This window comes from Dysidea avara, chromosome 6 (assembly GCF_963678975.1).
Source record: "Dysidea avara chromosome 6, odDysAvar1.4, whole genome shotgun sequence".
Taxonomy (NCBI): Eukaryota; Metazoa; Porifera; class Demospongiae; order Dictyoceratida; family Dysideidae; genus Dysidea; species Dysidea avara.
Window position 1 is genome coordinate 3,136,227 of NC_089277.1, and position 551,830 is coordinate 3,688,056.

Here is a 551,830-nt window from a genome sequence, read left to right on the forward strand (position 1 = left end):
TATTAGACCACGCTTTATCAATTATAAGATACTGGTGTAAAAAACAAACAAGGGGAGTACTTGTTAGTTCGATCACGTATCTTGTGAGTGTATCTATATATAACACAACTACATTATGGGGACTAGAGAAGGCGCGCACCTACCCTGTTGAAAATAAATCTTGGGGAAGAATTGTAGTAATTACATTGTTAGTTTTATCCTTTTTCATACTTTATATTTTGAAAAGATTTTTTTTAAGTCTTAAAAGTAGAGCGGCTAAGCAACAGAAATTGGAAAAGCACCAAATTTCAGTGGAAGCTAAGTAAGGGATACTGAGATATGGTGCCACATCAAAGTCATTGCCTTAAGGCATATTTTGAAACTTTTAAACTATGCATATATAACTCATAATTAGCTGGTCAGGAAACCATACAACTACACTCAATTTTTTTTCCTATTATTTTAAATTTACAGATGCAATCAAAAATCTTTCAAATGTGTTGATTTTTCTAATGAAGCCAATATTAAAAGTACAGGTACAATCCATTAGAAATAAAATATTGTATATCTATGGTTTCATACACCATGACCCTCCATGCCTCTTAACATGGCAAGCTAATGACTTGGATAGACACCTCTCTTGATCAGCTTTTGGATATAACAATCTCTTCCTGGCCTTGTCTATGCAGATGCAAGGTTTCAGTATCCTTACTACTGAGCACTTTATGGCCTCACTAATACATTTTCTATTGATTTTATTTGTCAAGTTCTTTGAGCATGATATGATTTTAATGGTACTGTGAATTAAGCAAATATATGTTGTACCAAGTTTGGTGCTTTTATCAAAAAGTGAATAATTTGTTTGCTTAGCTGCTCTGCTATAAAATTACAGAAGTCTAACAGCTTCTGAGGGTTGCAACTCCAGACCTCCCTTCACCCCTTATGTATGTCAGGTCTAGAATCACCACTGCATAATATACTCCTCTATGTGTAAGTGTATCATTACTATCCTATAATGAAAAATCAATTGGTGAACATGTGTACAGTATAGCTTCATTAATACATTTTCTATTGATTTTACTTGTCAGGTTATTTGAACGTGATATGATTAGTAGTTTTAATGGCACTGTATCTAATATGAATTAAGCAAATGTTGTACCGAGTTTGGTGCTTTTTCAAAAAGTGAAATGATTTTTTTGCTTACCTGCTCTACTATAAAATTATTGGAGTCAAACAGTTTCTGAGGGTTATAACTCCAGACCCCCCTTCACCCCTTATGTATGTCAGGTCTAGAACCACCACTGCATAATGCACTCCTCTATGTGTAAACGTATCATTATTATCCTATAATGAAAAATCAATTGTGAACATGTGTAAAAATAGCTGTGATATCTACGACAATAAACCATCATCAACGAATAGTTTTGAGGATGTGCACAGCAAAGCTATCATGAACATGATCTAACTGGATCACAAAAATAGCGAGGAACTTTGATAAGTTATCTAAAGTAATGAAACTTTCAGTTAACCAAAAGCCTAAAATGACTGCTCTATTAGAGTAGCAGGTGTGTTACTGTTAATACAAGATGTCTATCCACCCTATAGAGTAACAAAAGACTAGGTATATACATGACTTATTTTATGTCTGGCCTGTTAGTATTCATCCCCCAATGGAAATTGGAGATCTTGAAATTCGAAACTTCACATGCATAATTTTTATATACAATACAGAGATAATTTGGTCAATGCTTGGATATTGTATGTATAGCAAAGTTATAATGAAGGCTTATTGGGTATACTTGACTGTTCTATTAGAGCATTTTGATCATAAAGAGAAGAGGTCTCATGATTGATTATCTCTAGATCCTTCCCTAAAGGATAAATACAAAATGTTTTTGTTGAACAGCATGGCATGTGTTGTCATGCACTCTCTGTATCTACCAACATACACAATTATAGTTAATAGTAAACAGAATCTAGACTGGATAATCAATCTACAGGTGACTATAATTTATGATAATGTTCTGAAGTGAGTGTAGTTGCTGGAAGTGGAATATCCAGTGATCATTTAATAATTATTGCTGCAATCCAACAATTATTTTGTGTGTACACAGTGGAACCTCAGATATTCAAATGCCTAGGAATTATCTAGCATTTATATAACTGAAAAGTCCTAGCTAGCTGTGTGAAAACCCAGCAATTGTAACACCTCTCTAAACTTGAACAATTTATTATTGTATTTTAACTTGCTCTACCACTCAGTTGTACAAAACTCTTGATAGAATAATTATTGTTGTATGCTGTTAGCTAATTACTAAAAATTATTGTTTTTGTTTTGGTATAGCTATATGAAACTCAGTTATTCCATATTAATCAGCGTGAAATGCCCTAATAAGCAATTATAGAGCTACATCTTATTCAGTTTATTAGGCCTGCGTCAAATATGCCAGCATAATAGAAGATTGATAGACTGAAGTATTTGGTGGATAATTCAAACTATGGAGTTTATATTCATAGCTCCTTTGATCAATACTCTCTAATAAAACAGTCACTTTGTAGTGAAATACTCTACTAGTGCATTCACTGATTATATTGTTCCAAGATAATTGTAAGAAAGATTACTAACCTAGAAGCATAATGGGAACACCTGAATAGCATAATAGGTATATAAAATTTTTGGGAAATTCTTGAAAGCATTTTGGGCAACATTTTGAGTATATTTGACTCTGGCCTATTTATTATCACATAATATAGCTAGCAATCTGTTGAAATTTGGACCATTTAAATGTTCAAGGTCTCTTAAAGGCTTTTGTTGAAACCATGCTGTTTGGAAAACTACCCTTGTTTCCATCATTATGTCATTATCTCAAACCACTTCAGTGTACAGTAGAACCTCAGTTATCCAAACTCCAGTTTTTTGAACACCATATTATAGAGGATAATTTTTTTGTTACCAAACATCAAATTCCAGGTATCTATTCTATAAGAGTAGTAAGAATAGTGCTAAGGTGGATTGAGGTGTATGGTTGCACTTTGACACACATAGGTACTGGGTCTGGGGGAACAGCCCCCAGATGCTGAAAACATCTCTTCATCTCTTCTACAAGTGACCTCACATTAAATGTACACACTAATGACTTCTCTGACTCTCCAAAATAATTGAAATCTGACATGTATTAATGAATTACCAAGACATAGTAATCATTACAGTTTGCTATCCATTCACAGTATTTGGCAGCATTACACATGTAGCTGTATACTTAGTACTTGTCTGCTTAAAAACAAAGCTTTTGTCATACTTCAGTGGCATGAAATTATGTTGTATTTGATGCTGTAGGTCATGTGTGACTTCTGTCTATATTACTGATATGCAAAGTTGTGGTTGAGATTAGCTTTGGTAGCTAGAGTTTCTTAGGTCATGGACTTGTAGATACATGTTACATGGGTAGCTAACTTATTGTAGGTCAGTGGAAGTGGACTTTGTAAACATTACAATGAGCAGATAAACACATACCGGTACACCTTATAGCCAAAGGAGTTGAAGGGGTCCCCTCAGCTGGTCTTGTCTTAATAAGCTGAGACCATATATACAGCAGCATAATACATTTGATTGTTCCATTAGAGTCCCTATAGTCTCACTAACTGTCATAATTGCCTGTTCATTGTCTGTGTCATGATGTTTCTCAGTAAGAGAATATTTTCTTAACTTTTATCATGTTTTAATACTCCCTGTACAAATGTGTGTTCATAAACTGAATTTTATATCCCAACAATCATCTATCAACAGTATGCATGACCCCATTTAGCTGATTTGAGTGACACCAAAATAGGGCTAAATTCTTTGAAAAAAATCTAATTTGACCTGCCCACTTTAAACAAGAAATCTTGGCATAACTGCATGTAAATCTAAAAACAGGAGTTTATATATTGCAAAAGTATTCAGGCAGTCAATCAGGTTCATATGACTAGGTTTGGATGTGGTAACTAATGATACACTACCTAAATTGTGTAGAAAAATAAAACGTATGGTGTGCAGATCCTGTTAATAAAGCAGCAATGCCGCTGCATAATTGTTATTTTGAAGATATTGATTTTTACATTGGTAATTAACCCTATCTTTTCTGCAAATGAATGTGCCTTCATCTGCCAGCTTGCTGAATGCTGTTGTTTAAAAATAGGAAAACTCTGAGGGGGGACCTAGTGTTCAGGTACAGGTGTAAAGGTCCAGTGTGCAAAATTACTTTTAAAGACAGTTGATATCCTTACTGACATGATATTCTTAGCATTTTCCTCTACTCAAACACTCAGGGCTGTAACTAGGAGATTTGGACAAATGTATACTCTTGTTCCCCCTTTACCCACTTCTGAGGAACTAATGTGTGTAGCTGTATTGCACTGTGCTACATGCAATATATTCCAACACCTTTAGTGTAAACTTTGCATGGGTTGTACTACTGATAGCCCACCAGTGAAGGGGTTTCTTGTGTTCCAGAACCACGGGAAACCCCCTTCCTATTCTCCTGATTACTGAAATGTTCACATCTGTGAGCAATAATAATTTTACTCATTTCAATGTTGGGAAGCTTTTATTGTGATACATTTGTTTTGACTTCTGATCATAACTAAAAATAAAGTCACATGTATAAAATTGTATAATATATCTTAAGCAAAGGCTGTAGACAAGAGAAGGTAAAAAATAGCCAGGTACAAAAAAGTGAGAAACTCTCAACTAGCTACTCTAAAGGACATCTTGTAAAGACCAGTAGCCATTAATTAAATTTTCCTTCTTCATCTGTCTACCCTTTTATCACATCAATGTGAGCTAATGATTCTATAGGCTTAATTTCAGCTACATTACAAGTCACTCTGTACAGAGTCAATGCATGCAAGTAACCCTGTAAAGAGTTCAACTACCGGAAAGTCAGCCTTAGAGAGATCAGCTACTGTATGTTGTTACATGTCACCTAGTATGGAGATCAGCTACAAGACAACTTGAATCACCTAGTAGAGTTCAGCTACAAACAAATCACCCTGTAGAGAGTTAAGCTATGGCTCAAGTCATGTTTTAGAGAATTCAGCTACAAACAAACCAGGGTTCAATTGCCTACATACACACACAGTTCAGCTACATTATACAGGTCTCTTGTGTAGAGAGTTCAGCTAGCTATAGGCTACAGTATGCATGTACATGTCATATAATTATGTAGTTAGCTTAATTGGTTACAGGTCACACTATAGATAGTTCAACCACAAGAAAGTCACCCTGTAGAGAGTTCATTTACAGTACAAGACATGTCACCATGTAGAGAGTTCAATTACATTAAAACGTCTCCCTATGCAGAGTTCAGTTGTGTAGGTGACCTTTGGTTTCAAGTCATCCCGTGGAGAGTTCAGCCATACTCAAGAAAGTCACCCTGTAGAAAGCTCAGCTTTGTTACAAGTCACCTTTAGGGTGTTAATCTACAAGCAAGTATCATGTAGACAGTTCAGTTACAGTAATAGTCACCAATCACCATGTGGAGAGTTTAGCTATACGTAGTTCAGCTATATTTTATAGTCACTTTGCATATGTTCACTTTGGTTCCAAGTCATCCTGTGGAAATTCACCTGGTAGAGAGTTTGGCTACGTTAAAAGTTACCCTGTAGAGAGTTTAGCTACATTACAAGTCAATAAAGATGTGAAACCAAAGGTAGCAGATAACAAATGGCTGCAATGCTGTTTATGCATGCCAAATCATTTTAGTGACCTCATCATTAAAAATGATTGGCACTAACATCATTTCAGCCAATTCTTGGCCGTCACCTTAGATTTCACATATTTCAGGCTCTTTTGGGGGCCATACCCTTTTGCACAGCTTGGCTGTTTTGCTTTTATACCAACATATCAGTTGTGTTCTTGAGGATTCTGAAACTTTCTGTTGATATATAATGCATGTCACATGCCAGTTAATCTAGTGCAGCAAAAGTACTAAGGAAATCACCAGAAACATTCATATACTTTAGTCCACATGGAATAACATCACCTGTCTCATCAAGAACATGTCTTACTGTCTTACATCGATGGGGAATATGTAGTTACTTGAATAGCAAGACCTAATTTTTATAATGTTAAAGTGATCACATTAATTGTTTTAAACCACCTCAGGCAGTAAGATGACACCTTGAAGCTCCCTACCATTGGTGAACAATCCCAAAGATATAGAAAACTATTTGAAATGCTGAAAACACAAACACATCCTATCAGTGGTGGTTCAAGAAAAGTTTCCATTTCCAAAGCAGAAAAGCAACTGCTTTACTTAAACAGGTCACAGCTATGGAAAACCTCATTAATATAATAGAATAGTTAACACTATAATTATTGAGGTGCTTATACACTTGAAAGTGCTGGGAAGAAGTTTATGATAAATCAAAAGCTACGTATTTATGAGGAAGTTAGTAATTGTACAATATATAAGTGATCTAATATGTAGTTATTAATTTAACCCTAGGCCAAGAATTTTGGCTTCAGATTCCGTCAACTGTTCTATTAGAACATATCCACCAACTGGTTGCAAATACTTCTCTATTTGGATCATGACTTAATTAGAGTGATGATTAAGTGACAGGATGCAAGTGCAGTTCTAGGAGGATTCCATCTAGTAACATTTCAATTGTTTAATGTCATCCCATCATATCACTGTACCATACATATCAGACCATATACAAGTAATGATACACACACTGTATTGATGTACAGTAAGTGTTCCTGACAAGTATACTTCATTGAATTCCACAAATCAAACTCTTTACACATTCCAATACTAAATGTCAAGTATTTGCCGTACTTGTTTCAGCCCAAGTGTTTATGTCATCAATCATCTCTTTGATATCAAGTTCAGTGTTACATTGGAACCTGTTGATAAGGACACTTGAGCACTTCCAACACTTACAGTGAGTTATTAGGCAAATTAGGTAGGTCACTTTGTACACAAATGAGAGATTATCAAGTTAGACTGGTAACATCATTTTGGCTACATTAGAGAGGTTAGTTTTTGTATGCAATTGACACATTTGGGGATTTCAAAGTACTGGGTTGGACTGGTAGTTTTAATCAGATAACTACAAACTTTTAATTAATCTTAGCATCAAGTCTCCATAAATTTACTGTACATAATACATAAGAAAGCTTAATCCTCAAAATTCCAATCCATGACAATCTGAATTGACAATCCATGGGTGGTGGTACTATAGTGTCTTTGTGTGTATTACGTGTACTCTGATTATTACTTGAAGTATGACGTGCATTAATTATAGCATAAGTTAACTTATAAGAAAAGTTCCAAGACACTTTCACACCTGAAATATAATACTCATGTATGTAACTCATCACAATTTGCACCATTCACAATGCTAGGCATTATTGTACATGTTATTGTGTACTTGGTACTTGTCTGCTTTATAAAAGATTTTGTCATACTTCAGAGGCATGTAATCATGTTGTACTTTACACTGTAGGTCACATTATGACTTCCGGCTATTATTGCTGAACTGATTATGATATGCAAAGTTGTGGTCAAGCTATTTTGATAGCTTAGCCAAACTCTCTAATATGTGGCTTGTGCCGTAATTGAACTTTCTACAAGGTCATTTCTTCGTAGTTGAATTCCTTACAGAGTGACTTTCTTGCACAGAGTGACTTGTAATGCAACTGAATTCTCTACACGGCTACTTGTTTGTATAGCTGAACTCTCTACAGTCTACTATTGGTCTTGTAGCTGAACTCCCTATAAGATGACTTATTCATAGCTGTTTGTATATTATGTTACATATTATACATGTGGTGTAGAGTTCAGTTCTGTTACGAATCAGAGTATTATAACTCACCCGTAGAGAGTGTAGGTATATATGTGATATGTTACTCTGTATACAGTTACCAGGGTGACTTTTCTTAATTGTATAGCTGAACTGTACATGCCTATAGGCCTAGGGTGACTTGTCCTGTAGCTGAACTTCCTACAGAGTGACAGACTTGTCACTGAACTCTCTATACAGGGTAACTTGAATTCTTCATAAGGTGTATACATAGCTGAAATAATAATGAAAGTTAAAATAATAGTGTAGAGATCATTACAGATCAAGAAGGACAGTTTAACTCATGGCTACTGTTTACAAGTGTTCTTTAGATTAGCTACAGTAGTTGATTGTTCTATTAGAGTTTCTCAATTGTCCACTGTTTTTCATATACTCTTACAATTACTTTTTGACCTTCTCTTGCTTCTTTTATATCTACAGCCTTTGCATAAATATTATTAATTTAGGCACGATTACACCTGTGACTTCACTCTTCATTATGGCCAGAAGTTAACAAATGTATCACAATAATAGTTCCCATGAAACATTATATTGGAGTGAATAATAATTTTAGTGATATTATTATTGTTCACAGTTGTAGTGAACATTTCAGTATTCAGGGGCATAGGAAGGAGGCTTCTTGTGTTTACTGACATGTGAATTAATGTGCATTCTATGCCTCAGCATCTGTAATTCTTTATTCCCTTTTTTCTCACCTTGCCAAACCAGACAATGTAGTGCCTCAGTTCACTTTGACCCCCCTCCTTTTCCATAAGTCTGGATCCGCTCCTGGTTACAGTAGCTATACTGGGTAGCTGTATGCAAGGTTTTATAAAACTTTTGTAAAACTGCATGTTGACCATTAATTTTCTCCACGAATTTAAGCTTGCAATTCTGCTTTATTGTACATGCAGGAACTAGCTGGAGTTTCGTCACCATTAATAATATATTCATACATCTAGCTAGACCAGTTTGGTCATTTGAGGTTTGTAACAATGGTCTGGCCATTCAAGGCAGACCAGCATTTGGCTAATTAACTGGACATTTTTTGTGGTAGTATATACTGTATGCATGAGCTAGGAATTTACAAGAAGCTGCATACTAATATGTATAGTCATATTTAAATACTTGATCAGCCGGGTTGCTTTTCGTGTATAAAACTATGGACCAGAGTGCTCTATGCCTAAAAAACAAGCCATGTAAGCTTGGACTAAAGCTGGAATGTGGACTTAGCTTACAACAAGCAGAGTCAGTGGTTAGACAAAGGGCAGCAGTACACTGAAGAACATGCAGCACATGCTTGGTAGCATCCAGTGGAGTAAGCTACAGATAGATGCAGTGAGGAAAGGCCACATCTCCACCCACAAACAACTGAAATCTCCAAAACGGAAACAACCTGCAGCTAGACAATTACTTCTAAAGACACAATGTCTACCATAAAGTGTAGAAGACTCTCACCCCAAACAACAGTGCTTTATAGAGATGCTTCATGCCACCGATCCAGGCATCTGGGTCACTACAGCAAACAGTGCAATGGCCAGTGTATCCTCAGACATGAAGAATCTAAAGAAGATAAGGAAGTGACACTGATCAAAACTTTGACCTCAACAGTCATGACCTCTACACAGATGTTGTTTATCTGAACACTGTAGATGACAAGTGAGCACATAAGAATGTGCCAGAAAAACAAAAAGGTACAGTTTAGGTGAATTATGTGTCAGAATATGCAGAACGCAGCTGAAAAACATTCTTTGGCTGATGTTGTCCTTCTTTGTTACATAATTAAGGCAAAAAGTATGCTAACTAATATTCAATATACATGTGTACAGCTATCAGATCTTACATGTATATTAGCTACCAATGTTTCTAATTACAGTATACAGTATATACTGTGTGTTGTATGAATGTGTATACCTTATACATATTGTGTAATGATGTGTGATAAACTAATGTACTGTAGAAAGATAACTATGTATAACACAACTCAAAATGCTGCAGTATAAAACAGCTCTACACTACTTAGTTATAAACTGTTTGTGAAGTTTTCTAGCTTGATGGTCCTATGGAATACAGCAACCATGTTCCAATGAATATCATAGAAATTATTATAACAATAACAGTAGGGCTGAGCAATAGTATCGATAGTGCGATATATCGCGATAGTAAATCACTATCGTTATCGCGATAGTAGGGATATCACTATCGCGATATTTATGATAAGCTCATATCTGCATTAAAGTGGTATTATTAACCCTTCTATCAGTCAGTATTACCAACTTTCTTACAAAGGAGTGGCCTGTATTGTGTAAAAGCTTTACCAAAAGTCCATATTCATCGGCCACCCACACAGTTAATTAACAAATGTCCTGTGCATGCAAAATATGGCTGAAAATAACTAAGACTTTGTTAAGAGCAAAGCGTTTCATAAACTATCGGGATAGTATTCACTATCGCGATATTTAATGAGTAACTATCGTGATAGTAAAATTTTTACTATTGCTCAGCACTAAATAACAGTAATGTATAATATACAATTTAACAATAAAATGTGCGGAACGTCTAACAACATGTGTATCACACCTCCCAGAGCCTTTTTGTTTACATTTTGTGTGCAACTATCATAGCTAAGAAAAATGTTACTGCTCTCATGAATGTGATGGTTAGAGTTAGACCATTTTCAACTACCACGTTAAGCTGTGCAATCAAATAACAGCAATAAGTACAAAAAAACTAGGAGATTTAAGTTTGATTAGTGATCATTGAAATTTGTTTGCCATCACGCTTCATTTTCAGCTACGTTCAGCCTGATTATAAAGCAATATGTGACCTAATTTGGGAAAACCGTTAATCTACGTGCATCTATAGATTGCAAGATACACGATTTTAAACATTTCAATCCAGTATATCTTGAGAAGGACAAAAGCTATGAGTTTGAAATTTTCACTGTGAAGGTGCCAACCAGTGTTTATTTCACTTTAATCCACAGCAAGCTAATTATTGACAATAACCATGATTTCGAACAACTGTTTTCACAATGGTATTTGCATGGGTGGTAGCAGGGTGATTGATATCTGAGCAGATAATGGCCAAGTTGGTAGAATGGTGTCTCCAGCCTTAACATTGGGCTCTCAAGACCACCCATGTCACTAAATATTAAAGAAATGTATGTAGAAGATATCTGGAGAACTGTCCAAGGCTGTTTATGTCTTTAGTCTTGTGTTTCAGCTGGCCAGTGGCATTAAAAGTTGCCAGAGCTAAAAACAATCAAAACTTTTAATAGAGCAGTCCTCAACAGCACTCTAGGATCAAGCCATCACAAATGGAATTTTCAACTAGAGTAGGGACCATAACAAATCGAACAAAAGTACTGAAACAAGCTGGAGTAGTGCATGACATTAAATCACAGTAAAACAATAAAAAGTGCTATATCCCTACTGTGCATTTCCATTATGGTATCTTGAGCACAGTAGAGATATAACACTTCTTATTGTTTACTGTGATTTAATATTGTGCACTACTCCACCTGGTTTCAGTAATTTTTATTGATTTGTTATGGTCCCTACTCTAGTTGAAAATTCCAATATTTTGTGTACTTGTTTGTTAACTTTTTAAAATGTAAAATTATTATGACTGGTTAACCCACACATACTGCGTCAAAAGAAAAAAATGGCACTGCATGCCCCAGCTATCAATTATTTTCAGAAAAGTGAAGTATCCATTATGCTTTGTTGTCAGCTATGTTTACCTGTTGCCCAGCTTTATGAATCAAGAACTGTTTGAAAGTACCGCTGCAATCAAAGTAACCACTATGAAAAATATCCATTACAAAGGGAAGCCATCACATGCTTCCACCAAACTGACACGTTTTGCTGTCAACAAAGGTGAATGGGACACAAAGGAGAACACCCGTAAGTCCATGAAGAATACATTGTACGTACTGCGGTGTGCCTAAAGGCATCGCTAGATGTCGAACACTGAATAAATCGAGCCCCTAGCCTTAGCTATTATCAAGTTATGCTTGTCTGAAGGCATCAGTCAGGCAGTCAGTCAGTCAGTCAGTAGAAAATTCTGTTTAATAACTTTTTAAAATTTCATATATAGCAGCTTGTTGGAAGTGTTTCAGGTCAATCTGAAGGCTGGATTGAGCTTTGTTTTACCTAACCAATACTGCTTCATCGTTGTCTGGGAAAAGTGAATATATTGTCATTGTTACAGGCACGTGATTGTCATGCTTTGTATTGCCACAGAAACTGTAAGATGAAAATATGGGATATACAGAATCCAGATTCCTGCATAGATATACAGTATTAATGTTTACCAGGATTGGAAATGGAGGTTGTGGTTACTAGTGCTTGGCAGCATTGAAATTTGAATACACGATATTAATAACAGGAAAACATCATGGTATATTGATCTAATCAAAAACAGCCAAGCTGTAAAAGAAGGAGTGCGGCCCTTGAAAAGGCTATAATGAAAAAAGATGTGAAATCCAAGGTGGCGGCCAAGAAATGGCTGTGATGGTAGGTTAATGGTAAAAATTTTAATAACGAAAATTCAGGTGAATTTTGTGCCAAGACCAAGCGGCACCAAATTCACCTGAATTGTTGTTATTAAAATTTTTACCATTAACCTACCATCACAGCCATTTCTTGGCCGCCACCTTGGATTTCACATCTTTTTTCATTATAGCCTTTTCAAGGGCCGCACTCCTTCTTTTACAGCTTGGCTGTTTTTGATTAGATTTCACTTCTTTTTGTATTTGTATACCCCAAAGCCGGCCTATGGCCAGCTTTGGGGCTTTTTAACCTATATATTTTTCTTTACCACAAGAAAAAGAAAAAGATGAAGCAGATTTTATAAATACTTTAACTCATTCTGATTTTATCAGTAAATGTACAAATTATAAATATAATGCATATATCAAGAGTTCATTATATTATGAACTCTTGGATATATTTATTACATGTCAATTAATCCCCACAGGATAATTTACAGCTGATCTCTCTACTAGGTGGCTTGAAATGTAGCTGAACTCTCTACAGGGTGATCTGCTTGTACGTAGATGAACTCTTTACAGGATTCTCTCTACAGGGTGACTTGACTCTAGCTGAACTCTCTGCAGGGTTATCTGTTTGTAGTTGAATTCTCTACAGGGTGATTTGTTTGCAGCTGAACTCTCTACAAGGTAACTTCTTCTAGCTGATCTGTCTACAGGGTGACTTGTTTCTAGTTGGTCTCTCTACACGGGATTTGTTTGTAGTACAGGGTGATTTGTTTGCAGCTGAACTCTCTACATGGTGGTTGCTTTGTAGCTGAACTCTCTAAAAGGTGACTTCTTATAGCTGAACTCTCTACAGGGTGATCTTTTCATAGCTGAACTCTCTACAGGATGATTTGTTTGCAGCTGAACTCTCTACATGATGATTTCTTTGTAGCTGAACTCTCTACAGGGTGATTTGTTTGCAGCTGAAATCCATACAGGTGATTTGTTTGTAGCTGAACTCTCTAAAGGTGATACTTCTAGGTGATCTCTCTACAGGATGACTTATTTCTAACTGAACTCTCAACAGGGTGATCTGTTCATAGCTGAACTTTCTACTGGGTGATTTGTTTGCAGCTGAACTCTCTACAAGGTAACTTCTTCTAGCCGATCTCTCTACAGGATGACTTGTTTGTAGCTGAATTCTCTACAAGGTAACTTCTTCTAGCTGATCTCTCTACAGGATGACTTGTTTGTAGCTGAACTCTCTACAAGGTAACTTCTTCTAGCTGATCTCTCTACAGGATGACTTGTTTGTAGCTGAATTCTCTACAAGGTGATACTTCTAGGTGATCTCTCTACAGGATGACTTGTTTCTAACTGAACTCTCAACAGGGTGATCTGTTCATAGCTGAACTTTCTACTGGGTGATTTGTTTGCAGCTGAACTCTCTACATGGTGGTTTCTTTGTAGCTGAACTCTCTACAAGGTAACTTCTTCTAGCTGAATTTCTACAGGGTGACTTGTTTCTAGCTGATCTCTCTACAGGGTGATCTGTTCATAGCTGAACTTTCTACAAGGTGATTTGTTTGCAGCTGAACTCTCTGCATGGTAGTTTCTTTGTAGCTGAACTCTCTACAGTGTGACTTCTTCTAGTTGAACTCTCTACAGGGTGACTTGTTTCTAGCTGAACTCTCTACAGGTGATTTGTTTGCAGCTGAACTCTCTACATGGTGGTTTCTTTGTAGCTGAACTCTCTACAAGGTAACTTCTTCTAGCTGATATTTTTACAGGGCATATTTGTTTGTAGCTGAGTTCTCTACTGGGTGATTTGTTTGCAGCTGAACTCTCTACATGGGAGTTTCATTGTAGCTGAACTCTCTACAATGTGACTTCTTCTAGCTGAACTCTCTACAGGATGACTTGTTTCTAGCTGATCTCTCTACAGGGTGACTTGTTTCTAGCTGAACTCTCTACAGGTGATTTGTTTGCAGCTGAACTCTCTACATGGTGGTTTCTTTGTAGCTGAACTCTCTACAAGGTAACTTCTTCTAGCTGATCTTTCTACAGGGTGATTTGTTTGTAGCTGGATTCTCTACAGGGTGATTAATTTGCAGCTGAACTCTCTACAAGGTGACTTCTTCTAGCTGAACTCTCTACAGAGTGATTGATTTTTTTTGCAGCTGAACTCTCTACATGGTGCATAGTTTCTTTATAACTGAACTCTCTACAAGGTGACTTCTTCTAGCTGAACTCTCTACAGGGTGATCTTTTCATAGCTGAACTCTCTACAGGATGATTTGTTTGCAGCTGAACTCTCTACATGATGATTTCTTTGTAGCTGAACTCTCTACAGGGTGATTTGTTTGTAGCTGAACTCCCTACAAGGTAACTTCTTCTAACTAATCTTTCTACAGGCGATTTGTTTGTAGCTGAGTTCTCTACAGGGTGTTTGTTTGCAGCTGAACTCTCTACATGGTAGTTTCTTTGTAGCTGAACTCTCTACAATGTGACTTCTTCTAGCTGAACTCTCTACAGGGTGACTTGTTTCTAGCTGATCTCTCTAGAGGGTGACTTGTTTCTAGCTGAACTCTCTACAGGTGATTTGTTTGCAGCTGAACTCTCTACATGGTGGTTTCTTTGTAGCTGAACTCTCTACAAGGTAACTTCTTCTAGCTGATCTTTCTACAGGGCATATTTGTTTGTAGCTAAGTTCTCTACAGGGTGATTTGTTTGCAGCTGAACTCTCTACAATGTGACTTCTTCTAGCTGAACTCTCTACAGGGTGACTTGTTTCTAGCTGATCTCTCTAGAGGGTGACTTGTTTCTAGCTGAACTCTCTACAGGTGATTTGTTTGCAGCTGAACTCTCTACATGGTGGTTTCTTTGTAGCTGAACTCTCTACAAGGTAACTTCTTCTAGCTGATCTTTCTACAGGGCATATTTGTTTGTAGCTGAGTTCTCTACAGGGTGATTTGTTTGCAGCTGAACTCTCTACATGGTAGTTTCTTTGTAGCTGAACTCTCTACAATGTGACTTCTTCTAGCTGAACTCTCTACAGGGTGACTTGTTTCTAGCTGATCTCTCTACAGGGTGACTTGTTTCTAGCTGAACTCTCTACAAGGTAACTTCTTCCAGCTGATCTTTCTACAGGGCATATTTGTTTGTAGCTGAGTTCTCTACAGGGTGATTTGTTTGCAGCTGAACTCTCTACATGGTAGTTTCTTTGTAGCTGAACTCTCTACAATGTGACTTCTTCTAGCTGATCTCTCTACAAGATGACTTGTTTCTAACTGAACTCTCTACAGTGTGATCTGTTCATAGCGGAACTTACTACTGGGTGATTTGTTTGCAGCTGAACTCTTTGCATGATTGTTTCTTTGTAACTGAACTCTCTACAAGGTAACTTCTTCTAGCTGATCTCTCTACAGGGCAATTTGTTTGAGCTGAACTCTCTACATGATGGTTTCTTTGTAGCTGAACTCTCTATTAGGTACCTTCTTCTGGCTGATCTGACTACAGCGTGATTTGTTTGTAGTTGAATTCCCTACAGAATAACTTGCAATGTAATATAATTGAGTAAATTATAAATGCAGCTGAATACTTTATTAGGGTGACTGTTCTATTAGAGTATCTCGATCTCGCATTTGCTACACGTAGTTGTCTTTCGAATCACAACTCAGTGGTTTGTAATCCGATTCTTCTGTACTACTGCAAGGACTTTCTATGATGATTATTCCAGCTACATACTGATTTTCAGCTCGTTGCTCTAAGTGGTTTGCCTGGTAGACACGAAAACTAATAGTTTTTTTATTCATAAAAATCGATCGCGTAATTTTGACACAGGTTGGGTTTTGTGTCATATCTCCATGGTCTTTATCCCGATTCCTTTCAAACCACAAAAAGGCACTCCTACGATGGTTGCTCCACCTACATATCAATTTGCAACTGATTCCTCAAAGGAGTTTACCCTGTAGGCGTGACAGACCTTCGACCTTATTATACGCATATAATCGGTCATAACTCCGTGAATGTTCATCGGATTCCTACTAAAGTTGGTACAGAGATCCGCCGTAATGGACCCATTAAGTGTGCCAAATTTCAGCCCGATCCGAGCACGCATTCGTGTTTTATGGCGGTTTTGCGAAGTGTGCGAAATGAAGAAGTAGAAGAAGAAAAAAACGAAGAAATTAAAACGAAATGTTGTTCGCTCGTATCTCGGAAATGGCTGGAGCGATTTTCTTCAAATTTAGTGTGTAGACTCCCCTTGCTGGCTGGCACCTGTCTAGCAAATTTGGTTCCAATCGGAGAAGGGATCACATAGCTACATAGGTGTGAAAATTGCATTTTCTTCCTGTTAATATACTCACGGGTGGCACGCCGGCTTCTTGGGCCGCACGACACACTACCGTGTGTCTTGATATATAGTTAGCTTGTTACTGTAACTATTGCATCATTAATTTTTTTGGGCCTAATATGAAGTGGTATGCATCCTAAAAGCCAAAGAAAGTAGTTCAGTAGGCATGTGTTGAAATGTGACAACTTCAAGTTTTTGTTTAGGGTCTGTCCACTAAACCATCAACAAATTGAGTAATTAAACACCAAAGGCTGGGTTAAAAGCAATCCTATACTTGATATATTGGTATTTTGATAAACCAATTATCAAAGGCTGTCATGGTATGATAACCAGTTATATTAATTTATCACAATAAATGGTATTATTGGCATATCACTGAGCACCAGTGGTTATAGGTATCCGTGTTTCGCTTGACATAATATTTCACCTCATTGTACTACTATGCAAAGTGTTATGTACTGTCCAGAATCATTGCTGTAAGCAGAACATATAGTGTCATTTTGTTGCATCAATAGTTGGAGCACATAAAGGAAGGAACTACAGTAGGAGTCACTATATCAAATTTTAAATGGTTTTGTGCTTTGACTGGGAAACACATGTACCAAAAGGAAACCAAAACACAGAGTGAGTTTTATCTTAAAACATACCAAAAGGTGACAGTTAGACAATTACAACCAGATTAATGCATAAAACACTTCAAACAGCTTGTAATAAAAATGACCTAACTAAATTAAGCTTTGCTAGTTGTCTAGGGGTGTTCCAATGAAGCAGCACTCTTAGTTATGGGTGACACAGCCCAATACAACTCCAGTTTCAACTCTGAGTGGCGATATTAAAATACCAGCTATTTCTATACTCTAGTGATGTAATACTTTTGAAAAAGCTCCACTGTATGTGCTGTACGAAGCAGTCTGCCACACTCAGAAGTAGAGAAGGCAATACACGGATAGATTCAAAGAGATTTGCCACCCACTGTATTGTTGCTACATAAAATTATCATGTGCGTAACTTCCATTTCCAATCCCGGTAAGCGTTACTATCCTGGCATTTATTGTTGGTCTAACTATTAATGCTGTCCCACATAATTTTTTTCAGCATTGCAATTAGGGAGGCGGCATACTGTATGGGGAAGTATTCTGGAATTTTTAAACCATTTGAAAAGTTTCAACAACAAGAAAATATTTGCGAATTCCTGTTAGAAAAGATTTAGAAGAGCAATCTAATAGTTCAGAGTCACACAATCATTACTTAGCAGTCACAATACTCTATCTAGTATAGATAATCAGCTAACAGAATACTGTAGAAGCATTAATGTAATTGAATAATACAGCAATCGACGGTAAAAATTTGTGGCAAGCATAATAACCTCATGTCTACAATAGTTGTAAGCAGCACAATTGTCTACTATAAACAACATCCTGTTGAGTTGTACCATTTATTGAATTGGTATTCAGCTGAGCAGTACTGCATGTGAGGTTGAATACACTGTACCTTAATTATCTTCTATTACAACCAATTTCTGATTATGGTAAAACAAGCAATTTTCAGCCTCTGAAGGGATGCTGGTGTTATAGGCTGTGGCATATACTTAGATAATAATCAAGTTGATGGTTTGTGGCAACCACAAACCATACCCTAAACAAAATAATAATAATAATAAGCTAATTAAGAGCTTTAGCTTATCTGTCTGGTTGGTAGCTTTGACTTGTGCTATGTATAGCCAATAGTACTACCACATGTGTAACTTGTAGACACTTACAATTGGATATTGGTTAACTATCACTTAACTATGAGTAAAAGTGGGTAGCAAAATGTAGGACATCAAATTAAGCCTAAAAGTTGGAATTGGCAGTATCTTACTATCATTAATAATATGAAATGTAGCTAGCTAGAAGCGTTGTTTATCAAATATATACAAAGCTAGTCAAATACATTAAATGCTTAAGAAAAATATACAAATGTTCATAGATATCCGACCTCACCTATTTTCTTAGCCATTCCACGCTGAATCAAATCATCACTGTCCTCCAATATCTTAATGAACTTGTTGTATATCTCTGTCATATCCAGCTCTAGACTCAATATCAGCACCTCATCAAGAAAGCACTGCATCCCGTCACTCTCCAGCTCTTTAACTTCAATTTTCTTCTTCTGCCCTTCTGTTATCACTTTGTTGCAGTAAAGCTGTGGCAGCATTGACTTGATTGGCAGCTTGATCAGCTTATTGTAGGCACCTATGAGTTTCTGTGCTGTCTTGGCACAATCAATGGCACCTGTATATATACAAGAAGAATATAATGTACTTTTTTCTGATTATTATTATAGCAAGCATAACCCTGCAACTTAAAGTGAATTCATCTAATAGAGTGGTCACATAACACTCAGGTCTGGTTTTATTGAGGTCAGTAATTGTTGTATTACAATTTAGATATTATGTTCTCATTTTATGCTTGGAATACTTGAGCGGTGTCCCCACAAATCCATCAAACATCCATCTGATAAATTCGACCTACAGTGTACTAAATTCACTACTGGTATTACAAGATCTGCTGGTACCAAGCTCTGCCCCAAGACAGCCCTATTATGAATTCATATTTTTATCACCTACCCAGATTGTGGAATTCCCTACCAATCATTGACTGGTCTCAATCTTCAGAATTAAGCAAGTAAAGCTGAAGAAATTTCTATGCAATCATTCTCTAACCAATTTTGACAACACTCCATGTAGATTTCATTACCTGTGCCCTTGTTCGTGATGCTCCAAGACTCCTGCACCAAGCAATTATAGTTACTTGTAACTTAATTACAGATAGTTGTAATTAGATAAATTAGTTAACTACATAGGCTACCAGAGCTGGTGCCTGGTAGACCCTCAGAATTGTATGTCCCTTGCAAACCAAAGTTTTTCTGTATGTGTGTAGCTGTACCACAATTTTGTAAAGCAATTATTATGTTATTATTATTATTAAGTTGTGATAAACATGGCAGCTAAGAAGTGGCTGTGCAATATTTGGACCTTATCTGCAATGACATCATAATTGACAAAATGGCCGTGTCTAGTGTGGGCACTTCATACGTAATCACTAAAATGAGTTTTGTTTGCGGATTTCACGACATGGAACTATTGAATAATAAAGGTAAAAGGCTAGTTAGCGTGATGTGGTGATGTGAAATAGTCCTACCAGACGAAACCAGACTTAAGTTTGCTATCAATGCAAAACCACACGCATTTGTCTTGTAATTAAGTATGTATGCCTCACCTTGCCCCTTGCTACAGTATGTAAACGTTAACATAGCGAACCGCTATCTCTCCCAATACCTTCTGTACAAAAGTGCCCACACTATCGGTCGCCATTTTGTGCTTTGACGTCATTGCAGATAAGGTCCATATTGTTAAATAATAATTTTATTAATGCACACAGCTGTTAATTAAAACTTATTAGCATTAGCTAACATCAATTGTGGTGATTTCGTGTTTGCCACCATTTTGAAACTCACACCATTAATTTTTTCACAACTTAGCTGTTTTTATTGTGTGGATTTTTCACTTCTTTTGTATTGGTTAATTTGGTTTCTTAATGTAATAAGCACACATTTTTCAAGAAGCCTTCTAATAGAAATGTTCTAGAACTTTATTAGTAGATGAATGAAATTGTAAAGCAGATCTAAACCAGAATTTTATTTACAAAGTTGAAAGTTAATCTGCCAAGATTGCATAGTTTAGTGGATAGGAAATGGATATTAGGCATGAAGGGCCCTAGTTTGAGCTCTGGTAACAATATTTGTATACTATTAAAGTACACTTTTATCCTGCGGTGACTGCTCTATTAGAGTATCACTCACATGATTTTAAACTGGAATTTTACTTTATAACTCTGTAACTTTATTGCTTTTCAAATCATCAAAAGGCACTATTACCGAGGGGTCCGACACTTTGAAAAGAGCGTACGAGATGTCCAGATTTCTGATTTCCGGATTGATTTCTGCTGATTTCTGCCCACGCAAGTAATGGTTTACGGATAATCTTCTCCAATTTACAGAGAAACACGGAGGTTAGAGCAGGGAGCATACGGGATTTCACAGTGTTGGACCCCTCAACTGTTACAACGAGCTGCTCATTTTGTCTTTAAAAAGCCTTGGAATAGACACTACTGTGACAGTATCACAGATATGTTAAAATGAACTAAACTGGCCATCTTTACTAGAATGTAGAAAGTAAGCACGCCTCATCCTATTGTACAAGATAGTTAATCTTTTATTACTTGTCCCAAATCACTGTCTGCCATCATTAAATCAAATTGCTACCCGAGCCCATCACAATCAGAAGTTTAATCATATACAATCTTCAGTAAACACATATTTCTATTCATTCCTACCCAGAACTATTCCCCAATGGAACAATCTATGTATCCCTAATCTATCTACCATTGATCTTGAAACATTTAAACAATTAACTACTCCTATTTTGTAATTGTAACTTAGCACTTATTGTAACTTAGCACTTATTGTAACTTAGCACTCATTGTAACTTAGCACTCATTGTAATCTAGCATTTACTGTAACTTAGCACTCATTGTAACTTAGCATTCACTGTAATTTAGTACTCATTGTAATCTATAGCACTTATTGTAACTTAGCACTTACTGTAACTTAGCACTCATTGTAATTTAGTACTCATTGTAATCTAGCATTTACTGTAACTTAGCACTCATTGTAACCTAGCACCTATTGTAACTTAGCACTCATTGTAACCTAGCACCTATTGTAACTTAAACCAGGCACTTATGTGTACATAACGTGTACCTGTACATTAGCATTAAAACCCTGTCGGGTAATTTCTAATAAATAAATAAATAAATAAATAAATAAATAAATAAAATAATGATCAGCCTACATTTGTACTCATCAATTTTCAACTTATTATAATGCTTATTTTACTACTTTTATTACTGTACATTTTTGTAACATGAATTTTGACTGGTATACCACATCAAAACAAAATGGTATAGTACTGTATTTAATTGGAGATTACTGATCTCTAGTACAAAATAAAGAGAATAAAGTGAAGTCAAGTACTACATTGCTATGAATCCAATATTTTATATCCACGGGTTAATGAACACTTATTCGTGTAAAAAGGTCAAATTTTTGTCATGGCTAGCAGTAAACTTGCAGATATACTAGTGGACAATTAATCCCTAACTCAGTCATGCGATTAGACTAAAATATTATAGGGATTTAATAATCTGCAGGTGTAGCATCCTTGTTAAATTCCTGACTTTTCTTTATGCTTGTATACAAGCACTTATGGTTAGCTATATACAACATAATATTATATGGTTTCCAAAACTGTGTAAATTTTATAATGTATTAGGATTAAATGTGAAGTACTCCTTTACTTTGTATGCGTGCGATAATGATTTGCTGCATGGTAACAATTACAGTGTAGCTAATGGTAACCTGTAATGATAATCGTGTGAAAATATCATGAGGTGCATGCACGTGATGGAAACTAAAAATCAAGACACATGACCAAGAAACCTGGCACACCACACCATGGATATTATTTATTGACAAGATGGAGAAAACCCATGAAGTGCACAAAGTTAGGTTAATTTTTTTCCCAAGGCCTAACTGTTCTTCCTTTCGCACACTTTACAAAGACCCATATAAACACAAATGCACAACTAGTTTGCCTGAGTATGCATCACAGGAGCAGATCCAGGAGCTGGCAAGGGGAGGGGCACAAATAGGCTAAGTTGTAGGTGGTTGGGGAAAGCCATATTCTCTTGTTAGTTGCTGCATTTTTGAAGCACCAAATATTCACCTCTCTATAGTGTCTCACTGTTGAAATTTGCCATTTTGGCCTTTGCAGATGGTTATGAAGTCGTAAAAGCTGTTCAAAAGGCTTCGAATGTCTTAAACAACAGCAACACGATAATTATTTTTAGAGGAGCTTAGTACTCATGAAAGGGGCTGGGTAACAATTTCACTACTAGTTTGACTGGTTTGCTTTGATTTCAGGTGAAATTCTACTAAAATGTGCATATTTTCACAAGCTTTATAGCAAAACCGATCTTGGCCTGACAAAGTTTAGTATTTTATTCAGAAGTAGCTATGGCTAGCTTCTCCACAAGGTGGGGAGGGGGAATTTTCCCTAAATGCCCCATCCTGGATCCGCCATTGCATCAAGGATGTACTAGGCCTGTGGTGAATCTACTTACTACTGTAAGTTTGGTGTAAATATGATGGATACTTATAAAGTTATGCATGGTTATAATTATATATAAAAGACCTACTGTACTTACGCATGTTAGGGTAAACCACTAAAAGGGATGGTGTGAAAATTGGTGTGTGCACTGGATAACCATCATCATTCAAGCCTATTGTAATTTAAAAGAAATCATAGCGATACAGAGCTACAAAGAAAAAATTATGGTGCAGGAGAATAGTCACCAAGGAGCACAAAAATATTGACTAAAAGTTGTACAAACTTGAACCAAGGACCTCCATACCTAACTCTCAAAACCTTAACTACTGATCCATAGTAGTCAGCTCATCCTTATAAATGAAACTTATTGTAATTTAAAACTACACAACAGTAAAAGGTCATAATTTCATAGATCTATAGCATTAGGAAATCTAGATTGTTGTAGAACATTCTCTGTGGGAGTTCTCGAAAATATGTGCTCTGTTTAAGTATAAATAACACCAAATAAAATCTATAATACATTATTAAAACTGATCAATCATTTCAGACTTTTCTTGGCTGCCACTTTTGATTTCATAACCATTTTCAACCAATCTTTTAAAGGCCACACTCTTTTGGTGGTTTTGCATGGTTAACAATTTCAACATTAACATTAATATAAAGCACACTTGCCTGTCTTTGGTGGTGCAGATTTGATGGATTCATACAAAGCCTTGTAATAGTTTTCATTGATTAATTGGACACTGCTTCCAAGCTTACAGACAAGCATTTCTTTTTTTGTAATATCCAGTGGAATGTGTGGGAGATGATCATCTTCATGAAATGGGCACTCCAAACATGTTACAGGTAGTTTGGAATCAGGCATATGAGGCTTACTCAGCTCTTTGATGGAAGCTGTCAGAAAACAAAGCAGATCTTGGCGTTGCTTCAAGAGGTCATCTGGAGGCTGCTGAGACTCATGATGGTGAATAGTTATGAAGCATTTTATGCAGTATGCAGACTGGCAAAGCTGCAGCTTAAATGACTGCCATACTCCTCTCTCAAGCAAGAAGTATCCAAAGCCACGATTGATACTGTAAAGAGGAATTATACAAAACATGTAACTACAATATACACAGGTAAACTTCATGATTGACAGTAGCTAAGGTCACATGCATCCAAAAATTTCATTCAAATATATTTTATCTATCTAATATCCTCTTCTATACATTTTATTACATTACTGGCTGTTGTTGTCATTATTTCTTACTTACTGTAAGTTGTCAACAGCAATAAAATTGTGATCTTTGTGTTTGCTTCAGGGCCATGGCAGACAGTGTAGGAGTGGTCAGGCCATCGATTTAGTAGTGGAGAAAGGTATAAAAGGTTTGGAGGACTCACATAGTGCACAAAGTGCACTCAGAGCATGTGAAGCATGCTCTCTCCAGGAGGGTCTGGGAGAATTCCCCCTCCCCTTCCCAGGAAAAGGTTGAAGTTTACATTCCTTAAGATGGCATCTGGAGTGATTTCAGCAGATAAATTAGCCATAATTAAGTAAACATCTAATGTCTGCATAAACTATGCATAAAAGTGATCCTTATGTAGTAATAAAGGTTGTCCACCCACCTACTGGTAATTTAAAGGCGGATGTTGCAGTTTTGGTTGGTTTGGCATATCTCCAACTTCAATGTCTAGGAGGCAAACAGAAGAAAATACTGTTCTTGAATTTGAAGCCATGCTCTCACATGTCACCACTCAATCTTCATTTCAAGCATGTATTTTAATCTATTTACTCAGATCACATGACAAGGGAGTTTATGCTGCAAGCTAGCAACTAGAATAGTGGCACCAGGCTATGAATTACAATGTAGTAGTGTAGTAATGGTTAGTTAAATATTGTATGGTGTGTGATGCTGCTTTATTTATAATAGCCGGGCTTTGATTTGACTGGTTTAACCATGTACTATGGCCTTGCCTGCTTACTTTCTTACCTTAAGAATAGTATTTATATTCCAGGAAAGTTATACACATAATGAAAAATCCTGGCAAATCCTAAAAGTTATTTCATCTGTAACGAGTGCAAGAAAAGATTGGAAATTTTACATTTGAGTACGGATTACAGATAACAAAGCAATGCAACAGTGGGAGGTAATGCACACCTGCAGCTATAGTTGACATTTAATTCCTGCTTCAATAATATACCTATACCAGGAGTAGAAATTAAAATTTACCATAGATCGTGAAATATTCAACAGTAAGAATATTTTGTGGTTGCCTCAACCAACGAAAATAAATTACACAAAATATTTTGCTCTTGAATATTTTCTACTAACGAAATAGTTTTTTGGAGGTCAAACCGCTATGCTGTTGGAAACAGAAGACTGATGGCCTACTGTCAGTGTTCCAATATCTGCCAAAATAAGTTTGCATGCCACTGTAGCTGCACTTTTAATATAATTATAATGTCTAGTGGTCGAGGCTGACCTATAGCTCCATCACAGCCAGGCATGAATTGCACATTCATTGTATAACAGGTACCTGTTATCAATTTTACATGCTCCTTTCTGGTGCACAAAACACTTATCAACTACTATTATAATTATACCAATAGTAGAGAGCATGCTGCTGTGCTACTATAGTGCTGGCTTTTAAACTCGACAGTGTGCTAACTGCAAATACAGCATCAGAATGAATAGCTCCATGTTTAATTATTTGCTTTACAGAAATATTCACTGGTAAAATATTTTTGTGGTTTGAGCTGTTCACAAAAATATAACACATCAAATTTATTTTGTAGCTAAAAAAAGTTCCCGATTTATGGTATGTTACTGCAGGTGTAAATGAGTTCCTTACTTTTTAAAACTGTGATCCCCACTCAAATATAAATATTTCTAATTTTTATTTACATTTGTTTGTTTACTTTTTGCAGTGACCCAATTCATTACCATCGCATATACATGAAAGGAAAGAATGATGCAAGTTGTGACTGGACGCATGCCGTATTTATCAATGACTGATAAATCCACACATTAGGTAGCATTAAAATCAACTGAGAAGTGCCTTATAGCAGCCTATCTATACAGCTAGTGCAGAAAAGTACATTCAAACTAATAGCTATAGTGGAGTAATCAAGGAACACAAAGGAGGACAAAAGTGTGTCCATGGTTCGTGTATTTATTAATGATGTTTAAGTAGTTAAAAATAGTTAATGTTACACTCAAGCAAGCATGCATCACAACTTGGATTAAACCTGGTGATTCAGGGAATCATTAGGATTACAGGAGGTGCATCAACAAGAGTAATGCATGTGCATCAATATGCACAGCCAGGTGTCATGAGGTAGAGGTTAACCATCAGAATGGACCACCAAACAAACAAAACATGGAAAAAGAAACCTTTCTGTACATTATCCCGTAGTGGCGTAACCACCAGAGCCAGATCTGCCACTAGTGGTCAACCTTTACCTGCAGGAATAGCCTCCAGAAAGTGAAGTAATCAGTCATCCAGTAAACCAGCAGCCTCCAAGCATTCGTATGGCCAGTGTCTAACAGAGAAAGACATCCCAAAGATCTAAAAGAAAGTCCTGGATGCCTTTGCTTTCAACAAATCAACACCAACTCAGATGATGGAGTGAAAATACCCCCTGTGGATGAAGAAAAAGAGGAGCTAGTCTCGCAGGAGCAAAGGAACAAGCAAGTTATCAGTATCTGAAGTCACCTTTAATGGATACCCACACCATAAACTAGGGCTGAAATGGATAGCAACTTTTACTATCCGGATATCCTACGGATAGTGACATCATCACTTGCTATAGAAACATTTTATAGTTTATTGTAAACATCCTTGTTTTACTAGTACTAGAAGCAAACAAACATTAACATGATAGCAAAAGGTTTGTGGTAATGTTACAGTGTTACTTTGCACAGTCTGTATTCTGTAACAAGATTGGCAGCTGGAGAAAACATGAATACAAGATGTAGCAGTTGCTACAAGACTTTTTCCAGGTACAACTAGTCGTAAAGAACTCTTTATAAGGCAATAACTATTCTGTTACAACTTCTTCAGCAACATTCACAGCCTCGCTTCGTAATTTAGCGATGGGCGTGGTCGCGAGCAAACTGATTAACTTACCAGGCTGCTGTTAACTTCACATAATCTAGCTTAGCTAACTCTCCATGATGAAAATTGATTCATCTAGTGATGAGAAAGTTGGACAGATAAATGGCTTTAAGTTATTACTATCCGCTTGGCTTCAAAGTACTATCCGGATAGTAAATTATTATCCGGATATCCGGATCATACGGATATCTGTTTCAGCTCTACCATAAACATATTTGGATTTCAAGTAAACTGATGGGTCATGACTCACTTCTTGTTGGCTGTGTATATCGAAGTCCCTCTTCTGACTCCTTACTAAGTACATCTGATTTGTGTAATTTGCTTGGTGAAGTAAGTGAGCACTCACACTTGTTAGTCTGTGGTGATTTTAACTACCCAGATATAATTTGGGCATCTAATTCATGTAATAGTCACAGTTCACAACTGTGTCTGGACACCATTCAAGACAAATACCTATTTCAACATGTGGAAACTCCTACCAGATTTGTGCAAAACTCATAACCACATGTTCTTGACTTTATTCTAACAAACGAAGAAGAGATGATAGATGGCATTGATTTTTTTCCAGTTATAGGTTTGAGTGATCACCTTCTTTGTCTTTGGTTTAACTTTAATTTTTATTGTTCTACTAACCATACTTCTAAACCTTGTTACAACATACATCAAGCAGATACTGACAAAATGCGTCAATTGCTAGCTTCCATTGAATGGGATGACTTACTAACACCACTTGACATTCATTCTGCATATACTGAATTTTCTGTGAGGCTTACTAATGTACTAAATGAATGTGTTCCCTATGAAACCCCTAGACAAAAGAAGAACTTATTCATGACATGAGCAGCACTACATTTGAAGAACACAAAATGCAAGCTATGGAATAAATATCAGTGTTTTAAATACCATTCAGATTACCAGCTTTGTTGTCAATCCAGAAATAAGTTACGCAATCCTCACTAGACATCTCCATAGAAACTATGAAACCAACTTGGCATCCAACAGAAGCTGCATTGTTAAGCAGCTTTGGAAGTATGTTAATTCATGCCTTAAAGCTCAACCCCACCAAAGCTCCTGGTCCTGAGGGTTGGCCATTATTTTGTCTTAAAGAGTCTGCACAAGAACTATGTATTCCCCTATCCATCCTGTTTAATAAATCCTTGGAGTGCTCAATACTACCAAGCTGCTGGAAGGAAGCCCTAATAACTCCAGTATTAAAAAAGGGAGATCGTTCTCACATTGGTAATTACTGACCTATCAGTCTGACTTCGTCTATTTGTAAAATTATTGAATCTATTATTAAAGACAACATCCAGGAACACTTGCAGACTAATAATGTAATACCACCCCAACAACACGGCTTCACTTCTGGAAGATCCTACTCAACTCAACTACTACTGGCTATGAATGATTGGATGAAAGCATTAGACATTGGACACTCTGTTGATATCCTGTTTCACTTTGCTAAAGCATTCGATTCTGTTCCACACAAGCAGTTAATCTCAAAGTTGCAAGGCTGTGGTATATCCAGTAATTTCTTGGATGCGTTAAGAATTTTCTCATGGGAAGGAAGCAGAGAGTTGTTCTGAACAACCATGAATCAGAATTGTCAGATGTACTTAGTGGAGTGCCTCAAGGCTCAGTCTTAGGCCCTACACTGTTCAATGTCTATGTAAGTGACATGCCTTTAATTGTTAACAGCTCCATTGTTCAATTTACTGATGACGTTAAAATGTTTAGAACTATTAATACAATTGATGAATTCCATCAGCTTCAGCGAGACATAAATGTTCTTTCTGAGTGGGCTAAGAATGGCAGTTGGAGTTTAACATTAGTAAATGTAACTGGTTACACTTGGGACAACCATGTAGATTTGGTGAATATACAATTGATGGCACTACTATCACATTTTGCAATGTTGTTAAAGACTTGGGAGTACAAATAGATAGCCAACTAAAGTTTAATGATCACACCACCACAGTTACAATTGTCTTTTAGCAATTATTCAAAAAACCTTCCAAAATTTCAACAAAAACACAATTATTAACCTCTATAAATCTTATATTCAGCCTGTGTTGGAGTATGATAATATTGTCTGGGGACCCCAGTATATCCTTGATCAGCAAAATTATAGAGAAATAAGTGCAGAGAAGAGCAACGAAGTTGATTCACAATGGTCAGGATTATACATATGATGACCGTCTTGTTGAATTAAATTTGCCATCACTAAAATACCAGAGCATCGTGGGAATATGAAAATGATTTATCAACTTCTACATAATTATCTTAATGTAGATTCATCAGAATTACCAACCATCAATAGTTTATCAATAACTAGGGGCCGTAATTACAAGCTGTTTAAGCCACAATCATCTACTAGAGTGAGATCTTCATTTTTTACTGCGAGAGCCATTAATGAATGGAATAACCTACCTCATCACGTAGTTAATGCTCCCTCATTGAATAACTTTAAAAATTTACTTGACTGTAGCTAGTCTACTTCTTTTGTATGATTACTAATCAGTAAGCTAACTCTTGCTTGTTCTATAATCTGTGTAGTTTTTATGTTGTAGTAGCTAGGCTATAATTTTTGTAAAGATCAGGATTTACAGACTCCTTGAGCCTCCTTAAACTGCTAGAGAATTTCTGACTGTTGCACCTATGCTGTCATTTTTGACATGAGTAAGCCACTAGACTATGCACCAATGCTAGCCATCAAGACCTTAGATTCATACTCTAACAGAAAGATAACTCCGGTACTTGGACATTGCAGGAACTAGATTTCTCACCAATGCTGAATGTCACTCTACCATTATAGAATTGGAAATGCTGGCTGCTGCTTGAGCTACCTCGAAATGTCACTTGTTCCTAGCTAGACTACAACACTTTCAAGTCATCACAGATCACAATCCACTTATCTCTATTCTTAACCACCACCGCCTAGACGAAATAGAGAATACTCACCTTCAGAGATTAAAAGTCAATGTAATGGCATACAGCTTCACAGCAGAATGGGTGAAAGGTACAAAAATGATGCCCCAGATGCACTGTTAAGAAACCCAATAGCAGACCCATCACCTGAAGAAAGCCTTGCCGAGTTAGATAGATATTCTTTGTCGGCCAGACCTATCCATTACTGAAATACGAACTCTCACATCAAATGAACCACTATGCTAATGCCTAGATGATTTCAGAAAAGTGCTCAAGAAGATGCTAAGTACCAACTACTCTAGCACTTCATTACACATGGCTTTCCACATATCATAGAAATCAACAATTAGATGCTTGCAAGCGATACTGGAGCACTATAGAAAATCTCACCATTGATGATGATCTCATTTGTATGGCTGCAGACTCCTTATTCCCACAAAACGCTGACCTGTTATTTTGTCACAACTTCTTGAATCCCATCAGGGTTCTGTTAGAACAAAGTAACATGCCCACCTTTCTGTATACGGGCCAGGAATAGACCACATTGACAACATCATCCTCTCCTGCCAGCACTGCCAAGATCATCTTCCCAATCATCCTAGAGAATCAATTGTTCAAATGCCATGACCAGACCGCCCATTCCAGGAGATTGCCATAGACCGCATGTTACACGTACCTAATTATCGTTGATTGCTACACTAATTGGCCAGCTGTCATTTCTCTACACTCTAAAACTTCAGTTATCTCAGCTCTCCGACAGTCTTTCTGCTGCTCTGCCATACTTGACACTATAATGGTCTGACACAGTAAAAATAGTGTTTCAATACTACCTACACAAACTCTGTCTTAGTATTGAACAATTAATTCAAAAAAGTCCTTATAAGGAGAAAAATGGACAACAAATCTATTAATGACTCCAATGCTAAAAAGTATTGGGGCTTGCGGTCTGATTTTGTCTAAGCATAGGTAAAATTTGTTCAAACACCAAAAATGTACAGAGTAAATATAGGCAGTATTTGTATATAAATTATGCCATGTGTTGGTGGACCACAATTCACATCCAAGGCATTTACTTACTTTTCTATACACTGAGGTTTTCTCCACAAGCTTTCTTCACCAAGATACCCGCAGTGTAATGGCAAGGTTGAAGCCACTGTAAAGGTGTATTGTGATACTGCAATAATAATCTACAAAATTTCTCATCATCTAGGGCTCTGCCATTCCATGAGTGTTGTAACAGTTTCTTCATTGACATCCGGAAGGAAGGATGGCTTGTCACCTACTCAAAAACTGTTTGGTCACCTGGTACAGGATATCCTGCCAGCTCACTGATGCTCTTTCCTTCCACAGTGGCATTGACCAGTGCAAGAGGCCACACAGCAGACTTTCAAATCTCCTGCAGCATACTACAACCTCCATTCTTACAACCTACCAGACATTCATGTTGTGTCACATGTTGCAGTTCAAAATCATCACTCTCGACTATGGGACATTTACGGGGTAGCTACAGAGATCGGTCCACACCGTAGATATTATGTGAAGTCAACAGGTGGCAGAGGTTTAGTCCGCAACAGACGCTTCCTACACCATCGTAGGTATGGAGGTTCCTGGCTTGAATGCTGAGCAATTTCTTGATGTCTTTCGTGCACAGTATTCCACTTTTCAGCTACTGTTTGTTTAGAGTACCTTGATCACTGGTTTTTCACATATTTAGTTTTTGTTTTACATATATCCTCTTAGTTAATACTCTCAGATTTTTCAAATCTCAAAGAGTCAAAGGTCCATGCTATGATCAATAGCCTATCTGTATAGCTATTGATTCTTCATTTGTTTCTGTCAGTAGAGTTCACTCTGCAGGCTAGTCTGGTACTTTGCTAAAAGTAAAGGTCTGGTGCAATTTTATCATTTTAAAAGAATTTAATTAGACAGTCAATGTATCCGGAGATAATTCACCTTTGATTTCAACAAAAGTTTTGCTGTGAATTGTATGCGATCATCACTGTGGCATAATTATGTTAATTGACTACATCCCAAATTTCAGGGTTTAAAAGGATTTAGTAATTGTATTTCACCAGACTCTTACTTTTAGCAAATGGGCAGCTGGCTACCTGCAACCATGACAAAAAATGCATTGGAAAACTGCTTGTGTCTATGCTCCACTGCTACCAATGGTGGTGGAACAGGGAGAACACATGTCCTTCAATAATGAAAAATGGGGGCATGCAGTGCCTCCCAAAATTGGCTTGTAACTTTGCAGGAGTTACAGCAGCATAAATGTACAGTAATTACACTAATAAACAGTGCCAATATACATGGGAAAGGGAGGTTACTAAAGCAACAAATTAATTACATATTCAGGTACACAACACATGACTTTAGCGAAGCTTCCAATGTGACCCTCTTATACTTTCACGTACACTTAAAGCTCATGGGAATTGTTTGAAATATTACGATATGCTCTGTTGGAAGATATTACCAGCGAGTTGGGATATTGTTTCCAGATAATTGATTATTGTGATGATTTATTAGACTAGAGCAAAGTGTTTCATGACTAAACAGGATGGGAACAGCAACTGTATAAGGGTACTCTAAATAGATTGAGAGTAGCAATTAGTACTTTGGTCAATAGATCACTACTTAACAGGGCCAGCCTTAAGGGTAGGCAAGGTAGGCAGCTGAGCCTAGGACCCCAGAGCTAAGGGGACCCTTAAAGCTCTAAAACTAGGGCCCCAGTTCTCAAACTACAAATTCAGTATATAACACTAGGTAACTCTTACTTTTAAGATGATACAACTCATCGCTCGAGGTATGCATCGCCGATAAGTATGAATCATGTGATATTCTATAGTAGCTAATGTATACTGGAATGCATTGGTGGTTGCACATGATATTCATTGCACTGTACACTAGGATGCAGCCATACACATTAGGAATTAATGTCATTAACCACTACAATGCAAGAAATCATGTGATTGTGTAGTTTAAATTGAACAATGGAAGTCACGTCTCGAGGTTGATCATTTTCAATTGCTGATGGACATTAGTAGTCACTTTGTACACGTGTGAGTTGAATGCGTGCACTGATTTTCTGGGGCACACAGTGGCGCACTGAAATAATCACGGATACTTTGTCACTGTTTGTGCTAGAGTGGAGTCTATGGCAATGGTGTTGGCTACTTTGTTTGAGCTTTGTTCTGAACCAGGAACACAAGGTTGGAGATTTGTTGGATGGATTCCATTAATATCTATAATGTTGTAAGTAGAGGCTACTGGATGGAGTGATCACGAGATCAGGCATCACCAGATGGGCTACTCCGTGTGCAGGTTGTGGTTTGATACTGCTTGAAGTAATAGCAAGACTCTGCAAAGATTGAAGATGATCATAGCAGTACAATAGTGTATAATCATAAGTTATGATTTTACACAATCACATTTAGTATAGTTGGAGATAAAATACACTGCAGAAACAGCAGTATGCATACACATAGATGGCAGCTATAGCTAGTATCACAACAGCCCACGCTTAGGATAGTCTTTACACAACAAGCATATAAATGTATGTTATGCATAGCCATATATGGGTTAAATGTTTTTGCATAGCAATGAGGTTAAGACCACATCCTACCCAGTTTACCTTGCCTAGGGCCCCAGAATCTCTAAGCCTGGCCCTGCTACTTAATGTGCATCACATTGTAGGAAGGCTGCCAGCATTTTAATGAACAGATGATCACTGAGGTACCTGTACTGTGTAGGGGCGGCTCAAGGGGGGTTTCTGAGGTTTCCAGAAATTGGTCATGTTCAGATTGAGATACTCTAATAGAGCAGTCAATCACTCTAATAAAGCAGTCACAGTATTCAGAGCAGCAGTGTAGCAAGCTTTATAGCTATAAATAAAGATCTTTATGTAGTGATATTTTATATAGCTAGTTATTCTCAGCAGGTGATTACCTTTTTTTCTTGGTCTTCACACAAAAAAAATCTAGCTATGCTCTTGATCAGAAACCATTCACCAAAAATCCTGGAGCCACCTATGCTGTGATTAATTCCATGACTAAATCACATGACCTATACTGATATATTTTGCTGATCACTCAACAGTAACTACAGTAGCCATAGTGAATAACTAGTATTAAGCTTGCAAACTATACACAATAGCTAGCTAGGTATGTACTAGGCATGAGGCTATTATGCCCCAAAAATGGAGCATTATGCTTTTGAGCAGTGCTCTATTAGTCATCTATTATGCTTTTGAGAATTGCCCATTATTCCCAAAATTATGCCACCATAATTGGCTAATAATGCCAGTTTTATTGCTGTATCAGACCATTTTCATTGATGTTTAAGCTTCATATAGTCTTGAATTCTTTAGCTGGTTGTTGTATTAGAATATTTCATTCAATGTGACTGTTTTATAAGAGTAAATAATATTCAGTGACTGTTCTATTAGAGTTTCTGACTGCTCTATTAGAGTATCTCGATCTTTTTAACAGAACTGTGCAATCTGCAAATTTTCCTACTGTTAAAGCTATACAATCACCTCAAAATACTAGCATAATTCCTGATTCTCAAGCATACCTATTATGCCCAAAATTATGCTGGCATAATCACCGCATCCCTAGTACGTACTCATAAGCAGCATGACACATTATAAAATTTCTCTAGTAGGAACCCATATGGACATGGACTCATGCATACTCAAACTGTTTGTAGGTTCTGTGGCTGTAGGGCATTACACTTTGCATCTGTTAAGTGATGGACGTTCTGTCTTGGAATACCAAAGTGTTGATTGTGCAAGTACCCCTCCCCACATTGTGGACAGCTTCCTCTATCATGGACTTCTGCACACAAATTGGAAGATAAATGCAATATAATAAGCACTTTATACCCTCCAAGTTTAATTAGAATCAAATACGGTTTATGCAAGTTGTAGCAATTCTGTAAGCAATGCAAAAAGAAAATTACTGGCATAAGAAAAATGCAAAGAAAATGAGGTAAATTTTGAAGGCACATATATCAAGAATGGCTAGACTGATTTAGCTGAAACTCTGTATGGACAATGTCCCATCCTGCAGAATGCTTCAAAAAAATGGGCTATATTTCTGTTTAGCTGTTACTGAGGTAAGAATGCATGAAAATTACATTTTCGTGATTACACACTTGTCTGTCATGCATCCAAATGCATAGGCTTTCCTTAGCCACACGAAATATTGTGTGTCATGATTATTTAGCTATTTCCTGTCGATTCAACAAAACCATGAGCTAAGTAAGAAACTATTCTCAAGTAAAACAAGTTGACCAGTTTCAAATACCAAGTACTGTATTTTACAATGAAAAGTAAGTGATTTGAAGTTCAGCATAAAATTAGTTGCATTTATTATATAAATTAATACTTACCACTTCACTTCATGGTGCTTCTTTCCACAACACCAGTGTATTGTCCTCACCAACAGTTTGTTGAAGATTGCCTCAGGCAAAAATTTTCCCCTGAAGTAGTAAGCAATGGCGATATCATCGGTTTGTTTTGCACGTAGTTCATTAGCTTGGTCATAGACAAGAAGTGATGGCACCATGTAAACCTCAGAAGGTTCTGACAAACACTCCTCCCCAGGAAATTTTGTTTTAGTGGGAACCTTTGCTGCCAGGCTGAACTGTTCAAGTAAGCCCAAGATGACATTCCTGTCTTTCAGCCGTTTGCAGTGGAACAGCATAAAATCAAAAAGATTACCCTCCAGAAGTGCATATTTTTTATAGCGATCATGAGACTGTTGGAGGTCACAAGTATCAGGATAACAATCTAGCGTTGTGATGACTGTACAGACAAGATCAGACACCTCCTCGGGCAACAGAAAAACTTCATTCTTTAAGGATTCTAGTTCAGGAAAGTAGAGCAAGATTCCCTTTTTGGTATAGTAACCAAGGACAGCACTGACATTCTGTTCCTCTATGCCTGCTTCTTTGGCGATAGCAACAGCTCTTGCTTTCTCTATCCTGACTTCTTTCAGCTCCAATATCTTTTCTTCAAAACTCAAGTAAGAAGTAGGCCTCGGAATGCAAATAACCCACTCAACAGCCTTCACAATAGTGGATCTGAGGTGATTGACCACCCTCTGATCTGGTCTGCTATTGCCAATGAAGTAAAAACAATCTTCTGGTGATCGCGGCAAATGCTCTAAGAGAGGTGTACCATAAAAGTGTTTCCGAATTTCCTGTATCATTTGCATTTTCTCTTCTGTAGTGACATCTTCAGCATGAGCACCAATCATCAGAACAACAGGAACACGAGGTGAAATTGAGCCTTTTGGTGCTTCCTCTCCGCGACTGTAAACAGACTGAAGTAGCACTTCAATGGTTTGCAGATTGGTCTTCATTCCTCTGACAGCAATCTTCTCTGTGGCTTTTGTTGAGTGCTGTCGAGGACTCACTGGAGTATGCAAACCAATTGATGCCTTAAAGACCAGCAATGCCACATCCTCTGTTGCCAGAAACAGGAAGTGTATTTCATAGTATACTTCTTGTCCACCAATATCAAATACTATGATTCTCGTTTCATCTTTCTTGATATCCTGAGTGGCCATTATCATTTTAAGATCCTCGATTGCTTTTTGGTGGACAATAGGATTTACCGGAGGACTCTGAGGGGTTGGGTCTAATGATATTAGTGCCATTGCAGACTTCATCTCACCACGCCGCTGTTTAGGTATTTCTACAACTCGTGCAGTAGCTGTTATTTTCTGCCATTTAGAAGTTGCTATTGAACGGGTAACCTTGCAGGAACTTATGGAGGCACCAACAGTGGTCTCCTGGTTAGGTAGGAACTTCTCATTCATGAGGGTATTGATGGTGCTGGTCTTCCCTGCTCCCTCAGCACCAAGGGTTACCAGTTTAAACTGGTTAGAAGAACGGGAACCTTTCTTAAGTGCCTCTCTGTATGCATTCAAAGTCTTTTGATCAAATTCTTCAGCAGGTGATTTATCTTCAGTAGTTGGTTGATCTTCAGTCTGTGGCTTATCTTCAGAAGATGGTTTAGATTCAACATCTGCATTAATATAAAGAGAATAGTGTAGTGAAAAATGAATTCTATGCATTATAAGTACAACAGTATAGAATAGTAAGGATACATCTGTTAAATTTGAGACATGATATAGCCATACATAAGTAATGTTGTCATAATTCATTAAAAATAATTATCGCTAGTTAAAATCTAGTGTCCAGCATAGGGAAACATAAAATATACAGCAATATCTTTTATATACTTATTTTCTTATGAGTAACATTTGTGGCTGTAGTTCAGAATCACAGACAAAATTTATAGTACAAAGTTTCATAGTGGGTGTGGCAAGTGAACGTGTGATGATCACTCTGACCAGGCTGCCTACAATGAAGCATCCTGCAGGACGACAACTTTGCGAGTGAGAAAGAACGGAAAATTACGCTCAACTACTCTAATAGAACATACAGCTACCTTACCAGGTGACGAATCATGGGGACAAGATCATTTAGTTGCTATTGCAGTCTTCAATGTGTAGGGAGACACAAACACATTTTCACTCCTTGGTAACTCTACAGGGACAGCTGAAACTTCCAGAAGCTCTATTACTTTATATCCGTTTAACTACTCTAATATAACACACCTGACCTCTAATTGAGCAACCACTCTTCGTATGAAGGATTCACCTGGGCTATGCTGATGCCTTAATTCTGAAAGCAAATAAAATACAACTGTTCTCTATCCAAAAACACATGCTGGTGTTGACCTTTTTGCTCAGTATTGCTGATTAACTTGAATACCCATACTCTGCACTTTGCTGCATACACACTTTGTCATGCAATAAGTAAACAACACAACAATACCCTGACTAGGATGTAGAAACAGAACCCCAATTCAGTTACTCAAATTGATAACACTCTAAATATATACCACTATATGTGACAAATGCAAGTTGAATTAGAATTTAGCTCATTGTGGTGATGCACCAACTATTGGTAAACTGATCCTCATACCACACTCAGACACTTTATGTTAGTTCATGCAACATCATCCAAATGAAGTAGAGTTCATCCCAATTGTGGTATTTTTCTGCCGCTCAAATCTAATTCTTTTATGTATGTGCATGGTTGTGATGGGATCTGCATGAGTACTGCACAGATGCACAGAAATTCCAGTGCACAAGGCCAACCTACATTATAAAAACTATGACGTCAGGCACTCTTTGTTCATGAATCCACCAACATTATAGCTAGATGTTAGTGCCACACACAATTGAAGAAATTATGCGTGCGCATCAGTAGATATGCATAATCATGACTCCATTGGTATGTAATGATGTGATTACTCCTTGATCATTGGTAAATTTAAGTGTATTCACACAATAGCACATAGCTGCATTTTGTGTGGGTTAATGGGCAAAAATTGCTTGGCAGTACAAGACTGTCAAACTAGGACGCAGGCCTTTGAGAGTGCCCATATCCTGTTGTTCTCCAAGATTCTTCTTAAATAATGCTACTGTTGGTGCAGAAATAACATCTACTGGAAGAGAATTCCACAAATTAACTACTCTGTTGGTGAAAAAATTATGCCTCACTAGCAGCCGAGATCGAAATTTAGAGAGTTTATGGTGGTGACCTCTGGTAGTATCCGTATTACTCAAAATGAAAAACGAGGTAGGATTGATGTCATAGTAACCATTTCAATATCTTGTAGGCCTCATTTAGATCTCCCCTTTGACGTCTACAGTACAGTGAATATAAACCAAGTCTCTCTAGACAAGTTTCGTATGGTAAATCAAATAAACTTGGTAATAACTTAGTGGCACATCTCTGTACTTTCTCTAGGAGATCAATATCTTTGCTAAGTAAGGGCTCCAGACCTGGATGCTATACTCCAGGTGAGGTCTGACATAAATTTTGTACAAAAAAGTCAACAAGTCAACAGAAATAAGTTTGAAGGACCTTCTTAATAAACCAAGAAGTAGCATAGCTTTTGCTGCAGCCTTCTGACACTGTAGAGATGGTTTCAAGTCTTTAGTGCACCAAATACCAAGATGTATTTCTTCTTGCACTTCTGTGATTTCAAAGGGTAAGTTGGTGGAACTATCCAGCATTGAGTACGTGAACGGAGCAGAGTTACCAATCTACATCAGCTTACATTTAGCTATATTGAACCGAAGCAACCATGTGTGAGACCATTGCAACAATTGGTCAACATCACTTTGCAGCCTAAGGTGATCATCAAAGCTCTGAATAACAGAATAGATTTTTGTGTCATCAGAAAGACTGCAATTCATAATATGGCTGACACATTTGCAATGATTAAGGTCAAATTAACAAAGAAATGGTTGTAACACAAAAGAAGGAAGTGTTCAAAGTAGGTGGATAATCTTGCAGCTGCTAAGCCAACTTCGCAGAAGATGAACTTCCACTTCACAGTCTTCCAAAAGAGGATTGAGGACACCTTATCTATACGACAACATAAATACTTTCTAAAGAAAACATTGTCTCCCCAAAGTGCAGATCCTAATAGCTTTATACAATCAATTCTTAGCCAATGCAACAATATTCACCAAACAAAAAGGCTGGTTCTTTGATTTGTTGCTTACAGTCATTTCAACTTGAACGCTTGCTTTATTAAATTGCCAAATATGTACTTGTTTTGATGCATGACCCTGTGATGGTCCCACATGTTATGATCAAACAGTTATAATCCAGTATGGTCAATTGTTTATCATTTATTATCAATGAGAATTAATAAAACACATGTGAGGAGGGGTTAAGTTATTGTACCATACATATTGCAGGCTAATAAGCCATAGTGTTATAGCATGGTATTTTGCGCATGCGTATTAGAGTCTTAATAAGTGATAACATGAGTGAAGTGCCAGCTAGTGTTGATCCACCGCTTGAAGCCGAATCCTACCGCGTAACTTGGGGGCTTGTCCGAAGCTTGATCTTTTGAAGATCTTGAAGTACAGAAGTTGTATTTGCTGTTGAATTATCGCCAATTGTCGTGGCCAGTTTACACCACTTAGTACCACTTCACACTTCTAACCCCAAACTCGAATTCCTTGGCACCGGGTTGAATGGTGCCCGAACAGGTGTGAATTTTGTTATTTGGCATTGTTTCTTTCTGTGTTCTCGTTTGTTAGGGATCGGATTGTTACCAGCGGCGGTGGGCAACTTTTGGAATTGTATTATTACACTACTAGAATTGCTGGCTGACGAAACTGTTTCGTATTTTCACTACTATTACCTTGTTGTATCTACGAGTCATCATGTCGTTTAGCGTCGAATCTTTTGTGGACTCTCCTAAATTGTCAACCTTAGTACCACTGAAGAAAGTGGACTTATCCGCTCTTGCTCAACATTATAAGTTGGAAATTACTAGTACTATGAAGAAGAGCGATATTCGAAGGCTGCTTATAGAGCATTTAGTGGAAGAAGAAATCGTTTCTGACGATGAAGATTCGCTAACTAGCACTAATGTGGTAGAGCTGAAGAAACTCGAACTGAAAGATAAGGAAAAGGAACGCGAGAGCCAACTAAAGCTGAAGGAAATGGAGCTAAAAGAGCGTGAGTTGAAGATGCAATTAAAGATAAAGGAGTTAGAGTTAGCGGCAGCTACTGCCACAGCAAGCCCCACCCCCCATCGTAGTGATTTTGAAGTGAGTAAGCATGTTCGCTTTGTGCCTCCCTTTCAAGAAACAAAAGTGGATAAATACTTCTTACACTTTGAGAAGGTGGCTTCAAGCCTGTCTTGGCCCAGAGAAGTATGGACACTCCTGCTCCAAAGTGCTCTGCTTGGTAAAGCACGTGAAGCTTATTCAGCCTTATCAGTGGATCAAAGTTCAGGATATGACACTGTGAAGAGTGCTGTCCTCAGAGCCTATGAATTAGTACCGGAGGCCTACAGACAGAAGTTTAGGAACAGCAGGAAGAATGACTCCCAGACTTATGTTGCGTTTGCACGATCTAAGGAGACATTATTTGACCGTTGGTGTGTATCCAAGGAAGTTCAGAAGGAATTTGGTTAAACTGAGGCAATTAGTGCTAATGGAGGAATTCAAGAACTGTCTCCCAACTGATATCAAGACCTACCTGGATGAGCAAAAGATAGACACCCTCCACCAAGCAGCCACTCGTGCTGATGATTATGCTTTGACCCACAAATCATATGGCAAGACTGCAATCCGTACTGATAACTCTAGTGATACCAGTACTACTCCCAATGGAAACACCAACCGGAGTGGTCATTCAGCTGGTCCTGGAAAGACTAATGGCCGAGGTGCTTTACTTCCTGGTGGACCTACGTGCTATTATTGTCGGCGAAAAGGTCATGTTATGTCAGAGTGCCGTGCTCTTCAGAAGAAGAATGATAAGTCAAAGCCAGATCTTCTTGTGTCACAACTTAGTAATGTGAATATCCCAGAAGAATATGGACCATTTATATCTCGCGGCAGTGTATCATTAGTAGACACACCAAGTAAGAAACCTGTCACTATTTTGAGAGATACAGGTGCTTCACAGTCCTTAATCTTAGACAGTGTGCTACCCTTTTGCTCCCAGTCTGATACTGGTATGACAGTGTTGCTACAAGGAGTGGAGTTGGGTATCTTCAATGTGCCATTGCATAAGGTTTGTTTGAGGAGTCCCTTAGTGAATGGTCCAGTTGTTTTAGGAGTGAGACATTCTCTCCCAGTTCAGGGGGTTGATCTTATACTGGGTAATGATCTGGCTGGAGGCAAGGTAGTGACAAATCCCCATGTTTCACAGATGCCATGCCATGCAATGAAGAGATGCTGATCAATGCACCAGAATTATTTTCAGCTTGTGCTGTGACACGGGCTATGTCCAGAGCTGCATCTAAGTAATCCACTCCGGATGTCTCTGCTGTTAAGGGAGATCCCCTTGAAGGTGTGGCTGGCACGATTCTTGATGATGAGGCTCCAAAGGTTTTAACATCTACTTCTGCAAAGGACGCAGTGTCCCAAGTGAAAGATGATTGTTTGTTGTCTCGGGAATCACTGATCAAGGAACAAGAGAAAGATGAAGAGATTAGACAGTTAGCCCTTCATGCTGTGGATGAACAAGAGGCTGCTATGGTGCCTGGTTGTTATTTTCGGAAAAATGGTATTCTGATGAGGAAGTGGAGACCTCCTGAAGTTCCAGCATCACATGAGTGGAAGGTAATTTATCAAGTAGTGCTTCCACCTACGTACCGAAGTGATGTTCTAAGTCTTGCCCATGAAACACCAATGGCTGGACATCTAGGGGTAAACAAAACTTACCGCAAGATATTGGATCACTTTTATTGGCCTGGAGTGAGGAAGGATGTGAAGCAGTATTGTCGTACCTGCCATACTTGTCAATTGGTTGGGAAGCCCAATCAAAAACCTCCACCAGCACCCCTGAAACCAATTCCTGTCACCACTGAACCATTTTCTCATGTCATAATAGACTGTGTTGGGCCACTGCCAAAGACAAAGGATGGGAATCAGTATCTGCTCACGATTATGTGTGCCTCTACACGTTTCCCAGAAGCAATTCCTTTAAGGACTATCAAAGCCCCGAAGATTGTTAGAGCTCTGATTAAGTTTTTCACCTTGGTGGGATTGCCCAAGTCAGTGCAATCAGATCAGGGCTCCAACTTTATGTCCCATTTGTTTCAGGATGTGATGCTCCAACTTGGCATTAAGCAAGTGAAGTCGTCTCCCTATCATCCTCAATCGCAGGGAGCCTTGGAAAGATTTCATCAAACCTTGAAATCCATGATGCGAGCATACTGTTTTCAGGAGAACAAGGACTGGGATGAGGGTATTCCTCTTTTGCTATTTGCTGCAAGAGAATCCGTCCAAGAATCTCTTGGCTTTAGTCCCTTTGAACTTGTGTTTGGACATGTACCACGTGGTCCTCTTAAGTTGCTCAAGGAAACTTGGTTACTAGATGATGCTCCAGAGAGTCTGTTAACTCGTATGTCCAATGTTCGTGACCGACTATACACAGCCAATGAGCTTGCTCAGAAACATCTCAAGAAAACACAATCTGCAATGAAGACGTGGTATGACCAGAAAGCCAGAGATCGAGTTTTTAAATGTGGTGATAAGGTACTGGTGCTACTGCCAGTGCATGGAAGTCCTCTACAAGCACGTTATTGTGGACCATTTACAGTTGACGAAAAGGTGAACAGTGTAGATTACATTATCAGTACTCCAGGACGTCGCAAAGCTAAGAGACTTTGTCATGTGAATATGTTGAAGGCTTACCATGAGAAACCAGACATGCAGGGAATTCCAAAGACCGTGAGTGTTGTTAGTTCACCACCAAGTGATCCCAGTAATGTGACCCAACCAATGATGATTGAGGATGAGCCCAGGGAATCTGTTCGACTCCAGAACTCTGATGTTTTACAATGTTTAGATGAGAAACTGCGACATCTACCTTGTAGGGAGAGAGAGGCAGTAACAAGGTTGGTGAGAGAATTTGTTGTTGTATTCCCTGATGTGCCATGTAGAACCACCATTGCTTGTCATGATGTTGATGTGGGGGATGCTCGTCCTATTAAACAGCACCCTTACAGACTCCACCCAAGTAAACTAGCAGCCTTGAGGAAGGAAGTGCAGTATATGCTAAAACATGGTATTGTAGAACCAAGCCAGAGTGAATGGAGTTCCCCATGTGTGCTGGTCCCGAAAGCAGATGGCAGCTATCGGTTCTGTACCGATTTTAGGAAGGTAAATACAGTAACCAAGTCAGACTCCTTTCCATTACCTAGAGTGGAAGACTGTATTGACTCTGTTGGTCACTCCCGTTATATCACCAAGTTTGACCTACTGAAGGGTTATTGGCAGGTGCCACTTACTGAGAGAGCAAGAGAGATATCTGCATTTGTTACTCCTGATGGTTTATATCGGTACACAGTCATGCCATTTGGAATGAAGAATGCTCCTGCCACTTTCCAGCGCATGATTAATCGTATTGGTGGTTTGGAAGGTTGCCAGGCCTACATTGACGACATTATTGTGTATAGTAATGATTGGGACCATCATGTGAAGCAACTTCATGAGTTTTTGTGCCGTTTGAGAGAGGCCAAACTGACTGTGAATCTAGTGAAGACAGAGTTTTGTCATGCTCGTGTAGAGTTCTTTGGACATGTTGTAGGACAAGGCTGGATAACTCCAGTTACTGCCAAGGTGGAAGCTATTGCTATATCTCCAGTTCCTACTGACCAGCGCCAGCTGACACAATTTCTAGGGATGGCTGGTTATTACCAGAAGTTTTGCCACAACTTCTCTACTATTGCTGAGCCACTCACTGCAATGCTGAAGAAGGGCAAGAAGTTCCACTGGTCTCCTGAGTGTAGAAGTGTTTTTGAGAAGATTAGGTTAATACTACTTTCTGGTCCTGTTCTAAAGGCACCTGACTTTCAGAAGCAGTTTAAATTGTTTGTGGACGCCAGCGATGTTGGTATTGGAGCTGTGCTGCTTCAAGAAGACCCTTCTGGAGTGGACCATCCTGTGTGCTATTATTTGAAGAAGTTGAACTGCCACCAAAGGAATTATTCAACAAGTGAAAAGGAAACTCTTGCACTTTTGCTGTCTCTACAACATTTTGAAGTTTATGTTGGGTCAACTGTTACTCCTGTTAAAGTTTTCACTGACCATAATCCATTGGTGTTTATTAACAAGATGAAGAATCACAACCAACGTTTGGTTTGCTGGAGTTTGGCTTTGCAGGAGTATAACTTAGACATTGAACATATTAAAGGTAGAGACAATGTTATTGCTGATGCCCTGTCTCAGGCCGTTTGATCACACCGTGCTTGAACTTTTGAACTATTTGGTAACTTGTTTATTGTAGGCTTTACCTTGTATTCCCTCTGTATTTTAGTAGCTACCTCCTTTTTGTATTTATGTGTGTATGTGTGATATGCTGCATGCATGTGGGGGGAGCTTTGTAGGGGGGAGTGTTATAGCATGGTATTTTGCGCATGCGTATTAGAGTCTTAATAAGTGATAACACGAGTGAAGTGCCAGCTAGCGTTGATCCACCGCTTGAAGCTGAATCCTACCACGTAACAATAGTATACATAGATGACCACAATACCACACACTGTACAGTGTAGTTGGTGATTGTATGCTTCAAGTGCTCACTTGTTAGTTAAATTGTACATAAATAATGTTATACTTTGAGAGCTTTTGTAAGCACACGTGCTTAACAGCCAAACTACTGCAGTATAAAGCCAGTGAAACTTTTAAGAATGTAATGTTTCACTTCTCAAGAACAAAAAGGTCATGTAAATTGCTCTAATAATTTAGTAGAGAACTTACATTACTATACATATCACTATCTTCTCATGCACTGTACAGTGATGGAGGAAGTGAGGGGGGACTGGCCCTAGTATAGAATTTCTGGCAGCAAGGGGTTTGGGGAACGCAGCCCCCCAAAAAGCTGCCATTTTAGCTTTCATGATGTTGCATAGTTCACCAAAAGAGCTCCAGTCAAAAAAGGCAATTAAAATTAATTCCTTAATAGATACCAGCGTGATATTCCCTATAGGCCAGAGTGACACTGCAACAAAATTCACCAACACTTCAACACAAGTGGGTTACGAAACCTTCCAATCCAGCAGCAAAACACAACTGGTATAGCACAAGCCAAGACACTATATACCTTGCTTTAATGCCACAAAACTTTCACATACAGCCTTTCTTGTGTTTAGAAGCACTGGTGAGACTCTGTCCACAAAGTTAAACAGCAAAGCCTCAAAGTTTTATTCATTGAGATACTGTCTGAACTTTCAAATGCCATTTTCTCTACATATACTAAAAGCACTTTGGAATGGGTTAATGTTGATTATGCAATCACATTAACTGTTTCTTGTTGGAATAAGCTGTAGATGATGTTTAACCTCTCTATAAATGTGAACATGCACCTTACAACTACCAACAAACAGTTCACCATCATCTTGATGTACAAAATTTACTACACCCTAAAGAAAGTGAATAAATACCTGGCTGTTATCATTAATTGTAACTTCTCCTGGTCAGACTATATTGCATGCATTTGTAATAAAGTGCAATCTTGCATTTCTGCTTGCAAAAAAGTTTTGAAACAATGTTCTTAAACTGATGCCAAGAACACAAGCATACTTTTCTTACATCTGACCAATAATTGAATATGCATCCATACACCATACACTATGAGAGATATTCAAAAACTGGAAATGTTATATTTTAGCATCGAGCTGCTTGTTTTGTTTTAATTAATTCTCACAATATGCGACATAAATATTATATATATATGATAAACAAGCTAACAGTGAACTTACACTTTGAGATATGTGACCCAGTCTGACAAAAACAGTCTTATTGCCTATTTAAAACTATCGAGAAATTCTGGTATTAAGTATTCAGTGTGTTGTAGCTTGCCAATTATAGAAGCTAGGTGTACCAAATTTTTTCACAATTTACAATTTCTTACCTTCAAGAGCATCCACAGTAGAAGTAGCCAACACTTAAGTTTTCTCCCATTTAAGATAGTTTTTATACTGAGGTTGACTGTACCAGGCGAGCTCCAAAAAGGGCGGAAGGTAGGGCTGGAGGAGGGAAAGGGATTGTTTGAAATAATTAAAGAGGAAGGAGTAGGGATGAATTGGGCCAAGTTATGAACCATTAAGGTCTCAAAACTGGCTAAAATGAAAGGACATTTACTGCACATGTCTTTATTCAACTCCACGAAGCTGTACAGCCACACACAACCATCCCCAGACTCCATTGGGGCCCCAGACTGCTTGTACAAATTGCCAATGTGCTTGGGAAAAGCAGCCAGAAAAAACAGACCACTCAAGTCCGGCTGATTTTGATTGTGAAATTTGATAGTTTATTTATGTAGCTTTGTGTTCTTGGTGAAAGATCAAATCTGCTATCATGGGTGATAAGACCAGTTTTGCCAGACCCAGTCACATATTGGCAGTACAAGATGTTAACTCATCATGTTAGTCTAGACTTTATGTTATAGTTAAAAGCACCACCTTGTATATGCAAAGAATACAACACGAATGGTGTGTCTAGTCTCGTGTGCCAGACGGTTTGTGTGGGGGGTGGTAAATAAACCATCTGGTCACTGTTGCACACATTCTGTGACCACTGCCGGAATGTTGGCAGAACCAATCAGACCACTTTGTGGACGCTGTGACGAAACAAACACCAATTATTCAAATTCTTAGTGTAATGAAGAACTGAATCTAGGCTACAGATTACCTTTTTCCAAAGTTTAACAATGCCATGGGATTAGTATCTTTGTTTCCCTAGTACAGAGCTCTTAAAAGCGTTGTTATAGGAATAATTATGGTTCACTATAGATTTGTAAAATGACAGAATTGTCAAGGAGGATGTTCAGCCATTTTTTCAAATACGTCACCAGGACATTACCAGTACAATTTTCGTCTTAAGTATGCTCACAAAGGTGATTGGAATGATTATTACATCATCCTTGCCATAAAACAATACCGTGATGTAATCTAATTGCATTCCAGTAAGTTCACAGAAATTGTGCAACAGTGACAAGATGGCTTATTGGCTGCCCCCACACAAACCATCCGGCACGCAAGACTAGGGTGTGTCTAGAAGCTAATACAGCATGAGGCAAAGCCAAATGCTGTAATTGCCTGAGACACGCCTTGAGCACTGTATTTTTCATACACACAAGCATAGGCAGAGCTTTAAGTATTTTACTGTACTTCCTGGTCGTCTTGCTTGTAGCAATTTTCTTCAGTAGCTGAATCACTTCAATTTTGGTGATCAGACTGTCAGTCAGTTGTCTATTTGTAGTTGCAAAATGAGCTGGTAGGATTAACTTCAAATTGGCTAATTTCAGTGTCACGCACATAATGCATCGTGCCACCTGTGTGGGGTTGTTCCTTCAATTTTCCATGACAGAATATCAGAAAGTGTTCATGTAACCTATTTCCAGTCATAGAACCAACTGGTAGGATTACTCTGGATAGTTTTAGCAATTTACAATGTCATGAATGTGATCAATCGCCTTCTGATGTTGTACACTTATAGTTTTTAGCAGACTTTAAAAACAATGTATATGTACAGCTATACACAGTAATTGTGGTCCCCCTGTGATAGCCTGTGACACTTTAGTTTAGCATGCAAAGTTTTGTGAAATAACATTCATGCATATCTAACTCTAATTCGACTCTTCAATAATTTGGCCAATGAACAAACTAGCACTGATAATTTCATTTTCTCCTCTTACAACTTCCTTTTTACTAATAACAGTATGAAAACTTAAAAAGTGCACAACTTGACTACAACACTGGCAAACAACCCCATCAAGGCCAAATCATGAAAATTCAAAGCAACCTATTGTGGAATAACACTTACTTGATGCTGGAAATTGTGATGGTCTGTGGTGCATATTTATGAGTTATTGATTGAGAAAGCATACTGTGTGGCTAGTCAGGGTGTGTTCTATAAAGCAGTGATCACGTGATGGCAGCTGGTGCTATTGGCAAGTGAATTATCTAATGAACTATAATGTTAGTTGTATCAACAACAGTAGCCTGGCTGCCTTGTTCTGATAGTCATCTGAGATGCTTCACTATGGTCTATGGGTTTCCACATTAATTTTGTTTGCACGTCACCACAAACATGTTATTCAATAAAATTGTATAGCTGCTCTTAACAAGGGCATAGCGAGGGGAGTTCGGATGGTTCAGATAAGCCTCCCCTTTCAGAGACAGCTTTTTTCAAAAATTAAAAACCACACCAAATCTTACAGCCCTGGAGTTCTCAGTAGCTGCTTGCACACTGGCAGCGCACTGTACTACTTTTGAGGATCATATCGCATTAATGCAGAATTCAAGTATTGTATCATGTGATCAATTGTGCATGTAATGCATGGTGGCAATGGTGAAGACTTTTGGCTTATTTTTGAGACATATTACAAGGCAGGAGCTGCAATAAATTTGAGTGGTCATGTTATACGTGTATCAGGTTAGCACAAACCATGAATAGTTGATGTTGAAGATTTGTAACATGTTGTGCGCATGTGATGTTTCAAATATATTGGAGTACAAGCCAAGTCTGAAGTGCCTGACCATCAACAGGGGGACCAACCAAGAACAATGTATGCCAGGAAGAAAGTATTGCCAACTAAATAACTCAGATGTGGATCAAGGGTTCCTGTGTGTTAAGAAGTTGAAGTTTGCTTTCAGCATGTTGTCTGGAAGTGAAGATTAGATAGTCCATAGATCCTTTACACCCCCCAGGATTGGAATCTGCTGTTTTCAACACCTCCTTCTGCACCTCCTTCAACACCTTTATACAAAGACATCTGTGAATAAATGCATTGGTAACTTGACTGTGCCATGTTTTTTCTCTGTTCAGTGGACAGTAGGGATGATAAGTTCACTTCAGTTCGAATAATGAATGATTGGTAAGTACATTAAAAAAATTGCAAGCTAAGAAGATGATATTTCAGGCAGTTAGAACTAGCCAAAGTTTGCTGCATTGTTCAAATGATAGGATTCCAACACACAGTGCCAAAGGAAAAATGGACTACTGACTTCATTGGTTCAGTTGCTCAACCCAAGTTATATATACTTATGGACCGAATTTGAGGTTCATACAATAAAGTGATTAAACAATTCGAGACTTAAGCTAGCCAAAGTTAAAGTCACTTGCATAGGTCTGGCAGTGACTTGATATATATGCTCCACAATCGCCTTTATGCCCTATTTACCCTATTCACAGTAAAGATAAAGATTACTGAAGAAAGCAATATGAGATTGACAGTAGAACAATGATTCAACTTTTTTCACCCAGTCAACACCAATTATTAATAAATGGTGCAGATGGTCTGAGCACAAAGTACAGCAAGTATGTGGAGATCTCTATCCTGGGATCTATGGTTAGTCACAATAGGTTTATAGTTTCTATAAATTGCATAAACAGCAGTGTATAGGTTTTAGCTAGTTAGATGCACAAACAGCACCTTTTAATGTTACAGCCAAAGAAGGACACACTTTGTGTATGCAACATTTTCATTCAAATGTGGTATAGGGAAAGCACCCAGGTCTTTCCCAAAGACATTCCATGCACTTCCCCTTCCAGAAAATCCTGGATACTCCTCTGCTTAAATGATTTAACACCACCTTAAACATTCTTTTAGTTAAAATCAAGATATTGTTATACAGTATATCAACTGAAGATGACACTTGGCTGCTTTATCACAAATAGTGAACATGAGTATATACACACATCTACAACACCAAATTGACAAGAAACTAGCCATGATAAGGATTTAAAAATAAAACAGTTCTGTGGAATGTAAGAAATTATTGCAAACAGTTAGTGAAGATTACAGTCATAATCAGTTTCAGCATAATTTAGAAAACAATGGCAGTAAATGGCCTTCACCTTCATGATACATCCTTTGGTAAGGATGGTCTATTTTGCTTTATTATCCACCTATTTTTCATTCCAAACTTTTCAGTTTCCCACTTATCATGTTTAATCCACATCATGCTAAAAAATTATCTATTTCATTCAGCAAAAATCTATATTACATCATAATTTCCAAAATACATAGTTATAATACCATACCTGTTTCACTGCCCATACAAAAGTCTCAATAGTAGCAGTGAAATTTATCCCGTATTTCACTGGTAGCAGTGAAAAAGTTGTAATTGCAATTTCATTGGCTAGAATTTATGTTAACAATGTAGCTCCAATTAGTGTTGACGCGTGTTAGTACATAGTGACAAAATGCGTACATAGCAACGCTAATGCACAGCATGCGTATATGCAGCAAGTATGGTATTAACTGGGAATAGCAAGGGTATAGCAGTGAAATTTTGGGATAAATACCACTCTTGTTGTATTGAAAATGGTAAATTTCACTCGGCTTCGCCTCATGAAATTTATCTCCATTTCCAATACAACACTCGTGGTATTTATCCCAAATTTCACTGCTACCCATGCTATTACTAGTACTAATACCATACCTGTTTCACTGCCCATACAAAAGTCTCAATAGTAGCAGTGAAATTTATCCCGTATTTCACTGGTAGCAGTGAAAAAGTTGTAATAGCAATTTCATTGGCTAGAATTTATGTTAACAATTAGTGTTGACACATGTTTAGTACATAGTGACAAATTGCGTAGCTACATAGCAACGCTAATGCACAGCATGCGTATATGCAGCGAGTATGGTATTAACTGGGAATAGCATGGGTAGCAGTGAAATTTGGGATAAATACCACTCTTGTTGTATTGGAAATGGTAAATTTCACTCGGCTTCACCTCATGAAATTTATCCCCATTTCCAATACAACACTCGTGGTATTTATCCCAAATTTCACTCCCACCCATGCTATTACTAGTACTTATCACACTGTTTAGTGACTGTTCTAGAAGAGTACTTTGATATTCACTTACTCTTACCATAGCAAGACCCCATAATCAAATTTGCGAAAAGGGATCATTCACTCCTATGAACATGGAAGACCATAACTTACTCTGCAAGAAACATACCAACCTGATATTTTCTCCATCCAGTAAGCTATGTTGGTACTCACTACTAAGTAAATTTCAAGTCAATAGTATTTTCTCATATGCAATTATGACTCGGCAAAGCTGGTAAATTGGTTGTGTATGGAAGGTCACATATGTGACCTAATCTTAGAAAACCGTCAATATCCACACATTTTTCAAAATTTATTTTATTTGTTCTTAATTGTTATCTATAGGAACAGAGGAATCGACTGGCTAAGATTCAGTTTCATAAGTTGAGCAATGTGGGAAATACAGCACTAGACAGTCGGACAAGCAAATATATGTACAGAAGCCATTGAGAAAATAATCTACAGGCATTTACATAAACTATCATAGCTTACTAATATATAGTGTAAGGAGTTGAAATTTGGGTAATTGCGAATCCACTTATGTATAGCTTTTCCCAAGGTACCGCATGTTTCTGTGAAGAAGGTGAATTCACTGAAGAACGATCATTGGTAAATTCTTTCATCACCACAACATAAACAAGCCTTTTTAACTCACAAATCCTTCTGTGTATGCCTGTATGGAAATGAAAACAGGATTTTTGAACTTTATTTGAGCAGGTGAACATGATGATGTCCAGTATGTATCTATTAGAGTAACCGATGAGGTGATAAAACTTGCGTAAATTCTTTTCTGGAAGTTGCATCATTTACTCATTGTTTTCAAACGCAATTTACAAAAGCGCTATTGTGCATAGATCAATGGTTTTCCAAAATTCAGTCAATTTATTGCTTAAGACTGTTCTATTAGAGTATGCTGATCATCAAATAGCAATAAGCTGTGTTATCAAGTGTGACTGTTATATTAGAGTACTTGATCTTTCCAAGCAAATGCACAGAGCAATAATAATTATTATGTCCTTCTGTGTGTACTTTCCAAAACGTGCAATTTGCTACCACAATTACCAAATTCATTTTCTGCAGGCTTCTAAAATAGCACTTCAAACACTAACACTTATCAACCACCAAATCATAAAAGAATGCCATAAACTTACTGTAAGCCAAGAAATTTTTGTGGTATTGAATTTTTAAGGATTGCCAAAATGTGGTAAAATTAGTAATTTTTGTGTAATAAATCTTTGTGGTTAAGACATCGATTTCCATACAACTTGTACCAGGGCTGTAAAATATTTAAATTTTGTTGATAAGATGTCCACAAAAACCATGAAAACTTGTATCCCATGAAATTTCTTGCCTTACAGTAACTAGCTAGTGTCTTTCATTAGTATCTTTCTTTCTCCCCTCATCTTTGACTTCAAATAACAACTGTGCATAGGTTCACTGATACTGGTGACCAATGTTTTACAACATTATTATGGCATATATACATTAGCACATCATTCTAAACATTGGTATAGAGGTAAAGTGATACCTTTTTGTACTTCAGGTGATTGAGAGGCACTATCCTTCAACATTTCTTCAATTTTCCTTCTGTACTCCTGTAACATTAGTGCATTTAGAATAAAGAATTAATGTTTCAAAGATACTCTAAACAATCCCTTTACAGTATTGCAACACTACACATACATATTATCTAATCCAAAACAGCCAAGCTGTAAAAAAAGTGTGCGGCCCTCAGAAAGGCTATGGTGAAAAAAGATGTGAAATCCAAGGTGGCGGCCAAGAAATGGCTGTGATGGTAGGTTAATGGTAAAAATTTTAATAATGACAATTCAGGTAAATTTTGTGAAGCGGCACAAAAATTCACCTGAATTGTCGTTATTATAATTTTTACCATTAACCTACCATCACAGCCATTTCTTGGCCGCCACCTTGGATTTCACATCTTTTTTCACCATAGCCTTTCTGAGGGCCGCACACTTTTATTACAGCTTGGCTGTTTTGGATTAGATTTCATTTCTTTTTGTATTTGTATACCCCAAAGCCGGCCTATGGCCAGCTTGGGACTTTTTTAACCTATGTTTTTTTTCTTTACTACAGGAAGAAGAAAAGATGAAGTAGATGTACTTTAAATATTTTATCAGTAAATGTATATACAAATTATATATATGTGACCGGATTTGCGAAAAGGGGTCTTCCACACACATCCAATTTACGAACTTTGGCAGTTCATAATGTCAGATAGGAAAATAGTATTGCCTTGAAATTTGGACAGTGATGAGTAACAACATAGGTTAATACATGAACAAAATTTCAGGTTAGTATCTTCTTTGAGCACAAAGGTATGGTCATTCAAGTTCATAGAATTGGATGTGTGTGGAAGACCCTTTTTCGCAAATCCGGTAAAATATAATACATATGTGACCGGATTTGCGAAAAGGGGCCTTCCACACATCCAATTTGCCAACATTGACAATTGATAACTTCAGATTGGAAAGAGCTATTGCCTTGAAATTTGGGCAGTGGTGATTTCTTTGCAGCTGAACTCTCTACATGATGGTTTCTTTGTAGCTGAACTCTCTACAAGGTAATTTCTTCTAGCTGATCTCTCTACAGGGAGATTTGTTTGTAGCTGAACTATCTACAAGGTAACTTCTTCTAGCTGATCTCTCTACAGGGTGATTTGTTTGTAGCTGAATTCTGTACAGGTGATTTGTTTGCAGCTGAGCTCTTTACGGTTTCTTTGTAGCTTAACTCTCTACAAAGTAACTTCTTCTAACTGATCTTTCTACAGGGTGATTTGTTTGTAGCTGAACTATCTACAAGGTAATTTCTTCTAGCTGATCTCTCTACAGGCTGATTTGTTTGTAGCTGAATTCTGTACAGGTGATTTGTTTGCAGCTGAGCTCTTTACAGAATGGTTTCTTTGTAGCTGAACTCTCTACAAGGTAACTTTTCTAGCTGATGTCTCTACAAGGTGACTAGTTTGTAGCTGAACTCTCTACATGGTGGTTTCTTTGTAACTAAACTTTCTACAAGGTGACTTCTTCTAGCTGATCTTTCAATAGGGTGATTTGTTTGTAGCTTCACTCTCTACAAGGTAACTTCTTCTAGCTGATCTCTCTACAGGGAGATTTGTTTGTAGCTGAACTCTCTACAGGTGATCTGAATTCTGTACAGGTGATTTGTTTGCAGCTGAGCTCTTTACAGAATGGTTTCTTTGTAGCTGAACTCTCTACAAGGTAACTTTTCTAGCTGATGTCTCTACAAGGTGGCTAGTTTGTAGCTGAACTCTCTACATGGTGGTTTCTTTGTAACTGAACTTTCTACAAGGTGACTTCTTCTAGCTGATCTTTCAATAGGATGATTTGTTTGTAGCTTCACTCTCTACAAGGTAACTTCCTCTAGCTGATCTCTCTACAGGGTGATTTGTTTGTAGCTGAATTCTGTACAGGTGATTTGTTTGCAGCTGAGCTCTTTACAGAATGGTTTCTTTGTAGCTGAACTCTCTAAAAGGTAACTTCTTCTAACTGATCTTTCTACAGGGCAATTTGCTTGTGGCAGAATTTTATACAGGGTGATTTCTTTGTAGCTGAACTCTCTACATGGTGGTTTCTTTGTAGCTGAACTCTCTACAAAGTAATTTCTTCTAGCTGATCTCTCTACAGGGTGATTTGTTTGTAGCTGAATTCTGTACAGGTGATATGTTTGCAGCTGAGCTCTTTACAGAATGGTTTCTTTGTAGCTGAACTCTCTAAAAGGTAACTTCTTCTAACTGATCTTTCTACAGGGAAATTTGCTTGTTGCAGAATTTTATACAGGGTGATTTCTTTGCAGCTGAACTCTCTACTTGGTGGTTTCTTTGTAACTGAACTATGTACAAGGTAATTTCTTCTAGCTGACCTCTCTACAGGGTGATTTGTTTGTAGCTGAATTCTGTACAGGTGATTTGTTTACAGCTGAGCTCTAAACAGAATGGTTTCTTTGTAGCTGAACTCTCTACAAGGTAACTTCTTCTAGCTGATGTCTCTACAAGGTTACTAGTTTGTAGCTGAACTCTCTACATGGTGGTTTCTTTGTAACTGAACTTTCTACAAGGTGACTTCTTCTAGCTGATCTCTCTACAGGGAGATTTGTTTGTAGTTGAACTCTCTACAGGTGATTTGTTTGAAGCTGAACTCTCTAAATGATGGTTTCTTTGTAGCTGAACTCTCTACAAGCAAACTTCTTCTAGCTGATCTCTCTACAGGGTGATTTGCTTGTAGCTGAACTCTCTACAAGGTAACTTCTTCTAGCTGATGTCTCTACAAGGTTACTAGTTTGTAGCTGAACTCTCTACATGGTGGTTTCTTTGTAACTGAACTTTCTACAAGGTGACTTCTTCTAGCTGATCTCTCTACAGGGAGATTTGTTTGTAGTTGAACTCTCTACAGGTGATTTGTTTGAAGCTGAACTCTCTAAATGATGGTTTCTTTGTAGCTGAACTCTCTACAAGCAAACTTCTTCTAGCTGATCTCTCTACAGGGTGATTTGCTTGTAGCTGAACTATCTACAAGATAACTTCTTCTAGCTGATCTCTCTACATGGTGATTTGTTTGTAGCCTCTCTACATGGTGATTTGTTTGTAGCTGAATTCTGTATAGATGATTTGTTTGCAGCTGAATTCTGTATAGGCGATTTGTGTGCAGCTGAGCTCTTTAAATAATGGTTTCTTTGTAGCTGAACTCTCTCAAGGTAACTTCTTCTAGCTGATGTCTTTACAGGGTCACTAGTTTGTAGCTGAATTCTCTACATGGTGGTTTCTTTGTAACTGAACTCTCTACAAGGTAACTTTTTCTAGCTCATCTTTTCATCTTTCTACAGGGTGATTTATTTGTAGCTGAATTCTGTACAGGTGATTTGTTTGCAGCTGAGCTCTTTAAAGAATGGTTTCTTTGTAGCTGAACTCTCTACAAGGTAACTTCTTCTAGCTGATGTCTCTACAAAGTCACTAGTTTGTAGCTGAACTCTCTACATGGTGGTTTCTTTGTAACTGAACTCTCTACAAGGTGACCTCTTCTAGCTGATCTTTCTACAGGGTGATTTGTTTGAAGCTGAACTCTCTACAAGGTAACTTCTTCTAGCTGATGTCTCTACAAAGTCACTAGTTTGTAGCTGAACTCTCTACATGGTGGTTTCTTTGTAACTGAACTCTCTACAAGGTGACCTCTTCTAGCTGATCTTTCTACAGGGTGATTTGTTTGTAGCTGAACTCTCTACATGATCGTTTCTTTGTAGCTGAACTCTCTACAAGGTAACTTCTTCTAGCTAATCTCTCTACAGGGAGATTTGTTTGTAGCTGAACTCTCTACATGATGGTTTCTTTGTAGCTGAACTCTCTGCAAGGTAACTTCTTCTATTGATCTCTCCACAGGGCGATTTGTTTGTAGCTGAACTCTCTACATGGTGGTTTCTTTGTAGCTGAACTCTACAAGGTGATTTTTTCTAGCTGAACTATCCCTTTCCATAGTTGCATGAACTCCCTACAAGGTAACTTCTTCTAGCTGATCTCTCTACAGGGTGACTTGTGTGTAGCTGATCTCTATACAGGTTTCTTGTTTCTAGCTGATCTCTTGAATTCTCTTCAGGGTGACTGCTCTATTAGGATGACTGCTCTATTAGAGTATCTCGATCTCGCACTTGCTGCACCAAGTTGGATTTCGTGTTATAACTCCGTGGCTTTAAGTCTGATTCTTCTACACCATTGATGAGCCTTTCTAAGATGATTACTCCATCTGTACAACGATTTTCAAAGCATTACCCCAAGCGGTTTATCTGGTAGGCGTGGCAAGCAGTCGATTTTTTTATTAGCTAATCTCGATTGCGTAATTGTTACACACTGTTGGTTTTTTCGTTGTATCTTCCTGTTTTTTAGCTCGATTTCTTTCAAACCACAAAACGTTTGAGGTTCAATAGTTAACCTATTCACCCACCGATTTTCAGCTTCTTCCCATACGCGGTTTACCCTGTAGGCGTGACAACATATTGGTGTTATTTTTCGTCAATAATCGCTCATAACTCTTTGCCTGTTTATCGTATTCCAGCCAAAGTTGGTACCAATATGCACCTTTATATCCCCCTTCTGTGTACCAAATTTCAAGGCAATCGGATATGGCGTTCGAGTTTTATAGCAGTTTTTGTAAGTGTGCGACAAGAAAAAGAACAATAAGAAGAAAAAAAACGAAGAAACTGAGCCAATTTTTGAAGTCGCATATCTCGGGAACGCGCGAAGCGGTTTCGCTCAAATTTGGAACGTGGAGTGCTGCAGTTGGAGGGCATGTCCACAGCAAAAATCGTCTTGTTTCATCAAGGAATCACAGAGCTACGGAGGTGCGAAAATTGCGTTTTCTTTCTTGCTATCAATATACTCACGGGTGTTACGCGCCGGCTTCTTGGGCCGCACGACACACTACCGTGTGTCTTGATACCTGTATATATAGTTCCATGTATTATTTGGCTACTTTGCACACAACTGAATCTCATGAAAACAAAATACACATTACCCTATACCTTTTAACATCAGTAACAGCTTATACATCTGTATCATGTGTAAGGCCACTATATATCACATAATATAAGAGGAGATAAGGCTATACCTATTTGAAAAGTTATTGCTTGGACCTGACCAACTAAATTTTCCATGGATTATAGTAAAATAAGACCATGAAATTTACAATTGTTCCAAAAAGAAGATAATTCAAATTTTAAACTTGCCAGTTGTTTTAATAAAATGCATTGTACAAACTTTTGCTCTTGTAAAGCATTATTATTTCAAAGTTATCTATGAACATATAGATCATTGGAAACAGCATGCTATAATTTCTAGTTCATGACATCCATTTGAGCTAGTACTATACAAAAACTTTATAGCACTGTCTGTTAATATCTCACTGTCCTATGTGTGCAACTACAAACCCTGTTTAGATTCCTTCATAACAGCTTGGTGGCTTGTAACTTGTTTGACATGTCTGTAGACAATGCAGTAGCTGTATATTTCTTCATTGACTGAGTCATTTTTCTGGTACCAGGATTTGGCAAATAACATAGGTATGGCCTAACACACTACGTAATGTTTTAATAAAAATGAATTAAATATTTTTGATTATTCATCAATCCTTCTCATCCAAATTTTATTATATACTTCAAACTTGTTTTTAACTCCACTTTCTCACACTTTATAGGTATAGTCTTACTAATACCACTCCCAATTGTTAGCTTCACAGTTCTGTGTAGCTCATTCTAAATATGTCATGCTTATTGCAACATCTGCACAACGCATACTTTCCAGGGACGTAGGAAACATGGGTGCATGGGCACCCATAAATATTTCCAGTGGCGTAACTAACGGGTGTCAGCACACTGTATTATATTATATTACTGAAACGATTGAGATACTCTAATAGAGCAGTCAATGACTCTAATAAAGCAGTCACAGTATTCATTCAGAGAAGTTGTGTAGTCAACTATGTCGTTATAAAATATTTTCAGCAATAGAAGTTGCAGCCATTGTTATCAGCTTGAGACTTTTTTTTTGGTCTCAGCTTTACCACTGTGCACCCATAAGTTAAATATCTTCCCAGGGGCGGATTTAGGATTTATAAAAGGGGGGGGCTACCTCCAGGTCTAATCTCTTGGGTAGAGATGTGCAAAGCATGCTGGAACTAGGGGGGTATGGGGCATGCCCCCCCAGGAAAATTTTGAAAAATAGTTGCTAAAATACTGCAATTTGGAGACATTTCCCCATAAAATTCATAATATTTTCTGCCTGTAGATATTTTATATACTGCCTTTAGATTATAGGTATGGCTCTCTGAAGCATTTTGCTCATGGAAAAGCTTGGATAGGTACAGACAACCAAGTACATGATGCACCCCTCTCACAATTGCACAACACTGAATAGGTGCATGCTAGAATAATAATGTTGAAAGTGGAAAATTTTGAAATATGAACAATACAAGATTGAATCTGAGAGCATTTTTAATGTAAATGGTGTACCTGAATTAAGTATTGCCATACATATTAACTACACAAGTAGATGAATGAAGCCCTTTAAACAGACCAATGCACTTCATTGTATGTATAGGTGCAGGCAGATTTGGAAAAATTCCATAACAGAACCAACTACATGTTTCCAGTGAATGTTCTATTAGAGTAGTTAGCTGACTGTTCTATTAGAGTATCTCGATCTTGTACACCTCCAATGCTGATCCGGGTCCTTGTTGCATAAACTTTAGCATAAATCCACTGATAATACCTTGGAAAGATGTTTATAAGGTGGTTTTATGAGTATTTGTATTATTAGTGATCATATAATTATGCTAAGACAAAATTTCATTATAATACTCAGCATATTGATCAAGTAAAGCCTAAATATGAAGGGGTGGGCTTCAGCCCCCAAAGCCCCCTCCCTGGATCCGCCCCTGCTTCCTACGCGCCCTTTCCTTTTTGTGTGTGTTATTTATATTTTATATTATGTGGTGGGTTATGAAATTTCTGCTGGCCATAAACTGATTTGTAATCAGTTTTCCTATAGTTTTTATGCATGTGTGTACTCTGAAAGTGTTAATTGTTATGAGTTATTTAGTAGTTTGTTTCTCAATACAATCAGGTAAATTATCACCCACCTCAGTGATGATTAAAATTGTGTGATAAACAATTCTTTATAACATACAGAATAAGAGACAGTACATTTGAAGTTCCCAGCAGTTCTGCTGTTGATATAATAGCCTATAACATTAGCCAATTCTAACTTGTATGCATTTTGAAAATCCTACATTGTTTATTGATTGTTGTACCAAGGTAGTTTTTATAGATAGTAATAGTGATCTAATCAAAAACAGCTAAGCTGTAAAAAAAGGTGCGGCTCCAAAAAGGCCATGGTGAAAAAAGATGTGAAATCCAAGGTGGCGGCCAAGAAATGGCTATGATGGTAGGTTAATGGTAAAAATTTTAATAACGACAATTCAGGTGAATATGGTCTTGGCACAAAATTCACCTGAATTGTCGTTATTAAAATTTTTACCATTAACCTACCATCACAGCCATTTCTTGGCCGCCACCTTGGATTTCAAATCTTTTTTCACCATGGTCTTTTTGGGGCCGCACCTTTTTTTACAGCTTAGCTGTTTTTGATTAGATTTCACTTCTTTTTGTGTTTGTATTATGGCCGGCTTTGGGGATTTTCTTTTCTTTACCACAGGAAGAAGAAAAGATGAAGTAGATGTTAAATACTTTAAATATTTTATCAGTAAATGTACAAATTATATATATATATATATATATATATATATATATATATATAATACATATATTTATTACAGAACACTCTACACGGTGGTTTCTGTATAACTGAACACTCTACAAAATGACTTCTTGTAGCTGATATTTCTACAAGGCGATTTGTTTGTAGCTGAACTCTCTACATGATGGTTTCTTCGCAGCTGAACTCTCTACATGGTGGTTTCTTTGCAACTGAACTCTCTACAACATGGTTTCTTTGCAGCTGAACTCTCTACAAGGTAACTTCTTCTAGCTGATGTCTCTACAGGGTCACTTGTTTGTAGTTGAACTCTCTACATGATGGTTTCTTTGTAGCTGAACTCTCTACAAGGTAACTTCTTCTAGCTGATGTCTCTACAGGGTCACTAGTTTGTAGCTGAACTCTCTGTATGGTGGTTTCTTTGTAACTGAACTCTCTACAAGGTGATTTCTTCTAGCTGATCTTTCTACAAGGTGATTTGTTTATAGTTGAACTCTCTACATGATGGTTTCTTTGCAGCTGAACTCTCTGCAAGGTAACTTCTTTAGTTGATCTCTGCACAGGGTGAATTGTTTGTAGCTGAGCTCTCTACAAGTAACCTCTTCTAGCTGATCTCTCTACAGAGTGATTTGTTTGTAGCTGAGCTCTCTACAAGTGACCTCTTCTAGCTGATCTCTCTACAGAGTGATTTGTTTGTAGCTGAACTCTCTACATGGTGGTTTCTTTGCAACTGAACTCTCTACAAGGTGACTTCTTCTAGCTGATCTTTCTACAGGGTGATTTGTTTGTAGCTGAACTCTCTACAAACAACTTCTTCAAACTGATCTCTGTACAGGGTGAATTGTTTGTAGCTGATCTCTCTACAAGGTAACTTCTTCTAGCTGATCTCTATACAGAGTGACTTGTTTGTAGCCGAACTCTCTACATGATGGTTTCTTTGTAGCTGAATTCTCTAAAAGTAACTTCTTCTAGCTGATCTTTCTACAGGGTGATTTGTTTGCAGCTGAATTCTCCACAAGGTAATTTTGTTGCAACTGAACTGTCTACATGGTGATTTCTTGTAGCTGAGCTCTCTACAAGGTGACTTCTTCTAGCTGAACTCTCTACAGAGTGATCTTTTCATAGCTGAAACTCTCTACAGGGTGATTTGTTTGCAGCTGAACTCTCTACATGATGGATTCTTTGTAGCTGAACTCTCTACAAGGTGACTTCTTCTTGCTGAACTCTCTACAGGGTGAATTGTTTGTAGCTGATCTCTCTACATGATAGTTTCTTTGTAGTTGAACTCTCTACATGATGGTTTCTTTGTAGCTGAACTCTCTACAAAGTACCTTCTTCTAGCTGATGTCTCTACAGGGTCACTAGTTTGTAGCTGATCTCTCTACATGATAGTTTCTTTGTAGTTGAACTCTCTACATGGTGGTTTCTTTGTAACTGAACTCTCTACAAGGTGACTTCTTCTAGCTGATCTTTCTACAAGGTAATTTGTTTATAGTTGAACTCTCTACATGATGGTTTCTTTGCAGCTGAACTCTCTGCAAGGTAACTTCTTTAGCTGATCTCTGCACAGGGTGAATTGTTTGTAGCTGAGCTGTCTACAAGTGATCTCTTCTAGCTGATCTCTCTACAGAGTGATTTGATTGTAGCTGAACTCTCTACGGGTGATTTGTTTGTAGCTGAACTCTCTACAAAGAATTTCTTCAAACTGATCTCTGTACATGGTGAATTGTTTGTAGCTGAACTCTTACAAGGTAACTTCTTCTAGCTGATCTCTATACAGAGTGACTTGTTTGTAGCTGAACTCTCTACATGATAGTTTCTTTGTAGCTGAATTCTCTAAAAAGTAACTTCTTCTAGCCTATCTTTCTACAGGGTGATTTGTCTGCAGCTGAATTCTCCACAAGGTAATTAGGTTGCAACTGAACTCTCTACATGGTGATTTCTTGTAGCTGAGCTCTCTACAAGGTGACTTCTTCTAGCTGAACTATCTACAGAGTGATCTTTTCGTAGCTGAAACTCTCTACAGGGTGATTTGTTTGCAGCTGAACTCTCTACATGATGGATTCTTTGTAGCTGAACTCTCTGCAAGGTAACTTCTTTAGCTGATCTCTGCACAGGGTGAATTGTTTGTAGCTGAGCTCTCTACAAGTGACCTCTTCTAGCTGATCTCACTACAGAGTGATTTGTTTGTAGCTGAACTCTCTACAGGTGATTTGTTTGTAGCTGAACTCTCTACATGGTGGTTTCTTTGTAACTGACCTCTCTACAAGGTGACTTCTTCTAGCTGATCTTTCTACAGGGTGATTTGTTTGTAGCTGAACTCTCTACAAAGAACTTCTTCAAACTGATGTCTGTACAGGGTGAATTGTTTGTAGCTGAACTCTCTACAAGGTAACTTCTTCTAGCTGATCTCTATACAGGGTGATTTGTTTGCAGCTGAACTCTCTACATGATGGATTCTTTGTAGCTGAACTCTCTACAAGGTGACTTCTTCTAGCTGAACTCTCTACAGAGTGATCTTTTCATAGCTGAAACTCTCTACAGGGTGATTTGTTTGCAGCTGAACTCTCTACATGATGGATTCTTTGTAGTTGAGCTCTCTACAAGGTGACTTCTTCTTGCTGAACTCTCTACAGGGTGAATTGTTTGTAGCTGATCTCTCTACATGATAGTTTCTTTGTAGTTGAACTCTCTACAAGGTAACTTCTTCTAGCTGATCTTCCTACACAACAATTTGTTTGTAGCTGATTTCTCTACTGGATGATTTGTTTGCAGCTGAACTCTCTACCAACATTGAAACCGGGTCACTAGTGCTGACCCGGATGACCCACTGACCCGGATAGCAATCCGGGTCAGACCCGGATGTGATCCGGATTGACCCGGATTAATTAAAGCCGAGACGTGCTTCGGCTAGTCTCGGGCGAGCGAACGAGTCTACATTTTGAGCGTTTGATTCGTGTTGAGTAAATATTGCAACTTCAGCCTAGCTGTAGGTTGAAGAAAAAAAAAAAGGTCTTCACCTACTGACAATAGCTACCCCTCACCATAGATACCCTCAGTTTCATGCTACATACTGCACTTACTAACAAATAGGCATGACTGAGCATATGTTGGTAATGCGATAAGTAGGCGTGGCTCACGAAAGAGCTACGCGATAGCGTTTATAAGTTCCACGTCGTCAAACGAACAATTTTGTTTCTCACGTGATCCAATCCGGGTCAGACCCGGATAAATTGTAAACCGGGTCAGACCCGGATGACCCGGAGAAAATGTGACCCGAATGACCCGACCCGGTTTCAACGCTGCTCTCTACATGGTGGTTTCTTTGTAGCTGAGCTCTCTACAAGGTGACTTCTTCTAGCTAAACTCTCTACAGAGTGATCTTTTCGTAGCTTTAACTCTCTACAGGGTGATTTATTTGCAGCTGAACTCTCTACATGATGGATTCTTTGTAGCTGAACTCTCTACAAGGTGACTTCTTCTTGCTGAACTCTCTACAGGGTGAATTGTTTGTAGCTGATCTCTCTACATGATAGTTTCTTTGTAGTTAAACTCTCTACAAGGTAACTTCTTCTAGCTGATCTTTCTACACAGCAATTTGTTTGTAGCTGATTACTCTACAGGATGATTTGTTTGCGGCTGAACTCTCTACATGGTGGTTTCTTTGTAGCTGAACTCTCTACAAGGTGACTTCTTCTAGCTGAACTCTCTACAGGGTGATCTTTTTGTAGATGATCTCTCTAAAGAGTGATTTGTTTGCAGCTGACCTCTCTACATGATGGTTTCTTTGTAGCTGAACGCTCTACAAGGTAACCTCTTCTAGCTGATCTCTCTACAGGGTGAACTGTTTGCAGCCGAACTCTCTGCAGGGTGATTTAAACGCTCTACAGGGTGATTTGTTTGCAGCTGAACTCTCTACATGATGGTTTATTTGTAACTGAACTCTCTACAAGGTAACTTCTTCTAGCTGATCTTTCTACAGGGCGGTTTGTTTGTAGCTGAATTCTCTGCAAGGTGATTTATTTGCAGCTGAACTCTCTATAGGGTGAATTCTTCTAGCTGAACTCTCTACAGGGTGATCTTTTCATAGCTGAACTCTCTCCAGGGTGATTTTTTTCAGCTGAACTCTCTACATGATGGTTTCTTTGTAGCTGAACTCTCTACAAGGTGACTTCTTCTAGCTGATCTCTCTACAGGGTGATTTGTTTCTAGGTGAACCCTCTACAGGGTGACTTGCCTGTAGCTGAATTGTCTATCAGATTAACTGGTTGTAGCTGAATTCCCTACAGAATAACTTGCAATGTAATATAATTGTTTGATGGAGTAAGTTATAAACGTAGCCTAATGCTCTATTAGGGTGACTGTCCTATTAGAGTATCTCAATCTCGCATTTGCAACACGTAGTTGGCTTTTGAATCATAACTCAGTGGTTTCTAATCCGATTCTTCTGTACTACTGCAAGGACTTTCTATGATGATTATTCCAGCTACACACCGATTTTCAGCTCATTGCTCTAAGCGGTTTGCCTGGTAGGCGTGAAAACTAATAGTTTTTTTATTCATAAAAATCGATTGCGTAATTGTGACACAGGTTGGGTTTTGTGTCATATCTCCATGGTCTTTATCTCGATTCTCTTCAAACCACAAAAAGGCACTCCTATGATGGTTACTCCATCCACTTATCAATTTTCAACTCATTCCTCCAAGTGGTTTACCCTGTAGGCGTGACAGACCTTCGACCTTATTTTACGCACATAATCGGTCATAACTCCGTGAATGTTAATCGGATTCCTACCAAAGTTGGTACTGAGATCCGCCTTAATGAGCCCTTCAAGTGTGCCAAATTGCAGCCCGATTGGAGCACGCATGTGTGTTTTTTGGTGGATTTTGCGAAATGTGTGAAATGAAGAAGTAGTAGAAGAAAAAAACGAAGAAATTAAAACGAAATTTTGTTCGCTCGAATCTCGGAAATAGCTGTACCGATTTTCTTCAAATTTGGTATGTAGACTCCCATAAGGACTTCTGTAGCAAATTTTCAACCAAATTTGCTACAGACTCCCATAAGGACGTCTGTAGCAAATTTGGTTCCAATCGGATAAGGGATCACAGAGCTACATAGGTGTGAAAATTGCGTTTTCTTTCTTCCTGTTAATATACTCACGGTGTGGCGCGCCGGCTTCTTGGGCCGCACGACATGTGTCTTGATATTAAATCATGAAACACTTCATGTACAAATAAAAACCAATGATGTTCTTGGTTTACCTAACAATGACATACTGTGTAAATAGAGTAAGGTAAACTAATTGTTGTGAGTAATCACAAAATATAGACTCATGGCCCTGACTTATAAGATAGTGAAATTTTATGTGACATAGTAATACTGTACAGTTTAATATCACCGCAACTGATGTATTGTTGCATGCATTATAGAATATATATAATCCATACCAATGAGGTTGTGTGAGGATTAAGTACTGCTGACAACATACGACTTATAAAGCAATTACATAGTAAATGTTGTTGAGGGCTATACATATGAAAATGGAGTATGTATACCATACCTCATTAAATTTGCTGAAGTCCATTTTGAGCTCCTCCACAAAACACTTCACTGTACTGATTGCCTCTCCATCAACAGCATCATGTAGGGGAGTGTTGTGATCCTGTAATGATAATTAACATTTCAACATCATCACATTAATCTTGTAGTAGTTATGTACTACATGTACTATCATACATCATTTTCAATGTTTATACAGCTTGGTAAGGGGAATTTAACATGTACTGTATATTGTGACATCCAGACACACAAATCACACAGGCGTTTATGCTGTATAATAATGAATGAATTTCATGAAAACAAATGTTGCCCCTAGCAACCTGAATTTTATAATATCTGTAGGGGTAAATATCTATAGTAACATCTCCAAATTTTAAAAGGATAGCATAGATAGGTCATGAGATATAACATTTTAAAGTTTGTCATTTTTCCATACATTGTCTATGATAGGGGGCAACAGTTGCCCTTCTGGACAATCACATAAATAATGTGTGGGAAAACAACAAATTCAATTAATGTCATTTCTCAATTTAACATTATTTGTAGGTGTGAATCTCACAATTAACCTCTCCAAATTTTAAAACAATAGATCATGAGATATGACATTTTGAAATTTGTGGTTTTTCCATACATTATCCATGTGATTTCCCAGAAGGGACAACTGTTACTTCCTCCCATAGATAATGTATGCAAAAACTGCAAACTTATAAAATTGCTATCCTTTGAACAATTGGAGACATTACTGTTGACATTCACACCTACAAAATAAGGTAAAATCCAGGTTGCTAGGGGAAACAGTTTAAAATTCATCATTATGAAATTCGTCTACTATTTCAAACTTTAAAATAGTCATGAAGTATTCAATTTTAACTTACTGTAAAATTGTATACTACACTGATTTGATAGATTACCTTTTTATGTCACTATAGAGCATCAATAATATAGATACTACAGATGGTGGACATGTGATCCCTGAAAACAGCTCACAAGTCAGAATGAAATAAGTTATGTTAGCTACATAGTACAACTGTCTCACTCATTACAGGGTCCCTACATTGTCCACAAACAGAGTAACACATGTTGAAGGATCTGGTGAATGATATATCCTTTACTTAGCAGATATCTACAGTATGTGAGCAAACTATCACCTAAAAGAGGCTAAAACAGACAAGAATGTGTGCTTCCAAGAAAGCAGTGTAGGTACATACCTGTAAATAGATTAAGTGTTTCATTGTACGACACTGACATTTATAAAATATCCTGTAATAGTGCAGTATTGATGGATGCACTTGGCTATATATGTCACTGTTAGCATACACAAGGTGCACGTAGTCCAACATAAAAATTTGCTTTCAATTCTAAACATTTTTATAGTCAAGGTAATTACAGTGATAAGTGATATCCATGCTAACACCTGGAGTACTATTAGCCCCTGCAGCTGACTGGAGTAACTAGGATAACACTAACTATGCCACCATAATCATTATAATAGACCAGCACATAAATACATCAAGTATTTTGCCAGGATAATTATCAATGTTTTGATGATTAAATGTACAATTTCAGTGCCAAAATACAGCAAAATAATTGCATTTCATTGCAAAGGAAACTTTAATGTTATAAACCTCACTGTTTCTGGGCTGATTATTCACATTTAAAGAAATAATCTCAATAGAACAGTGAGGAATAATACTCTTATACACACCATACTTGTAATAATAGCTTTGATTTTTAGCATAGCTCAAAAGTATAATAGGCTATTTTCAAAGTATAATTGGCTGAAGCCTATAAATGACATGGTATTTACTAAGGCTAGCTAGTTATATATGACACTATGACTATATCGATGTTCTATGAACTACATACAATGTATTGGTAAACAGTTCAGTATATTTCAGTGCATCTACCACATCTTGTTTAACAGTCAACAGGTTTTCCATGCTACAAATTGTGGGCTACAAATAGTGTTGTAGATATGAGCTGAAATGTCTACCTGAGGATTATATCTCATGTACAGTATAGTATATACATCTATCCTTCATGTAACTCATTACTACATGTACACATGTCAACTAACATTATTCTCACAGTAGATATTTCCTCCACACCTATACAACATCTTCACTATGTCAGTATGACCATTGAAAGCTGCCACATGTAATGGTGTATTACCAACCTGTATGAGAAAGCATTCACATGTACAAGAGTGCGTAAATCAAAAAACACACTAAATTGTTTATGTCCAACACACTCCAAATGTCAATTACACAGAAAATTATTTAAAAACACATTAATTATTATTAATGTAATAATTAATGTTTTATTGGTATTTGTTTTGATAACACCAAAGTAACAATTTGCAGTACTTCATTGTGGCCTTGCAAGATAAGGTTTGTCATACAATCTTATTGATCAAGTGGTAGAGCAAGTAGTAGACTAACACCTTGAACTGTATGTTCTATTAGAGTACCAGTATTTATTTTAGTGTCAGTAATTAAATTCAGACAATTTGCAAGTATTCAAAACCAATAGTGCCCAAACAGATAAGAACATCACCCACAACATAATTATCATTACATTTCATCATGAAATTTATTTAAATTATGCACTAGCTATTTTAAGGAACACTTCTGAAGTCAGCAAACTGCCTAGCAAATGTTTGACTTTCATAATTATACTCATGTATTTGAATATTTCCAATGCTTAGATATTGTCAACATAAAATCAACACACCACAAGCATGCAAATTGTAAGATGCATTGTTCTAATTTCTATTAGCTAGCTAGTGTTCTTCACCATCTGGTTGTAAGTTAACTGCAGTGCCAAGGCAGGTATTGGGGTCTTACTTTCCTAGAAAGCGGACTGCTTTGCTGTGACAAGTGGCATTTTAATACTATGACACCCACTTTCACTTCTTCTACATGAGCAGGATGAAGTGATCCATTAACTGATCCAGTCTCGTTTGTGGTGGTTTCAAGGATACTTGTATAAACTTACTTTTGCATGCATTTAGTCCTTATTCAAACTGATGCAATACTTGTTGATTCCACTAAAGTCAAGCAGCGAGCGTATCACAAATGTCTGTCTCAGGATGCAGATGGCAGATATATTTTTGAAAGGAGTTTCCAGTAAAGCCTTTTGTAAACACTTAAATTGGCAAAACTGAGTGGTGGGGCAAGGCATGGCACATAACTTGTCTCAGGCTGAACGTTTTCTAACAGTTAGAATGCCTCAGTTTTTATGTTGCATCATTCTAACACTGCCTACACAGTATTTATGTCTGTTTATAGCTTAATTGAATGCAAAGTGCTTATAAAAATTCTGAATTCTAACTCATACACTATGCTGGTATTATACTATATACACTGTAGTTTTTGTGCTCAAGGCTTGCAAATCAATCTAATATTTATGGTAGTATCAGTACTAGGCCTGAGTCAAATATGCTCAAAACGTTGCCAAAATGCTTTCAGGAATTTCTCAATTTTCACCTATTATGCTCTTCCACATTCCCATTATGCTTGCATTATGCTCCTAACATTTCTTACAATTACTTTGGAACATTTTTATCAGTGAATGCTCTATTAGATTATTTTGCAACAAAGTGACTGTTCTATTAGAGAGTATCAACCTAAGCAGCTTTGTACCATGCATTTGAATGCTTTATTGCAGTTTGCAGTTTTCACTGACCACTCTATTACGGAGTACCAATCTATTTTCATAGAATTAAACTCCATAGATTGAAATATCCACCCAATATACTAGCATTATGCTGGCCTATTACGCTTTTTATTATGCTGGCATATTTGACGTATGCCTAATCAGTACTATGTACACCACCTAATCAAATAGTTATGGTCTATCCTTTTAATTAAGGAAAACATCTGATTCTTTCTCAAAAATTTCTGGTAGTGAAGAAGGCTTACTATAATACTTATCTATCATTATATCAAATAGGAGGTTATATCCTTGAACACTGATAAACTTCAAGTTGAATAGTAACATCATTACTGCCAACACACACCACCTCTCTGTGTTAGAGCATGCAATACATTAAGAAACAGTTTCAACAATTTAATCTCAGCACATTACAGGAGCATTCTTATCAACAAATATCACAATATTGTCCTTTGCTAAATACAGCTATGATGAGAATTATAAGCCCGATAATCATTACTTCAGCAGCAAGCCAGATCAGCATGTTGACAATGGAAAATCTTATTGTATCATATTGTTGGGATCTGTGTTGATATATTTATGTTGTAAACACAGTTATCCCTAGTTTTGAAACTGCATGTTTAATGTGATGCAAACCATGGCCTGGACTACCACAATAGACCTTGATACAACAAATAATATACTTATGTAATATACTTTAATAAGGGAATCCAAAGACAAAATCTCTTCAATATTATTCACCTTGTTGGATTGGTTGATAAAGCACAAGTCCGTGTTTTCAAACTGTTTAACATCATCGTACAATAAGGTAGTACACCTGTAGGCATCTGTGATTCCCTCAAAATATTTACAGAAACCAGCCCCACAATACCTTTATGGGCTAGATTGTATCTGTACTACCAAGGTGTAAAACATGATATCACTGTGACCCAAAACACTTCCCATAAATTGCAATTGGCTACAAAAGTTTTAAAATCTCTGTTTAGTGTAATTTTCTACTGACTCACTGACTAACTAACCAACTGCCTGAGCAATTGTTTCACACAAGCATAACTTAATAATGGCTAACAGTATGTACTTGATGTTTTCAATTTTAGATACATGTACATGCTCAGTAGTTATAATGTATATAATCTAATAGAACAATTAATCATATTACAATGCAACACATAGAGACAGGTTAACACATTTTTAAATATTCATTTTGTACATATCAAGACACACGATAGTGTGTCGTGCGGCCCAAGAAGCCGGCGCGCCACACCGTGAGTATATTAACAGGAAAAAGAAAATGCAATTTTCACACCTATGTAGCTCTGTGATCCCTTATCCGATTGGAATCAAATTTGCTAGAGACGTGCCGCCCAGTTAGGGGAGTCTACATACCAAATTTGAAGAAAATCGCTCCAGCCATTTCCGAGATACGAGCGAACAAAATTTCGTTTTAATTTCTTCGTTTTTTTCTTCTTCATCTTCTTCATTTCGCACACTTCGCAAAATTCGCCATAAAACACGAATACGTGCTCGAATTGGGCTGAAATTTGGCACACTTAAGGTTACGGAATATTTTAAAATGCGTGGGCGGAACAAATTACAAAACCTGCTTTAAACCTAGCAGGGATAAATAATTTCAACAACTGTGTTGTGTTAGCAATACAACTAATTGTGCTTGTTTGTTTTTACTACAGAACAACGACTGTTCTTGGGTGTGTGGTCTACAATAGAGCGATGTTTAATAAAAACGCGCTGCCAAAAACCAGACTAACAGATTACTGAATCCTTATAATTTCAACACAAGTGGCTAAACAACTAAAATATCTAGGTCCTGTGGAAGCGATTTTTTAAGTTACTGGTAGTATAGACGTTTTATTGAACTTTTAGTAGTTTTTTCGGGTGAAACAAGCTCTTTGAAGGCTTGTATCCGAGTCACTTGGGAGAAACACGCCAAAAACGCTTCCACAGGACCTAACAAATTTAATATACAGTATCACTATGCCCCAGAAAAGCCAATAGAGCCTACAGCTTTTGCTGCATTTGGCGGTGGAAAAACATGGTAGTGACAGCTGGAGCTGAGCGATGTACGGGCTGGCTTACTTGTGTTACTACAACAAATTGTAGTGTTCCACCTGCCTCAAACTAAACTGTAGCTACATAAAAACATTAAATATGAACAAGAGTTCATATATACCTAAATATATATATTATGTACTCTTGATATGAAGGGCTTCATCTTCATTTAAAACTTTTCACGCTGCTAGACTGGTTTTATGGGCTTCTCAAAAAGTATCGATAGGCATTCAAAATTTTGAATGATTGCCCGTGACTATACCGTAACCTTAAAGGACTCATTAAGGCGGATCTCCTTACCAACTTTGGTAGGAATCCGATTAACATTCACGGAGTTATGACCGATTATTTGCGTAAAATAAGGTCGAAGGTCTGTCACGCCTACAGGGTAAACCCCTTGGAGGAATCAGTTGAAAATTGATATGTAGATGGAGCAACCATCGTAGGAGTGCCTTTTTGTGGTTTGAAAGGAATCGGGATAAAGGCCATGGAGATATGACACAAAACCCAACCTGTGTCAAAATTACGCGATCGATTTTTATGAATAAAAAAACTATTAGTTTTCGTGTCTACCAGGCAAACCACTTAGAGCAACGAGCTGAAAATCAGTATGTAGCTGGAATAATCATCATAGAAAGTTCTTGCAGTAGTACAGAAGAATCGGATTACAAATCACTGAGTTATGATTCGAAAGGCAACTACGTGCAGCAAATGCGAGATCGAGATACTCTAATAGAACAGTCACCCTAATAAAGCATTCAGCTGCATGTATAATTTACTCAGTTATATTACATTGCAAGTTATTCTGTAGGGAATTCAGCTACAAACAAGTCACCCTGTAGTCAGATCAGCTAGAAGAAGGTACTTAATAGAGAGTTCAGCTACAAAGAAGCTATCATGTAGAGAGTTCAGCTCAAATAAATAACCCTGTAGAGAATTCAGCTACAAACAAATTACCCTGTAGAGAGATCAGCTAGAAGAAGTTACCTTGCAGAGAGTTCAGTTACAAAGAAACAATCACGCAAAGAGTTTAGCTGCAAACAAATCACCCAGTAGAAAGTTCTGCTATGAACAGATCACACTGTAGAGAGTTCAGTTAGAACCAAGTCATCCTGTAGATAGATCAGCTAGAAGAAGTCACTTTGTAGAGAGTTCAGCTACAAAGAAACCACCATGTAAGAGAGTTCAGCTGCAAATAAATCACCTGTAGAGAGTTCAGCTAGGAACAAGTCGCCCTGTACAGAGATCAGCTAGAAACAAGTCATCCTATAGAGAGTTCAGCTAGAAGAAGTTACATTGTAGAGAGTTAAGTTACAAAGAAACTACCATGTAGAGAGTTCAGCTGCAAACAAATCGCCCTGTAGAGAATTCAGCTACAAACAAATCACCCTGTAGAAAGATCAGCTAGAAGAAGTTACCTTGTAGAGAGTTCAGCTAGAAACAAATCACCCTGTAGAGAGTTCAGCTAGAAACAAGTCACCCTGTAGAGAGATCAGCTAGAAACAAGTCATCCTGTAGAGAGTTCAGCTAGAAGAAGTTACATTGTAGAGAGTTCAGCTACAAAGAAACTACCATGTACAGAGTTCAGCTGCAAACAAATTGCCCTGTAGAGAATTCAGCTACAAACAAATCACCCTGTAGAAAGATCAGCTAGAAGAAGTTACCTTGTAGAGAGTTCAGCTAGAAACAAATCACCCTGTAGAGAGTTCAGCTAGAAACAAGTCACCCTGTAGAGAGATCAGCTAGAAACAAGTCACCCTGTAGAGAATTCAGCTAGAAGAAGTTACATTGTAGAGAGTTCAGCTACAAAGAAACTACCATGTAGAGAGTTCAGCTGCAAACAAATTGCCCTGTAGAGAATTCAGCTACAAACAAATCACCCTGTAGAAAGATCAGCTAGAAGAAGTTACCTAGTAGAGAGTTCAGCTAGAAACAAATCACCCTGTAGAGAGTTCAGCTAGAAACAAGTCACCCTGTAGAGAGATCAGCTAGAAACAAGCCACCCGTAGAGAGTTCAGTTAGAAGAAGTTACATTGTAGAGAGTTCAGCAGTTTAGCTGCAAACAAATCGCCCTGTAGAGAATTGAGCTACAAACAAATCACCCTGTAGAAAGATCAGCTAGAAGAAGTTACCTTGTAGAGAGTTCAGCTACAAACAAATCACCCTGTAGACAGTTCAGCTACAAACAAGTCATCCGGTAGAGAGATCAGCTACAAAGAAATCACCCTGCTTCATCTTTTCTTCTTCCTTTAGTAAAGAAAAAATGACAGGTTAAAAAGAAGTGAAATCTAATCCAAAACAGCCAAGCTGTAAAAATAGAGTGTGGCCCTGAGAAAGGCTAAGGTGAAAAAAGATGTGAAATCCAAGGTGGCGGACAAGAAATGGCTATGATGGTAGGTTAATGGTAAAAATTTTAATAACGACAATTCAGCTGAATTTTGTGCCAAGACTAAGCGGCACCAAATTCACCTGAATTGTTGTTATTAAAATTTTTACCATTAACCTACCATCACAGCCATTTCTTGGCCGCCACCTTGGATTTCACATCTTTTTTCACCATAGCCTTTCTGAGGGCCGCACTCTTTTTTTACAGCTTGGCTGTTTTGGATTAGATAATATTACGATAGTGTACATCTAACAGAATACACACTTTATTGTGGACATTATTATTGTGTTAAAATGTACATCTTGTGAATGGAAAGATAGACACAAATTATATGTGTGAAGTACACTGGCTACTGTGCATTAAATCCAAACAATAATATTGTAATAGAACATTATCATTTTGGGATGATCTTATATGAGAGATCATACTTCCTTACAAAAATATTGACCATAAACCAGTCACACAATACCTTCATGGCACCTTGACAGTATTGGTTAGGTACAGTATAACCAAGCTTACTGAAGTACTTTCACTTCATATTTTACATTTTTACCTTCATATTTTACTTGCTATTTTAAACAGAGTGGAATTACCTGGCCATATTAATTGAAAAACTAAAAAATAACTGTATGATACAGAGAAACATCATTTATCCGGACCCCACTTGTTCAGATTCTCGGTTAACTGAACTATGGAAATGACTACTCAATAAGAGTACTGACTGTTCTATTAGGGTAGTTGAAAGTACTGGTATTTAAAAAGAATTCTTTATGCTATTTTCAGAAATACAAACTTTTCAGATTTTAAGAACCACTCCTGGTCCAAAGGGGTTCGGCTAACTGAGGTTCCACTGTAGTTGGTCTAGTACATTTTATCCACAGCAAATGTTAAAGTTCAATTGATACATTACTAGTGAAGTGGTGGTAACTGGCAACCAAAGTAATTTCTTACTTTATGCACTACCTCTTCACAACACCACACATTATAATACACCACTGTGATACATATGTGACCAAGTCTGAGAAAACCGGTCTTATTGCCCATGTCAGCAGATTCGATTTTTCAACCAGGACACACAGCTACATGAATGAACTATCTAATTTCACATTTAAAATCAGCTAGACTTGAGTGGTCTGGTTTTGCTGGCTGCTTTTCCCAAGCCCAGTGGCGATCCGTACGTGTGGTGTGGGGCCTTAATGGAGCTCTGGTCAACCTGGGAATGACTGTATGTGGCTGTACAGCTGTGTGGTGTTCAATAAGTACCTCTGCTGTGAATTTCCTTTCATTTTAGCCAGTTTTGAGACCTCAATGGCTCAAAACTTGGCCTAATTCATCCCTTAGCCTTCCTTTTCAATTTTTGAACACCATCTTACCCGCCTTCCAAGGCCCCCGCCTCCCACCGAACTTGCAGCTCTCCTGATACAGTCAACCTCGGTTTAAAAACTATCTAAAATGGCGGGAAACTTAGTTGTTGGCTGCTTGCACAGTGGATGCTCTGTATTGGTGTAAAACGTGTGAAAATTTGGTACACATAGCTTCAACCATTGGCGAGCTACAACACAATAAATACTTAAAACCGGCATTTCTCGATACTTTTAAATAGGCGATAAGCCCGGTTTTGTCAGACTGGGTCACATATGTGAGTATGTACACATACAATCTGTACAATAACAATTAGCTCAGCCATTCTGGTTCCTCCTATTCACTGATTGTAATAATGAACTGTTCAGTAACAATAAACTGGAAAAGTGGCTTAATGAGAACTACGGACCTGCCCATTATGCTTATTATTTTACTTATTATGCTATGCTCCTTTGTCAAAATACTCTAACTCCTTTGTCAAAATACATGTCACAGAAAACATTGATACACTCTAATACAACAGTCAGCTGTCTGATTGTTCTCTAACTATTCTATTAGAGCAATCTTTTTCTGTGATATGTATTTTTAAACCCCAGTGCGTGGGAGTATCAAAGCGCCGCGCTGGGTTATAACTACCATACAGCTAGACAGAGCGGCGCTGCTACTGTATGATATATTAGTTATCACCCAGTGATAACTAACTTATCACCCTATTGCAGAGCCACTCAGTCTCTTTCGTGACATCATAATAACCGCGAATGGCATTGTTTACCAATGGAACAAAGAGCCAAATAAGGAAATATTGATATAAAACACACCAATACAGCACTTAAAACTACCTAAATCTTACAAGAAAACTGTTAATCCTTTACACAATAACACTACAAGTTACCAACACGATAGTTTAACAAATGTCAAGAATAGTACGGGACGATTTTCGCTCCAGCAATCACTCCCAACGGTCACTATGGTGAAGAACTAACTTCCTCTAGCTTCATCATTCTATCTTGGACTATGGTAGCCACTTGTTGGTCTTTATTTTTCTCTTGCACACCACGCGACAACACTATACCAATTTCTGACGAAGGAGAATCGTACCTGGAACCGCTGCTTCATAACACCGCCCTTCGCTACAGTTTGTAGGCAGCATGTAAGGTCTCTCTTGTGGCTATGAAGTAGAATCTCCACACAATTCGGACAAAATCTTGAGCACACTGACAGGAACTCAAACCGGAACTTAATTTACTATCCGTAAACTTCTGCGCACTCCCGCGCACTGGGATATAAAACAGTTATATCCCGTATACTCAGATGATATCATTGTTATTACACTCGTCCTCGGCTCCGCCTCGGACTCGTATAATAACAATGATATCACCCTCGTACCAGGATATAACTATAACTTATAGGCAACAATTTATAATAATACACAAGTGTTGTGCCTATTATGCTGGCATTATGCTCAATGCTTTCAGGCACCTATTATGTTCAATTATTATTATACCAGCATAATCGGCAGGTCCCTAAAGAGAACTCTGTCCATTTTCCAAATTAATCAAATTTTACCACTTTACAGTACACTAACAACTAACCCAGTCCTCACAAGTGATGTCTGCACAATACTCATGAAGTATATAAATTGACTACCACAAGCCAATAAGGAAAATATCATAATACCACTAACATGTTATTACACTAAACATGACATACTAAACTACCTATCATAAAGTGTGACCACATTTGACTAAACCAGGCTTCCACACACATCCAATTCTTTGAAGTTAACTGCTTGGATTTTGACAATTCAGGATCCTATTGGCATACAATTTTAACAAACTTCTTTCACTGCATTATGCAATAACAGGTCAAAATCTGAAAGTAATAGCATATTATACTCCAACTGGATGTGTGTGAAAGCCTGGTTTTGTCAAATCTGGTCACATAATTATTGATACTTATACACTACACAACAACTAACCTTTTCCTGATGATTAATATCTGCTCCAAATTCATGGAGTATCTTCACCACTTCAGTGTGGCCTCCACTTGCTGCAAACATCAGTGGGGTCCATCCATCCTAAAGTTGAAAACAACACTAACATGTTATTACACTAAACATCACATACTAAACTACTTATCATAAACCTCCTTAGGAATAGTTTATACATGTAGAAGGTATACATATTTATACATGTTTATACACGACTATTATGCTTAGCTAGTGGTTCAAGAGACCATGGGACATCTGGGTAATATGACTATACGTATCTTACAAAGTTTAAATAAACAAATACATCTTTGGGTCATTACTACCAAACAATTGGTAGTTTAATTGCAGGTAAAACAATCCAAAATTTCAATCATTTCTACTTATAGTGTATATAAAGGTGTACCGATAATCGGATCGGCTAAAATATCGGCCACCGATATGGTAATTTTCACCAATATCGGTATCGGTACAGAACAGCAGGAGGACCGCTATCGCTAACGATATTTATGCAGTAGCAATAGTTTGTACATAAACGTATTGTGCATTGGTTTTCTACGTTATTCATTAGTGCCAGTGGCTTATTGTTCACTCTGAAACAAGCGCTACGCTACGAGAAGCCATGTAAAACACACTATTCTAGTGTTTTTTGCTGCAAAGCTTATCACAGTCTTTACAAATGAAGCAGTTGTAGAGTACTTTTTAATAAAAAGAAGGTTTACAGGATAACTTAGGAGACTTGCTTTACCAGCTTTCTCACAAGCCATTAGAATGCAGAGTAATGCAGCAATACCCATTTAAGGCTTAATGGGAGCTTACATAAAAATGTTTGTGGGTGCCTAATTGTCTGGATTGCACAATAGAAATCCAAGCTGTATACCACCAAAGGCAGTGTATAGCAATGAATACATGCACCTGTTGTTGTAGGGTAGATAAATGTACACTTTCAACTAGAATGCAAATATCGGATCGACTATTGGTTATCAACTTCTTTTAGTGGGATATCGGTACATGGCAAAAACCCATATCGGTACATCTCTAAGTGTATACATGTGTGAAGTACACTGACTACTGTTCATTAATCCACACAATGATGCTGTATTATAGTATGTTCACGTTGAGCTGAATCCTCAAAAATTTAATAACTCATGGATGCAATTACACACGATCTTGAAATTTGGCTCATTTGTAGTACTGCTTGATCCACTAAAAATATTTCAAAATCATTTTGTTCAAATGTTTGACATAACATTTATGATCAATCAAAATTTTCACAATACGTTTCCTATGGGGAAGCCATATAAGTACAGTGTCCATTACAGCCCTTTCCCGAACTGGTAATGGAGCCAAACTGTATGTGTCTGCTGTTGACACCTTTGCTGTTATCAATAATCATCTGGTTGGCTGAAATGTTCACTCTGTTGAGAAAACGTTCACTTTTAATTTTTAGCTGTTTTTCAGGATTCAGCTCAACGTGAACATACTATAGAACATATCATTTGGGAGGATCTTATCTGCGAGATCATACTTTCTTACAAAAATATTGACCATAAACCAGTCTCACAATACATTCATGGCACCTTGGCAGTATTGGTTAGGTACAGTACAACCAAGCTTAAAAGTACCTTCGTGCAATATCATATTTTACATTTTTACCTTCATATGTTATTTGATATTTTTATACAGAGTTGAATTACCTGACCAGTCTATACTAGTGAAGTGGTGGTAACTGACAACCAAAATAATCTCTTACTTTATGCACTACCTCTTCACAACACCACACATTATAATACACCACTGTGATACATATGTGACCAAGTCTGAGAAAACCGGTCTTATTGCCCATGTCAGCAGATTCGATTTTTCAACCAGGACACACAGCTACATGAATGAACTATCTAATTCCACATTTAAAATCAGCTAGACTTGAGTGGTCTGGTTTTGCTGGCTGCTTTTCCCAAGCCCAGTGGCGATCCGTACGTGTGGTGTGGGGCCGTAATGGAGCTCTGGTCAACCTGGGAATGACTGTATATGGCTGTACAGCTGTGTGGTGTTCAATAAGTACCTCTGCTGTGAATTTCCTTTCATTTTAGCCAGTTTTGAGACCTCAATGGCTCAAAATTTGGCCTAATTCATCCCTTAGCTTTCCTTTTCAATTTTTGAACACCATCTTACCCGCCTTCCAAGGCCCCCACCTCCCACCGAACTTGCAGCTCTCCTGATACAGTCAACCTTGGTTTAAAAACTATCTAAAATGGCGGGAAACTTAGTTGTTGGCTGCTTGCACAGTGGATGCTCTGTATTGGTATAAAACGTGTGAAAATTTGGTACACATAGCTTCAACCATTGGCGAGCTACAACACAATAAATACTTAAAACCGGCATTTCTCGATACTTTTAAATAGGCGATAAGCCCGGTTTTGTCAGACTGGGTCACATATGTGAGTATGTACACATACAATCTGTAGAATAACAATTAGCTAAGTCATTCTGGTTCCTCCTATTCACTGATTGTAATAATGAACTGTTCAGTAACAATAAACTGGAAAAGTGGCTTAATGAGAACTACGGACCTGCCCATTATGCTTATTATTTTACCTATTATGCTATGCTCTACTGCTCAAAATTTTGCCTATTATGCTCAAATTACTTCTTAATATTTACCTATTATTACCACATTATGCTCAATATTTATAACTCAGTTCCCATGTTTTTCTAGTAAATTTGCACTTTATGGGAAAACAGTAAGTTGCTGAAGCACACACTCTAACTCCTTTGTCAAAATACATGTCACAGAAAACATTGATACACTCTAATATAACAGTCAGCTGTCTGATTGTTCTCTAACTATTCTATTAGAGCAATCTTTTTCTGTGATATGTATTTTTATAGGCAACAATTTATAATAATACACAAGTGTTGTGCCTATTATGCTGGCATTATGTTCAATGCTTTCAGGCACCTATTATGTTCAATTATTATTATACCAGCATAATCGGCAGGTCCCTAAAGAGAACTATGTCCATTTTCCAAATTAATCAAATTTTACCACTTTACAGTACACTAACAACTAACCCAGTCCTCACAAGTGATGTCTGCACAATACTCATGAAGTATATAAATTGACTACCACAAGCCAATAAGGAAATATCATAATACCACTAACATGTTATTACACTAAACATGACATACTAAACTACCTATCATAAAGTGTGACCACATTTGACTAAACCAGGCTTCCACACACATCCAATTCTTTGAAGTTAACTGCTTGGATTTTGACAATTCAGGATCCTATTGGCATACAATTTTAACAAACTTCTTTCACTGCATTATGCAATAACAGGTCAAAATCTGAAAGTAATAGCATATTATACTCCAACTGGATGTGTGTGGAAGCCTGGTTTTGTCAAATCTGGTCACATAATTATTGATACGTATACACTACACAACAACTAACCTTCTCCTGATGATTAATATCTGCTCCAAATTCATGGAGCATCTTCACCACTTCAGTGTGGCCTACACTTGCTGCAAACATCAGTGGGGTCCATCCATCCTAAAGTTGAAAACAACACTAACATGTTATTACACTAAACATCACATACTAAACTACCTATCATAAACCTCCTTAGGAATAGTTTATACATGTAGAAGGTATACATATTTATACATGTTTATACACGACTATTATGCTTAGCTAGTGGTTCAAGAGACCATGGGACATCTGGGTAATATGACTATACGTATCTTACAAAGTTGAAATAAACAAATACATCTTTGGGTCATTACTACCAAACAATTGGTAGTTTAATTGCAGGTAAAACAATCCAAAATTTCAGTCATTTCTACTTATAGTGTATATAAAGGTGTACCGATAATCGGATCGGCTAAAATATCGGCCACCGATATGGTAATTTTCACCAATATCGGTATCGGTACAGAACAGCAGGAGGACCGCTATCGCTAACGATATTTATGCAGTAGCAATAGTTTGTACATAAACGTATTGTGCATTGGTTTTCTACGTTATTCATTAGTGCCAGTGGCTTATTGTTCACTCTGAAACAAGCGCTACGCTATGAGAAACCATATAAAACACACTATTCTAGTGTTTTTTGCTGCAAAGCTTATCACAGTCTTTACAAATGAAGCAGTTGTAGAGTACTTTGTAATAAAAAGAAGGTTTACAGGATAACTTAGAAGACTTGCTTTACCAGCTTTCTCACAAGCCATTAGAATGCGGAGTAATGCAGCAATACCCATTTAAGGCTTAATGGGAGCTTACATAAAAATGTTTGTGGGTGCCTAATTGTCTGGATTGCACAATAGAAACCCAAGCTGTATACCACCAAAGGCAGTGTATAGCAATGAATACATGCACCTGTTGTTGTAGGGTAGGTAAACCCATCCAAAAACAGCTTATAGCTGTAAAAAAAGTGCGCGTCCAAGTAAAGCAGAGTTAACTGCGACAAAAAGTAATGATATCATAATGCGGCCATGTGCGAGGTGTGCAAGTTGTAAAATTAATATTAGCTAATCAGATAATACAATGATATTGTTAAAGTGTTAATGAGAACTATGTGATGCTGCTATTTTTAAGTTGGTGAGCATCTTCATAAATGCCACACAAATTTAATTCTCAATAAAGCAATGTGTATAGATTCTCTGATAGCAATAAATAGTTTGAGTTTGGCCACTTTTCCTTTGTTCGTAGCATTGCCGTATACAGGAAAGACGGCCAAACTCAAACTATTTATTGCTATCAGAGAATCTATACACATTGCTTTATTGAGAATTAAATTTGTGTGGCATTTATGAAGATGCTCACACACTTAAAAATAGCAGCATCACATAGTTCTCATTAACACTTTAACAATAACATTGTATTATCTGATTAGCTAATATTAATTTTACAACTTGCACACCTCGCACATGGCCGCATTATGATATCATTACTTTTTGTCGCAGTTAACTCTGCTTTACTTGGACGCACACTTTTTTTACAGCTATAAGCTGTTTTTGGATGGGATTTCAATACTTTTTGTTAGAATAAGCAATGCACTGTTGATAACAGTAAGTGAGTTTCCATGGTTTTGACAGAAACCCCAGATTACAATGACAGAATATTAAAATATAACTGTAATTTTAGTGAACAGGGCTGCCCACATGGGGGGCTAACTGGAGTATTTTCCCCCTGCCCCAGCCCGAAAGGGGCCCCTTGAATACCTGTTTAAAGAAAGATCGATATACTCTAATAGAGCAGTCAGGATCTAGACTCTTCCTTGCCTCTGGGCCCCTCTTTAACTCTTTTCCCTGGGCTCTCTAATTTCTCTGGACGGCCCTGTTAGTGGCATGCAACTGCAGTCAACTACCACCCATTTTAACTAGTAAACCCTTAATAACACTTTGCCTTTATCTTGTACTGCATTAAAACGATCAAGATACTCTATTAGAGCAGCCACAAAACAGCTGTAACACAGCAATCAATATTTAGCATAGTTACAACTTCTGCTTAGCATCGGATTGTATAGTTTAAATTACTAGCTACTTACACACTTTACAATATAAAAATATGGCACTTATAGAAATGTGACTGTTCTATTAGAGTATCTCGATCTACTTCAAGCATCGACTGATTCAAGTGAAGAAGCTACGCCCCTGCCAAGAGATCTTGTGAAATGAAATGAGAATAGTAAAGAAAAGGCAAGTATGTACAGAGACAATAGAAGGGCGCGTAATTATGTCCTGTTGTAAATAAACGCCTTTAAAATTTATATTACTACTAAATAAGCGCACAAGAATAGGCTTGTGAGGCTGTTGTCTCCAAGGTTGTCTCATTACTTCGTGTTGAAGGGATTTAGTCACAATTGGTGAGTTTCACTATACATGTATTTGTGTTGTAAAACTTAATTGTAAAAAGGCGATTAGTACATATCATGATAAACATGTATTTGTCACAGTAGAGTCTCTCACAATTATTACGAGACATTGGACCATGGTAAAAAAAATTTACTATTATATTTAGAGGTTGTAGCGTTTGTATATCTTAGTATCTTAATAAATAATCCTCCATGATCACTAATCACTAATAGTACAGTGAAAACTGGTCATTATTCAGGCCGTAGGGACAAAAAATTTCTGGCCTAGCTTTTTAAAGAGGTGGCTGCATTTTGCGGCCTTAACAAAGGTAAGAAGCATGCTGTTCTAACTGGCTATAGAGATGGATTTAGTGTGTGACAGCGTATGAGACAGTGAGTGCTGGCAGCAAGGGGGCAGCCAATCTGTTAGAGCACTAAAGGCACTGCTTAAGACTTAGGCAGTTGGCTGTCAGCCCAAAGTGTAAAAGTTTCACTATTGGTCCTTATAAGCTCCTGATGAAGAAAGTGATGAAGTCATTATCCATAGGATATATTTTTCAGAGTATCCATTTCAGTTCTACAATACAGTAGCCAAGCATAAGATGAACATAGCACAGCATTCCGGTGGTTTAGTGGTGACCACAACACTGCCCGAGGTAAACTGTGGTGAGATTTGAGACTACCGGAAGCCCTGGAATGCCTTCAACACATAAAATACCAAATATCTAATGCCTGGCTTTCATCCACAGTGGACCTGTCTTGGTGGCCACTTGTACAGAAGGAAAACAGCTGGCACACAGTCTTTCAAGCGAACAGCTAGTTTCCACACCTCTTAATTATCAATTTGTAAAATCTTGAGCGAAATTGTGTGTGCGAGCAAGTGTGGTGTTGTGCATTGGCAGTGCCGTGTATATGGTTGCTGCCTAGCATTGACACATCACGAGTATTGAAGTCACAATGTGTTACTGTATCATCCATCTAAATACAATCTCTGAATGTGTCATTTAGTTAGAGAGCAATCTTCCACAAGAAGTGACCTGCAGGTTTCAGTGTATATTGTTAACCATTAATATTGTTCACCATTGTGATTGTGAACTGTATGTACAGTGAAACCTCACTTAGTGGCCACCTCTTTAATAAGACCACCTCATTATATTGGCCACCTCTAGTAGATCCCAAATATAGCTAAGCAGTACTTTATAACCTCATTAATAAGGGCACCTTGTTATTCAGGCCAAATTTTTTGGTTCCACAGCTGGCCATATTAATGAGGCTTCATTGTACTTATGTGAATTTTTACTTTTCGTAACTTTTCTTCAGGTTTACTGATGGGCACTATGAAGCATTGTTGACTGGTCCGTACATAATTTGGTGACTTGAATTGCTAAAACAGTACGTAGCATGTCTTGTATGTACATGTAAAGTGTTGTAATGTGTCCACACATCCACACATCTTAGAAATAAATATAAATGTATTCTCTATACTCAGTTCCATTGTGCCACTGGGTCATAAGTGGGTTGAGTATGGATCATCCAGGACATTTGAGTCACATTTTGTCCTGGCCAAGTGGATCTCATCCACTGACAGAATATACAGGATCACATCACGTGTATAAATTACGGTGGAACTTGTTTATTGCCACCTTCAGTAAATAAAGAGGTAACAGTGTATAAATTCTCAATTGGAATTGGCTTTTCAAGATCTAGAGAGGTTGTCTTTCTATACTGGTGGCCATTAAGACAGGTTGTACTGATAGAGTGTACATACTAGAGATGCAACAATATCCTCCACTTAGTGTCGTTTGATAGTGATGCAATGGAGACTATGTATTGTTGCATTTAAATACTATACTATTATATTGCAACTCTAGCACGTATTTATAACAGGAATGTTTGTTAACTGTTTAGACATACGGGAGCAACACCCACTCATCTGGATTCTACAAATGGAGTCATATCAACTTGTCATCATACTTACTTGTTACTCCCATTGTGTTTGGATGAATATACATGCCGTCATGTGAGACTTGCTACCATGGCGGGCCACTGGAAAACATTTTCATAGCAGTTATATTACAGTCATTATTATACAATTCTTACATTATTGTTGTGAAAAGTGTTTGGTATTCATGTGTCCTCTGTATGTTGTAATTATTACATGTGTAATTTTGTGTGGGGGTGCTGTAAAATGCAATAATGCATGGTGACAATTGGCTAGCTACATGTGCTAATTACTCGCAGCTTGTGTCAACAACTGGTAACCACAGTTGTACTCTGTGTCATTCTTTAAGCCACGCCCTTAGAGGACAAATTACGTCACGGTGGGGGCGACTAAATTCAAATTTAAAAACGAACGATGGTATGTAGCACCATAGATTATATCTGTGGACTATAATCTATGGCAGCACACTTCTTTGTGGCTATATGCACTGATTAACTACATAGAGCGCCAGTTCATCAATACCCAGTGACCGCAGTTGTGCTTTGCGTCATTCTTTAAATTCCAAATAAAATTCTTAGAGAGCAAATTACGTGGGGGCGACTAAATTCAAATTTCAAACTAGCCATTCTCGAAAACATATGTTTCAATCTGAACGAAACTTTTAGAACAGTTTAAAGATACATTGCCCTACATGCCAAGCGAGTATTGCAGAAAACAACAATCTGGGATTTGTATTTGGCCTCTAGGTCGACTGAGGACGACTAAAACTTCGTTTGGTGCTGAAGTTAAGACAGTAGGGTAATCATGTATGGTGAAATCGATGATGTGAATCTTGAGGCGATTTAGTGAATACTGAAGCGATAGCAGGGCAATCAATGTTTGGAATGCACAAAGGAACGCAAGGCATACACATGCGGTTGCGTCTAACCACATGCGATTAAAAAAAAAAAAAAAAAATGAAACTTCCCCTTTGATGTCGCCAATCTCGATCACGGCATGGATTTGCTTCACTGCTTGTGTGGTAGTTACTAGTGACACGATGAGTTCAACCCTAGAGTTTCAGAGGGATAGCGTAAGTGGCGGGTGAGTTACAGGAAGGCCGAATTTGACAACGTTCGTTCCTGTAAAATCCTCACGTAGTGGTCGCGTCATTTATTGTCTGTGGCACGCGTTTCTGCTTTACTGGCCGTGCGACTCACTACCGTGAGTCTTGATGTACACTTTCAACTAGAATGCAAATATCGGATCGACTATTGGTTATCAGCTTCTTTAAGTGGGATATTGGTACATGCCAAAAACCCATATCGGTACATCTCCAAGTGTATACATGTGTGAAGTACACTGACTACTGTTCATTAATCCACACAATGATGCTGTATTATAGTATCTAATCCAAAACAGCCAAGCTGTAAAAAAACAGTGCGGCCCTCAAAAAGGCTATGGTGAAAAAAGATGTGAAATCCAAGGTGGCGGCCAAGAAATGGCTGTGATGGTAGATTAATGGTAAAAATTTTAATAATGACAATTCAGGTGGATTTTTGTGCCGCTTGGTCTTGGAAAAAAATTCACCTAAATTGCCGTTATTAAAATTTTTACCATTAATCTACCATCACAGCCATTTCTTGGCCGCCACCTTGGATTTCACATCTTTTTTCACCATAGCCTTTTTGAGGGCCGCACTGTTTTTTTACAGCTTGGCTGTTTTGGATTAGATTTCATTTCTTTTTGTATTTCTATACCCCAAAGCCGGCCATAGCGGCTTTGCGACTTATTTAACCTGTCTTTTTTTCTTTACCACAGGAAGAAGAAAAGATGAAGCAGATGTACTTTAAATATTTCTGATTTTATCAGTAAATGTACAAATTATATATATATATATATATATATAATACATCAAGACACACGATAGTGTGTCGTGCGGCCCAAGAAGCCGGCGCGCCACACCGTGAGTATATTAACAGGAAGAAAGAAAACGCAATTTTCACACCTATGTAGCTCTGTGATCCCTTATCCGATTGGAAACAAATTTGCTAGAGACGTGCCGCCCAGTTAGGGGAGTCTACATACCAAATTTGAAGAAAATCGCTCCAGCCATTTCCGAGATACGAGCGAACACAATTTCGTTTTAATTTCTTCGTTTTTTTCTTCATCTTCTTCATTTTGCACACTTCGCAAAATTCGCCATAAAACACGAATGCGTGCTCGGATTGTGCTGAACTTTGGCACACTTAAAGGGCTCATTAAGGCGGATTTCCGTACCAACTTTGGTAGGAATCCGATTAACATTCACGGAGTTATGACCGATTATTTGCGTAAAATAAGGTCGAAGGTCTGTCACGCCTACAGGGTAAACCCCTTGGAGGAATCAGTTGAAAATTGGTATGTAGATGGAGCAACCATCGTAGGAGTGCCTTTTTGTGGTTTGAAAGGAATCGGGATAAAGACCATGGAAATATGACACAAAACCCAACCTATGTCAAAATTACGCGATCGATTTTTATGAATAAAAAAACCATTAGTTTTCGTGTCTACCAGGCAAACCACTTAGAGCAACCAGCTGAATATCAGCATGTAGCTGGAATAATCATCATAGAAAGTTCTTGCAGTAGTACAGAAGAATCGGATTACAAATCACTGAGTTATGATTCGAAAGGCAACTACGTGCAGCAAATGCGAGATCGAGATACTCTAATAGAGCAGTCACCCTAATAAAGCATTCAGCTACATGTATAATTTACTCAGTTATATTACATTGCAAGTTAACTGTAGGGAATTCAGCTACAAACAAGTTACCCTGTAGTCAGATCAGCTAGAAGAAGGTACCTAATAGAGAGTTCAGCTACAAAGAAGCTATCATGTAGAGAGTTCAGCTCAAATAAATAACCCTGCAGAGAATTCAGCTACAAACAAATTACCCTGTAGAGAGATCAGCTAGAAGAAGTTACCTTGTAGAGAGTTCAGTTACAAAGAAACAATCACGCAAAGAGTTTAGCTGCAAACAAATCACCCAGTAGAAAGTTCCGCTATGAACAGATCACACTGTAGAGAGTTCAGTTAGAAACAAGTCATCCTGTAGAGAGATCAGCTAGAAGAAGTCACTTTGTAGAGAGTTCAGCTACAAAGAAACCACCATATAAGAGAGTTCAGCTGCAAACAAATCACCTGTAGAGAGTTCAGCTAGGAACAAGTCATCCTGTACAGAGATCAGCTAGAAACAAGTCATCCTATAGAGAGTTCAGCTAGAAGAAGTTACATTGTAGAGAGTTAAGTTACAAAGAAACTACCGTGTAGACAGTTCAGCTGCAAACAAATTGCCCTGTAGAGAATTCAGCTATATACAAACAAATCACCCAGTAGAAAGATCAGCTAGAAGAAGTTACCTAGTAGAGAGTTCAGCTAGAAACAAATCACCCTGTAGAGAGTTCAGCTAGAAACAAGTCACCCTGTAGAGAGATCAGCTAGAAACAAGTCATCCTGTAGAGAGTTCAGCTAGAAGAAGTTACATTGTAGAGAGTTCAGCTACAAAGAAACTACCATGTACAGAGTTCAGCTGCAAACAAATTGCCCTGTAGAGAATTCAGCTACAAACAAATCACCCTGTAGAAAGATCAGCTAGAAGAAGTTACCTTGTAGAGAGTTCAGCTAGAAACAAATCACCCTGTAGAGAGTTCAGCTAGAAACAAGTCACCCTGCAGAGAGATCAGCTAGAAACAAGCCACCTGTAGAGAGTTCAGCTAGAAGAAGTTACATTGTAGAGAGTTCAGCAGTTTAGCTGCAAACAAATCACCCTGTAGAGAATTGAGCTACAAACAAATCACCCTGTAGAAAGATCAGCGAGAAGAAGTTACCTGGTAGAGAGTTCAGCTACAAACAAATCACCCTGTAGAGAGTTCAGCTGCAAACAAGTCATCCGGTAGAGAGATCAGCTAGAAGGATCACTTTGCAGAGAGGTCAGCTACAAAGAAATCACCCTGCTTCATCTTTTCTACTTCCTGTAGTAAAGAAAAAAAATGACGTTAAAAAGCCCTAAAGCCAGCCATAGGCCGGCTTTGGGGTATACAAATACAAAAAGAAGTGAAATCTAATCCAAAACAGCCAAGCTGTAAAAAAAGAGTGCGGCCCTGAGAAAGGCTATGGTGAAAAAAGATGTGAAATCCAAGGTGGCGGCCAAGAAATGGCTGTGATGGTAGGTTAATGGTAAAAATTTTAATAACAACAATTCAGTGAATTTGGTGCCGCTTGGTCTTGGCACAAAATTCACCTGAATTGTCGTTATTAAAATTTTTACCATTAACCTACCATCACAGCCATTTCTTGGCCGCCACCTTGGATTTCACATCTTTTTTCACCATAGCCTTTCTCAGGGCCGCACTCTTTTTTTACAGCTTGGCTGTTTTGGATTAGATATATTTATTACAGAACTCTCCATGGTGGTTTCTTTGTAACTGAACACTCTACAAGGTGACTTCTTCTTGCTGCTCTCTCTACAGGGTGAATTGTTTGTAGCTGAATAATCTACAAGGTAACTTTTTCTAGCTGATCTCTCTATAGGGTGATTTGTCTGTAGCTGAACTATCTACAAGGTAACTTCTTCTAGATGATCTCTCTACAGGGTGATTTGTTTGTAGCTGAATTCTGTGCAGGTGATTTGTTTGCAGCTGAGCTCTTTACAGAATGGTTTCTTTGTAGCTGAACTCTCTACAAGGTAACTTCTTTTAACTGGTCTTTCTACAGGGCAATTTGTTTGTGGCTGAATTTTCTACAGGGTGATTTCTTTGAAGCTGAACTCTCTACATGGTGGTTTCTCTCTCTACAAGGTAATTTCTTCTAGCTGATCTCTCTAAAGTGAGATTTGTTCGTAGCTGAACTCTTTACAAGGTGACTCCTTCTAGCTGATCTTTCTACAGGGTGATTTGTTTGTAGCTGAACTCTCTACAAGGAAACTTCTTCTAGCTGATCTCTCTACAGAGAGATTTGTTTGTAGCAAAACTCTCTACAGGTGATTTCTTTGCAGCTGAATTCTCTACATGGTGGTTTCTTTGTAGCTGAACTCTCCACAAGGTAATTTCTTCTAGCTGATCTCTCTACAGGGAGTTTTGTTTGTAGCTGAACTCTCTACAGGTTATTTGTTTGCAGCTGAACTCTATACATGATGGTTTCTTTGTAGCTGAACTCTCTACAAGGTAACTTCTTCTAGCTGATCTTTCTACTAGGTGATTTGTTTGTAGCTGAACTCTCTACAAGGAAACTTCTTCTAGCTGATCTCTCTACAGGGAAATTTGTTTGTAGCTGAACTCTCTACAGGTGATTTGTTTGCAGCTGAACTCTCTACATGATGGTTTCTTTGTAGCTGAACTCTCTACAAGGTAACTTCTTCTAGCTGATCTTTCTACTAGGTGATTTGTTTGTAGCTGAACTCTCTACAAGGAAACTTCTTCTAGCTGATCTCTCTACAGGGAAATTTGTTTGTAGCTGAACTCTCTACAGGTGATTTGTTTGCAGCTGAACTCTCTACATGATGGTTTCTTTATAGATGAACTCTCCACAAGGTAACTTCTTTTAGCTGATATTCTAGCTGATCTCTCTACAGGGAGATTTGTTTGTAGCCAAACTCTCTATAGGTGATTTCTTTGCAGCTGAACTCTCTACATGGTGGTTTCTTGTAGCTGAACTCTTTACAAGGTAATTTCTTCTAGCTGATCTCTCTACAGGGAGTTTTGTTTGTAGCTGAACTCTCTACATGGTGGTTTCTTGTAGCTGAACTCTCCACAAGGTAACTTCTTCTAGCTGATCTTTCTACTAGGTGATTTGTTTGTAGGTGAACTCTCTACAAGGAAACTTCTTCTATATAGCTGATCTCTCTACAGGGAGATTTGTTTGCAGCTGAACTCTCTACATGATGGTTTCTCTGTAGCTGATCTCTCTATAAGGTAACTTCTTTTAGCTGATGTCTCTACAAGGTCACTAGTTTGTAGCTGAACTCTCTACATGATGGTTTCTTTGTAACTGAAGTCTCTACAAGGTGACTTCTTCTAGCTGATTTTTCTAGAGGGTGATTTGTTTGTAGCTGAACTCTCTACAAGGAAACTTCTTCTAGCTGATCTCTCTACAGGGAGATTTGTTTGTAGCTGAACTCTCTACATGATGGTTTCTTTGTAGCTGAACTATCCACAAGGTAATTTCTTCTATTGATCTCTCTACAGGGCGATTTGTTTGTAACTGAACTCTCTACATGGTAGTTTCTTTGTAGCTGAACTCTACAAGGTGATTTCTTCTAGCTGAACTATCTCTTAAATTTCCATAGTTGCATGAACTCCCTACAAGGTAACTTCTTTTAGCTGATCTCTCTATAGGGTGACTTGTTTGTAGCTGATCTCTATACAGGTTACTTGTTTCTTGCTGATCTCTTGAATTCTCTTCAGGGTGACTGCTCTATTAGAGTATCTCGATCTCGCACTTGCTGCACCAAGTTGGATTTCGTGTTATAACTCCGTGGTTTTAAGTCTGATTCTTCTACGCCATTGAAGAGCCTTTCTAAGATGATTGCTCCATCTAGACAGCGATTTTCAAAGCATTACCCCAAGCGGTTTATCTGGTAGGCGTGGCAAGTAGTAGTTTTTTATTAGCTAATCTCGATTGCGTAATTGTTACACACTGTTGGTTTTTTCGTGGTATCTTCCTGGTTTTTAGCTCGATTTCTTTCAAACCACAAAAGGTTTGAGGTTCAATAGTCAACCTATTCACCCACCGATTTTCAGCTTCTTCCCGTACGCGGTTTACCCTGTAGGCGTGACAACATATTGGTGTTATTTTTCGTGAATAATCGCTCATAACTCTTTTGCTGTTTATCGTATTCCAGCCAAAGTTGGTACAGTGATGCATCGTTATACCCCCCTTCAGTGCGCCAAATTTCAAGGCAATCGGATATTGCGTTCGCGTTTTATAGCAGTTTTTGTAAGTGTGCAAAAAGAGGAAGAAAAATAAGAAGAAAAAAAAAAACGAAGAAACTAAGCCAATTTTTGAAGTCGCATATCTCGGGAATGCTTGAAGCGATTTCGCTCAAAGTTGGAATGTGGAGTACTGAAGGTGGAGGGAATGTCCACAGCAAAAATCGTCTTGTTTCATCAAGGCAGCACAGAGCTACGGAGGTGCGAAAATTGCGTTTTCTTTCTTCCTGTCAATATACTCACGGGTGTTACGCGCCGGCTTCTTGGGCCGCACGACACACTACCGTGTGTCTTGATGTTCACGTTGAGCTGAATCCTCAAAAATTTAATAACTCATGGATGTAATTACACACGATCTTGAAATTTGGCTCATTTGTAGTACTGCTTGACTCGCTAAAAATATTTCAAAATCTTTTTGTTCAAATCTTTGACATAACATTTATGATCAATCAAAATTTTCACAATACGTTTCCTATGGGGAAGCCATATAAGTACAGTGTCCATTACAGCCCTTTCCCGAACTGGTAATGAAGCCAAACTGTATGTGTCTGCTGTTGACACCTTTGCTGTTACCAATAATCATCTGGTTGGCTGAAATGTTCAATCTGTTGAGAAAAAATTCACTTTTAATTTTTAGCTGTTTTTCAGGATTCAGCTCAACGTGAACATACTATAGAACATATCATTTGGGAGGATCTTATCTGCGAGATCATACTTTCTTACAAAAAATATTGACCATAAACCAGTCTCACAATACATTCATGGCACCTTGGCAGTATTGGTTAGGTACAGTATAACCAAGCTTAAAAGTACCTTCGTGCAATATCATATTTTACATTTTACCTTCATATGTTATTTGATATTTTTATACAGAGTTGAATTACCTGACCAGTCTATACTAGTGAAGTGGTGGTAACTGACAACCAAAATAATCTCTTACTTTATGCACTACCTCTTCACAACAACCACACATTATAATACACCACTGTGATACATATGTGACCAAGTCTGAGAAAACCGGTCTTATCGCCCATGTCAGCAGATTCGATTTTTCAACCAGGACACACAGCTACATGAATGAACTATCTAATTCCACATTTAAAATCAGCTAGACTTGAGTGGTCTGGTTTTGCTGGCTGCTTTTCCCAAGCCCAGTGGCGATCCGTACGTGTGGTGTGGGGCCTTAATGGAGCTCTGGTCAACCTGGGAACGACTGTATGTGGCTGTACAGCTGTGTGGTGTTCAATAAGTACCTCTGCTGTGAATTTCCTTTCATTTTAGCCAGTTTTGAGACCTCAATGGCTCAAAACTTGGCCTAATTCATCCCTTAGCCTTCCTTTTCAATTTTTGAACACCATCTTACCCACCTTCCAGGGCCCCCGCCTCCCACCCAACTTGCAGCTCTCCTGATACAGTCAACCTCGGTTTAAAAACTATCTAAAATGGCGGGAAACTTAGTTGTTGGCTGCTTGCACAGTGGATGCTCTGTATTGGTGTAAAACGTGTGAAAATTTGGTACACATAGCTTCAACCATTGGCGAGCTACAACACAATAAATACTTAAAACCGGCATTTCTCGATACTTTTAAATAGGCGATAAGCCCGGTTTTGTCAGACTGGGTCACATATGTGAGTATGTACACATACAATCTGTAGAATAACAATTAGCTAAGTCATTCTGGTTCCTCCTATTCACTTATTGTAATAATGAACTGTTCAGTAACAATAAACTGGAAAAGTGGCTTAATGAGAACTACGGACCTGTCCATTATGCTTATTATTTTACCTATTATGCTATGCTCTACTGCTCAAAATTTTTCCTATTATGCTCAAATTACTTCTTAATATTTACCTATTATTACCACATTATGCTCAATATTTATAACTCATTTCCCATGTTTCTCTAGTAAATTTGCACTTTATGGGAAAACAGTAAGTTGCTGAAGCACACACTCTAACTCCTTTGTCAAAATACATGTCACAGAAAACATTGATACACTCTAATATAACAATCAGCTGTCTGATTGTTCTCTAACTATTCTATTAGAGCAATCTTTTTCTGTGATATGTATTTTTATAGGCAACAATTTATAATAATACACAAGTGTTGTGCCTATTATTCTGGCATTATGCTCAATGCTTTCAGGCACCTATTATGTTCAATTATTATTATACCAGCATAATCGGCAGGTCCCTAAAGAGAACTCTGTCCATTTTCCAAATTAATCAAATTTTACCACTTTACAGTACACTAACAACTAACCCAGTCCTCACAAGTGATGTCTGCACAATACTCATGAAGTATATAAATTGACTACCACAAGCCAATAAGGAAAATATCATAATACCACTAACATGTTATTACACTAAACATGACATACTAAATTACCTATCATAAAGTGTGACCACATTTGACTAAACCAGGCTTCCACACACATCCAATTCTTTGAAGTTAACTGCTTGGATTTTGACAATTCAGGATCCTATTGGCATACAATTTTAACAAACTTCTTTCACTGCATTATGCAATAACAGGTCAAAATCTGAAAGTAATAGCATATTATACTCCAACTGGATGTGTGTGGAAGCCTGGTTTTGTCAAATCTGGTCACATAATTATTGATACTTATACACTACACAACAACTAACCTTCTCCTGATGATTAATATTTGCTCCAAATTCATGGAGTATCTTCACCACTTCAGTGTGGCCTCCACTTGCTGCAAACATCAGTGGGGTCCATCCATCCTAAAGTTGAAAACAACACTAACATGTTATTACACTATACATCACATACTAAACTACCTATCATAAACCTCCTTAGGAATAGTTTATACATGTAGAAGGTTTACATATTTATACATGTTTATACACGACTATTATGCTTAGCTAGTGGTTCAAGAGACCATGGGACATCTGGGTAATATGACTATATCTTACAAAGTTGAAATAAACAAATACATCTTTGGGTCATTACTACCAAACAATTGGTAGTTTAATTGCAGGTAAAACAACCCAAAATTTTAGTCATTTCTACTTATAGTGTATAGAGGTGTACCGATAATCGGATCGGCTAAAATATCGGCCACCGATATGGTAATTTTCACCAATATCGGTATCGGTACAGAACAGCAGGAGGACCGCTATCGCTAACGATATTTATGCAGTAGCAATAGTTTGTACATAAACGTATTGTGCATTGGTTTTCTACGTTATTCATTAGTGCCAGTGGCTTATTGTTCACTCTGAAACAAGCGCTACGCTACGAGAAGCCATATAAAACACACTATTCTAGTGTTTTTTGCTGCAAAGATTATCACAGTCTTTACAAATGAAGCAGTTGTAGAGTACTTTGTAATAAAAAGAAGGTTTACAGGATAACTTAGAAGACTTGCTTTACCAGCTTTCTCACAAGCCATTAGAATGCGGAGTAATGCAGCAATACCCGTTTAAGGCTTAATGGGAGCTTGCATAAAAATGTTTGTGGCTGCCTAATTGTCTGGATTGCACAATAGAAATCCAAGCTGTATACCACCAAAGGCAGTGTATAGCAATGAATACATGCACCTGTTGTTGTAGGGTAGATAAATGTACACTTTCAACTAGAATGCAAATATCGGATCGACTATTGGTTATCAACTTCTTTTAGTGGGATATCGGTACATGCCAAAAACCCATATCGGTACATCTCTAAGTGTATACATGTGTGAAGTACACTGACTACTGTTCATTAATCCACACAATGATGCTGTATTATAGTATGTTCACGTTGAGCTGAATCCTCAAAAATTTAATAACTCATGGATGCAATTACACACGATCTTGAAACTTGGCTCATTTGTAGTACTGCTTGACCCGCTAAAAATATTTCAAAATCTTTTTGTTTGAATGTTTGACATAACATTTATGATCAATCAAAATTTTCATAATACGTTTCCTATGGGGAAGCCATATAAGTACAGTGTCCATTACAGCCCTTTCCCGAACTGGTAATGGAGCCAAACTGTGTGTGTCTGTTGTTGACACCTTTGCTGTTACCAATAATCATCTGGTTGGCTGAAATGTTCACTCTGTTGAGAAAACGTTCACTTTTAATTTTTAGCTGTTTTTCAGGATTCAGCTCAACGTGAACATACTATAGAACATATCATTTGGGAGGATCTTATCTGCGAGATCATACTTTCTTACAAAAAATATTGACCATAAACCAGTCTCACAATACATTCATGGCACCTTGGCAGTATTGGTTAGGTACAGTATAACCAAGCTTAAAAGTACCTTCGTGCAATATCATATTTTACATTTTTACCTTCATATGTTATTTGATATTTTTATATAGAGTTGAATTACCTGACCAGTCTATACTAGTGAAGTGGTGGTAACTGACAACCAAAATAATCTCTTACTTTATGCACTACCTCTTCACAACACCACACATTATAATATACCACTGTGATACATATGTGAGAAAACCGGTCTTATCGCCCATGTCAGCAGATTCGATTTTTCAACCAGGACACACAGCTACATGCAATCTGTAGAATAACAATTAGCTAAGTCATTCTGGTTCCTCCTATTCACTGGTTGTAATAATGAACTAATAAAGGATGGAAAAGTGGCTTAATGAGAACTCTGTCCATTTGCCAAATTCACCAAATTTTACCACTTTACAGTATACTAACAACTAACCTTGTCCTGACAATTGATGTCTACTCCATATTCATGTAGTAGCTTGATCACAATAGGTTGATTTTTTTCAGCAGCATAATGAAGGGAAGTTTTTCTCTCCTATAAATGACATCAAACAACACTTGTACTGTATATAGCTTTACACACTACGCGATAGCACAACTATATTTTTTTCTAAAATTAAAACAGTATAATACACTATTATGTATGTTCTATCTGTTACCATAACATTTACATAGATGTGCTATGCATATGAATTTCTAAGTGATAAACAGAGAAAATGTGACTCGGTGTGCAAAAAGGGGTCTTATACCTTTCCAAATTGTCAAGTTTGACTAATCATAGCTCCTCATGTTTTCAACCTATCACCTTCATATTACATCAAGCCATAGTGCTATGGTAAGGGGTATAAGGGAACCAAATTTCAGGGTGATACCACATTCACAAGTCAAGTTACAGGTTGCCAAGTACATGCAATTTAAAAGACTATAAGACCCCTTTTTGCAGACCGGGTCACAAATACAGTTAACATGTACTATTTTAATTGCAATTGTTACTCCATTACACTGTCTTATACCAAAGAAACAAAACATCGTAACTACGTCAAATATTCACATTGTGTTCATGGAGAAACTGTTGTGGCTATGTGGTAAACTGTGAAAACCACAAATTTAGTGTTTACTGTGTGCCAAATCAGGACACACAGTAGTGTCATGCGGCCCAAGAAGCCGACGCGCCACACCGCGAGTGTATTAACAGGAAGAAAGATAACACAATTTTCACACCTATGTAGCTCTGTGATCCCTTATCCGATCGGAACCAAATTTGCTAGAGAAGTTATTAACAGGAAGAAAGAAAATGCAATTTTCACACCTATGTAGCTCTGTGATCCCTTATATGATTGGAACCAAATTTGTTAGAGAAGTGCCGGCCAGTTAGGGGAGTCTACATACCAAATTGGAAGAAATTCGCTCTAGCCATTTTTGAGATATGAGCGAACAAAAGTTTGTTTTAGTTTCTTCATTTTTTTTCTTCATTTCGCACAATTCGCAAAATCCACCATAAAACATGAATGTGTGCTCTAATCGGTCTGATATCTGGCACACTTAAAGGGCTCATTAAGGCAGATCTCAGTACCTACTTTGGTAGGAATCCGATGAACATTCACAGAGTTATGACCGATTATTTTCCTAAAATAAGGTTGAAGATCTGTCACGTCCACAGGGTAAACAACTTGGAGGAATGAGTTGAAAATTGCTATGTAGATGGAGTAACCATCGTAGTGTGCCTGTTTGTGGTTTGAAAGGAATTGAGATAAATACCATGGAGATTCGACACAAAACCCAACCTGTGTCACAATTACATGATCGATTTTTTTATGGATAAAAATTATTAGTTTTCACCGATTGGTAGGTAACAACCTGAAATTTCGTAGATCATCTCTGAAATTATTTCTGAAAGATGAAATATTGCCTGAAATTTATGCAGTTTGAAAGATGAAATTTGATGATACCGATTTACTAATTTTGAAATCACTGAATTTTACGGAAAAATTTAGTCTTGAAAGATGAAATATGGGCAGTCATATTTCTGAAAGATAAAATATGGGCAGTCATCTTTGAAATTTCGTAGACGATTTTGGCTCGTTACCTACCCCTCGGTTTTCACACCTACCAGGTAAACCACTTAGAGCAATGAGCTGAAAATCAGTATGTAGCTGCATGGAATAATCATCATAGAAAGTCCTTGCAGTAGTACAGAAGAATCAGATTACAAACCACTGAGTTATGATTCGAAAGGCAACTACGTGTAACAAGGCTAACAGAACTAAAGGTTTTCTTCGGCGTAACCTCCACAATTGTACACCAACAATTAAAGATAGGTTGTACAAAGCAATGGTTAAGCCAATTATAGAGTATGCAGCTGTTGTCTGGGCACCTCATACCATTTATTTATTTATTTTATTTATTATTTGCTTTACAGCACACATACAACAAGATACGTACAGTATAAACATTAGTAGTCCTTAAAATCTAGTGTATGCTGAAGGTCCACTGGAGTAAGTAGTTATTAAGATTAGTTATAGTTACTTATATTATATAAAACTCATTTAAAGCAAGGGTTACTAAGAGGGATATTGATATGATCGAGAGAACACAGCGACAAGCAGCCAGTTTGTGACCAGCAGCTACTCCCCTTATGCTAGTGTCACACAAATGCTTACAGACCTTAATTGGCCTACACTTGCACGATGCAGAGATGAACTGAAGCCATAATGATGTTTAAAATAATTAACCACCTTGTTGATATCCCAGCATATCCGTTTCTGACACCCATATCCACTGTACATAGTACCAAAGATCATACTATGAGATTTATGTAACCAATGACACAGATTGATTCTTACATGTATTCCCTTTTCCCTTTGACAATCAAAATCTGGAATGATCTACCCCATAATGTGATTGACTCTAATGGTATTGATCAATTCAAACAAAACTTAGAAATTATTTAATTTATATACTTGTATGTATGTTGTGACCTGTGCACTATACTCTATTAGAGGTCTGCACAGTATTACCAATGATAATAATAACAAATGCGAGATCGAGATACTCTAATAGAACAGTCACCCTAATAGAGCATTCAGCTACGTTTATAACTTACTCCATTATAGAAATATATTACATTGCAGGTTATTCTGTAGGGAATTCAGCTACAAACAGTTAATCTGATAGACAATTCAGCTACAGGTAAGTCATCCTGTAGAGAGTTCACCTAGAAACATGTCACCCTGTAGAGAGATCAGCTAGAAGAAGTCACCTTGTAGAGAGTTCAGCTGCAAACAAATCACCCTGTGGAGAGTTCAGCTATGAACAGATCACCCTGTAGAGAGTTCAGCTAGAAACATGTCATCCTGTAGAGAGTTCAGCTACAAGCAAATCACCCTGTAGAGAGATCAGATAGAAGTTACCTTGTAGAGAGTTCAGCTGCAAACAAATCACCCTGCAGATAGTTCAGCTACAAACAAATCAACCCTGTAGAAAGATCAGCTAGAAGAAGTCACCTTGTAGAGAGTTCAGCTACAAAGAAACCACCATGTAGAGAGTTCAGCTGCAAACAAATCACCTGTAGAGAGTTTAGCTACGAACATATCACCCTGCAGAGAGTTCAGCTAGAAACAAGTCATCCTGTAGAGAGATCAGCTAGAAGGATCACCTTATAGAGAGTTCAGCCACAAATTAAAACAAATTACCCTGCAGATAGTTCAGCTAGAAACAAGTCACCCTGTAGAGAGATCAGCTAGAAGAAGTTACCTTGTAGAGAGTTTAGCTACAAAGAAACCACCATGTAGATAGTTCAGCTGTAAACAAATCACTCTGTAGAGAGTTCAGCTAGAAACAAATCACCATGTAGAGAGATCAGCTAGAAGGAGTTACCTTGTAGAGAGTTCAGCTACAAAGAAACCACCCTGTAGAGAGTTCAGCTACATTTCAAGTCACCCAGCAGAGAGATCAGCTGCATCCTGTAGGAAATAATTGGCATGTAATAAATATATGTAATTTGTATAATATTATTACTGATAAAATCAAAAATAGTTAAAGTATTACAAATCTTCTTTAAATCTTGATTATGATTATGATTAAATCTTTTTCTTCTTCCTGGATTTTGTGCTGCTTGGTCTTGGCACAAAATGCACCTGAATTGTCGTTATTAAAATTTTTACCATTAACCTACCATCACAGCCATTTCTTGGCCGCCACCTTGGATTTCACATCTTTTTTCACCATAGCCTTTTTGGGGGCCGTACTCTTTTTTACAGCTTGGCTGTTTTGGATTAGATATTAATAAAACTCAAAATAGCTATATATAGTTGAATAATAAAACTCAAAATAGCTATATATAGTTGAAAATAAAATTTCCATTTACAATTTTATCCTTACAAGTAATAGTCGTAACATGGGCATGAGGAATTTGCTGATATGTATGAAATTTTGAAGTTTTGGAGGTTGATGATGTCTTGCACCATAAACACATCATATCAGTTGATACACAACTAATTATTACTCTCAATACAACATGTAATATTTACTGACCTCATCATTGCTCACAGCAGCATTCACATCTACTCCACTCGAAGCCAGTGTTTTAATATCATCAACATCTCCAGTTATAGCAGCTTTCTTTAACCTGTCATATTCCACCTGTGATGATGACATCATTGATAATGAGGTCATACTAGTACCATAACAACTACTACAGGAGGTGTGTCACTACTGAACACCTTTACACTATTGAACATTACATTTAATCATCTCATTTTATTAGCAAATCTTATAATTAACAGGCTTATTAATTCAGTTTTAAATTGGTAATTGGAATGTTATTAATTTTAATCATTGTTCATGGTAGAAAAGCATTTGGTATATTAAACTGCAAAAGAAAAAATGTGACCGAGCCTGTGAAAACAGGGCATGTAGGCAAATCACTTTTTTATGTAGTCATACTATAGCTACTCAATTTTCAACACTTATTAAATGTTTTGAATACAGGGTACAGAATCCAGATGTTTTTGAGTTATAACCTGTTATGTGACAGGGTGTCGTTTGTGCCCACATACCCTATTTTTGCAGGCTTGGTCACAAATGTATAGTGTTTTTTAGGCAATTAAAGTTTTCTTTGAAAAGCAATTGTGGTGGCCATGTAATAACTACGAACGATGATCTCGGCTACAAACAATTTTGAAGCAGACAAAAATGTCAAATGAATTAATAATGACACATTGAAGGCACTCCACCAATTTTAATGTTCAGATTAAACAGCTAGGAAATTTCAGTTTTGTAGTACAGATGTATCTTCCTTATGTAACTTACAAGACATGCCGAGGTGGGGAGTTTGTAAAAGACGGAATAAGGAATAGCGGAATAACGGAATAACTCGCATCACAACGAACGGGCATTTATATGGCTTATGCAATGTTAGGGTGATTGTACTGTTACAGCTGTGAACTCATCCCTCGTAGTCGTAGATATCCTTACAATGTAGGGTGATTGCGTATACTGTTACAGCTGTGAACTACACTGCTTCGTCACTCATAGATGTCCTAGCGAAATGATTACTATACGCTCTTACTACTACTGTATGTAGCTAAGCTAGAATATACAGTAGTTAGCTATTAGTTTCGTTTTCGAGTCTTCATCCTTCCAGTGAAGGGATGAAACGAAACGATGGCCACGCCCCCTTTGCTCATGACGTTGGTACCATACTTAACATACAGTACCCGCTTACGAAGTGCAAAATTACATTTGATTATAGCTCTTACTAGCTACTACTGTATGTTAAGTATGGTACCAACGTCATGAGGAAAGGGGGCGTGGCAGTCGTTTCGTTTCATCCCTCCACTGGAAGGATGAAGACTCGAAAACGAAACTAATAGCTAACTACTGTATATTCTAGCTTAGCTACATACAGTAGTAGTAAGAGCGTATAGTAATCATTTCGCTAGGACATCTATGAGTGACGAAGCAGTGTAGTTCACAGCTGTAACAGTACACGCAATCACCCTACATTGTAAGGATATCTACGAGGGATGAGTTCACAGCTGTAACAGTACAATCACCCTAACATTGCATAAGCCATATAAATGCCCGTTCGTTGTGATGCGAGTTATTCCGTTATTCCGCTATTCCTTATTCCGTCTTTTACAAACTCCCTCACGAACCCACTGAAATTGTCATTAGCAAGCAAAGCCCAGGCTACTGTGTAGTTGCTGATTTGTTGGCAAACACAAAACCAGCACGAGTACTTCAATCTACATTATTACAGTAATGAATCTGTGGACCCAAATAATAATAATATGGTTACACAAAATCGAGATAGTCAGTGAAATATTCTAATAGAGCAGTCACCACATGTAACACTATAAAGTTGCTTAGTATGAAAACTAGCACTATCCCATGGGTATACTTAGCCTGCTAGCAATTTTTACAAAATAATGAAATACAGCTATACAAGTTCCTTCATTAGAGTAAAGTACCGTATTTCTATATTTATAAACCGTTAAAAATATTTCGTCGAAGCTAGCATCCGACGAAAATTTATTACGCGAAAAATTTTTACCAACGTAATATTCGAGAAGTTGAATGAATCCGGTTAACTACTTTCTGGCCACCTGGATCGAGGTTGCTGCAGTCTTTTAAAAACAAAGGCCTCCCTCATCCTAGGAGAGAAGGGAGCTGCCGATCTATTTCGCCGCACATTGGTAATGATGCCATCTGATTCCGTGATAGACAACTAGCTAGGCCATACCTATTGGATCTTATGTTGCGCGGGCCCGACCGACTGTCTTTTTTCATAACCTAAAATGATAATGATAATCACGTGATTTTTGATCACGTGTTCTAATATGGCTTCTAACTCGTGCGCGTGGTTAAGCGTGATTGTAAAAGAAGGGCTGAAGCTTGTACAGCGTTCAATTGTAATTGGGAAAACTCTTTTGGTGATTTACTTTTGAAGTCGTACAGCACAGAAAGAAGAGTTGTAAAAGTGGAGATCTCCCAGACTGATCAATTTTTGTCTACCCACGAGGTTTGCTTATATAGCTATATAGCTAGGGCTATATTACCATATATTACTGTTTTTTGTGTAGATCTAGTGGCAAAAGGCCTGCCACTAGACAACCTAATAATATGAAGAAGCAAAAGAAAAACTAAAACCATACGTATAGTTACATAGGTTCATTTTTGGTAACAAATGCTGTCGTATTTGTATTGATGTACCATGCTTTATGTAGTTTGAATTTTAAAATTTAGTAGCCATGTACTGTGATACTTTTTATGTTTACATTAAATAATAGTATTGAAAAAAACTATCATTATCATTATCAAATCGACCTACCTACCCATATTTTTCAAGGTTTCGCCCGTGCAACATAAGATCCAATAGGTATGGCCCTACTACAGGACACATTAAATGGAATATATATGCACAAATATGCAAGTTGATGAAATGAGCTTCTAGCTACAGCCATTTCACTCCAGTCCATTGCTTGACTTGTGACAGACAACTTCTGAATCTGTGGTGCAGCCTCCATGGGCGGAACGGAGACGCCACAATTCAGTTTTGCTGCTTGTCATTCTGCTTCTCCTGTATACAAAAAGGCCGTATAGAATTAATAAAGTTACGTAATTCACTGTTAAAAATTTTTCGTCGCTTGAGGACACAGGTGAAAATTTTTTAACACGAAAATTTAACTCGTGAAAATTTCTCGCAGCTTATATTTATAGAAATACGGTATATCCCATCCAAAAACAGCTTATAGCTGCAAAAAAAGTGCGCGTCCAAGTAAAGCAGAGTTAACTGCGACAAAAAGTATTGATATCATAATGCGGCCATGTACGAGGTGTGCAAGTTGTAAAATTCATATTAGCTAATCAGATAATACAATGTTATTGTTAAAGTGTTAATGAGAACTATGTGATGCTGCTAGTTTTTAAGTGTGTGAGCATCTTCAAAAATGCCACACAAATTTAATTCTCAATAAAGCAATGTGTATAGATTCTCTGATAGCAATAAATAGTTTGAGTTTGGCCACCTTTCCTTTGTTCGTAGCATTGCCGTATACAGGAAAGGCGGCCAAACTCAAACTATTTATTGCTATCAGAGAATCTATACACATTGCTTTATTGAGAATTAAATTTGTGTGGCATTTATGAAGATGCTCACACACTTATAAACTAGCATCACATAGTTCTCATTAACACTTTAACAATAACATTGTATTATCTGATTAGCTAATATGAATTTTACAACTTGCACACCTCGTATATGGCCGCATTATGATATCATTACTTTTTGTCGCAGTTAACTCTGCTTTACTTGGACACACGCACTTTTTTACAGCTATAAGCTGTTTTTGGATGGGATTTCAATACTTTTTGTTAGAATAAGCAATGCACTGTTGATAACAGTAGGTGAGTTTCCATGGTTTTGACAGAAACCCCAGATTACAGTGACAGAATATTAAAATATAACTGTAATTTTAGTGGCCAGGGCCGCCCACATGGGGGGGGGGAGGTATTTTCCCCCTGCCCCAGCCCAAAAGGGGCCCCTTGATTGCCTGTTTAAAGAAAGATCGATATACTCTAATAGAGCAGTCAGGATCTAGACCCTTCCTTGCCCCTGGGCCCTCTCTTTAACTCTTTTCCCTGGGCCCCCTAATTTCTCTGGGCGGCCCTGTTAGTGGCATGCAACTGCAGTCAACTAACACTCATTTCAACTAGTAAACCCTTAATAACACTTTGCCTTTCATCTTGTACTGCATTAAAACGATCAAAATACTCTATTAGAGCAGTCACAAAATAGCTGTAACACTGCAATCAATATTTAGCATAGTTACAACTTCTGCTTAGCATTGGATTGTATAGTTTAAATTACTAGCTACTTACACACTTTACAATATAAAAATATGGCACTTGTAGAAATGTGACTGTTCTATTAGAGTATCTCGATCTACTTCAAGCATTGACTAATTCAAGTGAAGAAGCTACGCCCCTGCCAAGAGATCTTGTGAAATGAAATGAGAATAGTAAAGAAAAGGCAAGAATGTACAGAGACAATAGAGGGGCGCGTAATTATGTCCTGTTGTAAATAAACGCCTTTAAAATTTATATTACTACTAAATAAGCACACCAGAATAGGCTTGTGAGGCTGTTGTCTCCAAGGTTGTCTCATTACTTGTCTTTTCGTGTTGAAGGGATTTAGTCACAATTGGTGAGTTTAACTATACATGTATTTGTGTTGTAAAACTTAATTGTAAAAAGGCGATTAGCACATATCATGATAAACATGTATTTGTCACAGTAGAGTCTCTCACGATTATTAGACATTGGACCAGGGTAAAAAATTTACTGCTATATTTAGAGGTTGTAGCGTTTGTATATCTTAGTATCTTAATAAATAATCCTCCATGATCACTAATCACTAATAGTACAGTGAAAGCTGGTCATTATTCAGGCCATAGGGACAAAAATTTTCTGACCTAGCTTTTTAAAGAGGTGGCTGCATTTTGCACCTTAAAAAAGGTAAGAAGCATACTGTTCTAACTGGCTATAGAGATGGATTTAGTGTGTGACAACGTATGAGACAGTGAGTGCTGGCAGCAAGGGGGCAACCAATCTGTTAGAGCACCAAAGGCACTGCTTCAGACTTAGGCAGTTGGCTGTCAGCCCAAAGTGTAAAAAGTTTCACTATTGGTCCTTATAAGCTCCTGATGAAGAAAGTGATGAAGTCATTATCCATATGATATATTTTTCACATAACACAGCATTCCAGTGGTTTAGTGGTGACCACAACACTGCCTGAGTTAAACTGTGGTGAGATTTGAGACTACCGGAAGCCCTGGAATGCCTTCAACACATGAAATACCAAATATCTAATGCCTGGCTTTCATCCACAGTGGACCTGTCTTGTACAGAAGGGAAACAGTAGTGTTGTTTTAGTACAGCAAATTCATTTTAGTTTAGTTCTTGTACCCATAGTCCACTACAGTTTTAGTTAGTTTTAGATCTAGTACCCAAATTCCACCATAGTTTTAGTTAGTTTTAGTTCTAGTACCCCAATTCCACCACAGTTTTAGTTAGTATTAGTTCTGGTACCCCATATTTTTGTAATTTTAGTTAGTATTTAGTTTCATTATAGTTAGTGTTAGATATCTTCACCTATACTAACCTTGGTAGCACCCCCTAGACTTCCAGAAGCTTTAGATTTGGTGTTTTGATAGATTTTTCAATTTTATTTCCCATTTTATATCAATGAGGCAAACTGTACCGAGAATTCAATTCTTCAATTATTACACGGAATTTGCTGTTATCTACTAAATTCAGTGGTACATTGTTAGCAGCTATAAAGATTGCAAGATGAAATGTATAATAGCCCTATGTTTATTGTTATTAGGGTTGTACAATTTAGATCCTAAACTACGTATTGGCAAGGAGGACTGTTTCAGTTATTAGGGTTGTACAATTTAGATCCTAAACTACGTATTGGCAAGGAGGACTGTTTCAGTTATTAGGGTTGTACAATTTAGATCCTAAACTACGTATTGGCAAGGAGGACTGTTTCAGTTATTAGGGTTGTACAATTTAGATCCTAAACTACGTATTGGCAAGAAGGACTGTTTCAAATGGCTAGAAGAACCTCTCCTTTGTCTTTTCAATTTCAGGTGCTTCAAAATGTTTATAAGCATCAGTATTGCATGTCTTCAAATGCTTCTTCAAGTTTATAGAATATTGTCCTTTAAATTCTTTATATAACACAAATCAAACCATCAGTACTTTTCACAGTACACACACTTTTGTCCTTGATCTTATCGTACCTGAAGTAGTTCCACACTCCACTTGACTTAGGCCTTCCACCTGGTTCAGCACAACTTCCACTTGCCATTGTGCACAAATGAACAGAAGCTCTATATAGAATGCTTAAATAACCTAAATCAGCAGAATTAATGCTGAATAACAATGTTTTATAGTAGCATTTGCAGGCATCACCATCTTCAAAGAAAAGTGTTAAGTGGTTTATATAGTGCACAATACCTTTTTATGTAGGATTGCTTGAGAAACCTTTCAGTTAGTTCTAGTTCTTGAGCTAAAAGTTTTAATGGTTTTGGTTTAGTTCTAGTTTTTGAATCAAAAATTGAAAGAATTTTAGTTTAGTTTTAGTTTTAGAACTAAAATAGACCACAATTTTAGTTTAGTTCTAGTGTACTAGAACTAGAATTAAATAGCTGTACTAAAACTAAATTTAGTTCTAGTTCCTTAGAACTAAAACAACACTAGGAAACAGCTGCCACACAGTCTTTCGAGCGAGCAGCTAGTTCCACACCCCTTAATTATCAATTTGTAAAATCTTGAGCAAAATTGTGTGTACAAGCAAGTGCGATGTTGTGCATTGGCAGTGCCGTGTATATGGTTGCTGCCTAGCAGTGACACATCACGAGTATTGAAGTCACAATGTGTTACTGTATCATCCATCTCTGAATGTGTCATTTTGTGTAGAGAGCAATCTTCCACATTCATAAGGCCACCTTGTTATTCAGGCCAAATTTTTGGTTCCACAGCTGGCCATATTAATGAGGTTTCATTGTACTTATGTGAATTTTTACTTTTCGTAACTTTTCTTCAGGTTTACTGATGGACACTATGAAGCATTGTTGACTGGTCCGTACATAATGTGGTGACTTGAAATGCTAAAACAGTACGTAGCATGTCTTGTATGTACATGTAATGTGTTGTAACACATCCACACATCTTAGAAATAAATATAAATGTATTCTCTATACTCAGTTCCATTGTGCCACTGGGTCATAAGTGGGTTGAGTATGGATCATCCAGGACATTTGGGTCACATTTTGTCCTGGCCAAGTGGATCTCATCCACTGACAGAATATACAGATCAGATCACGTGTATAAATTACGGTGGAACTTGTTTATTGCCACCTTCACTCAATAAGCAGGTAACAGTGTATAAATTCTCAATTGGAATTGGCTTTTCAAGAGAGGTTGTCTTTCTATACTGGTGGCCATTAAGACAGGTTGTACTGATAGAGTGTACATACTAGAGATGCAACAATATCCTCCACTTAGTGTCGTTTGATAGTGATGCAATGGAGACTATGTATTGTTGCATTTAAATACTATGCTATTATATTGCAACTCTAGCACGTATGTATAACAGGAATGTTTGTTAACTGTTTAGACATACTGGAGCCACACCCACTCATCTGGATTCTACAAATGGAGTCATACCAACTTGTCATCATACTTACGTGTTACTCCCATTGTACTTGGATTGGATGAATATACATGCCGTCATGTGAGACATGCTACCATGGTGGGCCACTGGAAAACATTTCATAGCTGTTATATTACAGTCATTATTGTACAATTCTTACATTATTGTTGTGAAAAGTGTTTGGCATTCATGTGTCCTCTGTATGTTGTAATTACATGTATAATTTTTGTGTGGGGGTGCTATAAAATGTAATAATGCATGGTGACAATTGGCTAGCTACATGTGCTAATTACTCGCAGCTTGTGTCAAAATCTGGTAACCGCAGTTGTATTGTGTCATTCTTTAAGCCGCGCCCTTAGAGGACAAATTATGTCACGCTGGGGGCGACTAAATTTGTTTAAAACGCCGAACGATGGTATGCATCACCATAGATTTTATCTGTGGACTATAATCTATGGCAGCACACTTCTTTGTGGCTTTATGCACTGATTAACTACATAGAGCGCCAGTTCATCAATACCCAGTGACCGCAGTTGTGCTCTGTGTCATTCTTTAAATTCCGAGTAAAATTCTTAGAGAGAGCAAATTACGTGGGGGCGACTAAATTCAAATTTCAAACTAGCCATTCTCGAAAACATATGTTTCAATCTAAACGAAACTTTTAGAACAGTTTAAAGACACATTGCCCTACATGCCAAGCGAGCATTGCAGAAAACAACAATCTGGGTTTTGTATTTGGCCTCTAGGTCGACTGAGGACGACTGAAACTTCGTTTGGTGCTGAAATTACGACTGTAGGATAATCATGTATGGTGAAATCGATGATGTAAATCTTGAGGCGATTGAGTGAATACTGAAGCGATAGCAGGGAAATCAATGTTTGGAATGCACAAAGGAACGCAAGGCATACTGCGTCTAACCGCATGCGATAAAAAAAAAAAATTTTTTTAAATGAAACAACTTCCCCTTTGATGTCGGCAATCTCGATCACGAAACAATCGGCATGGATTTGCTTCACTGCTTGTGTGGTAGTTACTAGTGACACGATGAGTTCAACTCTAGAGTTTCAGAGGGATAGCGTAAGTGGCGGGTGAGTTACAGGACGGCAAAATTTGACAACGTTCGTTCCTGTAAAATCCTCACGTAGTGGTCGCGTCATTTATTGTCTGCGGCGCGCGTTTCTGCTTTACTGGCCGCGCGACTCTACCGTGAGTCTTGATCCCCATCAACATGTAATGAAACAGGATGACGGTAGGTGTTAACAAGTAGTGTGAACAAAGCATGAATGGATGTTATGTAAAGGAACACTTCTGTTAAATGGATTGAAGTTGCATACACAAGAAGCATTCCCTCAGATAGACCATTTGAAAGCATTGTCTTCATTGAATGAATGATTGCCTTTGCCCAGCACAAAGTTGAATTGGACCTGCAGCACACTGAATGTTAGATCTGATAATCAATAAAGCAGACTTAGCAATGATACGATGGACCACCTCACCCACTCCAATTGGTCAAACACCTGGATTCTTGTCCAGTGCAATGAGTCTGCAGGCTACCAACAGGGAGATAACAAAACATGTACACAGTCTACAAGCCAAAATAGCAATGGAAAAGCACAGCTCTCCTGAAACTGACCCAGAAACAGAGCAGAGACATCTCCACCCATAAGCATCATCTCCAGATGGTCCAGCAGCCCATGAGGTATGCAACGCAGCTTCACAAACCACAGTGCCATCCAGGCCATCAAAAATAACTGGGTGATAATTAGAAGAATCAGAAATCAAACAATCTGTATGTAGCGATGTCTATCCATCAGTATGTCACACACAATTTTGCCAGTGGTATCCGCCAGGTGCAAACGCTTTCCTCTAGGGTGATCAGACAGCAAAGTTAAAGCAGCCTTTGTGTTACTGGCAGTGACTATCTGACAAAGACTCACTATCATGTAAGTTGTTGTTTTCCTTCACTGATCATGAGTGCTGTGCTGAACTGTTTTCAAGAGGTGACAAACAGGCACTCACTGTAGGTAGATCTGTGACCATAGTCAAAGTCTAAGTCAAAGGTCAAGGCCACCAAATTCATGCCAAGTCAGTAGTCAAGGGGTAAAATTTCCTACCTTTAATCGAAAGCGTCGCTATGTCACATCAAAAATGTTCCAAAGAAAAATAGACTGAATTAAGTGGTTACCTGGTTAAGTTGGTAGGACCAGAAACACATAATTAACTTCGCACTGCCTAACATTATAATTTTAGTGAAATATTTTCGGTATTTTAAAAGGTACCCCACAGTTCCCCAACCTGAGATTTTACTTTGAATCAAATTCTATACTAACACATATAGCTTGACAGTGCATGCTATATCCCCGATTATTGAATCTTACTATACTGCAAAGAATCTAGCATCCCCTTTCGAAAATCCTCCCTAGATATAAATCTATACTGCTTCTTTCCTAGACCTCTTTTGATTTCCATCAAATTTCCAAGCTATGTATTATAATATAACATTGCTCAATTTTAATCTATTTTGCTTTATTATTTACACAAATCTATTAGTGATTTTTCTACTACATCTTGAAGAAAAAAATTTCAATAGGGTTGGATGATGGAGAAACAAGGATGCATTACTGCATGTATGCATGTGAAACAAGTTGCATACCGTGCAATATACCACTGAACCGTCTCCAGAGAGTTGAGGGTGGAATCTTGAGAGCAAAGTGTGGATTCCTGCTTGAACACTGTACCCGTGGCTGCAAAGTTTATACTAAATTAGTAAAGTGCAGATACAAAAACTAGATGTGGTACCAGATGCTCATGTACGTAGTAAAGCTGGTTGGAAGTGTATTGAACTTCGTAATTTTCACTATTTGAAGAATGGACATGGCTTAGCTACAGTACATGTGTCATAATAATGTTACTGATGATCATTCAACGTGACTATTCAAGCATTACATCTTGTATGACCAGTAGCCATGTATTGTAGTTGGTATTTAATGAGTTTACCAAGGTGATAATTTATATTGCACAAGCTTGTAAACAATGAGTTTATTATCTATTGCATACAAGAAAATAATTGAAGCTTTAAATATACATAAGCTACAAAGGTATTAGCCATACAGCAGTAACATTAGCTTTTAAAAATTACCTGTGATTTAAAGTCATGCTTGAAAGTTCTATTAGAGTTTTGATGAGGATTTAATCAAGAGATAGCATAATATAGGAATCCACAGCATATTGGAATAAAGTGATAGGGTCTATATATGACAAGTACCGAAAAATTTGGAATTTTCAACTAGAGTAGGAACCATAACACATCGATAAAAAGTACTGAAACAAGCCGGAGTAGTGCACGATATTAAATCACAGTAAAACAATAAGAAGTGTTATATCCCTATTGTGCATTTCCATTATGGTATCTTGAGCACAGCAGGGTTATAACACTTCTTATTGTTTTACTGTGATTTAATATCGTGCACTACTCCAGCTTGTTTCAGTACTTTTTATCGATGTGTTATGGTCCCTACTCTAGTAGAAAATTCCAAATTTTTCTATGTACTTGTTTGTTAACTTTTTAACTTTTTTTGTAAATAAATTATTATGACTGGTGAACCCACACATACCACATCTGAAATGGCACCATGTACCCCAATTATTGTCTGAAAAGTGAAGTATCCATTATGCTTCGTTGTCAGCTATGTTCAACCCGTTACACAACAGTACAAATCAAGAACTGTTTGAAAAGCACCTCTACTATCAAAATAGCCACTATGACAAATACGAACGATTTCTGTTATGTAGGGAAGCCATCACATGCTATCGCCAAATCGACACTTTTCACTGTCAGCAAAGATGAATGGGACACAAAGGAAAACACTGGTAAGCAGGGGTGGCGGAGAAGAGGGGAAAAAGGGCGGCTGCAGCCCTGTGAAAAAATTATGGGGGCTTAGCCCCCCTAAAATTATTTGTAGCTGTGATGGAGAGCATAGCTTAATAGCATCATTTGAGATACTCTAATAGAGCAGTCACAGTATTCTTTGAGGAGCAGTGTAGCAAGCTACGTATGTATTTATAAACAAGGAGATTTTTTTTGTCTTTGACTTACAACTAGGCCATGGAATCACCAAGCTAGACCCCAGCCCCCCCTAAATATAGGTGTCTCCGCTGCCTCTGCTTGTAAGTCCACAAAGAATGCATTGTGCGTACTGAGGTATGCCAAAAGGCACCTGTCGGGCCAAAGCAATGTTGAACAGGGAAAAAATCAAGCCCGTAGCCTTAGCCGTTATTGAGTTATGCTTGTCTGAAGGCATCAGTCAGTTACTCAGTCAGTCAGTAGAAAATTCCATTAAATAAATTTATTTTTAAAATTCTGTAGCAACTTGTTGAAAGTGTTTCGGGTCGATCTGAAAGCTTGTTTGGGCTTAGTTTTACCTACCAATGCTGCCCCATCGTTGTCTGGGAAAATTGAGGCTGTTTTTGGGTGATGTTATTTTGTGGGCCACGCCTACTCCTTTGTGGTCCCTACTATAGAGTACTATTTCATATCCAACGATTTTGTCTTATGAGCCATGTTGTAGGAAATCTGTTTTGACGACAAATCTGCAGCCTTCCTCAAATAGCCAAATAAATTTTGTCTGCATTTTGAAGGAGTTTATTGTACTCCTATACAAATAATTTTCCTACAATCCAAGTATATTTGTGAGGCTTTTGTTAGGCTGACCTGACAAAACAATTTAAAGCATCACAAAATTTTCTATTGTAACATTCACAACATTTCAAGTGACCCATAATAAAATTAGATGAAGTGACTCCTATCAAATAATGAAAGCTACAGGCATAAATAGTACATAAGTAAAAATGGTGCTTTCATCAGGAATGTCCACTCCCACTCACTTAGCTGCTATACTAAAAAGTGCACTATACAGAGTTCTGGAAAACTACCACTCGCCAGAAAGTCACATTCATTGACTACATTTGTTACTCCCTTTGTTTCACTGATGTGCTATCCCTTGGCATTACTGATCGCAGGAGTTATTTCAAATGCCACATGTGTTCAGTGTTTCAGGACTACCCGCAGTTGTTTGTATAATAAACAATGTCCTAATATTTGGCATGAATTAAGGTGGGCATGCACATTTATAGTGAAACTATTGGTTTATACAGGAGTAACCCTGAGTTTTCCAAGCCAGAATTACATTTCTGGGGACACATTGTAAATCATAATTGTTATAGGATGTATAGATATGATATTGTACGCATGCGTGTAGGGCGTATGTGCTTTAATCAGAATAACATAACATGTGCTCCTGATACATGGTGTCAGAAGTCAGAATGGTAACCTATCAATTTCCCCCACCAGAGGCGATGATTTGCACAGGTGACGTAGCGACAAACTGGAAAGTATTTAAAGAGGTGTACGAAGACTATGCTACTGCGACCGAATTAATGTCCAAGGATGACACCATACAAGCAGCCACACTGAAAACTGTGATGGGAAAGGACTGTCGCCAGATCCTGTTGCGTTTAGAGCTCTCTGACAGGGACAAGAAAAAGCCGTCAAAAATCCTGGAAAAGTTGCAGGCCTATTTCAGGAACATGTTGTACGAGCACTACCTGTTTCATACAGCAGAGCAACAGACCAATCAAACAGCAGACCAGTACATGATTCGTCTCCGCCATTTAGCAGAACCCTTTAAGTTCAGGGCCTTGCACGATGAAATGTTAAGAGATCACTTGGTCCTTGGAAGCAGAGACAAAGGAGCACGAGCCCACCTCTTCCGGGAGAAGGAATGCAACTTAAAGAAGGCCTTAGAAACACTTCAAATTAGTGAGTCAATGAATGCACAGTTGAGAGAAATTGGCACAGCAGAAGACCCCATTGTAGCCAACGCACTCCAGCATGGAAAGAAGAGTGGAAAACACCTCAGAAGCAAATGAGTCAGCATTACGAAGAATACTCCAAATGCAAATATTGTGGGGGGAAGCATGAGGCTACTAGAACAAAATGCCCAGATTTGGAAAGTCGTGTGGCCAATGTGGAAAACTGAACCATTTCCACACAGTTTGCCTACAAAGGAGGACAGACAGTAAGCCGATAGCCATTGTGCAGAAAACTGAGGACCCTGTATCAGAGAGTGAAGATGAGTTATTCACACTTGAGCAGATTGGAACAGTAAAACACCAGAAGACAGGGCAGTTTTATGTACCTTTATGCTTCACACATGCGGAGGGGAACACAACGGTAGAATGTCAACTTGACATAAGCGCCACCTGCAACGTAATAAGTTTAAAAGATATCGCTAAAATCCTGCACACTGACAAGCCCTCCTTACAATTGGAAGCCACACAACTAAAGTGTTATGACAACTCTGTAATTAGCACAGTGGGACAGTGCACACTACAATGTGTTTATAACCAGAAGACGTATGAGCTCACCTTCAAGGTCATTGAGGGCAACCACCGACCATTACTGTCAGGTACTGCTTGTATAGAGTTAGGTTTAATTATTGTACATGATGTGTGCAATGTAACATTCACTTCTAATAAATTGATTGAACAGTATATACCAGGATGTGTTCGAAGGCTTAGGTTGTATTGGGGAAGATTATCACACTGAAATTGATGAAACTATACAACCCGTACAGTCGATGGGTGCCAATGGCAATGAAAGATCACCTAAAACATAAACTAGACCAGTTAACCAAACAAGGGATCATCACACCAGTAGAAGACTCCACCGCGTGGATTAGTAACATTGTAACTATAGTAAAGCCAGGCAAGATAAGGATGTGCATAGATCCACGTGACCTAAACAAAGCTATTAAAAGACCAAAATACCAAATGCCTACACTGGAGGGGATTTTACCCACATTAGCAAAGCCAAAATATTTACGGTATTGGATGCCAAAGATGGCTTTTACTCGATGAAGCCAGTTCATGATTAACCACTTTCTGGACCCCATTTGGACGCTACCGCTATGTTCGTATGCCATTTGGCATCTCCTTAGCTCCAGAAGAGTTCAACGCCGAATGCACACAGTCCTGCAAGGGCTCCCAGGTGTTGGGGTTATCGCAGATGACATTTTAGTGTATGGAAGTGGCGCCACAGATGTAGAATGCCAACAAGACCATGACCACAATTTGCAACTTCTGCTACAGTGTGCAAGAGAAAAAAAATATGAAATTAAACAAGGCGAAACTAAAGCTTTACTTATCAGAAGTATCATATATGGGTCATCGACTTTCTAAAGATGGCCTAAGCCCACACCCCATGAAGACTAAGGCAATACAGGAAATGCCAAGACCCAAGGATAAAAAGGCCATAGAGCGATTTCTAGGGTGTCTACAATATCTAGGCCGCTTTCTACCAAGACTCGCTGAAGTGGCAGCACCACTACGGGCACTGACAGAAAAATCAGCAGTGTTTACTTGGCAGTCCCAGCAAGAAGAGGCCTTTAACACCCTTAAGACACTTATTACTAAAGCCCCAGTCCTCAAGTTCTATAATGTCACCAATGAGGCCACTATACAATGTAATGCCTCCGAAAAGATTCTGGGAGGCACACTCCAGCAAAAGAGTCAGCCAGTCGCATTTGCGTCATGTTCACTCACACAGACTGAACAAAATTATGCACAGATTGAAAAAGAATACTTAGCTATAGTATTTGCATGTGAGCGATTTAACCAATACATACATGGCAGACAACAGACCACTATTTACACCGATCACAGACCGCTAATGCCTATCTTTACCAAACCAATATACAACGCACCTAAAAGGCTACAAAGAATGCTATTAAGGCTGCAAAAGTAGGTGCAATATTGTCCAGGCAAAGAAATGTTTATCGCAGACATGCTCAGTCATGCTTATTTACATGAGAAAGGCAATCTTAACATAAGCAACCTTCTGATTTTTAGTCTCAGGCATGAAACAAGGCTGTACAAAGAAATAGAAGAGATTGATCCAGCACAACATGTAAGGCTGAGCAAGAAAGGACTTGATAGTCTCAAAACGGCTACAGCCAAAGATGAAACCTTACAACAGTTGGCATCAACTATCCTCCACGGTTGGCCCGACAGCAAATAGGACACCTCACTCAACATTAGAACACACTGGCCTTACAGAGACGAATTAACAACCCATGACAACATCATTTACAAAGGAACTAAGGTCCTAGTCCCCAAAAGTATGCAACATCTCATGCTACAACGGGTACATACCAGTCACCAAGGCCCAGAGACATGCATGCGCCAAGCAAAGGACATCATATTCTGGCCTGGTATGACTAATAAAATATGCCACATGGCTGGGCAGTGCCCTACATATAATGAGTACTCCATTAAGCAGCAAAAAGAGCCCCTAATACCATCAGAAGCTCCACCCAGACCATGGATTGTAGTGGCGCAACACTTATTCAGCTTAGTCGATAAATTCTATCTCATCACGGTAGATTATTACAGCGACTTCTGGGAAATTGATGAGGTACCAGACACAACAAGTGACACTATAATTGTATCTCTCACAAAAGGCCACTTTGCACGCTACGGAATTCCAGAGAAAATAATCACGGATAATGGCCCACAGTTCCAATACAAAATCTATAAAGACTTTGTAAAGCAATGGGAGTTTGATCGTGTGATGACCTCGCCTTACCACAGCCAAAGTAATGGCAAAGCAGAAGCTGCTGTGAAAAGAGCTAAGTGCATGTTGAAGAAAGTTTCAAAAGACCACACAGACATTCACGTAGCAGACCTAGCATGGCGAAACACGCCAACTGAGGGAGGTCCACACAGTCCAGTACAGAAATTGCACTCACATTGAACGCGAACACATCTGCCAACCGCAGCCAAGCTTCTGCAGCTGGATATCATAACTGGTGTAGCAGAGAACATCACACAGCGGCAACACAATGCTAAGACACAGTATGACAAGCATGCCAAAACACTTTCTGAGCTCCAAACAGGACAAGCTGTACGTATTCAACCCAATGGATACCGCAATCAGTGGAAGATGGCTAGGGTCATGAAGAAAGTGGGCATTCTATTGTATCTAGTGAGAACTCATGATGGACAGGTTTACAGAAGGAATAGAAAACATTTGCAGTGTACAACAGAAGCCATAGATAAGATGCCACAGAATTATGAGGATGGTGAGGATGAATTTGCTGTTTCAGGCACTGCAGACCAGCCCACTGATGAGGCACAGTCAAACAGGGACCTCGAAGTGCCATCAAACATAGAACACAATGCTCCATCAAATATTGTGCAAGAGGAGCACCCAAGACTAGCAGAACCAACCCAAACTGTTACAAGAGCAGGCAGAGTAATTAAACCATCCTCAAGATATAATGATTTTGTCAAACTGTAAAATAATAGGAGCACTTTGTATTTATAGGCCTTGATTTCTCTTGATTGTTCATGATTTTTGTAATACGGTGTGAGGGTTTTGATTTTGTGTAAATGTTGTAAGGGGGAGATGTTATAGGATGTATAGATATGATATTGTACGCATGCCTGTAGGGCATATGTGCTTTAATCAGAATAACATAACATGTGCTCCTGATACAATAATGGTGTAATGGTCAATCCTGCTAAGACAAATGTAATTCTTCATATGAAACCACCCAAGATGGTCAAGATTTTGTCAGTATGACCAACCAACTATCCTAATTCATTCCCTGATAAGATGAAGCCTTTAACTGAACTATATACTCAGTTCCAAACACACATACTCGTGGGGACCAAGTCAGAGTGAAGCCTTCACAAAGGTTAAAGATGTATTGAGAAACATTTCACTTCTTGCATTTTATGACTCTAATATTGATACTAAGAGGTGCATCTTCTTTTGGTTTTAAAGCAGTTATCCAGCAAAGATCAGAAAGCAATCCAGAGTGGAGAGCCATGTCTTTTACTTCCCACACCATGACTGAGACAGAAATGCACTATGTGCAGTGTGCAAAATAACATCCAGACACCGGACAATTTCTGGTCAATTACATCAGTTGTCACGCCATAATTGAATTTGTCCAGAAATAGTGTTCTTTCAAAGTGTAGCAGAGTTTATATTGGGCTAGGAGGGAGGCCAGACAAGATGGCATTGACATGTAATTTGTCTTTGGTCTGTGGTGACCACAAAGGTATGCCCAAGATGTACTCTGAGGTTAACAGTTTACTGTGCTGTGCCAGCCTACTTGTCTCAGTCACTTGGTACTGCAGTAGTAAAACCTGATTGCCAGTATACTTTTACTTGTGGTATTCATGATCACTTGTAGCTACCAGTTTATTTTTTAAGGTAGAATGAACAAGACATCAGTGCATCTCTTATGTTCATACAATGTATTAGGGATAAAGCCAGTACAAATATATTCTAGCATAAGCAAAGTTTGACTACATATAGCTATGTAGAAGGCCTTGAAAGAACTCCTTATGACTCCTTCCATAGAAGCTCTTTTATGTAACCAGTAGTTACCCTTTTAAAATACTGTAGTATCAGTGTAAGTGGTTGAGTAGTAATCAGCTCTATAGTACATGGGTGGCCCCAGAAGCAAACATCTACTATAGCTTGGTAGAAACACTGGAAAAGAGAAACAACAAAAGTTAAAACGTCCAGTCAAATTGCTTGATGTCCACTCAACTTTCACAATGTCCTGACAGTATGTCAGGACATGTTTGAAAAGTTATTTCGCACACTGTATGTGTAAGTTAAAAAAGAAGCCTGGTCCTCGCATGGGCTTGTGTGAAATTTTCTATGTATAACTGCTGGGGAGGTTATGCAGCAGGGCTCAAAACAACATAACCAGAATATTTCCAGTAATTATTACAAATTACTTTATTATTGCCTGGACACTGTGTCTGGATAACTCAGAATTCTAGCTACACTTCTACTGCAGGAGAGTAGCCTTACACAGTAATATGACATTTTCAGCACTGAAAAGTAAACACTGGTATCAGCTAGTACGTTTTTTATGTTTTGCCAGGACAAAATCTGGCAGTTTGATATAGTATGTTCACGTTGAGCTGAATCCTCAAAAACATTTAATAACTCATGGATGCAATTACACACGATCTTGAAATTTGGCTCATTTGTAGTACTGCTTGATCCGCTAAAAATATTTCAAAATCTTGTCGTTCAAATGTTTGACATAATATTTACGACCAATCATAATTTTCACAATACATTTCCTATGGGGAAGCCATATAAATACAGAGTCCATTACATCCCTTTCCTGAACTTGTAATGGAGCCAAACCATACGTGTCTGTTGTTGACACCTTTGCTGCTACCAATAATCATCTGGTTGGCAGAAATGTTAACTCTGTTGAGAAAAAATTTACTTTTAATTTTTAGCTGTTTTTCAGGGTTCAGCTCAACGTGAACATACTATAGTATGCTCAAAAAGGTATTGGAAGCCCTCAAGACAGACCACAAGTTTACTGTTTGAACAGAAAAATTTAGATGCTTTTCCACTAAAATTTATTAAAGCTAAGTTATGCAATGTGGAAAGCTGCGCTCACTGCCAATACCCTCTCTAAAGCCCCCTTAAGAATGAAATTCTGTGCATCAGTCTATTGATCTACAAAAGTCTGTTGAACAATTTGTCTCTACAGTTGTGGAATCACTTCCGGCCTGATCAACTAGAAAGTATACGTCTGCACAAAGTGAGGACCCTGCAGCAGCTGGTTTGTCCAACGTGATAAAATTTTGTCAAGCAGCAGTGGCAGATCCAAGGAGGGGCACATGAGCCCCCAAAAATAATACAAACAAGATTGAGATACTCTTATAGAGCAGTCAGTCAAATACTCTAATAAACAGCCACCATATCTGTATAACACTATTAAGAATCCTCCACAGTTGCTGGTGCTGAGTATACATGAAAACTGGCATTGTAACACCATCAGAACTTTTAGCCTGCAAGAAATGTTGCAGGTATATGCACATGGTCCTTTGTATGTGACAATTGACCTACCTATGACTGTCACTGATCCCTATCACTCTTAATCAATGCAGATCACTTACAGAGCATAATTTATAACTAAATTAAATGCTTGTGCATAAACTGCTGTACCTAATTTCAGTCCCAAAACATAATAAAGTATCTTTAGCTTCTGGGGGCACAGCCTCTAGGCTCCATATACCTACTACCATGGTGTACCACCTTACCAAACCCTGGATCCACTCCTGAGAATGGTGGCTAGTATAGGAACATCACAAAACCACAATCAGAATCGTACTCACACGTGATCATACATTACATTATAATTATTGCATAATTAATCTATTTCCTACACCTCCCCTTTTCCAAGCATTTGAAGGGGAAATAAACTACAAAACAAATGCTACAAGAAATTTAAAAATCAATTGCTAAGCTGAGCTACAGCTATAATAGTTTATTGTCAGTCAGGGTCACAGAGTTGAAGCCAGGCTGGATCCTCAATTAACCTTCTGGTGGGAAGCTTGTCACGGGTAGATCTGTGTTGTACATGAAGAGTTTCATTCAGAAGTTGTGTGAGGATCAAGTCTCACTGGTACTGAATTTGGGATGCGACGGTATAGAAAGCATCTGTTGTGGACTAAAACTCTGCCATCTGTTGACTTCACGTAATATCTACAATGTGGATAGATCTTTGTAACTACCTAGTAATGTCTCATAGTTGACAGTGATGATTTTGAACTGTAACATGTGACACCGCATGAATGTCTGGCAGGTTGTGGGAATGGAGGTTGTAGTATGCTGCAGAAGATTTGGAAGTTACATTTGTCTGCTGTGTGGCCTCTTGCACTGGTTGCTGCCACTGTGGAAGGAAAGAGCATCAGTGAGCTGGCAGGATATCTTGCACCAGGTGACCAAACAGTTTTTGAGCAGGTGACAAGCCATCCTTACTACTGGAAGTCAATGAAGAAACTGTTGCAACACTCATGGAATGGCAGAGCCCTAGATGATGAGAAATTTAGTAGATCATTGTTGCAGTATCACAATACATCCCTTACAGTGGCTTCAATCTTGCTACTACGCTGTGGGTACCTTGGTGAAGAAAGCTTCTGGAGAAAACCCCAGTGTATAGAAAAGTAAGTAAATGCCTTGGATGTGAATTGTGATTCACCATCACATGGCATGTACAAATACTGCCTGTATTTATTCCATCCATCTTTTGGTGTTGGAACTAATTTTACTTATGCTTAGACAAAATCAGACCACAGGCCCCAATACTGAAAAGCATTGGAGTCATTAATAGATTTGTTGTCCGTTTTTCTTGTTATGGCGGCTTTTTTGAATTAGTTGTTTTAATATACTGACTAAGACAGAGTTCGTGTAGGTAGTATTGGAACACTATTTTTAGTGTGTCAGATCATTATAGTGTCAAGTATGGCAGTGGGGCAGAAAGACTGTTGAAGAGCTGAGATAGCTGAGTGGGTTGTAGTTTTAGAGGATGGCAGCTGGCCAATTAGTGTAGCAACCAATGATAATTAGGTACGTGTAACATGCATGTGAACAAAGGTCTGTGGCAATCTCCTGGAATAAGCGGTCTGGTCATGGCTTTTGAACAATTGGTTCTCTAGGATGACTGGGAAGATGATCTTGGCATTGCTAGCAGGAGGATAATGTTGTCAATGTCGATTCCTGGCCAGTATACAGAAAGATGGGCACATTGCTTTGTTCTAACAGATGTGACTAAAAAGTTATTTGCAAAATAGGATCAGTGAGACAACCTTGGATAGCTACTAACCATCCATGAAGAAACTTAATTAGCAATTACACTCCATAGATGAATTTATTTATGCACTTGTAACCTGACACCAACACTATTTATGCAAAAGACAAGATGATTCACAAGTTGACAGTTGCAGGAACAGAATGTCATCTCCACTGAACGTCTGCTTCGTTATTTCTTTATTGTGAATTCATGAAGTAGCCACATGATCTTTTGTATACAAATCGAATCGCCATCACGGATCCATGAAGTTGTGACAAAGTAACAGGTTGGAATTTAGTGGGAATGAGGAGTCTGCAGCCATAAAAATGGCTTTCTCTAGTGTTCTAGTATCACTTGAAAGCATCTGCTAGTTGTTTTCTATGATGTGTGGAAATCCATGTGTAATGAAGTGCTAGAGTTGTTGGTACTCAGCATCTTCTTGACCACTTTTCTTGAGATCATCTAGGCGATAGGGTAGTGGTTCATTTGATGTGAGAGTTCATATTTCAGTAATGGATAGATCTAATTGACATCTCTAACTCAGCAAGGCTTTCTCAGGTGATGGGTCTACCACTGGGTTTCTCAACAGTGCACCTGGGGCATCATTTTTTGTGCCTTTCACCCATTCTGCTGTGAAGTTGTATACCATTAGCTTGATTTTTAATCTCTGAGGCAAGGATTCTCTATTTTATCTAGGTGGTGGTAGTTAGGATTAAGGTAATTGGATTGTGATCTGTTATGATTTAAAAGTGTTGTAGTCCAGCTAGGAACACGTGACATATAGAGGTAGCCCAAGCGACAGCCAGCATTTCCAATTCTATAATGGCATAGTGACATTCAGCATTGGTGAGAAATCTAGTTCCTGCTTGAATCAATGCCCAATTGCAAGTACCAGAGGTGTCTTTCTGTTAGAGTATGAATTTAAGGCCTTGACAGCTAGCATTGGTACATAGTCTAATGGCTTATTCATGTCAAAAAAAATGGCAGCATAGGTGCAATCTGTTTTTCAACCCCTCTTTCAGTGTCAACATGCTGCTATTATGGGACTGGTTTGTCATTTATTAGATGGAGAGGGACGGGGAAATGGAAACTTACCTGCTCACTGCCTACAGTTACTTGATAATCCAACTCATCGCGAATTTCATCATCTTCATTCCTGGGACCCAGCTGAACACTTACGTTTCATTAACCCCTGTAACTTTAGAACACTAGACAGATTTAAGCACAGTTGGCTGGCTATAGCTGCTGATATATGAATGGCCTTCCAGCTGATATCATTTTGCAAGGAGAAGTTTCTGGCTGGTGTACTGTACTAAAAGATAATCAGCATTTTGTGTAGAGTTGTACTGATCATCGGATCGGTAATCAGTGGAAGCCAATATTTAGCTGTTTTTACCATAATCAGAAATCAGTTGTAATGGGCTGTGGCCAGCAGATTATTAGTCTATTCAGCTTCAGCAGCTGCAGTACCACTGGAGGGCTGGTGTCAAAGACTCTGGTATGTAGTTAGGTAATTTGTTTATGTTTTGTGGTAACCACAAAGATAAACAGTGATGGTTCAGGCCCTAGCTTACTTGTCTGACTAGCAATTTTGAGTTAAGTGTACAAATCTCACAGTATTGGCTTTACTAGCTCTACTTTTAGTGGAGTATGCACAAGTACAACCTGTAGAGACCTACAATCAGGTATCGGTTAACTATCGGTAAAACAGGGTAAAAATATATCAGATATCGGTTTTCCCTAAAAAGTGGGAATCGGTACAACACTAATTTTGTGTGTAGCTACAGAATTGTATACATTGTGAGGTTTTGCTACAGTAAAAACAACAACAAAAAAAACAGCTTTTTTAGCAGTTTGAAAAGTTTGGTCATGGCCATGGGTGGCTGACTACTGAAACTCATTCTTTGTACTGAGTAAAAGGTGTAGTAGTGTAAGCAGCAAGGTAATAGTATTTGTACTAGCTGAAAGTTGATTACTAAAGGGAAGAAGGATCTGAGGTCTCTACGGTTGGTTGGTGTTGGAAACTTTGATATGGCATCAGTAATAGTGTTGTCTACTTGCTAGTCTGTAGCAGAGAGTTGGAATCCTGCAAATGTGACTGAGGACTCACAAAACTTGCACTTGTCTTTTCAGGGTGATCTTATTGCTAGCACATCTTTTTGCAAAATTCTCAGACATGTATTACGTGTTGTTTGGCATCATTGACATAAATCACATCTACTATGAGGCGGAAACCCAAGAGGCCATCAAAAGCTTCATACATACATCTATCATAATACTCAGATATGGAGGAAATTCCATATAATGCATGCAAATACTTGAATGGCCAAATGGCATAATAAAAGTAGTGAGAAGCTGACTTTCTTGATTGACAGTACATTGGTGATAGTCGTTCATGGCATCCAAGACAGTAAAGAATTCAGCTAGGATGGCTGATATGTCGGCAATGGCTTCAGCAGGGGTGGGTGGTTGGTATTTTTCTCTCTTAACATAATGATTGAGATGTGAAAGGTCTACACACATGCATATCGGTCACTGTTCTTCTTAGGTGCTACCACAATAGGGGTGCACCAGTCAGTTGCTTCAGTGATGGTGTAATGATGGTCTGTGATTGTAAATGGTCCAGTTTGGCCTTCAGTTTGTCAAAGTATGCATACGGAATAAATCTGGGGGTGTTGACACAGAAGAGCCTGGTATCATTAGTGAGACAGATGTGGAATTCTACAGATGATGTTGCCATCAAATACAGAAGGGAACTCCTAACTGCCAAGTGCTTATCAAGAGATAAACTAGCAACTTCATGGTTGCAGAGGCACTGGCTACAGAAGTGACAGTAAAGCTGGTAACTGTTGGGTTTGGGTAGTAGTCTGGTAAACCCTTGCTTGTCTTCCATGACATGTGTGCCTATGACATTTGGGTAGATGAGTAAGTCATCAAGGTGTTCCTTATCCCCAATCTTGAAATGTGTCGGCAGCCTGCCAACTGGGTGCATCTCAGCTCCCATTGGCAGCTTTGGGAATGACAGAGAAGGGTAGCAGGTTGTCAATGTGCTTATTAAGCTGAGACAGAATGCTAGTACTGGCTGCTGAAATATCTGCACCTGATTCTGGAAGGACAGCTGTGGTGGTGGCACCATTAAGGGTGGTACCATTAAGGGTAGCAATGTCAATCTTGAGCTTGAGTGCAAGGTCAGTGGATGTACAGTACATGGTGGATGTTGGACAGGGCTGTTTGTTGGTCTAAGGAGCTGTCAGGCTGGGTATAGATTGAAGAGTAAAGGTAGAAGGTCGAGTTGGTTTGAGTTCATTACGTTGAATAGTTTTGGAGCTGTAGACTCTGGAGAAGTGACCCAGTTTTTTACAATTGTAACATGACACACAATATGTAGGGAATTGTGTGCAGCCTGCCAGGACAGAGTGGTTGTAATGCAAACAGCTTCTTCTGTAGGGGTGTCTTGAGGATTGCAACATAGACTCATAGGGGTGGCTAGGTCCTTGCTGTATGGCAGTTCGCTGTTTCTTGGCTGCTGCTTGTGCTTGACACATGTGGATGGCTGTATCTAAGGTGAGGTTATTTTCTTGCAAAATGTGTTCAACAGTGTGACCATCAAGTAGGCCTTAAATTATTTGATCACGTACACTCTTCTGTGTGCAAGCATCACTGCAAAATTTACAAATTTTTACAAATTATATTAATGAAACAAGGTAATCGTTAAAGGACTCTCCTGGCTGCTGTGATCTATGACGAAAGTTTCTTCATTCAACTGATTTATTGATGTGGCCAGCAACATCTTCTTAATGGCACTGATGATAGTTGCTACACTTTTACGTTCCTTGCCAGTGAGGCTGAGGTTAGTAAGAGTTTTGCGTGAGAAACACAATGTTAACGCTTGGACTTATTTATTATTTGTTTATTTATTATTACTGTGTCAACTTCGCAAGCAAAGACTTTACACAGGGGGGGAATTTATGCAATTACAATTGATTAATTTGATTCTTAAATTGTTCAATAGAGGTAATTTCTTTGATGTGATTAGGTACTGTAAGTTATTTCAGATATTACAAGCATTAGGTCCGAACGAGTGTTGATAAGTGTCTGTTCTTGCAAATGGAACTAAAATATTATTCGCGTGAGATCTTCTTGTGATGGTGGATTCTGCTGTTGTTGTGATATTACATGAAATGATGTCACTGAGTGGGACACATGTCAAGATATGAATGATCTTAAAAAGGAAGCACAAACGGAAGGTATGTCTACGAGTATCTAGTTGTTGCCACCCAAGTTGATGAATCATACTTGATACACTGCTAGTACGATAAAAATTGTTTGTAACAAACCTTGCAGCTCTTCAATTGATCTTCTCTAGCTTCTCTATGTCTCGTCTTTGCCATGGCGACCAAATGATACTTGCATATTCTAATTGTGGTCAGACTAAGGAAAAATAGGCAGTTTCTTTAAGGTGTTGATTATTTAATTTAAGATTTCTTCTTAGGAAGGACAAGGTATGGCTGGCTTTAACAGTAATATTGTGTATATGTTTGGACCACTTAAGATCTGATTGTATAGTAATGCCCAGGTACTTACAATTCTCAACTATTTGTAACGGAGTGTCGTGCAGGTAATAGTCAGATATTATCTTGTGTTTTGTGGCTCTAGTGACTTTTAAGACATGACATTTAGGTATGCTAAATTTAAGTAGCCAGGTACTTTCCCATAATTGTAAGGATTGCAAGTCTTCTTGGAGTTGTTGTACATCACTTACTGACATAATCTCCTTATATAATATAATGTCATCCGCAAAGAGGCGGATTTTACTGTGCTTTATATTGTCAACAACATCATTCATGTAGATTATAAATAGTACTTGTTTCACAGCAGACTGTTCATCAAGTCCAGACAGGCTCATAATAAAAAGTTGGAGCTGCAGTTAGTTTGTAAGTCAAATTTAGGAAGATCTCCTTGCTGAAAAACATACGAAGACATGGGCGATATCTGGAGAACAAAATGATGGGAACAAACAGTACACTTGAGAATGAAAGTATCACCTAATGGGGTGCCTTAAACCGGCACCAGGGATCAACACTGAGGATTAGAAAAATGAAGATGACAGTTACCATGGTGAGATTAGGCATTCTACTGCTCACAGCACCATGTAGGAACATTACAAAATCACAATCAGAGTCGTATTCACACGTGATCATACATTACATCAAATTAACCTATTTCCTACAGTCAGATAAGCACACTGTTAAAGGAATGTTTGACTGGTGAGTTGTTTATTCAAAATTGATTATTATTATTACGAGGTTAATAGACTTTTAATCTCCTCATGTGACAGTTCTTCAACATGATATTTTGTGTCGCATTCACCATGGTCACCAGGGATCGGAATTATGAAATGCCAACTTTGAGTCAGTTTTTAGCCTTGCACATGCACACAGACATAATTGCTTGCATGCAATATTTCAGACCTACAGCTACTTTCATCATCTGGATGCAGATACTGCAAAGTGACCTGTATGAATGCTCTCAATTATTGGACAAAAAAATAATATTATCAGTTGAGTTGCACTACTCATACATAATGCTTGAAGCTTATGAGGGCTCAAAATAACATTTCACAATCAGCCAATTTCCGGTCAATGTTACTGGATAATTTTATTGTTGTCTGGACATTGTGGCTGGATAAATCAGAATACCTACACTACTGCTGGAGAACAGCATTACTAAGGCAGTAATATTTAATCAAGCCAATTGTTTATGGTTTGTGGCCACAAAACCAAAACAGTGAGGTTTGAACACCAGCCTACTTGTGCTTGTCAGCTATGAATGTGCAAAATGTTGCATGAAGCTTCATTCAATAGCTTAAAGACTGCTGCTCTTGACTAGAAACAGTAGTTTACATAATATTATGACATGGCTACATTACCTTTGGCATGACTACATTTTGAGTACTGAAAGCTCAAAACTAAGTACCAGCACATTTTTATGTTTTGGCAGGACAAAATCTGGAATTGAAAAACTCTGAAGTCACCTCTGTTGTGCAATCTTAAATTTGGCCACACGTGAAGCTCATGCACATTAAAAAGTCACCCATATTGAACACAAAGCTATTTTTATGAACATTGAGAGCATCAGCTACCATTCAATAGTAAATAGACTTGTATATTAAAATTATAAATTTAAAAATGAAGTAGAGATCCAAGCGATAAAAAGTAGTGAAACAAGAGATGAACAATGGTAGCTATTACAGCATAGCTCAGTGGGAAATCCCTACTTTGGCATGGTATAACAATTATTTTGTGTTCAATGCCAAAGTAGAGATTTCCCACTGAGCTATGCTGTAATAGCTACCATTGTTCATCTCTTGTTTCACTACTGTTTATCGCTTGGATTCCTACTTCATTTTTAAATTTATAATTTTTAATATACTATATAGTTTGTTTAGTTTTTTTTGTTAAGGCATACAGCTAACTATAAGACTACTCCAAGAAAATTCCTTGTTTCCCATTTCATTGACCTCAAAAATTCATGCGGGCGGGCGGTTCATTATCCATTATTCATTATAGATATTTTCACTAATTTTCGAAATCCATAACTAACTTACAGGTAAGAATACAGTAGAATATTTAAACTATAAACCTGAACAGTGAAAAGCTAGCTAAATGGACTTTCTGAATGCCAGGCTAGTTACTGCTATACAGCCAATAAAGACTAAGCCATCTGCACATATTTGGAGTACAAGAGTTGCTCTTTCATATGAAGCACAGAAAGACTTGACAAGCAGGGCTTCCCATGTGTGTGTGTGTGTGTGTGTGTGTGTGTGTGTGTGTGTGTGTGTGTGTGTGTGTGTGTGTGTGTGTGTGTGTGTGTGTGTGTGTGTGTGTGTGTGCTGTCAAACTGCCAGTACAACAGCCACAGGGGCGGATCCAGGATTTCTAAAAGGGGGGGGGGGGCTAACTTGAAGTATATGTATATGTGTTGTGGTGTGCAAAGCACACTGGCCAGCATGCATGCAAAGCATGCTGAAGCTAGGGAGGTCTGGGAGCATGCCCTCCCAGGAAAAATTTGAACAATATCATGCCAAAATACTGCTATTTGGTAACATTTCAACATAAAATCCTTACTGTTTGTAAGCATTTCAGTGTCCTTTTAATTATATCATTGTCCTACCTATATGTATTGTTGGAAATTGTAAGAAGGTAGATTTTCTGGGGGCATGCCCTGCAGAAAAATTTTGAAAAGTGATGCCAAAATACTGCAATTTGGTAGCATTTCAGCATGAAATCCTTAATATTTCAGTGTCCTTTGTTACCTTGTAACTATACCTGCAGTTGTTGAAATTTTGGACAATGTAAGAGGGTGCATCAGTTTAAACAAATGCTACAAGATAATAGATTTCCCTTTATCTGTCTTAGCTTCGTAGAACTGAAATAGACTTGGCTGCTACTCCAAAGGTATAGGAGAAGCAAAGTTATCTAGAAATTAATGTTATTGTAGCCAATTAGGTGAAAGTAATTTAGAAGTATTTATAGTCATTAACTGCACCTTAGATAGCACAAAGACTATCATAAGGGTCTACAGTAGCATGAACAGCCCTACTGGAAAATTTTGAGATTTGAATGATTTGAGATTGAATCTGAGAGCACTTTCAGTGGTGCATATGTACTTGAAGTAATTCTATTCATACAGCAAGTACGACTATCACTTATAAGATACTATACAAGTATATAGAGGTATCAGCTAATGAAGGCTTTTGAACTAGACTATTGCACTTCGCAATGTGTAGATACATCTTTTAATGCAGACAGATTTGGATAATTTCCATCAGTAGCAAAGCCAACTTAAATGTGTCTTCTGAATGTTCTATTAGAGTAGTTAGGTGACTGCTCTATTAGAGTATCTCGATCTCATGCTCTGCTAGTGCTGATTCAGGCCCATTGTTGTATAATCTTTAACACAAATCCAGTGATAATGCCTTGGAAAGATAGTTCTAAGGTGGGTTTATGTGTATATGTGTTATTAGTGACACTATTATATGCTAAGACAGAAAAAGTTCATTGTGATCCTTTCATATTGATCAAGTTAAGTTGAAAAGTGAAGGGGGGGGAGGGCTTCAGTCCCCAAAGCCCCCCCCCCCCCATGGATCCGCCCCGAGCCACCACAGGATAAATAATGAATAAAATGTTCAGTTGACAACAATAGCAACTTCATAATGAATGACCATGCAGGAAGAGAATCTGCATGCGGGCGGGAAATGGGAAGCAATGAATTTTCTTGGAGTGGCCTAAACATGTGACTGTTCTATTAGGGTGACTGCTGTATTAAAGTATCTTGAGTCATGTGTGCTTGCCCAAAAAGGGGTATGGTCATCATGATTTCGATTGATTATTAGATTAGAGTATCTCAAATCAGCCTACCAACTTGAAGGTGTGTGGTCACAAATACAGCTAGCATAAAAGGGGTGTGATCATCGTGGTCTCGATCAATAGAATAAAGAATGGGCGTGATCTTGTGATCTATCGTGGAGTACTGGTACCTCCGTACAGTAGCGTAGTCTAAGCATCTTAAACAATTTGTGGCGTCTATTATGCTGCTTAATAAAGAAAGTGTTGATATGGAAAATTAATGCCTTGATATGATTTCGTTGGATGAAGAAGAAGACAACCAACTTGATTGAAGATAAAAGGAAAGATAAGGTGCACAGGACGTACACTCATCGGAACCCCAAAAGGCACATCCCACCAGTGAGTTTGTTGTTGTGGTGTAAAATGGTGACCATGCGCTGCTTCATTTGGGTTCTAGGCTTGCGACTGTGGTCAGTGAGTGAGTGAGTGAGGCAGTGAGTGAGACGAAATTTCAAAACTAGTTTTGGAGCATTTAAAAAAATTCTATATCCAGTAACCGGTAAGTGTTTTCCTGTTTTTAATGCTGTATTTCATGTTAGATGGGCTAATATTATTCCGTAAAGGTGATTTTCGTGGCGTAAGATGTCTCTAGGATGATTTTTAAAGGCGGGATTTTGGGCGGCGCGTGTTACTTTCGGGGGATCCCTATACAACCGTACTGTTTGATACATGCGCGATGACCGCACCTCCCAAATAGCTACAATGCATTTAACAGCCTAGCTACTGCACCCTGACACATGTATACACAATCCAAATTCACTTAAATGGGGTTTTAACTATATACTCTCTTAAAAAATGCCAAAATCTTCTCTTCAAAATATCCAGGACATTAGCCACAATGAAAAACTCTTATAGAGCAGTCATCTATAGTACAACTGGGACAGTCAGAAGATCTGAGGGCCACACCCAGACTGCTAATATGTGAATTTCATTGATTACAACACTTAAATGTTGCAGTGGTATTAGAATATTTGACTGCTCTATTACAGTATTTTGTTCTGAATATTTTTGAGAAAAATTATTGTTGACCTTTTCAAGAGAGAGGATAGTCAAAACCCTTGTGTATAAGCATGTGTGGCAGGTGCAGTAGTTAGGTTGCTATTATTATCAGAGAAGCGTAAATGCAATGCAGCTATTTGGACAAAAATCAAAGTGCAGGCGATCATCATGAATGTATCTATTTACTATTGAATGGTAGTTGATGTTTTCAATGCTCATAAAATTTAATTAGCTTTGCGTTTGATGTGCATGAGCTTCACATGTAGACAAATTTATGATTGCATGACAGAGGTGATTTTACAGGAGTTTTGTAAATTACCTCCAATAAGGTTAGTACTAAGCCAAGCATCTGCATATATTTGGAGAGCATAACAGTTTCGGACAAGTCTCTTTTGTTCTTTCCAGCAATTCCTTTATTTTCACCTATTATGCTCCATATTTTGCTGAACAAATTACCCATTTGTCTCTACATTAAACTTTATTAATCGACTATTGCTAAATTCAAAGTGACTGTTCTATTAGAGTATCTCGACCTTTTGTGCAATGTTTATGTTCTCTTCACAAAAATTGCACCCATTTTGTTCAATGCTTTTACCTCCTTATTATGCCAAAATCTTTGCTTGCAGAATCTATGAGTCCCTAATAAAAGTTCTCTTTCATACATACAAGTACACAGAAAAATTTGGAATTTTCAACTAGAGTAGGAACCATAGCACATCGATAAAAAGTACTGAAACAAGCTGGAGTAGTGCATGATATCAAAATAAAATCACAGTAAAACAATAAGAAGTATTATATCCCTACTGTGCTCAATATACCATAATGGAAATACACAGTGGGGATAAAACACTTCTTGTATTGTTTTACTGTGATTTAATATCGTGCACTACTCCAGCTTGTTTTAGTACTTTTTATCGATGTGCTATGGTCCCTACTCTAGTTGAAAATTCCAAATTTTCTGTGTACTTGTTTGTTAACTTCTTTTTGCAAATTATGACTGGTGACCCATGCATACTGCATCTGAAATGGTGCCGCGCATCCCAATTATCGTCTGAAAAGTGAAGTATCCATTACGCTTCATTGTCAGCTATGTTCAATGTGTTACGCAGTATTTCGAATCAAGAACTGTTCGAAAAGCACCTCTGCAAACCACACATACCGAAAGAAAGAAATGGTGCCGTGCCCCAGTTATATCAATTATTGTCTGAAAAGTGAAGTACCCATTACGCTTTGTTGTCAGCTATTTTCAACCCATTACACAGCAGTACGAATCAAGATCTGTTTGAAAAGCACCTCTGCTATCAAAATAGCCACTATGAAAAATAGAGATGATTTCCGTTACAAAGGGAAGCCATCATGTGCTACTGCCAAATCGACACTTCGCTTGAATGGGACACAAATGAGGACACTGGTAAGTCCATGAAGAATGCACTGTACACACTGCGGTATATCAAAAGGCCGAAGCAATGTCGAACAGTGAAAAAATCAAGCCCATAGCCTTAACCGTTATCGAGTTATGCTTGTCTGAAGGCATCAGTCAGTTACTCAGTCAGTCAGTTACTCCGTCAGTCAGTTACTCAGTCAGTCAGTTACTCAGTCAGTCAGTTACTCAGTCAGTCAGTTACTCAGTCAGTCAGTAGAAAATTCCGTTAAATATATTTTTAAAAATTCCGTAGCAACTTGTTGAAAGAGTTTCGGGTCGATCTGAAAACTTGTTTGGACTTAGTTTTACCTACCAATACTGCTTTATCGTCGTCAGGGAAAATTGAGGCAGGTTTTTGGGTGATGCCACGTCTACTCCTTTGTGGTTCCTACTATACAGTACTATCATACTGTATGATTAGCTTCAAGCATTATAAGCAGTACCAAATAATTTTTTGTTCAATAATTGAGAATATTCCAACAGGTCACTTTTGCAGTTTTTGTATATAGCCAGACTAAGAAAGCTGCAGGTCTAAAATTTTGCATGCAATAGTCTATGGCCCAAACCTCTCCAAAGGCATAGCAAGAGCAAGAATTTTCTTGAGGAAAAATTGGATCTGATCCGATAGTGGTCAAACTTGGTGGTTTACTATATACACACAAGTATAAGGAAAAATTAGGAATTTTAAGTTTGATTAGGGATCATAGAAAAAAGTAGGAAAACAAGGGAGGTCACCTAAACCTGCAGATATACTAGTTTAATCCCTGCTTCAGTTTATACCCATGACTGACTTAAGGATTAAATGTTCACTATAGTATATTTCTATTAGAGGTATGCAATATATGGAAACTATGAAATTATCGATATTGTGATATTTTTATATTGTTATATATAGTATCGAATTTGATATTGCAGATATTGTAAAAGTATGTGATTGCACAATCACACTAAAAATGAAGATCGGTTCTGTGAAAATTAGTAATTTTAAAAGCTTATCTACCAGTTTCCTAGGCTTGTTAGTAGTGCTAGCTATGTAATGGTTTTAGTGAATCTATTGTTTAAAGTATATTTATAAATATACCACACCTGTGGTTGAGATCAAAAGCGCCGCGCTGTGGTTTATAACTGATATACCACGGCGAACTGTGGTATATGACTGATATACCACGCTTTGTGGCTACGCTTACCATATATGGTGTAACTTCACACATTCCGCGAAATCCTTGCCTAAACGGTAAACAAGTCTCTAATAACAAGCGCCTAAATCAACCAACAATTATTCACCTCAGGAACTGGAACAAGTTTCGATGAACTCTTGCCTCCTTCGTGGATAACTCACTAATCGCAACTATGTGGGCGTAGCACCGTTAAAAGTGTAAAACGTCTGATCCATCAAGAATTTCTATTGATTTCCATCTCCAGGAGGTGCTGTTTCACTATAACTTACTATCTATAATCGTTTTCATCTACTGGGGTGTAGAATATAACAGTTATAACACGATTACTTGGGATATGACTAAATATACGCACTCTCACTTGAGCGCTGCGCTCTCTCGTGAATCGTGCATATATTTTAGTCATATCCCTCATAAGCGTGTTATAACTATAAAATATTGGCCGCTCACGCAATTAATCTGCCCACACTATTTAATTAAGAATCAAAATTGAATCAATATCAAGACATTTTACTGATTATCGATCAATATTGTATCAAAATCAAATCCTGATATTGCACACCCCTAATTTTTATATTATCTACAGGTATAGGCAACTTCCCTTTTTCCCATCAAACTTAAAATTCCTAACTTTTCTTTATACTTGTAGTGGTGAACCTGTGCATACTATATCAAAACAATGGGTGGTGCCAGAGTTAATGTTTTCTCTTAATGAGCACCCCAATTATATTTTTTTAGTGACTCGAAAGTGAAGTGGCCATTATGCTTCACTTTCAGCATTAATTAAGAACAGTAGTAGAATATCTCCCAGTCACCATGGAAAATATGTACAATTCTCATTTACAAATATAGGGAAGCCATATGCCCATGCTTTGTACTACCATGAATCGACACCTTGGGCTGTCAGCAAAAAGGAATGGGACACAAAGGTAAGTCCATGATGTGTGCATTGCACATACTGCGGTATGCCAAAAGGCACATATCGGGATAAAACGATGTTGAACAGTGAAAAAATCAAGCCCATAACTTAGCCGTTATAGAGTTAATTAAGCTTGCCTGAAGAAATCAGGCATGCAAGCAAGCAGGTGGTCAGTAGCAAATTTCATTGAAAAAATTGTAACAATCTATTGGGTCATACTGAAAGCACTTTCGGGCTTGGTTATACCTAACCAATGCTGCCAAGACACCAGGATAGTATTGTGAAACAAGTTTTGGGATGATATTTTTGCTCAGAAAACCCAAACCTTTAATATAGAGGAATCTATTGTACCAAATGAAGCACTCAAAACTATTTCCTGACAGCCCACCTTGTGAGAGTCACCATATGATCCACATTTTTCAATGCATACAACATCACATTTTGTGACCGCTATCTGATTGTCAAATATCACAGTTTCCACTCAAAATTGGAGGTTGCTTATTAGTTGCTTATTTTTGCTGTTTCTGGTCATGGTGATTTTCCCACAGACTGATATAAAGCAACAAGTGCTAATGCATTGTTGAATTGTTTGTAGCATTCATATCAGCACAATTTTCACACATGTAAATATCCAAAAAGTGGTCATATGACCAACAATCCCATTACAGATGTATTGGACAGCCTATTCAAAATAATAGTATCTTTGGGTGATCTGAGGCACAATCAACTCAATGAAGACTTTTACATCTTGTAGCAACATAGCATGCATGAGCACATCCAATATAGCTGCCATGGGATTGTTGGTCATGTGACCACTTTTGGGATATTAGTAATAGACAGTTTAATAATGAATTGGCACTTGTTTGTTTTACCTTAAAGGTTGGTCTGTGTGAAAATCACCAGAAACAATGAAAAGAGGTATTTTCCTTTTTTGCAGTGAAAACCCTAGCCTCTTTATTTACTTGGGATTGTTGGTCAATTTTGCCAGGCTACTTACATGTTTTAAAATTATGCTGATATAGAATGCTACAAACAATCTAATAATAAATTAACACTAATTTGTTTCATCTTAATGGTCGGTCCATAAGATAATCACCTGAAACAACAAAAATAGTTAACTTCCTGATTTGAGTTGGAAACCCTACAGGTTGATCATTTGATTTCAGCTAAAAGTTGCCTTATTTAGGCCCGGCAAACTTTATTAGCTACTTGTTTCTCATCCATAAAAATGCGGATTTCCATGCAGGCCGGAGGACATTTTTCATTATTTATTATTAAAGAAAATACTCCAAATCAAGCTGCCTGTCACTATAAACGTTAGCTAAAGCCTTTTAAGAACTAGCACTTACGTACGTTTTACCACCATATCTGAGGTGCAAGTGATATTTGCTGTGCTGTGAAAATGATAGTTAGCCTTCTTAGCATCAAAATACGTGTGCATGTGATTGATAACAGCAACAATGAAATTAAAGGCGGTGGTGTAAAAAGGGATGCGGGCGGGGATGAGAAACAATCAATCAAGTTTGCCTGGCCCATAGATAATATATACTACGTACGTATTATCTATACCTTGCCTTACTTGATATGCTTATTTTAAGGCGAAAGCCCTATAAATGTTCTTGAAGCTCAAAAGTTGCTTGATCACCCCTTTTTGAGTGAATCAGATCCTTGATCGCTTGATTGCGTTTTGGTGGTGGGAACAAGCCCAACTAAACTGATGAAAGTGACTAAGAACAATTTGTGATATTATTAAAGAAACAAGTACTGGAAAGGAAATGCTAAAGATTATTTTCTACACTTTGCCAGTCACAACATCAATCGCAGAAAGAAGTTTTTCTGCCTTGAGGCACTTAAAGACCTTTTTGCACAGCACAATGACTCAAGATAGACTAAACCATACACTCATCACATTCATACATAAAGAGCGTACTGATTGTGTTGACGAGAAAGATATAGCTAAGGTATTTATATCAGCCAATGACAAATATTTTGGAAACATTTAACATTTTATATAGTTTATAAATGCTAGTTATCACTTATACTGTAATAGTTAATATGTAATTTCTATATAACTCATCGAAGCATTACATTTTAGATCTTAAGAAACAAATAGTTAGCTAGTGAGAGTTTATCTGATGTCATTGCGTACTGTGCCATGCAAATTACAACTTGGAAATTTGTGTAGCTATATAGCCTTGAAAGTTACATGCCACATGCCAGCTACACACACACACACACACACGTACTTCAGTCGGTTTTCTCTGCGCTGCGTTTGCATGAATCCCCGCCATTTGATGTGAATCTTACACCCTCTTCTTTTCCTTATCCGCGTGGGAGCGTACTAGTCTCGCGTCGCTTATAAATTCCAATCCTGCGATAAGTTGCTGCGCGGAAAGGGTCTGGCCACGTGAGACTAGGAACGTAACGGGAATGGCTCTATATTAAACTGCTGAACTAGCTGATGATCAGACCTATAATAGCTAGCTAGCACAGTGAATTCAGAAATAATTTTTAAATATTTCTTAATTCACTGTAATTATATCTGGCCTACAGTCTGTAGGCCAGATATAATTACAAGAAGTTGATACAACTGCTGTACCCTCAAATTATATAAGTTTCCATTTTATAGCTGCTTTTGCACTGTAAGTATGCAAATAGTACATTATAAGTCAACTTTGAAGACTTGAAAAAGCATTTTAATGATTTTACTCGTGAACTATAGTACAGTAAAGAATATCTACACTGTAAAAATGATGAAGTACTCAGTATCACACAATGTGTTAAGGTAACTATCATATGAGTGAACCAATTACAAACATTTCATACTTTTATATGTCTAACACTAAGTACACCCTAATATGGTTATAAGGTGACTAGTCTCTCTTCTTTGAAGTGGTAGCAAGGGCTCATACTCTCTCAAGGAAGGTAGGATGAGAATGATGGAACATGGAGTAGAGATGGTCAGCTTTTGAAAAGCTGAAGTTGTCCTTGTGTAGTTTGGTGAGTGCTGACATCAGCTCATCTGCCTTGTTAAGATCAGCAACAAACTTGTCAGCTTGATACTCAAATCTTCTGGTTAGCTGGATCATCAGGAACATCAATGTCTGTAGTGTGACAATAGTAACTATGGTAACACCAAACTCGCGTAGAGTATAACCAAGAGTTAATAATATAGAGAGGTGGTATAACCCAGTAGTTGAGTAACCAACCCCTGGGGACAAGATAGTGTTCAGGTAACTGACTCCATAAAGTTTTGTGTAAAATCACCTTAAGATCTGCATTGAAATTTTATGTACAAATCATTCTAATAAAACACTCCCTACTCTAATAAAACAATCATTTTAGCCAATTGGTTACCATGACTGGTGTTCACTCTGCCGTGGAGTATTATATGAGCTAATTAGAAGTGTATACATGAAATAGTTAAACCTCACTTAGTGATCACTCTATAATGATCACCACTATATGAAAACGATGTACGTTCTATTAGAGTAGAGGTGTACCAATATTACCAATACTTAGACTCTATTAGGGCTTTTTTGGGTGGGTAATAAATCTCATATACTCCACCTTGTTTTCTAACATACTCCATGCTTTCAGGCACAATATAACGTATGGTCAAAACTAGGTTTATCCAATCAGTATGCATATTTCACATGCAGTGATGTAACGAGGGCACTTATTTTGTCACGTGAGCATGCATAGTTGTCATGACGTTAGTATTATCGCAAGAAAACCAGCCACTTTTGTCGAGCCTACAGCAGAGACAGCTGTGGATGAGGTAAGTAGTAATGTGAAATAGTCTAAAGCAGTTATACGGGCACAACGTGGAGACTATGAAATTTATAAACCCTCAGGTCCTTAGTAGCGCCCTCGCTTCGTTCATGCCCGGGCCTTCAGGTTTTCAGTACAAGAAGCCATAGAAATATGTGTGCAACTAACTTTTATTGCTCCAACAACTATAGTGGTTAGCAGTCATGGGATGAATGAACTAGCCATCTTTACCAGCTATTAAAATATGGAATAATGCGAACCAATCTTATTGGGAGCACACATTAAAATATTTGTGGGTGCCTCACTGTCTGAGTTGTTAATTGAGGCCACACCACCACAGGCAACCAAGCACTGCCTGTAATTGTTAGCACTTTGAACTACTTGACTAAGTGTAATCTAAACTAGATAGGGTATAAATAGCAAGCAATTAAAATGTTAAAAGTCCCTGTTTAGTTTTCTCCAAGCCAAATGATTACACTTTATTATATCGGTGTATCAGTGTTTAGACATGTATATTAATCATGTATCTATTGTGAAGATGTTGGGAATGACAGGTGATGATAAGGATACATGTATGCCACAAAAATTGCAAGATCCTAGGAACAAAAAAAATTGCAAGATCCTAGAAACAATGTAATTGTGACCCGCTGAGCAAAGCCTGCCGTTTTCGCACATTCCTCGAACTCCACTTTATTGCTTCTCTGTTATCTATAGTAACAAAGGAGTGGACAGCCAAAGTTTCAGCCTTTTGTGATGATTAGTCTTGGAGTTGTAGCTCTAGACAGTTGGAACAGGAATAAACTCGATTTATACAGCAACAATATGGCAAACAAAATAAAGGCACTTATTTAATCGATCGTAACTCACGACTGAAACAAGCTACTAAGATGGGTCAATCTGTTCATCATGAACTGGTCCATTGATCAAGGTATACTGCTTTCCGTGTACGTCTCCATGTGGACAAAGAAGGCCATTTCAACAATTAAATGATGACAGTAAACTTTATTTCTACCGCATCGCAAATAAACACCCTTAACTCACATACCATATGCTGTACAAACATGAAACAAAGAGTGTCTTACTCACAATGAACAGGAGAATCTGGTGGTATATAGGTTTTATTGATTTGAGCTTTGTTTCAATGCATATCAAAACGATTAAAATGTGTGTAAAATTATTATGTAGCATGCATATTTCTACCTGGTTTATGTCAATATGTTATAGCAAAATAGAATTTAGCAAAAATGGCCAGTTTTCACTCAGTGGGTCACAATTATTAATTTTACATTTGCAGTGCAATGAGATCAAAATACTCTAATAGAAGAGTTACTTATAATAAAATAGTTCCAGTGTAACATGGACGACTTGTGAACAACTGATAGTGTCCTGATTATCGAGGTCAATTTATGTACTCTGAGACTTTAAAAAGTATCTGGATTACATAGGTGTGCTCAACTGTCCACATTAACTGGTTCAGACACCTTGGGATATACCACTACTGTCCACTAGTATCCTGATTTTCATGTACTAAGGTATATTTGTAGTGATGTGTAATACACCTGAAAGAGTGTATCTGTATCCAAAGCTCTGTGTAGTCACAGATATGATATGATACATGATATGGTACATTATTCTAAAACAGCCCTAAGTGTGGGCTGCTAAGAAATTTTCGTAGCAATGAAATTACTAATTATTCAGCTGCCATAGTACACACCTCCAACCACACCCATAGGGGAGAAGATGAACTGGAAGACAAGAAATAATCCTATCATGGTGGGGTGACCATCATGGAAACCAAAACTAGTGAAGACCAGATCTTGTCCCATGAAGCAGCCAAACATGAACAACATCAGAAACATATTCACCTGTAGGGTTAATAGTTAGTGAGGATACATCATTGTATGGTAGGGACCTCTGTAACTAGGGACCATCTGAGATGTGCTCATTGGTGAGGTGTCAGGAGTTTAAATGTGTGTACACTAATACATATGGGATCATCGAAGAGTATCCTGGTGCCTACATGTTCAGAGGTCCCATTTTGATGTCACTACACTACTCACCTGGGTGATCACAAGATGTTTGAGGGTGTGGCTCATTTTCCAGTGGCCCAACTCATGAGCCAACACTGCTAGTACCTCATCAGTATCACAACCTTGATGCTGTGGAGTGAGTGAGTGTGTGTGTGTGAGTGTGTGTGTGTGTGTGTGTGTGCGTGTGCGTGTGCGTGTGCGTGTGCGAGTGCGAGTGTGTGTGAGTGTGTGTGTGTGTGTGTGTGTGTGTGTGTGTGTGTGTGTGTGTGTGTGTGTGTGTGTGTGTGTGTGTGTGTGTGTGTGTGTGTGTGTGTGTGTGTGTGTGTGTGTGACTACTGGACCAGTGGAACCTGTGTAACATGGACACCTTGGAACGGACTTTTACTAAGTGTCTGGATTATGTACGTGACCTCAAGTGTCCATATTAACAGGTTCCAGTGTACTCTCATACCTTCTTTACTGTACTCTTATCCACTTCATCTTTCTTCTCTTCAGCTGAAGTGTCATCTTTGTTCTCTTACCTCATGTTTAGTATCATCCATTGTAGTATCCTCTTCAGGTAGCGTCTCATCATTATCCTCCTCCATTGCTGTCTCATCTTGCTGTTCTTTCTTCTCTTTCTGTTTGGCTTCGTCCTTCTTGTTAGCAGCTACACTGTCTTGGACTTGTTTGAGCAACTTTTCGTCCAGCAATGTGTCATACAGGACAATACGCTTGTTCTTCCAGAAGCCATTCAAGTAGGTATTACTATGGCTTGATCATCGTGACCCGTCCACTACAAAGAGTTTCTTCAGAGGGAAGTGCAGGGATGCTGCCAGTTGTTCTATTGCTGTTCGCAGGTCACCCAAGGGTAGTGGGGTGTAGGTGTCAAACAATGGAGCAATAAAGTTTGATAAACTGTTGCCATCACCTGTGACAAATAGTGACAACATGTAACAGTTGATTATCAACATGTCCTGATATTCAGTTTATGTACTAAGGGATATTTTGGGACCTTAACAAAGTGTCTGGATTATGTAGGTATCCTCAAGTGTCCACGTTGACAGGTTCCATTGTATCACTGAACATCAAAGAGATTACTGAAGGTATAAACACATTCCAATCATGAGATATAGTATAGGCAATCAAGTGTAACGAGGAAACTCATTATAGAAATTTATTATAGTTTGGAGTACAATAAGGAAATGATATGTATGGTATAGGTGGTGTGATGGGATAACATCAAACCAAGAGTTAATAATAAGAGAGGAGAGTGTCTAACGCTGTATAGGCCTGTAATAGATGATTGCGCAGAAGTTAAACGGCTTCCTTTCTGTGTAACGTATAGGGTTCTAGTATTTGTTCGTTTCCTTACCGCAATTAGTTTAGCCGCACCGTGATGAATCCTCGAGAATATTTTAAGACTGAACTAAAGACTGAGCTGTATGTACAGGGAACAGTACTCCTTCAATTCAAGAATGCTCAAAGGTAGGGTAACATGGCGACGCAGTGAAAATTCGAAGCAATACTCCGCCTTTGGTTCAGTGTTTATTGGTTTCTCAGACGCTCTCCCCAGAGTTATCTTCGAGGTTAACAGCCACACTTCTTTACGCAACAGAGCGATGCTCTTCGTGGTGAACTTGAACATCGAGTTGAACGCACGCCCTTATGTCTGGGATAGCCTTTGTGGTTAAATGCGAGAATATACTAGCCAGTCTGTACGTTATGCAGAAAAGCCATTAAACTTCTGCGCAATCATCTATTACAGGACTATACGGCGTTAGACACTCTCCTCTCTTATTATTAACTCTTGATCAAACAGTTTAAATGTTATGATGTAAATACTTCTCTGTTACGACCATGACCTGATGAGCAAACTTTTTTGTGTTTTAAGTATTTCTGTAGTTTTGTTAGCATTAATCATCTTTGGAATTGCTGACCAATGGTAGGGAGCTTCCAGGAACATTAAGATGTCATCCTACAGCCTCAGGTGGTTTTGTAAATTTCAAGTTGCTCAGTCAGTTCTTCAGCTTTTTACACTGGTGGCAGGTGCAATGCATATAACTGTGTATCACAAGCAAAACGTTAGCCTTCAGCCTTGTTTGAGACCTGATCATGGAATAACGTCACTTATCTAATCCAGCCAACGTGAAAATCCCCAAATGTGTTATAGGTGGACTGCCTAATGTAGCAACCTGTTTAATAAGGTCACTGGTCACCTGCCAACTTGAAATGTGTCACTTGTGTACAAAGTGACTTGCATAATGTAGTGACCTGCTTAAAGGTCACCTGTCTAAACCAGTAACTTGAAAATCCTCAAATGTGTAATTTTGTGGTCTGTCTAATGTAGCAACCCCTATATCAAAGTGATTACATTAATATAATTTTTTTTTAAAAACACCTGAGGCTGTAGGATCACACCTATGTTCCACGAAGTGATCCCTACCATTGAGCAATTCCAAAGATTATTAAATTTAGAAAACTATGGAAATGTTTAAAACACAAACACATCCTGTAAAACAGCTTAATCACCGCTCTAATAATGTCATGATCCAAAGAGAGAATGTAACATTTCAATGTTATTCCATCATACCACCTGTATAGACTATATACAAGTTATGATACACACACTGTATTAAAGTACTGGTATAAGTGTTCCTGACAAGTAAACAAGTTCATTGAATTCTCCAAATCAAACTTCCAATACCAAATATCTGTGTATTTGCAGTACTTGTTTATGTCATCAATCATCTCCTTAATATTTGGTGTTATATTGGAACCTGTTGATAAGGACTTCCAACACTTAGTAACAAGTTGACTTGTTTATACAGGTGACTTTATACAGTGGCCTTATTACACAATGACCTTATTAAGAAGCAGGTGGCTAATTTAGGCATGCTTAATGCTTGTACCTTCCTTTTAAGTTGCAAAAATGACACAAACGTGAATTTTTGCTGACTTGAAAGCATTGCTGACACTGTCATACAGAATGCAACGGAAAATAATGGAATGTTTAGAGCTGACAGTTACCAGATGCGGGCGGTAGACATGAAACAGAAAATTTATTGGAGTGGCCTAAATACCATCTCTAATATACCCCACTATTCGCTATACTTGCATTCATATTGTCTCCATGGTGATTTATATTATTGTACACGCATTTTTAGACCCCTGAAATCAGGACACCTCCCTAATAAGGACACCTTGATATTCAGGACACTTGTCCCATATAATAGTTAGACACCAAGACCAAAGGAACTAAGCAATTTAGTAACCCCGATGGCCCAAGGCTGTAGCGTCCCGAGCGCAGCGAGGGTACTACTAAGGGCCAGAGGGGTTACTAAATCAATTAGTTCCCGTTGGTCGCTGTGTCTAACTTATTTAGGCTATGGTTTAAAGTACATACCTTTATAGCCAGAGCATTAGGGTGGGATAAAAGAGCAATGCAGAACAGCAGAACAGCAGAACGGTTTCTTCCTGAAGTTCTTACAGTGCCCACAAAAATAATTACTCAACCGGTAACCAGAGTAATGGCTAGAGCTACAGTAGATATGCCGTTTAGTCTACTATTTGTCCAGAATTATTCACAGAACACGGAGAAGAATTGTATTACAGTATTGTCAAGTACTCCAATGTACCTTTCATGTTATAATTATTTTTCACGTACAAATTGCCTGAGGGCGGGTTAATAAATGAACATGTCAGGTGACTAAGTGAGCATGTCAGGTGACTAAGTGATTTAGTAACCCTCTAAATGAGCTGTACCATAGTCTAAACACCTGCAGATATACTAGTAGACGCTTAATCCATACTGTAGTCTATTCCCATAACTGAATTGGGGATATTTAATCCCTAATTCAGTCATGTATTTCACCAGTATATCCACAGGTGTATAGGCGACCTCCCTTGTGTCCCTCTTGTATGGAGGGCTACATTTACAATGATGTACGTAATTATTTTATTACTGATAACATCAGTCTCACAAGCCACAGCTATTAATTGTAGTAGCTTGCTCTCATAGTACGAGGTGTCTTGTTAAGGTGACACCCACAGCAAGTAATCTTACCAACGTGTTGAGTTAACAGTAGCTTGATATGAGGAAACTCGATGGGCACTTGTTGTAAGGATATGCTTGTTACTCAGTCAGTCAGTAGAAAATTCTGTTAAACAGTTTTAAAATTCCGAAGCAACTTGTTGAAAGCGTTTCGGATCGATCTGAAAGCTTGTTTGGGCTTAGTTTTACCTAACCAATACTGCCACATCGTCATCAGGGAAAGTGAGGCTGGTTTTTGGGTGATGTTATTTTATGGGCCATGCCTACTCCTTTGTGGTCCCTACTATACAGTACTATTGTACTGTATGATAAAACAATAACCTATAATAATAGTAGTATTGTTGAGGCTATAGCTAGGTGCATGGCTCCTGGTTTTTAGAAGCATCACAACATCGTACTATTGAGTATCAACAGTGTACTCACAGAATGTATTCACAATAAAATTTCAACTGATCAGATTTGACTGCCAATTACAGAAATTTTTCCAAAGTATTCTTAGTGTTATTTTAAATTATTCTTTATTGACTTAATAATCACTGACAGACTGATGCCTTCAGACAAGCGTAACTCGATAACAGCTAAGGCTACGAGCTAGATTTTTTTACTGTTCGACGTCACTTTGGCCCGAGAGGTGCCTTTTGGCATACCGCAGTACATACAATGCATTCTTCATGAACTTACCAGTGTCCTCCTTTGTGTCCCATTCATCTTTGCTGACAGCGAAGTGTCGATTTGGCGGTAGCAAATGATAGTTTCACTTTGAAACAGAAATCATCTGTATTTTTCATAGTAGCTACTTTGATTGTAGAGGTGCTTTTCGAACAGTTCTTGATTTGTACTGCTGTGTAACGGGTTGAACAGGGCTGACAACGAAGCATAATGGATATACCATATAGTAAAAAACTTTGGCGGTAAAAAGTGTGACGAAACCCCTCTGTTGAAAAAATTGGCGGAAAAAACTTTGGCGATTGAAATAATATTCGCCAAAGTTTTTACCGCCAAAGATTTTACAGTACGGTACGTAAGGATCTCAGGATAAAACGACAAGGTGACATCAGTGAAGTAGTGTAGTAAGTGTATAGGTAGCTAGCGTTGTTGTTGTAGCAGTACTTTTGCAGCTACTGATCTAACAACGTGCTAGCAAAGGCGTGCTTCTCTATCTCCTGCGATGCCTAGTATTTGCTTCTCAGTGAACTCCAGTAGCAGAGGTTATCACGCATATCAAAGTATTTGGCCAAATCTATCACAAGACGATGAACTAACTGACGTGCGAATGGGAAGCTGGTTGGAAATGCTATCCCAAGGAGTGCTTACAACTGTGGGAAACATTCCTAGGCCTGAAGATTAAGATCTCCAGAGTCAGCTCAATCTTTATTGCGTAGTGGTACGAGCTGACCTTCATCTTGAGTTCTAGTTACTCAATGTGAGACTCAATGTGCTAGTGTGATCATCTAAAATAATTGGCGAAAAAAACTTTGGCGAAATTGAATGCTATTCGCCAAATTCGTCAAAGTTTTTTACTATACGGTACTTCACTTTTCAGATGTCAATTGATACATAGGTGGGGCACACGGCACCATTTCTTTCTTTTGATGTGGCATGCATGGGTTCACCAGTCATATTTTGCAAAAAAAAGTTTAACAAACAAGTACACAAAAAAAATTGGAATTTTCAACTAGAGTAGGGACCATAGCACATCAATAAAAAGTACTGAAACAAGCTGGAGTAGTGCATGATATTAAATCACAGTAAAACAATAAGAAGTTATACCTCTACTGTGCATGGTAATCTCATAAATGCTCAAGATACCATAACGGAAATGCTAATAACAAATAAATAACAATTACAAATATTTTTTAAAATAACAAATAAAGCTCTCCAAAGCACTTCTATTTCAAACCATCACTACTAAACTACAGTACCTCAAAACAACGTTTATACAATTGGGGAAGTTATGCATTGCAGGCTGTAAAAATCCTTCATTTTTCATATATGCATGTATGTATTGGCTGCTTTTAGCTTTAAATGATTTGTCCACATGTACATGATACACCTGTAGATAGGAACAATAAAACTAATATTGCATTATTATTATTAGCATTTTACAGTGACCAGCACTGAAGGTCTGACAGCAACATGTGTTGCAGCCTTAGGATTACCTAACCTAATTTCAGGGACTTAGACCTAATGACTTGACCTACTGGCATGTGTGTGGTGTATGACTTGTGGGAAACAATGAAATCAAAAAAAATATGAAAACAGATCAGGTACACAATATAGAGCAATCTTGTACTACACCAAACACTGGAATCCAATACTCCATTGATCCTGAACTCTATTGTATAAACATTACTAATTGTGTGAGGGTAACAAGTGGGACACTTCAATAGTCAGAAGTGAATTGTTGATCCACTGATAAATGTGACAATTATGAAATGATTAAGGTGGCGGTTACCTCACAATTTCCGGTTTGAAGGATATTTTTAAAATTCAGTTGTGAACACATTTGTAAAGCTACACGAAAGCAAACACCGTTACATCATAGACCAGCTCTTCCTCTACCTACATGATGATTTGTATGGCCATTAGATGCTGAATTATAACACTATAAAGCCGATTGTAAGAGCATGCAAAAACATTTTCGGCGTCAGTTTACGCAAAGCTTGTTGCACATTATGGCAAAGTAAAACATGTAATCTATTCTTTAGCAGCATAAGCAGGGCGCAATCAACACAACTTCAGCCTATGCCAGGTTGAAACACAGCTATGGGATTTTGAAACCCTTTTGGCCACAGCGAAAGAACCTAAAACCTGCTGTACCATCGACAGGCAGTACAGAAAACTTTTTTTCTCGACATGCGGCCTTGCTACAATAAGCAATCGCTTATTTTACGCTAATACAGAGGTCTCCCTCCTTAAAAAACTGACGCAGAAAGTTGTACTAACACTTTAGCATACCATACAAAACCACAAATGATGCATGCCGCTTAAGTTTCGCGCGTACCACCCGAATCCCCATAAACAAAGCTTCTTAACTACTCTACTTACTTTAGTGAATGTCTTCTTTATTAATACTCGCACAATAGTAACAAATTTCTTCTTGTTACAAGGCAATGGGCCTTAGTATGTGCAGCTACCATTTTAATTATTACGTAAACACTAATCACATGACGCAATAAATGAATTTTTGTGGCAGGACGTATGGCTTCGTTTGCAATGGCTTCAAAACCACAACTTCCAGGTAACCGCCACCTTAACATGAAAAAGAAGACAGGAAATGAATTTTTGTATGCCTTGATGGAACTGTATATACGGGATATATGTCCACTATATTGTGTGTGTGTTGTGTATGTGCGTGTGTGTTTGTGTGTGTGCGTGTGCGTGTATTTTTACATACGTATATGGTGTTGGTGTGTATGCTTGCACATGTATGACTAAATTTTCTGGGGGACCATACAGTCCACAGCAAATCACACTATACAAGCTTCACTATGCACTAAGTATAGGTTAGGAGCCGAGGGCGTGGTTCCTAACCGACTTAGAAAATGCGGGCGTTATATATATCGCTATGTAGGTGGAACCATTGTGGGATTGAGTTATATGTCGTTTCAAAATCGTCACAGTGTTAAAACAAGTCATGCGACCATGGCCACTAGTAGAGAAGATTGAACGTGTTTTCGAATTAAAGCTTGTAACTAGCTACATTATCGCTGCTTCTATTAGCTGGTAGATCAAACAAAGAGTGATAGCTACTGTGACAATAAAGTTACAGCCAGCACTACCAAGGGTTTAAGTAATATTGTTGTCAATGGTTAATAATACTTGGTCTGGCGCTAGGCCTCAGTTCTGTGACTAAGCCAGTATATACACGATTTCACACCTACATAACTTTTTTTACAAGAAACAAATAAACATTCTACAAGAAAGCTTACCTATTTAGTTCTTTTAATAGGGAGTCCGCTTAAAGTACAGTAAAAGCATATTAAACAGGCTTGAAACATTGATGGGCATTAAATAGAACTCCGTTATATTTCTGGAATTCTCCGCTTATGATAGCAAACGTACTTACAACGTTATAGTCTAGCTCCCATAATCGAAATGGCGTAGGTGTGCTTATAAAAGGAATGGAGTAGGTCAAGCTCTGTTGGTCTATGGGCTCTTAGCCTGTATATGCTTTGCAGAGCATGCATAGCAAATCAGTGATCAAAAGTGAGATTTGCAATGCTGAGGTCTATCTGCTAGCAGGTTTCTAACTAAGTTAGTTAGAGACCTGCTAGCAGGTTTCTAACCATTTTAGAAACCTACTAGCAGGTTTCTTCATGGTTTTTAAAGACCTCATTATCTGCCAAAGATCAAAGCATATTATGCATAGCATTTTCTAAACTTAGTTACCATACCTCTAAGTGATCGCTATAGACTAAGTACCTCAACTAGGTTGTTCTTGTTTACGTAAATAAAACCACAAAGACAACAAAACTGAAAAATATGGTAAAATCAGGTAGTCAGTCACATAGGAAGTTGCTACAGGTAAGTATTACAATTCATACAACTATTCTAAAGTCTCCTTACTGAGCGAACGTTTCTTTGACTGGATTCTTCCCAAAAAAATCTCATATCACGCATGCATATACACATGAGTGAATCATGCCACACTTCTGAAAAACAGCCAACGGTCCTCCCTGGCTGTCTTAGCCTATCAATAATAATCCATTGGACTTCAAAACGTGACTAGCAACTCAAGGATTCATAAAGCTCGTCATTTTCAATAAAAAAAACTTTGTGATACTATGTAACAAAGACGTAATAGTGAGCAAAGGATCCAGTTATCCTAGAAATGGAACCTCTGTGGGCATTCCCGTTTCATGGTAAGCACATCATACTATAAAATGTATGATAGAAGTGGTAATACGTTTGAATTATATCTCATATATCTTCAAACTGGATAAATCCGGTTATAGTGGTGAAGGGTTAATTAAGGTGTACGTAGATGAGGAAACAGCCTATCAACTGTAAGGACTCAGTATTGCATTTGTATAGAGTAGCAAGAGCTGGGGTAGTAACTTCAGAAAAGTAACTCCCATGTAACTTCAGAAAAGTAACTCCCATGTAACTTAGTTACCAACTCTGAGCATACATACTCACATGGTTGGGTATGCACGTACATGCGCATGTTGAGCTGTTTAAACAAGAAATTGGTGTTAATAGAGAAGTAGTCTATCAACTGATAAGGCTTTACTGTGTTTGTGCAGAGCAGCATACATACTCACATAGTTACATACAATGGTATACTGTACATATATACCTGTTTATTAAAGCCGTGATGTTTTTCAATCACAAATGTCTCATATACCAGACATGGTAGTCCAGTGATGTTACCAATGAACATCATCAACAGTAGGAACACTATGGACCAAATGATCTGTAGTGATACAGTAATAGAGTAAGTAATGGATAAAGGTCATGCAACTACAACAACTGTACACACAAACACACGCACACACACACTACACACACACACGTACGCATGCATGCACACACACACACGCACACACACACTACACAACACACACACACGCACACAATACATACATACTGTACATAAAATGCCTACAGCTACTATGCTAGTCATGCTTATCCAGTGAACCAGCACGGGAACACCACTCAGGTTCCATGAGCCGGTGCAAACAAATCCTCCTGGGGCAGGACTAGTAACCCACAGGAGGCTGTACCATGTCTCATGGTGAAGGTGTGGGCACCCAAAGTCCCACCTGGACCTTCACCCATTATGTGGGACAATTGGAAACAGTGGAAATGGAAACTGGAAACGGAAAATGGAATCACCAGGTACCCATTGATGTTATAGAAATGTACAAACACTTACTGTCTATAAATGTGTGTGTATTCAGAGTCTGCATGTACAAATGGTATTGTTGATTTGTAAACTTGTTCCATTCCTACATGTACTTAAAGTACATGATGTGTAGGGATATGATAACTGATATGTAGTAGCCTTGTTAACAGTACAACCTAGAGGTGGAGTGTACCTAGTCATTTTGTATGGTACATAGCACCAATATATAGTAGAGTCCCAATTATTTACCTTTATCACAACAATTGATACGCTTGCAACAAACATACATTGTTATGGCCTTTTGACTGTTAAGTTTAGTTGCTTTCTGCACAGTTGTAACTAGTTACCAGTTACTAGATACAAGGAATGTAACTAATTACGTACTTAAAGCAAAAGTTGCTCTGACCGTACGTACATCCACCACGTAGTGACGTTTGAGAATTATCAATAAACATGACTAAAGTTCACACTTAAGGTGATGATCAACTTCTTTTATTTTAATGATCACTACCAGTTTATAAAGTTCCCAATTTTTATTATACCTGTTTGTTACTTTTTTTTTTTTTTTGCCAAATACAAGTTATGTATTTATCAATGGTATTTCAAATAGTTTTCATCTATGCCCTGTCTGTTACATGTACATACATAAGGACACTCCTGGAAACACATCTACAATCAAACCCTCATTTTGCCGCCAAATGGAGGTGTGGTACAACACACTTTATTCTTTGAATGTGATAAACAACACACGAAGCCATTGATTTTCTACCTGTGAGCTGACACCTTGCACTGCAAGCAAAAATAAATGGGACACTAAGAAGAACAAAGATGGTCATCGTATCTCCAATAAGGTACACACCCAGGTGAGTGACACTGTAGGTATAAATAATATAACCGGTAGCTAAGCCATTGTTGAGTTACGTATGTCTTTCTGAAGGCAACAGTTGGTAAGCTCAATGTATCCCTGTCACAAGCTTTTTCCAAACACACTTCGGTTACAGGAATATAAGGCTGGTACTACGCAAGTAGATCTTTTTGGTACTAGAAAATGCAAAACTTCATGACCCTTAACGTGTCAATTATGTACAAGTATCTCATCTATACATATACTTTAATACAAGTTGGCCAGACTAGAGTAGGGTTCATATTGTATACACAGTGCACATACAGCTATTTCTAGAAATATCCCAGTATTTAAACACTATCCAGAATTACATTTACATGTACATCTTTATCTACAGGTGTATCATGCACAAAGACAATTTCTAGTTATCACATCTTGCTTTTTCATGTAAACCAACACACAAAACTTTAGAATAGTAAAGTCTATCACATTTTGTTTTTATTTTCACTATCATAGCAGCATTGATAAGGGAAAATATACACACCACATCAACAAGGAAATCATGATGATATCCAAAAGGAATTAACATCTATATTTTATCCCTTAACCCACAGCTTTTTTTTTTTTTAAATGCAAACACTGAAAATGCATTGGCCAGTAAACTGGATTTTACACATGTCTTTTAAAATAAACTTTCATAGTACAAAAACTGTTAAAGCTCTAAAAACTACAAACACCCTTTTTACTCACTGTTAAATTTTGGTATAAACAGTCCCCACTCTTCATGCACCCAGAACTTCCCATTGTGCCCACTACCCTCTTCACACTGTTTATTTACCTCTTCATATAACGATGGTTAAAAGGCCATAACTTGGCCATACTTCATCATATCGACTTTCTCTTGATGTCATGTTGCTCGTCACATGATAGCAATTCAGTTGATATACAGATATCATGTGATTTATTAAATGGTCGTCAAGCACAATGATGATACAATGGCAAAAGGGAATGAAATAATTCAACACTTCCAAGCAAGCAAGTTCCTTGTTGCTTTTTATATATATAAGATAGCTTGCTCCTTACCAATTAATAAATTCTGCAATTCTGTATTTGTAAGGGATTGGATGAATGCTTGATGAGATATGGCTGTTTGAAACGATGTATATATTGGTGTAGTGTTTTTAGTTTAGCAAATCCAGTTTTCTGCACTACACAGGTTTAAGGGTTAAAAAGTTGTGAACAACAGGTGCGTATATCTACACTGCAAAAAAAAAAAATAAATAAATCCTCAAAACTTTACAAAGTTCCAAACTGAAGTCACACCCACTTATTCTCATTCACTGTAGCAACACACTGTACAGAGCTGAACACATGGTATTTAACTAATAACTTGTCACTACAATGGCACATCACAGTCAGTCTGTGTGGTCAAACTGATAGTCATGTTCTTACACGTAAATATTGTCTAGATGAAATAACTTTGAGCACTAGAGATATTACTAAGTGTCTGGTGTAAACTACATGCAACTTCAAGTACCTTCTGCTTCTTTCTAACACTTGAAATACACACATGTACACACACTGTACATACGTACTACTGCTAATTCTAGGAAGAGAGAGAAACATAGACGGGTGTTGTATTACTGGCTACATATGAGCTTTCCAAACATTTTCATTTTCTTGAACATAAACCTTAGTACTTAGAAAGTTAAGATCACAAAGCTCTGTAACAAAGACTGCAGGACAGTCAATGTAGAGGATTATTGAAATCTTGATGTTTACAATGCACATGTTGGAAATTAACTGAATGTAGTGAACATATGGTACATATTTCAAGTGTTTTAAAGCATAAACACACTAGATATTCACAACTTCAGTAGACCAACTGTGTAGCTATAGGTACATACAAGTAGGGAGTACTGGATCATTTCACAGCATTGTCTGTTGGTTGCTTTGGTCACTGCTGACCAGTGTGCTCCATGCATTAATGTTGGCTCTACAATAAATGTCACAAAAATATTGTTAAAAGGTGGTTGCCTAGTAAAGACCTGTAAAAAAGGTATGATTAAAAGTCTGAGCGAAGAAAAAAGTAGGAATTGAAAATTTGGCGACTATATAATTGAAGGGGTCAGTGGAAAAAGGGGGTAACCCCCATTTTGAGATTTAGCCATTTTGTAAAAACAAAATTGCTTAGTTAGGCATGTTAATGTTTCCACAAAATTTAACAACAGGACTTAAAACTTTAAGTCACAACCAAATTTAAATTTACATTAGTCTACAGCAATTCAGTAATGTCAGAAAATTCTATTTAATGCCAACCATACACCCATTTTATTTTTCAAATGTGGGTTATCCCCTTTTCCCACTGACTCCTTCAATTATATGCACAAGTACGTATCAACTATCTTTCAAGCTTCACACTTTACCCACTGTGCTACAAGATCACCAAACCATAATACTGAGCAATTATATGAAATATCTGCTAAAAGTCAACTTTTTGCTAATTTCTGATATTACTGATATCACATTATCAATACTTATAGAACTTTGCGTGGGCGAGGTCAAAGGAAAAAGTGTACTTTAAATATCATAAAGTACACTCTCAGCCGGCCAACTGCTTCATTGACCACAAAGAGTGCTTTATTGCACCGCAAAGAGTGCTTTATTCGTTCAATAAAGCACTCTTTGCGGTGCAATAAAGCACTCTTTGTGGGCAATAAAGCACAGTTGCCAACGTGACTTAGTGTAGGCTAATAGCCTACGGGGCTCGCGCCAGTACGACTAATCATCCAAGCCGGTGAAGGCTGATAGCCTCGCCGCGCTGAGTGATCAATCACACCAGCCAATACGAGTTCCACCACTGGATTGCTTTTATAGACATACCTAAATGCTTCGATGATGGGTGGGAGAAGGTAACGTTGCTGTTACGTTTGTTAATGTAAACGGACAAGTCCTGGAGATATCACGGAAATACTTCACCATGTGACTCACAATAGAATCGATTGTGGGTTGCGAGCAAAACCTGCCAAAAGACGCAATGAACGTCTACTATGCCAAACTATGGTGAAATACGCGTGAGTTACTTTGTTAAACTAGTTTGTGTGCGTTCAGGCTGCTAATAGTTCGTGCAACGCTTGTTAATTGCGAGTCCTAGTGTATGGTGAAGCTACACGACTAGAAAGTTCCATAAATCATTTAAAGCATAGCCGCGAGTGCTATAAGAAAAATAAAGTACGAGGCGCGCGGCTGAGATGCTAATAAAGCACGAGGCGAATACTAATACTACATTTGTATCATTGTGCTTCTACTACTAATACACATACTGCGCTCATGCACACACGTACACACACACACACACACACACACACACACACACACACACACACACACACACACACACACATACGCCATGCACACACATTATTATTAGCGCTTTACAGTGTCCAGCACTGAAGGTCTGACAGCAACATGTGCTGCAGCCTTAGGATTACCTAACCTAATTGCGAGGACTTAGACTTAGTGACTTATAGTTGAAAAAGTACATACACACACACACACACACGCGCACGCACACACTCTAACCTACGTATATATATATCTTGTACAAAACTTTGTTTTCACTTTATATCATCTGTTGACATATCCTCCTGATGCTGCTCTGGGAAATTCCCTGCTTTTGGTGAGCATCACTCCTCCACCTGTTGTCCCACTTGCTGATGCTGGCACAACTGCCCCATCAGGTACGACTAACTGTGAGATGGAAAGCTGTCAGAATCAAAAATGTATATGTGTAAAGTATTATCATACAGAATGAAAATTTGTGATTACTTATTTTCATACTTTTAAGATATTAACATGGTCACCAATAATGAGGTGGTCTTATTAATCAGGTCATGAAGTACATCTTAGCTATGTTTGGGACCTACTCAACATGGTCACTATAATGAGGTGGTTTATTCTCACCTTTCAGCCTTACCCAATAGGGAGAGATGTGTGGGAGAATTATTCAGTGATAATAGCAAGTGTCTGTTGAGTAGTCCATCAACTGTTAATTGTTTAAGTGACTGTGAAGAAAGTGTGTCCATCCAGTATGTGATGTTAGCTGTGTAGTAACCATGTAGGGGAAAGTATTGTGGTGACCGAGACACACACACGCACACACACACGCACCTTAATTGTACTCCAAAATTGTGTATTGATGAATTACTAGAGTTCTCCAGTTGTCTACAAGCCATACAAGAAGTATATCATTAACAATTAATATGCTACAATTAACAGTTTTGAGTACAGTGGCACAAAAACATTATCAACTGCTTTTCATAGCTTTGTCAGAATGGTAATGCCTAAGGGAATAATACACATAAGCTTTTATTAATTGTGTACCCCCCCCCCCCCCCCCCCTCCCAACATCAAATGGCACAACAAATGGATTTATATAGGGTTTAACTCCTCCTTAAAAATGGCATGGTCCAAATTCTCAATCTCACAGAGGACAAACACACAGACAGACAAACCTTAGTGTTCCCACTTTCCAGTGGGATAATCCTTCATCAAACTGGATACCAGTTGTGACAGTTGTCTAGTTTGATGAGATAATGTCCTAGTCACATCCCAACCAGTAACGTAACCAATGGCGTCACAACCCTCTGAACAAGGCTGGGTAGTAGCTGAATATCCTCGTTATCCTTGCTGGCCCTCTCTGAAGCCATAAAACATCACTATATCAAACCGTCCTATTTCTTCAAGCTCCTTTGCCTTCACCTACAGTAAAACAAGAACAGTGAACATGTTATGTGTGCGTGTGTGTGTGTCTGGCCCTGGTCGTGTGGTGGAGACCAGGTGCCCTAGAGTTGGCCTTGCAGGCCAATGACAGGGTTTACACTATGTATACACTTCATACATGGGATCAGTTGGAATATACGGCACCTATCTAATATTAGGAGAAGCGCTCGTAGGATTAGGAAAAGCACCCCTAGGATTTAGTGTCAGGGGTAGGGTATGAGTTAGATATATAGACCAGGTGCCGTATATTCCAACTCATCCAAGTAAAGGATGAAGGTGGTGAACGTAGCAGTAAGTGGTTTGTTGTAACTGTTTTGGCTTGTTTGCTTGCACAAGTATGGTTGCAAGGCTATAGTAGGCTGCGTATATTTATCGACTTCCCACACAATTAGTTGATCACTCTTCGCAAAGGGTCTGTAGTCCCACTAAAACACTGTTTGATAAGCTGGCTTAGCTGTTTTATAACTGCTTGGCTTCCTTTTCCATGAAAGGAGATAGTAGCAAAACTATATAAAACATTGTAAAAGTCAGCTGCCCACGTAATTAATTACATTGATTACATTATCATTACAAATGCAGTTTATACACATAAGCTTGAGGTGATTTTCTGCTCCTCCTCCTCTATTCTGAAGAAATGAAGAATATCGGTAAATATCAGCATATCGGTTACTGGAATAGGCAAATAATCGGTATCGGCAAATGTGAAAAAAATGTATATCGGTGCAACACTAATAAAAAGGCTGTAATTGGGTTACTCAGCATCCCCTGACCATAGGTGGAGTGACATGTCCCATGGGGGATTGGGGCTGGGACGAAGAAGATCCCAGGACAGGCAGTGAAGCAGGTTTGAAGCAGGTGTGTGTTTCTCTGCACAAATGTTATGATATTATACATATCATAACCACATAGGTGCTAGGTACAGATACACTCAAGTACTGCATATCACATATCACTAACTGTACTATAATCACACACCTCTAGAGGATTCCATGTGACCAGTTGTAACTTCACAAATGGACTGAACAGCTTGGGAAGACATAACGACACGTAAGCTTGTTGGTAAGATTGTGAGTGCTGGTTCTCAAGATGACTCTTTATGATGGATAATGAAGCATACTCATCCACAACATCTTCAAATAGGCTAACAGCTTCCAGTGAAAATTGAGCTGTGTATAAATATTAATAGATAGTACTAAATATGTATTATAGGTGACTGCTGTTCATTTTCAGTTAACTACACCACCTAATCACACATGCAAAGCCTCAGGCAGCCATGCAGCTATTGCTGCCCAGTGAACCAAAACTGAGATGCCCATACATCACTGAGGCACTTGAGTATTGTAGAAAAGAAATCAGCTACAAAATCAACTGCTAAACCAACTGCTTTTCACAGCTTTGTCAGAATGGTGTTCAACAATGCCTAAGGGAATAATACACATAAGGTTTTTTAATTGTGTACCATCAATCCCAAATGGCACAACAATTGGATTTATACAGAGATTAACCCCTCTTTAAAAATGGCATGGTCCAAATTCTTAATCTCACAGAGAACAAACACACAGAAGGACACACCTCAGTGTTCCCACTCTCCATGGATATAGTGAGATAATCTTTCATCAACCTGGATACCAGTTGTCTAGTTTGACGAGATGATGTCCTAGTCACATCCCAAACCTGCTCAACCAGCAATGTAACCAATGGCAACACAACCCTCTCAACAAGGCTGGGTATTAGCTGAGTGTCCTTGTCACCCTTTCTGACCCTCCCTGAAGCCATAAGTCATTAACATCTCAAACCATCAAGCTCCTTTGCCTTCACCTGCAATAAAACAGTAACAGTGAACATGCTGTGTATGTGTGTGTGTGTGTGTGTGTGTGTGTGTGTGTGTGTGTGTGTGTGTGTGTGTGTGTGTGTGTGTGTGTGTGTGTGTGTGTGTGTGTGTGTGTGTGTTAGTGTTGCCACGATATATCGATACATTGAGAGTATCCATATAACAAGGTGGTGATATGATACAGTAATCAGTTATATTGATGGTTGCTGGCACCATTTAGTATAATGAGGTGGGGGAGACCAGACATATGGTATTTGGCATTTAATTAAGTTATCTGTTAATGGTGTAGTGTGGTAAACAAGCCAACCCCAAAGTAAACCGGGAAGTTTTAAGGTTTCTGTGTAGTGCCAGCCACTTGTCTCAACTGAAAAGCAGTAGCAAAATGCATTTTAAAACTTGATAAACAAGAGTAGCTTTTGCTTGTGGTATACATCCAACTTAAATTGAAACTTGCAATGAAGAGTATGTATATTTTTCGTCTTGTAAATGTTACAGTTAGTTCTATATATGTTTATATCGTGACATAAACCTTGGTGATATATGATACAGAGTTTTTCTATATCGCGGCAGCACTAGTGCGTGTGTGCCTTTGTGTGAGTGTGGTATATTGTAGTGCATGCACAAGCATGTGTGTGTGTGTGTGTGTGTGTGTGTGTGTGTGTGTGTGTGTGTGTGTGTGTGTGTGTGTGTGTGTGTGTGTGTGTGTGTGTGTGTGTGTGTGTGTGTGTGTGTGTGTGTGTGTGTGTGTGTGTGTGTGTGTGTGTGTGTGTGTGTGTGTGTGTGCGTTCCTTTGCACAAAAATGTTATGATAACATATCATAACTACACACTATTAGATACAGATACACTCAGGTATACTAACTATACTATAATCACACACCTCTAGAGGGTTCCATGTGACCAGTTGTAACTTCACAAATGGAGTGAACAGCTTGGGAAGACATAACGACACGTAAGCTTGTTGGTAAGATGAGTGCTGGAACTTCCACTTCTCAAGATGACTCTTTATGATGGATAATGAAGCATACTCATCCACAACATCTTCAAATAGGTTATCAGCTTCCAGTGAAGATTGACCTGTGTAATAATAAATAGATAGTATTAAATATGTATTATAGGTGGTTGTTCATTTTCTGTTAACTACACCCACCCAATCACACATGCAAAGCCTCAGGCAGCCATGCAGCTATTGCTGTCCAGCGAACCAAAACTGAGATTCCTGTGCATCACTGAGGCACTTGAGTCTTGTACAGGCAAATCCTGATGACCCCAACACCTCTAAGTGAGACAAGGACAGTTGGGCATTTACTTTCCCAGTAAACAACAGTTACTCATTGATGTTACAACTGGCTGGACTGCTTCCCCAGTTGACACAAGGCCACCAGGTCACCATTATACACCTGGGTAGACTGGAGCAATGTGAGTAAAGTGTTTTGCTCAATGAAACAACAATGTCAGTAACATTTGGCATAGACTCTGGAACCTTTCAATTACCAGGCCAATGCTCCTAGCCACTTGGCTATGCTGCCTCACTACACATGCACACAAAGCAAATGTTATTGACAGGAGTGTGAAACACACCATCACTGTCATTCAGCAGGTTGCCTGTGTATCACTCAAACACTTGAAATTGTGCAGGCAAATCCTACTGGGGTAGCACTAGTAACCAGTAGGAGGACTGTTCAATGAATAATTCTACAGATCCCAAAGTTCTACAACATCCCTAACATAGCAAAGGAACTAAAGGAAGACAATGGACAGATGGGCATTTGCTCCCCAGGCCACCAGGTCCTCATTTAAAAGAGCTCTGAGTAGACAGGTGAGTAAAGTTCCTTGCTCAAGAATGCAACTGGGCATTCAAGCCTGGAAACCAGACTGTACACCAAATCACTTGACTAGATATGCCAGGACTCAACCCAGTTAGGAGGGGGGCAAAGTAAGCCATTTCAGATTCTAGGGGGTTGGGGGCATGCTCCCCCAGGAAATTGTTGAAAATTTAGGTGTAAATACACCTGTAGGCTCAATTTTGGTGAAATTTTACTGTGATGCCATTGATACATTGACCATTCGATTACACAACCTTGGGATTAATTAAACCTTTCCATTTCTCAAGGCTTTAGGTAAAAACCTCTCAAAACTTTGCATATCACCTTATATCTCATCATCATCTGATGACATTCCCTCCATTTAAAGTCACAATAGTAAGGTAAATGAGGTCATGAAGTACATACACATTAGCTATGTTTGGACCTACTTGACATGGTCACTATAATGAGGTGGTCTGTTACACTAGTTCTCACATAAGCTACATACTCACCTTTACACACATCAAGTTCATCTTGAATATCTTGTTGTCTACGAACAACAAGCCTCTCTGCTCTGAGTCGTCTAGTCTCCAATACCTTATTGTGTAGTGTATTGATCAGTGGAAGCTGAAGGGAGGTGAATGTGACACTTAAGTAACTGTATGTGCTATTCCATACTTGTTACTATCCATACATGCAACTGTATCTGCACACATATATACGTATGCACACATCACACACAACACACTAAGCACAGCAAAGCCTCTGGTAGTTGTGTTTCTTTTGCCGCTCAGCGAACTAGCACTGGACACTACTCAGGCACTCAAGTCTGTGCAGGTAAATCCTCTTGGGACAGTGACTATACTAACCTGTAGGAGGGGAGTCCAAGTCTCATGGATAGAGGTGACAAGCTATGTGCCTCACACACACATGCACACCCGCACTCACCCACACCAGGAGCTCATATATAAGCACCTGCTCTCTCTGTCTCTGTCTCTCTCTCTCTCTGTGTCTGTCTCTCTATCTCTGTCTGTCTGTCTCTCTCTCATGCACACACACACACACGGACGCATGCACGAACACACATATAACTTCACAATAACCTTTTAGACATTCCAACAAGTCCTTTTCAGCAAGACATCCCAACAAGCCCTCAAGGTACAAATGCATCTCTTAAAAGAACTGGTACTCACTAGTGACATCGCCAGCTCATTTTGTACACTATCAAAATCATCTACAGCTGCTCCTTTCATCTCCCTTCATCCTACCCAAGTTTTGCCAATGGACAGAGTTAGTCTCCCTTAACTCATCTAGTCTAAACTGGAAGTTTCCTAGCTATGGTCAATGGGTTGGTAGTTGGCTAGTGTTACTAGTGGCTTCTTGTTGTTGCCAGTTAGTATTCTCCTGGTTTGAGAATTGAGACTGAGCTTCAATGTAAGGATATGTTCCCATTCCAACTATAAAACCCTGATCTAGTATTAATTGTTGGTGGCTGCTAAGTGGCTTGAATAATATTAGCACCTTTGTTAATCTGTTCTTCTTCCCATTTTTTCATCTCCTCATCAGATTCTCCACTCTCAGCAACCATCTCAAGAGCTTCCAGCACTTGTTGTTTAGTAACACCTGTCCCTTTAGAGAATCCAATATCTTTGCCTCTCTCATCATTCGAGCCACTTTTATCATTGTCATCATCACGAACTAGTCTTGAGTTATTAGCACTGAAGCACTGGTTGTCATCCCGGGGTAGGTAGTTATCACCTAGCTGGTGAACCATCTCTCGCTGCATGGATAGTAATGACATCCGGGATTGCTCCTCTACCTAGGCAATTCAGCTCTGGCATCTTCCTCGTCAGTTTCTTCTGCCTCATCTCTCGCCATTGTCACTTCTTCATCGCTACTCCCACATGGTCCCATCCCCGCTCCTCTTTATTTAATAATTGTAGCAACGTGAGTGATTACTGCTTTAGGCTCAGGCGTAGGCGCTGCAGCAGGCACTAGTGGTTTGTTATGGCGACTAAGTTTCTTTGTTTGCCCGGACCATTGGTGCGTTCATAGATAGTATAGACTCCGTCTATACTATCTATGGTGCGTTGCATGCGTTGACAGTCCTCTTAATTCAGTAAACTAGACGAATTTTGTCGTACTGGCATCGATGGTGTCCTATTATTTTCATCTTCAGTGTTGTGATCCACTCCTCTCCTTCAGAAGTTCCTGCGCTTCAATGAAAATAAACTCATTGCTACTAAGTTCCAATTAGTGCTTAAGGTGAGCTTTATTTAGAGAATACTGCTAACTCGGCGTCTGACCACACCAAAGTTGTGGTAGCAGAGGTAGGTTAACATATACCGATATATATGCAGTTGTGCTTAACTAATAATTGTGTTATGGCAGAGATATAGTTATGGAGATAACAAATCTTGTGATGCACGAGTCACTGAAGGGCGAGCTGAAGGGGTAGTCACTTCCATACCACCAATTGATGCACTTGTGGCCAGGATCAAGTGATCAAGGGATATTGTTGAAGTGAATCAAGCGATCAAGGCGTCCACAAAAGTAGCGATCAAGGATCTTTGTGAGTTAACTTTGGGCAACATGAGAATTTACTAAGCTCATATCAAGAAGTTTGCGGAAATTTGCTACGTTTTTGCTCCAGCCTCACCGATTTGTTCACTATAAAGTGGATAAATTCTATTGTACAGACACTTTATACTCACGTATCTTTTCACTCCAAATACGTATTTCAGATTCGCAAGTAGCATGAGAAAGAGCAACTCATGGTGAACAGAATGATACTAAATGAAGCTCGGTACACAAAAAACCCGCTCGTCATTTTGACAATACAGGAACACAATTGGTTTCAATACATTTCCTATGGGGCATTTTCACTATTCTTATAGATTCGATCATATCTCGTGACATGTTTGGATTTTTCAGGATTCGCTGCTAGATTCTGGTAGCCTATTCTTGAGCGTTTCTAACAAGCCATAGTGAGCACTTCCAGCGTAAAGTATATCTCGTCAAAACGATGCTAAAGTCGGAGGTAAAATATGCGGGCAATTCGGAGCGAGATTAAAGCTGTGTTTTGGCACGGGGTTCGTCGAGTTAGGTTTGACAAGCAACGCACGGCCAATCTTTAACTATAAATAACTTCCCACACTTAATCCAGTGCTTTAAAACTATTTTATTAATGAAACACTGTATGTGTGCAAAAGTTCTAGTACACCAATACATCTGTCATGAACTGGCACTATGGAAGAATAGCCAATCTTTGACGCTCAGTGCAGTAGAGATGTCCCAAAACCTATAAAATGAAAAATCAGCAACAGTAAAGCCTTTAATAAATGAAATATAGCAATTTGAATCAATTACAGCTGCTTAATTGCTTTGATCTTGATTGGACAAATCACCTAATTAGTCATGTCAGCTGGCCTGAAAGTTCCATTTTTGAGCAAAACTTCTTCATATGTTTACGGTTGACGATCAAGAATCAAGGCTCTTGGATGGATGAAATTAAGTGATCAAGGCAATATTTTGGTGATCAAACTTCTTGATCCCGATTGCAAACGCATCAATTGGCAGTATTGAAGTGACTACCCCTTGTGGGTCTGGGGCCATCATATCACTGTGCTATTTATTTTATTAAGTTTGGTGCCTGGATTATTGTTACTGAAAGTAAATTTATCATGCAGAAGATGCTCCTCTTGTGGCTCCTTTAAAGAATATTAGCGATTGTGCTACTGTGTGCTATGAATTTGATGTTACCATGTCTTCGTTAATGGATGTGTCCCTTTAACTTCTATGGTAATGTCTACCTTGTTACAACTTCAATTAATTTGCTCAGCTCAGCAACCTGCCTGTCCAGTTTAATGTTGATTTACCAAGTAGTGTAATAAACACTTTCACATTGAAATGTTACAGAAAAGGATTTGAGTAGCATATTAATTTTACTCTTTGAAGGGATACTAATCCATCAATTGTATGTTTTAATGTGAGTTATTGAGCCCATATGAGATGCCAGTCTGGGTACTTGTTTATACATCTATGTTATAATGGAGTGTGACATGTAGGCATGCACTGAATGTGGATCTGTGACCATGGTCAAAACCTTCAGTTGCCTCCACCTTAACCTGTGACTCATATAGCCTTATCCAGCATTTGACCTGTGACTGCAATATTACAATTTTGTACTCGGCTAGTTATTCTGTGTTTCAAATCTTCCTTGGATGTTGAAATGTTAATTCACTTTGATTGTGGTTGTAGATCAACAGCGAGTACCTGTGTTTCAGATGTTATACCTCACCTATAGCTACATACCTCAGGACATGGGATTTGTCAAGCTGGGAACAATTCACATTACAATCTCCTACTGTAAAAATGCACTTATTGCTTATTGTTTACTGTGGACAATTAGTGTGACATGTACATGGTTAATAAACTTTTTAACAACTATCCCAGCATGCATATGGTTATAAACAGCAGTTGGGGGTTGAGAGGGAAGACGAGCATTTGTTTCACACGATTGATACTATACATATTTGTCTGTTGTGTAGTTTGTGTTGTGTAATTCAAAATGTCCAAGCAGTTATGTAGAGCTTGTGTGGTAAAGTGTCAATGTAGGAGGTTGATGGTAGTTCTCATCCAACATGTATAGCATGTCCTAGTTTAGGGGATCTGGTAATGTGCTCCCCTGAGATTGAATTCAGAAGTAATTTTAATGAAACAGTCAGGATTGTACATGCTGATGTGTCCCAGGGCTCTTAGTGCAGTATGCTGCTTTCTTATAGCTGTTATACAAACACCTGCATTGACACTTGGTTGCATAATCACACATCCAGTCGGGCTATGACATGTGATCAATAGCCAACAGTAAAGGAGTAAATAAAAAGAATTATATAGTACACTTGCAGTTAACTACAAGATCTAGTTCTGAAACAATCAATATAAAGCAACTATCACATTATTGGATATGACCTCTGCTATCTTTTACAGATCAGCAGTGTATATCTAAAAAAGTGATCTTTGTCGATATAACACCAATGCAACAGTCAAACTGGGTGTGTCAAATTGAAGATCTTTACCTAAGAAACAAGTTGATATATGTTGCAAGTTTGTAACTTATTCTGTTACAAAGTTATGGCCATTTATAGACTGCAAGCTACAAATTCACATGCCTAAATTCACATTCTTCAGTTTGTAATTCAGTATTTAACTAGGCATTTTAGGGAACATTTCGAACATACACAACTAGAGACTGAAGGAAATACAACGGTGGGGTATAGGGGATAGGTATCATCAACAATGCCATAGCTAGTTATTCTATCAACAGTTTGAACCCAAAACATAGCTACATATAATTAGATATGTAAACTCATTAACTTGTGAGGTCACATGCTACTTTCAGTCAAGGTTGCTGTCAAGCTCTAGAAAACACTTCTTTGAAGTCGTAAGACTTGACAGAAATGGAATCCACTAAGTTGTGATTTATGGATTGTTCTGGAAATATAGTCTGTTATCACAGTAGTTTTCGTCAAACTTAATGGTAGAACAAAAGATGTTTAACAATTCGTTTCTCTCTACTGTGCAGATCGCTATTTCAACACTGAAGTAGTCTGACCCACTATCATTTACAACAATATAGCCCGAAATCACTTGTAACTAGCCACCTTTTTAAACTCCTGCATGAGGTTGGACATAATATTGTTTAGCAAATAAATGTTGTACTAATTTAAAAGCTCAAAGAAATCACTCTTTATGGTAGGAGGTGTAGTGGTGAGAGTATTATCCTGTAATGAAAAATCAGTGGACATGTCATGTACATGTAGTGGTGATCCAAGTAGTGATCCTTACAAGGTGTGTCACTGTATACGTAGCAGCAATATATTATAATAGACTATCATCAACTAACAGTTGAGGATGTGACAGCAAATGTCATGTCCAATGAGTGATACCCGGCCAGGTCTGCGAAAATAGGGCATTTGAGCACATAAAATTTGCCAAATTTTTCAAGCTTTCATGGCTCATAACTTTTGATGCTATTAAAATATGGCCATGAAATTATCAGCATGCATTACTCATTTAATTGGCTTTATAATGCAAGTTATAGAATGCCAATATTCTTTTCCAGTACTGAGATATGCATGACCCGTTGTGTGACAGGATGAAGTTTGTGCCCACATGCCCTATTTTCGCAGGCCTGGTCACAATTATTAAAGGAATTTTTGATAAGTTATTGGCCATACTAAGGACTTAAAATGACTGCTCTATTAGAGTAGTGAGTGCGTTACTGTTAATACGAGATGTCTATCTACCCTATAACCACAGTTAAAGAAACTGCCGACTAGATACCACCCACCCACCCACTGCGTTAGTAGGGTTTACCAAGTGGGTGGGCAAAACTGGTTTAAAGGCTTCTTAGCCAATAATTGGCTTGGCCTAGACAATAAGAGTTATTTTGTACCACACCTTACAATGTTTGCAACACTAATGTACATGTATATATATCCATACCAGGGCTCTTACAAGCCTTATCAATGCACTATGCTACTTCCCTATTTGTTATACAAACCTTAACACCTGAAACAATGTTTAGTTACACAATCACAAATTGTTGAGTTATAACATGTGACCAATAGTGAACAGAAAAGGAGGAAATAAAAAGAATTGTATAGTACACTTGTAGTTACAAGGTTTAGTTTTGAAACATTTTTAATTTGTAAAGCAACTATCACATTATCAGAAATGACAGTGAACTGTATGATGAGAATTTAAAAGTGGCCATACATGACTTATCTTAAGGTGACTAATTTAGCGATGCACTAAATATAGTGGTTTTGTATATTGGCAAAATTAATGAATGCAAAATTTAGTGATTTTGTGAATTGATGTAATGAATCAAGCATAAATTTTGCAGGTTTAGCGTGTATAGTCCAGTAGAATAAGTGGCTTTTTTGGCTGAACCTTGCAATATGGTCTATAGTTTATTTTATGCCACAAAATATTTCTCCATACTATGGACTACTCAAAACCACCTGCTGGACCTCCATCAGCATTGGGCAAATTGGGATATTGACTTAGGAAGTTCTAGTATTTTGGTCATTCCATGCTAAATTATCAAAGAAATTGAAATGTTAACCCACTTCTTTCAAATTTCTTCAAAATTGGCACAAAGACAGTGCATCATGAGTCAAAGTTATACACCAAGTTTCATTTGATTCCTTTGATCACATTCTATGTTATGCCCGTTTGCTTTACAGATATTTTACGGCATTTTTAATTGCACAATACTTCTAATATTCTACTATACCTGTCCATCTGAATCACTGTATAATAAGGTCACCTGATTTAAACTGACCATTGTAACAGTCTCCTAATTGTGTCATTTGTGTCCACAGTGACTTTAACATGTTTAATGAAACCACCTCCTTAATAAGGCAGGCCTGGCAGAGGTGACCGGAATGAACAAGTTCACTATTACTTTTATGCTGAGTAATAACTAAATGGTTTTAGATATACATAAGGGAATTGTCTAAATTCTATTTTCAACATCAGCTTCACTTTCTGCCCTGAATAGAGCACATGTAAAGCAGTAAATGATGGGATCCATGCCAAAATAGCCAAGCTGCAGACAGAATAGCCAAACTGTGAAGTAAATCACCAAGAAATTCCTCCAATAATTAAAATTTCAGCTAGACCAATACCTTTTACTTTTAGTTTATAGCTAACTACAGTTGTAGTGCTACTACACCCTTTGCACAGCTTACCTGTTATGGATTAGTTGTACCCGAGCACTGTCCCTGTCTACCACGGCATTTCATAGAACACTGGCTGTATATGTACGTACATGTGCACATTCAGCATGCACTATTATGAATTATTTGTAAAACCAAATTTATACCGTATATGTGTGTGTATATGGCAGGCTGTTGCTGACCCCAATATATGCTGTTGATAAATGCCAATAGAGGAAATCACTAGTGGAGCAAATAGGTGGCAGCAGGAAAGACTCTTAAGTTTAATTTTGTTTATGCCATATAATGTGATGAATGCTCTTAAAGGCTGGATTTGTGTCTTCCACACACAATTCCCAATTGTATGAATAACTTTGTTTCTGAAATTTTTCTTCCTCCAATGCTCTATGTTATGGCTCAAAGCTGGAAAAATTTCAATCAATAACTTATTTCAAATTTAAATTAAGTTATGAATCATTAAAGTGATAAAAATTGGTATGTGGAAGACCTTTCTTGCAAATTTGGTCACAAAATGGCTGATATGTTGAGCACTTTTATATCATTGAAAGTTCTCTCTTGCATGCCAAATTGTAAGGTTACCAAAATTCTCATGTAAAAGGAGCAGCATTAAAGTGTAGGAGAATAGCACACCTTAAAGAATTTGATATGATGGTCATTTCAGTGAAAATAACAAAAAGTACAGACAGAAGTGATTGAGCAGAAGGGAGTGAGAACAGACATAACTTCAGTACAAAGGGCATGTTATGATCTATTTACTGTACATAAAAAATATTGTTTAAGAGGTAGCACACAGTCATACATACGTGTGTGTGTATCCTATATAAAATATAGCCAGAGGCTCTCACTACACTATTCTGGACACCTTAAGACTCCACTATACTGTTCTTATTGGAAAGTTGCCTGATCTCAGAGGATTCAGAATAGTATTGTGAGAGTCTCTAGCTATATAAAATATAGCTAGAGGTTCTCACAATACTATTATGAGACCCCAATATACTGTTTTATTGGAAAGTTGTCCTGATCTCAGAGGCTTAATTGTATGTGTGTTTTATACAAATGGGACCTTAGACAAAATAATATTCTGGTTATCACGGTGTCCACATTTCAGGGTATATAGGGGGTACAAGAGGCAGCTACTGTACTGCATGGATACCACATGATTCCCCAAAGAAGGCATAACTTCCATTATATTTCTTGAAAACAAGCTAAGTGAGCTAGATGATAGTGTAGCAGGTATGAAGAATCTAAACACCAGACAGTTATGCACCTATCAATGTATTGCCCCACCACCCCCCCCCCCCCCCCCCCTCGGGCGTAAGTGGGGCTTTACAGGGGGAATTGACACGAAACTGCTGCCCCACTATGGGGCATTTGACGATCGTTCAGTAAGCACCCAAATATTTTTTGTTGTAACTTCCTTCGTTATGTCAAATCCCGCGTTGCAACTGGGGCCAACGGTGGGGATTTGACACGATAGGTTTGCCCTACTATGGGGCATTTGACATTCGGCTGTGTCAAATCCCCACTATAGCCCCATATATGCCCGAGGGGGGGGTAGTGGGGCAATACATTGATAGGTGCATTAATAAGCATAGATGAAAAACACACATATGCTATTTACTGTATAGTGAGTGCTTTGCGACATACTCTGCAAGTATATACATAGCAAGTGCTAGTTATTGAGCTTACATTGATGATCTACATGCATACATGTACATTAACTTCTTTATGTATACATAACTCGACATAACTTTATTGTACCAATGTGCTCATATAGCTTTGAAAAGTTAAGCAGATATACTGAGCAATTGAGTGGCTTTATAATACAAGTAGCAGGGTGCAAATATTTCACTCCAGGACTGAGATACGTCCTGTTGTATGACAAGGTGTAGTTCGGTATCGATACCGATACCATTGGTATCGGTATCGGATTGGTACTCGGATTGGTATCGGTAATACAAGGTACAGATACCACCAGTAGACACTCACCACTTTTATTAAATCATCTCTAGCTAAGTTTCCAGTAGCTAATAACTTAGTTGAACTAACAAAATAGCGAAACAAAGCCTTTGTTACTCTTTTCCAAGTATTGCTGCAATTGCTTCGTGTGTATTCTAATATATTAGAGCACGTCAATCCTTTGTAATTAAATGGCAGTGCAGTTGTTCCTCAAGAAATAATTTATGACTACTTGGCTTGCTTTTTCAAGGAAAAGGTTTAGTTGCAAAGCTGTAACGAACATTGTACAATTATCGGCCTCCCACGCAATTAATTGTTTAATCAATAAGCTTACAAGAAAACTACCTCAAATCAAGAAATTCGTAGTCCACAATGATATTTATCATGTTTAGAATGAATAGTATAAAACTTGATTGAACTGAGATCAATCAATTAGCTACTGTGATATTTTAATATCTAGCTATGTATCACAACAGTGAAATTTCTATAATAATCTTGTCTAGGCTTCAATGCTTAGTATCAGTATCGGTATCGGCAGATAATTTCAGTACAAATACTCGTATCGGAAGTATCGGTAAAAAGTGGTATCGATCCATCTCTAATTGAGACATACGTAAGTACGTAACTATGGTATGCATAATGATTCCTTCAGGGGTTTATGGGACTATTTAATTATTCAATTTTTTTCTGACCTCAGATTTGTTATGTGGTCAGGTTCAGTACTGGTCAGGTTATCAAACAGTTTTGGGTAAAACTGAAACCCACAGAAGCTATTTTGTGAAATTTGTATGGTTGCTATGCAGCTAATTAAACTTTGGTTGCTATGGCAAAATGCCCAAGGCTGACACTTGTCCAGCAGGTGGAATATTGTTTTAGGTGTACAGGACAATCCAAAAGTGCATTAAAATAAACTATAGACCATTTTGCAAACTTCACCATGCTGTCTGCCAGACTAGTACTAAATTTAGCGGAAAAAACAAAAAATTGCTAAAATTGCTAAATTTATTCACCTTAAGGTAGTAGTACCACAGCAGAAAAATTATGCACTTTGTGAGAACTTCCACATAGTTAATTACATAGAGGTGGAGTCCATTGTAGAATTGACCTCTGGTGTCCTTTACGGTTCAGTAGTGTATGTACAAAAAAGTGACCTTTGTCTATATGTTATCACCAATGTAACAGTCATATTGTTCAAACTGGGTGTGTCAAATTGAAGATCTTTATCTAATAGGCAAGTTGATATTAATTTTGTGGAAATTCATAACTTATTCTGTTCACAAGTTGTAGATGTTATATAAGAGTTACACAATCACATGCCCAATTAATTAACCATTATACATTCTTTGGTTTGTAATTTTAATATTTAACTAAATTGAGCTAACCATTTAGACAGTGTAGGGAACATATACAACTAGAGTTTGAAGTAATACAAGGATGAGGCACAGGGGGTACATATGTTGTCAACAATGCATAGTTATTCTATCAACAGTTTGAACCCAAAATCAGGTGTTCCTTATGGCTATAATTATAATGTACCTTCATTAATAATAGTATTTGATATGTAAAACTCCACAGACACTTAATTATGATGGTCACACTAACAGTGTTGGGCTTTTACAAATGAAATAAAGTAACTATACTACTATAATAACATTACATAATGTTATTCTGTCTGGATGTGTGCAACTACCATCACCATATCATGTGACATGATCACGTTGTTGGACAATGTGTAAATACTGGTCAATATAGCTTCATTGATTAATTCAAGATGGGCTTCATTGCTTTGTTGTGGCTAGGCATTACTCAGTAAGTTGGTCAATTGTTGTAATTACTTCAGTATTATTAGGTTTGTTACAATAACTTCATTATGCGTTACATTTGTAATTAAAGTAACTTGAGTTATATTACTAGCTTTTATAGCATAGCTATTTTGTTTTGTTATATTTCTTAGTTACCACAAAAGTAATAGCTAATATTACATAACTCGTTACATAAGCAAAGTGTTGCCTCCAACACTGGGAGTCACACATGCTACTTTTAGTCAAGGTTGCCGGATCTGGAAAATACTTTTTTGAGCTGGGTATACGTAATTGCAAAAAATGTCTTAATTATGGACATAACAAAATTAATTCCAGAGACTTTAGCCCCTGGACAACAAGTAAAGGTCAATGAATTACTACTAAAGCCTCAGTCTGCATGGTAGGAGGTGTAGTGGTGAGATTTTTATCCTGTAATGACAAATCAGTGGACATGTAGTGGTGATCCAAGTAGTGATCCTTACAAGGTGTGTACACTGGATACTGTGATATATTATGACATCATCAATACAATTAATAGTTGAAGATGAGTACAATAAAATTACATTGATAGCTACAAAAAACATAATACTGTACCTAAGCAACTAAATGACTGCTCTATTACAGTAATGAGTGTTGTTAATACATTACTGTCTATCTATCCTAAAGCCACAGTGAAAGAAACTACAGACTAGGTACATGAATGCTTCTAGTGTTCATAACCTCAATGGAAATTGGAAATATAATTCACAACTCCGGTCCACCTGCATCGTTTTCCTATAATGATATATAGAACTGTTGAGGGGGTAGACAACTATGTCCTTTGGTTCCGTGAATAAAATTATGCTTTAATAAGAAGCTATTAAACCAACACAGATACTGTTTTCCCAAACGGTTGAGAAGAATTGATTTTGTTGTAAAACTGCAGTGTTGCAGTCATGCCATAATTTGAAAGATTTTACTCAAATTGCCTTGCAATATGTGTTATTGCCTGGCTATAGACCTAACAGTTTTCTCTTGAAAGCAGAATTTTAGATACTTTGTGTAAAAACAAACTTCAAAGCCAGTTTATGGTTGACTTTGAGTATATATTTTAAATATGTGAAATCCATGCAAAAACAGCCAAGAAAATGCTGCCTTCAAAAAGCCTGGATGAAAAAGTTGTGAAATCAAAGGCAGTGGCTGGCTGCAATGATGTGAGATTTTAAAATTGGCCTTTGTGCATAAATAAATTATTTTGTTATCATCAACATTATTGTAGCCATTTCATTTGATTTCACAACTTTTTTCATCCAGGCTTTTTGAAGGCTACACCTTTTTTATATAGCTTGGCTCTTTTCACGTGGATAATATTATAATCTAAATAGCTGATACACTTTACAAAACCAAATTGTAAGAGATTGCTGTTTTTTTATAAGAAATTAGCTACTTCATAAAATTACTTCCATCCAAAAAACTTTACAATATCAAGATACTATAATAGGGCATTCAGTAAAATACTCTAATAGAACAGTCACTATAGTTATGTACTTATATCACTATTAAGAATTATCCACAGTTACTGAGTATGAAAGCTTGCATCTGCAGCACCATCCCATTGGTACATTTAGCCTATAAATGAAAAGCACATGGTTGATCACGAGTCCTTCGTGTGCCATTCTTGCTTAACTGTTACTCATGACTGTACAACTCTAGGATAGTCTTGAGACATTTTAATAGAAAGTAATAATTGTGATTTAGGCATTTGTACATAAAACTCTTCTACAACAAAAATTTCAGTCCTGAAATATAATTATACTATACCTTTAACTTCTAGGGGACTGTCCCCCCTAGGGCATATAATTATTTATCTACTATCCTAGCTGGTGCACACACCTTGCCATATCCTGATGGTTTAGAATTAAACCCGAGAAACTAAATTTGAACTTATAAATTTCCTATACCTTTTGGTCCAAACACTATAACTGGAGATGATGATGATTGTAAGTACCACAAACACATGTATATCTGATACAAAAAGGAATGGAAATCAAATAGAAGCCATCATTTTGTATGTGAAGCCAAAAGAATTAATAACGTGCCCCATTAACAATACAGGGATATAATAATTATGAATGTTCTACTGATTGTACTTGACTGCTCTGTTAGAGTATTTTAAGTCTTCTAAAAGAAAGTCTTGTAAGAGGGCCGACAAGAGGATTATGTTCTATCACTAGGTCTTTCCCTAAGGGATGAATAATGTTGTCACTCATTATACCTACCAACATACACAATAAGCAGGGTCTTAGCCAATACACAGGTGACTATGATAATGTGGACACTTGTTCTCTAGTGAGTGTAGTTCCTGGAAGTGGAACACCCAAAGTTTATATTGTACATATACAGTGAAAGTCCATAGTTTTATGCTGTTAGCTAATAATACCAAAAAATAATGTTTAGTTATAGCTGGTTAGCTATAGCTATATATCTATAAGAGACTTAGCCATTCCATGCATGTTAATCAATGCATAATGCTCAACTAACCGGATTAAAGAACACTATCTAACTTAGTTTATTATCATGGCCCAAGTCAAATATGCTTAAAAATTTACCCAAAATGCTTTCAGGGATTTCTCAAAATTTCTTCTATTGTGCTCTTCAGTGATCCCATTATGCTACTAGATAGAATAGCAACTTTTTTTACAACTGCATGTATCTTGGAACACTTCAAGCAGTGAATGCTCTATTAGAGTATCTCACTACAAAGTGACTGTTCTATTAGAGAGTATCACTGCATGGAGTTATGTACAATGTATTTAGAGCTCTATTTCAATTTGCATTTTACACTGATTGCTTTATTAGGCAATATCAATGTATTTTCATAACCACTTAATATGCTAGCATTATGCTGGCATAGTACTCCAGCCTATTATGCTTTTCATTACACTGGCATGTTCACATAAATGTAGCACCTAATATTCCACCTAATATGCTTGTCATAGTACTCCAGCTTATTATGCTTTTATTATGCTGGAATATTTGATGCTGGCTCAATTATCACATAAAATGTAGCTAGCAATCTGTTGAGTTTTCAACTATTTAAATGTCCAAGTTCTCTGAGTGGGTGCTGTTAAACCATCTTTGAATTTTTTGCAAAATACTGATACCAGTTCATCTACTTGTTATCTCAAACAGTTCAGTATACAGTGAACCTCACACTTCAGTTATTTAAACACTGTAAAGAATGCAAAACTTCATTTTTCAGTTAAGTAAATCTATTCTTTTAGAGTAGCACACATTTTGTTCAGGACCACAACCAGAATTTCTCATGGAGGGTTCTACTTAGACATGCATAGGTATTCACAGCAATGGGTATCACTTATAAGTTACCTTATGTGATCTCACATTACAAGTGACTTCACGCTCATTTCCCAATTTTTAACACTCCTATATATAAGTGACATGTACACACTAATGACTCCAATGAGGTAGTGTCTTTGTGTTACTCTGACCCCCTAAAATTATCACTTGAAATCTGACTTGTATTAATTACTAGCATAAGCTCACTTATATGACTTATAAGAGAAGTGCCAAGACACATTTACACTGAAATAATCATCACAGTGAACTATCTACTCACAATGCTAGGCATATCTAGTTGTATACTCTGTACTTGTTTGTATATATTAATATAAAAATATTTTGTCATATTTCAGTGGCTTGTAATTGTTTTGTACTTTACACTGTGGGTCACACATGACTTCCAGCTATTGTTGCTGAACTGATACACAATTTTATTGTTGTGGTCAACTTTGGTACAATTGGTAGCTTTTCTAAAATGTGACTTGTGCCATAGCTGAACTCTACAGGGTCACTTTTTTACAGCTGAATTCTCTATAGAGTGGCTTGTACAAGCCTAGGGCTACTTTCCCTCTCTACAGGTAGTGACTTGTTTCCAGCTGTATACAGTTTTACACATATCAGTATTTTACATAATTATGGTAAGGTAACTTTTAACATAACTGCATTCTCTACAGGCTACAGGGTGACAGACTTTTAACATACTGTAACTGAACTCTCTATAGGATGACTTTCTTGTAGTTTAATTCTGTACAGGATGATTTGTAATGCAAACTAGTAGGTGTAGTATTGACTTATTCTGCATGTATGAGTTACGGAGTATCAGTAATCTGCAATGATTGATGTTTGTAAGAATTAGCTGAAATTATGCCAGAATGCTTGACGCACAATGATAAGATAACAATACATAGCATAAAGATCATTACAGATCAAGAAGCAAAATTTAATTTATACATGCTACTGATATTTTACAAGATGTCATTTAGTTTAGCTAGTTGATCGTTCTATTAGAGTTTCTCAATTTTCCTCTGTTTTCACACTATAATTACTTTTGACCTCTTTTCTACAGCATCTTTTATACAGCCTTCTGGGTATAGCCAAAAAACTTTTTGGCTGATGCTATTTCCCTGATTGAATATTAACATTGCTGAAAATACAGTTACACCTGTGACTTCAATCACCAGAAGTTAAAGACAATAAAATATTTTAATATAGTGGAGTGTAGTAAGAGATATAATTAGATGTAGTGAGCATTTCAGTATTAGGGGCATAGGACTGTGGTACTAGAAACCCTTCTAGACTTTCAGCAGGAAATCAAACTATCAGTATGTATGAAAGTTAAGACAACATAATTACTGTAAAGGAAAAAATAGCTATATATATATATATATATTGGTTCCTCAGTAGTGGATACTGGCCGGGCCCGGGGAACAAGGGTAGCTATTCCACAAAAGAAAAAAATTGTCTGCCCCTAGCAAAGTTAGTAGAGTAGTATAAAATGTAAAACTTAACAATAGATCCTTCAACCACAATTTTCTGACATTGTTTGTAGAAACATAATGACATATGAATAATGTTCTGGGGAATGTTAGCCCACGGTCTACCAATCATAAGATACTGATGTAAACAACAAACAAGGGGAGTACTTGTTAGATCTTTCGAGTGTGTCTATATAATACATATTACATTTATGACCACAGCTGCACTATGGGTACTAGAGAAGGCACGCTTCTACCCTGTTGTAGTAGCTACATTGTTAGTTTTATTGTTTTTCATGCTTTATAAAGATTTTTAAAGTCTAAAAAGTAGCACCATCACTGTATCTTACTCAGCTTCTGCAGAGATTTAGTGCTTTTCAAAGTAAACTATTTCATCAAAGTTTGTTGCTTAGCCACTCTATCAGCTTGATCAAGCCAGTCTGTAGAGAGTTCAGCAAGAAACAAGTCACTGTGTAGAGAGATTAGCAAGAAATCATCCTGTAGAGAGTTTAACAAAATTCCCAGCCATTATCTAATATGTGACCGTCTCAGCAAAAAATTAACACAAGTTTGCATTTCAAGGAAACTGAAATGTTATAGCAATTGTGAAATTAAGCACACTACAAAGAGAACAGTAAGCAAGTGTTAATCAAGCTACGCACAAATTACCCATGTACATTGTTCTCAGATCAAGAAATGTTCAAGATCATTGTTCTAAGAAGCCATACAAGTACACTTAAAATCTTCATTTTCCTCAATTTTTTTCAAATTTACGGGTGTAATGAAAAATCTTTCAAAACGAGATTTTAATGGAGGCAATATTAAAAGTACAGACATAATACATTAGAAATAATATATTGTACACCTATGGCTTCATATACCATGACACTCTGTGCTTCTTAACATAACAATCCCTTGTTATATCCAAAAGCTGTTGCAGATGCAAGGTTTTAATATCTTTACTATTGAGCATTTTATGGCTTCACTAATACATTTTCTCTTGATGTTACTTGTCAGGTTCTTTGAGCATGATTATGATAGATCTATGATGATAGATCACTGTATCTAATATGAAATAGTATGATGAATTAACTAAATGTTGTACCAAGTTTGGTGCTTTTATCAAAAAGTGAATGATTCTTTTTACTTAGCCACTATAAAATTACAGAAGTCTAACAGCTTCTGAGGGGTTACAACTCCAGACCCCCCTTCACTCCTTATGTATGCCAGGTCTAGTGTATAATGTACTCCTCTATGTGTAAGCTTATTATTATTATCCTATAATGAAAAATCAATTGTTGAACATGTGTACAGTATAGCTAATAGCTGTGATATCTATGACAATAAACCATCATCAACGAATAGTTGAGGATGTGCACAGCAAAGCTACCATGAACATGATCTAATTGGATCACAATAGCTAGGAACTTTTAATAAGTTATCTAAAGTATTGAAACTTTCAGTTAAACAAAAACCTAAAGTGATTGCTCTATTAGAGTAGCGAGTGTGTTACTGTTAATACAAGATGTCTATCCACCCTATAGTGTAACAACAGACTAGGTATATACATGAAATATTATTATGTCTGGTCTGTCAGTCTTGGGAAATTGGAAATTTTGAATTTCAAAATTTCACATATATAATTTTTTTTATAAACAATACAGACAATCAATCAATGCATGGATATTGTATGTATAGCATACTTATAATGAAGGCTTATTGAGTATACTTGACTGCTCTATTAGAGCATTTTGGTCCTAAAGAGAAGAGGTCTCATGATTGATTATCTCTATAAATCCTACAAAATATTTTTGTGCTGAACAGCATGCATGTGTTGTCATGCACTCTCTGCGTCTACCAACATACACTTTTACAGTTAATAGTAAGCAGAATCTAGACTGGATAATCAACCTACGAATATATTTGACTATAATCATGTAGTTGCTGGAAGTGGGATATCCAGTGATTATTTAATAATTATTGCTGCAATCCAATAATTATTTTGTGTGTATATATACAGTGGAACCTCAGATATTCAAATGCCTAGGAATTATTTAGCATTTATAAAACTGAAAAGTCCTAGCTAGCTGTGTGAAAACCCAGCAATTGTAACACCTCTCTAAACTCGAACAATTTATTATTGTATTTTAACTTGCTCTACCACTCAGTTGTACAAAACTCTATAGAATAATTATTGTTGTATGCTGTTAGCTAATTACTAAAAATTATTGTTTTTGTTTTGGTACAGCTATATGAGACTCAGTTATTCCATATTAATCAGCGTGAAATGCCCTAATAAGAGATTTTAGAACTATATCTTACTCAGTTTATTAGGCCTACGTCAAATATGCCAGCATAATAGAAGATTGATAGGCTGGAGTGCTATGCCAGCATAATGCTAGATTATTACATGGATATTTCAAACTATGGAGTTTATATTCATAGCTCCTTAGATCAAAAATTTGCTATCAGGAGCCCTAAAGTTTCACCTATTATGCTATTCAGGTGTTCCCACTATACTTCTAGGTTAGCAATCTTTCTTATGATTATCTTGGAACAGTATAATCAGTGATATTGCTACAAAGTGATTGTTACTACAATAGAATCTGGGGTGAAGAAATGGGAAAGCAGAGGAGGCAACTTCCCCTCACTTTTGGAGAGTGAAGAACAGTGCCTCTCACTTTTTCCTAGACCCATATTATTAGTCATGTTAGCCATTTCCCACTCTATACTTTGCATTAATGTAATAGAATTTGTGCTAAAGGTCTCACAAAAATGGAAAACCAGCTGAATCAGTGTTGGGAGTTTAAAAGATTGATATAGTCTAATAATAATAAAGCAGTCAACTAACTACTCTAATAGAGCATTCATCGGATACATATAAAGTTATTTCCGCTGTTAAAAGATGTATATCTGTACATAATCAGGTGTATGGAGCTATTTCAAAGTCCACAGACTCATGTGTCTACAGTATAGCATTTTAATGGTAGTCATTATGATGTAGAGATATCCTTTTCAAGCATACAAGTCCACTGAAAATGCTCTCAGATTCAATCTCAGAGCACTCAAATTTTCATATGAGGGCATACCCTAGTATTGGTATGCTCCACATAAGACACAGTTAATGATGCTTTCTAAATTACTCCCACTCCATAGGATTTGCCCCCGACTTTGGAGTACTGTTCTCGCCCCTGAATAGAACTGAATAGTTAGTGTACAAATTGCACTGAAGGTAAGCTGGTAACAAGTGTCAGACCCTATAACCTTAACAGTAAAACATCGCTGGAGTGCCTACCATATTGGTAGCATAATTTTATGAAGTTCTTTGTGCATTTAAGAAACAGATTTAAACTTTGTGAGAGTACCACAAGTGAAGCATTTGATTATACTGGAAGATGAGTGAAACCTTATTAGACTGTTGTGTTTTGTAGAGTCTGGGACAGACTCTAACTGAGATGAGGGCTGTGTAACAAAGTAATGATTAATTATGTGTTGTAACTGAGGGGTAGAATGACATAAGTAGTTACACTAGGATATTTTTATAGCTTAACGTTTAACTGTTGCACTCACCTTATGATCTGTTAGAGTATAGAGACTAAGTTTTGTACTTATTTGGCTATGTTAGTAAGATGGAAGGTATAATATAGATCATGCTCTTGAATTTTAATTGTTGTAGCTGACACTACACACATTTTATTGTATCACATCCTGTGCACCTTACATCACTTACCTTTTGTAGACTATAATATTATAAGCAGTACCTTGTTTTGTAGTTGTATGCTGTGTATTAGGTTCGATAATAATGGTTAGTCATTGAGCAGCCAAAGCTTAAAGCAGCTAGCGCTGCTGTAGCTAAAACTGGGGTGAAGACTACACTCGAGGAGAGCCCTCCTAGCACATTATGAGGGCCACATTACACAGTTAGCTAGTTCTCAAGCATAATTATTTTTGTTTTCGATAGCATGAATTTGAGCACAAAGATAATGATTTTTGAGGACTTTGGACTAGCAATCCTTGAAATTATGTAATAGCACTACAGATGAACAAAAAAATTTGCTGGTGATCTTTAATTAGAAAATTTTAATGCATGATTTTTAGCTCCAAAAGCATATCACATATTTATCTAAGCATACAATGATAAATGCCAATAATAAATACTTTTTGGTTCTGTGCATTTAAGATAACTAATTTAGTTACTTTATCAATAGAAAAGGATGTGTGTAAAATATGTAAAACAATCAGCTTGGATATTGTAATTGACAAGTTCAACAGAGATGACAATAACAGGAGATAACCAACAGTGTACACACATGTGTATAATATGGTTAGGTCCTATATATTATAAAGTTTACTATATGCAAGCTATTAAGGACTGTGTTAGCTGTAGCTATAATAAAAGCAGTGAAATGTGTACTTGCAGACATGATCACACGAATACTTCATAACACAATGTTTAGTTAATGGGGGAAAAATTTGATGAAGCTAATACAGTACACAGCTTTAAACACTGCAATAAGGTCATCATTACTGTATTGCTTGTTTCCAGTATACTTAGAAGTGCAAAAGCTGATGCAGGCAACTATGATTGATTCTATACCAAAAAATAATAGGTTGAAATTCTACATATTAAATGCTTTATTTTATTTCGAACTAATATTTGATGTGATTGTATGAAGCTATATAGTTCCTTTTAAAATGAATGTGCATGTATATAAACCTCATCTTTGATTGAAGGCATAACGTCTGCTGCTTGGATATTCACTGCTGGGATCCTCAAGGTCAATCTGCACATGCACAAAGTTCCAGTGTCTCTGATAACCAATGCACAAAAACTGTGCCAATTATATTACAAGTACACAAAACAAATGAAATTGGTAATTTTTAAAATAAATGTGGAAGTTTCAGTGTCTCTGATAACCAATACACAAAACTGTGCCAATTATATTATATTGCATTAAATAAAATTATTAGGCTTGCGCCAATTATGCTGATGCAGGCAACTATGATTGATTCTATACCAAAAAATAATAGGTTGAAATTCTACATATTAAATGCTTTATTTTATTTCGAACTAATATTTGATGTGATTGTATGAAGCTATATAGTTCCTTTTAAAATGAATGTGCATGTATATAAACCTCATCTTTGATTGAAGGCATAACGTCTGCTGCTTGGATATTCACTGCTGGGATCCTCAAGGTCAATCTGCACATGCACAAAGTTCCAGTGTCTCTGATAACCAATGCACAAAAACTGTGCCAATTATATTACAAGTACACAAAACAAATGAAATTGGTAATTTTTAAAATAAATGTGGAAGTTTCAGTGTCTCTGATAACCAATACACAAAACTGTGCCAATTATATTATATTGCATTAAATAAAATTATTAGGCTTGCGCCAATTATGCCGGCATAATTTCGAGCATAATAGGCTAGCGAAAGCATCAAGCATACCAGCATAATAGAGACAATTTTCAAGAATTTTAATTAAAATGCACAATTTACGTGCCAAAAATACTGCACAACATGAACACACTGCACATTTACTACATTTCAAACCAAAAACTTTGCAGTGTAGTATTATTTTTACTATTTCTTGACTGATTATTCACACTGTATGGAAATAAGATTGAGATACTCTAATACAGCAGTCAGGAAATGCAGATATACTCTAATTAAACAGTCAACTCTTGAGCATAATCTTGATTTTGAGCATAATAGGCTGGATTTTTTAGCACTGCTCAAAAGCATAATAGGCAATTTTCAAAGCATAATTGGCTTAAGCCTAAAAATTATTAATAAAAGAGATAAGCACTGTGCAAAAGATTAGATTTACATATTATAGTGCCATCATGGATTTGACCTTTATTTGATTGTTTTTGTCTTTATTTCCCTGAGGCATTATTTTACATGTATCAAATTATAGATGTTTATATAAGAGCTATACTACAAAGTTATGATCATTTATCATTTTTATAAATCATAAAGCTCTTTGCCTATGGGGTGTAAATTACTAATGGGCAAGTAATTCATTGAATTTCATGGCTGATATAAATGATCATAGCTACGTAAATTTGAAATGCAATCACCTATTGACTTCAAATAAAACCTGAGTAGTTCATTTTAGCAGCACCGTACCTTTAATTTGAAACTGTGCAAAATGATGCCTCATGGAGATAAAGACAAAAATGATGAATTTTCAATACAAAATGGCTGTAAAGGTCACCAAAGGTCAAATATTCAATGTCATTATACCAAAAATGTGACTGAATTTTGGAAAATCAGCCATATGGGCGCAATTTACATCTATAATATTTAATAATCAAATACCACAATTTACTGTGTAAATCTACTTGTGTACGATTGTAAGCCATTCGCAATGCCTTATATTACACTTGAAATATTTTTAAAACTGCACTGTCCTTTTGATAGTAACTCGCTAAACATGAAAATTCTAATTATTCACACATTCCCATATAGCGATTTTTCAAAATTTGGTCACAAATACATATCACAAGGAGTGCAACTTATGGAAAATTTCAACTATTGCACTATGCTACTCTATGCATGGTGCATGCTTACCATACACTGAGCAAAGGTTAATTTCAAGGGATTATAGCTGTATTATTCATTCTAAAGTAGCTAATAAATTGTCAGAGTTGATAAATTAGATCTAGATGGCCCATTTTGCAAATTCAGTCACACATAATTGTTATTTTTATGCTCTTATTATGAAAAATGTATCTGGCCTGGATTGCTCTGTAAAAATCAACTTAGAATATACCTAAGATGTATGCATGTGCTGTATCTTATGTAATTAATTTACTATAGGTATTAGATGTACCTAAGACCTTGACTGCTCTTTTCATGTTCAACTACATCTTTAGCCACTTCTCTTCCCTTCACATCAGAAAAACATATGTCACAAGGAGCACTACTTGTGTGGAAAAAGTTTCAAAATTGTATATTTTAAAGTGACAAAATACTAATTTTTTTGGTGCTATGCCGCTCTATTGTTGTATAGCTTAATAGATGGATAAAATTTCAGGTTTATATATGTGCCTATGCATAAAAAACTTGGTTAAGGTTTAAGAACTTATGGGTCTCCAACTTCATAGAATTGGATGTGTGAAAGTCTGCTTTTCGCAAATCTGGTTATAATTGGCACACAATAGAGCACTATGTACTGGTCATAATTAATAGGAGAGGTTTTAGGGCATTAAATTGCTCAAAACCATAATATGCACTTACTAAGCATACTAAGCTCATGAGTCCTGCTTCTCAACCAATTGATGGCAGCCAATATTTCCCTGTATATTTCACAACATTTACTTAGCTTGACATAATACAGTATAATCTAAAATAGTAGAGCAGCATAGTGCAACAGTTGTGAATTTTTTGATACAATTATGAAACTTTCCATATAAGTTGTACTCTCCTTGTTACCCATAAAATAAAGTAACTATAATAATATTACATATTATATTACTTTGTGTCCACAGCCTTAAGCTGCTGTCATGTGTAAAACTACCACCTTATCACGTGACATGATTTCGTTGTTGGACAATGTGCAAATCTTGGTTATAAGTAAGAAGCTGGTGAATAAGCTTCATTCAGTAGGCTTCGTTACTTCGTTGTGGCTAGTTGTTACTCAGAGGATTACTATTGAGATTAGTAACTTCATTACTTGTAGTAATAATATTACATAATATTAGATTAACAATATTACATAATATTAGATTAGTAATATTAGATTCGTTACAGTAACTATATTACTTAGGTAACGCGTTACATTTGTAAATAAAGTAACTTGAGTTATATTACCTGTTTTAATAGCGTATTTCATTGTATTACTTAGTTACCACAAAAGTAATAATGTTACGTAACTTATGTAACATGTTACTCCCAACACTGATCATAACTTTGTAGTGGAATGAAATGCAAACTTCGAACAAAATTAAAGTCAATATAGTTCTTGGATCAACACCTTCAATTTGATACTATGTTTTAACAGTGTAAAACAATGCCTCAGGGACCGGAGATAAAGACAAAAATGATTAATTTTCAGTGAAAATGGCTCTAAAGGTCACTAAAGGTCAAATCTGTGATGGCTCTACATCAAAAAACATATGTCACTAGGAGCACAATTTGTGTGGAAAGTTTCATAATTGTATCACAAAGTGCACGAAATGCCCATTTTTTTGTGCTATGCCGCTCTACTAAAATGCTAAAGAGCTTCAAAAGCTAAGTTCTCTAAATATTACAACTTACACTTGTAACTTCAGATAGTACTATAATTCACTGTGAAAAAAGAGGGATATAAGATGGTATTTCCAGTGGCTTATTGAATACAAAAAAGCTTGGTATAACCTGTATTATACTAACAATCCCTATAAGGATGTGTTAAACATACTGAAACCATATATGTGATAGTATAGTGTGGGCATTATATCAGATATAAGCTATTCCAAGTATTGTGGTAATTAAACTGAAACCATACATGCAATAGTATAGTATGCATTATACTAAAGTATAACATGAGTATAATACAGGATTTATATTAAGGCTTATTTGTATTCAATAAGCCACTGGAAATACCATCTTATATCTCACCTTTTTCACAGTGATTATTTATACTTCATCTCTTATAGCTGTACATCATATACATATTGTTTTAGATGATGATCAGTTCTTATGACACTATTTGAGGTGCAATACTTTAAAATCAAAATACACATTCTTGTAACTGGTTAGCAACTATAATATTTATAGCATTAAATATTCCTAACAAAAACAAAAGTTCAATAAAAGCTATTAGTACAAAAATATCAAACTGGTTATTTATTGAAACATCCTAAAATTAGCTATACCAGTTCAGCAAGATTTTCATTTCATATAGTTATGGTATTCAGTGTATCAATTATCTCTGTCATAGTTGGTCTCCTGGATGGCTCATTGGTAGTGCACTGCCTGATCAGTGGAAAAAACTTTGGCCATGCTGGTTGGATGGTAGTGATCAGATCTGCAACATTACCAAGAGGCATGCGTCTGGTAAGGATCTCGATCAAGAGCACTCCATAACTGTAGACATCCATCTTAGTGGTCTGATTATGAGCAGTACTTTCTTGACGAACTTCAGGAGCAGCATACACCACACATCCAGGAGCAAGGGTCTGTGCAATATTAGCAAACTGTGCTGAACCAAGATCAGACAACTTGGCTATCCATCCTGTATTAACAGCCTTCAGTAGTACATTGGGAGCACTGACATCACGATGGATTAAGGGGTGAGGCTGGATGCCATGCAAATACAATAGTGCCTGAGCCACGTGCATGCAGATGGGATGGATATGATTTGGAGTGGCACTTCCATCACTCAAGGCTTCTCTGAGGTTGGTGTCCATCAACTCTGTGACAATGATAGCTGGGTGATCAGGAACAGCTCCAATAAACTCTAGTAGGTTGCGATGCCTACAACGAGCAAAGATTTTCATCTCTTTAGCAAACAGTTGCTGGTTATGTTGAGATGTAATTGCTGTATGAAGACATTTAGCTGCCACTCTCCTTCCTCTGAAATTAGCTTCAGTGACATATCCCCATCCTCCTGTGCCTATAATCTTATTAGTAAGGTTGACTTCTTCCCTTGAAATTGACCACAGTTGTTCAACTGTGTCTTCAACTTCTTTCAGCCTCTCCTCATGATTCAGATATCTTGACTGGGACCTCTGCTGTTCAGCTGCCAAATTGGACTCCAAGGTTTGACACCTTGCTTCTAGTGACCAAGTTTTCTCTTGTTCAGAAGCTAGAGCTGATTCTAGCGATTTACATTTACTCTCTAATGACTGAGACTTTTCCTGTTCAGAAGCTAGAGTAGATTCTAGTGATTGACATTTTTTCTCTAGAGATTGTGATTTTTCCTGTTCAGCAGCTAAAGTAAATGACAATGATTGTTGCTCTGTTATAACTGTCAGGCACTGATCCAGAAATGAATGAAGGTGGGTGGCTACCCAGCCTAGCCCAGATTTTAAGTTGAGAGTCCTGAATGTCTTATTATTTACATCAGGGAAGAGCTGACACTGTTATTGTTTGGCTTGTACAGTGAAGCGCATGCACAGTAGCATGTGCACTGTGCTCTTATGCACATAATAATGTCTGATCATGAGTTAACATTAATGGTTAGAACAATACATCTGTAACACCTGCATGTGTACATACTGTATATTCCTCTCTTGTATGTGATATGTAGGAGTCACTAGGAGATGATAGCTTAGGTTTGCTCCATTAAATAGCTTAATGTGAACTATATCATCTCCTACTGATCAAATGTTCCTACTGGTATAAACATTTCCTTAAAAGTTATAGCTATAATATTCCCTGTATGCTTTTCACTACTTAACCAACTTTAAAATTTTACTAATTTTCACCTGTGCACATATACCAGTAGGAGATGCAGACACTGATCCAGAAATAAACCAAGGTAGGTGGCTGGCCCAGATTTTAAGATGAGAGTATTGAATGTCTTGGTAGTTACATCAGGGAGGAAGGGCTGACAATATTATCATCTATAGCTAGTACAGTGAAGCACATAGCTAGTAGCATGCCCTTGTGAACATAATAAGGCCGGGCAAACTTGATTAATTGTTTCTCATCCCCACCCACATCCCTATACCCCACTGCCTCTAATTTCATTATTGCTGTTATCAATCATGTGCACACGTATTTTGATGTTAGGAAGGCTGGTTATCATTTTACAGCACAGCAAATGTCACTTGCACCTCAGAAAAGGTGGTAGCTAATACGTAAGTAATAGTTCTTAAAAGGTTTTAGTTATATATAACAGACAGCTTGATTTGGAGTATTTTCTTTTATTATTATTATTATTTAAAACTTTATGGTGTAAACACACCAAAGGCCTGAAGGTAACTTGTACCAACAGCCTTGTACATTACCCTATGTTACTTATTTACATATTTATTTACATACATACATACATACGTACAGTTGCTAAGGAGAGTTTAGATTGAAGGTGGGTGGCTGTAACTGATAAATTCTTGAGAAAGAAGTTAAGTAATATGTACAGTTGCTCTTATCGTCAAAGTTAATAACTTAATGATCGTTGGTAGTAATAGGAGTCATTACATATGATTCTGTGCTGCTGGACCTTTCAATTGTGCCAAAGAGACTCTTGTTGACATAAACGTTGTTTCCTCTTAGCTTGACAAAATTCTTGTCAGTGCCATTCTGAGCTAATTGCCACCTTGTTCTCAGATAGACTGCTTCGATTGCTCTTTCTTCTCTGGTCATGACAGGTTTGATTAGAATTGGTCTTGGTACTGAGGATCTTTTAGATAAGACAGATGTTGCATCAAAAGTGCGAAGAAATTTAATTAATATAGGTCTGGGTTTTGGATTGGAGGTATTGTATTTTCCTAGTCGATGGAAATCCCTAATAGATGACTTAGAGAGAGCAGGATCAATATTAGTAAGCACATTTTGCATGGCTTCCATGTCATGTTTTAGTCTAGTGGCTCGTGAACTGTTTGGTTGGGATTCTTTAATTCCATACATGACCACATTAAACAGTTTATCAGATTTTGCCTTGGGAGGTTCAACAAGACCTGAGGAAGGAGTACGAATGTGATTATGATTACTTATTGGAGTTTCAGAAGTTGTGATGGAGTGGTTAGCTTCTATTAAATTCGGAGTTTTGGAAGTTGAGTTGGACGTGATAGAGTTGTTGGATTCCAAGCTAGAAATTTTTTCAGTCAAAGACTCAACAAGTTGTTTTAGGATGTTAATTTCATCTCTTTGATGTGTAAAAATGCAGTGACAACAGCGGTAAGGTTCTTTCGATTCATTACTAAGGATATCAAATAAGGTTGAAGATAGTCCACTGCATTTACGGTGCATCCAGGCATTACAACGGCCTTCGCAAAATATAGCCTCCTGTCCATCACTAGTTTCTGACCATTCTAAGATTGGCTCGTCACACACAGCACATATATCCTCTGGTTCAGTTACAGTTTCTTTGTTCTTGTCCTTTTGCTTCTTAGAATTTGGTAGGGTAAAATTAGCATGCCTTTTCCTGTCAATACCTCTCTGCTTACTTGGAGATGCAGCATTCTTTGTACATTTAGTTGCAGTTTGAATTCAGAGAGTCTAAATAGTGCCCACTCGGGTCAGCAGAATCAGCTGAAGTATAGGATATATTGTAGAAATATGACTTCCCTTGTCATGAAATGTTAGAAAGCATGAAGTAAAGTGTCCTTGCTTCTTGCCTTGCCTAGGATCGGTTAGAAAGCACCACAGACAATAATGAAGACAGCCAATCCCACAATCGAATCTGACCTCCCACCCACATGGAAATCTGAATGGATGAGAAACTAGTAATCAAGTTTGCCTGGCCTAATGTAATGTATGGTTAAGACAAAGTGTAATACATCTGTAACTCCTGTGCACATACTGCACATTCCTCTGTCATATGTGATATGTAGGAGATGATAGTTTAGATTTACTCCATTGAATAACTAAATGTGAACTATATCATCTCCTACTAATGACATGCCCCACAAGAAGAAACATCACCTTAAAGGTTACAACTACTATATTCTCAGTATGTTTTTCACTACTTAGCGTTTGGGGCAGTCGCATTATTCGACATCTTAGGGTGAATTGCTGCAGACATAAAAGTAAAATTGACTCAATCCTAAAGCAGACCCCATAATATATTATTTCCTTCAAGAAGTCCTCTACCTGGTGATAGTTAATACTGCCCATGATCATAGATAAATTCATGTAGCTATACTGCTACCATGCATCTACTGTAAGGTTATAGCCAGCTAGCATTGAAATCTGATGCAATGCAGGGATTTAGTTTATATTGATTATAACGAAAGAGTGTTCATGATCAGTAATATTTGGCATTATTAAATAATGCAAATCTGAGTGGCTGCAAGGCCATGCATGGTGGGTGGCTAGCCACCCCATCCACCCCCTCTGGATCAGTCCCTGACTGTTGTTTGTAGTTGTTGGAACTGTATCACCAAATTGTTTATCTGCAGTTGCAGTGGCTGGGTTTGTTCTTGTTGCTGTTGTAGTACTTGATGCTGGTCTTGTGGCTGATCCCGTTGACGGTGACTCTTTTGCTGTTGTTCTTGGTGCCTGATTTGTGGTTGACATTGTGGATACTGGCTATTTTGATGCTGTACTTCATGCTGATCTTGTGGTTGATGTTGTGATTGGCTCCTTTTCTGTTGATAGTTATCCACCACTTTAAGCTGTTGCACACCAGCCATCACATTTTGTGGTGTAGCTAAATGGTAACAAGAATAGGTTATGAAAAGTTTGCATGAATTACTAGGTTGTTTAAAAATATCATGTCACATTATTAATAATCATGCTGCCAATAATAAGGTGTAGTGTACATGTCAATAAACAAAACAGAAAGTGCTACTGTATCAACATCTGTGTTTGCTGATTGCTATATCAAGTTCTATGCTGAAACAGCTATATTACCTGCTGCTTGAATTATGAAAGAAGTTAAATGGTTAACAAAATTAAACACATACTATCTGGAAATACAGGATATTCATTGTTTAGTAACAGAGATTTTATAATTACTGTAAAGTCGGGTAAGACTCGGTTTGTTAAGTGCATACACTTAAAATTTGTGACTGGGCCTGCAAAAATATGGTATGTGGGCACAAACTACACCCCACCACATAAAAATCTCATACGTTAGTCCTAGGATTTAGAGTATTTTCATTCTGTAACTTGTATTTTAAAGCCACCTAAATGTTTAATAAGTGCTGAAAATTTCATGGCCAAACAATAATGGAATACAAAGTTATGACACATCAAAGTTTTGAAAAAGTAGACAATTTTTATGTGCTCACATGCCCTATTTTCGAAGTTCCAGTTACATTTTTGAAGAAAACTTTTTGTAAAAATCATACTATCTGTTAGGCGCATAGCAATAATCATGGCAAGTGTAACCCTACATTGTAATATAATAGTTAATAGTTTGTGCCAGTCACCATGCCAGTGTGTAAGAATATTTGACTCCATTACTGGGTGAAATCCTTCATGATAAACAAGATTATATATCACTATCCAGATGGCTGACTTGCTGTATACACAGCAAAGGAAGACCTTAAGCGAGATGTAAAACACTGGAGGAGACATTAATTTTTCAGTACTTTGATCTTTTTCTTGCCATTTCTTCCTGTGTGTAGCTTTATCATCACGTACGCTTATCATCCATGGTTAATTAAAAGAAAATTAATGCGTATATGCTTAATGAATAATATGCACTTAATAGACACATGCGCTTAGCAGCCCAACTCTACTGTATGTAGCTATTGTACACAGTAGAACACTTGTGTATGTTGCTGTCTTACATAATAGTAGGGTTATGAAAATAGGCACCGAGATAATCAGACCTGATACTTTCATGAGCCTAGCCAAAATGTATTAATGTTGGTGGAGGTAAAAATTTTTACATGTATATACAAGCAGTCAATGTCTATTATCATCGTGTAGAATGTGAATACAAACAAGGAATTTCAAAACACTCAGTTGCCTCATGTTACTTTGTTTTGTTATCCTAACAGTTCAATTGATCTTCTATCAGGTTATACTTAGGCTTGCACCAATTATGCCGGCATAATTTCAAACATAATAGGCTAGCAAAAGCATCAAACATTATTCCAGCATAATAGGATGATCTAATCCAAAACACCCAAGCTGTAAAAAAAAGTGTGCGGCCCTCAGAAAGGCTATGGTGAAAAAAGATGTGAAATCCAAGGTGGCGGCCAAGAAATGGCTGTGATGGTAGGTTAATGGTAAAAATTTTAATAATGACAATTCAGGTAAATTTTGTGAAGCGGCACAAAAATTCACCTGAATTGTCGTTATTAAAATTTTTACCATTAACCTACCATCACAGCCATTTCTTGGCCGCCACCTTGGATTTCACATCTTTTTTCACCATAGCCTTTCTGAGGGCCGCACACTTTTTTTACAGCTTGGCTGTTTTGGATTAGATTTCATTTCTTTTTGTATTTGTATACCCCAAAGCCGGCCCATAGGCCAGCTTTGGGACTTTTTTAACCTATGTTTTTTTTCTTTACTACAGGAAGAAGAAAAGATGAAGTAGATGTAATTTAAATATTTTATCAGTAAATGTACAAATTATATATATAATACATATATGACCGGATTTGCGAAAAGGGGCCTTCCATACACATCCAATTTGTCAACTTTGGCAATTGATAACTTCAGATTGGAAAGAGCTATTGCCTTGAAATTTGGGCAGTGGTGATTTCTTTGCAGCTGAACTCTCTACATGATGGTTTCTTTGTAGCTGAACTCTCTACAAGGTAATTTCTTCTAGCTGATCTCTCTACAGGGAGATTTGTTTGTAGCTGAACTATCTACAAGGTAAATTCTTCTAGCTGATCTCTCTACAGGATGATTTGTTCGTAGCTGAATTCTGTACAGGTGATTTGTTTGCTGCTGAGCTCTTTACAAAATGGTTTCTTTGTAGCTGAACTCTCTACAAAGTAACTTCTTCTAACTGATCTTTCTACAGGGTGATTTGTTTGTAGCTGAACTATCTACAAGGTAATTTCTTCTAGCTGATCTCTCTACAGGGTGATTTTATTTGCGGCTGAATTCTGTACAGCTGATTTGGTTGCAGCTGAGCTCGGTTTCCTTGTAGCTGAACTCTCTACAAGGTAATTTCTTCTAGCTGATCTCTCTACAGGGAGATTTGTTTGTAGCTGAACTATCTACAAGGTAACTTCTTCTAGCTGATCTCTCTAGAGGGTGATTTGTTTGTAGCTGAACTATCTACAAAATAATTTCTTCTAGCTGATCTCTCTACAGGGTGATTTGTTTGTAGCTGAATTCTGTACAGGTGATTTGTTTGCAGCTGAGCTCTTTACAGAATGGTTTCTTTGTAGCTGAACTCTCTACAAAGTAACTTCTCCTAACTGATCTTTCTACAGGGTGATTTATTTGTAGCTGAACTATCTACAAGGTAATTTCTTCTAGCTGATCTCTCTACAGGGTGATTTGTTTGTAGCTGAATTCTGTACAGGTGATTTGTTTGCAGCTGAGCTCTTTACAGATTGGTTTCTTTGTAGCTGAACTCTCTAAAAGGTAACTTCTTCTAACTGATCTTTCTACAGGGCAATTTGCTTGTGGCAGAATTTTTTACAGGGTGACTTCTTTGCAGCTGAACTCTCTACATGGTGGTTTCTTTGTAGCTGAACTCTCTACAAAGTAATTTATTCTAGCTGATCTCTCTACAGGGTGATTTGTTTGTAGCTGAATTCTGTACAGGTGATTTGTTTGCAGCTGAGCTCTTTACAGAATGGTTTCTTTGTAGCTGAACTCTCTACAAAGTAACTTCTCCTAACTGATCTTTCTACAGGGTGATTTGTTTGTAGCTGAACTATCTACAAGGTAATTTCTTCTAGCTGATCTCTCTACAGGGTGATTTGTTTGTAGCTGAATTCTGTACAGGTGATTTGTTTACAGCTGAGCTCTTTACAGAATGGTTTCTTTGTAGCTGAACTCTCTAAAAGGTAACTTCTTCTAACTAATCTTTCTACAGGGCAATTTGTTTGTGGCAGAATTTTATACAGGGTAATTTCTTTGCAGCTGAACTCTCTACATGGTGGTTTCTTTGTAGCTGAACTCTCTACAAAATAATTTCTTCTAGCTGATCTCTCTACAGGGTGATTTGTTTGTAGCTGAATTCTGTACAGGTGATTTGTTTGCAGCTGAGCTCTTTGCAGAATAGTTTTTTTGCAGCTGAACTCTCTACAAGGTAACTTCTTCTAACTGATCTTTCTACAAGGCGATTTGTTTGTAGCTGAACTATCTACAAGGTAATTTCTTCTAGCTGATCTCTCTACAGGGTGATTTGTTTGTAGCTGAATTCTGTACAGGTGATTTGTTTGCAGCTGAGCTCTTTACAGAATGGTTTCTTTGTAGCTGAACTCTCTAAAAGGTAACTTCTTCTAACTGATCTTTCTACAGGGCAATTTGTTTGTGGCAGAATTTTATACAGGGTGATTTCTTTGCAGCTGAACTCTCTACATGGTAGTTTCTTTGTAGCTGAACTCTCTACAAAGTAATTTCTTCTAGCTGATCTCTCTACAGGGTGATTTGTTTGTAGCTGAATTCTGTACAGGTGATTTGTTTGCAGCTGAGCTCTTTACAGAATAGTTTCTTTGTAGCTGAACTCTCTACAAGGTAACTTTTCTAGCTGATGTCTCTACAAGGTGGCTAGTTTGTAGCTGAACTCTCTACATGGTGGTTTCTTTGTAATTGAACTTTCTACAAGGTGACTTCTTCTAGCTGATTTTTCAATAGGGTGATTTGTTTGTAGCTTCACTCTCTACAAGGTAACTTCTTCTAGCTGATCTCTCTACAGGGAGATTTGTTTGTAGCTGAACTCTCTACAGGTGATTTGTTTGAAGCTGAACTTTCTAAATGATGGTTTCTTTGTAGCTGAACTCTCTACAAGTTAACTTCTTCTAGCTGATCTCTCTACAGGGTGATTTGTTTGCAGCTGAGCTCTTTACAGAATGGTTTCTTTGTAACTGAACTTTCTACAAGGTGACTTCTTCTAGCTGATTTTTCAATAGGGTGATTTGTTTGTAGCTTCACTCTCTACAAGGTAATTTCTTCTAGCTGATCTCTCTACAGGGTGATTTGTTTGTAGCTGAATTCTGTACAGGTGATTTGTTTGCAGCTGAGCTCTTTACAGAATGGTTTCTTTGTAGCTGAACTCTCTAAAAGGTAACTTCTTCTAACTGATCTTTCTACAGGGCAATTTGTTTGTGGCAGAATTTTCTACAGGGTGATTTCTTTGCAGCTGAACTCTCTACATGGTGGTTTCTTTGTAGCTGAACTCTCTACAAGGTAACTTCTTCTAGCTGATCTCTCTACAGGGTGATTTGTTTGTAGCTGAACGATCTACAAGGTAACTTCTTCTAGTTGATCTCTCTACAGGGTGGTTTCTTTGTAGCTGAACTCTCTAAAAGGTAACTTCATCTAACTGATCTTTCTACAGGGCAATTTGTTTGTGGCTGTATTTTCTACAGGGTGATTTCTTTGCAGCTGAACTCTCTACATGGTGGTTTCTTTGTAGCTGAACTCTCTACAAAGTAATTTCTTCTAGCTGATCTCTCTTAGCTGAATTCTGTACAGGTGATTTGTTTGCAGCTGAGCTCTTTACAGAATGGTTTCTTTGTAGCTGAACTCTCTAAAAGGTAACTTCTTCTAACTGATCTTTCTACAGGGCAATTTGTTTGTGGCAGAATTTTCTACAGGGTGATTTCTTTGCAGCTGAACTCTCTACATGGTGGTTTCTTTGTAGCTGAACTCTCTACAAGGTAACTTCTTCTAGCTGATCTCTCTACAGGGTGATTTGTTTGTAGCTGAACTCTCTACAAGTTAACTTCTTCTAGCTGATCTCTCTACAGGGTGATTTGTTTGTGGCTGAATTCTATATAGGTGATTTGTTTGCAGCTGAGCTCTTTAAATAATCGTTTTTTTGTTTGCAGCTGAGCTCTTTAAATAATGGTTTCTTTGTAGCTGAATTCTCTCAAGATAACTTCTTCTAGCTGATGTCTTTACAGGGTCACTAGTTTGTAGCTGAATTCTCTACATGGTGGTTTCTTTGTAACTGAACTCTCTACAAGGTAACTTTTTCTAGCTCATCTTTCTACAGGGTGATTTATTTGTAGCTGAATTCTTTACAGGTGATTTGTTTGCAGCTGAGCTCTTTAAAGAATGGTTTCTTTGTAGCTGAACTATCTACAAGGTAACTTCTTCTAGCTGATGTCTCTACAAGGTCACTAGTTTGTAGCTGAGCTCTCTACATGGTGGTTTTTTTTGTAACTGAACTCTCTACAAGGTGACCTCTTCTAGCTGATCTTTCTACAGGGTGATTTGTTTGAAGCTGAACTCTCTACAAGGTAACTTCTTCTAGCTGATCTCTCTACAGGGAGATTTTTTTGTAGCTGAACTCTCTACATGATGGTTTCTTTGTAGCTGAACTCTCTACAAGGTTACTTCTTCTAGCTAATCTCTCTACAGGGAGATTTGTTTGTAGCTGATCTTTCTACAGGGTGATTTGTTTGAAGCTGAACTCTCTACAATGTAACTTCTTCTAGCTGATCTCTCTACAGGGAGATTTGTTTGTAGCTGAACTCTCTACATGATGGTTTCTTTGTAGCTGAACTATCAACACAGGGTGATTTGTTTGTAGCTGAATTCTGTACAGGTGATTTGCTTGCAGCTGAGCTCTTTACAGAATGGTTTCTATGTAGCTGAACTCTTTACAAGGTAACTTCTTCTAGCCGATGTCTCTACAGGGTCACTAGTTTGTAAATGAATTCTCTACATGGTGGTTTCTTTGTAACTGAACTCTCTACGAGGTAACTTCTTCTAGCTGATCTTTCTATAGGGTGACTTGTTTGTAAACGAATTCTCTACATGGTGGTTTCTTTGTAGCTGAACTCTCTACATTGTGGTTTCTTTGTAGCTGAACTCTACAAGGTGATTTCTTCTAGCTGAATTATCTCTTTCTATAGTTGCATGAATTCCCTACAAGGTAGCTGATCTCTCTACAGGGTGAATTGTTTGTGGCTGATCTCTCTACAGGGTGACTTGTTTGTAGCTGATCTCTATACAGGTTACTTGTTTCTAGCTGATCTCTTGAATTCTCTTCAGGTGACTGCTCTATTAGGATGACTGCTCTATTAGGATGACTGCTCTATTAGGATGACTGCTCTATTAGAGTATCTCGATCTCGCACTTGCTACACTAAGTTGGATTTCGTGTTATAACTCCGTGGTTTTAAGTCTGATTCTTCTACACCATTGAAGAGATTTTCTAAGATGATAACTCCATCTGTACAGCGATTTTCAAAGCATTACCCCAAGCGGTTTACCTGGTAGGCGTGGCAAGCAGTCGTTTTTTATTAGCTAATCTCGATTGCGTAATTGTTACACACTGTTGGTTTTTTCGTTGTATCTTCCTGGTTTTTAGCTCGATTTCTTTCAAACCACAAAAGGTTTGAGGTTCAATAGTTAACCTATTCACCCACCGATTTTCAGCTTCTTCCCATACGCGGTTTACCCTGTAGGCGTGACAACATATTGGTGTTACTTTTCGTGAATAATCGCTCATAACTCTTTGCCTGTTTATCGTATTCCAGCCAAAGTTGGTACAGAGATGCGCCTTTATATCCCCCTTCTGTGTGCCAAATTTCAAGGCAATCGGATATGGCGTGCGAGTTTTATAGCAGTTTTTGTAAGTGTGCGACAAAAAAAAGAAAAATAAGAAGAAAAAAACGAAGAAACTGAGCCAATTTTTGAAGTCGAATATCTCGGGAACGCGCGAAGCGATTTCGCTCAAATTTGGAATGTGGAGTGCTGCAGTTGGGGGGCATGTCCACAGCAAAAATCGTCTTGTTTCATCAAGGAAGCACAGAGCTACGGAGGTGCGAAAATTGCGTTTTCATTCTTCCTGTCAATATACTCACGGGTGTTACGCGCCGGCTTCTTGGGCCGCACGACACACTACCGTGTGTCTTGATTTTCAAGATTTTTAATTAAATGCGCAATGCGCGCACCAAGAATATGGCAAAACACAAACACTTTACACTTTAATACTATATTTCATATCAAGAAATAGTGCAATGTTATCATTTTTATTATTTCTTAGCTGATTATTTACACTTCGTGGAAATAAGATCAAGATACTCTAATAGAGCAGTCACTTACTCTAATACAACAGTCAGAGAAGAATGATATACTCTAATAAAGCAGCCAACTCTACAGCACAATCTTGATTTTGACAGCATAATTTTGAGTATAATAGGCTGGATTTTTGAGCACTGCTCAAAAGCATAATAGGCTATTTTCAAAGCATAACTGGCTCAAGCCTAGTTATACTGTTGATGAATGATTAGAGGTAGTGTTGTTTTAGTTCATTAAAACTATAACTAAAAGTGGTTTTAGTTAGGGCTTTTACTTTTAGTTATCTGAAACTATAATTAAAACTTAAGTTTTTCTGATTGCCAAAAGACTAAACCTAAAACTAAAAGTGCCTCAATTTTCACACAGAAACTTATACTAAAACTAAAAATATCACTTAACGTTTACAATAGAGCTGTGCGATTTTGACTACAATTACAATTGCAAGTGATTACTACCCAGTAATCACGATTATGCAATTAATTGCATTCTGTGTATTCTGAGCTGAATGTCTTCATTTTGAAAAGTTTAACAGGCTCTTGTCTCTAGTTTGTGACATAAGGTTTCCTTTACAAGCATTACTTATGATTAGATTGGTTCTGTGGTGATAGCAATTGGCTCTTGACAGTAGATTATACGAAGAATGTACTATTCCCAATTAATCGATTATTTCAATTTTTTGCGATTATTGTATATCATGATTAGTATTGCAATTGATTAATTGCATAATCGATATAATCGCACAGCTCTAGTTTACAAATAACTGAAACTAAAACTAAAAGTACTTGCCAAGTATACAAATGATTAAAACTGAAACTAAAAGTACTTACCACCTACAATTATAAAAGTTGTTAATTGTTTAAAACTAAAAGTACCTTGCTATATTGTAGTAACACATATAGCTAATTATTCACTATACACATACTATCTGCCAGTGTAGCACTATACACATACTATCTGCCAGTATAGCACTATACACATACTATCTGCCAGTATAGTACTATACACATACTATCTGCCAGTATAGCACTATACACATACTATCTGCCAGTATAGCACTATACACATACTATCTGCAGTATAGTACTATACACATACTATCTACCAGTATAGTACTATACACATACTATCTGCCAGTATAGCACTATACACATACTATCTGCCAGTGTATTTACGTAAAAGTAACTAAAAGTGTTTTGCTATAAAGATATTTAATAATCATCACAAGGGTTTAATGCTAAAAAAGTTACTACTGCGATGTTGTCAAGCAGGACGTAGCTAACTTGAACTATCACAGAGTTTAATAATAAGAGCTCTTTTAAAATCAGTGAAATCATGTGCACTGTATTATACTTGTTCTTTGAAAAAAATCGTTTAGGTAAGTTGCTGCATTCATCATCATTATTGCATAAACCGAACATGGTGGGTTGTTTAGAATAGCGTGGTTGATCATGTGATTATCATTACAATTAAAGCACACCACACATATAGAGGTTACAACAACAAACATACATTATAGTACACATAGCTTACAACACAATATGTTACAGTTTACATGTTACATCTCCCCCTCTTAGGTCAATACCTGAGACGATCAGGTGGATTTACAACAGTTTCAGTTTGGGATCGGGTGACTGGTCTACTTGGGCCAACAATGGGCTCAGCAGGAATAACAGCCTGTTCAATTTCAGAGCGAGTTCTTAAATTGACACGGTTCCTTCTTACTTGGCCTGAAGCTGTTTCGACTACATATGATCTTGGTGCATCAGCTGCATGTGAAACTCGCCCCGGTGTTTGAAGTCCTCTTGTTTCTACCCAGACTGGTTGATCTTCTGGCAATGGTGGTAGTGTTCTTACTTGGTGGTGTTTGTCATAGTGTTCTTTTTGTGATTGTTTGTATCTTTCATCTAGTCTTCTAAAGTTTGTAATGTGAGACCATTCAGGTACATAGCTCTCGTCCTTCACCTGGGGAATGTCTGTCCGTATTCTTCATCCCATCAACAATTCTGCAGGGCTAAGTGCACACCAGGGCATAGGTGTTGCCCTATAGCTGAGGAGAGCCTTGTAAGGGTCTGAAGAGTTCTCAAGCAAACGTTTGACCGTTTTACTGTTCTTTCCACCAGCCCATTGGCTTGTGGATAATGTGGACTTGTTGTTATATGTCTGAATCCATAAGTCTCTGAGAACTCCTTCATTTCCTGTGAGCTAAATTGTGGCCCATTATCTGATACAATTTCAGCTGGTATACCAAACCTTGCAAAAATAGATTTTAAATGAGTGATGACACTGGATGATATTGTCGAACTCAGTTTCTGTACTTTTGCAAACCTGGAGTAATAGTCAATTGTCAACAGATAAGTAGAATTCTTAAGTTCGAACAGATCTGAAGCAATACGTTCCCAGGGATAGCTGGGTAGTGGTGTACTAATCAGGGGCTCTTTGTTAGGAGATGTAGTTTTCTGACAGACAGGACAAGATTTTATAAAGGTTTCCATTTCCCTTTAGATACCCCTGGCCACCAAACAGAAGTAGAAACACGCATCCTACAACGTAGGATTCCCTGATGTCCATGGTGAATCTTTTCTAAAGTAGCTTGTCTCTGGGATTACAATCCTAGATTGGTACAGTAATAGAGTTCCACTAAGTGTAATTTCACCACGAAATCTCCAGAAGTCTTTCAACTCCCTGGACAATTTGTTTCTACTAGGCCAGCCTGACGTGCAATACTCAATTAGTCTTGAACAGATACTGTCCTCAGCTTGTGCCTTGCGATAACTGAAAAGGCAATTATAATTAATTCCTTAATAGATACCAGCATCAGGGTATTCCCTATAGACCAGAGTGTTTGACACTGCAACGAAATTCACCAACACTTCACTACAAACAAGTTATGAAACCTTTTAACCCAGCAGCAAAACACAACTGGTATAGAAGTTACCTTGTGTCAATGCTACTAAACTTTCAAATACAGCCTTTCTTGTGTTTAGAACAACGTTGAAACCGGCCCACTACTGCTGACCAGGATGACCCACTGACCCGGATAGCAATCCGGGTCAGCAATCCGGGTCAGACCCGGATTTGACCCGGATGTGACCCGGATTAATTAAAGCCGAGGCGTGCGATAAGAGCCATGTTTCGGCTAGTCTCGAGCGAGCGAGACTACCTTTTTGAGCGTTCGATTCGTGTTGAGTAAACAGGGGTGGATCCAGACGCAACTTCAGCCTAGCTGTAGGTTGAAGACCAAAAAAAAAAAAAAAAGGTCATCACCTGCTAACAATAGCTGCCCCTCACCATAGATACCCTCAGTTTCGTGCTACATACTGCACTTACTAATAAATGGGCGTGGCTGAGCGTATGTTTGTAATGTGATAAGTGGGCGTGGCTCACGAAAGAGCTACGCGATAGCGTTTATAAGTTTTCACGTCATCAAACGAACAATTTCGTTTCTCACGTGATCCAATCTGGGTCAGACCCGGATAATTTGTAAACCGGATCAGACCCGGATGACCCGGAGAAAATGTGACCCGGTTTAGATTAGATTAGATTAGATTATCAATTTTTGTCAAAGACATGGGTACACAAAAGGCACAGCCTGCAAACGTGCTCCCCATACAGAACATACAAGTACAAAAAACAAACACATAACAGTAACACAAAAACAAAACACAAAACAATAACATTAGAATACACGGATTGAAAAACAAAACAGTTACAAGATTATGCAAAAAGAAAACGACGAAGTGCAGTCCGGAACGCAACTGGATTAGTCAATTTTAGAATACGATGAGGAATGGTGTTCCATAGGAAGGGAGAGTTGATGAAAAAGGAAAAACGCCGGGAGTTAATAGTGGAGGATGGAATAAATAACGACATTGGATGAGATCTAGTGACGGTGGTAGAAAATTGAAAATACTTAGAAAATGGGATAGCAACTCTATTATGTGAAATATCATGAGTCAGACTGGTCGAAAAGTAAGATCTTCTGGTATGAAGAGTTGGCCAATGAAGTTCCTGTAGGCAAGAGTCTGAAGACCTAGACCAGTTATGGTTAATAGTATCCCATCTACTACCGCACACCCAACGGGCAGCACGACGTTGGATCGCTTCTAAATTAGTCACATCCTTCTTAGTGTGTAAGCACCAAACTGGGGAAGCATACTCCAGAATAGGTCTCACTACAGCCCGGTATGCAGTTGCTTTGACTGATGCAGAACATGAAAACAGAGTATGGCGCAAGTAATTCAGAGACCGTGATGCTTTGGCTACTAGATGTTTCATGTGATCACCCCATTTGAGTTGAGAGTTAATGAATATACCCAGGTATCTCACTACTGACTTCAGTGAAATCTGCTGACCATCCAGAAAATAAGCACACAAGGGAGGAACACGTTTGTAAGAAATACAAATACTATCACATTTCAAGGGATTCAGCTTCAATAGCCATTTCTTGCACCGTTCAAAAATTGCATTTAAGTCATCTTGGAGAAGTTTGCAATCATTAGAAGACACAATTTCCTTGTAAAGTGCAATAGCGGTTGACCCGACCCGGTTTCAACGCTGGTTTAGAAGCACTGGTGAGACTGTCCACAAAGTTAAACAGCAGTGCCACAAAGTTTTATTCATTCATTGAGATACTTACTATCTGTAGTTTCAAATGTCATTTTCTCTACATATACTAAAAGCATTTTGGAATGGGTTAATGTTTATTATGCAATCACATTAGCTGTTTCTTGTTTGAATAAGCTGCAGATGATGTTTAACCTCTCTATAAATGTGAACATGCACCTTACAATTACCAACAAATGGTCCACAATCATCTAGGTGTGCAAAATTTACTACACCCTAAAGAAAGTAAATAATACCTGGCTGTTATCATTAATTGTAACCTCTCCTGGTCAGACTATATTGCATGTATTAGCAATAAAGCTAGATCTGTGTAAGCTTGCATTCCTGCATGCAAAAAATGAAACAATGTTCTTAGACTGATGCCGAGAACACAAGCATACTTCTCTTACATCAGACCAATAATTGAATATGTATCCATACACCATGCACTATGAGAGATATTCAGAAACTGGAAATGTTATATTTTAGTATCGAGCTGCTTGTTTTGTTTTATTGAATTCTTGCAATATGCTATATATATATATATATTATGATAAACAAGCTAAAAGTGAACTACACTTCAATTGCATAGAGATATTGACAGTACAAGATGCTAACTGATCATGTTAGTCTAGACTTTATGTTAAGTTAAAGCACTGCCTTGTATGTGTACAGAAAATACAATATGAGGGGTGTCTCTAGAGGCTAATACAGCATGAGGGGTGTCTCTAGAGGCTAATACAGCATGAGGGGTGTCTCTAGAGGCTAATACAACATGAGGGGTGTCTCTAGAGGCTAATACAGCATGAGGGGTGTCTCTAGAGGCTAATACAACATGAGGGGTGTCTCTAGAGGCTAATACAACATGAGGGGTGTCTCTAGAGGCTAATACAGCATGAGGGGTGTCTCTAGAGGCTAATACAACATGAGGGGTGTCTCTAGAGGCTAATACAGCATGAGGGGTGTCTCTAGAGGCTAATACAGCATGAGGGGTGTCTCTAGAGGCTAATACAACATGAGGGGTGTCTCTAGAGGCTAATACAGCATGAGGGGTGTCTCTAGAGGCTAATACAACATGAGGGGTGTCTCTAGAGGCTAATACAACATGAGGGGTGTCTCTAGAGGCTAATACAACATGAGGGGTGTCTCTAGAGGCTAATACAGCATGAGGGGTGTCTCTAGAGGCTAATACAACATGAGGGGTGTCTCTAGAGGCTAATACAACATGAGGGGTGTCTCTAGAGGCTAATACAACATGAGGGGTGTCTCTAGAGGCTAATACAGCATGAGGGGTGTCTCTAGAGGCTAATACAACATGAGGGGTGTCTCTAGAGGCTAATACAGCATGAGGGGTGTCTCTAGAGGCTAATACAGCATGAGGGGTGTCTCTAGAGGCTAATACAACATGAGGGGTGTCTCTAGAGGCTAATACAGCATGAGGGGTGTCTCTAGAGGCTAATACAACATGAGGGGTGTCTCTAGAGGCTAATACAACATGAGGGGTGTCTCTAGAGGCTAATACAGCATGAGGGGTGTCTCTAGAGGCTAATACAACATGAGGGGTGTCTCTAGAGGCTAATACAGCATGAGGGGTGTCTCTAGAGGCTAATACAGCATGAGGGGTGTCTCTAGAGGCTAATACAACATGAGGGGTGTCTCTAGAGGCTAATACAACATGAGGGGTGTCTCTAGAGGCTAATACAACATGAGGAATGTCTCTAGAGGCTAATACAGCATGAGGGGTGTCTCTAGAGGCTAATACAGCATGAGGGGTGTCTCTAGAGGCTAATACGGCATGAGGGGTGTCTCTAGAGGCTAATACAGCATGAGGGGTGTCTCTAGAGGCTAATACAACATGAGGAATGTCTCTAGAGGCTAATACAACACGAGGGGTGTCTCTAGAGGCTAATACAACACGAGGGGTGTCTCTAGAGGCTAATACAACACGAGGGGTGTCTCTAGAGGTTAATACGGCATGAGGGGTGTCTCTAGAGGCTAATACAACATGAGGGGTGTCTCTAGAGGTTAATACGGCATGAGGGGTGTCTCTAGAGGCTAATACAACATGAGGGGTGTCTCTAGAGGTTAATACGGCATGAGGGGTGTCTCTAGAGGTTAATACAACATGAGGGGTGTCTCTAGAGGCTAATACAACATGAGGGGTGTCTCTAGAGGCTAATACAACATGAGGGGTGTCTCTAGAGGCTAATACAACATGAGGGGTGTCTCTAGAGGCTAATACAGCATGAGGGGTGTCTCTAGAGGTTAATACGGCATGAGGGGTGTCTCTAGAGGTTAATACAACATGAGGGGTGTCTCTAGAGGTTAATACAACATGAGGGGTGTCTCTAGAGGCTAATACAACATGAGGGGTGTCTCTAGAGGCTAATACAACATGAGGGGTGTCTCTAGAGGCTAATACAACATGAGGAATGTCTCTAGAGGCTAATACAGCATGAGGGGTGTCTCTAGAGGCTAATACAACATGAGGGGTGTCTCTAGAGGCTAATACAGCATGAGGCAAAGCCAAGTGCTGTAATTGCCTTGAAACACTCCTTGAGTACTGTATTTTCATACACACAAGCATAGGCAGAGCATTAAAAGCTTTACTGTACATCCTGATTGTCTTGCTTGAGCGATTACTTCAGTAGCCAAATCACTTCAATTTTTGGTGATCAGACTATCAGTAAGTTGTCATAAAAATGAACTGGTAGGATTAGTTTAGCTAATTGCAGCATTTGACAGTGTCACGCACATAATACATCATGCCACTTGTGTGGGGTTGTTCCTTCAATTTTCCATAATCAGACTGTCAATAAGCGTTCATGTAACTTATTTCTAGTCATAGAACCAACTGGTAGGATTGGTCTGGCTAGTTTCAGTGATTTACGGTGTCATGCATGTGATCAATTGTGCTGTCTAAGAAGGTTGTTTTCATAACATTCCAACCACACTGTATTTCCCCAATTATCTGCCTAACAGTACTGTATTTGCCCAATTAGCCACAAAGCTGTAGTGAATGACTTGTTATGCAGGAAATACAGCAGCCAGCAGCACTTTGATCCTCCCATGCAAAACTATTAATATTTTACATCCAAAGAGATAGAGTACACATGGTCATATCTTAACATACAGCCAAATCTACACCAGAATTGCTACCTATGATCATTTTTTCTGCCCTCAACCATCTGACTATGGAATTCACTACCTTCTGATGTTGCACACTCATACTTTTTCGCAAACTTTAACAACAATCTATATGTATGTTAGCTATGCACAGTAAATGTGGTGTACATGTTACCCCCAAATTAAGTGAGTTAAGGTGGCACTGAAGCAATTAAGTCCAGCTACATATTTGCTACAACCAAAGTACTTAGTGAGCTATTTTAGGTCAAAACTGCTGCTGTACAACTTAATGTATGCCTAAACAGTTGCCTGTGATGCTTTAGTTTAGCATACAAGGTTTCATAAGTAACATGCTTTTATTTCATGTGTATCTAAGTCTAAAGTTTCAAGATAACTTGGCCAATGAACACAACCTAGCACTAATAATTTCTCACCTTACCTCTTCCTTTTTACTGATAAAAGTATGAAAAGTAGTGAAAATGTGTGCCAGTTGACTACAACATTGGCTAACAACCCCCATCAAGGCCAAATCATGAAAATTCAAAGCAACCTATTGTGGAGTAACACTTACTTGATGCCCCAAATTGTGATGGTCTGTAGTGCATATTTATAGTAATTGATTGAGAAAGGATATTGTGTGGCTAGTCAAGGCATACTCCATAAAGTAGTGATCATATGATGGCAGCTGGTGCTGTTTGCAAGTGAATTAACCAGAGTCCTGACAAACTGTAGTGTTAGTTGTATCAACAACAGTAGCCTGGCTTCCTTGCAAGGGCAGAGGAGACACCTTTATTTAAGGGGGGTTGGGGGTCTTCTAGCTTGCTGATGCTATGGCCTAGCTGTGAGTCAAAGACCAAAAAAAGGTTAACCTGCTGGCAATAGTTGCCCTCTCCCAACTATACTGTATAGCTGGTTATTTTCAAAGGGTTTTATTTTTGGATGTTTTGAAAAGGCCCTTCTCTTCAAAAATAAATTCTCAAGTACTGAATATAAATTCCCACAAGTAAAAAGAATGTGCTTTCATGTAATCATACAACTCATATTCGCTTGTGTATTCTTTACAAGTTCAAGCTCAGTATTATTAATAATAGTTGAACAATATCATTACTGCATCAACAGCCAGTAAACTATCCTGAATGGCCATTGTTGGGAATCCATGCTGTCTGCTGCTGTGCCCTGATTGAGTGGATTGCCTTGTCAGTGGCTGCTAACTACTGTAAGTAACTACTCTACTTATAACTCAGTCTTCTTTCCAGTGTGTAAAAGTGGAAATTATTCTGTCCTCAATTCCATCAGTAAGGTGAGCATATGTTGCTAGACTCCACGTATTTGTAATTTGTGACACGAATTTCTATTTGCTTGAAATGTATACTTTATGCATTCTCAAAAATTAAACCTTCGAAATTCAGATTTTACTGCTCCTACGAAAGTTTCTGGTTCGAAAATAACCAGCTATATGGTATCTTCTTACATACATAGCTTACTACACTGCTCTTCTAAGAATACTGTGACGGCTCTATTTAATAAGAGTATCTCGATCTTGACTGCTCTATTAGAGTATCTCAAATTTATTAATGTTATTGAGCTGCTGCCCCTGCTGCCTTGTCCTGGTAGTCATTTTAGATGCTTCACTATAGTCTATGGGTTTCTACATTAATTTTGTTTTTATATGACCACGACCATGTTATCTATTAAATTATATGGCTGCTCTTAAATTGTTGAACACCACATTAACCATTCTTTGAGTTAAAACATCAGACAATCAAGACATTGTTATCTGATGATACTTAGCTGCTTTAGTGAATATGAGTATATACATAGGCGGCTCCAGGATTTTTGGTGATTGATTTCTGATCAAGAGCATAGTTAGATTTTTGGTGAAGACCAAAAAAAAAGTTAACCGCCTGCTACATAACTTGCTACACTACTGCTCTGAATACTGTGACTGCTTTATTAGAGTGATTGATTGCTCTATTAGAGTATCTTGATCTAAACGTGATCGATTTCCGGAAACCTCAGAACCCCCCTGGAGCTGTCCCTGATATACACACATGTACAACACCAAAAATGGCATAATTGAATAAGAAGCTAGCCATGGTAAAAAAATCATTCTAAGTAATTATATTAAATAGTTCTGTGGAATATAAGAAATTGTTGCAAACAGTTAGTAAAGATTGCAGTTACAATCAGTTTAAGAATATTCTACAAGACAGTGGCAGTAAAATGGTGTTCTCCTCATGACACATCTTCGATAGGGATTGTTTTATTCCCCACCTATTTTTCTTGACAGGATTTTCTATTTCCCACTTAACATGCTTCATCCACAACAAGCTTAAAACGTATCTATTTTACTCAAAATACTTAGTTATTATCACAGTGTGTAGTGACTGTTCTAAAAGAATACTTTGATATTCACTCACTCTTGCCAAAGCAAGACACTATAATATGTCACCAAAATTGTGAAAAGGGATCTTCCACAAACATCCAATTCTATGAACATGGAAGACCATAGCTTACTCTGCAAGAAACATATCAACCTGAAATTTTCTCCATCCAAATAAGGTATGCTGATGCTCACTACTAAGTAAATTTCAAGTCAATAGCATTTTCTAATCTGAAATTATGAATTGGAGAGCTGGTAAATTAGTTGTGTACGGAAGACCAAATCCAGTCACATACCGTAAAGTCGGGTTGTTAAGTACATGCACTTATAATTTTCAGAGAAAATTTTTTGTGAAAATCATACCATCTGTTAGGCACATATGCCTAATAAATAATTATTGTGAGTGTAACATGGGATCACTATGTTGTAATAGAGTAGTTAATAGTTTGTGCCAAAACTACACCAGTGTGTAAGGATATTTGACTCCACTTTTGGGTGAAATCCTTTGTGATAAATGAGATTATCACTATCCAGATGGCTGATTTACTGTATACATAGTGAAGAGAGATCTCAAGGGAGACGTAAGTCCTTAAGAATTCATTAGCACAGTCAGCTTTTCTTGCCATTTCTTGCTGTGTGTAACTTTATCATCACATTTGACCATGTGCACTTATCATCCATGGTTAATTACAAGAAATGTGCATGCTCTTAACAAATAATATGTGCTGAATAGATACATGCAATTAACAACCTGACACTATGGTACATTGTTTATATTTTAAAATGTAAGACTGTTCTATTAGAGTATGTTGATCATCAAATAGCAATAAGCTGTGTTATCAAGTGTGACTGTTCTATTAGAGTACTTGACGTTTTCAAGCAAATGTACAGAGTATTGTTATTATGTCCTTCAGTGTGTACTCCCACAACTTGCAGCCACAATTACCAAACTCATTTTCTGCAGGCTTCTATAATAGCACTTCAAACACTAACTTACACTTACATTTGTATCAACCACCAAATCAAAAGAATGCCATAAACTTACTGTAGGCCAAGAAATCTTTGTGGTATTTAATTTTTATGGATTGGCAAAATGTGGTAAAAGTAATAATTTTCGTGGACCAAAGTTTCATGGTTGAGACATCGATTTCCATACAACTTGTACAAGGGTTGTAAAGCATTTAAATTTAGTTGATAAGGCGTCCACGAAAATCATGAAAACTTGTATCCCACAAAACTTCTTGCCTTACAGTAACTAGCCATTATCTTTCATTAGTATCATACACAAAATATCTCCCCTTCATCTTTGACTTCAAATAAAAACTGTGCATAGGTTCACTGATACTGGTGACCAATGTTTTACAACATTATTATGGCATATATACATTAGCACATCATTCTAAACATTGGTATAGAGGTAACGTGATACCTTTTTGTACTTCAGGTGATTGAGATGCACTATCCTTCAACATTTCTTCAATTTTCCTTCTGTACTCCTGCAACATTAGTGCATTTAGAATAAAGAATTAATGTTTCAAAGGTACTCTAAACAATCCCTTTACAGTATAGCAACACTACACACATATTATACCTGTATATATAGTTCCATGTATTATTTGGCTACTTTGCACACAACTGAATCTCATGAAAACAAGATACACATTACCCTATACCTTTTGACATCAGTAACAGCTTATACATCTGTATCATGTGTTAGGCCACTATATATCACATATATAAGAGGAGATAAGGCTATACTATACCTATTTGAAAAGTTATTGCTTGGACCTGACCAACTAAATTTTCCATGGATATACAGTAAAATAAGACCATGAAATTTACAGTTGTTCCAAAAAGAAGATAATTCAAATTATTTTAAAATTGTCAGTTGTTCTAATAAAATGTATTGAGCAAAATTCTGCTCTTGTAAAGCAAATTTCAAAGTCATCTATGAACATATATCTTTGGAAACAGCATGCTATAATTTCTAGTTCATGACATCCATTTGAGCTAGTACTATACAAACTTTATAGCACTGTCTGCTTATATCTCACTGTCCTATGTGTGCAACTACAAACTCTGTTTAGACCCCTTCGTGACAGCTTTGTGGCCTGTAAGTTAGTTGATATGTCTGTAGACAATGCAGTAGCTATATATGTCTTCAATGACAGAGTCATTTTCTGGTACCAAGACCTGGCAAATAACATTTTAAAATAGTTATGGCTTAACACACTACATATTGTTTTAACAAAAATGAATTAAATATTTTTGATCATTCATCAATCCTTCTTATCCAAATTTGATTATATACTTCAAACTTGTTTTTAACTCCAATTTCTCACACTTCATGGGTATAGTCTTACTAATACCACTTCCAATTGTTAGCTTCACAGTTCTGTGTAGCTCATTCTAAATATGTCATGCTTAATGCACCATCTGCATACAGCATGCTTTCCTTTGTGTGTGTCATTTATGTTTTATATCATGTGGTGGATTGTGAAATTTCTGCTCGCCACAAACTGATTTGTAATTAGTTTTCCTATAGTTTTTATGCATGTGTGTACTCTGAAAGTGTTAATTGTTATGAGTTATTTAGTAGTTTGTTTCTCAATACAATCAGGTAAATTATCACCCACCTCAGTGATGATTAAAATTGTGTGGTAAACAATTCTTTATAAACAAACAGAATAAGAGACAGTACAATTGAAGTTCCCAGCAGTTCTGCTGTTGATATAATAGTCTGTAACATTTGCCAATTCTAACTTGTATGCATTTTGAAAATCCTACATTATTTATTGATTGTTGTACTTTACAAGGTAGTTTTTATAGATAGTAAAAGTGATATTAAATCATGAAACACTTCATGTACAAATGAAAACTACCGATGTTCTTGGTTTACCTAATAATCACACACTGTAAATAGAGTAAGGTAAACTAATATTGTTGTGGGTATCCACAAAATATAGACACATGGCCCTGACTTATAAGATAGTGAAATTGGATGTGACATAGTAATACTGTACAGTTTAATATCGCTGCAACTGATGTATTTTGCATACATTCAAACTATTATAGAATATATATAATCCATATCAATGAGGTTGTGTGAGGATTAAGTACTGCTGATGACATACAACTTATAAAGCAATTACATAGTAAATGTTGTTGAGGGCTATACATATGAAAACAGAGTACGAATATCATACCTCATCAAATTTGCTGATGTCCATTTTGAGCTCCTCCACAAAATACTTCACTGTACTGATCTGCTTCTGATCAACAGCCAGGTGTAGGGGAGTTTGGTGATCCTGTAATGATAATTAACACTTCAACATCATCACATTAATCTTGTAGTAGTTATGTACTACATGCACTATCATACATCAATTTCAATGTTTATACAGCTTGGTAAGGGAAACTTAACATGTACTGTATATTGTGACATCCAGACACACAAATCACAAGTGTCTATACTGCATAATAATGAATGAATTCATAAAAGCAAAAGTTGCCCCTAGAAACCTGAATTTTACACTATTTATAGGAGTAAATATCTATAGTAACATCTCCAAATTTTAAAAGGATAGCGTATATAGGTAATGAGATATAACATTTTAAAGTTTGTCATTTTTCCATACATTATCTATGGGAGGGGGCAACAGTTGCCACTTCTGGGCAATTACATAAATAATGTGTGGGAAAACAGCAAATTCAATTAATGTCATTTCTCAATTTAACATTATTTGTAGATGTGAATCTCACAATTAATCTCTCCAAATTTTAATCATGTGATGTGACATTTTGAAATTTGTGGTTCTCCCATACATTATTCATGTGATTGCCCAGAAGGGGCAACTGTTTCCCCCTCCCATAGATAATGTATGGGAAAACTGCAAACTTATAAAATTGCTATCCTTTTAACAATTGGAGACGTTACTGTTGACATTCACACTTACAAAATAAGGTAAAATTCAGGTTACTAGGGGCAACAGTTTAGAATTCCTCATTATGAAATTCATCTACTATTTCAAACTTTATGAAGTATTCGATTTTAACTTACTGTAAAATTACTGATTTGATAGATTACCATTTTATGTCACTATAGGGCATCAATAATATAGAGACTATAGATGGTGGATGTGTGATCCCTGAAGACAGCTCACAAGTCAGAATGAAATAAGTTATGTTAGCTACATAGTAGAGCTGTCTCACTCATTACAGGGTCCCTACATTGTCCACAAACAGAGCGAAGGATCTGGTGAGTGATATATCCTTTACTTAGCAGATATCTACAGTATGTGAGCAAACTGTCACCTAAAAGAGGCTAAAACACACAAGAATGTGTGCTTCCACGAAAGCAGTGTAAGTACATACTTGTAAATGGATTAAGTTTTTCATTGTACAACATTGACATGTATTTATAAAAATATCCTGTAGTAGTGCAGTATTGATGGATGCACGTGGCTATACACATACACAAGGTGCACATAGTCCAACATAAAATTTGCTTCCAATTCTAAATATTTTTATAGCCAAGGTAATTACAGTGATAAGTGATATCCATGCTAACACCTGGAGTACTATTAGCCCCTGCAGCTGACTGGAGTAACTAGGATTACACTAACTATGCCACCATAATCATTATAATAGACCAGCACATAAATACATCAAGCATTTTGCCAGGATAATTTTTAATGTTTTGATGAGTTAATGTACAATTTCAGTGCCAAAATACAGCAAAATAATTGCATTTCATAGCAAAGGAAACTTTAATGTTATAAACCTCATTGTTTCTTGGCTGATTATTCACATTTAAAGAAATAATCTCAATAGAACAGTGAGAAATAATACTCTTATACACACTTAGCTATTGAGCATACTTGTAATAATAGTTTTGATTTTTGGCATAGCTCAAAAGTATAATAGGCTATTTTCAAAGTATAATTGGCTGAAGCCTATAAATGACATGGTATTTACTAAAGCTGGCTAGTTATATATGACACTATGCCTATATTGATGTTCTATGAACTACATACAATGTATTGGTAAACAGTTCAGTATATTTCAGTGCATCTACCACATCTTGTTTAACAGTCACCAGGTTTTCCATACTACAAATTGTGGGCTACAAATAGTGTTGGTATAAGCTGAAATGTCTACCTGAGGATTATATCTCATGTACAGTATAGTACATACACCTATCCCTCATGTAACTCATTACCACATGTACACATGTCAACTAACTTCATCCTCACAATAGATATTTCCTCCACATCTATACAACATCTTCACTGTATCAGTATGACCCTTGTAAGCTGCACAATGCAATGGTGTATTATCATACTGTATGAGAAAGCATTCACATGTACAAGAGTGCATAAATCACAAAACACACTAAATTCTTTATGTCCAACACACTCCAAATGCCAACAATTAACATGTACACTACACAGAAAATCATTTAAACACACATCAATTATTATTAATGTTTTATTGGTATTTGTTTTGATAACACCACAGTAACAATTTGCAGTACTTCATTGTGGCCTTGCAAGATAAGGTTGGTCATACAATCTTATTGATCAAGTGGTAGATCAAGTAGTAGACTAACACCTTGAACTGTATGTTCTATTAGAGTACTAGTATTTATTTTAGTTCAGTAATTCAATTCAGACAATTTGCAGTTGACCACAAGTATTCAAAACCAATAGTGCCCAAACAGATAAGAACATAGTAGAGTCAAAAATGGCAATTCCGTGACCACTCTTCGGCTAACATGTTTTGATGATTGATTTCACTTCTTGGGGTCATTCATTGAAAATTTAGCTCCCAGGTCCCTCCCAAAAGTCCCGGCATTTTTTGCTATGGGGCGAAATTTAAAATTGCGGCTAGCGCAATCTAAAATTGGGGAATGCTGCATATAACAGTGCACGCAGACACTTTTTAGGATAAATAAACCTCAAGGATTCCAATTCTGACATCAGTTTCGTGCTATGACCTTTATTACACCCAATAATCAATAATAGTTTCAATTGGAAGAGCGAAAAAACGTAAAATCTAGGTAAAATGGTTCAGTATATACATGTACAAACTTGCATAAGGCAAGATGGAACTTGCACATTTGATGAGGTAGCAGTATGTGCATGATCATGCAGATTTAGTACTGTAGTGAATGATGAGCTACTTGGGTGAGGATGATTCGCCTTAGCAGGTCCGCTGTCTAGCTGCAATCACTGTAGTAGATATGAGCACAACTATGACATGGGTACAACATGAAATACACAAGCGACACAAAGAGACAAAGGCAAGAATGTTAGCTAGCTAATTAATGCATGCATGAAGATTATGTCAACAAGCTCTTGGCTGGCTTCTGTTGGTGGTGCCACAATGCATATGGTACAACATGAAATACACAAGAGACAATGGCAGGAATGTTAGCTAGCTAATTAATCCATGCATGAAGTCTGAGTCAGTTGGCTAGCTTCTGTTGGTGCTGCTACAGTATAAATACAGAGATTTTTGAGCCACTAGTTCAGTCAGTCTAAAACATTTATGTGGGTAAGTCACCTTTTAGAATACAAGAATTTGCAGTACTAACTGTTATACTCCTAGCCCTCTGGTCAATCAAATTTAGTGGCAAAGAAACAACAATAAGCATTTTTTTGCAGCTGCATCAAGAAAAGGTATGTGGACTATATGGTTATTTTGGTATTTATAGTTAAGCCCTTTTTCAACATGTAGATTGTAACAAGAATAATGGAGGCAGCTGAAGTACCATGCATGCTTCAGTGTGGTGAGCCTTGTAATCCAGTCATGGATGTCATTGGTTCCATTGAGAGGTGGGAGTATCAGGCAAAAGTCTCTCCTCTGGAAAGGTCTTGACAAGTTTGGAAGTGTTCATGAATGTGTAGATTGGGTGAAAGGTCCAGTTGGACACTTTATTCATGATTCCTGCATATTGACACTTAGCAATACCAAGAAGCTAGAACAGGCTCAAAAGAGACAGAAGAAACGTGAGGTGGATGAATGCCTGTCACAGTCTTCATCCGTAGCTGAGATTAGTTCTCAAGATAAAGCTCCAGCTGCCAAGAGGCTGCGATCAAGTTTAGGGGTGATTCATGACAAAAACAAATGTGTTTGGTGTTGCAAACCAGAATCAGCAAAGCATCCAGAGTCAAAGCTTTTGTTGATTTCATATGACCATGCATGGGCTGCTTTTAAGAGGCACTTGAAGACCAGAAAATGTGTGACAGAATTAACTGTTTGATTGATTCTGCTGCTGATCAGCCCTATGCTCTTGAAATCAAGTATCATCACAAATGCTGGCTGAAATATGTTCGGAAGTTCCAGAAAATGAGTGAAGATGATAAACTTCCACAAATGCAGAACATTACTTATCATGAGGTTCCGACTATGTTTTTTGACCATACTCAAAAGGTAATCTTTGAGGAGCATGAGCTAAGGTCACTGCAGAGCCTCCTCCGAGATTATTGCTCGATCATTTCTCGGTTTGGGTTTCCAACATTTGGTGTCCGGTCATCATTCATCAAAGAGATTCTTCGTAGAGAGTTTAAGGAGAGAATAGGCTTTTACTCCCGTCCAGAAAGAAACCATAGTGAACTTGTCTATGATGTATCTGGGGGTGGTTCCTATGTTGAAGCGGCACTATCTTCTATTGGGATCAGCGCTGAGCAACTAATATACAATGTTGCTGAGCGGCTCAGGGAAGACATCAAGCAAATCAAATTTGTCCCATGGCCACCAAGAGTAGAAGCGTTGGAAGAGGAAGAAAACCTTTCTCCTCATTTGCTTATGCTGCTTTCTGCTTTGCGGGGAAAGAAGAGCATAGATCTTTCTCTGTGTACTGTAACACTCACTTCTCTTCTCATGCAGTATGTCATGAAGCAACCTACAACAACTTCCATCAATGCCAGCATCACCCTTCATGGGGTGACTCGCAGCAAAGAGCTTATTGATTCATTTCATAAGCTCGGAATGGGGATCAGCTACTCAAATGTCCTTATATTACGGGATGCATGGACACTGCATGACCTTGATCGTTGTTCTGTGTGTCCTGATGCAATTGCTGAGGGACAGCCAAGTATCAGCATAATCGATAATGACGAGTTTCATAGTGACACTCTTACAGGAGGGGGCACTTCGCATCGCTGCAACTGGATGTTTCTACAGTGCCTAGAACAGCAACTGCTAGAGTACAATGCAAATGTTCAGGAGCTGCACTCTCGCACCAAAGATGTGAAGACAATGTCTCTAGCATTGAGCGAGAAAGTGTCTGAAATGCAGGCTGTGACACCATACAAGACTACTAAGCGTGGTGAACCACCAATTTGTCCTGAGCCAGCTGCATTCTCAGCAAGTACAGAGCCCCAGCGAAAGCGCAGTATCATTCATGCACTTGCTTGTGTGAATACTAATGGTGATCGTCCTGAAGTAGCTGAGCAGACTACAATGGTTTTCACACAGGTTTGAGTTCAGAGCTGAGGAAGAGCAAGGCTTATACTTTCATATGTCATACAATCAGCCACCAAGTAAGTCAGTTGTGAATGACATCATGAACAAGCTAACCACTATCATTGCCACAAAGCGTATGCCCTTTGCTTTCTTGGTGGGGATCTTCCAGTGTACATCCTCATTACTCTGCTTAAAGCTGAGAACCCCTGCAAGTTTTGTGATATTGTGCCATTTCTTGGTCCCTTTCACACACAATGTGCGATGATGAGTGCAATTTACAAATGTTACAAGGGTAGTGAGCTAGGAGAAGTACTGGTTGCAGGAGGAGTAGTTGCCGAGGGTTCCGTTGATCATGTACTGAAGGGCAAGCATTACAAAAGGGGACTTCGCTGCTTGAGGCTTATGTATGAAGCACTTTGAGTCAACTCTTAAAGGTGAGATGTGTGTCAAGCCTTGGTGATGAAACCAGGGAGAATCTCAAGATTTTGAAAAATACAAGTCTTTCTCAAGACTCTCGTGCTGCTGCTAATACAGCACTGGAGGATGATGATGACCTCAACAGCCTTATAACCAATCTGTTCACTCAGGTAGAGGATAGTGACATGGCACATTATTGGAAGGATTTCTTGTCCATGACAGATGCACTGATGCAGAATGTACATGCTGTCCATGTCTGCAACTGGGATGAATTTGTGAGCTCTCTGCGTGCAATGTTGCCATGGTTGATAGCGTATGACAACAATCAGTATGGAAGGTGGTTGCCTGACTTCTGGGCAATGCTAACATCTCTTCCTGTTGATCAGGTTGCCTTTCTTCATTCTGACTTCACTCAGTCCATTAGAGGTCACCCTTATTCAAACATGGCATGGGACATGTGGATTAAGTGCACAATGAACAAGGGCAGCAAACTGAAGTCTGGATGGCTATCTGTTCTACAGAATGAGAAGCAGCTTTTAGTTCACTCCAGAAATGTCAACAATGTGGCCCGAATCCGAGCAACCCACAATGCCCTGGCAAGTCGAAATCAAACTAAATGGAAGCACACGGAGTGTTGTCCAAAACGGTTGAGACAAGATGAACAGTGTGTTCAGGACCTCATTGCTTGCATCCAAGAGTTTGACTCTTTTCCGTTCAACCCAGCTTCAACTACCCTTCGCACTTTGCAGTCAGCCATGCCTGCCTCTAGCCAACTTGTTGCTGACTTTAATTCAGCCCATGCTGCTGGAGAAATGAAACTGGCAGGCTTCTTGAAAGAACGGGTTTACAGCAAGACTACATCCATCCATACACATGTCCCATTGAGCAAACGCTCAACATTTGCCAAGGAGCCATGTTACCCCATGTACAGAAAAAACAAAGGAGAATCTCAAGGCTAGAACAGCTGAGATGGAGCAACAAGCTTTTAAGGCAGTGATCAACCTGGTAGAAGTTAGTCAACTGGTTGATTTACATGAGTTGCTAGAGTACCATGTTGTAGAAGAGTGTGTGGCCTTATTCAACTCCAATGGCACGTACAGAAAGACACAGAAAAGCAAACTCATTCAGAAGTTCTCTCTCCAGCCTGTAGATCTACAAGAACCATACATTGCTCTCATTGATATGGGCATGATCTGGAGGATGGCAACTCCGACAGCTGAAGATCGTCAGACACAAGATGGTACTCCTTACAAGTGGTCTGATTATGCCCAGAAGGTATCATCTATCATCTTTGCTCGTCACAACAATGCTACTCGTATCATCTGTGTTAATGACCCCTATGACATAGCCTACTCCACTAAAGATGATGAGCGAGAAATGCGAGTGCAGGGTAGGGCTCATGTCCCCAATATCTACATGAAATTCAATGACCCATTCCCATCTGCTCGAGCTTTCAAAACTTTGCTCTGTAGCACCAGCAACAAAGGGAGACTACAAAAGCTAATATGCAGACACCTGACTGACCTCGCACAAAGTGTACATGCAGAAATTGTCTACTCTGTTGGCTCTAACTGCACTAACTTGTCCACCCAAGAACCAATGCCGGAATACAGTTTCAGTCAGTCTGAGGTAGACACCATACTCTTTTCTGCATATGCTGTATTGCGAGATTCTGGCTTCAGTGGGCCTGTAGTCATTGGCTCAGCTGACACAGATACATATGTGGCAGCAGCAGCTATTTCACAGAAACTCCCTGGCTTACTCTGCATAAAGAGAAAGCGGGAGACAGTCTTGTGCTGCAGCCTTGTGCCTGAGGAAATGGCAGACTGCATTGTACCGCTACATTGCCTCACTGGATGTGATGCCAACTCAGGATTCTATGGCAAGGGAAAACTCTCGGTGTATGACAAGGTATCTAAGAGTGTTGAGGCAAGAGAACAGCTCTCAAAGTGTGGAACTTCCATTGATATTGAAGAGGAAGCAATTGAGAAGCTGTTTGAGTTCACTCGCCATGTTATCTATGTGGACAAGATGAGTAGGACCATGGGAACAGCTAGAGCTGCGAAGTGGAAGGCAATGAAGAAGAAATCATTCATTTGCCTCCCCCAAGATGTGGATAGCCTGCGTCAACATTGTCTTCATGCGAACTACTTGGCGTATCTGGTGCATCACCCCTCCTTGAAAGTCCACCCATCACCAATGGGTCATGGCTGGGAGCTAGCCAGTGGTTGCTGTCGTCCTGTTCGCCACACACGTCCTGCTCTCCCGACACATCTTCCTGTACCTGAGCTATCAGAAGATAGTAAAGAAGATGAAAGAGATGAAGATAATGATGATGAGGAAGACAATTGCATACCATGGCAGTGTGATGACTCATCAAAATCTAGTGATACAGACTCCATAGACTCAACAAGTGATACAGAATACTAGAGTACTTTTTCATTGAACAAAATAGGTATCGTGTAGTGTTTCATCACAAACATCTATTATTAAAGTTATTTTTGCTCTTCTAATTGAAACTATTATTGATTATTGAGTGTAATAAAGGTCATAGCATAAAACTATTACCAGAATTGGAATCCTTGAGGTTTATTTATCCTAAAAAGTGTCTTTGTGGACTATTGTATGCAGCATGCCCCAACTTTATATTGCACTAGCCGCAATTTTAAATTTCGTACAATAGCAAAAATTGCCAGGACTTTTGGGAGGGACCTGGGAGCTAAATTTTCAATAAATGACCCCAAGAAGTGAAATCAATCATCAAAACATGTTAGCCGAAGAGTGGTCACGAAATTGCCATTTTTGACTCTACTAACATCACCCACAACATAATTATCATTACATTTCATCATGAAATTTATTTAAATTATGTATTAGCTATTTTAAGGAACACTTCTGAAGTCAGTACACTGCCTAGCAAATGTTTGACTTTCATGATTATACTCACATATTTGAATATTTCCAATGCTTAGATATTGTCAATCAATCAAACATAAAATCAACACACCACAAGCATACAAATTGTAAGATGCATTGCTCTAATTTCTATTAGCTAGCTAGTGTTCTTCACCATCTGGCTATATATACCAGTGAGTTAGCTGCAGTGCCAAGGCAGGTATTGGGGTCTTACTTTTTTTAGAAAATGCACTTCATTGCTGTGACAAGTGACATTTTAATATTATGACACCCACTTTCACTTCTTCTACATGAGCAGGGTGAAGTGATCCATTAACTGATCCAGTCTCATTTGTGGCGGTTGCAAGAATACTTGTACAGACTTACTTTTGCGTGCATTTTGTCCTCATTCAAATTGATGCAATACTTGTTGATTCAACTAAAGTCAAGCAGCGTATCACAAACATCTGTCTCAGGATGCAGATGGCAGATATATTTTTGAAAGGAGTTTCCAGTACAGCCTTTTGTAAACTCTTAACTGAATTGGCAAAGCTGAGTGGTGCCAAGGCATGGCACATAACTTGTCTCAGGCTGATCGTTTTCTAAAACAGTTAGTATGTTTCAGTTTTTAAGTTGCATCATTCTAACACTGCCTACACAGTATTTATGCCTGTTTATAACTTAATTGAATGCAAAGTGCTTATAAAAAATCCTGAATTCTAACTCATACACTATGCTGGTATTATATTATAAACACTGTAGTTGTTGTGCTCAAGGCTTGCAAATCAATCTAATATTTATGGTAGTATCAGTACTAGGCCTCAGTCAAATATGCTCAAAACGTTGCCAAAATGCTTTCAGGAATATCTCAATTTATCACCTATTATGCTGTTCTGCATTCCTATTATACTTGCATTATGCTCCTAGGTAAGCAACATTTCTTACGTACAATTACTTTGAAACATTTTCATCAATGATTGTTCTATTGGACTATTTCACTACAAAGTGATTGTTCTATTAACTTAAGGAATATGCATTTGAGTGCTCTATTGCAGTTTGCAGTTTCCACTGACTGCTCTGTTATGGAGTACCAATCTATTTTCATGGAATTGAGCTCCATAGTTTGAAATATCTACCTAATATACTAGCATTATGCTGGCCCATTGTGCTTTTTATCATGCTGACATATTTGACACACGCCTAATCAGTACTATGTACACCACCTAATCAAATTGTTATGGTCTATCCTTCTAAATAAGGAAAATGTCTGAAATTACTAACTCTTTCTCAAAAATTTCTGGTAGTGAAGAAGGTTTACTATAATACTGATCTATCATTATATCAAATAGGAGGTTATATCCTTGAACACTGATAAACTTCAAGTTGAATAGCTACATCATTACTGCCAACACACACCACCTCTTTGTGCTAAAGCACGTAATACATTAAGAAACAGTTTCAACAATTTAATCTCAGCATACTACAGGAGGATCCTTATCAACAAATACCACAATATTGTCCTTGCTAAATACAGCCATGATGAGAATTATAAGCCTGATAATCTTTACTTCAGCAGCAAGCCAGATCAGCATGTTGACAATGGAAAATCTTATTGTATCATATTCTTGGGGATCTGTGTTGACATAATTATGTTGTAAACACAGTTATCCCTAGTTTTGAAACTGCATGTTTAATGTGATGCAAACCATGGCCTGGACTACCAAAATAGACCTTGATACAACAAATAATATACTTATGTAATATACTTTAATAAGGGAATCCAAAGACAAAATCTCTTCAATATTATTCACCTTGTTGGATTGGTTGATAAAGCACAAGTCCGTGTTTTCAAACTGTTTAACATCATCGTACAATAAGGTAGTACACCTGTAGGCATCTGTGATTCCCTCAAAAGTATTTACAGAAACCAGCCCCACAGTACCTTCATGGGCTAGATTGTATCTATACTACCAAGGTGTAAAACACGATATCACTGTGACCCAAAACATTTCCCATAAATTGCAATTGGCTACAAAAGTTTTAAAATCTCTGTTTAGTGTAATTTTCTACTGACTCATTGACTAACTAACCAACTGCCTGAGCAATTGTTTCACACAAGCATATCTTAATAATGGCTAACAGTATGTACTTGATGTTTTCAATTTTAGATACATGTACATGTTCAGTAGTTATAATGTATATAATCTAATAGAACAATTAATCATATTACAATGCAACACATAGAGACAGGTTAACACATTTTAAAATATTCATTTTGTACATATAATATTACGATAGTGTACATCTAACAGAATACACACTTTATTGTGGACATTATTATTGTGTTAAAGTGTACATCTTGTGAATGGAAAGATAGACACAAATTATATGTGTGAAGTACACTGGCTACTGTGCATTAAATCCAAACAATAATATTGTAATAGAACATTATCATTTTGGGATGATCTTATATGAGAGATCATACTTTCTTACAATAATATTGACCATAAACCAGTCACACAATACCTTCATGGCACCTTGACAGTATTGGTTAGGTACAGTATAACCAAGCTTACTGAAGTACTTTCACTTCATATTTTACATTTTTACCTTCATATTTTACTTGCTATTTTAAACAGAGTGGAATTGCCTGGCCATATTAGTTGAGAAACTAAACAATAACTGTATGATACAGAGAAACATCATTTATCCGGACCCCACTTATCCAGGTTCTCGGTTAACTGAACTATGGAAATGACTACTCAATAAGAGTACTGACTGTTCTATTAGGGTAGTTGAAAGTACTGGTATTTAAAAAGAATTCTTTATGCTATTTTCAGAAATATAAACTTTTCAGATTTAAGAACCACTCCTGGTCCAAAGGGGTTTGGCTAACTGAGGTTCCACTGTAGTTGGTCTAGTACATTTTACCCACAGCAAATGTTAAAGTTCAATTGATACATTACCAGTCAAGTGGTGGTAACTGGCAACCAAAGTAATCTCTTACTTTATGCACTACCTTTCACAACACCACACATTATAATACACCACTGTGATACATATGTGAGTATGTACACATACAATCTGTAGAATAACAATTAGTTAAGTCATACTGATTCCTCCTATTCACTGATTGTAATAATGAACTGATCAGTAATAATAAACTGGAAAAGTGGCTTAATGAGAACTACGGACCTGCCGATTATGCTTATTATCTTACCTATTATGCTATGCTCTACTGCTCAAAATTTTGCCTATTATGCTCAAATTACTTCTTAATATTTACCTATTATTACCACATTATGCTCAATGTTTATAACTCAGTTCCCATGTTTTTCTAGTAAATTTGCACTTTATGGGAAAACAGTAAGTTGCTGAAGCACACACTCTAACTCCTTTGTCAAAATACATGTCACAGAAAACAATGATATACTCTAATATAGCTAGTGGTTCAAGAAACCATGGAACATCTGGGTAATATGACTATATTACAAAGTTGAAATAAACAAATACGTACATCTTTGGGTCATTACTACCAAAAAATTGGTAGTTTTAATTGCAGGTAAAACAAAATTTTATTGTAAGAAAGTATAAACTCTCAGATAAGATCATCCCAAAATGATATGTTCTAATACAGCGTCATTGTGTGGATTAATGAACAGTAGTCAGTGTACTTCACACATGTATACACTAAATTCTAATAAGTACAAATGACTCAAATTTTGGATTACCATAAACCAGTCTCACAATACATTCATGGCACCTTGGCAGTATTGGTTAGGTACAGTATAACCAAGCTTAAAAGTAACTTCATGCAATATCATATTTTACATTTTTACCTTCATATGTTATTTGATATTTTATACAGAGTTGAATTACCTGACCAGTCTATACTAGTGAAGTGGTGGTAACTGACAACCAAAATAATCTCTTACTTTATGCACTACCTCTTCACAATGCCACACATTATAATACACCACTGTGATACATATGTGAGTATGTACACATGCAATCTGTAGAATAACAATTAGCTCTGTTATTCTGGTTCCTCCTATTCACTGATTGTAATAATGAACTGTTCAGTAACAATAAAATGGAAAAGTGGCTTAATGAGAACTACGGACCTGCCCATTATGCTTATTATTTTACCTATTATGCTATGCTATACTGCTCAAAATTTTGCCTATTATGCTCAAATTACTTCTTAATATTTACCTATTATTACCACATTATGCTCAATATTTATAACTAAGTTCCCATGTTTTTCTAGTAAATTTGCACTTTATGGGAAAACAGTAAGTTGCTGAAGCACACACTCTAATTCCTTTGTCAAAATACATGTCACAGAAAACATTGATACACTCTAATAGAACAGTCAGCTGTCTGATTGTTCTCTAACTATTCTATTAGAGCAATCTTTTTCTGTGATATGTATTTTTATAGGCAACAATTTATAATAATACACAAGTGTTGTGCCTATTATGCTGGCATTATGCTCAATGCTTTCAGGCACCTATTATGTTCAATTACTATTATACCAGCATAATCAGCAGGTCCCTAAAGAGAACTCTGTCCATTTTCCAAATTAATCAAATTTTACCACTTTACAGTACACTAACAACTAACACAGTCCTCACAAGTGATGTCTGCACAATACTCATGAAGTATATAAATTGACTACCACAAGCCAATAAGGAAAATATCATAATACCATTAACATGTTATTACACTAAACATGACATACTAAACTACCTATCATAAAGTGTGACCACATTTGACTAAACCAGGCTTCCACACACATCCAATTCTTTGAAGTTAACTGCTTGGATTTTGACAATTCAGGATCCTATTGGCATACAATTTTAACAAACTTCTTTCATTGCATTATACAATAACAGGTCAAAATCTGAAAGTAATAGCATATTATACTCCAACTGGATGTGTGTGGAAGCCTGGTTTTGTCAAATCTGGTCACATAATTATTGATACTTATACACTACACAACAACTAACCTTGTTCTGATGATTAATATCTGCTCCAAATTCATGGAGCATCTTCACCACATCAGTGTGGCCTCCATTTGCTGCAACCATCAGTGGGGTCCATCCATTCTAAAGTTGAAAACAACACTAACATGTTATGACACTAAACAATACATACTAAACTACCTATCATAAACCTCCTTAGGAATAGTTTATACATGTAGAAGGTATACATATTTATACATGTTTATACACGACTATTATGCTTAGCTAGTGGTTCAAGAGACCATGGGACATCTGGGTAATATGACTATATCTTACAAAGTTGAAATAAACAAATACATCTTTGGGTCATTACTACCAAAAAATTGGTAGTTTACTTGCAGGTAAAACAACCCAAAATTTCAGTCATTTCTACTTATAGTGTATATAGAGGTGTACCGATAATCGGATCGGCTAAAATATCGGCCACCGATATGGTTTTACATATCGGTATCGGTAAAGAACAGCAGGAGGACCGATATCGCTACCGATATTTATGCGGTAGCAATAGTTTGTACATAAACGTATTATGCATTGGTTTTCTACGTTATTCATTAGTGTCAGTGGCTTATTGTTCACTCTGAAACAAGTGCTACGCTACCAGAAGCCATATAAAACACACTATTCTAGTGTTTGTTGCTGCAAAGCTTATTACAGTCTTTACAAATGAAGCAGTTGTGGAGTACTTTGTAATAAAAAGAAGGTTTACAGGATAACTTAGGAGACTTGCTTTACCAGCTTTTCAACAAGCCATTAGAATGCGGAGTAATGCAGAAATATCCGTTTAAGACTTAATGGGAGCTTGCATAAAAATTTTTATGGGTGCCTAATTGTCTGGATTGCACAATAGAAACCCAAACTGTATACCACCAAAGGCAGTGTATAGCAATGAATATATGCACTTGTTGTTGTAGGGTAGGTAAATGTACACTTTCAACTAGAATGCAAATATCGGATCGACTATTGGTTATCAGCTTCTTTTAGTGGGATATTGGTACATGCTAAGAACCCATATAGGTACATCTCTAAGTGTATACATGTGTGAAGTACACTGACTACTGTTCATTAATCCACACAATGATGCTGTATTAGAACATATCATTTGGGAGGATCTTATCTGCAAGATCATACTTTCTTACAAAAATATTGACCATAAACCAGTCTCACAATACATTCATGGCACCTTTGCAGTAGTGGTTAGGTACAGTATAACCAAGCTTAAAAGTACCTTCGTGCAATATCATATTTTACATTTTTACCTTCATATGTTATTTGATATTTTTATACAGAGTTGAATTACCTGACTAGGCCTCAGTCAAATATGCTCAAAACGTTGCCAAAATGCTTTCAGGAATATCTCAATTTTCACCTATTATGCTGTTCCTCATTCCTATTATACTTGCATTATGCTCCTAGGTTAGCAACATTTCTTATGTACAATTACTTTGAAACATTTTCATCAATGATTGCTCTATTAGACTATTTCACTACAAAAGTGATTGTTCTATTAACTTAAGGAATATGCATTTGAGTGCTCTATTGCAGTTTGCAGTTTCCACTGACTGCTCTGTTATGGAGTACCAATCTATTTTCATGGAATTAAGCTCCATAGTTTCGAAATATCCACCTAATATACTAGCATTATGCTGGCCCAATGTGCTTTTTATCATGCTGACATATTTTACACATGCCTAATCAGTACTATGTACACCACCTAAACAAATAGTTATGGTCTATCCTTTTAATTAAGGAAAACATCTGATTCTTTCTCAAAAATTTCTGGTAGTGAAGAAGGCTTACTATAATACTTATCTATCATTATATCAAATAGGAGGTTATATCCTTGAACACTGATAAACTTCAAGTTGAACAGCTACATCATTACTGCCAACACACACCACCTCTCTGTGCTAAAGCACGTAATACATTAAGAAACAGTTTCAACAATTTAATCTCAGCATACTACAGGAGCATCCTTAACAACAAATACCACAATATTGTCCTTGCTAAATACAGCCATGATGAGAATTATAAGCCTGATAATCATTACTTCAGTGGCAAGCCTGATCAGCATGTTGACAATGGAAAATATCTTATTGTATCATATTCTTGGGGATCTGTGTTAACATAATTATGTTGTAAACACTGTTATCCCTAGTTTTGAAACTGCATGTTTAATGTGATGCAAACCATGGCCTGGACTACCAAAATAGACCTTGATACAACAAATAATATACTTATGTAATATACTTTAATAAAAGAATCCAAAGACAAAATCTCTTCAATATTATTCACCTTGTTGGATTGGTTGATAAAGCACAAGTCCGTGTCTTCAAACTGTTTAACATCATCGTACAATAAGGTAGTACACCTGTAGGCATCTGTGATTCCCTCAAACGTATTTACAGAAACCAGCCCCACAATACCTTCATGGGCTAGATTGTATCTATACTACCAAGGTGTAAAACATGATATCACTGTGACCCAAAACATTTCCCATAAATTACAATTGGCTACAAAAGTTTTAAAATCTTTGCTTAGTGTAATTTTCTACTGACTCACTAACTAACTAACCAACTGCCTGAGCAATTGTTTCACACAAGCATATCTTAATAATGGCTAACAGTATGTACTTGATGTTTTCAATTTTAGATACATGTACATGTTCAGTAGTTATAATCAAGACACACGGTAGTGTGTCGTGCGGCCCAAGAAGCCGGCGCGCAACACCCGTGAGTATATTGACAGGAAGAAAACGCAATTTTCACACCTCCATAGCTCTGTGATGCCTTGATGAAACAAGACGATTTTTGCTGTGGACATTCCCTCCACCTTCAGCACTCTACATTCCAAATTTGAGCGAAATCGCTTCAAGCGTTCCCGAGATATGCGACTTCAAAAATTGGCTTAGTTTCTTCGTTTTTTTTTCTTCTTATTTTTCTTCCTCTTTTCGCACACTTACAAAAATTGCTATAAAACGCGAACGCAATATCCGATTGCCTTGAACTTTGGCACACTGAAGGGGGTATAACGGCGCATCACTGTACCAACTTTGGCTGGAATACGATAAACAGCAAAAGAGTTATGAGCGATTATTCACGAAAAATAACGCCAATATGTTGTCACGCCTACAGGGTAAACCTCGTATGGGAAGAAGCTGAAAATCGGTGGGTGAATAGGTTAACTATTGAACCTCAAACCTTTTGTGGTTTGAAAGAAATCAAGCTAAAAACCAGGAAGATACCACGAAAAAACCAACAGTGTGTAACAATTACGCAATTGAGATTAGCTAATAAAAAACTACTACTTGCCACGCCTACCAGATAAACCGCTTGGGGTAATGCTTTGAAAATCGCTGTATAGATGGAGCAATCATCTTAGAAAGGCTCTTCAATGGCGTAGAAGAATCAGACTTAAAGCCACGGAGTTATAACACGAAATCCAACTTGGTGCAGCAAGTGCGAGATCGAGATACTCTAATAGAGCAGTCACCCTAATAGAGCAGTCACCCTGAAGAGAATTCAAGAGATCAGCAAGAAACAAGTAACCTGTATAGAGATCAGCTACAAACAAGTTACCCTGTAGAGAGATCAGCTACAAACAATTCACCCTGTAGAGAGATCAGCTAAAAGAAGTTACCTTGTAGGGAGTTCATGCAACTATGGAAAGAGATAGTTCAGCTAGAAGAAATCACCTAGTAGAGTTCAGCTACAAAGAAACTACCATGTAGAGAGTTCAGTTACAAACAAATCGCCCTGTAGAGAGATCAATAGAAGAAATTACCTTGTAGATAGTTCAGCTACAAAGAAACCATCATGTAGAGAGGTCAGCTACAAACAAATCTCCCTGTAGAGAGATCAGCTAGAAGAAGTCACCTTGTAGAGACTTCAGTTACAAAGAAACCATCATGTAGAGAGTTCAGCTACAAACTAGTGACCTTGTAGAGACATCAGCTAAAAGAAGTTACCTTATAGAAAGATCAGCTACAGAGAAACCATCATGTAGAGAGTTCAGCTGCAAACAAATCTCCCTGTAGAGAGATCAGCTATATAGAAGAAGTTTCCTTGTAGAGAGTTCAGCTACAAACAAATCACCTAGTAGAAAGATCAGCTAGAAGAAGTTACCTTGTGGAGAGTTCAGCTACAAAGAAACCATCATGTAGAGAGTTCAGCTGCAAACAAAATCACCTGTAGAGAGTTCAGCTACAAACAAAACTCCCTGTAGAGAGATCAGCTAGAAGAAATTACCTTGTAGAGAGTTCAGCTACAAAGAAACCACCATGTAGAAGGTTCAGCTGCAAAGAAATCAGTAGAGAGTTTGGCTACAAACAAATCTCTTTGTAGAGAGATCAGCTAGAAGAAGTTTCCTTGTAGAGAGTTCAGCTACAAACAAATCACCTAGTAGAAAGATCAGCTAGAAGTAGTTACCTTGTAGAGAGTTCTGCTACAAAGAAACCATCATGTAGAGAGTTCAGCTGCAAACAAATCACCTGTAGAGAGTTCAGCTACAAACAAATCTCCCTGTAGAAAGATCAGCTAGAAGAAGTCACCTTGTAGAGAGTTCAGCTACAAAGAAACCATCATGTAGAGAATTCAGCTGCAAACAATCACCTGTAGAGAGTTCAACTACAAACAAATCTCCCTGTAGAAAGATCAGCTAGAAGAAGTTTCCTTGTAGAGAGTTCAGCTACAAACAAATCACCCAGTAGAAAGATCAGCTAGAAGAAGTTACCTTGTGGAGAGTTCAGCTACAAAGAAACCATCATGTAGAGAGTTCAGCTGCAAACAAATCACCCGTAGAGAGTTCAGCTACAAACAAATCTCCCTGTAGAAAGATCAGCTAGAAGAAGTCACCTTGTAGAGTTCAGCTACAAAGAAACCATCATGTAGAGAGTTCAGCTGCAAACAATCACCTGTAGAGAGTTCAGCTACAAACAAATCTCCCTGTAGAAAGATCAGCTAGAAGAAGTTTCCTTGTAGAGAGTTCAGCTACAAACAAATCACCCAGTAGAAAGATCAGCTAGAAGAAGTTACCTTGTGGAGAGTTCAGCTACAAAGAAACCATCATGTAGAGAGTTCAGCTGCAAAGAAATCACCTATAGAGAGTTTGGCTACAAACAAATCTCCCTGTAGAGAGATCAGTTAGAATATCAGCTAAAAGAAGTTACCTTGTGGAGAGTTCAGCTATAAAGAAACCAACATGTAGGGAGTTTAGCTGCAAACAAATCACCTGTAGAGAGTTCAGCTACAAACAAATCACCTAGTAGAAAGATCAGCTAGAAGAAGTTACCTTGTGGAGAGTTCAGCTACAAAGAAACCATCATGTAGAGAGTTCAGCTGCAAACAAATCTCCCTGTAGAAAGATCAGCTAGAAGAAGTCACCTTGTAGAGAGTTCAGCTACAAAGAAACCATCATGTAGAGAGTTCAGCTGCAAACAAATCTCCCTGTAGAAAGATCAGCTAGAAGAAGTCACCTTGTAGAGAGTTCAGCTACAAAGAAACCATCATGTAGAGAGTTCAGCTGCAAACAATCACCTGTAGAGAGCTCAGCTACAAACAAATCTCCCTGTAGAAAGATCAGCTAGAAGAAGTTTCCTTGTAGAGAGTTCAGCTACAAACAAATCACCCAGTAGAAAGATCAGCTAGAAGAAGTTACCTTGTGGAGAGTTCAGCTACAAAGAAACCATCATGTAGAGAGTTCAGCTGCAAACAAATCACCTGTAGAGAGTTCAGCTACAAACAAATCTCCCTGTAGAGAGATCAGCTAGAATATCAGCTAAAAGAAGTTACCTTGTGGAGAGTTCAGCTATAAAGAAACCATCATGTAGAGAGTTCAGCTGCAAACAAATCACCTGTAGAGAGTTCAGCTACAAACAAATCTCCCTGTAGAGAGATCAGCTAGAAGAAATTACCTTGTAAAAAGTTCAGCTACAAAGAAACCACCATGTAGAGAGTTCAGCTTCAAAGAAATCACCTATAGAGAGTTTGGCTACAAACAAATCTCCCTGAAGAGAGATCAGCTAGAATATCAGCTAAAAGAAGTTACCTTGTGGAGAGTTCAGCTATAAAGAAACCATCATGTAGAGAGTTCAGCTGCAAACAAATCACCTGTAGAGAGTTCAGCTACAAACAAATTTCCCTGTAGAGAGATCAGCTAGAAGAAGTTTCCTTGTAGAGAGTTCAGCTACAAAGAAACCATCATGTAGAGAGTTCAGCTGCAAACAAATCACCTGTAGATAGTTCAGCTACAAACAAAACTCCCTGTAGAGAGATCAGCTAGAAGAAATTACCTTGTGGAGAGTTCAGCTACAAAGAAACCACCATGTAGAGAATTCAGCTGCAAAGAAATCACCTGTAGAGAGTTTTGCTACAAACAAATCTCTCTGCAGAGAGATCAGCTAGAAGAAGTTTCCTTGTAGAGAGTTCAGCTACAAACAAATCACCCTGTAGAAAGATCAGCTAGAAGGAGTCACCTTGTAGAGAGTTCAGCTACAAAGAACCATCATGTAGAGAGTTCAGCTACAAACAAATCACCTGTAGAGAGTTCAGCTACAAACAAATCTCCCTGTAGAGAGATCAGCTAGAAGAAGTTACCTTGTGGAGAGTTCAGCTACAAAGAAACCATCATGTAGAGAGTTCAGCTGCAAACAAATCACCTGTAGAGAGTTCAGCTACAAACAAATCTCCCTGTAGAGAGATCAGCTAGAAGAAATTACCTTGTAGAGAGTTCAGTTACAAAGAAACCGCCATGTAGAGAGTTCAGCTTCAAAGAAATCACCCTGTAGAAAATTCAGCCACAAACAAATTACCCTGTAGAAAGGCCAGTTAGAAGAAGTTACCTTGTAGAGAGTTCAGCTACAAAGAAACCATTCTGTAAAGAGCTCAGCTGCAAACAAATCACCTGCACAGAATTCAGCTACAAACAAATCACCCTGTAGAGAGATCATCTAGAAGAAGTTACCTTGTAGATAGTTCAGCTACAAATAAATCACCCTATAGAGAGATCAGCTAGATAAAGTTACCTTGTAGATTATTCAGCTACAAACAATTCACCCTGTAGAGAGAGCAGCAAGAAGAAGTCACCTTGTAGAGTGTTCAGTTACAAAGAAACCACCATGGAGAGTTCTGTAATAAATATATGTATTATATATATATATATAATTTGTACATTTACTGATAAAATCAGAAATATTTAAAGTACATCTGCTTCATCTTTTCTTCTTCCTATGGTAAAGAAAAAAAGACAGGTTAAAAAAGTCCCAAAGCCGCTATGGCCGGCTTTTGGGTATAGAAATACAAAAAGAAATGAAATCTAATCCAAAACAGCCAAGCTGTAAAAAAACAGTGCGGCCCTCAAAAAGGCTATGGTGAAAAAAGATGTGAAATCCAAGGTGGCGGCCAAGAAATGGCTGTGATGGTAGATTAATGGTAAAATTTTTAATAACGGCAATTTAGGTGAATTTTTTGCCAAGACCAAGCGGCACAAAAATTCACCTGAATTGTCGTTATTAAAATTTTTACCATTAATCTACCATCACAGCCATTTCTTGGCCGCCACCTTGGATTTCACATCTTTTTTCACCATAGCCTTTTTGAGGGCCGCACTGTTTTTTTACAGCTTGGCTGTTTTGGATTAGATGTATATAATCTAATAGAACAATCAATCATATTACAATGCAACAGATAGAGACAGGTTAACACTTTTTTAAATTTTGATTTTGTACATATGATATTATGATAGTGTACATCTAACAGAATACACACTTTATTGTGGACATTATTATTGTGTTAAAATGTACATCTTGTGAATGGAAAGATAGACACAGATTGCATGTATGAAGTACACTGGTTACTGTGCATTAAATCCAAACAATAATATCGTAATAGAACATTATCATTTTGGGATGATCTTATATGAGAGATCATACTTTCTTACAAAAATATTGACCACAAACCAGTCTCACAACACCTTCATGGCACCTTGACAGTATTGGTTAGGTACAGTATAACCAAGCTTACAAGTACTTTCACTTCATATTTTAGATTTTTAACTTCTTATTCTACTTGCTATTTTATACCGAGTTGAATTACCTGGCCATACTAGTTGAGAAACTAAACAATAACTGTATGATACAGAGAAACATCAGTTATCCGGACTCCACTTATCTGGATTCTCGGTTAACTGAACTATGAAAATGACTGCTCAATTAAAGTACTGACTGTTCTATTAGGGTAGTTGAAATACTGGTATTGAAAAAATTCTTTATGCAATTTATACACAGTTTCAGAGATACAAACATTTCAGATTTAAGAACCACTCCTGGTCCCAAGGGGTTTGGCTAACTGAGGTTCCACTGTAGCTGGTCTAGGGTATAGGTACATTTTATCCACAGCAAATTTTAAAGTTCAATTGATACATCACTAGTGAAGTGGTGGAAACTGACAACCAAAATAATCTCTTACTTTATGCCGTTCACATAATTATTGTTACTTATACGCTACACAACAACTAACTTTGTTCTGATGATTAATATCTGCTCCAAATTCATGGAGCATCTTCACAACATCAGTGTGGCCTTTATTTGCTGCACACATCAGTGGGGTCACTCCATCCTAAAGTTGAAAACAGCACTAACATGTTATTACACTAAACATGACATACTAAACTACCTATCATAAACCTCCTTAGGAATAGTTTATACATGTAGAAGGTATACATATTTATACATGTTTATACACGACTATTATGCTTAGCTAGTGGTTGAAGAGACCATGGGACATCTGGGTAATATGACTATATCTTACAAAGTTGAAATAAACAAGTACATCATTGGGTCATTACTACCAAAAACTCGGTAGTTTTAATTGCAGGTAAAACAATCCAAAATTTGAGTCAATTGTACTTATTTGAATTTACAGTGTATACATATGTGAAGTACACTGACTACTGAGCATTAATCCACACAATGATGCTGTATTAGTATATATCATTTTGGGATGATCTTATCTGAGAGATCATACTTTGTTAAAAAATATATATTGACCATAAACCAGTCTCACAATACATTCGTGGCACCTTGGCAGTATTGGTTAGGTGCAGTATAACCAAGCTTAAAAGTACCTTCATGCAATATCATATTTTACATTTTTACCTTCATATGTTATTTGATATTTTTATACAGAGTTGAATTACCTAGCCAGTCTATACTAGTAAAGTGGTGGTAACTGACAACCAAAATAATCTCTTACTTTATGCACTACCTCTTCACAACACCACACATTATAATACACCACTGTGATACATATGCGAGTATGTACACATACAATCTGTAGAATAACAATTAGTTAAGTCATTCTGGTTCCTCCCATATTCACTGATTGTAATAATGAACTGATCATTAACAATAAACTGGAAAAGTGACTGAATGAGAACTAGGGACCTGCCGATTATGCTTATTATCTTACCTACTATAGTATGCTATGCTGTACTACTCAAAATTTTGCCTATTATGCTCAAATTACTTCTCTATTATTACCGAATTATGCTCAATGTTTATAACTCAGTTCCCATGTTTTATAGTAAATTTCCATTCAATGCTTTCAGGTACCTATTATGTTCAATCATTATTATACCAGCGTAATCGACAGGTCCCTAATGAGAACTCTGTCCATTTTCCAAATTCATCAAACTTTACCACTTTACAGTATACTAACAACTAACACAGTCCTGAAATTGATGTCTGCACAATACTCATGAAGTATATAAATTGACTACCACAAGCCAATAAGGAAAATATCATAACAACACTAACATGTTATTACACTAAACATGACATACTAAACTACCTATCATAGAATGTGACCAGATTTGACTAAACCAGACTTCCACACACATCCAACTCTTTGAAGTTACCTGCTTGGATTTTGACCATTCAGGATCCTATTGGCATACAATTTTCCCAAACTTCGTTCACTGCATTATACAATAACAGGTCAATATCTGAAAGTAATAGCATACTGTACTCCAACTGGATGTGTGTGGAAGCCTGGTTTTGTCAAATCTGGTCACATAATTATTGATACTTATACACTACACAACAACTAACCTTGTTCTGATGATTAATATCTGCTCCAAATTCATGGAGCATCTTCACCACATCAGTGTGGCCTCCATTTGCTGCAACCATCAGTGGGGTCCATCCATTCTAAAGTTGAAAACAACACTAACATGTTATGACACTAAACAATACATACTAAACTACCTATCATAAACCTCCTTAGGAATAGTTTATACATGTAGAAGGTATACATATTTATACATGTTTATACACGACTATTATGCTTAGCTAGTGGTTCAAGAGACCATGGGACATCTGGGTAATATGACTATATCTTACAAAGTTGAAATAAACAAATACATCTTTGGGTCATTACTACCAAAAAATTGGTAGTTTACTTGCAGGTAAAACAACCCAAAATTTCAGTCATTTCTATTTATAGTGTATATAGAGGTGTACCGATAATCGGATCGGCTAAAATATCGGCCACCGATATGGTTTCACATATATGGTTTCACCGATATGGTTTCACATACATCATTGGGTCATTACTACCAAAAACTCGGTAGTTTTAATTGCAGGTAAAACAATCTAAAATTTGAGTCAATTGTACTTATTTGAATTTACAGTGTATACATGTGTGAAGTACACTGACTAGTGAGCATTAATCCACACAATGATGCTGTATTAGAACATAGCATTTTGGGAGGATCTTATCTGAGAGATCATACTTTCTTAAAATATATATATTGACCATAAACCAGCCTCACAATACATTCATGGCACCTTGACAGTATTAGTTAGGTACAGTATAACCAAGCTTAAAAGTACCTTCATACAATATCATGTTTTACATTTTTTGTACTTTTATATTTTACTTGCTATTTTTATACAGAGTTGAATTACCTGGCCCTACTAGTTGAGAAACTAAACAATAGTTGTATGATGGAACCTCAGTTATCCAGACCCCACTTATCTGGATTCTCGGATAACTGAACTATGGAAATGACTGCTCAAATAGAGTAGTGACTGTTTTATTAGGGTAGTTGAAACACTGCCATTTAAAAACAAATCTTTGTGCTATTTTATGGCTATTTATACACAGTTTCAGAGATACAAACTTTTCAGAGTGCTGGACCACTCCTGGTCCAAAGGGGTTTAGATAACTGAGGTTCCACTGTAGTTGGTCTAAGGTATAGGTACATCATATCCACAGCAAATGTTAAAGTTCAATTGATACGTTACTAGTGAAGTGGTAGAAACTGACAACCGAAATAATCTCTTACTTTATGCACTACCTCTTCACAACACCACACATTATAATACACCACTGTGATACATACGTGAGTATGTACACATACAATCTGTAGAATAACATATTAGTTAAGTCATTCTGGTTCCTCCTATTCACTGTAGTGTTGTTCCAGTATCAGCTAGTTATTACAGTTCTAGTTCCAGTTTTGGAACCATCATCTTTAAAATTACAGTTCTAGTTCTAGTTCTGGAACCACTAACATTTAGAATTACAGTTCTAGTTCCAGTTCTGGAACCATAACCTTTAGAATTACAGTTCTAGTTCCAGTTCTGGAACCATAATCTTAAGAATTACAGTTCTAGTTCCAGTTCAGGAGCCATGGCATTTACTTGATATTCTAGATCAACACTTATTTTAACTTAAGTATTACCAAAAGCCCATAATGAAATATGGATACTCACTATTAAGTTATATAAGCTAATATGCTACAGGTTTAATTGTTTCATAAATGTAGCTAATACTGTATAGCATGTAGCTAATACTGTATAGTAGTTATCAGCATTATTACACTAACAACTATAACCCTAACACTCTATAGGGCGGTACTAAAAGACTTGTAGCTTCATGTAATTATCGAACACTGAACCAGACATAACATGCGACTGAGCCAGCATTTTGCATTCTGTTCTAATATTATAGCTAGTAAATTTGCACTTTATGGGAAAACAGTAAGTTGCTGAAGCACAGACACTAAATCCTTTGTTTGTTAAAATGCATGTCACAGAAAAGATTGATATACTCTAATAGAACAGTCAGCTGTCTGATTGTTCGCTAACTATTCTATTAGAGCAATCTTTTTCTGTGATATGTATTTTTATAAGCAAGAATTTATAATAATGCACAAGTGTTGTACCTATTATGCAGGCACCTATTATGTTCAATCGTTATTATACCAGCGTAATCGGCAGGTCCCTAATGAGAACTCTGTCCATTTTCCAAATTCATCAAATTATACCACTTTACAGTATACTAACAACTGTCTGCACAATACTCATGAAGTATATAAATTGACTACCACAAGCCAATAAGGAAAATATCATAATAACACTAACATGTTATTACACTAAACATGACATACTAAACTACCTATCATAGAATGTGACCAGATTTGACTAAACCAGACTTCCACACACATCCAATTCTTTGAAGTTACCTGCTTGGATTTTGACCATTCAGGATCCTATTGGCATACAATTTTCACAAACTTCGTTCACTGCATTATACAATAACAGGTCAAAATCTGAAAGTAATAGCATATTGTACTCCAACTGGATGTGTGTGGAAGCCTGGTTTTGTCAAATCTGGTCACATAATTATTGTTACTTATACGCTACACAACAATTAACTTTGTTCTGATGATTAACATCTGCTCCAAATTCATGGAGCATCTTCACAACATCAGTGTGGCCTGCACACATCAGTGGGGTCACTCCATCCTAAAGTTGAAAACAACACTAACATGTTATTACACTAAACATGACATACTAAACTACCTATCATAAACCTCCTTAGGAATAGTTTATACATGTAGAAGGTATACATATTTATACATGTTTATACATGATTATTATGCTTAGCTAGTGGTTGAAGAGATCATGGGATATCTGGGTAATATGACTATATCTTACAAAGTTGAAATAAACAAGTACATCATTGGGTCATTACTACCAAAAACTCGGTAGTTTTAATTGCAGGTAAAACAATCCAAAATTTGAGTCAATTGTACTTATTTGAATTTACAGTGTATACATGTGTGAAGTACACTGACTACTGAGCATTAATCCACACAATGATGTTGTATTAGAACATATCATTTTGGGATGATCTTACCTGAGAGATCATACTTTGTTAAAATATATATATTGACCATAAACCAGTCTCACAATACATTCATGGCACCTTGGCAGTATTGGTTAGGTACAGTATAACCAAGATTAAAAGTACCTTCATGCAATATCATATTTTACATTTTTACCTTCATATGTTATTTAATAATTTTATACAGAGTTGAATTACCTGACCAGTCTATACTAGTAAAGTGGTGGTAACTGACAACCAAAATAATCTCTTACTTTATGCACTACCTCTTCACAACACCACACATTATAATACACCACTGTGATACATATGTGAGTATGTACACATACAATCTGTAGAATAACAATTAGTTAAGTCATTCTGGTTCCTCCTATATTCACTGATTGTAATAATGAACTGATTAGTAACAATAAACTGGAAAACTGGCTTAATGAGAACTAGGGACCTGCCCATTATGCTTATTATCTTACCTACTATGCTATGCTGTACTACTCAAAATTTTTCCTATTATGCTCAAATTACTTCTCTATTATTACCGAATTATGCTCAATGTTTATAACTCAGTTCCCATGTTTTATAGTAAATTTCCAATTCAATGCTTTCAGGCACCTATTATGTTTAATCATTATTATACCAGCATAATCGACAGGTCCCTAATGAGAACTCTGTCCATTTCCCAAATTCATCAAATTTCACCACTTTACAGTAAACTAACAACTAACACAGTCCTGACAATTGATGTCTGCACAATACCCATGAAGTATATAAATTGACTACCACAAGCCAATAAGGAAAATATCATTATAACACTAACATGTTATTACACTAAACATGACATACTAAACTACCTATCATAGAGTGTGACCAGATTTGACTAAACCAGACTTCCACACACATCCAATTCTTTGAAGTTAACTGCTTGGATTTTGACCATTCAGGATCCTATTGGCATACAATTTTCACAAACTTCGTTCACTGCATTATACAATAACAGGTCAAAATCTGAAAGTAATAGCATATTGTACTCCAACTGGATGTGTGTGGAAGCCTGGTTTTGTCAAATCTGGTCACATAATTATTGATACTTATACGCTACACAACAACTAACTTTGTTCTGATGATTAATATCTGCTCCAAATTCATGGAGCATCTTCACAACATCAGTGTGGCCTTTATCTGCTGCACACATCAGTGGGGTCCATCCATCCTAAAGTTGAAAACAGCACTAACATGTTATTACACTAAACATGACATACTAAACTACCTATCATAAACCTCCTTAGGAATAGTTTATACATGTAGAAGGTATACATATTTATACATGTTTATACACGACTATTATGCTTAGCTAGTGGTTGAAGAGACCATGGGACATCTGGGTAATATGACTATATCTTACAAATTTGAAATAAACAAGTACATCATTGGGTCATTACTACCAAAAACTCGGTAGTTTTAATTGCAGGTAAAACAATCCAAAATTTGAGTCAATTGTACTTATTTGAATTTACAGTGTATACATGTGTGAAGTACACTGACTACTGAGCATTAATCCACACAATGATGCTGTATTAGAAGATATCATTTTGGGATGATCTTATATGACAGATCATACTTTCTTACAAAAATGTTGATCATAAACCAGTTATACAATACCTTTATGGCACCTTGACAGTATTGGTTAGGTACAGTATAACCAAGCTTACAAGTACTTTCACTTCGTATTTTACATTTTTAACTTCTTATTCTACTTGCTATTTTATACCAAGTTGAATTACCTGGCCATACTAGTTGAGAAACTAAACAATAAATGTATGATACAGAGAAACATCAGTTATCCGGACTCCACTATCTGGATTCTCGGTTAACTGAACTATGAAAATGACTGCTCAATTAAAGTACTGGCTGTTCTATTAGGGTAGTTGAAATACTGGTATTCAAAAAATTCTTTATGCTATTTATACACAGTTTCAGAGATACAAACATTTCAGATTTAAGAACCACTCCTGGTCCCAAGGGGTTTGGCTAACTGAGGTTCCACTGTAGCTGGTCTAGGGTATAGGTACATTTTATCCACAGCAAATTTTAAAGTTCAATTGATACAACACTAGTGAAGTGGTGGAAACTGACAACCAAAATAATCTCTTACTTTATGTAGTTCACATAATTATTGTTACTTATACGCTACACAACAACTAACTTTGTTCTGATGATTAATATCTACTCCAAATTCATGGAGAATCTTCACAACATCAGTGTGGCCTTCACCTGCTGCACACATCAGTGGGGTCCATCCATCCTAAAGTTGAAAACAACACTAACATGTTATTACACTAAACATGACATACTAAACTACCTATCATAAACCTCCTTAGGAATAGTTTATACATGTAGAAGGTATACATATTTATACATGTTTATACATGATTATTATGCTTAGCTAGTGGTAGAAGAGATCATGGGACATCTGGGTAATATGACTATATCTTACAAAGTTGAAATAAACAAGTACATCATTGGGTCATTACTACCAAAAACTAGATAGTTTTAATTGCAGGTAAAACAATCCAAAATTTGAGTCAATTGTACTTATTTGAATTTACAGTGTATACATGTGTGAAGTACACTGACTACTGAGCATTAATCCACACAATGATGCTGTATTAGAACATAGCATTTTGGGAGGATCTTATCTGAGAGATCATACTTTCTTAAAATATATATATTGACCATAAACCAGCCTCACAATACATTCATGGCACCTTGACAGTATTAGTTAGGTACAGTATAACCAAGCTTAAAAGTACCTTCATACAATATCATGTTTTACATTTTTTGTACTTTTATATTTTACTTGCTATTTTTATACAGAGTTGAATTACCTGGCCCTACTAGTTGAGAAACTAAACAATAGTTGTATGATGGAACCTCAGTTATCCAGACCCCACTTATCTGGATTCTCGGATAACTGAACTATGGAAATGACTGCTCAAATAGAGTAGTGACTGTTTTATTAGGGTAGTTGAAACACTGCCATTTAAAAACAAATCTTTGTGCTATTTTATGGCTATTTATACACAGTTTCAGAGATACAAACTTTTCAGAGTGCTGGACCACTCCTGGTCCAAAGGGGTTTAGATAACTGAGGTTCCACTGTAGTTGGTCTAAGGTATAGGTACATCATATCCACAGCAAATGTTAAAGTTCAATTGATACGTTACTAGTGAAGTGGTAGAAACTGACAACCGAAATAATCTCTTACTTTATGCACTACCTCTTCACAACACCACACATTATAATACACCACTGTGATACATACGTGAGTATGTACACATACAATCTGTAGAATAACATATTAGTTAAGTCATTCTGGTTCCTCCTATTCACTGTAGTGTTGTTCCAGTATCAGCTAGTTATTACAGTTCTAGTTCCAGTTTTGGAACCATCATCTTTAAAATTACAGTTCTAGTTCTAGTTCTGGAACCACTAACATTTAGAATTACAGTTCTAGTTCCAGTTCTGGAACCATAACCTTTAGAATTAGTTCTAGTTCCAGTTCTGGAACCATAATCTTAAGAATTACAGTTCTAGTTCCAGTTCAGGAGCCATGGCATTTACTTGATATTCTAGATCAACACTTATTTTAACTTAAGTATTACCAAAAGCCCATAATGAAATATGGATACTCACTATTAAGTTATATAAGCTAATATGCTACAGGTTTAATTGTTTCATAAATGTAGCTAATACTGTATAGCATGTAGCTAATACTGTATAGTAGTTATCAGCATTATTACACTAACAACTATAACCCTAACACTCTATAGGGCGGTACTAAAAGACTTGTAGCTTCATGTAATTATCGAACACTGAACCAGACATAACATGCGACTGAGCCAGCATTTTGCATTCTGTTCTAATATTATAGCTAGTAAATTTGCACTTTATGGGAAAACAGTAAGTTGCTGAAGCACAGACACTAAATCCTTTGTTTGTTAAAATGCATGTCACAGAAAAGATTGATATACTCTAATAGAACAGTCAGCTGTCTGATTGTTCGCTAACTATTCTATTAGAGCAATCTTTTTCTGTGATATGTATTTTTATAAGCAAGAATTTATAATAATGCACAAGTGTTGTACCTATTATGCAGGCACCTATTATGTTCAATCATTATTATACCAGCGTAATCGGCAGGTCCCTAATGAGAACTCTGTCCATTTTCCAAATTCATCAAATTATACCACTTTACAGTATACTAACAACTGTCTGCACAATACTCATGAAGTATATAAATTGACTACCACAAGCCAATAAGGAAAATATCATAATAACACTAACATGTTATTACACTAAACATGACATACTAAACTACCTATCATAGAATGTGACCAGATTTGACTAAACCAGACTTCCACACACATCCAATTCTTTGAAGTTACCTGCTTGGATTTTGACAATTCAGGATCCTATTGGCATACAATTTTCACAAACTTCGTTCACTGCATTATACAATAACAGGTCAAAATCTGAAAGTAATAGCATATTGTACTCCAACTGGATGTGTGTGGAAGCCTGGTTTTGTCAAATCTGGTCACATAATTATTGATACTTATACACTACACAACAACTAACCTTATCCTGATGATTAATATCTGCTCCAAATTCATGGAGCATCTTCACAACATCAGTGTGGCCTTCATCTGCTTCACACATCAGTGGGGTCCATCCATCCTAAAGTTGAAAACAACACTAACATGTTATTACACTAAACATGACATACTAAACTACCTATCATAAACCTCCTTAGGAATAGTTTATACATGTAGAAGGTATACATATTTATACATGTTTATACATGATTATTATGCTTAGCTAGTGGTAGAAGAGATCATGGGACATCTGGGTAATATGACTATATCTTACAAAGTTGAAATAAACAAGTACAACATTGGGTCATTACTACCAAAAACTTGGTAGTTTTAATTGTAAGTAAAACAATCCAAAATTTGAGTCAATTGTACTTATTTGAATTTACAGTGTATACATGTGTGAAGTACACTGACTACTGAGCATTAATCCACACAATGATGTTGTATTAGAACATAGCATTTTGGGAGGATCTTATCTGAGAGATCATACTTTCTTAAAATATATATATTGACCATAAACCATCCTCACAATATATTCATGGCACCTTGACAGTATTAGTTAGGTACAGTATAACCAAGCTTAAAAGTACGTTCATACAATATCATATTTTACATTTTTTGTACTTTCATATTTTACTTGCTATTGTAACTTAAGAATTCGGCGGCATTGACTCTACCTGATGGTGTTACAATTGCCAGGCATTCAACAACGTCCGTGGCAAAAGACTTTGGGGACATAGGCTTCTTCATGGGGGTCTCACCGATGATCTCTGCTGACACATCCAAGAGACTGCTGTCCATGTCTTCGATAGTGCTACTTATGTGGTGGAGAGAAAAAAAATTGTAAATAATAAAATGTTTAATTTTAATGCTGTAGTAAGTTAAGATATGTGTTAAGAGGTAATTGGTGAGAGAGAAGATGGTAGATGGAACTCTGACGTTGTTCAGAATTCCAGGAGACTCTGACAATATTATTGTCAATAGTCAGGTAACTAAGAACTTAATACTAGTCACAATGCATTTCTGCTTTTGACAGCTTCCTCAGGTGACATGTTCTTAGGTCACAAGAATGAAGAATAGAATGTATGGAGTTGTATGTATAATGTTAAGGTCAGTGGAAATAAATTTATTGCTTACCTTGTCATGTTACCCAAATTTGTTTTTATTTTAGTGGGCTTGGGGAAAGTAGCTAGTCTCTACAATGACTTTAAGTTGGAGAACTGGTGATAAAAAAATAAATAAAGTATGTTGAAAAGTGTTGAAATAAAAAGTATGTTTGTAGAATACCTTGAATTAAGCGGCGGCGGCGTGCGTATATTTGTGGTTAGGAGGGGGTTATCCAAGGGGTTTCCAGCGGCGACACGATAAATAATTTATTTTGACAAAGCGAGTGGTCTTTGTAGAATGCTAACAGGGGAAGGAAGTTTACGATAAGATAAAACTTTTATTCACTATACCTCTTCAGGAGGATACGAAGCTTGGTAGTTTGAGCTTGTCTCGTAAGAGTCTTAGTTCAAAATAAAGCAGCTTAAACGGTTGCTCAAAGCGTAACTATGCAAATGTGCTAGGGTGGCCAATGAGAGTTTGTAAATTTTAAAAAATTGTAGTCAGTGGCTTGAGGGAAAGATACTGTGTATACTTACGTGACTGGTGAAATCACGTGTATCTAGTCTACCGTTGTTTCATATCATTCAACTGGGATCAAAGCGATGATGAAAAGCGCGACAAATAAAGTGGTTGCTATTATAAAAAAGGTATGTTTTATTGTGTGCGTGTGTTAACCATATGTACTATATAGTGCACGAGATTTAATTTATAGGTTAGTGGGTGAATAAAATAGAATCATATGATTAAAAGATACAAGTTAATCTCACTATTTTGTGTTTGCAAGGATAGTGTCTAACAGTTGTTACATCTGTTCAAGTAAAATACACCATAAATAGAGGCCTATTTAATTTCCATTTTAATAGGAGGGGGAGAGTTCTCATCACAGTCAACTCCATTTAATTTAGCTCTGACTAAGTGAGACCTTAGATTGCGATTTTTCCTAAATGTGAGGAATGGAAATGGGATAACATTATTTTTAAAGCAATTGGTCCGTTGTATGTTCGGCCAGTACTTTTTAATGATCCCATAACCTTAGGTGCTACTTTAGAAAACCTTGTAATGAAGGCTATTCTGTTAGAAATTCCAACCTTGCAATGTGACTTAAGCTCTTGAGATCTATTTGAGAACTTAACTCTATTCATTTGCTGATGAATGACTTTATGTGAGTACCCTCTCTTTAATAGATTGATTCTATGTTTTTTCTTAAACTCCAAGAACGTGTCAAGTTTCGAATTAGTTCTGACGAATCGTTTCATTTCTCCAATAATGACGCCTTTACTAGTACCTTGGGGATGGAAAGATGTTTCATGGATGTAGGCCTGCTTATTTGTAGGTTTAATATAGGTTGAGACATCTAATGTTTTTGTAGATAAAAAATCAGGTCCCTTGTGTATCTGGAGGTCAAGATAGTTGATGCTATGGTGCCTGTATTCATAGGTAAATTTAATTGTGGGGTGGAATGTATTTAAATTAGAAATGAAGTTCTTAAGTTCATCTTCCGTATGTTCCCATAGTATTATTAGGTCGTCAATGTAACGCTTGTAGTACAGCGGTTTTGAAAGCGACTTGGGATAGAAAATCCTTTTCCAGCCTACCCATAAAAATATTTGCATAGGCTGGTGATAATTTGGATCCCATAGCGACGCCTTGTAATTGCTGATAACAAGTGTTGTTAAATTCAAACGTATTCATTGTCAGAACAATTTCAAGTAATTTGGCTAACATTTCAGGATCGGGTAGAGATGGGTCACTCACTTTAAGTTCTGTTAATGCTTCTAGACATGCTTTTATTCCATATGAGTGTGGAATGCATGTATATAGCGATTTTACATCTATCGTTTTGTCAAATCTGGTCACATAATTATTGATACTTATACACTACACAACAACAAACTTTGTTCTGATGATTAATATCTGCTCCAAATTCATGGAGCATCTTCACAACATCAGTGTGGCCTTCATCTGCTGCACACATCAGTGGGGTCCATCCATCCTAAAGTTGAGAACAACACTAACATGTTATTACACTAAACATGACATACTAAACTACCTATCATAAACCTCCTTAGGAATAGTTTATACATGTAGAAGGTATACATATTTATACATGTTTATACATGATTATTATGCTTTGCTAGTGGTTGAAGAGACCATGGGACATCTGGGTAATATAACTATATCTTACAAAGCAACGTTGAAACCAGGTCACTACTACTAGCAATCCGGGTCAGACGCGGATTTGACCCGGATGTGACCCGGATTGACCCGGATTAATTGCTAGTCTCGAGCGAGCGAACGAGTCTACATTTTGAGCGTTCAATTCGTGTTGAGTAAATATTGCAACTTCAGGTTAGCTGTAGGTTGAAGACCAAAAAAAAAAAAAAAAGGCCTTCACCTACTGACAATAGCTACCCCTCACCATAGATCATAGATACCCTCAGTTTCGTGCTTACTACACTTACTAACAAATGGGCGTGGCTGAGCGTATGTTGGTAATGCGATAAGTGGGCGTGGCTCACGAAGGAGCTACGCGATAGCGTTTATAAGTTTCCATGTCGTCAAACGAACAGTTTTGTTTCTCACGTGATCCAATCCGGGTCAGACCCGGATAAATTGTAAACCGGGTCAGACCCGGATGACCCGGAGAAAATGTGACCCGGATGACCCGACCCGGTTTCAACGCTGTTACAAAGTTGAAATAAACAAGTACATCATTGGGTCATTACTACCAAAAAAATCGGTAGTTTTAATTGCAGGTAAAACAATCCAAAATTTGAGTAATTTGTACTTATTTGAATTTACAGTGTATACATGTGTGAAGTACACTGACTACTGAGCATTAATCCACACAATGATGTTGTATTAGAATATATCATTTTGGGATGATCTTACTTGAGAGATCATACTTTCTTAAAAAATATATATTGACCATAAACCACTCTCACAATACATTCATGGCACCTTGGCAGTATTGGTTAGGTACAGTATAACCAAGATTAAAATTACCTTCATGCAATATCATATTTTACATTTTTACCTTCATATGTTATTTGATATTTTTATACAGAGTTGAATTACCTGGCCAGTCTATACTAGTGAAGTGGTGGGAACTGACAACCAAAATAATCTCTTATTTTGTGCAGTACCTCTTCACAACACCACACATTATAATACACCACTGTGATACATATGTGAGTATGTACACATACAATCTGTAGAATAACAATTAGCTAAGTCATTCTGGTTCCTCCTATTCACTGATTGTAATAATAAACTGATAAAGGATGGAAAAGTGGTTTAATAAGAACTATGTCCATCTGCCCACTTTACAGTATACTAAAAACTAACCCAGTCCTCACAACGTGATGTCTACACAATACTCATGAAGTAGCATGACTGAATTGATTACCACAGGCCAATAACGAATAACCCATAATTATTTAAGTGTACCAAATAAGTAACACATACCCTCACACACAGTCACCCACACAGCTTTACAGTATACTAACAACTAACTTCATCTTGACAATTGATGTCTACTCCATATTCCTGTAGTAGCTTGATCACAATTGGTTGATTTTTTTCAGCAGCATAATGAAGGGAAGTTTTCCTCTCCTATAAATGACATCAAGCAACACTACTATAGCTTCACACACTACACGATAACACTACTATAATTAATAAAAATTAAAACTTACAGTATAATACACTATCATGTATGTTCTATCAGTTACCATAATATTTACATGGATATGCTTTGTATAAGAATTTGTAAGTGAATGAATTAACATAATAATTATCGTGTACACTATTAGTTGTTTACTATCAAAATCTCCATTTACCGCATTACACTGTCTTATACCAATGGACAAAAGAACCTCACTAAGTCAAATACTCACATTGATAGTCTTTGCAGTGTTACATACTTCATTATAATGCATCATGTTCATCGTGAAACCATAGATTATATACCTCCTAGATTGGAAACTAGTAGGCGCCACTAATTACAGGCTGGTTTCACGCACCCTTCAATAACAAGACAAGTTTCTCTGGGAAAAACAAGACTCACCACTGGTAAAGGGTTCTTTCTCAAGATGTTTTGGAAGCCAACAGCAAGTTTTGAGGTAAATTGGCTCTTTACTGTGCAAACAGTAGAAGCAAAACTGAACGCGAGATCAGATGGTTTGGACACATTCAAGGAAAACACCAAAACCCTGTACGCTACTCCCTTTGCACTCAGACCATACCATGGAGCATTATTCAATGACTTCGTAGTATAAATTGTGTAGCGATTATGTTTAGATTCACTGAGAGAATGTGTTTCCAGTTTTGCCAAAAAATACCATCCCAAAAAACCTGCCAAAGAAGATATGGGAAGGCACATTATTTAGCCAAGGCAATTCTTTATAGTATAGTTAACCTTGTGATACTTTCTTTTTCTACCTACAGTACTTAGTTTAGCCAAGAATGGGCTTCCAAAAAAGCATGTAGTCTGTCATTGTAAGCCTTCTGACCAAAAGTGACGCAAAGTGGTCAAACTAACTAAAACAATTATCATAACAACACTACAAGTCATTCTCATAATAAAATAAAGTTGTTAATGGCATCGTTCTGCTGTAATAGGATTAAATTTGTTGAGGCACAAAACCAGCCAAAGGACACTGGTTCTTGTACAAAGTCTACGGGAGCACGGTACAGTTTCCTATCCAGGGGGTATATCATCTATGGTGAAACAGTTGTGGTTGTATGGTAAAGTGTGTAAAACACAAATACAGTGTTTACCATGTGCAAACTATTTATAGTTGAAACTAAAATTTCCACAGTGAAACATTTGCAATTTTATCATTACAAAACTTATAGCTATCACAATATGGATTATAATAAATTTGCAATGACTGCATGGCTCCGAAGTTTATGTTGCAAAGTGTGTACAAATATTGCAATTTTATAATTGCAAAGTAACAATAATTCAGTTTATGCAATGATTAATCATTCCATATTTGGAGCAATCACAAAATGGTTTATTTAACCTAATGATATAAGCCAAAAATAATATTTTGAAAAAACATCTTACAAATTTTCACTGAAATTTCAAAGTTTTGGAACTTCTTGGTGTCTTACACTATAAACACATCATATCAGTTGATACACAACACAACCACTCAACACAACATGTAATATTCACTGACATTATCATCACCCAGACTAGTGTTCACATCTACTCCACTTGAAGCCAGTGTCTTAATATCATCAACATTGCCATCCTCGGTAGCTTTCTTTAACCTGTCACATTCCTCCTTGATGACATCATTGATAATGAGGTCATACTAGTACCATAACAATTACTACAGGAGGTGTGTCACTAGTACACACCTTTACACTATTGAACATTACATTTAACCATCTTATTTTATTAGCAAATCTTATTTATTAATTCAGTTTTAAATTGGTAATTAGAATGCTATTAGTTTTAATCATTGTTCATGGTAGAAAAGCATTGGTATGTTAAGCTGCAAATGAAAAAATGTGACCAGGCCTGTGAAAACAAGGCAATTGGGCACATAACTTTTTATGTAGTGATACTATAGCCACTCAATTTTCAACACATATTAAATGTTTATAATACAGGGTACAGAATTAAAATATAACCTGTTATGTGACAGGGTGTAATTTGTGCCCACATTCCCTATATTTGCAGACCTGGTCACAAATGTAAAGTGATTTTTAGACAATTAAAGTTTTCTTTGAAAAGCAATTGTGGTGGCCATGTAATAGCTCCGAACAATGATCTTAGCTTCAAACAATATTTAAGCAGACAAAATGTCAGATGAATTAATGACACATTGAAGGCACTCCTCCAATTTCAGTTTTGTAGTACAGATGTATCTTCCTTATGTAACTTATAAGGCATGCCGAGGTGGGGGCTTCAAGAACTCACTGAAATTGTCAGTAGGAAGCAAAGCCCAGGTTACTGTGTAGCTGCTGATTTGTTGGCAAACACAAAACCAACACAAGTACTTCAATCTACATCATTACAGTATGAATCTGTGGGCCCAAATAATGGTTATACACGATCGAGATAGTCTAATAGAAGTCAGTGAAACATTCTAATAGAGCAGTCACCACATGTAACACTATAAAGTTGCTTAGTATGAAAACTAGCACTATCCCATGGATATACTTAACCTGCTAGCAATTTTACAAATAATGAAATACAGTTATACATGGTCCTTTGTTCATGATTCTATATGTGACTGGGCCTGCGACAATTGGGCATGTGGGCACATAATTTTTACCTACTTTTTGAAACTTTCATCAATTATAACTTTTTATACCATTATGCTATGGCAATGTAATTTTCAGCTCTTGGTAAGCATTTAATTGGCTTTATGATGCAAGCTATATAATGAAAATATTCTGCTCTAGAACTGAGATATGACCTGCAGTGTGACATGTAGTTTGTGCCCACATGCCCTGTTTTTGCAGGCCCAGTCACATATGGCAATTTACTTTAGGCTCATAATTGAACTACATGATTACTCATGATTGTCACTAATTACTACAACTCTTGATCATTTTGCATACACTGAGTAAAGTAGTGTAATGTTAACTGGTGTTCCATAGCTAATCTGTTACTTGGATAGCTAGTTAGAACCAGGAATATTATACATGTATACTGATAATTAACTGATGAAGGCAACACAAAATTTAATATTATATTATTTACTTCATTCTTTTAGTGATACAAGGTAACATATGTGTGTGTAATTGTGAGGTCATCAGGCATATCATACAGTGTGGTAGTAGTGTATATTAGGGGTCATGAAGATTTGGGCTTTTCTGGCAAAACATATCACCCTAAAACCTTCATGGTGCCTTGTGACAGTATTCTTTAGGTTTAACCAGGCAAGTGCCTTCAGTATGATCTGAAATGTTTCCAAAAAGTTGCTATGAAATTTAGAATATATTTAGTAGAATTTTCTACTGCCTACCTGCCTGCCTGCCTGCCTGCCTGCCTGCCTGCCTGCCTGCCTGCCTGCCTGCCTGCCTGCCTGCCTGCCTGCCTGCCTGCCTGCCTGCCTGCCTGCCTGCCTGCCTGCCTGCCTGCCTGCCTGCCTGCCTGCCTGCCTGCCTGCCTGCCTGCCTGCCTGCCTGCCTGCCTGCCTGCCTGCCTGCCTGCCTGCCTGCCTGCCTGCCTGCCTGCCTGCCTGCCTGCCTGCCTGCCTGCCTGCCTGCCTGCCTGCCTGCCTGCCTGCCTGCCTGCCTGCCTGCCTGCCTGCCTGCCTGCCTGCCTGCCTGCCTGCCTGCCTGCCTGCCTGCCTGCCTGCCTGCCTGCCTGCCTGCCTGCCTGCCTGCCTGCCTGCCTGCCTGCCTGCCTGCCTGCCTGCCTGCCTGCCTGCCTGCCTGCCTGCCTGCCTGCCTGCCTGCCTGCCTGCCTGCCTGCCTGCCTGCCTGCCTGCCTGCCTGCCTGCCTGCCTGCCTGCCTGCCTGCCTGCCTGCCTGCCTGCCTGCCTGCCTGCCTGCCTGCCTGCCTGCCTGCCTGCCTGCCTGCCTGCCTGCCTGCCTGCCTGCCTGCCTGCCTGCCTGCCTGCCTGCCTGCCTGCCTGCCTGCCTGCCTGCCTGCCTGCCTGCCTGCCTGCCTGCCTGCCTGCCTGCCTGCCTGCCTGCCTGCCTGCCTGCCTGCCTGCCTGCCTGCCTGCCTGCCTGCCTGCCTGCCTGCCTGCCTGCCTGCCTGCCTGCCTGCCTGCCTGCCTGCCTGACTGCCTGACCAACTGACTGATTGATTGACTGACTAACTAACTGATGCCTTCAGACAAGCGTAACTTGATAATGGCTCACTGACCATAGTGGACACATCATACTTGAGAGATGACAACTGAACATTATTAGTAATTCTTAAGCTAGGGAAGGCAAATACATTGTTCTCAGAACTAGGGAGGGCAAATACATTCCTCTCAGTCTCCCTTAGGTGATCGCCCAGTAACAACAGGAAAGAAATATATTACAAATGCAGACCTCTAATAGAGCCATTTGCTAATAAGGCCGTGAGTAAAAGCAGAAAGGGCAGTATGTGGTTGGCATCTGGCAATAGCAGCCAAAATATTTAGCTTTTCTATCCATAAGTTTAACCATGTCTTCTTTGCATTTGGGTAATAACCATAGAGTGGTCCCAACTGAGAAAGCTGATCTCAACAAAAATCGCATGCACTGGCACCATCAGCATACCGGGCTTGCTTAACCATGCTAGGAAGTCTCTGAATAAGCGGTATAACAGCTAGTGCATAGAAAGGCATGGTTAAGGGATCCCCTATACCTATGACTGAATTAGGGATTAACACTGCCTCAGCACCTTTAGTTTACTTATGCTCTACTAAAACTTTACATAATGTATATCATTGTGATAGATAATTGCAGTACAAATCCATGGAGGTTCAAAATGATCCAGTATGAACCAACTACACGAAGCTGGTGACCTCGACTACACTCGCAACTACATGTGTTCACAACTCTTCATGAAGTGCATTAACAAGAATACAATCATGTGATACAATACAGCACAATTATTCTACATTACATAATAATTATAATAATAGTATCAGAGTTACTAGTTCCTGACATCGTCTATGGGGGCACATATTGCTCTTGACCACTCTTGATCCCCTAAGAGCTGGTTGACGAACAGGTCTCCTTTCCTTGGTAGCGTCCTCTACTTGTTCCAATGATGAACCCTGGGCACTGCAGACCCTGAGACCAAGGAGTGTCCCTAATAGTAAGGTCCCAACAGCATCTACGGAAGGGGAGTCACCTACAAACAACAAAGACAAATATATTGTAGCTAATTAGAACTTGCTTGGCATCATTGATACATAGGTTTAGTTGTTAAAAATGGAGCAATCTTGTAACCTCCTGGACGATTGTGGGGACGTTATTCCGCATTAGGAGAGCTGTTTAATAGCCTCTGTTGGTTCCTGTGTTAGCAGTAACTTCCGTTAAGTTCCCTGACTTTTCTGTAATCTCCTGCTGTAACGCCTTACTGCATCTCTTCTGGGCATCTTTTAGGTGGAATATCGACGAATGTACTGGTGGTAACGTCCGGTCTAGTTCCTTGACTTTACTGTGATGTCCTCCTGTGTGTCACTTTGGCGGCACATCAACGAAACGATGAAATGTCGAGTTGGCAGCATTGAACTTCTGGTATAGTTCCAAGACTGTTGCCGTAAAGCCCCTCTTGCAGCGTCCTTTTTAGGCGGTATGTTAACGAAAAAACGACAAGATTCGCTATGCCATGTAGCACCATGTGTTCTAACACCTCTTCACACGCCTTTTTCTTGTAACCCATGCACAATGTTATTCTCCAATTATTGCCAACCCTTCTCACGTGTGTGCCTACCCAATCTTCCCCCTAGTCATGGTGGAGCTTCGGGTTAGTCACTATCATAATACACTCACGCATGCTTGACTGCAACATTAACCTAGTTTAACTAGTTAAACTCCATCTGTTACCGAGTTACGCTTGCCTGAAGGAATCAGGCAGGCAGGCGCATGTGACCACTTTTTGGATGTTTACAAATTGAAAATTGTGCTGATATGAATGCTACAAACATTTCAATAATGTATTAGCACTTGTTGCTTTATATTAAAGGTCATGCAGTCTGTGTGAAAATTGCCAATAAGAACATAAATGTGACCCAGTCTGGGAAAACTGGGCTTATCGCCTATTTAAAAGTATTGAGAAATGCCGGTTTTAAGTATTTAGTATGTTGTAGCTTGCCAATGGTTGAAGCTTTGTGTACAAAATTTTCACACATTTTACACCAATTCCTTACCTTCTACAGCATCCACTGTGCAAGTACAGCCAACAACTAAGTTTCCCGCCATTGTATTAGGTGAGCTGCAAAATGAGTGGGAGGCGGAGGTGGAAGGCTGGCAAGATGGTGTTCAAAAATTGAAAAAGAAGGTGTAGGGATGAATTAGGCCAAGTTTTGGGACATTGAAGTCTCAAAATTGGCTAAAATGAAAAGAAATTCACAGCAGAGGTACTTATTCAACACCACAGAGCTGTACAGCCACATACAGTCATCTCCAGGCTAACCAGAGCTCCATTAAGGCCCCACATCGCATGTACGGATCACCACTGGGCTTGGGAAAAGCAGCCAGCAAAACCAGACCACTCAAGTCCAGCTGATTTTGATTGTGGAATTAGATAGTTTATTCATGTAGCTTTGTGTCCTGGGTGAAAAATCAAATCTGCTGACATAGGCGATAAGACTGGTTTTCTCAGACTGGGTCACAAATAAGCAGTTTCCAAGTGGAAACCCTAGTATTTGATGATCAAAATTAATATCTTTATCCCAGTCACAAATTTGAGGTTGCATGCATAGAAAAATGTGAATCATGGTGACTCTCACAAGTTGGGCTCACAGAAAATAGATTAGGCCAGTTATGAATACTTCATTTGCAGCAATAGATTCCTCTATAATTATCAGAGGCTTGGGTTTTTCTGATAAATAATACCACTCCAAAACCAGCTTCACAATACCATCCTGGTGCCTTGGCAGTATTGGTATAAGCAAGCCCAATAGTGCCTTCAGTATGACCCAATAGCTAGATTGTTACAAACTTTTTCAATGAAATTTTCTACTATCTAACTAACTGCCTACCAAAAATCCCATAACAGATGTATTAAATTGTATTTTTGGGTGATCTGAGGCATAATCACCTCAATGAAGCCTTTTAAATCTTGTAGCAACACAGCATGCATGAACATATCCAATATAGCTGTGCTGTATGCATCCATATATGCCAAAGACTTACGCATTAGATTTTATACCATTCCATTCAAATTCTTATAACTTGATACTCACGTGCACTATTTCCACGAATCAACTGCCATTTTATTCCTTAATCATGATAGTACCAAAGATTTCTTTCTTGAACAATTGTAAGGTGTTAAAAACTTTAAAACTAAATTAATCATTTATACTTAGAAAACCTGCTGTAATTTCATCCCCGTTTACACTATAGTGCTGCGATAAACATCAAAAGACTCATCACGTCATGCAGTATGTAGTATCACATGATTGAAACTTAATAAAATGGCAGAGCAAGACAAAAACACGATTGATGCAAAATCAATCTTGTCAATTACGCGTGTGATGGAAGAGGAAAAAAGACCTTTCAAATTTTATGGAATTACTTCTATACAACTGTTTTGTGTTAGACAAATATCTTCTGTGAGATTCAAGAACATTGTACTGAAATTCTTGTGATCTTTATTGTAAGACATAGCTTTAGTATGCTGCTTGAAATTTCTTTTTATAAAAATGATGATAGGCCTGAGCCTATTATGCCAGCATAATTTAAAGAATAATGAGTGCTTAATTTTGCTAGGAAGCTGTCAGGCATATTACAATTGGATTAAAATGGCCAAATTGATCTTTGAGGACTCAAGGGGTATACAGATTCTGATGAAAGTAAAAATTCTGGTTCGCATGAAACTCTGTACATTTACTGTATGTAGCTCTTTTTGATTAATAGATTATTTCAGTGACAGACTTGATAACTGAAATATCTGCAAAAACAAATTGATGTTGTGCTTACTTCTAAAACCAGACACCCATGCAATTAATACTATCCCATTCTAACTAAATTAATCAGCCATGTATATAAATTTTTATATTCATGTTATAGGTATTATTAATTCAGCTAGAAAATTAGAATTTGTAAATTCTGTAATTCAGCGTATTTCATAATTCACGAATTATTTTGTAATTCAATAATTACGTTGCTATGCACTGCTAAGGAAGTGTAACTATAACAACCACTTTAAACCGCAAATTACACACAGAAGTATCTTCTCAACTGTTTTATATTGTGTCTCTATCATGTTTTCTCGTGCAAATTGTATCTAATCCAAAACAGCCAAGCTGTAAAAAAAGAGTGCGGCCCTCAAAAAGGCTATGGTGAAAAAAGATGTGAAATCCAAGGTGGTGGCCAAGAAATGGCTGTGATGGTAGGTTAATCGTAAAAATTTTAATAACAACAATTCAGGTGAATTTGGTGCCGCTTGGTCTTGGCACAAAATTCACCTGAATTGTCGTTATTAAAATCTTTACCATTAACCTGCCATCACAGCCATTTCTTGGCCGCCACCTTGGATTTCACATTTTTTTTCACCATAGCCTTTTTGAGGGCCACACTCTTTTTTTACAGCTTGGCTGTTTTGGATTAGATTTCACTTCTTTTTGTATTTGTATACCCTAAAGCTGGCCTATGGCCAGCTTTGGGGCTTTTTAAACCTATCTTTTTTCAGGAAGAAGAAAAGATGAAGCAGATGAATACTTTAAATATTTCTGATTTTATCAATAAATGTACAAATTATATATATATATATATATATATATATAATGCATATATTTATTACAGAACTCTACATGGTGGTTTCTTTGTAACTGAACACTCTACAAGGTGAGTCCTTCTAGCTGATCTCTCTACAGGGTGAATTGTTTGTAACTGAACTATCTACAAGGTAACTTCTTCTAGCTGATCTCTCTACAGGATGATTTGTTTGTAGCTGAACTCTCTACAAGGTAACTTCTTCTAGCTGATGTCTCTACAGGGTCACTAGTTAGTAGCTGAACTCTCTACAACTGTCCGCGTTTCCCACACCGTCGTCCTGGAGTTAGGGTCCGATTCAAGCTTCTATTTGTTTTAACCATAGACCTTAAATTCTATGGGCTTGATCAATATGAGGGGCAAATTCCTAACCCATGATGAGTCGAGTGTGTAGAGGCATCCCACACGCCAAAGTACTGCCTGGCGGTACCTAACGAAGACCTTTCATGGCCCATTATCGGTCGACTCCCAACCAGGAGGAGGCTTTTTATCGCAAATAATAGAATGCCAAGCAATGGCTGCCACAGTTTTGGGAACCAAAACTCAGAACACACTATGCCGAGAAGACTGTCCGTACAAGGTGACTTCTTCTAGCTGGCCTTTCTACAGGGTAATTTGTTTGTAGCTGAACTCTCTACAGGTGTTTTGTTTGCAGCTGAACTCTCTACATGATGGTTTCTTTGTAGCTGAACTCTGTACAGGGTAATTTCTTCTAGCTGATTCCTCTACAGGGCAATTTGTTTGTAGCTGAACTCTCTACATGGTGGTTTCTTTGTAGCTGAACTCTCTACAAGGTGAGCTCTTCTAGCTGAACTACGTAGTTGAACTCCCTACAAGGTAGCTTCTTCTAGCTGATCTCTGTACAGGGTGAATTGTTTATAGCTTATCTCTATACAGGTTACTAGTTTCTAGCTGATCTTTTGAATTCTTTTCAGGGTGATTACTCTATTAGGGTGACTGCTCTATTAGAGTATCTCGATCTCGCACTTGCTACACCAAGTTTGATTTTGTGTTATAACTCCGTGGCTTCAAGTTTGATTCTTCTACACCATTGAGGATCCTTTCTAAGATGATTACTCCATCTGTACAGCGAATTTCAAAGCATTACCCCCAAGCGGTTTTTCTGGTGGGCGTGGAAAGTAGTCGTTTTATATTAGTTAATTTTGATTGCATAATTGTTACACACTGTTGGTTTTTTCGTTGTATCTTCCTGGTTTTTAGCTCGATTTCTTTCAAACCACAAAAGGTTTGAAGTTCAATAGTTAACCTATATATTCACCCACCGATTTTCGGCTTCTTCCCGTAAGCGGTTTACCCTGTAGGCGTGAAAACATATTGGTGTTATTTGTCGTGAATAATCGCTAATACCTCTGTGCCTGTTTATCGTATTCCAACCAAAGTTGGTACAGAGATGCGCCTGTATAACCTTCTTCTGTGTGCCAAATTTCAAGGAAATCGGATATTGCTTTCACGTTTTATAGCAGTTTTTGTAAGTGTGTAAGAGGAAGAAAAAAAAAACAAAGAAACTAAGCCAATTTTTGAAGTCGCATATCTCGGGAACGCTTGAAGCGATATTGCTCAAATTTGGAATATGGAGTACTGAAGTTGGAGGGAGTGTCCACAGCAAAAATCGTCTTGTTTCATCAAGGCACTACAGAGCTACGGAAGTGCAAAAATTGCGTTTTTGTTTTTCCTGTCAATATACTCACTAGTGTTGTGCGCCGGCTTCTTGGGCCGCACGACACACTACCGTATGTCTTGATAGAGAAAATCTCAAGCCTGCCCTTCATTTTCGTTTGCATAAGTACGGGTAATGCCTTCCTTTCACCCAAAGGATATGCTACCTCTAATAACCTAAGAGGCCTTCAGTGTTGTTTTAAAGTTGTTAGCTAAACGTCTATAAAACCGAAAGGGAAGACCGTTCAAGAAGTATATGAAGAGTTGCCATACCCGTATTTCAGACCGCCGAGAAGAAACCACTTCAGAGCAAAGTTTATGTGTGTGGAAGTTTAATACAGACTTAGTTTAGCTTTCATGCTGGCTGCTTTTTATCATTTTTAACGTTTTTGCTCACGTGGGTGCATACAGACAAACAAACATAGGTAAGTAGGTACTGTAGGTAGGTAAACACACATGTTTTTACAAATACAATTTCAGCAAACCAGCATGCAGGTGCATGTCCACAGCCAGCCTTCAGCTGGCTGTGGGTGCACACCTGGTTTAAATTTTTTTTTGTGGATGTTACATAATTATAATTTTATAGGTGAATACACCTGAGCAGCAAGAATTATGTAAGAATAATAGGTCTCATGATTGGGAATAATGGGTAATAATTTTAAGAAATTCTAGAAAGAATAATAGGCAAATTTGAAAGCATAATAGGCTCAAGCTTAAATGGTGTGGATGTGACTGAAACTGTTATAAATCAAGGCTACTGTTCTGTATGTAAAATATTTTCTGTGAAAAGTTGTGTGATATGAAGGGAAATTTGTGCAAGAAAGGATAACACCTTGAGATTTATGGTAGCACAGAAATTTCTCAAAATGTATAAATTATTTGATGTTTAATCAACCATGCCTCCAGGGGGTGTCTCATGACCTCACCCTTCAAGTATGTTATAAATAATAGTTAGACACCAAGACCAAGGGAACTAAGCGATTTAGTAACCCTGATGGCCTGAGGATGTAGCATCCTGAGCACAGCAAGGGTGCTACTAAGGGCCTGAGGGGTTACTAAATCGCTTAGTTCCTGTTGGTCGCAGTGTCTAACTTACTTAGACTATGGTTTAAAGAAACCAGACCACTCAAGTCTAGCTGATTTTGATTGTGGATTAGATAGTTTATTCATGTAGCTTTGTGTCCTGGGTGAAAAATCGAATCTGCTGACATGGGTGACTGGTTTTCTCAGACTGGGTCACAAATAAGCAGCTTCCAAGTGGAATCCCTAATATTAGTACATACCTTTATAGCCAGAGCATGAGTGTGGGGGGAAAGAGCAATGCAGAACAATGGAATTGTTTCTTCTTGAAGTCCTTACAGCACCCACAAAATAATTATTCAATCGGTAACCAAAGTAATGGCTAGAGCTTCAGTACATATATCGTTTAGTCTACTATTTGTCCAGAATTATTTGTGGAACATGGAGAAAAGAAGAGTATTACAGTATTATCAAGTACTGCAGTGTGCCTTTTGTGTTATAATTATTATTATTATTATTATTAGTGCTTTACAGTGACCAGCACTGAAGGTCTAACAGCAACATGTGCTGCAGCCTTAGGATTACCTAACCTACAAGGACTTAGGTTACTCCGACTTCACATATTGTATCAACTCCGACTTTGATATTTACTCCGACTTCACATATTGTATTAACTTTGGGACTCTCAAATTCAATAGTTTTGGGTGCAACAATATTGGGGATTGGGGTGTTTAAGGGCGATTTTTTGAGCCTTTTAATGCCGGGAGGGGCACCACTTATATTAGGTCCTGTTTTGGTTTTAATTGAAACTGCTAGTTATTTGACACGAATAATTTCTTTAGGAGTTCGTTTGGCAGCAAATATTTGTGCTGGGCATTTGCTTTTGAGTATTATTTGTGGGTTTGTTATAAATTTATTAAGTATGGGCTGATATTCTCTTGGATTGGGGCTGGTCTTATTGTTATTTTTTATTTTTTATTTGTCATGTACAAAATTGCTTGAGGGTGGGTTACTAAGTGAACATGTGTAGGTGACTAAGTGAGCATGTCAGGTGACCAAGTGATTTAGTAAACCTGTAAATGAGCCATACCATAGTCTAAGTCAAGTTAGTTTCCACTTGATGACCAAAAATGATGTACTAATATTTATCTAAAAGAAAGTTATGGATGTTTTAAAATTTAAGCATTTCTGAATGCAGGCACCATAGCTGCCATGGGATTGTTGGTCATGTGACCACTTATGGGATATTTTAAAAGCAATAGACTGTTTAATGGGTGTATCCATTCACTGGACTGGACTACTGGACTCAATTTTTTTTTGTTTCTTACCTTTCATCGCCGGACTTAACTAAAATAAGTGTCTTATACGATAACAAACTGATACCATAACATGCCATCTTCTCTATTTAGCCTTCTTTTGTAAATATAGCACATCGTATAATCTGATACCATTCACCATGAGACATAAAACTTGTACATTAATCACAAAAACTACACTTGGTGCAGTTTGTTATCGTAATTTGCCTACTTTTAGCAATGTTTCAAGCACTGTGCACTGTTAACATGCCATCTTCTCTATTTAGCCTTCTTTTGTAAATATAGCACACCGTATATACATTTTACACCATGCAATTACATTACAATATAGAAATAATTTACCTATAGTCTACACATTCACTCTAGCTTTGTCGGCTCTTTGGTTTATAATGTTTATAAATAGCAACGACTCAAGTATGCAGTGTTAAAGAATTGCTTCCCAATGCACAAACTTTCAACAAGAAAGCAACTTTTCCAAACATATGTAATATAACAACTTTAAACAAGCTGTAGGACCAGGTATCTTACAGACCTTCAGCACTTGTGCTGAAATGCTAATTCTAAAAGATAGACTACAGTTAGCTGTATGCGTCTCTTTTTTAAAATGCAAGGCAAGACATGGAGAGGAGAGCCCTAGCTTCAAGTGTGGTCTACCACCCTATAAAATCACTTTTAGTAGTTGAAAAAGGTGTTTGTGGTTGAAAAAATGTGTTTGAGCAAATTTTATGTTGAGTCCAGTAATCCAGTCCAGTAATCCAGTCCAGTGAATGGACACACCCCAGTTTAATAATGAATTAGCACTTCTTTGTTTTATCTTAAATGTCAGTCTGTGTGAAAATTACCAGAAACAATAAAAAGAGGTATCATCCTTTTTGCAGTAAAAACTCAATGCTACTTATTTAATGTGTGTCGTGGATCTATTGTGAACTTTAGTAACATTGTGTATATAGGTAGACTTATTTCTGCATTTGGAGGAGGCACCACCCCAAAAGAGCTCCACCTAGCTTCAGTTTCAATTCGAGCTAATGATGGAGGAGAAATTTCAATGTCTGTGCTTGTTATACTGAAGATTGCAGCCCTATTGCAGAACCTGATACCATCCGCAGGAGACCGTTATCCGTACCTTCGTGGTCTTCCTCTAGCACATCCTGTGCAAGTTATTGACAAGTTTGATATATCTCTACTGGTTGGAGCAGACGTTTATAGGCAAGACAGAGTTGTGCAAGGGAATGGTCCTACTGCTGTGGAGGCTAAGATCAGGTATCTTCTGTCAGGCCCACTCTCGTCACACACTTATGATGACACAGTTGAGGCTCTCCACATCGGAATAACAGCACTTCAGGAAGTTATTGACACCAAACATTTCTGGAATGTAGAATTCACTGGTACAATTCCCGAATCCTCAGCCTCTCTTGCAAATGACCAATGAATTGCTGACTATATTAACTCCTCAGTGCATCATTGGGAAGATGAGACATATATTGTCCAGTTTCAATGGAAACACAACCACCCTTATCTCCCCTTAAATCATGGAATTTGTGAGAAACGGACAAGATTACTAACAAGAAAACTTGCTCACACACCTGAGCTACTCCAGACTTATGGCAACATCATAGCAGAACAACTCACATGTGGATTTAATGATAAAGTTACAGAATCTGATGTACCCCAGCATTGCCATTTCATTCCACACCATGCAGTCAGAAAGAGTCTACCACTATTCCAATCAGGATAGTATACAACTGCAGTTGTTGGCAGTCACCACATCATCCTTGCTTAAATGACTGTCTTGAAGTTGGCCCACCTTTCCTGGTTGACCTTTGTACACTGCTGCTACACTTAAGAATGCACAACATTGCACTGATAACAGACATAGAGAAGGCTTTCCTTCATGTACAGTTATAGAAAGCAGACCACAAGTTTACACATTTTCTCTGGTTATCTGAAGTAGACAATCAGAAGGCTTATTTGAGATTTACAGGTTTCATGTTGTCTTGTTTGGTTGTGTGAGCTCACCTTTCACGCTGCATGTAGCATTGAGTTGTCACCTCAACAATGAGTACTCACCACTTCTAGTGACATACTAGCCAAGTTATATGTGGACAATGTTGTATCTGGATGCTCCAGTGTACAAGATGCTTTAGAGTACTACCACAATGTAAGACAATTGATGTCAAATGCTCATTTCAATTTAAGGAGCTGGGCATCTAGTAGTCCAGAAGTCAGAACTAAAGCTCAACAAGATGGCATTGCAGATACAGCAGTGACAGTGAATGTTCTTGGCTTGATGTGGGATATATCACAAGACTCTTTAAGACTTGCAGACAGAGTATTTTCATCTCTTGATGTAGCACAGCCAACCAAGAAAGGAGTTTTACAAGATTTATCAAGAGTGTTTGACCTTCTGGGTATGCTAACTCCAGTTACCATATTGGCAAAATTGTTTATGCAACAGCTGTGGCAAAGCAAGTTGAAATGGGATGAACCATTGACCGCTCAATTAACCACTGAATGGAAGTGTGTTTTTGCAGATTTGAAGCAGACTTCAAGTCTTTATGTACCAAGGCAGTACTTGAAGCTTGATGCCGATGACCAGTTAGTACTCCATATCTTTGTCAATGCCAGTCTTAAGGCCTACGGAGCAGTGGCTTTTATCTGTACGAGAACCAGCTCTTTGTTTGTCATGGCCAAGGTTTGAGTTGTGCCACTCAAGAACCTTACTCTTCCAAGACTGGAATTGATGGCAGCCCTTGTCGGCACATGGTTGTGTAGTTTTGTGATATCTTCTTTGAGTCACCTCCAGTTTAACAGATCTTCATGTGGTCAGACAGCCAAATTGCTTTACATTGGATATTCAGTGATAAAAAGTTAACGATGTTTGTTTCTAATCATGTGCAGGAGGTACGTAAGCTTTTGTCTGATGCTACCTAGCAATATTGCCCCACTCAAAGCAATCCAGCAGATTTGGTCACTTGAGGCATCTCATTTCATTCATTGAACAGTTCGGATCTGTAGAGACAAGGTCCTTCCTGGATAACTAACAAAGCACAATGGCTTAAGCAAGAATATGGGGAAGTATTACACCTCCATACAGCTGAAGAAAGTTCAGAAAACTTGCCCACTGAGGATGATTCACTGCCCCTAGCAAACATTAGTCAGGTTTTTGACATTAACTGCTACAGTAATGTGTCAAAGTTGCTTCGAGTGACAGCTTATGTGCTTCGATTAATTTATAACTGCAAGCAGAAGGTACCAAACCTTAAGATTTCTCAGCCACTCACTTCCAGTGAAGTTGATGAAGCAGTTTACAGGTGGATTCAACATGTACAAGAGTTAAGCTTCCTAAAAGAGTTTCTGACACTTATGTCAAACAATGCAGCAAAGCAGCACCTCCCCTTGATTCATCAGCTGAAGCTTTTTCTAAACAACCGACATCTCATTTGCTGCGGCGGGAGAATTCACAACACATTTATTGATGATAAAGCTAAGTTTCCATACCTTCTTCCAAAGAAGCACCCTAGGATGCAAGATCCTTTGAGATCACAGGAGTCAACTTCACAGGAGCCCTTCATGTAAAGAAGGTGGGTGAGATTACTGAAGTGTATGTGTGCTTGTTTCACATGTGGAGTAACGAGAGCAATACATCTAGAAACAGTAGGCGATTTTATCTGTTGAGACCTTCTTACAGGCTTTCCAAAGGTTTGTGGCCTGGCAATCCTTACCTCATGTTATGATTTCAGACACCCACGTATGTTTCAGCTGATATAGATGATGCAGAGCCTCTTACACCTTTGCACCTCATTTGTGGATGATGTATCACCTCACTATCTCATCAGACAGTAGAAGAAACAGTTGACCCTACATATGAAGTACCTCAAGTTAAGGAATTTGCAAAGAGACAGAGTCAGTTGCTTCAGCACTTCCAGTCTAGATGGAAGATTGAATGCTTGACCTCTCTTCAAGAATACCATTGATCTAGTGGAAATAACAGGCAAGAAATCAAGGCTGGTGATGTTTTAATCATGATGATGCACCAAGAACGAAGTGAAAACTTGCTGCTGTAGAAAAACTGCTAGTTGGTTTAGATGGTTATGTCAGAGCAGCAGATGTCTGTACTGCAAGTGGAAGGACGAATAGGCCCATCATCCACTTGATACCACTGGAAGTGAATGAGAATGAAGCCCAGGAAGAGCAAGTTGTAAATTCTACTGATGCAATTGATAACAATGTGAACAACTCGAGTGATCACCCAGCAGAGAGACCTACAAGGCATGCAACTATAAAGGCTCGGAACAGACTCAAGCAGTGGGCAGCACTGATTCATGTGCCTCCGGAGGATGTCATGGATTGATTGTGAACTTTAGTAACATTATGTATATAGGTAGACTTATATTATACACAGTCATTGATTTTCTACAGGAGTATAGTTTCACTCAAGTAGTGAACTTTCCAACCAGAGCAAGTAATACTTTGGATGTGTTCATAACTAATCGACCATCACTTATCCACCATTGTGACCCAATAGCAGGTATCAGTGACCATGAAGCTGTTTTTGTTGAATCTTCCATCACAATCTCACAAAATCAGTGCACTAGAAGGAAGTTTTATCTTTGGCATACAGCAAATATCTCTTCTATTAATGAAACTATAACTCAGTTTACTAGCTCCTTCTTAAATAAGTTCCCAACATCTACACCTGTTGATATTTTATGGGAAGAATTCAAAGTAATGTGCTACAACTGTCTAGATCTTGTCCCCACTAAACTTCAATCTAACCGATCAAAACAACCTTGGGTGAACTCTTACATAAAACAGCTATCATGTAAAAAGCAATGACTCTATAACCTGGCCAAACATTGTTCTAACAGTAGCCACAATTGGGAAACCTACCGTACATATAAAAGAAAGGTTCTAGGAGAATGTCGCAAAGTATATAACGACTACATTGGAGGACTAATTGATGAGAAAGGTTCTGTTTAAAATATTATGGTCTTATATAAAGAGTCAAAGAAAGGATCATTGTGGTGTAGCACCATTGAAAGTAGATGGAGCTGTTTGTAATAACAGCTCAGATAAGGCTGAGATCCTTAACAATTACTTCACATCAGTGTTTACACCAATTTCATTGGATACTCCCCCACCAATGGATGAACCACTGATACCAGATATTGATCCTATCCAAGTAGAACCTAATGGCATTGTCGAACTATTAAAGTCCTTAGAGGTCCACAAGGCTGCTGAGCTTGATGAAATTCCAGCACAACTATTAAAGGAAACCAGCAAACTTCTTGCCCCACACTCACTCTTATTTATCAAGCATCATTACAACACCACTCCTTACCAAGAGATTGGAAAAAAGCATACATTGTACCCATTTTCAAGAAGGGCAACTATGCTGCTCCTAGTAACTACAGACCTGTATCCTAACTTGTATATGTTCTAAAATTCTTGAATACATAGTATATTCACACATATTCACCCATCTATCTCACCATAGAATTTTATGTGATCAACAACACGGATTTCGACAATCAGTATCATATGAGTCCCAGCTCATACTAACTGTTAATGACTTTGCTGAAATGCTTAACAAGGGAGATCAGTCTGATGTGGTATTTTTGGATTTTTCCAAAGCATTCGATAGAGTATCCCATCACCACCTATTTCATAAGCTTCATCACTATGGTATCCATGGAGATATATTAGATTGTTAGATTGGATTAAGGACTTTACCTTGAATAGATCTCAATAGGTTATAATTGACGGTCAGCAAAGTGACGTTTTCTTCTGGTGTTCCTCAGAGGACAGTCCTTCCCCCCCCCCCCCCCCCCTACTATTTCTCTGCTTTAACAACGACCTGCCTAATAGAATAATATCAAACATAAAATTATATGCTGATGATGCACTTCTGTATACTACTATCCACTCTCAAGATGGCTGCCACAGACTACAGCAACACCTTAAAACTCTATAGAACAGTGGGCACTAGACTGGAAATGTCATTTAATCTACAAAAACATGAGTTTCTCAGAATCACCAACAAAAAACACCCTATATGTGACCCAGTCTAGGCAAACCGGGCTTATCACCTATTTAAAAGTATCGAGGCACACCGGTTTTAAGTATTTAGTGTGTTGTAGCTCCGCAATGGTTGAAGCTATGTGTACCAAATTTTCACACATTTTACACCAATTCCTTACCTTCCACAGCATCCATTGTATAAGTAGCCAACAACTAAGTTTCCCCATTTTAGATAGTTTTTAAACCAAAGTTGACTGTATCAGGCGAGCTGAAAATGGGTGAGAGACGTGGGACCTAGAAGGCAGGCAAGATGGTGTTCAAAAATTGATAAGGAAGGTGTAGGGATGAATTAGGCCAAGTTTTGGGCCATTGAGGTCTCAAAATTGACTAAAATGAAAGGAAATTCACAGCAGAGGTACTTATTCAACACCACAGAGCTGTACAGCCACATGCAGTCATCCCTGGGCTGACCAGAGCTCCATTAAGGCCCCACACCACACGTACGGATCGCCACTGGGCATGGGAAAAGCAGCCAGCAAAACCAGACCACTCAAGTCTAGCTTATTTTGATTGTGGAATTAGATAGTTTATTCATGTAGCTTTGTGTCCTGGGTGAAAAATCGAATCTGCTGACATGGGAAATAAGACCGGTTTTCTCAGACTGGGTCACATATTAGCTCAATACACTTTGCAAAACCAGGCTACAAAGGAAGTAACCCGTGCTAAATATTAAGGAGTGACCATTGATAAGAATTTATCTTCGTCAGAACACATTAAACAAATTACTAAGAAGGCTAATAATGTGAAATGCTTTTTACAACACAACATAAGCAAGCGTCCCACCCACACCAAAATAAACTGTTACAAAGCTCTATATTAGAATATGCAGGCACTGTCTGGTCAAAAAAGAGACAAAGAGACACAACGCTATCAAAAATTTTTAAAGACGGGCAGCAATATTTGTTAAACAATTATTCCCAGTATGCTAGCATAACTGAAATGTTACCCAACCTGAATTGGCCCACGTTAACCAGATGTAGAAATGAGCATAAGGCAACAATGTTATTTAAGATCATAACCCACCAGATTGATATAAATGCTGACAATCTCCTTATTCCTAACCCTGACATCTACCACATCAGAGGCCGCAGTAAAAGATTTATGTTACCAATGACACAGAAAAATTCTTACAAATATTCCTTCTTCCCATCCACTATTAAAATTTGGAATTCCTTACCCCAACACATGATAGACTTAACAGAGATCGAACAATTCAAGCACAACCTTGCTGGTCTAGAGCAGTGGCATATCTACACCCGGGCATACCCGGGCATTTGCCCAGGCATCAGCTCACCTTGCCCGGGCATCAGAAAATCTTCTGGCGTGGCAGCCACGCACAAGGGCCACACATGAATACACCGTTCACGATTACAATTCTATCCACTAGGGAACCATTGGCTGTAGCGAACGCTTGCAGCAAATTCTTGCATGGAAAATAAGTGCTGCGCATTTGATTAAGAGTCTGACTTCTAAAAATAGCCTGTAGATTACGAGTTACTATATTTAAATCTGAAAAACGGAGATGTGCCCACCCAAAATGAATGGTCTAGTCTCATCAAAGCAAGCATTGAAGTGATGATAGTTTGGAGTTTGCCTGTATATAGACCGCGTGAAGTGGAAAATACTCAAGACGACTAGCTGTTTGGCTACTTCATTTCAGCAGGTAGAGGTCTAGTGCTGAATAATCCGTGCCCGGATTTATTGTGATACAACTACGACAAAGGAATAACGTGAGAGAACTGCTGACGATACTTTGTAGGACCGATCAGCAGAGTGTGGTAGAGTTGGTGGGTGGTTGCAGAGAATGGATGTCCCTACTGAGTACGTAGATGAACCGGTGTCATGCGTTTTGTGATCCGCACATGTACGAGTCAGTGCAAGAAATCTATCGGTTCTGTAGTATTGTTCATTATGAGTTGGAAGTATCCTTTTGTGTGGCACATGATGCTGCAGTCCCACAATCGATACATGCATCGTAGCTAGAGACTAGTATGAAGTGATTGTAGACTGATGAGCTATTCTATATGCATACAGATAAGAGTTAATAACTGTAGCTAGCCATGCCATGCACTTGAAAACAACAATTTGATGAATGCACGTATGAACCCACACAGGTTGTTCACTGGAGTAGGTGTACAGGTACATGAGCTTGACCGGGCATCATGTTTGGGTTAGATACGCCCCTGGTCTAGAGACTGTTTAATTAAGAATGATTGTAATTGTACTATTGTTTTGTTGTTTTTGTACACTACACTATTTTTGAGGTCTACAATATAACAAATAATAATATTGTGTTTGATTGTGGGTCTTTATTAGTAATGTCATGTGATAATACAAGTGTGGTGTGTGTATGCAAACTGTCATGGCTTTAATCCGGTCGTGGCTCAAGCATCATTGAGGATCCACTATCATTACACTCATTATAATGTGGCATTTTGGTCACTTCTGTTTTTTTTCTGCTTGTGGAAGTATGTGACCGAATACAACCACAGTGAAAAAGAAACTAGCTTCCATATGACCGGGAAATGAATTATAGTTGCTATTTGTAGCTACCGGTTGAGATGTAGACTTTGCTTCTTTCAGCCATTCTGTGTTTGAAGGGACATCGTTCTCCTGCACATTGCCTTACATCTGTCAGTATCAATCTGACCTATTCTGAGGGCCGATGCCCTCGAATAGCTTTGTTCCTAATATATAGTTGCTGGTGTTATCCAGCTGTACAGCACTTGACAGCCAGTGCTGGGGTGATGGCCCATCTAGCCCGAGGAAAAAAGAAAACAAGTTGATGTTGTGCTATTTCTAAAAACCAGGTGCCATGCAGCTAGCTAACTTATCTGGAATCAACCAATAGGGTTTTGGTTGTGCAATAATACATAATTAATTTATTGTAATTTTCGGATTTTGTAACTCATGAAATTTTCCTAATTCTTCAATTACGTTGCTATGCACTGTAAAGGAGGCGCTTGTTAAACAAACCGCTTTTAACAACACATTACGCACAGAAGTATCTTCTAAACTGTTTTATAGTTTGACTATTGTGTTTTTCCCACAAATTCTCTCGACAAAGCCTCAGAGCTGCTCTTCATTTTCATTCGCGTGTGTAGGGGATACACCCCTTTCCAAATTCAAAGGGGTAGGCTATTCCTGGTAGTCTACAAGGCTAGCATTGTTGTTTCTCAATTGTTAAACTCCTGTAAAACTTGAATGGAAGGTAATTCACAAAGTCTGAGGAGACTCGCCACACCCGTATTTCAGACCACCAAAAAGAAACCACCTCAGAGCAAAGTTTACCTGTGCGGAAGTTTAGTACCTATGGCACTTTTACTCATGGATTGATTGGACGATGGGTTTATTTGATGAGAACAGTCCCAGATATAAGCTCTTTTTTAAAACCACTAGAGGGTGCCATACGAATACAACTTCTTCCTTCTATTTCTGGACACCCTGGTTGCTCTGTTGATGAATGGGACCTGCTTTCCCTTCCTTGCCGTTTTGGTGGTTTAGGGCTTATTTATCCCATGAAGGTTTCTGATTCTCAGTTTGATGCATCACTACTGATTACTGCCTCCCTGACAGATCCGATTATCAAGCAGTCAGTTTGTGCTCGGCCCCCTGATGTTCGTTTTGTAAAGGCCCAAGTTCACCTTAATTGGCAAAGAGCTTCCAAAGAATTTGCAATGCATGTAAGAGGTCGTCTTTCTTCCCAACTTCAAAGGGTGGTTAATTTGAACAGTGAACCGGGTGCATCTTCCTGGTTACTGGCCCTGCCATTACAGGAGCAGGGCTTCCATCTTAACAAACAAGAGTTCTGGGATGCTGTCCATCTGCGCTACAGATGGAATGTTCCCAGTCACTGTGTCTGTGGGGCTTCTTTTACTATCGACCATGCCATGGTCTGTCAACATGGGGGCTTAACCTTTGTGCAACACAATGACTTGCGTGACATCATGGCAGGTTTATTGTCAAGGGTGTGTTCAGATGTTGCTACTGAGCCTCCCTTACAGCCCCTCAGTGGTGAAGTAATCACTCCCAAGTCTGCCAACTGACAGGATGATGCCAGGGCAGATATTCATGTATGTGGTTTCTGGAGAAGGAGACAAAGTGCCTTTCTTGACGTAAGGGTGTTCCACCCTAATGTACCAAGTTACCGTAACTCCAGTATACCATCTCTATCTAATCAAAAACAGCCAAGCTGTAAAAAAAGGTGCGGCCCCCAAAAAGGCCATGGTGAAAAAAGATGTGAAATCCAAGGTGGCAGCCAAGAAATGGCTGTGATGGTAGGTTAATGGTTACATTTTAATAACGACAATTCAGGTGAATTTTGTGCCACTTGGTCTTGGCACCAAATTCACCTGAATTGTTGTTATTAAAATGTAACCATTAACCTACCATCACAGCCATTTCTTGGCCGCCACCTTGGATTTCACATCTTTTTTCACCATGGTCTTTTTGGGGGCCGCACCTTTTTTTACAGCTTGGCTGTTTTTGATTAGATATCACTTCTTTTTGTATTTGTATACTGCAAAGCCGGCATATGGCTGGCTTTGGGGCTTTTTTAACCCATGTGTTTTTTTCTTTACTACAGGAAGAAGAAAAGAACTTAAAGAAGAATTTTAGTACTTCTATTATTTTTGATTTTATTAGTAATTATACAAATTATATACATATATTTATTACATGCCCATTATTCCCCACAGGATATTTTTTTGCAGCTGATCTCTCTACTGGGTGACTTGAAATGTAGCTGAACTATATACAGGATGGTTTCTTTGTAGCTGAACTCTCTACAAAGTAACCTCTTCTAGCTGGTCTCTCTACAGGGTATTTTGTTTCTAGCTGAACTATCTACAGGTGATCTGTTTGCAGCTAAACTCTCTACATGGTGGTGTCTTTGTAGCCAAACTCTCTACATGATGGTTTCTTTGTAGCTGAACTCTCTATAAGGTGACTTCGTCTAGCTGAACTCTCTACAGGGTGATTTTTTGTAGCTGAACTCTCTGCAGGGTGATTTGTTTGCAGCTGAACTCTCTACATGATGGTTTCTTTGTAGCTGAACTCTCTACAAGGTGACTTCGTCCAGCTGATCTCTCTACGGGGTGATTTGTTTCTAGCTGAACTCTCTACAGGTGATTTGTTTGCAGCTAAACTCTCTACATGTTGGTTTCTTTGTAGCTGAACTCCCTACATGATGGTTTCTTTGTAGCTGAACTCTCTACAAGGTAACTTCTTCTCTACAGGGTGATTTGTTGTAGTTGAATTCTCTACAAGGTGGTTTGTATGAGGCTGAACTCTCTACATGGCGGTTTCTTTGTAGCTGAACTCTCTACAGAGTGATTTGTTTGCAGCTGAACTCTCTACATGATGGTTTCTTTGTAACTGAACACTCTACAAGGTGACTTCTTCTAGCTGATCTTTCTACAGGGTGAATTGTTGTAGCTGAACTATCTACAAGGTAACTTCTTCTAGCTGATCTCTATACAGGGTAATTTGTTTGTAGTTGAATTCTGTACAGGTGGTTTCTTTGTAGCTGAACTCTCTGTACAAGATGGTTTCTTTGTAGCTGAACTCTTTACAAGGTGACTTCTTCTAGCTGAACTCTCTACGGGGTAATTTCTTTGTAGCTGAACTCTCTATATGATGGTTTCTTTGTAACTGAACTCTCTACAAGGTGACTTCTTCTAGCTGATCTTTCTACTGGGTGATTTGTTTGCAGTTGAACTCTCTACATGGTGGTTTCTTTGTTGCTGAACTCTCTACAAGGTGAATTCTTCTACCTGATCTCTCTACAGGGTGATTTGTATGTAACTGAACTCTGTACAAGTGCGTTTTTGTGGGTGATCTCACTGTAGGTTGCAATTGATTTGTTTGTAGCTGAACTCACTAAAGGGTGATTTTGCTTGTAGCTGAACTCCTTGCATTGTATCTAGTTTCTAGCTGATCTCTCTACAGGGTGATCTATTTGTAGCTGATCTCTCTACAAGTTGATTTTTGTGTGTAGCTGATCTCTCTGCAGGTTGATTTGTTTGTAGCCGATCTCTCTACAGGTAATCTGTTTGTAGCTGAACTCTCTATAAGGTGATTTGTTTGTAGCTGATCTCTCTACAGGTAATCTGTTTGTAGCTGAACTCTCTATGAGGTGATTTGTTTGTAGCTGATCTCTCTGCAGGTTGATTTGTTTTAGCTGAACTCTCTACAGGGTGATTGCTTGTAGCTGAACTCCTTACATTGTGTCTAGTTTCTAGCTGATGTTTCTACAGGGTGATTTTTTGTAGCTAAACTCTCTTCAGGGTGATTTGTTTCTAGCTGATCTCTCTACAGGTAGATTTGTGTTGATTTGTTCATTGCTGATCGCTCTAAAGGTTGATTTGTTGCAGCTGAACACCCTGCAAAGTGTTTTGTTTGTAGCTGATCACTCTAAAGGATAATTTGTTTGTAGCTGAACTCTCTCCACAGTGACTTGTGTGTAGCTGAATTCTGTGTAACTGAATTCTCTAGAGAGTGACTTAATTGTAGCTGAATTCTCTACACAGCGCATGACTTGTTTATAGCTGAACTTTCTTCAGTGTGACTTGTAATGTTCTGAATCTCTATAGTGATATATTTGCTTAACTCTCCACATGGTGACTGTCTTCTTGCTGAAGTGTCTATAAGATTAACTGTTTGCAGCTAAACTCCCTACAGAATAACTTGTGATGTAATAAAATTCTATAATGGAATAAATAAATTAGCCGAATGCTCTATTAGGGTGACTGTTCTATTAGAGTATCTCGATCTCGCATTTGCTACACGGAGTTGGCTTTCGAATCATAACTCAGTGGTTTGTAATCCGATTCTTCTGTACTACTGCAAGGACTTTCTATGAAGATTATTCCAGCTATACACCGATTTTCAGCTCATTGCTCTAAGCGGTTTGCCTAGTAGGCGTGAAAACTAATACTTTTTTATTCATAAAAATCGATCGCGTAATTGTGACACAGGTTGGGTTTTGTGTCATATCTCCGTGGTCTTTATCTCGATTCCTTTCAAACCACCAAAAGGCACTCCTACGATGGTTACTCCATCTACATAGCAATTTTCAACTCATTCCATGAAGCGGTTTACCCTGTAGGCGTGACAACAAATCGATCTTGTTTTACACGAATAATCGGTCATAACTCCTGAACCATTCATCGGATTTGTACCAAATTTGATGCTAGGATTCGCCTTTGGACTCCCTTTCTGTGTGCCAAATTTCAAGGCGATCGGAGTACGCGTTTGCTTGTTATAGCAATTTTTGCAAGTGTGCGAAAAGACAAAGAAGAAAAAAAAAACGAAGAAAAAAAAACGAAACGTTGGCAGCTCGTATCTCGGAAATGGCTGGAGCGATTTCCTTCAAATTTGGAATGCAGATTCCCTTGGCTGGCGGGCAACTGTGTAGCAAATTTGGTTCCAATCAGATAAGTGATCACCGAGATACAAAGGTGTGAAAATGACGTTTTCGTTCTTCCTGTCAATATACTCACGGTGTGGCACGCCGGCTTCTTGGGCCGCACGACACACTATCGTGTGTTTTGATATCGTCATCATGAATTACAGAAGAAGCGACAGTATGGCGAACGTGTCCGGGAGGTGAAATAGGCTTCCTTTACCCCTTTAGTATTTTCCACAACCGGAATGGGAAGAGAAGCACTAACACTCTATCGTCGTCTGGCCGACATGCTTTCTCACCACAGCTCAACATCTTATAGTGGCACTCTTCGCTGCACATTATCCTTTTCATTGCTTCGTTCTGCTACAATGTGCATCCGGGGAACACGATCCATCCTTCATCGTTCCAACAAAGCTTCCCCTGAGATGGGCCATATTACTGGCCCTAGGGACTTTTAGTTGTCCCTCTTTCAATTGTCCAGCACACTTGCTCCTTGGTGCTGGGGGTGGTAGGCAAGGGCAGCACATCTAGTCAGGGGAAAAAAAATCACGCGAGAAACGAAATCGTTCGTTTGACGACATGGAAACTTATAAACGATAGTCGCGTAGCTCTTTCGTGAGCCACGCCCACTTATCGCGTTACAAATATGCGTTCATCTACGCCCATTTATTAGTAAGTGCAGTCTGTAGCACGAAACTGTGTCCGTTGCTGTCTGCAAGCTTACATGAAGCCACGCCCACTTGTACGAGTTGTATATAGTCTAGTCTTGTAGCAGGATACTGAAGTGCTTTTGTGAGCCACACTCACTTCAATATATCGGGAAATTGTATACTAGGTATGTACGAAGCCACATCCAATTACTGTCTGTTAACTCACAGTAGCTACGTGGAACCAAAACCTACTGACTAATTTTAAAATTATAAACTTACCGGCTTGGTTATCACATAACTACTCGTTTACTCAACACGAATCGAACGCTCAAAACGTAGTCTCGCTTGCTCGAGACTCCCCGAAACATAGCTCTTAATGCACGCCTCGGCTTTGATTAATCCTAGTCAATCCCGGTCACATTCAGGTCATATCCCGATCAGTGGGTCATCCCGGTCAGCAGTAGTGACCCGGTTTCAATGCTGCAGCACACGCATGCGTCAAGCCTTTGTGCTTCTGCCGCACCTTACTCTATATCCCGCTCACGTGGATGCTGGTAGCTTCAATTAACCTGCGTAAATTACTGCATAATTAACCTCCACTTACAATCAGGTTTGAAACGGTTTACAGTTTTCCGGGTTTGTTTGCGCATGACCACCAATACCCTGTTCAATTAACCTTGTAAGGATTTACATAATTACTTCAATGCCACCTTAAAGGTCAGTCTGTATGATAATCACATGAAACAACAAAAGAGGCACCTTCCTGTTTTGAGTTGGAAACCCTACAAATATTCAGGTTGATCATAAAAGTTGTTTTCAATTTACTTGGCTTGATATTCTAAAGAGAAAACCTATTAATGTTCTTGAAGCTCAAAGTTGCATGATCGCCTTCTTCTTTTTTTTTTTTGAGTGAATCAGACTTGCAATTGATTGCGTTTTGATCCCAGGAACAAGCGCTACCACTAAACTTATAAAGGGCCTAAACCCTTGCCCTATTTAATACCTTGCAAGCGGGAAGTATAATTGGTATAGCATTTCACTACAGAACATCTCCTTACGGCCTGATTTCACACGCTGCATGCAGCACATGCAAATAATAGCCGCTGTAGCTAGTTATATAACTTATTACACACATATACACGCACACACACACACAAACACGTACGTCAGTCGGCTCTCTCCGCACTGCGTTTTCAGGAATTCCCGCCATTTGATGTTCAGTTACACCCTCTTCTTTTCCTCGTGGCAGGGTACCGCAATGATGGGCGTGGCTCTTAGTTACAACTGATGATCAGACCTATAATGTGACTAGATTAATTGGCGCAACACTGTAGTCTAGAGCTGATACAACTACTACATAATAATTAGATAAGCTGAAACAAGAAAAATACTAAAGCTGCACTGATCAAAGATGTTTGTAATTGTACTACACAGTACCTATCTGTATAAGTTGGCAATATTAGCACATGACACTTTAGCACAAGATCATTAGAATATACGCTGTAGGTGTGACTGCTAACATTTGTACATCAATAATCATTAATTCTTCCCTTTCATACCCTCAAATTATAACACGTTCCCATTTTATAGCTGCTTTTTCACTGTGAGCATGCAAATAGGACATGCTAACTTTAACGACTCATATCTTGAAAAAGCATGTAATGATTACACTCCAAGTGGACTACAAAACAGTGCAGGACATTTATACTGTAAAAAACATGAATTACTCAGTATATCACACAATGTGTTAAGGTAACTATCATATGAGTGAACTAATTACAAATATTTTGTATATTAATTAACTTTTATGTCTAACACTGAGTACACCCTAATATGGTTATAAGGCGACTAGTCTCTCTTCTTTGAAGTAGCGGCAAGGGCTCGTACTCTCTCAAGGAAGGTAGGATGAGAATGATGGAACATGGAGTAGAGACGGTCGGCTATTGGAAAGCTGAGGTTGTCCTTGTGTAGTTTGGTGAGTGCTGACATCAGCTCATCTGACTTGTTAAGGTCAGCTGCAAACTTGTCAGCTTGATACTCAAACCTTCTGGTTAACTGGATCATCAGGAACATCAATACCTGTGGTGTGACAATAGTAACCATGGTAACATCAAACCTGTTTAGCCTGTATACTATAACCTCAGTTGTTCAGCATTCAACCCCTGGGGACCAGCTATTTCAGATAACTATGTAATCGATAACAAGTTTTGTTTAAAATCGTCTTAAAACACTTTAGTTAAAACTTTGCAATAAAATTTTAAAACTGCCAGCACTCTCTACTCTAACATAACAAACTGTCACCATAACTGGTGTTTATTCTGTTGTGCATATATAAAGACACACGGTAATGTGTCGTGTGGCCAAGAAAGTCGGCGACCACACCATGAGTATAGTATATTGATAGGAAGAAAGAAAACAGCTTTTTCATGCATGCATAGCACCATGGACCCTTCTCCAAAGCACACCATTTTTGTATTATAGCTGTCCCCCAGGTAGGGTACGCCACACAGCAAATTTGACTAAATTCACAACAGCCATTTGCGAGATATGGGCGTTCAAAGTATCATTTTAATTTCTTCGTTTTCTTCTTATGCCGTACATGGGCTACAGGGGCTTCGATTTCTTTTTGCACACTTTGCAAAAAATGCTATAAAATGCAAACATGTAACTTGATTGCCTTCACAAATGAAGAACGTGCACCAATGGATCACGTACCAAGTTGTTTTATGAATCTGAGGAATATTCAAGGAGTTATGAGCATTTATTCACATTAAAAAAAAATCAAACTTTTGTCACGGCTACAGGGTAAACCGAGTATAGAAACAACTTGAAAACTGGTGTGTAGATAGGCTGATCATTGTAGCAGTGCCTTTTGATAGCAATAGAGTTACAGCGACAAAGTTATAAAGCAAAAATCAAGCAAGTGTAAAATTGCGGGATCAAGATACTCTAATAGAGCAGTCACCGTGGGGTAAAAAAGGTGTGCAAAAAGTGTCGAAAAAAAAACTTACCAGAGTTCGAACCAAGGACCTCCATACCTAACACCTGCATCCTTAACCACTGAACCACTGCTACGTTGGCTGATCACCTCACTTAATTTCTGCTTTATAAATGAAATTTCTAATTGAAATCTGCTTATAATCAAGAGTGGCCTCACGGATTTAGACAAATGGCAAAGGCATTTCTCACTAGGCCATTCACAAATAAGGTTGTTGTGAGTTTTGCTGATTCTTGCACTTTTATGGCCTCGCATACATCATGAACCATAATACCTTGTGAATGAGGCATCCGCCAACTGGTTACTTAGCGACGTTCAACAGACAAGCCATAGTGAGTTAGGAAGCTGCTTTCCCACCTTCCCTCCCTTTAATTCATCTCCATTGATCATGCTTAACCTGATGTGACATGGGTTTCAGGGTGTCAAAATGGACAGTTGTGGGGCATGAGTTTGTTAATGAAGATTTGCAGTGGCTGAGTTGTCTCCCTACCCTAAATCAGGAATATGGTTAGCTACATGTACAATAATAAACTGAGACAATTCAGCCATTCCACCCTGGCACACCCACTACTCCACATGAGCCTCATATGTATTAATGTATTCATATAATGGTGTTGGTTGGTCGCAGAAACCACAACTAGTTAAATAATGATCACCACTATGTGAAAACAATGTATGTTCTGTTAGAGTAGAGGTGTACCGATACATATCACATCGGTGGCCAATATGAAGAGTATGGTTGGTCCAGATATACTGTAAGCATACTAAATTTGTGGGTAAAATTTTTGTGGTTTCCAAAAAAAAAAAGTACTTATCTGGGACTAAGCAAACCATTCTGTGAGGTTGACTCACCACAACAGAATCTTGCCTGCTGGAATCAGAGGAAATGAGTCTTACATACTTAAACAAGGCCATCAGTATCTATTCATGTGGTGAACAGGTGCACGTGTTGTCGTCAGGTCGTAGCTACGTAGCGAATTACATAGAATTAATATAGCCATTATGTACGTTAATAGTATGGAAAGTGCATTGGTGGCAATAGTCAATAGGTCTGCTCGAGCTGAGACGTGAGTTTCTAAATGGATTAATTTTCGTGGATCAGCTTTATGTGGATTAATTTTTGTGGATTAGCTGCAAACCACGAAATCCACGAAAATTTATACACAACGAAAATTTCTGTGCTTACAGTAGTTACCAAAAACTGACACAATACATCAACTCAATTGACTTTGCCAAGGTGGAGCATTATATCCTCTGTAGCAAGGCTAGGGAAACGGTAGTTTTCAACTTGAAATAAAGTGCTATATTACAAGAAACCATAGAAATATGCACGCAGCTAACATTCATTGTTATAACCATACAACATACAATCATAGTGTAAGTTATACAAACGCAGTCATGGGATGAATGAACTAGAAACACACTGAAAACAACCAGCCATCTTTACGTATATGTTAAAGCATAGCCGCAAGTGCTATATGTACAAGGCGTGTGGCCGAGATGCTAATAAAGCATGAGGCAAAGCCGAGTGCTTTATTAGCATCGAGGCCAAGTGCAGAGTACTTTATTTTTCATATAGCATGAGAAGGGCTATGCTTTAAATGATTTATGAACTTTGTAGTCGTGTAGCTTCACTATGCACTAGGACTCGCAATTAACATGTGTTGCACGAATTATTAGCAGCCTGAACAACACACAACTAGTTTAACAAAGTAACTCATGCATATTTCACCATAGTTTGGCATGGTAGACGTTCATCGCGTCTTTTGGCAGGTTTTGCTTGCAACCCACAATCGATTCTATTGTGAGTCACATGGTGAAATATATCAGTGATATCTCCAGGACTTGTCCGTTTATATTAACAAACGTAACAGCAACATTACCTTCTCCCACCCATCATCGAAGCATTTAGGTATGTCTATAAAAGCAATCCAGTGGTAGAACTCGTATTGGACGGGGTGATTGATCACTTAGCGCGGCGAGGCTATCAGCCTTCACCAGTTTTGGCAATTAGTCGTACTGGCATCAGCCCCACAGGCTATTAGCCTGCACTAGAGCACATAGGCAACTGTGCTTTATTGCCCACAAAGAGTGCTTTATTGAACGAATGTACCATGAAACCACCTAACTTCAAAGGCAAATTCCAGGTTACATATCTTATAAACCCTGGCTTGCCATGGTACATTTAAGTTAAACCATGGCTAGCTATGGTATATTTAAAATGGACATGACTAAAACACGGAACGGACTGGGAAAACGGACTAGCAAACGGACTGGGAAAAACTTGCCTGAAAACGTTTTTTGGCCACAGAAATTCATTGTATAGCAGCTAGAAAGAATATAAGACACAACAACGACCTGAAACAAACCTCTGAACTGCTCTGAACACGATGTTGAAGTCCAATATTAAGCCCTGCGCTTAAAGATAGTCTGAAATTAAATTTATTTTGTGCTTAATTAAAAGTGCACTTTCCGTTCGCATGTGTAAACAAGACAGGACACAAGCTTTAAGCCTGTTATGTTACTTGGAATTCGTGGTCTGGTTAATTGCTGCAATTAGTTTGACGGCTGATCTTCAGTTTTACAGGTGACAGGTAGGCTTCGTGGCGGAACCATTAATCAGCTGGCAAGGCACTGGCTACTACAAAAACAGTCTGTGTTATTTTGTTTGTTTAAACTGTAGCTAACCGACAACTTCGCTGTCACAGACGCTCACTGGCGCTTTGTAAATTATTCCAGGGCTTGTTCCAGGGTTTAATGGCGGCTCGAGCACACGTTTAGAGGTTTGTTTAAGGCTGTTGTTACATGTTATTCTTTGTAGAAGCGATTTATTGAGTTTCTATGGCAAAAAAATGTTTTCAGGGAAGTTCCTTCCAGTCCGTTTGTGAGTCCGTTTTCCCAGTCCGTTCCGTGTTTTAGTCATGACCATTTAAAATAAACCATGGCTGGCCATGGTACATTTAAACGTACCATGGCCTTGATATCTGATGAGGTAACATTGTTTGATTTTATAAGAATCCTGGCAGTATTCGATTGTGGGAGTTTATTATTACCCACGTGATGAAAACCATGAACCCGATTTTGCATTCTACAGCACTCATACGAAGGCGATTCGACACCCTTACCACCATATGAGTTGACAAACGGAAGCTTAAGGTGAGAACTAGTGTCATGGTTAATTTACAATCGCGTGTCCGCGTGTTTGATTACGTACCACGCCCACTTTTCATATATCACGAAGTAACCACTCTACAGCGAAGCTTACCCCTCTGGATGTTTAGAAAACATTGTAAACAGTGGTTAAACGATGTAGCAACTTTGAAACACTTGTTAAATCGCAAAATTGAGTGTTTCTGTGATATTCATAGGATTTGCCCATTTATGTTAACAAACGTAACTGCAACGTTACTTGCTGCTGACCCATAATCAAATTTTACAAGACTCTCTATATAATAAATCCAGCGGGGTGCCTCGTATTGGCTTGGGTGATTAGTCGCCCACCACAGTAGGCTATTCACAGCAGGCTATTAGCCTACATGGTACATATCAGTTGTATCGCGTGCCCTCGTGATTTGCCTGATATGTACACCCAAGCTTGAGGGCCTAACACCCAATTGGGTGTACATATCAGGAAAATCAGGCAAATCACGCCTGATATGTACGTATCAGGCAAATCACTCGGGTACATGATACAACTATTACATAAAGCACTCTTTGCAGCGCAATAAAGCACTCTTTGTGGTCGATGAAGCACTGTTGGCCAGCTGAGAGTGTACTTTATGCAATTTAAAGTACACTTTTCCCCTTTAATCTCGCCCACACAAAGTTCTATAACAGCTATTAAAATATGTAGTAGAGTACTACAGACCAATCTTAGTGGGAGCATGCAATAAAATATTTGTTGGTGCCTTACCGTCTGGGTTGCAAATTGAAGCCACACCACCACAGGCAACCAAGCATTGCCAGTTAGCACTTTGAACTACTTGACTGCTAGGGTAAAAATAGCAAGAAGAAAAAAATGTAAAAGTTTCCTATTTAGTTTTTTCTCTAAACCAAATGGCTATACTTTATATCAGTATTGGTGTTTAGACATATAGTCATACAGTCAAACCTCTCTAATCCGACGCTCAATGGGAGCCATAAATTTTGCTAAGGTTGTTGGATTATAAGTCACCTCTGTAATCCGACATTGTACAATATCTAGAATCATGTCAGACTATGCAGTACAAATTACAGGTAAAACAGATCACACAATGTAATTAATTTTGCAAGTACTACAGCTTTTTTAAAATTATTGTCGACCAATAAATGCTTTGGTCACTTAAAAATTATTTTCTGTGATTGTTACTAATGCTGCTATTATTCTCTGTCAGTTGAAAACAATGTATTTCCAAGTCTAGGTCGGATTAAGGAGTACAGAAGTGTCAGATTATAGAGGCCATTTTCCATACAAAAGTGTTGGTAAATGACATTTTGGTCAGATTCTGGATTACACAGGTGCAAGTATCTATTGTGAGATGTTGGGAACGATAAGTGGTGATGAGGATTTGAGATACATGTACGGGGCAAATATTGCAAGATCCTAGGAACAAAAAAAAATTACAAGATCCTAGGAACTATTAATTTTACATTTGCAGTACAGTGAGATCAAAACACTCTAATAGAAGAGTCACTTAAGCTTATTGTAAGTGTAACATGGACACCTTGTAACCAACTGGTAGTGTCCTGATTATCAAGGTGTCCTGATTTTCCAGGTCAATTTTTGTACTTTGGGATCTTAATTTTCAAATTAACTGGTTTGGGTACCTTGGGATCTACAACTTTGTCCACTAGTATCCTGATTTTCATGTACTACAGGATATTTGTAGTGATGTGTGATACACCTGAAAGAGTGCATCTGTATACAACAACTCTGTGTTGTCACAGATATGATATGGTACATTATTCTATAACAGCCCTAAGTGCTAACAAATATTCATAGCAATGAAATTACTACTTATCCAGCTGCTATAGTACACACCCCCAACCACACCCACCTGATAATAGGGGGAGAAGATGAACTGGAAGACAAGGAATAATCCTATCATGGTGGGGTGACCATCATGGAAACCAAAACTAGTGAAGACCAGATCTTGTCCCATGAAGTAGCCAAACGTGAACAACATCAGAAACATATTCACCTGTATGGTTAACAGTTAGTGAGGATACATCATTGTATGGTAGGGACCATCTGAGATGTGGTAGGGACTATATAGGGCTGGGACAAATATTGAAATTTACCTTCGAATATTTGCTAATAAAATGTTCGAACATATGAAGCTTCGATGTTAGCTTTCAAGTTACAGGTTTTCTTGTATTTATGCACATCCTTCTTAGGTTTTATCTTTCTAAATCTATTTAATAAGTTTGTAAGCATTTGGCAAGTGCATAGCAGCAGTACTGACTGACACGATCAATCGATTGTAAATGGGCGTGTCCGCTACACTGCAACCATGCATAGGTAAACACCAAGTAATGGCTAAAAGTACACTTTCCATGCATTATCTATCACTTTATAAGGTGTTTTAAGGCTGCACCTATGGTAGTAAGCTGAACTTTGATGGTTTAAAAGTGGGTGTGGCACACAAAGATCAATCGCGAAGAGACGAACATTATTCACACAAAAGGAATAAGCAGCTGCAATAAAGATAGCGACGTTTATTTGTAATTCTATAGTAGACCATGAGTGCATTACGAAGCTTTGAGGGATACTTTTATGATTCGAAGTTTACTTAACCTTCAAACCAACAAAGCATTCGAAGCTTCGTCCCAGCCCTAGTAGGGACCATCTGAGATGTGGTAGGGACCATCTGAGATGTGCTCATTGGTGAGGTATCCTGATTTCAGGGGTCTAAATGTGTGTACACTAATACATATGGGATCATGAAAGAGTGTCCTGGTGCCTACATGTTCAGAGATCCCATTTAGATGTCACTACACTGCTCACCTGGGTGATCACAAGATGTTTGAGGGTATGGCTCATTTTCCAGTGGCCCAGCTCATGAGCTAACACTGCTAGTATCTCATCAGTATCACAACCTTGATGCTGTGGAGAGTGTGTGTGTGTGTGTGTGTGTCACTACTGGACCAGTGGAACCTGTGTAACATGGACACCTTGGGACGGACTTTTACTAAGTGTCTGGTGACCTCAAGTGTCCATATTAACAGGTTCCAGTGTACTCTCATACCTTCTTTACTTTACTCTTATCCACTTCATCTTTCTTCTCTTCAGCTGAAGTGTCATCTTTGTTCTCTGACTGTACCTCATGTTTAGTATCATCCATTGTAGTATCCTCTTCAGGTAACGTATCATCATTATCCTCCTCCATTGCTGTCTCATCTTGCTGTTCTTTCCTCTCCTCTTTCTGCTTGTCTTCCTCCTTCTTGTTAGCAGCCACACTGTCTTGGACTTGTTTGAGCAACTTTTCGTCAAGCAATGTGTCATACAGGACAATACGCTTGTTCTTCCAGAAGCCATAAAAGTAGGCATTACTGTGGCTTGATCGCCGTGATCCATCCACTACAAAGAGTTTCTTCAGAGGGAAGTGCAGGGATGCTGCCAGTTGTTCTATTGCTGTTCGCAGGTCACCCAAGGGTAGTGGGGTGTAGGTGTCAAACAGTGGAGCAATAAAGTTGGGATAAACTGTCGCCATCACCTGTGACAAATAGTGACAACATGTAGCAGTTGATTATCAATGTGTCCAGATATTCAGTTTATGTACTAAGGGACCTTAACTACAGATCTACGTAGACCTACAGTACATACATAGACCTAGGTCTTAGGATACGTAAGTTCTGGAGGTTAGCTGTTTGTTTTCAGTTTGCTAAACTAGGAGCAAGAAAAAACAAGCAAAACCTTGTCTGGATCATGTACGTACACAGGTGTCCTCAAGTGTCCAGGTTAACAGGATCCAGTGTAGCACTGAACATCAAAGAGATTACTGATGGTATAAACACATTCCAATCATGAGATATAGTATAGGACAGTCAAGTGTAACGAGGAAACTTATTATAGAAATTTATTACAGTTAGCAGTACAATAAGGAAATGTATCAGTCTGATATCAAGAGTTCATAATATAGAGAGGGAGGGAGAGTATCCAATGCTGTATTACCTGGTCAAAACACACTGCGTTCAAAGATTGCGCAATGACTATCAGCACCAAAACTTATTAAATCACTACTGAAAGGGTGTTAATTCTATTAAAGCAAAGCACTAAGAGTGCTTCCCTTTGATAAATCAACACCTATCAATGCTCTTCAGTAGGTGAAGCCAGGTGACGAATTTGTATGGAATTATACTGAAATATACTGAAATATTCAGGATATGATGTAATCTTTGAACACAGTGTGTTTTGACCAGGTAATACAGTGTTGGACACTCTCCCTCCCTCTTTATATTATGAACTCTTGCTGATATGTATGGTACAGGTGGTGTGATGGGATAACATAAAATGTTATGACGTAAATACTTCTCTGTTAGGATTATCACTTGATGATTAAACTGTTTTGTGACAGGATGTGTTTGATTTCAAGCATCTCCATAGTTTTTTAAAATTTAATCATCTTTGGAATTGCTTACCAATGATAGGGAGCTTCCAAGAACATTAAGGTGTCATCCCACAGCCTCAGGTGATTTTGTAAAATTCAAGTTGCTCCATCAGTTCTTCAGCTTATTACACTGGTGGCAGGTGCAATGCATATAACTGTGTATCACAAGCAAAACGTTAGCCTTCAGTCTTGTTTGAGACCTGATCATGGATTAACATCACCTGTCCAATCCAGCCAACTTGAAAATCCCCAAATGTGTTATATGTGGTTTATTATATCAGTTGCTAGGTAGCTGATAGGTGGATCCTTTGGTTACATGCCTCATGAGATAGTTATCACATGCATCTCACTCATGTAGAGGGTTGACACAGCGGTGATGACTATACTAAGTGGGTCACTACAAAACAAGTTGAGCGTGTAGGCTGTTTGGTTCAGTGCATAACTACAGTGCCTAATGTAGCAACCATAAGGTAACTGGTCACCTGCCACTTTGAAATGTGCCACTTGTGTACAAAGTGACTTGCATAATGTAGTGACTTCCTTAAAGGTCACCTGTCCATACCAACAACTTGAAAATCCCAAAATGTGTCTTTTGTGGTCTGTCTAATGTAGCAACCTGCTTAGCAAGACCAACTTTTACAATATAGAAGTGATTGCATTAATATAATTTTTTTAAAAAAACACCTGAGGCTGTAGGATCACACCTAAATGTTCCAGGAAGTGATCACTACCATTGGTGAGCAATTCCAAAGATTACTCAATTTAGAAAACTATGGAAATGCTTAAAACACAAACACATCCTGTGAAACAGCTTAATCACCACTCTAATGATCCTAACAGAGAACTATTTACATCATAACATTGTTCCATCATACCACCTCTACCATAGCTATACATATCAGACCATACACAAGTTATGATACCCAGTGTGTATGTGACACTGTGTTGTAGTACTGATATTAGTGTTCCTGACAAGTCCATTGAATTCCCCAAATCAAACTCCAATACCAAATATCTGAGTATTTGCAGTACTTGTTTCAGCCAGAATGTTATGTCATCAATCATCTCCTTGATATTTCGTGTTACATTGGAACCTGTTGATTAGGACTTCCAACACTTAGTAACAAGTTGACTGGTGACTTCACAGTGGCCTAATTACACAATGACCTTATTAAGAAGTAGGTGGCTAATTTAGGCAGGTCACTTTAATTTGTAATCAACTGGTCTGGTAGCTACAAATTCTTTAGAGAACAACAACCTTAGTATCAAGTCTACATTTATGTAATACATAACAAAGCTTGTATAAACAACTAACAAAAAATATTTTATTCTTCAACAAGCCATTTCATCCAGCCAGGAGACAAGCGTAGGTCATCACTAGATTAGTCAACCAGTTGAGGGAGGGATGGAAACATGTTATGATTTGTGGGGGTATAGGTTGTGAGTAACGGTTGATACGCCATAGTGTAGTGTTGTACACTTCACTAGAATGTCTACTAGTGGTGTGCGTGCACACTGCCAGCATCCTTGTGACAAACACAGTAATACATCACTTGAGGCTACCCCTACGTGTGGTGGAGACCAGGCAAGGTCAGCTCCCTTGCGTTGGCCTGGCAAGCCAACAATAGGACATTATGCAAACAGCATACTTTGCACAAGTCTCTGATTCAGGTCCCTGCATTTGTCTATGGCCTATCCACCCTCTCCTCTCAACTGGTCAAAATTTCAAAGCATGTAAATGGGTGATTCAGCATCCCCTATTTAGGTGAGTTCTCTCTCCTAGCCTAAATTCAATGCCTTGTAAATGAGTTATTCAGTGTCCCTGAGTGTGTACCTTCTGTGAAGGGTTGGGATAGAGATGATGATCTCAAGGGAGATGATGGTCTCCAGACAAGCAGAAGTGCGTGCCACACCACCAATGTAACATAATAGACACACACACACACACACACACACACACACACACACACACACACACACACACACACACACACACACACACACACACACACACACACACACACACACACACACACACACACACACACACACACACACACACACACACACACACACACACACACACACACACACACACACACACACACACACACACACACACACACACACACACACACACACACACACACACACACACACACACACACACACACACACACACACACACACACACACACACACACACACACACACACACACACACACACACACACACACACACACACACACACACACACACACACACACACACACACACACACACACACACACACACACACACACACACACACACACACACACACACACACACACACACACACACACACACACACACACACACACACACACACACACACACACACACACACACACACACACACACACACACACACACACACACACACACACACACACACACACACACACACACACACACACACACACACACACACACACACACACACACACACACACACACACACACACACACACACACACACACACACACACACACACACACACACACACACACACACACACACACACACACACACACACACACACACACACACACACACACACACACACACACACACACACACACACACACACACACACACACACACACACACACACACACACACACACACACACACACACACACACACACACACACACACACACACACACACACACACACACACACACACACACACACACACACACACACACACACACACACACACACACACACACACACACACACACACACACACACACACACACACACACACACACACACACACACACACACACACACACACACACACACACACACACACACACACACACACACACACACACACACACACACACACACACACACACACACACACACACACACACACACACACACACACACACACACACACACACACACACACACACACTACTCACCATGGTAACAACAAACACAAACACCCAGGTGTACACATAGAAGTACTCTCCTCCCCATTGTATGAAGAAGACAAGTCCTGCAATGATCGGAGGCATCAACACTAGTTGTACCAGCACCTGTTTGATCTGATCCCAAATGAAGAACTTCACCGTCTGTAAAAATATCAATTGTGGTATTGAATTTTACCAGCAGAAAAACAATGGGCTGTTGAAACCAAATAAGGACAAACTTTTGGTTACAACAGTTTTGTATCTTGCATGTGCTTGCTAGTCAAAAACATGTAATGTACCAGGTACCATTGTAATATGGACACCTTGGGACCACCCTGATTATCAAGGTGTCCTGCATACTAAGGGATACTTTGGAACCTTAACTAAGTGTCTGGATTGTACAAATGTATAAGCGTCTTTAAGTGTTGTTCCAGTGTATGCTTCTACTGCCACTTACACAAAAATGGCACAAACTGATTATTGCACATAATCAACAATGTCCACACAAACACACACACACACACAATTTTGTGTGGCCAACAGTTCTCATTGTTTGGACACTCCAATAATATTCTAGACCTAATTTGTCACTCTGACACTCCTACTGGGTTACAAGTGTAATCAATGAACACTACACACACTTGGAACAATATTGTCACATATGTACATGCTAAGGACTTGCAATCTGTTTGTGAGAGTTTCAGAATGGTGATGTGGTGGGCACAGTTGAAGTGTCATTAACATGAATTTCATTGTACAGCATAGGGTTTCGTAGAAAGTGAAGCACTTTTACAAAAGTATAAGGCTTACCTCTAAGACCACTCCAAATATGTTTCCTCCTGGACTCAGGTATATTTGCATGCAGGTGGGCAGTCCATTTCTATTATTTCATTATCATACAGTATGATAGTACTGTATAGTAGGGGTTAGTAAGAGATCATATGGTTTCACAGATTTTCGCACCTTAAAAATGGCCTTGCAATAAGTTTTACCCAAAAAAAAACACCTGGAATGCATTAGTACTGTTATAATGATGCTGTACCTTGGGTAAACAAAGCGAAAAGTCGAATGTTTCGATGTACAGTGAGTTTTAAAAATTTTGAAATTCACCTAATTTCGTCTGCCAGCCTGCCTGCTGTAAGACCCGGTAGCGCTAGGTGTACGGCTCCAGAAATTTCAGACAGTCAAGGTAATGACATCAGATTCACGAATCTGTTGTTCTGATTATGTTCTGTACACTGCACCATGCTGTTTGCTTTCATCATTCATTCGCTTCTTTGTTCTTCTCGAAGGATAATAACAATTGAGGCGTTTAATAGTTGCGGCGTGCATCACAACCCAAACACGTTATTTTAACGAAGTGTGAATACCATATAGCCTAAATATTTCGAGGGGAAAATTTTTACTGATTTCGCGGTTTTGAGCAAAAATTTTAGCCTCGAAATATTTAGACCCCCATATAGTCTAAGTCATTTTGGGAGTATTTCCAAATCTGCGAAAATTTTATTTTTAGCAACATTGCTCAATCTCGAAATATTTGCCCCTCGAAATATTTAGGCTATACAGTACGTGTGCGTAAAATGAGGGTGAACGGGTGTAGTACCCAAGGAGTTGTCTCTAACATTTGTTAACGCTGAGTAGTCGTTTTTTTTTGTGAGGTAGCTAGCTAATAATGTCTTTGAGGGGCGGATCTACTTCAGGATCCAGACATCTAAAAGCGAGGGTTCCACTCTTATAATGGTGGATTCTCCAGCGATTTTTTACTCTAAAATCATCAATATTTAGGCCATTAGAAATGCAGCTGAAGCCTTAAACAGTTGCTGTAATAACTTTAAAAGACAAGACGATAATTATTTTAGAGGCGCTTATTGCGTATGAAGGTATAAGATAGCTGCTTCAAGTGATATTTATACTATGTGGAAAACAAAAAGAGTATAATATAGCTAGCTAGTAAACAAACTAGCTATTTAAAAAATTAAAAATTTTAAAAGGAAGTAGTGGTTGATATTTGGAAACAAGCTCAAAAATGTTACAGCTGAAATGAGAAATGATCCAGCAGTAAAAAGTAAGGAAACAAGATTAGACGACTACTTGCTAAAAAATGAGACACACTTTAATCCCTACTTTTGGCTAATTTGATGGTCTCATTTCAAGATGCTAGCCAAAAGTAGGCATTAAAGTGTGTCTCATTTTAGCAAGTAGTCATCTAATCTTGTTTCCTTACTTTTACTGCTGGATCATTTCTCATTTCAGCTGTAACATTTTTGAGCTTGTTCCTTACTTTTTGTGGCGTGTATATCAACCCCTACAGCCCCTTGTGTACTTCCTTTTAAAATTTTAAAATTTTTAAATAGCTAGTATGATTGGCAGTATTTCAAGCCATTATTTGCCTGACACAACCATACAAAGCTACATGCTTAATGCTTGTACGTACCTTCCTTAAGTTGCAAAAATAGCAGAAACATGAAATTTTGTTGACTTGAAAACATTGCTGACACGTGAGCTGACACTGTTATACAGAATGCAATGGAAAATAATGGAAGAATACGGAATAATATTGGAATATTTAAAGCTGACAGTAACCAGGGATATGATTCCGAAAATTTATTTGGAGTGGCCTAAATACAATCTCCAGCATACCCCAATATTCACTATACTTGAATTAATAACGTCTCCATGGTGATTTATATTAGTGTACACACAATTTTAGACCCCTGAAATCAGGACACCTCCCTAATAAGAACACCTTCATATTCAGGACACTTGTCCCATGGTCCCTTAGTGTACACACATTTAGCCATTATGACACATGTGAATTAAACCCACAATTGAAATTAAACACACAGCAAGAATTTTGAAAATGAAACACGAGTTGCTGTTGCTCATTACTTTGTAACAAGTAAGCTACTGTCCATTTAAACTTCTCCAAGTAGCCCCGTCTAATGCGTGCCAGCACTGTGTAAACATGCATTCCTCCAAAAGTTCTACGCAGGTTTAAGGATGAGGTGTTATAGGTGTTACTTGAATATAAAGTAAACCACAAATATACTGTATCATCTAAATAACTTGAATTGTGTCATACTGTCGGTACAATTGTGTAAGCTGGTGAACATTTGCCATTCAATACATTTTCCACTGACTGAATTTTTCAATTACGTGTATATGCAATATATGTAGTGTACACAATTGTGAACAAGGTCTGTATTGAAGCTGCTGGTAGGGATACATACACAGATTTACTAAATACCTCAGACAGTTAAGGAATGAAATCACTGGAAGATGACACATTCAAAATGGAGACATGATGATTAATGTATCCATTAACACATTACTGACTATCTTTACCTTAAACCATATCAAATATCATATCAACACTTTGAGCTGTACCACTTTATAAGGTTTTCCGCATATTTCAGTAATTAATACACAACCCTGTTGTGTGTTTGTATCACATATCAACAATGACTTGTGATATATTCTGACTGAACAGAGCATTGTCCAGACTGGTACCGGTAAGCAGTGAATGGAACTTCTATATTAATATGTTGGGACCATGTTGAAGTGTCCTATTTCAGGGGTCTAAATGTGCATACACTAATACAAATGGGACCAAGGACAAGTGTCCTGATTATGAGACTGACATGGCTTGTGAGACTGACATTAAAAGTAACAGAATAATTACGTACATCATTGTAAATGTGATTATTAAGTCAATAAAGAACAATAAAAAATAACACTATATGAAGACCTTGGAAAATTTTCTGTAATTGGCAGTCAAATTTTGATTAGTTGAAATTTTTATTGTGAATACATTCTGTGATGCTTCTAAAAACCAGGAGCCATGCAGCTACGTAGCTATAGCTCAACAATACTACACTATTATTTATATAGGTTATTGTTTTATCGTACAGTTAGGGATGGGCGGTATTGACATTTCTGGCATATGATTATTTTCATGAGCCATTATCATGATTATCACGATTATTGTCCACTTTAACACTATAAAATATTTTTAAAATATTCACAAAATATTTAAGTTAAATGATTATTCTTTTTAAAAATTCCTCAATTATGATTATTACACAATAATTGCCAATTTCGATTATCACTAGTTGATGAAAATTAGACGATGTTGATTATTGCCAACAAAATAATCACGATTATCACGATTACCAAATAATTGCCCATCCTACCTACAGTACGATAGTACTGTATAGTAGGGACCACAAAGGAGTAGGCGTGGCCCACGAAATAACATAACCCAAATATCAGCCTCAATTTTCCCAGACAACAATGAGGCAGTATTGGTAAAACTAAGCCCAAAAAAGCTTTCAGATCAACCCGAAATGCTTTCAACCAGTTTGCTACGGAATTTAAAAAAAAAATTATTTAACAGAATTTTCTACTGACTAATATCTGACTGACTGATGCCTTCAGACAAGCGTAACTCGATAACGGCTAAAACTACGGGCTTGATTTTTTCACTGTTTGATGTCACTTCGGTCCAAGAAGTGCCTTTTGGCATACCACAGTACATACAATGCATTCTTCATGGACTTACCAGTGTCCTCCTTTGTGTCCCATTCATCTCAAAGTGTCGATTTGGAGGTAGCATGTGATGGCTTCCCTTCAAAACAGAAATCATTCATACTTTTCAGTGTGGCTACTTTGATTGCAGAGGTGATTTTCGAACAGGTCTTGATTCGTACTGCTGTGTAACAGGTTGAACATAACTGACAACAAAGCTTAATGGATACTTCACTTTTCAGGCAATAACTGATAGGTGGGATGTGTGGCGCCATTTCTTCTTTTGATGCGGTATGCATGGGTTCACTAGTCATAATAATTATTAATTCCACAAAAAAGTTAACAAACAAGTACACAGAAAAATTTGGAATTTTCAACTAGAGTAGGGACCATAGCACATCTATTAAAAGTACTGATACAAGCTGGAGTAGCGCACGATATTAAATCACAGTAAAACAATAAGTGTCATATCCCTACTGTGCATGTTAACCTCATAAAAGCTCAAGATACCATAATGGAAATGCACAGTAGGGATATAACACTTCTTAATTGTTTTATTGTGATTCAATATCATGCACTACTCCAGCTTGTTTCAGTACTTTTTATCAATGTGCTATGGTCCCTACTCTAGTTGAAAATTCCAAATTTTTCTGTACTTGTAATAATGCATACAGAATTAGTAAATTTGATTGGTCATTGTAATTTTATATTTCGAATTATTCTAATTATGTTGTCATACACTGCTAAGGAAGTGCTATTCAACAAACCACTTTAAACAACATATTACACACAGAAGTATCCTCTCAACTGTTTTATAGTTAGTCTATTGTGCTTTCCCTGTAAATTCTCTCAACAGAGCCACAAGGCTACCCTACATTTTCATTTGCGTAAGGACGGGACAGGTTCCCTTTAAACTTGAAGGGATATATAGGCTATTCCTGGTGGTCTATGAGTTCTACACCACTGTTTTTCAGTTAACACAAAGGGAAGGTATGTAGTTCACAAAGTCTGAGGAGAGTCGCCACACCCGTATTTCTGACCACCAAAAAGGAGCAAGGAGTTTACCTGTACAGAAGGTTTATAGACTTCATTTCAGTAAGGGTAACAAATAACAAATAAAGCTCTCCAAAGCACTTCTATTTCAAACCATCACTACTAAACTACAGTACCTCAAAACAACGTTTATACAATTGGGGAAGTAATGCATTGCAGGCTGTAAAAATCCTTCACCTCTCATATACGTATGTATGTATGTATGTATGTATGTATGTATGTATGTATGTATGTATGTATGTATGTATGTATGTATGTATGCATGCATGTATGTATGTATGTATGTATGTATGTATGTATGTATGTATGTATGTATTGGCTGCTATGGTTTGTCCACATGTACATGATACACCTGTTGATAGGAACAACAAAACTAACTGTGTGTATATACACAGCAATTATCTAATCCAGCCTCGGTCAGCTTCAGGACGGCTGCAGATGCCATGCCTGGCAACTCTGTCTCTAATGTCTTTCTAACACTGCTAGCCACCTGCCATGTGACACAAAGATGATCAGCCTTCAACAATCAAGGTGCTGGGAGACTGTTCCTCAACTTCACTGGCATGTGTGTGGTGCACGACTCGTGGGAAACAAGGAAATCGAAAAATTTATGAAAACAGATCAGGTACACAATATAGAGCAATCTTGTACTACACCAAACACTGGAATCCAATACTCCTAAACTCTATTGTATAAACATTACTAATTGTGTGAGGGTATCAAGTGGGACAATTCAATAGAATGGAGTGAATTGTTTATCTACTGATAAATGTGACAATTATGAAATGATTAACTTGAAAAAGATGACAGGAAATGAATTTTTGCAAACCTGGTTTATATGTGTCCACTATATTGTGTGCGTGTACGTGAGTACGTGCATGTGTGTGTGTGTGCTTTTACATGTAGTGTATGTTTGTGCACATTTGTGTTGAGCTGAACTGCTTAATTGATTTAATTACCACTAAATTTTCTGGGAGAGCATACAGTCCACAGCAAATCACACTATACAAGCTTCACTATACACTAAACTACTTAGTTACCATACCTCTAAGTGATCGCTATAGACTAAGTACCTCAACTAGGTTGTTCTTGTTTACGTAAATAAAACCACAAAGACAACAAAACTGAAAAATATGGTAAAATCAGGTAGTCAGTCACATAGAAAGTTGTTACAGGTAAGTATTACAATTCATACAACTATTCTAAACAGTCTCCTTACTGAGCGATCGTTTCTTTGGCTGGTTTCTTTCCAAAAAAATCTCATCACACGTGCATATACACACACGCCACACTTCTGAAAAATGGCCAACGGTCCTCCCTGACTGTCTTAGCCTATCAATAACAATCCATTGGACTTCAAAATGTGACTATCAACTCGAGGATTCATAAAGCTCGTCTTTTTTGAACAAACAAAAAAAAAAACTTTGTGATATTATGTAACAAGCCCACAATAGTTTGCGAAGGATCCGGTTATTCCAGAAACGGAACCTCTGTGGGCACGCCCATTTCATGGTAAGTACATCATACTACAAAATGTATGATAGAAGTGGCATGGTAGTACGTTTGAATTGTACCTCATACATCATTAAACCGGATAAATCCGGTTATAGCGGTGAAAGGGTTAATTAAGAAATTGGTATACGTAGATGAGGAAACAGCCTATCAACTGGTAAGGACTCAATACTGTATTTGTATAGAGTAGCAACAGCTGGGGTAGTAACTTCAGAAAACTAACTCCCATGTAACTTAGTTACCAACTCTGAGCATACATACTCACATGGTTGGGTGCGCACATACATGGGCATGTTGAGCTGTTTAAACAAGAAATTGGTGTTAATAGAGAAGTAGTCTATCAACTGATAAGACTTTACTGTGTTTGTGCAGAGCAGCATACATACTCACATAGTTACATACAATGGTATACTGAACATATATACCTGTTTATTAAAACCGTGACGTTCTTCAATCACAAATGTCTCATATACCAGCCATGGTAGTCCGGTGATGTTACCAATGAACATCATCAACAGTAGGAACACTATGGACCGCATGATCTGTAGTGATACAGTAATAGAGTAAGTAATGGATAAAGGTCATGCAACTACAACAAATGTACACACACACACACACACACACACACACACACACACACACACACACACACACACACACACACACACACACACACACACACACACACACACACACACACACACACGCACACTTGCACTCATGCACCCACACACACACTACACACATACGCATGCACGCACGTATGCATACACGCACACGCACACTACACACACTACACACACACACACACACACACACCCATACATACTGTACATACAATGCCTACAGCTACTATGCTAGTCATGCTTATCCAGTGAACCAGCACTGGAACACCGTTACACCACTCAGGTTCCATGAGCCAGTGCAAACAAATCCTCCTAGGGCAGGGCTAGTAACCCACAGGAGGCTGTACCATGTCTCACAGGTAAAGGTGTGGGCACCCAAAGTCCCACCTGGACCTTCACCCATTACGTGAAACATGGACAGTCACACATAACATACTTCCCCAGCTATCATCAGGTACCCATTGATATTATAGAAATGTACAAACACTTACTGTCTATGAATGTGAGTGTATTCAGAGCCTGCATGTACAAATGGTATTGGTCAACTTGTTCCATTCCTACAAGATGTGTAGGGCTATGATAACTGATACATAGTAGCCTTGGTAACAGTACAACCTAGAGGTGGTGTATACCTAGTCATTTTGTACTATACACAGCAGATTGTAGAATCCCAATTATTTACCTTTATCACAGCAATTGATACGCTTGTGGCAACATACGTAGGTATGGCCTTTTGACAGCCAAGTTTAGTTGCATATTGGACAGTTGTAGATACAAGGGATGTAACTAGTTACATTACGTAAAAGTTGCTCTGACTGTATGCACATCTGCCATGTAGTGACTTCTTTTATTTTAATGATCCCTACCAGTTTGTAAAATCATTAAAAATGTTTGTTAATTTTTTGCCAAATACAGGTACGTAAGTCAAAGCCATTGATTCTCTACCCATGAATCAACGACACCTTCATAAACAAATGTGATACCAAGAAGAACAAAGATGGTCATCATATCTCCCATAAGGTACACACCCAACCCAGGTGAGTGACACTTTAAGTATAAGTAATATAGCTGGTAGCTAAGCCATTGTTGAGTTGTGTCTTTCTGAAGGCAACAGTTGGTCAGTCTGCAGAAAATTCTGTTAAAACTTTTTCAATGTATCCCTGTCACAAGCCTTTTTCAAACACACTTCAGCTACAGGAATATAAGGCTGGTATTATGTAAGTAGATATTTTTGGGATAAGAAAATGCAAAACTTCATGACTCTTAATGTGTCAATCATGTACGAAGTGACGTACAATACCTCATGTACACATATGCTTCATTACATTATTACTACAAGTTGGCCAGACTACAGTAGGGTACACAGTGTACATACAGCTATTTCTAGAAATATACCAGTATTTCTACATGTACATCTTTACCTACAGGTGTACCATGCACAAAGAAAATTTTCTAGTTATCATGTCTTGCTTCTTTCATGTAAACCAACAAACAAAACTTTAAAATAGTAAAGTTTATCACATTTTGTTTTCACTTTTGTTATCATAGCAGCATTGATAAGGAAAAATATACAACACCACATCAACAAGGAAATCGTGATTAAACCAGGAGGGAATTAACATTTGTATTAAGTATGTATGTGGCTTTTATTACTTTAACGGAAAGGTAAGATAAGCAAAGAAGGCAACAAGGTCTATAGTGGTATATACAGCTTACAAACACAAGAAGGGGCACAAAAGAAGTACACAGGTACAATACTAAAACGCAACACACAAAAGTACATAAAATTATAATTAGAACAAAGAAACAGCCACCTAAAAGAGGCAGTATGGAAAATAGACAAAATATACAATTCCAAAAAGAGATACTATTTACAAAAAATTAACACAAACAATGAGTTTAAAGGTGACTGTTTACATAAGAGAGAGAAAGAATGTGATCTTGTTGCAGCAGTAGACAGAGTAAAATGATAATTAAAAGAGAGATACTGTATTGTGATGGAGCATATCATATACAATATGCATTCAGTCCTCGGGCCTGTGATCCTCGGGCTGTCAAACATATCAGACATAGTCCCTTGTGCCCATGCTACAACTATTACAGGTCTGTTTACACTGTAAAACAAACCTACAAGTTTTGTATGAAATTCCAACAAGCACCAAAATACATAAAATGAACCAAAAAGTCATACCACTTTCTGAGTCATGTAAATCCACTGTAGCCATGTTTGGTATATTATTAATACGTAACTGACCACTACACTATGGCTCATCACTATTGGCAGTCCTAGTGGTGCTTGTGGTCAACTGATGGTCATGTTCTTACACACAAAAATGTTTCCTAGATTAAGTAATTTCGTGGAATCATGGGCACTAATTTTATATCAACCTTTGCTACAAAGTAGTGAGTACTGGTTCATTTCAAGGTAGCTATAGCAACTTTGGCCACTGCCGACCAGCATTATTCAAATCAAAAATTGCCATACATGTGGAGTGCAGCATGGCTTGAATTCATAGTGACAACAGCAGTTTAAAAATCCATGCATGCATATTAAAATGGTATCACACTAACCCACTGTACTTCATAATCCACTACAAAGGGTAATGTTTTATTAGGTTCAGACGATTCATAGAGACGTTAGTGGTAAAATACAGGCAATGGTAAAGCCTCAGGGAAATGATACTAAGGGTTTTACCTTGAAATATTGATGATAGGGCTTTGTGCTGTACAAGTATTCTTAAGCTAACATAAATACAGTATCCAGTTATCAACATTTTTTAATGCACACACACTCGCACAAACACCAGCCCTAGAGACAGTTAATTCCTAAAATGGTAAATGCTAAATCAGACTGCTGACACAGAGTGCAGTCACAATTCATGAGAATGTCTTCATTACTGTTTCCTCATATCACTGATAACAGCCAACAGTACACAAACTGTATTTGTGTATTATAATAGCATTCATTGCTGTATGTATGCATGTAACTGATAAACGATCAGCTTTTTACTTGGTAAACAAGTCATGTAATACATCAACTCCCTATTCTCATATCATGATCTAGGGGACTTGATATATACACAAGTCTTTGCTCACACTACACACCATCAAACCCACAGACATAGCAATTACACCTACGGCAGATAGTTTGGTTTTTTTTCTTTACAATTGCTAGAATTACTGAATGTACACACCACAAAATAGACGGCACTCAAAACGTTGGAACTACTGAGCATGACAGGAGTATTCAATACATAAATCACTACCAACAACAGGCTCATTTAGTGTCTCTCTTTTCCTTCACTGTCTCATGATCCTCCCAGCTGCATGTTCTTTTGACACATGTGTTTAACAGGACTAAACAAAGCTGGTATAATTTTGTGAACTTGGAATGATAACTGGGAATCCAACCTCACCTATTACAGTAAGGCATGGCTTGATTGGTATACAATGCAGTTTTTCTAGTAGGGCTCTACAATGCAGTTTTTCTAGTAGGGCTCTGCAATGTACCAATACTTAAGGTGTTAACAAGGCTGTATATGTAGTAAGGCCAAAACCGAAACTATTATACCAAAATACCACAAAACACCAAAAATATATAAGCAGTAGTGGTTAATGGCAAGAATTAGGATGTTGTGGTATCAATTAAACTGTGTTTACAGTAAGGGTAGCTGAACTGAAATGTTTGCACTTACTAAATACCTTTTTCATTCAGTTGTGATCACATGTTTTGTAACAGTGTCGATTTAAGGGCAGTACCTATAGTTACACTGTACCAAGGTATTATCTTTAAAATATAGCAATACCACCTATACACCTATTTTCTCGGCTGTATTTAAGTTAGGTACAGTCTCAATTGAGTCCTGTTCCAATTTGTATAGTGACTGGATTGATTGTAGAGACGCTTCTAGTATTGTTCTTTGCTTGTAACACTGCATAACAAGTAGAACAGGTAGAATATACCTGAAAACCTGAAAATGAAGCAGAAAGCCTGTATCTTCCCAGTAACTGATAATTGGGGTGTGCATTTAATCACAATTTTCATAGTGACTGGATTAACTGCATCTTGTACTGTTCAATGCTGTATACTGGGTGGTACAAGAAGTGAAATGGCAACAACGCTTTTACTTGGGGCATGCATTATGTCTCACCTTTCCCTTTGATGTGGTGTGTAGTGGTCACAATAATGTTACAAAAACAGTAAACAAACAAATGTAAAGAACAAGTTGATGTTGTGCTACTTCTAAAAACCAGGCACTCATGTGGTTAATACTATCCCATCCTAGCTAAATAGGCAATTAATCTTGATGTCATGCTATTATTAATTAAATGCTATAGTTTAACATATTTCGTAATTCATGATTATTTGCCAATTTGTAATTGCGTTGCTATGCACTGCTAAGGAAGTGTAACTCGAAAAAACCACAAAATTATGCACAGAACTATCCTCTCAACTGTTCTTTCGCTTGTCTATCATGTTTCAACACGTGAATTGTATAAAGAAAACCTCAAGGATGCCCTTCATTTCCTTTTGTGTAAATATGGGACATGCTCAAAGGAATTCGTTATTTACGAAGCCAGATATGCCATTTTTTCAGTTGTTTTATGCTCACATAAAGGCATAAATAACGTCTTGAGGAATTCGCTTCACCCATTTTTCAAGCTAGCACAAATACGAAAGGAAAAGCGAAAGCTTATCTACCAAAAAGGTTTACAGTTTACTGGTTCTGTGCAGCCTTCTGCTTTTAGCATAAGCCAATTCACTCATGTAGGTATGGAAAGACAAGCAAATATACGAACAAACAGTTTTTGGAAAACAATTTCAGTAAACCAGGTGCATGCATGGTTTAAAAATGAGAAATTTTATATTTGAGTAGAGATATAGAAATTAAAAGCAATGAAACAAGGGAGTGGGAGATAATCTATACCCACAGCTATACTAGTGGATACTTCAGCTATACTCTGTATATGACTGGAGTAGGAATTAAACGTCCACTAGTATAGCTGTACAAGTATGTATAGATGACCTCCCTTGTATCATTTCTATGATCCCTACTCATTCCTCACACTTGTATTAGTGACCTACTTGAAATGGTCACTATAATGAGGTGGTCTTATTAATGAGATCATGAAGTACACTTTAGCTATGTTTGGGACTAGAGGAGGTTGGGAGCATACACATGAGCCAAATGGTTTTGTATTGAAAGCGTACTGGGCCTCCTTGGGTGCTGAAATACCACCCAATTGATGAAATATGACAAGTACATGGCATTGGCACAATAAGCCCTGTTAAGCCTCACTGAATGGGTTAGTTTTTTAAACTTGGGCTATGTATAAATCACGCGAGATCTTGCACCAGGCCACGGATGCAGTAAATGCCTTTGTTGACGAGCTAGAAAGATAGAGAGAGGAGTCCCACTCAAGAAAACAGCATGAATAAATACCCAAGAAGTCATCCTATGCAGCGTACTTCACTAAGATTGTAGTGGTGTGCGCCCTAGTCAGGGATCACACCAGACTAGAAAGATGAAGAAAGCTTCCAGATGAACGATAGGAACAATGGGCCCCGCCAACAAGAAGATTAATAATTAGTATCACAGCCACCATTCAATGCTGCTGCCTTCCTTTAGTGCTATACTCCACCTTACAATAATGTAATTAACATGAGAAAAAAAATTTCGTAGCGTTTATTATGCTTCCAACCTCCTTTGGTTTGGGACCCACTTGACATGGTTACTATAATGAGATGGTCTTGGTCATGAAGTACACCTTAGCTATGTTTGGGATCTGGTAACTATAATGAGGTGGTATTACTATGGATGAAGTGGCTTCTGTGTTGTAGTACTAACTGATAGGGATGGGCGGTATTGCTTTTTTGAAGAACGGTACGGTATTAGGAAAAATACCTCAGTATCACTAAATACCTTTTATATTGTACAGTTTTTAAAAACCTGGGTAAGCTATGATTTACACTTATACCCACATTGTGCTAGTAGTGAAAGTTATCTTTTAAAGGAACAAATGAAATGACAATTGTACCACAAAGTAAGGTTTGAATATCTCAAAAGGTAAATTATTGTGTTTGTCTTGTCCACAGCATAAACACATGGTTGTATGGGGCTTGACTTCATGTGTAGCCACCACTAAACCACCAAAAATTTAACTAATACATTAAATTCGGTATTCAGTATTTTTAGAAAGCCACAATGGTATCTTTTTAACTACTAATACCTAAATACCTCCCAACTCTACTAACTGATCTATTGTAGTGTAATCTTATAAACAGACACAGCACACCTAATACCGATAATCGAATCGGTTATCGGAAAAACCATATATCGGCTGTATTTTTGCATATCGGTATCAGATCGGCACCAAGATGAAAAAAGCAGCAGATACAGATATATGTATTTATTTAGAAATACATGCTCATGTGCACCAAATGATGTTTATAAACGCATTGAGTTGTATTTCCTGTATTTCAACTTTGTTATTACTGCTTCAGTGTACTGTCAGCTGTTGTAGTAGCAATACTGCCTGCCAAAATACATAAGCTAAATAAATAGGTCCTTCACAATCAAATTTCTAGTAAAAGTTGCTACAAAATAGACATGTTGTGCAATTTCGGATTGGCTATGTTTATCGGCTTGAAAATATTATCTAATATCGGTTATCAGAATATTGGCAAAATCTCATATTGGTGCAACACTACTAAATACTGAAAATCTGTACCCCTTCCTCCTGCACCCCCTCCTCCCGTACCCCTTCCTCCTGTACCCCTTCCTCCTGTACCCTCTCCTCCTGTACCCCCTCCTCCTGTACCTCCTCCATACGTATAAAGGAGGAGAGTTGGTAATGTGCATATGTACAAAAGATTAATGATTCTTTGAAGTTTCTGTTGTGAATTGTTTAATAGTCCAATATATGGTGCACTGATAAATCAGGAGACTAATGGTATTGCTCAATATCTCAGGCTTCTCAGCACATGAGCTTTTGATAGTATTCACTAGTAGATAGACCATTGATTGATGCTATGTTGGTGGCCTTGACAATCGTATGAGAGTATTTAGAAATTCACGAACATCAGCCAATAAGTGGACTGAAATATATACACCTCATGTCTCAGTTGCATCACTACAGTGCATAGCTACAGTTGTCAAGGAGATATTGTGTATTAAGTGGATACCACTTCACACACGTCAGAAGCCAATGAAGAGGCATCACGAGAGTGAAGGGTTTGCGTAGTTATCATTATCACTTGGTTAACATAACTATGCAGTATTATTCATAGTCACGTTTGGTTAACATGGATGCCAGAATAATTGGCGGTTCACACCAATCATTAAATATAAATTAAGCACATCCTCTCTGGCCAGAGTTGTTGTTTATGGAGTGACTTTTGTTTTATTCTTCTTGGTAGAAAGGAAATTATTATTACAGAGTAAAAAAAGAACAATAGAGCAGGGTTGAAGCAAGAGTTAATAATTGAGAGGAGAGTGTCCAACACAATACAGAGCCTCTACAAATGATTTAGTGTGATTCAAAGGGTTTCCTCTGTAAAATTCTGTGATTTGTAGTATATTCTATATGTGAAGATTGTTTTAATCATCACATTTATTTATTCTTCCCATGTGCAATCATCACATTTCCTTTTTCTGGCAGTGTGCACTTGTTAACACGTCTGAGAGAATCCCTTTGAATCATACTTAATCATTTGTAGAGGCTCTGTATTGTGTTGGACACTCTCCTCTACACTGTTAATAACTTATGGTTGAAGTGACCATGGTTATTTAGGGTGTACAGTATTACATGATCTCAACAACCTACTGTCCCAGGTTTTGGTGTATTTACAAGTCACATACGAATTAATGCATGAACTAAATGTTTACTGACATTTCAATTTGAAATCCATTCCTATGACCCAAGCACCGCCAATACCTTAACAAGAGCATTATAAATCATAAGGTAATTCATGTATCTAGAGGCAGGTATTCAATAATTCTTGCTCAAATATGTACTGTATAAGAGGTACAAATTTGGTCCTGAACATGGTGAGAAAAGAATAAGAAAAAACGTGGAAGAAAATAAGCTGATTTTTGAAGGTTCATACCTTAAGGAATGCTAGCGATTATGCTCCTCAAATACATGCCCTACTGAAGGTGGAGGGAATTTCCACAGAAAAGATCATAGGCACATGTACTGAGTGATTGCTCTGCATTTTCTGGCATCAGCAATTAGTAACCCACTCAGAAAAACTACACATTTACTAAATCACTGCCTTGTAGCGTAGCAATAAAAAAATAAGCTATTGGTGAACTGAACAGAGAAAAGAGAAATTTTAACTGAACAGAGAAAAAGTTTACATAAGAGCAATACCACATTTTAAACACAACCCAAAAGAAATTCAGCAAGCAATTCAGTTTTCTATTTTTCTCTCTTTAGCCGTCCTGGCCGGTTCACCCAAATACCATCCCAAATCACTATGGAAATCTGCGGTCCAACTATATACTCATAGAGAAAAGTATACTTGAAACAACACCACAGCTGTACAAGTCACACACACATATGTGTGCGTGCACAACACACACGCACATAGTTGCTTGAGGTATTTTATTTGAAGAGAAAGTTGTGCTAGTAATTCATTATCAGCCACTGGAATGTAAGCTTTCCTTATTGGCCAGTTTCAATTAAACATTAACACAACCACACTGGGACCAGTTGACACTGCCACTGTAAACTACACACACATGCATACTAACACAACTACGCCCCATGTGTACAACAAAGTACATATAAGGCATGTTTCTAAACTTAGAAACAATCACATGTACAAACAATGTTACAGTTGGGATACTATACTGCCTGCATCTTTACTGCTAAAACTAACCTCATATTCCTCACTGTATCCAACATGATGTAACAGCTGGCCAGCAACTTGCCATAGCCATGGAAACACCCCATAGAGTAGGAAAAACTAAAAGAATAAAGTAGCCAAAGTAAACTATTTCATATGAGAATTATAAAATGAGGTAATCTGCCAATGTTTGCTAAGGCCAACCACAAAGACAAATTTTCATTCCAAGACTTCTTGGCAACATATTTAGTTAGCAGTGGCAGGAAGTAGCAGTGGCAGGAAGTAGCAGTGGCCTAAGAACTCAAAAGGTATCATAATTATCATATAGAAAATTTCTTTTAAAAAGTTACACTGGTTAATTATTGAGTTACACGTTGTAAAAGAACAGAACACAAACTCTAATCCTTGGTTAAGACCAAACTAGGTGACATCATTAACATCTTTGTACAGTGTACCTAGTGACACATTTGAGAATTTTTGAGCCGGCTGGTGACTTTTACTTACATATGCAGTGGCCTAACAGATCAAATCAGGGGATCTCCTGACAATTTGCAATACAAATACAGCTTTGGTGCTTCGCTTGTACATACGCTGCTTAGTACACTAACACATTTACACTTCAAAGCTACAAGCACTACATGCACACACTCCTGTGTTCAAGCTACGTAATTCACCAAATACTTCTGTAACATACACAGGAAAAAAAATTATCTGATACCGATATTGGGAATTGTTTATATTGGTATCAGAAAATGTTTTTCCTGTGATGTTAAAGGTGTATGTGATTGTACTCACAGTAATTTCACATTGTGAATACACTCCGGAGTAAAAGCCAAACGTACTACGGTCTATTTGATAGAGACGTGACTTATCGAAGGTCTCTTGGTCTAGTGAATCTTTTAATTCTGCTGGCACCGTCTTGACTGCTTTATATAAGCATCTCTAAAAATAATTAATACAATCGTAAACACGTGCTCGTATCATATGCGTTCACATTACCTGCCTGTATGCCAGGTACATTTCGAACAGGTAGCACATCCATAAGAAGATTAAACACGGCCAAAAATAATCGTCAAACAGGCCCATGTCCTTTCAGTCCGTAAAATACTTTTCAACACGCGTAAAGTTAAAATATACGGGGCGCGTAATTTAAGACAGGAAAAATGCTATTAAAATTCATTGACAACCACTAACCATTTTAATTGTAGAACGGATGTTACCGTTGCAGCAGCAGCTATGGAGAGTCGAAAGCTTAGCAAGACAAAGAAGAATTCTTTAACAAATGCAAAGGACAGAAAATTCCTGAAGAAATTCCTTCCCCTCAGCTCGCACGATCTCCTAGAGACGTTTCGAGTGGATGAAGAGCAAAAGTTGTTCCGCAACTACATCGTGGACCCAACTGGGAAGTTTTGGTACTACTGGACTATGGTCGTTTGCTTGGCTGTCGTCTATCATTTATGGATGGTGACATTTCGTGTAGCTTTCCTCAACCCTCTACACCCAGAATGCTGTTCTATCTGGTGGATAATACTAGATCAGCTCAGTACGATCGTGTTTGTACTGGATATGGCCGTGCAGTTTCGTACCAGCTACCTGAAAGATGGAATGATGGAGACCGACCCTACAGAACTTTACGAGCATTACTTAAAAAGATTTGTGTTCATGCTGGACGCTGTTGCAGTGGTACCAGTAGACGTACTCTTCATGGTGTTATTTCGTACCTTAGAAGTTCACCCATTACTTCACTTACTCAAATTGCTGAAGATTTATCGTTTGAGACAGTTCTTCGACCGCACAGAGATACGTACACATTTTCCTAATGCTTGTCGTATGCTGTTTCTCACTCACAACGTAGTAGCGATAATTCATTGGAATGGATGCGCGTATTTCTGGTTGTGCAGTGTACTAGGGTTTGGCTCGGACGAATGGGTCTACCCAGACTGGAAACAAGAAGGATTTGCTGAGTGGGGCACTCTTGCAAGGCAATACATCTACTCTTTCTATTGGTCTACTCTAACACTGACAACCATTGGAGAACTGCCCGTACCTCAGACCAACATTGAGTTCATATTTGTCACTGTAAATTATCTGGTTGGTGTGCTGCTGTTTGCTTCAATTGTCGGCAGTGTCGGCAATATCATCATCAACGTTCAGAAGAATCGATCAAAATTTCAGACAAAGATTGACAACATAAAAGATTATATGCGGATGAGAAGGGTACCCAACACCTTGCAGCATCGTGTGATTAAGTTTTACAATTACATGTGGACATATGGACATCCCATTAGTAATGAGAGTGTTTTGGCATCCTTACCAGAAAGACTGCGAGCAGAAATTGGCATCTATGTGCACATGGATACTTTAAAGAAAGTAGCCTTCTTTGAACATTGTGAGACCAGCTTGCTCTCAGATTTAGTGCTCTGTTTAACGACACAGATCTATCTGCCAGGTGATTATGTGTGCAGGAAAGGTGACGTGGGTCATGAGATGTACATTGTTAACAGAGGAAAGTTAGAAGTATTAGGGGATGATAATGTTACTGTGAAAACTGTCTTAACTAGTGGGTCATATTTTGGAGAAATCAGTATTCTCGACCTTGGTGAGACCAGACACCGTCGTACCGCAAACGTAAGGTCAGTTGGCTACTCTGACCTTTTGTGTTTATCTCAAGTTGACCTTTTAATGGTGTTAAAAAATTATCCTAAAACACTTGAGAACTTGCGTCAACGTGGCAAGTCTATTCTTGAGGAAGAGAAGAAACGCCAGAGACAAAGACAAAGTCGTGTTAGTGTTCATAGCGTAATTGAAGATTTTGAGCAAGGAGGGTTTGACGATGATGGGGATAGCGACTCAGATGATGACATGGTTTCTAACACAGTCCACCGTCGCTTTAGTCAGACAGCATCACAGCAGAAATCACGTGTCACCACGCAAGAACAAATATCAAGCGTACACAACCGTATCACTGGTCTTGAGAACACACTCCAACTTGTACTAGACCAACTCAAAACCTTACAAAGCAGCAAAGGATTGCACAATATAAAGGAATCTAGTCCATCTTGCAGTGAAACAAGTGACTCATTGTCTGGATACAGAGATGACTCTGTACTTAACCTACTCCGACCCAGAAAATCCTCTTCACAGGTATAAGGAAGCTTTTGTGATGTGAAAATGTGTCTCAATTGGACGCCAATTTATTTCTTATTATAATTGTACATTATTTTTTACACCTATTTTTTTATCATGGTTTTTATTGCATATATCTCACGTGACAGCCTCCAGTTTCGCGCCACAGGAGGTCAGCCATGGCGGGATTACTACAACCCAACCAGCAACTATCGCTTGGTAACTAGCCAGTGTGGGGGGGTGTTTGTATGTATATGTGCAGGAGAGCGGAGTAAACTTACTTTCCCCGAGTGAAATACGCTTCTAATATATTTGAGTACCGTACGTGCAGGTCCGTTGTGGGGTAGAGTTTTTATTTGTGCAATATGACTAAGACAGTTTGAATAATAGCAATGTACCAGACTAGTTAGCAACAAGTGTTTGTTTTGGGGGCCTAGGTGTGCAGTTTATGCTAGTATCACGTGCTGCACTGTTTGACATTTGCCCCTCTTGTAGGTGATGGTAACAACGAAAAAAGTTTCTTCCACTACTTCAATTCATTACCAGAGGTGAGTGATTTTGTTATCCAGTTTGTGAGCAGCTACTATGTGTACTTTCTGTGCGTGTGCGTGTGTGTGTGTGCAGCCCAGCCAAGTGTACTTGTTCCATGCTTGGTAGTGTTCGATTGTACACAGCATTATGCTTACATGCATGCACAGTTCACATGGGGTATTACATAGAAGAATTAGTACCTTACATGTCTATTACAGAAGCCAGATACAACGATCAGAATATTTGACAGAAATGTGAGTCACTTGTGTTATTTGACTTCAGACAATTTATAGCCCAATTACTATAATTGTGTTTACTTCCTGTCGCCTGCCTATTATTATTATATTGTTTGTATAGCAATTATCTCTTTTTATTTTATTATATTTGTTGTGATAGATGCTTTGAAGTTTCTTTGTTTTTTTAAGACGGTATGGCAACGATGCTATATTAGGGATTTTTGTGCTTGCAGCAAACTGTGATATAAAGTTTTTATCATTTTGCTATGGACGCTAGGCAGGTACCTGTACTGTGGTATTTGTGGGTTTCCATTGTTAGTATACAAGTGTACATACATGCTTGAAATATGTCTTGTTCATTTCCACATGTGTTGTTTCATAGTTCAAACAGTGCTGATGTCAAAGTATTCACAATTGTTATGCTAATTACTAATAATAGTGTAACCATTACAATACCTTGTAGTTGTGTTTTGCTGCAATGAACAAGTTTTTGAAATGGTCAAACGCTTGGCAATTATTTGCCATTTAGCTTTCGCCAGCTGTCTACGTATTATTTTGAGGTCAGAGTTTTATGTATGGCTATAATTTTTTTATTATTATTTTTTATTTAAAGATCAGAGGTAGAAGTTTAGTAGTGATCAAAGAAATGCAAATGCACATAGGGTTCAACAATAGACCTACAACTGGTTTCACGGGTAAATGGATTTATGTTTTATCCCTGCTAAACACCTAAAAGGGAATCTGGCCTACCAATAGTGTCCTCTGACAGCCCAAGGTGTCGGTTTGTAGTAGCACGTGATGGCTTCCCTACCTGTGTAAACTGGAATTGTCCATTCGTCTCGAGGATTCCTGTCCATATTAACAGGTTCCAATATACACATATACAAAATACATATTCTTGTTACAGGACTACTATACAGTTCATAGTGATGATGCAGTGTTCATAGCACGGGAGGTGTTCCGTACAATGGGTGTGGTCAAGTACTGGACATCAGGTGAGCTGGTCATGTGATATTACATGACATCGTGTGGTGTCGTTTAGGAGATAAGAAGTTGGCCTATGTCATTTTGAGCAAGATGAACTTTGAATCTGTAGTTAAGGACCTCCTCCTTGTGAGGAGGTTCAGAGTTGAAGTGTATTGTACTAAGAGTAAGGGAACAAATGACTGGACCATGATGTATAAGGTGTGCATGTGTCTCTGTGTGTGTAGCTGTAGCTACTGTTTGGTGGCCTGGTGTCAACTGGGGAAGCAGCCCACCCAGCTGTAACATCAATGGGTACCTGGTATTAACTGGGGAAGCGAATGCCAACTGTCCAAGTCTCACACAGCTGGTGAAGGTCCTTCAGGTGCCCACACCTTCACCTGTGAGACATGGTACAGCCTCCTGCAGGTTACTCCCCTGCCTAAGAGGATTTTCCTGTGCTGACTCCTAGCACCTGAGTAGCACACAGGTGTCTGGTGCTGGTTCACTGAGTAGGCATGACCATGCTAGCATGGCAGCTGAAAGCTTTGCTTTGCTTTTGTGTAGCTGTATAGTATGTTTCCCCATCTTGTTAACCTGACACATCGGTGTAGCTATTGGCACCATTCCTGTCCCTAGCAGTTTTATAGAGATCAGGCAGTGTCAGAATATCCCTTCACGTTGGCCTAGCTAGCTTACATGCCAGCAACAAGGCTAGCATTGTGCTTAGTGTGGAGAAGAAGCCTTTGCCTCTACGGGCAAGTCCCCTGTTGCCTATCCACCTCCTGGAGAAATTGTAGATTTATTTTTATGTATATATGTCAAGAGTACAGTATTGTGTTATACACCATATCAAGAGTACATAAACCTCCCTCTTCTATTATTATGTACTCTTCACCATATCATACAGGGTTCACCTGGTAATCTACAACAGTTTGAAGATATTCTGTTCACTGGAAATGATGTAGCCACAGCAACTGGAGTCCTAGCAATCAGACTAGCCAATGAGAATGGTCAGAGGATGGTGGGCGTAGCATACATTGACACAATGTTACGAAAAATGGGAGTATGTCAATTTGTGGATAATGAACAGCTGTCAAATGTTGAGGTACGGAATTATGTAGTGTTTATGTATTTCATTACTTAATAAATACACTTGATTACATATTAGTTATGTATTGCTATGAATTCTATGATCGTGGTGATTATTCCATTGTAATTTATTCAATTTTTATTGTTTGAGTACATAACTTTATTATTACTGAAATAACATCTGTCAGAAAAATTAACATCGACTATTGCAACATAGCCATTTGGTTTGGGGCTTATTACACAGTATATACACAGTAAAAGGAGTCGTGAGGCCATACAGTTGACCATATATGCCAGCATTAAGGGTAGACTTGTAGTAAATATGGGCCTTGATCCCAAAGCTTCCATTACATATAGACAAGTCCCGTATATACTGGAATGTAGCCTAGGATGGCTTACTCAGTTATTTTGCGGCTGAGGTACCTTTACCTGGCATTTCCGATGGTCACAATTTGGTTATTTTAATGGTAACCCAATACTGGTTCATATAGTCTGTGCTACTAATCATTGTTAATAAGGTTATACACTGTCTGTAATGCTGTGAATATTACTAGCTAGTAGTAGTGGATGACTGAGTGTGTCTGTGTCACTAATGGAGTAATTGTCACATCACCTGACCACATTGTCACTGTGGGAATGGTACTATATATGTGAAGGTGTATCAGGTGGGGTGTGTGGGAGCAGCTAACTGTGTCTGTGTAGTGACCCTGTTATGTGGTTGGTCTCAAAGTATCATTAGTACATGAATATCAGACACCTTGATAATCAGGACACTAGTGGTTGGTCCCAAGATGTCCATATTAGGTAGGGCTTTTGTAAATCGGTTGGAGTTTTTATATGCTTGTGTGCAGCCATGTTAGTCCAGTAGTAGTTAGTTTGCCATCAGCTTCCTGTGGATGCTTTTTGTATTTAGCAAGACAAATTTACTTCATCCTTTGTTTATATAGTAGCAAGTGTTGGTTGCATGTACAGCATTCTGTTATCTTCTTTGTTGCCCACTCGATGTACTGTAGGGAGACCAGGTCACTGTTATTAGGTCCACTGTGCTACCAAACAGCCAGATATGGCATTTAGATTATAATTGCCTGTTTCATCAAGATTAAAGCTTCCTTGAAGTAGGCTGCAGGCGCTTATAATCTCAGGGATACATGGCACTAACATCCCATTCATTCAATGTGGTCAGCCCAAGTTATCAGAACTCGAGTCTGTCATTACTGCTCAACATACAACCCAAGCTCAAGAAGAACTCTTTTGCAGTGACTGTAGGGAGTCCACCAGCAGAAGTGGTTCTATGCTGTGAAAATAGCAAAGATAATAGCAGTCTTGCAGCGCAACAGCAGTGAGTTTCACTGTATACAAGCACATCTTGCTCCCATGCCATTGTTGACGGCTACCTGATAATCAGGTAGAGTATACTGTGCTAATTGGAAACCACTAGTCACCAGCTGATTTGAGGGTGCTGCACTATACTAGACAGAGGTGGGTGGGTTGACCTCATCTAAAGAGTCACATTTAGCTACGGGAAGAACAACATCTAATGATGAAGACAGGGCTTGGGTCAAAGGCAGTGTGGCAGAAGCAGTGGAAAGTGGGTTTCTTGATGATGGACCCAACTGTTGAAGTGTTCCTGTCAACACTGGACAGGTCACTAGACGTGAGCCTTAGACACATAGTAGAAGAGGTGGTAGTAGTAGGCTGTGACATTGGTAATACTGGGAGGACACTGGAATCACTTGTGAGGGACCAAGGCTGGAGCTGAAAGCTGATGTTACTACAACAGCAGCTCCAGAAACTGACGGAGTTGGATACACTAGAAGAGTAGTAGCTGTAAGAGAACGAAGACAAAATTGCTGCTCTGCAAAAAATGGATTGTCCCATTGCCCCCAAGGCAACAATACTTGTTCCGTAGATACAGCGAGCACCTCAAAAGGTGACACACGGTCATCACGGCAGCATGTTACTGTATTACTACCACTTCTCATGTCATGCAACACTAGTCTTTTTAAATTTCCTACCGTATAGTGGGTTTTGCGACACTTAGTCTCGCGAGGTGACAAACTCGCGACATTAAATTCTTTGTACAAATTTACTACTCGTTGTAATAAGTGCTTGCGTATGAGATGGAAAGCAGTAAAATTTGTTGTGTTTGCTGTGCTTCTTTGTATCTGTGCTTGTATCCACAATGAATTGATGCAGAACCCTGAAGTTTGCCAGGAAATGGATAGGGCAGCCACGTTCAGCAATGTTTGGTGAAGAAACACTGGGAACAAGCAACTGATTGAGCCATTACAAAACAATTAGCAAGCTGTTATGTACAAACAAGCACCTGGTTTGTTGTTGAACATTCCAACATCTAATTAAAAACATCCAATAAACCAAACTCTAAACAAAACTCCACGTGATAAAATATGTCACGAATTTTAATATTGCGAAGTGCCCAAAACGCAAGATTAAAATCCTCATGATAAAAATCCGCTTACAAGTTCCACTATGCAGTATATAGCAAACCCACCATTGTTACCAAATATAGTCAAGTGTTGTATTAATTTCCTGTTTTCCTTGTTGTGATAGGCTACTGGTTACACTAATTATCACCCAAGTGACAATGTTACAAGGTGTTAAAAGTTGATAACTTCATTACTGGTACCACCTGTCATCATTTTCCACAAACATTACATAACCATGGCTAGAGCGTTACTTCTGGTAAAGCATGTTTCTCAGTATCTCATGTTACCAGCACATCAAAGTAAAGCAGTTGACCCATAAAGTCAATATTTCATGGCTTAAATTTTGCTGGCAACAGAAACCACTTGGGAGGTTGGAACCACACAACTGATTGATGATAGAGATCATGATCATTATCACATGTTCTATGTAAAAACCGATTGCACACCATTAAACTATCTTAACATTATGGTATCATCTGAAAACAGCCTTCAGGTGGTTCCAGTCATCCATTATTGAGTATGAAGTGATGGAACAGCATGTTCGTACTCGTAATTATCATAGTCATATAACAATGGTAGCTTGTATGCTATACGTTCTACAGAACACAAATCATAGACACCCATCAAGAACCTCTGGTATTATCCATATTGAATAATAAAGAGCTCAAGGGTAGTAATTTTTATATCCAGTCTAGCTGGAAGACTAGTTAGTTAATGTAAACATTTTAGTTGATTGACTTATCACATTAGTTATATGGTTACTATAGCAACACAATCCAGCAGTTTGAATATTATTATGATAATATGTGATAAGTTTCCCTCCTGTACCAAAGGATGGTGATGTTAGTTGCTATGGCTTCTGCCACATGGCTATATAATATTCACTACACCACACAGCATGATGTTGTTTTGACAATAGCTACACAAGAGGGTCAGTTTGCACACTGCACACATTTCTGACATTCCTCGTCATTATAAACTCATGTGTCCACTATCCCTCAATCCTATGCACAGTTTCTAGTAGTCCTTGCACATCAACAGACTTTACTTAAAGTGGGAGTCACATGCAGTAATTGTACTTTGAAGTTCAAAAATGAATTGATTTAATTGGCAGAAATCTTGTGCACGTGATTTCGCTTGTTATTGTTGTCACACAAGAACTATTGGAACCTGTGTAATAGAGTTATTGATGAAAAACTGCATACCGCATGATACCCAACTCCCTATCTAGCATTTGACTCTAATAACCAGGTTGCCTTCATATTACTCATGTAACCCAGGTACAGTGTGGCATAATTGGACAGGGCCCAGCCTGGCAAGATATGCTGGCATGGGCTGGTCCTGCAATGTGAACGGATTCTAGACTGGTTAACTCAGGTCAACAATACATTTTTAGCCTTGTCACACAGCAAGTATTTTCTATGCTACCACAGGACATTCCATGCTTTCAGCAAACTGCTGTTTCGTTCTACCGATGCATTGTTATTTTCAGTAAAAGGAATGCCTACTAGCTATAACGCAACAGCTATGACATTGTACAGCTAATTGTTTGTTACATTCTATAATTTCATATTAAGCTCATGCATGATCAAAGAAGGATTATTAAATACTCTGTACCTGTTCTAGCTTGTTAACATTCAGTAACTACCCAAGAACAGCCAGTGAGGGGAGCTGGCTTATGTAATTTATAAAGAACTGGATTCCTCTAATTATATCAGACTGGACAAATATAGACGGTCTGCCAAAATTTTTAGCCACGTGTATTGTATGGTTTCCATAAGCCTCTGGTATACCCATAAGACAAGTAAACAACTTGTACTGATACACAATTACATGTCTTATTACTTACTCCTACAGTCGCTACTTGTACAATTAGCCCCGAGGGAGTGCGTGTTGATACACAATGACCAACATGCCGATGCCCCTAAGCTGAGGAGTGTGATTGGTCGAAGTAACATGTTAATTACAGAGAGAAAACGAGGTAAGTGGGTGTGTCTTGTTTGAATTATATACCTTATACTGTTTATGTATGGGTGCACATAATGGGGTTACTTGTAGTCATAGTTGTGATTTCTTGTTATACAGGGGATTTCCAAGCTCAGGATATTGTTCAGGATTTGAATCGTTTGTTGGACATGGGACCTGACCGTAATGCTACCATGTTGCGTGAGTTACTGCATTCTGTTTAAATTTTAAAGTCTCCCTCCAGCTGAAATTGACCAATCACATTCCATGAGTTCACTAGCAGCCCTCATCAAATATCTTGAGGTCAGTGAATGTTTGAAAATAAAGTTATTTTTGTAACATGACTTAATATTGCCAGTACTGGAAGTACTAACTGCAGTGGTCTCAACATATAATTGTTCAGATAATTGGAGTAGCCTATTAATAGACTGTATGTACAGTACTTCATTTAAGTACATACTTTAGACTAAAAATTTGTCTATTAAGCACACAATTCAATTATGGATAATCAAGGATCAGGTAGCCAATTGTCTACCATACAAGTGTAAGAAGAAAAAAATAGGAATTTTGCATTTCAGTAGGTACAGGAGCCCATGATTTGCAACTGTTATGGGCTCCTAATTGGGATTATCGAAATAAAAGCAATGATACAAGGGAGGTCATCTATACCTGCAGCTATGCTAGTAGATGTTTAATCCCTACTTCAGAGAGAATATAGCCATGAGATTAAATGTCCACTAGTGTAGCTACAGGTACAGATGAGACCTCCCTTGTTTCATTGCTTTTTATTTCTACGATGATCCCTACTGAAATGTAAAGTTTCTTTGCACCTGGGTGTTAACATTTTTGTAATATGATTTGAACTAATTAATGCATGCTACATCAAAGGTGACAGTCGTAAAAATCAATTGAGCTGCTAAACATGTCGCACGACTATTGATTACTGGAAAAGTGGTTATTCCACTCCATTTTCAGCTATGTTCCACCTCTTGTACAACATTACAAATGAAGAACAGTGCAAGAAGCACCTCTACAATCAAGAGTACATAATAATTATGTACTCTTGCTACAATCAATCCAGTCACTAAGGAATTACAGAGTATTTTGTGGTTGCAATGAAGCCATCTCGTTTTACCGTAAATCAACACCTACTTAGCAGCGGATAAGAAATGTGATGCAGAAGGGAACAAAGGTAAGTCCATGATAGATGCACTCTGCTGTGGTTGGCGAAAAGGCATGTCTCAGGGCCGAAGCAATGTCAAACAGCAAATAAATCAATTCCATAGTCTTAGCTGTATGAGTTATGCTAGGCTAAAGGCATTAGTTAGCTGATTAGTCAGGCAGTAAGTTAAAAATTCAGTTAAATATAGTTTTTTGATTCCACAGAAAATTGTAGGAAGGGTTTGGGATCACTCTGTCTTAACCAATACCCCCAACCTGTCATGAAGGGAAAATGAGGCCAGAAAAGATCTACTACTAACTACAGGCTTACCAAACATGAGAGTCGCATGATTGAGATACTCTAATAGAGCAGTCAGCCTTGCTGTGATTTGTTGTCATGCCTACTGCGAAGCCACTTTTGCAAACTAGTTGAACTTTCTTGCATATGTCAGGTAACTATCGAGGTGCAAACCTTCAGTGATGTAATGGAAATCTGTTTAATCATCATCAATGAGTTATAGCATGATAACCAACCATACATGAATGCACCAAGTGTGTTTAGAAAACTGTTTACCTGTAAGGAAAAAAGATAGACAAAAGCCAACAAAAACATATGCGTTGATATCTAATCCAAAACAGCTAAGCTGTGAAAAAAGGTGTTGCCTTCCAAAAATAGACTAATATGAAAAAGATGTCATATCAAAGGTGACGTCCAAGAAATGGCTGCAATGATATGTCAATTAAATAATGTTACAAGCTAAGTGATAAACATGGTTGCAGCCATTTCTTGGCCGCCATCTTTGATATGACATCGTTTTCATACTAGCCTATTTTTGAAACACCACACTGCCCTAATTAAAGTATCTGGATTGTTTTGAAATTATGCCCACCTCTACATCAGCCTTATCATGCTTCTACATACACACCTTGCACAATGCCATATATACACAATAGAGAGGGGGGGGGGACATTTGTCCCAAATGCCTTATACCGTATCCATCTTTGCGTTATACGCCAAAAAACTTCACTATTAGGTGTTTTCATTCAACGGTCTAAACCACTCATTGAACTGTCAAAATAGTGTACTAACACTTGATTGATTCAGTGTCCATATTATGAAGAGGAGGTTAGTCACGTGTCACAATCCTAGCCATGATAACCAGGAAAATGACATAGTGTTGAGACCACTGAAATTTGTAAGGGTAGTATAGCATGATATACACAATATCTCTTGGTTGGATGGTGTTGTGTGACCAACCTCCTATGTTTGCAAACATGGTTACTAAGGTAATTATATCCCATAGTTACTATCTGACGTCACTAACCAGTCACAGTATCACATGATCCAGTTAGACTTCACTCAGTACATGAGGCTAGATGCAGCCGCCTGTCGTGCTCTGCATGTCGATGCCTCCCCCTCAGAACTTGCCAGTCAGCAAGGGGGTGGGTCTACACTTGTAGGACTTCTCAATAAGTGTCAGACACAACAAGGACGTAGACTATTGGCTCAATGGATCAGACAACCACTGTTGGATAAGGGTAAAATAGGTGAGTATGTGATGTAATAGCAGGAACATACACTATCGCTTGCTTTGTTTTAGAGGAAAGACTGAATTTAGTGGAAGTGTTTATAAAGGACGACTCACTACGGCAGATGTTACGGGAAGAGTTACTGAAGAAGCTGCCAGACTTTTATCGTATTGCTAAGAAATTTCAGCGGCACAAGGCAACCTTACAGGTACTACTACTTGAACGTGATATGAAATGTTGTTACCATGGTTACAGGATTGTGTGAGGGTGTATCAGGCAATACTACAACTACCCAACATTGTTGGCTGTCTGAGGTGTTACCATGGAGACCACCGGCAACTGCTTGATGAATTATTTGTTGTTCCACTTCAAGTTAGCTAATTTCAGTAAATGTCAGTAAATTACTGTGCTAGCAAAATTTGCTATATTGCATTCATGTTCGTTCAAGTCCTCACATTACCTTAATGACACTGGCTACATTCCAACAGATGTAGTAGTGTTTTCAAGCTATTTCATTGTGCTATTGTATGAGACAATAGAATTTCACATTTTTCAATTGTGGACTACAATTTCCTAAACTGTCAGAAATAAAACCCATGTTATCCTAATTTGATATTGTTGACCAAGATGGGGACTGAAGTGCCTGGAGTTAAGCTCTGGGGCTTCTATTTGGAATTTAGCAGCATACTTGCTATACTTGTTATTAGGAGCTTGTTGAAGACTTTTCAAAATTTGTTGAGATGGTAGAGACCACTATTGATCTTGATATGGTGGATCAACATGAGTTCATGATCAAGGCTTCATTTGATGACACTTTACAAGGTCTGTCTGTGGTGTGTAGTGTAGTGTAGTGTAGCATGTGTGTCTGTTACATTGTTCATGACTCACACTATATTATTATACATTGTGTGGTATAGAGTTAAGAGATTCCATGGATGGTCTCGAAACTAAGATAACATCACAACTACCACAGGTTACTTAACTATGAATAATATATTGATATGCTATAGTCTCTTAGGCTGCTCGAGATTTGAATTTGGAGGCACATAAAACAATCAAACTTGAGTCTACCAGCCAACTAGGATATTTCTTTAGAGTTACAAGAAAGGTGTGTACGTGTGTATGTGTGTGTGCTCATAGCCATATACACTGTAGCACTTGTTTTGTTACTGTGTATCTATGTGGTTAATCTGGTGCGTTTCTTATTTTGTTAGTTTGAGAAGAACCTTCGTGGTCATGCTAAATACAATGTCATGGAGACAAGGAATGATGGTATTAAGTTCACCACCTCATCACTACGTGCCTTGAGTGAGCAACACTCGTCACTAAGGAGTCAGTACAACACATCACAGGAACAATTAGCCAATGAAGTATTGGGAATATCATGTGAGTTATGTCTTAGTGTTCTTACACAAACCCATTGACATGTTTCCCGCAAATTAACACGTACCTTTGTGCTAGAAATAAAATGAAAAGGAGAAAAAGATAGGCTCTACCTCCTATGGTATTCCAATATGTCAAGCCAAAGCTGTAGAATTAAGCAGTTAAAAAGTCAAGCCTGTAGCATTAGTTGTTGTCGAGTTACACCTGGCATCAGTCAGACAAATGGTCTTTAAACAGTTGATGTAAAATCTTGTAGCAACTCATGGAAACTATTCCTAGTTGCACATTTATACACACTTATACCTAACAAATACTACAATATTGAGAAAGTATACAGTGTAACCTCAATGGTACCCCCTGGAGACCATCTGATGTTAGATAAAGTCTGTAACTCCAAAGGTGTGTATGACATTACAAAGTATTAACACTTTTACAATCAATATGAAAATTTTGACTACTCTAATAGAACAACCATATTTTGGGGTTCATAATACCATTCAGATAATTGAAGTTTCTCCGAAGCTTTTATTTTTAGTGAAGAAATGTAAACCATTGTAATCCCTACTTGAGTACATAATGGAGAATTATTAATTGCTCTAATTTCTAACTATAATTCGCTCTACTCTTGCTATATATACACATTATTTCTAATAGTTCTAACAATATAATAAATTCTTTGGTATTCTATCACTACAGCTGGATATAATACACCACTCTACGCCCTCAATGACATCATCGCTCACATGGATACACTACTAAGGTGATAATTATCCACAGTAATTTATTAATATGTAATGGTGTCACAACATCACCTAGTCATAGATTGTTTATACTATCCCAATGTGGTCTTGTGTGACCCACCTGTTGTACGATTCACTTTTCTCGTAATTTTGGCAGTTGCTTACAACTAGGAAGCACCTGGTTTCCTGAAATCAGCTTGAGAAAGTAGTTCACAATAAACAATACAGTGCTCGTACAAATTCACCATAATATAATTGTGTTCTCAACTAGTATCTGTTTTCTTTATTGTGTTTCCTTATGAGAATTCTTTAGCTGGTATAATTACTGTTCAGTATTTTACACCGACTAAATTAAAATCAAATGTTCAGTAACCAATTGTAACATGTAATAGGACTGAAACAATCATGTATTTCACTGTTTGAACACTTATTAGTGTTCATGATTGAGGTACGTTCTCACGAATACTAGCTACTTGTGGACATGCCATGTTTTAAAAGTAGTAGCACAGTGATACGTACATAAATAGTAGCACAGTGATACGTACATAAATAGTAGCACAGTGATACGTACATAAATTCCACAACTCCGCAGCCTATTTACAACAAATATGTCATTAGAGCTAATAAACAACAGATCATGTGATCTTTGGAGTAGCAATTTTGCTATCAGAATGCCAATTCCTTAATGTGTCCTGAATATTTGAATCAGGACACTTGATGTGTCAAGTTATCTGGTTTGGATGGTGACTTACACAATGATCCTTAAGCAGGTAGCAGGTCACTTTGTGCATAAAAGACACATTTTGGGGATTTTCAAGTTGGACAGGTGACCTTATTACACAGTGTCCTTATATATAAAGGTGGTTATACCATATATGTATGGTGTCAAAGTTGTGCTCATGGTTATATTTTGTGTGGTCATTTCTTATTCAGTTTTGCTCACGTGTCAACACACGTCACCATCCCATACACAAGACCTGTCATAACTTCCAAAGGTGCAAACCATTATCCTTTATATAGCTGTTTATACAGTGTTGTCATGCCAACAGGAGAAGGAGACATTGTTCTTGTGGGAGCACGTCATCCATGCCTGGAGGTACAAGATGACATGACCTTCATCCCAAATGATGTCAACCTCATTAGAGGTATAACACTGATTATAATTAGTGCTGAGCGATAGTAGAAAATTCACTATCACGGTAGATATTGAAGTACGATAATATCACGATAATATCACGATAATTATACTTTGAATAATCTTCAGTCAAGTTTTTAGTATTCAGTGCATGCTAAGAATAATTAACACCATCATAGATTACTATTTGCTTGGTTTTCTTGAAAGTGAACCAATTAGATAATTAATTATGTGGGCGGCCGATATTTCTACAATTTTTGTTACAGCTTTGCAGGCAAACTTGTCCGTGATAAAGCAAGCCACGTAGTTATAAAACAGCTAAACCAGCCTCTCAAGCACCTTTTTAGTGGAATTCTAGACCCTTCGCGAAGCGATCAACTAATTGTATGGGTGGCCGATAAATATGCACAGCTTGTTATAGCCTTGCAACCGAATAAGCAAGCCTGAAGAGTTACAAAACAGCTATATAAACTTGGTGACAATGTTTCTAGTAAGGTTACAGCAATATCGCAATAGTAAGCTGTAATTATCATATCGCGATAATGATTTTTTGATCGCGAGTATTGAACTATCGATATTATCGCTCAGCACTAATTATAATGTATGTAGAGTGATCCAGTTCAGTTATCAGAACACCACTGTTCCTTGAGTTAGACAAAAGTGTTCAGATAAGTGGACAAGTAAAACCAAGAGTTTATTATTTTTATATATATATATATACTGAGGAGAGTATCCTATTCTCATATACCCTGTAGAAGGGTGTATCGTGAAGTTATGATGTAACAACAAGATGTTGTGGTTTGTGATGTACAAGCAGCCGTAAAAGTGCAAGAATCATTAGTGCTGTTTCACACTCGCGACGCTCAGGATAGCCATATTTGCGAATGGCCTAACAAGAAATGCCTACGAAGCGGTCATAACCCACAAAGAAACGATTGTAGTTCGGTGAGAAATGCTTAGAGCTGGAGTTAATTTGGTTGCTAGCAACGTTGTTAGGCACATGTTCAATCGATACCATGTTCAACTAATGACATCATTAATTATACAAGGAAAAACAGGCAAATGCAGAAGTGTTACGTGATATGCCTTTCTACAGGGGTATATGAGAGTAGGATACTCTCCTCAGTATATAATGAACTCTTGGTAAAACCTGTTACTGTAATATGCTTCATTCACTTTACTCTAATAGAACATACACTAACAATGAAATACTCTAATTGAACTGTCACTGTTTATGTTTGCATAATTGAGGTGGTCGGATAGCCAACAGAATACACTTATGTGGTTTGTTCTCTAATTTGGATTTTGTGATTAGGACATATACCCTGTACATACCATTCATGAAGCTTCATTTACATGTATATAGTAGCAATGAAACTGCTGAAATTGTAATTTCAGAAAGTGGCATTTATAAAATTGTTCCTTGTATAATATCATGTATATAGAACCATTGTTTCTAATTACAGACAAGAACATGTTTCAGATCATCACAGGACCAAATATGGGAGGCAAGTCAACATACATCAGACAGGTATTGCTGTTCTAATTAGTGCACTACGCATAACACATCTCCACACAGATTGGTACCATTGTCCTGATGGCTCAGATTGGTTGTTTTGTACCATGTAACTCGGCAACCATCAGTATTGTTGATTGTATTCTAGCCAGGGTAGGGGCAAGTGACTCACAGATGAAAGGAGTGTCAACATTTATGGCTGAAATGTTGGAAACTGCCACCATTTTGAAGGTACGTATGTTAGATGAAAGAGTACGATAATGTATGAAATACTTGTCATAATTTAATTCCATATGTATACGAGATATGTATAGCTGTGTACAAAATGGAACCATTTTGTTTACCCCACAGACTGCCACTAGTAATTCTCTGGTGATCATTGATGAGCTAGGAAGGGGTACGTCAACTTACGATGGTTTTGGACTGGCATGGGCAATATCCGAGCACATAGCCACAAAGACAAAGGCGTTCTGCATGTTTGCCACTCATTTCCATGAGCTGACAGCACTGGCTGATGTCGTTCCCACGGTAACTAATCTTCATGTCACTGCCCATACAACTGATGACACCTTGACACTACTCTACAAGGTGAAGCCAGGTAAGGCCTACCAGTGTTTGTGATCTATGGATGGAAGCTTTCTGCACTATTTCTCAATTATGTATTAGATTAATGTTTGTTTATAGTATAGATTCAGTGCTTTATATAGAAACACTTGACTCATGTTCAAAACTTTTGTGATGCAATTTTACCCTTGAACCTGAATGTAATGCTAGTAATGTTGCACTGAAAACGTGTGCGCTGAGAAATCAGCTTCTATACATGACCTCAGACAAAGCGCTGTAATTCTCCAACTAGTAATTACTTACCCCTACAGATACACAATTTGTGCCATAATATTTGTGTTGTAATAAGATACCTAGGGGGTTTGCCCTATGACAAAAGTGTGGAGCCAAAACTTGATGAAATTTTTACACACATCAAACATGCACATCTTTAGAAAATGATTCCTAGTTCACTATATTGAGCTGAAATCAACACTATTAGGTTTGCCATTCATTTAAGAATCATAACATTTAAAGCTCACTTGAGTCTAATATTTATCAAAATGGTTGCTGTGCCATACGTTCATGAGATTGGAGAAACCAGATGACAATTTTCAACGTATCATGACAAGTGAGTGAATGTTGTTACAACAACTATTCATTCTTGTCTATGTAGCGTCCTTTCCAAACCAGCTTCATAGACTGTCAGTTTAGAATCCATTTTATAGCGTAATAATAATTGTGCGGTTTTGTCCTTTTTTTATGTATGGGGGGTTTAAGGGATAATGCATTTAATAGTAGTTTTGCATGAAAATTATGGCCATTAAAACAATGTATACGTGCCATATATGTGTAGCAAGACACAATTCTCAAGGCTTGCATGAGCTTGTTAACCCTTAAACCCGCAAAGGCCAGAAAACTGGCCCAAATATGCGTGCCTTGCACAAAGCACTAAACAGTGAGGCCAAAACTGGCCATAGAAATAACTTTGGTAAGGAAACATACAAACCCTTTACATACCTTTATAAAATGTTCCATTACTTGATTTTGGTTGTTCCTATCAACTTGAACAAATTCGTTCGCTTAGCCGTTAAATTTTCTGTCAGGCCATATATGACTCACGTGAGTAAACCCACAATCGAAATTAAAGACGTGACAAGAAATTCAAAACATTGAGACGCAACTCGCTGTTGTTCATTACTTCATATCAAGTAAGCCACTGTAGTTACAGTGTTCATTTAACCTTCTACACCCATTTAGTCAATGTATTGTTGTAGGCTATAAGAATTAAGTATTCCACCTAGTGTCGCCATGCATACCCATATTGTGTAAACACACATTCCCCAAAAGTTCTTTGCAGGTTAAGGGTTAAACAGTAGTATTGAGAGGTACACAAAGGACTACATATGTACTTGAAGCCATAAACACAACCACAAAAAATGTAATCCTAAAAAGTAAAAATTTTGAAGATTTCAAATTGTACTGAGATATCATGGGTTATTGACAATCAATTTCTTGCAGGAGTGTGTGATCGTAGCTTTGGTATCCATGTGGCAGAGATGGCACAGTTTCCTTCTAAAGTTATCAACTTTGCACGTAGCAAGGCTACAGAGCTGGAGGTGTCCCACAGCCTGTCAGGTGAGCCATTGTTGCCATAGTAATGATAACACATCATCTCGTTAGATGAAGGTGATGTCACAGATGAACCATCGTCAAAGAGGAAGAGGTGTGAAATTAAAGTTAGTAAAATTATGTGTGGTTCTGTGAGTATTTAGAGTAGTCATTGTGGTTTATATTATTTTAACGCATACAACATTTTATTGTGTAATTCGTATTCATTAGTTTACACTTTTTACTCTTGAAGGAATGTAGCACTCTAAACTATCTTCTGAAACATTTTATAGTTTATCGAGCCATTACTCAGAGAAGGAAGACTCAAATCGATTAAAACTATACACCATCTTATTCGCCTGCTCATGGAGAGTTCGAAAATCTTTGTTTCGTTTCTGTAGCCCCAACGGTGTGTGTGTGTGTGTGTCACATGTGTTTGTTTATGGTGCGGTAAAGGTAAATAATATCATCGTCATTTCTTCAACTAAGCCACCTTCATACCCATATGCCCAAGTGACTACAGGGCAAACACTATACCTTGGTCAATTTGCTAATCCATGGTGAACATTTTAAGCCAAATTCCAATGTTGTAGACTAAAGCAAATACAAGTTAGGACTGCAAATGTAAGTGCCTGTAGTTAATTTTCAGTTTTCAGTATAGTCACTGTACAAATCGATTATTTTGCTCTTCCTACTGTCTAGCACTATAATTCCAAACTACTCACTACAGAAGGCTGACACTTTGGTGATCCATTCTTTAGACACTGTAGATAATGCTGAGAAAATCAAAAAAAAATTGGAAGTTGTGCGAACAATTCAGGTTTTTGCTGAGATGGTCACATATCATACAGTACGATAGTGCTGTATAGTAGGGACCACAAAAGTGTAGACGTGGCCCACAAAAAAACATCAAACGGAAATTGTCCCTATTTTTATAGTGGCTACTTTGATTGCAGAGGTGCTTTTCAAACAGTTCTTGACTGTAATGCTGTGGTTGAACAAAACTGAGAACAAAGCGTAATGGATACTTCACATTTCAGATGATATTATTAATTGCTGGGGTGTGCGATGCCATTTCTTTCTTTTGATGTGGTATGTGTGGGTTCACCAGTTTTATTTTACAAAAAAAAGTTAGCAAGTAAATACACAAAATAATTTGGAATTTCCGACTAACCAGATAAAAATACTGAAGTAGTACACAGTAAATCAATAAGAAGTATTATATCCCTACTGTGCTCAAGATATACCATAATGGAAATGCACAGTAGGGATACAGGGACAGTTATAGGGAGAGGTCTTTGGGGTATCGAGACCCCTTTCCCCCTTAAGTTAAGCCTCGAACAGGAAATCTAAGACAGAAGTGCACAGAGGAAAGCAACAGATCGCGAAAGATCAACATACTCTAATAGAACAGTCCCACACTATTTCTAATTACTGTATTTACTCAATTTTTCCGCACCCTCAAATAGTACTGCAGTACAGTACTATTTAGTGCGGTACTATTTGATTCCATATATATCAGTACACCCTAGTTTATATTGTTTTAATCAGTGCTATTGGAATAATTACAGAGTTAACTAAAGGCCTAGATAGGTAAGCTTGCTTGTAGGGTGGTAACTTTGTGATGGGGGTGTGGTCCATATTTGGTGAATAAGTTGTAGCGTTAGTTCTCACCTTAGCCCAATGTTTTTCAACTCATAGGATAGCGAGGATAACGACACGCTCTCCATCTGAGTGGTTTTCATGGGTGAAATCCAAGTCGTGCATACTAATCACATGAGTATTAATCGATCCCCACAATCGATTTCAACCTTAACGTCTATATAATCAGGGATGTTCCCACAGTGGTTGGCAGTGGTCAGTACCAACCTCCACTTAGCCACCACTGCCACTTAACAATCACTATAGATTCACCTCTGATATACACAAGTTAATTCCTCACACTACATTTCTGGGCTCAACCCTGTCTCTTGTAACCACCACTATTCTAAACCTGGGCACATCACTGATTATTGCTGCCCAGATGTATGTAGACTGGGCTACATTTCGTATGTAGCCCAGGTGGCTCCTTTGATCTGAGGTGTGAAAGTGTTATATGATATATTCAATCAGTACATCATTTCACAGTGCCTATTTGTTCTCTTTACTACAGGAGGGGGAGGGGATGATCAGAGAATTCCTACAAACACTCAAGTCACTTCCTCTAGCTGACATGGATGAGGACCGAGCGATGGCTGAAGTGAAGAAGTTAAAAGATGAGTTATCTGCCACCAACAACTCATTCATACTCAAGATCCTGCAACAATCAACTGTCTGACATCTATATTATTTGTAATTTATATTTCCAATCTGAATCATCACTTGATTTGTAAATCTTTTTAACACTAATCAGAAGTTAAAATTACCAAAACAATCATAACAGTTTGGGGACCTCTGGTATTGGTATGGCCTTAATGTACTTGTAGCCCTACATGTTGACATGGCATGTGATCTCAGTAAGGCATGTAATGTGTGCACTTGAGGTCTCGTGTGCAAATGAGCACAAAGTATGTACTCGGATTATAGCCAGTATCACACTGCTCTTGGTGTCTTGGCAGATAACAGCTGGATGGTGGATATATTGGTGAGGAAATTGATTCAACATCCATAATGGTACAATAACAAGAGGGACCAGTTTTGTTTGAAGCTGCACACACACATCCCTTGCCAAATTAACACACCTTGGTAAAATGTGAATGCAATGCCTAATGATTATATAATCGAACTCTTACTACTAATGTATTATGATACCTCCAATATACTATCCCTCATCAAGTCCTTAACTGTCAGTTTCAGCATCATTATTACTTGTAACCTTTTCTCACTAATTCTCAGGCACCACTTGCAATTGACTTACTATAGCTAAGAAAATTAAACCACACTACCTTTGAACAACGCTTTACAAGACATTCATATTGTTAGTAAGCAGCTTTTAAGCGGCTCACACAGCTTGTATTTATATAGTAATTAGAAAGAAAACAAAGGACTCATATACATGTGAATTACATGGCACTTGAAGCTGTACTACTATCCTCAAAGTATGGTCCTTCCCTTGACATATTCTCCTACGCTGGAGTGACACTTCACATGGTGAAGGCCTATTTCTTTACATTATGTGGTGATCCTAATACAGAAAGTATTGTAAGCATTATAGAGCGCTATCAAGAACACGAGAGGAGCACCAAAAGATTTACAAATATTAGTTGAACATTTGATGTGAGATGTGTCAGAGACGATGAGGAAGATGAAACAAGCATGAATGTATATGAGGTGTTCTTTTCTACATTGTTGTAACCATTGAATCCCCTTGCTGGCCCCATCACTAAGTTTCAATATTTTAGTATACTATCCCCAACAGTCTGGAGTTGTACATGATGTAGCCCTAAAAGATGTGTTCATATCATAGAAGTTCCAAATACAGTTTCACCATAGATATTAGAGTACACTCTAATATCTATGGTTTCATAGATATACACTCTAATATCTATGGTTTCACAAGCTGAAAATTATGATTAATCTTTTAGAAAGTTTATCAGAATCATAGACATGAATTAATTTACACAGAATAATAATTTTCAGTCATGGAAAACTTCTTCACCTTAGTCCCTAACAAAGCCTACGACGTTGCATGTAGTAATGTGGATGTGTTTGTGGTGAGTAAATCTTGTGTACACCTACAATGGTGCTTTATTCTAACAGAGTATCTCCCATTCCTAGTTTGACTGGAACAATTTAGATATGGAAGATCTTGACAATATAGACTTACTAAAAACCACTGGCGTTTGCAAAATGCATAGACACTAAAATTTTGTTTTTGTACATTAGCGATTTACCCAATGGGTTTTGCTAATCAATAAATAAATAATAAATAAGTTTGAGTCAAATCTGCCCAGGGATATAGATGACGTGCCTTCAAAATTCATGAGCTGTTCTTCACAATTACATATAGCCATGCAGTCCTCAATGATTCTACGTACATCAATGATGGTAGGGGCGTGGCTCGTCATTAAGATTAATCATAGATCATAGGATTAATGCAAGCAGATTAATAAACCATCAACTGCGGTTTTCGGAGTTTACACACAGACCGTACCTTTTATTTCCTATCCCACTATGGCGATGTTTCCAGCTGCAGCTGAAGCGCTACGTCACCTTAAGATTCCCGGTTCTCGGGTGAGACCAACTGGAGTGGAACTAGGTAGCGGGTCATATGGGAAAGTTTTCGAGGTAGAATATGATGGAAAGTTGTGCGCTAGTAAAGAGGTTCATCGTTGGACTCAAGTGATGGAACTTCTCACCGCTGCTGAAGAACAATCCAAAATAAAAGATGATTTCTTGCGAGAATGCCACCTCTGGAGTACTCTACGTCATCCTAACGTTGTACAATTCCTAGGAATTTACTATCCTTCTAGTGACGAGTCTGGACTGCCTGTTATGGTGATGGAGAAGATGCAGGAGAGTGTAACATCACTGGTAGAGAAACATGATAATATTCCCTTACTGGTGAAACTGTCAATACTACATGATGTGTCTCTAGGACTGAGGTATCTTCATGGTCACAAACCTCCAATTGTCCACCGAAACTTAACCCCTAATAACATCCTGGTGACCCCTCATCTTGAAGCAAAGATCACAGATCTTGGTGTGGCAAAGGCAACGGCAATGGGTCCAAACAGTAAGACGATGACTAAAAGTCTAGAAACCGCTGTGTTTATACCCCCAGAGACATTAGGCGATAAGCCAGTATATGGACCACCATTAGATGTGTTCTCTTTTGGAGGTGTGATCCTCCAAATCACTAGCCGACAATGGCCTACTCCAAAATCATGGTCACAGATTGATCACAAGACAAAAAAACAAATAACTTTTTCAGAGATAGAACGACGTCAACAGTACATAGACATGATGAGTGGAAGTGATGCAGATTTGAAGCCATTGGTTGTGTCGTGTTTAGAAGATGATCCAGAGTTACGTCTTCCAGCAGCAGACATGTCCGAGAGGATCAAGATGATGAAGGAAGAGTACAGCAAGAAGACAACTCGTGATGGTATGGATCCCATCTCATGGTTGGCTGAGATACAAACATCAATACAGTTACCAGCTGAGATCAAACAGGTTTGTTATCACACAGCATATGGTGTGCTAGTGTAAATGTGATGTTGTTTAGCAACAACTGCTTGTGAAGGAGTCAACCATACCTGACTTGTTCAGTGGACCAGTGAACATCAAGTGGGAGGAGGGATCCCCTGCACCATTGAGTAGATATTATCACACTGCAGTGTCGTGTAATGGAGTGATTTATGTGGGAGGTGGCTGGTCCAAAGACAATGATGATAAAATAGAACTCCCCCACACACTAGACATGTATCATCCAGACACTAACACATGGGACACTATTGACACTCCACATTATTCATTTGCCTTAACAGTACTGACTGACAAAGTTGTTGTTGTTGGTGGGTTCTCAAGAAGGGGCGGTGCACGTAGCCTCACTAACAAGGTACTTGTACTGGAGAGTGGTGGCCAGTGGAAAGACTATACAGAAATGCCTACAGCAAGATATTATGCCACTGTTGTTAGCCACAAATCAATGATCATAGTGATGGGTGGTGCTAAATGTGATGGTATCACCCTCAGTATTACAGAATTATTTGATGATACTACTGGCCAGTGGTTCAAATGTGATGATCTCCCCCAACAACTTTACTCCTCACACTCAGTCATAGTAGGTAACACACTGTTTGTGTTAGGTGGGTGGACTGATGATCGTGAACCCTCTACAGCAGTGTATGCTGCTCCTCTTGATTCTTTGTCTAGTCATCAAGTAAAGTGGCAACGTCTTGAAGATACTCCATGTGGTCATCTAGTTGCTGTCGGCCTGAATAACAAACACTTGTTAGCAATAGATGAAAATAATATTTACACCCTCAGCTCTACAGCCACTCGATGGATGACCGCTGCAACTCTTCCAGTACAGATACAAGACACAGCAGTTGTGTGTGTTGACAATGTCAGACTAGTAATGATCGGAGGGCGTAGGAGTGGAAGGGATACGAACAAAGTATGGATTGGATCATTTCAGTAGTGAGACAAGTTAATTAAATATAATTACATACCACACATACAAAATAGTTACTTACATCTTATGGCCTTAAAGGGAAGGAGATATGGATTTTTTTCATAATTGTATAAAATACCTTTTGTATAGTTATACATTTGAAATTTGATTTGTTTATGAAAATACTTTTGGAGTAAATGTTACGTTTGAATGCATCATAAGTTGCTTACACCACAATTTGAATGCTGAAGTATCACTTCATGTCATGATGGATACATATGAATGATCATGAACTCCTTGTAACTAGTAACGGTCCAAGTATAGAATGATTAGTAGTCCAGCAGTAGCTACAGGCTAGCTCATAGAATCATAATCAGTAATTGTCCCAACTCTTTGGCATGAGTAATTAATTGTGAAGTGGCATTAGCGTGACATTTTCCAGAATTGTCCCATTCCATGATTGCTCATTGTTGGAATAACTTTACAAAATGTAGCTTGGTGCCATTATTCATTTTAAGAGTGCCATATATTGTCTACCCAGAATTTGTAAATAAGCCCCACGCTGGCCAGCTGACAGCATAATTATGTCTCTGAGCTACCTTATCTTTCTGATTTTGGTATTGTGAATGATGGCTGCAAAATCAACTTAGTTATATATGGGCTATTAAAAGTTTACAGTGTGCAAACAACACACAACAGTGTGATGCTGTGTGCATCAATGCTTATTATTTTTGGTTTGCTGTATGGTGCATGGAAGCTGTGCATGGCTTTTGGAAAGAAAATCATTTCTAAGCCACCTATGAAGTGCATGTCAATTGGCCTCTATAGTTCTCAACACAATTATACAAATTAATCATCTGTTAGTAAGTAGCAGCATGATGAACATTCAAGGTATGGTGAGAACCATGTTGTTCCAGAAAACTTGATGTAGAAGAGCTACACCGTCTACAACAGCCAGCACCAGTTTGTTGTACGCCAAGCAGTTGAGAAATAACTGAGAAATATTCAAGAAGATAACAAGCAACTCAAGAAAATTAAACATTTGGGATATAAGTGAGAAAATAATCGAGAAGTGTAAGCGAAGTTTACTGAATACTGAAAAAGTGGGGAACTGACAAGCAGGCTCACCATGGGCTTCGCAGTGGTGATTTCCATAAACCATTGAATCATATTTTCCACAAATTTAATTGTCTGGAATATTAGGTTTGGAAATAAAACCGCTTTTAGGAGCCACATTGTCTTAATTTGCCACAAGTTGTAAACCAGCTTCATCCATCTGACCAGCGGAAATGCTTACAACATTGTTTTCACGTACTGCTACAACCATGGCAACTTTCCTGTATTCGATTAGTTCTTAGACTAGAACAACACTGATTTCTCGCAGGCATTAGTTATAGGAAGGCGACTGTCTCTACTCCATGCACATTCATACTACCTTCCTTGAGAGTGTATGAGGTCTCACTACCACTTCTAAGCATATTAGGGTGAAAGATCTAGACAATGGTGGATCCAGCATGGGGCATTTAGGGAAAACATATCTCTTCCCTTTACTGCAAAAACCAACTCAAAATGTCACCCAGCACCTTTTATGCGTAGCAACTCTAAAAAATAATTATCGTTTGGAAGGTGTTTAAACCAGTAACAGCTTTTTAAGACTTCACAATCTTCTGCAATGGCCTAAATGGTTACCTATCATATAGTGAACACTATACTGATTGCTGCTATATGTATACATCAACACTATAACAGATTGTAGCTAGTTTTATCTACTCAGTGTGGCCTCCCCCTTTTAATATGGTGAGGATCTGAACTTGTTTGTGCCCCTCTCCTTGCCAGCTCCTGGATCTGCCCCTGTATGGGTACCCAAAATAAATTTAAAACACAAATTGATACCTTGTGTGAACAACCTCAATGCAAATGTTTTTCTAAAAAGTTAATGACAGGATTCACTGACAAAGAAATAAACTATAAAAAAAATGAAAAGAAAATGATTTAATATAAGTACACTGTATACATAGTCAAGGATCAGTTGCACAGTTTCTTTCTTTTTGTAATTGGGACACTGGTTGTGCTTACATTCTTCTTGCATTGCAGGGCAGGACAGTTACTATTGAGCAAAAGCACAAATACAAAGACGCATGACTGTATCATTATATTGCTGATTGAATGATGATCATGATACAATGAGATTTAATTTTCCACGCATGAGAGAGGCTCTAGTACAGTTTAGAACTTTTGCATCTCACATTAAGTGTTCAAATCTTGCTGAAACCAATTCTTCTGTTAGGTGTGTTTGTGTTTGAAAAAGCATTTATATCCAAACTGTTACAAGACCAGTTGTCGTAATATGTCTACAAACAACATAATTATCTCATTACGATACAGCTGTGTCCCTGTCAAAATATGCTTAACACAAATCAAAGTTGGAAGATATATTACATCATTCTCCAAAGAAAGATCATCTACGTCCTGGAGAACCATCAGATATTAATCTGTTGCATTTTTATTCTGAGCGTGCTTCTCATCTTTGTGAACAAAGTGAACCTCCTAGTGTGCTGGTTTTATACCTTTCACCATAGGAGGGTACAGACTTCATAAAAACCAACTTTCACTGAAATCAACTTTTCAACAATATTCATGACACATTGTAATACAGACCATTCACATACATATAAAGACAGATGAGCTTTGTGGTGTTACACCAACAAAAAAGTTGAATGAGACAATATAAAATTCCAAAATTATTTCACTCGTACAGTTACTCTAGTATGATTGTGTGTGTTGATTTGTTCACTAATCATGGCATAAAAATACAACAAGGGTCATCTAAAAATATAATTGTAGATTGGAATCAATGACAATCAATGACAATAGTAATACTGATGGCTACGGTAGGAATACCGACTCAACATCTGTGATAGTATAATGGCAAAAGGGACAAGTTTTGCTGTAGTGTTTGATGCTGCAGGCACATCTCATGCAGAGTCCTGCATGTCGACATGGCATCAACATTGCATTGATTCTCTTCTCTCCACACAGCTGGCAAAGGTAATAATGGTTAATAGAGAGGGGATTTGCAGTGGCTTCATCAGAACCTCTATCCTCCATGGCCAGTGGCAAATATGTAACAACATTACCAGTATCACTCTTCACCTAGAAAACACACAGGATATCACAGGATATCTTTCAATATAGTAATATATAGAGCATTCATGACAACACTGGAGTCACTATACTTCTTATGTATAAAACATACATTATAAAATTGTAAATTTACAAGGAAAATAAGGATCAAGTACCATTATACAGTACAATAGTACTGTATAGTAGGGACCACAAATGCTTGAGCATAGCCCATAAAAAGCACCCAAAACCCAGCCTCACTTTTCCTTGATGATGATGAGGCAGTATTGGTTAAGTAAAACTAAGCCCAAACAAGCTTTCAGATCGCCCCGAAATGCTTTCAACAAGTTGCTACAGAAAAAATTATTAAACGGAATTTTCTAGTGACTGACTGACTGACTGACTGACTAAGTAACTGGCTGATGCCAAGTAAAACTTGATAATGGCAAAGGCTATGGGCTTGATTTGTTCACTGTTCAATGTCGCTTCAGCCAGACACATGCATTTTGGCATACCGTAGTACTACAATGCATTACTTACCAGTGTCCTCCTTTGTGTCCCATTCATCTTTGCTGACAGCGAAAGGTGTCGAATGGGCGGTAGCGGCTTCCTTTCATAACAAAAATCGTCCGTATTTTTCATAGTGGCTACTTTGATTGCAGAGGTGCTATTCGAACAGTTCTTAATTTGTAATGCTGTGTAACGGGTTGAACGTAGCTGACAACGAAGTGTAATGGATACTTCACTTTTCAGACGATTATTGATATAGCTGGGGCATGTGGCACCATTTTTTCTTTTGCTGTGGTTCCCCAGTCATAATAATTTTATTTTACAAAAAAGCCATCAAACAAGTGCACAAAAATTTTGAATTTTCAACTACAGTAGGGAGTCTAGGGATCATAGCACATCGATATAAAGTACTGAAACAAGCTGGAGTAGTGCATGATATTAAATCAAGTACATAGTAGTACAGTGAAGCCTTGTTAATAGGGACACCTTTGGGACCCACAATAAGTGCATGGTCCTATTACTGAGGTGGCCTATTAATGAAAACCTTATTAATCCAACCATAAGCAAAGTGGCCTTATTACAGGTTTTTGCAATTGAATTCGTCGCCTTTGCGATTGAATTCGTCCCGTTTGCCATTGTCTTCGTCGGTTTTGCAATTGAATTTGTCCTGTTTGTAATTGAATTCGTCGGTTTTGTAATTGAATTTTTGCAGTTGAATTAGTTGATTTTGCAATAGAATTCGTCGCGTTTGCATTACAATTCGTCATAAACAAAACGACTCCAAGAAACCAACCCGTTCATTAAGAGATGAACTATTTATGCCATGGAGAGTTACACTTGAGACACTAGAAGGTAATTGGAGCTGGTAGTACGCGAAGTTGATAGCTGTCTGACAAGTTAATTAGCTTGCTCGCGAGTGACCACACCCATCGCGAATGGTGTAGTAGAGTTTGGAACGTTGCTGGATAGGCTGTAGAGGAAGAATTATTGCCTTATAAAGAGTTGTTTACTACTGTTGTACTTGAACAAGTTCTTGTAGCAACTGCTACATCATGTTTTCGTGTTTTCTCCAGCTGCCATTCTTGTTACGGACGAATTTAACTGCAAAAGCGATGAATTCAATTGTAAACGGGACTAATTCAGTTGCAAAACTGACGAATTCAATTGCAAACGGGACAAATTCAATTGCAAAAGCGACGAACTCAATTGCAAACGGGACGAATTCAATTGCAAAGTCGTCGAATTCAATTGCAAAAACCTGTATCAAGGTATTCAACAAATCAACACCTGGCTCTAGTTGCTGTAACAGCTACTGTATAATACCAAGAGTTCATCATACAGTAGTAAGGGAGAGTATCTAACTGGAATGCATTCATCAAACACACTGCCACTAGTACAGTATCAACACCTCACTCTATTCTGTAGAATAGAGGATTCACCATTTTCAACACCTATCAACAGTTCTCTCTTACCAGTGGAGTTGTATCAAACGCCTCTCTTAATATTATGAACTCTTGATAATACCAAGAGTGAATAATGAGCCTTATCCGAAATTACGTCACAGACATAAAAATGGCCACTGCATGTGGGGACATTCGTAAAATTTGTATGGGTGACTATGGGAAGAAAATTTTTGAACAGCAATATCTCAGCCTAGATGGAAGATATCGAGCTCTAACCAGCATGTATGGTTATAAATTAGCTGAAACAATAGGAATCTAGCGTTGTTTTGAAAATCAACCGAAAATCGCTTTAACATATTTATTGTAACATCTTATAGTCATACCAGCTAGTTAGAGTTCGATATCTTCCTTCTTGGCTGAGATATTGCCGTTCAAAAATTTTCTTCCCATAGCCACCCATACAAGTTTTACAAATATCCCCACACTACAGTGGCCATTTTATTCTGTAATTTCGGATAAGGCTCATAAGAGAGTATCATGGTCTATCAAAAATGAGGGCTTCAAAGTGTTGATGGAGCAAGTTAACACTCAGCAGTGGGAGTTTGTAAAAGACGGAATAAGGAATAGCGGAATAACTCGCATCACAACGAACGGGCATTTATATGGCTTATGCAATGTTAGGGTAATTGTACTGTTACAACTGTGAACTCATCCCTCGTAGATATCCTTACAATGTAGGGTGATTGCATGTACTGTTACAGCTGTGAACTACACTGCTTCGTCACTCTTAGATGTCCTAGCGAAATGATTACTATACGCTCTTACTACTACTGTATGTAGCTAAGCTATAGAATATACAGTAGTTAGCTATTAGTTTCGTTTTCGAGTCTTCATCCTTCCAGTGGAGGGATGAAACAAAACGACTGCCATGCCCCCTTTGCTCATGACGTTGGTACCATACTTAACATACAGTACCCGCTTACGAAGTGCAAAATTACATTTGATTATAGCTCTTACTAGCTACTACTGTATGTAAAGTATGGTACCAATGTCGCAAGCAAAAGGGGGGGTGACAGCCGTTTCGTTTCATCCCTCCACTGGAAGGATGAAGACTTAAAACGAAACTAATAGCTAACTACTGTATATTCTAGCTGTGCTAGCGCAATGGTACTTCAGTAGCTACATACAGTAGTAGTAAGAGCATATAGTAATCACTTCGCTAGGACGGCTATGAGCGACGAAGCAGTGTAGTTCACAACTGTAACAGTACACGCAATCGCCCTAACATTGTAAGGATATCTACGACGGATGAGTTCACAGCTGTAACAGTACAATCACCCTAACATTGCATAAGAAGCCATATTGATATACAATGCCCATTCGTTGTGACTCGAGTTATTCCGCTATTCCGTTATTCCTTAGTTCCGCCTTTTACAAACTCCCCTCAGCAGTGAAACTCGGAGAAGTAGCTACTTTGACAGATCAAACAAAGCATATTAACACCTCTCCTGTAAATTTGAGGGACTTGAAGCCCTCATTTTTGATAGGGATACTGAATCTCCTCTTTTATTATTCACTCTTGATAATACGTATACCACAGGTTTCAACATAATGCACGAATAGGATTATTCATTGCTTGAGACATAATGGCTGCTAAAAGCATGAAGTACATTACTAAAACTATTGACATAACTTTTGGCAGGTACTCAGGAGCAGCAACTTTGCAGTGATACGTTGACTGTCTGTTCAGCTGGCCCCTTTTATTAAGGGAATATTGTGTATAGTTTTGGTCCTGCAATCTGGTCTTATTAATGAGGTAGTCCTATTAACAAAAATTAAATCGATGGAATAGAAGATACATCTGGACTTTCTGGAACTAGCTGGCCACTATAACAAGGTGGCCTTATTAATGAGGTGGCCACTAAGTGAGGTTTCACTGTACTGTATATTAGGGATCATGGAGGTTAGCGAAAAATAATGACCAATATCAGCCTCACAATAGCTTCATGGCCCCTTGGCAGTATTGTTGGGTGTCTCCAGAACAGCCGAAACACTTCAGATATGTTGCTACAGAATTTTAAAAATTTCTGTTCAGTGGAATTCTCTGTTGACTAACTGACTGACTGACTAACTAACTAATTCCTTCAAACAAGTGTAACGTGATTAAAGCTACGGCTATGGGCTTAGATTTTTCACTGTTCAATGTCACTTCAGCCCAACAGTCCAAGGTGTCGATTCACAGTAACGCAGTGGCTTTCCTATGTTTGTAAATGGGAATCGTCCATATTTTCCTTGATGACTGGATGGATTGCAAAGGCACTTCTCCTACCGTTCTTGGCTTCTTCACTTTTGAGTCAGTAATTGATAATTGCATGGGACGCCTGCTCAGATGAAACATTACCTCTGGCGCCATTCTTTCTTTTGATGCGGTATGTGATTGTTGACTAAAAGCAACCAAATATCTAACGTCAGATCTTCTGAAATTTGAATATTTTTAATATGGATATGGAATTAAATAAGGCATCTGAGGACATGATTTTTGAGATTTCAGAAGATCTGACGTTAGATATTTGGCTGCTATTTAGTCAACAATCACAGTAAATCCCACAGTAAATCCCACAGTAAATCCCACAGTAAATCCAATGCTTTCAAATCAAACTAAATGCAGAGCAAAAGTCATTGCTGTAGCATTGATTGTTTTATTAGACTAGTTACTTGACTGTTCTATTAGAGTATCTCGATTACACTATTAGGTGAACGGTACAGACTGTACAATGTTGCTGTAGATGGTTTTTAGTAGCCATAATGAATATTACTTAAATGCAACTGCACGCACATACAGTAGTATATAAACTTTCAGCCATTTTCATTATGGCTAATTTGTCGATACAGCAATAACGAAGCCAGTTTAACTGCCACTGAGCTAAATTAAAAAAAGGAGTATCTGTCGAAACCACAGAAATCCACCACTACAATACCTGCACAATAAGGTTCTTATGATCTAGTAACAATCAAGGGACATGCCCCTTAATTATCTAGCATAGCAACTGGACTTCCTCTTACTGGTAGCTGCAGGAATGAAAAGACCATGCCCCATAAATATCACGTATAGTCCAGCTGGCTGAGACCCACTCAAGATACTATAATAAAGCAGTCACCCAGTACAACAGCCATGTTCAAAATATTCTAATACAACAGTCACATCATAGCTGTAGCTAAACAACAACAAAAACCTAGAAGTTATGGATTTGAAAAGAAACTAGTGAAACAAGGCTTCAGTATATGAATGTTGATATCACAACATAGTTCTGTGGGGAAAATCCTTGCTTTGGCATTGAACAAAATAATGCCACCAAAGTAGGGATTTCCCCACACAGCTATGTGCATTCATATAATCTTGTTATAGCAGTTTTATCGTTAGAACCCTACTTCATTTTTGAATTCAAAAGTTTAGAAAAAGGTGTTTACAATGTATTCTGAAACCTGTTTCACTTCTATCCACCATAGCACTAGCGTAAAGCTTGACCTGAAAGTTTAATACAATGTTTACACAGCCTTCCTTTCTCATACACCAGTTATTTTTTAACACGTGAGTGAGTGTGTACAGACGTGCACACACACGCACACACACACGCACACACACACGCACACACACACAATTTACCCAAATCAATTACAGGAATTAGATGCAGCTTTGGCACATGCCTGATTAATAAAGCAGCATACAGTGAGACCAAGGGTTAATAATAAGATAGGAGAGTGTCTAATGCTGTATAGGCCGGTAATAGATGATTGCACAAAAGTTAAACGGCTTCCTTTCCGTGTAACGTATAGGATTCTAGTATTTGTTCGTTTCCTAACTGCAATTAGTTTAGCCGCACCGTGATGAATCCTCAAGAATATTCGAAGACTGAACTAAAGACTGAGCTGTATGTACAGGGAACAGTGCTTCTTCAATTGAAGAATGCTCAAAGGTAGGGTAACATGGCGAAGCAGTAAAAATTCGAAGCAATACTCCGCCTTTGGTTCAGTGTTTATTGATTTCTCAGACGCTCTCCCCCAGAGTTATCTTCGAGGTTAACAGCCACACTTCTTAAGCAACAGAGCAATGCTCTTCGTGGTGAACTTGAATATCGAGTTGAACGCACGCCCTTGTGTCAGGGATAGCCTTTGTGGTTATATGCGAAAAAATACTAGCCAGTCTGTACGTTATGCGGAAAGGAAGCCGTTTAACTTCTGTGCAATCATCTATTACAGGACTATACGGCGTTAGACACTCTCCTCTCTTATTATTAACTCTTGGTGAGACCTAACAGACAAAATTGAAAATTGTTATGAGGGATTTTCTTTGTTCAATTGTATTGGAAACTGTCCTTAAGGAGGTTAAATGTACAGTGTTCTTTACATAAAGGGTTGAGGTTTCATTGTAGTAGGTACATCCACATAAGAAAAACTCACCACAAACACATCATCTACATCGCTACAAGGTGATGGCATTGTGGGCACACTAGGGATGGTGTTTCTCCCAAACTGGATTTGCTCTTGTAAATGAGGGTCTGACTGGAATGGCACACTCAAACTTGCTGGGATCATTGCTGAGTTTCGGGGAGAGGTGACCTCAGTACTGTCCCTAACAGTCTGGGGTTGTGCATGGTGAAATTCCATATTAGTATCTGAGGAACCTTGTTGACTGCCTTGCCCTGTATCCTGGAAGAATAATAATCTAATGTAACATTTCACACCTCAGAAATCCAGAGGATACAATTGCTACCCGGACAGGCTATTAGCCTGAAAGAAAATATTACATACTGTATTAGCTGTAACATGGGCACTTGGGATCAGCTTTAGGCATACATACAGTATCAGGAAAATTCCTCGTGTCCATGTTACAAAGTTCTATTACAAAACACCAAGAGCACATATTATTATATACTCTTGATAACACTTATCAAGAGCACATCAGTCCTACGAACAAGAGAGCATGGAATACTAAACACCTATGGGCAAGTAAACAAGTTGATGTTATAACTAGGTGTTTAGTTAATAGGTGTTACAGTAAAACCTGTGTATTAAGGACATCTTGGGGCTGACCAAAAGTGTCCTGATTATCAAGGTGTCCTGATTATCAAGGTGTCCTGATTATCAAGGTGTCCTGATTATCAAGGTGTCCTGATTTTCCAGGTTAGTTTACATGCTGAGGGATACTTTGGGACCATTACCAAGTGTCCAGATTATACAGGTGTCCTCATTTTCAATTTTCTTGATTAGCAGGCTCTACTGTAATCACTTCAATCTTTTATTTGCATTATTTAACTCTTAAAACCACATTAAACTTCTGTGTTGATACAATACAGGTGGGGTAACTTGATTCCCTTAGCCTCACACTATTCACTGAGCTACTTAACCACCCACTTGGAGAAGTTTAAAACATGCAACTACAGAGGCTTACTTGTTATGAGCAATGATCAACAGTGACTCATCTTTCCGTGATTCAAAATTTTTGCCATATGTTTAATTCACTTGTGGGCTTGATTGTGTGAACAGAAGTTAATAAGAGCAACCACCATTGTGTTAAACAAATGTAATGTCGTCTCATGTGAGAGCAAGCAATTTAAAAACTCACTAATTAAAAGGCGTGGCACCCATTTTGCTTGTGAGTATTCAACCCAAGTGAAACAGGATGAATACTCGTGAGTGAAACGGGTGCCATATCCTTTGTTTGCAGTTGCACAAGATGACATTGCATTTGAGCAGTGTTTTATATATCTATATATGTAAAGGGTTTGTTTGTTTCTTTACCAAATAGTTGCTTACACACAACAAGTTTTGGCCTTGTGGTTTAGTAAATGCTAGGTATCATGTTAATCCTTATTACATCACAACTAGGATACACAGTCCTAGATAGTATGCTATAGTGCTTTGTTTAGGGCACACATACTTTTAGCAGTTGTAAAGGGCTAATGCATACAGCATTTACACTTCCATGTATTTTGAATAATTTATTAATTATTTTGTAATTAGTTAATTAGTAGTTTTTCAATGCAACCACAAACAATCCCCAGAGTTTATAGTGCTTTATTACAAAAATGCCTAAGTCCACAACTTGCAATTTTTGTAACCATATTCTAAACTAGTTTTACCCGTATTTTAAACTGGCAAGAAGTATACACTTTAGAGTAAGCTTTCCCATTTGTAAGTTTACTACAGGGCATACAGAGCACTCAAACTGGCTGCTTTTATGCTAAGAAGTCATTTTGCTGCACAAGTGCATGTGTAACCATAGAAACAAAGATAAATATAGTGTATCACATTTTTTTTGGGGGGGGGGGGGATATTTCATGGATTCAATGACCTCCATTTAAAATTTCAAGGGGGTTCACTTCTTCAAGACCTTTCTATTTTGACCAAGTCAAGGGAAAAGTTTTTCAAGGGTAGCTGCAAATCTGTAAAAAATCACAATCTCCCTCCTGGAAAAAACCAACTATACAGTGCATATACAAAACACACAAACATTTCTACAATTTCAGAAACCCAAAAACGTATCAATTAAAAAGCATGTTGTTGTTTCGCTACAGTTGCAATATCACTTGCCAAGACACCTCATAGCACCAAGTATACAGTGGAATGCAATAATCAAGACAGTTAGGAATGAGGACACCTACATAATCCAGACACTTAGTTAAGGTCCCAAAGTATCCCTTAGTACATAAACTGATCTGGAAAGACAGAACGCCTTGATAATCAGGACACTAATGCAAGAAAATTTTGAAGAAATTCATGAAAACCATGATCACATGATCACTGCAAAACTTTTTGTCCACTAGCTAGCTAGCTGCTTGCATTACAGTAAAACCTGTGTATTACGGATACCTTCAGACCCACCAATTTTTGAGGTGTCCTAAATTCTAAGTTAGCTAATGTAATAAAGAGTATTTTTGGACTATTACCAGTAGAGCTGGGCAATAATAGCAGTACATATCGTAGGAGAAGGTATTTTAGTGATACCATTACCAGATGAGTACCATGATAGGTATTTGTACCATAATATCAGCTTTGACAAATCTCGATAGTGCCCAGCTTTAGTGTCCAGATTATGCAACCTCATTCCACTGTATATGATTCTAGAGAAACACAAAAATTTTCTGTTTACACAGGAGAGCAGTAGGATGTCATTCTCAAAACCTTTTCATCTATATTACTTTTTTTTAGGTAGTCACTTCTACACTGTCAATTGAAGCACTTGTAATCAAGGAATCAAGGGGCTTTTTGCAGTGAATCTAGCAATCAAGCTAGATGTCTGTCGAAGTGGCATTCAAAGGCTTTTGGAAACACAGGAAGTTATCATGACAATGATCACGATATCAAAGTGAAATACGGGAAAATTTTCGACAATCCAAAATCTTGATTCTGGTCACAAGTATATATCTATCAACTGGCAATGCAAAATGACCACTACTTGCATATGACTATTCTCACCATAACTGTATTTTAAGAAATGACTGGTACTGAAGTAGCCCATCTAATGTATGCACAAATACTGCTTCAGGTATGCTTACCATGTGTACATTGGTTGAGTCTCCTATGTATACATCGGGAACCGGCCGCTCCGACACTGACTCACTGTACGGTTGTGCGTGTTGTAGGCTAAGCTGTTCAGTTATCAATGCCTCGGGGTCTGTGGCGATATCCAACAACCTTCCAGAGCCAGAAGATGGTGGCCCGTGACCAGGCGATCTGGATGACCCAGCAAGGGTTTTCGAATCCGGATCTCCAGCCAGTGACAAATAAAATGGTTCTTCTGATCCATTTTCGAAAAATAAGTGTTCTGCCATCGATGCAAGGATATCACCCTTAAAGACTTTACTTCTTTTTACAGTGCCCGCCCCCTGTAGACTAATTAGTTAAAATGTTCTTATTAAGGCCCACCGTAGTTGCTAGGTAATTTCAACATGTGAACTACTTTCATATGTCCTCAGAAACCTTAAGCTTGGGGCATTTGCTACTCAAAGCTCAATTTGATCTTTTCATTAATTCCCTGTTCTTGGCCATTAAACATGCATCCATGAAGACATATTTTACCATATCCACCAGTCTCCTATATATTAGAGAAGCGATCACTAATTCTATACAGATTTTGTAAGTCCAATCCTGGGCTATACACTTAATATAATTGAAATATGCATATAAAAATATACAGAAAGATGTTCAAATCATGGGGAGATCAAGTGTATATATTATCAGTACAGAGAATCAGTTGGCGACAATAAGGACACCTCCCGGAAGAGACAATGATATTATCCACACATTCCATACACATTCTGGCATGTCGACATGGCAACACAACTGTGTCTACTTGTCTGCAAGTACAGATCTGACACATGAAACAGCCACCACGGTGATATAAATATGGAGTAATACTAGCCTCCTCTCCTTCCATGCTTTGGTTAGGTCCAGTTTGTTGCTTGTCATCCTACAGAGATTATACAAGGAATTGGATAAGTATATTATACACATAATGGGAACATTTAAAACAGACAAATTTATTCAAACAGGAGTATACTGTACAGAGGGGGTCATCAAGGATTGCAGGAGTACGTAGCTGAAACACAACCTATAAACATTCTCGTTTTGTAATAATTGACACATTCAAATTAAATTATTGAAATTTTGTAATTCTCTAATTACATTGCTATGCTACAGAAGTGCTATAAGCACACCATTTGATTTGATTTAATTTTTTTTAATTCACTGGGTAAGCCTACAAAAACACACCCATCAAAATATCTTCTCAACTATTGCATAGTTTGTCTATCATATTTTCCACTAATTCTCCCAACAAAGCCTTGAGGCTGCTCTTTGATCACTTTGGTTTACATAAGTAGCAGACACGCTCCCTTTCATGTAGTCAAAAAGGCACACTTTTCCTGGTAGCCTGCTATGGTATTTTCAGTCACAAATACCTGAACAGTTCAATATGAAGGTCCTTTACAAAGTTTTCATAGGGTCACTACACCTATATGTCAAACCAGCAAAAACCTTAGTGCAAAGCTTACCTATGTTGCAGCCTTCATAATTCTCACAAGATGGCTGCTTTACCATTTAATGGATTTGCTCACATGGGTGACATAGATACATGTAGCTAAGCATGTTTTTGATTTAAGCACACCAGACAGGTGGCTTACAGGCTATGGTCGTATGCCTAAGGGGTGTGATTTTTGCAAATGGTTACTCTGATTACATTAAACACACACTGCACACGCGCACACACTGCACACGCGCGCACACACTGCACACGCGCGCACACACTGCACACGCGCGCGCACACACTGCACACGCGCGCGCACACACTGCACACGCGTGCACACACTGCACACGCGCGCACACACTGCACACGCGCGCACACACTGCACACGCGCGCACACACTGCACACGCGCGCACACACTGCACACGCGCGCACACACTGCACACGCGCGCACACCCTGCACACGCGCGCACACACTGCACACACACACACACTACAGCACCACACACACATTGCACGCACACACCACACATGCGCGTACACACCACACACACCCGCACACACACTACACATACACAGTGTTCTCACCACGTTGTTAATGGCAACATCATCAGGATAAGGTCCTTCAGCCTGCCAATTTCCTCCAACTGGTAACTGAGGTCCCAATTCATAAGGTGGTGTGTCAACAATGGAGGAACCAGAAGTGAGACTGGACATCGGACTGGACTGGGATGTTGTGTGAATAATTAATATTAAACGATACAAGTTAGTCCCATGTTTCACAGATTATAGTAGTTACCAAGCAGACTTGTTTTTTGGTTTTCTTAGAGTGCGTGACTGCTCTATTAAAGTGTTAAAATGTTACTATGCCAAATTCAAATTGTATAACACAAACTTCATGCAGGTCTTAGCATGGATCATACAATTTTATTTTTTCTAAACACTTGACTGGGATCTGTGAAACATAGAATTTCCATGTCATAACATACTAAACTGTGAATCACAGTATATGTGACCAGATTTACAAAAAGGGTCTTCCACACATCCAATTTACCAACTTCGACTACTCATAACTTCAGATTGGAAAACACTGTTCACTAATTTGGTCGGTAGTGAACACCGACATAACTGCGTAGATAAAGAAAACTTTTATTTATTAACACAAAGATATGGTTTTCAGAGTTCATAGAATTGGATGTGTGTGGAAGACTCCTTTTCACAAATCTGGTCACGTATATACAGTATATCCCTGATACCATGAATATCACAGCCTCTCAAGTACATGCACACAAACACTACAATATGATGCACACCTGAGAACTACTGGATATCAAGCTTTGTTGATGACTGCAGTTTTGTAGTGATGATGTTGATACATGTGCTTCCCCAAACCTGTGATACTGGTCAGTAAATAATAAATCATCTTCCTCCATGTCATCCCGGGTGAAGTCACTACTCCCTGCTGGGAATAACAGAGGTTTATCATCTGGTAGGAATAAGGATGATGGCTCTGAAACAGTGTCAAGCAGAACACTATTAGATGATCCCATGTCCATTTCACTGCTCATCATACATGGAAGATGTTTATCTTGTTTACCTGTAACCTTGTCAGTTTCCTGGCAGTAAACAGCTGACTCTGTCGCTAAACATCCTGCCACACACTTCAATGATTGTGGCCTGGCACTTTGGTGGTGACTGTATTCAGGATAGTGGTATGCCTCTGTGCCTTGTGTCACAGATGGGCTAGACACAACAGTATAAGTTAACGGCTGACAAAAGGCAGTAGGCAATTTTTTAAGTGGAGTAGTCACCAATCTGTCCTTACGCCTACGCTTCCTGAGCTGTTTCACAAACGAACAAGTGCCACTCTCCTCTTTGTGTCTCAGTAATGGATCCATGTGTTTAGTCCACCCATCAAGTTTGATGTTACAACTGAAGCAGTAGACAAGATCTTCTTGACCAGTATATACAAACCCTGCCTCTGCCATTAACTGATAGCACAGTGATCCCTTCCATGGTGGAGGAAGTATGAATGTTCTCAATCTGCAGTCTAACGCTTCATAATCGTCAGGGTTTACATAAGAATCAACGACAGCTTCAACGCCATCAAAACATCCGGTTCTTCTCCAAGACATATATAGCAGTAAGTTTGATACTTCGGCGGCGCATAATCGAGAGTTTCGACAACCGTCACCAATGTTTCACCGTGCATGATGGAAGAGGGCACCTTGTTATATTGACCACCAATGACCACGGATGAAATCATTATCTTCAATTCCTAAAATAGAATGACATAGTTATGTAATAATAGAATTTATGTAATCTGCGGAGATCTCCAATTCCTGAAATAGAAATGATCTCTAAAAATAGCATGACATCTTCTAAGTGTTTGTGCGTCTACACAGGCCGGGAAGCCTCAAATTCTAATATGTTTTATTAAGTTAGCTAGGCTCCATGATAATTATATTGATACCCTGAGTCTAGGCCTCCCAGATTCTAGGGGGTGGGCTTTGGGGGCTGAAGCCCCCTGCGCCCTCCACTTTCAGACTTTACTGTGACTTGATCAATATGCTAAGGATTATAATAAATTTTGTCTTAGCATAATTATATGATCACTAATAATACAAATACTCATAAATTAAACCCACCTTATAAACATTTTCCCAAGGCATTATTTATTAGTGGATTTATGCTATGCAGTAAAGGTTATACAACAAGGACCCGGATCAGCATTGGAGGTGTACAAGATCGAGATACTCTAATAGAACAGTCACCTAACTACTATAATAGAACATTCAGTGTAAGCATAATAGGTTGTTCTGTTATGCCAAATTTGCTTGTTCCTATATACAGCATACAATGAAGTGCATTGGTCTGTTTAAAAGGCTTGTTCATCTACTTATTTCAACATTATCATGAATGTAGTTGTGATAGGGTGCATCATGTGCTTGGTTGTCTGAACCTACCCAAACCTTTCCATTAACAAATGCTGCAGAGAGCCATATATTATATATATATATATATCTAAAGGCAGTATATACTAAAATATCTACTGGCAGAAATATACATTTTATGTGGAAATGTCTCCAAATTGCAGTATTTTAGCATCTATATTTCAAAATTTTCCTGGGGGGGATGCCCCCAGACCCCCTAATTCCAGCATGCTTCACATGCTGGGAGGTGTGCATTGCATACCTCCACCCAAGTGATTAGTACCTTGAGTTAGCCCCCCCCCCCCCCCCCCTCCCGCCCCCCTTATAAATCCTAGGTCCACCCCTGCCTCCCATCTGTATTCATGCAGGAACACATAGTGCTTTGTTAGCTGGATAATTGGAAACAGTGAAAATGGAAACGGAAAATGGAAATGGAAAACAGAAATGGCCAAATTGTCATATAAATGTATACTACAGTAAAACTCTCATTTAGTGACCACCTTGTTACAAAGACCACCTCTGTACAAAGACCATGTTGTAGTTAGGTCCCAATGATAACTAAGGCATACCCAATGACTTCATTAATGAGACCACTTTATGGTCGCAATTTTATAAAGACCACCTCTTTATAAAGATCACCTCTTTATAAAGACCACCTCTTTATAAAGACCACCTCTTTATAAAGACCACCACTTTTCAGTACATGTATTTCATGACTCAAATGAATATTTTGATCCATATTTTGCTCAAGCCGTCTGCCGTGGCTATCCATACCATTATCACTCAGTTTGTACCAGAATGTTCATATGCAAAAAACACTCTGTGTAAGTAAAGTGTACTACACTATAACATACTTATTAAAGGTCCCATACTAAGAGCCTTTTAGTTACATATAGTTTTGGTAAAGTGATGTTCAGAACTTAGCTATTACATGTATTACAATGTGAAGATGTGTGCATGTGGTCTTTGTAAGATCAAGGTGGTCTTTATAAAAGGTGACCATGAAGTGGTCTTTTTAATAAGGTCATTAAACTATCTTTGGAGCCTAATCACAATGTGGTCTTTGTATAGAGGTGGTCTTTGCAAGAAGCTAGGTGGTCTTAAGAGGTGGCCACTAAATGAGTTTGACCATTTCCGGTTTCCATTTCCACTATTTCCAATTCCCCTTGTAAGCTGACAAGAATTAAATAGTAATACACATAGCACACAGAAAAGGTTCAGCTTAGATGATCCAGCAGATTCGATCCCAGTCTGGGAAGGCTCTAGAATTAAATATTCTGTATACAGCAATGCAAGAAGCCTGCTCAAACAAGGATCTTATAGTTTTCTTATCACTTGACAGGCATTATCCACTTGGGAAATTGTATCTCAATGGAAATAAGATCAGCACTATTTCCACTGAAATTGGCTGTTTAAGCAATTGATGTCAGCTTTTCTGGGTTGACTGTTACAGTTAAGCTGAAGGTTATCATATCAATCTCTTTTCAGCTCTAGCAGGCAGTAGATGATAGTCAGTTCAAAAGACAAAATTAATGGAGTTATTTAAGCCATTGCCAAGTCAGGCCTGCTAAGAGTGGTGGAAGATTGGTTGGAATGGTACAAAGAGGGCTGACACTAGCTAGCAAGATAGCCTGGAAGGTCAGCATAAAGTTGAATTTTAGGTAATGTTGCATGCATGCATGTTGGAGCCCATGAATAAAAACCTGTAAGATTGAATGAATACGGCCTGCCTTGATCAAGAGCAGCAGACAAGATGTGGTTTGTTGTGGGGAAAAAGGGCTATATAGGGTTAGTAATGAACTAATGATGTTAAATAGGAGCTGGTAGTGTGTCACAACCAGCACATAGCAACAGTTTCTCAGCGAGCGAGGCCATACATGAGTCTCGGCAAAATTTGCTCTAGAGTGACTGGTGTCAATACTAGACTTCAGCATTTCTTTGAGACCAGGTAATGAACGGTGCCTCATGACCAACCTCCAAGAATTCAAAAGAGCCTTTGCAAGCTTATTCACATAGACATAGAGGCGGTGATGTTATTAACCAAAGGCTTAAAATTGTAAAGAAAAAGTTCTAAGAAGACCCATTAGTGAGATTTCTACCCTTAAAAATTTTCAATCAACAATTTATCCTATATATATAATACAAGTAGATGATGCGGTCTCATTCATATGATGTTGTGTTCTCACTGACAAGGTAAATGAGTTTTGACCACAATGTACAGCTGTACACAAGAATAAAGTCAGCTTCCCAATAGCTGACCCTGTTTACTCCATGTTCCGTGCTATCTTCCTTGAGATGGTATGAGCCCTCATTACCAGAGAGATTAATTGAATTATAATTTACACCATTTACAGACAAAAATCATGTGTACATCAGATACAAAAAAAGTCCATTGAATTTATTTGTACAGTGAGTAATTTGAAGTGCTATCTAGTTAAATCATTCATTATATACATGTCTACAAAATCAAAATACATGAAGATTGGGGGTGATAAAGATTGGGGGGATTAAACTACAGTAAGATTAGCTGACGGCTTTAAGTTAACAATGCATATTCAACCCCTATAACGGGTTCATCACAGAAAGGACACCTGCATGTTAGGACAGATGAATATCTCAAAATCCGGCAAGCACAACCCATGCACAATCCAACATGGCGGCATGGAATTAACATGGTGTTGATCCTTTCTCTGCAGCACCGCTTACACAAGTAGTGGTTACATGGTGGACTAGATGCTGTCATCTCTTTCGAGCCATTCTCCAGTGTCTGTGGGTGAGTAGCAACAGTGGCATCACCGCTTTCCTAAAATGATAACATTCTACAATCATAGTACAAATATTGTCCTAATTACCCCAAGGCAAGGATCACACAATACACACTAACCAATGAATGGTGTCAAAACTATAATTGAACAGTCAAAAAAGTTACAGATTACAAGCAAGGTACACAACTACTTGAATAATAAGCCTATAGCTAGTCAGCCTAAAATTTGACCCCTCAGTTATAATTTTACAACTTCAAGATGCTACATGTCTTGTGGTAGCCATAAATTGAACAGAGTGAACTGTCTGAAGCCATATACTACAGAGCTCTGTGGAAATACTCTAATAGAACATACACTTGCACTAAAATACTCTAATAGAACAGTCATTTCCAATTTTGGATAAAGCGAAGGAATGGGTAAATAAGGTTCAGGTAACTGAGGGTCTATTGCTGATTTGTCAATGTCAACAGAGGTGCTGCTGATGTATATAATATATTTGGTGTGATGTGCACTCAGGTAATGTTCACACACTGCTCTTACCATTAACAGTCGTGTGCCATCTTCAACATCTTCAACATCCTCAGTACAAGGAGAAGGCAATGTGGGATCAATAGGAACATGTAGTCCAGAGTTCATAAACAACACCTGCTCCTGTGACTGTGGTCCAGTCAAACCAGACTGGAATGATAAACTGGCTGGTACAATCGATGAGTTTCTGGGAGAGGTAAAATCAGAACTACTGACTTCACTGACTTTTTGGGGTAAAGATGGGTGAGACTCCATGTTAGTGTCAAGGTCATCAGAAGAGCTATGACATTGCTCATGAATCTGTGTCCATTCCTGAGGAAAATACATATTATGAGTTATGCATGTGTGACATAGTATGTGTGTGTATTTGTGGTATAGCTTTAACAGCAGCACCACTATAGCTGAAAATGGACAGTGGAACCTTGGTAGTTATCCAATCCCTGAGGACCAGCTAGCATTCAGATAACTGAAAATGTGTGTAAAATCATCTTAAAATGTATTTTAACACTTTGGAAAACAATAAAAATGTTATGAAATTCAACTACTCTAATAGAATATTTGTTACTCTAATCATATTTGGAGTTCAGTAATAACTGGAGTTCAGATAACTTGTGTTCTGCTATAGTGGAGAGTCTGGAGACCAGGCAGGGTCACGGATAGCTCTTCTGGAAGCCAGCAAGGCTTACACACCCTGTATACACACCATGCTCCACTACAGGGGAGGGTGACTTTAGCAGGTCATAGTCTGGCCACTCTCCAGGGGGTCTTTTACAGCAGTTCTAAGAGACCCTGCAGACGTCATGTGCGGTACTTTTAGTTTGAACTACAAAAATGAATTGATATGATTGCACAAAATCTTGTGCACGTGATTTCGCTTGGTTTTGTTGTCACGCAAGGTCTCTTAGAACTGCTGTATCGTGGTGTTGGGGTATGATTCAGCAGCCACCAAATTTTACTACTTGCACAGCACACATACCCACTAAGTACACAGACACAGACGCACTCTTTTAAAATGCTTTTTGGAAACCTTCATTCCTACCCAATTCTCCATTGGAGATACTACAGATAACCTTTTGTGAGCCTTTTTATTTAGGTCAGGTGAGGGAATTAAACAGTACTTGTGCATTCAAATTTCCATCATACATCCCAATGTTATGACGTGGCTGCTATAGAAAATCAGTTTCAACACTCCAGTAGGATCAATCACATTATGCTACTGTTTTGTGTGTGTGTAGTGTGTGTGTAGTGTGTGTGTGTGTGTAGTGTGTGTGTGTGTGTGGTGTGTGTGTGTGTAGTGTGTGTTTGTGTGTAGTGTAGTGTGTGCGTGTGTGTGTTTTGTGTGTGTGTGTGTGTGTGTGTTTTGTGTGTGTGTGTAGTGTGTGTGTGTGTGTAGTGTGTGTGTGTGTGTAGTGTGTGTGTGTGTGTGTAGTGTGTGTGTGTGTGTAGTGTGTGTGTGTGTGCAGTGTGTGTGTAGTGTGTGTGTGTTTTGTGTGTGTGTGTGTGTTTTGTGTGTGTGTGTGTGTGTAGTGTGTGTGTGTGTGTGTGTAGTGTGTGTGTGTGTGTAGTGTGTGTGTGTAGTGTGTGTGTGTAGTGTGTGTAGTGTGTGTGTGTAGTGTGTGTGTGTGTAGTGTGTGTTGTGTGTGTGTGTAGTGTGTGTGTGTAGTGTGTGTGTGTGTAGTGTGTGTGTGTGTTGTGTGTGTGTGTAGTGTGTGTGTGTGTGTGTGTGTGTGTGTGGTGTGTGTGTGTGTGTGTGTGTGTGTGTGTAGTGTGTGTAGTGTGTGTGTGTGTGTGTGTAGTGTGTGTGTGTAGTGTGTGTGTGTAGTGTGTGTGTGTGTAGTGTGTGTGTGTGTGTGTGTGTGTGTGTGTGTGTGTGTGTGTGTGTGTGTAGTGTGTGTGTGTAATGTGTGTGTGTAGTGTGTGTGTGTAGTATGTGTGTGTAGTGTGTGTGTGTGTAGTGTGTGCGTGTAGTGTGTGGGTGTAGTGTGTGTGTGTGTGTGTGTTGTGTGTGTGTAGTGTGTGTGTAGTGTGTGTGTGTGTGTGTGTAGTGTGTGTGTGTGTGTAGTGTGTGTTGTGTGTGTGTGTGTGTGTGTGTGTGGGTAGTGTGTGTGTGTGTGTGTGTGTGTGTGTGTATGTGTGTGTGTGTGTGTGTGTGTAGTGTGTGTGTGTAGTGTGTGTGTGTAGTGTGTGTGTGTAGTGTGTGTGTGTAGTGTGTGTGAGTGTAGTGTGTGTGTGTGTAGTGTGTGTGCGTGTGTGTGTGTGTGTGTGTGTGTGTGGTGTGTGTGTAGTGTGTGTGCGGGTAGTGTGTGTGCGGGTAGTGTGTGTGTGTGTATGTAGTGTGTGTAGTGTGTGTGTGTGTAGTGTGTGTGTGTGTGTGTGTGTGTGTGTGAGTGTGTGTGTGTGTGTAACATCTATTTTAATGCTATGCTTGGAGAGCAGCAGGTGAAGTGTGGAAGGTGGTGAGCTCCAGATTGATCGTGGCCAGATTGAAGTGGGTTTGTAGGAGATGGCAACATTATAAAACATCATTTGTAACAATACTTTGTGCATATGCCCCCACTACGAAGGCTCCTCCAAGTGTGAAGTCTTCATTCATTGAAGAGTTACAGGATTGTTTGGATAGTGTTCCTCAAGATGATACTTTGCTCATTATGGGTGACTTCAATGCTCGTGTTGGCGTATATGATGACGATGATGAACTATGGTCTGGTGTGCTTGGTAAACATGGCATTGGAGTATGTAATTTGGCTGGTGAAGATTTACTTCAATTCTGTGAAACTAATCAACTCTCTGTTATGAACAGTTTTTTTGAGAAGAAATATTATGGTACATGGACACACCCAGCAACTAGAGTGTGTCATTTGATTGATTTTGTTATTATGAGGACCAGCCAGAGGAACTGTTGTATGGATGTGCAAGTAATGCAAGGAGCTAGTTGCTGGACTGATCATCATATGGTAAGGGCTAGAGTACGGATTTTATTTTCCCATTCTGTTGGTGTACGGAAGCGTCCTGCGCCATTTGCTGTACATAAGTTTTCAAGACCAGGCACAGTGAATGAATATGTGTCATCTTTGGAGAGCAGATTGTGTGATGGGAGATTCTCCTCTGTGACTTGTGCTGAGGACAATTGGAAGGAATTGCAGTCTTGTATAGTAAATTCAGCTGAGGATTCGATTGGTAGGGGCTATCGTTCAAATCCAGAATGGTTTGAGGACAGTTATTCTCAGCTGAAGCCTTTAATTGATGAGAAGAATGACGCTTATCAGAAGTTTCTTCAAGTTGGCACAAGATTGCGTAGGAAGACCTTCAGGAATTTGCAGCGGATGGTACAGGAGGCTGTTGTTAAGGCCAAGGAGGATTGGGTTAATAAGGTGGCTGCTGAGGGCGAGGCAGCTAGAAGAGATGGGCAGGTTAGGTGGGGCAGCATTCATAGGTTGCAACGAGCTCACTCTGGTCGCAGACCAGTACGGACTGCTGCAGTTTTGAAGGTTGATGGTAAACTTACTAAGGGACCAGAGGAAGTTGTAGATCGCTGGTATGAGCATTTTAAAAATTTGTTGAATATTCAGAGTATTTATGATGAGAATGTTATTGCTGCTATGCCTACCCTGCCACCACTGCTTCACTTTGATGATCCTCCTACCATGGAGGAGTTGGAAGTTGCCTTGTCTCAGCTGAAGGTTAGAAAGGCAGGTGGTCTGTCTGGTATTTTGCCAGAGTTGATTTTGTTTGGTGGTGCTGTTTTGAGAGATAGGCTGCTTGCATTGGTGAAAGATGTTTGGAATGAAGGTAGAGTTTTTGATGTATGGAGGATGCACTGATAGTACCAGTACCAAAAAAAGGTAATCTTCAATCTTGTGACAATTGGCGTGGCATTAGTTTGCTTGATGTGGTAGGGAAGTCTTTGCAAGGATTGTTCAGGAACGTCTGCAGGTGATTGCTGAGGGGTTGCTCCCTGACTCACAGTGTGGTTTTCGTAAAGGTAGAGGATGCTCTGATATGATATTTGCTGCCAGGCAACTGATGGAGAAGACCCGAGAGCACGGTGATCGTCTGTTTGTGTTGTTTGTTGATTTGAAGAAGGCATACGACTCTGTACCTAGGGGTGCCTTGTGGACAATCCTTGAGAAGTGTGGTGTGCCCCCCAAGATGTTGGATATAATCAGGTCCTTTCATGAGGGAATGTATGCAGGGGTTCGTGTGGGTTCTGATGTCTCTGGTAGATTTGAAGTGAGGAATGGCTTAAGGCAAGGGTGCACGATGGCCCCCACACTCTTTAACATCTATTTTAATGCTATGGCGACCACATGGCGAGATCATTGTGAGGGTGCTGGAGTTACTGTGTTGTACAAACATGGAAGGAGGCTGGTAGGAGACCGTACTGTTAAGTCTAGATTGCAAAGGGTCCAGGTTACTGAGTCGCAGTTTGCTGATGATCTTGCACTGTATGCTGCATCCCGGTCTGCCTTCGAATCTGCTGGAAAGAGCTTTGTTAAGGGAGCAAAGCAGTTTGGGTTGACTGTTAGTCTTCCCAAAACTAAGGGTATGGCAATGGGGACTGGTGTTGGTAAAGATGGTGTTACTCCACTGAGTGTGGAGGGAGGTGAAATAGAGATGGTGACTGAATTTACTTACCTGGGTTCATGTCTGTGTAGTGATGGAGAGGTTACTAGAGAGATAGCATGTAGAATAGCGAAAGCCTCTAAGGCATTTGGTAGCTTGCGTGGCTATTTTTATGAACAGGACTATTTCTGTGTCTACGAAAAGGAACATATATAAGGTAGTTGTGTTGTCTATTTTACTTTATGGTGCGGAAACTTGGACGATAAAGGCTCCTGATTTACGACAACTTACCACCTTTCATAACCGTTGTGTTCGGACTATCTTTGGCGTGTCTCGTTATCAGCAGTGGAGAGAACGTATTACTACTAACAATTTGTCAGAAGCATTTGGTATGCAATGGTTGATAGTTGATTTTATTATGGAGAGGTGCCTTCGTTGGCTTGGTCACCTTGGTCGTATGGCTGATGATAGACTGCCCAAGCAGTTACTGTTTGGAGAATTACAGAGGAAGCGGCCTTTTCATGGGACCAAGAAACGATGGCGTGATGGGGTGTTGTCTGATTTGAAAGCCATCACTATTGATAATTGCTGGTATGTTCTATGCCAAGATAGGACTCAGTGGACTAAATTATGAAATGCTCAAGTATGTAAAGTGGCACAATCAAGGAGGCAGAACACCTGTGCTGCAAACTCATTCCCACAAGATAATACTTACAACTGTTCCTGTGGTCGACAGTTCCACCGTCAGGGGGATTTGACACGACATCGTCACTACTGTGGTCTGTGTGGAGACAACAGCTTGTCACTGGTCCCTACCTAGGGCCCCGCTATCGCTGAACAACTTCAGTGGGCGGCATCAAGATGTCAAGAGAGAGTGTGTGTGTGTGTAGTGTGTATGTGTTGTGTGTGTGTGTGTGTGTGTGTAGTGTGTGTGTGTGTAGTGTGTGTGTGTTGTGTGTGTGTAGTGTGTGTGTGTGTGTATGTGTGTGTATGTGTGTGTGTGTGTGTAGTGTGTGTGTGTAGTGTGTGTAGTGTGCGTGTAGTGTGTGTGTGTGTGTGTGTGTGTAGTGTGTGTGTGGGTAGTGTGTGTGTGTGTGTGTAGTGTGTGTGTGTAGTGTGTGTGTAGTGTGTGTAGTGTGTGTGTGTGCGTGTGTGTGTGTGTGTGTGTGTGTGTGTGTGTGTGTGTGTGTGTGTGTGTGTGTGTGTGTGTGTGATGAGGCAGCATAGCCATGCAGCATCGGCCTGGCAATCAAAAGGTTCCAGGTTCAATTCCTGGTTGTGCCACTTTGATGCTGTTGCTGTTTCCTTGGGCAAGAAACTTTACTCACATTGCTCCAGTCTACCCAGCTGTTAAAATGGGGACCTGGTGGCCTGGTGCCAACTGAGGAAACAGCCCACCAGCTGTAACATCAATGAGTACCTGGTGTTTACTGGGGAAGTAAATACTAACAGTCCATGTCGCATAAAGCAGGTGAAGGTCCAGGTTGGACTTCAGGTGCCCACACCTTTACCTGTGAGACATGGCACAACCTACTGCGGATTACTAGTCCTGCCCCAGAAGGATTTGCCTGCACTGACTCCTAGCACCTGAGTAGTGCACAGGTGTCCCAGTACTGGTTCACTGGGTAGGCGTGACCGCACCAGCGGAAGCCAAAGACTTTGCTTTTTGTATGTGTGTGTGTGTGCGTACGTGTTAGCATGTGTATGTGTGTGTACGTACGTGTTAGCATGTGTATGTGTGTGTGCGTACGTGTGTGCATGCGTGTGTGTAGTGTGGGCATACACAACCATAGCTATAGCACGCGTGGGGTGGCACGTATAGCTCAACACATAGTGTGCGCAGGTTGCGAGGCAGGTTGTGAAGTGTGCATGAGTGTAGTGTGTTGTCATGCATATGTGTACTGGCAAGGAAGAATGGCTGAAGCATACTAATTGAGTGATAAATTAACACAATAAACACTCACCATGTGGTTAGAGATAGGGGTGCGAGGTCCTGTGGCGTCATCCCTTGCTGGAGAGGGCACTGGCTCTGATCTTGCTTCACTGGATGGTTCCAGGTGTACATACGGTTGTACATGGAGTTGCTCCGGATCTGGTAACACTTGTAGTTCAGTATGTCCAGTTACGTTTCCGGTGACTCCAGTCGAGGATGTAGATTTCGAATCTGGACCTCCACTTGAAACCGCTGGATGCTGTAGTTTACTGTCTTCATAATATGGAGGCGTGACTGCGAAAAAATAATATTGATCTGCGAGCTGGTCCGCCATCAGCTGGATAGTCACCAGAGCACTAGGTGGAGTCTGGGCACAAAGACTCTGTAGTCTCGTGCTCAACCGGGCTCGCGCTGATTAGTACTAAAAAGCCCCCAGTACAGGCTATTATTACGTATGTGCAAATTATATGTACTTGTTTTCATACTAACCTATAGGGTAATGGGGGACTTTTAACCATCAAGTATACGTACATTAATGTACAGTGTACCAGGTAAGTGTCCCTATAATATGAGACAGTACGTATTATGGGACACTTTGACAATTTGAGCTATAATTACTATTAGGCACTTACTTCAGTGTGCGTAGCATGCTATAAAGGTGTTTTGACATGCCAGTTCTCACAAGTGTGTAAAAATGTCTGCTAAATAGTGCATTAATCATGAGAGTTGTTGAAGATATCGATATAGCTTAAAACCATGTAAATCAAGCTTAATTTTGCTGTCTAAAGATGACCCTGTAAAAAGCTGGTAAATATAATGAAATGTAATTGTGCGTAGCATCTCATCTTCATAGCATGTTGTTTGAAAAACTATCTATTATCCAAAAGGTAGAAAAGGTAATCGCTTAGCTATGGAGTTAGTTTCAGCATGTTTCAGTAAAATCTGGGGTGAAGGAAACACATACAGTGGTTATATCTGCCTCTGCATTGGAACTGTACTGCACTGACTGTCGATATACTTTGTTTTTATTAAAAGATGTATTAATAAATGTACCTTCACATAAATTGCAGCTGTCAGTGTCTGAAAGTAGAACCGTCTCATAATATGATCAGCTGTCTCATAATTACGGACATTTACATGTTAGGAGCCATACAAAGAAATTCTGTTCTCTTGCAAGTAATATCCATCAAATTTTAATATTCTATATGGAACATATTGGTGGTCCAAATTTTATTGCTTTACGTGCTTTCTGCTCCAAGTTAGCTGCTAGAGGATGTTGAAATGATTTGCACAGTTTTCTGTCTCATAATATGTACACTGTCTCATAATTATGCACACCGACAACATTGAGACACCTTACAAGTTCTCATCATTGGATTATGCTATATGTTTAATTTAATGACTGAAGTTAATAGACTAATTTATGAGTCTTTGGCCCAAAATTTAAGTCCCTATGATGGCAATGAGTTATCTGTGTGGAGTGATATTCAATCATCCTTATGTGTCCCACAATAGGAAGACTTACCTCATTATTAAATGTACGTACTTGTGTGTCATGTTGACTCAAAGACTCTCACCTCTCCGACACTGTACTGGTGTGTACAATGAAACTCTCTTCAATTAAAGATTGAAGAAAGCTAAATTATTTACTCAGACTGCTAAAGCTGCTGCTTAGTTATGCAAGTTTAGTACAACTTACTGGAATATGCATGCAGCCATCTTCATGCATGCATACCTCCAAGGATCAATTCCTTTTTGGAGCAAGTGCAGCAAAGAGCTGCTTGATAGGTATATACTATCAGAAAGTGATCAAGGTCATCTGTTGAGTGTATGTAGCTTCGCCATACCTTTCTACTCCATGATTACCTGCCTCTCTGCCTATACTTTGCTTATATCAAGGAACACCGGTCATTATCATTACCATAATCTAGCTATTCTATTTAATAATACACCTATAGTAAAAATCATTCACTCCAACAATCAGTTGTTACTTTTTTTGAACACTATTTTCCTTTGAAGCCATAGCTATGTTCCGTATATCCTATTTTATCTCTCTCCAGTGTCCCAGCTAGTGTTTTGCTAATTCTGTTCTTTACCATCACCTATGTAATTAATGCTGCTGCCTTTTTTATTACTTTAATTTGCTGGATTTTTATCTGTACTGTTTTGGTATATATACTTGTTATATTTTGTTGTAATAGCTACTATCTTTAGTTTTGTTTTTGTACTTGTTTTTTGAGCACCCTTAATACGCCTCAAGCCTTTTGGTGAAACCCTGTCTTTGACAAATCAGATTATAAATCCAGTCATATTGCCACTTAGCTATAGTTAAGTTCTTAACTGTCTCATACACTATAGTGTTGAACACTTTGCACCCAATAGACTATCACATCTTCTAACCAATCAATACCTTTGTGATACAAAGAGGAATGATATAACTAGCTATAGGCATAAAAAGAACTGGGAAATCTTATAAAATGGTTTCTATTTATAATTTATATTGTTGTTAATCAAGCTAGCTAGTGCACCACTAATCTCCATCATATCATTTCAGACTTGCAACTGAAACTTCCAAAGCTCATGTTGGTTAGTACCTAGCTCATCCGAGTGTTTCTTTTTGGGTGTATATGCTTAGTTTGTTATTGGATAATTAGCTATATGTCCATGGTTTCCAAGGGGTATTGCATGCCACAGGAAAATTTTAAATGGAACATTTGTACCTTAGGACAACACTTGACCAGTTTCTGGAAACCTCAGAAACCTCTGCCCTTGACGTTCATTTAAAGTTGGCATGCAGCGATCGTGGAAACAATTTTTTTTTGTGTTGCCATGGTCCCCTGGTGTGCGTGCATCAAACATCCCCTTTCATTAAAAATTAAAGTAAAAACAAACACCTTTTGCAGTAACATACCCAAGGGGTTTCCATGAAGGGTTTTTGTTGTACATTGCTTGGAACATTATCAGAAATTGAGACTTCAGGTTTCCAAAATCAATCCATCATGAAACAGGGCATATTTCATTCCTTTATCTTAGCTAAGCTATGGTGCCTCACATGTGATATTTAGTAAGTTAATAGTATTCTGAACAGTATAAGTTGGTATTGTGAGATACTCAGGTAAAACAGTGTCAAGCAATATTAACTACTCTAATAGAACAGTCACTTAGCTGTAATAGAAACTTCTTAAATTCATGCACATATTAAAAAGGTTCTCATTCTTCAATTGTGCATGCTGTAAAAGAGTATTCTCATTTGATGTTTTGTATTTCTATTTATAAGTTTAGAAATTAGCTAATGATTTATGCTATTCAACATATTCATGTGCTTGGCTGTTGTAGTTCCAAAGGTGCAACTTAGAGTCCACATTTTGATGTATTTGAGTGCTGACTGCACTCTATACATAGTGTATTTAGACAACTATAAACAAATACAATTAGTAAAGCTTAATTATTCACATGCAGCTACACTTGGACCCTGTAAAAAACTTGAGGTTAACCCATGACACCCTCATCAGTCATAGCTGTCATTTAATGGACTGCACCACAACTGGCTATTAATGTTTACAGCTTTTACTCCTCTACAATTACTGATCTGTTCATACAAAACCAAATGCTGTGGGGATAATTAAGCATACTAATGTGTGAAAGGAACGTATAACCAAACGAGCTGTATTATATCTAACACAGTGTATGCATGCTTATGGTAGTTCAGTTAATGTAATGTTTACATTTAATTGACCCTCTATCCAATAGGCTGGATTCAGCTCTGAATACATGCACATGACAACTGTATGTGTATAGGCTAAAATATACAACCAAGTACAGCTATGTCAAAATTAATGAATACCATAACATAATCAAGAGAACATCTTATATGGATGGACTGGACTTTTAATTCTCTAGTAAAGCAGCAGTATACTTGAATGTGCTCAAATACAGTGTCCTGCATGCATATAATTATATGCATATAATTATACAAGCTGTAAAGGTCACCGTACATGCTGGGGATATTGTGAGATCATTCAACAGCTATTAGGATATTCAGGTGTCCAGTTTTCAAGTGTTCACATTGTCAGATTCAAGTGTAGATCAAATAATCACACAAAACCAGTACAACTCAGCATGGTCAGTTGATTGTTTGATGTATTGCTGATAAATAATGCAAGCATGTAAGCTTTTTAAATATATGTGTATACAAAAAATGGATCCTCTTCTCAGGAACTTGCCTAGACTGCAAGCTGTCTGTGGATCAAGTCACTGGTCTGGGATTTTGTTCTGCATCCCACAGAGTTTTAGCAACATGTTTCTGTCTCCCTGCTACACTGGCTTTAATTTTTTTTGCAGGTGCCTAGCAGGTGAAAACTATATGTATAGCTACACTTTAGAGTATTCCCAAATACTTTGTAACATAAAATAGTATCGAGTCAATACACATTTTGGGTCCATTACATAATATTATGAAGTAAGCAACAAATAGTCAGATCATATGAAGACACATTTGTATTCCTAACCAATGTATAGCTAATGCCATGCAAGTCACTGTATGAAGGAAAAGTGAGACTGGTTTCATTTCATTTTTGGCAGGTGACCATCATGATCCCTCCTATATACAATGATTGAAACAATACGTCTGCAAATAATTTTGATTGGACAATAGCTCTGTGCACACACACATTCTTTTAAGCAGCATGCAACAGCAACTATAGAGGTACATGGTATTATATGAAAGAAAATTACAAAGAAACTTCTATATTCATTTGTATGTATAGGCGTATAGCCATACACAGTTAATCTAAAAATGGTATGTATCAGCTAGGCATTTTGTAACCGGTTGAACATAGCTATAGCAGTGTATGTTTGCAACTATGTACACCTGAAACAATAACAAAAATTTTTTTGCTAGTAATTGTAGTATTAACTAGCTGCTATTCATGTGCAATTATGGTATACTTTTCTTTGTGGCAGTGATAAGGATGCTATGAGCTAAGCCCTAATCTGAGATATACCAGTATGCATAAGTGCATCAGGCCTGAAGCTACTGTAGCACAAGTACTACCTCTAGGTTAAAATGAGCTTGCCACTAGAGCATCTAATTTAACTTGACTGAGTGGTATATATTGATATATAAAAGCACTACTGATACTTGTGACAATAAGTTTGAAAAAGTCAAGCTTCCTTTACCAAGAGGTCATACTCAGTATATATATGAACTATTGCCTTCACTCATTTGATAAGTCATGGTATATTTGACTGAAAAGAAAAAAAATACAGTTTACTTTAAAATTCTTAGTTGAAAAACAACACCACTTCTCAACTGCTGACCGTGTCTACTCCATGTTCCATCTTTATCATTTCTTGAGAGTGTACAAGCCCTTACCACCACTTCAAAGAAGAGACACTTAACAGCTATATTTGGTCATATCAATATCATGATATAAATGCATACACTGTAAACAAATTTGTCAGTTGAGTCTATTGTAAATGAAATGAAATTGTTACATACGTACATGTCATGTATATGAAATGGTACAGTCATCATGATATTAGGGTGTTTGGTTTGAAGAGATCTGATGATGGCACCCATTAAGTCCTTAACACCGGTTGACCCCTTCAACAGATTTGCCACAACAAGGGCATCTACGCATAAGTGCAGATGAGTATTGTATTATCCGACAGGCACAAACAATACACAGTATGACATGTCTACATGGCATCAGCATGGTGTTGACTCTCTTTCTGCAACATCGTAGACACATGTAAGGTGGACCAGTTGGATCCTTATTCTCCAATTGCCACTGGCAAGTAGTGTCATCATTGTTAACCTAATAAGATAATAGTAGTGTCACCACTGTTAACCCTACAATTCAACGTAATAGGCTAATTATAAGGTTGTCCTGATCACTAAATGTTCACAATGGCATTGAGCTTATTAATCTTACAACTTACAGTAAAATGTTATGTTACAACTTTACAGTGACCAGCACTGAAGGTCTGACACATGTGCTGCAGCCTTTGAATTACCTAATCTAATGTACTAATTAAACAGATAGAGAACTAGGGTCTTTAAGAATAATTATTAATGTAAAATAAAGAGGGACCCAAGCGATAAAAGTAAAGAAGAGATGAATGATGGTATTACAGCACAGCTCAGTAGGAAAATCCCTACACCGGCATGCTATACATTCAATGTCAAAGTAGGAACTTTCACACCATCATTTCATCTATCATTTCAGTGCATTTTATTGTTTGGATACCTAAAATCTACTAGTTTGTTTTGCTACAGCATACAGTATAATATACATGTGACTGTTCTATTAGTGTGACTGTTGTATTAAAGTATCTTGAGTCAGTCTCTTGCCTACCAAGGGGTGTAGTCACTTTTCCTTAGCTTCACCATGCTATCATTATCAATATAGAAGGGAGTATGGTCGTTATGTTCAAGTAAATAGATTGTTAAGAGGTGTGGTCTTCACACTTGATCATTACTAGTCAACCAAGATTGTTAATGAGCATGGTACCAGGTGTCCACTATCTTTTATAGTAGTATAAGCACTTCATCATGTTCAATTCAATCAAATTTGCTACGTGGCCTGTCCTACATGGTGGATAGCTGTAATATAAGAATGGTGAATGGACCGTGTGTCAAAATCACATTTACTTTTTTCCTGTTAATATACACACAGTCAGTGTTGGAAGTAACACGCTACTTATGTAATGCATTACATAATATTATTACTTTTGTGGTGACTAAGTAATATAACGAAATACGCTATAAAAACAGGTAATATAACTCAAGTTACTTTACTTACAAATGTAATGCGTTACCTAGTTACTGTAACGAATCTAATATTACATAATATTATTACTACAAGTAACGAAGTTACTAATCTCATTAGTAATCCACTGTGTAACGCCTAGCCACAACGAAGTAATGAAGCCTACTGAATGAAGCTTATTCACTAGCTTCTTACTTATAACCAAGATTTGCACATAGTTCAACAACGCAATTATGTCACGTGATAAGGTGGTAGTTTCACACGTGACAGCTTAAGGCTGTGGACACAAAGTAATATAATATGTAATATTATTATAATAACTTTTTTTATGGGTAAATATGTAAATGTAACTAAATAGTTCAGTTGCAAGTAATATGTAATATGTAACTAGTTACTTTTAAAAAGTAGCTTGCCCAACACTGCACACAGTGTGACATACCGGAATTTCTAGCTGCACAACACACTACTGTGTGTGTGTTTTGATTTGTGAAGCCCATTCATGTGTATAAAGAAAGTTGCATGTGCAGATACTCCAAAAGAAATACCCAGTTGATGAAATACTCTAATAGAACAGTCAAACTATTGTTCAGGGCTCTACTCATAGACGGGGGGGCCAGGGCCCCCCACTTTTATGGGACACTGTTTGCAAGAAAAGATCGAGATACTCTAATAGAACAGTCAGGATCTGGATACTCTAATAGAGCAGTCACAGTATTCAGAGAAGCAGTGTAGCAAGTTACTTAGCTACGTATGTGTGGTTATAAATAAGGAGATATAATTATAAATGGTGGAGAGCAGCTATTGTCAGCAGGCTGTGACCTTTCTTTGTTTTTGGTCTTTAACTTACAGCTGGCCTGGCCCCCTCACTATTTGGCCTGCTCCACCGCCCCTGGCTCTACTGTACTATATATCAGCACTGAGGGAAATATTCTCCAGACCAGCCAAATTATCAACCCACAATGAATATTATTAGTCTTATGATACACAATTGATTTTTAAACAATCATTATAGTTATATACTATTCTACTATGAATATATAGTAACTTAATACATTGCGATAGTGAAATGAAATTCTATGTTCCTTGACCTAGTTTATAGGAGCTTAAAGATATTATTTTAATCAACTATCACCACAATGGTGCACCTCCAGTGTGGAGGCCGGTATAAACACCCATTTAATTGCACCATGTAGTGCATGCACCAAAATACTTCAGTTATCCAACCCCTTGGGACCAGGAGTGGATCATAAGTCTGAAAAGTCCATATCTCTAAAACTGTGTGTAAAATAGCATAAAGAATATTTTTAAAATTTCAGTATCGACTACCCTAATAGAACAGTCACTACTCTAATAGAGCAGTCATTTTCATAGTTTAGTTAACCAAGAATCTGGATAAGTGGGGGCCCAGATAACTGAGGTGTTCTACAGTACACTGCTCTCACCACCAAAGGATGCAAATCTCTTTCAACATTGTCAGTACATGGAGAAGGCAATGTGGCATCTGTAGGAGCCTGCAAATGCTGCAACCCAAGCCGGACCTGCTCTGATGAATGGGATCCCATTGAATCAGACTGGGATGACAAACTAGTTGGTGTTATTGGTGAGTTCCGGGGAGATGTAAACTTCTGGCTGACTTTATGAGGAGGGAGAGACTTCACGTTGGTGTCATTATCAGAAGAACAACTGCTATGATTCTGTTCCCATTCCTGATGGGAGAAAGACTAATTATACACATTAACGTGTTACGTAGGTGTACTCTAATGCATAATATATGTAGCGTGTGTGTTATATACAAGTATTAGGATTTTAAGGATAAAAGCAGGGAACGAGGGAGATCTGCAGATACAGTATACTATTAGACATTTAATCCCTATACCCAGGACTAAATTAGGGAGTAAATGTCCGCTAGTTTATATCTGTAGACGTAGGTAGCCTTTCTTGTTTCCCTATATACTTTCTCTATGATCCCTAATAAAACTTAAAATTCCTAATTTTAATTTTGTATAAAACATAATTACGACTAGAGAATCCAAATCAAAAAAATGGTGCCTGAGTTAATGTTTTCATCTGAACATACACCCCAACTAATAATCATCAGCTTGAAAGTGAAGTGGCCATTACACTTTGCTTTTAGCTATGTACAGTCCGTTACACAGCATTACAAATAAAGAACAGTACAGTAGGAGAAGGCTTCTCTGTAATCAATCCAGTCACAACAGAAAATACAGACAAAGGTAAACCCATGATGCATGCATTGAACATACTGTGGTAGAGTGGCCTACAAAATATATCATGCAGTACAGTAGTACTGTATAGTAGGGATTGTGAAGTTTGGGCTTTCCTGTTCATCCAAAAATATTACCCAAAAACCAGTTTCCTTCATGACAGCTTGGTAATATTGGTTAAGCATAGCAGAATGACCCCAAACTCTTCCAACAAATTTAACTACGATTAATTTTCTTTTAAAAAGTAATTTTTTTTTCTACTAAATGTGATCGCCTGATGTCTCCAACCAATGACTTACAGGCTTGATTTCTTCACTGTTTGATGTAAAGACATGTCTTGTTAACAATGCATGTATCATGGACTTATCTTTGTCCCTTTGTGTGCATAAGTGTTCTGCATAACAGTTGGAACATGAGCAGAATGGCACCTTTACATAGTCAGGACACGCATTAATTCCTAGTTTTCATAGTGACTGAATTGATTGGAGGGTACTCCTCATACTATTCTTCACTTATAGCTAGCGGGTGGAACATAATTGAACCAATAACCAATTTGTATTTCAGTTGGAGTGTATGTTCAGTCACAAAATTAACTTTATAATCGGTCTGGTGCCATTTTTTGTCTTTGACGCAGTGCGTATCTGATGGTTCATCGGTAATGCCGACTCATGTTATTAAAAGAGAGGATCGTTTCTCAATGTTTCTAGGACCCCTACTCAAATGCCTCTCACTTGTATAGCTACATGAGCACAGTTGTAGAGTCATTTTTGAGGTAACAGTGCTACATGGAAGTCAGGGGTTGCAATTCTGAGGGGTGAAAAACACCATAGATATACAGACAAGTACCCGGGATTGGAATCATCCAGTTTTTCATGCCGGATCATTGTTACTGGAAGTAGCAATATTTTCGAATTTATTACACAGAAGGCTAGTACTACTCTTGTTACTACTTCCTAATACATTAATAATTAGTTGCCGTGTGCTATAAGTCTGGTTCCTTCGATAATGGTTGCTACACATCAACCAGCCACATCGAGAAACACACCTACAAGCCAGGCCCTACCGCTATTTAACCACCCCCTTTCACGAGGAAGGCTTACCAACAACTAAACAAACACTCATTTTACAGAAACGTATTGTGAATGGCATATTTCACTATCCCACCTTTTCCCAAGGGGATAACAATGATCCGGCAAACGCGTTTGTATTGAAGTGAATGGGCTCATGTGAGATGATTCCAATCCCGGGTACTTGTTTTGTATATCTATGGTGACACCTTCACAATCTGTACATTATTTGACATCTTGTGATTTGAAATCGAAAATTCATGTGTGATTGTAGTAGTGTGATTTGTGAGGCTATTACTTGGTCCTGAAGTCCGACCAAATTAATCATGTTTCATGGATTGTTTGCCCTCTAGTAGTGACCTCGCAGGTTGAAAATAAACAAAAATGTGAATTATTTCAGCTGCAACTGACTGTTTTGTTAGACTATATGACTGCTCTATTGGAGTATCTCAATCTTGATAGGTGCAAAAGCTAAAATCCTTCTGAAATAAAGTGATGGAGCTCCCTTTTGCTACTATACCAGTTATTGCTTACACAATATTCAAAGAATCTACTGTCATATTAACAATCTTTTTAGATCATGTGATTTACATTGACTCATTTTTGGGTTTGCCAAAACATCGTTCATGAAACATAAGATTAATTTGTCATGGCCAAAGTCATGATTAGCTAGTTTTGTGTCAGTGTGAGCTCAACAATACGTTTGCCAGACTAGTTTCAACCAGATTTAATTATCGGCGTGGGCAAAAATAGCTGTGATTTGTTGATTTGTGATTGCTAGCTGGAGGGCAGGTGCCGAACCCCCCGCCGGTGCAATTGACATCAATGGCATCTGTGGTATGTGTCTAGTGTGATGGCGAGCCTGGGAGGTGTGTGGCCCTCTCCAGCAAACAAAAACAGCTGTAGCCGATGAATTGTACGTGGGAGCTTTGCACATGAGTTACGTCAGATCTGTGCTAATCTCGGTGCTAATAATACGTAGCTAGGTACACTCACCCGAATCACGTTAGTTGAGCTGGACGAGGAGGATAGTTCAACTTGCTGGATGACTGGCGAGGGAACTGGAGCTGTTACCTCATCAAGGTGTGGCTGTGCGTGTAGCTGTTCTTGACCCGGTAATATTTGCATGCTAGTGGCTTCTGTCCGAGCTTCTGTTGATTGTGACCTTGGGTCTGACTCTCCTGCCACGGGCTGCTGGAGTTCATTACCATAAAATGGTGCCCAAAAATAAGGATGTTCCATAAGTTGGTCCTCCATCCCTTAAAAGAGATATCAGAACTGAAGAGATGATCAATACGCAGAGTCGATTAAAAAATTGCAAACGAGGCAGGCGGATAACTCGCGCGCGCCCGAAATGCATTTAACGCGGCCGTGCGCGAATATCTGTACAAATAATATCAAAACTAGCTGAGACAAATTTTTAACTGCATGTTTTCTGTTTAATTATTTTTATTGTTACTGGGCAGACGGCAATTGCCGATGCGCCCAGGGGCAGGGGGTGATCAATACCCCAAAGAAATCACACATAGCTACAATTACAGAATATACAGCAAACATGTTACAATTAGATAGACAATAGGTAATTAGTAAATATATCTATGTTTTCTGATTCTATGACAGATACTGGCAAGTTCCTTCGACCCCCATTATTAATCTCATTAAGCTTTAAGAGGTACGAAATATGTACTCTAATAAAGCAGTCATCTGCCGGAGCTCAATAAAAAGATAAACTTATTTACTGGTATGCATGTTTAAGATCTAAAATGTGGTATTTTATTGCTTAATAGCTATAATGTGTTGCACAAGACTAATGTATATAGTAGGCTAGATGTAGGGCTTTATTGCACTATTATGAAGTAAAGCCGGTTAGTGATAGGATACAAGTATTGTTCTTGGCTTCGATATCAAGTACACATTATACAAGAGAACAAGTCAGTGAGAGATGTTTAGTACACTATTAGCTATGTCATACCTGTGTGTAAGCCTAATTACAAAATGATGGTTAAATAAACAAAATATGTACAGAGCTTGAATTGAGGGTATATGGGGGTAAATTTTTTTCAGAGATAGTAGCTGCTTGGTAAGTTGCAGCAGTTTAAAAATATAATGCAAAACTCATGAAACAGATTTGTCTGCAGTTAATATCACAGATAGTATAGCGGCGTAGCCCCCAAAATTGGCAATATTGTGCACTTTTTCATAAAACCACGAAACTTTCCACATAAATAGTACTCCTCATGACATGTAATTTTAGATATAGTACCATCACTGAGTTGACCCTTGGTGACTTTTACGGCCATTTTTGTACAGAAAAATGATCATTTTTGTCTTCAACTCCCTGAAGCAGTAATTAACTTGTTAAAACATGGTACCAAAATAAAGATCTTGCTGATAGAAACAACTTGGTTCTCATTTGAAGTCAATACATGATTTCAGTACAAAGTTATGACCATTTTTATTAGCTGCAAAATTTGATAAGTTTACCATGGCAGCCCTCCAGGTGTGAATTACCTGTGGGCAGATAATTATGCATAAATTTATCAAATTTTGCAACTAATAAAAATACTCATAACTTAAGAATGAAATCACCTATTGACTTCAAATAAAAACCAAGTTGTTTCTATCAACAAGATCTTTTGTTTGGTACCATGTTTTAACATGTTAATTACTGCCTCAGGGAGTTAAGGACAAAAATGGCAGTAAAGGTCACCAAAGGTCAAATCAGCGATGGCACTATATCTGAAAATACATGTATTCAAAACTACTATTTGTGTGGAAAGTTTCATGGCTTTATGAAAAAGTGCACAATATTTTAGTTGTGCCGCTATACCAAGAGAATACAGGATCGATATCTGGTCCCAGGTTTACTCTTATAGAACAGTCAAGTTATACTCTACTGTTACATCTACAACAGTAACAGTTTTTAAGATTGTCTGTTGTCATATTATCTACTAACCCCTAGCATCTAAGAGAGACTGCTTCAGGCTTGTAAGATACTTAAACAAACACCATACATACGTACTTAATATTGCTAACTGGTGACTTAAAAACTCTGATGGTTAAAATTACAACCCTTGAATTGTTAGCTAACTTACCCCCTCTCCAGTCTTTGTACTAAGAAATTAGTATACCTTCATGTTATTTTACAATTCAAGCACTGCTTTACGAACAAAGTACACTGAAAAATCAGGTCCTTGCCTGTGTACAGAGAGACCTGCTGCAGCATAACAGCATAACAGGTGTATTTAAGCCTGCAGCTGCAGCTGCACTGCAAAAGCGATAAAATAAGTGTGCACACATAAGGTTCTAGTTAAATGACACAATCTTATGTGACTGAAGTGTACCCTCCCAAATGTAAAATACTGTATTAAAACATTTATGATAATAAATTTCTAAACTCATTAAAATATTCTGGATAAGTACAAAGGAAAGTGTACAAAATCCGTTATTACAAAATCCTATAAAGTGGCTACCTGATTCCAGCAGCTATATCATAAAAATATCACATTAAATTAATTTTTACACTTAAGATTGGAGCAGTTTTATAATCAAAGCATCAACTAGCAAGCATCGAGCTTATTGCCAAGAATTCCCTTGTGGTGGATGTTCAGTGATCGTCTACTCCTCCTGCACACTTTTGTTCTGCAGTGTTGGGTAGCTTGTGATGGCATTGCTATATAGTATTGCTTGTCTGTAATGATATAATCACACATCATCACACTACAGATGTATGTACATATATAAAGAGTATGAGTAAATAATTAAGCAACATGTGGAATGCTTAGTTTATGGTAACTGTTCAACTACTTCACAAACAATAAGCATAATGTTGCCATAGTTTGTTTGTGTTCACCTGAGCCCTTGTTTCTTGTTAATAACTCCTGTTATATACATGGGCCAGCTTCCCAAACATTAAGTAGCACTGTGAAGCCCTTTAAACGCCAAAAATTAATAGTTGAAAAGCGCTTTGATATGGGCTTTAATAATATCCCATACATTTAGTATGGATGATTCAGGCGCACAAACATGTTTACAACATGAAAACATGATTGTTCCAGTACAAAACCGTTGGGAGTGAACACATGTTCACCTCTTTGATATTACTATATTTGGCATGGCTCAGGCTTGAGACTACTCAGCATACAAGTGCCGTGTTTCTTTTATCCTCTGCAACTGCCCATAAGTAGAGCTATTGTACTTTGATGGTAAACTATCCATGAAATAATGTCTTGAGGTGAGCAGGATTCAAATTAATGCAATGCAAGATGACAATCACAATACGGTCAGGCCTCACGCTTCTGGACATTTTGTCCATAAAGCTCAATGAAACAATTTGCACAACTCATGAAATGTTGAGTTTTCATTGGGTGGTGCCAATGAAATTTTATTTTCATAGCATTTTCATGCAATAAAAATCCAATAAAAATTCAATGAATCAGTACCAATTAAAAACTAAATGCATGGGGTTTTCATTGGATTTTCAGAAAATGCTGTGAAAACAAAATTTCATTGGGGCCACCCAATGAAAATTAAAACATTTCATGAGTTGTACAAATTAATTTCAATGGATTTTAATGGACAAAATGTCAACTGCACTAAACAACAGCAATACTTGCTTTTAAATTAGCATAATAGCATGTTCTTCTTAGTTACGGACATTTCTGAGATACAGACAGTTATCATACAGACAGTAGTATGTACCAGACCACCCGGATAAGATAGGTTCCACTGTACTGATCAACAACTCACCATAAACACCACATACTTAACATTTGTAGTGGCGTCACTACAAGCAGATGGCATGGTGGGTACATTAGGGACAGCCATCAGCACTTGTTCCTGTCCCTGATGAGACTCTGACATCACTGGTATGCTGAGGGTCACACTTGCTGGGGCTACAGTAGCTGAGTTGTGAGGAGATAACAGTTCTCGATCTGTGCTTAACACTTCCAGTAGTTGAGGAGGGTGAGATTCTAGATTTTGATCAGAAGATCCAGGCTCTACATCTTCTTGCTAAGAAATAAGATTGAAACCACTGCCAATGATTAAAAATGGTATTACTGTACATATTACAATAACAATAATTATGGTGTTATTCGTGATTACTGCATGTCAGTCGACAAGGCAAATATTCCTCTCCTTATCATTAATAAAACCGCAAAAACAAATTTCATACAAGCCAGGCCAAATTTTGCACCATTTTTCTCATAGTACCAAGCACATGCAAATCAACATACACTGCTGTCAGCCACATAGAAATTGCTACCACCAGCAAGTATAGTACTGTATGATAAAAGGAAAAGTGACAAAAGAAAAAAAAAAGAATTTTTAATGATACAATGAAGATCAGACATACCTTGTTTTCACCACGAGAAAGTTATAATAGTACATGTTTTGGATGGCTCTTTTCCAAATGGAGCCAATTAAACTGGACATGTCTAGGGTGTGACACATCTAGCAATTAAGTATGCCCTAGATAGCAAATAATACAATTAAATAAATAATGAGCGATTTCTGCCAATGTAAATATTAAGAACTGATTGAAAAATAGTCTTACAGATTACTAAACAATACAAGCTCACAGTGATACAAACTAGTGGTAATCATGAATGTCCTTCAGAACCTAGTAATAGCTTCACAAATTACACTACGGCAATCATACATGAATTTTCAAATCAAATTTCAAACCACAAATTATTTCAAATCATGTTTAGATTGCCACCAAGGTCAAATTATATTTTTATTGAATATTTTTAGAGGGTCAAATCATACTACAAATTTTCATGATCTTGTGTAAATAAATGTTTTGGAGGTATTGTGATCAGTTCAATGTGAACGACATACAATCAGAGATTATAAAGGGACACTTATGCACTTATGCACTTATCAATAATTTTATGCTATATACATGCGTACTATAGAAATTATGAATGAAGTCATGTGAACCCTCAAGAATATGGAATTTCATCGTGTAATGAGTGGATAAAGTATCAAGCGTTGTACAGCAATCTTTAAAAGCGACTAAGTTACAGTTTTGATGAATATATATGTTAAATAGTAAGTAAATGCCATTCTAACCAGCAACTGTTTTTAGCAAAACTATCCCTGGTGGATGAGAAAAATGAGTTGCGAGTTTTCTGATGTATTGTGGGTATTGGTAAACAATCTACTCAAAATGGCATCAAATTTGGTGAGTAACGCCCCCTGCATGACCTCTATACCCCTTCCCCCCTCTCGGGAATGCATGGGGGGAATAGTGTAATCAGTAGTCGGTGGGGATTTGATCTCATTTGACCTTTAAAATTGTCCCACTAGTGGGGAATTCGACCATCCAAGTCAGTGATTGTACGGAGGTTAACCATGTTAACCAGAGTAAATGGAGGAAGGCACCAGCAGCAGCTGTGCATAATCTATAATTAGAATTATTGACCATGGTCCATAATTAGAATTAATTGCGCATGCGCGCTACTCGTAGCATAGCACATTATCTGCCATTTCCCACTCACCCAATCCTTTAGTTGCTATTTGATAGAGACCCCCTAGTTCTATCTGGGATGAGACTTACCCCAGATGTGACTTGGTCCCAGGTGTGACCGGGGAGCCCTAACAGACTCCCGATTACCCCCAAACCGGGATAAGAGTAAGTCAGAATCTGTTAAGCCAAGGGATAACTATTAGTAAAGAATGCCAGGTATGTGCTAACCTTAGTGTCAATGTATGTTTTACTATTTAAAGCATAAGTATGCCTAGTAGGGATAAGGTATATCCCATGCCTATGTGTGGCATCCCTGGGGCCTTCCTCCACACCTCATCATGATCTTACTGCTATATAATGCCTGACAGACATTAATTATCTTTACAGGCTATGTAACTCCTGCAAGAATTTCCCAAAGTACACTGGGTGGCAGATTTGACACTTGTCATGCCCCCTCTTCCCAGTTGGGAATTTGAATCTTGAAAACCAACTTTGCCCCACTGTACTGTTGTCAGATGGATAATAGACTTCTATATAATCTATGCTGAATACATGACAGCACAGATAACACATACCATACCACCATACCAAGAGTTAAGACATTTATCATGGGTAAGGTATATATTATCTATGCATTTATATACCAAAGCAACAAACACATTTACCATGGAAGTATTATAAATGAAAAGGTGCGTGTCAGTTGTTGTTTGAGCCACAAGAACTATGTATTCTTCGTGTAGTGGCTGGCGCTGCAAGCTGAGGTGTTCTGATTTTGTCATAGCTAGTCCTGATGCTGATGGCGATTTTGAGTCATGCTACACCTGCCCCTTCCATAGGAACTCGCATGTACGCAGATGCATCAGATGCTGATCAAGAATTTAAACACACAGTGGAACCTCCCTTATCTTGACCTCTCTTATCCGGACACCTCCATTGTCCGGACAGCCCAAAAATTGGTCATGTGGCTTGTAATGAAGTTTGGTTTAGATGAAAGCACAAGGATGGAGTCTAAAAGTTGCTGTTTACCTGTTTGGTGGCTTGTTTATTCTACTAATAATAACTAACAGTTGGTTGCTAGGTGTTAATGCATTTTTACAGCCCAGGGCATGCAGGGGAGTGACCATGAATGCTCTGTAGTGACTTCCCCTCGACCCACTAAATTGCGTAGCACTCAACAACAGCAATATTTGTTTTTAAATTAGCATAATAGCATGTTATTCTTAGGTATGAACATTTCTGATATATGGACAGTAATATGTACCAGACCACCTGGATAACAGAGGTTCCACTGTACTTGTACTACGAGCTTCCTGCGCTCCCTACCAATAGGCACACCAACAAAATATTTCGAGCAGGTGTTTAAATTCTAATCAATAAGCTGAGAAAAAGCAGTCTGGCTACATGACAGCAAGTGCAAGTCCATCTGTGTGAGACGTCATGCTTTTAAGTCATTGCGATTCTTGATGTGGATTATATCAAACTATCTGATGCCTGACATTGACCTGTTTAGAAGTTCATTCTACTAGTTTTTTTTACTATTAGAACTGGAAAAAAAAACAGAATTGAAAAAACTTAGAACTGATTTAATATAGATGGTTACCATCACAACATGTAATATAATTGACATTAGTGGTACTGCATACTGTATATGCTACACCCTCTAAGAGGTCAACATGACAATGATGTTGTGTTGCACAATATAGCTCTTAGGAAGTAATGTCGCATTGTAGAGAAGTTGTATGGTCTCTTCTACTCTATTCTGACTTGTCTTCCACTGGTCATCACCCTGTGAGAAAATAGAATGTGTAGTAATTTGGAAATTACAAGTGTTACATTGAGACCTGTTTCAAAAAGGTCCAGGGGCGTACCCAGACTTTTGGTGATGCCAGGGCCTAGCTGTAAACTGAAGACCAAAAATAATAAAAAGAAGGTAACTTCTTGCTGACAATAGCTTCCCTAGCTCCCACCAACTAGCTATATATCCTTATTTATATATTTATAACTACACATATGTAACTAGCCACACTGCTTCTATGAATATTGCGATTGCTCTATTAGAGTATCTCGAATTATTGATACCCAGCAGGCCTGGGCCAGGGTTCTGGCCACGCCTCTGCAAAGGTCACCTGTGTAACCAGCTAATTTAAAAGTCCCTAAAAGTGGTATCATTTGTTTACAAAGTGGACTACCTAATGTAGCTACCTGCTAATAAGGTCATTGTGTAATAAGGCCACCTGTCTAAAAAAGTGATAAGGTTTCAGAACTGTATCTGCCCATATACTGACTGTACTTCTAAGGATCAACAATTTGTTGACTTCATTGTCATGATGCTACAGGACACTTACAAGTTTTGCCGTAGGTATTCAAGTTCAAAGACCCGCAGAAACTGTATGGCCTTTTCCAAAAAAAAAAAGATTTATTATCTCATTTACACTAACTTGTGTGAATTTTATTAGTTTTATAATGGCACATGTAACAATCGATTGTGGGTTAAAAACTTTGACAGCTATACAAGGAAGAAACATCACAGGTGAAAATAAGAATGTATACTCTATCAAATAATTGTGTAGAAGTTAAATGGCATCGTAAAGTAGTAAGTTGTTGCATTAAACCACAAAATATCATCCCAGACATGAGGGAGTGTTTTCAAACACAACAAGCCAACAAAAGCAGTGCTGTTGAAAATAACATGGCCGATAACTTTGTTGATAAGAGCTGCATCAGAGTGTGATTAGTAACATGACCAGAGGGCATGTCATCACTTCAAATTGTAATTATGTTACTATATGTTATCAAAATTTTCAAGTGTACTACAGTACAGTTTACCTGTGAAGCAGTACCATCCATTGTATGTAGTTGCTCAGTCTTGGGTGATTTGTTGGATAAAACATATTACTGAGAGGATAAATAAGTGCAGTAAGGAAATGAACAAATATTATACAAGTACACAAACAGAAGCTATCTAACTTCTATGCAATCACTAGTTGCACAACTGAAAAGTATTCAATCTGCTATTGTAAGACAGTACAGTATATTTTACTGCTTCTTGTACTAATACTAAGATAGTACAGTATTGAATCTACTATTTTAAGACTTCAAGACTTTATTTCCCTCTCATAACACTTTATGATACTAATCACGCTATGAAGTGGCATTCAACTACTTTATTGACTATGAAAATCACCAGACCTGCCATCATACTAGCCTATTTTTACAGCTTGGGTATTGAATCTAGACCAACAAAAAAAAAACATTATTTCAAGCTATTCAGTACCAGAGTATCCACTGTATACTTACCATCATCATCCACATTGTTGTTGCTGTTGTTGTTGTCACTGTTGTTTCTCAGTGTACTATCAATCCTGGCTACCTGTTCTGATAATGAACTAGCAATTGTATCAGTGGTGCTGGACAAGTGTGGGATAGCCGGTACTGGTCGGTAAGGACCACACTGGAACATGTTATTGTGAACACTTGAGGACAGATATATCTAGACACTTCAAAAACTTCCAAAACAACATTTTCCAAAACTCTTCAGATAACGTTCTTCGGCTGGAATCTTCATAAGTTGATTTATACCACCACCTGTAACATTCAATTGTGGGTTTAAATTTCTTACAAATCTAAACTATACAAGAGAAAATACAACTGGATTTTACTAATCACACTGATATTTCAAACATTACGCTACCATACACAACACTTTATGCATTAAGGTAAAATGAAACAACATTTAAATGATTTTACATTTACAAACCATACAATCAGTGCTTTGGTACCATCAATTGAGTTACTTAGTAGTAGACAAGCAAGATGAGTCTTTGGTTAGTGCTACAGTAGTCTTGAGTGAGTAGGAATTCACAATAAAAAGTGCTTAAACAAGAGGGATACCAAAAGTGCAATGTTGTAATATGGAAATAGCAGAAACTGCCTACTTTATGTTGGGGTGTGGTTCAAAAATCATTGAAAATTTCCATTTTATTGTTGTAGTCAACACAAAGCCATTCGTATACAACTGTAAATTGACACCTTGTGCTATCAACTAAAGAAATGGGACACAAAAGGAGGACAAAGGCAAGGAGACCATAATGTACACGTTGACCTGTACATATTGTCATATTAACTAAATAATCTGCTAATAATTACCAATATCAATCTTGCCGAAATTTGGACAATAAACCAATTTCCGATTAATTACCAATCAATCGGTAGCTTATTTCATGAAGATTTTTCGTACTTTTATAGTGCTACATGCAACAGCCGATTGTGAGCTTAAGTTTTGACAAAGCTGTACAAGGGAGAAGCATAACATAATAATAAGAGGTGCTTTCACCCTTAATTCCATTGTACAAGGTGTACATATTACAATGGAGCCAGTTAATGTGGTCTCAAAATATCCCTTAGTACATATAATGGCATTGAAAATCGGAGCACCTTGATAATGAGGACACTACTGGTTGTGGAACCTTGACAATTCCTCCTTCATTATATATACCTGGATACGACAGTGACAGGATAACAATGACGTATTAAAAACACATTCACTTGATCACATGCTGGGGGTCAGATGCCATATCCATAATATCAATGTGCCATGAGACAAGCAACGGTTACACTCCAGTAAAGCATTAGTTGTGTATCATCAACACTAACAGAATATTGAGACGTGTATTTGGGGATACAAAACAATCAACAACTCAGGTTTGTTAAGGGTAAATAACTGGACAGGTGACAACACGTTCAGCAGTAGCAGTTACTCTACATAATTAGGTATGATCTGTACCATGGCCAGTGATGGCCATGGCTGTGTGACAAAAGGGACACTCTCCACTTTCAGTAATAATAATCCTTTCAGTGCATCGTGTACACAATAGAGCATGCTGGCATGGCAACAAGATAATTTGGTTACAGTAGCAGACTTGGCAGGTAACAAATTGGTTGTGATATGAGTCAGTACTAGAATCAGTGCGTTTGGCAGTTTCATTCAAACGAGAGTTTCTCTGCTGATGGTAACCCTGGATAAATTCAGGCACACAATATAAAAGAGTGATTGTGTTATTATTGAACTAAATGGTTCATTGCCTAATAAGGAAGAGATTATCAAACACTTGTACAAACAGTTAAGATATCATCCGATTGAGGAGACCATGTGATGTGACTACTTGCCTGAAGGTAAGTACCACTAGATCTTATGGCCAGTACAAAAAACAAGAGAGAAAAAACTGACATACCATATAGAGGGAAATTTTGGTGAATAGCAAGCTAAATTGCATTTGGTGAAATAAACTTTGGCAATTCAAGCTCAATCTATAGCTATAAAGGTGCTACGGCGGGTTAAACTTTGGCGAATTTGTAGCAAATCGCCAAATTCACCTAAATTTTCCTTCGCCAAAGTTTCCCTCAAAATTTTCCTCCTACAAACATTGTCACATGTCTGGTACCTTCTAAATATGGGATGAAACAAGCACACAGGGAGGCCATTGTGCCCAGACAGTATGGCAGTATTTTTAAAAAACAGGCGGTATTAAAACCAGTATGACTTAAATATCACAGATTAGTTAGATTACTAACAATACCGGTATATTTCCCAGCTCTATCGATCTATTTACTTTTCTTTTAACTGACTTCTAGCCCAGACCAGTTAAGATGGTAAAGTATACTAGTTACAATACTCGTGTAGTCATAATTAGAAACTACAAGCCTTGAACGCTTTATAATTTATCAATGTTGCACCTGGTGTACGGTGTCCAAACTTTCAAGGCATATTTCAAAACAGGTCACACAACAGTTTTAAGCCTGACTTCTTACTTGAGAGCTGCAGTGATATTATTACATTTATAAAGTGCTAAAACACTGTTTGCTTTTTAAAAGATAACTTCCATATGCCTACATTTATTAAAGTTTAGTTTTGAGTCTACTAAAACACCAAGGTGTTTTGCATGGGAAACAGTTCTTAGTTGTTTATATAGAACGTAATTAGTTGGTAGTATGTACTTAAGTAAAACTTGGCAGTTACCAATACTGAAAGTCATCATACATTTATCAGCCCATTCTTCTATCCATGATAAATCTTCCTGAAAAATGCGACAGTCATCTGTAGTCTATACAATAAGCAGTCATCAGTGAACAAGCTGCACGAGCCAGGATGTCACACAATTGTGTAAGTCATTTATGTACATTAAGAAGAGAAGGGGACTAAGAACAGAGCCCTGAAGTACACCACTAATAACATTAACTTTTGGTGATTGAAAACCATTACAGGTATGTCCAAAAAGGATGAAAGAGCAGTTATAATCCTCTGTCTGGGCCAGCCTCCCCCCCCCCCCCCCCCCCCCCCCCAAAGCATCCCATAGATCTAGCATGCTATAAGTGTGCTTGCAGCAAAACTAGCTAGTTACCAAAATTCTTGGAGCCACCCTTAATTGATTGGTCGAATATGACCAATCATGGTAACTCCTCTTGGAGCCTCTTTAAATTGACAAGTATACTGCAGCATGCATAACCCCATCATATGACTTCTTATCTAGGTGCAATTTAAATATGCATTGTCAGCTAATTAGAATACATTGTGGACCTCTTCATCAGTGTTTAATGTTTAATTTTTCAAAGGATCTGGAGTAGCTAACTTTCTGATGATTTAGCTCATAATAGTCAATTCACAGGCCATCAATCCCTGGTGGGATGGACAACAAAACATTCTTGACTGTCCTATTAGAATACTGATTTTCATACAGGTGACTGCTCTATTACGATCGTTTAAGCAGAAGAATTGCAAGGTGTGTGTGTGCTCTACAATGCACATGAAAAATTCTGCTGAGTATTCAGTAATAGTGGTGCTCACCACTGTCCAAATTTCAAGGCAATAGCTCTTTCCAATCTGAAGTTATCAATTGTCAAAGTTGGAAAATTTGATGTGTGTGGAAGACCCCTTTTCGCAAATTCGGTCACATATGTATTATATATATAATTTGTACATTTACTGATAAAATATTTAAAGTACATCTACTTCATCTTTTCTTCTTCCTGTAGTAAAGAAAAAAAACATAGGTTAAAAAAGTCCCAAAGCTGGCTATAGGCCGGCTTTGGGGTTTACAAATACAAAAAGAAATGAAATCTAATCCAAAACAGCTAAGCTGTAAAAAAAGTGTGCAGCCCTCAGAAAGGCTATGGTGAAAAAAGATGTGAAATCCAAGGTGGCGGCCAAGAAATGGCTGTGATGGTAGGTTAATGGTAAAAATTTTATTAACGACAATTCAGGTGAATTTTTGTGCCACTTCACAAAATTTACCTGAATTGTCATTATTAAAATTTTTACCATTAACCTAACATCACAGCCATTTCTTGGCCGCCACCTTGGATTTCACATCTTTTTTCACCATAGCCTTTCTGAGGGCTGCACACTTTTTTTACAGCTTAGCTGTTTTGGATTAGATATATATAACAGAACAGGCTATTCATTTGTATTTTCACAATATTGTACCCAATACTATACCATCCTACACATATATACAAGTGAATGTATTGGTAGCAGACAGATGTCTTCTTGACAATTGCATTACTATTATAATAGCTACCAAAGTTAATAATAACGAAACACCTCATATTCAGTTACACACCAAATATTTCTGAACTTTCTGCCCATTAGAAACCCTTGCATGGTGGTTTATTGTACAATTAGTGGAAAATAAGTAAGTTACATTATGGGGCAATCTCATTTGCTTGGCTTCCTCCAGTAATATTTGTCAGGATTTAAATTACTAAGTCAGACATATTTAGTTAGCTATAGCTCGGTATAATAAAAGAGGTATAAGTATAAATTTTTGTGGATTTCAAGGTTGCTTTGTCTGTCCACGAAATTTTCATCTTTGAAAATAAAGTAGCTCTATGCATTATAACTGACATAGCCTCAGTGAAACAAGTGATCCTTGAAAACAAAAGCACTCCTTTCATTAATCTATGAGAACATTAGTATGGATACAGCATAAATGTCGATTCGATGATGTACATTGGTTTTGTCCACAGCAGTGTTTCATGGGTTTGTAATGCAATGTTTCATCAATCTCTTCAGGGTTCACCTCATTAATAGGCCCTGTGTCTCTTCCTGTATAGTTGGCCCTATTAACAAGGTTTTACTGTATTAGCAAGATTTGCTTATATAGAGCTTTGGACATATGAAAAAAGGTAACACAACACAACCAACAGAGTAACAGTAAAACTAGCCCGCGGCATGTATGTGTTGTATGAGTTTGAGTTAGTTCACTGCTCAGATAATCTGGAGCTCTACAGTGGATTGATCTTTTATGTTGTAGTCAATTAAGGTGCGATAGTCTTCTAGCACTTGTCCATTGTACATAAGACGCTGTTGATCAGTTGGAATCCCCTCCTTGTCCTGAATCTGAACCTTAACAATACCAACAGAATTGGAAACTTCTGTGTGAATGGTAAAGGTCTTTCCAGTGGAAGTCTTCACAATAATTTTAAACTGTCCTCCTCTCAGCCTCAACACAAGATGAAGGGTGGACTCCTTCTGGATGTTGTAGTCACTCAGGGTACGGCCATCTTCCAGTTGTTTGCCAGCAAAAATCAACCTCTGTTGGTCTGGTGGAATTCCTTCCTTGTCCTGGATCTTGGTCTTAACGTTTTCAATCGTGTCGCTGGTCTCAACTTCAAGGGTGATGGTCTTTCCAGTAAGCGTCTTCACGAAAATCTGCATCTTCAATGTGATCGATCTTCACACAATATCGCCAACGATCGCCAAGAACAATATGCAATTAAAATTTTATGGCTTCCGTGACATACCACGTGACATACCACGAAACCATACATTAATGCTATTAGCCGCGAAACCCAGCCTATATTTGGGGATGGTGTAAAATATTTACTGTGGACTATGGACTGGACTTAGTCTGGCGCCGCCCGCCCCTTCGCATAAAGTAAGGGTCTGGTGAAATACAGATACTAAATCATTTCTAGCGCCCAGATTCGGCGCTAGCCAATTAGTGCATGCCAATGACGTTCACACAGAAATCGCCTTGGCAACACAATGCTTTTGTTCGAATTGAAGTGCAATCATCTGACGTAACAAGCATTACGTGCGCTGTCTAATTGAATTCCTTTTGAAATGATTAGGTATTTGTATTTCACTTACTTTTTGCGAAGGGGCGGGCGGCGCCAGACTAGACTGGACTATGGACTGGACTATGGACTGAGTATAAAAGATCCCATTTCACCCATTTACATACCCTAGACCAGATTTTTGGGGGTGCTTATAAGTGAGTTGGCTAGTCGTTTCAGCCACAACAGCAATGCTTTGAAAGATACCCATGCACTTGAGACTTGCCATACTAACATAACAGTTGATTAGTTAGGAACCATACATTAATGCTATTAGCCGCGAAACCCAGTCTATCTTTGGGGATGGTGTAAAATATTTACGGTGGACTATGGACTGGACTATGGACTGGACTAGGACTGAGTATAAAAGATCCCATTTCACCCATTTACATACTCTAGATCAGACCCTATTTTTGGGGCCGTGCTTATAAGTAGGTTGGCTGCACCAGACTAATCATTTTAGCTACTACGTAGTATATATAATGCAATTAAAATTTAACACGTAGAACCATAGCATGCTATTTACTATTCGTGTACTTACTTAAGTTGTCATTCAGGTACATAGTATATATACTCTAATCCAAGCTGTAAAAACAGAGTGCGGCCCCCAAAAAGGCTATGATGAAAAAAGATGTGAAATCCAAGGTGGAGGCCAAGAAATGGCTGTGGTGGTAGGTTAATGGTAAAAATTTTAATAACAACAATTCAGATAAATTTTGTGCCACTTAAGCTTGGTCTTGGTACAAAATTCACCTTATTATTATTAAAGCTTTACAGTGGCCTGCACTGAAGATCTGACAGCAACATGTGCTGCAGCCTTTGGATTAACCTAACCTAACACACTGGAACTGGAGACTTAAAGATTACATGAACTAGCTAACAATAAGGTGAAACAGAAAAGAGTCAAAGAAAGGAAAAAATATCTCCTACCCCAGGATTCGAATTGCAGGCCTCCCAATGTCTAGTTGAGTGCCACACTCAGTCTCCTCCAGGAGGGATGGATTTTCTTCCTTTAAACCTAAGTATTTATTAAGCTTTACAGTGGCCTGCACTGAAGGTCTGACAGCAACATGTGCTGCAGCCTTTGGATTAACCTAACCTAACATACTGGAACTGCATGGAGACTTAAAGATTACATGACCTAGCTAACAATAACCTGAATTGTCATTATTAAAATTTTTACCATTAACCTACCATCAAAGCCATTTCTTGGCCGCCACCTTGGATTTCACATCTTTTTTCACTATAGCCTTTTTGGGGGCCATACTCTTTTTACAGCTTGGCTGTTTTGGATTAGATCTAAACTATACAAGAGAAAGCACAACTAGATTTTACTAATCACACTGATATTTCAAACATTACGCTACCATACACAACAATTTACACATTGAGGTAAAATGAAGCAACATTTAAATGATTTTACATTAACAAAACCATGCATACAATCAATTCTTATCGATTGAGTCATTTCAGTAGTAGTAGACAGGTAAGATGAGTCTTTGGTTAGTGCTACAGTAGTTTTGAGTGAGTAGGAATTCACAATAAAAAGTGCTTAAACAAGAGGGATACCTGAAGTGTCGTGTTGTAATATGGGAATCTGCATACTTTAACTGTTTGGGTGTGGTTTGAAAATCATTGACAATTTCCATCTTATTATGATAGTCAACACAAAGCCATTCCTATGCTACTGCAAATCAACATCTTGGGCTGTCAGCTAAAGAAATGGGACACAACAAGGAGGACAAAGGCAAGTGGACCATAAAGCACATGTTGAATTGTACATACTGTCATACTAATCAGCTAAATAATCAGCTAATAATTGCCGATACCAACATTGCTGAAATTTGGATAATAAACCACAATTTTCGATTATTTTGATGGTAGCTAATTTCATGAAGATTTTTATCAATTTATAGTGCCACATGTAACAGTTGATTGTGAGCTTAAGTTTTGACAAAGCTGTACAAGGGAGAAGCATAACAGATAATAATAAGAGGAGCTTTCACCCTTAAATGCATTGTATTTACGAAGTGCACATATTACAATGGAGCCAGTTAATGTGGTCTCAAAATATCCCTTAGCCATAAACTGACCTGGAAAATTGGGGCACCTTGATACTGAGAACACTACTGGTTGTGCAACCTCGACAATTCCTCCTTCATTATAATATTATATACCTGGATACGACAGTGACAGGATAACAATGACTTCATAAAGTATTAAAAACACATTCACTTGCACACATACTGGGGTCAGATGCCATATCCATAATATCAATGTGCCATGAGACAAACAACAGTTACACTCCAGTAAAGCACTACTTGTGTATCATCAACACTAACAGAATATTGCATGAGACGCATATTTGGGGACACAAAACAATCAGGTTTGTTGTAAATAACTGGACAGGTGACAACACATTCAGCAGCAGTAGTAGTTACTCTACATAATTAGGTACGATCTGTACCATGGTCAGTGATGGCCGTGTGACAAAAGGGACACTCTCTACTTTCAGTAATAATAATCTGTTCAGTACATTGTGTACACAATAGAGCATGTTGGTATGGCAACAAGATAACTTGGTTGCAGTAGCAGACTTGGCAGGTAACAAATTGGTTGTGATATGAGTCAGTATTAGAGTCAGTGAGTTGGCAGTTTCATTCAAATGAGGCTGAGTGAAGTTTCTCTGCTGATGGTAACACTGGATAAAATTCACACAATATAAAAAGAGCAATTGTGTTATTATCGAACTAAATGGTTCATTGCCTAATAAGGAAGAGATTATCAAATGTTTGTACAGACAGTTAAGATATCATCCAATTGAGGAGACCATCTGATGTGACTACTTGCCTGAAGGTAAGTACCACTAGATCTTATGGCCAGTGCAAAAAAGAAGAGAAAAAACTGACATACCATATAGAGAGAAACTTTGGTGAATAGCAAGCTAAATTGTATTTGGCAAAATAAACTTTGGTGAATTCAAGCTCAATCTATAGCTATAAAGGTGCTAATCTAAGGTGCTACAAGTAATTGGTGGGTTAAACTTGGGCGAATTTGTAGCAAATTGCCAAATTCATCAAAAATTTTCCCTCTCCTACAAACATTGTCACATGTCTGGTACCTTCTAAATATGGGATGAAACAAGCACACAGGGAGGCCATTGTGCCCAGGCGGTATTTAAAAAAAGAAGACGGTATTAAAACCGGTAGTTAAATATCACAGATTAGTGAGATTACTAACAATACCGGTATATCGCCCAGCTCTATTGGTCTATTTACTATTCTTTTTATTTCTAGCCTAGACCAGTTAAGATGGTTAAAGATACTAGTTACAATACTCGTGTAGTCATAGTTAGAAACTACAAGCCTTGAACGCTTTATAATTTATCAATGTTGCACCTGGTGTACGGTGTCCAAACTTTCAAGGCATATTTCAAAATAGGTCACACAACAGTTTTAAGCCTGACTTCTTACTTGAGAGCTGCAGTGATATTATTACATTTATAAAGTGCTAAAACACTGTTTGCTTTTTAAAAGATAACTTCCATATGCCTACATTTATTAAAGTTTAGTTTTGAGTCTACTAAAACACCAAGGTATTTTGCATGGGAAACAGTTATTAGTTGTTTATATAGAACGTATAATTAGTTGGTAGTATGTACTTAAGTAAAACTTGGCAGTTACCAGTACTGAAAGTCATCATACATTTATCAGCCCATTCTTCTATCCACGATAAATCCTCCTGCAAAATGCGACAGTCATCTGTAGTCTATACAATAAGCAGTCATCAGTGAACAAGCTGCACGAGCCGGGATGTCACACAATTGTGTAAGTCATTTATGTACATTAAGAAGAGAAGGGGACTAAGAACAGAGCCCTGAAGTACACCACTAATAACATTAACTCTTGGTGATTGAAAACCATTACAGGTATGTCCAAAAAGGATGAAAGAGCAGTTATAATCCTCTGTCTGGGCCAGTCCCCCCCCCCCCCAAAGCATCCCATAGATCTAGCATGCTATAAGTGTGCTTGCAGCGAAACTAGCTAGTTACCAAAATTCTTGGAGCCACCCTTAATTGATTGGTCGAATATGACCAATCATGGTAACTCCTCTTGGAGCCTCTTTAAATTGACAAGTATACTGCTGCATGCATAACCCCATCATATGACTTCTTATCTAGGTGCAATTTAAATATGCATTGTCAGCTAATTAGAATACATTGTGGACCTCTTCATCAGTGTTTAATGTTTAATTTTTCAAAGGATCTGGAGTAGCTAACTTTCTGATGATTTAGCTCATAATAGTCAATTCACAGGCCATCAATCCCTGGTGGGATGGATAACAAAACATTCTTGACTGTCCTATTAGAATACTGATTTTCATACAGGTGACTGCTCTATTACGATCGTTTAAGCAGAAGAATTGCAAGGTGTGTGAGTGCTCTACAATACACATGAAAAATTCTGCTGAGTATTCAGTAATAGTGAGTTTCATGTTCACTTTTCCCATGCAGTCTTCAAATTGATACTTCATGCAAATTTTGATAATGTATGGAGTAGCTATATGCATGGGAACAAGTCCATGGAGATGTGGCTGCTTTTTAATAGTGCACCATAACATGTATTACATTGTATCAGTGTATGTGCTTAATTTCAAATATGTATGTTCAAATTAATGTATACTTCATTACTTAAGCAATGAAAACAGTCTAATCAGATCCTTGTATTTGTGTACAAAGGGACATAGCCACCTGTTTAAAATTTTTGGCCTAGACTCCAGATTAGAAAGGAATCAAAGAAACCAATATGTAGTCCTGCAAAAGTAGCTAAATGTAACTAAGGCTTTACTGTAGTTTAAGACACTATGTGTGTCACAATACTATGTACATCGTACCATCTCAAATGCTTATAAGCAATGTTATATTGAGGTGCACATGCCCTGTTAGTACTACAAATAGAATGTATGCACTTACACAAATGGAACTGTGGACAAGGGATGGTGTTCACGTTACAGAGTTGGATGCTTAAATGTTTTCAATGAGGTGTAACTCTGCATGAATTAAAAGAAATCGTTAAAAGATTCATGATAATAAATTATTAAATCACTTTAAGCTCACTAAAATTTTTTACACATGTACAAAAATACAAAATCCGTTCTTACAAAATCTATACTTGATTCCATAAATCATAAAAAATTTATTAAACCAAAAATTAATTATTACACTTTAGATTGGAGCAGTTTTCTAATCAAAGCAGCAACTATCCACCATCAAGCTTATTTATAAGATTGATCTTGACTTACGATCAGGTGGAATATCTCTAACATCAGTGGCATGTTGACTACAAAATGGACATGTCTTCCTCCATTGCATGACATTGTCAGCACATCCTCTACAATGTGCAGCATGACAACATGGACCCAATGTGGCCGACATCTTGACACATGCACACTGGTGACATAAGTCATCTGATGGCCAAGAATTCCTTTGTGTTGGATGTTCAGCGATCGTCTGATCCTCATGCACATTTTTGTTCTGCAGTGTTGGGTAGCTTATGATGGCATTGTTAGTATTGCTTGTCTGTAACGATATAATCATACATCATCCCAATATCACACTACAGAGGTGTGTACATATAAAAGAGTATGAGTAAATATAATAACTATTCAACTACTTCACAAACAATAACCAGAACATTGACGTACAAGTGCATAGATCTGAGTACAAGTATTTTGCGGCTAGTCAGCATACAAGTGCTGTGTTTCTTTTATCCTCTGCCCATGCGCATAAGTTTTCAGTACCGGTGGTTATAGAAATTAAAAAGTTTGATGGTAAGCTACTTATGAAATAATTCCCTTCAGCATACTATAATTTGAGGTGAGCAGGATTCAAATTAATGGCAAGATGACAATAACCACAATATGGTCAGACATTAGCTGGTCTGAATACTTACTTAGAGGCAATGGGATGGCTGAAAAGTTGAGGTTGTATTAAGATGGAATGTTCAAATGCTCTAATATAGCAATCACATTTACCCTTTTATTAGAGGTGTGCGACAATTATTCAGATATCATAAGACTTATCGAGATAAGGATGATAGGTTTATTAATCTAGATAATAGTAAACTTCCGTAAACTATTTGTATACCTGATGGTGTAAGCACCTCCTGGGGGCTCCAACTCTCCTACCACTTGGGAACAGTAACATTTTTCACTTTTTTATAGTATTCAAATTGCAATTTGCTCATTTTACTGGTTACAATATTGGCAGTTTACTAAAATAAATAATTATTTCAGTTATCGAGATATGTTAGATAATCGAGATAAGTACAAAAGAAATATCGAAATATGTCTAAATTAGTCATCGCACACCTCTAATACCTATACACATTTTTTTCTTGTAGAATTTTACGCTGAATTGTTGTACTGTCACAGCAAAGACAATCCAAAAGCTCGGAGCTTTGATGCATGTGCTATAACCCTAGGGGGCAGTAGCCTAGTACGTAAATGCATAAGAAGACTAGTAGTTAATAAGTGTACTAACTGCATAGTTCATTCCCCTGAAAATATACACTGTGTGCAATGAAGGTCTTCCATGATCAAATCATGGTGCAAAACTAGATGCCATATTTGAGAGCACATTTTAAAAAGTTAAATAGCAAAGTACCAGAAGATAGTCTATATATTGTTATCATAACTTAAAAATACAGAACACACAACATTGAGGGTTTGGCTAGAGAGTAATGAAAAGCCCAAAGTTATGTAGCCAATCCTGTTGGGACCAACTATTGAATCCTTAAAGTTTGCTAAAGGCTGGTTTCCATATAGCTGCAAATCGCCTGCTCATTGCCTGCGATTATTACCAGGGTCTTGATGGGGGGGAACTTTAAACAATATGGAAACATACTGCAGCAACTGTATCGCAGCCACCATAAAAGTTGAGAGAGGTTCAACCTTCCTGGCTCTTCCAGCATCGCAGGCAGGACAATTGGTTAACAGAAACAAATTTGACAGGCAAACACAGCAATGTTCAACATGAAGAAGCCAAGCATGATGACTACGAGTATACCACGCTCATAGATCAATACTAAAACACCTATAATGTGTTGAGTTGTAACAAATTACGGGGTACCTTTGCTGCCAGGGTCGTTTCCAAGGTTCAATAAACTTATTTAAAAAATGGAAAATACAGATGTGTAGCAAACTGTTAATCCATTTCAGCTACAGTCGCAGGCTACTGTAGACACTCTGACTCAGGCAATAATGCAGGCAGTTTGTGGATATATGGAAAAGGGACTTCACTGTAGTACCTGGCACATGCAGTGTAATAGCTATCTTATACAGTGGAACCTCTCTATTACAGACATTTTGGGACCCTGAATTTTTGGTCACTTTTTGCTATAATATAGAGGTTTTCCTCTTTCAGAGGTAAAAAAGTATTAACCAGACCTGTTGGGGCCAAAATTTTTGTCCTTATTAGGGAGGTTTTTTCTATTGTGTCCTTAATTCGGGGAGTTTGTTAAGAGAGGCTCCATTGTATCATCACTGTAATGGCATGGCTGTTGCTCAGTTTGAACAACAGTGGTTTGGTAGGCTGAGTAAGCAAGACAAAAGAAACTTTAATTTACTTCATTGAACAAAAGATAGTAATGAAATGGTCAGCTCAGGTAACTGACATTACAGTAAGTGTGACTTGGTGAATTTCTAAATCAATACCATACATATGATGGTGAGTGGGTTAACCAGTCACTGATAAACAACTCACCATAAACGCCACATACTTAACATTTGTAGTGACGTCACTACAAGCAGATGGCATGGTGGGTACATTAGGGACAGCCATCAGCACTTGTTCCTGTCCCTGATGAGACTCTGACATCACTGGTATGCTGAGGGTCACACTTGCTGGGGCTACAGTAGCTGAGTTGTGAGGAGACATCAGTTCTCGATCTGTGCTTAACACTTCTAGTGGTTGAGGAGGGTGGGATTCTAGATTTCGATCAGAAGACCCAGGCTCTACATCTTCTTGCTAAGGAAATCAGAGAGAAATCACTTCCAATGATATCGATGAAAAATGGCATTTTATACAATTACAATAATTATGGTGTGACCACAGGTCCACACATGTTCAATACATGACTAACGACAAGGCATCACTCTCCTTATCAGAGACCATTATTTGATAAAACCACAAAATTAAATTGGGCTTGAATCCAGGCCAGATTTTTTTCTTCGAATCTTGATTGAATCCCATTTTTCTCATAGTATCAAGCACATGCATCAACATACCATAGGACAACCGAATGGTACGTCTATCTTCATTGCTGTCAGCCACACAGAAATTCCTACCACCAGCAAGTGTAGAATGTTAATAGAACAGTGGGTTTTAGCTCAAGAGAAATAACTTGAATATTTTAGCAGGTCAAGTAATAATACTACAAATTTTCATTATCTTGTGCAAGTAAATGTTTTGGAGGTATTGTGATCAACGTGAACAACATACAATCAGAGACTACTAAAGGGGCACTAATACCCTATTAATGCTAAGCCCCACTGCCCCCCTCCCGGAGATAATGGTGTGATCTAGAATTTGACCATCTTAAACTTTTAGTGTTTGCTCAACTTTACAGGCTATGCACCTCCTGCAGGATCTCTGGGTGGGGGATTTGCCACTTGTCATGTCCACACCCCCCCTCCCATGAGTTGGGAATTTGAATCAAATAACTACCTTTCCCCCACTGTTGCTCAAGGTTGATAAGTGCATTACACGTCCCTCTGTAATCTATGGTGAATACATGACAGCACATATATAGATAATACATACCACCATACTTGGAGGTGTACATTATTAAATTTTGTGATAACAGCAAAGACCTTGAGTTGCGTCAATACCAACTCACCCACTTCGTTACCAACGTAATACACACACACACACACACACTTACCGTGTAACTGTTCGAAGAGCTATTATAAATGAAAAGGTGCGCGTCAGTTGTTGTTTGAGCCACAAAAACTACGTATTCCTCGTGTAGCGGCTGGTGCTGCAAGCTGAGGTGTTCTGACCTTGTCGTAGCTAGTCCTGATGCTGACTTTGAATCCCCTTCAACAGTAGCCGGTAGGCCTCCATAACACGTCACACCTACCCCTTCCATAGGAACTCCAGATGTCAGACTTAGATGTACTAAGAGTTTCCAGCGCACCAACAGATGATTCGTATTGACCTTATCCACTGAATTAATTTCATAGCGCTTACAACCCCTTGCGAAGTTGTCCTCCATTTGCAGTACCAAAACCATAGTAACATCACAATTCTCCGCCAAATGCAGTACCATAACTATGGTAACATGATAGCAACCGTTGTGCTCGCCCAGTTTTAGAACTCAATACGGCGTCCGAAAGACCATCACCATGGCAAATAGGGAGCCTTGTATGGCTTCGCATGAAATCAATGGGCGCTTACTGTTTTAAATGAAAATGGCACATAATTTTTGCGGATTAAATTTTCATCCTCTAACAATTAATCTATGTTTTCTAATAGATAATGATCTTCAAAAATAAAAACCTCAAAAATCCTGAAATTTGTCAATCCACGAAAATTACATACCTCAAAAATTTGTACATATATGGTACTTCATGTGTATGTGTGTGTGTGCATGTGAAGTCTACAATTCAACATGCTGTTTAAAAATCATCATGAAAATATAAACGGATACTAGCAGAATGAGCTTGCCAAACAGGTCTACATCAAGCATCAGATAGTTTGAAATGCTCCACATCATGTATAAAAGATGGTTACCATCACAGCATGTAATTTTAATTGACATTGGTGTCATCATCTGTTGTGTATATACTGTGTGTGCTACACCCTCTGAGAGGTTGACATGACGATGATGTTGTGTTGCACAACAACTCTTAGGAGGTAAAGTTGTATGGTCTCTTCTACTCTTGTGTGTCTTGTCTTCCACTGGTCACCACCCTGTGAGGAAACAAATTGCATAGCAAAGTTGCAAATTAAAGTACAAGTGTTAAATTGAGACATGTTTAAAAAGGTCACCTGTCTAAACCAGCTAATATGATAATCCCCAAATGTCGTGTAATTTGTTTACAAAGTGACCTGCCTAATGTAGCCACCTGTTTAATAAGGTAACTGTGTAATAATCGGTCACCTGTCTAAACAAACCATGATGCTACAAGTTTTGCTGTAGGTGACTAATCTTATTTAAGCCAAAGGCCTGTAGAAACTGTGTGGCTTTTCCAAAAAAAAGAAATATTACACCGACTTGTGTGAACTTTATTTCTTCTTTTTTTAAAGGCACATAAACATTTTTGACAGCTGTACAAGGAAGATGCATCACAGGTGACAATAAGAACATATAAATGATTGTGTAGAAGTTAAATGGTTTTGTAAAGTAGAAAATTGTTGCATTAAACTACAAAATAACATCCCAGACATGAGGGAGTGTTTTCAAACACAACAAACAGTGTTGGGCAAGCTACTTTGTAAAAGTAACTAGTTACATATTACATATTACTTGCAACTGAACTGTTTAGTTACAGTTACATATTACCCATAAAATAGAGTAACTATAATAATATTACATATTATATTACTTTGTGTCCACAGCCTTAAGCTGTCACATGTGAAACTACCACCTTATCACGTGACATGATTGCGTTGTTGGACAACGTGCAAATCTTGGTTATAAGTAAGAAGCTGGTGAATAAGCTTCATTCAGAAGGCTTCGTTACTTCGTTGTGGCTAGGTGTTACTCAGAGGATAACTAACGAGATTAGTAACTTCGTTACTTGTAGTAATAATATTACATAATATTAGACTCGTTACAGTAACTATATTACTTAGGTAACGCGTTACATTTGTAAGTAAAGTAACTTGAGTTATATTACCCGTTTTTATAGTGTATTTCGTTATGTTACTTGGTTACCACAAAAGTAATAATATTACGTAACGCGTTACTTATGTAATGCGTTACTCCCAACACTGCCAACAAAAACAGTGCTGTTGAAGAAAACAACATGGCCGATAACTTTGTAGATAAGAGCTGCATCAGAGTGTGATTAGTAACATGACCAGAGGGCACAGCATCACTTCAAATTCACTATGTTATCAAACCTACTACAGTTTACCTGTGAAGGAGTACCATCCATTGTATGTAGTTGCTCAGTCTTGGGTGATTTGCTGGTTCAGTTGGATAAACATGTTACTGTGAGAATAAATAAGTGCAGTAAGGAAATGAACAAATACTATACATTACACAAACAGAAGCCAACTAACTTCTATGCAATCACTAGTTGCAAAACAGTACATGACAGTACAGAACTGGAAAGTATTAAATCTACTATTTTAAGACGGTACAGTATATTTTGTTTCTTGTACTGCATATCCATACTAATACCAAGAGTTTATTATAAACTCTTGAGACGGTACAGTATTGAATTGACTATTTTAAGACTTCAAGACTTCTCATAACACTTTATGATACTAATCACGCTATGAAGCAGTGTTCAACCACTTTTACTGACTACGAAAATCACCAGACCTGCGTCATTGCTATCATACTAGCCTATTTTTACAGCTTGGGTATTGATTCATACACTACTTGAATCTAGACCAACAACAAAACATTATTTCAAGTTTACATTCAACCATTCAAGCCATTCAGGTATACCAGAGTATCCACTATACACATACACCTTACCATCATCATCCACATTGTTGTTGTTGTTGTTGCTATACACATGATCAGTAGCAAACAATTGTCTACTACCAATCCTGGCTACCTGTTCTGATAAAGAACTAGCAATTGTATCAGTAATGGTGGAGAAGTGTGGGGTAGCTGGTACTGGTTGGTAAGGACCACACTGGAACATGTTAATGTGAACACTTGAGGACAGATATATCCAGACACTTCAAAAACTTCCAAAACGATGTTTTCCAAAACTCTTCAGATAACGCTCTTCAGCTGGAATCTTCTTAAGTTGATTTATAGCACCACCAGTAACATTCGATTATGGGTTACAATCTATACAAGGGAAAATACAACTAATCACACTGATATGTATTTCAAACATAATAATACCACCATACACACAACAATTTACGCATTAAGGTAAAATAAAACAATATTTAAACAATTTTACATTTACAAACCATGCAACCAATTCTTTGGTACCATCAATTGAATCACATCACTTAGTAGTAGACAGGTAAGCTGAGTCTTTGGTTAGTGCTACAGTAGTCTTGAGTGAGTAGGAGTTCACAAATAAGAAGCGCCTAAACAAGCCATGTTGTAATATGGGAATTAGCAGGAATCTGCCTACTTTAACTGTTGGGGGTGTGGTTTGAAAATCATTGACAATTTCCATTTTATTGTTATAGTCAACACAAAGCCATTTGTATGCTACTGCAAATCGACATCTTGTGTAGTCAGCTAAAGAAATGGGACATAAAAACGAGGACAAAGGCAAGGAGACCATAATGTACACATTGAGCTGTACATATTGTCATATTAACTAAATAATCTGCTAATAATTACCAATACCGATATTGCTGAAATCTGGTTGATAAAACAATTTCCAATTATTTACCGATTAATCGGTAGCTTATTTCATGAAAATTCTTCATAACTTTTATAGTGCCACACATAACAATCGATTGTGAGCTTAAATTTTGACAAAGCTGTGCAAGGGAGAAGCATAACAGGTAATAATAAGAGAAGGAGAATTTGCCCCATGAATCCATTGTGTGTTCATATTACACTGGAACCAGTTAAAGGGACAATGCACTGTTTACATGCTGTATTATGTTTTGATGTATGGAGGCCACTCAATGCGCTTGTCCAAGACCAGCTGATTGCATTGTGTATCTTGTCAAGTTCATGTTGCAGGTGGTAAAGTACAAGCATCACATGATTTTGTTGGGCCCCAAAATAGTCAGATGTTGTAAACAACGCATTGTCCCTTTAATGTGGTCTCAAAACATCTCTTAATACATAAACTGACCTGGAAAATCGGGCACCTTGATAATGAGGACACTACTGGTTGTACAACTTTGACAGTTCCTCTTTGACTATATATATATACCTGGATACGACAATGACAGGATAACAATGACTTCATAAAATATTAAAAACACACTCACTTGCACACATACTGGGGTCAGATGGCATATCCATAATATCAATGTGCCATGAGACAAGCAACGGTTACACTCCAGTAAAGCACTACTTGTGTATCATCAACACTAACAGAATATTGAGACGTGTATTTGGGGATACAAAACAATCAACAACTCAGGTTTTGTTAAGGGTAAATAACTGGACAGGTGACAACACGTTCAGTAGCAGCAGTTACTCTACATAATTAGGTATGATCTGTACCATGGCCAGTGATGGCTGTGTGACAAAAGGGACACTCTCCACTTTCAGTAATAATAATCCTTTCAGTGCATCGTGTACACAATAGAGCATGCTGGCATGGCAACAAGATAACTTGGTTACAGTAGCAGACTTGGCAGGTAACAAATCGGTTGTGATATGAGTCAGTACTAGAGTCAGTGTGTCTGGCAGTTTCATTCAAACGAGGTTGAGTGAAGTTTCTCTGCTGATGGTAACCCTGGATAAAATTCAGACACACAATATAAAAGAGTGATTGTGTTATTATTGAACTAAATGGTTCATTGCCTAATAAGGAAGAGATTATCAAATGCTTGTACAAACAGTTAAGATATCATCCGATTGAGAAGACCATGTGATGTGACTACCTGTGAGTACCACTAGATCTTATGGCCAGTACAACAAACAAGAGAGAAAAAACTGACATATTTAGAATACATTACAGGAGAAGTTAATTGTTGAAAAAAGCAACACAGTACATAGTATGTTCACGTTGAGCTGAATCCTCAAAAACATTTAATAACTCATGGTTGCAATTACACATGATCTTGAAATTTGGCTCATTTGTAGTACTGCTTGACCCGCTAAAAATATTTCAAAATCTTTTTGTTCAAATGTTTGACATAATATTTACGGCCAATCAAAATTTTCACAATACATTTCCTATGGGGAAGCCATATAAGTACAGTGTCCATTACAGCTCTTTCCTGAACTTGTAATGGAGCCAAACCGTACGTGTCTGTTGTTGACACCTTTGCTGTTACCAATAATCTTCTGGTTGGCTGAAATGTTAACTCTGTTGAGAAAAAATCCACTTTTAATTTTTAGCTGTTTTTCAGGATTCAGCTCAACGTGAACATACTTTTATAGTTCAATCAAATATTATGTACTTTTTAAGGATACAGTAAAGAACACTGTACACAAGTATGTCCTTATAGCTCTTTAGCACACTTTAACAGCTACAAAATATTCTAAATTTCTTACCATCAATTCTCCATCACTCTTGCTCATATTAGCACTATCAGATATTCTACTGTAATCATAATGGGGTCCACATAAGTACAGTGGATAGTCCATCAACCCTGATGTCATCGATGATGAATTGTGAATGGGTCCATGGGAAATCGATGGGAACAAGTCTGGTAATTTAGCTGGGGCAGTATTAGGAGCAGTTTTCTTGCTGGTAAGTGAACGAGGAGAGCTTTGAGTTAAACAGTCTCTTCCACTGAAGTCGGAACCCTAACATGACAGAATTATTACAGAAGTGTCTATATACAGTGGACATTTTTGCCTCTCTATAAAGGACACTGTACATTTAACCTCTCTGTTTCTGAGGTCCCTACACAGTCACCTTTACGAATACATATACTCAACAGTAAAATTTCATTAAAAAGAGATTCTACTGTACGTATTAACAGTATTATCCTACCTGAGAAATTGGACCACTTGAAGGCCGTAGCTCCCTCCAATATTGACCCATATAGTTTGACCCTTGTACTACATTAGGACTAGTGACAACAGGCAAGGTTGATGGTTGTACTGAGTGATGCTGGGGTGGTCCCAAAGATGACGGAGCAGGCAAGGTTGATGGTTGTACAGAATGATGCTGGAGTGGTCCCAAAGATGACGGAGCTGGCAAGGTTGGTGGTTGTGCAGAATGACGATGGGGTGGTCCCAAAGATGACGGAGCATTGACAATCCCACCCAGCCGATGATACTCCACATCATTGATATTACTGAAAGATGAGTTTGTATTCATTTCAAAACTTGACGGTTGAGAAGGATAATTGGAGATGAACCTTCGACGCTTATCAACATAACTGGACCTACAATTAATATCATTGTTCTCCGTTTCTCCTGAGAATGACTCCTCATACTGTGTGTGGAGAAAGCAAATAAGTTAACATTGTGCAAATTTTAGCTTTCCAAAAATATACCATATGGAAAGTTGGCCTTTTTAAAGAGGTGGCCACTAATACAGGTGCCACTAATCATGTTTTGCACACATACATGTGTTCTCTTGACAAACCCTTAAGGTTGCTACATTTCCTGCTCGTAGGACCCATTCAATGAAGTTTATCACACCTCCTATTTCATCCACAATGTGTCTGGAAACTCACAAATATTCTTATTTCAAACAAACACACAAAGAAAACTACCTCAGAGCAAAGCTTAACAGTTTAATACAATACAAGCTCTACACCTATCAGATACATACAGGATACTTTAGCATTAAAACTGGCTTGCTCAAAAAGATAAGAATATATACATAGCAACAGCAAGCTGTAGGCGCATCCTTTACACGGGAGTGTATAAATCAACTTACCACTATCTGTTTGCTCTTGGATGTTGACTGCTGGAGAGAGATAATAGTATTGTAATCCACTCTTGTCTGACATGAAACCTTTTCTTCAGAGTCAGAACCTCCTGGTGCAAGTGACAATGGAGGAGGGTTGGATGACCAGCTGGGAGGATAATGTATTCCTTGAGCTTCATCGTCTGGCTTAGGAGGTGAAGGCTCATCAGAACCTTGTGCATTTGGAGGTATTCTGATACAGAGACTTGAGAATGATGTAAGTTTGGTGTCGATTTGCCCTCTGGGAGTTACATCAATACTTTTTAAAGCATAAGATGGAGTCAACATTCTTGGCAACTGTGCTAGGAATGGACACTCAGGGTTGTGTCTTCTATGTTCATCAATCACATTGTCAGTTCTCTCCCAATCTTGCAGGACCACATGACATGAGAAACATCGTACTACATCTTGACGAGCTATCATGTAAAATCCTGCCTCTGCTAACTCTTCTTTTGGTAGGACTCCACCCCAGTATTTGAATGATTGTAGTCTTGTAGCTCGGTCAGTGTAGTTGGGAAACTCTACAGCAAATTGAGCTTGATCAATGAAAGGTTCTCTTGGTCTTTGCTCTTTAGCCGATTTGTCTTTTCTCGCTAACTCCTGAACAAACACACAACGAGGGCTACACTTCTGATGTACACTAAGAGGTATATCTCCTTTTAACCAGTTACGATATCTGACCCCACATTGGAAACACTGTACTAGAGATCCCTCCCCAGTGTATACAAACCCAACCCTGGCTAGTTGTTCTGGGTGAACTGATTCATTCAATGGCCATCCTACAAATGATCTGATCCTTTCTGCTTCTGACCCGTAATTTTCTAAATTGATTGGTAAACTAGTCAATAAGAATCATCACCTCCTCTGCTTGCAACGTAAGATGATTGTGGTTCATCTAAACCAGTCACTACAGTGTGGATAGGTTTACTATTGAAAAGAGTTAAAGACTGTAATTGACCAATACTTGCTGTTTGCCGAGGATTAAGAGGTTTAGAAGGAGAAACAACTGATTTGACTTTTCCTTTCTCTCCTTTTATTACTTGTAGTTGTTGTCTGACAAATGAACAAGTAGGACTCTCCTCTTTGTGTCTCAGTAATGGATCCATGTGTTTAGTCCACCCATCAAGTTTGATGTTACAACTGAAGCAGTAGACAAGATCTTCCTGACCAGTATACACAAACCCTGCCTCTGACATTGAATGAGCATCCAGTGATCCTTCCCATGGTGGAGGTAATATAAATGTCTTTAATCTGTCTTCTAGTTCCTCGTATCTCAGTTTAGAGCCTTTCACGGGGTCGGTAAAGGCGAAAGATCCCTGGAAATACCCACCAGTCAGGAAACGCGATGATTGTTGCATCACAAAGGTCGTTATAGTCGAGGTAATAGAAGAAGTTTCGTAAGCCTTACTGCGCCATCTTATCTCTTCCCATAGGCATCATGTGACTAGAACATCACGAGACTTTAAGATCTCTCTTGGGGGTTGTTCGTGCGAGGTCCAAATTTTTGCGAAATTTGCGAATTGAAGCTTAAATTTCTGCGATTTAATTAAATAATAGGTGAAAAACACTAATGGTCTGTTGCCACCAGCCAAAAAGTTCTCTAACAATTGCACTTCATTCATTGTCACTTGCCACATCATCTTCCACCATCAATGCGTATTGTTTTTCATAGTTTAGTCCTTTGGAGCTCAGTATCTGCAGAAGTCTACAAATCACGACAAATCAGTCTCTTTCTGGTTAGCACTTCATCATTTTCTTTGTTTTTGTCTTGTTCTTGTATAGGTTTTTTTGTGTGTCATGTTCTGTTGTAAGTTTATATATTTATGATTGTTTTTGTACTTGTTATTGATGTACCTGTATGTATGTCTCTGTAAGGTTGTAGGCTTTGCCTTTAGTGTAACCCTTGTCTTTTGACAGAAATCAATAATCTAATCTAAGTCAGTAATTAGTTACTACACTATATACACACAAAGCTAGCTACTTACTTTCCTAAACAAGCATTGCATAGCTATATAGATTAGGATACATATATAATCACACAGTTCACGTGGTCATATAGATCAACAGAGATCAAGAACATGTGTAGTAACATATTGGAGTTCTTCTTCAATTGTGCATGTTTTACTGCTTCAGCACAATGTCTACATAGTGCCATGACTGAAAACATCTCAAATGTCATTGCCTGACAACCAAGGATAGTCTTGAGGCATGCAGTCAGCTACTCCCTTCTTGTATGTTATAGTGTTGGTCTTTGTCATCAAGTCCCCATAACTATAATGATGGAATTACCAGTATTATTATAACAATTGCAGCAGAACTCTGTAGCATGTACTTAGCTATAAAAGTTAATGTATAGTAGTTAAAGTATTGATGATTGAGCAAGAATACACAGTCAATTGCAATCAATCACAATGTACTGCCTGTTATACTATAGACAACATTATCAAAACACCTGTGTACCAGTTAAGTTATGCACAAAGTATTCAGTAATATTTTTAGATAAGATAATCATGTATACTCTGGCCAAATATACTCTAACAGAACAGTCACTTCAGCCATGGCAATTTCCTTAAGCTAGTGTCTGGTGTCCTCAATGTCATAATCCAAATATTAATCACAATAATATTTCCAAATACAAATATAAACTTGTATTGCTTTATCCACAGGAAATCTAGTCAATTGCTCTAATACAACAGTCATTTCCATTTTCAGAATATTGAGGTCCTACTATGGTTGGGGACACCAACATAATCCAGACACTTAGTTAAGGTCCCTATAAGTATCATTGAAATTAGATAATCAGGACATTAAGGTGTCCATACACATGACCAAATTATGGTAAATCACCCTTATGGGTACATTCGACACATTAAATATTTAATTCTGAAGCACAGCATTATATAGCTAAGTTAAATTCCTACCCATTAAGGGTAGAATAAACCGTGGATACCTTGAAAAAATTGTTACTTGCTATTAACAGCACCATGATTATGCTAGTTTCAAAAATTCTGCTAATTGTTTCAGGTGTGACAATAAGGATGATTTCCTAAAATTCGGTCACATATATATACCATACTGCACAAACTGGGCACTTCCATAATACAATCATATTATGCACATGTACCTATGAAAATTTATTTAAACATGCATAACTATAGGTTTGCTTTACAGTTAGCTATAAGAATTCAGAGTTATAAGTTGAGTTAGCTATGATTAAAAAAAGAGAGAAAACAAGTTGATGATAGAATTTGATTCTCTATGGCATGAAGTGCTCAGATAATTAAGTGCTTGAATAACTCTACATAATATACACCTTACTGTAGTTGACACTCTAATAAGACAATCTTCAATTTACATGAAGAGACTAGCTAGCCACAGTACTTGAACAAATCAAGGTATACCTTTGACACTAGTAAAATTATTTAAGAATTATCAGATGAAACATGATCCCTATACACATAACATTCAAATAGTCTATATATATATATATATATATATATATATATAACTCCCCTATTATATACATAACTCCATGCAAAATCAGTGACAATGTTAACACAACCAGGGCCGCCCAGAGAAATTAAGGGGCCCAGGGCAAAGAATTAAAGTGGGGCCCTTGACCCAAGTTGTAAGGTTAAGACCAAAAAAAAAAAAAAAAAAGGTCACAACCTGCTGGCATTGACAATAACTACCCATCACCAACCATATCTCTTTATCTATAAGCTTGCTACACTGCTCCTCTGAAGAATACTGTGACTGCATTAGAGTATTTAGATTTGACTGCTCTATTAGAGTATTTCGATCTTTTAAACAGGTATTCAGGGGGCCCTTCATGGGGCCTCCTGGGGCCCCTTTCAGGCTGGGGCCCGGGCAAAATGCCCCAGTTTCCCCCCCTGTGGGCGGCCCTGAACACAACTGATACCAGCCTATAGATGTGCCTTCCACAATTAATCATTAAAATTGACAGTCAGTTGTCACACATGCAGTGATGATATTAGATAACAAGTACATGATTAAAGGAATGCTCATATGCCAGCATAAAATAAGGCCAACAGTTATCAGCTATTGTTGTGAGTTAGCTAATTATTATTTTGGTAAGCGCCTAAGCCTTCAAAATGATAATGCTGTGTTCATCCACCTCACGCTGCTAAATCATTTCAAACAGTGACAATACACGTTGTAAGCTTTGAATTTCAATAAATAGATAACAACAATGGTATACAAAGAAATTAATTAAGTTACTATAAAAACCTAATCCTATATTTCTGTTATTTGGAGTATTATAGCGGACAGTGAGTGTCTCGATCAATTTTACCACAGAAATGTTTGGTATATTTAATATTACTGTAAATCCTTAATTACTATACCAATGCAGTGTATATGTATAGGACAAGTGATGATAAACAACGTTTACTGTTACACTGCTTAGACTAAAGTTTATAATATTGTTAATCCCTAATAGAGCAGTTGCTTGCAAATAAAATGAGTGCTTAAATAGCAGAGCTGATCGTGACCAAACAACCAGTTGTCCCCACCCTGCTTCCATTCCACGTGTACAAACATCATTAGTCAGAATCTACATGTTAAGGCCAACTGGAGTAGAGTAACCCTCAAGTGTTATACACATTTCTACATCAAGGTATCCTAGGTCTAAATATAATACAAATGGGACCATGGTCAAGTTCCCTGGTGCTCACCATTAAGGATTGCCGAGTCCCCAATACTTGCATATAATAAATGAATAACTAATTATCATGAATTGCTAGATTAGCATTATAAAACATTTTCATTGCTTTACAGGTACACATGCAGAATTACAAGGGTACAAATAAGACAGCATGAATGGAAAAGTGATCTGGAATACAAAATTAATGGTAATTGATTTTAAAAACTTGTCTGGATGCATACAATACAGTGTGGTAAAACATTACAGGATCCGTTCTTACAAAAATCATTAGACAATTACTCTCCTAACATACCTGACAAGATCTGCTATTGAATCATAAAAAAGTAATTACTATATGTAATTTACTAATTAATTATCACAAGAAATTTACTATAAAGTTAAGGTTGAGCTTCAGTTATGATTGGCTGATGAACTATATCACTACAAAACCTGTGACACATCGGTCACAAATTGGACATCTTTTTTCGGTATCCAAAATGTCATCAGCACATCCTGTACACAATGCAGCATGACAGCAAGGCACTAATGTGACTGACATCTTGTCATAGTGACATCGTTGACATGACTTATCAGATAACAAAGGATGTGACGGAGTTTCTTGTTGTGGAGTACGATATTCGGCAGTTGTCTGCTCCTGGACCACCTGTAGACTCTTGTTCCGCAATGTAGGGTAACTTGTGATAGTAGTATCAGTGCTGTTGGTCTGTAATGATATAATAAATGCAATTATACAAGTAATACACTGCTGTTGGAGCTTTGTATTCATCCCACATGCAGTTACGAAACAAGTACAGTATGTGCTTAATAAATAATATGAGCTATTGTGTGCTTAACCAGACTCTATGGTATTGTAAACTATTTGAAAAGTTGTTGCTTGGACCCGACTGACCCAATTTTGTGTAGAAATTAATAAACAATCGGATCACGTGACACCTAGAAAGATAATATGCTAATTGTTGCTGAATGATTGAGATACTCTAATAGAACAGTCAGCGAGTAAAATTTTGCTCTATGCAAAAAGGCAATGTTTTCTGTAGGTGTAGATCCTTTAGGACCAGTGCCCCCACCCCCGGCTATGAAAACTTACAATATGAAACATCTATAGCCCATGTGTTATATACTTATGCATGCGTTTTACATGTCTGCAGACAGTATAGTATAAACATTTTTTGCTCTATTTGAAATATTATTGATCATTGTGATCACTTGTCTGAAACTGAAACTTGCCAGCGAGCCTTCTTTGTTTATGCCTACCGACCGACCGTTGTAAAAAGAACCCAAGCAACAACTTTTCAAATAGGTATGGCCTAATCTGCTACAAATGAAGTCAAATTTTCTATCAAAAATGAAATAGTCTTGAGAATAAAATCTTGAAATGATTGTTCTATTAGAGTGTTTTAGTGTTTGGATGCCTTGCGTTCAGTTCTATCATTGTCATACACTTCAGAGATATATCTTGGCTTTTACTTATCTAAATGCTGACCCCCCTGGAATTCAGGTCTGCCAAGTAAATGTAGCGAACAGTTTGGCAATTAAAATTTTGGAGATTAGCCATAATAGTATACAGTAATTAGCAAATAAAATTTATCCCTGGGGCTAATATACTCACCCTGCTAAAAGTACCACAAATATGATGCTATCACCAACAAGGCCTGGTTGGTGTGATGTATGCCTAACTTCTATCAGTCGTACAATTACAGTGTAGTCTGTCAAAGCTAGCCAAAATAGGTAGATCAGTGAATAGCTAGGTGTCTCATTTGGGGAATTCATAGTTGGGCTACATAGAGAGGTGGCCTTTCTATATAGCTGTCCGCTAAGACAGGTTCTACTGTTATTACACTGATTCGGCAAGTTCTATAAGACATTCAGCATGTTCCACAGTCATGCTGTCCTTAATAGGTGAATTTCAATTCCATAAATAATAGCCGTTGCTTAGCAACCTGAATTGCAATATTTGCAGGTGTCTAAAGTACTATACCTCTCCAAAAAGATAATTTTATAGGTCGTGAAAATAAAGGCAGAATATACCATAATCTTGTAGAATTACAGCTAACGTCAGATTGGATATTGGAATCGTAAAATTATAACTGGCAAAATCTCTAATCAGCACACCACAAATGGTGAAGCAATGATGTATTACTGTTACATACAAATAACTCACCACAAACGGCACATCAATCACACCTTCACTACAAGCAGAAGGCATAGAGTCACCCATCAAAACTTGCTCATGCTCATGTGACTGGACCAGGGACACACTTGCTGTAGGAACACTGGCAGAGCTTTGAGGTGAAAACTCTGTTCTCAAAATTTCCGTAACTCTTTGTGGTGGAGGTGGTTGGGACACCAAATTAGGATCAGAAGACCCAGGCTCAGTAAGAACACTTTCTTGCTAAGAGAAGAAGTACAGTTATTGATGTATACTGTTGCTGGATAGTAAGCTAACTATATTAAGGATGTGTGCTCTGGGACAAGGCAAATTATTAGTGAAGCTCAGTAGGATAAAAAAATACTTCTGTCCACCACCTTTACTAAAATATTCCGATACTCCCTAGGTTTATTGAAATTAATTCCTGTAAAGTGTCGACACACGTATAGAGGTACACCAATAATTACATTAGCTAACAAATACACTGTATCAGTTCTGTTTTTTGCATAGTGGTATGATCTGGTATCTGGTCCAGTCGTGTAGCTACCACCATTCAAGCAATCAAGAAACTGAGTTAGAACGAAGCACTCTTGGTAGAATACAATTACCTGCACCAGCCCCTTTTTATTTCTGACCAAATTTAGAATGCAAATTATTGAAACGCTGCCCTTGGTTTTGTTTATTGGCTTGTTTTTCTCTCCTTCTTTAAAGTGCCTCGTGTGTCATGTGTTAAAGCTATGGGTGAAATTTGTGTCAGGACGAGTCAACACAAATTTAACCCTGTATTATTCCTGTAGCCTGAAAGATCAAGCAAGGGGTAGTCACTGCCAATAGTCCTCTAGAACCATTTGTGACAGGGATCAAAATTGAATCAAACAATCAAGAGGTTAATTTACAAGTGACCAAGGCATCCTTAAAATGGTTGATCAAGCACTTTAACAAGCAAGCTTGTAAAAGAAACAAGAATTAATTATGAGGCTTCTTGCATTCACTGTACCATGAAATTAAAGTATACATACTTTTCTGATCAAAAAAATCTTGATCCCAGTGGTAAATGTTCTTACAGGACTATTGGTAGTAACTATCCCTTGTAAGGTTTTATTAGTAAGGGTCTGGAACAGTTAGTATAGGTAACTTGTTTCTAGCACCCCAGGGTGTTAATGAATTCCTACAAGCCTTCGCCCACAACTCAGCCCACAACCATTCATATATTTGAATTTTAAGTATTTTCACACTGCAACAGAAAGACTTTGTGCCACAATGCTGTAGATTCTGCTTCACTGGCAAGTACCATGAGGAGAACTGACTGCGCCCGAAGAAAATCATGATATGGTTTAAAACATGAGATAAGATTATTCATAGCGTCAGTTGCTTTTGTCACCAAATCCATTTGAGTAGCACTTAAAAAGATTTAGAACTTCAACATATTGAACGTTTGTGGGCCAAGTTGTGGGCAAAGGCTCAAGCTCCATGGTGGTTGGGGCCGCTTTAGAAAACAAGTAGCCTATGCTAACTGTTCCAGACCCTTTTTGGGAGCAGGTGCTTATAATTTCCAATCGATAAGTGCTGTGCAGAGAAAAAGTGGTCTGGCCACTATAACCCTACAATGGAAATGGACCAGCCGTCTGCATGCAAATATGCCTGAGTGGAGGTCAGGAAACAGAAAATTTATTTGGAGTGGCTTAAAGAGTGTCACCCTAACAACCAGCACTATATAATTTACAATCACAGTGGAGAATATAATATCTATGACAATGGTAGTCACTTCAATACTGTTTGTTGACCAGGATCAAGGTTCAATCAAGAGCTTTTGTACAGTGAATCAAGCGATCAAGATGTCAGCAAAGTGACAATCAAGCACCTTTGAAAGTTACAACACTAGGATTATATCAAACTCTTTTCACCAATGCCCTGTTTCTGTTAAGAGCAATTGTTATAAGATGATGTCCGCCCCATTGTTGAATATGCATCCTCTGCCTGGGCCCCCCACACCCACACCAACATAAACCAACTTGAGTCCATCCAAAGGAGAGCAGCTAGATTTTGCTACAATGATTTTTCTGGATTTAGTAGTGTAACAAGAATGATGTCATCATTAAATTTACCTACCCTTGAAGAAAGAAGAAACAAGTCTAAGATAACTACAATGTATAAGATAATTAATGGCAATCTAAGTATACCCACAAATGATTTTATACCTAATCATCGTCCATCAAGGGAAGGATATTATAAATAGCTTGACACTATGCGGATTGATACTTATAAATTTTCCTTTTTCCCTTCTACAATCAGACTCTGGAACACACTCCCCCCCTTTGTAATTCACTCCCCTATCTTAGATGAGTTTTGTACTAACCTGAACATTCATTATGATCACAACTGTGCACAACAATCTTTTTGATTTCTGCACAGTAACAAATATAATAATGATATAATAATAATTTATAGGCGAAATCAAGCACAATAAAGGCAAAATTTCAACATTCAAAAGTCTTGATTTCGGTAAAGAGTGTATCATGATCAACTGGCAGTATGGAAGTGAGTACCCCTTGTATGATATAACTGCTGGCATGATGTGACACCCCATTAGACGTATAGCTACATGTGTACAGTGTGGTAATACAACTGTACAAGAAAATCCACATACCATGTAATTGCTTGAAGAAGAGAGAACATCCTCATCTGTTGCTTGAGTGACTCGTTGAGTGGCCAGTTCAGGCACGTGCACCAAAGCACTAAATTCCTCGTGTAGCGACTGACGCCGTAGGCTGAGGTGTTCTGATCGTGTTGGAGTTTGTCCAGAGGTTGATGAGGACTTTGAGTCTCCGTCAGCAGTAACCAGTACATTGTTATAAAACGATACATCCGTTTCTGGCTCGATATCTAAAAGCGCCATCGTCCTTAAGTCATAGATACCTTCAGCGTAGTATTGTTTACGGGGACCCTTGTTTACATTAATGGGGAGGAATCTATGAAGGATGCACACCCGCCACTATGCCTATGTTCACATCATGTACAATGATATGATATTTCGATTGGTTAAAATTTAGGTAGGCCAACAAAGTTAATTAACAACAAACGATTTATAATGTTTGCAAATAGGTGTTAATTTGTTGATAGTTGTGAAACCGCAAAAGTGCTGAAGGTAAGTTATTTCATAATTTTCCCAATCTATCCAAGGCATTCGGTAAAGTCCCACACAAATGATTACTAGCTAAAATTGAATTTCATGTAAGGTATTGAAATGGTTAGCGTCAGTGGCAATTCTAGACCTGACCTACAGGGGAGGAGCAACACACTGACGTGCACATTTTCTTCAAGATAGCAGGCATGCACCAACTTCGGATGGCTGTGGTCTGTGGGTGCATACCTGATATCAAAAGTAGAGGTCAATTCCCTAAAACAGAGACGTAATGGTTCAACACAGCTTTGTGGGAAAATCACTAATTCAACAATGGGTATAAGTTATACCATAAGTCAAGATCAGGATTTTCTCACAAAAGGATTTGTCAAAACCATCGTTTCCATGGAAATTCCTGCTTTATATTTAATTAATGCCATACACCACACAACTAAACTGTACGCATCTGTCTTTCACCATGAGTTTTACACGGATTCATGTTTGGGTTCTACATTTTCGCCACAGCCATTGTTCAGTGAACCCTCATCATAGTATGTTTGAAAGCAAAAATACAAACAGAAAAACAAATAAAAGTCTGTTTAGTGAACTACAACACTGATAGACTACAGGATAATATGGTGTGTCATTGGTACTGGTGTCTTACAGTAGGGATATCGTTGACCTGAATTCTTGATCCTTGTAGCACACTCTACACATTACCACATGGCAGGAAAATACTTTCTCTCGGAACAGACCCAGCCTAACTGTATGGAGAAATAAACCAGACCAGTGTTTAACATGTATACATACCACAATACAATAATATTATAATTATGTATTTTTGAGGACAAAATTTACCGCTGACAAATTTCAAATATTTTGCGTTATACAAAAGCAATGGCTGTGAAACTTAAAAATTGTCAGTCAAATTTTAACAAGAAACATTTAAGGCTGAACATAAACATAAACACAACAGATTAATCATTAAAATTGACAGTAGATAGTCACACATGTACATTAGATATTAGAGAACAAGTACATGATTAAATTTAAGGAATACTCATATTATATTATAAGCATGCATAAAATTTTAAGTATCCAATAAAGTCAACAGCTATCAGCTATATACTGTTGAGCTAATAATATTTATTTTGGTAAGCACCTAAACCTTCAAAATGATAATGTTGTGTTAACCCACCTGCTGTTAACTGGTTTCAAACAATGACAATGCAATTTTGAATTCCATAAGTAACAACAACTGTACAAAGATATTAAGTTACTATAAAAATACAGTTCTATCCTATTGCTGTATTAGAGTAACTGAGTGTTATAGCGGGACAGGAGTATCTCAATCTTTACTGCACAAATATTTCGTATTACTGTAAATCCTTACAATGCAGTGTACATGTATAGGACAAGTGATCAGAAACAAAATTAATGTTGTACTACTTAGGCCAAAGTTTATTAAATTTTCATTGCTATTCCCTAATAGACTAGTTACTTGCAACATAATTTTAGCGAGTGCTTGAAAATAGCAGAGCTGATCGTGACCAAACAATCAGTTGTCCCCACCCTGCTTCCATTCCACATGTACAAGCATCATCAGTCAGAATCTAAAAGTTCAGGCCAACTGGAGTAGAGTAACCTGGTATCTACAAATTTCCGCTTCAATATATTCTGGGTCTAAATATAATACAAATGGACTATGGACAAGTGTCCTGGTGCTAGAATTGTCTGTGTAAGGAGTACCCAATACATGCACATAATAAATGAGTATCATGAATTGCTAGATTAGCATTATAAAATCTTTATTGCTTTACTGATACACATGCAGAACTACAAGGATGATGGAGTACAAAAAGACACCATAAATGGAAAAGTGATCTGAAATACAAAATTAATGGTAATTGATGCCAAAAGCCAAAAGAAACTTGGATGTGTACAAATCAGAGTAGTGTGCTAAATATTACAGGACCCGTTCTTACAAAATTGTTAGACAATCTCTCTCCTAATACACCTGATAAGATCTGCTATTAAATCATAAAAAAGTAATTGCCATGTAAAGTTTACTAATTAATTATGATGGAGTCTCTTGTTGTGGAGGACGATGTTCAGCAGTCGTCTGCTCCTCCTGTACACTCTTGTTCCGCAATGTAGGGTAGCTTGTGATGGCTTTATCAGTGCTAGTCTGTAATGATATAATCATACACATTACGGTACATCCTTGGTTAGCTGAAATTGAAAATAATTGTCAGTGGAATAACTAGCATGAGGTAGCTACCTCAAGAAACTGATAGTATGTACAAGTTGAGCTGGAAAAATAGCTAAAAACAAAAAGGGGATTTTTCTGAAGAGAAGTAACACTTCAGTAAACCAGGTGATTAGTGGTGACAGTAAAGGTATCGACAACAAACACGGGTGGTTTGGCTCCATTACCAGTTACCGTATTGCCTTGAATTATGGCTGGTCTCGTATAAACGCCTGGTCCCGTTTAGTCACTGGGGGTATACAGCATCATAATAAAAATAAACGCCAGGTCTCCGGGTCTCAAATAAATGTCTAGTGCAGTCATTATTTTTAGCAATTCCAGGTGGTGTTATAAACTATCAAGTAAAGAACGTTTTATAGAGTTCATTTTAAGCTTGAATCTGTGAAATATGCTGGGGGAAATATCAAGGAGAGTCCAGGATCCAGCTCAACACATACATACCAGTCTGAATTAATTATTACCGCAAAAAGATATCAAGATACTCTAATAGAGCAGTCATCTACACTTGAGTGCAAGTGCAGTTTTATTAGAGTACTTGATATATGGTCTAAATTACAGTCAAGTGACAGTCAAGTGAACATACTAAACTGACATCATTTGTTGCTTGCTACCACGCAAGTATATCTATCTCTTTTTAATTTAAGCAAAGTGTGTAGCACAGATTAGTGATGATGACCTATAACAAAGCCAAGGAAGGTACCATATATGAATGACAAAAGTTTGGCTAGATTAAAGTTTGGGTAATTTGGACAATCAAAGGCACTCACTAAAACTGAACATCAATATATGGCTGCATGGTGAGAGCTAACTGCCAAATTGCTCACACACTGATTTGGAGGAGTCACCAGGTGATTAATAAAAAAAGCTCAGTTGTATGAGTAAGGATAATGCACTGGAGAGGAGTACATCAAGCCAAAACAATATATGGAGCAATCATTTTCAGGATCAGTTTAGGTTGAGATAAGATTTCATAGGTAGTTGATGGTGCACTGACATTCAGTGACTGAACCAGTGAATTAATGCAATACTTGTATGCATATGATGCCATAGAAGTATGGATGCCATGATAGCTGTGACATAGGACATGTCATGACATAAAGCTCCATGATATGATATGACATAGGGCCCTTTATGTCGCGACATAAATGTCTCCTAATAATGTACACTTTTCCATTCATTTTGATCAAATTTAATGCAATAAATATGAGAAAAATTGACAAATAAGTATGAGCAATTGTTGGTTGTTGATGTCATAGTTAACATTGCTGATGATATTTTTGCATGTTTGAATCAAAATAGCTATACAGCTTCATGAGTAACAGGTTCAGTTATGAAACATTAAGAAATGCTTATTTTGTGACATACGGCATGTCATGGCATAAACCTCTATGACATGTGACATGAAAATTTCCATGTCGTGGCATCCCTACATAGAAGATTGATATATGTCTGTAATACAAATGTAACCAGCTGAGCAAAACCGACTAGTTAGCATTTTTCTTAAACTTCTTCATTTTGTGACTTCATTGTTGTCTACCGAGGAAAACCTGTTAAACTTTACTTGGTAGAGTTATAGCGATTGACAAGACAGCAAAAAGGACAAAACAATTGATTTGTACAGTGGCTATAATTACAGGTGTTCATTCAATTAGTCACAATTATGTCACAGGTTAGAGCATTGGGACTTGTGTCATTGTGTTCGCTAAGAACTGGAAGGTTACTGTTTTGGCTTATATCCACCCATGCTTTCAAGGAAGAAGACTGTTCAAGCTTAGAAATGGCGACAATAATGTCACGTTTTACTGCAATGTAAACTAATATAACTTTCCAGCATTTTAGACCTGACCTCTAAACAGGTGTGTCTGTACTTGTGATTAACCAGCTATATCCTCAAAATCTCCTGGCCTTAAACTATGGCTAGCATACAATGCCTCTTCAATTTTAGCATCAATTTATAGTACAGTTTATAATTCCCAACATTTTAAACAAGTGAGTCAGTCAATTGGATAACGGAAGCCCACACATTCATACATAGAGTTCTGTTGAAATACTCTAATAGAACATACACCTATTCTAAAAATACTCTAATAGGACAATCATTAAAAATTTTGGATAAACAAGGGTCGGATAACTGAGGGTCTACTGTATTATATGTGACCAGATCTGCAAGAACTTCATATGTTAGCGCATTTTTTAAAAATTTCATTTTATTACATTTTCTTAATCTAGATAGCCAAAGGAAGGTCAACCAAAGTTTCAGCTCTAGAAGCCATGAAGTTTCAAAGATACAACACTACAAAGTGGCAACAACAGGAAAATCAATTTGCACAGTGACAATGCAGAAAATAAACTACAGGCATTTAATGAAACGGTCATAACTTTTGAACGCAGTCCTTTACCAAGACGAAATTTACACCATCGGATTCTTCATAAACAAGCAAATGTAGTGCTGGGTAAGTTTTGCCTTTCAAGCCCTCCCTATGACCAGGGCAAAGGCAATAATATGAGAGAAAAAAATGATAGTAAACCGCTCGTCCAACATGAGGCAGACTAATGCTCATATCTTCTGTCTCCAAAGGAGCACTGACATGACACAAAGATTCCTCTCTTGCGCTAACATATGGGATTCTTGCAGATCCAGTCACATACAGTTGTTAAGGTAGGCACCAATTGCTCAGCAGATGATTGGTTTATCTGCCAAACATCTTCAGCAGTTATTATGGCCTTTACTACTGACCACTGTATTAGTGAAATCAAGAAAGAAATCAAGGAAATCATTAAGGAAATAAATTGCAATATTGCATCAAAACTTGCAGAACATGAATAAATAATAAGATCAGTTATTAGAACCAACCATTACAATAACATTAATGGCTGGGGAATCACTTGATGTATTGCTTTTAATTACAAACAACTCACCACATATGGTATATACTTAGTGTCAGTTGTAATATCACTACAAGCAGATGGCATGGTTGGTACATTAGGGGCAGCCATCAGCACTTGTTCCTGTCCCTGATGAGATTCTGACATCACTGGTACACTGAGGGTCACACTTGCTGGGGCTACAGTAGCTGAGTTACGAGGTGAAGACAACTCTTGATCTGTATTCAAAACTTCCGTAACTCTTTGTGAATGAGGTGGATGAGACTCCAAATTAGGATCAGAAGACCCAGGCTCGAAAAGAACATCTTCTTGCTAATAACAATAGAAATGCACAGTTGACAAACAGTAAACTAACTATATTATGAGAAACCCCACCCATATGCAAAAGTTCTGCCAAGGAAACAGAGAATTTTTTAGGGTGGCTCATATGACTGACTGCCACTATGTGATCGTATAGAGGTTTTCAGAAAAATTTGAAAATACGTATATTTACGGATATGTTTGAGTTTATAGTTGTGGTGCTTTACAGAACCAAGGTCACTATGGATGCATAAAACATGGGACGTTCTAGCATCTCGAACACCACCAGTGCAAATGAGCTACTGAACAAATATGTTGTTAATCACTGTATATCCATATTGTTTGTGAAATATTGCAGATGGTGGGGGGAATTTTGCATTTGGCCCATAACCTATTGGCGACTGAAGCATACTTAGTCACAGACTTTTCTTCAAAATATAACATTTGTTTACCATACTAAATATCCACCCTAACTACCATTGCTGAAGTCAAGATTCATACATCCGGAAGTCTGAAGCGCATCTATATCATTTTCACACAATTTATCATCATGGTTATTAAAATTACATCGTGTAAGGTCAGATCCATTAATACATATTCTGAAAACCGATATACGGTCAATGTGACAGCCAACAGATAAGGCATATTTAAGTGCCAGATGACATATGGCCTCCTAAGTAGTGATGTGCAATATACCGAAAAATTAATCGACATTGCAATATTTTTTTTTAATACCGATATTGTGTCAAATCTCAATACTTTTATAACTGATATCAATATTTATCGTACAGTCAACAATTTTCAATATATTGAGTAATATTTTGGTAATTTACAACTTTTAGTTAGTAAGTGATTGTGCAATCACAGTAGAAATGAAGCTCAGTTCTCTAGTTTAGCCATTTTTAAAAGCATCTACCAGTTTCTAACTCTTGTTATTACCTTCATCACAAATTCTATAAAGCATAGCCGACAATTATAAACATTTGCCCCACACATTTAATCAGAAGAAAAAATACCAGAAAAGTATAGAAATTTCAATATTTTACCAATTATCGTATCAATATCATCAAAATCCTAATATCGCACATCACTACTCCTAATTAAGTAGTTCACAGGCTGAAGAATATTAAAAACAAAAGTGAATAGGTCAATGGCCTGATGACCTTGATTATAATTAAAGCAAACTTAAAGTAATCTTTACTGATTTGACTATCAAGGGGGTGTCATGATCACATAGGTACATGGTAGATCTGCATTCACAGTCAGTCTTAATCCGCCTAAATTTTGCTGCGACCTGTGACTTAATTAGCAATGATATCTTTTTGATTATGGGCTGGATATTCTCACCCTTGACTTGTCACGAATTTGGTGGCCTTGAGCTTTGACTTAGACTGCAATCGCTGAGTGTAGTAGACTGCCTTTCCCCCTTTTGTATGGGTGGGGGAACACCCCACACAAATACAAAAGGGAAAAAAGCAGTCTCAGTCTAGTACAAGACTACCTGCTACCTACAGTGCACACGAGTGCCTGTGTCACTCCCTTGACCATGGTCATACACACTCACAGATCTCGTCACAGGTATATACAATGAAATGTGTTGCGTGTATTGTGTCTGTATCTACGAGTTATAAGAAAATCGCTTACCATGTAATTGTTTGAAGAGAAAACGTGGGCGTCTGTTGTTGTTTGTTCAGGTACCAAATCACTGAACTCTTCGTGTAAGGGCTGACGTCGTAAGCTGAGGTGTTCTGATCGTGCTGGAGCTTGCCCAGAGGTTGACGACGACTTTGAATCTCCGTCAGCAGTAGCAAGTAGGTTTTCATAAAACGTTACATCCGTTTCTGGCTCTGTTTCTAAAAACGCCATTGTCGATCCTGATGCCCTTAAATCATAGGTTATTTCAGCGTAAAGAACTTGCTAGGCGTTGTGTACATTTTTCATCAAATGGGGTGGAGTCTATACCTAAAATACATTCGCGCACCCCCACTGTGCGTATTAATGTCCACATTACGCACAACCGGGCGCCTCAATTGCTGTAAAAATTAACTAACTAGCTAATCAACAAACGATTCCTAATGTTTGCAAATTGGTGTTAATCTGTTGATGGCGAGACAACTTGTGAAACCGCAAAAGTGCGGAAGCAGCACTTAATACACTACATTGTATTAAAAAAAACAATCAACTAAAATGTAAACATGTAACATTGTAAAGATTGGTTTTGAAAACAGTTCTGATTAAACAACATGCAACAGTTTCCAGAAATTATCTTATTAGAAGTTATAGATCAGAAAAAGGCTAAATATTGTCCTTTAGTGTCTATCATCCATTATTGTTCAGATGGTTATTGATTATTGTTAACTAGTTGTAGCATGTCAGACTGTGTTGTGTCCCTGCTAGATCTTAATAACTGATTTATAACCCATTCTCCATTGTGTGGTCTTCGACTGTCCATTATCTATAGGAAGATAGTACATGTGGTATGGATTATACAGTCTGTACAGTTTGCAAGGAACTGTGGAGGACACCTACATAATCCAGACACTTACCAAAGTATCCCTTAGTACATAAACTGAACTAGAAAATCAGAACACTATTGGTTGGTCCAATGGTGTCCGTATCCATATTAAACTGGAACCTAAAGAGTTAAAGGTAAAATTAATCCTTATTATTGACTGAGTAACTGAACTGACCAGTTACTGCAAAAGACGAAATTCTGCTGAATCAGTATAATCAGACATATCCGAAGGAGCTCATATTAGTTCCACATGGTACTTTTGTAACTTCATTAGGAGAATTTGACACCTGACATTACAACATTACAAAGGTAGCTAATAGAGACTCTAACACAGCTGTACTTCACTTGTTAATGTTGACCATACTCACATACTGGTGACCACCATAATGTAAGGCAAGAAACATATCATTTCTTATATCTTATATTGGCAACAGTGACAAAACGTTGAGACATAAAGTTGGGACCAAGAGTTACAAAATCAATAAATTAGACAGTTTAGCTGGGGCAATTCTAATAATTATGCTGAAACAATAAAAATTTGACAACACTGATCACTGGCTAGGTGTAAATCAACTCAGTACCAGTAATGACCTCACGACAAAAGGGACACTTTCTTGGATCATTTAACTGTTCTATGCATTGTGCACACATTTTAGCATGTCGACATGGCAACAAGAGCCTGTTAACCCGTTCATTATAGCAGATCTGACACATGAAAAAATTTGGGTTGTTGTCACGACAATGTGAGCCTGAACTAGGGTCGGTGCCTTCAACTGGTTCATTAGACAGTTCTTGAGCTAACTTCACATTTCTTAGCTGACGGTAATCCTGCAAAGAACAACATGGAACATTATTCAAAATTTCACAATGCTTTTTAAAAGTAAAAAAAAAAAAACTCCCTGAGTGCACTGCACAAATTGCACATGAAAAATACAGAATGAGGGGTCCGTGTTGTGAGACTAATACAACAACACGAGGTGAAATCAAGTGCTGACTCTTAAAACACTCTGAGTTCCACATTTTTCATACATACAAGTCATAAGTATTGTATCCACTACCACGAGATTGGTAACAGGGAAACATGTACAGATCAAGACACACGGTAGTGTGTCGTGCGGCCCAAGAAGCCGGCGCGTAACACCCGTGAGTATATTGACAGGAAGAAAGAAAACGCAATTTTCGCACCTCCGTAGCTCTGTGCTTCCTTGATGAAACAAGACGATTTTTGCTGTGGACATGCCCTCCAACTGCAGCACTCCACATTCCAAATTTGAGCGAAATCGCTTCGCGCGTTCCCGAGATATGCGACTTCAAAAATTGGCTCAGTTTCTTCGTTTTTTTTCTTCTTATTTTTCTTTTTCTTGTCGCACACTTACAAAAAACTGCTATAAAACTCGAACGCCATATCCGATTGCCTTGAAATTTGGCACACAGAAGGGGGATATAAAGGCGCATCTCGGTACCAACTTTGGCTGGAATACGATAAACAGGCAAAGAGTTATGAGCGATTATTCACGAAAAATAACACCAATATGTTGTCACGCCTACAGGGTAAACCGCGTATGGGAAGAAGCTGAAAATCGGTGGGTGAATAGGTTAACTATTGAACCTCAAACCTTTTGTGGTTTGAAAGAAATCGAGCTAAAAACCAGGAAGATACAACAAAAAAACCAACAGTGTGTAACAATTATGCAATCGAGATCAGCTAATAAAAAAACGACTGCTTGCCACGCCTACCAGATAAACCGCTTGGGGTAAAGCTTTGAAAATCGTTGTACAGATGGAGTAATCATCTTAGAAAGGCTCATCAATGGTGTAGAAGAATCAGACTTAAAGCCACGGAGTTATAACACGAAATCCAACTTGGTGCGGCAAGTGCGAGATTGAGATACTCTAATAGAGCAGTCACCCTGAAGAGAATTCAAGAGATCAGCTAGAAATAAGAAACCTGTATAGAGATCAGCTACACACAAGTCACCCTGTAGAGAGATCAGCTAGAAGAAGTTACCTTGTAGGGAGTTCATGCAACTATGGAAAGAGATAGTTCAGCTAGAAAAAATCACCTTGTAGAGTTCAGCTACAAAGAAACCACCATGTAGAGAGTTCAGCTACAAACAAATCGCCCTGTGAAGAGATCAATAGAAGAAGTTACCTTGCAGAGAGTTCAGCTACAAAGAAACCATCATGTAGAGAGTTCAGCTACAAACAAATCTCCCTGTAGAGAGATTAGCTAGAAGAAGTTACCTTGTAGAGAGTTCAGCTACAAAGAAACCATCATGTAGAGAGTTCAGCTACCAACAAATCTCCCTGTAGAGAGATCAGCTAGAAGAAGTTACCTTGTAGAGAGTTCAGCTTCAAACAAATCACCCGGTAGAAAGATCAGCTAGAAGAGGTCACCTTGTAGAGAGTTCAGTTACAAAAAAACCACCATGTAGAGAGCTCAGCTACAAACTATTGACCTTGTAGAGACATCAGCTAGAAGAAGTTACCTTGTAGAGAGTTCAGCTACAAAGAAACCATTCTTTAAAGAGCTCAGCTGCAAACAAATCACCTGTAAAGAATTCAGCTACAAATAAATCACCCTGTAGAAAGATGAGCTAGAAAAAGTTACCTTGTAGAGAGTTCAGTTACAAAGAAACCACCATGTAGAGAATTCAGCTACAAACTAGTGACCCTGTAAAGACATCAGCTAGAAGAAGTTACCTTAAGAGAGTTCAGCTACAAAGAAACCATTATTTAAAGAGCTCAGCTGCAAACAAATCACCTATACAGAATTCAGCTACAAACAAATCACCATGTAGAGAGATCAGCTAGAAGAAGTTAACTTGTAGAGAGTTCAGCTACAAAGAAACCATCATTTAGAGAGTTCAGCTTCAAACAAATCACCTGTAGAAAGTTCAGCTACAAACAAATCTCCCTGTAGAGAGATCAGCTAGAAGAAGTTACCTGGTAGAGAGTTCAGCTGCAAAGAAATCACCCTGTATAAAATTCTGCCACGAACAAATTGCCCTGTAGAAAGATCAGTTAGAAGAAGTTACCTTGTAGAGAGTTCAGCTACAAAGAAACCATTCTGTAAAGAGCTCAGCTGCAAACAAATCACCTGTACAGAATTCAGCTACAAACAAATCACCCTGTAGAGAGATCAGCTAGAAGAAATTACTTTGTAGAGAGTTCAGCTACAAAGAAACCACCATGTAGAGAGTTCAGCTGCAAAGAAATCACCCTGTAGAAAATACAGCCACAAACAAATTGCCCTGTAGAAAGATCAGTTAGAAGAAGTTACCTTATAGAGAGTTCAGCTACAAAGAAACCACCCTGTAGAGAGATCAGCTAGAAGAAGTTACCTTGTAGATCGTTCAGCTACAAACAAATCATCCTGTAGAGAGATCAGCTAGAAGAAGTTACCTTATAGAGAGTTCAGCTACAAAGAAACCACCCTGTAGAGAGATCAGCTAGAAGAAGTTACCTTGTAGATCGTTCAGCTACAAACAAATCATCCTGTAGAGAGATCAGCTAGAAGAAGTTACCCTGTAGAGAGTTCAGCTACAAAGAAACCACCATGTAGAGAGTTCAGCTGCAAAGAAATCACCCTGTATAAAATTCTGCCACGAACAAATTGCCCTGTAGAAAGATCAGTTAGAAGAAGTTACCTTTTAGAGAGTTCAGCTACAAAGAAACCATTCTGTAAAGAGCTCAGCTGCAAACAAATCACCTGTACAGAATTCAGCTACAAACAAATCTCCCTGTAGAGAGATCAGCTAGAAGAAATTACCTTGTAGATAGTTCAGCTACAAACAAATTACCCTGTAGAAAGATCAGTTAGAAGAAGTTACTTTGTAGAGAGTTCAGCTACAAAGAAACCATTTTGTAAAGAGCTCAGCTGCAAACAAATCACCTGTACAGAATTCAGCTACGAACAAATCACCCTGTAGAGATAACAGCTAGAAGAAGTTACCTTGTAGATAGTTCAGCTACAAACAAATCTCCCTGTAGAGAGATCAGCTAGAAGAAATTACCTTGTAGAGAGTTCAGCTACAAAGAAACCATTCTGTGAAGAGCTCAGCTGCAAACAAATCACCTGTACAGAATTCAGCTACAAACAAATCACCCTGTAGAGAGATCAGCTAGAAGATATTACCTTGTAGATAGTTCAGCTACAAACAAATCACCCTGTAGAAAGATCAGTTAGAAGAAGTTACCTTTCAGAGAGTTCAGCTACAAAGAAACCATTCTGTAAAGAGCTCAGCTGCAAACAAATCACCTGTACAGAATTCAGCTACAAACAAATCACCCTGTAGAGAGATCAGCTAGAAGAAATTACCTTCTAGATAGTTCAGCTACAAACAAATCACCCTGTAGAAAGATCAGTTAGAAGAAGTTACTTTGTATGTAGAGAGTTCAGCTACAAAGAAACCATTTTGTAAAGAGCTCAACTGCAAACAAATCACCTGTACAGAATTCAGCTACAAACAAATCTCCCTGTAGAGAGATCAGCTAGAAGAAATTACCTTGTACAGAGTTCAGCTACAAAGAAACCATCATGTGGAGAGTTCAGCTGCAAAGAAATCACCACTGCCCAAATTTCAAGGCAATAACTCTTTCCAATCTGAAGTTATCAATTGTCAAAGTTGGAAAATTGGATGTGTGCGGAAGGCCCCTTTTCGCAAATCCGGTCACATATGTATTATATATATAATTTGTACATTTACTGATAAAATATTTAAAGTACATCTACTTCATCTTTTCTTCTTCCTGTAGTAAAGAAAAAAACATAGGTTAAAAAAGTCCCAAAGCTGGCCATAGGCCGGCTTTGGGGTATACAAATACAAAAAGAAATGAAATCTAATCCAAAACAGCCAAGCTGTAAAAAAAACTGTGCAGCTCTCAGAAAGGCTATGGTGAAAAAAGATGTGAAATCCAAGGTGGCGGCCAAGAAATGGCTGTGATGGTAGGTTAATGGTAAAAATTTTAATAACGACAATTCAGGTGAATTTTTGTGCCGCTTCACAAAATTTACCTGAATTGTCATTATTAAAATTTTTACCATTAACCTACCATCACAGCCATTTCTTGGCCGCCACCTTGGATTTCACATCTTTTTTCACCATAGCCTTTCTGAGAGCCGCACAGTTTTTTTACAGCTTGGCTGTTTTGGATTAGATTAACTATAACACTAAATACTTACCATAAATTCTCCATAACTCTTGCTCACAATAGCACTATTAGGTGCTCTATCGTAGTCATCCTGAGGCCCCAGTGCATATGGTGGTACAACCATTAAGATTGATGACATCGCTGACCTCTGAATAGGCCGTGGAGTAAGTGGCGGTGACAGGGGTCTGTCCAGTATTTTAGCAGGGGCAGTTCTTGGAGCATTTTTCTTGCTGGTAAGGAGAGAGCTTTGAGCAGTAAAATGGTCTCTTCTGTAGTTAGAACCCTGATATGATAAATAAGAGAATTAGAATCACAAAGTACGTGTTTGAAGTATTTCTTACCTGATAAACCTGACCACCTAGTGGTACAGGTGGTTCCCAGCTATTGGTGGCAGCAGGCATGGTTGAAGAATGACATGGATAATGTTGGGATGGTCCCAAAGATGACGGAGCATTGACAATACCACCTGCTGGCTGATACTCTACATCATTGCTGTTACCAGTAGATGATATGTTTGTATTCATTCCAATACTTGATGGCTGCTGAATTAGAAGATTGGGATTAAACCATTGACATTCATCAACACAATCATCTCCATAATTAGGAGACTCAACAACACGATTCTCTGCTCCTCTTGATAAGGGCTCTTCGTACTGTAAGTAGGTAAACATACAGTGTGAGGAAATGCCCTTAGTCAAGTTATGCTTGGCTGAAAGCATCTGGTAGTACTCAAATTTAAATAGAAAACTTGTTGAAAGGGTTTGGGGTCACTCTTATGGCATTTTTGGGCTTAATTGCTATGCCTAACCAATACTGTTCAGCTGTTACAAAGGAAAAGTGATGCTGGTCTGACATTTTTGGGCAAGAAAGCCCAAACCTTCATGATGCTATACTGTATGATTATCAAAGGAATTGTATTGTGTTTCATAGGATGCACATCACATAATCTACGGGGGGGGGGGGGGCACAGGCCCCCCTGGGTTAGCTATTGCCCCCCCCCCTTGGTTTATGCCTAAAGCCTTGAGAAATGGAAAGGTTTAATCGATCCCAAAGGTGTATAACCGAATGGTCAAAATTCAAATGTACACAGCAGAAGACTATAACTATAAAAAGACCATTCTGAGGTCAGCAATACAACAAATACCCTGTTGTGAACTCGAAATTAGCTGGTATTTAAGAGGTTTCCCTAAACAGGTATATATGTGAAGGTAGTAATATCTTACCTGAAAAGTAGGATCATCTTGTGGTGGTTGTTCTTCTATGGCTAATTCCTCTTGGGCTCCATAATAACCTCCATAATTTAGACCTTGCGCTATACTAGAACCAGTTGGTAGAGGTACAGCAGGCAAGATCACAGGTTGGTGTAGATGTTGTTGGGGTGACCCCAGAGATGATGTTCCTGTAACATAAGACTGGCCATGGTACTCTATGCCAAAACTGTTACCAGGAGATGGAAAGTTTGTATTTACTCCTGAATTTAATAAGTGCTGATTTAGGGAAGAATACTTAGAGCTAGACCTTTGATGTTCATCAATATAGTTGGGAGACTCAACAACATGATTCTCTGTTCCTCCTGATAAAGGCTCTTTGTACTGTAAGTAGGTAAAATATCAAACAATTAACATATGCATCAAACATTAGCAAAGGGAGCATGTGTACAGTGAGATCTTTCTTTAAGACCCTCCAAACAAAAAGACATCACACATTTTCTCCACATTATAAAGGTCCCAACAGAAAATGGGCAAATCTCCTTGCAAATGTGATAATAACTGAGCCTTACCTGAGAAATCAAGCCAGATTGTACCACTGTTGTCTTCTCCTTAAAAGTGACAAGTGTGTCACTAGAACCAGTAGTGTATTGGAGTGGATATTGCAGGGATGATCCCATAGATGATGGTGATGTAATAATACGAGGGTGATACTCTGTGCCATGGTTACTACCAGTAGATGAAAAATCTGCACTCATTCCAACACTTGATGGTTGCTGATTTAGAGATGAATAATTGTAGTTATATCTTTGATGCTCATCAGTATCATCCCTAGAATTAGGGGACTCAATAACCTGATTCTCTGTTCCTCCTGATAATGGCTCTTTGCACTGTATGTAGATGGAGGGAAGTACATAAATCAGCAAAACATCCAAACATACTACAGTAAATGCACTTCTGCTATATAAGCTGTACTGTGTATACACATCAACTTACCAAAATCTGTTTACTTTCTGAGAAAGCGTTGACAGGCTGAAGAAAGGTCAGTATATTGTAGGGTAGTTTGTGTGATGAAGCATTTTCTTCAAAGACATATACTCCACCAGGTGGTGACAATTGAGGAGGGTTAGCTGTCCAACCAGTTTGATAATTTATTCCTGAAAGGTGCTCATTATCATCAGACCTGGGTAGGGCAGTAGTGTCATAACAAGTTGTGCTTAGAGGTGGAGGTAGTCTAAAATCAATGCTTGCCAAAGACGTAGTCAACTGTGAGGTTATATAGTCTCTACTTTTCATTTCAACAGATTTTTCTGCTGCATGGTCTTCAGTTACGACAATATCTTTTGAAGGTTGACATGAGCCTCCTATACTTGACAATGACAAGTATAACTTAAGGAATTGACAGTTAGGGCTACGCCTTTGATGTTCATCAGTAACACTGTCTATGATCTCCCAATCTTGCAGGACTAAATAACATGAGAAACACTTTATTACATCTCGACGAGCTATCATGTAAAATCCTGCCTCTGCTAACTCTTCTTTTGGTAGGACTCCACCCCAGTATTTGAATGATTGTAGTCTTGTAGCTTGGTCACTGTAGTCTGGAAATTCAATTCTAGTTTCGCACTGAGGAGGTTGCTGAATGTAAGATGTGGCTAGTTTTTGTTTTTCAGCTGAATATTTACTTTTACTTGTTAAAGTTTGCAGAAAGGAACAGTCAGGGTTACATCTCTGATGTACACTAAGAGGTATATCTCCTTTTAACCAGTTACGATATCTGACCCCACATTGGAAACACTGTACTAGAGATCCCTCCCCAGTGTATACAAACCCAACCCTGGCTAGTTGTTCTGAGTGGACTGATTCATTTAATGGCCACCCTATAAACGAGGTCAACCTTTCTGTTTCTGATCCGTAATTCTGTACTGTGATAGGTGAATTAGTCAATAAGTAATCATCATCTTTTCTGGCTGTATAACATGATCGTAGTTCATCTAAACCAGTCACTACAGTGTGGATAGGTTTACTACTGAAAACAGTTGAAGACTGTAATTGACCAATACTTGCTGTTTGTCGAGGATTAAGAGGTTTAGAAGGAGCAACAACTGATTTGACTTTTCCCTTTTCTCCTTTTATTATTTGTAGTTGTTGTCTGACAAATGAACAAGTAGGACTCTCCTTTTTGTGTCTCAGTAATGGATCCATGTGTTTAGTCCACCCATCAAGTTTGATGTTACAACTGAAGCAGTAGACAAGATCTTCCTGACCAGTATATACAAACCCTGCCTCTGACATGAAATCCGGTTCCCACGGTCCTTCCCATGACGGATGATAAATAAACGATTTAAATCTGTCTTCTGCTTCCTCGTACCGCATTTTTGGCCCTTTAGCGGGATCAGCAACAGCAAAACAACCTTCAAAATGGCGATGACGTGACACCAACATTGTCACACAATGAACTTTTGTACAACTCCGCTACTGATAGCGCGCCTTCACAGCACTGCCGTAGAAACGAAGCTCCGAGCAAAGCTCTTCTCCCAAACCACGTGACATAATAAATTTCGGGGGGGCAATATTTTCGCCATGTGAAATTTCGCGGATTTGGTCTAAAATCTTCAAGGATAGAAATTTTTACTGTTAAACAGGACTGCCTTTACCACCATTAATAATTTTTGGGTTCCTATATGCTCACATGTATGCAGTTTTGTGATCAATGTGCCAATACTGCTCAGTGCTGCCTCTGACAAATATTTTTAATCTCAAAAACCTTTAGGCTATACAGCTATACAGTATCCGGGTCAGATTCTTTGCACTAAAAAATACTTGAGTGTTAGACTTAAGCTTGCATTAAATCACAATCAAGAATGTTTAAATTATTAAATTTTGTTAATCCTGAGTTGAGTACATAAGTCTTTCATCAAGAAATGTTTAAATGATGCTACCTCTGCCAGTATATATATTTTACAGTATCAAATACAGTCTGCACAACAACAGCTTCTAGAAAGATTTTCTGGCAAAGGATTGTAAGGAGTGGAACACTAATAAGGGTATATCATTTGTATCTTATATTTTTTCCCTTTCCTTGCCATGCCCCACATTGTTCCATTCGTGGTTTTGTGTGAAATGAAAATCTGTTTAAAATTCTAACTACCAATGAAAATGATTGTGGGAAGGAGGTATGTACATATTTACACATTACAACATCACACTGTTCACTAAATCAATTGTCAAACTGAGTTTTAGCATCATCAGTCATTGAATCATTCTGATAATACTTGTAACATGTTTCTTACAAAAAGGACATTTCTTCTTCCATTGCTTCATAATCACTTCAGCACAGCTTTGACACAATGCAGCATGCCGACAAGGCAGTAACGTGACCGACATCTTTAAATGCTCACACCGGTGACAGAGATCATCTGACGGCCAAGGATACTCTTGCGGTAGGTCTGCAGTTGCCTGTTTGCTCTCTTGTTTATTGTTGGCCTCTGTCACCATTCCACTAGAGATGGAATTAGCAGTATTGCCCATCTGAAGAATAAGAACATGAGCAATAAAAACAGTACGTGCTAACTACTGATGTAACTGCGGACAAGTGGGACGTCTATTACCTGTGCACCAGTCCAAGCAAAGGTATTGAGATAAGTGAACAACTGAATATGTCTGAACCTACTGTGTAGTAAAATACTCTAATAGGAGCATATAGTATTCAAAGTTTCTTCTTGACCAAATATTCTAATAGAAGTCATTCCTACCTAATAACTGCTGCCCTAGCAACCTGAAATATGCATAGTTAGTAGGTCTAAATATCTACAGTAGCATCTCTAAATTATTTAGGAATTGCATATAAGATATAATTTCATAGTGTTCCCATTCAATATATATGAGGGGCAACAGCCATATGCAATGTACGGGATGAATTCAAAATATGCCATATCTCAAGTTTATGAATGTCAAAATAATCTCTCCAATTTAGAAAGAAAGCAACACAATACAGGTGTTCAAATGAAGGTACCACTGAAACTAACAAAACATATTCTAAGATTCTTCGCACTCATTTTTGGAGGTATTTGTATCCTAAACATTCACATGTAGGCAATACCTTAAAAGCAAAACACTGTCCTCAGACAACTAAAACATTAAAAACACTTTAAAGACTGCCTGTATAGAAAGACCACCTCTCTAAAAAGACCAGCTCCAAATCATTACTTCTGGATGATCGCATTAAGTAACATCAAGGTAAATCCCCTACATAACTCACCATAAATGGAATAAACCATTCCATCATGTCATCACTACACTTCATGGGTGGTTGATATCTCATCTGCTCTTGGGTGTTATGTGGCTCTGGCTGGTGCAGGGAGACACTTGCTGGAACCACACTGTCTGAGTTGTGAGATAACAATTGATCACTGCTTAGTACTTCAGTAACACGATCTGGCTGAGGTGGAAGGGACTCCTTATTAGGAACTGGAGACCTGGGCCCACGTTCCTCCCATTCCTATATCAGAAGAAACATGCATAATATGTAAGCAAAAATATCCAGTCACTACAAATATGGATGAAAATCAACATGCACCGTGACGTAACACCTTGAAGGCACAATGATTATTACTACATTGTTCCCCCATGATATAGCACAGGTTGGCCTTTCATGATGAAAAAGCTTTTGACAAATATTTTAAAAACATTTTTAAATGTACTTATTAACTCATCATGTCATCTTGTTATTTAGATCTGATTAACTAACTAAAAACATTCCATTATAATTATGGGTGCAAAATTAAACAATTCTAGTCAGTGATTCACCAACTGTAAACAAACCAATTGAGTTACTGTAAACAAACTCATTGATATGGTTTACTGATGGTTGCAGTCACCACATAGTCACTATTGGGTTTTCTGACTGGTTATTTTGCAACAATATTTCAGTACCTTTCAATTGTGGGTTGGAAATTTTTTATCCTTTTTTACCCTTGACCATTGACTTGACACTTGACTGCAGTCACAGATAGTGAGTGTCTGTATGTCACCCTTAGGTAAAAAGTAAGGCTGAAACGAATAGTACGAATATTTGTTATTCGTTTGTTAAGAAATATTCGTATTCATTAAGAAATATTCGTTAGTCGTTAAATATTCATTAATCGGATAACGTACACATTCGGATAATGTACACATTTAACCTTGAAAACATTTTGACAACTGAAAATGTCATTTTAAAATATAATTTTTCATCTTAATAATACATGTAAAGGACTTTTCTTTTTTAACATTTAAAGTTTTAGTAGTAATCAAAGTGATTTTGTCCCTTTCAAGCACCTAATTATACAGAAAATTCTTAAAGAATAATTCGTTAATTCGTTCGTTAATTTGAAGAATATTCGAATACCTAAAATTTAATATTCGTTTCACCCCTAGTAAAAAGTATTATCTATAGCTTTGGTTCCTGCTTTGATTACTGGAGTTCGATCTGTCTGCTCTGATATCCCTGGTGATGACTGCTGTGAAGGAATAGTTGGGGCGAGCCTGAGCGAGTCCCACAATTGCAGTACTCTATTCAACCGTACGATCGTCGCGTTCCCAAACGTTTACGCAAAGAACACGGAAAGTCCCACATTGTTAGTAGTCCATTGGACCGTCGTACGACTTTTGCGTTCCCAAACGTTTACGCAAAGAACACGGAAAGTCCCACACTGTTAGTACTCCATTGGACCGTACGATCGTCGCATTCCCAAACGTTTACGCGAAGAACACGGAAAATCCCACACTGTTGGTAGTCAGGACCGTCACATTCAGTTTCCAAAAATTTACAGTGGTCATTTTTATTGCACGTGGCGCGATGTGACCATGGCGAGTGTTGAAAGTGCAGAACAGAGAGAAGAAAGGCTCAGAAGAAGAAGGGAGCGCGATAGGCTCAGAAGAGAGAGAGAAACCGAGGAGGAAAGACAAGCAAGGTTACACCAAACGCTTACCAGAAGACAGCAAGATCGGCATACACGTGGAACAGAATCTGATGAACAGAGGGAAGCAAGGTGCTACCGGGTAAAAATAGGACTGTTGATGGGTGTTAAATGCATGTATCTTTAATTTGTAACACATTAAGTTTATCAAAGAACTGTGTATTAAGTACTTTCAATAAACTAAGTGAGGCTGTGTTGATAGCCATCTAAATTGCATGTCAACATAAGTCAGTAATAAGATAGGACTGTTGACGTAATTTCTTCTTTATTATTCTTCGTTTCTCAGTGTTACTTTACGAGAAGGTCATGGTGTGGAATGCAATAAAGACAATACGCAATTAGGGTGTTTACCTGTATTGTTGCATCACTAATGTGTATAGCTAGCTATACAAGTCTGTTAGCTATAGATCAGGCTCGCCCCACAATGCTTTTAGCATCTGTCTAGTTAATTATCCTGCAGTATTGTAGTAGGGTTGGCAATGAAAAAATCAACTTCTATAATGTCTCCTCCAAATCTGGGTGATCAATCCTACCCAATTAAGTCTACATCAAAACCGTAGGGTAATTATACGGTGATTTCCCTTGCTGTTTCCGTAGCACGCATTTTAATTCTTCAGGTTTTTTAATAAAAATGGGCAGCAGCATCAGCAATGCTGTTTAGCGCGCTTCAATGTTTCCATGAATGGTGCATTACATGGTGGTCATTATAGTATTGAAATCAGATGCGTATTCTTGGGGAAATGGATGCTGCAAGTTTCTAAATCATAGCGTGAGCGAGAGCATCAGCTTGCGTTGGCACGTGAACACTATAAAGCTCCACTTAATAAGGTCCAAAAAGGTGCCTGGGAGTTCGTAAAACAACTTTGGACTTTATCACATGAGTTTTAGTGGGTTGGCTTTTTATTGCAGACCCGTCAAGTACCGTTCTAGCAAAAATTGAAGTACAAATCACTTTTTAAGCAAATGCATTATGTAGAGCACCTCACCCAATAACCCAAAAAAGCACTGGACAACATCCTAGATGTTCCTACCAATTTTTGAATATGAGCCAAAATCAGTCAAAATTAACAACACGGCTATATCCCAAACAGAAGGCATTTGGTCTCTACCAAACCCACCATTTAAAACTAGACCATTAGTAGGTTCCATCCCCTGAGTTACAAGTTAATCCAAAGGGGGTCGATATTTTTCATTGCCAGCCCTACTTGTAGTCAAACTTAGCGGCCAGCAGCATTGAGACCTTGGGATGACAGAAGGATTATCTATTAAACGCGCGCACTCGCAATACATGCATGAACATGCACTACTGTACAAATAAACGTACCATACGATTGGTGTAGGGGACATCGCACGGGTCTGTTCTGTCACCGTTAACCTCTGGTACTGGTTGGTTGAGGTGTTCTGATGTAGTTGTATCTACACCGGGAGCGAATTGGATTCCAATAGATTGCGACTTTGAATCTACCACTTCAGGAAGTTGTTGGTCTTCGTACAACCCTACTGGCTCAGGCGATAATTGGTCCTCCATGATTGTTTACGTCTGCCACGTGTTTGGCGGGAAAATTCATTTTAATTAAAGAGCACTAAATAACAGGAGAATGTTTATCTAAGCAATGGTATATCAGCTGATACAATTGGTAACCTTATCACTTGTAACAATAAACATTGTGTAAACCTTTGCTGACCATAAAATCATACTAGGCAAATAAATGATGTCAATTGCTGTTATCCTAATGGGCCATACATGATACCAAGAGTTCATAATCATAAAGCCCTTAACATTGTATATTATAAACTCTTGATGATACAAAATGCATCTAAGGTTGTTACTGTTTTCTGCAGAGTCCACCCATTTCAATTTCTTTGGCTAACAGTACATTCAAGTTCTCAAATGCAGAAATTGTTTCCAGCTAATACCCTGGCAGTTACAATTAAGTAATTCAGCTCAGGATGTAAGAGGGTTTCCAACAGCATGCAACAATAAGTTACCAGTAACAAAACACACAAGGTCTGAGCATCAATCTGGATCTGAATGAATAAAAAAAGAAAGCATATGAATGTACAAAAAAATATATCTAGAATCCGTTCTTACAAAAACCTAGAAGAAACTGATTTCATGACGGAGGTAATTTACATAATCACATTGTTCACTATAAACATGTAGACAAGTATTAGACAATGATCACATCACTCTTCTGATGTCTCCAACACATTGATTACAAAATGGACACTTCTGATACTTCACAATCTCATCAGCACAAGTTCTACACACTGTGGCATTACAACATGTAACCAAGAACACCAATATCTTCATATGGTCACATCGGTAACAAGGATCATCCTCCTGCTGTGGCAGTTGGACTGCCGTCACTTGTTCATTGTGTACACTTGTGTACTGTGATCTCGGGTTACTACTAGCAATCGCAATAGCAGTGCTGTTGACCTGGTGAAGTGAAAATACAACTTATAACAGAGATCATAGACTGAGCTCCCATATACCCTGTACGAGGCATATTAATAATGATATAACACCCCATTTTTCTTATAATATCAATTGAATGTGTGTCTAACAATGTCACTGGCAAATTGAACTAGCTTGAGCTCTCGGCATTTCTCACTGAACTACAAGTGAGTTCATAGCTATTGGCAAATACATTAGGACATTCATGAATATGGGTGTTCAGAGTTTTGTGTGTAAAGCACAGCACAAAATCCTTACACCTTTATGGTTTCATGTTGTCATTATGCCAAAACTTTATGAAATACCCTTCTATATAGCAATCTAGAATTCATTAAGATGGCCTAAGTTAAAGACATTTATTGCCACATCAAATTTCCAATACGTTTATTCATACAAGACTTGCACATGTACTTAGGACATTAAGATTAGAGCACAACTCACCACAAAGGGTAGACACCCCTCCATAATTGCTTCTAATTCACTACATTCCATGGGTATTCCACATCTCATCTGTTCTTGTCCATTACGTTGTTCTGACTGGTGCAGGGAGACACTTGCTGGAACTACACTGTCTGAGTTGTGAGATGACAATTGATCCATGCTTAGTATTTCAGTAACACAATCTGGCTGAGGTGGAAAGGACTCCATATTAGGAGTTGGAGACCTACGCCCATTTTCCTCCCATTCCTGCATCAGAAGAAACATGGCGGCATATAAGTTGATATTTGCATTATACTCTGGCAAGGCAACTACATGTGTACATACAGAGTGCATGCATACTTTGTAAGCAAAAATTCTCACTACAAATCCATCAGGAGCAACATAACATCCCAGAGCAACACCTTGAGGCACAATGATTATTATTACGTCATACCCTCATGATGAATCCCTTTCATGGTGAACGTTTTTAAATTAATGTATTTATTAACTCACTTGAATCTGATTAACTAAACAAGTGTAACAAAAAATTTGGAATTTTCAATATGAGTAGGGATCAAAGTAATAAAAAGTACTGAAACAAGTGAGATTTACCATTCGATGCCTTACTACTACACACATATCTTACTAGAACTGCAGAGGGTCTTGAAATGCTGAAACAAGTGACATTATCTACCACCTGAAGTCTTGCTAGTACACACAATCCCCACTTCAGTGCCATTGTCTATAACTTCTCAGGAACTGAAGTAGGGATTGTGTGTACTAGCAAGACTTCAGGTGGTAGATAATGTCACTTATTTCAGCATTTCAAGACCCTCTGCAGTTCTAGTAAGATATGTGTGTAGTAGTAAGGCATCAGGTGGTAAATCTCACTTGTTTCAGTACTTTTTATTACTTTGATCCCTACTCATATTGAAAATTCCAAATTTTTTGTTACACTTGTTTTTGTACTTTTTATTCACCTGCAGCATATTAGCAGAATCTCCAGGATTACATGCACGTTCTCAATGTAAATGCTAGTAACATAGTACAATGGACTTTTATACAGACCATACAGCGAGGTGTGATGTAGAATGAAATCTTTCTCAGCAGAAATAGTTGTCTTATATTTTCATTACCAGAAATTGTTGACTGCTTTATTGAAATGTAATTTTTTTTTTTTCTTGTAATTTGAGAAATCTTAATATGTGATTCTCATCTACCATCTGTGCACTGCTCATTTCTACAACAAAATCTATTACAAATGCTAAGTTCATAAGGATGCAATTGCAAATTAATTTTATCATGGTACTAATTTTGCTGAAGTAAATTGTGCATAGAAGTACCATGCATTGTTATAATAGCTACCAGTTATAGCTTAAGATTCATCAAAGCATTAACACATCACCACACATCTACCCTGATTTGTTGATAGGCGATGATCGGTGTTGATGATGAGGTTAGGCTAATTATTTAGGGAAGCCAGAGGTGATACTTAGAGCTGTGCCTGTAGTGCAGATAGACACTGCATGTCCCTCATCCAAATTACTCTTGATACACAACTATTTATAATTATAAACAAAAATACTGCAACCTTGTGTTGCTATGTTCTGTCCTGTGTCATGCTCCTGAGTCACTGGTGGTGTAACTTTAACTTCTGTCCCAAATTGGCTGCCTCCATCATCGCTTTCTTTGTTTCCACGCCCCCTTCTTCTCCGTTGAACAACTCGCTCTTTCTCAAAGTCTACTTTTAAACAACACGTGTATTCGAATAATTTAGTGCGACAACCTTTCTGGCCGGCTAGTGTTTGGGCCCCGCGCTAGCGTAAGCCGGGTGGTGAAGCCCTACCATGCTGGTGATTACCAAGGCTGATGGCCGCAGTAAAGAAGGATAAAAGGTAAGACAATAGCGCACACACTGTATCTTTAGCGCTATGTCAAAGGTTTCTTCTTGCAGAAATTTTGAGCGTTTCTGTGAAAGAATTAGGGCTGTAGCAGTACCCAGTTTTCCGATGCGCTTGACTGAACGCGTCAGTCAGTCAGTCAGTCAGTCAGGCAGTCAGTCAGTCAGTAGAAAATTCGCTCGGATAATATATTTTTTTAAATTCGTAGAAATCCATTGGATGCGTTTCGAGCTGTTTTGAAAGCATAGGTGTGTTTTGTTTTCATAGTACAATGATGACAAATCGCCGTTATAGCTTAGAAAGTCTGCTTTTCGTGCGATTTTTTTTGGCGGGAAATGATGAACCTTGATGATCCCTACCATTAAGTACTACCGTACTTAATGATAAATAACTTTCCATTATACGGGTGCAAAATAAAACAATTTTAGTCAGTGATTCACCAATTGAGTTACTGTAAACAAGTTCATTGATATGGTAAACTCAGCACATGGTCACTGTTGGTAGTTTAGTCTCGAGTCAATGTAGTTCTTGTGGTGTATATATCGAAATTAACATTCTTTAGGTCTCTTTGTCAACCAGATACATAATTATACAAGCATAAGAAAAATTTAGGAATTTTAGATTAGATTAGGGACAGTGTATAATGCTGCAATAGAAAGTACTGAAACAAGCTGGATCGGAGTACTATGTAATGTCCAAATACTGTAAAGCAATAAGAAGTGAATATCCTTACTGACTGTAGTACAATAGGGATATTCACTTCTTTTTTTTTTTACAGTATTAGGACATTACATACTACTCCGATCCAGCTTGTTTCAGTACTTTTTATTGCAGCACTGTACACTGTCCCTACTCTAATTTAAAATTCCTAAATTTTTCTTATACTTGTTTGTGAAGTTGCTTTGCAAGCTCATGACCACTAAATAGCCTGTTTTCACAAAACCAGTCACAATATTTTAAAAGAGTTAATCACAGCACTATTGTACTAGATTATGACTCATACAATAACAACTGATCAGTGGGCGTGGCTCTACATAAGCCTGCAGACAATAATGAATGTGGATTCATGTATACCTACAGACTGGTGAATGGGTGTGGCTACCATGTCTACAGACAGTAATTATGTAAGTGAGTGTGGCTCGCAAAAGCAGGGCTACGCTATGACGTGCTACTACACATCCACATCGTTACACTAATTAATTTAGCATGTGGGGTCAGATCCGGATAATCTGTAAAGCGGGACCTGGATGATCCGACTCAGTTTTAACATTGTTACTAAACTATATTTATTGACTTACACATTGCTAGTTTGCCACAAGTACTCTAATTACTTTCTGAGATTGAACTTTGCTGTATTTTGGCAGGACGTATATGCATTCGGGTATACAGGATGTGCCTTTACCCGTATTCATAGAGAATAAGTAAAATTAGTGCTACATTATACATCTTATCAATGGGATTTACTATCATGACAACTATCGTATCGTGATGCAATTATCGTCATTAATCGATATAGTTGCCAACTTATTATCGCACATCACTACACTGATGTACTAGAAGTACAATACAACATGGTACATGACTAGCATACAACATTGCAAGCTCTTGTATCAAAAAAGTACAGTGTACAATGACATCTTGGGTACATTTTTCTCTAATTATAGCTAAAATCTATACCTAGGCTTATAACATGGTATAAAGATTCTATATCATATCACAGAATAGAAAATTTTATCAGATATACTAAATCACATATCACTCTACCTACAGCGAGTGTCTGTACACCACCCCATTGGGTGAATATATAGGTAAAAGGTATTATTTATGGTTTTCACTTTGATTACTAGCCAGAGTTCAATCTGTTTGCCTAGAGGGCTAGGTAAGTAAGCCACTGCTTCGGGGCGCGCGATGCTTGAACATGCACTTCAATGTAAACGGGCTTGTTACCTACAACATACCATATGATTAATGTGGGAGACATCATACGGGTCTGTTCTGTCACCGTTGACCTGTGGTACTGGTTGGTTGAGGTGTTCTGGTGTAGTTGTATCTACATCTGGAGCGAATTGCATTCCAGTAGATTATTATTATTATTATTATAATTGCAGGACTCTGAAAGAGTATACGTGCAATATAGTATGTAGTTAAGTAGTTAATTAAGTATAAAAAGAATTATAAATTATAAATTGTTTAAGAAATCAACCGCTTCAGAAAGTTGTTGGTCTTCGTACAACCCTACTGGCTCAGGCGATAATCGGTCCTCCATGATTGCATCAAACTGATTGTTTACGTCCGCCATGTGCTTGGCGGGAAAACTCATTCTAATTACAGAGCACCCAGCAACAGGAGAGTGTTTATCTAAGCAATGGTATATCAGCTGATACAATTGGTAACCCGATCACTTATAACAATAAACACTTTGTAAACGTTTGCTGACCATAAAATCATAATAGGCAAATAAATGATGTCATGCAATTACTGTTATCCTAATGGCCAGGTCATACACAATGTATCATCTGAAGTTACAAGTAATTCAGCTCAGGATGTAAGAGGGTTTCCAACAGCATGCAACAATAAGTTACCAGTAACAAAACACACAAGGTCTGAGCATCAATCTGGATCTGAATGAATAAAAAAAGAATACATATGAATGTACAAAAAAATAATCTAGAATCCGTTCTTACAAAAACCTAGAAGAAACTGATTTCATGATGGAGGTAATTTACATAATCACATTGTTCACTATAAACATGTAGACAAGTATTAGACAATGATCACATCACTCTTCTGATGTCTCCAACACATTGATTACAAAATGGACACTTCTGATACTTCACAATCTGATCAGCACAAGTTCTACACACTGTGGCATTACAACATGTAACCAAGAACACCAATATCTTCATATGGTCACATCGGTAACAAGGATCATCCTCCTGCTGTGGCAGTTGGACTGCCGTCACTTGTTCATTGTGTACACTTGTGTACTGTAATCTCGGGTTACTACTAGCAATCGCAATAGCAGTGCCGTTGACCTGGTGAAGTGAAAATACAACTTATAACAGAGATCATAGACTGAGCTCCCATATACCCTGTACGAGGCATATTAATAATGATATAACACCCCATATTTCTTATAATATCAATTGAATGTGTGTCTAACAATGTCACTGGCAAATTGAACTAGCTTGAGCTCTCGGCATTTCTCACTGAACTACAAGTGAGTTCATAGCTATTGGCAAATACATTAGGACATTCATGAATATGGGTGTTCAGAGTTTTGTGTGTAAAGCACAGCACAAAATCCTTACACCTTTATGGTTTCATGTTGTCATTATGCCAAAACTTTATGAAATACCCTTCCATATAGCAATCTAGAATTCATTAAGATGGCCTAGACATTTATTGCCACATCAAATTTCCAATACGTTTATTCATACAAGACTTGCACATGTACTTAGGACATTAAGATTAGAGCACAACTCACCACCAAGGGTAGACACCCCTCCATAATTGCTTCTAATTCACTACATTCCATGGGTATTTCACATCTCATCTGTTCTTGTCCAAGATGTGACTCTGAAGAGACGCTTGCTGGAACTACACTGTCTGAGTTGTGAGGAGAAGACAGCTCTTGATCTTCAGTAACACGATGAGGGTGGGACTCCATGTTTGGAACAGGTGAGCCAGGCTCATATTCTTCCCATCGCTAGCAGCAGAAACAAAGAATAGTAAATGTTTAATGTAATTCAGTATGCATGTAATTTTGAGTGTTAACATTATCTCTGATGAACAAACATGTCCATCACAAGGTTACATGGGATGTTGGCAACCTGCCAATGATGTGGCCCATAATTGTGATTGAATTATAACTAATTAATTGGTGTGATTAACACAATGGCAACTTGCTACAGTATCAAATAATGCAATTTTTTTAACTTGGCACTTAGCTGCTCATCTCCAATCCCACTATAAGTTGTGATCCCCCTATTGTTCGACATAGATGTAGCAAGTACACTGTAACATTCATCATCCATGACTGGTAGGGCAAATTAGTTATTTGAGGTGGCCTGACACGAATTGTGTATAAGTGATGTGTATTTCGCGCACCCGCGTCACATGAAAAACGTACCACATGGCTGGTGGAGCTGATATCACCCGTGTCTTCTCTCTCGCCGCTCTGTGGTACTGGCTCGCTGTCATGATGCTGCAAGCTCAGGCATTCTTCCGCTCTAGGAAGTAATGGGTCTTCATAAAACCCTACTGATCCAGAAGATAACTGGTCCTCGAGCTGGTCCTCCATAAGCACCTCGAAGTGATCGTTCACATGATTTGCGCGGGAAACTTGTTTTAATTAAAGTGCACCAAGCAACAGAGTTTGTATAAACACTATCAGCTGATTCATGAAGATTAGTAACTTGATCTTTATAGTACTTCGTAAACGTATGCTGAGCATTAAATCATAACACTGTGATGATATCAGTGTGGTAATGAAGCCCTATTGATACAGCTTGGACTACAGGTGCCGTACACAAATCAATTTGATGGTTGCTGTTACCGTAATGGACAATGCAACACTGTGTCCATTATTTGTCTTCATGACCTGAGGTTGCTTCTGTTTTCTACTGGAGAAGATTGACATGTACAATGACATTGGTACAGTACGTGACGTGTACAACAATGGTACCTCCTTTGCACCATCACCCAGATAAGTAGAATTGTGATTTAGTACAAGATACAATTGAATACACATTATTTGGTATTATTAAGATAAAAATGAAGGAATATAATACTGAAAAGTGAGAGATATACCGTACGCAAGGAAATTTTGACATAACAAAAATTTGACGAATTCAGACTTCAGCAGATTTGACGAATAAAATGTTGACGAAAATCAAGAAATTGTAGGCAAAACCTGTACTTTTAAGGGCGCTTATAAACATTTAACGAATTAACTGATTCGTCAATTTTTTTGATGTCAAAATTTCCTTGCATACGGTAATGTACAAAAATGATTACTGCAATATAAAATGTTATGTCAATTGGGATTGATTGCTAAACAATAGGGTGCCAAACAGGTCTATATAAAAACTACACAAATTACATCAAACGTTCAACAAGGGGTGTGTGCATTAAGTGTAAATTTTTAAAGTACCATTGACTGGTGTACGACAAAAAGGACAATTTCCTCCAATGTTGATAATCAGTTGTGCACATCTTGCACATATTCTAGCATGTCCACAAGGTAGTAAAGCAGTGTCCATTTGTAGCTCATAGCATACATAACAAATTGGAGGGGTGGTAGGGACGCCATATTGTAGAGTGTCCATACTGACCTCCTCTCCTTCAATACTTTCATTCTCCAATGTCTGGGATAGGTGATCTGATGGTTGGTTATTAGCCTATGAGGAAGATAACAATTGGTACATACAATGAAACTTCTTTTCTCTACAATTTTGGTCCAACATTTTTACTCTAAAGGATGACCATTTTACAGTTAAAAATTCTCCCAGTGTCCATCACAGAGAGGCTATCATGTTACCAGACCCTACCAAATACCATACAGTAACAAATAATACAAACAGAAGCCACCAATGCCACAGTTAAAAATACCCTCAGAATATGGGATATATCAACAGAGCTTCATGCTCTACATCCAGGCCCGTACGCAGGAAATTCAAAAGGGGGGTTCTAAATTGAGGTGGTAGGTGATCCCAGATGCGGGGGTCTGGGGGCGCAGCCCCCAGACGCTGAGAAAGATTTAACATTCAATGTCCTGAGAATAGCCTCAAATTGCTTAAATGCAGAAATGCATGCACTGATTAAATAACTTCTCACACATTAGTGTTGACACAAATTCCACTCAACATGGGCCCATCACACACTAATACAAACAAGAGATTAATATATGGTTGTAGCGCATGTACACTCCAGCATTTCTAAGACTGCTCAGGGTCATTCATTTCAGCTATAAGCTAAACCTTACATTTCACCATTGTCCAAACATGGATGATATAACCACAATAAGGCCAATATGAAAACAACTGACGGACTCACACACTTGACACTTTTGAATTCATATCATTGGATGCAACAAGCCAGGCTTACTTGTGTTATAATTGTTGCTATAATTACAGTCTATCAGTCACAGTGTCCATCAAGTCTGGTGCTCATCATTGCTATTCCGGGCTCTTATTAGAAAATATTTAACAAATTACGATTGGAATTAATCGAAATAATATTAATAGTAGCTCTCAGTGCAGTATGATCGAGGATGGCTCGATGGATAGCCTTATTAAGATACTGTAAGTAGAATAATAGAAGCCTTAGCGATAGAGAGAAAACCACTGTCTGTATTCATACATCACAGGGGCGGATCCAGAGTTTGGAAAGAGGGGGGCATCTTGCTGAAAAATGCAGTTGAAGACCAAAAAAAAAAAAGGTCACAACAATAATAACTAGTTATCCTTTACCAAATATATCACGTCTGTTATGTAAAATAAAATCCTATTTATAGCTTCATAGGTAAGCTACACTGCCTCATGAACATTGTGACTACTTTATTAGAGTAATTGACTGCTCTATTAGAGTAGAGTATCTCGATCTTGTATGCAATTTCTTGAAAGGGGGGGGGGGCATTTGCCCCAAATGCCCCCATCCTGGATCCGCCATTGCATCATTAAAGCGGTTTCTACGCATATATACACAGATAACCTCGAAGCGCTATGGTTAATACCGCTGGAAGCCACACGCGGTTCAGCTGGTAGAAGCCATGGAAGTTGTGTGATGAATGCTAGAACACAGATTATAGTTGAAAAGATCGTTTTACAGTAAAAATAAAATTTCCAGTTTAAAATAGGGGGTTCGGTCGAACCCCCTCGAAGAACCCCCCCTGGGTACGGGCCTGACATCAGACAAGAATTTGCATGTTTTTATCAACGACCATAATTACAAATATAGAGTGTATGGCAGTAGTTTCTTTTTACCCTGCCAACATCTAACCTTATCACAGACCCTTGGACTATAGGGAGAGTGTCCAGATTAAAATTAAACTTTCTACCTCACAAAACACATCAATCAAATGCCCCTACTTTCGTTGTTCTATCATACACACCAGTGTTAGTGAGGGATAGTCTACTCCTCTCAATCCCAGCTACCTGTTGTGATGATGAACCAGGTGTTGTCTTGTGTGGAGTAAGTGTTGACTGGTGTAGGAATGATGTTCTAGTAGTTGTGTCAGTGATGGTGGTGGAGTGTGGGGTAGCTGGTACTGGCTTAACGTATGATCCCTGAAGTAATAAATTTCATGGTAAAGTTAATGATACGTCTCATAAACTTCAAACAGGTGTCACTCCTATAGCCACTGTTTGCAACCACTGTCACAAAGTCAGTGAAGATCAATTTTTTGATTTTCGCATTGCCTTTAATTAAAAATTGTCAAGCACTACTTACTCACAAAAGCTTTGACTGTCTTCTTGAAGGTTATCCTTTGCTTAAAATAATTGGTTGATTTTCATTCCGACCACAGTTGCAGACCATATTAAAGTGGCTAATGGATCTTGTTGGTGTCACATCCTCCTCCCCCCAACCAATACATAATACATTTACATCTTATATTTATGTACTTAATTGTCATACTATAGACAATACCTGTGGATCATTAACATATTGATGTTGTGGTCCAGCAAAACTTGCTAGTGAAGGTAACTGCATTTCCCCAACCCTCCAATACTGATAACTCATCATGCTATGATGGTCACCACTGATGTTTGGTGTACTACCTGAACTCTGTGTTACACTGTCAGCCCTACTGCTTGGAAGAGACTGAGGGACAGTCCCCAACGGTGATGTAGCAAGAGGTGATGGCAATTGGTTAGGGGGAATGGATGCCGATGATGGTACCACTGAAGTGCCCGATGGATCAATAACAAACCCAGTACTGCTTGGTATTGAAATTGTAGTCATGTCATTGTACAATAACTCGGTGAGGAATGGACAGATGGGACTAATTCTCAAGTGTCTGTCAATCACATTGTCAGTTCTCTTCCAATCCTGTAGGACCACATGACATGAGAAACACTTTACTACATCCCGACGAGCTATCATGTAAAATCCTGCCTCTGCTACCTCTTCTTTTGGTAGGACTCCACCCCAGTATTTGAATGATTGTAGTCTTGTAGCTTGGTCAGTGTAGTCGGGAAGATGGAAAGCACTGGCACCTTGTTCCAGACCAGTTACTACAGTATGAGATCTTGAGTTACGTCGTAAAGGGTTGGGAGATTGCAATCGTCGTATACTTGAAGTCATTTGAGGGCTAACTGGCTGCCTTTGGACTACTAGGTTACCCCTTTCATGCCTCAGGAATTGTCTGACAAATGAACAAGTAGGACTCTCCTCTTTGTGTCTCAGTAATGGATCCATGTGTTTAGTCCACCCATCAAGTTTGATGTTACAACTGAAGCAGTAGACAAGATCTTCCTGACCAGTATATACAAACCCTGCCTCTGACATTGAATGAGCCTCCAGTGGTCCTTCCCATGACGGTGGATACCTCGGTGGATACGTGAACGACTTCAGTCTGTCGTCTAGTTCCTCGTATTTGAGTTTAGGACCTTTAACAGGATCGCCAACTGCGAAGAAACCTTCAAAAACGTTTCTTGGCAGCGCCATTAGCCCAGCAGCTTCCAGCTAGTACGTTACATCTGTGACTATAATTATGTGTTTTGGAGAGCTTTTGCTATCACTAATTTTCTCACGTGAACCATAGATAATAGACACACCTTGTACAATGTGCTATGTTATAGGCGCACTCTAATAACAGGGTGCTCAACCGTATGCTAATGAATTGGTATAGTTAAGATACCCTCAACTTGTGACTTCACCATTAGAGGGATTACTCGAATAAAGGATGGATGATTCTTTTATTGATTGTACCTGTAACCTAACCAACACGTCATACGTGTTGTGTAAATATGAGAACGACAAAAACGATGTAGTGTGCAATGGAGAGACTTTTGAGAGTAGCCAATACTACGAGCCCGGTGAAGGACTGTTCTATATCTACATGGGCGCCTATGTTATTGCCACATGTTTCGCAGGTGAGTAAACAACTTGTGTACACGAAACAGAATTAACGCCCACTGTGAAAATTGCTTATCTCAAAGACAAAATAACTATCCCTTTAGTGGTTGTGACGTATTGTCCCAATCACACCTTTTTATTGTGAACCTCTTAAATATTGCCTTTTGGTATTTCCTGAGAACAAGATGTGATAGTACTAGTATGAAAACACTTGTGATTGTGGTTTATTGTACTGCATATGAACAACTGTGTATACAACAGGATGATCAAACTATAATATAGAAATGATACTTACTGCAATAGTGAAATACAGAGCTTGCCTACTTATATAGTTTCAGTGGCTGGATTAAAATTCCAGCTCAAGCTAAGATACAGATGTAAATAGTGACCTTGGTAACAAATTATGTGATGGCATGGATATCATGTTCCCTGCCATAGTCATGTTGTGTTTAGTGTATTACCATGAAGTTTCTAAACAGATAAGACAACTTTAACCCTTTGAAGCCCTTGAATGCACTGGTACATTTAGCCCACTGACACCAGTGTGTGTTTTTGTTGGTTCCGTGAGTTCTTAATGCCTAGAGAGGAAAGCTGTTAACACACAACTACCAGTAGTTTGTACAATACTTACAGGCCAAGTAATAATCTCTGTGAAGTTTGCAAAACTTTAACGAGAAGGATGCACACCTTTCGGAAAAGTCTGTTTCTGATAGTCTGATTGAGAAACAGTATCAGATTTAACATTAAATTCAGCATCCATTGATCTATTACATCACGTGATACTGTTATGTAGTCTAATATGGTGGATGGATTAATTAGTCGATGGGAAAATGCTAGCATAAGTTCATGATCGCAGCGGATACTAGATTTTCGTGTTTATTAAGAACAGGTCATTCTTTTTACACATGTTTGTTTATTAAGACTTTACAGCATAAGTGCTGTAGCATGTTTTAAGGTATTTGATCACAAAACAAATTTTTTTTTGGGGGGGGGGGGGGGAGTTTAAAGACCCTTACAGCCTTGTCATATTTCCCTGTTGCCATAGGAATGATGTCTGGTCTCACCATCGGACTGTTATCTCTTGACATCACATCATTGGAGGTGTTAGCGAAAGGAGGGCATCCTTCTGAGCAACGTTATGCTAAGTGGATTGTGAAAATTGTCAGACATCACCACTGGCTGCTGGTGACATTGTTGCTTGCTAATGCTTGTGCTGTTGAAGCCATGCCAATATTCCTAAACCAAATAGCCAATGAATATGTGTCAATTATTGTGTCTATCACTCTAGTGTTGGTATTTGGAGAGTAAGTATGTAGTGTGTGTGTGTGTGTGTGTGTGTGTGTGTGTGTGTGTGTGTGTTGCAGTGTGTAGGGATTCTGCAATATTCTTGACAGGTGATATCAAGAGTTAATAATAATGGGGGGAATTCCATCGTACAATATGATATTTCCTATTTTATGTCATAACATAAAATTGCATACAAATTTGGTTGTACTTGAACAACAAGTGGCCATAATTAATAAAGAGCTATATAGTGTATTGGACCGTGAGTCACACACCTTTGACATAGCGTTGCTGTATTGTTAGTGACATCGTTGTAGTTCTTAACCACCATAATTGCTTTTCACTGACTTTTGACAAATTTAGGAAAGTCTTTTATAATCAGAGTGTAGTACCACTGGGTAGCACCCAAGGTACTGGTCACATACCCAGCCACGTGTTCAATGAGCAGTTACCTACTCAAAATAAACTACAGGCGCTTACATTCACAGCCATAACTTCTGTTTGGATTAGTCTACAGAGTTGGGATTTGGCTTACAATGTTCACCATGGACTGGCAGCTAGATCGACCAAAGTTTAGTTTTCGCCCAGCAGTTACTTGCGCATAGGCAGTTTTATTGAAGAAACGGCAGCAATTTTGTTTATGTCTACTGCATTGTAAACAAACGTACATGACATGCAAAGCATTGGGGCTACAGAAATGAAACAAAGATTTTCAAACTCCCCATGAGTAGGCGAATAAGATGGTGTATAGGTTTAATTGATTTGAGTCTTCCTTCTCTGAGTAATGGCTTGATTAAAACTTGCGTAAAATTTTCTTTGAAACACGTAATTTCGCCTAGTCACTGTACAAATCGATTTCCTTGCTCTTCCTACTGTCTAGCTCTGTAATTCCAAAACTACTCACCATAATCAACTGAAACTTTGGTGAACCATTCCTTGAATAATGCTGATAATGCTGAGAAAATAAAAGGAAATTCAGAAGTTGTGCTAACTAGACAGGTTTTCGCTGACATGGTCACATATGTAATGTGTGTATATAGTGTAGTATTAAGTATTTTCTTGTATTTTCCTAGGGTGATACCTCAGGCACTCTGCTCAAGGTACAGCTTATCTATTGGATATTACTTGTCACCGTGAGTTCCTTATTATTGCCCACCACTGCTTGTTACCAATGGTAACCACTAGGTTAGTCATACTACTAATGATTGTATCGTTCCCCATCTCCAAGCCAATTGCACTCTTCCTAGATTGTGCTATTGGGGACCATGGGACTGGAATGTATTACAGGAGACCAGGTGAGCTGTGTTACCATAGTAACTGGTAGACATCTGAAATATTGCTAATCCTAAAATTGGCTGCAGGACTCAGCATTATTTCCAGTAGACTTTGTTTCTGGTATATAATAAATGTTCACTGTTGCAAAGCAACCCTTTGGCAATGAATATAATAAAATGGGATATCTTATTGTGATAACAACTGAATTAAATTTATGGACACAGTGTTCTAATAGTGGAAAGGTGAATTGTGGCCTTTCTGCACTTCCTCTATGGACCTTAGGCACCCTTGGACGTCATACTAGTGTCTCTGTTCACTGTGATGATTTTTGGGTGCCATTTTGATTGTCTAAAAGCACAAGTACATCTGGTGCTGTATTGTTTTGACCTGTAGTTTGATACTCAAAGTGTCAAATATTGGCAGACAATGATATCCTTAATTTATAATTATCCCATTGACGGCCAAATTCTCAGGGACCACTGGCCAGATTGTGTCATACTAACCATCCAATACACAAAACTACTTAGTAATATATCAAAGTACTCATTATGATCTAAGGAGGGTTTGTGTTCGTTTACATAACAGTAACTGCAATGAAGTTATCAAACAGCTAATCTAGACATTGGTAAAAACCGAACAACAAAACCCAGCTAACTATAAAGGTGTTTTACACTCCATTGAACTATTCTATATGGTTTACTTACAGTGTGATCCATTCCACAGCTGGTTTCTTTGTGATTTGTTCTATTTTGCTGCATATTTACACACATGTCCACCTGTCACATTTACACACATGTAACCGTGTCACATCCAGGATATTCAACTTTACCTGTCTCCATCGAGGTATAGCACTTTCTTTGGCTGTTAGTGGTTTAAATGCTGGCAGCTTTTTCTTCTTCACAATAAGCACTGCTGAGTTAATTGAGTGAATAAGGTCTATTGCAATAAGTGTGGCTAAAATTCTTGGTCAACAAAGTGCCCATGTTAAAAGTGGTGCCCCAGTGTATGTGTGTGTACATATAATATTGTTGTTATTTGAAATGTGTTCTTGTTGATAATTAGAACTTAGTGAACTGGTAAAACTACATGGCAGACTTAATGAAGACAATGAAGACCCTCTAACTATTGATGAGATCAGAGTTGTTAAGGTTAGTTTGTTAGCCACATGTGACTTATATATAGATTGAAGCTGTTGCTCAATTTGAGGTATCCTATTGATGTGTAGTCTCATAAGTCAGCTGTTTTAAGAGTGTGTGGGTATTTTTAAAACAGCTAGCTCACAATACTAAATGATGTGTACTTGTGTGTGTCATGATTATTGTATGCCACAGGCTTCGGAGGCACCCAACAATCTAGTTGTATAGTGTGTGTAGTGGTGTCCATCCAATGCCATCCTCAGTTCTGCTACAGTTCCCTGATACAGAGTAATATCACATTATTCAAGACATGACATCGACTACAGTTCCCTCTCAATATAGGGTGCTCTAGAGCTGAGAGAGAAGAAGGTATTAGATGTGATGACACCAGTGGACGCAGTGTTTATGTTAGAGCTCGACACTGAACTAGACCTTGATGTGTTGAATGAGGTGAGCTGTAGATTGAGAGTTGAGTGTAGAGGAAATTCTGGTTCTGGGCTGTGTGGCTCCTTGGACACTTAGTCGTCTGGGGATCAAGTCGCTACCTGATGTGATTTTTTCTACATTCACAAAATTTTGATTTTAGTTTCAGACTCTCGCTATACAGGCCTTAGCCCCTTATGTAGCACCCATGGCCTTTATTTAAGACCTGCTGTATCCTTGAATATTGAAAATGGTTCACACAGGAGTGCTATTTTAGGTGTTGTTCAACTTAAACCCTTAAACTAGCAAAGAACTTTGGGGGGAGGTAACTTAACTCTTATATATAGCCTAAAACAACACATTGTTCAAAAGTCTGTTCACTGGCCTACTTGGAGAAGGTTAAATGAAGTAACTACAGTGGCTTATTTGTTATGAAGCAATGATCAACAGCGAGTCGCGTCTCCGGTTTCAAGATTCTTGCCACATCTTTAGTTTCGATTGTAGGTTTACTCATGTACATGTAAGTCATATATGGCCTGATTGAAAATTTTATGGCGAAACGAACAGAACTTGTTGCAAGTTGATAGGAGCAACCACCCATCGAGTTATGGTAAAGGGTTGGCTAGTTTTGGCCTCACTGTTTAGCGTTAGGGAAAAACCATCATTTTAATCCTTGTTACATCACAAGTAGAATGATGTAAATCGTGTAGCCATAGGATGGATGCTTTGAAAGGTACAGCACTTTGTGCAAGGTACATGTATTTGGCCAGTTTTCTGGCCTATGTGGGTTTGAGGGTTAAGGACAAACAAAGCTTGACAGTGCTACTCAAGTTCTTGTGTATTGTACCTGTGTAAAAGTTGTATATTAACATCTCATATATTAGGTTGTGTAAGCCTTTCAACACAGTACAGGGTGCACCCTTGTAGCAATTTGACCTCTTGTACCTGTAGTAGTGAGACTAAACTAAAAAGACAACCTTTATGATTCGTAGCTTCTTCAATATTAATCTTATAATGTGATTCATGTATACATCTAAAAGAAACTTTTGTCCTGTCCAGCAAATATGCTCATAAAACATATACTACTCTAATAGAACACACAGATTGTGGTGGATAATACTTTAGTTGAGCAGTCACTTTAGTGAGTGTTTGAATTAGTAAAACAATTATGATGTTTATAAGAATACGTCTGTTTATAAGAATACCTTTTACAGTGAACCTTGTCTAAAATATAAGGTTAGAAATTGATCCCAAAGATGACTAGAATAGACAGGAGATTCCACACATAGTCGCTTTTTGTTTAATGGTTCATGTTTCTCTTCTAACCCTACAGATATACGATCAGGGTTATTCTCGTATACCAATCTATGAGGAGACGAGGGACAACGTTGTCGGGTTGTTGCTGGTGAAGACTTTGATTAGAATGGACATGTGTGACAGAAAGCCAATCAGATCTGTTATATCATCATTACTGGCACCACGTTATTGTCTGAAGGTCACACCATTGTACACCGCTCTGAACCAGTTCTTTATTGTAAAGAGTGAGTGTGATGTACTGTGATGTAATATGATGTCGTGTAATCTATTTATAGCTCACCTGTTCTTTGTACATGATACATATCCAAATAGAGGAAAGGTAAGTTGTGAAAGAAGTAATTTTGGTACTTTGTATAACTTTTGTTACTTTGTAAAGATTTTTAAACCACATAATCAAGATTGCTTTGGGAAATCTGATTTTTCCTCATTAATAAGACCACCTCATTATAGTGACCATGTCAAGTAGAGGCCATATTTTTTTGGTTCTATTGGTGCCACTATAAGTATAGTTTTGTTCTAATTGTTCCATACCATTAATACAATATTGTTCCATACAGCTTATAGGTATACTGACATTAGAGGACATAATAGAAGCCATATTAAATGAAGAGATAGTTGATGAAACTGATATGTTTATTGATGTCGTCAAACGTATTCCAGTGGTACGTCGCCATGAGTACCGTAAGAGAGCACATAGTCTCATTGCTCCGACCAAAAGTGTGAGTTGTTTATGGTGTGGTCTAATTAGGATAGGTACCATACATGTTGTAATATTATTTTACAGTGATTAGCACAACTAGATATAGTAACAAACTTATAGTCAATTGTCTTTGCACATTCTTCAAATTCCATTTTATTGCTTCTCTGTTGTCTATAGTAACGAAAGAGTGGACAGCCAAAGTTTTAGCCTTTTATTTTTTGAGTTACAGTGCTAGACATATAAACAACAATGCTATAAATTACAGGCTAACAATTAATCGATTGTGACTGAAACAAGTTACAAAGACACTTGATCTGTTCATTACCGTAAATCAGGAAAATTTAGGCATAGAAAATTTTCAAATTTCATGCAACATTTTTTTGTCACAGGCATAATCGGCAAAAAAAATTTTGACGGAATACCAAACGTTAATATTTTTATGTGCTAATTATTCGTATATAGTTAAAATGATTTGTTGTTTTTGTTTTCGTCGATACAGCCAGTGCCGAAAATTTTTTTGACAGCAAATTTTTCCTGATTTACGGTATGTCCATCAAGGTATTTTTCCTGTACGCACAAAGAAGGCCAACAAATTATGATAGTCAACTTTGTTTTGGTACATCTGCATACAGCTACCTGCTTGATAAGGTGTAGGTAGTCATCAAATTATGGGGTGTAATTTTGACCATAGTAAGAAGTGTAATGTCACAATAAAATTAATATGTTCTAATAGAACGGTCTGATCACTGTTTAACATGACTGTTATATTAGAGTATTTACTTCACCAGGAGCACATAAAATCCTATGGACAAGGGAGCTTGTAACTCCATAAACAGCAAAATTCATACATGGCTGCCGTGTACTATATAATAAGTAGCTTTTAAAATTTCGGATATTATGCGGAGACGCATGCTCAAGTACATCACGTTTCTGCTGCGACAAAGCGAAGCTATGGAAACGAAGTTCAATGGCACTACAAAGGAATAGTAGCACAGGCTGGGTTTGATGTATCTGTGATACGCATCACTTTCCGCCTTCCCAATAATTTGACCTGGGAGTCCTCGATCCTGTTATTATTGGCTGCAGTAGCCACCGCCCCTGCTTTAAAGCTGTGACCTGAGTAGCCTTTCAGGCTTATGCTGCAGTGAGTAGTGCTTCTTTAAGTTTGACTGGGCGAGTGAGTGGTGTGCCTGATTAAAGCGAAAAAGTGGCCCTGGGGGAGTCCCCCTGATAGTAATCCAAGCCAGAATGGCAGACACTGGGCAAAGGTTATCCTGTGTCGTCACTAAGTAAATCTCTGATCCCTCTCGGAATGGGTCTGTTTTCAACATCTTCAGGTGAATTTTTAGCAATTGTGGGTTGTGGATGTTATTGACTGTGATGTCCTAAGGGGAGAGTGTCACTGCCATATCGTAGCCGTCGACCCTCTTGGAACAATGTTCTCCCAACCACATGAAGCCAAAGAAAGCCATCGTAAAGGCTGCCCAAAGCATTCACTTATCATCATCAAGGGTGGTTCTCTCCCATGCCTGTCTAATCTGACAAAGGATATTGGGTCCAAGAGGTAGCCTCTTCTATGCAGTAAACTTTGAGGGGGCAGCTGCTTGCGTGATGCATATACCCCTCAATACTTGCTGTAGACATGGCATCTCCCTTGTCTGGGGAGGAGAAACCCTCCGGGAAACGTGAAGTTGTCGCACTCCTGATAAGTAGACTTTAATACTTCTGTGAGCTATGTTGTTCATGACTAAGTGTACCACATCTCTGCAGAGTACAATTTCCATAGCCAGAGTACAAGGTTGATTAAAAGATCTGCATGATTCTATATATTTTCTTACAACAGTCTCATGCACTCTTCAAATAGACGGGGCTATTCCTTTCACCAAATAGTGCTCCACAGCTCCATCCAGTGCAGCAAGGTTCAATCTGGCCGGACAACCATGAAGAGTTGGATTAGTGCCATGGGAATGGTTGATGGCTCTGGTGCTGCCTGTAGAAAAATTGAAGTGAGACAGATTATTTGGGTGTCCAGCCCAACGAAGTTGAAACCAGGATGTATCCACATAGGCAGCACACCTCCGATTTCCAGAGGCATTTAGCACACCTCCGATTTCCAGAGGCATTTGTGATCAGAGTAGCATACGCTGGTGCCTGTACAATAACCCCCAATATAAACACTCCATTCCAGTCCTCCACGGACTGATACCATCACTCAATGTCAGAGTGGGCTTCAACATTAAGGTGTATTAAGTGGAGAGGTCGATCAGACGGCTTAAAAATACCCTGTTTGTGTGAACAACCTTGGTTGCATGGGAAAGCGACCCTATAAGTGATAAGAGTTCACGCTTTATTGCAGAAGTCTTCTCTCGCCATTGGGTGAGGGATTCTTTGAGATCCACTAACTTACATGCGGAAAACAGAGTTGAAGTGACACTGAGTCAATTTCAATCCTCAGGAATGTCAATGCAGTAACGGGACCCAGTCTTCTCGGGTTCCAGCCACAGGCCTGCCCCTCTACAGATTGTTTGCATGGTTTTATTTTGCATGTTCTGTAATACCCTGGGGAATAATGGTAAAAAAATCATCTAGATAGTATATTGTCCAAGACACTCCATTGTTGAGCATGATATATAGAATTGCATCAGCAATGGCCGATAATAGTAATGGAGCTGACCTTATCCCAAAAGGTAAAACTCAAACGACCATCCAAGACATTTCTAAAAGGTGCCTGTCCTCTGGGGCTACAAGGATGTTACGATAGGCTGTCCAGACCTGTAGGAACTGGTGACGTACATGACTTCGCCGTATGTTCGCCTTTGCAGTTAGAGTGTATGTGTAGTCTCTGGCACTTTTTGAAAGTGCAGCTCTTAGTATTATAACTAATATAGATCACTGGAGATTTCCCCTTTGTGTTGGGCGTGTCTGCCCTCTTTGGCACCTCGGATGCTGGTGGTGTCATTGCACATGATGTTGACTGGTGCTCAATAGAATGGCAGAATTTACACCAAAGCTCTCCTTGATCTTTCCTCATTGACGTAAAACACTCAGCATACAGGCCTCCATCTGCCTTAGCCCTGGGTTAAGGGTTTTGGCTTGGCGGTAGTTGATGTCGCAGATGACCCAAGAGGGCCAAAGATACTTTAATGAATACCGTGCGATATTGCATTGACGTGCCATGAGATCAAGTATTCTGTGTGGTTGGGTTTGTGCCACCACTGCTGAGTACAGCCCAAAACATTGTGCCCAAGTCTAAAAGTCTTGGGGTAGGAGTTTGCAATGCACAACTTCACGTATATCTAGCAATACAACTTGGCCCTCCATGCACTTGGGAATAGTACAGGAATTACCCTTGCAAGAGGGGAGGTCAGCAAGGTCATTGTAGTCTCTCTGTTGTATCTGCTTGATAATGTTGGTGGGGAGGGCTGTAAGACCCTCTGCTATTGACACTAGAGGTGAGCTGTGGTGCTGGGGGTCTCTTGCCAGAATTCCACACAAGACCCAGAAATAGGTTGGTTTCCTACCTCTTCAGATTGCCTTATGTTGGCCTCCAGTAAGTCTGCAGGTGGAGGGAGGGTTACCAGTTGGTTGCCTGTGAATGTGTAGCGGCATGTAATTTTGTGTCATGCTCACTCCGGAGTACTTTAATATCTTCCCGTTGGTTCTTCAATAAGGTAAAAATGGCTCCTAAACTTGCTGTCAGTTTTTGGTGTCCTTTTCCGGCTTTTAAGAACCTCAATTCTGCTCTACTGATTTGTTCCTCCTCCATCTCCAAACACAATTATGATATGGTTGTGCCACCATTCATGATTGCAATGTAGTTACAAGTATGTGGGGAGGGGTCCTTTGTGTTCTGTCTGACCTGTTGCCCAGTGTAAGCGACATACGTGCATGTATTAGACCTGTTGAAAAGCATAATTATTATGGAGGCGTACACCTGAGTAAGGTCAGAGAGGGTATCAGTGGACCCCTAGTGTACATGGCCTGTGACTTGATTATAACCAACTGTCTGTTATTAACTCATACACCAACATTGTCAAGTGTGTAACAGTGTACTTATGGTTTCTACTCTTGCATTCAGTAAGGAGGTGTGTTGTTGGACTACAGGTATGGAGAAGATGTGTGTGTGTGTGTGTGTGGGGGGGGGGGGATACAGGTGCTGCTGGGATGTAGCTCACTGATAATTAGTTAAGTTGCACCCCTCCAAGAGTTGCTCAGCAACATAGTTGCTGTAACTGGGGTATGCCCACTGAGTAGGTACAATGGTAGCCCGTGTAGTTATGCACATTGATTGTAAGACATGTGCCTTCACGGGGGAGGGTCAAAGTGATCAAGTGGCAACTATTTAGTAGGTGGGTGTGTGCTCACTGGAGAAAAAATAACTGAGAGCAGAGAAATGCTGCCTGTGAATTGTGTTTGGTGAGAGGACACCGGTAGATGGGCTCACTGAGAGCTATGAATGCCACCTGCCTCAGTTGAGCAACCAAGGATTTCGGCTGAATCTGTGAGCCCAGGAACTTGTGCTCGCTGAGAGCTAAGACCAGGGAGTACTGACTGGATTGTGACAGTGGAACATCTTGCAAGCTTTCACCCAAGAGCACTGCTCAATCAGGGGAGGGCTTTGAGGATGATACGAGAGAGAAGCATTACCAAGATCCTGCCCTGTGAGGGGAACTAGATGCCCTTAAAAGGAAGAGTGAAGAACCCTAATTTGTTACCTAAGAGGGTCAATAGCTACATGCTGAACCACCCCACCTAACTTAGTGAAGATGTTTTTAAAAATACATAAATGATAGTTAGCAGCTATGGGGAAGAAGGAGAAAAAGTCCAGAAAAAATTATTCCCCCCTAACTACTACTAAGACCGCAGGAGGTAATTTCACCCTATGCACAACATGGTATGACATAGGGGAGACGTGGGGAATCTTGAACATGATAATTGGATGTTGGCCCTGTGAGAAAATGAGTCTAATGAGAATAGAACTACAACTTACCACTCAAGGAGGGCTGTTGAAGGTTGACTCCTGCTAAACTATCACCTGAGTTGGTTTCTACACTACTAGCTCCCGAAATAGTGTTTGAGTTGGCTCCAGCTGTTCTGGAGTTTGACTGGTTGAGAGTTGTGCACATGAGTTGTGACCCCGACCCCATGGCTTCTGGGTATGTCACTGTCCCGGTAATTATAGCCTGCACGCCTTCCGGGTGAAGAGATGCTTCTGCGATGACACTACTAGTAGTTCAAAAGTACTAGACAGCAGTCGCCGAAATGATACAACCAACAAAGTTCACTTGTGTTGCTATATGACTGTGTTGTCATGGGAATTACATATAACTTCCCTCCACAAGTGTGGGCTCACGTGCTCTGTCGTGTTTAGTGCTCATATTATATACAATTGGGCGTTAACCTCTTAAACTCTATATTTTGCCCATAGTATTGGTAGTGTACGGAATTACATGCTCCCTTGTCCATAGGATTCAATGAACTCCTGACTTCACAAAGTAGCCAAATTTAAGTAGGCTATTGTCTAATAAGGTTACTGTGCAATTGGTTATATGCTTAAACTAGATAATTTCTTAATGTGTCATTTGTGTACAAGCCTATTATCAAGAGTTCATAATATAGAGAGGGAGGGAGAGTATCCAACACTGTATTACCTGGTCAAAACACACTGCGTTCAAAGATTGCGCAATGACTATCAGCACCAAAACTTATTAAATCGCTACTGAAAGGGTGTTAATTCTATTAAAGCAAAGCACTAAGAATGCTTCCCTTTGATAAATCAACACCTATCAACGTTCTTCAGTAGGTGAAGCCAGGTGACGAATTTGTATGGAATTATACTGAAGTATACTGAAATATTCAGGATATGATGCAATCTTTGAACGCAGTGTGTTTTGACCAGGTAATACAGTGTTGGACACTCTCCCTCCCTCTTTATATTATGAACTCTTGCTATTATCTACCTCTTTAATAAGGTTGTGCTATTGATGACAAATTTCTTATTTATTGGTGCACCCTTACCTGTATACAAAAATGTCTCATAGCAAATTAAGGGCACAATAGAAAGTGACACTCTTAGTCCCAATAGTTTTGATTCTGATAAGAATATTCTAGTGTAACAACACTCTGCACATGTTGTCAGTCACATCATTACAAAATTTTGGCCTTGTTACAGAGACGTCCCGAACGTGTCCACTTCAAGAGAAGCGCCACTTCCATGCCAATGGGTGATGGGTGTATACAAGAAACAGATGAGACCACTCCATTGATGCAGAATTGATTTATGTGACACAATGATCAATAAATACAACTTCACCCTACTATTGTTTGTAATTGTACGTCTGCTGTTTTCATTTCATTTAGTATTTTTGAAATTGATTGATAAAAACAGTACAAATTAATTGAATATAAAAGAGTTCACTTGTCATCATAAAAAACAATAATACAAACAATAAAAAACAAATTGAAAATGAGCTAAATAAAATTACATTTTATCCAGATATTAAATGTCTGTTTGGATTGGGTAACCAAAACACTGGTAGACTACAGGATAATTTGGTGTGTCATTGATACTGGTGTCTTACAGTATGGACATCGTTGACTTGAATGACTGTGTTACTTTGCAGAATGCAAAATTACACTATTCACAACAGTTTTCTTCATAATCCATTACTGGATTAATAAAAAGTACACAAACTAGATGAATAAAAAATTGGAAATTTTAAAATGGGAATAGGGATCGCTGAAAAAAGCCACAAAACAAGAAGGGATCGCTAGGGTGGTAATGTAAACCACAAATCCCTATTTTGACTCACTTTAAAATGACAGAACATGTAAGTAAAGGTTTATGACAGAGTCAAAATAGGGATTTGTGGTTTACATTACCACCCCAGCGATCCCTTCTTGTTTTGTGGCTTTTTGCAGCGATCCCTGTTCCCATTTTAAAATTTCCAATTTTTTATTCATCTAGTGAAATAAGGAACTTGACAATGGTGATTTTGTTCAACCACTTAGTTATAACACAACAAACTCGTATTAAAAGCCTCAACAATGACAGATTCCCGACTTGCTTTATACACTTATAGAACTTTTCTACAGAGTCAGACATTATATTTCCTTGTTTCCTATCACCTGCCCACACCACTTTGTGCTGTAAATTAAGTTATCTTCTAGAAAATTATTTCTGTAGTTAAGGGCTATGATAGAGTAACCAGCTAGCCACTCTAGTATAAAACTTAATAATAAAACTACAAGCACTAGAACTGAAGTCCATAATTGACTCTTGCTAGTACAGGAAGGACCTAGTCATCACCAGTGTTGGGTGAGTTACTTTTTACAAGTAACTAGTTACATATTACTTGCAACAGAACTATTTAGTTACAGTTACATATTACCCATAAAATAAAGTAACTATAATAATATTATATTTGTGTCCACAGCCTTAAGCTGTTACGTTTGAAACTACCACTTTATCACGTGACATGATTGCGTTGTTGGACAATGTGCAAATCTTGGTTATAAGTAAGAAGCTGGTGAATAAGCTTCATTCAGTAGGCTTCATTACTTCGTTGTGGCTAGGCATTATTCAGTGGATTACTAACGAGATTAGTAACTTCGTTACTTGTAGTAATAATATTACGTAATATTAGACTCATTACAGTAACTTCATTACTTAGGTAATGCATTACATTTGTAAGTAAAGTAACTTGAGTTATATTACCTGTTTTTATAGCGTATTTCGTTATATTACTTAGTTACCACAAAAGTAATCATATTATGTAATGCATTACTCCCAACACTGCAGGTAGCACATGATGGTCACATGAAATGATTTTTGGATAAGATGTGAGATTAGTCACACAATACAGATTTGAGCACATGAGTGCATTGAGTAATGTGTAACTACTTTACTTATTCTTAAGAAACAGTTACCCTAAAATGGCTGATACTTACATAAACGCAACACTTGTAATATTCTACAATGCAAAAAGATAACATTATATGCAAGCCTTGCATTGCTAGATAAAATATGTGATAGTTACAATACTTGAGTAGCTGTGTTATACTAAATTTATACATACCTTGTCAACAGAAGACTACTACTCAGTTTTGTTTCCTTGTAAATTTAAATAGATTGGGGTTTTTTTATAGTCACATCACATGTACAATTTACAAAATGGACCTTGTACCCTGCATTTAGTGTAATTGTTCTTTTAGAGTACTTTGTTGCTATATATAGGGTGACTAGTATTGCCATGGTCCAGAAAATCAGCTTGACAGAAGATGTTTCAGAGATTGGGTTAAGATGCTTTTCCATACCAGATGCATGGATGTGTACAATTTAGTAAAGTCAGTTTTAGTGGCTTAGTTGATATGCAGTGAGGTTATGCCCACTTGTGTTGTATGCCCTATATGTAGAAACTCCATAGTGTCTATATATAGCTTAATCTCATAGTGCCTATATATGGAAATGCAACATTTATAAATTGTGGCTGTTGTAAATTATATCTGTGGTAATTAAAGGTTGCTCCACAGTTGTGGGTTATAAAAGCAATTCCTAGAAATTGTGAAACCACAACACATTAAAATAAATTTAATAAATAGCTACCACAAAAATGTGTAAAACGTAAATAGGTCTGGCTCCATTCCTGATCAAAAAAAAACAAACAAAAAAAAAAAAATGAAAAGTCACCAGGTCAATTTTGGGGCATTGGTAGGACCAGAAACTTTGCACAGCCTTACCAAACTTTCATGCATAAAACTGTGATTTGAAAGTTACCCTGTAGTTGTACTGCCTGTCACATCCATTTTTAAGGGATAGAAATTTGATTACTGTTTCTGGTGCCAATGTGTTTTAGTAGAGTAGGTCTAGAATATATCAGCATAGCTCTGGGTGAGAATTAAGTCACTGTTTGATGTACGTTACTATTCTGTGCTAATAATGGAAAATTTTATCTATTGCTAGACCCCTACCTGTATACAGAGCAACACTCTTAACAAAGTAAGGACACAATTTCGAATTCGCCCCAATAGTTTTAATACTACACGTGCATACAGCAATTAATTAATAATTAAATGAATACCCTAAGTCCCAAAGTGTTTGATATGGAGTGGTAATGACACATTACACATGTCATTGGTCACATCATTACAAACTAATTATGGTCCTGTTACAGAAACGTCCACTTCAAGAGAAGAGCCACTTCCACCTCACCAATGGGTGACAGGTGTATATAAGAATCAGACGAGACCACTCCATTGATGCAGAATTGATTTATGTGACACAATATACAACTTCACCCTACTATTGTTTGTAATTGTACGTCTGCTGTTTTCATTTCATATAGTAATTTTGAAATTGATTGATAAAAACAGTACAAATTGATTGAATATAAAAGAGTTCACTTGTCATCATAAAAAACAATAATACAAACAATAAAAAAACAACTTGAAAATGAGCTAAATAAAATATTTACAATTTATCAGATATTAAATGTCTGTTTAGTGAACTACAACACTGATAGACTACAGGATAATATGGTGTGTCATTGATACCGGTGTCTTACAGTATGGACATCGTTGACCTGAATGATGGTGTTACTATGCAGAATGCAAAATTACACTATTCACAACAGTTTTCTTCATAATCCATTACTGGATTAATAAAAAGTACACAATCTAGATGAATAAAAAATTGGAAATTTTAAAATGGGAATAGGGATCGCTGAAAAAAGCCACAAAACAATAAGGGATCGTTGGGGTGGTAATGTAAACCACAAATTCCTATTTTGACTCGCTTTAAAATGACAGAGCATGTAAGTAAAGGTTTATGACAGAGAGTCAAAATAGGGATTTGTGGTTTACATTACCACCCCAGCGATCCCTTCTTGTTTTGTGGCTTTTTTCAGCGATCCCTATTCCTATTTTAAAATTTCCAATTTTTTATTCATCTAGTGAAATAAGGAACTTGACAATGGTGATTTTGTTCAACCACTTAGTTATAACACAACAAACTCATATTAAAAGCCTCAACAATGACAGATTCCCAACTTGCTTTATACACTTATAGAACTTTTCTACAGAGTCAGACATTATGATATTTCCTTGTTTCCTGTCACCTGCCCACATACCACTTTGTGCTGTAAATTAAGTTATCTTCTAGAAAATTATTTCTGTAGATAAGGTTGACTATGATAGAGTAACTAACTAGCCACTCTACTTAATAATAAAACTACAAGCACTAGTCCATAATTGACTCTTGCTAGTACAGGAAGGATCTAGTCATCACCAGTGTTGGGTGAGTTACTTTTTACAAGTAACTAGTTACATATTACTTTCAACTGAACTATTTAGTTACAGTTACATATTACCCATAAAATAAAGTAACTGTAATAATATTATATTACTTTGTGTCCACAGCTAGCCTTAAGCTGTTACGTATGAAACTACCACTTTATCACGTGACATTATTGCGTTGTTGGACAATGTGCAAATCTTGGTTATAAGTAAGAAGCTGGTGAGTAAGCTTCATTTAGTAGGCTTCATTACTTTGTTGTGGCTAGGCATTATTCAGTGGATTACTAATGAGATTAGTAACTTCGTTACTTGTAGTAATAATATTACATAATATTAGACTCGTTACAGTAACTTCATTACTTTGGTAATGCATTACATTTGTAAGTAAAGTAACTTGAGTTATATTACCTGTTTTTATAGCGTATTTCGTTATATTACTTAGTTACCACAAAAGTAATAATATTATGTAACACATTACTCCCAACACTGCAGGTAGCACATGATGGTCACATGAAATGATTTTTGGATAAGATGTGAGATTAGTCACACAATACAGATTTGAGCACATGAGTGCATTGAGTAATGTGTAACTACTTTACTTATTCTTAAGAAACAGTTACCCTAAAATGGCTGATACTTACATAAATGTAACCCTTGTAATATTCTACAATGCAAAAAGACAACATTATATGCAAACCTTGCATGGCAAGATAAAATATGTGATAGTACAATACTTGAGTAGCTGTGTTATACTAAATTTATACATACCTTGTCAACAGAAGACTACTACTCAGTTTTGTTTCCTTGTAAATTTAAATAGATTGGGGTTTTTTTATAGTCACATCACAATTTACAAAATGGACCTTGTACCCTGCATTTAGTGTAATTGTTCTTTTAGAGTGCTTTGTTGCTATATATAGGGTGACTAGTATCGCTATGGTCCAGAAAATCAGCTTGACAGAAGATGTTTCAGAAATTGGGCTAAGATGCTTTTCGATACCAGATGCATGGATGTGTACAATTCAGTAACTGTAAGTTAAAAGTCAGTTTTAGTGGCTTAGGTGATATGCAGCAAGGTTATGCCCACTTGTGTTGTATGCCCTATATGTAGCTTAACTCCATAGTGTCTATATATAGCTTAATCTCATAGTGCCTATATATGGAAATGCAACATTTATAAACTGTGGCTGTTGTAAATTATATCTGTGGTAATTTAAGGTTGCTCCACAGTTGTGGGTTATAAAAGCAATTCCTAGAAATTGTGAAACCACAACACATTAAAATAAATTTAATAAATAGCTACCACAAAAATGTGTAAAACGTAAATAGGTCTGGCTCCATTCCTGATCAAAAAAAAACAAACAAAAAAAAAAAAATGAAAAGTCACCAGGTCAATTTTGGGGCATTGGTAGGACCAGAAACTTTGCACAGCCTTACCAAACTTTCATGCATAAAACTGTGATTTGAAAGTTACCCTGTAGTTGTACTGCCTGTCACATCCATTTTTAAGGGATAGAAATTTGATTACTGTTTCTGGTGCCAATGTGTTTTAGTAGAGTAGGTCTAGAATATATCAGCATAGCTCTGGGTGAGAATTAAGTCACTGTTTGATGTACGTTACTATTCTGTGCTAATAATGGAAAATTTTATCTATTGCTAGACCCCTACCTGTATACAGAGCAACACTCTTAACAAAGTAAGGACACAATTTCGAATTCGCCCCAATAGTTTTAATACTACACGTGCATACAGCAATTAATTAATAATTAAATGAATACCCTAAGTCCCAAAGTGTTTGATATGGAGTGGTAATGACACATTACACATGTCATTGGTCACATCATTACAAACTAATTATGGTCCTGTTACAGAAACGTCCACTTCAAGAGAAGAGCCACTTCCACCTCACCAATGGGTGACAGGTGTATATAAGAATCAGACGAGACCACTCCATTGATGCAGAATTGATTTATGTGACACAATATACAACTTCACCCTACTATTGTTTGTAATTGTACGTCTGCTGTTTTCATTTCATATAGTAATTTTGAAATTGATTGATAAAAACAGTACAAATTGATTGAATATAAAAGAGTTCACTTGTCATCATAAAAAACAATAATACAAACAATAAAAAAACAACTTGAAAAAGAGGTAAATAAAATTACAATTTATCCAGATATTAAATGTCTGTTTAGTGAACTACAACACTGATAGACTACAGGATAATATGGTGTGTCATTGATACAGGTGTCTTACAGTAGGGACATCGTTGACCTGAATTCTTGATCCTTGTAGCACACTCTACGCAAGTCCTAGCATGACCACATGGTAGGAAAATACAACTGATCTTTCTCTCAGAACAGATCCAGCATAACTACAAGGAGAAACAAATTGGTAATGGCATGCAAAATATTTAACATACCACAATACAAAGTTACATATAATGATGGATTTTTAGGGACATAATTTTAAAATGGTGTGTTCTACAAAAGCATTGACCCAACAAACTGTGAATCTTGTCAGCTAAATTTAGAATCAACTTCATAGAAATTGACACAATAAATATAGTTACAACAGATGAACTGTATAAGGTGTGTACCAGCCCATACAAGCTGAGAAACAATATTGACTTTCTGCATGGCAACATTACATCACGTATATAGTATAACCACATATCTAAATACTTGATATGAATAAAATTTGTTTAACCACAATGAACTTGAATAAAGTTACCTTACACTCCATAGTAGGGCTGAAACAATCATGGTTATTTACTATTCAAGTACAATCAAGAGTTAACAATAAAGTACTCACAAACACTAGTTGCATGTAGTCATACCCATTTGACATGTTTTGTACCAACCTTAAACAGTTTACAGCTTTTAAAGTAACACACACTATTAAAGTACTGATGTTAGTGTTCCTTGCAAAAAATTATGCCAATCAAGCTCTACAGCCTTCTTTGTGTCACTCCCTGATGACAAGTACATCATGTGAGCTGCATCACATGATCTTAACAAATACTCGAATACCAATTTTACTATCCAAGTTACAAATCCTTAACAAGTACTTGTCAAGTATTAGTATTTGTTTCAGCCCTACTCCATAGAACTTCTCTATAGACAACATTAATAATGTTTCCCATCAATCTTGCCCTAGCGCATTGGTAAATCATCTAGACATATGAAATATTTGTTAAAGATGGAGATACTCTAATAGAGCAGTCATCCAGCACGATCTATTTCATAACTGGTTTCTTTTCATTTTTTGGTGTTGCACATGCATATATGTACTCATGTGTACCAGATTTTGCCTGGGACAAAACAGTTGAGGGTCATTTCCACCCATCTCCATCAATGCATAACAAGTTATACAATGGTTTTCTTGCCTATTCTAAACACTTGCAATTACATAATCACACACTAGTCCAGGAAGGATCCAGCCATCCCAAAAATGGGACTGCTACATGGACATGTCTGTTTTAGCACATCACACAATCAAATGCATGAGTTTCTTTGAACAGCACTCATGGTATACACACCACAACATCACTCACAATTCGTGCAGACAAAGTCGACAGCTCATACTCCTCAACATCAATGTTTCTAACATCATCTTCACTAGGCTGTAACAAGGTACACCATACTAACACTATGGGATATACAATATCAATGTACTAACCTTCCACATGTTGGAGGGATCGAATCGCCGTCCTATAATATCAGTGAGTCGTTTATCATCACCATCACAATCACTGCTATTATCTGAGAGTTGTATGGTTCCTCGAGTATGATTGGTAGCAAACGTTCCCTTTTCTGCCTCCACTCTTAAATTAGGAGTTACCCCTCGTTTCTTTTCTATTGATAATTGTGCAGATGAAGTGTCCCCAAAACTATGAGTAGTTCTTTTTAAAGCAAAAACTGATCCTTCTTTGTGTGACAGTTTAAGGAATGTACAGTTGGGGTTGTGTCTTTGATGTTCATTAATCACATTGTCACTTTTCTCCCAATCCTGTAGGACAACATGACATGAAAAACACTTTACTACATCTCGACGAGCTATCATGTAAAATCCTGCCTCTGCTAACTCTTCTTTTGGTAGGACTCCACCCCAGTATTTGAATGATTGTAATCTTGTAGCTTGGTCACTGTAGTCTGGAAATTGTAGTAGAGCAATATCTTCATTTTGAGTAGTAGGCAACATTGATTCTGGTTGAATAAATGAAAAGCTTGGTCTCTGTTCTTCAACAGCTTTAGTTTTACTAGCTAATGTATGAAGAAAGGCACAACGAGGGTTACATCTCTGATGTACACTAAGAGGTATATCTCCTTTTAACCAGTTACGACATCTGACCCCACATTGGAAACACTGTACTAGAGATCCCTCCCCAGTGTATACAAACCCAACCCTGGCTAGTTGTTCTGGGTGGACTGATTCATTCAATGGCCATCCTACATACGATTTTAACCGTTCTTCTTCCAATCTGTAATTTTCTACTGTGATAGGTAAATACATCTTTGAGTAATCATCACCTAATTCACTTCCTCTGCTGGTGGCATAAGACAATCGTGGTTCATCTAAACCAGTCACTACAGTGTGGATAGGTTTACTACTGAAAACAGTTGAAGACTGTAATTGACCAATACTTGCTGTTTGCCGAGGGTTAAGAGGTTTAGGAGGAGCAACAACTGATTTGACTTTTCCCTTTTCTCCTTTTATTACTTGTAGTTGTTGTCTGACAAATGAACAAGTAGGACTCTCCTCTTTGTGTCTCAGTAATGGATCCATGTGTTTAGTCCACCCATCAAGTTTGATGTTACAATTGAAGCAGTAGACAAGATCTTCCTGACCAGTATATACAAACCCTGCCTCTGACATTGAATGAGCATCCAATGGTCCTTCCCATGATGGAGGGAGTGCAAATGTCTTTAATCTGTCTTCTAGTTGGTCATATTTGAGTCTTGAGTTACTGGAGGGATTATGTACTATTACACTATCCTTTAACTTTAGTGTAGAATGCTGTGGCAGGGTTACTAAAAGGTGAGGCACCATCTCTTCATTCATGTGACCAGATTCTTGTATAGGTGTCAAAATCATTGTGGATGATCTAAGCATTGGTAACCATGACAGCTAATTGACAATATCCTACACTTGTGAACCATCACAGTTACCCACCAAAACTGGTGGCAATTTTAAAAGAAGCCATAACATTTCATGGTCACTTACAAAATAGTAATTACCACATAGTGGTGTTTAGCACATTCATTTATGAAATCAATGGGATATTGTTGACATGGCAAAGTTCTTAAAATGATGCAATACTATCAAGCGATAGTTTCTATTACCCTTGATGTCCTCTCATAGGAGGTTGAACAGGCTCCAAGTGCCACCTAAATTCATTTCACTTTAATCCTTAAAGCTGCACACTTATGGTGTAATGCATGACTGTAAACAAAGTGCCGTAACTTCTGTACAGTAAGAGCTAAAGCTACGCAATTTGTACCATTCTATCCATAAGGAATAAAACAGTACCTAGGGTTTTACCCGTTGACAAAAGCATAAGGCCAAAACTCACACACATGAAAACAACTCATTACATATCTTCAGAAAACAGTTGATAACTTCTTCAGTGTCCTATGGAGTTCTTGTAAGAACCATTCGACTCTCCATTCAATGATAAATCACACCAATAAAGCTCACAAGAGTATAACATTTTTATAAATGGCTACCAACGGGATGTGCGTGAAGTAACAGGAAATACAGTCGCCATTCTTTGTGGCATAACAAGTGAGAACTTCCTATTACAACAATTGTTTATACTTGTGCATAGCTCAATCAATAAACTTTCCATTGATATAAGTGCACTCTCAGTTATATCTCAGTTAATAACATTAGACAAACTTGTCTGCACTGACTGCACAGTGTTACTTGTAATATTTATGCATTTTAAGTGTCTTTATAAATCACCACTTTAAGGGATAATTACTTGGTATTTCATGTGACCCTCAGTAGGTACAATACAAAATAAACAAACTCAATGTGGCAGACTCAATACTGGAAAAATTTGATGAACCAATTAGGGGTACTGATGAAAGCCGGAATGGAACGGAACGGAATGGAACCAATAGGGGGCGTGCGCCAAGTTAAAAAGTCGTTTTAAACAGATTGTGCACTGTTTCCAACTTTCACACAATAACTAGAATTGTGTTAGAATTAGTTCGCTTCTGCTATAGACATGCTAGAAAACATTGCTCGACGGTTCTATTTAATGCCCACTGCAAGAATGCGTTGTACAATCGTCTAAGCTGAACAGTGATCATTTAGCTAAGTTGTTAACCTATATTTTGTAAGCACTGTTAATATAATAACATACTGCAGTTTGCTAACTCTCGTAAATCGCTGCCAATATAATGGTAGAATTATAGTCGCTTCAGAAAACCAGCGACACTTGTACAAAAAGGCTTGAATACCGCTACAACATGAAAATACTACAGTAGTTTACCTGTTGGAATGGTAAGGAAGTACTTCTACATCAGGATTAAACTAAACTGGATGGATTTTATTTACACACACCTTGCCACGTGGTGTGCATTTAATAGAACTTTCGAGTCGAACGATTACTAGCATGCCTATAAACAGAAACAAACTAATTCTAGCATAATTCTAGTTGTTGTGTGACAGTTGGAAATAGTGCACAATCTGTTTCAAACGATTTTAAACTTGGTGCGCGCCCCGATCAATTCCGGCTTTCATCAGTACCCATCAATTAGGCCACTTTAACTAAATCTTATGTTTCTCAGGCAAAATTCAGCCAAATAAAGGTTGGTAAGTAGAAATATTCGATTTTGCTAGCTGAAGAGTGATTTTGCGAGTCAAACAGTGGCTAAGCTACACTATAGTTGCTGTATCAATTGTGAGTAGGCAGCTATATGGTAAGATATTGAGTGTTACTTTTTGAAAGCTTAAAAGTTAAATTTGCAACTCTTTGTGGCATTAACCATCCTTTGCAAGGTGATCACGTGATTAACATCATTACTTCGTGCTGAAAAATATAGGGTCAGTCAGGCCTGAGAAACAAAAAATTTAGTTGAAGTGGCCTTACCATTCATCAAATTTTAATTCCACTAACATCAATAAGTGTCCCAAGTCAGTGTTTAGGTATGTGATTTCTAGCTTTTGTCAACGTTAATGAATTCGTATAATTTTCCTTTTGTCAATATTTCCTGTTGTACAGTATCCAGATCTCAATCTATACGTAAACATTGTTAAGCAGATATACTTCTATTACAAAAGTGCTTAGGATTTTGGGTGAAAATAACAAACCACTTTTTCACGTGTATGATTTATCATGTATGTATTCATAAACAGAAACAATGTCTCACCGTTTTATATTAAGATTACTGTTTACTCCACTTCATTAAGACTTTTTGTATAATTTTAGTGGCACTCAAAGCGTGTCCATTCTCCTATGGTGTCCAATAGGACATAGATAACATCTATATACACAAGCACTACAGAATATTATTCAGAAGAATGTGATTCAATACCACAGGTGGGAGATGTAATATATAATCTATTGTTATTAACTACACAAGACCACTTTTTTTTTCGTGGCTGCAAAAAGAATTTGTGGGCTGGAACTGGTATGAACTTCTGGTTGGGATGGGTGATACACCAAAACCATCAATACCACCTATTCTGAGTATCAAGGGCTAAGGAATGTGGTGGTTAATAATTGCGAATGTGCAACATCCGGTGTCCTTTAAAATGTATTGAAGCCTTGGGAGTGAGGTAAGAAATCTTCACAGGAGCCTAAACTGCTTATTATGAGAACAAAATTGTAATCTTCAGGTTGTTAGCATCACAATGGTATATAGTTTGTGAAGATTCGCTGTGTTGTAAAGCGGAAAGAAGTGACTTTAGCATGGCAGAAGACTCTAGTGACTTTGTTTTCAGCATCTAGAGAGTCTACTTAGTGAGATAAACTTTGTTACTATGTCTCTACAAGACTGGGAACAACGCTATGCAAAATTTTATTGCTGAAATAGGCAATCTTCCATTGCTGTGATTCTATCAATGCTAGGCAATTATTTCACCCGTTACAGTAGGTTTAGCGGCCATGTTTTGTTGCCTAACGATCTTCTATACTTATGAGTAAAAATACCTCTCCCATTGGGAAAGATGCAGCCTTTAAAACTTAAGATATCACTACCATTTGACACAAGATTGCTGATTTCTCAATCACAACACAGCGTATCTTTCCAATTTTCACGTCATCATTGTAGTATAGTGGCTGCTATAAAAGTATGTTCTTATAATAAGAATAAACGGTATGGTTTGGGCTCCCGTGAAGTTTAAAGACCTTAGTCCCATAGGGTTTCAATACATTTTAAGGTTTCCCAAAGGACACCGGATGTCGCACAATGTGTAATAAATTAGTATTCATTATCATACCAGGAATACTTTAGCATGCATGGAAATGGACTAAACATCATAGGATTGCATTTTTATGCTATCTAAAGCATTGTTTGTAAAATCTTTATACCGAGATACCTTATTTCAGCTGGTTTTGACCATTCATACAAGAAAGTATGTGTATCAAAACTTCTAGTATTACCCATCTCTAGCTTATGGTACAATTATAAAAAAGTGAACAGGATATACAGTTACGTTACTGGAGACAATCACATGTCAAGCTCAAGGCTTGATAAATAGTAGATAATACGCAACACACAGGGAAGCGATGCAACTTAATAGCTTTCATGCTTTTCATCCGAGGTTTGTATCAGATCATATCCACGACTAGTCTGACAGCCCCAACCTTTCGCGTGAACGCAAGGTTCTAGTGAATACAATGTTCGACTGGTGCAGCAGCAACTGGGCAGTGAATTGTAAACTGAACGGTTTCTGTAAAACGCTAACCTAAACTTTTGCAATTAGCAAGTACTAAACTTCTCACAGATAATCATATTTCTGTAACACCAGTTAGAACATTCAGTCACAGACCTTTATGTACCGAGTCCACGACAACAGTAAGGTGCCGCCAGATCTAGAGATCGTTCCATAATAAATAGTCCGTTGCGCCGGTACTCAATCCAAAGCTCCTTGAAGGCACAATCGATTAATCTCTTGAGTTAAGCCAAGCTAGGCCTCTAGGCTAATTCTGGCAGGTGAGTAAACATCACAGTAACCAGCAGCAGAATGTAGGCGTCACATCCTCACTGGCATATCTACAAGACAAAAGACACCATAACAACCGTACCACTTTGTTTGTATCATAGGATCTATGTTTGTATCATTCGCTACAAATCGCTATAGCAATACACGAAAAGGTACTCACCACTCTTCGAGAATAAACAATCAGACTCCAAGAGAAGGGGTTCACTACACACTTTACACAGTAACACCGCTGCACTTGAACGACTTATCACACAACGGCTTCGCACCACTGCACCACTTCGAAGTACAACAAGTAACAACAACGGTGAAAAATGAAACCTTCAGCGCCAGCGAACACCGCTTATATTGGTGTTTATACCATGAGCCTGCTCAACAGGTTCGATTCTGTTTGTAGGAGCTGGGTAATCCAGTTGGACAGCATTGCGATCTAGACCACGTGCACCAATCAACTGGGTACTGCTATTATAAGCGCTGCTTAAATTAATAATCTGGAGACTGAGGCGCCCTCTCCTAGGCTTGAAAGGCGCGGGCGGCTAGCGAAGCAATTGATCGAGAGAATATTCTGATCGGACAATAGATTTGTACCAATGTGTGGAAAGGCTGAACAGCGAAGCAGGTTTGTGTCTATGATTTATGTATTCTAATAATTTCACACAGCTGGTGCGGCCGCCCCTTCAATTAGAAATTATTCATAGATAGTACCATAGATAATAGACACCCCTACCTTACTCAGACAGACAGGTACTTGTCTGTATATTTATGATGTTGAAATCGAAGGGGTGACCATTATCCACTATACTATAGTGCATTCTTAAAGTACCGTTCGTACTTTAACTTGATAATGCATGCAGTGGTAGCTGTTTCACCATAGATACTACACCCACCAGGGATTGGAAACTGGTTGTTTATAACACCTCTATCCGCACCTCCGTTGACACCTTTCTACATGAAATAAATCTATGCTCTGCCAAGTTACCTTCCCACTGCTGATACTGTAGTCACAATAACGAAGCAGTAACAGTAAAAGAAACTTCCAAGGAAGCATCGAAGTGGTTGCGAACAACATAATTCCTGTGTGTTCAACTGAAACAGTAATATTTTTATGCAGTTGACATCTGTAGTGACCTTTTTAAAATAGAAAATTTTGTTTTCAAGGCTATAGTTACTGTATTGGTTCGATTAACTGATGTCTTATCTATCAGGAAATGAAACGATAACTTACACAGGACATCGATTCGTTACGCTAGAGCTAGCAAAAGAAGAAGACCTGGGCGGAGCGCAAATACTGAAAAATGCCTTTGTGATGAAAGAAGCTTTTTACAATTACGCTGGTTCGATTCGTCATACCAAGTTACCTGTACAGTACAAAATTGGCTTTTGTAGAAACCGCCATTTGACACCAAAAATTTGAGAGCGACCACAGGAGTAATCATCCTTAGCGTCCTGTCTGACATTCAAGAAAGGCTGACAGTGATGGTTTACCAATTTCAACTTCACACAACTCAATAAACATTGTATTACAGAAGTTAAAGAAAGTTCTTCTGAGTTAACACCAATCAACTGGAGGTGCGGATACGGCAGATTTTTGTATGGGAAGTATGCGTAGTTTCCAATCCCGGGGGGTGTAGTATCTATGGTTTCACTTATCATATGTGGATGCAAATCTTCCCACACAGAAAAAGAAACAAAGTGATCTGGCTGCATGAAACTATGTTTTCCAAGCTGCCATCTTGCTGATCTTAAGACGATGCCCATCTAACTCATTGTCCAGTCTGAAACCCAAGTGCCAAGGTGTTGCTGTGAAATTTGTCACTAATTGTAATCTTACTTGTGGTTTACTTTTTACAAACTGCTCAACTGTATAGTGGTTTGTACTTCAGTGTTGTACTTTGTTGTTGTGTTAGTTCCTATTGATGTGGAGTGCCTGGGATAGGCGATTATCTAGTTATATCCGATTTTTAGATATTGCAGGCTTATCGATTCATATACCAAAGAACGTCAGATGGTGTTTAGTGGCGTAGCCAGGAAATAAAAAATTACTGAGGCAAAGTTTATACATTAGCATAATTTGAAAGGGTCTGCTTCTGACTCAACTGATTTACAACACATTCTTTCAAGTTTGGGTAGTACAGCATTTGCAGGTTGACTCTCTGGTTGGATAGAAAAACTGTTTCAGAGCATTTTTTTCTACATGTCAAAAGTACTGAATGCTCCAGCTTAGTTAATGTTACAGTATACCATGCTTCAATTATTAGACTAACTCAACACAAAAATCTGACTTACTCCAGAGATATTTTGAGTAGTCAGGCCCAATGGAGGTCATAGTCATGCACACTATACTTTATTGATCTGATGTGATATTTAAGTCAGAGATTATCTCTTTCATGTGATGCTCAACTGCACATCAAGCTAGGGAGTATGGGGGTATGCTTCCTCAAGAAAATTTTTGAAAATGTATGCTTTAAAATGGCACATGGAAGCTATTTTTTTATTGTAACTGCTAATGCATGGTATGATCAATTCAGTAGCTCAATGCAATGCCATGCAGTTGACTCATTGGAACTTTTGAAAAGTAATTTAAAGACATTTAGACCAAGCAGTGTAACAAGAACAGTGCATGGCTATAATCTGTATTGAATGCTCTATTAGAGTATATTACGATAACTGCTTTATTAAAGTATCTCGATTTTTTGATACAAATTCAAGTAGCTGAAAAGTGGTCCAGCCATTGCCGGACCTTGTCACTGTGGGCTCCGGCCCTGCTTAGTCTACGTCCATATAGATTCTATTATGTGCGATACAGTACTGAATACATAGTCAGAGTACAATATAATGGTCGGCCCTCGGCCATTTTCCAACCAATGATGCTGTTGACTGATCAATGTAGCCATTGGTCAGCCATTTGTGCCGATCAAATGTTTTACAACTGTAATTCTTTATTAGTAGTCTTTATAACATGTAATATTATAGTTATTATTATTGTCGTATCGTTAACTTTCCTTACCGAAGCTATTTAATCACTACATGAAGTCTTGATCCCGTCGAAGCATCGACTCGATGCGCATGCGTAAGCTAGAGCACTACACCTCGTATTTACCCAAATTATCAATTGTGGGTTATTGTCGATGTTGTGAAGAAGCGATCACTACACTGACTACACGAGTGGCGCCTTCCAAGAGAGGAAAAGAAAGTGATGTTTGCGAAGTGGAGGTACGATATTAAGTATAAGATGGCCATTTTGTGGTTATAATCTGTAGAGATGCAGTGGTTGGAGAAAGTGGAATGAAAGTCACGTGATAAAAGTGTTCTGCACATGGAAAGTTCGAGAGTAAGTTTTGATCTATTGCTATTCACAAGAGAAACTTTAGCAATAGCTATTTGATAATTCAATCTGTGCTGACTCAACACCACTTGTAACAAAGCATTTAGCCTAGCTAAGTCTACAAACTAGCTGTACAATACATTGATTCATAGCTTTTTTTGTAAAATATGTATGCAGCAACACAAATTTTGTACATGTATGTACTAATAAACAATTAATTCTCTGTAAAATGCATGTGCATAAAGTTCAGTGATAAGTAGCTGAAAGTGGTCTCAGATTCAATCTCAGAGTGATCCTTTTTCAAAAATTTCATGGGGGGCATGCCCCCAGACCTTCCTAGAAGGCTTGTGCTTTGCACTGCAGGGTGTGCTTTGCACTGCGGGGTGTGCTTTGCACTGCGGGGTGTGCTTTGCACACTAGGATAGTACACCTCTATCTTATGGCCATGCAACTTCAGAAATGGCCAATCAAATTTACTTTTGATTGGCCATTCTGTCCGAGCAATAATTTTCCCTTATATTGTACACTGATAGTATATAGTAACGTTTGAGTAGAAAATTCAGGGTGCCACTGAAAACTCAGGCCTGCTCAGCCTGAATTGTTGAGCATTTTTTACCAAGGTAGCTGCCTCGGTTGCCTTAATGGTAGCTACGCCACTGGTGTTAATATTCTGTGAATTACACTTTGCTCATTACACGTCATCAGCAAAATACTGTACATATACACACATTATAACAAGATGCAAATACTCATCAGATATACCAATAGTAATCAAGCCAAGTTCAAAAGGAAATATCGAGATGTGCTTAAATTTCTTATTGCACACCTCTTCTGGCCCAGTCTGGATTATTGCCATTTTTGAAATCAGCACAATTCACCATGATACATGAAATTGCAAAACCTTCATCATCAAAGATAATTTGCCTACTGTTATATAGTATACTGTGCTAGGTCAAAGCTGCTTAATATACGTATACCTCTGTCATTCCTGTGTAAAACTGCATGTTACCTGGGATAAAATTTATTCATGTTTATACCATTTCTTTTCATCACTTAGCCTTTTTAACAGTGCATATTCACTTGCTGGTTCTTCAGTTTCTAATGCTCGTAAATTGCCGTGAGTGAGCAGTAAACAATATTAATGAAGTTATTCTGCAGCCTTACATACCTGCTGGATAGTGTCATTTCTTTGGCCGATTATTAACAATTAATAGTTCAAATTGACTGGACTACAATTGTACTCTAGTATACAGCAGTCAATACCTCAATTCAAACTGTTCATGTGATTTTCATTGGCAGGGAATCCCAGGGATGGAACTTACTGACACATGCACAAAATTGCAAGTGCATTTTTACTTATCAGCATAATTATTGTACACATTTAAACATTATTGTGTTTCACATTTGTTCTCATTGCCATTGAGGAATGGAATCCGGATGTAGTATCCCATAGTAGTGTGTAAGGTGTATACTAAAGTTATCAACTCAAACAGAAGCAACAGTAATTCTTTCACTGATGTATAATTATATTATTGACATTTGAAATTGATGCATTCCATTGATTACATAAAAAAAGAAATTACAAACATCATACATGACCTGTACATAATCAGCAATACTAAGTCAGGATTGGTAATGACACAAAAAAACAACAATTTAAAATTATCGTAGCTGAAATGATATATATAATTTAGTATTCGAATAATTTGAATAGCAAGCAAGCAATCTGCACCTGTGTCACTACAAAGAATAACAAAACTACTTAACAAATTGTTTTAATTTGAAACTGATCACCTAGAACCCATCTAACTATACTGAATACTTACAAAGAAAGCATTTGAACACCTGGGTTTTGTTTCAGCTTATAATACAAAGATTGGCATGGAATTTGAATTCATTAGATCCAAAGTTGGACTGTGATGTGATCAGAGGTAAATACGATGAATGGTAGTTACAAGACATCTACAATAAGGGCATTGTCGGGTAGAATCCATGATCATCCTAGAACATGTTGAACACATGGTATGTCCACACGGGATGAAGCTGAACTTGACAATATTGTCCTTGCAAATGTGACACTGGCCCAAAACAAAGTGTTCTTCACCAACCTAACAGAATAAGACAGTGGTAATAACACCACTTCAAAAGATCATTCCCCTAGACATATGAATAGACCTAAACCTAACAACCAAAATAAGTGGGACCCAGATGCATACAGTATGATTGGAAATTTATGCTACAGTGTTGTACATATCCTTCAAGAGGTCCAAACTTACATTGTCACTCACTGACACTGGTTCTATGTTGTAGTTATCAAGATCTTCAGTTAACTGGAATATAATGTGCAGTAAATAGAATCAAATTATATTACTGCTACTGCTTACTTTGCACATGTCAGCATGATAGTGACGTAGTGTCATTATTTCAGTAATGGGTCTCTCCTGGTAGCAAGAAATGGGGTAAGGGTAACATGCATATGGGTCTGCAGATGACGGAGCAGAGAAATCGGGAGGGATTATACATCCCTGAGGAGCACTTCCATCCCAACCTCCTGGAGGTGGATGATCTGTGCTGAAGTGACATCTCTTTAGCAAGCAGGCATGTCTGCTATCATGATTTCTTGATGACACCTATAGTACAGATATGTTGTCTGTTACAAAGCTTTCATATACACTTAATGTGTAAACTGTGCAGCCTCAAATTATGGCAGGTCCTATTTAGTTGCTGGGAGTAGGGAGTATCCAAAACAAACATGGGGTCTCAAATAAATGGTTAGTCTCCAAGAAGACGGTTCATAAGTTCCAACAATTTTTCTATGCAGTTCCATAAACAATAAATTGAAACATATCCTAAAGCCTTCTCGAACCTGTAAAATAAAACACCTGGAGAGTACACCGCTGAGCAATATACATGACCTCAAATTACAAGGTACATTTCCAATATACTTGTGAACAAACTATGGATCAACTGACTTGAAAGTTGTGAAGTATTACAAACACACATCTCCCACTAACCCTTAATGCTCCAGACAGGTGACTGTTACCCTCAGTGGTATTGACTCTGGTATCCATCATCTCCACTGTCTCTGTCACCGATAGCGACTCATTGTACTGTGGGAAAATAATAATGTCATTAACACACACTGACTCCACCATAACATCATGTACTTTAGCACACATACAATGCTAGTCTGAAAGTGGCCATTTCTTCATTGAAATTCTTGGTGACTCTACTCCCATAGATACATCTTTTTAAACAGGGTGGAAGTTAATAACGGATATGTTAGTGCATTTAACGTGAAAGTAAATTAGGCATACACCCACATCACAGTCTGTTGGGGACATATGGGTAGTGTGCGTGTATGTAGTGGATGTGCTCCATGTACAAGTAACATGTCGGGAGGGGCTTCTCTATATTGTAAACTTAATTGAATAACAAATTAAATTAATAAACAATTACCACTTAGGTGTTTTCACTTTATTAAGTATCCATAATAATTAATTTAGCTTGGACACTCAAAGGTGCCACTCAGGGTTTAACTTGCATATTGCCACAATATCATGGGAGGCCAGTTCAAAGATGATACACTTTGACTTGTTATATAATATTGAGTGACATGGAGCATTTAATTGTGGGTTTGGGTTTATAGGTTAGGATAGTGGTTGCGACTAGTTAACAGCTACTAAGCGATGAAAGGATCAGTAAAACTATTTGGGCAATGTGTTGATGTGTATTTCTACCTACCATGTGTCAGCCATTAAGAACAACAAAAAGAGGTTATAGATTTAAATACGTGAGTTTAATACTAAGGTGAGTAACATTAACGAAGTTAGTAGACTTAATGTAGTACAAATACTAAAAACCAAATCCCACAATTACAATTTTTTCTGGTGATGTGTAAAGCATATGAATAACTTAGCCCACACTATTAAAACCACTATTGATCATTAGATACTGATATATAAAAGGAACAGGGTGAGTGCTCTGTAGTTCTTTCACTTATCAGGTGAGTGTACCCTGAGTGATATATATCACTTATACCACGACTGTGTTGCGTTTTGCTGATATACATCCTCAGCCTTCGGGCTTGTGGCCCTCATGCTTTGGGTGTATATACATATCAACATAATCCAACACAGTAAAACTGTTAAATAACACTATATCAACTCACCACGGTGTCCTCAGCTTTGCATGTAGTCTCTAGACTGTTAAGAGAGGTCAAAGTATTATAATCCAATTTCTTATGAGATGAACCATTTTGTTCGCCAGAGACACAACCTCCTGGTGGAGGTGATAATGGAGGAGGGTTGGATGACCAGCTGGGAGGATAAAGTATCCCCAGGATTGGTTGAGAATCATCATCATCTTTGTCAGAACCTTTTGTACTTGAAGGCACTCTATTATAAAGATCTCGACGAGCTATCATGTAAAATCCTGTCTCTGTTAACTCTTCTTTTGGTAGGACTCCACCACAGTATTTGAATGATTGTAATCTTGTAGCTTGGTCAGTGTAGTCTGGAAATCCAAGGGAAAAATTTTCACTTTGATTATTCACTGTCAGCTCTTGTGGTCTCTCCAGCGAAGAACTTTTACTCTTGCATGACAGTGTTCGAAGAAACAAACAGTCAGGATTACATCCCTGATGTACACTAAGAGGTATATCTCCTTTTAACCAGTTACGATATCTGACCCCACATTGGAAACACTGTACTAGAGATCCCTCCCCAGTGTATACAAACCCAACCCTGGCTAGTTGTTCTGGGTGGACCAATTCATTCAATGGCCAACCTACAAATGATTTTAACCTTTCTGCTTCAAATTCATATCTCATATGCAGATTTATCTCTGAATCATAATTTGTTTGGCTTGATTGTGAACCAGCCACAATAAACGGAATAGGATAAACACTTGACACCCGCTCGGGGAGAAGTTTTGAAGGATCAACAATTGATTTGGATTCTCCATTTTCTTCTTTCATTACCTGTAGATGTTCAGCTTCCTGATCAGTATATACATGTCTTGTGTCCTGAGGGTCTACTGGTTCCTTCTGTTTTAGTGTGGATGATGTGTTTGACTTGTTATCCACCTGTTTAGCTGGGTCCACTATTTCTTGTAAAGGTGAAGCACACATCGCCATCACCAACTGGTAACCATGACAATTAACTATGGACATAACAAAGTCATACAGAATGAAGCCTTACAGTACTATAGGAAACTCACAAAAAAGAAAATTATGCTCTCTTGCAAATGGCCAAAGCCAAATGACTGAAGTATGGTGAACACTTCACCAATAGGTGTTGCAAGGATTATATATATAAAATATTAACAATTATACAAGTAAACCATGCATTATTGTGGCTAGTCAGAAGCCACACACAATGTAAGACCCCCAGGCTCACTGTTGCAATACCTCAACAACAGCTGTTAGAATGTCATTTGGTCACACAGCCTTATACAGTCACAATGGAATGCTCTGGAAGACAACCAGAAAGACTTGCAACATTGGAGAGCAAAATGCAATGCAGAGCATATGATAGTGTTTGCGTATGACTTCTTACATGTCAACTAGCCACAAACATAATTGCTTACTATTACCATTCCTAATATGGACTGTAGAACATTCTTAGGTCAATTAAAGAAGCAATATGATGCTTTAAGGTAGCAGTAGTAGTAAAACCATGCAGTTTTTAATTATAAATGTAAACACTCTTTTAGTACAACATTTCTCACCAGACAACTTCAGTGCATCACATGCAAAACAAAAGGTAGTCTCCTGTAGACCAGACATAGCCTGGCAGCACCTGCCCCTTCATATAGAGAGTAAGGGTCTGGTGACCATAGTATATGGTACTTGTGCTACTACGTGGTAGAGCCAATCAAATCATAGTATTCGGTTTAAATAAGTATTTGTGACGTAAACCAAGTAGTTTGCGCCATGAATAATACAATAACCATAGTGACCAAATTTGGAATAGTTGGACAGCAGTTGATACTTTCCCAAGCAAGACTCTGAGGTACAGCCACCGTAGACTTATGTCGAGATGTATGAAGCTGAGTTACAACAGTGCCTGACAGGTAATATATTATTATGTCATGTGCAATTTGAAACCCATTTGCACCATATACTATGATCACCAGACCCTTACTGTCCAGAGTACACCAGACCTAGACCGACTTTCTTTTGACTTTCTTTTACCTTTCTTTTACGTGCATGGCTTTCTACAAGCTCTACAGTGGGTGCTGATTGGCGAAGCCATTCCCTACTGAGCAACATGCTTTGTAGTGTAATAGTCACAGCACCTGAAGTGTAAGAGAATGGTTTCGCCAATCAGCATCAAATGGTAGAGCTGGTGGAAGGTTACCTGATTGGTCCTGGAAAAGACAGGGTTTCACCAAGGCCTGCACAAGGATGCTTCCCAGATCACAAAAAAAAAACATGTACAAAAACAAAACTACAAGCAGCACAACTAACCTCGAAGGCTAGACAGAAACTGTATCGCAGACCACTTTTTAACTCACTCACACTCAAAAGAAAAAGTCGGTCTGGTCTCTGCGAAACTAACAGCATGGCTGGTCGAATAATGTACAGGTGTGATCATAGTTACTTTGACGCTCACTTGTTGAGATGATAAACTAGTCGTGGAGCAAGTAGAGTCCGAGGTAGAGTCACTGTACACGTCACCTCCGGCTCGTGAAGACGGCTTGCTTCAGGCAAAAATCGAAATCACAGCTTTTGAAAAACTCACAAAAAGAATTGTCGAAATTCTGTGTAGTGTGTGTGCACCTCCCATCTTTATATCCGATAACGGTTTATGAACAGGTCGAACAGGCTCCTGTAACTATAAATAGGATATTATCGTATACTATTCGTCAACTGTAATCCCAGACCGGTTATCGACAGGTGAGTAATGACGTCATTAATGCCGTAGAAACGAAGTTTGACTTTCCGTTCTTTCGTCGCCCCCCCTAAAAGGCCTCTTCGCGCAAAGAAGCCTTTCACTGTGGTGGGCGCCGCCAGGAAGCAACCTGATGCATTTATTTATGCATGTAGTGACTGAATCCACAAAAGGATTCAGCAAGCATGCTTCTGCTTACACCGTGTGGCCTCATGTGCAATGGTGCACTGCCAATTTTTCTGAGAACATTCACCAAATTAAATTCTTGCAATAGCAAATCACCAAAACTTAATATTATAGCTTTGTTAATATTTGTTATACAGTATTTTCCTATAGCAAAAAATTACTAATTAGGCCACTCCAAGCAAATTCATTGTTTCCCATTTCCCGCCCGCATGCAGATTCTCTTCCTGCATGGTCATTCATTATTGCTATCAACTGAACATTTTATTCATTATTTATCCTGTGATTGCATAGCAGTAACTAGTTTAGCATTCAGAAAGCCCATTTAGCTAGCTTTTCACAGTTCAGGTTCTTAGTTTAAATATTTCTACTGTATTCTTACCTGGAAGTTAGCTAGTTATGAATTTCGAAAATTTGTGGAAATATCTATAATGAATAATGAACTGCCCGCCCGCATGTATTTTTGAGCTCAATGAAATGGGAAACAAGGAATTATCTTGGAGTGGCCTTATATTATCTGTGGTGTGCAAGATGCACCAGCGGCAAGGATCATGCCAAAGGCTGGCTGATCTGTATAGTTTTCAAGCACTAAAAATTCATAGTGGTACCCTTCAGTGTGATCTGACTGTGGTCACACAAGACCGAGGATTAATCTAATGTACTTGTCTCATCAAATTTAATAATGATGGTTTATCTCTTCTTCATGCATGATCATATTGCACTAGCTATGTGAAATTCAAGTAGTCAGCTCAACCATAAGTCCTGGCATTATGGAGATATTCCTTTGGGGACACTTCAAATTCTCAACCAATTATCGATTCATGCTTGGTATGCATGGAGTTGCAAAATTCACTAATGTCACTGACTGGATATCGGACGTCTCCACAATGGACAAAGTTGGGTCTGATCAGTGTAGTACACAACGAACAGGTAGCATGTCCACAAGGCTGGAACATAAAGTGTTTATTATCACATCATTTTGTGTAGCCAGTACACACACCTCCCTTCTCTGAATAATTAAGCAAACAGCTTACTTAGTCTCCTCCTTGACGTAGGATCAACGTTGTTGTTTTCTACATCTTCAGATAGCTGAAATATGAAGTGCAATAAATGGAAATACAATGATCTACTGTATCCTCCCCCTACACAGATCAGCATGAGAGTTCAGTAGTTTGGTCATGTCAATAGCACATCTTGCCTGGTTCATGACAGCATAACAAACCTTAGGAACAATCTTCTGGTGGGTATGCATATTCAGGAGCAGAAATCTGGAGGGATGATACATCCGTGAGGAGCACTTCTATTCTGCATGTCCCAGCCTCCTGGTACAATGAGTACTGAACTGACACCTTTTTTCCAGTGTTGGAAAGATTTTTCACTTAGTAATGTCCACAGTAGGGATAAATTACCTTCAGCATCTTCTCATACAAATTACACCATCAAATGATTACTTGACAACACGTCAAATGGCCTTGAAAGCTGATGACCCGCTGTAACACTCAAATGAAACATCACAAGACTGAACACACACACTATAAACTGGTACATATACACATGATACATTACACTTATGTTAGTATTGTGATATACTCCTACTGCTGGCACTGACAATGCTTATATGTAAGAAACCAAACATAGCCAAGCTACCACTTACTCATACAATCCAATAAAAGAAACACACAATCCTTGTGTGATACATGGAACTTGTATAATAAAGACAGCCACATGGATACTAATTATTGAGATGCCTTGATTTTCAGGTAGCATGAGGTAAGCATGATATTTATGTTTGTACACATGAGAAGGGGAAAATCCACATGCTTAACTGTAACACATAAGATCAGAGTCTACCCATCTCCGCTTTATTCGGTGGTATCATGGCCAAGTGAATGGGTGTTAGGGTTACCACCGACTAATCACAACTTAAATTTCTGGTCAGTGTGCTTCTTAGGTGGCCTGTATACAGGGGGGGCAGGACAAGCCCACGTGAATATGTAATAACACTGCGCAACTACTGAAAGTATTTCATTTGAGCCGAATAGACCCTGTACAAAAAGTAGAGGGAGGGGATTGACGGGTATTAATACATATTCTAGTTCTGCTTAGTTTGTTGTGTGTAATGGTGTGATTCACGATTGGAATAAACGCTGCCGTTATGGAGTAATTAGACTTATGATGATGACAATGTGTGGGGGTGACGACTTTCACATCAAAGTAACAGTGGTCATCAATGATTACAATACAATCGTTTTTTATACGATCTATTAATTTCAACAGGTAGTATGACTACGTTTAAAATAAATATTTTTGTTAGCGCTCCGTAGTGCATGTGGTCCTGTCCTACCCTCCTGGCCTGTATATGCCATAACCACAGCTACTATGAATGCTATAATAAACACTACCACACCACACATAGCTTCAAAGTGGTAAAAATATTGTAACCCATGCAGCTCTTGGGATAATCTAGCAAGGTTGGATGTCCCAGTGGAAGGACAAAGTTTTCTCTAAGGCTCAGGACTTAGAAGTGAAGCCTTACTGGAACCACCTTGTGAATTCTTGACACATGGGGTGGTCTTTGTTCAGAAGTCTGCTTTTTACTTTTGCATGATAATGTCTGAAGAGATGCACACCACTAAGAGGTATATCTACTTTTAATCAGTTACAATATCTGACCCCACATTGGAAACACTGTACTAGAGATCCCTCCCCAGTGTATACAAACCCAATGCTGGCAAGCTGTTCAGAATAGACAGCTTGTTCTAATGGCTAACCCGCCTGCAAATGATCTCATCCTCTCTGTCTTGGACTTGTAATTTATATGCATGTCTGACCCTGAACAATCATCCTCTTTTCTTTCATTAGATTCACTTAACCCAGTCATGAGAGTGTGGACAGGTTTACAACAGAAGTGAGGCATTGTGACATTAGTGGGGGATTAGAAGGTGTAACAACTGATTTGACTTTTCCTTTTTCCTGACCAGTATACAAAACCATGCTCTGATACTGAATGGGCATCCAATGGTCCTTCCCATCTTGTCATTCTTCTTCCAAGTCTTGTTCACACATCACCTACACTCACCTATAATAACAAAAGTTGAATAACTATGTCAGTTGAATGATGCCATATATGGTTATCTTATTATACAACCCTCTGGTTACATTTATTAGTAGAACAAGTTCTGAAATGGTCACCATCTGACAAGAGCATCACAGTATGAACCCATTCATTCCCAGAATGCTCTGTTGGGTGTTAAGTTGTAACATACTTAACATAAGTGTTGTTGTTGTTGTCACTTGGTTGTGAGGAAGCAACCATACAGCTCTTACCAACAGCAAAGTCATTATTAAGATCACAGTTTGACAGTTTGGAGAGCAATTAGCAATAGTAAAACAAAATAAGTAGTCACACATAACCAAAAATTGTGATGCAGAAATTAATTTGCTGCAGTACTGTCTGGAGTGACATCTATTGTTTGTACACATTTTAACAGTGGTTTTTTTTTATTACCTGACAGCACTGAGTGGTAAATATGAAGCCATTTACATGTGTAAAAGTACAAAGTAAATGTGAAACAGATTCACTCTGGTGAAATTGCTATATATGAATATCTCAAAGCCCTCAGTATAAAATCCCCAGTATGAACAGATGCTAAAGTAGTTAAATGAAGCCTTACACAACTAACAGGACAGTGTACTTGTTGTTATGCACAGAAAAAACTATAACACAAAGTCAGAGGTGGTTGGTCATGCATCATCAAACATCTCGTGATCTCAACAAAAACGTCAACCTATTCAACCCAGACACCTCAGTATATTGATATAAAGTATTTTAATACACAAATTAATATCGGCAAATTATGACTACCAGAGCCATACAACACTTTGTGGAGCTTTCATAAACAAATACATTATGTATACTTGTCATGAATGTGACAAAGGACTTCAAAATAACAACGTTAATTTCAAGCGCCATGTTTGGTGGTGCAATCACACATAGCAATATGTGGTAGGGCAATGATGTGTGACCAGACCTAACCTAGCTACAAAGAAACCACTCTACCATTGTTGATACAAGTAATGTTTAACATTATTACCTTAACAAAACTAGTAAATTCATGACAAACAATACCAGCTGTTACCACATGATTACTGTTTTATTACTGAGCACGCCCTGGCCAGCCAGTCTCATCACAATTCACTGGTCAAGTGGCTGTCTGACTGCCTCCCAACATTATTAATTTTTTTTAAAACTCTGTATTTGTAGAGTTCAGGAGGAATTCTATTAGAACTAACAACAGGGAGCATATCAAAACTTTTGTAAGATATTCTGGATTTCCGAATAGGCTATGCCTGTTTCATATAAAATAATATCGTCTTCTAAACAAGGCACCATAACTTCCACCAGACAGACACAAAGTTTGGTTTATCAGATTCCTCAATGAAAGGCGATTCAATTATAATGTGTAAGTTCTTTGCATAGTAATGAAGGGGAAGCTAAACAGGAGCCTTGTACCAAGAAATTTACGTGTTCAGAATGCCCGTAAAAACACATTTTTTTCAACATATCTCTGTGAACTAACCTGTTTAACAATTTGTACAGTTGGAATGTTATTAAGCATCCTTCGCTGCATAGAATGATACTAAATTTAGCAAATGATAACAACTTGTAAACTGGGATTTTCCCACTGAGATAATTAAATTTTCCAATAGGTTAATGTATGGAGTGCGTATTATGTTATTATCAGCAGTAAATAACTGTCACTATGGAAACATTTTCCCATTTGTACGGTCGGCATTGGATAGAGAATTTCAAGGGCTTTCTTTTGTTGTATGGTGTGCTTTAGAGATTTAGTGAGTTAAAGGTTGTAAATTAGTGTTTTTATATGTAGTGTAAAATGTATTTTGCATTGGACAACGAATGGCAAGGAATGATGAGATTTTAAGATCAGTCTGATAATACATGAAAACATCTGTTAAGCTATCCACGATTAGACCCTTTTGTGGTGGAGTTTGGAGGTGTCTAAGTTACTTAGACCCTTTTCATGTTTATTACGTGTATCAACACCGGTAGTACTGACAACGCATCGCCACCTGAATTTTACACCTGTAACTGTTGTTATGCAAGGAGTAGTCACTTTCATATCGCCAGTTGATACACTTGTGACCAGGATCAAGAAGTTTGATCGCTTGATTTCACCTATAAAAGAGCCTTGATTCTTGATGGTTTACCTTAAAATCCTAGTAAATTCTCATGTTGCTAAAAGTTAGCTTACATCTCAAACTTGATCATCACTTGTGCGGATGGCTTGATCACTTGATTCACTATACAGAAGCCCCTTGATTACTTGATTGAATCTTGATCTGTTTCAACAGACAGTATTGAAGTGACTATGTGGGACCCTAGTCTGGCACTGCCAACCTTTTTATGCTGCTCACTCTTTGACGAGTTTGATGGCGCTCGCTGTAAAATGAAGCGCCTTTTACAGCGAGCTCCACCAAACTCATCAAAGGGCGAATGGCGTAAAAGGGTCAGGAGTGCCAGACTAGTGGGACCTAGCGTGAGAGACAAACCAGCTGCCGTACACCTGTATTGAAAGGACTCTGTTTAAATGTTTTCCACCATCCATTTTGGACCAAATTGACAAGAAGCATTTTGTCAAGTTGGTGGTTTGAATGTTGATGAGCTGAGCAGCTTTGTTGAATAGCAGCTTTCTCAACTTCTAACAGAAGATTTGATGATAGGCCATTCAGGTTTACATTTAATGGTTTACTACTGGCTACCAGGATTTTTTATAAGTATTTCGACTCTGAGCCAAACTGGCCCAACCCAGACATCTACTGCTCCACCAGTAGTATACCACTGGGCCAATCAGCTTATGTTTGATGTGTATTAGTTACAAAGCTGAACTAGTACTGAGAAAATTGGAGCAGAGGCCATGAGTTGTGTGGGTCATTTTGTGTTCACACTGGGCCAATGGAGTGCCATATTGCCTTATCAAATACCCTGCTGGCTACTTCCAACCTTACTGGATCACAAATCTCATGGTTTCCTAGGTAATGCCTTGGGCCAGCTTTCAGTTCTTGTCTAAGTTTAGCAACATACAGTATGCACCATAGTGATAACAGATTTAGTTAGGCCGCCACCCATTTTGGCTTGCCACAGCAGCATGGCGGTGTGTAGCACTGAACTGTCACCGGCCTAGCAACTTTGATGTCAATGAACAAAGGTTTTGACAGTGATGTACACCCATTAAGTTCAAGGATTCTTCCAGGCTACTACTACATCCACCACCAGTAGACATCTGGTCATCACAGCTGCTACATTTGTTTGGTACGTTGTTGTATCATCCTCCCTTTGTCACATGATCCTTACTGCATTTTGTTGCATTTTGCTAAAGGTGCTGCTGTCCATTTCCGCACTTTCACTGGTACTCCTGTTTTCTATGTGTATGTGTTTATTCAATATTAATTGAAACAATTTCTTGCAGCAATTTAACTGGCTTATTCCCAGCTTATTTCATCCAGTGTTTATGGCCTTTCTCCTGCTGGATAAAACAGCTGAGCTGGACAATCGCTTTGATCACTTCTGTCTCCTTGTCATGCTTCCCATTCTGCAAATTTGATAATATATCGCCAAAACTACTAACTTTTGTGTACATGTAAGCCATCCCCAGGCCCACTTGCTGTCCACTGATCAGCTTGCTTTGTGGTAGCATGATTGCCTTGTCTTATTAAATGCTATCCCACTAGGGACCTGTGAGAAGGCTACAGCCTGTCAATACAGGGAGTCTAAAACATGTAACTAAAACGTTGAAGAATGCAGAAAAAAAAATCCCAGACCCAGTGGTGACTTGATCCCCAGCAACATGCAGTCTAGGCATGCGCCAGAGGAGCCACAGCAGCTGGGATCTGAGATCTTCTCTGTATTCAACCTCTACTTAATCATTGACTTCTTGCCATCAAGGGAGTTTTATTAAATGCTAATGGTACAGTGTGCATCTATGCAATAAATTATATGTAAATGTGGGTTTTGTGTGACTTCCTGATAGCCACCTGATCGCCACTTGTAGAGATACCATTATATGACCCATAGTATCATTGTGAATGTATACCTGCTATCTACACCATTTCTTGTAACTTGTACTGTAAATCATCACGTTTGTGCTATTGTAATCTGTTTAGTCTCGTGATCAGTGTGCACATGTTTCAACATGTACGTACAGGCTTAAGTATGCATTTCTGGCTTTGCCAATGATCCAATTGACCCAGAAACTAACCAACTGCATATTAATTTGTGGAACTACAGGGTAGCTATGAAATTTCGAAGTGGAATGCTAATTTGGAATCTAAAATCTTGGTTTGGAATTTGTATGATTTTTGGGTGGAGTCGGATCCCCCAGTTCACCCATGTTAAAACTTGTTGAACAGTTTTATAATGGATCACCAAAAGGCCACTGTTTGGTGAATTTTCATAAAATTTCAAGTGTAGAGTGCAGGCGGGTCATTACCATTATTTATTATCACTATACAGCACTTGCCACAATATAGCTGGCTAGACTTATTTTCATACTTCCAGGGCCTGATACTATCTGCATAACAGATAATTTGTTAATTTAGTTAACTCACCATAGCTAGTTAACTCACCATAGCTAGTTAACTCACCATAACTAGTTAACTCACCATAGCTAGTTAACTCACCATAGCTAGTTAACTCACCATAACTAGTTAACTCACCATAGCTAGTTAACTCACCATAGCTAGTTAACTCACCATAGCTAGTTAACTCACCATAGCTAGTTAACTCACCATAGCTAGTTAACTCACCATAGCTAGTTAACTCACCATAGCTAGTTAACTCACCATAGCTAGTTAACTCACCATAGCTAGTTAACTCACCATAACTAGTTAACTCACCATAGCTAGTTAACTCACCATAGCTAGTTAACTCACCATAGCTAGTTAACTCACCATAGCTAGTTAACTCACCATAGCTAGTTAACTCACCATAGCTAGTTAACTCACCATAGCTAGTTAACTCACCATAACTAGTTAACTCACCATAGCTAGTTAACTCACCATAACTAGTTAACTCACCATAGCTAGTTAACTCACCATAACTAGTTAACTCACCATAGCTAGTTAACTCACCATAGCTAGTTAACTCACCATAGCTAGTTAACTCACCATAACTAGTTAACTCACCATAGCTAGTTAACTCACCATAACTAGTTAACTCACCATAGCTAGTTAACTCACCATAGCTAGTTAACTCACCATAGCTAGTTAACTCACCATAGCTAGTTAACTCACCATAACTAGTTAACTCACCATAGCTAGTTAACTCACCATAACTAGTTAACTCACCATAGCTAGTTAACTCACCATAACTAGTTAACTCAACATAGCTAGTTAACTCACCATAGCTAGTTAACTCACCATAGCTAGTTAACTCACCATAGCTAGTTAACTCACCATAACTAGTTAACTCACCATAGCTAGTTAACTCACCATAACTAGTTAACTCACCATAGCTAGTTAACTCACCATAGCTAGTTAACTCACCATAACTAGTTAACTCACCATAGCTAGTTAACTCACCATAACTAGTTAACTCACCATAGCTAGTTAACTCACCATAGCTAGTTAACTCACCATAACTAGTTAACTCACCATAACTAGTTAACTCACCATAACTAGTTAACTCACCATAGCTAGTTAACTCACCATAACTAGTTAACTCACCATAGCTAGTTAACTCACCATAGCTAGTTAACTCACCATAGCTAGTTAACTCAACATAGCTAGTTTGGCAACTATCCACTTTAGATGTAGCTACATATAGTTGTCCTTAGTCTTGTGATCAGTTCCACTTGAGGATCAACTTCTTACTCGTAAACTTTGTAAGGTAATGCAACTATCCTAATAGAGCAGTCATTTAATGATTGGCTAACATGAGGCATCATTGTACAAGTAACACTGGAGTGACTGGACATCTCAATAGTTATTAGTGATACAGTAAATGTCGATCTGCCTACTCAGAAGTGCATTTCACTGATACTGGTCATTACAATGCTTATTTTGGCTTGTACATGACTATAGTGTACTACACTATTTGTACTAGTGATTACAGTGGTCTCTCCATTATCTGAACTCATTGGGCCCTCAAGTTTGGATACACAAAGTTCATACTAATAACAGAGCTCAGTTAAAATACTCTAATAGAACACACACTGTAGGCAAAATACTCTAATAGAAGAGTCATTTCTTCAGTTTGGATAACAACTGGAAATGGCTTTCTCTAGTGTGAAAAACACAGGATCTGTTTGGTTAAAGAATGAGTATATAGCAGCAACTTATCACACTTCCATAAAAAGATCGAGATACTCTAATAGAATTGTCACACAGCCAAATTAGTAGCACAAGCTTGGCGCAATATAAGTAGGTAGCTATGTATTAAGTGGTCCCTCCATTATCTGGCCATCGATTATCTGAACGTTCCCCAAATTTTGCTGGCATGATGATGATAATGATATCGCTACGAGTTGTTATATTCTACTGGTAAGTACACACACAGGTACACACCTCACCTCAGCATTCATCAGAGCACTGACTGGCTTGTGATCATTCAGTTTATAATTATGGTGATTACAATAGACAAATTCCATAATAAGGCTTTACAGCGTATAGAAATAACCATTGCCCCTAGCAACCTGAATTTCCCAGTATTAGGTGATGATGCCTACAGTAACTTCTCCAAATTTTGAAAGGATAGCATATATATGTAATTTGTGGTTTTCTCATACATATCTATGTGAGAGGGCTACAGTTGCCCCTTCTGGGCAATCACAAAAATGAAGTATTTCAACGTAATGCAAAAACCAAACATTCAAAAATACATCTATCTCAATATTACGTAATTTGTAGGTATGAATGTCAACAATAATCTCTCCAAGTTTTAAATGGATAGTGTATATAGGTCATAAGATATGACCATGCTTGAATCCAATGATTTGTGTGATTACCGAGAAGGGGCAACTGTTGCCCCTCTCATTGACAATGTATGGGAAAATTGCAACTTCAAAATGTCATAATTCATAACTTATTTATGCTATCCTTTTAAAACTTAGAGAAGTGACTTAAGACATTGACACCTACAAATAATGTAAAATTTAGGTTGCTAGGGGCAACGGTTGAATTTTTCATTATTATGAAATTTGTCTATTGTAGATCCTGTTTGACTCCTTCATTGCTCTACAGGTATAAAATACAATCACATTAGGTTAAAACTCTGCTCTTATCATTGCATGGGAGTAGTGGTGACAGCCAAAAACAGGGTAATCGTGACACAATAAGAGGGTGATGATGACACACACAGGGTAATGGTCACAGAGATGAGGGGTAATGGTGACACACCTGGTGTCCCAGCTGGTGCTAAGAAGTTGGCTTGAAGACAATCAGTCCCTCAATGACATTGAGGAATATCATCTGCCTCATTATTTAGCAACACGTGATACCAGCAGGGGGTGGGGCTACTACCTGGTCAAGTTTCAGTAGATAATTAAGTGATAGTTATTCTGATAATTTCAGCTGTCATTTTTGCTGACATGTACAGGTGATAGCTGAGATCTCCTATTCAGAATATCATGCTGTGGATGGGTGGAAACTAGTACATCACTATAATATAATTACATTATCACACTACACACTCTGCACACGCACGCACATGTACACTCCACACTCACACAAACATGCATTTAGTAGTATACTTGTACACACACACACACACACACGCACACACACTTGCGCATACACTACCAATATACCACAGACACAGACATATACACTACACGCACACTTACTCATGGTTCATGATCTGACGAGCATTTCCACCAAAGTTTACTATAGATCATGCTGTAGTCCTATATGAATGATAATTACGTGGGATTAATTTGTACAAGATGATACTATAATCTTCCACACTTGTTAAAACAGTGCAGTGACTGCTCTATTAGAGTACTCGGTCTTGGAGACTGTTCTATTATAAAGTATCTTGTGTTATATATCTATTCTGTTGTTAAATTATTCCAATCAAATATTCCTTCCAACAATGTGACTTGCATAGCACATGGTAAACTCATACATGATGGCAACGTATGTAACCTGAACCTAACAAAGAAAGTTTCACAGCTCTACAGTAGAAATGACTGCTCTATTAGAGTATTTCAACAAAGATGTATTCAAATCCCAAGGCTATTAAGCACAGCTACTGCCCCTATACAGTGTAGATTTTGAAGTGAAGCAAAGTGGGCTAGAATATTTCTAGCTACTAAAATTTTGTAATACGTAGCTTGAGACAGAAAGGTAGAAACTACTAACCAGCAGTTAGTGAAATCCCCCACAGTAGTTTTAAGCAGATTCAGGCTTGCTGAACGTCGCACGTAAATTTGATAGCTTGCCAATCTGATTTTGCCTCTATGCTGTTGTTAACTGTCGCTGTGTACTAGGCATGTTAACTTCGGCCTTCCATTGGAATATTGAAAAAGTGGAACCCTGTATTAATGATCACCTGAATTAAGTAGTCACCATTGTGTAATGGCCATAGTCACTAGGTTCTAATTTCATGCATTTGTGGCCTGCACTAAGCAGTTACCACATATATAATAATCACTCAAAAACTGATCTATCAATCAGACTTATAACAAACAGTTAGTGGCTTGTTCAGTCAACAATCTGGCACAGGATCACTTATGGTACCATATAATATAGCTTCATTACTTAAAAGTATTCAATTGCCAGTGACAACATTCAAAGCAAATCCACCCTACTCTTTCTGTACGAACAAAACAAATATTTCAGTTGGTAGGAGCCTCTTAATGGTAACTGCATTTTATAAAAACTATAGCCACTAAAATGTTACTGACTATCCTGAGTAGGCTTTTCTCTATAACAGCTACTTTTATATAAAGGCCCGGCCAAACGCAACCATTAACACAGGATAAACGTAACCATTAACACAGGATCCACTGTGAATAAACTTGCAGATGCCAGGTGGCGGGTTACCACTTAAGATCAGACAGGCATCTTTTAGCATTAATATAACTAGACAGATGCTAACAGCATTGTGGGGTGAGCCTGAGTAGCTATACAGAGTTAATTCATTAGTATATGAATAGATTACTATGTACATGCAGTGTGGTATATAATTTCAGTGTTTATTATTTCTACGGACATGAAAGAATTCTGGAGCTGATGTTAATTATGATCATCTAAGTGCACGCCTTGCTTCAGTAAACATCCTCAGCACACTTACCATGACATTTCTATTAGAGTAGCTGACTGCTCTATTAGAGTATATATCAATCTTTAAAGGTGGAGGGGCTAAGCCCCTCTAAAATATAATATGACCCCTAGTCCCACTGTTGCTACGCCTACGGTGTGATGTTTGACAGGACCAATTGTATCAAGCTTCTACAGTATAATTTATTGTGTGATGTATGACAGGCCAGGGCCAGTTAACATCATATATATCTGCACTTGTTCCATACACTGTTGACTGTATGACCAAATATGGAATATTCATTGTACTCTCACTAGCTAGTATGGGACTTGCCCCAATAAAAGAAATTGCAGCACCAAGAGAACATTGATTGTAGCTGGTGGAGCAATAATCACTGTATGAATTAGGGAAATCCCCACAAATATTCCTGGTGGATGTACACTTTTAATAATTCCTACACTACAAACACATGCACAACAATACACACAAACAGACTAACCTCATTCACTTCTTCAATATGAGCTGCCAAGTGTGAGTTTACAAAACACATGAATGTGTGGTGTACGTTGAACCATATGGCCACATCCCCTTTGTTACCCTTGACAACGAAAATAATGACATTACATATTCTAAGTGTTGCTCACCATGACACCCACTACACTAGTGTATCAGTACAATCAGTCTCAACATCAGTATATAATTCCTGGGGGCATGTATAGCACATACGTGTACTATCAACAGGATTCTCACCAATTCGATGGCATGAACTTGTGTTAGGTAGTAAACACTACACCTCTACTAACAATATTAGCTCACTAGAATGTTTGTCTATACTCTTCAGACCATGGTCTACATGTTTCTGCCATTCTGCCTCTTTGCTGGAATCATTCAGTACTAAAACCTCAGTACTATGGTCGAGCTCTTGGAACTTGTGAGACAAATCTGTATCAGTAACCTGTAAAACCAGTTGTGGAAGCTTACTAGATACTAGTAACAGTGGAGCCTAGTTCTCCAACTTAAGAACACAACAGACCTTCTGAAAGATGAAAACCTCTCTAGTCTCTATTGCTTCAGGAGCTCTGTTAGTAAAAATGACAAACATTTCGTATTGTACAGAAGAATTGGAGCAGCTTATATGTAGGAAGACCCAGTACACTAGCTTGTTAAATCTGTTACAGACACTCACTTAATGGCATAGATCTAGAAATTTTCAGAGGGGGCTTCAGGTTCAGGAAGTTTTCAATAACTGTGATCCAAGTGTATTATAGTCTAGCTGGGGTGAATGTTAACTTAGCTCAGTGGCCTATAGCTACATAGATCTATAGCTTAAACTAGCTAGCAATGAGTCAGTAGAATCACTCCACAACATTGTTTCACAGTTGAATCTTACCAATCCAGACCTTCGCAGAAAGTTTTGAAACAAAACAGCACTTGTACTAGTTAAAACGATTATTATTTTAGAGGCGCTTAACATGCTTAAATGACATAATGGTATTTTCGGTGATTTCAAAGGTAAAAGTATGAAGTTTGGCCAGCAGAAAAGTCCCAATATAATAATACACTTTGTATAACTCTTGGTGATTTTATCTGGCACCCACACGAATCGTAAATAAATTTGGGCTGTGTGCACTATTTTCAGAGGGGGTTTCAGCTAAAACCATTGCAATCCCTGTGTATCCACCATTGTAAATATCAGGCTTATAATCATGAGTACCAGGTTGGACCCTTCCTCAAACAAACAACTAAGTGATACTGATGGTAAAAATATTCCATTAGCAGCAGTAGGTCCTTGTAATTGGGATCACATGAAATACATGTAACATACTAATTCCACGATCTCATCAAACACAAATAATTGGAATTAACATGCCATTTTGACATGAAGCATTCTGTCAAGTTGGTGGTTTGATTGCTGATATGCTGAGCAGCTTTAATTGTTGAGCAGCCACTTCAAACAGAAGGTTTGGTGGTGGGCCATTCAAATTTACATTTAATGGTTTACTACTGGCTACTTCCAAATACCATGCCGGATCACAAATCTTATGGTTCCCAAAGTAATGCCTTTGGCCAGCTCAGTTCTTGTCTAAGTTTAGGCAGGCTAAAACGGTTGGCAGCCTAACTAAATCAGTTATCACTACGATGGACACTGTGTCATACAGTACGTAAACATTCTTTCTCCAATGATGTTGCCAAGGTAGCATTTAATAGCATTGTAGTGTGTACCTACCATGTATTGGCTCTGATGCCTTGTAAGATTGTTCCATGCAGTCATTTATTACTCTAGTACCTAAATAGTTTGCATGACACAAACGATGAGGGACTCCAACCCTTTCTGTTTTGTTTATGGGTACAGCTAACTACATCTACCTTGACACTTGTGCCTCCCCATCATGAAATGAGACATTCACGTGATATATGAAAAAAAAAACATTTAACAACTCACAGACTAACCTCTGATTTACACCGATGATGCTCGTTGTTTGGAAGTCACAATCACGTGATCCAAGACTACGTAGAAAGAAGGAAGGACTGACATGTGATAGAGCGAATATTGTTTTCGTTGCCAATTTTACTTCGCGGAAAGTTACTATATTCAACTACCTGCACTTATGTTGCTATTCTAACTCGATCCTGTCTGATGGCAGCGACACCCAACAACAGTGGTGGGTACGACTACAACTTCGTCAAAGAACCACAGGACACAACGATATGTGTGATATGTCAGCTACCAAGTCGAGACCCTTACCTATCTGTGTGTTGTGGACATGTTTTCTGTAAATCTTGTCTTGACAATGCCAAAAAGGCTGCTGCTGTTGTTGCTGCCAATTGTCCTATGTGTCGTAGTGAGGAATATACGACGGTTCCCAATAAACAAATAGATCGAGTTGTGAGAAGTCTTCACGTGTACTGCACCAACAAAGAAAAAGGTTGTAAATGGCAGGGTGAAATGAACTACATCAGTGGTCATCTTGGAAGGAGTGATGGTTGTGATTTTGAAGATGTCCAGTGCTCCAATAAATGTGGGGAGATAGTACAACGTCAGTATCTGGTCAGTCACATGGAAGCTGAGTGCCCACGTCGTATGATTACCTGCCAGTATTGTGGTGTTGATGGAGAACATCAACTCATTGAGGGAGAACACAAGGAACTGTGTCCCAAATTTCCTCTACCTTGCCCTAACAGATGTGATATTGGAAGTGTTCCTCGACAAGATATGACTGAACACAGGAAGATGTGTACTCTTGAAGAAGTTGAGTGTTTCAACAAGTGTGGAAAGATATTACAACGTCAATATTTAGACAGTCATTTGGAGACCAGGTGTCCACGTCGTATAGGTAACTGCCAGTATTGTCAACTTACAGGAGAGCACCAGTTTATTGAAGGCCAACACAAGGAACAATGTCCCAAGTTTCCCCTACCTTGTCCCAACCATTGTGATAGTCAGTTAAAAGTCAGTCGGGAAGACATGGATACACACAGGAAGGAATGTCTTCTTGAGACAGTTCAGTGTCAATACCAGTGTGTTGGGTGTGATGATGTGATGGTCCGTAAACACCAAAGGGATCACAACAAGGAAAACATGGAGGAACATTTAGCACTGGCTGTATCTGAACTGGTAACACTACATCAAAGACTACAACATGATGTGACAAGTGTGAAGGCTGAGCTGACACAAAACCTCACAAAGGTAGAACATCAGTTAACACTAACTCAACAAGAATTAACAGCCACCAAACTTGATGCACAACAAAAAATGAATGACCTCAAGAAAGAATTAACTACCACTAAACACAGAAGTAGTATTGCATATTCAGAATGTCTTGTGACTGAAATAAAATACAAACTATCTTTTATCAATGAAGAAGTGACAAAGATGCTTACTGGTTTGCAAGGTGATATTGACAGTGTTAATCAAAATTGTCAATTTGTGGAGGATACAAGGAGAAAACAAGAACAACAAGTAAACAGTGTTGATGAGTATACCAGTCTGTTCATTGGTGAGCTTCAAAGGATTCAATTAGCATCAAGGTTTGGTATGAGGAAACGACAAATGTCACAACAGCTCTCTCATAGAGTGGATGGTATTAAACAATATATACTGTGTATAGAAAATAAACAGGAGCAATTATTACAGGACATCACACAAGCAGAAGGGGAACTACCTGCAGATATCCATCAACAACTTGATGTTGAACTTCACATAAAATCCATCGATGAGTTGATAATACAACTGGACACTTTGATGAAGGAACTTACCATATATCGTGAAAATAGTGTCATTGAAAAGTTAGAAACTGTTAAAATAGACACACTGAAATCTAAAGATGAAATGATGAAGAAGTTAACACAAAAGCGAGAGGATATCACTGAAGTCAAGAAAAGGCTAGAAACTGCTAAAGCTTATACAAGAGATTTACTAAAACAACTTTCAGATAAATATGATCATGCAAAACGAAGGATAGAAGAAGTACAATGGAATATGTAGATGGTGGCTATATATACATGCTCAGCACTTTGACTGCCTACATTATAGTGACCCTTTAGTTTTGTATTACGTGAGTTCAGTCTCACAAATTAGTTTGTAAGTGCATTTGAAATAGAATGAACATGGCACAGTTAAAATCTGTTTATCACATCATGAAGTGTTTTAATAATACCTAAACTAACTACACTGAGGGGTTTAGTGTACTTATATCAGTAACCCCATTATCCTACCCAATGGAGTTATTGTTTCATGTACTTGATGAGTGCTTGGAAAGCACACAACAATTCAGCCTGTAATCTTGCCTCTAGTACAATCATGTATCTGATGGGAAAGAAAGTGTTTGTAAATTAATACTGGAGTGGTCACACAAATAGTGCAAATATCACAGGTATTAGACCTATTGACAAACCTAAAATTACCTTTTCTGAGAATCGTGTAATTTGTTCAGGATAACTTGCAACTGGAAATACTATATGTATTAAGAGCACAATGGACAGAACAGTAAGAACAAAAAATTTGGTCCCAACAGATCAAACTCGATGCATTTTTACATCTGAAAAAGAAAAAAACCAGGAAAACTGGGCCAAATAGTCTGGATCACAAAGAGAGAGGTTCCACTGAATTATCAAGAAACCCCATCAGTGATAGCTAAATGTCTATACAGCCACCTATATGACAATCACCTCTCTGTATTAGGATACTATAGGGTTGTTATTTACAACCTTATGTGGGTAGATACAAACAGTGGAATAATCTACTCTGGACTGGTAAACACATTCCATTTCACCAAGACAGAGTTGACCTACAAAACAATACAAACTCCATTAGAACAGTTATATAAGGTAGTAGCACACCTCTTGATAGTTGTACTCATCATGTCTGATCCCCTTGATGGCCTGAATGTAGTTCCATATTGACATTATCTGTTTTGTGCTCACTGACATTGTAATGGTAAAATATATACTTTGGAGAAATTGGAGTACTGTTTTATTTGATTGTCTAACTTAATTGATTGTGGGGATTGATTCATATTCATGTGAATAGTATGCACGACTTGGATTTGAAACCACTCAGACAGAAAGCGTTTTCTTATCCTCGCCATCCTACAAGTTGAAACAAATGTTGGGCTAAGATGAGAACTAGTATTATAGCAAATGTTTCTGCACTTTTTTGAATACAGGCTACACCCACATTACTGATAATACCACATAAGTACCACTCTACATGAAATAACATAAGCAAGCTTACCCATCTAGGACTTAGTTAAATATCCCATAAACCATGACTTAAACATTAACCGAAATTCTCTGTGATATGTCTACGATTTGCCTATTCATCATAGCCAGAACATATGAGCCACTTATGAGTCTGATGTTGTTCCAATCATTCCCATGGCATGGTTGCCCTAGTAACAGTAGGGTGTTAACGGTGACAAATCTCCATAATAATGTCTCTGAGGTGAACACCACAGCCAAGAGCAAAGCTGGATAGTGCATGATGGTGAATCATGATGAGTCAGTTCTCCTAATGAAAAACTCTCTGCTCCAACTAGGAGGTCCTGGTAAATTCAGTATACAGTATACAACATACCTAAAAAAGACCAGCCTGAATTTTCCATGGCTGGTGTACCAATAGCTTTCGCAAGTTGTGCAGATTTTGAGGAATGTGATCTAAGCCTTGTAGCCAGTCTGCTAACATTCTGTTCTATTATTTTTCTTATTGTAATAACATTTAGTGTACAGTCAGAAAACTATGGAGAACAAAAGAGACATGCAAGGTAGGTAGGCCAAAGGGTTTCACTGGCTTCATTTCACAATTTCTGACATCACTTAATTTTTAGTGTCAACAACCACAATTGAGGCACCAAGGTTGAGCATGCCAAGTACTATTACAAGACGACTGTTTACCCCTTCAATTCTTGTTGTGTAATACCCTGTGGCATTAATTTTAATACCTAGCAACTATTTGAATTTGACTACCACTTGATGTTCAAAAATGATGAAATCAATCATGGCACACTCCTGGGTACTATAGTGGGTGTGGAATTTAACCAAGTAAATACAATATCCTGTAGATCAGACCCAGAGGAGGTACGACACACTCACTTGAGCCCATAGGATTTGTATTACAGCTCATGTGTAAAGAAAGGTTTGCTATTTCCATTTACAAAAAAGAACTAGTTATTACACTGATATGCACATTGTTTCATTGCTCCTAGTTTTATTTGTTTTACTGTACAGAATATAATATACCTGTTATATGTTTCCGATTTTGCAGCTGCATGTGTGGGTGGCTAGAGCAATGGGAACGAAGCAGTATGTCCCATTCTGAGCATCAAACCCCAGACCGATGCTCAAAACATTTTTCTGTTCCCATCTTTAACGAAATAAATCTTTGTTCCATTGCTGAATTTTTATTAACACAGGGAGATAGTAGTAGTCTAAGTGGTATACATCTCAAGATAAAAAATGTGTTGTACAAGCTGTAGCTAATGGGTCATTCAAGAAACCTTAATAGTGGTTTTGGGTATTCCTCACACTAGACATGGATGATAAAGTTAACAAGGAGGGCTGGAAATTCCTTGTCTTTATCATTTTTGGCACAACAGATGTATAATTCAAAGATTATTATGTTATATTGTAACATTGCACATGTACACTGTACGTCATCAGCTTACATTACACCAGAATAACTAACTCAGCAGTGGGATGTACCATTTGGGGTTCCGACGAGTGTAGGCCTTCTGCACCCTGTCTTCTTTCACCTTCAATCAGGCTGCTTGTCTTCTTCATCCAATGAAACCATATCGAGGCATAAATTTTCCATATCAAAACTTTCTTTCAGCAGCATATATTTAGATGCCACAAAATTATTTCAGAACTGGATTTCAAAAGCACTTCAGTCCTGGCACTACTATAAGAGGTTAACTAGCTAGATACCTGAAACTTCGCGATTGGGGCAACCACACCCATCAAATAAAGATCTAGGTTGACTAATAGCAATAGAGTACGGAGAACACACCTCTTAACAATCTAGCTATTTACTGTTAAGTAATCACCCCTTATTGGTCCAGCTAGCTGCATACCCCTTGTCTGGCTTGAAATACTCTAATAGAACAGTCACTCTAATACAACAGTCCTTCATGTGATATTCTAACAGAACAGTCACAAGTTACACTGTAGCTAGCTGTGCCACAAAAAAAAACTTGCATTTTATTTTTAAAATGAAGTAGGGATCTCTGCAATAAAAAGTAGTGAAACAAGATATGAATGATGGTATTACAACTAGGGCTGAGCGATACTGCCATTTTAGTATCACGATCGATACTAAAGGTACTACTCACGATACTGAATACTTCACGATACTTACAAATATGTCAATCATAGCTGGTGCTACATAGTGTATTCCTCAGTATTCCTGCAGGAAGTCTTCAAAGTAGTAGCCACTGTCAACCTTGTTTACAGGTAACAGTTATTGTAACACATGCTTTGAAGTTTTGTTATGGTGTTCACACCTCTCTGCAGGGGTAACCAGGTTATGACTTACAAGGATTCTTGAGCCTAGTACAGCATAACAAATGGATTTTTAAAGACAGTAATGTACAGGCATGGTATCACGATAGTTAATAACAAAATATCGCGATATCAATACTTTCAAAATATCGCTAAAACGGTATTATCGCTCAGCCCTAATTACAACATAGCTCAGTGGGAAAGTACCTACTTTGGCACATTAGCTATAACAATTATTTTGTTCAGAGCCAAAGTACGTACTTCCCACCGAGCTATGCTTATTCATCTATTGTTTCACGATATCTCTACTTCATATTTTTAAACTAGCAATTTAAAAAAATACTAGTGTGTACTTACAAATCACTTGAAATTGGAAACTAATAAAGAAACCTTATAATATCTGTTGCTATGGCCAAGTCAAATAACTGCAGTATGGTAATCATGCCATCATTAAGTCTTCTTGCAACACACAAAAATGTTTTCTAGTCCATATTAGGAATGGTAACAACTATGACAGCATGAATTTTTTTTGTGGCTATCAGAAGCCACATCACACCCCCAGGCCTGTAACCATGTCACATGCTATTCAAGTGGTGTGTTGCAACACAATACCTCAACAACTGGATGTCACACAGCTTTACAAGTCAACAGGAAGTTTGTTTCAGGAGAACTTGACATCCGATAGAGGTTTTACTGTGCACCAGGTGGTTTAAGAAAACTAAACAGAAAATGCACCCTCATGGGGGGGGGGGGGTATCACAAAGGCTCTTGCTGTAGGTAGGCTTGCGACTACGGTCAAATCTAAAGTCAGCCACAAAAATTGCTCTACAGAAGGTCAAGGTGAGAGGACCCACCGTTGAAAATTATACGTATTCAAAACCAAGTTTACAGAATTATACACAACTTAGAATCTCTAAAAGTTCTAGCAGATGTTTTGTTGTAATTGTAATGATGCTTCTTCCACAGCTGTTAGTAGCACGCACCAAGAAATTATTACACTAGCACAAGTGTGCATTGGAAAAAGGAAATAAAACAGTGGTAAAAACTTCAATAAGAAATGCTTAAGTCGCAGGTCAAGCACTGATAAATGATTTGAGTCACAGGTCAAGGTGAAATTTTGGTTGGTGAAGTTGTTGCAGATCAAGCTACAGCATGTGCCTGACACCCCCTTGTACTTTAGTTCATGCATTGACACTATAAAATCTTTGATTTAGGTGCAATATTCAGTACATTATATACAACTGCGTGCTATACACAGCGCAACAAAATGCATGTGTACATTATAGTATGGCTGGCCGGTTGACTATTATGATTTATTTTACTACAGGGGAGCACATGAAAAGTACAGGTGTTTATTATAAAAGTTACTTTTACGCTCACTGGTTTGTTGAGATGATAACGAAGTAGCTAATCAAATGGTCGACACTGTAGAGCAAGTAGAGTCGCTGCACACGTCGAGGCACAGATAACCTCGTGAACACAGACTACTATGCTTCAGACATGAATCCAACAGACAGCGTCCGTCCGTCCGTCCGTCCGTCCGTCATGAAATACTACTGGTATTCCATGGCCATCTTTATACACCAGAACCACTGAACGAGGATCTACCAACACTGACCAAGCAGGCTCGCCAAGCAGGTCATGTAGGCTCGCCAAGCAGGTCATGCAGGCTCGCCAAGCAGGTCATGCAGGCTCCACCAACTATGAATTAGGATATTATCGTATACTACTCGTCATTTATCCCAGGATCCCGTGCGGCTGTAGCACCAGCGGTGAGGCTCACTCCAAAAGGCTGCATCCTAAACGTTTTTTTTCAATATTTAGGGAGAGTGTCTGCCAATGCAGCCTGTACAAAATCACTGCATAACTTAGAGCAAGAAGTAATTAGTGCTCTAGGCTACCAGTGCAGGACACTGGTAGTCCTTCAGAATTGTATGTCTCTGTAATCACTATAGCCTCTACTGTATGTAATTCCAATTCTGTAAAGCAATTATTAAATTAAATTAAATAACTTAGAGGGTAGCTATCTACCCTATCTAGCTACCTGGTAAGGCTTTACCTTATTTAGCACCTATCAGTAGGGACCCGCCGATTATGCTGGCATAATTTTGAGCATAATAGGTACCTAAAAGCATTGAGCATAATGCCAGCATAATAAGTTAAATATTTGTACGATAGTGTAAATTCTTGCTGGAAAAATGACAATTGCAAAATAAGATCGATATACTCTAATAGAGCATCAAACTGACTGTTCTATTAGAGTATATCGATCTTTTCTCTTACATGCAGGCATGCAGCAAGAATTTATTATTTGTGTTCCAGCCACTCATTTTTTTCTTTCTATACAGTGTTAAACTAGTAGCAAAGCATATGAACTAAGGCATGAACATTGAGCATAATCGAGCATAATAGGTAAATATTGAGCATTAATTTAAGCATAATAGGTGAATTATTGAACAGTGCAGCATAGCATAATAGGTAAAATTATGAGCATAATCGGCGGGTCCTTACCTATCAGCAGTTCTCTGTCATCAGTAAAAGTCCAGGTAAAAGTATTAAATAAAGCCATAAATCAAGTCTACCAGTTGGGCACTGGAGGGTTTGCAAAGAAGGCTGAGCCTTTGTTCTACCATGTATGGAAGTACCCTCTAAATTATGCAGTGGTTTTGCCTGAAAGTGTCCTAGTTAAAAAAACCGCTAAAAATTAAAAGTAGATTTTTTTTTTCAAAAGAGTAAACATTTCAGCCAACCAGATGATTAATGGTGACAGCAAAGGTGTCAACAACAGGCATGTACGGTTTGGCTCCATTACAAGTTAGAAAGGGGCTGTAACTGGACAGTGCTTTATGGCTTCCCCATGGAAAATGTATGGTGAAAATTTTGATTGGCTGTAAATATTATGTCAGACGTTTGAATGAAAAAATTTTTAGTGTACTACAAATGAGCTAAATTTCAAGATAATGTGTAATTGCATTTTTGAGTTTTTATTTGCTATATGAACTCTTGCTAAATGGTAAGTTTTTAAAAATTATTTTTTATTAACTGGCCCTATTACACTCAAGGGACAGAAAAGGATACCTACAAAGACCTACAGACCTTCTTGGGGGATGCACATACAGTAGACACCCTGGACTCGGCAATCACGATAACCTAGAGTCACAAATACACATTATTGATGACCTCAACAGTGAAAATCAAGCTTAGACAGCAGTGTAACCAGCTCAATATGGAAGAGTAAAAGGATGGACAAAAGAGATTGGCAAGATGCTTGAACAAAATAGAAGCATTCCCCATACTACTAGATGATGAAAACACAAGTGGAGTAAAATAACCTTGCTCCACCTCCTGAACCCTTTCCTCACACACACGTCACTTCTCCTGCTCATGCCTCTGAAAAGTAACACTTCAGGATATTGAAGGAAGCGAGGACATGAGAGTAAAAGTTGATTATAGCATCATGCGAAATTCAAGCCATACTGCATCATTAAATGGCTTCATGTACTTATTTATTCAAATTCATTTATGTATGATATGCACATGAAATGAAGTTACTACAAAAATCACTACAGTACACATATGTCATTAATCATGTGATAGCTACACAACCTGTATGATTGCATGGTGATGCTAAAAATCCAGCAATGTTCATTATTATGATCTAATGATACAACAGTATGACTATGAAATGGATAGCTATCTACTTTAGTATTCGAATAGTTTGAACAGTATGAGAATGAGTGTACAAATAGTTTGAGTAAGCTATGACACAACCTGTAGCAAACACTAATTTTGAAATTTAACATCTAGAGTGAATCAATATACAAAAAGATGTTTGAAATGCTCAGCCCTCAATTGGCTGTACTCTTATGCTGTATTAACCTAAGGCAAACCAAGCTATAGCAAACATTAGTTACACACACCTGTACAATTTTTAGAAACTAAAGTCATTATTAGACTAAGATTGTACTGAATTATTATAGATATACATGAACGATGCTTAATATTGGACATCTGCAGAATGGACATCGTGGGGAAGATTCCTGTCTGATCAGTGTAGTACAAAATGAACAGGCAGCATGTCCACATCGCTGGAACATAAAGTCCACCTTATTTTCCTTACAAACTTCACATCGACCAAAATTTGTCAAGTCATCCACAACCTAACAAGTAAGAAAGTGTTTAAGATGATTTGTGCAGCCATGCAGTAACATCCCTCCCTTCCCTGGATAATAAAGCTGAAATATGAAGTATATACAATAAATAGAAACACAATACACTATGCGTACCCCACACAGATCAGCATGAGAGTGTCGCAGTTTGATTATTTCAACAGCACATCTTACCTGGTCAACTTTAGGATGAGTAGAATAATATTCTAGTGGATCTGTACAATCCGGAGCAGAGAAATCAGGAGGGATGATACCTCCCTGAGGAGCAGAGAAATCAGGAGGGATGATACCTCCCCGAGGAGCACTTCCTCCAGGTGGTGGACAATAAGTACTGCACTGGCACCTTTTCATCAGTGTTTGTGAGTTAAAAGATTTTCCATTTGGTAATATCTACAGTAGGGACAATTATCTTCACAACCCCCCTCATACAAATTACAAGATCAAATGATATTAAATAATTTGTCACATGACTCATATCAATACGTATTAACAGCACTTGTAAGCAGATGACCCTCTGTAATACATAAATGAAAAATCATACACTGAACATTCACAATTTAAACTGTGAAAAAAATGGTATCACTTACATTAGTAGGGTGATTGCCTTCATCCAAAGTGGTCATGATGATAACTGCTGATGATGACTCATCATACTGCGTACAAGAAACCAAACACTAATAGCATAGCAAAATTACCACTTATGGATATAAGTCCTTGTATAATATAGACAGACAACATTTTATGTCTAATGTGTCCTGGTTTTCAGGTAGTGCACAGTAACTATGGCATTTATGTTTATGTTTGCAATACACATGCTATGCAGGGACGTACCGAGGGAGTTTCCAGGGGTTTCAGGGAACCCCATTGGATTTTACACACTACTTGAAACATTAAAAAATTGAAACTTCAGGTTTCCAGAATCTGAAATCTATCATGGAACAGGACACATTTTGAAACTTTATCTTAGTTAAATAATAGTTTCTCACCTGATAGCAACACTTTTATAGCATTATTCTGAATTACGATTGGTGAAGAGATCGAGATACTCTAATAAAGCAGTTAGGCAATACAAACATAAACTACTCTAATATAACAGTCAATTAGCTGTAGTAGAAACCTTTTTCAAATTCCTGCGTATGCCCCTGCTATGGTGAATTCAGAAAGAAATCCACAAATTCTGGAAGAGTCCATGCTTTATTCTGCAGTTTATTCCTTGGAAGCTTAGGTATAGTCATGTGAATGGGTTTCACACAAAAATTATGGCCACCAACTAACTAATCATGCCTTAATTTCTAGTCAGTGTACTTCTTAGGTGGGCTGTATATGCCATAACTATAACCACAACCAAACTATTTTGAATGGTATAAATACAATCACATATTTACCACAGACTGCTGAGTTCTATAAGTAGCTCCCAAGGTGGTGCAAATACAGTGATCCTTTTCTTGAGATAATCTAGCAGGGTTGGAATTCCAGCTGGAAGGATAAAGTTTCCTTTGAGGCTCAGGACTTAGTGGTGAAGCCTTCTTGAAACCACCTTGTGAATTCTTGACACATGGAAGTGGTCTTTGTTCAGAAGTCTGCTTTTTACGTTTGCATGACAATGTCTGAAGAAAAGTACAACGAGGGTTACATCTCTGATGTACACTAAGAGGTATATCTCCTTTTAACCAGTTCCGATATCTGACCCCACATTGGAAACACTGTACTAGAGATCCCTCCCCAGTGTATACAAACCCAACCCTGGCTAGTTGTTCTGGGTGGACTGATTCATTCAATGGCCATCCCCCAAATGATTTTAACCGTTCTTCTTCTGACTTGTAATTTTCTACTGTGATAGGCAAATACATCTTTGAGTAATCATCACCTAATTCACTTCCTCTACTGGTGGCATAAGACAATCGTGGTTCATCTAAACCAGTCACTACAGTGTGGATAGGTTTACTACTGAAAAGAGTTGAAGACTGTAATTGACCAATACTTGCTGTTTGTCGAGGATTAAGAGGTTTAGAAGGAGCAACAACTGATTTGACTTTTCCCTTTTCTCCTTTTATTACTTGTAGTTGTTGTCTGACAAATGAACAAGTAGGACTCTCCTCTTTGTGTCTCAGTAATGGATCCATGTTTTTAGTCCACCCATCAAGTTTGATGTTACAACTGAAGCAGTAGACATGATCTTCCTGACCAGTATATACAAACCCTGCCTCTGCCATTGAATGAGGCCCCTTCCAGTTTTCCTCAAATGTTCTTGACCTGTTTTGTAACTGTTCATATTGGAGACTCAAGTCAGGTGACTCTTCCACTGGTAAAATATAATATAAACTGTTCATGATCACCTAGGTAACAAATGTAAATACGTGCTATAAGGAGATGACTAATAAAGCCATGCAGCATTCAATACCTTATAAAGCAGGAACCATTAGGACTTTAAACTCAACAGTTGTAACTTCCATCAAAATTACCCAGCTACGTACTATTTTATACTAATACAGAGGTAGGGCTCTGCAACATACCTATATATTTAGTCATACCAAGGTATTAACAAAGCCACAATACTATATGTCAGAATCAAAACCATGATACCAAAATATCAAATGGTTAATAGCAAGAGTTCATAATATATATACTGAGGAGAGTGTCCTACTCTCATATACCCCTGTAGAAGGGCGTATCATGAAGTTATGATGTACCACTTCTGAGTTTGTCCGTTTTTGTTTATATAATTAATGATGTCATTAGTTGAATGTGGTATCGATTGAGCGCATGCCTAACAACGTCGCTAGCAACCAAATTAACTCCAGCTTTAAGCATTTCTCACCGAACTACAATTGTTCCTTCATGGGTTAAGACCACTTTGTAGGGATTTCTTGCTAGGCCATTCATGAATATTGCTATCTTGAGCGTTGCGAGTGTGAAACAGTGCTAACTATTCTTGCACTTTTATGGCTGCCCGTATGTCACAAACAACATTTTGTCGTTATGTCATAACTTCATGATACGCCCTTCTACAGGGGTATATGAGAGTAGGATACTCTCCTTAGTATATATATTATGAACTCCTGTTAATAGTTATACAAGTGTTGTGGAATCTGTGGTTGGGTAATTGCGTGCAAATATTTCTTGCCACTTATATACTAACTATTCCCATTTGTTAGTCATCAAAATATTTGTACAGCATTCATTCAAGGGCAATGTCTATACCATACTTGACGGGAAATTATTTGGTGAATTGAACAACTTGTATATTTGACAAATTTAAATTTGATAGTTTCTCTTTCTCGCGAGGCCCGCACTAATCATGCACTGACCACATTCAGATCTTCATGAAATCCCAAGCAATAGTCATAGCACGATATAGCTTCAAGTATTATAGTTGCATGCATCCAAGGCCAAGACCACCAAATGTAACTACAGTAGCTATCTGGGATGCACCAGTAGGAGAGTCACTTAGTAGCTAGGAGGACACTTTGCAGGTGTAGCTACAGCAGTAATAACAATAACAGGTCTCGTTGCAGGTGCCAGTGTGTGAAAAATCTGAGGTACAGAGAAATGTCTGGCTGCAGCTGTGCTGGGGACCATGCTCAGTAGTTAAGTTATCTTCCAATGTTGGCTAGATATTCGTCACTGAGAATAAGCTCTGTAAGTTCTCCATGTTTTTGATCTCTTTAGTTAGCCATGAATTCTTGACACATGGAAGTGGTCTTTGTTCAGAAGTCTACTTTTACTTTGCATGACAACGTTTGAGGAAAGCAAAACAAGGTTTACATCTCTGATGTACACTAAGAGGTACATCTCCTTTTAACCAGTTACAATATCTGACCCCACATTGGAAACTGTACTATAGATCCCTCCCCGGTGTATACAAACCCAACCCTGGCTAGCTGTTCTGGGTCTCTACTTCAGACAGGTAATTTATATGCATAGAGCAACATCCTCTTTTCTTTTATTAGGTAGTTGTGGTTCATTTAACCCAGTCACGAGAATGTGAACAGGTTTACAACAGAAACAAGGAATACTGTGATTGTACTTGATGGGAATAAAAAAGCTACAAATGATTTGACTTTTCCTTTATCTACATTTTATTACTTCTTCCTGACCAGTATATACAATAAGTCTTAATTCTGATATTAAATGAGCATCCGGTGATCATCCATCCCATTTTGTTGGTCTAAACCTGTCTTCTTCAAACGACGTCAATCGTCACTTTACAACACTGTCTTAAACAGATGTTAATGAGAAACGCTACTGCCTGGAAAGCTGGTACATAGTGGACACCTACAGTAACAAATTTCCTATCACAGGTAAAAATTTGTGTATATCTTGTTCTAAATGAGAATCCCTTAAGTTGGCATACTAACACGCTCAATAATTGATTGCTTACGCTAACCAATTAAGCTAAACATCAAGAGCTATAATTATTTTGTCAACAATATTAACAGCAGCAAAATGATTACTACCTTATTGACTTGGTTAAATGTTGTACCTTCAGTAGTAGCCACACTTGAGTGGTACAACAATCGATTTCAAAATTATGAACTTAAACTTGAGCATCGAGTATTGGTGGAGTTTGAATAGTGACTGTATTCAGTTTTTGAGCTAAGGCAATAAATGACACAGTGTTTTACTATTCAAAAGGTAGCTAATAACATTTCTTACTCTGAGACATGTATCCATTACAATCATTGAAAAAATAATATAATTATTATATAGCAATGATACACTAAATCTTCTTCTCCAGTGTCTAACATAAATGCATGGAAATCTGTTACAAAAGATGTTTCAGTCTCAGAATGAGGTGTCCATTTGAACTACCCGTTTCTTATGGTCTTTAACATATCATCTGAAATATCTGGTAATGACATGGTAAGTACACAAACCACTGTTGTTAGTCTTTATGGCGATTGAGTGATCACGCTGGCATACTGGGCACTACATGATGAGAGTCGAAGAGCGAATGCAGGTTAGTGATATAACCCATGGCGTACTAGCTTTCAATATCTCCGGTGGCTGCAGTACTGTAGAGGGGACGTCATCGCAACGTTCTGCTTGGTTACCCACAATCGACGTTAGAAACCTGGCCTTTATAAGTGTTACAGCTGCCTTGTGAGACTCTCCCCACCTATTAGGTGAGTGGTACATAACAGTTATACAACGTGCACTTGTGCTCTGCCTGTATAAACGCACTTGCCTTCGGGTCTGACGGCCCTCAGGCTCGTGCGTTTATATCAGGCAGAGCACTTGTGCCCACTGTATATCTGTATTAAATCCTAGAGGTGCACCAATATGGAAATTGTCAATATACCGATACCCGACATATTGGTTACAAAAATTACCAATTCCGATACTGATACCAATATCTGAACATAAAAGGTTTTTAGTATGGACACTGCAATAAAAATGTGGCAAAAACGTTAAAAGGTGGTCACTAAATAGATAAAGAAAAAAAAAGAATTGTGAAAAAGGTGGTGATAAAAAGGTGTGTAAAAATGAAAAAAAGTGTGACCAACTTAGGATTTGATGAACCCTGGCCATCACGAACACCTTTGCAACTTCTTTAACCATTGTGCTACTAGGACAACTATAAGGTACTTACGACAATTATAGATAGTACTTATGTGTAATATCTGCTCATATCTGCTAAAAAGTCAACTTTTTCACCAATACCGATATCGCGATATTTTGGTACCAATACCGATACCGATATCAATATCGGTGCTCAATATATAAATCCAAGCTCAAATACGTGTCTGGGCTCAAATACACACCAGACTACAAAATACACACCTGGGTCTGTTTAAATACCCTGGGTGTTAAAAACTAGGCTATAATTCTAATAAACACCGGCCATACTAGAGTCTCTATACTGGATAAACACATTTCAGTTACAAGTGAAGAAAAGCATTTATGGCAGCAGAATGAAGGATAGGGCAATGGTGGAAGACGTTATTGCAAGAATCAATGAAGGCAGCTGGTGAAGAAGAAAAAGCTATTGCACTTGCTAAAAATAGGACCTATGAGGAAATACCCGACTGCAATCGACGAAAAGATTTCTTACTTAATAGACGGACTGATACTTGATGGCTTGTTCCTCTCAACACACTGACTCAGCCGGACGGCGAGATCAGTGAGTGATTTTCGAGTGGAAATTGTATTATTTCATCCTGTTAGTCAAGACTAAGCTCCACACAACTGAAAGGGCTTGTTCGTTTGAACAACTTCCGGCCCGGGTGAATGGAATGCGGACCATTGTACTGAAACAGGTCATAGATCTGAGTGCAACTGCTACTACGATCAAAGGTAAGCTATATGCACGCTACTACGAGCCTATGTGCTTCCAATTTTGGCACAGTACATACTTTAATAAGCTGTACAGGAACCTAATAGCTAGTTCACAAGTTACACTGTAAGTAGCTGTGCTACAAAAACTAAACAAACTAGTATTTTAAAAAATTGTTAATCTAAAAAAAATGCTCAATGCCAAAGTAGGGACTTTCCCATCGAGCTATGCTGCTGCAATACCATCATTCATCTCTTATTTCACTACTTTTTATTGCATAGATCCCTACATCATTTTTAAATTAACAATTATTTTTTAAATACTAGTTCTTATAATGCCAAGTCTGGTATAGGAATAATCATAGGTAAAGAAACAGGAAAGATATTGTTCATGATTAGTGTTAAAAACAATTACTGTGAGTGTGCAGTTTGTAGCACCACCTAAATATGACCGTTACCTCAACTGGAGTGCGTCGTCTTCTGCAATGGAAGCAGATATATCATAACTTCAGAAGGCTTTGAAAAAGCTATGATCAGCATGGCTTAAGGTACATAGAATACATTTGGGATGGAGACATTTCAGATCAACTTGAGCTTGTAGAAAAACTACATACCTTGGGGTTTTGCCATCAAAAAACTGGAATGTGCGAATCATGCTGTTAAATGCTTTCATGCTTCTCTAGCTCCAGTTACAAAGGCAGAGGGAAATTAACTGAAGTCATGAGGAAGAGATTAACTAAAGCTGCTAGAAGTGCCATTGTGATGCGAAGTAAAGAAACCAATAAGCAAGCAGCGATTCGCAAATTACAGCATGATTTGATGAACATGCCACTCTACTGCTTTGGCTACCACGAAAAGTATAAAGCTGATTTTTGTAAGACCAACACCAGCAACTAAATGCCACATCACAACCAAACTCACCACCATTAGAAAATCAGCCTGCTCGATCTCTGCAGTCTATTTCACCACAGCCCCCGTCACAATCCACATCACAACCCTTGTTGCAGTTCACATCACATTCACTGCAACTTCTTGGTTCAGTTGATTCCAGCTCCTCCACATCACCTTGTCCTGAACCTGCACAATTGGTAGACATTGAGGACATAATAAGAGAACGAAAGAGGGAATGATGCCACTCCTGATGAGGACCTTGATGATATAAGGGATATTTTCAGAGCTTCGCTTCAGAATGCTGATCAGGCCATGCTATATGACATCCAACATACCTGTTTAGTGATCTCCTGCTTTACGATGGCAGGAGATCACTACGGCAGTCTCACAATTATCAATCAAATACAATTCGCCATGCTGTGTACTGAAGCTAAGTGGTGTGATTTTCATCTCAGAACAATGGTAGATGTCCACATTGAGCGCATCCCCTTCGACGAAGAATTATGTTTATCAAAGATCTCTAAGCTCAGAAAATTCTATTTTTGCACTGTATTACCTGAGCTTGCCCTCTCAAGAAATCCTGTACCAGAGCCATGAAATTGGATTCCAAGTAGCAAAGGATAGCTTGAAGAATGGCTACAGAGAATAGCGCCGCTTCACACCAATCCTCCAGAAATGCGCGATTGAACTGTTTGGCTCATCTTCTTGTAGATTTCTTTTGTATATGATGTGTTGTTTTAACACAATACTACACATTCTTCTCCACAATGTGCCTACCAATCTGCCTGATTACCACGGTAAGGTCAGAGATTGTGGGAAAATTGATCGCTAAATTTCCCCGACATAGTGGGGATTTGTCTTTACTAAAGAAATTCATTCAGGCAGCAAAAGTGTGTGCTTTCAGTTTAGAAAGGAGTGTCTCGGGTGCTAGCTACTACAAGAATCCACTTGAACTAACTCATTGCTAGACCAATGCTACACAACCATACAAATCCACTCCTAGTCCCAGTATTCTTAGGGCTTGCAAGTCGAGACATGGTCAGGCCAGTACTTCCCCAGTAGGTGGGGAAAATTTTCAGTGATGCAAATCTCCCACCTCAGCCTGTATCTGTGGTAGTCAGGGATTACATTGATAGGTGCATAAACAAAAGGCCACAAGGTAATCTCATGCACAAAAAATGAAGAAAAATTTTATATGGTTAATTATTTTTGGTTCAAAGTAACCTTAATTATTTGTAAAAACTCTGGTGAACAACACCAGCTGTCACAAGTGGTTGCTGCTATACTGAGCGCCTTACAGTCTCACATATTTGTGTACCACATGGGCTATGCACTGGTTTTTTTTATTTTTTAGGTTAACCCATGTTGAAGGATATAAAAAAGGAGATGCATAGAACTGTTGTTCAATGTGAGAAACTATAAGAGCCAAGGAAGCTTAGTGCTATGTCAATATCAAATTTCAGAGTTATATAAACATGAAGGTGGTTCCACAAAACTTGGTATGCTGAACTACAACACAAGACTATCTTTAACCACAAAATGTTACAAAATGCATGGCATAAGCCACTATAGTGGCTACTGCAAGAGCGGGATGTATTCTCTACATGTGAAATACCTCAGTTACAACAGTGGCTTTATAGGTTATAAGGTTTTTAATAGCCAGGGATAGGGTCCGCAATCCGAAAAATCAACTTTTACAAATCAATCCCCCTACCATTGTGGGATGTTCATTGTGGCATCCCATTGCAAGATTCACCATGAAACCGGAGGCACGATTGTTGTCTTCACAGAAATATCGATTTTAGTATTTCGTGAGATGCAAATATTATTTTTTAAATTTCGTGCTCCACACAAAGAATAGGATAGAACTTGCTGCTTAGCTAGATATTATCTAGAGTTAATGTAGTTTAAAAGTACGCTCAGTAATAAGCAAATGATTCTCTGGGTTCCCGACACAGGGTCGCTTTCTCTCAAAAAGCAGAAAACGAAACACAAATTTTCGAATTCAAACTGCCCTACCAGCCAAGACAAGAAAAGCCAACTCTTCCTCATAGTGATGTGATAAGGTTGGATGCATAGTCTGTCTATGCTGTTAGTCTGGATAGGATCTGAGACTTCTCACCATCTGGGTGAAGAACGTCAAAATTTTCGTGCGTCATTTCAAGGGATTCTCTCAATGGTACCAAAGTGCTTTCCAGTACTTCTGATGCCACACTGGTCACTTAATTTTGTTTGGAATGATGATAAATGATGGATCAAAACGTTTGGTAGTAGTAGTTGGTGTTTCTGTGATTTCATATGATGCAGTATACCAGCAGCTCCACCTAGCTCGAATCAAAAATGACAGATTATGTGTTTTTTTCGGTTTGTTTTGGATGTTTTGCAGCATAATGGTGATGTAGGGTGATCTAGTGAAGATTTGAAGCCGCTGTGGAGCGTGAGAGGTGAAGTCAAATTTGGACGATTTTGCTGCCTCCCTTGATGCATAGCTTAGAACGAGGAGTGGAAGCCGTGGATGAAATAATAATTGACAACCGCTGCTACCAAACGTTCAGGGACATCTTTTGCCATAGTTTTAGTTTACAATTGATGATTGTTGTGGCTGCAGAGGCGCTGGAAATGGCTAGAAAGCGCGACACAATTCTTTGATGCTGCAGAAATTTTTGATGTTCGTCACCCAGATGGTGAGAAGTCTCAGATCTTTTCCAAACTAACAGCATAGACAGACTATGCACCCAACCGTATCGAAACACTATGAGGAAGAGTTGGCTTCTCTTGCCCTGGGTGGTAGGGCAGTTTGAATTCGAACCATCGTATCTCTTTGTCTGTTTTTTCAAAGAAAGCAACCCTGTGCCGGGCACCCAGCGAGTCATTTACTTATTTTTGTGAGTACTTTTCAACTACAACAACTCTGGATACCATTTGGCTAAGTAGCAAGTTTCATCCGGTCCTATGTGTGGAGCACGAAATTTTAAAAATAAATTTTGCATCTTGCGAAATACTGAAAACAATATTTCTGTGAAGACAACAATCGTGCCTCCGGTTTCATGGTGGATCAAGCAATGGGATACTACAATGAACATCCCACAATGGTAGGGGGATTGATTTGTAGAAGTTGATTTTTCGGATTGCGGACCCTACCAGGGAGCCTGCTATCTGCTTGACCGCCACCATGATGATCTATGCTTACATAACAATTATATTCATTGCTAATAAGAACTGGTGGTTCTACTAATGTGATAACTGTTGAAGCCTTATGAAAACTGTACCAAGCCCCAAAAGCAGGCCATTAGTAGCAAGAGACAACATCATTTGGGACACATCAGTGTACTTTCTTGCATGGTGAAATTAGTAGCCCATGATGCATTTATGAGCCCCTGGTAAAATACAAGTGTGTCCTACCATAGATAATAGAGTAAAGGGATAGGAAACGCAAGCGATTTCCGGTTTGATTTCCGTTACGCGTGACTTGAAAGGACTGTGAGAATTAGTGTTCTAAGCAGCGTAAATAGTAATCCAACAGACTACAGTAAGTATTTAGGCGTATGTGAGAGATTTTGGCGAGAGAATTCAGACCGTAGATTTTGTAACAAAGCGTATCGCATTAACCGTGATTGTTACACGCTGTCACACTTTCGCTCATCGTACCTTCATGCCTCGTCCATACCGCTTCTTTTATAGCCGGTTCCACTTTCGAATCTTGTGGTAAGCTAGGCGTGTCATCAACACAGTCTTTTACCGTTGCGTTGTACTGCAAGGTGGTTTAAGCTTTTGGTTAAAAATGGAAGATACTTAGTCGTTTCTTCAAGCAACAGTTCCTGTTTTGCTCCGATATTTCCTCTGGTTCCCTCTGTTAAATGGTAAGGAATAGGTTTATCACAGTTAAAAGGATAGAATATATTTACGAAGAAAGTAAAGTGGTTTAAAGTAATTTTTGGGCCGTTTTTTTCACTTTCAATCTCCTTTAATTTTGCGTATAACTTCCTTGAGGGTTGGTACCATCCTATTTCCCTCGATTACTTACTTGAGTTCACTGTAGCGAAGTTTCATAGTCGTTGGTTACAAAATTCTGTCGTTACAACAATTTGTTTCTCTTTGATACAAGCGCAGCAAGCGTAACGAGTATGTTCGTGACGTACTACACGGAATTCCAATAGAAATGTACGTATTTTGTGACGTCACGTTATTGCGTTTCCTATCCCTTTACTCTATTATCTATGGTCCTACCAAGTCTAGCTGTTCTTTAATAATATGAACTCCAGCTTGTTGTAAAGCAATACAAACAATACTACCGTGTTGCTGGGTGATAGAACATTTTAATAGCTTTCCATGTTTGCCGGGTAGGGAATATATAATCTATGGTTACGATGTATGGGCACGTCAAATTCCGTGACACATGTGTATTTTTAATATTTACAACAGCACCAGTACCTTGTGGTGACGACGACGACGACGACGACGAAACAGGTAAAATAATTCAATAGGCACGTTGCAGTTGCACGCGCTCTTGTGATTGTCCTGAACCGCCTACGAAAGTCTCTCGAAAATACTACACCCTCCGTCCCTCCATGTTCGTAAGCACACCACCAGTACTTTTCAAATTTCCTTTTCCATTACAGTAGTTTTCGTCATGCGGTCCGTGTTATAGCCTCAAAGGCTAAGAGCCTGATGCAATCAATAAGGTAACGTTGAACGGCTTCTAAAAACTATACAGCTACTATGCAGTACATGTGTATGCTGTCCACACATGTACATTTCATTGCATATAATCTATGATAGTCTATAGCTTTTTTTTTATTATTTATTTTTTTAATTCCCGCCTACCACCCCCAGCACAAAAGGCATGTGTGCTGGACATGCAATAATGTAGGAGCTGGAGGTTATTCATTGACGTCACACTAAATATTTTCCGTATAATTACAGGTTATCTTCGTGAATGCATGAAGCAAAAGTGAGTTACAATGAAGCCGAAGAAAGGGCTAGTGAAAATAAGAAGTTGCGACCTTCAGTTCGGACATCGCAAGACTAGATGCTCGTAGGCTTGTTAACCCAGTTAATAGGGCTCAGTCTATTCTCCCTGCTGCTAAAGGAGGTTTGGGAATCCGTAGTGCTATTGATTTAAGTCTGCCCAGTATCTTTCTTCCCCTCATAGGGTCTGCATTATTCCACGGAACGGCACGGAACGGAATATGCTACTGTAGCTATGTACGCCTGCTCCTAAGCGCATTAACTATTTATTTATTGTTAATGTACAGACCTCAAAAAAAATGAGTATAGTTGTACATATAGCTAATGATTATACTTAAATTACAAATTAAAATGATTGTCTAAATTAGTTTTAAAATGTTCTAAGTTAGTAGAGTTGACTACGTAAGGAGGTAGGATATTCCAGAGCCTGACAGTTCGGATGGAAAGAAAGAGTTTAAATAACAGCAGTTAGTTCTTGATGCCAGTTGGATGAATCTGGAATCATGACCACAAGTTGGTAATGCAGTTCTAATCAGATGGTCATGGGGACAGCTATAAAGTTGTTGAGAATTTTATGGAACATCAATAGTTTAGCATAATGTCTTCTAGTTTCAAGAGTAGGCTAGTGCAGGTGAGTCAACATTGTTGTCACACTTGATGTTCTCCTAAAATCATTATATACAAACCTGGCCTGTTCTCCTAAAATCGTTATAAGCAAATCCTGTTAAGTCATCCACATCCTAAGTAACAAATAACAGTGTAATTTATTATCACATCATTTTGTGCAGCCACTAAACACCTCTATACCTTCCCTGGATAATAAAGCAAACAGTTTACTTACATTATTACTCCTTGACACAGGATCAACATTGTTGTTTTCTACTGGCATGTTCAATCAGCTGTAATATAATTATAAAGTGCAATGGATAGAAACACAAATGTACTATGCTTACCTATAGTATGAGAGTGTTGCAGTTTACTTATTACAACAGCACATCCTGTCTGGTTTATGACAACACTGATAACAAACTTAGGATGAGTAGAACAATCTTCTGGTGGATAGGAGCAGAGAAATCTGGACTGAGGGATGACATCCCTGAGAAGGAGCAGGTGGTAGATGATCAGTGGCACTTTTTCATCAGTGCTTGTGAGTTAAAAGATATGTGTATAGCAAGCAAGGCGTGTTGGAACAGGCCACTGGAAGCCGTTCAAGAACTGAACATTGTTTATACTGTTTTATAATTTTTGTGGCACAATGTATGTTGATCTGGCCAGTTCTAGAATGTTCTGTATTTAGCCTCCTAATGTTGTATTTGATGCCTTCTATTTGCCATTCACTAAATGAATTGCTGCATGTTAGTCAAGTACCTCAAGCTTGCAGGTTTCCTGGTGTATAGAGGACTACTTTCACAACCTCCAGCAACTTCTCTTACAAATTACACCATCAAATGACATTGGATATAATTGGCCCTGAACTTTTCTTTCATTAGGTACAGTAGTTGTGGCTCATTTAACCCAGTCATGATAGTGTGGACAGGTTTACAACTGAAACAAGGCATAAAGCATGATTGTACAAGACTTAACATTAGCTGTGGACCATTCCATATTGCTGTTCTAAACTGTCTTCTTCCAAGTCAGTCATGTCTTGTTCACATCACACATACTCACCTACAAAAACAAAGGTTGAAAACTGCAGTGTATATGTCAGCTGGGTGAAATTGCTATATATGAATATCCCCAAAGTCCCCAGTATGAGCCTCACTAAATTAAGTAGTAAAATGAAGCCTTACAAGACTGATAGGACAGTATGCTTGTTGCTATATGCACAGAAAAAAAACTGTAATCAGCAGAGGTTAGTTACGCGTCATCAAACATCTTGTGATCTCAAAGAAAAGTTCAACCCATTCAATCCCAACACTCAGTATTGATCTAATGCACAAATTAACATCAGCAAACTACAGCTAACATGCAGAGCCCTATGTTCAATCACCCAACACTTCGTGTGGCTTTCCTAACTAAACACTACTGTCAAGGACTTGACTATAAACATTGTTATCGTAGTTGTCATGGTGACTGTAGTTATTTAATTATTGTAATTAGTGTAGTTATAATATAGCTATTCATGATTGTACTTAGCCTGGATGTCTCCAGATTGTTCTAGAATATGTTGTACTATAAAAGCTAGTAGAAACATTAATTTGTATATGTGCTTTGAAACATTTTGTTGATAAGTTAACTGTGTGTATTCAGTCGTTCGTCAGTCCATCATGCATACTTCTTGTGAATGTGACAAAATAACTTCATGATAACAATGTTAATTTCAAGCGCCATGTTTGGTGGTGCAATCACACATAGCAATATGTGGTAGGGCAATGATGCATGACCATACTAATCTAGCTACAAAGAAATCAGTCTAGGGAGTGTATAAACAGTGGAATGGACTACTGGAATTTTTTAAAGTTCAATATCAGTTTTTACATCCAAATAAGTACAACTCCTCCCCTTATGTAAGCAAATAAATAGGCTTCCCTTTAAAGTCAGCTCATTTAGCATAATTCACCTACAAAGTTTACCAATGTAATGTACTGTAAAGTCAGTTATGAACATACACAATAGCAGTTTATTGGGAATACCAAGAAGACCCCTTGTTCTCAAGTTAGCTAGCCAGCTGATTAGTACATGTATGCATTGTAAAAGTACACTCAATGTATAATGAAGTATTCATTTATTTATTATCAACTTTACCAGTTAGGCACTGGAGAGCGAAAACAAAACAGAAGGCAGAGCCTGTGCAAGGTGTTTACCACTAACCTAGAGCCTAAGCGAAAATCTTTGGGTAAAGTAAACAGGACTATCTTGTAAGCGTTTACAATGAGCCTTTCCCACAATTGTGTCAGAAAACAAAATTTAAGCCAAAGTTCATTGATGCTGCACACTGAACTTAACCTTCATTAAGACAGTTAGTTTCAGACAAGTAGTAAAGTATTGAGTTATAAGTCATACAAGTGTTGCGGTGGGGAAAAGTATGTTAAATGAGCTGACTTCAGTGGGAAATCCTATTTATTTGCTTACTTAAGAGGAGGAGTTGTACATATTTGGATGTACAAAATGATATTGAACTTTAAAAAAATTCCATTCCACCATTCCAGTATTCCACCATTCCAGTAGTTCATTCCACTGTTTATACACTCCCATCAGTCTACCATTGTTGATACAAGTAATGTTTTTGGGTTCTAACATGATTACCTTATCAAAACTTGTAAATTCATGACAAACAATACCAGCTATCAACACATGACTATTACTTACTGAGTACACCCTGGCCAGCCTGGCAGCCACCCAATATTGCTATTAAAATTTTTGAAATGCTATATCTTTCTCTCTTCAGGGGAATTCTACCAGAGCTAACAACAAGGAGGCATGGACCTATGTTCCTGCTGTGTAAAGAAGACCATTTCCTCTCTGGTGCTATACATTATAAGATGGTTTCATAGTAATATTAAGACACAAAGCGATAAACATCCCTCCTTTTATTAACCAGCAAGTTCATGTTGCTATGTATTATTGTCAATATTGACACTACAGAACACACAAAACTCACACTAAGCTCAGAAAAAGCAACTCAACTGCTAAAACACTTGACATGGTAATACATGAAAACATCTGTTAAGCTATCCATGACTAGGATTGGAAATGACTCTGTAAATTGCACGAAACGGTGAAACATTCCTTGTAAAAAGTTTACGGCACAAACTTGATTCTTGGTGAAACTAGCCATTTATGCAGAGGAAGACAATGTTTTATATGAAACTGATTCTAGTACTTATTATTCTAGTGAATAGTAATGGAATGAAGAGTGTGATTGCGTATCGGTAGTATCCGTTGCCAGGTGAATAGTTGTCTGAACGTTTCACTGTGGTGTAGTTTCACACCATGCCAACTCACCACATAGCGTTGTTAAAGAAACAGAACAGGTATTGTTCCTTCCTGCCTTACGTGCCAAGCGTGTGTAAGTACACGCTCCCACTGCCACACAAACATTCCATTACATTTGTGCTTCATACACTCAATAATTCAGGTTTTAATACGTAGCTAAAGAAATAAAACACAGTTATGTTCCTTAAATTGAGTGGCTATCCTATCTTCGCCATCACCTACGTAGTCAGAGATTACCCTACACAAACTTACGTACCAGAGCAACATACCAACCACAACAACGTAGTAACCTACACAATGCCCAACAACAAAACAACTTTGGGGATGATACCAAGACGCTACTATTGTGACATGGACTTGTAATACATTTTATATGCATGTTTCCAATCCATGTGCAACATATACTGTATATTATTTGTGGTCAGGCGCAGGCTAAAGTAAAGAGTTAAGAAGTGGCACTACGTAAGTTTGGAGCATACAACAGACATGGATGCCATTCTGAGGTCTGGGCAAGAAATTTTTTACACTCCGAGATGATTTTAGACTGTGTAAACTTTAAAAAGACTGTTTTATTAGAGTATTTCAATATGAACCTTTGAAACTATTATAAGTACAAGTTATTGCACAAATCAGGTATCTGTGCTACTTTAGAGACCTCATTATTGTGCCATTCCGAAGGTCTCTAAATAGCACAGATACCTGGATTTTCCCAACAACTGGTTTAGACTATATGGCTCTGCTCTGGTCACTGCCAGTAATGATCTCGTAAATTTTGGCACATGATCCTCACTGCATTTGCTAAGGGTGCCGCTGTCCATTTGTGAAGAATCCACACTTTCACTGGTGTTCATGCTTTCTACATATAATTTTAAGGTGTTATTCATCAATTACCTTCACCGTGAGTGAATATTGGCACAATTTCTAGCAGCAATTCAACTGGCTTATTCCTAAGCTTATTGCATCTAGTGTTTATAGCCTTTCTCCTGCTGGATAAAAACAGCTAAACTAGACAATCGCTTCTGTCTTCTTGTTGTGCTTTTCATTCTGCAAATTTAATAACATACCACCAAAACTACTAACTTTTGTGTACACGTAAGCCATCCCCAGGCCCACTTGCTGCCCACTGATCAGCTTGCTTCGTGGTACCTTGTTAATGGTACAGCATGCGTCTGTGGTTATTATTATGCGATAAATTATTTAAAATTTTGTTTGACTTTCTGATAGCCACTTAACCACCACTTGTAGAGATACCATTATATGGAGCCATATACGCATAGTATCATTTCCATACCCCGATTCTTTGTAAGGTAACACACAACTATCCTAATAGAGCGGTCATTTAATGCTTGAGGCATTGTACAAGTAACACCGGACATCTCAGTAGTTATTAGTGATACACTAAAATGTTGATCTGCTGATACCAGGAAGTGCATTTCACTGATACTGATCACTACTATGCTTATTTACGCTTACTTGTACATGACTATATTGTATTACACCATTTGCACTAGTAATTGCAGAGTTTTCTCCATCATTCAATGGGCTCTAGGTGTGTTTGGATAATGGAAAAGTTCAGATAAATGAAGCTCATTAATTTATATACAGAGCTCAGCTAAAATACTATAATAGAACATCCACTTTAGGCATAATACTCTAATAGAAAAGTCACTTCCACAATTTGGATAACAGCTGGAAATGGCATTGAGCATAATACTAGTGTGAAAGGCACAGGATCTGTTTGGTTAAAGAATGAGTAGCAGCAACTTATTACACTTCCATAAAAAGATCGAGATACTCTAATAGAATTGTCGCACAGCCAAATTAGTAGCACGAGCTTATAAGCACTGAAGGCATAATATAAGTAGGTAGCTACGTAATAAGTGGTCCCTCCATTATCCGGCCATTGATTATCTGAACGTTCCCAAAATTTTATTAGCATGATGATGATAATGACATTGCTGCGAGTTGTTATATATATTCTACTGGTAAGTACACACAGGTGCACACCCACCTCAGCATTCATCAGAGCACTGGCTGACTTGCGATCACTCAGTTCATAAATTATGGTGATTAAAATAGATCCTGTTTGACTCCTTCATTGCTCTACAGGTATAAAATACGATCACATCAGGTTAAAACTCTACTCTTGTCACTGCATGGGAGTAGTGGTGACAGCCAAAAACAGGATAATCGTGACACAATAAGAGGGTGATGATGACACACACAGGGGTAATAGTCACAGAGACGAAGGGTAATGGTGACACACATACAGGGGTAATAGTCACAGAGACAAGGGGTAATGATGACACACCTGGTGTCCCAGCTGGTGCTAAGAAGACAATCAGTCCCTCAATGACATTGAGGAATATCATCTGCCTCATCTTTTAGCAACAGTATTAGATCATGTGATACCAGCAGGGGGTGGGGCTACTACCTGGTCAAGTTTCAGTAGAGAATTAAGTGATAGTTATTCTGATAATTTCGGCTGTCATTTTTGCTGACATGTACAGGCGATAGTTGAGATCTCCTATCCAGAATATCACGCTGTGGATGGGTGGAAACTAGTACATCGCTATACTATAAATACATTATCACACTACACGCTCTGCACACGCATGCACGTGTACACTCCACACTCACACAGACACTTGTGCATGCACTACAATATACACTACAATATACACTACAATATACACTACAATATACACTACAATATACACTACAATATGCACTACAATATACACTACAATATACACTACAATATACACTACAATATACACTACAATATACACTACAATATACACTACAATATACACTACAATATACACTACAATATACACTACAATATACACTACAATATACACTACAATATACACTACAATATACACTACAATATACACTACAATATACACTACAATATACACTACAATATACACTACAATATACACTACAATATACACTACAATATACACTACAATATACACTACAATATACACTACAATATACCACACTCACACAAAGACACAGACATACACACTTACTCATGGCTCATGATCTGACTGGCATTTCCACCAAAGTTTGCTATAGATCATGTTGTAGTCCTATATATGAATGATAGAAACGTGGGATTAATTTGTACAAGATGATACTATGATCAATGCTTTCACACTTGTTAAAAAAGTGCAGTGACTGCTCTATTAGAGTACTCGGTCTTGGAGACTGTTCTATTATAAAGCTATATAGCTATTGTTATTTAATTTGTCCAAGCAAATATTCCTTCCAACAAAGTCCTATTCACAATGTGACTTGCATAGCACATGGCAAACCCATACATGATGGCAATGTATGTAACCTGAACCTAACAAAGAAAGTTTCACAGCTCTACAGTAGAAATGACTGCTCTATTAGAGTATTTCAACTAAGGCTCAAACGATTAGCCGAATATTCGGATTAATATTCGTTTGCTTTGTAGCTGAATAACAAAATTAACAAACGATTATTCGCACATGATCATTTATATGGTGACACGTGATTAGCTGTCAGTAATTAATGAAGCGAAGGTGATGCTAATGAAAGGAAAGGACTATGGTGATAAAGCGAAGAGTAGTAATAGAATTAGGCAGCCACTAATCGGTAAAGATGTACTAATTCCACGGTGTGAGCGAAAGACTCCGTACGAATTTGTGGCTTACTCCAGGCACTTCTACTTTGTTATAATCACTTTCTATCACAGTATTGCTGTGAAAATCTTTTCAGAAAGGGAATTATGGCATCTCTTAGTAAAGTTATTCATACAAAGCCACAAAGCTGTTTGTGGTTATTTGTAGGCTTCTTGGTAGTTGCCACCTTAATTACTGAATTGCAATGAAACCTTACACCGATTATTCGACTAATTTCGTTTAGAGCTGAGCGATTATTCGAATACAGTAAACCAGTATTCGTTTGAGCCTTAATTTCAACAAAGATGTTGTAATCCCAAGGCTATTAAGCATAGCTACTTCCCCTATACAGTGTAGATTTTGAAGTGAAGCAAAGTGTGCTAGAATATTTCTAGCTACTAAAATTTTGTAATAGAGACAGAAAGGTAACCAGCAGTTAGCAAAGTCCCCCACAGTAGGTTCAAGGGTCCCTGTACAGTTAGGTGGCTTATACACCAAAAATGTCCCAATTGTCACCAAATCTATAGTATGTTCATGTTGAGCTGAATCCTGAAAAAGAGCTAAAACTTGAAAGTGGATTTTTTCTCAACAGAGTTAACATTTCAGCCAACCAGATGATTATTGGTAACAGCAAAGGTGTCAACAATAGACACATACGGTTTGGCTCCATTACAAGTTCGGGAAAGGGCAGTAATGGACACTGTACTTATATGGCTTCCCCATAGGAAATGTATTGCAGAAATTTTGATTGGCCATAAATATTATGTCAAGCATTTGAACAACAAGATTTTGAAATATTTTAGTGGGTCAAGCAGCACTATAAATGAGCCAAATTTCAAGATCGTGTGTAGTTGCATCCATGAGTTATTAAATGTTTTTGAGGATTTAGCTCAACGTGAACATACTATAGGTGTGCATTCTAAGGTAAGTACGAAATGCTCACTGTGCAAGAAACACACCGGCCTTCCATTGGAATATTGATAGTGGAACCCTGTATTAATGATCATCTGAATTAAGTGGTCACCGTTGTGTAATGGCCATAGTCACTAGGTTCTAAATATTTCCTATGGATTCGTGGTCTGCATTAAGCAGTTACCACATTAATCACTCAAGAACTAATCTACCAATCACAGACTTATAACAAACAGTTAGTGACATGTTCAGCCAACAATCCGGCACAGGATCATTTATGGTACCATATATAGCTTCATTACTTAGAAGTATTTGATCGCCATTGACAACATTCAAAGCAAATCTACCCTACTCTTTCTGTACGAGCAAAACAAATATTTTAGTTGGTAGGAGCCTCTTAATGGTAACTGTATTTTATAAAAACTATAGCCACTAAAATGTTACTGACTATCCTGAGCAGCCTTTTCTCTATAACAACTACTTTTACATAAAGGCCCGGCCAAACGTGACCATTAACACAGGATCCACTGTGAATAAACTTGCAGATTCCAGGTGGCGGGTTACCACTTGAGATCACAGACAGGCAGCTTTTAGCATTAATATAACTAGACAGATGCTAACAGCATTGTGGGGTGAGCCTGAGTAGCTATATAGAGTTAATTCATTAGTATATGAATGGATTACCATGTACATGCAGTGTGGTATATAATTTCAGTGTTTATTATTTCTACGGACATAAAGAATTCTGGAGCTGATGTTAATTATGATCATCTAAGTACACGCCTTGCTTCAGTAAACATCCTCAGCACACTTACCATGACATTTCTATTAGGGTAGCTGACTGCTCTATTAGAGTATATATCAATCTTTAAAGGTGGAGGGGCTAAGCCCCTACTAAAATATAATATGACCCATAGTCCCACTGTTGCTATGCCTACGGTGTGATGTTTGACAGGACCAATTGTGTCAAGCTTCTACAGTATAATTTATTGTGTGATGTATGACAGGCCAGGGCAGTTAACATCGTATTTATCTGCACTTGTTCCATACACTGTTGACTGTATGACCAAATATGGAATATTAATTGTACTCTCACTAGCTAGTATGGGACTTGCCCCAATAAAAGAAATTGCAGCACCAAGAAAACATTGATTGTAGCTGGTGGAGCAATAATCACTATGAAATAGGGAAATCCCCACAAATATTCCTGGTGGATGCACACTTTTAATAATCCCAGGATATTACACTACAAACACATGCACAACAATACACACAGACAGACTAACCTCATTCACTTCTTCAATATGAGCTGCCAAGTGTGAGTTTACAAAACACATGAATGTGTGGTGTACGTTGAACCATATGGCCACATCCCCTTTGTTACCCTTGACAACGAAAATAATGACATTACACATTCTAAGTGTTACTCACCATGACACCCATTATACTAGTGTATCAGTACAATCAGTCTCAACATCAGTATATAATCCCTGGGGGCATGTATAGCACATACGTGTACTATCAACAGGATTCTCACCAATTCGATGGCATGAACTTGTGTTAGGTAGTAAACACTACACCTCTACTAATGATATCAGCTCACTAGAATGTTTGTCTATACTCTTCAGACCATGATCTACATGTTTCTGCCATTCTGCCTCTTTGCTGGAATCATTCAGTACTAAAGCCTCAGTACTATGGTCGAGCTCTTGGAACCTGTGAGACAAACCTGTACCAGTAACCTGTTAAACCAGTTGTGGACACTTACTAGATACTAGTAACAGTGAAACCTAGTTCTCCAACTTAAGAACACAACAGACGTTCTGAAAGATGAAAACCTCTCTAGTCTCTATTACATCAGGAGCTCTGTTAGTAAAAATGACAAACATTTCGTATTGTACAGAAGAATTGGAGCAGCTTCATATATGTACGAAGACCCAGTACACTAGCTTGTTAAATCTGTTACAGACACTCACTTAATGGCATAGATCTAGAAATTTTCAGAGGGGGCTTCAGGTTCAGAACTGTGATCCAAGTGTATATAGTCTAGCTGGGGTGAATGTTAACTTAGATCAGTGGCCTATAGCTACGTAGATCTATAGCATAAACTAGCTAGCAATGAATCAGTAGAATCACTCCACAACATTGTTTCACAGTTGAATCTTACCAATCCAGACCTTCGCAGAAAGTTTTGAAACAAAACAGCACTTGTACTAGTTAAAACGATTATTATTTTAGAGGCGCTTAACATGCTTAAATGACATAATGGTATTTTCGGTGATTTCAAAGGTAAAAGTATGAAGTTTGGCCAGTAGAAAAGTCCCAATATAATACACTTTGTATAACTCTTGGTGATTTTATCTGGCACCCACACGAATTGGAAATAAATTTGGGCTGTGTGCACTATTTTCAGAGGGGGTTTCAGCTAAACCATTGCAATCCCCGTGTATCCGCCACTGTAAATATCAGGCTTACAATCATAAGTACCAGGTTGGACCCTTCCTCAAACAAACAACGAAGTGATACTGATGGTAAAAATATTCCATTAGCAGCAGTAGGTCCTTGTAATTGGGATTACATGAAATACATGTAACATACTAATTCCACAACACAAATAATTGGAATTAACATGCGGTGAAGATTCATTTTGACATGAAGCATTCTGTCAAGTTGGTGGTTTGATTGCTAATATGCTGAGCAGCTTTGTTGAGCAGCCACTTCAAACATAAGGTTTGGTGGTAGGCCATTCAAGTTTACATTTAATGGTTTACTACTGGCTACTTCTAAACACCACGTTGGATCACAAATCTCATGGTTCCCTAAGCAATGCCTTTGGCCAGCTCTCAGTTCTTGTCTAAGTTTAGGCAGGCTAAAACGGTTGGCAGCCTAACTAAATCAGTTATCACTATGATGGACACTGTGTCATGCAGTACGTAAACATTCTTTCTCCAATGATGTTGCCAAGGTAGCATTTAATAGCATTGTAGTGTGTACCTACCATGCACTGACTCTGATGCCTTGTAAGATTGTTCCATGCAGTCGTTTATTACTCTAGTACCTAAATAGTTCGCATGACACAAACGATGAGGGACTCCAACCCTTTCTGTTTTGTTTTTAGGTAGTCTACAGCTAACTACAACACTCGTGCCTCTCCATCATGAAATGAGACATTCACGTGATATATGAAAAAAATAACATTTAACAACTCACAGACTAACCTCTGATTTACACCGATGATGCTCGTTTTTTGGAAGTCGCAATCACGTGATTCAAGACTGAATGATCAGTAGAGCGAATATTATTTTCGTTGCCAATTTACTTCGCGGAAAGTTACTATATTCAACTACCTGCACTTATGTTGCTATCCTAACTCGATCCTGTCTGATGGCAGCGACACCCAACAAAAGTGGCGGGTACGACTACAACTTCGTCAAAGAACCACCGGACACAACGATATGTGTGATATGTCAGCTACCAAGTCGAGACCCTTACCTATCTGTGTGTTGTGGACATGTTTTCTGTAAATCTTGTCTTGACAATGCCAAAAAAGCTGTTGCTGTTGTTGCTGCCAATTGTCCCATGTGTCGTAGTACTAGTGAGGAATATATGACGGTTCCCAATAAACAAATAGATCGAGTTGTGAGAAGTCTTCACGTGTACTGCACCAACAAAGAAAAAGGTTGTAAATGGCAGGGTGAAATGAACTACATCAGTGGTCATCTTGGAAGGAGTGATGGTTGTGATTTTGAAGATGTCCAGTGCTCCAATAAATGTGGGGAGATAGTACAACGTCAGTATCTGGTCAGTCACATGGAAGCTAAGTGTCCACGTCGTATGGTTACCTGCCAGTATTGTGGTGTTGATGGAGAACATCAACTCATTGAGGGAGAACACAAGGAACTGTGTCCCAAATTTCCTCTACCTTGTCCTAACAAATGTGATGTTGGAAGTGTTCCTCGACAAGATATGACTGAACACAGGAAGATGTGTCCTCTTGAAGAAGTTGAGTGTTTCAACAAGTGTGGAAATATATTACAACGTCAATATTTAGACAGTCATTTGGAGACCAAGTGTCCACGTCGTCTAGGCAACTGCCAGTATTGTCAACTTACAGGAGAGCACCAGTTTATTGAAGGCCAACACAAAGAACAATGTCCCAAGTTTCCCCTACCTTGTCCCAACAATTGTGATAGTGAGTTAAAAGTCTGTCGGGAAGACATGGATACACACAGAAAGGAATGTCCTCTTGAGACAGTTCAGTGTCAGTACCAGTGTGTTGGGTGTGATGATGTGATGGTCCGTAAACACCAGAGGGATCACAACAAGGAAAACATGGAGGAACATTTAGCACTGGCTGTATCTGAACTGGTAACACTACATCAAAGACTACAATGTGATGTGACAAGTGTGAAGGCTGAGCTGACACTAAACCTCACAAAGGTAGAACATCAGTTAGCACTAACTCAACAAGAATTAACAACCACCAAACTTGATGCACAACAAAAAATGAATGACCTCCAGAAAGAGTTAACTACCACTAAACACAGAAGTAGTACTGTATATTCAGAATGTCTTGTGGCTGAAATAAAATACAAACTACCTTCTATCAATGAAGAAGTGACAAAGATGCTTACTGGTTTACAAGGTAATATTGACAGTGTTGATCAAAAATATCAACTTGTGGAGGATACAAGGAGAAAACTTGAACAAGAAGTAAACAGTGTTGATGATTATACCAGTCGGTCTGTTAGTGAGCTTCTAAGGATTATAAATAATCGGTTAGGATTAAAGTTTGTTAGGAGGAAACAACAAATGCCACAACAGCTCTCTCATAGAGTGGATTGTATTAAACAAGATATAGAAAATGAACAGGAGCAATTATTACAGAACATCGCACAAGCAGAAGGGGAACTAGCTGCAGGTATCCATCAACAACTTGATGACGTTGAGCTTCATATAAAATCCATCAATGGGTTGATAATACAACTGGACACTTTGATGAAGGAATTTACCATATATTGTGAAAATAGTATCGTTGAAAAGTTAAAAACTGTTAAAATAGACACACTGAAATCTAAAGATGAAATGATGATGAAGTTAACACAAAAGAGAGAGGACGTCACTAAGGTCAAGAAAAGGCTAAAAACTGCTAAAGCTTATACAAATACAGGAGATTTACTAAAACAACTTTCAGATAAACATGATCATGCAAAAAAAAGGATAGAAGAAGTACAATGGACTATGTAGATGGTGGCTATATATACATACTCAGCACTTTGACTGCCTACATTATAGTGACCCTTTAGTTTTGTATTACATGTGTTTTGTGAGTTCAGTCTCACAAATTAGTTTGTAAGTGCATTTGAAATAGAATGAACATGGCACAGTTAAAATCTGTTTATCACATCATGATCATGAAGTGTTTTAATAATACCTAAACTAACTACTCTGAGGGGTTTAGTGTACTTATATCAGTAACTCCATTATCCTTCCCAATAGTGTTATTGCTTCATGTACTTGATGAGTGCTTGGAAAGCACACAACAATTCAGCCTGTAATCTTGCCTCCAGTGCAATCATGTATCTGATGGGAAAGAAAGTGTTTGTAAATTAATACTGGAGTGGTCACACAAACAGTGCAAATATCACAGGTATTAGACCTATTGACAAACCTAAAATTACCTTTTCTGAGAATCGTGTAATTTGTTCAGGATAACTTGCAACTGTAAAGTAAATCATTACAGTGTAAATACTATCTGTATTAAGAGCACAATGGACAGAACAGTAAGAACAAAAAACTTGGTCCCAACAGATCAAACTCGATGCATTTTTACATCTGAAAAAGAAAAAAACTAGGAAAACTGGGCCAAATAGTCTGGATCACAAAGAGAGAGGTTCCACTGAATTATCAAGAAACCCCATCAGTGATAGCTAAATGTCTATACAGCCACCTATATGACAATAATCACTTCTCTGTATTAGATACTATAGGGTTGTTATTTACCACCTCATGTGGGTAGATACAAACAGTGGAATAATCTACTCTGGACTGGTAAACACATTCCATTTCACCAAGACAGAATTGACCTACAAAACAGTACAAACTCCATTAGAACAGTTATATAAGGTAGTAGCACACCTCTTGGTAGTTGTAGTCATCATGTCTGATCCCCTTGATGGCCTGAATGTAGTTCCATATTGACATTATCTGTTTTGTGCTCACTGACATTGTAATGGTAAAATATATACTTTGGAGAAATTGGAGTACTGTCTTATCATTGTCTAACTTAATTGATTGTGGGGATTGATTCATATTCATGTGAATAGTATGCACGACTTGGATTTGAAACCACTCAGACAGAAAGCGTTTTCTTATCCTCGCCATCCTACAAGTTGAAAAAAATGTTGGGCTAAGATGAGAACTAGTATTATAGCAAATGTTTCTGCACTTTTTTGAATACAGGCTACACCCAAATTACTGATACCACATAAGTACCACTCTACATGAAATAACATAAGCAAGTTTACCCATCTAGGACTTAGTTAAATATCCCATAAACCATGACTTAAACATTAACCGAAATTCTCTGTGATATGTCTAGGATTTGCCTATTCATCATAGCCAGAACATACGAGCCACTTCTGAGTCTGATGTTGTTCCAATCATTCTCACGGCATGGTTGCCCTAGTAACAGTAGGGTGTTAACGGTGACAAATCTCCATAATAATGTCTCTGAGGTGAACACCACAGCCAAGAGCAAAGCTGGATAGTGCATGATGATGAATCATGATGAGTCAGTTCTCCTAATGAAAACTCTCTGCTCCAACTAGGAGGTCCTGGTAAATTCAGTATACAGTACACAACATTTTTTTTTTTTTTTAATTTAATCCCGGGGGTGCCCGCACCCCTTGCCACCACCCCCAGCACCAGATGGTAAAAGTGCTGGACAAAAAGACTGTAAACTCAAAAAAAATCAATGAGATGGCAACACTTGGCCTTCCGAAATAGCAAGGTCAAGTGCTCCAATGGTCACAGCGAGGGGTCCGTCACGACCCTAGAATCCTGTACGAGATTCCGAATTCCAGGCAAGTTCCGGATTCCAACCCAAGATTCCAGATTCCAAGCAAAATTCCGGATTCCAGATATCCAGTTACAGCTAGCTACGGAACTAGCTGTGAAAAGCTCAATAATACTCTAGAAAGCGAGATAAAAGGTTTTCTGAGCGTAAGGATGATCCAGAAAGCTGCTTTTTATCTTGTAACAAGCAAGTATCTATATAGATCTAATGTTTACAAACTTTGTATACAATCAACTCAATTCAAAACAGATTATTAAAATTCAATAATCATCATAATATAAGCACAATGACAATTAGTTACCTTGACAATTACAAATACATGATGTGTCATACAATAATGTAAACACATAGCTATAAATGTTAGCTACCTATAGATTCCACTCCTTAAATTTGTTGCATTCAACACAGTACCACAATTTTATATCATCACAGTAGTCCACACAAGCAGCATGAAACCATTTATTACATCTATCTCAGCATACCATCTTGCAACCATCATCTGGCATTTGACATATGCAGTGAACTTCAACTACTTCAGTGCTTAAAATCCTAGACTTACGCTTGCGATGCCGTGCGGAGGGGAATTCTTTTATATGGCAAGTTTCTAGAATCTCCTGTAGATGTGATCGCAAATGTAGATGTGAATGCTTGGTATTATAATTCTTCAAGATCAAAACTTTGTGACCTGGAGGAAATTCAAACGAGGACCCAGAACTAGTAGGTAAGAACTTGCTGTGCATGTTAGGATCATGTGAAAATTGTTTCTCTACAAATGTTTCCATTGTTTTAACAGAATCTGCATGCATCCATGTAATGGAAACCCTATAAAGCAACTCTTACAACACAAGGATCTTGGTATCATTTTCTCCTACAATCTCAATTGGACAGACCACTATAAAACTATCACTACTAAAGCATATCAGATTCTAGGCTTGATCAGACGTACATTTAGGGTCAATTGTATAGAAGCTAAAAAGCAACTCTACATTTCCTTGGTTAGATCGCAAATAATGTACTGCTCACAAATATGTAGACCTCAACTAATAAGAGATATAACTACCTTGGAACGTGTGCAGCGTAGAGCTACTAAATTCATACTTAATGACTACATCTCACCTTATAACTCAAGGCTACAACAACTAAATTTATTACCGTTAATGTACATCTATGAACCGACTGATTTAATGTCTCTGATCAAATCCTTGAATACACCAACAGACAACTTTGACATTAAAAATTTTTATCTCTTTTAATACCAACAACACTAGATCTGGAAGTCACTTAAAACTATGCCATCCTAGGACATTATCCACCTCTCATCATTTCTATTTCAATCGAATTGTAAGACTTTGGAATCATCTACCTGTTATAAACTTATCTTTACCACCTCATGTCATCAAACAAAAGCTAACAAAACATCTATGGGACCATTTTACAGTTAACTTTAACTCTGATCGATCCTGTTCATTTCATTACTTATGTCCATGCCACCGATGTTCAAGATAACCAATCTCCACCAATTTTCTCCCTCTTTAATGATACTAAACTGCAAATTAGTAATAAATACATAGTTACTCTACATAGTTAAGTAATATGTAATTGTAATGTAGTTAATTATAATTAATGTATAGCTGTACATTTCTGGCTGTGGGCACAGGTTGCCCACAGACCTTTGATGCAGGTTCTCCTGCTTCAAAATGCATTATAAATAAATAAATAAATAAATGTAAACAATAGATTCTTCCGTGTCAAATCCTGATGCAATAAAACATTTGTGTACATATCCTGGTAACCTTTCTTTCATCAATGATAACAACTCTGGTGAAGAAACATCCGGCGAGGCAGAATTCGAGGCAAAATCAGAATCACTACGAACAAAAACTAAATAAAAAAGCCATCACAAGTAAATTTTTAAAATGCATACCATCACTGCATGGCCACTGAGCTGGCGAAGGGCGAGGCTCTGGGTTAGCTATCGCACTATCGCACTATTGCTCTTTGCTCACTAGGCTACTGGTATCTCGAGTTAGACACATCAACCACGTCGCCTCGCACGTCGCGGACCACGTTCTATCTCTCTTGAATCCGTAAAAAGTCAGCTCAGACACTTTGAAGTAACGTTCAAAGTTATAGGTTCAAAGAACAACTCGGGCAGAACAGGCCAAATACAGAACGTAGGCGCGCGCTATTAAATTATCCGGAAGTCTCCTGAAATAAACGGATTTCTATCGAGCCAAAGATTCCAGATTCCAAGGCAAGATTCCTGATTCCGTGTGGGATTCCGAGGGATTCCAAACGAGTTGTACGGGATTCCAGCTCGTGACGGACCCCTCGGGTCACAGGGCTGCCACGGTGTGACCTTGCTCCACGCAAGCAGGTCACTGCTGACCTGAGCAAAGAGAAGCTGGTGGAACATCTAATCCATGACACAACACTGCTGTAAGATTGGCCCCGTTGAGTAGATAGCATAGAAGCTAGACGTTTATACAGTATACAACATACCGTATATGACCGTATAGAAGCCCAGGCGTTTATTTCCTATAAATCATTTTTGACCCGGCGTTTAAACGAGACCGGCGTTAATTTGGACCCGGGCGTTTATTTCTTACTAGCCACTCGTTGAGAATGACAGGTGCCAGTACAAGTACCTACGAAATACGAAATCCATAGCCCATCACGTACATAAACCCATTTGGACTCCTCTGCTGGGTGAAACATTGGAAGTCGGGCGGAAAGATGACAATGACCACGATAAATACGCTATGGCCATCACCAGAAGAGAAGGCATAGTCGAACAAGACAAGACATCACAAGACTGGTGACGAGACATCACTGTATAGTTAGCAGCTGAAACGACCCCTTTCAGTGCATATCATTAGCACCCCGGCGTTTAAATGAGCCCCGGCGTTTATTATGACAGTCCCCCTAGCTGTACCCGGCGTATATTTGAGCCCCTGCGTGTATTTGAGCCCGGCTTTAATACGGTCATATACGGTACCTAAAAAAGACCAGCCTGAATTTTCCATGGCTGGTGTACCAATAGCTTGCGCAAGTTGTGCAGATTTTGAGGAATGTGATCTAAGCCTTGTAGCCAGTCTGTTACCTTTCTGTTCTATTCAGTATTTTTCTTATTGTAATAACATTTAGTGTACAGTCAGAAAACTATGGAGACCAAATGAGACATGCAAGGTAGGTAGGCCGAAGGGTTTCACTGGCTTCATTTCACAATTTCTGACATCACTTAATTTTTAGTGTCAACAACCACAATTGAGGCACCAAGGTTGAGCATGCCAAGTACTATTACAAGACGACTGTTTACCCCTTCAATTCTTGTTGTGTAATACCCTGTGGCATTAATTTTAATACCTAAGGTCATTGTGGCAACTATTTGAATTTGACTATCACTTGATGTTCAAAAATGATGAAATCAATCATGGCACCACTCTTGGGTACTATAGTGGGTGTGGAATTTAACCAAGTAAATACAATATCCTGTAGATCAGACCCAGAGGAGGTACGACACACTCACTTGAGCCCATAGGATTTGTATTACAGCTCATGTGTAAAGAAAGGTTTGCTATTTCCATTTACAAAAAAGAACTAGAGTTATTACACTGATATGTACATTGTTTCATTGCTCCTAGTTTTATTTGTTTTACTGCATGTGTGGGTGGCTAGAGCAATGGGAACGAAGCAGTATGTCCCATTCTGAGCATCAAACCTCAGACCGATGCTCAAAACATTTTCCTGTTCCCATCTTTAACGAAATAAATCTTTGTTCCATTGCTGAATTTTTATTAACACAGGGAGATAGTAGTAGTCTAAGTGGTATACATCTCAAGATAAAAAATGTGTTGTACAAGCTGTAGCTAATGGGTCATTCAAGAAACCTTAATAGTGGTTTTGGGTATTCCTCACACTAGACATGGATGGATGATAAAGTTAACAAAACAAAGCTTGGCAGTTAAGCATTAATCTTAGTTGCAGTACAATGAACATATTGCTAGCATCTATCTGTATAATTGTTAGTTTCTACTGTCTACAAGCAATGGAGGATGTACCAGACAACTTTACCCCTCGCTGTGGTATACTAACATGGACCAAAACCAACATGATCATCACCAGGCAATGTTACATGTAGGCATTTGTGACTGACGTGGAGACACAGAATTGACGTGACACATGATGTACAAAAATATTGCATCAGTAAATCACTTCATGTTCACAATGAGACTTTAGTTTTGTAAATAAATGCATTCATTCATTCAGTTCATAAAATGAGGTTACAAAAATGATAGCTACACAATCTGTATGATAAAAATTATGGTGAACTCATTATGGTTACAAAAAAACAGTAAAAAAATACAGCTGAAATGATAGTTATACATGATTTTAGTATTTGAATAGTTTCACAAATACAAGAGAAGCTGGATATCCTTACAGGTAGCTCTGTTTAAAAGTTATTTTTCCTCTTTTTGGTCTTTACAAGAAAGCCCCAAAACTCCATGATTCCTAACTATTATACTGTATGATATACAGGTCCCTATAGTGAGATAACAATTCCAATAATTATAAAGTTGTTTTATTTATTTGAATTGTCAAAAAGACAGGGTTTCACCAAAAAGCAGAGCCCGCGAGGGAAGTTCTTGCCAACCACAAATACCTGTACCATTACTTCATTATAATAGAGCACTAAGACAGCGCAACAGAGTAAAGCCAAACTAAAGTACCCTCTTGAAAAGGTGACTATGCAACATTTGCAAAATTGATGTAATGTGTTAATATTATCCAATAAATTTTACTAGCTATAAATTTACACTTATAGTTCAGCTAACAACAAGTTACTCTGTAGAGAATGTACTACCATATGTGTGCATGTTTATTTAGACTGCAGATTCTCATCATTTCAGTTATTATTGATTTTTACTATGTCTTGATATATATGCAATTACAGTAGGACATCGATTATCCAAACAGTATGAGTGACTGCTCTATTAGAGTATTTCGCCATTAGGTGAACATTAAAGTAAGTGTATGTTCTATTAGAGTAGTTGAAAAAACTCTGTATACAAATGAATGGCCTTCAGTTATCTGAACAAAATCACTTAACTGAACACTTTTATGATTGAACTGGCACACAGGTGTTTGGATAATGGAGGTCTCACTGTATCTGCTTATTACATTACACCCTTCAACACCATACAAGTGTAAAAACAGAATAATTCTTTACTCATTGTTTTCATTACTAACAATTGCTCTAATGGGTTTGCTACTTAAGCTGTCACTGAAAGAGCACCATCTTGGTATCCTCAATATTTACATAGTATACTTTCTGAAACATTTTAATCGTATCTATCAAATTGATTTTCTGGACCATAGCAGTTGTGAAAGATACTATATATGTGACCAGATCTGCGAAAACCCGACATAATGACGCATTTTTCAATTTCTTTATTATTAAATATTTATAATCTACTTAGCTGAATGTATGCTCTGGCCAAGTTTCAGCCTTGTATGGCAACAACTTTTAGAGTTACAGCCCTACAAAGTAGCAGCAACAGAAAGATCGAGTGTACAGCAAGTATTGGGAAAATAAATTACAGGTGCTTACAACACGACTGTAACTTACACATGCAATGCAGTACAGAGTTGCAACTTGTACCAACGTGTTTGCCATGAATAGGGGAGTCCATTATGTGGTAGGTTTTTTCTCTTACCACCTTTCTTCACTACATACAGAGATGAAATCAGTGAAGAAAAATCGATCGCATATGATCGCTTCGACGTTATGTAAACAAATGCCCATAACTCACGTCTTTTAGGCTACTGCTACAAAACAAAGATTTTCGAACTCCCCTTGAGTAGACGAATAAGATGATATCTATGTTTTGATCATTACACACTTTCTTCACAAAGAACAAAGCGTTTAAAAATTTTACAAATTTTTTTTCATTTATGCAAATATTTTACCCAATTGCAATCAAAAGCCTATACTGAAAATTTAGGCTTGTGCCATTATGTTGGGTTTTTGCAGATCTGGTCACATATAGCAACGAAATACTCTAATAGAAAAATCACAAATATGAATTCAAATCCATTATGTAAAATTTGATGTGACTATAAAAAAACCCGACCTATTTAAATAAGGAGACAGACGGCGGAAAACTGTATATTGAGTTGGTACATATGTGCTTCCCTTCATGCATATCCAGCAGAGTTATGATATCTGATGAAAAACTATTGGATATTTCTGCTCCAACAGGTTTCGAGTATGTGTATGTATGTGCATTATTCAATGAAATTTCATCATTTAATATCCAATAATAAGGTCACCCTGCCATAATATATATACCTCAACTGCCTTCAAATTGACTGCAGCTAAAACCTGTTGTCAGGGTACTAGAAACTTCAGTTTCAGCATGTTGACAATAAGGTGCAATACACAGGGGCTACTGCAATACATTATATTCACTTTCTATACACCACTGAAGTATTATAGTTCAATTCCAGTGACACTGAACTCACTTAGCTCTTCTGTGTCCATCTTGGTGGTCTCTCGCTCAAAGCTTTGCAGTGTGTGCTGCAGCTGAGATGGATTAATGACTGCATTCACTGTTGCCATTGCCTAGGGGGATGATGGTAACTATAAAAGAAAAAAAAAGCAGTGCCTAGTGTGTGACTGTGTGTATACTGTACACCATACATACATGTAGTACTGGAGGTATCCATCATATTTTATGGACACTTATAACAGAAGTCACAAAATTAAGCCTTAACAGTTTTCACAGCTGGTTTCAGCTCTCATATCATGCTGTAATATCACCACAGCAACACAGCCAAGAAATTAGTACAAGCAACAGCAAAAAACAATACTTGTGTTGAACACTGACTTCATAATCTCCATATCACACATTGATTATATTTATGTACAATATTTTTCATTTGCAACATCATGTGAAGGTACACAGTCAAGTAGCATGTTCATCATGGTTGTATAAGATGCTCTAACAAAGAAACCTGCTCAACTAAACTACTGTATTGACTGGACAAGCATCTTAATTATTCTGGATTATTCTAGTGCAGAGTAAAATGTGTGCTCTGTTAGAAAAATATTAAATAGACTATATCAGATACACAGTAGAGTGTTGTTACAGTTGGTGCAGGCACGTGAACAGTAATTAACCATTTTGCTGTGGAAACTTCCTCAGGGTAGGGCACCTCCCATTTCAACTTTGAGTCAAATCCACTCAGAAATTACTGAGTTACGTACCTTCAATATTCATCTTATTTTCTTAGCATTTTTGTTCTTCTTATTCTTTTACTTCTTTTTCAATCAAGCCACCATGTAGAGAGTCATATTAGCTCTAAAACAAATTGCCCTGTTGAGCGTTCAACCTTGTAAAATCACTCTGTAGATTTCACTATTATAGATGAGCATATATAACATCCAGGGTTGTGTGACAAGTTAAAGCTATCTATTAGTTATATGATAACATTTCAAATTCACAATAAATACAAAAATGCAAGTTAGAAGTAAGCCTCAAGCCAACCATATGCTGGCTTTGGAGCTTACAATTACAAAAAAGTGATACATATTTATACCAAAACAACTAACAGTCCTCCAAAAAGGCCAGGGTGAAAAGTTATGAAATCAAACATGGCGACCAAGAAATGGCTGCAATGATGCTAACACTAATCACTTTTGATGATGACATTTTGATAAGATTGGTATTAGCATCACTGGATGCTGCCTTTGATTTCCCAACTTTTTTCACTCCGGTCTTTTTGGAGGGCCACACCTTTTCACACTTTGGCTGTTTTGGTATAGATATTGTTTTAGCACATTAAAATGAGTCTCAGAAGCAATAAATGTTATACTAGAAAACTCGCCTACAATCATTACTAGTGGGAGGATCATCCATGGTTAGCGGCTAGCGTTCAATAATTAATTCAATTTCTTCAGTAAGAGGAGTCTTGAATAACTAGGACCAATGAAGAAAGTGTGCGTAAATGGCAATGACTAAAACCCTAACCCTTGTAACACGTAAATTTCACGATACAAGGCTCCTTTTTAGCTTCCCCTTCATTACTACACAAAGAACTTACACATGAATCAAATCGCCTTTCATCAAGGAATCTGATAAACCAAACCTTGTGTCTGTCTACCACAACACATGGAAGTTATGGCACCTTGTCTAGAAGACAGTGTTAGAATGGGCATAACCTATTCGGAAATCCGGAATATCTTACATAAGTTTTGGTATGCACAGTCTGCTGAGTTCTATTAGTAGCTTCCAAGGTGGCAAAAATACTGTGACCCCTAATCTAGAAGGGTTGGATAATGCAACTGGCCATGTATGGATAGAACCTAGTGGCGGAAAAGTCTTACTGGAAGCACTTCGTGAATTCTTGACACATAGAAGTGGTCTTTGTTCAGAAGTCTGCTTTTTACTCTTGCGTGATAATGTCTGAACAACGAGGGTTACATCTCTGATGTACACTAAGAGGTATATCTCCTTTTAACCAGTTACGATATCTGACCCCACATTGGAAACATTATACTAGAGATCCCTCCCCAGTGTATACAAACCCAACCCTGGCTAGTTGGTCAGAATAGACAACTTGTTCTAATCGCCAACCTTTCTACTTCAGACTGGTAATTAATACATACAATTGGCCCTGAACATTTATCCTCTTTTCTTTCATTAGGTAAAGGAGTTGTGGTTCATTTAATCCAGTCATGATAGTGTGGACAGGTTTACAAGGGATTGTACAATATTAGACATTAGCTGGGGATTAGAAGGAGCAACAAGTGATTTGACTTTTCCCTTTTCTCCTTTTACTACCTTTTCTTGTCCAGTATACACAAGAAATCCTGCCTCTGATATTGAATGAGCATCCAGTGGTCCTTCCCATCTCGTCATTCTAAACCTGTCTCTTGTTCATAAACACTCACCTGTAATAACGAAAGGTTGATGATAACTATGTCAGCTGAGTAATATGATAATGAAGCCATATATGGTTCTCTTGAGCTTATTGTACATGCTAAGTGTGTTGTAAGTGTGTGTTGTTGCTTGGTTGTCAGGAAGCAGCCATATAGTTCTCACAAACAGCAAAGTTGTGAAGTTAATTGGCTACAGTACTGTTTAATCACTGGACTGACATTTTTTGGTTGTACACGTTTTTAACAGTGGGGTTTTTTGTACACCTGACAATATCTCAGGTAGATATGAAATCATTTACATGTACCCTAAAAGTACAAAGTAAATGTGAAACATTCACTCTGGTGAAATTGTTATATAATAATATCCCCAAAGCCCCCAGTATAAAAATCCCCAGTCTGAACAGACGCTAAAATTAGACAGAAAAAACTGTAAAGTAAAGTCAGAGGAGGTTAGTCATTTGTCATCAAACAACTTGCGATCCCAATCCTGATACCTCAATGTCGATATAAAGCACAAACTAACTTTAGCAAATTGTGGCTGCTAGAGACCTTATTCAGCCACCCAACACTTTGTGTGGCTTTCCTAGCTAATAAACAGACACTACATTATGTGATAAAGGACTTCTTAATAGCGATATCGATGTTAATTTCAAGTGCCATTTTTGGTGGTGCAATAACACATAGCAGGGCCATGATGTGTGACCAGACCTAATCTAAAAAGAAACTAGTCTACCATTGTTGATACAAGTAATGTTTTCAGGTTCTAACATTATTACCTTATCAAAACTGGTAATTCATGACAAACAACAAAGCTGTTACCACATGACTATTGCTTTACTGAGCACACCCTAGCCAGCCAGTCTCACAATTTGCTGGTCAACTGTCCAACATGTATTTAAATTAAATTTTTGAAAGTTAGCCTTCTTTGCTGGTCCCTACTGATATGTATAGTGACTAAAAAACAGTTGTATCTTCCTCTCTACACAGAGTTTAGAAGTCTACCAGAGTTAACAACAAGGAGGAGGCACAGATCTGTATTTTCGTTGAGTAAAGAAGACTATTTTATCTTTGGCACTATGTTATAAGATGGTTTCATAGTAATATTGTGAAGCAAGTTTATAAACAAACACGCAGCGATAATTGTCCCCCTTTTTGATAACCAGCAAGTTCATGTTGCTTTGCATTATTGTCAATATTGGCACTACAGAACACACAAAACTCACACTAAGCTCAGAAAAAGCAACTCAACTGCTAAAACACTTGAGATGGTAATACATGAAAACATCTGTTAACCTATCCATGACTATAGCATTCAAAAAATTGTTATCATGAGCCATTGTAAACACGTATGCCATGTTGAAATCTGCAATGAATATGTAACTTATGCATTTGAGCATGTGTTCAACCACATGACCTGTTGAACAGGATATTTGCACTTTCCATTTTGTGTGAGGGCTTGTTGTAATGAATTAAGCAATGAATTCTATATGTGAACTACTCCAACAAGAAGGAGCACTGTAGGTGATTATTATGAATTGAACCAATTCTCTAAGCTAGTACATCATTAAGAGTAAACCGTACTATAAACTTGAAAGCAAAGTTGGTAAGTTGTTATTGACTTCACTAACGCTAAAGGAGCAACACACACTAGGATTAAAATTTAACAGCGTAGTTGAACACAGTATCTAGGATAATAGTACAGTGTGAACATTAACACAACTCCTTCATATTAGCCGGCTAGTTCCCAGATTGGGAAACATAGGATAGCTAGTACTTCAAGAACTGTTTTAATTTAAGGAAACATTTTACTTCCCCAAAATGTTGTGTCTCAATTGATTCTCTTCACTGACATTCCAAGTGGAGTTGAAATACAAAAGTCACACCATGGTCTTTGTGTGATCGCCAGTTGGCCTTAAATTGTACTTGAAAATAAATAATTTGTGTTATCTTTTAAGGTTACATGGCCATCCACTATAAATCAGTTGAGCTCCTGACAAGCTGCTTTAGGGGTCAGAGTTGCAGACATTTGATTTCAATTAATTAATTAGGATTCCTTGATTCCTGCCTTCCATCTCAGAAAGGTCTTCAACAAAGCCACCAGGAGATGATGCAAGCCACAAATGCTCGACTATAGTCTTGCTGCTTACATATGCTTCTCTTGCAGTGTCTTCTTGAGATCTTCTCCATTCTAAAACTGTCACTTGGTTTGTAATAGATGGTCTCCCACCAGCTTTTCAAACTTTGACTGCCACTTTATTTTGGAGCCAAACATGGATGAAGTCAACCGTGCACTTCGAATTCTCTGCCACAGACTGTTGGGTGATGGGTCTTGATCTACTGTGGACTTAGCAAGCTCAGTTGCTCAGGTCTCAGTAGTTAACTTGTAAGGAACACCTTACTTGGAGTTCCAGTTGATCGCTGAACACATTTAACAGTTTCTGAGGCTTTCCTGGTTGTGTTGTTTGTTAACATACATCTCAGCTATGGGTGAAGGTGTTTTAAGTTGCTGTAAGACCGTCAGTGCTGGCCACTGTAAAGCTTTAATAATCATAATAAAAACAGATGATTTCATGTATGTACAGCCCATGTGGGACCCAATGTGAGAGACAGACCAGCTGGCAGCTACGGCTGCCATACACCTGTATTCAAAGGACTCTGTTTATTTGTTTTCCACCATCCATCTTGGACTGAACTTACATGAAGCATTCTGTCAAGTTGGTGGTTTGATTGCTGATATGCTGAGCAGCTTTGTTGAGCAGCCACTTCAAACAGAAGGTTTGGTGGTGGGCCATTCAAGTTTACATTTAATGGTTTACTACTGGCTACTTCCAAACACCATGCAGGATCACAAATCCAAATCTGATGGTTCCCTAAGTAGCCAGCTCTCAGTTCTTGTCTAAGTTTAGTAACAATGTTTATGTACTGCATGACACAGTGTGCACCATAGTGATAATAGGTCACCAACTACCTATTTTAGCCTGCCATGGTAGCATCTAACAGCATGGCAGTGTGTAGCACTGAACTGTCACTGTCCCTACCATGCATTGACTCTGATGCTTTAAATCCAGCTGCAATAATGTTTACATCTATAGCAGTAGAAGATCTGCTACAAGTTTTGAAGCATTTGTGCTGAGGAGAGGTGATCTATTTCTTCTAGGTGTAGGTGTCTACATATTTGGTGTTGCATCTTTACGTGGGAGTCCACAACAATTATTGTGCTGTTTGCTCCATCGCAAAACCTGAGTTGACATTGTAAGAATGACCATGTGATCTCTTGGACCACTCCCCCATCGACAATAACATTGATGGTAGGTATTTCATGGTGGTCCTTTTCGTTACGTATGGCTATTTTTCTTCCTGTCCAGCCTAGCAACTTTGATGTCAATGAACATAGGTTGTGACAGTGATGGTACACCCATTAAGTTCAAGGATTCTTCCAGGTTACTACTACATCCACCACCAGTAGATATCTGGTCATCACAGCTGCTACGTTTGTTTGGTAATATCATCCTCCCTTGTTAAATTTTGTCACATGATCCTCACTGCATTGTTGCATTTTGCTGAAGGTGTTGCTGTCCATTTGTAAAGAATCCGCACTCTCACTGGTGCTCATGTTTTCTACATATAATTATTTAATGTGTTTATTCAATATTAATTGGTTTTGGCACAATTTCTAGCAGCAATTCAGCTGGCTCATTCCTAAGCTTATTGCATCTAGTGCCTATACTGCTGGATAAAACAGCTGAGCTAGACAATCGCTTTGATCAGTTGTCTTTTTGTCATACTTTCCATTCTGCAAATTTGAAAGTATACCGCCAAAACTACTAACTTTTGTGTGCATGTAAGCCATTCCCAGGCCCACTTGCTTGCTTCGTGGTAGCAAGATTACCTTGTTAATGGTACGGGACTGTATACCTGCTATCTACACAATTTCTTGTAAATTGTACTGGAAATGATCACATGTGTGCTATTGCAATCTGTTTAGTCTTGTGATCAGTGTGCACATGTTTCAGCATGTATGCACAGACTTAAGCCTGCATTTTTGGCTTTGCCAATGATTCAATTGACCCAGAAGCCAACCAACTGTATATTAATACGTGTTAATTTATGTGTAACTAGCTATGAAATTTTGAACTGGAATGCTAAATTTGAAATCTGGAATCTTGGTTTGGAATTTGGAAAAAATCCAAATCTTACTGGGTGGAGTCGGATCTCCCGGTTCACCCGTTATAATGGGTCACCATAAGGCCACTATCTGGTGATTTTCTGTTTTTCATAAAATTTCAATTGTAGAGTGTGGGCAGGTGGGTCATTACCATTATCCATTATCACTAACACTTGCCAGCTAGACTTGTTTTCATACCTCCAGGGCCTGATACTCTCTGCATAACAGACAATTTGCTAACTAGTTAACTCACCATAACTAGTTAACTCACCATAGCTAGTTAACTCACCATAGCTAGTTAACTCACCATAGCTAGTTAACTCACCATAGCTAGTTAACTCACCATAGCTAGTTAACTCACCATAGCTAGTTAACTCACCATAACTAGTTAACTCACCATAGCTAGTTAACTCACCATAACTAGTTAACTCACCATAGCTAGTTAACTCACCATAGCTAGTTAACTCACCATAGCTAGTTAACTCACCATAGCTAGTTAACTCACCATAGCTAGTTAACTCACCATAGCTAGTTAACTCACCATAGCTAGTTAACTCAACATAACTAGTTAACTCACCATAGCTAGTTAACTCACCATAGCTAGTTAACTCACCATAGCTAGTTAACTCACCATAGCTAGTTAACTCACCATAGCTAGTTAACTCACCATAGCTAGTTAACTCACCATAGCTAGTTAACTCAACATAGCTAGTTAACTCACCATAGCTAGTTAACTCACCATAGCTAGTTAACTCACCATAGCTAGTTAACTCACCATAGCTAGTTAACTCACCATAACTAGTTAACTCACCATAGCTAGTTAACTCACCATAACTAGTTAACTCACCATAGCTAGTTAACTCACCATAGCTAGTTAACTCACCATAGCTAGTTAACTCACCATAGCTAGTTAACTCACCATAGCTAGTTAACTCACCATAGCTAGTTAACTCACCATAACTAGTTAACTCACCATAGCTAGTTAACTCACCATAGCTAGTTAACTCACCATAGCTAGTTAACTCACCATAACTAGTTAACTCACCATAGCTAGTTAACTCACCATAGCTAGTTAACTCACCATAGCTAGTTAACTCACCATAGCTAGTTAACTCACCATAGCTAGTTAACTCACCATAACTAGTTAACTCACCATAGCTAGTTAACTCACCATAACTAGTTAACTCACCATAGCTAGTTAACTCACCATAGCTAGTTAACTCACCATAGCTAGTTAACTCACCATAGCTAGTTAACTCACCATAGCTAGTTAACTCACCATAGCTAGTTAACTCACCATAGCTAGTTAACTCAACATAACTAGTTAACTCACCATAGCTAGTTAACTCACCATAGCTAGTTAACTCACCATAGCTAGTTAACTCACCATAGCTAGTTAACTCACCATAGCTAGTTAACTCACCATAGCTAGTTAACTCACCATAGCTAGTTAACTCAACATAGCTAGTTAACTCACCATAGCTAGTTAACTCACCATAGCTAGTTAACTCACCATAGCTAGTTAACTCACCATAACTAGTTAACTCACCATAGCTAGTTAACTCACCATAACTAGTTAACTCACCATAGCTAGTTAACTCACCATAGCTAGTTAACTCACCATAGCTAGTTAACTCACCATAGCTAGTTAACTCACCATAGCTAGTTAACTCACCATAGCTAGTTAACTCACCATAACTAGTTAACTCACCATAGCTAGTTAACTCACCATAGCTAGTTAACTCACCATAGCTAGTTAACTCACCATAACTAGTTAACTCACCATAGCTAGTTAACTCACCATAGCTAGTTAACTCACCATAGCTAGTTAACTCACCGTAGCTAGTTAACTCACCGTAGCTAGTTAACTCACCGTAGCTAGTTAACTCACCGTAGCTAGTTAACTCACCGTAGCTAGTTAACTCACCGTAGCTAGTTAACTCACCGTAGCTAGTTAACTCACCGTAGCTAGTTAACTCACCGTAGCTAGTTAACTCACCGTAGCTAGTTAACTCACCGTAGCTAGTTAACTCACCGTAGCTAGTTAACTCACCGTAGCTAGTTAACTCACCGTAGCTAGTTAACTCACCGTAGCTAGTTAACTCACCGTAGCTAGTTAACTCACCGTAGCTAGTTAACTCACCGTAGCTAGTTAACTCACCATAACTAGTTAACTCACCATAACTAGTTAACTCACCATAGCTAGTTAACTCACCATAGCTAGTTAACTCACCATAGCTAGTTTGGCAACTATCCACTTTAGATGTAGCTACATATAGTTGTCCTTAATCTTGTGATCAGTTTCACTCAAGGATCAACTTCATTCTCAGGATTCTGCCCAGCAATTCCTGAGTGGTGGTCTAAAATTAGCATGAATTGATACGTTGTGTGTTGTATTAGAATGTTTGTGTGTTATATTAGAGTATATTGCATGTACTTCAGTGATATATGTAGGAATTGTACCGGTCGGATTTAAGGAGGTACTGGTCAGATTTTAGAGGTACTGGTCTCTTTGAACCACTGCTGACCAGTGTAGGCAGAACCCTGCATACTTGTAAACTTCATTGCACTTTGTAAGGTAATGCAACTATCCCAACAGAGCAGTCATTTAATGATTGGCTAACACGAGGCATCATTGTACAAGTAACACAGGACATCCCAGTAGTTATTAGTGATACAGCAAAATGCTTATCTGCCGATACCCAGATGTGTATTTCACTGATACTGACTATAGTGTATTACACTATTTGTACTAGTGATTACAGTGGTCTCTCCATTATCTGAACTCATTGGGCCCTCAAGTTTGGATAATGGAAAAGTTCAGATAACTGAAGTCCATACATTTATATACAGAGCTAAATTAAAATACTCTAATAGAACAGTCACTTTCACAATTTGGATAACAGCTGGAAATGACATTGAGTATAATACTACTATGAAAGGCACAGGATATGTTTGGTTAAAGAATGAGTAGCAGCAACTTATCAAACTTCCATAATACTCTAATAGCCACTAAAATGTTACTGACTATCCTAAGTAGGCTTTCCTCTACAACAGCTACTTTTACATAAAGGCCCGGCCAAACGTGACCATTAACACAGGCTCCACTGTGAATAAACTTGTAGATGCCAGGTGGTGAGTTACCACTTGAGGTCAAAGACAACAACTTTTAGCATTAATATAGCTACACAGATACTAACAGCATTGTGGGGTGAGCCTGAGTAGTAGCTAGAGATAATTCATTGGTATATGAATGGATTACCATGTGCAGTGTGGTATACTTCAGTGTGGTATACTTCAGTGTTTATTATTTCTATAGACATGACATTGTTGACTGTATGACCAAATATGGAATATTAAATGTACCATCGCTAGTATGGGACTCGTTCAGGCTCGCCCCAATAAAAGAAATTACTGCACCAAGAGAACATTGATTGTAGCTGGTGGAGTAATAATCAGTGTATAAATTAGGGAAATCCCCACAAAAATTCCTGGTGGATGCACACTTTTAATAATTCCAGGATATTATACTACTAACACATGCACAACAATACACACACACAGACAGACTAACCTCATTCACTTCTTCAATATTAGCTGCCAAGTGTGAGTTTACAAAACACAAGAATGTGTGATATACGTTGAACCATATGGCCATATCCCCTTTGTTACCTTTGACAATAACAATAATGACATTGCACATTCTAAGTGTTGATCACCATGACACCCATTACACTAGTATCAATACACTCAGTCTCAACATTAGTATATAATCCCTGAGGGCCTGTTTAGGCACATCATGTACTATCAACAGGATTCCCACCAATTCGATGGCATAAACCTGTGTTAGGTATTGAATATTACATCTCTACTAACAATATCAGCTCACTAGAATGTTTGTCTATACTCTTCAGACCATGGTCTACATGTTTCTGCCATTCTGCCTCTTTGCTGGAACCATTTAGTACTAAAGCCTCAGCACTGAGGTCGAGCTCTTGGAACCTGTGAGACAAACCTGTATCAGTAACCTGTTAAACCAGTTGTGGACACTCGGTAACTAGTTCTCCAACTTAAGAACACGAACAGAAAAAGGTCTATAATTTGGACGAAGACTTTTGGTCCCAATAGGTACACCAACATTAACTTCTGAAAACCTCTCTGTTGCATCAGGAGCCCTGTTAGTAAAAATGATAAACAATTCATATTAGAATTGGAGCAGCTAATATGTAGGGAGACCCAGTACACTAGCTCGTTAAATTACATGCAGACACTCACTCAAGGGCATAAATATCAGGTTTACAATCATGAGTATCAGGTTTACAATCATGAGTATCAGGTTTACAATCATGAGTATCAGGTTTACAATCATGAGTATCAGGTTTACAATCATGAGTATCAGGTTTACAATCATGAGTATCAGGTTTACAATCATGAGTATCAGGTTTGGACTCTTTAGTAGCCTCAAACAAACAACCAAGTGACCTTGATGGTAATTGGCCATAAACATTCCATTAGTAGCAGCTAGTAGATCCTTGTAATTGAGATTACATGAAATACATGCCAATTCCACAGATACAAATATCCATCAAACAAATACTGCAAATATTTGGAATAAAAATGTACACGTCTATACAAAAAGCACAAATTTTTAAGCATAAAGTAACCAATCTCTGCAAAACTCTCCTATCGCAGTATGATTTGGAGTGTATTACACTCTTCCTTACCTGCTCACCCCACAAGCAGTGGAAGACGTTTTACTTGCAGTACTGTCATATCCAAGATCTAGGCCTTCATGTGCTACACCGCAACTTGACGCATAGTGGTGTAACTATAAAAGTGCTGGACTTATCGGGTAATGGTCTTACCAAATCATCCTCCTCTACCATCAGTGACCTCACTATTCAATGCAAAGTGGAAGTATTGGAGATTATTACTAACCACACCATTGGAGAGGATCCTGGTCTCTACAACATGCTGTCCCATCCCTCCTCTAGGTTAGTGGAATTGTACATGTACAATACCAGCTTGTCGACATCTTCTGCCATTGTACTCTTCAATGCACTAAAAAAGGGTAGCAAACTACAGCGACTCAATGTTAGCTACAATGATATCTCTGATGAAGCTTGTGATACCATTATTACTACAATGAAAAACAATAATTCTCTAGTTGAGCTGTGGATGAGTTACAACAAGATCAGTGCAGAGGCTGTTCAACGTCTAGTGCAAGCTCTCCAGGACAACAATGCATTACAGCAGCTAGTGTTACCTTTTAGTTACCCTGAAGATGTTAAGAATAGGATAAGATCATTGCAAGAACAAGTTAACACAAAGAGAGAAAGTAGAGGATGTCAAGCAAAACTGATCATTACATTTGAGTAGTAGTTGTTAGTATACTTCATACTATTTTATGACTGCAATAGGTGCCAGTGCACTTTTCATTGTCCTCTTATTTTGTAAAAGTTTTATATTAACTGGTTTCAAACAAACTACTTAGTACACTCAACACTATACATGGTCTCCAATGGACAAATTTCATAATAACGAAAAAATCAACCGTTGCCCCTAGCAACCTAAATTTTACATTATTTGTAGGTGTCAATGTTTTAAGTCACCTCTCCAAGTTTTAAAAGGATAGCATATATAAGTCATGAGGTATGACATTTTGAAGTTGCAATTTTCCCATACATTGTCAATGAGAGGGGCAACAGTCGGCCCCTTCTCGGTAATCACACAAATCATGGGATTTAAAGAATGTCATATCTTATGACCTATATACACTATCCATTTAAAACTTGGAGAGATTATTGTTGACATTCACACCTACAAATTATGTAAAATTGAGATATATGTACTTTTGAATTTTTGGTTTTTGCATACGTTGAAATACCTCATTTTTGTGATTGCCCAGAAGGGGCAACTGTAGCCCTCTTACATAGATATGTATGGGAAAATCACAAATTTCAAAATGACATATCTTATGACATATATATGCTATCCTTTCAAAATTTGGAGAAGTTACTTTAGACATTATCACCTCAAAATAATGGGAAATCCAGGTTGCTAGGGGCAACGGTTATTATTATATACTATAAACCTTATTATGGAATTTGTCCATTAAAAGTAAAAAATTACATGGGATAGCTCTGTGATATATATATATATATATATATAAAACAGCATGGTAGTACTGTTTAAGTAGGGATCCCCCAAAAGTGATGAGCGCTGTCTAAAATTCTACCTATAAAATAATCCTAGAGTCATCTTACATGATGAAATCACCTTTAAGGAATAATATTAGTCCATCTAACATCAAATACAGCATTAATAGCAAGAAAACACTCTGGATATATATAAAAAATTTAAATCACTGAATTCAAATTTTTGTCTGCCTGCCTGACCATGGTTGCAAGGCTGGAGGCCAAATGAAGCAATGGACAGTTACCATTCTACGCCACAATAACAAACTCACTTGTGGCATTTGCCTTTTGGGTTCTGACGAGTGTGTTCCCTCTGAGCCTTGTCAATTTCCTTTTATCTTCAATCAGGCTGTTCTGAACTGCTCAATGAAACCATATCAAGGTGTTAATTTACTGTATCAACACTTTCTTTGAGCAACATACGTATTTAGACACCACAAAATTAATTAATGTGCTAATTCTTGGTAGATACCAGTAATTTCACGATCAAGGCCATGCCCATTAACGGATTAATAGCGATGAAACAGTGACACGCCCAGACAGGTAAAAGGTTGACTCAAAATGCTCTAGTACAGCAGTCACCCTAATAGAACAGTCACACATGTATAGCTGTATGCTATAACAAAAACCAAACAAACTAGTTTATAAATAAAGTAGGGATCCAAGCAATAAGTGGTGAAATAAGAGAAGAATGATGGTACTACAGCATATCTATAATCAGTACGCATTCACCCGAGCCCCCACCAAATATAGTAATATCAAAGAGGTGAACATGTGTTCACTCCCAATGGTTTTGTACTGGAACAAGCATGTTTTCATGTTGTAAACATGTTTGCGCTCCTGAATTGTCGTACTAAATGTATGGGATATTTTTAAAGCCTCATAACTCACTTGTTCTTGCTAGTATCAAAGTGCTACTAAATGTTTGGGCAGCTGGCCCATGTAACAAGAGATATTAACAAGAAACGAGGGCTCAGTGGGATTTTCCTACGAGCTATGCTGTAATACCATCATTCTCTTCTTTTATTGCTTGTATCCCTACTTTAGTTTTAAAGTAATTAAATAAAGAACCTTGTGTGGGAGGATTATAAAACAGAAAAATTGTTCTATAAAAGAATGGAACTGTTCTATGTTGAGCAGTTATGGAACACTTTAAATAGATCCACAGTTCTATATCAGGTATGTAGTATAGAACTCCAGGTATATTTGCAGCCCAATAGCCTGCGTTGGGTGATCAATCACCCATTCTGGAGAGTACAACCAGACTAATATCCTGTGCTGTGCTGGCCAGAGGGGGGGGGGGGGGGGGGGGGCTTTGGGGCTGGGCTGAAGCCCCCCTTTCACTTTTAGGCTTTACTTGATCAATATGCTGAGTATTATAATGAAATTTTGTCTTACCATAATTATATGATCACTAATAATACAAATACTCATAAAACCACCTTATAAACATCTTTCCAAGGTATTATTAGTGGATTTACGCTAAAGTTTATGCAACAAGGACCCGGATCAGCATTGGAGGCGTACAAGAATGAGATACTCCAATAGAGCAGTCACCTAACTACTCTAGTAGAGCATTCACTGGAAGCATATAGTTGGTTCTGTTATTTTCCAATCTGCCTGCATCTATACATACAATGAAGTGCATTGGTCTGTTTAAAGGGCTTCATTCATCTACTTGCAATACGTGTGGCAATACTTAATTCAGGTACACAGTTTCCATTGAAGATGCTCTCAGATTCAATCTTGTATTGTTCAAATTTCAAAATTTTCCACTTTCAACATTATTATTCTAACATGCACCTATTCAGTGTTGTGCAATTGTGAGAGGGGTGCACCATGTACTTGGCTGTCTGTACCTACCCAAACTTTTCCATTAACAAAATGCTTCAGAGAGCC

At 38.0% G+C, this 551,830-nt stretch overlaps 22 protein-coding genes, 5 long non-coding RNA genes and 1 pseudogene across 54 annotated transcripts in view; 9 read left to right on the forward strand and 19 right to left on the reverse strand.

The window, feature by feature from the left end:
- Positions 1-9,567: 9,567 nt before the first annotated feature.
- LOC136257281 (uncharacterized) lies at positions 9,568-275,284 on the reverse strand. Of its 4 annotated transcripts, XM_066050375.1 has the most exons (18): positions 275,098-275,284; positions 248,574-248,681; positions 246,901-246,999; positions 245,279-245,377; positions 242,261-242,359; positions 239,826-239,924; positions 238,734-238,832; positions 237,154-237,243; positions 234,541-234,639; positions 232,949-233,047; positions 224,424-224,522; positions 212,872-212,970; positions 210,834-210,935; positions 52,821-52,887; positions 35,278-36,919; positions 23,530-23,930; positions 18,629-18,919; positions 9,568-9,869 (listed from the first exon to the last, which is right to left on the reverse strand). In XM_066050375.1, exons 1-18 carry the CDS (start codon positions 275,140-275,142, stop codon positions 9,856-9,858), a joined length of 3,651 nt encoding a protein of 1,216 aa, XP_065906447.1. In that variant the 5' UTR covers positions 275,143-275,284; the 3' UTR covers positions 9,568-9,855. The 4 variants fall into 4 exon arrangements, with proteins under 4 accessions (XP_065906447.1, XP_065906448.1, XP_065906449.1 ...); XM_066050376.1 differs by lacking the exon at positions 237,154-237,243 and having other exon boundaries at positions 275,098-275,283; XM_066050377.1 differs by lacking the exons at positions 248,574-248,681; positions 275,098-275,284 and adding an exon at positions 242,955-243,094 and having other exon boundaries at positions 246,901-246,938.
- On the forward strand, positions 83,268-85,656 carry LOC136257297 (uncharacterized). Its single transcript, XR_010701895.1, has 3 exons — positions 83,268-83,496; positions 84,805-84,876; positions 85,393-85,656. It is a non-coding gene; the product is annotated as an uncharacterized lncRNA (long non-coding RNA).
- Positions 105,739-109,170, forward strand: LOC136257295 (uncharacterized). The gene is made up of 3 exons (XR_010701893.1): positions 105,739-105,834; positions 108,244-108,315; positions 108,817-109,170. It is a non-coding gene; the product is annotated as an uncharacterized lncRNA (long non-coding RNA).
- LOC136258301 (CAAX prenyl protease 1 homolog) lies at positions 138,129-142,216 on the reverse strand (annotated as a pseudogene).
- LOC136257288 (PAX3- and PAX7-binding protein 1-like) lies at positions 141,479-162,683 on the reverse strand. 6 transcript variants are annotated; one of them, XM_066050403.1, is made up of 11 exons: positions 161,603-162,683; positions 160,922-161,036; positions 159,485-159,681; positions 158,346-158,591; positions 157,749-157,939; positions 156,506-156,752; positions 156,162-156,215; positions 155,968-156,093; positions 155,574-155,756; positions 150,599-150,715; positions 141,479-142,173 (listed from the first exon to the last, which is right to left on the reverse strand). In XM_066050403.1, exons 1-4 carry the CDS (start codon positions 161,660-161,662, stop codon positions 158,556-158,558), a joined length of 408 nt encoding a protein of 135 aa, XP_065906475.1. In that variant the 5' UTR covers positions 161,663-162,683; the 3' UTR covers positions 141,479-142,173; positions 150,599-150,715; positions 155,574-155,756; positions 155,968-156,093; positions 156,162-156,215; positions 156,506-156,752; positions 157,749-157,939; positions 158,346-158,555. The 6 variants fall into 6 exon arrangements, with proteins under 6 accessions (XP_065906475.1, XP_065906474.1, XP_065906473.1 ...); XM_066050402.1 differs by having other exon boundaries at positions 155,613-155,756; positions 155,955-156,093; XM_066050401.1 differs by having other exon boundaries at positions 155,578-155,756; positions 155,955-156,093.
- LOC136257294 (uncharacterized) lies at positions 162,598-164,858 on the forward strand. The gene is made up of 2 exons (XR_010701892.1): positions 162,598-162,739; positions 164,670-164,858. It is a non-coding gene; the product is annotated as an uncharacterized lncRNA (long non-coding RNA).
- LOC136257286 (mitogen-activated protein kinase kinase kinase 7-like) lies at positions 185,394-186,812 on the reverse strand. The gene has a single exon (XM_066050387.1). It carries the CDS (start codon positions 186,225-186,227, stop codon positions 185,625-185,627), a length of 603 nt encoding a protein of 200 aa, XP_065906459.1. The 5' UTR covers positions 186,228-186,812; the 3' UTR covers positions 185,394-185,624.
- Positions 275,285-275,558: 274 nt separating the features above from the next.
- Positions 275,559-305,218, reverse strand: LOC136257285 (CAAX prenyl protease 1 homolog). The gene is made up of 9 exons (XM_066050386.1): positions 305,061-305,218; positions 304,857-305,003; positions 304,095-304,181; positions 295,007-295,123; positions 287,499-287,651; positions 283,158-283,625; positions 282,917-283,015; positions 281,967-282,110; positions 275,559-276,011 (listed from the first exon to the last, which is right to left on the reverse strand). The coding sequence occupies exons 1-9, from the start codon at positions 305,145-305,147 to the stop codon at positions 275,781-275,783; spliced, it is 1,533 nt and encodes a 510-aa protein (XP_065906458.1). The 5' UTR covers positions 305,148-305,218; the 3' UTR covers positions 275,559-275,780.
- Positions 305,219-305,254: 36 nt separating this feature from the next.
- On the forward strand, positions 305,255-307,323 carry LOC136257284 (cyclic nucleotide-gated channel rod photoreceptor subunit alpha-like). The gene has a single exon (XM_066050385.1). The coding sequence runs from the start codon at positions 305,298-305,300 to the stop codon at positions 307,209-307,211; it is 1,914 nt and encodes a 637-aa protein (XP_065906457.1). The 5' UTR covers positions 305,255-305,297; the 3' UTR covers positions 307,212-307,323.
- LOC136257283 (DNA mismatch repair protein Msh2-like) lies at positions 307,234-326,413 on the forward strand. Of its 4 annotated transcripts, XM_066050383.1 has the most exons (25): positions 307,238-307,406; positions 307,683-307,735; positions 307,937-307,972; positions 308,862-308,949; positions 308,997-309,139; positions 309,828-310,025; positions 314,314-314,437; positions 314,542-314,622; positions 314,666-314,724; positions 316,887-317,130; positions 317,184-317,320; positions 317,368-317,484; positions 317,820-317,934; positions 318,030-318,085; positions 318,131-318,220; positions 318,327-318,498; positions 319,192-319,255; positions 320,169-320,230; positions 320,285-320,380; positions 321,837-321,901; positions 321,950-322,117; positions 322,238-322,484; positions 323,951-324,067; positions 324,113-324,168; positions 326,193-326,413. In XM_066050383.1, the coding sequence occupies exons 1-25, from the start codon at positions 307,367-307,369 to the stop codon at positions 326,355-326,357; spliced, it is 2,793 nt and encodes a 930-aa protein (XP_065906455.1). In that variant the 5' UTR covers positions 307,238-307,366; the 3' UTR covers positions 326,358-326,413. The 4 variants fall into 4 exon arrangements, with proteins under 4 accessions (XP_065906454.1, XP_065906453.1, XP_065906455.1 ...); XM_066050382.1 differs by having other exon boundaries at positions 307,234-307,406; positions 320,169-320,380; positions 324,119-324,168; XM_066050381.1 differs by having other exon boundaries at positions 307,236-307,406; positions 320,169-320,380.
- A 1,715-nt stretch (positions 326,414-328,128) lies between these two features.
- Positions 328,129-330,335, forward strand: LOC136257662 (uncharacterized). The gene is made up of 2 exons (XM_066050922.1): positions 328,129-329,194; positions 329,247-330,335. Exons 1-2 carry the CDS (start codon positions 328,193-328,195, stop codon positions 330,162-330,164), a joined length of 1,920 nt encoding a protein of 639 aa, XP_065906994.1. The 5' UTR covers positions 328,129-328,192; the 3' UTR covers positions 330,165-330,335.
- A 2,301-nt stretch (positions 330,336-332,636) lies between these two features.
- Positions 332,637-343,059, reverse strand: LOC136257800 (uncharacterized). Its single transcript, XM_066051110.1, has 3 exons — positions 342,730-343,059; positions 339,632-339,880; positions 332,637-333,290 (listed from the first exon to the last, which is right to left on the reverse strand). Exons 1-3 carry the CDS (start codon positions 343,003-343,005, stop codon positions 333,024-333,026), a joined length of 792 nt encoding a protein of 263 aa, XP_065907182.1. The 5' UTR covers positions 343,006-343,059; the 3' UTR covers positions 332,637-333,023.
- Positions 343,060-343,305: 246 nt separating this feature from the next.
- Positions 343,306-346,475, reverse strand: LOC136257801 (baculoviral IAP repeat-containing protein 7-A-like). Its single transcript, XM_066051111.1, has 3 exons — positions 345,510-346,475; positions 344,785-344,922; positions 343,306-343,643 (listed from the first exon to the last, which is right to left on the reverse strand). The coding sequence occupies exons 1-3, from the start codon at positions 346,329-346,331 to the stop codon at positions 343,395-343,397; spliced, it is 1,209 nt and encodes a 402-aa protein (XP_065907183.1). The 5' UTR covers positions 346,332-346,475; the 3' UTR covers positions 343,306-343,394.
- A 2,950-nt stretch (positions 346,476-349,425) lies between these two features.
- On the reverse strand, positions 349,426-357,318 carry LOC136257817 (uncharacterized). The gene is made up of 3 exons (XM_066051121.1): positions 356,950-357,318; positions 350,435-350,734; positions 349,426-349,932 (listed from the first exon to the last, which is right to left on the reverse strand). The coding sequence occupies exons 1-3, from the start codon at positions 357,250-357,252 to the stop codon at positions 349,666-349,668; spliced, it is 870 nt and encodes a 289-aa protein (XP_065907193.1). The 5' UTR covers positions 357,253-357,318; the 3' UTR covers positions 349,426-349,665.
- A 30,333-nt stretch (positions 357,319-387,651) lies between these two features.
- LOC136258432 (baculoviral IAP repeat-containing protein 1b-like) lies at positions 387,652-399,695 on the reverse strand. The gene is made up of 11 exons (XM_066051748.1): positions 399,266-399,695; positions 398,308-399,191; positions 397,411-397,857; positions 396,966-397,220; positions 395,729-396,201; positions 395,590-395,670; positions 394,287-394,610; positions 393,715-393,791; positions 391,515-392,545; positions 390,335-390,598; positions 387,652-388,150 (listed from the first exon to the last, which is right to left on the reverse strand). Exons 1-5 carry the CDS (start codon positions 399,693-399,695, stop codon positions 395,950-395,952), a joined length of 2,268 nt encoding a protein of 755 aa, XP_065907820.1. The 3' UTR covers positions 387,652-388,150; positions 390,335-390,598; positions 391,515-392,545; positions 393,715-393,791; positions 394,287-394,610; positions 395,590-395,670; positions 395,729-395,949.
- A 3,409-nt stretch (positions 399,696-403,104) lies between these two features.
- On the reverse strand, positions 403,105-408,217 carry LOC136258160 (baculoviral IAP repeat-containing protein 7-A-like). The gene is made up of 3 exons (XM_066051472.1): positions 407,821-408,217; positions 405,186-405,416; positions 403,105-403,727 (listed from the first exon to the last, which is right to left on the reverse strand). Exons 1-3 carry the CDS (start codon positions 408,067-408,069, stop codon positions 403,437-403,439), a joined length of 771 nt encoding a protein of 256 aa, XP_065907544.1. The 5' UTR covers positions 408,070-408,217; the 3' UTR covers positions 403,105-403,436.
- A 1,861-nt stretch (positions 408,218-410,078) lies between these two features.
- Positions 410,079-415,719, reverse strand: LOC136257976 (uncharacterized). Its single transcript, XM_066051277.1, has 3 exons — positions 415,394-415,719; positions 413,483-413,761; positions 410,079-410,482 (listed from the first exon to the last, which is right to left on the reverse strand). The coding sequence occupies exons 1-3, from the start codon at positions 415,613-415,615 to the stop codon at positions 410,372-410,374; spliced, it is 612 nt and encodes a 203-aa protein (XP_065907349.1). The 5' UTR covers positions 415,616-415,719; the 3' UTR covers positions 410,079-410,371.
- Positions 415,720-415,845: 126 nt separating this feature from the next.
- Positions 415,846-425,171, reverse strand: LOC136258857 (uncharacterized). 2 transcript variants are annotated; one of them, XM_066052204.1, is made up of 8 exons: positions 423,623-425,171; positions 423,199-423,516; positions 422,642-423,010; positions 421,760-422,071; positions 421,450-421,701; positions 416,440-417,092; positions 416,296-416,384; positions 415,846-416,204 (listed from the first exon to the last, which is right to left on the reverse strand). In XM_066052204.1, exons 1-6 carry the CDS (start codon positions 425,069-425,071, stop codon positions 416,823-416,825), a joined length of 2,970 nt encoding a protein of 989 aa, XP_065908276.1. In that variant the 5' UTR covers positions 425,072-425,171; the 3' UTR covers positions 415,846-416,204; positions 416,296-416,384; positions 416,440-416,822. The 2 variants fall into 2 exon arrangements, with proteins under 2 accessions (XP_065908276.1, XP_065908277.1); XM_066052205.1 differs by lacking the exons at positions 415,846-416,204; positions 416,296-416,384; positions 416,440-417,092 and adding an exon at positions 420,934-421,016.
- A 583-nt stretch (positions 425,172-425,754) lies between these two features.
- On the reverse strand, positions 425,755-430,127 carry LOC136258859 (uncharacterized). Its single transcript, XM_066052206.1, has 3 exons — positions 429,911-430,127; positions 426,888-427,127; positions 425,755-426,157 (listed from the first exon to the last, which is right to left on the reverse strand). The coding sequence occupies exons 1-3, from the start codon at positions 430,112-430,114 to the stop codon at positions 425,879-425,881; spliced, it is 723 nt and encodes a 240-aa protein (XP_065908278.1). The 5' UTR covers positions 430,115-430,127; the 3' UTR covers positions 425,755-425,878.
- A 470-nt stretch (positions 430,128-430,597) lies between these two features.
- Positions 430,598-435,445, reverse strand: LOC136258862 (uncharacterized). The gene is made up of 3 exons (XM_066052213.1): positions 435,327-435,445; positions 431,489-431,734; positions 430,598-431,029 (listed from the first exon to the last, which is right to left on the reverse strand). The coding sequence occupies exons 1-3, from the start codon at positions 435,438-435,440 to the stop codon at positions 430,769-430,771; spliced, it is 621 nt and encodes a 206-aa protein (XP_065908285.1). The 5' UTR covers positions 435,441-435,445; the 3' UTR covers positions 430,598-430,768.
- Positions 435,446-435,970: 525 nt separating this feature from the next.
- LOC136258435 (E3 ubiquitin-protein ligase XIAP-like) lies at positions 435,971-442,038 on the reverse strand. The gene is made up of 5 exons (XM_066051749.1): positions 441,019-442,038; positions 440,460-440,657; positions 437,501-438,770; positions 436,856-437,077; positions 435,971-436,403 (listed from the first exon to the last, which is right to left on the reverse strand). Exons 1-3 carry the CDS (start codon positions 442,036-442,038, stop codon positions 438,501-438,503), a joined length of 1,488 nt encoding a protein of 495 aa, XP_065907821.1. The 3' UTR covers positions 435,971-436,403; positions 436,856-437,077; positions 437,501-438,500.
- Positions 442,039-442,174: 136 nt separating this feature from the next.
- On the forward strand, positions 442,175-457,964 carry LOC136258861 (uncharacterized). Of its 2 annotated transcripts, XR_010703056.1 has the most exons (11): positions 442,175-442,466; positions 443,495-443,753; positions 444,807-444,866; positions 444,919-445,028; positions 446,071-446,156; positions 446,487-446,594; positions 447,901-448,108; positions 448,160-448,203; positions 448,442-448,603; positions 454,757-454,940; positions 457,924-457,964. XR_010703056.1 is itself a non-coding variant. In XM_066052212.1 (10 exons), the coding sequence occupies exons 1-10, from the start codon at positions 442,277-442,279 to the stop codon at positions 454,859-454,861; spliced, it is 1,332 nt and encodes a 443-aa protein (XP_065908284.1). In that variant the 5' UTR covers positions 442,175-442,276; the 3' UTR covers positions 454,862-454,996. The 2 variants fall into 2 exon arrangements, 1 of the variants encoding a protein (XP_065908284.1); XM_066052212.1 differs by lacking the exon at positions 457,924-457,964 and having other exon boundaries at positions 454,757-454,996.
- A 2,939-nt stretch (positions 457,965-460,903) lies between these two features.
- LOC136258860 (E3 ubiquitin-protein ligase XIAP-like) lies at positions 460,904-468,438 on the reverse strand. Of its 4 annotated transcripts, XM_066052208.1 has the most exons (5): positions 468,221-468,438; positions 466,263-468,110; positions 462,562-463,987; positions 462,437-462,505; positions 460,904-461,254 (listed from the first exon to the last, which is right to left on the reverse strand). In XM_066052208.1, exons 3-5 carry the CDS (start codon positions 463,975-463,977, stop codon positions 461,096-461,098), a joined length of 1,644 nt encoding a protein of 547 aa, XP_065908280.1. In that variant the 5' UTR covers positions 463,978-463,987; positions 466,263-468,110; positions 468,221-468,438; the 3' UTR covers positions 460,904-461,095. The 4 variants fall into 4 exon arrangements, with proteins under 4 accessions (XP_065908280.1, XP_065908283.1, XP_065908281.1 ...); XM_066052211.1 differs by lacking the exon at positions 466,263-468,110; XM_066052209.1 differs by lacking the exons at positions 466,263-468,110; positions 468,221-468,438 and adding an exon at positions 465,383-466,243.
- Positions 468,439-468,523: 85 nt separating this feature from the next.
- On the forward strand, positions 468,524-471,614 carry LOC136258863 (uncharacterized). The gene is made up of 2 exons (XR_010703057.1): positions 468,524-468,676; positions 469,737-471,614. It is a non-coding gene; the product is annotated as an uncharacterized lncRNA (long non-coding RNA).
- A 1,286-nt stretch (positions 471,615-472,900) lies between these two features.
- Positions 472,901-493,245, reverse strand: LOC136258869 (uncharacterized). Of its 8 annotated transcripts, XM_066052223.1 has the most exons (14): positions 493,190-493,245; positions 491,772-491,815; positions 491,489-491,693; positions 491,383-491,441; positions 491,238-491,336; positions 489,321-489,380; positions 488,875-489,107; positions 479,871-481,540; positions 478,000-479,810; positions 475,554-476,545; positions 474,397-474,492; positions 473,767-474,012; positions 473,659-473,712; positions 472,901-473,490 (listed from the first exon to the last, which is right to left on the reverse strand). In XM_066052223.1, the coding sequence occupies exons 10-14, from the start codon at positions 476,517-476,519 to the stop codon at positions 473,308-473,310; spliced, it is 1,545 nt and encodes a 514-aa protein (XP_065908295.1). In that variant the 5' UTR covers positions 476,520-476,545; positions 478,000-479,810; positions 479,871-481,540; positions 488,875-489,107; positions 489,321-489,380; positions 491,238-491,336; positions 491,383-491,441; positions 491,489-491,693; positions 491,772-491,815; positions 493,190-493,245; the 3' UTR covers positions 472,901-473,307. The 8 variants fall into 8 exon arrangements, with proteins under 8 accessions (XP_065908295.1, XP_065908296.1, XP_065908292.1 ...); XM_066052224.1 differs by lacking the exon at positions 488,875-489,107; XM_066052220.1 differs by lacking the exons at positions 478,000-479,810; positions 479,871-481,540; positions 488,875-489,107.
- Positions 493,239-528,986, forward strand: LOC136258865 (TNF receptor-associated factor family protein DDB_G0290965-like). The gene is made up of 2 exons (XM_066052215.1): positions 493,239-495,257; positions 528,829-528,986. Exon 1 carries the CDS (start codon positions 493,377-493,379, stop codon positions 495,222-495,224), a length of 1,848 nt encoding a protein of 615 aa, XP_065908287.1. The 5' UTR covers positions 493,239-493,376; the 3' UTR covers positions 495,225-495,257; positions 528,829-528,986.
- Positions 502,234-514,794, reverse strand: LOC136258871 (baculoviral IAP repeat-containing protein 7-like). 4 transcript variants are annotated; one of them, XM_066052230.1, is made up of 6 exons: positions 514,504-514,794; positions 510,103-510,258; positions 504,291-505,241; positions 503,493-503,558; positions 503,080-503,295; positions 502,234-502,896 (listed from the first exon to the last, which is right to left on the reverse strand). In XM_066052230.1, the coding sequence occupies exons 2-6, from the start codon at positions 510,106-510,108 to the stop codon at positions 502,711-502,713; spliced, it is 1,425 nt and encodes a 474-aa protein (XP_065908302.1). In that variant the 5' UTR covers positions 510,109-510,258; positions 514,504-514,794; the 3' UTR covers positions 502,234-502,710. The 4 variants fall into 4 exon arrangements, with proteins under 4 accessions (XP_065908302.1, XP_065908303.1, XP_065908304.1 ...); XM_066052231.1 differs by lacking the exon at positions 514,504-514,794 and adding an exon at positions 514,097-514,434; XM_066052232.1 differs by lacking the exon at positions 510,103-510,258 and having other exon boundaries at positions 514,504-514,793.
- Positions 528,987-534,840: 5,854 nt separating the features above from the next.
- Positions 534,841-551,830, reverse strand: part of LOC136258881 (uncharacterized) — a 17,702-nt gene continuing 712 nt past the window's right edge. The window contains exons 2-8 of one of the 2 annotated variants that reach the window (XR_010703080.1): positions 547,624-547,909; positions 547,309-547,575; positions 545,968-546,094; positions 539,472-539,581; positions 537,896-538,046; positions 537,151-537,268; positions 534,841-535,168 (exon numbers count right to left, since the gene is read on the reverse strand). This is a non-coding gene — a long non-coding RNA (uncharacterized lncRNA). The remainder of the gene's footprint in view (positions 535,169-537,150; positions 537,269-537,895; positions 538,047-539,471; positions 539,582-545,967; positions 546,095-547,308; positions 547,576-547,623; positions 547,910-551,830) is intronic. The other variant, XR_010703081.1, reaches the window with a different exon arrangement.

Excerpts from the sequence above, each read along its gene's own strand:
- LOC136257288 (XM_066050403.1), bottom strand. The coding sequence starts at position 161,662 with ATGAAAGGAGCAGCTGTAGATGATTTTGATAGTGTACAAAATGAGCTG. Across the intron at positions 161,037-161,602 it reads ATGAGCTGGCGATGTCACTA|CTTCCACTGATCAATACACT; the intron begins GTGAGTACCAGT and ends ACCTCCCTTCAG. Across the intron at positions 158,592-159,484 it reads TCACATGGAACCCTCTAGAG|GTGAAGGCAAAGGAGCTTGA; the intron begins GTGTGTGATTAT and ends GTTTTATTGCAG.
- LOC136257286 (XM_066050387.1), bottom strand. The coding sequence starts at position 186,227 with ATGAAAATCTTTGCTCGTTGTAGGCATCGCAACCTACTAGAGTTTATT.
- LOC136257281 (XM_066050375.1), bottom strand. The coding sequence starts at position 275,142 with ATGGCGGGAATTCCTGAAAACGCAGTGCGGAGAGAGCCGACTGAC. Across the intron at positions 248,682-275,097 it reads TGCGGAGAGAGCCGACTGAC|GAGGAATGTGACAGGTTAAA; the intron begins GTACGTGTTTGT and ends GATGTCATCAAG. Across the intron at positions 212,971-224,423 it reads ATATTAATCATCAGAACAAG|TATGATAATACACCATTGCA; the intron begins GTTAGTTGTTGT and ends TTTCTCATACAG.
- LOC136257285 (XM_066050386.1), bottom strand. The coding sequence starts at position 305,147 with ATGGGCCTGTTTGACGATTATTTTTGGCCGTGTTTAATCTTCTTATGG. Across the intron at positions 295,124-304,094 it reads GATACAGTGAGGAATATGAG|ATCATGCGGTCCATAGTGTT; the intron begins GTTAGTTTTAGC and ends GTATCACTACAG. Across the intron at positions 276,012-281,966 it reads TCTTCTCCCCCTATTATCAG|GTATTGATGTTCCTGATGAT; the intron begins GTGGGTGTGGTT and ends GTCACACCACAG.
- LOC136257284 (XM_066050385.1), top strand. The coding sequence starts at position 305,298 with ATGGAGAGTCGAAAGCTTAGCAAGACAAAGAAGAATTCTTTAACAAAT.
- LOC136257283 (XM_066050381.1), top strand. The coding sequence starts at position 307,367 with ATGGCGGGATTACTACAACCCAACCAGCAACTATCGCTTG. Across the intron at positions 317,131-317,183 it reads GTTGGATAAGGGTAAAATAG|AGGAAAGACTGAATTTAGTG; the intron begins GTGAGTATGTGA and ends GCTTTGTTTTAG. Across the intron at positions 317,321-317,367 it reads GGCACAAGGCAACCTTACAG|GATTGTGTGAGGGTGTATCA; the intron begins GTACTACTACTT and ends CCATGGTTACAG.
- LOC136257662 (XM_066050922.1), top strand. The coding sequence starts at position 328,193 with ATGGCGATGTTTCCAGCTGCAGCTGAAGCGCTACGTCACCTTAAGATT. Across the intron at positions 329,195-329,246 it reads TACCAGCTGAGATCAAACAG|CAACAACTGCTTGTGAAGGA; the intron begins GTTTGTTATCAC and ends GATGTTGTTTAG.
- LOC136257800 (XM_066051110.1), bottom strand. The coding sequence starts at position 343,005 with ATGGCAGAACACTTATTTTTCGAAAATGGATCAGAAGAACCATTTTAT. Across the intron at positions 339,881-342,729 it reads ACTCAACCAATGTACACATG|GATACAGGGCAAGGCAGTCA; the intron begins GTAAGCATACCT and ends TTATTCTTCCAG. Across the intron at positions 333,291-339,631 it reads ATGTAGATGATGTGTTTGTG|GTGAAGAGTGATACTGGTAA; the intron begins GTGAGTTTTTCT and ends TGTGTTTTCTAG.
- LOC136257801 (XM_066051111.1), bottom strand. The coding sequence starts at position 346,331 with ATGTCTTGGAGAAGAACCGGATGTTTTGATGGCGTTGAAGCTGTCGTT. Across the intron at positions 344,923-345,509 it reads TGATATCCAGTAGTTCTCAG|TCCAGTCCGATGTCCAGTCT; the intron begins GTGTGCATCATA and ends ACAACATCCCAG. Across the intron at positions 343,644-344,784 it reads ATGTTGCCATTAACAACGTG|GATGACAAGCAACAAACTGG; the intron begins GTGAGAACACTG and ends TAATCTCTGTAG.
- LOC136257817 (XM_066051121.1), bottom strand. The coding sequence starts at position 357,252 with ATGGCGGACCAGCTCGCAGATCAATATTATTTTTTCGCAGTCACGCCT. Across the intron at positions 350,735-356,949 it reads CCCCTATCTCTAACCACATG|GAATGGACACAGATTCATGA; the intron begins GTGAGTGTTTAT and ends TATTTTCCTCAG. Across the intron at positions 349,933-350,434 it reads ATGGCACACGACTGTTAATG|GAAAGCGGTGATGCCACTGT; the intron begins GTAAGAGCAGTG and ends TTATCATTTTAG.
- LOC136258432 (XM_066051748.1), bottom strand. The coding sequence starts at position 399,695 with ATGCAACAATCATCGCGTTTCCTGACTGGTGGGTATTTCCAGGGATCT. Across the intron at positions 399,192-399,265 it reads GTCTTTAACTCTTTTCAATA|GATTCTTATTGACTAGTTTA; the intron begins GTAAACCTATCC and ends AGAGGAGGTGAT. Across the intron at positions 396,202-396,965 it reads AGAGTGATGGAGAATTGATG|GGTTACCATCAGCAGAGAAA; the intron begins GTAAGAAATTTA and ends AATTTTATCCAG.
- LOC136258160 (XM_066051472.1), bottom strand. The coding sequence starts at position 408,069 with ATGGCGCTTTTAGATATCGAGCCAGAAACGGATGTATCGTTTTATAAC. Across the intron at positions 405,417-407,820 it reads CTTCTTCAAGCAATTACATG|CAAGAAAGTGTTCTTACTGA; the intron begins GTATGTGGATTT and ends TTCTTCTCTTAG. Across the intron at positions 403,728-405,185 it reads TGATTGATGTGCCGTTTGTG|ACCAACAGCACTGATACTAC; the intron begins GTGAGTTATTTG and ends ATATCATTACAG.
- LOC136257976 (XM_066051277.1), bottom strand. The coding sequence starts at position 415,615 with ATGGCGTTTTTAGAAACAGAGCCAGAAACGGATGTAACGTTTTATGAA. Across the intron at positions 413,762-415,393 it reads TCTCTTCAAACAATTACATG|CAAGAAGATGTTCTTTTCGA; the intron begins GTAAGCGATTTT and ends TATTGTTATTAG. Across the intron at positions 410,483-413,482 it reads CTAAGTATATACCATATGTG|ACTAGCACTGATAAAGCCAT; the intron begins GTGAGTTGTTTG and ends ATATCATTACAG.
- LOC136258857 (XM_066052204.1), bottom strand. The coding sequence starts at position 425,071 with ATGTTGGTGTCACGTCATCGCCATTTTGAAGGTTGTTTTGCTGTTGCT. Across the intron at positions 422,072-422,641 it reads AAGATGATCCTACTTTTCAG|TACGAAGAGCCCTTATCAAG; the intron begins GTAAGATATTAC and ends ACCTACTTACAG. Across the intron at positions 417,093-421,449 it reads AGAGTTATGGAGAATTTATG|GATTACCGTCAGCTAAGAAA; the intron begins GTAAGTATTTAG and ends TGTTCTTTGCAG.
- LOC136258859 (XM_066052206.1), bottom strand. The coding sequence starts at position 430,114 with ATGGAGGACCAATTATCGCCTGAGCCAGTAGGGTTGTACGAAGACCAA. Across the intron at positions 427,128-429,910 it reads TCCCCTACACCAATCGTATG|GAATGGGAGGAACGTGGGCC; the intron begins GTACGTTTATTT and ends CTTCTGATATAG. Across the intron at positions 426,158-426,887 it reads AATGGTTTATTCCATTTATG|ATGGGCAATACTGCTAATTC; the intron begins GTGAGTTATGTA and ends CTTATTCTTCAG.
- LOC136258862 (XM_066052213.1), bottom strand. The coding sequence starts at position 435,440 with ATGCAATTCGCTCCAGATGTAGATACAACTACACCAGAACACCTCAAC. Across the intron at positions 431,735-435,326 it reads TCTCCCACATTAATCATATG|GAATGGGAGGAAAATGGGCG; the intron begins GTATGTTGTAGG and ends CTTCTGATGCAG. Across the intron at positions 431,030-431,488 it reads AGGGGTGTCTACCCTTTGTG|GTCAACAGCACTGCTATTGC; the intron begins GTGAGTTGTGCT and ends TCACTTCACCAG.
- LOC136258435 (XM_066051749.1), bottom strand. The coding sequence starts at position 442,038 with ATGGCGCTGCCAAGAAACGTTTTTGAAGGTTTCTTCGCAGTTGGCGAT. Across the intron at positions 440,658-441,018 it reads AATATGTTAATGATCCACAG|GGATCATACGTTAAGCCAGT; the intron begins GTATTGTCTATA and ends TTATTACTTCAG. Across the intron at positions 438,771-440,459 it reads TGTATGATAGAACAACGAAA|GCTAATAACCAACCATCAGA; the intron begins GTAGGGGCATTT and ends TCTTCCTCATAG.
- LOC136258861 (XM_066052212.1), top strand. The coding sequence starts at position 442,277 with ATGGATGATTCTTTTATTGATTGTACCTGTAACCTAACCAACACGTCA. Across the intron at positions 444,867-444,918 it reads ATTGGATATTACTTGTCACC|GTTAGTCATACTACTAATGA; the intron begins GTGAGTTCCTTA and ends GGTAACCACTAG. Across the intron at positions 445,029-446,070 it reads AATGTATTACAGGAGACCAG|AACTTAGTGAACTGGTAAAA; the intron begins GTGAGCTGTGTT and ends GTTGATAATTAG.
- LOC136258860 (XM_066052207.1), bottom strand. The coding sequence starts at position 463,995 with ATGCTTAGATCATCCACAATGATTTTGACACCTATACAAGAATCTGGT. Across the intron at positions 462,506-462,561 it reads ATCCCTCCAACATGTGGAAG|CCTAGTGAAGATGATGTTAG; the intron begins GTTAGTACATTG and ends ACCTTGTTACAG. Across the intron at positions 461,255-462,436 it reads CGACTTTGTCTGCACGAATT|TTATGCTGGATCTGTTCTGA; the intron begins GTGAGTGATGTT and ends TTCTCCTTGTAG.
- LOC136258869 (XM_066052219.1), bottom strand. The coding sequence starts at position 476,555 with ATGTCCATAGTTAATTGTCATGGTTACCAGTTGGTGATGGCGATGTGT. Across the intron at positions 473,713-473,766 it reads ATCATGCTGACATGTGCAAA|TTAACTGAAGATCTTGATAA; the intron begins GTAAGCAGTAGC and ends ATTATATTCCAG. Across the intron at positions 473,491-473,658 it reads CAGTGTCAGTGAGTGACAAT|GTTGGTGAAGAACACTTTGT; the intron begins GTAAGTTTGGAC and ends TTATTCTGTTAG.
- LOC136258865 (XM_066052215.1), top strand. The coding sequence starts at position 493,377 with ATGGCAGCGACACCCAACAACAGTGGTGGGTACGACTACAACTTCGTC.
- LOC136258871 (XM_066052230.1), bottom strand. Across the intron at positions 503,559-504,290 it reads ATAGAACTCAGCAGTCTGTG|TATGATGAGTCATCATCAGC; the intron begins GTAAATATGTGA and ends TCTTGTACGCAG. Across the intron at positions 502,897-503,079 it reads CTCATCCTAAAGTTGACCAG|GTTGTGGATGACTTGACAAA; the intron begins GTAAGATGTGCT and ends CTTACTTGTTAG.